The 576716-nt window shown below is 43.2% G+C and overlaps 3 protein-coding genes across 20 annotated transcripts; 1 reads left to right on the top strand and 2 right to left on the bottom strand.

Annotated features, from left to right (window-relative positions):
- Window positions 1–122350: 122350 nt before the first annotated feature.
- On the bottom strand, window positions 122351–190643 carry FAM169B (Protein). Of its 9 annotated transcripts, none has more exons than XM_075896975.1 (10): window positions 190384–190638; window positions 161889–162009; window positions 159944–160077; window positions 157869–157968; window positions 152407–152492; window positions 149199–149373; window positions 132533–132715; window positions 128471–128599; window positions 125782–125885; window positions 122354–124921 (listed from the first exon to the last, which is right to left on the bottom strand). In XM_075896975.1, the coding sequence occupies exons 4-10, from the start codon at window positions 157945–157947 to the stop codon at window positions 124697–124699; spliced, it is 981 nt and encodes a 326-aa protein (XP_075753090.1). In that variant the 5' UTR covers window positions 157948–157968; window positions 159944–160077; window positions 161889–162009; window positions 190384–190638; the 3' UTR covers window positions 122354–124696. The 9 variants fall into 9 exon arrangements, with proteins under 9 accessions (XP_075753088.1, XP_075753090.1, XP_075753092.1 ...); XM_075896977.1 differs by lacking the exon at window positions 190384–190638 and adding an exon at window positions 164353–164373; XM_075896976.1 differs by lacking the exon at window positions 190384–190638 and adding an exon at window positions 164097–164243.
- Window positions 163398–249327, top strand: PGPEP1L (pyroglutamyl-peptidase I like). Of its 10 annotated transcripts, none has more exons than XM_075896984.1 (6): window positions 191462–192046; window positions 192597–193100; window positions 208014–208094; window positions 235635–235751; window positions 238163–238389; window positions 239303–241039. In XM_075896984.1, the coding sequence occupies exons 3-6, from the start codon at window positions 208080–208082 to the stop codon at window positions 239469–239471; spliced, it is 528 nt and encodes a 175-aa protein (XP_075753099.1). In that variant the 5' UTR covers window positions 191462–192046; window positions 192597–193100; window positions 208014–208079; the 3' UTR covers window positions 239472–241039. The 10 variants fall into 10 exon arrangements, with proteins under 10 accessions (XP_025043585.2, XP_075753100.1, XP_075753099.1 ...); XM_075896988.1 differs by lacking the exon at window positions 191462–192046 and adding an exon at window positions 214091–214294 and having other exon boundaries at window positions 193020–193100; window positions 208014–208066; XM_075896981.1 differs by lacking the exons at window positions 191462–192046; window positions 192597–193100 and adding exons at window positions 199178–200735; window positions 214091–214294 and having other exon boundaries at window positions 208014–208066.
- On the bottom strand, window positions 244544–538244 carry IGF1R (insulin like growth factor 1 receptor). The gene is made up of 21 exons (XM_006129225.2): window positions 536895–538244; window positions 498181–498726; window positions 318543–318855; window positions 315512–315657; window positions 313225–313369; window positions 304672–304886; window positions 302521–302647; window positions 299349–299587; window positions 294955–295122; window positions 294551–294755; window positions 286448–286734; window positions 284653–284789; window positions 283486–283645; window positions 282210–282315; window positions 280894–280964; window positions 276297–276526; window positions 275824–275934; window positions 272125–272284; window positions 269788–269917; window positions 261271–261405; window positions 244544–252059 (listed from the first exon to the last, which is right to left on the bottom strand). Exons 1-21 carry the CDS (start codon window positions 536977–536979, stop codon window positions 251693–251695), a joined length of 4083 nt encoding a protein of 1360 aa, XP_006129287.1. The 5' UTR covers window positions 536980–538244; the 3' UTR covers window positions 244544–251692.
- Between the last annotated feature and the right edge of the window lie 38472 nt (window positions 538245–576716).

Here is a 576716-nt window from a genome sequence, read left to right as displayed (position 1 = left end):
TGCAAACTCCCCACGCTGAGTCTTGGCGATGTATTTCAAGCCTGCACCACTGTGCACTCGGGCCATGCAAGAGCTAACCTTGCCCCACAGCTGCTCCAAAGCGTGTGCTAGTAGTTTTTGATGCACTCTTGGGATTTAATTGAGACCACTGAACTCATGTCACTTGTAATTTATGATACATTCGAGCTCCGGCTTCTGGAGGGGAAAACCAGGCTATTTCCAGTAGATTAGCTGACTTCAATAAGAAGTTCAAATCTGATGTCCTGTGACCCTGCAACTGAATGAAAACTAACGATTCCCAGTTATTCCAATTATTTCTGTCTAGCTTCATGCAGTGCTTGCACTACTCTGGCATTCAGCCTCAATGCAGGTGCCTGCCTTAACGGGAAGAGAAAGGGGAAGAGCTACCAGGGCTGCAAAGTCCATCTCATCGAACGTTACAACCCCCCAGCCAAACTGAGTCACTAATGACATGATTCCATAGAGAATAAGTCTACGGTTGGGCGATGGGCATATTCCGACCCTTCCGACCCTCCCCACGTTCCCCCCACACACACACACTAGAAAGCGTGAGGCTTCTACAGAGATCAAGAAATGGCTCATAAAATCCAAATGGAATTAACAGGGAATATTAAAAATAAGAGCTGTACGAATCCTTTGGGGATGGCCAGATCTGGGCAATTAGATAACATACAATATTAAAGGAAAAGTTTCATGTGAATGTTGAGCTGAACAGCTGACCAATTCTGACCCCAATAACATCCAAATGGAGTCGGCTGAAAGCAGCAATAACAATCCTCTCTAGTTTGATCTGTTTGAGAGAAAAGGGACAATTATAGAATGAAATCAAGTCCTTTCCATACAGCGAGTTTAGCACGCAGCTGTCTAATGGGCGCGTTAAATCCTGTTTTGCTCCTGGGTTCGTCAAACAGCATCGACTCGATTAATTCCTGACCATTCTAATAACATAACTGACAGGTGCTTTCAGGAGAGACATAGAGAGGTGCAGATGGGGGCAGTGAAGGGGGATACTGACTAGACATAGGCTGTGTGAGATTGCTAGGAGTTACCGGGCTTGCATCTGAACCATTTGGCTTGAGTTGCATGCTTTATGAATCACATCATCTAATTTTGGGGGACAAAATTGGCACTGTGATGTTTTGATAGGAGCGATATTGCATCAAGGAGGTTAATAATTAGGTACAAATTTTGCATGTAGTTCAGCAATTTATACGGATTAGCAGGCGCTGACCTTCCCAAGGCCCCTAAATGACAATCTCCCATCCCTGGTCACAGAGTGACCTCTAGTGTTAAAAAGAAGGATACAATCCCTCTGTCATCCTGAAGAACAGACTCAAGTGTCCTTATCCTTCATATTGAGTGCTTCAAAATCCTCTCTTGTCGCTTTTTTACTTGACAAGAAAAATCCTCCAGCCCGAAGATCATTATCAAAGCTCTGACGCTGGTGAAAGAGCTGAGCTGCAGAGAGAGACTTCTTTCAGGTTTGGCGTTTGCAGGAGTTCTCATTGGCAGTGAATATTTCGACTTCTGTTTATGCAGATGAGGTCTAACGAGAAGCTTTTCATGCTACCCGGGACATGAGCGTACTCTAGTGGTTCCAGCAAAGGCAGGTGAGTCAGGAAACCACAGGCCAGCTACTCCGCTGCAGTAAATTGGCACAGATCTATTGACTTCCAGTGAGACCTGTCTGTTTAGATCAGTTGAGGATCCGGCCTCTGGGCTCTAGCGGCTCACACTGCCCAGCCATGCGGGAGGGACTGGGGCCGTGCTATGCAACAGCCCGGCAGCCAGGGAGGGCTCAGACCACTCTGCGTGGCAGCCCCAGCCCTCAGCTGGGGTTGGGCAGGGTTTGGATGATGGGGAGAAAGTTGTCGAATGGGCATGGTCTTGGGGGAAAAGGGTGGGGCTTCAGGTGGAAGGGGAGGGGCTTTGGCTTGTCTTCCCTAGCTGGGCCTTCACCCCGCTGCCCATGACTCTAGCTCTGACTCTGTCTGCAATGTGCACTGTGATTGCTGAACATCTTACCACGTACCACAAAAGGGAGGCTGCCAGACTGTAGATAGAGCTTTTAAACAGCCTGTAGTAAGAAGAGAGTCTGAGACATAAGCCCTTGCTACAGAGGCCTGGTTTGAGGCAGGGCCTGCTTACAGAGCTTGGGAAGAACAGGGCCAATATTGCAGAAATACACATTCCTAAGCAGTGCTAGTCACAGAGGACTCACACAAACACATCCCGATAGCAAGTGGTATCAGAACATCCCGATAGCAAGGAGGGTCCAGAAACATTCCCAAGACAACAGGAACACACTGACCCCTCCTAAAAGATAAGGTCGGGATGACAGCACATAATAGAGATGCTTGGATCGAACCAACATGTATAAGATGATGTCAGAGGGGCAGTACTAACTTGTTTGTGTCAGGGTAGGAAGACGTATCTCAGAGGGAGCATCTTTTTCTGGCCTATGCAGGAATGGTAAGTGCCAATGTTCACTGAGCTGGTCCATTGTTACGGGGTGTCAGGTACCAGTAGAGTCTGCAGGATACTAGTACTGAGCTTTGCTAACAATAAACCCGGCGGGTACCTTTGTCCCCTAACAGCTTTTGTGGTCATTGGGTGGTTTGCTTGAGGTCTGCTATATTAGCTGTCAGTGCTGGGCTCAGGGGTCACATGAAGGGAAGACACACATACAGCCAAACCTCTATCAATAGCTAATCACACAGCCCTCACTCGCTCTGTGCCTCAGTTTCCCCACCTGTAAAGCATGAACAACAACAATTAACCTGCCTCACAGGTTGCTAGAAGACTTAATGAATGAATATTTGTAGAGCCCTTGGTGAGTCTCTGAGGAAAGCTATCTTGGAAGTGCAAAGGAAGAAGAGCTGATCCCTGGCTGAGATGAGACTCTATGGTTCTAAAGACTCCAGGTGTTTTCGAGGAGAGACATAGATATAGTGGATCATTTTAATCCAATCCCTCCCATTCTCAAAAGCCTGTTACTCTGAGCTTTCCAGCCTGTTTCTGCAGACCCAAAAAAACCCAGGGAAGTTCAATTTAGCTTTGGACGAGCATGAGTTGTTCCAAACAAACCAAATCCCCGAACTCTGCTGTGATAAATGTATCGCTACGCTCTGCTGTAGGGCAGTGCACGCTGATGGTGCAATCAAACCTGACAATCATATCCAAAGCCAGAAATTCGTTCTTCCCACAGCCTGCTTGTCCTTGGGATGCTGAGCAGCAGTAGGAGGGTGGCAGGGACTGTTCAAAATCCAAAACACTGTGTATTCCCTGGCACCACCTCTGGCTCTTTAGTGATGTCAGGGGCCGTCCAGAAAGGACACCTTCAGGAAAGGAGATGGGCTCTCTAATACAGGGGTGGGGAACTTTTCTGGGGTTGGGGGCTGCTGACCCACAGAAATATCAGTCAGGGACCACAGACAAGTGAAAAGCAAAAAAAAAAAAAAAAACCCACCTCACTAACGTGGCCCCTGACTGAGAAGCAGAAAGACACTCCCCACATTCCCCTTACACACCAGAGTCTAGGGGGGCTTTCTGGCTAGTAGATTCTGTGGGCCTGCCCTAGTCCCTAGGCTGGAGCCAAAAATGGGAGGTTCAGTGTGTGGGAGGGGCTGCCTGGAAGCAGACTTGGGGTGTGGAGTCTGAGCAGGAGGGAAGGTGCAGGAGCAGAGTGGGGATGTGAGGGGCGGGTGGGAAGGTGGCTGCAGGAGTGGGCTGGGGCTGGGGTTGGGGGGCTGGGCAGGAGGAGATGCAGGAGCCACTTCCTCCCCTCCACCAGACACAGCCCGTAGGTCGGACCCAGACCCTGACTCTGGCCTGTGAGAATTCCTTCCCTTTCTCCTCCTCCCTCCTCCCCCCTTCGTCCCCGCAGCTGGCACTCCAGTCCCAGAGTGGGAGGACTGTGGGGGAGCTGCAGGGCTGGAGCACCAGCACTGGCTCCCTGATTCGGGGGAGAGATCCCCGAGCCTCAGGAAGCCAGGGACAGATCCAGCCCCTAAGCCTTAGGTTCCCCACCCCTGCCATACAAGTGGTTCTGCTGGCCTGCCCTGCAGCTCCACAGCCTTGAGTTTCAGGCTATAGACATGTGTAAAGGAGTTCAGGGATCTCATCTCTCTGTGTCACACATGCCCACTTATACAGTTTTAAAATTCACCACTAAAATTATCCGAATCTAACTGATCAGAAACTCCTGTCAGCCCAAACGGGGCCAGGCCCCCTTGTCATTTTAGTAAGGTTCAGAGAAGTGAGGTGCCAGCTGTTCATGAGCTAACCAACATCTGGAGTGAAGGCCCAGATTTGTCAAGGTGCTGCTGCAGTCAATGCTGCAACACTTATGAAAATAAATCTCATTTACAAAAGGCAGAGAGGCATGCAGGAGTCAAGACGACATTGACAGCCAATGCAGTGGTAGTGTAGCCATTAGGGAGGTTACATTTAGATTAACTGGCTAATCGAACAGTCGATGCAAGTGGCATTGACTATTCGATTAGTCGATAAAGGCACCTCTGCCTTTGAAGTGTAGCAACATCTTCAAGAAAGATGTGGAGAAATTGGAGAGGGTCCAGAGAAGAGCAACGAGAATGATTAAAGGTCTAGAGAACATGACCTAGGAGGAAGGCTGAAGGAATTGGGTTTGTTTAGTTTAGAAAAGAAAAGACTGAGGGGGGACATGATAGCAGTTTTCAGATATCTAAAAGGGTGTCATAAGGAGGAGGGAGAAAACTTGTTCATCTTGGCCTCTGGGGATAGAACAAGAAGCAATGGGCTTAAACTGCAGCAAGGGAGGTTTAGGTTGGACATTAGGAAAAAGTTCCTGTCAGGGTGGTCAGACACTGGAATAAATTGCCCAGGGAGGCTGTAGAATCCCCATCTCTGGAGATATTTAAGAGTAGGTTAGATAAATGTCTATCAGGGATGGTCTAGACAATATTTGGTCCTGCCATGAGGGCAGGGGACTGGACTCGATGACCTCTCGAGGTCCCTTCCAGTCCTAATATTCTATGATTCTATAACAGCCTAGCGTTGCTGCTACACTTCAAAGGCAAAGGCACTGTGGGTAACATGCTCCCCCCGGCGTTTCAAAGCAGCAGTGCCGCATGGAGCCCAGGGTCAGCTGGGGAGGCTCCATGTGGCGCTCCCACTTTGAAACACTGCAGGGAGCCCGGCATCAGGCTCCACACGGTGTTTCGAAGCAGCAGTGCCCCATGGAGCCTCCCCAGCTGACCCCGGGCTCCATGCGGTACTGCTGCTTTGAAACACTGCGTGCAGCCTGGACCAGCTGGGGGGACTGCACTTTGTGTTTCAAAGTGGCAGCATTGTGTGGAACCCAGGGTCTGGCCCGGGCTGCATGTGGCACTGCCTCTTTGAACCTTCCTCTCCTCTTCCCTCCCCTCTTGTTGCCTCTTTCTGATAAAGGCAGCAAGAGAGGGGGAAGCAACTAGTCGACTAGTCGTTCACATCCCTAGTAGCCGTGTTGGTCCCAGGATATTAGAAAAGGAAGGTAGGCAAGGTAAAAAAACATTTTTATTGGACCAATATCTGTTAGTGAGTGAGAGGCTTTTGAGCTCACTTTCCGGTCTGGGAAAAAAGGAAGAACTCCGGGAAAGCTCAACAACTTGTCTCTGTCACCAACAGAAATTGATCCAATAAAAGATACTATCTCATCCATCTTGTATGTCTATTGACAGCCAATGGCATTCAGGCACCTAACTGCCTACGTCCTTTTAGAAAATGATGTATAGTCTCCTAAATCAGTTAAGCAATATAACACTGAGCGCAGCAACATCTAAATACCTTTAACCAGCTGGACTGAAGTCCAGAAGTACTTCACATCCAGACTTCACATCCATCCAACGTGCCAAGAGTCATTTGATTGGAATCTCTGTTCAGGGGCCAGCCTGCAGAGTTTGCACATTGCTAATCCAATATTTGTTGGTGCATCTTAAGACTCTGTATGCAGCTCTGTGCTGGTTAGTTACCGCAGCTAAGCCACCTTGCATTTGCATGAAGTGTACACTGTGCTCACAAGAGGGCAGGATGGAAGCAGCTAAGGTCCAAGTCATGAATGAGGTGCCTTGGCACAGTTGTGTGGGATAAGCCTGTGAAGGACATTCCTGAACAATGCTTACCTCACGTCAGTGCTATTAGGTCCCCCAGTTTCAGATGGATTAAATTGTCATACAATTCTTTTTAAAAAGTATGGGCGAGAACAAATGTATGGAAGGGAGGATCAGGGCAGTCACCCGAGGGGAGGGGAGAGGAAGTTAAAGTATAGCAAGAGTAGGAAGGGAGAGGAACAGTAAAAGGGGGAATGTGGAGGAAAAGAAAGAGAGAGGAAGTCGGGATGGACTACAAAAGGAGCAGGGAGGGGAGAGGAACCTCATCAGGATCTTTGTAAATTTAAAAATGTTGCATGATGAACAGCGATAATCCACGTGTTTGTAAAACACGCATCCACAGAGCGTCCTTGCAGTACGTTTAACTCTTTGCAATGATCTAATTCAGGGGTAGGCAATAATTTTTGGTGGGGGGAGGGGCACTCCAAGATTTTGGTAAGTGGTCAAGGGCTGCACATTACTGTGGAAGGGATGTGGGGTTTTGGATGGAGGCTGGGTACAGAAGAACAGACGGGGGTAAGGGACTGGGGTGCAGGAGAGGGTGTGGGGTCTGAGAAGGAGTTTGGGTGAAGGAGGGGGTTGTAACCTGGGACAGGCAAATGGGGTTCAGGGTCTAGGAGGGTGCTTGGGTGCAGGAGAGGATTCTGGCCTGGGGGAGGGGAATAGGAGGGGGTACAGGGTCTGGGAGGGAGTTGTGACCTGGGGCAGGGGGTGCAGAGGACTTGGATAGTGACCTGTGGGAGGGAGTTGGGTGCAGGAAGGGCAGGGATGCCAGAGACAGGCTCTGGCTGGGAGATGCTTACCTAAGCATCTCCCGACCTGCAGCACCCCCAAGGCAGGCTGGGCTCCCTGCCTGCTGCAGCCCCAGACCACTTGAAAATACAGGCTGTTCCTGCCACGTGGCTCTCAGTTCTGGGTGGGGGAAGAGACTTGTGCTGCTCCCATCTCCCAGGCCAATCTCTCAGCTCCGACTGGCTGGCTGTTTCCAGCCAATAGAAGCTGAGAGATTGTCCGAGGTCAGTTTTTATTGGCCAGTTGTTTCTGGCCAATAGGAGCTGAGGATTGGGCTGGGGGCAGAGAGATCACACAAAGCTTCCCCCCTCCCTGCAGAGCAGAGAAACATAGGGACGGCCCTTTAAACTGTGACAGCTGCGTGCCTGAGGATCCTGGCAGGGTCATCCACGGGATGGATCCCGTGGCTTGACAGGCCGGATTTGGCCCCCATATTTTGCCCAGCTATGATCTAATTGGTTAATTAGACTGCCTCCCCCCTCTATTCTCAGGGTTTTTCCTAACTTCCATCCACAGCCACTCCTAACCCTGTTTTCAAATCTCCCTTCCCTCTCTGCTCTGGAACCCATTTAGAGTTCCCCCCTACCTCACAACTGCACCTGCTCTGTGCCAATTCCTCCCACAGGCCCATGCCACTTACAAAGCTTCTTACCACACCCTTGCAATGCTGTATGTACTAGGGTTGTTAATGGTTAACTGGTAAGCCTCACCCTCAACGGGTAAAGCTTACCAGTTACGGTTAACCAGCAGGGGCCGCAGCAGCCCCCACCTGCCAGTTAACCAATTAAACAGGATTTAACATCCCCAGTATGTACAATACTCCTCCTGTCACCAGGGTAGCTTGTCTACCAATATTTTTCTCTCTCAACCATCACCACGTGGCATCACCGTCACAAAGTGGTTGGCTGATGGAGCATTTGAGAGACTGATCTCCAGGTAACCGTCGATGGGCCGCAAGATGATACGAAGTTGGTCTCCAGAGCTTTCTGACTCATAAGGAAACATGCCAATTTGTAAATGAAATGGTTGGTGTGGACAGGCCCAATGGCTTTCAGGGCACACAGCTTCAGGGACACCCACCAGGCAGACCGCCCTGAACTACGACTCCATACTTTTCCCTGAAGAATTTTGAAACTGGGAGAAGTCTCCAAATCAGATCAAAAGCAAATTTCAGAATCCCACTCAACAGAATTACCTTTCTCTGCATTGCATTTGCTCTAACCCTAGCTCTGCAACTAGCTTACTCGGGCCAGGTCACTTCACCGTCTCTGTGTCAGTTTTCCCATCTGAGGATTATGATCTCTGTGGTAAAGCACTTTGAGATCTACTCATGGGAAAAGCTATAGGGGTGCGTCTATGCAGCACCCTTACCTCAAAATGAGCTACGCAATTTGTGCTACCAAATTGCATAGCTTATTTTGATGCTATTTCAAAATAAGGCGCTATTCCGAAACGTCCCTTATCCCTCGTGCAATGAAGTTCATAGGGACGTTGGAATAGTAAATCCATTATAGTCGATATAACGAGTTTGCTCATAAGATGTGAAATAGCTATTTTGGGATACCACCAAAATAGCTCTGCTGTGTAGAATACGTAGCCTAGGAGAGCTAGGTATTCATTGTGATGATGGTCACCCTCCAGGTTACAGCTGGGGAAGGAGAAGCCCAGAAAATGGTACCTATTGGAATGCTTTTTTTCTTCTCTCCAAAGCAAAGGATGATGTTAAACCCAGAAAAAACATCTTAACATTGCAGCCTCAACAAACATAATGGCTCTCTGCACTTCATTTAGGTTCTTTTACTAATTCTTAAGCTTATGCAAGCCAAGAGTTAGCTGTCAGAGGTTTGCTTGTCTAAAAATAAATCCCTTTTAAATGTTCTCTGAAATTTCTAATTAATTTTCCATATCAATAAAATATAACAATTCCATTGATACTGCAGCTCTTATTGCCAAAAATGTTACGATAGCCATTAGCTGCAACTTCATTGCAAATAATATCATTCATAAGGAGGAAACTAATGAATCCCTCATTAGTCACAAGTTACATATTTGGAACTGTTCCCTCCTTTAGCTTGGAGCTGAAATTGTCTTTGAATTTGTCTGAAGTTGAATGTAGGTCTATTAAATGTACTTATGCACATGGTTAACTTTAAAGCACAGTCTATAGGACCACTTCCAGGTTTAAATTTAGGCATGTGCTTAAATATCTTGCTGAACTGGGGCCTGTATGATGAGTGTGATGTTCTGCACCTGATTTTTTAATTCTTCATGACACTTAATACAAAAACTTTGGGCCAAATTTGTATAGGAGGGAATGTAATCTTAGAAAAATTTGTCCTCCTACCTAATTCAGGGCTAATGCAAAATTTCAGTCTTCTATTGGGTTAAGAATTTCACAGGATGCTGCTTCTTTCTTTAGCATTTCTAGACCCTTCGGTTTTTGGTTACTTTCTCTTCTCTCTTGCTCACCACTATTGTAAGCAGAGTTAAGAAACATCATAAATTCTGAGTGACATTATACTTTAATCAACTGTTAGGCTTTTGCTTCCCCCAAAGCAATTATGAGCCATGTATGTATTCCTGCATGTGAGCTAAGGGAATTTTGCATAAGTTCTGATGATAAATTAAATTTGTAAAAAATGATAAAGTGTCATTTTGCCACTGAAGGGTTGATGAAACAAGTGTCTATTTTCAGCAAGGAAAGCTAGGACTTCCACCAGTAGCTGGCATAATGGCTTTTCCAGCCAAAATGAGGGCATGGCGTGGCATGAGCTAGTGTGGGCAATCTTGTAGACCATGTTTATCACTGATCGAGTTACCAATGAACAGAGCCGGATAGGTGGAGCAGCACAGCATACTGCATGGGATACCATTGGTTGGAAAGGAAAGACTAAGCTCTGCTGTTCAAAACCCACCTACTTCCTGGTCTTTAAATCACAAATGCTACTAAAGGAACCCCTGTTCACTGGCTAAAGACATGACACTTCTTAAACAAGCATCAATGCAGAATGGGGACTCCCAGCACAACAAGAGTTAAGGAAATGGCTACTCCAAATACAATAAATTTTTGTTTGGCACAGTGTTTTTAGAGATGGATCCAATGCCAATGGAAATATTTAATGTCTATAGTGTTTCCATTTAATTCTGTGGGCACTGGATAGAGATTTAATACATGGTGAACCAGACAGATTCATCAGGGCTACGTCTAGAGTGGCATGATTTTCCGCAAATGCTTTTAACGGAAAAGTTTTCCGTTAAAAGCATTTTCGGAAAAGAGCGTCTAGATTGGCATGAACGCTTTTCCACAAAAGCACTTTTTGCAGAAAAGCGTCCGTGGCCAATCTAGACGCGCTTTTGCGCAAAAAAGCCCCGATCGCCATTTTCGCGATCGGGGCTTTTTTGCGCAAAACAAATCTCAGCTGTCTACACTGGCCCTTTTGTGCAAAACTTTTGCCCAAACGGGAGCAGCATAGTATTTCCGCAAGAAGCACTGATTTCAGACAGTAGGAAGTCAGTGTTTTTGTGGAAATTCAAGCGGCCAGTTTTGCCAGCTGGCAAGTTTTTCCGGAAAAGCGGCTGATTTTCCGGAAAAACTGGCCAGTCTAGACACAGCCCTGCAGTTTATCTCTGGTGGAGAAACATGAGAAATGCATTTGGCTTACTATCATTCAACTTTTTAGAGAGAGTGAACTGGACATTATAAACAGAAACCCAGGTCAATCCCAGTTGAAATTCAGTGCTAAAAAGAGAAAGGCAATGCACATTGGGAGGCACAACATATTATTCATGCATACGAGGTCCTACATGAAGTGCAACCACTCCAGGAAAGGGACAGAGGTGGCATTATGGAAAAACTTCTATGGAAGAAAATGAGAGGGGTCGAGGAAAGCCCACAAGCAAAACTCAGACACCAACTAACTAGACAGATATTAATGGCCCTTGCAAGAGCTAGCAGTTCAGCCAACTATGAGCGTTACAAAAGTCCAGTCAGAAGAAGCCAGCCCAGAGGGCAATTTTGTGAAACATACAATCCACAGATTGAACGCACTTCACTTATTCATGATTATGTGAGACAGAAAATGCTGGTATTGTTAAAAACAACACACATTTTGGGCCCTATTCATCAGCCACCTTAGCAGATGGATATCACTGCTAAAGTCACATATGTTAGTGGTTAATTTGGCCCATTGCCTCACGTGACTTTAGCCATTGGCAGCCTCATAGAAAATATTAGAACTGGTTCAAAATCAGAAAGTTGTTGGAGATATTTTAAAATACGATTTTCTCTCTTTTTTTCTGAAATTTTAATTATCTGAAATGATCTAGCCAGCTTGGGACAGAAGACGTCAACATAGTTAAGTTGTAGGAGAATGAATGGGGCTCACAGCAGAGGTGGATAAAAACAGGTTGAACTTATTCACACCCCTGTTCTCAACTTCCTGTGGATGGATAATTAGAAAATTAGAATTGCCACTTTTCAGACAATACTTGTTTTCAGTCAAAAAAGTACAGATTTAGCTTGACCAAAACCTTTTGTGAATTCACATCAAAACTACCCCCCCAAAACTACCCCCCCAAAACTACCCCCCCAAAACTCCTGAAATGTTTTGTTTTGAGGTTTCAAAGCAAAACGTTTGTTTTTTCAATTCAAAACAATTTTTCATTCTAAAGTTTAGTTCAATTTATTTTAAAAAAACCTGAAATATATAGTTTGGGGTCCAACAAAATAGTCCCTTCAATCTCAGCCTATTCTTATTTTTGTGCAATTTTTCCATTTTAAAAATGTTTTGAATTTTGGACATATACAAATCCAGGGGGCTAGATATAAATTAAATTAATGGAGATTGCCTACCTCCTAGAACTGGAAGGGACCTCTGAAAGGTCATTGAATCTAGTCCCCTGCCTTCACAGCAGGACCATGTGCCATCCCTGACAAATTTTTTTTTCCCCCAAATGGTCTCTGCAAGTATTGAACTCACAACCCTGAGTTTAGCAGGCCAACGAGCAAACCACTGAGCTAACTCTCCCCCCCAAACTAATGGAATCGAGGTTGCCGAGGGAGTTGATTGATGTGATTGCAGAGCCATTGGCCATTATCTTTGAAAACTCATGGCAATTGGGGGAGGTCCTAGACGACAGGGAAAAGGCAAATATAGTGTCCATCTTTTAAAAAGGGAAGAAGGATAAACCAAGGAACTACAGATCTGTTAGCCTCACCTCAGTCCCCAGAAAAATCATGGAGGGGATCCTCAAGGAATCCATTTTGAAGCACTTGGAAGAGAGGAAAGTGATCAGGAATAGTCAACATGGATTCACCAAGGGCAAGTCATGCCTGACCAACCTGATTAGCTTTTATGATGAGATAAATGGCTCTGTGGATATATGGAAAGTGGCTGATATAATGTACCTTGACTTTAGCAAAGCTTTTGATACGATCTCCCACAGTATTTTTGCCAGCAAGTTAAGGAAATATGGATTGGATAAATGGACTGTAAGGTGGATAGAAAGCTGGCTAGATTGTTGGGCTCAATGGGTAGTGATCAATGACTTACTGCCTGATTGGCAGTCAATATCAGGCAGGGTGCCCCACGGATCGGTTCTAGGGCCTGTTTTGTTCAATATCTTTATTAATGACCTGGGCTACGTCTATACTGCACCCTTCTTCCGCAAAAGCTTATGCAATGAAGTGCAGAGTTGAATATCACCACGCTTCATTTGCATAATTAATTAGGGACCGTTTTTGTGCAAGAGGCTTTTTCACAAAAAGGAGCTGTATAGACAGCTCCTTTTTGAGCAAAAACCCCCTTTTGCGCAAGAGCTGTTATCCTGAAAAATGGTCTCAAGTTACAGTGGGGGAGGTCTAGGTTGGATATTAGGAAAAACTATTTCACTAGGAGGGGGTGAAGCGCTGGAATGGGTTCCCTAGGGAGGCGGTGGAATCTTCACCTTAGAGGTTTTTAAGTCCCAGCTTGACAAAGTCCTGGCTGGTATGATTTAGTTGGGGTTGGTCTTGCTTTGGGCAGGGAGTTGGACTCGATGACCTTGTGAGGTCTCTTCCAAACCTAGGATTCTATGAATTATTTGGGTTTCCGGGTGACATGAAATTTTATTTTTTATTATTTTTCAGTTAAACCACCAAACCCCCCCAAATCAGTTATTTGTGCAGCTTTCCTCAGAACTACACAAAACCTGGCTTGGGGTTTGGCTTTGAATGAGGCTTTGAAACATTAAAACTTCTCATGTTGCTGACCATGCTGTTTCTAATTCTTAAACCAACATGGGGAAGTGGGTAGAGAGATGCTGGGAAAAGTCCACAATAGTGAAGACATTTTTAAAGGTTCATATTATTAATAAGAATGGGCTGGTCCAATACTCCCGATTCTACATCTTCTAATAATTTGATTGGAAAAATAGAATTCCAAACTATTCAGAATCAAAACCCAGAATCAGATCCAGACTTAGAAAATAGTACCTTCTCTTGAACCAGAACCCCAGATGGGAGTAGCCCCAAACTTTGAGGAGTCTGAAAGCTGATTCCAACTTTTGCAGCTTGAGACACATTCTAATTATCAACCTAGTCTGGCATCTGAAATATTTTTTTTCTTGAATATGCCAAATTCTAAATAGATTAGGATACTTCCTACATATATAATGAATGTTGGTCTGATATGGTTTGTTATATGGTTTTATACCATATCAAAGTACCTGGCCGCGACTATTGGGAGACAGATGCACTGGTGAAATGTCAGCACTGAAATGAAAGGTCGGTGGTTTACTGGCCACAATTTATGCTAAGAAAATTTAAAATAAGAACAAGAATCTCATTCTGCTGCTGTGATTAGATAAAGCAGAATGTATCACATTGCTCAGATATCACATATGTTGGCAAGACTGCAGTACACCAGTGCCTGGAACACCTCCCCTCTTTGTCTTCATTAACTTATACTTTGGGCCGCATGATCCCAGAGGTGTGCTGTGAAGAGGAATGTGCAAGCTTGAAAGGGCTCAGCTGGAACTGCAACCCAGTTCTGCCATAAAATGGCTCAATTTGCTTTAAATAAAATAAACTCTTCCTCGCCGCAAGGACTGAGTGGCTTGCAGTTTTCCCTGCCTCCAGATTAATATAGCAAAGTTGGCACAATGATAGAACGCTTAGTAGGATATGAGGACATGCTGAATTCAAGTAGGTCTTCATGCTTCATACTGTAGCCTGTCTTTTGGTTAGTGGGAGAGGGCCTAGAATATAGCCAGAGAAGACAGCAAAACTATAGAAAACTGACAATGCAGCCTTTTACACAGATGTCTTAGAGAAAATAAAGGGCCTACAAACCCAGAAATGTCTATGGACGAGAGAGGGCTGCAAGCCACCCCCTGCAGATCAGGGTCCAGATTTCAAAGATTCTCAACGTGTGGAAGTGTTCAGCTCTTAAGTTAGTTCCTTACCGAAATAGGGGCCAGCGGCAAAAAATTGATCCAAATGTTGGTTCAGATTACAAAGCCACCTAAAGTTCATGGTTGCTGAGATTGTGTTCGTTTCTAGTATGAATTTCCATTATGCAAAACATGCAGATGCAAGAAGATCTCAGAGGCGCAGACAAGCTCAACATGTCAAGCAGCTCCCTTGTTATACTTAATTAGTAGCACTGGGGTGAGTAAATCCTAGAGAATAATTTGACTGATGAATTTCTCCTCTTTTTTCTGTGTGAATTGTCTGTGAACTCATGACTTGCTTAATTTGTTATTTTAATGCTTTTCAGAATAATTTTTACAAATGAATCTTGCATATGAGCAGTTAGTTGTGAGTATTTGCCATTCAGAATCAAAGCTGTAGTGGATGGTTTGGATAAGGCTCATGGATCACCTCTTAGAGTGGATAATGTAGCTCTTAGAATCAGATTCCTGGCATAAATACTTACGACAATGGCTTCAGACTTCACTTCCTGTGAATATTCTCCAATATTTGTTGTTTCCCCAAACTGGCCAATAAACTTGGCTCATTAGAACATTCACAGCAACTTAATCTAAAGGGGCATGCACACAGTTCCAGCAAATTTATTTTACCTTTCAAAGTAATGTTTGGAGAAACATTTTTGAAGTGTCATACTCATCCAGCCCTAGTCATTAGTTTAATACTTTGCAAAAAGAGCATACGCGAACTGGCTCATATTCTACACCTTTTAATTCCAGGCTACTCCAGAGACTGAAATGCCCTCCTGCATAATTCAGGAATTCCACAGAGCTGCTCTTATTTATGGTATTCTCCCCAGTGCTGCCTATGACTAAACCTGGCCCCTCTCAAAAACCTCCCTTATACTACAGTTGGCTCAGTGCATTTCTTGTGCCAGAGGAAATTCTTCCCCAACTTCTTGCAAGCTGTTTACCTCTGGGGGAGCAGATAGGAGCTGGAACAGGCAACAATACATCTTTCACTGTTTAAAATTCTTCCTGGGGTATGGCTTTCTTGGTAAACGTAAATGATAAATAATACCACAACAAAGTTCATCTTAAACTTTCTCCCTACATGTGGCTGCTCCTAAAGTTTCCCTGCAGGATCACTCAGTCCCAGACTTTTGTTCTAAAACTTCTTATACTCTTGGGCTACGTCTACACTGGCCCCTTTTCCGGAAGGGGCATGTAAATTTCAGCAGTCGTCGTAGGGAAATCCGCGGGGGATTTAAATATCCCCCGCGGCATTTAAATAAAAATGTCCGCCGCTTTTTTCCGGCTTTTAAAAAAGCCGGAAAAGAGCGTCTAGACTGGCCCCGATCCTCCGGAAAAAGTGCCCTTTTCCGGAGGCTCTTATTCTTACTTTGAAGTAAGAATAAGAGCCTCCGGAAAAGGGCACTTTTTCCAGAGGATCGGGGCCAGTCTAGACGCTCTTTTCCGGCTTTTTTAAAAGCCGGAAAAAAGCGGCGGACATTTTTATTTAAATGCCGCGGGGGATATTTAAATCCCCCGCGGATTTCCCTACGACGACTGCTGAAATTTACATGCCCCTTCCGGAAAAGGGGCCAGTGTAGACGTAGCCTTCAAAGTAAGAATAAGAGCCTCTGGAAAAGGGCACTTTTTCCGGAGGATCGGGGCCAGTCTAGACGCTCTTTTCCGGCTTTTTTAAAAGCCGGAAAAAAGCGGCGGACATTTTTATTTAAATGCCGCGGGGGATATTTAAATCCCCCGCGGATTTCCCTACGACGACTGCTGAAATTTACATGCCCCTTCCGGAAAAGGGGCCAGTGTAGACGTAGCCTTGTTGAACCTGACTGGCCCCACTTGCTAACAAGACTCCATAGATAATTGCTCTATGTATAGAGTTCAAGCACCTGTTAACAGGATAATTCAGCCAGAGAAGACTGCATCCCTAGGCAGGATCTTTCTGTCTGCCATTCTGTAATGTATGCACAGGGAACTAAGAGCAAGGAAGGGAAGATCTTCCTTCCAATGTTTGCCATTTCAGGCTGGATGTGATGAGTCTTCGATATTAACTGTTTAAGCATCTTGTAGTAAGACTAAAGCAAAGGATTCTGGGGCACTTTGGGAAAAGATGCACCAGTACCAGAGCAAAAACAGAGCCATCCCTTTCAAAGGAAAAATGACACACATAGGGCACAGGATGGGAGCTGGATTAGAATCCTGAATTCCAATCTATTGAAAATGAAAAATAGTGGGAAGCTCAGACTTTTCTGAGCTTTAAAAATGGCTCAATAACTACTCCGTACAATATATTGGGTCTTTCTTTCTTTCTTTCTTTCTTTTGAAACTCACTCACTCATCCGTCCTGGCAACCCTCTCCTGCCCTTCTTTCAATTTGCCTAGGGGGGATCAGGCGCAGAGATCAAAGTTAACACACTTGCTAAATTGAGAGAAGGACTAGGAGGTTTCATAAGAAGGCCAGATTCACTCTTATTGATGCAGGAAGGGGTAAACCACACTTCCCTGCACCAACCTGCCCGCTGTCCTCGCTCCATCTTCACCCCTCTGCATTTGGGAGGCAGCTGGCATCACCTTGCTTTTCTTTCTTGGGATTCCAACCTTGGTGCCCTACCCATCCTGCTCCCACTCTAGCACTGGCCACTCTGGAGACTCTATTGGCCTCTTTAGGATCCTCTGCAAAGAGGACGTTGCAGCAGCTTTGCTGGATGATAGTCCACTCTGGGACCTTGTCCCTGTGATGACATGAATAGCTACTTTAATCCTGAACTGAATCTAGCCCATAGTTTGCTGGTCTGAGCATAGCCACAAGAACATTGAACTGAAGAAATATAATCAGACTTCCTTCCTGTTTCTGTGATCTTGCTGATGGCCCATAAGCGCTTCGTGCCTCAGTTTCCCCATCTGTAGAATTGGAATAATTTTACCTATCTACTTCTCTGGGGTAAGGAAGAGGAGCTCTGATATTATTTAATGTTTGTGTGATCATTCAAAAATTAAAAGCATTAAGCGACAGCATTAGGAACCAATAGTTTAGCAACAGAAAAAGGGTAGCTGTTGGATCTAAACACAGCATCTTTTTATTGCACACCAATTTCTGTTGTCTGTTTATCCCTATAAGGGGTTTTTAGCATATGAGCATACAACTGGCAGGGTAATTCAGAGAACAAATTATACCAGATCCCCACAGAGACAGAAGACATCCCTAGGAGGGATTTGGGTTACATAATCAATTCATAAAGAGTGTATATACACACAAAAATAATGCTGCTATGGAACCCTACAGCCATTATTAATATGAAGGCAAGCATTCTGTATGCATTATTTCTGAAATTTCTCAAGTCCTCCCACACTAGAATGTTGAATTATTTAACACCAGCATGAAGAAGTAGGGTTGTGGTTTAAAGGGGGGTGGTGGGGGGAAGAAACATTACCTGTATCTGAGCAAATCAGATTTTGTTTCATACTCAATTGCTCACAAAGAAAGTTTATAACCCTGGTTTGACCTTACCCAGAGCTGCAATTTTCCATCTCACAGGGTGACAAAACTAAGTTGAAACATACATCTGAATACACTGACAGCAGTTTGACCCGGGCTTTAGTTAAACTGATTTTTATGTCTAAAGACAACAATCATTTTTTAGGTCGTCGGCAGTAATGCAGGGGGACAACTGTGAGAGAAATGTCACAACATGGGGTGCTATGGACTGGAAAGAGCAGCTTCTTGATGGGGTCCTCTGGTCGCTGCTGTGCCCCTGGTAAAATGATCTAAGTGATTCTGGCCCACTGCCATAAGTCGCCTTCGCTGCTGTAATGTGCAGGGAAATGTGTTCCAGCATTATGATCATGTCCCTGGCATTGTTAGCAGTGCAGAGTAAAAATGTCACTCATCTTAAATGCAGTGGGTAGGAGAGTGCATATTTCCTTTAATTATTAAGCATGAGAGAGCCATCGTTGGTTTCCCAAAGCCAGGTTAAACTGGACAGTGCCCTTCCCATTGTCCCTTGCTATTTGATGCTGTGTACTTCCTTGTCCTTCTTCTCTCACTTTCTTTCTTTCTTTCTTTCTTTCTTTCTTTCTTTTTCCTGGACTTCGAAGCCATCCGAGTGTAGTGATGGGAAATAGCTAGAATGCAGCCTGACTGGAACTGACAGCTATCCTCCCTGCTTACTCTTCTGCCAACACCAAGCCCTGGCTCCAATAATGCCTAGTCATCGTCCTGTACTCAAGCACCCACAAGAGATCAGTTTGTTAAGCTTTTGCACCTTGAATGCTGGCAACGCTCAATACAAGATAGGAAGAACAAGCAGACTGCTGGGAGCTGATGCAGGAGGCAGACAAGAAACAGTAGTTAGGAATGTATTAGGGGCAGTCGAGAAATAAATACTGAGGATTAGTGAAAGAACACTTATGCCGGTAACACTGCAAACGGATGCACAGGGGACATTTGTTTCTGCAAGACATATATTAAGTATGCACTGATACAGAGAAGATTGTCCAGGGAAAAGGAAAAAACAGTTTTCTATTTTTAGACTATAGCTGAAATAAAAAACCTGAACAGGTATTATGATGAAAGAACAGGAATTTCATAGAAGGGGGAGAGATTTGCGAGGTGAAGCTGACATTAGAATATAGAGGTGGGCCTAAACCTAGGCATTCCAATAGAGAATTAGAATCACATCTGAATTTACTCTAAGTTCTGAAGTATTTGGCAGCTTCGGCGCGGGTCCAGAATGAAGCCTGAAATAGAGCTGGGTGAAATATTTTCACTGAAATTCTTTCCAGTGAAACAACAAAGATTCAGAGATGTCAAAACACTGCATGAATTCATGCTCACTTCACTGAACGGTTTCCGTCAAAAAAAAATGCCGAATAAAATCAAAATGTTACATTTTGACATTTTCTACATGAAGTGTTTCAACTTCTCATTTCAAACTGTGCTTTAATTCCACTGGAAAAAAGAAGTTTTCTTACAAAATTCTTGAAATCAAAACAACAGTTTAGTTGCGGGTCAAACAAAGCACTTTCTTTTATGTTTCAGATTTGCTGCGGGGGCGGAATCATGCGTGGAGATCGATAAGCAGACGAACGCTCCAGTGGGCGGGGAACGTGGATATGACAAGGGAGCCCGTCCTGTTCTTACCTCACAATAGCAGTTTTTGTTCCCGCTCCTCCGGCTAACATAGCATGACATGCTTATCCCCATGCAGAGATGCCCTTCCTCTGCAACTCCCTACCCACCCTCTTCCTGGCCCTGACCACCATAGCATGATGATGTGATGCATGCATATGTGCTCAGAGAGTACCTTTCCCTCTGCCCCTTGTGTTCTCCTGCCACCAAACTGGGCATGCACACAGGATGCCTCAGCCAACACTGGTGAGCTGATAGACAGCTTTAGGGTCTAGGCCTCCTTCAGCCCTATACAGCCCTATACATCTAGCCTATGATTGCAAGCAAAGCATAAATCCCATTATTTGGCCAGCTGTAGTCTGAAAACTGAGCTATATAAATATGTTGTTGTTGTTGTTTGTATCTGTGTAATAGTAGCACCTGGAAACCCCCGTCATGAACCTGAATAACCAGGAAAGAAACAGATGCTGAATTGATGACCATTATTTACATCTTTGGGCCTTACCCAGGCAAAGTGGATACTTTACTGCAGACCTTCATCAGTACTCACTGGAACATTAGTAAAAAGAATGGCTGTGTCTAGACTGGCAAGTTTTTCCGCAAAAGCAGCTGCCTGGCCGCCTGAATTTGCGCAAGAACACTGACGATCTAATGTAAGATTGTCAGTGTTCTTCCGCAAATACTATGCTGCTCCCATTCGGGGAAAAGCCCTCTTGCGCAAATGTATTTGCACAAGAGGGCCAGCTAAAAACTGTTTTGCGCAAAAAAGCCCCAATGGCGATCGGGGCTTTCTTGCGCAAAACCGCATCTAGATTGGCATGGACGCTTTTCCGCAAAAAGTGCTTTTGCACAAACGCGTCTGTGCCAATCTAGATGCACTTTTCCGACAATGCTTTTAACGGAAAAACTTTTCCGTTAAAAGCATTTGCGGAAAATCATGCCAGTCTAGATGTAGCCATGATGTATTGTAAGCTAGTACTAATGAGCAGAATCCAGTCCCATTTCCGTTAAAATTATCCACATAAGAGCAACCCTGTTTCCTTTTTCTGGACAAATACAAATGACGGGGAAACGTCAGATCCAGCTGTTAATACCTGACTCATCACCCCCACATTTCCGGCCCTTTGCCAAGCCGCTCACCTGTGGCTCTGTCTGTACATGGAGATATGATAAGAAAAGGTTCCATCCCACTCAACTGTCCCCCATGCTGAGGACCACAGTTCATGGTAGCCCCACTGTTCCCGGGGTTCTGCACTCACTTCTTGCCTCACTTGGGTCGTGGACAATTATTTCACAGACAGTTCACAATTCTATGTGATGATTCCAAAGATACGGTGGCACACATGAGGCCCTATAGGACACGTGACAGGGAAGTTTTCCATTAGACAAGCTCTCTGCCAATTATAGCCCTTCCTGTCCAACTCCCACCTTCCTTTCTCAGTCCCATCTTCCCTCATTGTTCTAGCCCAATCTTTTTATCCCCTTTTGCTCTGCATCCATCCTACTACCGGACTACACCACTGGCCATTTCCTCTGGGTAAAGGGTCATCTTCCTGCACTTTTGAGCCACCAGGTGGCACTAGAGCAACAGTCATTAGCTCCCACTAGTTCGGTTTGGAGTAGCCTGCACCTTTACCACAAGACCTGTAGCTGCACATGCATTGCATTCTTCACAGGCTTCTGGTACCCAGACCTGCCCTTTCGAAGCCCATGCTCTGGGTTCACACCTCGTATCTTTTACTGCCTTTATTTCAGCCCTTTCACCCAGGCTGACAAGCATCAGGGAAAAGCCAGAAGAGACTCGGCAGTCTTGAAGACATAAAGGGGAAAGCTTCTGATACACAATGGGAAGGTCCAGTTTAAAATAGAAATAAGGAGAGGATTCAGCTGTTACCATCACTTGGATTGTTGCCCTAGGCAGTAGAGGATTGTAGGGGCACAAGGAATGCTGTGGGTAGGTTTTTGTTGTGCAGCTAACTTTGGTTCCGCCACTGGGTTAGCTCAGCTGTTACTGAAAACAGTTTGCAATAATCACATCCCGTTTCTTGGAGAACCCTTTGCTGGCAGTGCATAAACTCTCCTCTGCCAGCTGCCAGTTGGGGTCATCTGTTTCTATTTGCCATCAAAATACACATCCGGGTGCTGGAAGGATGCCAGCTTGCTAGTTCATGGCATATTTGCTATTCCATCATTTCCATTAGGGTGAAAGGCCACTTGAATGCCTGGTGTGCGTTTTTATGGCACATACACTAAATTAGACCGATGGACAGAAGATTAACATGACCCTGCGCAAGATTCCCATTAACTTAAATAGCAAATAGGGGCTCTCAGCACCTAGCAGGATCAGCCCTTTGATCATAACTTTGTCAAGCTCTCTTCTTAGGATAGATCCTTGGCTCTCGCTTATCACAAAGGAGAGTAGAAGGACATAGGCAAGTCTCACATCATTGTTATACACAATGCAAAGCAGTGATAAGGCTGCTGTAAATTATGCCCTGCTCTGTTCACAGGTAAAGACATAATTTTCCTTACTGGTAATATTGGTGGAAGTTATAATGTGACTAGAGCTCTGAGTTCAGGCTTTTTATTATAATTCAATGCGGTGAGAAGATAAAAAAGCAGAGTGCTGTTTTCAATACAGTTTCCACTTGAAAGGTGCATTGATGGATACCAATAGTGAATGACATATGCTGTTTTTCCAGTGTAGATGCAAAGCAAAAGTTGAGCAAAAGCAAAGTGTTCTGTGCTTCCTGTACTTCAACACTATTAATAAAGCATTTGCAAGGCAAATTATGCCCTCACTTAAACCCACAAGCTCCCATTGTCTGCTAATCATGCTTGCTGTTATACTTATATGGCTCAATTGTCTTATGATTATACCCTGTGATACACTTGTACAACCTTCCTGAATGATAGAGAGTTGCCCAGGATGTGTGTGGAAAGCTTCTCACACATTATGGATGCTACTGCAAAACAAATAGTAAAGAGTAAGAATAGCAGCAGTAATAACTGAGGGCCTGAATCTGCCTGCAGAATTTCAAACAGTGCCTGAAAAACAAGGAACCAATATAGCTTTGAGATCCTACAAGGGCTTGAAAGGTCAATTGTCTTTTTACTAAATTTAACACTGAGTTATTAAGAGACAAGAATCGTGGAGTTCAACAATTTGTACAACACCCTCTTTGAGATCAGAACTGCACTTCAAAGGTATTCCTTTGTATTTCTGATCCCAGGCACATAAGTCTTTTATTGATCTGCTGCATGGATGGAATGAAGTCGACCTACCTGTGGTGCAATCCCACAGGTGTAGCACGACGCTCCATCAGACATTGGTCACATACCCATTGTCATGTACCCTGTATTTGTCACTGGCCAAATCAATCCCATGCTGTTCAACACATTTAGGAACCCAGGCTAATAAATCATTTAAGTGCCTCTTACTTCCCAGATGGTAAGTGCAGTTCAATGCAGGTAATTATAAAAAAAATTACTTTTGGAGCAAAAAAATCAAAACATGGGAATATCCATCTAATAGAAAAGCCCTGCAAAGAGATTTGGGAGTTCTAATAATTCTGAGGAGCAGGTTAAAGGTCTGAGTGCCTGACAGTGGGTTTTCCTTCTGATTGACTGAATCGATCCTCTCCTCGCATAACAGCTCTGGGCCCCTGTATCTAGTGATTTCAGAACTCAGATGCTGCACCATGGGGAAGCAGTACACTGAGCATGCTATTCTTGCTGTAATGTGTTTGCAGAAAAACAACGTCAGTTATCAAGAGCAACAGGAGACAGAAACATGCAGGGGTAAGAGCAGGGTGAGGCAGAAGTCAAAGTGAGAGATGGGCCTGGACAAAAATGGCTGGTTCAAACTGGACGTGTAAAACTCCCCAACATCCCAATCCCTTCATATCATTTCTTTTTTACTTAGATTTTAACAGAGTTTTATTAATTCAACAAAAGAAATACCATTAACATGGCCGCAGACTCTATCTCACTCAAGAAAGATGGAATTCATGTTGAAACGGGTGCAGAGAAGATGCACTCAGAGGATCATACAAGAAGAGATTGACTTCTTTAGCTTGGCAAAATGAAGGCCGAGGCAAGTGGAATTGATAGCTCTCCATGAATATGTCAGGAGGGTAAAAACCAAAAAGAGTGAGACGAGCAAAGAGGTATAAGCCAGCCACGAATATGGAGACTGGAAATTAAGGGGGAAAGGAGTTTCTAACCATCAGGAGAGGGGAGGAAGGTTCTAGAACAGCCTCACAGAACAAGTAAAGAAGGCGAACCACCTCACCAGTTTTATTATGTCTGTTGATAACCCAATTATATGACAGTGTTGCCTGTGATAGCAGGGGACTAGACTCAATGACTCAGGAGGCCTCTTCCATTCCTATGTCCCTCTCGATCAATTTGTAATTTACATCCGTATCCCCAAATCTCTCAGTTTCCACATAAAAACCTAAAGTTGGAAGAAGGCCCAGGAGATCATCGAGTCCAGCCCCCTGCCCAAAGCAGGACCAACCCTAACTCAATCATTCCAGCCAGGGCTTCGTCAAGCCAGGACTTAAATACCTCTAGAGATGGAGAATCCACCACCTCCCTACGTAACCCATTTTAGTGCTTCACCACCCTCCTAGGGAAACAGTGTTTTCTAATATCCAACTAGACCTCCCACACTGCAACTTGAGACCATTGCTCCTCATTTTGTCATCTGTCTCAGTGAGCACTGAGAACAGCCTCTCTCCAGCCTCTTTGGAACTTGTTAGTTCTTGGATTTTATGCTACATCAAAAACGGTGCATAGCCCCGTCAATATCATTGTCATTTACACAGGGACAAACTTTCTGCCCTCTTCAGGTAAGAGGCACTATACACTGTGAAACCTCCACATATCTGCTGCACAAGGGGCTAGAGGAGGATGGCAGGGGAATCATAGAACTCTAGAACTGGAAAGGACCTCGAGAGATCATCAGTCCAGTCTCCTGCCCTCATGGCAGGACCAAGCACTGTGTAGATCGGGGCTTCTCAACATGTGGCCCATGTGCCATGTTTGTTTGCAGCCCACGGTGCGGTTTGGGTTTACGCAAGACTCAACACCCGGCCCGCAGGTGGGATCCTATGAACATGGCCTCCACTGGGAACACTCCCCATAATGGTGAATAAATATAATGGTCTCCTATTGATATGCTTTTTAATAGTTCAATTCCTGGACTGTCATTGCGCATTAAAAGTGCTGTCGTATGGGTGGAAATTGGGTAAATATTGCATTTTATTTATATCAGCAGAACTGACGTAAATGGGGCCTGCATGTTGTGTAGCTTGCCTTAATCTTTGTATTCATGCCTGTCGGCGTGAAAGAAGCTATTTGCATATATATTTGCATGTACATGCAACCACACTTAAGTTGTGGCCCTCTGCCTATGCTGTGAGTATCATTGTGGCCCGTGGGGCTTCCAAAGTTGAGTAGCCCTGGTCTAGATCATCCCTGATAGATATCTATCCAACCTGCTCTTAAATATTGCCAGTGATGGAGATTCGACCATCTTCCTAGACAATTTAATGCAGTGTTTAACCACCCTGACAGTTAGGACGTTTTTCCTAATGTCCAACATAAACCTCCCTTGCTGCAATTTAAGCCCATTGCTTCTTGTCCTATCTTCAGAGGCAAAGGGCAACAATTTTTCTCCCTCCTCCTTATAACACCATTTTAGATACTTGAAAACTGCTATCATCTCCTCTCTCAGTCTTCTCTTTTCTAAACTAAACAAGCCCAATTCTTTCAGTCTTCCCTCACAGGTCATGTTTTCTAGACATTTTTGTTGCTCTTCACTGGACCTTCTTCAATTTCTCCACATTTTTCCTGAAATGTGGTGCTCAGAACTGGACACAATACTCCAACTGAGGTCTAATCAGTGAAGAGTAGAGCAGAAGAATGACTTCTCGTGTCTTGCTCACAACACTCCTCTTGCATCCCAGAATCATGTTTGTTTGGTTTTTGCCACAGTGTCATACTTTTGACCCATATTTAGCTTGTGGTCAACTATAACCCCTAGATCCCTTTCTTCAGTATGCCTTCCTAGACAATCACTTCCCATTCTGTATGTGTGAAACTGATTGTTCCTTTCTAAGGGAGTACTTTGCATTAGTCCTTAGTAAACTTCATCCTGTTTACCTCAGACCATTTCTCTAGTTTGTCCAGATCATTTTGATATATTACCCTATCCTATAAAGTACTTGCAACCCCTCCCAGCTTGGTATCAACTGCAAACTTTATAACCATACTTTCTATGCCATCATCTGAATTCTTGATGAAGATATTGAATAGAACCAGTCCCAAAACAAACCCTTACAGAACCCCACTTATGCTCTTCCAGCATGACTGTGAATCGTTAATAACTACTCTCTGAAAATAGTTATCCAGGCTGTTATGTACCCATCTTACAGTAGCCCCATCTAGGTTGTCTTTCCCTAGTTTATTGGTAAGAAGGTCATGGGAGACTGTATCAAATGCTTTACTAAAGTCTAGCTTTCAGGTAACATCAATATAAACACTGCCCATTTAACCACGTTCTAGACAGTATTTAGAAATCATTCCATCACGTATAAGGAAATATGTTTGACCATGGTTTTCAAGCAATCATTTTTGCCCATTTCACAAGTCATTCGTGTGATGCTGCAGAGTTGTTTTATCTCATATGTTGACTCTTACAAAATAAGGTTCTATTTCAATTATCCAAATACTATATAAATATAGTGCTAAATCCTGAGGTACTTACTTACTTTTTAGTCAACATCAGTATTATGTGATTGATTCATATCAAAGAAGAACTGGCTTGAGAATTCATCCAGAATTCAAACTAAAGGCAGATCCAAGATCTGAAGGAGTTTAATTACTATTTTTCTTCATTGGCCAAACAAGAAGCAGAAGCCAGTGCAACTTACTAAGTAGATTCCAAATGTAAGTTTCCAGAGCCTGCCTGTTTTCAGGTTGAGACCCCTCACAGTTTGGCTTGCATAAACATTCAGAATTTTTTGGTGCTTATCTGAACTGGATCTCTTACCCTTCAGAAGATTGCCCTCGTTATCTTGACACAGTGGCATCATTTTAAACTGTCAGAGTGGTATTGATTTGTTTGTGTGAGCCATTAGGTAAATACAAGGGCCTGTGTCTCATCATAAAAGCTTTGAGAGCAAAGAAAACATTGTTGAATGGAAGTGTAAGTCAAATAAGGTATGAGAGCATTCGTAGGTAACCTTAGGATGTAATGTAAGTCATGGACACAAAGGCTGAGTGAGAAATCCACAGATTGGAAAATCTTAGGAAACAACATATATGGCCATAATAAAGAGGTAGTTGATGTAGCACATCCATTGGCTGTTGGCATTTCAGTGGGTTCTTACTGATGGCCAACCAGAAAAGCTTCCTTATACTGAAAAATTCTCATGTCACCCAGGCATATTGTATGATCTGACAGAAAAGAGAAATGTCTGACTTCACTAGAAGCAGGAAAAAATGTCCCACAAAGGACCTTGTAATGACAAATTTTCAGCACACTTTTGTAGGTTCAAAAGATGTTTGCCTAAAGGTCACTACAGCTTTGGAGTAAGCATGCAAATGGATTAACTAAGGCTATGTCTACACTCACGGCTTCTTGCACGAGAAATATGCAAATGAGGCTAAGCATGGAATATTGCCACTTCTCATTTGCATACCTAATGAGCTGCCACTTTTGCAGAAGAGGCTCTTGCGCCAGAAGGTGCTGGCTACACTGCCCCATCTTGCGCAAGAAAAACCCTCTTGCGCAATGCCGCTATGCCGATTATTTTCAGGAATAACAGCATTGCACAAGAAGGAGCAGTGTAGACAGCTCCTTCTGGCGCAAGAGCCTCTTCTGCAAAAACGGCAGCTCATTAGGTATGCAAATGAGGCTCGGCGATATTCCATGCTTAGCCTCATTTGCATATTTCTTGCACAAGAAGCCGCGAGTGTAGACGTAGCCTAAGGGTACATATACACAGCAGTGTTATTTCGAAATAACTCATATTATTCTGAAATAACATAATCCGTGTCTACACTACAAGCAGTTATTTCAACATAATGTCAAAATAATGTTGAGCTGGAGGACTTCTTACTCTGACACCTGGAACCCTCATTCACAAGGAGTAAGGGAAGTCAGAGGGAGAGTGCTCTACCTCGGACTTCCTGCTGTGTAGACAGCATCAAAAGCCAAAATAAGCTATTTTGACTTAAGCTACGTAATCGACATAGCTCAAGTTGTATAGCTTATTCCAGCTTTAGTCCTGCTGTGTGGACATGCCCTAAGCCTTTGGAGAGCCATCGCCTATGGTTTAGCATAAAGTTTTGTGATTTCACAAGCGCCTAAAGGTCTCTCATTTAGTTTTGCTAAAGTCATCAAATAAACCAGTGTATAAGCTAGCTAACCCTGAACTCTCACTCCCTTCTCCTCCTTTGACAGCAACTTCAATTTAATTAGCCCCTTATCATGCTGAGACATCTCAAGGCACTTTATGAAAGATGTACAGTCTTACCGTCTGCAGTGCCAAGGTAACAAATGAAATCAGGCAAGGTAAAACAAGAAAAGCCTCAATTTAGATTTATAGAGCAAAAGAGCAGCACAGGACAAAATGGTACAGACCCTCCACTGATGCAAATCAAGGATAGGCTTCAATGAAGTGCTCTGATTTCCACCAGGTAAGGATCTATCCCCATAGCTTTAGAGAGGTTGTAGGCTTCTCTATACAGGTGACATTATTCACTCTATTTTCACTAGTTAGAGATTTAAGTACATAGCTAAGAAAGGAAATCCAAAAGCAAAGGTTTTATATTCTTGTTTTATAAGTCATGGTTTCCTGTCCTCTATTTAAACTCAGAACAGGGGACAATCAGTAAGGGAATGCTGGATGTGTGCAGTAAAAATAATTTAAATGCCCTTTAATTATTCTTATTAAATGTCTCACCTGTGGGTCAAAAAGTAGCACAGATTAAACCTCACAGCAGGAGGTGGGATTGTACCCAATGCTGCATCATATTAGTGGGGCTGTCATCAGAGGGACCGTCCTTCAGATGAGTATTAATCAAGGGTCCATCCTACATCTCTCATGATTGTCCAGGTGGATGTTAAAGGTCCCATGACACTCTTCAAAGAGTGCAAGGGATAACCCCAGTGTATTGGCCAACATTCCCCTCTCAGTAAAACATGTCCCAGGCTGTGAACAATTGCCAAGTGCAAAATAGCTGCTATGTTTCTCTAAAGCGTCATTATTAAGCTGCAGTCTGGGATGAATCCCAAAGTCCTTACTCGGCTTTTACCCATGCAAAACTCTTAATGAAGTCAAAGGCAAAAGCTTTTCTTTACCAGAATCTTGATGATAAAAGCCCCATTTCAAGAACACATCCCTACTCAGAACAGTGTTAAGAACATGTTTTGCTTTACATATTGATATCCATAGTAAGTAAATTTAATTAATGCAATAAGAATTAAGTACAGAAATGTACAGTTAAAAATGTGCAAAAGTGCTTTCCTAAACTGGAGCTTTCCAATGCCTTTGATAGACAGACAGCAAGATATACATTCTGTTTTATTTTCAAACCCCACTGAGAAAAAGAAAGCAAGAGCCCAGACATCCTCCCAATGCACTACAATGAATCAAATAAAGTTGTTATTGCATCCATGTTGGTCCCACAATATGAAAGGCGCAAGGTAGGTGAACCAATACCTTTGAATGGACCTACTTCTATTTGTGGAAAGTAACATCTTTCCAGCAATACAGGACAGGTCTGGGGAGGGAAAAGAAGAGCTCTGCATAGTTCAAAAGCCTGTACCATCTCCCAACAGAAGTTGCTCCGATAAAATGTATTATCTCACCTACTTCATTGTTCTCAAATAAATTATACATTTGAAAAGCCTGAGAAAAAAAGACTATACGGCTTAGAAAAGAGATGTCCCAGGAGGGATATGACAGAGGTCGATAAAATCATAAGTAGTATGGAAAAAATAAAAGAGTATTCTTTGCCTCTTCACATAACACAAACACTAGATGTTACCCACTAAAATGAATAGGCAGCAGGTTTAAAACAATGGAAGGAAGCACTTCTTTGCTCTGTGCACTGTCGATCCATGGAAGTTGCTACCATGGGATGTTGTGAAGGTGAACATTAAACTGGCTTCAAAAAAGAATGAGATAAATTGATGCAGATTAGGTCCATCGATGGCTATTCATTATGGTGGTCAAAGATGTAACCCTATGCTCCAGTTGCCACTCAGCCTTTGACTGCCAGAAGCTGGCACTGAACAATATAAGATGGGTTACTTGAAATTGTCGTGTTTTGTTCCTTTCCTCTGAAACATTGGCATGGAATACTGTTGGAAGAAAGATACTGGTCTAGAGGGGCCATTGGTCTGACCCAGTGTAGCAATGGATGGATGGATGGATTTAATTTGGTTTCTAGTGAGCAGCGAAGGGGCAGAGAGCACATAGTGTAGGGTAAGTTTCCAGGGCAACAGGTAAACTGTAGCTAAAAAGATGTAAACAAGAATCTTTCTATACATATATATTTGGTATGAACAGGGCAGGCAGCAGAATTGCCAAGCCCGTTGGCAAGGTGCGGGGGGGGGGAGCAGCTCCATGCTCTCAGAAGGGGTGGCACCTCAGAAAGAGGGGTCAGGGCTGGCACAGCCCTACACCCTCCCTCCCATAGACTGCCCTCAGAGCTGCCAGAGTCCTCCACATGGTGCTCCAACAGATATTTAAAGGGCCTGGGACTCCAGCCACCACTGCTGCTGATGAGCAGTGGATGGGAGCTGTGGGCGTTTTTTGAACTGCCGGGCCTGGGGCAGTTGCCCCCTTTGCTCTCCCCTGTCGGCAGGCCTGGTTATCAATAAAATTGGAATGAAGAGCCAAAATAAGTTACATTTTTGCTTGAACTTCATTGTCCACAGGTCTGCTCTGAAGACCAGATGTCTCACTCTGAAAAGCATTCACAGCTTCTGATGAGATGCAAAACCTATTTGGATAGTGATGTACAGAAATATCATTCCTAGACTCAATTTCACATCATTTCTTTCTCTCCATATTGGCTATTGCTGCCGTGATGCAATATATCCCTAAAGCTAGAGCGTATTTTAGATCAGAAAGATCTACTGTCAACTTTCAAAAATATCAATCAAGCCTTTTTTTTTTTTTTTTTTTTTTTGTAATATGGCAGGGTGAAGGTAGGGAGAACCAAATTTGAAGGACTTGTTAAAACTCATGATAAATCATGACGTGAAGAGAAAGTGCCTTTGATTATAAGCCAGATATTTTGTGCCATGTGTCATGAAATAAATGCCATAAATCAACTAGAAACTCCAAAATTAATGCAGCACATAAATGTACCAACTATGATTAGATCCCATTGTGCTTGGTATTGTACAGACACATAAGAAGAGACATGTGCTTGCAGGGGCCATAAGTAGCTACAATCAAAATGGACAATAGGTGCATTATTATTCCCATTTTACAGATAAGAAGCTGAGATAAGTGTGTGGTAAAGACAGGGACCAAACTCTAATCATCTGAGTCAGACTCCAATGCCTTAACCATAACTTCATCAAACCAGGAATAAAATAGTACTTTCACCACAGAAACATGAATGGACAGGTTGAAATTAGCAGAAGATTAGGTTGGTTGAAATTTCTCTGCTGAATCTGTTTTTTGACCGCAAAAGCAGAGTTTTCAACTGACAGTTTTCATGAAAACTGTCATATTTTATTTGAACATTTCGATGGCTCAGTGAAAAAAAATCAGCTGAAAAACAAAGCATTTTGGGATTTGACCAAACTATTCCAAGTATTGATCACTCCGGAAAAGGCATAATTTTCCATGCAAAATTTCAATGCCAAATGGGAAACTGTCAAAATTTTCTACAGAAACAAGTTCTGCATTTCTGACCAGCTCTATCAAATACCTAATGGGAAATCTAGTCCATTTCTAGAGGGTCAGTATAAGCTTTTCTCAACAATTAATTGCCCACAGCTTTGTCCAGTCTAGTCTTAAATGAACCAAGTGGGAGATCTTCCACTACCATCCAGCAAGAGATTACACCACAACATAAAAAACAAGGAGTCTTTCTCTTAAATAGATATATGAGCAGAGTTGACAACGGGATATGTTGCAGGGATTGGTTCATGGGTTAGTGTTTCTGCGGTGTGATATGTGGCTGCTGGTGAATATATGCTTTAAGTTGGAGGGGAGACTGCCTGTAAGTGAGGGCTGACCTGCTTCCTAAAGTCTATGAGAGTAAGAGATCGTTTTCCAGGATAGGTTGCAGATCATTGATGAAGCACTGGAAGGGTTTTAGCTAGGGACTGTAGGTGATTGATAGCCTGTGGTGTTCTGTTATTTTCCTTGCTGGGGCTGTCCCGTATTAGGTGACTTCTGGGTATCCGTCTGGCTCTGTCAGTCTGTTTCTTCACTTCCTCAGGTGGGTATCGTCATTTTAAGAATGCCTGATAACATTTGTCTCTCACTTGAGTAGATATGTGGACAGAGTTGGCAACAAGGTTTGTTGCAGCAATTGGTTCCTAGGTTAGTGTTTCTGTAGTGAGGTGTAGAGTTGCTGCTAAAATCTCTGTTCAAAAATGTCCTCAGTTTAATTTTATAGCATTCCTCCTGGCAGTCCATCACTACATTTCCTGTTCTCGTTAAATCTTTCCCTTGGCAGTGACTGCTTGATGGGCCTATTAATGTTATGTTGATCATCTTTGTAACAAGAGCCTGCATACTGGTGACAACTGGTTTAGCAATTTAGTTGCTAAGTGACTTTTTTGGCCTCAACTAAGTCTATAGCTTTATGTGTCAAAGACTGAGAAGAAAGCCATCAGGAATCAAGAGGGGATTCAGAACAAAACGAGAATAGAGCTCGAAACCGAGCTGGAGCAAGACTAGGGACAACGCTGGTGCTAGAGCAGGGATGGAGTAGAATTAAGGCCTGTGAAATCTGGCAGCACTATCAGGCAACAGAGAGTTCCAAGCCCAGAAATGACACAGGGCAGATTGAGCTGATGTTTCTCCTACGAGGCTTGTGTATTCTCCCTGAGAGCCACCAAACCAGATCCTGGCTTGTAGCTTGGCTGGAATCTAGCACAGGAATGGCTCCTCGCTGTGTGTGGCTTCATCAATTCAGGGATAATGCATCACCTCAGAGCGAGTCAATATTAAAGGTAAATAGCTCATTAGGAAAAGGCTCTTGTTCCCACCAGCATCAAGTGAGTGTGAATGTGTTTAAAATTATACCACTCTGTGCTCGCATGGCGGTTCTTACTACAAAATCCCACACTGTTGGGGATGAGCAGGTTTAAGATGATGTGAAGTGCCAAGCAGACTGAATGCAAGACCATAGCAGGTGCTGCATGACAACAGGCAAGCACTCTCCTGTGGGCACAATTGTTTCACACACACCCCACACACACTCAAGCAGCAAAAGCAATGTCGGCAGTATGGCCAGCAGTTAGATTACTATAGCTTGTGTTGCTCAGAGAAGTGTCTTCTTCACACCCCTAAGCGACGCAAATTACAGCAATTTAAGCAGTCGTGTAGACCTGTCCTGACTCATCCTCTCTCTCATTCAGCAAGTTAACTTTATTATTGTATTGACTCCTTTATATATTTAGTCCTTAATATCACCCTTCATCAGTTAAGCTGGTCAAGGAAATGCCAGGATAAAAGATTTCTTGTTCAGTCCACCGCTGAGTTTAACATACAGCTAGCTCCTCCTACTAAAGCTGAAGTGATTTTATTACCTATAAAAACTTCAGGGATTTTGGATCGGTTTTAATTTATTAACACTACCCAGAACTGCTCTATTGTTTGCACCATTTTCAATATTCAGCACTTTTTTTTTTTTTTCTTTTTTAATGTTCCAAGATTCAACATTTAAATAGAGTTTGTATCATTTTTGGATGGTTTGTTGTGTTTGTCAGCCCAAGGTCAGAGTTTGGATGAATGCCTTATTAGCTTAAGGGTTTCTAACAAGCAGCATTGGGGCTGGGGATTCCATTAGCAGCAGGCAAGCCAGAGAGTCCTTTAATGGTTAGGACATTACTTGGGATCAAATTGTATTTGGTTGCCATGGAATGAACACTCCCACAGGAAAATTAAACTAGGACACTTCATCCTCATTCTGGGGATGTACTGGCAGCAAAAAATAACATTGCGCCATTACAGGCTTTTCTCTTTTATAACATTTTGCATGCAGAGGGCTGAAATTCAGAGAAATGTTTAAAAATGGATAGTTAAAAAAATGTTATTCCTAGACTTCAAAGGCTTAATAAGATTAGCCCAGCACCTAGCACATCTAAGCTGCAGATGTTTGGTTAGCAGGGTCAAGGCTGTCAGTACATCCAATTCAAACAACTGTTCTTGGTACTAGAGAAAGTGGGAAAGGAGATATCTTTTAGTGGACCAACTTCTGGTGGTGACACACAAATTCACCTCGTCTGTCTAATATCCTGGGACTGATTTGGCTACACCATTCTCAATACCCTCTACCGAAGCTCCTCTTGAGGATTTATACTGATGGGCTACGTCTACACTGGCCCCATAAAACGGAATAGTCATGCAAAGCAGGCAAGTCAGAATAGGGAAATCCGCGGGGGATTTAAATATCCCCCACGGATTTAAATAAACATGTCCGCCGCTTTTTTTCCAGCTTGGGGAAAAGCTGGAAAAAAGCATCTAAATAGCGCGATCCTCCGGCATAAAGCCCTTTTCCGGAGGATCTCTATTCCTACTTATCCCAAGCCGGAAAAAAAGTGGCGGACATGTTTATTTAAATCCACGGGGGATATTTAAATCCCCCGCGGATTTCCCTATTCTGACTTACCTGCTTTGCATGACTATTCCATTTTATGGGGCCAGTGTAGACGTAGCCATAATGTAAATTGCAGCTTTTCCTTCCTCTCTCATCCCATTGCCTCTATGGGTATGTCTACACTACAGAGTTTTTTCAGAAAAACAGCGGTTTTTTAAAACAAACTTCAATTACTGCCACACTGAAATCATGTTCTTTCAGAAAAAAAATCAAAAGAAGAGAAGGGTTTTTCTGGCATTGGTAAACCTCTTTCTACGAGGAAGAAGCCATTTTCTGAAAGAGCTCTTTTGGAAAAATCCGTGTGTGGACAGGAAAGAAGGAGTTCTTTCAAAAGAAGAGGAAAAAGCACAGGTGCCCTAGTGGCCATTCTGCCCATGGTAATCACAGCTTACATGTGAGATAGCGTCCATTCAGGGTATGTCTACACTAGCCCCCTAGTTCGAACTAGGGAGGCTAATGAGGGTGACTGAAATTGCAAATGAAGCGCAGGATTTAAATATCCTGCGCTTCATTAGCATGTTCCCAGGCGGGCGCCATTTTAGAAATTGACTAGCCCGGAATAACTGCCCGCGTCTTCACGCGGCAGGGAAATGGGAGTTCAAAGTAAAGCCCTTAATTCGAATCAACTGTTAAGCCTCATTCCAGGAGGAATAACAGCTAATTCGAGCTAGGGCTTTACTTCGAACTCCCGTTTCACTGCCACGTGTAGATGTGGGCAGTTATTCCGGGCTAGTCAATTTCCAAAATGGCGACCTCCCGGGAACATGCTAATGAAGCGCAGGATATTTAAATCCCGCACTTCATTTTCAATTTCGGTCTCCCTCATTAGCCTCCCTAGTTCGAACTAGAAGGCTAGTGTAGACAAACCCTCAGTGTGGACGCCTATCTGTTGAAAAAAGCAGATCGCTTTTTTGATGAGCTTTCGTAGAGTGGACGTTCTCTTTCGGAAGAAGTTTTTTCGGAAGATCTCTTCCGGAAAAGCTTTTTCCAAAAGAAGCCTGCCGTCTAGACATAGCCTATGTGGTTTATCATACAGAGTGAGGGAAATCCAATTTGGAGGGTAGGGATCATAATTACATCATTACATGGCACACTCTTGAGAAACATGCTATTATGTCCTTATGGCCTCAAACCCAAATCTAGAAGATATGGGTTCTAGTCTCACCTGTGCCATAGGTTTCCTGTGCAACCCTGGGAAGTTCTTTTAATATACGTTGGGACTCCATTTCCCCACCTGTTAAACCAGAAATATATTAATTACCCATCTCGCAGGTGTGTTATATCTATCGGACTGAGGGATTAAGGTACTGCTGTGTGAAGATGAATTCATTAACGTCTGTGTAACCATTTGAGATCTTTGGAGTATTAGAGGTGCTAAGTAATAATAATGAAAACTATTATTTTTCTTTCTACATTCCATTTGTTGTGGGACATCCTAAAAGACCTAACATTGGGACTACAAATTAACATTGGGGGGAAATAGGATCGTTTAACCACAAAAATAAAATACGGCAAAGATAGATTCCTAGGCCTTAAGGCCAGAAGGGACCATTCTGATCCTGTAGTCTGACCTCCTACATAACGCTATCCATAGAATTTCAGCCAGTAATTCCAAAAATAAAGTCCCAAACTAAAGAAAACTTCAGCATGAGGATTTTTAGCATAAACTGTGGATTTTTTTTTTTATTTACTCAATGTACTTCACAGCTGCATATCTTCATCCTGTCCGTTGGTGAAGCACAGTAGCATATGGCCAAAAAAACAAAACAAAAAAAAGGAAGTTTTTCTTCACTCAGCATACAGTTAATCCCTGGAACTCCTTGCCAGAGCATGTGGTGAAGGCTAGGACTTTAACAGGGTTCAAAAAAAAATGAGCTAGATAGATTCATGGAGGTTAGATCCATTAATAGCTATTAGCCAAGATGGGTAGCAATGGTGTCCCTAGCCTCTGTTTGTCTGGAAATGGATGACAGGAGAGGGTCACATGATGATTACCTGTTGTGTTCCCTTCCTCTGGGGCATCTCGTATTGGCCACTGATGAATGTATTATTTTGATTCAAATAAAAGTATAGGTTAGGTGCAATTTTAAGGGCATTTTTGCTGCAACAAATACTTTTCCTTCCCAGTCCAGATGCATTAGATTGACAGAAGTGATGGGCACAGGTGCTGTGCCTCGTTTACAGTCACCTTTGAGAATATCCACTTTCTCCCCAGACGAAGATTCTTTCATTACACAGCCTGGGGATTTCCCCTTCAGAGCATATCAGCGGCATTTATGAGTCACTGGACTCTGAGCTGAACTGTGCAAGGCATTCGCTCTGCCAGAGACCCTGCTTAAGGTGTTACATGTTCCTCCATGGTCCCTCCAGCGGGGAGGAGTTGGAAAGGTTCAGCTAAGTGTCAAACGCTCAGATCTTAGCTGACCAGATACAAACCTTTACCACTTGTCCTGTCAAGTTAGAGTTTTCCACTGAATAACCCTGGAGTTCCTGAAGAAGCAATGATTTTGCCCTCTATAAGAGGAAATCTAAAGAACTCAGATGCTAGGAACTTTTTGAGGTCTTCCCAAGAGTTACCACCTTGTCCATTTCTCTGCCATGACACGACAATGCTCTATAGACCCCCCAAAATAATTTTGAGACTAAGTTCTTGAAAGCTAAGGGGACTGACCCATTCATATTGGGATGCTCTAATAAAAAACTGAATGAGAAAATCCTATTCTTTATTTTTCCTTTCCTCCTCCTCTGTTGCATCTGAATTTACCTGCCTCTTCCCTGACTCTTTTTAACTCCCTCCAACATCCTGTCCTCAACAGTCTGCTATTGCAAATAAATTTCCTGACTCAGAAGTCATTCGGGCTCCACAGAACCCAAAGGACCCCAGTCATTCAACGGTATTTCATTGGCACATCTCAGGGTACAGCTAGACTGCAGGGAGAGTTTGGGATACCAGAGATATCCCCCAAAAAAACTCCACTGCATCCAGGGAATGCGTTTGCTCTTCCGCTTTTTTTGTGGAAGAGCAAACGTGCTCTTTTGGAAGTGCCTGTATTCCTCGTTCTATGAGGAAGAAGGGGGCTTTCGAAAGAGGGGGGTTTCTGACATTTGGCCCTGCCTAGACAGGCCAAAAGCATTTGGCATAGCTTTTTCTGACAAACAGATGTAGTCTAGACCAGCATTTCCCAAACTATGGGCTGCGGCCCAGTACCAGTCCGTGGGAAAAAAATACCGGGCCTCAGCGTGGCTGCCGGGGCATTCCAGGCTCCCGGAGTGCACGTGCAGTGCCTGGTCCCCCAAGCCCTGGGCCAGGCCGGGCTGAGGGATGCAGCCAGATGTTCCAGGCTCCCGGCAGAGGTGTAGCAAAGGGGGGAGCAGTAGCCCCCAGGCGCCACGCTAGGAGAGGTGTGGCGTGCTGGGCTCCCCGGGGCTGCAGGAGGAGGGAGCTGTCAGGAACCCAGCGCTGGACTCAAGGGGAGGGAGTGACAGGGAATCAGCGCTGGGCTCAGCACATCCGTGAAGGTCGGGGGGAGGTGCAGGGAAATGGAGCTCAGCCAGGCTGTAGGACTGGGGAGGTGCGGGGTGCTGGGCTAAGCTGGGCTGGGCTGCGGGGGGGCAGGAGGTGCGGAGTTCAGAACTCAGTTTGGCTGCAGGAGGAGGGAGGTGCCGGAAACCCGGGGGCCAGACTCCAGGGGAGGGAAGGAGGGAGGGACGGAGGGGCAGGAAATCAGAACTGGGCTCAGCAGTTCTGCGGGGCTTAGGGGGAGGTGCAGGGAAACGGGGCTCAGCTGTGCTGTGGGGGAGTCATGCAGGGAACCAGTGCAGGACTTCACTGGGCTGAGGTGGATGGGGGAAGGCGTAGGAACAGAAGGGCAGCTCAGCTGGGCTGTGAGTGGCTGCAGGGAACTGGTGCTGCACTCCCTTGGATTGTGGGGGATGGTTTTGGGGGAGGTGCAGGGAACCAGTGGGGGTAGGCAGCTCCGTTGGGTTGCAAGGAAGGAAGGTGCAAAGAAGCCTAATGGGGAGGGAGGGAACTACGAGCCTTGAAATGACCTCCCCTGGTCCAAAAAAATCCCTCATCTGGGACCAGTCAGGTCCAGAGGGTGCCAGACCAGGGAGGTCCAACTCCTACCCAAGTCCCCTCCTTGCACCCTCCCTCCTAGCCAGATACCCTACCCCTAATCTGCTCCTGCTCCCTCCTCCCGGAGTGCCCATGCGGCGCCAGGTCCCCCAAGACCTGGCCCGAGCTGGGCGGAAGATGCAGCCGGATGTTCCGGGCTACTGGAGTGCCCATGCGGTGCTGGGTCCCCCAAGCCCTGGCCCAGGCTGAGCGGAGGATGCAGCCGGGTGAAAAAGTGAAAATTTATTCATTTTTCATTTTTTTCATATACATTTATATTTTTGGGCTGCAAAGGACAATACCGAAAAAAACCTTGTTCCAACTAAAGTAAAAAGCTTGGGAAACCCCGGTCTAGCCAGCTTTCTATATCTTACAGTCCAGTTATCCAATCCATATTCCCTTAACTTGCTGGCAAGAATATTGAGGGTGACCATATCAAAAGCTTTGCTAAAGCTGGCACTGGGGGCTTTGGGAGGGCCAGAAACAACTTATTTGTATATTCATCATTTGCTTAATGAATATGCAAATACACAAATTAATGTTACTGGTCCTCCAAAAGCTCGTGAATGGATTTACTGGTCCCCGTGCCAAAAGGTTTGGGAACCCCTGGTCTAGACATACCCTCAAACTCCAGAGCCACCAAACAGAAGGATCATACAAACTGCCCCTCTCCTCTCCCACCATCTAACTGCAATGAAGCCCAGGCACTTGTAATATTTGGCAAAATCAGATTCCATAGCAGAAATCCCAAGACCCCAAAATGGATTTCAGTAAACACAAGAGGCTGTTGAGTGATCAGGTGAGACTAATCCAAACTGGGCTGACACTGGCCAACAACTTGAGTTGTGCACCTGCTGTGGGTTGACTGAAAACTCCTGCAAGGCCAGCCCAAATGCCACTAGAGGAGATGCAGGATGGGCACTCAGGCAATTGAAATGCGCAGATGGAGGAGAAAGAAATGCAGAATTCCCATTAGTTCCCACACCACCCTCCTCCTTCCACAAAGTTTTCATTTACTATCACATTCAGGGAGATAATTCAATTAATATAATTACCAGGTGGAATTTTATGTAGAGATTGCAAAAATTGGGCATTTTCTCCACATAGGTACAGAAGACAGCAACTGCAGGTCAGGCTTATCTGTGGTTCCATCACTGACTGACTCTCCCTCTCTGAGACACACACAGTATTTTCATGTAAGAAAGCAGAGAATTCATGATCCAAATAGAGAGACAAGGCATAGTACTGTACAATGCTAACAGCGTCAAGTCAGGTTATCCAAGATTTTCTATAATTAGCTAAATATCAGGGACGGTACTGAGCCTGGAGCGAAACAGTCTTGAGGTCAAGGGAGGATAACTTGTAGCAATAGTTTAGTTTAGTTAACTTTAAAGACAAATTGCATTAGCTGCAGAGATGTGATAAAGTATTTGAAACTTGTACTGGTTCCTGAACACAACAAAGGTTTGAAGATTCCAAATGGATATGTCTGAGGCACATTTTTATTGTGGGATATGAGGAATGAGATTGTTATTTACATAACTCCAATTAAGGACAACAGCAAGAAGATGCATGCACCTGACTGTGGATGTGTAGTCTTTTGCGCATGTGTGCCTCCAACCTGACATCTTTTGGGCCTTCAGTACACACCCCATGGACCCCTCCATGCTGTGATCTGACTCACAGCCCCGTCTCTATGATGTGGCCCCACCGTGCGACTTCACCTCCCCATTACATCCTTAGAATGGGAGTAAATTTCAAGGTTAAGTGCATTAAACAGCTCACATTGCTTAAACCCACCCTCCACCCAAAGCCAGAGGTCTGTGCTCTATGCTAAAGGTCCCAGGTTCTAATCCTGTGGTGGGGAAGTTACAGTAACACAAGGTTTAGTCTCGCCTGTAACTTTCTCCTGGCTGACTATATCAATGGATAGGGAATGCTGACTAAGCAGGTACAATAATTACAGTTGCTGTACCTAAAGACTATGACCTTCCTGAGCTTACACTGTCCAGCAGAGTCACAAATCACACATTGGTTTGTGGTCATCCAGAACACCCGATGCATGGACCACTCCTGTTAAATCAGAAGCACCAGCTTGGGTTTTGGGCTTTTGGCAAGCTTTAGTCTTCCTGGAGCTGAGTCAGGATTTTAGCAGCTTTCAGGGAATGGGCAAGATGCTCTCAGATCACATAGGCCATTCCTACCATATTTTCAATAATACCATTGGCAATCATTTACAGCCAAGACTCAGCGTGGTTTGTGATGGCACATCTCCAGCTGGCGTCAACACCATTATCTGATACAAAGAGCAGATCCAGGGATCTGACACTTACGGATGAGGCACCCTGCAAATTTGGGGCCACAGCAGGAGTCTGACAACTTCTAAAAAGCGTGATGCTCCCCATTGTGACACCCCTGGTGCAATATTCTTATTCCTCCTAAAAAGAATATTACACTTGGGCTACGTCTAGACTACAAGCCTTTTTCGACAGAGGCTTTTTCAAAAGTATCTTTCAAAAAAGCCTCTTTCAAAAAAGAGTGTCTAGATTACATTATGCAGAGCGAAAAATCAATAGGCTTTTTTCGAAAAAGAGCGTCCAGACTGCTGGATGCTTTCGAAAAAAAAGGTACCCGGAACCTCTTCTGCCAGGGCATGGGGGCAGCATTTACTTCCTGGTGCTGCTGCCCGCCCTTTGCAGAGACACGTGCTTAAAGGGAGACCCCCCCCCCCCACGAACAGCTGTTGCTCTACTCCTGCAGCTGCCTTGCTTACCTCTTAGAGGGTCAGCAAAGGTTTTGCAGAGCTTGCTATGAGTGCCCTGCTTCCTGGGACACCACAGCAGTTGGGGGGGGGGGGGCTTGAGGTTTTTCTGATTTTGATCCCTTTTTTTTGCCATGGAGCCAGAGCTGCCCCAGGACAGGCGATGGCCCCACACCATAGTGCTTCAAGTGCTGCTGCAACTCCATGAGACCTTCATGCTGTTAATGCCCAGTCTGGATTCTGAACCCAGCCTGAAGTCCCTCGTTCGGGATGCACAACACTGTTCTTGCCACCGAACTCTCTCCATGAGAGGCAATTTTGGAGGCTGGAGACAAGTTCAGACTGGTGGAACCAGCTTATAATGGAGCAGTGGGATGACCAGGCTTGGCTCTGAAACTTCAGGATGTGGAAGTCCACCTTCCAGGAGCTCTGTACCTGGCTTGCCCCCACCCTGCAACGACAGGACACCCACCTGCACCTTGCCATCCCACTGGGGAAGAGGGTAGCTATTGCCCTCTGGAAGCTGGCCACTCCTGACAGCTACCGGTCGGTGGGACACCAGTTTGGCATGGGGAGATCTACTGTTGGTGCCGTGTTGATGGAGGTAAGTCCCTCGGGGGGGGGGGAGGCAGTCCATGAGGGGTAGGTGGACTGTAACAGGAAAGGGCAGGGAGCTATGGAGGGGAGGTGGTGGAGGGCTCCTGGCCTCACTCCACCCTACTGCTGGGAGCAATTGCCGGGGGTGGGGAGGGGAGTCCTGGGGTCTGCGGGGGCGACTGGGGGGAACCTCCCAAGGACTTGGGCAACCCTTCTAACTTCCTATTCCATGTGTTTGTATGTGTCTATTTCTGCAGGTGGTGAGGGCCATCAACTTGGAGCTGCTCAACAGGATTGTCGGCCTCAGAGACCTAGACACATTCCCATCCGTGCACTGCCCCATCAAGCAGCCCGTTATAGTAACCAAAAAGGGTACTTCTCCATTGTGCTGCAGGCCTGGTTGACCACCGTTGGCTATTTATGGACATTTGTGTGGAGTGGTCGGGCTGGGCACATGATGCTTGGATCTTCCGCTATTCGTACCTTTACCAAAGGCTGCAGGCTGGAATCTTCTTCCCCCAGTGAAACTTTGCTGTTGGGGATGTGGAGATGCCGGTCTGCATTGTGGCTGATGCAGCATACCCCCTCATGCCCTGGCTCATGAAGCCATACACTGGGCATCTGAACCCAAGCAGGGAACTCTTTAACATGCACCTGACACGGGCACGTTTGCAGGTGAAATGTGCCTTTGGCCGGATGAAGGGAAGGTTTAGGTGCCTGCTCACTCGCCTCAACATGGGGGAACGCAATATCCCAGAGGTGGTGTAGCAGCTTGGGTCTCCCAGGGTGCCCACCCACATACCCACCGCCTGCCCGCCTGCTTGCACATGCACAAAGAGATGCAAGCAAGATGTCCAGGAAGAGCATGACATGTGCAGATTGCTCTGCATCCTCTGTGCTCCCCCATCCAACCTTCTGTGTGTGTGACCCTGACTATACTCACCTGATGTTCCCTCGCCAGCATCTGAGGGTGCCTGTGAGCCCTCCTTAGTCTCGGGGACCGGCTCCAGAGTCAGGGTGGCCTCTGTGTCATTGGTGTCCTTCTCCTCCTCTTCTCCTGGAAGCTGCTTCTCCATCTGCTGTGTGCCCTGCTGGCAGTGCTGCACAGGTTTTTGCAAGCCCGTCTGCACGAGCACTGGGGGAGACAGGGGTTCCCGAGCACCCAGGATGTGGTCCAGCTCCTGGTAGTAGGCGCAGTAGTGTAGTGCTGCACTTGAGGTAGAGCTGTGCCCCCAGGCCTTTGTGTAGCCCTGCCTGTGCTCCTTAACTTTTGCCTGGACTTGATCGACCTGGGGTGGTGGGGTGGTGGCCTTTTTTTGCAAGGCCTTCACCCATGTGGCCATAAATGTCTGTGTTTCTGCGCCAGGTGTACAGACACTGGAGCACTTCCTCCTCACCCCAAAGTTCAAGCAGGGTCAGGACCAGGCCAGAGCTCTCTTTTTTCCTTTGGAGGGCAGCTGGAATGGCTCATTGGCAGATCCTCGGGGACCTCGGGGGTCTTGGGGTTGAGCCATGACCACGTGTCAGGGAGGCAGGGAGAGCTGGGTGCTGACACGCTTGGTCTGTGGCCAGCTTCCTGTCAGAATGGCTGCCCAGGGTGTCTGTGCCTTTAAAAAATGGCTACAGACAGGAACAATAGAGGTTTTCCCTGAGGAAGGACTGTCCACCAGGGCTTTTCCCTGGAGATCTGTTTTTTCAAAAACAAACAAAAAAAAAAAAAACACTGCATCCACACACACCTTTTTTTGACAGAACACTGTCGAAAAAGACATTATTCCTTGTAAAATGAGGTTTACCACTGTCAACCACTGCTGCGTTCTTTCGATTTACTGTCGACAGAACACGGTGGTAGTGTAGATGCAGGTATAGTTTTTTCGACAAAAGCCAACGTTTGTCAAAAAAACCCTGTAGTCTAGACACACCCTAGGAGTGTCACAATGAGGAGTATCAAACAATATAACAGAGGGGAACCCATCCATTTTTGCATTCATGTCTGGAGGGGATAAAGTAGTCCTGCAGCCAGTAATATAATCCCTAATAGCTGTTATACTGTCTTTGTCCTTGGAAAGTTAAATCATCTTAAATAAATAAAGAACCAAGGAGCTGTAGGGTAGTCTTTGTGCCCTATTGTTAGAAATCAGAAAGGGCTGTAAGTGGCAAGACAACAAGGACTCAAGGGTGGGGAAAAAGGGTGTCAGAAAACAAGAGTTGCCACCCACTAGTTATGAATCCTGACAATAAAACACACACACATCGCATTCTGTGTCTAAGTAAAATCAACAGTTTGTACATTTTTAGCCGAGGGCAAGAGCTGGTGACAGACTTCGCTGGGCCTTGGGCAATGTAGTGGGGGGCTCGGCTCCAGGCCCCCCAGAAAGGGCATTGGATGGAAGGCTAGGGGCCGCCAGCCCTCTGCGCTGCCCAAACATGCCTCCCTCAGCCACCCCTCAGCGCTGCTTGGACTCCACCACACAGAGCTCAAGCAGGAATTAAAAAGGCCCAGGGCACTGGCCCCACTGTTGCCATGGCAGTAGCCCAGAGGCCTGGGCCCTTTTGAATCACAGAGCCAACTGCTAAGGGCAATGCCAAAGGAGTGGAAGGGGAGTAGACGGCGAATTTCTGAAAACACACAAACGTTTGTCTCCTTTTATCTTTACATGTTCCACAAATCCTGAAACGTGCTCAGATGTTCTGGCGAGAAGGAACCCTCCTCTCCTCTTTAGTCTTTAATGCCCTACCTCCATGTTTTGCAAAACACTATTAGATGAACCCTAATTGCCTTCCATTCAAATTGTTTCAGGTCCTGGAATTAACACAGCCATATTTCCACTTAATAATTAGCAATTAAAAGAGTAACAACAGCTGGTTTGTAACACAAGTTTTAACAATGAAGCAAAAACCAATAAACCCAACCAACTCTATACCCTCGTTTATCAAGTCCGTAAGAAAATCTGCCCCGAATTTCACATCACTTATGCTGTGACTGGAGATTAGTTCCCAAAGTTTATAAAAGAGGAGATGAGCACAAGGTGTTACATTTGCCCTGCAGGTGCCCAGCTGAGCTGGAATCTGTTCCTGTCCATCTGCCCAGTACTTTTGCTATATGTGACAGACAAGGTTGAAAGATTAAGGATCAGCTTTTCCTTTTTGTGGTAGGTATTTCTGGTTGAGATCCGGAGTCAACAGTATCAGGGTTTTAGAAACCTATGCCATAAATGCAAACCTATAGGTATGTCATTCCCCTACCCCGCCTCCAGAGGCTTCATAAGGAGAACCGCAAAATGGCAATACAATTCTGCAAATGGCTAACAGGCTTTGTCATTCATGACTCAGAGTGAATCTCCGATTGAGAGGTTAATCCTGCTTTAAGTGTCAAAGCAGCATTAGAATTAGTAATAGGTTAATTCTAAAGGTTCAGATGCGTACTTCAATTCAGATGGGTATCAGATTGGTGAATTGTGTAGCTAACTTTTGGAACTCTTCTCTGCCACACCCCAATTGTTTCCTTTCTGATGGCACCACTCCCCAAACCAAATCCCAGTTCTCCCCTACCTTTGATGATCTGTTGGTTTGTCAGGAGATCCTCTGCTCTGTCTGCTCCATCCAGCATCTCCTCTTCTTGGTGAGGCTATGTAGCTACATCCTACATCTGGTGAAACTCCTGGTGAGAGCAAGTTATATGCCCCATTTGTTGACTACAGACACAGATCACTAGAAACAGCAGCAGGGCCTGGTGACAGGATCCACCAAAACCTTTCTTGAGCTTACTTCGCTGCTCTACTGCAGTCTCACACTGCTCTGTTACTTGTCTTTTGAATGCATTCCTGCACGCAACATATGCCTTAGAAGCAAGGTCAGTCTCTCAAGACCAGAGCTCTTCCCCAGACCAAGGCAACCTCCCAAGTCCTGCCATGATCCAAACATAATGCAGACAATGAATATTTATTTAGATTTTCCCTCCATAATGAAATGCCATAAAAGCTTACCTATGATCCTTACCTGATCCCCATAATTGGAATTGGCATTGGAAAAGATTCAGAAAAGGGCAGCAAAAATGATTAGGGGTTTGGAACAGGTCCCATATGAAGAGAGGTTAAAAAGATGGGGACTTTTCAGCATAGAAAAGAGGAAACTAAGGGGTATATGATAGAGGTCTATAAAATCATGACTAGTGTGGGAAAAGTGCATACAGGAAAGTTATTTGCTTATTCCCACAATATAAGAACTAGGGGTCACCAAATGGAATTAAAAGACAGCAGGTTTAAAACAAACAAAAGGAAGTTTTTCTTCACTCAGTGCAGTCAACCTGTGGAACTCCTTACCAGAGGATGGTGTGAAGGCTAGGACTGTAACAGGGTTCTAAAAAGAGCTAGATAGATTCATGGAGGTTAGCTCTATCAATGGCTATTAGCCAGGATGGATAGGAATGGTGTCCTTACCCTCTGTTTGTCTGGAAATGGATGACAGGAGATGGATCATGTGAGGATTACCTTTTGTGTTCCCTCCCTCTGGGGCATCTGGCATTGGCCACTGTCAGCCGACAGGATACTGGTCTAGATGGATCCAGTATCTGACCCGGTATGATATGGTCTGACCCACTATGGCCGTTCTTATGTTCATCACCACAGAATCTGACCATTTTTAATTTACACAACACAGGCAAAGCAGGGAAATATTGTCATTACCATTTTAAATAGGAGGAACACAGTGAGGCTAAGTGACTTGCTGAATTTTACACAGGGAGTGTGTGACACAGCAGGCAATTGAAATGAGGTCTCCCAAACAGCAGGCCCTTAACCTCTGGACTATCCTTCCTCTCTCCTGATCATGCTGTCCATACAACAGGAGCCAAGGGCTCCAAACCCAGGCCAAAGATGAGAGTTCAAGTTCTTGTGTGGACATAAGTCATTAAGAACCTTAGTTTTGGCAACTATGTTTTGTGTTCCATGACTAGACGTTCCATTTCGGTAATTCTTGCCTTTTTCCCTCTGTGGTTGAGGATCACTAGACCCTATTACATCACTATCAAGGATAACATGCAAGAGAAACTTCAAATTGAGAAAAACTTATCCCCTTCCAATTAACTCACAAGGAGACTATCTTGTAGGTCACTTGGTACGACTCCTATGGACTACAAGAAACCTTATTTAGTTCTTGTTCTGTGATGGTCTCTCTCTCTCTCCCATGAGCAAGAGAATCCATCAAATGGAAACTCCTCTAAGTTAACAAGTATGCTCTCTTAGTACCTGGCCGTTCGTGGATAGCCACAATACTGAAAGCTTAATCAATAATCAGCCACATTGTATCAGAGTACTGTTTGGAGAACGTGGTTGCTTGCTCTATATATAGCTCAAGAGAACATAAATGCATCATTTAATGAAATAAGGGCCAAATTTTCAAACCGTCTCTAAATTAAGTCCAAATATTTGACAAGCAATTTTGCATGCCCAAATCATTTTTTAAATTACCATAAACTTGAACAGAACCATAATGTAGTAACTAATGCAGAAACGTGGATGAGCGGCAGCTAAACTACAACATTTATCTTTATATAGTTCTCTTTAGCTTATGATTAAACAAACAGACTGGTGTACATTTTGATAATGATCATCCCACACAGTCACAACAGCACACACTGATTTTTCTATAAACACCTGTGTGTCTGAAGGTGCCAGACTCAGAATTTAAGATAGGAGTCAGATACTGAGATTGGTTAAGCAAGACAAACCTTCATAGTATATTTAGTGAACATTTTTAAAAAGGAACAACCACAGTAAAACAAGGATTCTGTTCCCATATGCTGTCCACATATATAACCTCTGGCTTTGTTTACTTACTGCTTGAAGAGACAGTGCACGCCAAGTTTACCTTTATCTGATTATATTCATTCCTCTTTGCATAATATTTATTCTAAAACATCTATCTGAGATAACCCAACTTTAAAGATTTTATTTCTCCCTGTTTTAGTTGTGATCTCTTTTTAAAACTTTCCCAGACCCTTCTTTATAGTACTACAAAGACCCCAGCTCAAGGGATAAAGATGGGGGAAGTTACTAATGGCACAGTTTGTCAACATTTGGAAGTGAAATAGAGAAACAACAAAACAGACATGCAAAGATTTTGTACACTGCTCTCCAAACTAATATGACAAATCTATATATTTGAGTTAGTTTGTTTGAGCAAGCGAGTCTGTTTGTCCATCCATCTATTTTTTCAAAAACTCCTCCTGAATGGTAAGAACTAGGGCCACCAAATTTGGTGGGCAGCTCCCTCTTACCCTAACTCAGCATTTCTCAAACTGTGGGTCATGACCCACAGGGGGGTCGCAAGCAACTTAGAGGGTGGTCTCAGCTGGATTCAGTTTTTCACTTGTGGCCCCTCTCTCCCAGGCCACGAAGAGTGGCAGGGCAGCAGAAGGTAGCCACCGGCAAGCCATGCAGTGTGGCCAGGGCCGCAGGACGCCAGAAGCATGGCTCAGTTTCAGCAGGAGGCAAGGTGGCGGGGGAGTGAGGCCGGTGCTGGAGCAGGAGTGGACATGCAAGAGGCCGGCTGGGGCACGGTTGCCGGGCAACTGAATGCTTCCCCAGCTGGGAGAGGGCGGGGTCCCTCACGCGGCAGGCTGGGGGATTGGGTCGGGGCAGAGGAGAAGAGAGAGAAAAGGAACCAAAGGCACACGAAGCAGAAAAGAGGCACAGAGGAGAAAGAAATGGGGGGAAGGAGCCTGCCAGGGGGGAAAGGCATTGAGGACTGCAAACACCTTGAAGGAACCCCAGGAGGGCAAGGAGTCTGGTGAGGAGGGGGGAGGACACGACCCAGGGTAGTGAGGGGGAGGGGAGAGGGAGGATCACACAAATTCAATTAGCATTTTAGGGGGTCGTGGTATCACAAAGTTTGAGAACCCCTGCCCTAACTTAAAGCAAGGTCAGGACTTGATTGTACCAGGAAAATGGGAAGTGCCTGGAATGGGACTGTTTTCCATAACATGCAAAGGGAGGGAGCAGAGGTGGATGCGATACTGCAGAGTGGCCACTGGGGGCAGTGAATGCAAGGGACAGCTATACTGCAGTGAGCAGCCTCTGCCCTGAAACCCCAAATACATCTCCCAGCCCCTGCTTGACTCCTGAACCCTCACCTGCTCTGAGCCCCCCCATGCACCCTACCCCTGCTTTGAGTACCCCACCCCCATCTCCTGCAAAATCATTTAAATAAAGCATGTACATTTTCCTTTTTATTAAAAAAAACCCCAAACATATCTACAGTTAAGAATGTAATGTTACAAGCAAGGCCAGGTACATCTGATAGTCATAACATAAAGTAAGGATTTTGTTGTGTCAGCACAATGGAATGTGCCATTTTCTATAACATGGAAAGGGAGGGGGCTGTTAGCAGGGACAGTTATACTGAGTAATGAGTTAGTATAAATTAGTTTAGGTGGGTTTAGAAGTTAAAATTAAAAAAAGAACAAGTTAAAAATTACTTAGAAAAGTTAAATGTCTTCAAATCACCAGGCCTGAGGAAATGCATCCTAGAGTACTCAAGGAGCTGATAGAGGAGGTATCTGAGCCTTATAAGCGATCATCTTTGAAAAGTCATGGAAGTCAGGAGAGACTGGAAAAGGGAAAATATATTGCCCATATATAAAAAGGGAAATAAGAACAACCCAAGAAACTACACACCAGACAGTTTAACTTCTGTGCCAGGGAAGATAATGGAGCAAGTAATTAAGGAATTCATCTGCAAATATCTAGAAGATAAGAAGGTGATAGGTAACAGCCAGCATGCATTTGTAAAGAATCAAATCATGTCAAACCAATCTCATAGCTTTCTTTGATAGGCTATCAAGCCTTGTGGATAAGGGAGAAGCGGTGGACGTGGTAAACCTAAACATTAGTAAAGCATTAGATACAGTCTTGCATGACTTTCTTATCAATAAACTAGGAAAATACAATCTAGATGGGCTACCATAATGTGGATGCATAACTGAATGGATAACCATTCTCAGAGAGACTCACAATCATGCTGGAAGGGCATAACGAGTGGGGTTCCACGGGGTCTGTTTTGGGCCCGGTTCCGTTCAACATCTTCATCAATGATTTAGATGATGGCATAGTGAGTACGCTTATAAAGTTTGCAAATGATACCAAGCTGGGAGGAGTTGCAAGTGCTTTAGTGGATAGGGTTATAATTCAAAAGGATCTGGACAAACTAGAGAAACGGTCTGAGATAAACAGGATGAAGTTTACTAAGGACTAATGCAAAGTACTCCACTTAGAAAGGAACAATCAGTTTCACACATACAGAATGGGAAGCAACTGTTTAAGAAGGAGTACTGAAAAACGGGATCTAGGGGTCATAGTGGAGCACAAGCTGAATATGAATCAACAGTGTGACACTGTGGCAAAACAAAAAGCAAACATGATTCTTCCACTCTACCCTGCACTGATTAGGCCCCAGTTCCAGTATTGTGTCCAGGTCTGGGCACCACATTTCAGGAAAAATGTGGAGAAATTGGAGAAGGTCCAGCGAAGAGCAACAAAAATGTCTAGAAAACATGACCTATGAGGGAAGACTGAAAGAATTGGGCCATTTAGTTTAGAAAAGAGAAGACTGAGAGGGGAAATGATAGCAGTTTTCAGGTATCTAAAATAGTGTTACAAGAAGGAGGGAGAAAAATTGTTGCCCATGGCCTCTGATGATAGGACAAGAAGCAATGGGCTTAAATTGCAGCAAGGGAGGTTTATTTTGGACATTTGGAAAAACTTCCTAACTGTCAGGGTGGTTAAACAGTGGAATGAATTGCCTAGGGAGATGGTGCAATCTCCATCTCTGGAGATATTTAAGAGAAGGTTGGCCAGACATCTATCATCATCTATCAGGGATGATCGGAACAGTGCTTGGTCCTCCCATGAAGGCAGGGGACTGGACTTGATGACCTCTTGAGGTACCTTCCAGTTCTAGTGTTCTATGATTCTAATGACCACAGGGGGACAGAAAGGGGCCAGAGATGAATACTGGGACAGCTATAATTCCACTGGGACAGAAGGGGGGAGAAGTGGAAGTAAGCTTCTGGCCCACTGCCCCTCAGTCATCCCAGCCAGCCCTACCATCCCCACTGCAGTCAGCCCCAGGGAGCAGCTGCCCCAGGGAGCAGACCCTGCCAGCTCCTGCAACCCTCACACCTCCAACTCCCTGTCCAGAGCCCTCTTCTCCCCCAACCCGGATTCCAGCACACACCCCACAACAACCTCCCTGCCCTGAGACCTTCTCACCCCCAACCCTGACTCGTGCAGCCCCCACGCTCCTGCCATGAGCCTTCCTCACCCCTCATGCATGTGCCCCACACACACCCCAGCCCCCTGCCCTGAGCCTTCCATATCCTCAAACCCTGACTCCTGCACACACACACACACACACACACACACACACTTTCAGCCCCCTGCCCTGAACTCCCCACATCCTCAACTACCCACCCTGACCACTGCACTCTCCACAGCCCTCGCCTCTTGCCCTGAAGGACCGGAGCAATGTCAGGTAAATCTTCTAGAAATGTACATTAAGGAGGAGGGTGGAATCACTGTCTGAGCTAACACATCCCGCCTTTGCCATTATTTCTCTAACTAGCTCCATCCCTAGACATACCAAATGGAATGCAATGCCAATTGAAAGTATTGTGTAGCCCTTCCGTGATGTGAAACATATAAGCTCTAAGGCATACAGTTTGAAGACTCCAGCTGGCACTGGTAGCATTATTGTACTGTGAAAAGCATTAAAGTCCTCAGATGCCCTGCTGATTATGGAATCTGAGAAACTTTCCTGCAGCATTTGACAAGCATTTACGTTGGAAAGTAACACAGGACCTTTCCACCCCTGTCTCCCCAAAGCCTAATGAGAAAAATATCAGGGTTCTTTTGTCAAATTGCTAAAAACTCTGATGCCAAGGACCTCAACTTTCACTGGAAGGTGGCAGCAGCACATGCAGAGCCCATTAATGGCTATGTTTGTCTTCCTAACATTGCACTTTTTTGTCCCTTTATGACATGTTAATTGGTCTTGAAGGGTGAAGGAGGGATAACATAGGAAACTGAACTCCCCCATTTAGGGCTCACTCCCCTGCTGTACACAGAGGCCTCATTTAAAGGCATGCTGCACTCTGCATGGTGGCTGGATGCTATGAACGACCAAACCATTAATCCTCACTCACATCTGATTCTCTGCAAGATCTGGAACAGTGGATCCAGGGTAGCTAAACATACGCTTGGGCAATTAAAAAGGTTACAGATTAATTTGGTCTGGATTAAAAAAAAAACTGCAGAGAGAGGTGTACCTGGAGGATTGCAGCTTATTTGTGGCAGTGTCGCAGGAAACTGCTAATTATAACACCTGCACAGCTCTCCTTGAATTAGACCATTGGGATTTGCTGCCTTGTCTGCAGAAGTTAGCTAAAGCTTGTGGTTCTTAATCCACATCCATGGTCGTAAATAAGAACAGACCCACCAACCATGAGGCATTTGAAAATTTGCTTTAAAAATAGTCCTGTGTAACATGGGACGTTTAGCTGCAAGCTGAAAACAATCTCAGTGTAGAATATGGCCTTTTAAAGGAGTCTTTATGCTTCATGTTCAAACTGCTGTGAAATCATCATTCCTAAGATGACCCATTTCAATAGCTTCCATTCCAAGTGGATATGTATGTAGGCTCCCATTTAATAATAATAATAATGAAATTAGATGCAGGTTAATCTCAATGTTATACAAATCTGAATTCAAACAGTCCTATCTTCCACTTTATGTACTGGGTGAAATTCACATTGCACCATTAATTTTGAGGGTTAGAGTGGGTGGTAAGTGGAACATCAGCTTTGGACTGCTCGTCTGCAAGAGGTATGCAACCCATAGGCTACAAGTACCACATTTTTAGAAGTGGATTCCAGTATCTGCATGGTTACAGGATATGTGTTCTTCAGCACACAATTTTATCCCCAGCTTTTTGCTCATGTGCATCTCAAGCAGAAGTTTATTCAATGTGCACTCACAAAACCAGAGGTTTGGAAAAAGAGATGCACAAATACACAGAGATGAACAAAACTGCACCCATGGCGTGAGAGGCCAAAGCATGGCGCCTCTCACAATTAGTCGCTTAGCATCATCTTGTAAGTGATACGAGTGGACCAACCACAAAGCAAAGCTGGGAAGCTCTCTTACCCTGTAGCACTTATGAAACATTACTCACAATACCAAAGTGATTTTGAAGAAAATTACAGGTGAATTATAATTTTTTTCTTTGTAGAATAGTCATGCAAATTTGGGACTCTAGGAAAGAGGCCCATAGCACTGATAACATCAACATCCGTTTGAATGCACCAGCCATTCTCCTAGCCTCAGGAGTTAAGCTCTTGTTCTCCTGACACAAGCACACCTAAGTCATACTCCTGGCTTCCAGGTTCAGAAATTCTGACTGATAGGAAGCTAGTAATTAATAATAATCCCAACCTCTTACATGATACTCTTTAAAATGTAAAAATGGAGAAACTGAGGCACCAGTGAAGTACCACATCAGCAGGGCCAAAAAGAAAACTCAGATCTTCTGAGTCCCTGGCCAGTGTTCTTATCCATTTGACTACACCAAATTTCCCCCTTTAATACTAGAATGCATTTTACTTGCTGTGGTGTAGGTGACCTGCAACACCCTGCCTTGGCCTCCCTGACAGAGAATACAATAAACAAGCAGCATAAATACTTCTTGTCATTCGGATAGTGGGAGGTGGACAGGAAGACACTGTTTGCAAGTGGTTCTACAGCTCAGCTGTAACGTGGGAGAGAGATACTTCAAGAGGGGGTGTATTGAAGAACAACACATTTCTTGTGAATGGATTCGTGATTCCCTGACGCTACAGATGGACAAAGCATTTTTCCAGTCTGAAATGATTGCAAAGATACCATATTTTGTTGTCACAACAAGGGCTTCCATGTCCCAGATAAAAGATACGTAGAAACATATGTTTGTAGAGCCAGTAGCATATTGTTGATTCCTCAAAGAATCTAAACTTTTTCCTCATTGTTATTATTTGTATTACTGTAGCAGCTAGGAGCGCCAGCCAGCGGCATTATGCTAGATGCAGTACAAAGAGAGAAATAAAAGACAATGCTAGCCCCGCAGAGTTTAATTAAATTATCTCTCATTCTCAGTGTCTTTACTAGGGTGACCATATATTCCAGTATTATTGGGACCATGCAGATATTAGGGGCTTTTTCTTATATACGCAGCTTAGGTTGCCAATTTTTAACTCGCACAACACCAAACATACTTGCCCTGTCCCTCCTCTCAGTCAAGGCCCTGCCCATGCCCCACCCCTTCTCCTAGGGCCCACTCCTCACTCATTCCATTCCCCTTCTCCCGTGACTAGCTCTCTTCACCCTCGCTGATTTCCACTGGACTGACTCAAGGGTGCTCGGGGAGTGAAACCAAGTGGTTCAGAATATGAGAGGGGGCTCCAGGCTGAGGCAGTGGGTTATGGTGTGAGAGGTGGTTACAGCTCTGGGCTGGGGATGCAGGTTCCAGGGTGGGCCCAGAAAAGAGGGGTTATGGGTGCAGGAGGAGGCTCGGAGTTGAGGGTGTGGGGGGCTCTAGCTGGAGGTAGGGCTGGTGATGAAGGATGTGGGGTGCAGCAGGGGGCTCCATGCTGGGGCTGAGAGATTCAGAGTGTGGGAGGGAGCTCTAGGCTACAGCAGGGGTTGGGGTGCAGAGGAGGGGATGAGGGCTCTGACTAGGGGGTGAAGATTCCGGAGTGGGCCTAGGGATGAAGGGTTTGGGGGTGAGAAGGGTGCTCCAGGTTGGGACCAAGGGGTTCAGAGGGCAAGACGGGGATCAGGGCTGGGGCAGGAGGTTAGGACCCAAGAGAGGTTCAGGGGTTCAGGCTATGGGTGACATTTGCCTCAAGCAGCTCCCAGAAGCAGCAGCAAGTGCCCCCTCTAGTACCTACACAGAAGCACTGCCAGGCAGCTCTATGCCCTTCCCCATCCATGGGCACTGTACCTGCAGCTCCTGCTGGCCACAGTTCCCAGCCAATGGGAGCTGCTAGGGTGGTCCTTGGGGTAGGGCCAGTGCACAGAGTCCTCTGGCTTCCCCTACATGTTTGAGCCAGCGAGGGGACTTGCTGCTGCTTCCGGAAGCTACACAACATGAAAGCCAGCAGGGAGCCTGTTGGCTCCACTGCATGGCACCGCTTACAGTCAGCGGTCCAATCAGAAATGCTGACCAGAAACGCCAGGATCCCTATTCAACAGTGTTCCAGTGAAAAAAACGGACACCTGGTCACCCTGTTAACACAACTATAACCCTCCCTCCCACCTGAAAATGTGTCCTAATTTTTGATTCTTTTCTCCTGGTCACTTTATTCTTTACACACTTCAGCCCCTCCACAATAGATACACACAAAAAGGAACATTAACCCCATAAATCGGTCAATCCCATTATTCTCTCTCTCCCTCCTCACCCTCAAGTGAGATTGAAATGAGCTTCTGCTACCTGCTCTTGTAATATAGGTGCCTGGAAAGAAGGCAGTGGTTGGAGAAGAGGCACACACCAATCCAGCATTAGCCTCATGAAGTAGCCCTGGTAAGGGAGAGAATGGTGCACACAGTCATACAAAAAGTAGTTTTTGTGCCAGGCTCATCAGTGTGGCAGGGTAATAAGGTCAATGTGAAAACAACTGGAAGGCACATTCCCCAGTAAACATGTGCTGAGTGAAAACGGCCCGACCTTATGTTGTAGAATCCAAACCCATTGAGTCAATTGCCAGAAAACATGACATGACCTTTCAGATTCAGTGAGCATCAGTTCCAAGAGCAGGCTGCCGCGCTCTTTTCCATTTCACTGCTGCCCCCTGAGGGCCTCAAGTCACCGGAAATAATAGCTCAGGCTCAAAATCTGCACTCCTTTAATGAAAAAAAAATACACATGGCATCCAGTTTGACCCTGGTGGCAGATTTTTTATATGCTTAGCTCAATTTCGTTAAACTTAACAATCTTGCTTTTTATACTGTGTATTTTATTTTTTACGTTTTCTGAAAAACTTTCTAGAGATCCGATTTTTCCCCACTGAAAAAAATTTTTAGTCAAGCTATGGCAAACACAGAAGCATCTTGTATTTGTGAAGGGGGGGAGGGTAAATAACTAATGAGACTCTCAAACCAAGCAAAGCTAAAGTGATCAGCGTTTCCACATATTTACTATCCATTCCTTGCTTGAAAATACACATGGGATCTTGCAAACTCTCAGGACTGTTGCCCATGTGATTGGCCCCATAATGCTCGATGCTGCTATTGCTATGACTAAGTTTATGCACATGCATAAGTGTTTGCAGGAATGGCCCTTGGACGTTACCTATAATTCACAATTTATTTTTTCTCCAATTGAATTACTCTTCTCCCTTTGAATCTATTTTAAAAAATTCTCTTTCTTTTATTACCTCAGTAACATATTTACGGCACTGATTTGTAGTCAGTGTAGTCTGGATAATGTCATGTGAGCAAAACGTTTATTTTGGGGTTGTCCGTTAGGTTGACTTTTTTACACTGTACAGATTTCCCCCTCCTCAGTTGAAAACTAAGAAGAGAGGGCAAAGAGCTGAGCAGTCTGGAAATTGTATTTATTTTGACTAGAGCTGTGCCAACCTGCAGTATACAAATACTCAGTCAAAACTGTCTGCCATCTGTGTTTATTGTAGAAGAACAGCAACATCCAATGGCCAGTTAAATGCAGGTTAATTGCAGGCGTGTACTGAATTCCCTAGAGAGTCAAGTACACAGTTAGCTCCCCTAGAGTAATCTGGTTCTGTTACGTGGAGGAAATCAGAAAGAAAAAGAACAATACCAACTCACAGAAGAGTTGGATGCCTCTAAGCATATAGGGGGTATTTGCAGGGAACAATAGCAGCCTTTCACTGGCACTGGAGAAGTAAAGTGAACATAAATTAATCAGATACAAAAGGCGAGGCAAGCTCAGCTCATCTCTGGTGCAAGTGCATTGAAATCTATGGAGTTGTAGGAGGGATACATTTGACCCAACAATCTTTAAATGTCTGCATGTTTGAAAGCAGCTTGTTGAAAAATTGTGCTCTTGTACAAAAGAGAAAGACATTACCCAGGAAATGCCATCATTTCACTAACCCCAGGCAGGCATTTCTTCATGATATGAATGTTTAGCATTTTATTTCTTCAAAACTGTAAAAATATCGGGCCGAGATTTTCAAAAGCAACTAGGGATTTTGAGTGTCTCAGTGTTCAGTGTGCAGAGTTTATGGAGAACTGATTGACTGGGGGCAAGTGGCCAGTTCTTTCTGAAAACCTTGAGGCGTCTCAGTGTCGGCTCCCCAGAAGGGAGGCACCAAAAGACTCTGGTCACTGTAGATAAATCTTGGTTTCTTTCCACACCTTCCCACCCTGTCCCATCAGTTAAAGTGCACAAAATGGAGGACTGCCTATAAATACCCACTCAGCTCTTCCCCAGCCCACCATCCAAAACCTGAGAAAAATGAGGGGGGGGTTGTATTGCTCCTAGAAGATGGGCAAATCTGGTCTCTGGCAGACCCAGGAGAGCAGAGGAGCAGGTTAAAAAATAGATGCTCCTCAAAAGACTGCCCATCTGGCATTCCTATCAAAGTGGCTTGCCAGCAACATAGCCTGGGAAGAGGCCATCTCTCAGGGAACCAAATCCCAAACTATTTAGAGCTTTCAAAAACAAACAGCTTGCTGAAATACAGACACTCAGTCTTACTAACTGAGGGCTGGACTGAGCCTTTAGGCACAGTCCCAAGTTAGGGCCGATGGGTAAGCTGCAGTGCCCAAGGTCTACTCCATATTAGAAGGATGATTCAGGCAGCTCATATGCCTCATAGGGTGTCCATTTTCCACTGGGAGAAGTAACGTACTACCGTCTGGCTAAAGATGCAGCTGACTTCTCCCCAAACCTATCCAGCTAGCTCCACAGACTAGCCCATAGTGGAGGTGGAAACATAGCTCCAGATACTTCCTACCACTTGGATATGGGGAACAGCAGCTGGGGAACCCATGTACCCTGCACCAGGCCCAGAGGTCAGATCTAGGTAGATGTAGCGCAGACATCTAGGCAGGGCAGGATCAATCTTTCCTCCATCCTTTCTCCTTGGTACAGAGGTTTTAGGGATATCTGGGAATCACGGCAGGCCCAAGGTGCTTAAAAGAGATCTTTACTCACTGACACAATTCCCAGCTGCCTCTGCCAACCAGAACATGGGATTCTGTAGTGCCCACCCCCAGATGTCCTGTCTGGGATGGTAAGCCAAAGAAAGGCTCTGTCCCCAATGTCATGTCTTCTTTTCCTAGCCAAAACTTAACAGCAGCAGTGTTAAACCTAGTTAATATAACACACACTTATACGTGCAAACACCTATAACCAACCGACTAGCAAAAGTTACTGTCAATGCTCGACCAACTTGTGAAGTACTTTGCCCTGTCACTCAAACTAGTGGGCCTCCTTTGAAACATCAATGCTGTTTTCCTAGGGGGTTGTGAGTCCATTTGTTGTGGCAGTGTTATATGGAGGAACTCAGACTTGTTACTGCTGTTGCATTCGGCAATGCCTCTCAGGCAAAACAGCAAACTCGGCACCCCTTATTTACCTCCCTTCTGGAAGTTGGAAAAGATATCACCAATCTCTCTCTGAGCGTACGTCCATCTGGACAGATGACCTTAAATTTAGACTAGGGATTAGGGAGACTGGCAATTACAGGTCTAAAGCCAAACTTCACTGCACATTGTTTAAACTCATGCTCACTAAAGTGCGGCCCATTATCAGACATGACTATTTTAGGTACACTGTGTGAAAAAAAAAATAGATTTGACAAGCATAAACCTCTTTTTCTCTGTAACACCTTCTAGTAAGCCAATTCAAGGGAAGTAAAAATAATAGTCTAGATCAGAGTTTGGTAGCCTTTTCAAATCAAAGTTCAGAACAAGCGGTCAACAAAGAGCCGTAAAAGAATGCCCATTTGCATGACTGAAAATATGCAAGTTAATTGTGATGTCAATTATCAGTAATATTAATAATGGCATAAATGAAACATTGTACTTTATTTAATGAGACTTCTGCTTTTGCATCTTTTCACACATTTCTTTGAAGTTTATATCATAACTGGCCAAATAAAGCTTCATGCACATATTCAGGCTGTCTTCTGTCAGCCTCATGGCAGCGGGCTGGGAATGTGGGGGTGTCTTCTGAGAAAAGAGAGGTTTGTTTTCATCAGATTGATGTGCACAAAATCTACCTCTGGACTTTGCGCCACTGAGCTTTTGTCAAACACTGTAGAAAGCCTCCAAACACCAAATCTCTCCCTAGTTTAATCTCAGTGTTGTTGGGAAATGTTTGCCAGGCCCCTTTAGGCAACAGCAATAAGTGATTTAACATCAGTTTCAGCAACCACAGGCTTCCCATAAATAAAGACTTTTTATGCCTCTGGATAAAGCCAAAGCCATCTTCTCCATTTGAGCATAGTGACACTCTGATTTTATTAACTTCTGTGACATATAAACCACTGGTCTCCAGTTTTGACATTACTGAATAAGATGACTTCATCCATTCCCTCCTTAGAGGTGGCTATCGACAACCTAGTTTGTGCTTACTGTCATAGTAACTTTGGGGTTTCTAATTATCAAGTGATCCCTCACCTGTCATCCTTTCCAGCCTCTGACAACAGAGGGTAGGACACCATTCCTTCCCATCCTGGCTAATAGCCATTGATGGACCTAACCTCCATGAATTTATCTAGTTCTTTTTTTAACTCTGTTAAAGTCTTGGCCTTCACACCATCTTCTGGCAAGGAGTTCCACATTTTGACTGTGAGTTACATGAAGAAGTATTTATTTTTGTTTGTTTTAAACCTGTTACCTATTAATTTCATTTGGTGAAACCTAGTTCTTATGTTATGGGAACAAGAAAATAACTTTTTCTTATTCACTTTTTCCACGCCAGTCATGATTTTATAGACCTCTATCATATTTCCTCCCCTCCCTTAGTCTCCTCTTTTCTAAGGTGAAAAGTCCCCGTCGCTTTAATCTCTTTTCATATGGCACCTGTTCCAAACCCCTAATCATTTTTATTGCCCTTTTCTGAACCTTTTCCAAAGCCAATATATCTTTTTCGAGATGAGGCGACCACATCTGTATGCAGTATTGAAGATGTGGGCATATCATGGATTTATATAGAGGCAATAAAATATTCTGTCTTATTCTCTATCCCTTTTCCTAATGATTCCTAACATTCTGTTTGCTTTTTAGATTGATGCTGCACATAGAGAGGATGTTTTCAGAGAGCTATCTATAGTGACTCCAACTTAGAGGGAACATTGATTTTCAGCTGTATCTTTTTTAATCTATATTTAAGTGGTAATATGTTGACTATACAGAGTTTAATGCAAAAGGCACACCTTGCTCTTGGGATTTCCAGTGACAGAATCAACTGCAGAAACACAAGTTTAAAAATAAGGATTTCTTTGGAACCGAGGATTGGCAGAGGCTGCAGGCTATACTTCTACTTAAATTGCTATGCCAATGAGCCAAGTATTTCACCCCCAAGGCTGATACCAATTGGCATGGTGCATGGTACCCTAGTTAACCAGATGAGTTAAAACAGAGTTTGTCATCAACATATTTCCCACTGCACTCTTCATATAGTCCCTGCACACAAGGCTGCAGAAACTCATCATTAATGCAGACTACTCTCAACAGCGAGTTCTACCAGCACAAACCCAGGTGCTAAAAGTCTGAGCTTCCACCATGGATAACATTACTATATGCAAGGGACAGTCAAACAAGCTTACCCCAGATGAACGTGAAAAGCTAGCAGGCATACTCAGCTTGTGGAAAGTAAAAAAGCAACCTTCCAGAGGTGCAGGCCTGGCATATTTTGATAGCTGTCCCCTTCAGCCATCATGAACCAGAAGTCAGCAAAAACTTATTTTAGAGCTGCAAAGACGACACCGAGTTAAAGCATTTGGCTGAACAGTGCGTCACGTAAGGACAAGCTCATTAAAAATGCAAGACTATTTTCTCAAGGCAAAATGCAGACATGCACTGCCCCATGTAAAGCAAGAGCTTACTGAATCATAAAAATTGATTGTAACTGGGATTTCAAGCTGAGTTATGCCGAAGGGATGGAACTCTCCAAGAACAGGTAACCACGGGGGTAAGAAGGAAATGCTCAGACAGACCAAGAGACCACTGACTCCAGTGGCATATGTACTGGTTGTGATTGACTGGACAGATTGGAACTGGACCACAAGGCACTCTAGAAATGCACAGCGTTTTCTCCATATTACACATACGACAGTCATAGCTACAAATTCTCTCCTTGAAGATAAGGAAATGATTGTTCATATGCCTAGTGGGTTTGGTACATTTTGTCCCACTTTCCCTCCTCCAGCAAAAAAATCAGATTCCCTCCCAAATAGCCCAAAATACCACCTGATTAAAAAAACAAAACAAAACAAAACAAAACAAAACAAAACAAAACAAAACCTTTTGTAGCAGGGCACCATCTTTTGGCTGGTGTTTCACCCGTCATCGCTCTCTCTACCCTCCAGCTCTGGGCCCACATCGCTCCCGGGACACTGCCCTTCATGTCGTATTCTCTTCAGGATGCTACCCTCCAGCAGTGCCCATTAAACCAGTCACTCGCCCACTTCTGGGAGTGTATCTGCAGTCTTCAGTCTTTACACCTGCCACGATGGCCAACTGCAGCCCTAAAATGTAGCCCCTTGCCTCAGGGACAAGCCACAGCCTGTATACGACCTCTCTCTAGTGGCGAGGTGCAGTGTAAGGAGGAAGTGAGGGACCCAGGGCCTCCCACTTCTCTGGATCCTGACCCAGATACGCTCTAGCAGCAGCCTTGTCTTGCCCTCCTTTACTCTCAACTGTTCACACTCCCTGGGCCTCCTCCCTGTGACCTTCTTGGCCTTGTATCAAGGCTGGCAGCCTAGAAGGTAACAGGCTGGAGCCTCTCGCCAGCTCCCCTTATCCTCCCCAGCACTACTCTGACAAAGGTGCTTCCCCTTCACTGGGAACTAGTCCTGCACCCTCATTGGTCAGGACCCAACTGCCCTCTCCTCTGCTGAGCAACTTCATATAGAAGGGCTACTCCAGCAAGCCACCTTCTCACTGGCTCCCTGCAAGCCTCTTGCTAATTGGCCAGGGCTTTGCACAGGCCCCCTGCAGCCTACTTTAACTCCTCCTGGACAGAATTATAGTTATACCTTAACGCTTACAAAAAGAGAAAGAGAGCGGTCACATGCATGCACATGCAGTGAGTCAGAGAGAGCCTGTAGGAGCATCTGTGTGCTGAAGGGTCGGTGGACAGATTAACAAAAGATAGTTTACATTGTTTAAAAAAAAATGTATTAAAGCCTGATTTCCCACTGAGCTGTACCTTACGTGGTCATTCACAGCTGTAGCAAAGCAAGTTCCAGGTCAGCATAGACCACTTCCACCCACTTGGCACAGGGGTAAATGCTCACACAAGGTATACGGCACTGCGGAAATCAGTCCCTAAAGGCTTTGGCCTCCCTTTAGCTCTGCTGCACATATTGTAGGTTTGCTTGTTTGTTTGTTTGAAATGGAGATGTGGGAAAAGCCCCTCCTCTGAATCCGCTCCCCAAACGTCCTGTACAGCTCAGTTAAAACAGAACCCAGATCCAACCTCTGGTCTTGCACAACAAAAAAATAAACAGAAGAAACTCTGGACACAAAGGATTAGCAAAACTAATGCTCGATCCTCATAGTACATCAACTTGAGCATTTAACAGAAAGCAAAGTCCGCGTCCTCTTTCCTGAACCAAGAGGTGCTTCGCCACGTTACTAAAATGGGGTAGAGATAGGAAAAAAGAGGAAAGAGGTAGAAATTGGCCCAGAGAAGTAAATAATATTTATCAACTTCTCAAACCTGGGCACTTCACTCACACACACACACACACACACACACACACACCCCTCAGGCATCCATAAGGTACATGACTAGCGCTTACTCAGCTCAGCACTGGAGACCTAGTTCACCTTGGCAGCTTTACAGGGGTCATGTTTTCACATGAATGAGCCATAAGTCAGCAATCTCACCAATGTGCTCAGCACAATTGATGCTCTTCCCTAGCATCAGTTGGGTCCCTCTTCGCAGCTGACTCTTTTCTTTCCTTCCTCAGCAATGCAGCACGGGGTTTTCACTATCACAGGATACATCCTGACCGTGCTCCTCATTTTCCTTATGCCACGGTGTCCGGGGGTTGGAGCGCTAGGGAATTCGGTGTGCAAAGAGTTGAATGAAACATGACGTTTATTAGAATGCTTAGTTCTGACAGATTTAGAATCACCAATCTGCGTTTGAAGGTGGCCCCCTTAGATGCTGATCAGATATTGTCTTCTGAGTTCAAATCCACTAAAGCATCATCCTGTCAGGAAGTGCTAGGAGAAGCTGCTGTTCCCACCACCCCAGGTTGATGTACGGGTGCGCTCTCTTTGTAAATTCTAGAGCCAAAGATGAAGTGGAAGGCCGTGGCTCACTTTACCCCTCGGACATTCCGTTCAAGTAGGATTCTTCACATTCTAAAGCGAGTTATCACTATGTGCAAAGGCAGCAGCAACAGCAGAAGGGCTGGACCTTCTCAGGGATCAAGAAAATTGTCAAAATAATGTGGTCTTTTTAAAAAAGACCAAATAATGTGGTGTGCTCAGACTGTTGCAACCTAAAAATCTCAGTTCTGCCGCCCCCTTCTGTCCAGAAGGAGTTAAAGCAGGCTGGAGGGAGCCTGTGCAGTATCCCCGCTAATTAACAAGAGGCTTGTAGGGAGAAGGTGGTTTGCTGGAGTAGCCCTGCTATAAGGAGCTGTTCAGCAGAGCAGAGGGCAGCTGGGTCCTGACCTGTGAGGGTGCAGGACCAAGTGCCAGTCAAAAGTTGTTGGAGCATGCACCAGGCTTACTGGGGTTGTACTAGTACTTTATTTATGTTCAACTAGTATCCCCAAGTGGTGAAACTGAGACACAACGAGTTTGAGAGACTTGGCCAGGGTCATGTATGAGGCAGTAGCAGAACTGGCTATAGATCCCAGATGTCCTGATTTCCAAACTTGTGCTCTGAACACTAGATAATGTTCTTTTCCATGTTTTCCGTACTTTGTTGATTATCCATTTCTTGGATACACATTACTAACTCGGGACAAATAAGCCTTCATCTCATTAATGTGGTACTATGCTGTAGGTTGAGCCACAAAACTTATCTAGAAGGCATTCAGCACAGTTCATGTAGGAATGATTCACCTACTGTATTATTTACTAAAGTGAAACTACATTATCCTTATCTGAACTCTGCACAATACAGACACAGAGATTTTAAAAAGAAAGAACCAGATACAAGTTTGACGTCCATGTTAAAAAAAAAAAGTAGCCAGGCAAAGCATGTGCAGAATTGAAGCTGCCTACTGGCCTTGTCGACACCAACAAGTTTTGTCACCAAAAAAACCTTTTTGCCAACAAAACCCAGAGCATGTTCACATTGCAATGTGACAAAAGTCATGACAAATGCCCAGTTTTAGAAACAAAAAACATCCAACTCCGCAAGGGACTTTGCCCTAAATGCTATGTTGCGCATTCCCACAGTGCTTAGCAAGTGAAGATGATGCCAGGTATTATGGGATACTTACCCACAGTGCTTTGCTCTACATGCCGACAGGGGAGCTAGCAATGCTTTCGACATCAAGATCAACACTTTAAACTGTACTTTTATCAGCATTAGGTCTGCACTGGAGTGGTGTTTATTCTATTATCTTGTCAGCTGGTGGCTAAATATTCATTGGAGTGGGATGAACTGTCCATTGTATTATATTTTGTACTTTGATGATGAAAGATCCTTTCTGAACAAGCATTCAGAACACAGGCATTTCTGGATGGTTTTTCACACATCAGAAGATTGTGTATCTGGCTTTTGTACCTAACTTAATCATTCTCCAAGTGTTTTGAATTTGAGGGGTGGCGAGATTGTTTTGTTTTTCTTTTTTCCCTCCTAATATCTATCTATCTTTCTTTTACATTATTTTACAGAGAGGAAAAAAGAGAGAGGAAGTAATGTGAAAAAGTGGCAGAGGAGGGCAGGAGAAAAGGACTTTCACTTCACCTCCCCCCCCCCCCCAACTGTTTTCTATGGGGAAATGTAATTGAGAGAAAATGGAAATTTTACCACTATTTGAAATGAAAATGTATTTGAAATTTCAAATAATTTAATTTTTAAAAAACTTTTAATAGTAAATGTTTCTGAATTAAGTGTAGCTGAAAATGTCGTTTTTCACAAAGATTCATTTTTGATTCAGCAAATCAATGTTGCTATTAGCATTTTGACTAGCCATACTAGATATGCTGAGAATATTCACTGAGCCCTCCAGCACTATTCATGTCACCAATATCCTTTAAAACAATGTTTTACAAAGTACAGGTCATGACCCAGCCCAAGGTCATAGAATATTAGGCCTTAAGTCACTTGCAAATTTTAAATGTCACAATCTCTTTAAATGTCTTTTATTATAGTTTAAAAATAACATTACAATCATTTAAATGTTGGATATTTTACTTATTTTCAGTAAAACTTATTTGTTGCCAGAGTTTCTTACGAACTATGCACTACTTGCATACTCGTCACCGTTTTGAATATAATCACAAGAAAGGATCTTCTAGTGATTAGTGGACAAAGAAATTATCCCAGACCAAGGGGCCTGAATGAGGACCTTGCCACACCACCTATGAAAAGGGAAATTAAAAAACCCCAGAAAATAACAGATCAGTCTGCTTAGCTTCTGTGCCAGGGAAGATAATGGAGCAAATAATTAAGGAATCCATCAGCAACATCTGGAAGATAATAATGTGATAAATAATAGTCAGCATGGATTTGTGAAGAGTAAATAATGTCAAATCAAACTGATAGCTTTCTTTGATAGGATAAAAAGGCTTTTGGATAATGAGGAAGTGGTATATGTGGTATAGCTAGACTTTAGTAAAGCATTTGATAGAGTCTTGCATACCCTTCTTATCAATAAACTAGGGAAATACAAAGTAGATTAGGCTACTATAATAAGGCCGGTGCATAACTTGGTTGGATAACCATTCTCAGAGAGTATTTATCAACGGCTCACAGTCATGTTAAAAGGGCATAGCAAGTGGAGTTCCACGGAGATCAGTTTTGGGGCCGGTTCTGTTCAATATCTTCATCAACGATTTATGGTGTAGAGAGTAAACTTATAAAGTTTGCAGATACCACCAAACTGGGGAGAGGCTGCAAGTGCTTTGGAGGATAGAGTTATCATTCAAAATGATCTAGAGAAACTAGAGAAATAGTCTGAGGTAAACAGATGACGTTCAATAAGGAGACATGCAAAGTACCCCACTTAGGAAGGAACAATCAGCTTCACACATACAGAATGGGAAGTGACTGTCTAGGAAGGAGTACGGCAGAAAGGGATCTAGGGGTTATAGTGGCCACAAGCTAAATATTAGTCAACAGTGTGACACTGTTTCAAAAAGAGCAGTCATTATTCTGGAATGCATTAACAGGAGCATTGTGAGCAAGAAACAAGCAGTCATTCATTTGCTCTACTCTGCAATTATTAGGCCTCAGCTGGAGTATTGTGTTAAATTCTGGGCACCATCTTTCAGGAAATATGTGGAGACATTGGAGAAAGTCCAGTGAAGAGCAGCAAAGATGATTAAAGGTCTAGAAAACATGACCTATAAGGAAAGACTGAAATAACTGAGTTTGTTTAATTTGGAAAAGAGAAGACTAAGGATTGGCACAAGGATAAGAGAGAAAAAAATATTCTCCTTATCTCTGATGATAGGTCAAGAAGCAATGCGCTTAAATTGCAACAAATGAGCAAGTATACGTTGGACAATAGGAAAAACTTCCTAACTGTCAGGGTGGTTAAGCATTGGAATAAATTGCCTAGGGACGTTGTAGAATCTCTATTATTGCAGATATTTAAGAGTACCTTAGATAAATATCTGTTCAGGATGACCTAGATGGTGTTTGGTTCTGCCGTGAGTGAAAGGGATTGGACTTGATGACCTCTCAAAGTCCCTTCTAGTTCTACTATTCTATTTTTCTGTGAATCTATGCTTAGCAAGATGACTTCATGGAAGATTTGCTGTGTTGTCCAATTAACCAACAAATACCACAGGAGCACAGACATTAGAAGCATCGCACGACTATGTAGCTGGAAAATGCAAAGTGGACCGGGATAATTGCAAAGGAATTACAAGTGATAGTGCTGCAAATATGACAGGTAGAAATAGCAGACTTATGAAAAAATATCTGTGGTAAATGGTAATTATGTTGAGTGGAACCATTGTTTCATTCACAGTGGGCATTGATGTCCAAGGGTATTTCCCCAATCTTATAGTGGTATTAAAATGGTTAATTTTGTTAAAGGCAGCTCAGTGAAGTGCTAGCTTTTTTAAACATTTTGCTCAGAAATGGAAGCAGAACATACTCATTTATTCTTTCATGCTGAAGTCATGAGGCAAGGTGCTTACAAGGTTGTACAAACTCAGAAATTCAGTTCACTTTTGCGGGGTGTGGGGGGGGCAAATTTGCTTGATGATAATAAAAGTTGCCATATCTAGCTAACATTTTCTCAATTTTAAATGAACTGAATTTGAAGTTACAAGAAAGAAGCAATGATTTGTTTCTATACTGTGAACAGATAGAAGCATTCCAAAAGTCATTAGCACTGTGGCAAGCTTGACCAAAAAGTAATCATCCAAGCTACTGTGTGTTCCTGGCCCTGGCATGAGACATCCAGAAGAACAGCATCAGTGAAAAAAATGAACAAAATGATAAGTGTCATACAATTACAACTTGCTGCTCTCTCTGGCAATTTTAGTCATTACCTACTGTGACGGGGTACAGAGACCCTGCACCCAACACTGGGGAACCTGCGCCCTTTCAGAGGGGCTGCGGGACGGGTACCGGCCGTGTGCCGGCTGCTCCCGAGCCGCCGCTCAGCTTAGTGGCGCCACGGCGCAGCTGGGTAACGCCGCGGCTCAGCTGGAGGAAAGCCGCGGAACAGCTGAGCCCGTCCCCGCCCCGCCGGTGAGACGGGGAGGCGTGACGCACCGGAGCGGGCGGCGTGGGGGCGGGGCACATAAAACCCCCGGCCCGGCGGGAACTTTAAAACCCTGCCGGCCGCCGGAGAGGGGGGGAGACTCGCGGACAGCACGAGCTCGCCAGCGAGAAGCGAGACGTGGACGCCCCCGTGGTTGTCTCCCCGGGGTGCCTAGACGCCGTGAGTACCGACAACCCTGAAAAGGGGGAGGAAGGAAGTAGCCCAGGGCAGGATGGTGAAACAGCCCATGGGCTGACGCGTTTAGGGGCACAACCCCGTCAGCCGGACCGAGACTGGGGAACAGTCTCAGTCCTTAGGGCCCTGGGCTGGGGCCCGAGAGGCCCCCCTTCCTTCCCCCGCCCGAGGAGAAGGAAAGTACAACCAAAACCCCAACGTGATGGGCAAGACCGCCCCATTTGAAGAAAAGCTGGCCGGCCCCCGGACCAGATTGGGGGGGTGCCCGGTCACACCTACCTGCACAGGAGGTTGAAATTTTGAAGGAAAAGCATTGGGTGAAAGATCTGTTTGCTTTCAAAAGTCCCGAATCAATGATGGAGTTAAATTTGATGCTGGAAAAAAAAAGATGCAATTAAACTGTGATAGTTCACTCAAAACAAGGCACAACTAAGTCATTAAATCTTTCATCGTTGTGGATGCATGTTTTCAAAGACTAGCCACTGTTAAGTAAGTTTAGCATTTTGTTGTTGCTATGGTCCACACCAAGCTAGATATGCAAACTAGGATTTTCAAATATGAAAAGGAAAGAAAACAACTCAATAGCACACTTAATATGTGGATAGTGCTTTCATCTTGTGATCCAGATAGGAACGAGATCATAAACAATAGTCAAGCCCACGTGTCACATTAACTCAACCTGATTGTCTTTCTTACTGTGTTTATACTATATTTTAAAATGTTTCACAAGTAATGTTTTCTAATTTTAGTTATTACTTGAAGTGAAGTGGTTAAATCTAACATGTATTGCCCTTTATTGTGATTTTATGAAAACCCAAGTCAGAAGATACTATTGTTTGGAGTCCCAGGGATAAGCATTTTAATTCCACTGGGTCACAAGACAAAAAGTTGGAAACCATCGCTTTATATATCCAGTAGGAGATATGTCGATCTCCACTCAGTGTGTGGAATGAAAGCGTAGGACCTAAGAATTCTGCTAGATGAAAGCTCAGTGAAAGCTTTAAAGTAATAAAGAAGTATCATAAAAGATAATACAATTCTGGAAGCAAATGCAGTCCAGTCCATGCATGCACAAACTTGTCAACGGTTACAGGGCCAGCTGACTTCTCTGAGAGCACTCCATCGGGTGTCACGCTTTTACCATTCTTGGGATGCCATTTCATAGCTCTTATATAGTGAAGAGAGGCTGTAGTCCAGGGTTTGCTCTCTGCATATCCACCTACAGTTGAGCAACTGTGATTCCTCCCTGTGGGAGTCCATGACTCTGGATATATAGTGGGCGTTGACGTGGCCTTCTTAAAACCAAAGCAGGTTTATTTAGCAACAGGAATAAACCATTAGAGAAAAAAAGGATTCTAAACAAAACAGTCCGCCCTCAGGTCTTTCTCCCCAAAATTCTTGCTATCCCCTATATAACCTAGGTGGATGCAGCTTCATCAGACATCCCCCAGTAGGCTGCTGTAGCTCGGTCTGCTTTCCCCTAACACCAGCTTCCCTTAATTCTGTGTTCCTTTTCATCCTGCCAGAGTTCTTTTGTTCCTATTCATCCATAGGCCTTTTTTCTGTCCCAGACAAAACCAGTTAGCTAGCTAGACTGGCTGGAGACTGAGGCAATACGTCAAATCTAATGGCCTGGCATCATTGCTTAAGGGCTCTCAAGGATTTGCTGAGAGGCAACTACCTTGAGCCAGTCTTTTCCTTCCTGCCTGTCTTCTAGTCAGACAGTAAACATCCCAATAACCAGACCGGCACACTGCATTTATACATTATAACGGGGCCGCTACAGAGCCATCACATTTGAGTTAAGAAATAGCAAGAAATGTTGGAACCACACAGCTGATGCGGAACACAAGCAGACTACAAAATTTTGGTCAAATATGGCCAAGTAATCATAAACAAAATAAGCCGGGAATCTCTTATTTGTGTTTTTCTGAGCTTTTTAGGAATGTATTAAAGGACTCCCTAAAGTGTGCGCAACATCTCTGGCAGCTGACAACGATTGCTAAAAGGATTAATCCATAGAACCAGAAGGAGATTCAGCTATAAATGTATTTTTGACAGATCTCGCAAGAGCAGCCTTGTACTAAAAGGTTATATTTGTGATCAAAGATAACCTAGAATGACTTTAATGCAATATGGGCCTTTTCTGAACATCAACAAACTCTGGGGAAACTAAACCCATCTCATAGCGCTGAGCATGGATTTAAAATCATGAGAGACCATCAACCCAGTATTACATATGGTGTATGCTCTATTTCTAAATGTACATAACTGTACACTATTCTGAACCAAACTATGCCTTCTCCAGCATAGGGTGAACAAAATGGGGTGCCAAAGGATAGGTGCACACCCCACTTTCGGAGACAGAATCAGCCTCTCGGTACCAGGGAGAGAACAGTCTGCTACTCCTTCCAGCCCAAGTAACTCTCATGAGGGGTATATCTGAGTAGCCTCAGGGCTACACTTGGGGCTTGTCTACACTATGAGCTTAGGTCAATGTATTAAACGTTAGGTGGAATTTGTACTGAGTGTGTTTACGCTGCTGAGTCCCTACTTGTAGACCTAGAGGGCTTTTAAAAGCCACCCCTGTGCTCCTCCTGAATGAGTGGAGTAAAGGCCAAAGTGACATTTATGCCTCAAATTAAGAACAGTGTAAACACTGTGGCTATGTCTACACTACAAGGTATTTGTGCAAAAACCGGTGGTGCATCCACACCTCAAGCATGATTTTGCACAAGTAAATCGACAGAACAGAGGGCTTTTTTCCCCACGAGGAGTAACATGAAAATGGAGAAGAGCTGCTTTCACCTGCTGCACAGGTGTAAGCAAAGGACACCTCCCTTTGTGCTCTGCTACCATTCAGAGTCACCACTGCAGCTAGCCAGGAATTGGTGCTTCAAAGACTAGACTCCCATAGGTCAGTCTACATAGAGCTACACCTTGAAATTACTGTGCAGTTGAAACAAGAGCAGAGTACAGCCACCTCATTTATCAAGTAATGTTGCAAAGGGCACTGTATGGTCATGCTGACTATAATCTGCCAAAGTGCCAAGAGCAATTTAATGTGTAAAATGTGTGGGTCCAGATTACCCAACAACCTCCTTCCTTCAAGCCACAACAGATACTTTACCTAGCACAGCGATGGGCAATGCAGGCTTCCACAACCAAGATGGTCTCTCAGGATTGGGTAGCTTCGCTAATTGTACTTACGCACCTAGTATTGGCAAGGCGTGCCAATTGAATCATAGCAGGGCTTCGGATGCAGAGGGAGCGCACGGCTCTCACAGTCAATGCTGTGTGCAATCAGTGCGTACCTCACTTTACCTGCCCTTGCTTTACATGCATGTCACTTTAGTAATACCAGTAGGGGGGAAAAAAAGGACGTGGACAGAAATCTGTAGAATCTGTCAACCCTGCACGTGAGCAACGGTGAACAAAATTTCTCATGGAACACAAGTAGAACCCAATGTGCCACATTTTGTCCACCCCTGACCTAGCAGCTCTCTAATTTAAAAGTCTGCTGGCAGGTTTGGTTAGTTTCTTTGGAATTCACTTCCTCTCCTGGGTCTACCAGAGCCAGACCCTTCCTAGACATACTGCAAAGCAAATCATTTATGGTCAGGCATGCAGGGAGAGCTGGGCTAAGGTCCTCAGCTTTTAGGTTATTATGATGGGCCTATAATACAACTCTCCAGGCACTTCAGTATTTTATTTCTTGGCACTGAGTATTTTAATTATTGTAAAAGGCCCACAAGGTTGCATAAGTGCTTAGAAGTGAAGGGGAATAAAACAATGAAATAAATCAAAATATGATCAATATATAAACATTGGTTGGAAAGAAGATCGGCTTCTCAGCCATGTGCACGCCTGCCCCTCAGTAGACATTATGCACCAAAAATAGGGCCAACAAGAAGCAACTCACCAAGAGAGGCAGGATGGTTCAGTGAATAGGGTACTGGTGTCAGGGACTGAGCTGTCTGGTTAGAGATGGGAACAGGAACCAATAGACAAGCCAAGGGAGAGAGCTGGAGTCAAACATCAGGCAAGGGAGTAGGATTGAAGCAAGACAGGATCAGGGCTGATGTGAGTATGGGAACAAAACTGGTTCAGAATAGATGGCAGCTATGGGGCCAAGTACTGATCAGCCACAGACCAGCTACTGCTGCTGAGCTTAAATGCAGAACTACTGGCTTTTTGCAGGCAGCCAGGCCAGCTAATTACGCAATTCTGCCACAGCCTTGCTGAGCTCATTAACTAGTCCAAGGCAGCTAGCTCCAGGCTCAAGGATGGGAAATCAAGCCCATAGTCCCTGGTAATTGGCCTGAAACTCCCAAGATACAAGTTCCATTCCTAGCGCTGCCATGGACTTGTTCTATAACCTGAGACAAATATGTTGGTCCCTTTGTTTCACCTTCCGTTCTTTGTCTTTCTTGTCTGTTTAGTCTAGGAACTCTTCAGAGCACGGCCTTCCCGTTGAGTTTGTACTGGGCCTAGCACACCACAGGCTCCCCAATAATACATATACAGTAAATAATAAATATGAGAATTTCTAGAGCAGGAGGTTCCAACCCTATTTAATCACACATTTCAAGACACACACAAGCTTAACAGAGCAGATGTTGGCCTTTTGTTTTTCAGCTGGTCTAGGACAGCTGGGCAGATGCCAAAGGATGATGGGAAGCACCATAAGGAACTATAGCATTTGTACACTTCTACAGTTTGAATCTCTCTAGTCCAGCACCTGCGGGAACTGACCAGTACCAAACCAGAGAACTCGCAGAAGTACAGGAGATCAATATTGTCTAGCAACATTACCAACACTTCCACTACTTGCTGGGCTCTTAGAAGATATTTGGGGTAAACTAGAGCTAAATAACAGCACAGAACAGTCAGGATTGGTGGCTGTAAACAAACTTTATGGGACAGCAGGAAACTTGGCCACACTCATGTTAAGTGGGCATCTAGCTAACTAAAAGCATGCTGTACCAGAGTGTGCTGGATTAGAAAGGTTCAACTTGTAGTACTAATTATTATTAGTAGTAGTAAGTAAGTATATCATGCTAGTATATATGGGTCTCACTCAGAATCAGGGCCCATTATATCAACACAGAACAAAGACAATGTGCCCTGTATGGCTTTCAGCTCAAAATCACAAAGCACGGTAAGGGACTGGACCCAAAATAAGTGCCCGGGCTGGCCTTACCATGAGGCGAATTAAAACAGCCACCTCAGGTGCCAGACTGGGGGGTGGGCACTAGGACCCAGAGAATTGAGACCTTTCACAGTTTTGGCCCAAGCGAGGGAGCTTGGGGGTGTCATTTGAGATCCCCGCCTCAGGTGCCAAAATGTTGTGGGCCGGCCCTGATATGTGCAATTTGTTACATGTACTGTAGTTTTCAGTTAGCGTGGTTTTGTAATAACTGGGGTTACTGCTAGGAAGGAATGGTTAGTGTGATTTTGTTACGGCTGGGAAGGAAAGAAAATGGAAAGCAAGTACTAAGTAACTGACAGCATTAGCAAAACTAATGCAACTCCCGAAGCTTTATGGGAAGTGGGAACGTACTATGTTTCACCAAGCCTACATGGTCTGCTGCTGTAATAGTCACTGAGTGTAAATACTGACTCTCAGGCACCTTTTTCAACAAATAAAATGCTGCTGCGGACTGAGGCCATCCCTCACTCTTTCATCTCATGAAAATCATCCTCTATTTAATCCAATAGTTCTGCATCCCTAGATAAAATTGCTCTCAAGAGGTTACACTGAAGAGGCACATTGTGGGTAATCAGAAGGGAAGGCCAGAAACAGCAGCTCTGGAAGAAGAGTCTTCTCCCTCTCTCCTATTAAATCTAAGGGAACCTGTCACCCGGAGATTTGTATAATAAAGAGTCTTGACATCTGCGGAGAATGAGGCAACATTATCCACAGGGAGTTAATTCACTGCTATAAGTGTGGAAGCACAATGGCTTAGCAGGAAAGCCAGAGGTAATGCTAATTCTTAGTCCCTGACTTGCAGTGCCCGCTGCTATGTATTTCTGCTTAAGGCACAACCAATTCTGGAGGCAATGTTTTCACTGACCAAAAAGTGAAACAAACCAACTAACTCACTTGCCTAGAAGAATGAACCTCAAAAACTTCCCTGATATACCAGAGTTCCTAGACAGTCTTTTTAAAAAGACACCAGAAATTTCAACTCCACAGAAGAACAGAGGATCAGAGTTCCTTGATAACAAGTAGTTGTGTGAGTGCGTGTCTGTATTTGGGACTGCTGAGATACACCTGAATGGTATGGGCATATCCCGGAAGGCATAGACAGTGACTCTATACTTTTCCCTCTCTTGGAGTTCACAAGCCATTTGCTGCTTTCTTGTGGTGGGAGCCTCCGACAGATCTTCTTTTGTACTTTATCTCCATCGGGTTTGAGAACACTGAGGGAAACAGTGAGTTGATTTGGAACACTGTCCCCTCTCTCTGCTGCCTGCTCCAGAATTTATGTCTCTTGTGCAGGAGATACCAATGTCTAGTTGCAAATAGGAGCGGATAAGCTAGAAGTGTTGGCGCTGGATGGTTAAGGGACCCTCTGGAATGGGTAACAGAGTTGCAATCAGCCCTCATGATAGATGAGGGATGAAGAATGTGCCTGCTGACTCCCACTGTGAAAGATGGCGCACATGAAAAGAGGTTGATGACGTACGTACAGGCTTGCTGATGGGCGAAGAGTCGGAGAGTGCTGCCCCAGGTCCTGGCAATTCAGAGGGGCCTAGAACTCCCAGCTGCCACTGTTACTGGGGCAGTGGTAGCAGCTGGAGCTGTGGGCCCTTTAAATCACCACTGGAGCCCCCAGTCAGTGCAGGGGAGTGTCGTCTGGACAGCACCACAGGCCAGCTACCATGGCCCTGCCCCTTCCGCCCAAGGACCCACCCCTTCCAGGAGTGCAGAGCTGTCCCCGCCTATCCAGGATCCCCACAAGGTTGTCAGCTTGCCTGCTGATTGATCACAGTCTCCATTTGTCTGCACACTAGCAAAGACCCAGATTGCACAGGACATTGCAAGAGCTAAAAAGCATTGGTATCCAGCTGTGCTTTTCTGTTCCTACTATTGACTGAGCAGTGAATGCACTTCTCACCCGCTTTTTGGAGCCGAGGAGACCTGCAGCTCCAATTGTCTTGAAGTCATCATTGCTTTCAAGCTGCAATCTAAGAACCGCTCTGAATCTAGCATTTAGAAGAGCATTGTGGGTGTGTCCGGCCTCCCACTTGGCTTCACCTCCTATTCCGAGGATGCTGTCTGTGCATGACAGAGTTACTTTCCCGTACTGCTGGCAATGATACATGTACTGCGTATAATTGAAACGCTGCTCTTCATGAACCTTTTCTCCTCTGTACCCGGGAGTCCGTTATTTTCAAATCAAGGCTTAATAAACCTTGTCTATTATTCTGCTCATCCCCTGCCATTAGTATGCTGATCTTCTGTGTACAGCAGCACTTATTTACAACTGAGTCATGAATCAAATAACTTAAAAGCTGTTTTCCAGCTTATCCTTCAACTCCCTGCTGACAACCTTGGCAAAAGGAGAATTTAGCCATTGCTATGGTTATTGTTCCCAGCTGTAGTCTGGCCGCTACACTGAATGCTGGATGGAGGGATGGAGTTCAGGAGCAATTAAATGTTTCCCCTTGGTCTGAGACAGCATACTAGTGTCCAGGCGTTGTCTGGCTTATGGGACTATCAGAGGAGAATTATAGGTTGTATGATCATCTCTTTCCAGCCTTTTCCAGATGTCTGAAGTGCCTTTGACCTTAATTTCACAGAAGACCCCTTGGTCTATGACTCACTCTCTGAGCTATCATGAGAGTGTCACATGGCTTTCTGAGCGGAAGGGAGCATGAGCGTTTCTAGAGATAAAACAGATAATAAAAAAATCACATTTCTCCACACTGGAAGATTCCCAGGCCCTCTCTGCACCAGCCTTTGGTTCTGGCCAAACCTGATGATGACTGATCTAGATTTGCAGCCTAAGTGGAAAATTCATTTTTACAAACCTCACCCTGTGAGGCTTTCTGTGGTTCAAGGCCTGCCTCTCGCCTTATGCAACATCCCACAGCTAAACCAGCTGAGGCTTCAAGTCCCTAGATCTTGTAGTCGTGGTGCTGCAGAAATGAGCCTTAATACATAACCGAAGGGTTCATTTCCTTGTGCAGTTACTTTGCTGTCACCCTAAATGTACGAATAAGGTACATCTGGCTTGCTATAAAGTGTGTTAATTGTGTTACTACGGTAAATCCTGACTACAGTCATCTGCTAACAAAGACAAAGAACAGATTGCAGTATTGATAGGACAAGCGTCAACAAGGGATGGTTCTTGTATCGCACGTCCAAGACTGGTCAGCTGCACTGCTCAGTTCTCCTCTCTCCTGTGATGTCATAATAATCATAAATGCCCTCTGTCATTCTACAGAATGGAGCAAGAGTACCATATGGTAGGATGGGCCTAGCCCTACCAATGCTGCTTCCCCACATACATTAATATCAGCAGACGAGAAGGCTGCAAGGCATTCCCAGCAATGTTTAATATTCTAAGTAGCTCTTTGGTGGAAGACAGGAAAGAGGAACTAAAACAAAAAAGGAGCTAAGCAGATAATTGAACAGATAAGGCGGCTGAAGACTTTCTACCTTAATCCCAGAAATGTTCCCAGAAACCCCAAGCATACAATTGTAATGCTTGCAAAGGACTTAAGACATTTTCCTTGCTGGTTGTTTTCTCCTGGCAAAGTGATTGAAGTGTTAGCCACATGCAACTAGAAGAGAAATGAAGCACAGGTCATATATAATTGTAATATTTTCTACAATGATGCCTGACAGCACTTTGTATACTGGCACATTAGTGAGTTACTTCCAGAAAACTGAGACGTAAGGTTTGCTATGTGGGTGTAAATGAAGTAGACTAGAGTAGCAAGTTCAAAAGAGACCGGGGGGGGGGGAGGAATCCAAGACCTCAACCAAGAAGCTGTCTGGAAAAGTCAGAGTGAAGCTCTAAACACAGTAGGTGGATGATTCACTAATGAATGGAAGGCATATGTTGACAGCTTGGGCTGCTGTCCAAGCTAATTTGTCTCCAAGCCTTCAGTTTGCCAACTGAAGTGTCTAAGAAATAATAGGTCCCCAAAAATATATTTCTAAGCAAGCACAATGCCCATTATCACTGAAGGGAAAAGTGTCTGCACATTTCAAAAAGGAAAAAGAAATTTGAGAGCTGCCAACTTTGGCCAGTTCCAAATGACACAGGGCAGAGCTGTTAAAATTCAGTAGAAGAAAAGAACCAGAGCATTGTTAAAGACATTCAAAATAGAAGCCATCATAAAAAAAAAACCTAAATATATTTTTAAAGGGTGATAAGTGAAAGATGTTTCTTTTGCGGAGAGATGATTTGATGGTTGAGTGTGCTACAGACTCAGCCTCTGATATGAAAAGGACTTTGGGGGGTGGTAGCACGTGAAAAGCAAGTGGGATAATGAGAGACGATGCATAATAGGCCGACACTGATACATAAAATAATGAACAGCTAATCTCCCATTGACCACCTCAAATTGACAAACCATCAGCTAAACAAGTCCAGGTATTTTATACAATATTTCTGGGCCTAAGTGTACTTGTCCCATCTCCCTCCCTTTATACTTGTCCAACTTCATTGCAATCAAGGTAAGCAGGAAAGGGCTTCTGGTTGCAACCCTGGACTGGAACTCAAGAAACTTGGGTCCCATTTTACATCTTTGCTACAGACTTCCTGCCTGACCGTGAATAATAAACTTAGACCCAGGTTCTCAAGTGTGGTTAGAAGTTAAGTGCCTAAATATCTCTTCTAATTGGGCATTAGTCTCTCTGTGCTTCTGTTCCCCTCCTTCTGATTGTATGTTGCATTTCTCTCTCCTAAATGTACTGTATCTAGCTGTAAGCTCTTCCAGGCAATAATTACCTCTTATTATCTATATCGGTTGAGTGCCTAACACAATGGTACCTTGCTGCTGGGTTGGGGGCTCCTGTGTTATAAATTAAAAAGGGCAAGCACCCTTTTTACCAGCTGTAATGCAGGGTAGACGTTTTGCCTTCCAGAGCTGAAGGATATTTTGGATCATGGTCTTAGTTCATAAGAACACACACGAAAAAGGCAACTGTCAAATCTGATGAAGTGAGTCTTGCCCACGAAAACTCATGATACTATAAATATTTGTGTTAGTCTCTGAGGGTATGTCTACACTACCACCCTAGTTCGAACTAGGGTGGTTAATGTAGGCAACCGGAGTTGCAATTGAAGCCCGGGATTTGAATTTCCCGGGCTTCATTGGCATATTGCCGGGCGCCGCCATTTTTAAATGTCCGCTAGTTCAGACTCCGTGCCCTCGGCTACATGCGGCACGGACTAGGTAGCTCGGATTAGGCTTCCTATTCCGAACTACCGGTACATCTCGTTCCACGAGGAGTAACGGTAGTTCGGAATAGGAAGTCTAATCCGAACTACCTAGTTCATGCCACGTGTAGCCACGTGGGCACGGAGTCCAAACTAGCGGACATTTAAAAATGGCGGCGCCCGGCAATATGCAAATGAAGCCGGGGAAATTCAAATCCCGGGCTTCATTTGCAACTCCAGTTGCCTACATTAACCACCCTAGTTCGAACGAGGGTGGTAATGTAGACATACCCTAAAGTGCCACAAGACTACTCGTTTTCAAAGTTACAGACTAACTCTGTTACCCCTCTGAGACTTTATTTCTGGGAATGTTTCCTTCTTATAAATCTTCTCCCCAGCAGATAGCACTATGAATTGTTTCCAAAGTAAATCCCAGCTTGTTTTTCTCAATATTGTATCTAGCTTGGAGTCCTAGTCAGGAAAATATTGCTGTTACGTGGCATTAGCCACCTTGGTTTTCACTGTCATTTAGGAGCTGGATGTTGCTCCTTTCTCACACCCACTGCAAGCCAACACTGAGCACAACTTCTCCCCCATTCCCTACTGCGACCACAGACTAATTACTATTATTCCACAAACATTCTGCAAGGCTATCGTTGTATACAACAGAGGGTGCTACTGGGTCTCAGTCCCAGAACTAAAGGGCCAACATACACCAGCAGCAAGAAACATCTTCCCAGATCTGCTGTTGCACAAGAGCAAACTGCCTACTCCCAGAAGGTATCAGGACAGGATTTGGAGAGGATAGGTCATTTCCAGAGAGCTGGGATGGGAATTAGACCAGGTATCCTCCCATTATTAAGGTCACTCTAACAGACCTTGGGAGGCAGGCCAGTCCTCACATACCTGTCCTCCCTAAGGGCTTGTCTACACTCCAGAGAAGATTGAAGCTGCCACAGTCGATCTTTCGGGGTTCAAGTTAGCAGGTTTAGTGAAGACATGCTAATTCAAACTGAGAGGGCACTCCCATCGGTGCCAATAGTCCTGCGCCTACGAAGAGTAAGGCAAGTGGAGGGGAGAATGTGCTTCTGTCAACCTCCTGCTGTGTGGGCAGCGCCAAAATGCGATTTAAGATACTTTCACCACTGCTACATAATTTAACGTAGCTGGAGCTGCATGTCTTAATTCAAACTTATCCCTTAGTATAGACTAGCCTAAGTGACCTAAACAAGAACAAACTTATCTTCCAATTACAGGCACCTAGCATCTAAATATGAAGTAGTTTTAGGTGCCTGTATCAAATTAAACCAAGAACCTTTTATTAATGGATTTTACTGATTCCTGCTGCCTACATTTCTGATGACTAGAGAGTTAAGCAACAAAGATCATATTTTCTATGTCTAATAATTTTATACACACACACACCATGAACTTTGAATACGTGTATAAAAATTCTACTACTGGGCCACTTACATGTATGGGCATTGCCTCAGAAACAAATCATTCAATTGGAGAATTTAGTTCCCTATACAGTGGTTTGCAAACTTTTTTTCTCCTGACCCACTTGAAGAAAATTGTTGATGCCTGTGACCCAACATAATTTGAATAGAGAGTGGGCTCTGGATGGGATTAAGAATGAGAGCCTGGGGTGTAGGAAGGGGCTCTGATTCGAGTGGGAGGTTAGGGATGGGCAGGAGGGACTTACCTTGATCAGCTCTGGTCAGTGGTACAGCAGGGATGCTAAAGCAGCTTCCTGCCTCTTCTGGCACCACCGACTATGCTGTGCCCCAGAAGCAGCCAACTTGGTTCCCAGCCAATGGGAGTGTGGAGCAGGGGGTGCAGCCCTGTGTACTCTCGTTCCCTACCCCTACGTAGGAGCTGGGCCTGCTGCACAATTTGAGGTGCTAGGAGAGGCAGGTAGGTGCCTTCGCATCCCCACCTGTTACCTGATCCCCCTGCAGCAATGAGACCCAGTGCCTGATTTTCCACAACTCAGTACTGGGTTGCGACCCAGAGTATGAAAACCACTGCTAGGCTCTAGTAAGTTACTTTAGTGATATGTCTGATTGTTCGCTGCTCCTATCGCTTTTTGTCTTGGATTTTAAACTCTCCAAGGCAGTGACCACATTTTTGTACAGCACCAACACAATTTTGCCCTAATAAAGATGCTGTTGAAATAGAAATATTTCTGGGAAACAGGGCTCTTCTTGTGAATTTCATAGGCTGTATCCTTCATGATTTTCCATTACTTAAAAGCCAAAGAGTATTCTAAGAAATTGACGTCTGAAGAACCCTGATAAGGCAGGAGGTTGAGCTGATAGATGAGCATTAACCGACTCACTTAAACAGCTTAATATTTGTGAATTTTGACATAATTACTGATTTCCTCAACAGATTTAAAGTCTAAGTTTATCTTCACATTAATCCAATTTCATGCCTAGAACAGAGCAAGCACAACAGAATGTCTTTTGTAACCTTCTGATATCATTAATTATTGCTACATTGGGAGTTACCGCATGGAACAAACATGTTTTTAAATAGAAATCATTTGTCTCTCAGCAGGGAGACTCAACAGTTTCATTCCCTTCAATTCAAAGCCATAGTTGAATAATCTTGTTTCACACTGATTCTTCCTTGATGACCCCCAAGTCAATGATGAAACCCCATATGTTTTGTCCCCGGATTGGTCCAATTTGCCACCTGTAATGGGAGGTGTCTATTTCCTCTCCTAACTGTGGAGGAAGGGTTTTCAACATGTTAAGGCCATTCTTTCCTCAAGCTCTGGGCATTTGGTCAGGCTTCCTGGTGACTTTCTGCAAAAGGAAATCCCCTAACTCATTTAAAAAAATAGATTAATTGACCGGTTCATAAACAAGCTGCCCCAGGACCCAATAAACTTTACAAAGGGTACATTCCAATTACAACTGGGCTCAGCATGATCCCGATAAGTAAGCCAGCATTCTCCAACATTAAGAATTTTTTTTAAACTTTTCCCCCCCATTAATTTAACTCTCTCATATCGATTCTGGATTGACTGTTGGCATTTTCCATTCCAATCCCCTTACCATGATCCAGTGGGTTAAATAAAGCTGGCCAATGCTCTATAGGTCTTTTCCTAGCCCTGGCTTGGCTCTGGAACACTTTCTCTTCTACAACACCCAGCCCGAGGTCATTAAAAAGAAGCCAGATCTCAGGCTGGGAGATGGAATAGGGAAAGTGATCTTCTCGCAGCAGAAACATCTGTTGGAGCAGTTTCCTAGCAGAGTGCAGCTGAAGGTCCCTTCCCTATGTGAGAGGGTCAGAGGGATGTGGGAGTGCTGGGGTAACAAGCATAATTGCAAAAGCAGGAGAATAAAATAAGAGGCAAATATCAACCAAAGGGGACAAAGGGAAAGACTTTTGGCTATCACCAGGACTAATAATGTTTATTATTTGATTGCTTCAGGGCCCCCTTGTGGTACACACTATACAAACATCTAACGAAGAGAGTTGTTGCTCAAGCATTTCCAACCCACAGTGCTGAGCACCATCCTGTATAAAGCATTGCCTTGAAAAGATCTTTATTAAATATCAGAATGTTTCATAAATTAGGGTTAGCTTTTATTCTACCCAAACTGCCACGTCATAACCTTGCATATGCAAAATAGCCTTGGTTCAGGCAAGACTGTTTGTCTGAAAAATGTTAAATGTGTGATGAATTAATATTCACAGTAGGTACAAGAAAGATTTCTTGTTTGCAATCATAGCAATAGCGCAGTTCAGTCAACAGACTGGTCATTCAAACACATTTTCACATCTGCCCAGTAACTGCTTCCACTGTAGATGCATGTGCCTTTGTAAGGGGTATATTCTTGAGAATGTACACTTAGATCTACTTCTGCCAAGATTTAGAATATTGTTTTGAAACGTTTATTACACCCAGCCTACACTACATTTCTCCGAGGGACAGAGGACAAGAATAGCTGTAATTATTGTTGTCAATCAAAGCTTCTCTAAAGTCTTATACTTTACTGTTCCAATAACTCATTTTTACCGGTGGCAAATGTCTTCAACAAACACCAGAGCCTAATTTGTAGTTTCCTTCCCTTGTCATTTTCTGAGTCATCTTGGTAGAATGCTGTGAGGCAAAAGATTACTTCGTGTGTGTGTGGGGGGGGGGGGGGGGGGTCATCTTCACTTTTTCATGTAAGAACTGTTACAAAGTTGGGTGTGATACTTAGTTTCGATAATAAAAGGTATCTCCCACACCTTGTCTCTCAATTAGATTCAATAGCCCAGATCTATCTAAGGCACATTGCAGGTATCTGAGGTGCAAAGAGAATATATGATATATTGTTCCAAATTCAGCCCCCAGCACAAGAAGGTGCAGCTATTTTTGGTGTCATCAGAATTGCAACTGCTTACAGCAGTGCTGAATTTATCCTTAGAAGAAGCATGTTTGCCACCCACAGGGGCTTGATTCTGATTACACATACACTGGTGTAAATCAGAAGCAACTCCACATTGCAAAACCAAAAATAGGAAGCAGCCCTCTGACAGGGAAGTCACTCGGTCCCTAAAAGCCAACATGATGAACTGATGATAAATTATGCAGATGTATAGGTCATGGACAGTTCCTTCATCAGATTCTTAATTGGGTGCCACCAACAAGTGGTAATATAATTAGGGATGAGATATGGATTAAGAGGAGGAAAATATCACAACCCCGCTCTTATAAGATGACAGACCTTACACTATAGTTGCCTGCAAACTGCTCCACTCTTCTGGTTGCATGACATTTGCTAAAGCAAAAGTCTCTTCCTAATTCTCTGTAGTACTATATAGTATACTGCCATGGCTGCTCTTCAAAAGGCCATATTTATCCCCTGGGAAATATAGCTGTATTAATATGACATTTTGTCACACGTTAATCTTAAATGGGGGTAATATTTTTGACACAGCGCTGAAACTGGCACTAAAGGCAGTCGAGGTGGTTAAGCCAGCAATATCCTGTAGCACAGTAGACTCCCCCTTTGATAACACTGTGTGATGGGAGAATTATCAACGTATGGGAAGGGCCACACCAAAATATTTGATTCACTTAAACTACAGACAAACAGGTTTCCTTGGTCTCCCAGTTCTATTTTGTTATTATTTGTATTATGATAGTGCCCAGGGACCCTAACCAAGATCAGGTTTCCATTGTGTGAAATGCTGTACAAAGAATAAAAGGAAAAACTTAAAAAACAACAAATAGTCTGGTAGCACTTTAAAGACTAACAAAACATGTAGATGGTATCATGAGCTTTCGTGGGCACAGCCCACTACTTCAGATGATGGGAGTGTTGGAAGTCCAGAGCCAAAAATCCAACACTCCCGTCATCTGAAGAAGTGGGCTGTGCTCACGAAAGCTCATGATACCATCTCCATGTTTTGTTAGTCTGTAAAGTGCTACCAGACCATTTGTTGTTTTTTAAGTTTTTCCTGATACAGGCTAACTCAGCTACCCCTCTGAAACTAAGACTAAAAGGACAGTTCTGCTTTAAGAAGTTTATAAACTAAATGGACAAGACAGGCAATTGACACCTCCAGGCCGGTAATGATGGGCTTCAGTACAGAAACCTAGATAGATCATTTGAAATCTGTTGAAAAACTACAGTATTATGGGGGGGAAAGTTGCAATTTTTTTATTAAAGTTTCATTGGACAAATCCAAGGATAATTAAACCAATATCTACTCCTAATTCCTTCCCCTTGTGCTGTGGAAGTTATACTGGTTTTGCACACTTATGATTGCCACACCAAGTAAGACAACACTATCTTCCCATGTACATCCATTTCCCAACCTATTTGCATCCATTGTGTAACTTATGCTGTTATTTAAGTCACTGATGAATTTACAGCAGAGGTGAATTTGGCCTTCTCTATCCCTTTCATCCCTGCAGATTAAACAGATCTGATACTGTCCTGATGTAACTGACAGTAGTGCCTAAGTAATGTAGTACTGGCACCTTCCCACAAACCTCACCTCTTCTTCACTATTTGTGTCTGGCCTCGTTGTTCTGCTCTCCCATCTTACTTGGTTCAGTCACTACTACAAATTCCTAATCTCTATGGCTACATCTATACTGCTTCCTTCTTGCAGAAAAGCCTATGCAAATTAAGTGCAGACTAACATATTGCTGTGCTTCATTTGCATAATTAATTAGGGGCCGTTTTTGTTCAAGAGGCTTTTGTGCAGAAAGGAGCTGTGTAGACGGCTCCTTTTTGTGCAAAAAACCCCTCTTGCGCAAGAGTCGTTCCTCCTGAAAAATGCAGAAGAATGGCTCTTGCGCAAGAGAGATTTGTTGCACAAAAAAGAGCCATCTACACAGCTCCTTTTTGCGCATAAGCCTCTTGCGCAAGAACGGCCCCTAATTAATTATGCAAATGAAGTGTGGCAATATGCTAATCCATGCTTCATTTGCATAGGCTTTTGTGCAAGAGAGGTGAAGTGTAGACGTAGCCTATCTGATAACAATACTACATTCCCTTCTGAATGCCGAATGTAGGCTGCAATACCAGCCAGCCGCCATGAGGTGACATAGGTATGCAAGAATGAAATATGCACTCTTCTGATCCGTTTAATATCCATTGTCGGGATGTGCCATACAACTGTGGTACAGCCACCTGTGGTCATTAAAGATCTCCTGGCACTTTTTGCAAGAGGAGTGGGCATTATTAATCGCAGCATCCTGGCCAAATTTCAGTTTGGGTAATTACATTCTGCCTCACTAAAATTCCCCCTGCAGTTTCAGTTGGAGAACTTATATTCTTCACTTCCTCTTCTAACAACTCGAGCTTAGTGTTGCTGGCGCTGAGTTGCCAACATATTACATCCCAGAGGTGGCTGTTTTTCAGGGGTGGGTAAGCTGAGCCTATAAGTATACATTCTGTAAAATGTCTTGGGACCCATTAGACAGACGTGCACAATATGTGACCCACATAGCCATAAAACATGGCCCCAACCTCAGTGTAAAAGCTGCAGACCAAGAGCAATGCTGATCAGCTGCAGACTTTATTTCTGGTGAATGCAGCCAAGATGAAATTTCTATTAATCTGTCAAGGAAGAATTAAATATTGTCGCTGCACCCAACCCCCTCATACACTGGACAAATGGATTTGGTGGGTGAAAATGTTATCCACTGCCCAGGCAGGTGTTAGAACGCATCACCTGTGAGCATGAAAGTATTAATGAGAAACTACCTAGGTACATGTGTGTGAATGTGCCTTTCGAGAGTGTAAACACCAAGTAATATGCTCAAGTAAAGCTGGATCTGAAAATCAGGCCTTTATATTTCTTTATATGTCAGATTGGGTCTTCCATGGAACATCAATTGTTGCTTAGTTACTTGGGTGTCGAAAAGAATCTCCTGGAAATGGATGGCTTTCTCCAAGGGCCTCTAGCGAAGATTCAACAAAAGAAGAATTTAAAATCCTGGAAAATATTGAGGGCTTTGGTTTTAGCCGAGCATGGTTTTTTAATTAAATAATCAGTTAAATATGTATTTACTCTGCTGAGATGGCTGTTCCTGCTGCACACTGAGGATTTTGTCTAGGCTAAGGGAGCAGCTAGGAATGAAATGCATCTGTTGACAAATCACAAGAAAATTATACGATAATGGTGGTCGGTCTGGGTTTGATCCAATCCTTCGCATTCACAGGCATCATTACGTTATGGGCTCTTTGTTATTTTAGCCTGCTGGCCAGAGAAGACGCATAGACACACAATGTGGGGTGAGACATGGATGCATAACTTGGTCCAGATGGGAAAACAGCTTCCTCATATGGTGCCCTTTCTCTGGTTTAAGGCAGCTCCAATTGATTGTTGAAACAGGATAGATATTTGAAAAAGCTGAGTCTTGAATACTCTAAATTATGATGGACGGACATATGACCACTGCATTGCTAAAGTAGCTTTACTTTTGAAGCTCCCCCCAACTCCCACACACACACATACACTACCTGCTTGAGCATGATCTGAGAGTTACTGGACTCAATAGCCCAAAACTCCCATCTGAATTTTCCCTTCAATTAGCATAATAAAAAAGAAGATATAATGTAAATTCTATTACTCCAAGTAATTACAGAAGATCCTATATAAGCTCATTGATTAGAGCTGCTGCTCTTTGATTCAATAATGTTTGGTTCAAATCCCATTATGGGAACCTTCCTGACAACCACTAGGAATAACTTTTAAGGAGCCCTGTTTGGAAAAGGCTTATGCTTGTGTTTCATGAGTTACTATAAACGAATGCAAAACTAGGAACCTGTTGCTGCTTTATTACTCTCTTCTTTTTGTGCCAACCATTGCATCAATTGAAAAGATGAACACAATTAAATAATCAGTTAAATGTGTGTCAATGTCTGCTGTTCGTGTATCACTTCCCATCCCAAAGGCTCCCATTACATTTGGTGATCATAGATGCCATCACCTAACCAATCATTGCTGCAGCAGTATCAGACAGGAAGTGATAAAGAGTCTGCAATAGAGGGTTTAGACAGACAGAACTCCTGAAACTGTATCAAGATTTGGAGGTTAATGCCTCTCTTGTTTTTGCAAAAAGTGCTACAAGGTCACATATCCTGTTAGGCAAGGAGTTTAAGCTACATCATATCACATCAATCTATAGCAGGGGTAGGCAATAATTTTTGAAGGAGGGACACTCCAAGATTTTGGAAATTGGTCAAGGGCTCCACTTTTCTGTGGAGGAGGTGCAGGCTCTAAGATGGTGCAGAAGGGTGCATGGGGTAAGGGACTGAGGGTGCAGGAGAGATGTGAGGTCTGAAAGGGAGTTTGGGTGAAGGAGAGGGTTGTGACCTGGGTCAGGGCATTGGGGTGCAGGGTCTCAGAGGGAGTTGTGAGCTGGTGTAGGGGAGTGCGGAGGGTTTGGATGGTGACCTGGGGGAGAGAGCTGGAGTGCAGGAGAGGCAGGGGTGCCAGAGCCAGGTTTTGGCTGGGAGGCACTTACCTAAGCATCTCCCAGCCAGCAACCCTGCAGCACCCCAAAGGCAGGCTGGGCTCCCTGCCTGCTGCAGCCCTAGAGTGCTTAGAATTGCAGGCTGCTCCTTCCATGTGGCTCTCAGCTCCAGGAGGGGGAAGAGGCTTGCACTGCCCCCTTTCCCCAGGCCAATCTCTCAGTTCCTATTGGCTGGTTATTTCAGGCCAATAGGAACTGAGAGATTGACTGAGGTCAGTTCCTATTGGTCAGTTGATTCTGGCCAATAGAAGCTGAGGATTGGGCTGGGGGCCGGGAGATCACACGAAGTCTCCCCCTCCCTCTAGAGAAAAGAGCCATACAGAGCAGTCCTCTGCTTTAAACAGTGGCTGCTGTGTGCCTGAGGGGTGCACCAGGGTGTCCATGGGTTGGATCCAGTGGACTGGTGGGCTGGATCCAGCTCACAAAGGGTATCTTGCCCACCTCTGATCGACAGCCTATTTTGCCTTCTATCCAGTTAACAGTGCAAAAAACATGGAGGCAGCCATCTGGAAGAGTGAAAGAGCCACCTAAAATAGGAACATCAGGGTTCCATTCATGGAAGAGAAGTCCTGAAGTCATCATTCCAGCACAACCCCTGAACTGGGTCTACCCATAGAAAAGTAGTAGGAGCCATGCAAAACCAATACATTCCTGCAGTGAGTCAGTGCCACCCAGCTGCTTTTCTAGAATAAGCCAATGATATTTTAATGCCTCGCTCATTAATATCAATATATGCTTTAAAATGTATCTTAATATTGGTTTAAGATAATTTTGTAAAAAGAAATCAGAATTCCCTTGTGCCCTGCTTTTGTAGCTTAAAGCATGTGGGAGGTCAAAAAAATATAGGTCAATGAAAATAATATTGCAACAAGAAATTAATTGCCAAGAATGTTTAATATGACAGGAGACTACATAAAACCCTATTATATTTCTTCCCTACTCTACTCAGTAGTCAGTACTATTGCTATATTCAAAGGCCAGGGCAATCTCCCAGGGTAAATTGCTACATTAGTTTGACATTTCTGGCTCCAATTAACCTTACATTTGAGCTATTTTAAGAGGATTTTTTTTCTTTTTTAATTGTGATAAGGTTACTTTTTTCTAGTAGAGCTTCAATTGCTTATATATCCTGGCCCATTATAGATACAGATCCCTATTTAAAAACATCTCAGGTAAGAAAATCCGGTCCTGCAACTTACCCAACTGTAACCAAAAGGCAGAGAGCAGACTTGGGTAAATTCTTAAAAAAGATTTACACCAGGTTAGAAGAGACTGAGCCAGACTTAAGCTATCAGTAAAGGCCCAGATCTTCAGTTGGTGTAAATTGGCACTGCTCTTCTAAAGCCAACAGTCAGTACACACAATGGCATGTTAGAGTAGCGGGGGATATAGATAAGGTTGCCAAACCTCTGGGATTGTCATGGAGCCTCCAGGAATTAAAGATTAATCTTCAAATAAAGATTGTGTCATGTGATGAAACCTCCTGTAACACCAGTGCAGTCTTTATGCAAAATACACCGCTGTGTAGAGCACCAGAATATCTGGGACACCACTGGGTCTTAATGTCCACCCACTCTCACTTCCTGTCCCTGTTCTGAGGCTCCGCTTCCTCCAGAGAGGATCTAGTTTACTTACAAGTGACAAAGCCTGCCAGAGCTATTAGCAAAACAGGGAACCTGGGAAAGAGCCATTCAAGTGGTAATGAAGCCAATTAAGAGGCATTTGCCAACCCCAGCTATAGACGGTCAGTTTCTGAATTTACTGTGTAAAATCTGCGGGACCTGAGTTAAAATCTGGTTTAAAAATATTTCATTAGTATGTTCCTGAAGATTATACAATTTTCTCCCTCACCTGCCATTAGGCATAGAGACGCCACTTTAATAGTACCGCATAATACTGCTGAGTAAATCCTAAGGACAGTCCTGTATAATATATTCACCAAAATCTGCTGTCCTAAGTATATACTCCACCTTGATACACAGCACTGACTTGGTTTGTTGTAAAACTAAAATCAAGTTTTATCAATGAAGAACCTAGACCTATGTGATTTCAAGCAGCAATAAAAGAGCTACAAAAGGGTGACAAACAAACCATAAATAATGCACTTCCTAGTATCTAAAACTTAATTCTAGCAAACTATTGCATTGCCTGACATCATTTCTTACTCACCCCCATGTTGGCCGCGTTCTCCAGCCTGTTCAGCAGAAGGGTCGATCTTTCAAAGATACAAAACATTGGCTTCTTTGTTCCCTCAGGAGATGGCTCCCACAAAGTCTTCACCTGTTCCATATGTCCCCAATGTTTACCTTAATCTTTGAAATCAAGAAGTCCTCAATGGGATTCAGAGATCAGTATCCATCAGGAAGCTAACACCATATGACTTCTGCAGTCTCCTGTGATTTACAATGCAAATGATCTTGTTGCCATCTTTGATGCCAATAAATAGCCCATTGGCTCAGCCCTGGCCATACCTGGCTCAATTGCAGTTTAGCCAAAGAGGTGTTTGCCTTTTTTTTTCCCCCTTAGAACAGGAGCAGAGAACCTATGGCCCTGGGGGCTGGATCTGGCCCCTGGCTTGCCTGGACCCAACCCCTGAAGCTTGGGACTTCCCCCCTCCAGCATTGGGGAACCAGTACTGCCACTTCACCCCTGCTTACAAGTCTCCCCGCCCCGAAACTGCTGCTGCACCCCCAGCCTGTTCCTGCACCTGACCATCCTCCCAGAATCACCAACACCCCAAACCCAAAGCCCGCTTCCCAGCAGCCACCGCCCACACACTGAACCCCTCATGTTTGACCCCACTCCAGAGCCTGGGGGAGCCACATAATCTACTAGCCCAGACCCCCCTAGTCTCTGGTGTGCGAGAGGAATGTGGGTATGTCTTTCTGATTCTCAGTCGTGGGCCACATCAGTGAGGGTTTTTTGTTTTTGTTTGCTTCTCACTTTTGAGCAGGTCCCAACCCAAAAAAGATTTCCCACCTCTGGCCTCTAGAAAAAACTGTTTTGCTTACTTTGCCTGTTGACAGATTCCAAGACATCATATTGGAGAATAGGTATAATTACTCATACAGCATTGTTACATACTCTCACTGTAAAATTTAATGACTAGGGTATCATTAGTTTTCAGACCATCTCTTAGAAGACACCTTTTAAATAAATATCATAACAGTGTGAAAGATGCACTGAACTGGTCAGATCAGCTGAGATTCACTGTAATGTACCACAGCGCCATCTCACATTGGAGTACTTTGAGGGTCATGCACACTAACCACAACGTGAGGAGGATCTATCTCCTAGCAGACATAATATCAACAATACTCACAGTTCTCCTCACTAGAAGAGGACAGGATCAGGTCCTCCAAGAGGACAGTGAGCAGGGACCTTGCTCACGCTACCACCAGGCAAACAAACTAATGGTGTGAGTTCTAGTAAACTGTGTCTACAACTATTCAGCTAAACAGGTCAGTGTCAACCCAAAACCATGAGGAAGGCTTCATGACTTCATTCAGGAAAGTCTATTACTCCATGTCTATTAAGCTGTATAACGTGTAGTGAACAGCGATATCAATGAAATGTTCCTTTTCCCTGTTTGTAAGTTGTCCATAGGCAACAGTGTGTTTCTCTAATATACCTGTGATTTGACCTTATTCCTCGTAAGAATGGCCATACTGGGTCAAACCAAAGATCTATCCAGCCCAGTATCCTGTCTACTGACAATGGCCAATACCAGATGCCCCAGAGGGAGGGAAGACAACAGGTAATCCTCACATGATCCCTCCCCTGTCACCCACCTCCAGAGAAACAGCAGCTAGGGACACCATTTCTACCTATCCTGGCTAATAGCCATTGACGGACCTAACCTCCAGAATCTATCTAGCTCTTTTTTGAACCCCGCTAGCCTTCACCACATTCTCTGACAAGGAGTTCCACAGATTGACTGTGCACTGAGTGAAGAAAAACTTCCTTTTGTTTGTTTTAAACCTGCTGCCTATTTATTTCATTTGGCCCTTATATTGTGGGAATAAGTAAATAACTTTCCCTTATTCACTTTTTCCACACTAGTCATGATTTTATAGACCTCTATCTTATCCCCCCTTAGTCTCCTCTTTTCTAATCTAGAAAGTCCCCATCTTTTTAATCTCTCTTCATATGGGACCCGTTCCAAACCCCTAATTATTTTGTTGCCTTTTTCTGAACCTCAAGTAATTTCTGTGAATATTTTTTTACTCTGTATCTTGCTCATGAGCAGTTCATTGCAAATGTGAAATATTCAAAATTGGACCTTCAAGTTACAGCCACCTGTACTTGCACAGAGAGATCAAATTTTGTGTTTCTGTTCCCCTATTTACTAAGTATGACTCATTATAAGCAGGTGCTTGGGGCAAATGCTCACATGTATTCATTCATTTTCTATTAAAACCCTCTACTTTCCCAAACATTCCTGCCATCAAGTCTTTTCAGCAGAATATTCATGGAAAGCAAGCACAGCTTTACCTTCAATTTATTTATTTAGTAATTTTTAAAATACAAATATATACTGTATTAATCCAGCTCTAATATTAAGGGAATGAAGTTATCATCACATAAAATAAAACAAAATTCTGTGTACACACAAGACAGGATTGCCAAGAAAATCACAATTTAGGATATCCTGTTGGAATTCTGCAACTGTACCATGGCTCCAATTGCAACAGTTGCAGAATTCCAACAGAAGTAACTTTTTGACACATAAAATCTCCACTATATCATTGGGAAGGGTTGTACTCTACTGTCAATGACATCAGTGATCATTCTAGTGACTTCAATGAGAGCAGAAACAGGTGAATACTTATAAGGAAAAAAAATCTATTAGCCCAAGTGCTTTTTTGGACATAATAAAAATTCCCTGGTACATCCAATTGAAATCAGTGGCGAACTGCCCAGTGCCTTCCGTGGGGTCTGGATGTGGCAAATGATCCTCTTGATGACAACTGTACTTTTTATGAATATATGAGGGAGTGATGAAATATACCTGGTCAGCAACTCATCCCACTATTTGAATGAAATGGGTTTGGATATTTACAGTAGGAGAAGAGAATGTTATAGCCATGATTTTTGCTTAAAAAATGTGTCTTTAAAGTTAGCTCATTTAACCAGTGGGCTAAGTTTTCAAAAGTGATGACCATCATGCATCAGAATTTTTAAAAATTAAGCTATATTTTAGGTGGTTAAACAAAGAAGCATCACTTTAGGAAGTCACTATAAAAAAAATCTTGATATTACATTATACGTACACGCAACAAACATCCACAACACACACATCTTTCATCCCCATGCAGAGTTTCTGGTTGGCACCTGATTATAGACATAAAGAGACAAAGTAACATAAAGAGATTACTGAACCAAAGAAAACCCTGATATTTGAAATTTGGCATCTGAGCCAGCTTTGAAGAGATATGTAGACTTACAACAGAATTAAAGGACACTTGCTCTCTTCCTCAGTCTCAAACCACAGGATTTAAGAATTCAACTGCAGAATCAGTTAGCTGTTTTGGAAAAGCCTTCCCAGAATTCAATTACAAAGCTGATTCTATCTGGTGCTTTGGCTTACCAAACCAAGTATATTACAGTGAACATACTCCTAGGTCTAAACCTAAAGGAAGCAGAGGTTAGACTGAGATTTTTCACTGTGTGTAACACTCCAACTAACCTCTTATCACAAAGTGTCATGCTTACCAAGACATAGATAAGTTTTGAAGGGTGTTAAACTAGGAATTAGCTCCAACACACTGTATATACCTGTATATGCAATCCAAGACCAACAGACACCTGTTATATAATCTTTGGCCAGTTTTCATTGTATTAGCTTCTTTCTGTCCACCAGAAGGTTACAGCATACCATTTATTTACCAAGCTGACTAAAAATTACCTTTAGAAATATAAATGCTAATTTGACTGTAAAAAGGTGGCATCAATGCAAAGATTTAGATGTGGAGTTTTCTATGTTAATTAATGCCAAATAAATTGTTCTATTTTTCAGTAGCAAAGGATCAAGGATTCCCTTTTCCATAATTAAAACTCTGAAAATGTTAGTATTATCTTCCCTGCACAGAATTCAGAAATCAGGAAACACCTCTCGGAGCATTAATTGCCCACAATAATATAGCTGTCTGTCTGTATGATCTATGAAACCTTTGATGTTTAAATTGATCCCAGTATACTGGAGAGAGCTTCTGCAGAACTGATTTCCTTGCCTTTATTTTAGCTCGGTTCATTCAAAGGGCAAAATATCTAAGCGTTCAGCTTTTGACCCGACTAGCAAATATTTAATGTATGAATTAAACTGGACAGGGCTTTGCCAGAAGCTCTCTTCATGTTTTATTTCTGAAGCTATTTTTACCAACATTTAATCGTTTCAATGCAAGGAGATAAAGACATCTCTGACAAACTGTGTTTATTGAGCTAAATGCCATCAAGGAAAGCCTTTTTATTTTTTTTTATAATGGGTTCAACGTACTTTGCATCTCTAGCTTTATTCTGAGAAGCAACATTCCAATCAGAGGGGATGATACAGTAGCTAATATTACTACTATAAATGCCCAAGTGGATGGACACGGGGGCAAATCAACAGACATGGGTGGCTACACTGAAAATGGCCCTTAATAGCCTCATGGGAAATAATACAGTGGTAAGCATCTACATTTGGTCTCCTGCCCTTCTGTATATATTTACAAGGGACGCGCCTGTGAAAACCAGCACCAAGCGAACAACAGCCAAGTACCTGCTTAAAGGTCAAACAAGCAGCAGCAAAGCAAAAATTAAAAGGGAAGCACCTACTTTCACTCCCTCACCCACCCACCCAGAAGAGATATTAATGAGAGGACCGCAGGGAGTCAGCTGCCTTAAACATCATGTGAGGTAATGAGAACCTGTAGGCAGGCCAGCAGTAGGGGGCTAAGAGCAAACAATGAAGAGATGAGAGGGACAGCAACAGGAGGAAGAATAAGAAGAGCAGGCCATGGCAGGTGGAAAGGGCATTAGAAGGCAGGGCAACCATGTAATTACCCAGTGGAAAGGAAAGCCAAAGCCCAAAGGTCAGTATTATGCTGGTCGGAGGGCAGAAGAAATGTATTACCAGCCCAGTCCCTTGTTGACAATATACCCACACTGCTGAGGATAAAATCTGCAAAGCAAGCTTCTGGATCAAGGGTGGGTGATCATTTTAGTGGGGGGAGGGGCACTTCACAAATTTTGGTATGGAGTCACGAGCCAGCTTCAGGGACCCCAGAAGAAGGGCCTATAGAGAGAGAAAGTGTGTGTGTGTGTGTGTGTGTGTGTGTGTGTGTGTGTGTGTGTGTGTGTGAGAGAGACATTTTGTGACACAGATGGAGTGTGTGTGACAGTATGTGAGTGACAGTGACCGTGTGCGTGGCAGAGAGACTGGGAGAGTGTGTGCAGCAGCGATTGTGCGTGTGTGTGCACGCGCACACGTGCACGCGCACAAATTGCGAGTGTGAGAGACTAACTCAGGATTGAGTGTGTGCTGGCTAAGTTTCTGAGAGAAGCCACACTGTCTCTCTAAGGGAAATCTGTCCTGCTCTGTTGTCTCACCACATCCATCTTCTGTACTCCTCTGAGTCATATGCTTCAAATTGGAGCAGCTCTGCTGACTGTGTGTCTCCGTCTACAACCCCTTCTCATACAGGGGTACAGCTGAACACATGCTGCCAGCTGTAAGTATGCACACACTGCTAATCAGCTGGGTGGGCCAAATCCAGACCCGGGCCTGAGTTTGCCCACCCCGTGCTGGATCCTGCAGAACCTTTACTTCCACTCTGCAAACGGCAGTATCCTTGCTCATACTGGACTGCAGTGCTTGATTACACATTCCATGAAGTTTACTTTTTTTGGAAGGGTGTCTGAAGTCAGATGACAGCAGCCAGAGAGAAGGCGCTCTTCACATTGTTAAATCGCACTAACCCAGCATATGGCAACGGGCAGACAAGCTCAGCCTGAAGTGCACTCAGAGCACCTAGACATCTCCAGTGTTATTTCCAGCCTATGTGCAAAATATTTCATTTAAACATCCCCCCTCTTTAACTGATCTTATTGGGTCCAAAGCTTCTGTCTCACACTGATTATACCAATGGTGGACAGGATGACCCAGAATGAATAACATACGTTGATCACTCACACAGAAGTTTTTTAGTAGTAGTAAGCAGTAACCTAGAGGTGAAACACTTCGTACCACATTGCCTTTTTCTCCATGGTCTAGTAGACTAGTTGAGCTGCGGCTTTGCTCCCGGTGTCCCTGGTCTGCTGGAGACGGTCCCCAGCAGACCAGAGGCACCAGGAGCAAAGCGGCAGCGGCGGCGGAGTCCCGCGCCTCTGAGGCTTTGCCAGAGCAAAGCCTCAGAAGCGCATCACCCAGCCGCCGCTGCCGCTTTGCTCCCGGAGCCTCTGGTCTGCTGGGGACCGTCTCCAGCAGTCCAGGGACACCTGGAGCAAAGCCAGGAGGCGGAGGGGTCCCGCGCCTCTGAGGCTTTGCCAGAGCAAAGCCTCAGAGGTGCGGGCACCCCGCTGCCGCTGCGCTTTGCTCCCCATGTCCCTGGTCTGCTGGGGGGGGGGGGGCGCAGCTAGTGCCCCCCCCTCCAGCAGACCAGGGAGACATGGAGCAAAGCCCCAGGCCTGTGGTAGAGCAGGTGGGGCGCTGCCGGTTGGTCCCGCAGCACCGCTCCTTGGCGCTACTGGACCAACCCGGCAGCACCCCAGCTGCTCTGCCCCAGGAGTCCTGATTCAGCCGCTGCTGATCAGTTTCAGCAGCGGCTGAATCAGGACACCTGAGGCAGAGCAGCTGGGGTGCTGCTGGGTTGGTCCAGTAGCGCCGAGGAGCGGCAGCGCTACTGGACCAACCCAGCAGCACCCCAGCTGCTCTGCCCCAGGCATCCCCAAGTCAGCCACTGCTGAAACTGACCAGTGGCTGACTACAGGAAGCCCTTGCCCCGGGCTTCCTGGAATCAGCCGCTGATCAGTTTCAGCAGCAGCTGACTTGGGGATGCCTGGGGTTCTTAAGTTGAATCTGTATGTAAGTCAGAACTGGTGTCCAGATTCAGCCGTTGTTGAAACTGATCAGTTTCAGCAGTGGCTGAATCTGGACGCCAGTTACAACTTACATACAGATTCAACTTAAGAACAAACCTACAGTCCCTATCTTGAACGTAACCCGGGGACTGCCTGTACATTGCAATAGGTGAGCAATATGTATTGGTTCAACTAGGGCCACAGGCTGGCATTAAGCAAATTTCAAGGGTTATTTGAAGTTAATTGAGTTTAATCATGTAATGGTTTTATAATTGGTCACAGTGTTCCCACTCTTATGCTGATAAAACCACACTTGGAATGAAAAAAAATTAAAGGAATTTACCAGCCGATTTCTATTAGATGGGAACAAAATACATGAGTGGCTGTAGGCAGGAAACAGGGAGGAAGGAATAGGTTGTATGCTGGCTAACTGCACTAACTGTTTTAGTGCACTGAACTTCTGCCTTCAAGTGCAGTGAACTAGAGTCCCAGCTGGGGACTTGTACTAAGAGTAAGGACAGCAGTAAGTTTCTGAATTTTAGTCATGCTGACTTGGTGGTATTTCTCACAGGCAATGAGATGGCTCGTTACCCCCTGGGGGAAAGGAAACTTCAGAATTTTTCCATATCAATGGAGCCAGGTGCACTTAGCTGATTCAAAAGTGAGCAAAGGCCAAAGAATATATATACCACGACATACAGGCCTTTCCTAATGCCAGAAGTGACTATAGCCATGGGTTTTACCATGATAACTCCCTGATAGCTGAAGGAGAGCAGGGCTGGTGCTTGGAACGTGATTCTGACCCACTGAGTCTTCCACTCCTGAGTTCATTGCCACCAGGATTGCACCTTGTGAAAGTCACTCTTAACTGATGAGTCCACTAATGTAGGCAGCCTTTGGATTTTTTCATTGTTAAGCACAGTGGTATCCATTGTATTCCTGTCCTGTCCCAACAGCCATAAATAATACCAGCTCAATGCTTAATGGTGACTTATTTATTATTTATTTGATGATTTATGTAGAGCCTATGGCCTTCACAACTATAATGATAACAGCTCTAAAAGCAGACAGAACATGAAAAGGAGCTGCATAAATTATTAAAAGCATCCCTCCCTTCCTGAAAGAGAGCTGAGAAGCAGTGTGGTTTTCTCTCTTTCATTCTCCTGCAAGTAAAAGGGCAAAGTGACACTGGTTAAATCTAGGCTTAGCAAAGGGATGACAATAAATAATATTATCATCATCATCAGAACTACAGTAGCTCCTAGCTAGGGATTTTCAAGGGTGCACATCTCAAAGAACTGGAAAGATCATAATTCCTATTTTACAGATGGGAAAACTGAGGGAAAAAGAGGCAGAGCAGTTTGCCCACGGTCACCCTACAGAGCAGTGGCTAAGTGAAGAATCCAGATCTCCTGAGTCCCAGTCTAGGCATCTATCCACTAGGTCAGACTGCCTCCCTTAGTTGTTCACTGCAATATTCAGCTCTGAGAGAGGATATATAGTTGTACTATTCGTTCCCGCGTGGAAGCAGTTGGGACTGCAGGCTGATTTTTTTTCTCTTTAGTAGCTGTTGGGGCAAAAGCACCCACAGCTTCCTGGCACCAGTGGGGGATAAGACTGAGCACTCAGTAGGCTGGAGGGAACAGCATACAGCTACAATTAGTCTTCCCCAAAATACCCAGTAGGCAGGAGTGAGCTTCTGTGATCCCCGCCCTTGAAGACAAGCAGGCAACGTGCCCCAAAGACCTGGCTGTCAGGGCTGTGTCCATTAACAGTGTATGGTACACCAGCGAGGGGTGTAGGAACAAGGTTTTTGCTGGCCATGCAGAGAGGCCCATCCTACATCAATCATGGACCTACATTTGTCAGGAAGCAGCCTGCCCCGTGTGTGCTCCTGAGCGCCACATGTCATATCAAAGTAGGCCCTTCCTGAAACCTGACCCTCTTTCTCCAGTCCTATTCATTCATGCAGTAGTTGTCCTACTGCAAAGTAATGAAACTGCAGAGGATGAGACCCTGCCAAAACACACACAGAGAGCTGGGTGCCAGAGGAGAGCAGATCCAGAGCCTGTGGGAGCTTCCCATTTGGGCACTGATCTGCCAGCTCCTTCCCATTGCAAGCCATGCTCCCACCAGCCTCTCAGCTCCCTCGTAGGCCCAGCCTTTCAGTGGGAGAAGAAATGGAGCTGGCTCTTCTCTTTTCCCATTTCTGAGGCAGGGGGGCTGAATCCCTCACTGGGTGAGTCAGAGGATTTGGGCCTGTCTGAGCAGGGCCCACCGTCTGCCTACCAGTGATACACTATTGCTTCTTAAAGTCTCAGAAGGGTAGCCAGTTTAGTCTGTAACTTTAAAAACAATGAGTAGTCCTGTGACACCTTAGAGACTGTGGCTGGTTCGGCTTCCCAGAGGGATTCTTTCGCCTCCAGGTCAGGGGGCAGCCACTCCGCCCCACTGCACTGGGCCCTTAAAACAAAACCCCAAGTTACTAGTCCATGCCTGGTCTTCCTTCAGGGTGTGCACGAGGCCAGCTGTCCGGAGCCTGGCCTGGGTTCAGGAGGGCGACAGACAAATAAAGCCCATACACACAAGCCCAACTTTCCTTCAGGGTGAGGCAATAAACACCAACAGTTAGTAGTCCAGAAGCCCTGGCCTTAGTTCAGGCAGGGCAGCAAACGACCAAATCCAGTAAATAGTTCAAAGTACCATGGCCCAGGGTGGGGCAACAAACCAACAGTTAGCAGTCTTAGGGGCCTGGGCCTTGGTTCAGGCCGGGCAGCAAACACCCACATTTAGTAAATAGTAGGCAGTAGTTTGTCTCCTTGCTCTGGAGGAGTGCAGGTTGCTTGCCTGCAGTGGTGGAGAGGGGGAGACTGCCACCCAGTAGTTGGGTGGCAGGGGAGACGCAGGCCTGCCTACTCCACTGTGTCCCAATCCGGGGCCCCAGCAGTAGCAGCGCGATTGGCTGCAGGGTCAGCAGGGGCTCTGGCCCGAAACGCGCTGACCAGGGGGTGCTTAACAGGCCTCACTATTCCCTGGGTCACTTCCGAACTCCCCTCAATGTGTACCTAGGCGTCAGGTCAGTCTCTTGGGGGTTCCAGGTTGGTTGGCCCAGCTTGGGTCCAGGGGGTCTAGACCAGCTTGCAAATCCCGCAGCTCCAGCTGCTTCTCGGGTGCAGGCCGATGTACCTCCAGATCAGATGCGGCTGGAGGTCCACGCCAATCCTCGGCCCCTTGCAGGTCCAGTGGTCCCTGCCAGTCTCGGGGTGCAGGCTGGGGCGAGCATGCAGGCCGGTCCTCTGGGTCAGGCCCAGTAGGAAGGCCAGGCCTCAGCCTCCCTGGCCGGGAGTACTGAGCAGACCTCTGGCTCCTAGAGGCTGGGCTCTGACTGAATCCTCAGGTTGGGCTTTTATAGTTCTGGTCCCGCCCTCTGATTTCCTGTCAGGTGGCTAGCCAGGGGCAGGCTCGGCCCAAAATGGCTACCGGAGGGATTCTTCCATCTCCATGTCAGTGGGTGGCCGCTCCACCACACTACAGAGACTAACAAAATATATATATAGTATCATGAGCTTGCGTGGGGATAACCTATCTTCTTTCTTGAGCTTTAAGCTCATCTGAAGAAGTGAGTTTTGCCCACAAAAGCTCATGATAACTATATATATATATTTGTTAGTCTCTAAGGGTGTGTCTACACAGCACCCTAAACTTGAAATAAGATATGCAAATTGCGTATCTTATTTCAAAACTATTTCAGAAGAGCTTATTTTGAAATTTGGAGTGTCTACACAGCACCAAATTTCAAAATAACACGCTATTTCAAGCCATCCCTTATCCCTAGTGCAACGAGGTTTACTGGAATAGCAAAATAGCACATCCATTATTTTGAAAAATATTTCAAAATAATGGGCGGCTTGTGTAGACCGGGGTAGCTATTTCAAGATACTTCCCGAAATAACTGTACAGTGTAGACGTACCCTAAGATGTGACGGGACTACTTGTTATTTTTATTGTTTGTTACTTCAGCAAAAAAGGAGGATGGAGTCTGACACTCTCTCAGGGTCAGATTCTAGGAGGAACTTACCCCTTTCTGTTCAGAGGCTGGTACCACATGCAGCATTTCTGTTACCGGACACAAACAAACCTAAATGAAATTATATACCTCCAGACACTTGTTTCCTAGGACTCAGTCAGCTTCCTTTCCCTTCTTTCCTAGTTCGTGACGCATCCTGCTGCTTGCGTTGGCAACAAACAGCGATTTGCAACCGAGCAGAGCTGTGGTCCTGTGTTGCCTGCAGAAGCGCAGATGAACATGGTGATGGCAGCCCGCCAGGGAGTAATCTTGCAGGCTTTTTATTGCTCACCGCTGGTCAACACGCTATTAGAAGCTGAGGTTAGATCCAACATGTCCATTGTGGTTTCCTTATTTGCAATGAACTGCTGTTTTGCTAATCACCTTTTAAACTAATTTTTGGTTGGTATCATCTGTCTTCTTGGCAAATAGTTTGGGTTTTTGAGAAAAGTTACATGAGTATAGATTCCCTGCATGAAGAAAAAGATCATGTGGTTTTGATCTGAAAAAATTCTCCCAGAGTTTGGGTCTGGGTGACTTAGGAATATATATAGTAATAAATTTGATGTTCAATTAAATGCAAATGTGCAGTTTGTTTCTCCATTCTTTCCCCATATGCTGTTCCCTAGTGGTTCACGCTGAAGTTCTGACCACAGCTGCCGTAAATCAGCATAGCTTCATTGAAGTCAATGAAGCAACATGGATGTATATGTCCAGTTATGGGCACCATATTTCAGGAGAGATGTGGAAAAGGTCCAGAAAAATTATTAAAGGTCTAGAAAACATAAGCTATGAGGGAAGATTGAAAGAATTAGGTTTGTTTAGTCTAGAAAAGAGAACTGAGAAGAGGCATGATAACAGCTTTCAAATATCTAAAAGGGTTATTACGAGGAGGAGGGAAAAAATCATTCTCCTTAAAATCTTATAATAGGACAAGAAGCAAGGAGCTTGAATTGCAGCAAGGGAGGTTTAGGTTGGACATTAGGAAAAACTTTTCAACTGTCAGGATGGTTAACCACTGGAATTAATTGCCTAGGAAGTTTGTGGACTCTCCATCATTGGAGATATTTAAAAATAGATTAAGCAAACAGGCATCGGGGGTGATCTTAATGGTGCTTGGTTCTGCCGTGAGTGTAGGGGACTGGACTTGATGATCTCTTGAGGTCCCTTCCAGTTCTAGTATCCTGTGATCCTGTGCTTGCTCTTCCCAGTCTTTACTTTTTTTTTTAATTAAATTTTAGTACATCTTTCAATCACGTTCAGCAATTGACTTTTCCTCTCAGCTTCATTTCATACCCCATCCATTCTCTCTCTTCTTCTTCAGATTTTTCCTTTCTTCCTTTCCCCTCACTACCCATCCCTCATTTCACTTCAGACCTGCTTTCCACTTCACTGCTCCTATCCTTCCTTTCTTGGTCCTGGCTCCGCATAGTCCAAGTTCCTGTCTTCAGTCCTCAGCTGGTTTTCCCAACTCACCCAATTAATTAGCAATTTTCCAAACCGATTCTGGCCTCTGCAACTAGACAAATTCTTGGCAGTAGTGGCAGTTACAGTACCAGTGGGTAATTGAGCACAGTTTTAACTGGGTTATTGCTTAACTAACTGATGTTTATGCAATACAAAAATCTCATAAGGAGTGGAGTGTGTCCCAGGGTGTCTTATGATTCAAATGCAATAAAGACAGTGGGAAACATTTGCAGATTTTGATTTTAAAAACTAAAATGAACTTTCTAAATGTAAAGCGGAAGCAGATTCCCCAGTGACACTGCACAGACAAATACTAAAATCTCAGTCTCCAAATATTTCCAGATATATGAAGGGGAAAATAAATAAATCAAGAGATCTAGATTAGTCTAAAAGAATAGCTGGGGCAGTAAAAAATAAAACAAAACCTGAAAGATGATCTGGGCCGATATGAAGAACCATAAAAAACAAACAGAAGTGCTTCAGAATCAATACTGGGAAGTAACAAAGGAATTATCCAACTGGACTGACATGATGAAGACAATGACATTTGATGAGCACCAGGATAGTTGCCATACTAAATAAGACCCAACACCCATCCAGTGGAGTATCCTGTCTCTGGCAGCACGCAAGGTACGTTTACACACCAGGGCAAAAGTTGAATTAAACTATGCAACTTCAGCTACATCAATTGCGGAGCTGAAGTCCAAGTAGCTTAATTCGGCTTTTGGCGCTGTCTGCACAGTAAGAAGTTGAAGGAAGAACACTCTTCCTTTGATTTCTCTTACTCCTCATGAAATGAGGGTTACAGGAATTGGATATTATTTCAACATTATTTCAAAATAATGGCTTGCTGTGCAGATGCGCACAACAAAATAATGGCAGCTGTGTAGACATAGCCTCAGTGTTGTTTAACTCTTCTCCCTTTGATTTCAATTGAAACAAACATGGGTCAGTGCTAGTGTAACTTAGACACCTGCTGGGGTTGGTGGACTGCCCCATCCAGTGGCGAATAATGAGTCTGCTCTACAGCCTTAGCTGACAGCCAGATGTCTTTTAGGTCATACGGTAGAGCAGGGGTGGGCAATAATTCTTGGCTGAGGGCCACTTCAAACATTTTTTGCCCCACCCCTTCTGCGGTGGGGACAAAACCAGAAGTGGCAGGGCCAGGACGCTGCTGGGCTACCCTGTCCCAAAGACCATGATTGCTCTGGGGGTGGGGAAGCTCATTTTCCCCTCCCCCCTTCCCAACTCTTCAACTCTACCAGCAAATTCCTGTGACCTTGGACGAGTCATTTAGCCAGCATGGGCTCGGTTTCATGTCTGCAGAAATAGGGATATAATCATATTCCTCTGCTCCCAGCCTTTGTCTACTTTCTCTTTTTAAGTTTTAAGATCTTCAGGCCAGAGACTGCCTTTCAATGTGGGTTTGTGGCATGGTGAGCACAAGGAGCCCCCGAAGAAGACAAAGACCATGAAAACAAAGGAAAAACAGCCAGATTCTAAATTGCTAAGTTCAACCAATCGGCAGGGAGAAACATACCATGTAATCCATGTATCTGATCAAACTAGCTTGAATTTCAAATATCAAATTCTCGAAGAACCACTCACAACAAAATCTACAAGCCAAGACTCATTGGCAAAAATTAGTTGGGGAATGATTCCTAAAAGGTGATCTATATGAGAAAGCCTGTTTGGAGACCACAAAAAAATGTGAAATTTGACTGAAATAATTCCTCATCAGCCTGCCTCTTGATTTACACGAATACAGAGTAAATGGAACACCACACAGCTGAGGATTATGCCACGTGAGGGCAGGTGTTGGGGGGATGGAGTGCCAGATATAAAGCATGGAAGTGCAGCCTCCCTTGCTGAAGAGGATCAGTGGCAATAATTTCTGGTGGTAGAGCAAAATCTGCCACCGGATTAAATATTAATAAGCTGTCAGGGTCAAAATCTTTGGCTCCTCCAGCCTCGATCATTATTCAGCTTCATTACTCAAGACCTGTTCAACTGGAACTAGTCTTTCCCATTTTCCCCCTTCACCTTGTGAAGGGTAAATCAAATTATTAAATATGGACAATGCCATTCCCCCTCCGCCACTATTTGATAGCCAAATGATATTTTCCTCTCCGCTGTGGTAACTTGTATACATACTGCTATTTTTTAGTGATCAGCAAGTCTTGCGTGGAAGAAAAAGAACGACTGGAAAAGTGTGGTGGGTTAGCAAACCTCAGCCATGTTTTCTGTAGGTTAGTATTATTGATTACTGACACCTAAGGGCCAGACACATAATCAATAGACCTGATGACCCACATATATGACATGGCCTGTAGGGGCTTCAGAAACAAGAACGAAACATGGCAGCTCCAGCTGAACCTTTTTGTACAATTTTTTTTTTTTTTTTTGGTAGGTAAAGCCATTTCTACTCAAATTACTGTCAGAGTGCAAACTGGTATCAGAGGGGTTTGTTCATTTTTTCCTCCAGCAACTGAAGACCAGGGCATCAATAATAATTGTCAGTGAACAACTTTTTTTTGGCAGGGGGGGACTAGCTATGTGCCACCATTCGAGGAACTATGAAACCCAGGGGGTAGCTACTCAAAAGGAGGACTCAACCATACAAAGGAGAGAAAAAATGGAATATGATTCTAATGAGAGAAAGCCAATAGGTATCTCACTGACTTACTATCAGTTGTCTGAGGCAGTCTCTATGTATTGACCTGTCCTCTTAGCCCAGGAATATATGAAATTGGTACAAGGCTCTTTACTCAGAGCTTCAAATGTATTTCTTCCACATGAAATTAGTGCAACGTATTCATTTCATGCTCCATATCTGGCACTCCGTCCCCCCACACTTGCTGTCATGTGGCGTAATCCTCAGCTGTGTGGTGTTCCATTTACTCAGCATTCGCACGAGTCTTTTCCCTAACTTGGGGTCTTCTGCACGACAGTATTTTCTGTAGGATGTTTACCTGTTCCAGCACCCGCCATGGGAGTCAGCCTGCTTCCTGAGCCTTTCCCCCTTGGTCCAGCGACTTCCTGCTGCAGGCAGCTCCACAGGTGAACCCTGTATTGGCTTTTATTATCACCTGATCATCCTCAGCTGAAAGGTAGCTGATCCCTCATAGGGGAGACTGGGTCCAGCTCTCATTCAAGGGCCAGGCAGCACGTGACAGCTCATCTTTTTGTTGTATGATGGCAAAGACCCACTTTGTCAGATGCATGTAGTGGAAATTTCCAGAGGCAGGTACAAATATGCAGGCTAGAGATAACGAGGTTAATTCAGTCAAGGAGAGTAAGGCCCACTTCTAGCAGCTGATGTGGAGGAGTGAACACCAAGAGAGGAGAAACTGCTTTTGTGCTTGGCTAGCCATTCACAGTCTTTGTTTCATTCTAAATCCCAAAGAGCAAACCATGCATTTAACGCAGAACCAAAGAATTGCCAGAGATAGCAGATACCCAATGAATAAAGTATTGACTGACACCAAGACTTTGCAGCAATTCATTATTGAATTAAATGCCCTGTGATAACACCTAATCTTGAGATAGCCATCAGTGGAAGACAACTGAGAGGCTGTTGACAAGTCCCTCCAAAGCCCTGGTCTCAGTGCCAGCTTTTGTGTAAGGCTGAAAATATTTCTGTTCTAATAAAATCTTTGTCGTCATGAGAGAAGCTGTTATTACATCAGTGACACATGCACTCTTTCGGATATGTAAAGCACTGCTGTGTGCATTGCAGTGGGCTGAGTGCAGCTGAAGACAGAGCTAGAAATTAAGGATTGACTCTGAAAACCCTGACATAGTGACCCTTGAGCTATAGCCGCAACTTCTGCACTGGGGTTGAAACACTTGTAGCATTTTTCAGTAGAGGAAGGATGCTAAACTCCTCTGTGCTGGCTAAAGATGGGTACTTTCACTCTGCCTGCCTAACAATGTTCCCTGAACCTTGAACTGGATATAGTATTTTTCTGCATAACCAGTCTAAAATTACTACATATTGCTATTAAGCACAGCTGCTCCGTTTCACCTCCGGAGGTGGCTGCATTTTAATGATGGATCCAAGTCCATTATTCTTGGCCTGGAAAAGCCTTGGAATCCTTCAGGATGTGATACACCACACATGTGTCTACCTGTCAAACGGCAGCCTGGCTTGGACTGACCTCCTGTGGCATGACAATCACACCTGCAAGCTCAGTTCACTCAATAATTTGACTTCAGACGTTGTTCTCTCAATACTGTCCCCTCCTGAGGACTGGTTGATGGTCCAAATAGGTCACAGCCAAAGTCCCGAACATTAAACCATTTCTCACCCCCATAGAATCATAGAAGAGACCTTTGAAGGCCATCAAGTCCAGCCCCCTGCCCAAGGCAGGACCAACCCCAATTAAATCAATCCAGCCAGGGCTTTGTCAAGCTGAGACTTAAACACCTCTAGGGATGGAGACTCCACTACTTCCCTAGGTAACCCATTCCAGTATTTCACCACCCTCCTAGTGAAATAGTTTTTCCTAATATCCAACCTGGACCTCTCCCACCACAACTTGAGACCGTTGCTCCTTGTTCTGCCATCTGTCATTACAGAGAACAGCCTCTCTCCATCCTCTTTGGAACCTCCCTTCAGGAAGTTGAAGGCTGCTATCAAATCCCCCCTCACTCTTCACTTCTCCAGACTAAATAGACCCAAGTCCCACAGCCTATCCTCATAGGTCGTATGCTCCAGCCCCCTAATCATTTTGGTTGCCCTCCGCTGGACCCTCTCCAATGCATCCACATCCTTCCTGTAATTGGAGGCCCAGAACTGGACACAATACTTCAGATGTAGCCTCACCAGAGCTGAGTAAAGAGGAATAATCACATCTCTGGATCGACTAGCAATGCTCCTCTTAATGCAACCTAATATGCCATTAGCCTTCTTGGCTACAAGGGCACACTGTTGACTCTCATCCTGCTTCTCATCCACTGTAATCCCCAGGTCCTTTTCTACAGAACTACTACTTAACCGGTTGGTCCCCAGCCTGTAATAGTGCTTGGGATTCTTCACCACCCTCCTAGTGAAATAGTTTTCACCGGGTCATACCTCTCATATTGGGGTGCTTAGGCAGGAAATATGGGCACTCTCCTTAGCAAAATTCGGGCTGCACCCCCAGGTAGCTCTCACCTGCTTTCTGATTGAACCAGTCTGCGCTGGCCCACTGGGGCTCCCTCCCAGTGGGTCATTCCTTGACACTTCATAGTTCCCAGGTGCTGCCTGCCTGCCCTCTTAATTGGCCAAATTGAAGCATCTACTCTGGCACATAGGAGCTGGACCTACTTCATTTACTGGGGCCAACCGTCATGTGACAATATTATACAGAGATGTTTATTATACACACGTATCTGCCTTAATGCAAACACCCCTCCCCCCAACATCTATTTTTCAGTCTGCCCTTAGATTACACATTCCTTGGGAAAGACCATCCTTTCCTAAATTTTACTTTATAGTTTTACTATTGCTCCAAATGCCGCAATTACAGAATTCCCCCAGGACTACTTACTGGCTAGGAAATACATAGCCCATTGTGGTTACTACCATAAACGGGTTTTTTTTAAAGCAATGTTTTAAAACATTGCTATAGATCTTACAAAGATTGCTTCTTTCAGAGGTATCTAGCAATGCAAGGCTTCTGCACCCGATCTGGCCTGCTGCTGTCATTTCTGTGGTGGAACATCTGTTCTCCACTCCAGCTGGAGAAAATTCTGCATCATCTTACACAGTTTTCTGCTTCACCAAGTTATGCCACTTGGGGCAGCACAGGCTGGCTAAAATGGTGGGGGATGGAGTGATCTCCCTGCTATCTATTGAATGCCCCTAGGAACTTTCCTTCAGCCAGTGAAGCTATTAAAAATCACCATGGTCTTCCCTATGAACAGTGTGTCTGAACAGACAGTAGCTATTTATAGATAAGTCAGCCAGCATTTGTGGTCTAAAATTGCTCTATACTCTTCCCAGAACTCACTGTATAAATGATTTCACTGTGTAGGAGGAAGTTCTGGAACACTATCCTTAGTGCCAGACAAAAATTTGCAGCTCTATAGCATATACCCACAAGAAAGTTAGGTGCCATCCATTTTGTTTGGTTAGTAGAGTCATCTGCCACAGAATACATTTCTGACCCTAGATGTCACCTTCATTCTGAAATCCTTGTCCACCTATTCAGCCTTATTGTGCATCACACACTATAGCACACTTAGCCCACATAAGACCTTGTCACCGCGTGATTAATCTCAGCTATTTGTAAAGCACTCCTTCCCATACTGTGTAGGCCCCCCGACAGGATCTGTCTGAGTGCAGCTATGTGAAAGAAGAGAACACGTTAACCTGTGAAGTCTATGGAGAATACCAGTCAGAACTTTTTCCATCACGTGATGAACCAAACAGATGGACAGCGCTGTTCAGAAAACAGGTTTTTTCATGCTGTGAAAAATTTTCAAGATTTCAAGGGCGGGGGAGTAAAGCATCCCAAATCAGCATCTAAAAGACCCAACATTTCAAAAGTGTTCAAAAAATGACATTCCAGGTCAGTCAAAATACTTGATTTTGATTTCAATTCTTTTTTATTTTTTGCTATCAACTAAAATTTAAAACAAAAAAACCAAACTTTTCATTAAGAGAATGTTAAAATTACATGTTTTGACATTTTCTTTTTCTATTTTTTTTTCTTCTGAATGCATACATTTTCACTCACTGGTGACACAATCAGAGCTAGAAATCACTAAGAAATCATAAATGAATCCAACTAGTGATCTTCCTTCCAGAACTCGTTTGCTACCCTTTAATGCTAGATGTTACACTGGGATCCAGTCAATAACTCCAGATGTTACAATATTACCAGAACATAGCATAGATACAAAATTTGTATCCGCATCTATAGCAGCAAAAAAGAGCCGTGGATATCCACATCCGTATCCACCGTGGATATCTGCAGATATGATGTGGATATTCGTAGATTTTCAGGGCTCTATTACCACACTATCAAATGCTCATTTTATAGGTGTGAGTGCAAGATTAAGTCATGCATTTTGGGTATCTATATTTGCAAACTTGGCTCCTCATACCAGTCATCAAAGCAGCTTTGGATTCAAAATGTAATTTCAAATTATTTCGCTTCTGGAATTTTTAATACACCATGTAAGTGAAAAATACTCTTGGAAGCTGAGGGGAAAAGTTCATGGCCCCTTTTTCTAAGGTGAAGATTCATTAGCAGCAGAAACACTGGAGCAAAGTGCAATAGTGCCATCTACTGTTCATCCAGGAAAATGCTGGCACTTCATCTACCCACGCATCTAGCTGCAGATGAGATCAATGTTTCAGGAGAAGGAATCTTTTACTCATAATGAAAACGTGATCTTGACTGATCTGAGGTCACATTACATTAATGCAGCCTTCAAAGCTTTTTTAATAATACAATTAATGACTGCTGCTATACCATTAAGAGAATTAAAGACCTAAAAGCTTAAGGGGTATTGACCTATTCAGTTTCAGTTTTAAAAATAACCTCAAACAACATTGACTTCCCCCCTCCCTGCAGTTCTTATACCCCCAGATAGATAATTCTTACATGTGTTATTCAGCTTGTGCAAATGAATGTTACCGTTTTAGTAAAGATTTTGATGAGCCATCTGAAGGGATCTCCTTTCTCATTTGCTTTTCCTTTTTCTCTTGTGAACTGGAAGTCAGGCTAGGACAGCTTGTACTTTAATAAAGAAGCCACAACATTAATTAAGAAGGTCCCATCACCGTTTGCAGCAGAGGCTCTTATTTTCATTCTCATGCTTCACAGACAGCACAGTGGACAACTAATCCACCGTCCTGGATTCACCAAATCCCAGGATCTCATTCTTTTGCTTAGCCTACTCTCTATTTAAATCTTTGCAGCCTCTTTGCAAACAACTGGAAATCTTAATGGACTTCAACAAATTCTGGGGTATTTCCAGATTTACTCTTGTCTCCAGAGATCTCACTCTTTCTGCACAAGTGACCTAGCCATTGCTCCCAAATGGCATCCCTTAACTGGGGGGGAGGGGTGCAAAGTGGTACTAAGTGTTACTGCTCTCGCTTTTCACCCCTGCAAACCTGAGGGCAAACCAATTCGTCACCCCAAGTGTGAGGAGTGGGGTGGGTGCTCCTTTGACATTCCCTGGCCCCACCCCAACCATCTCCATACAAAATGGCACAGTTCCCAACTCTCAGCAGTCAGAGCCGATTTCCCTGATGTACATGGGCAAAGCTGGGGGGAACGGGGAGGCATAGCATGGCACCTATCAGAAATGTAAACTGGTTTTACCCAGGGTAAGCCCCAACATTCATTAACATCTTTTATTTTTAGGACTGGCATTTTTCCATGTCGCTTTAAATCAACAGAGTGGCAATCAGACTTTTGCTGCATTATGTATACAGACCGGCAGCCCTGTAAATAAGCACAAATGAATCCAGGGTAAGTAATTTTGAATCAATGGCAGATATTGGCAGGGCTTTCGTGTGGGAAAGCAGAGATGGCTCAAGCTCACCGCTGCTCATGGATGCGACACTGAATGCAGTACAAGAAGGTGGAAGTAAAAGGACTGGTGAGAACGGCAGGTGAAACCAAAGGAGCCATGAAAAATCTGTAACAGCTATAAAAACAAGATGCAACTCATGTCCTCACCAAATCATCTTCTTATCCTGGGTTTGGGTTCATCTTTGGGATTTGCCAAAGTTTCTTGTTTCTGATCAGAGTCCACAAATCCACTGATCTGTGTACATACTGTAGTGTCAAACATACAAAACAAGGGTTTGTTTTACACTGGCATCAGGGAGGCTCTGAGAAACTGAGCACAAGTTTCCCCCATGCATTTCCAGGCACAGTGCCTTTTTTCCTGGGCTTCCCTTGCTGGTGGCCCCAGGACACAAGGTAAAAAATCAGATCAGACCATTCAGGTTGTAAGTTCCCAGGAGGCTGGTATTGACTTTTTTTATTCTGTGTTTGTATTGTGCCTAGTATACAACTAAGGCCTCTACATGATCTAATAAAACACAAGTAACAATTATGTCCCCTTCAGGCCCCATTGCTGAAACAGAAGAGGAAAAATTCTCCCCCCAGCTCTCATTAGGATGAATGGAAGAGAGATGGGTTCAGCTTCTGCATGGATAAGTCAACACAAGTTTGTGTACAGGCAAAATCATGGAACGCCCAAGAGATCGTCACATTGCTTGTGCTTAATTCCAGCTTTGTCTTTGGTACAACCCCATTTTGCCCATTCATCCACATTCTCCTCAAGGTTGCAGTATCACCCTCTGGATTCCAGCTTGTAAATAAAGAGCCCCACTTGAAAAGGGCAACATCATCCTTCTATTGGAGGCCAAAAGCTCTTGGCTCCAGCCTCCCTCCCACATCCAGCATGGCAGCAGTATACAATACAATCCATTTGACTGCCTCCAAGAATATTTACTACCTGTAGGTACTAGTGTCTTTGACTACTTAACTGCTCAGGCAGGACATGCTAAATATCATCTCTTACAGATGCTTCTGATGTCTACAGGGAGCAGGATCCCTTCCTGACCTTTTCTCTTGCTATTTTGATAGTTTTGTTCAGTTTTTCTCAGAGCTACTCCTCACCATTCCATACACACAAAGGAGGTCAAACAAGCAGAAGTAGTTTGTGCCAAAGGCTTCAGCCTCCTCCAATCAAAGCATGAAAATGAAGATATTTGTGCTTGTGACATGCAGCAAAGAGAAACAATATAAGCCTTTCACTCCAATTGATTTACCCATCAGCCATCTACACAAGCTAGGATAAAAGCAGCATTTCAGCCTGTATTACAGCAGATGGGCTCTGCAGGCAGCATAAGAGAAACAGCTTTAAAAGCATCTAAACCAGACCCAGAATCTAGGGGGAGGGAGGTTGGAATTGGGAGGCTATTTCATATTGTGAGGTTTACAGATAAGAGTTTGCTTTAGACTTATCTGGGTTAAAAGAGTCACCAAAAGAGCCAACCAAGACAAAAAAAATAATAAATGAAATAACTTGGAAACACAGACAGCCTAAATAATTGTTTGGAGGATCTGTTTTGCCCCTCATTCCTTCAAGTTCCATGCAGTGAGGTTTATCTGGGCATCTGTAGCTTCCAAAGGTGGCAAATACCTTTAAGTGTAGAGGACAGTTCAAATGACCAGAGGGTCCATATGCTGATCAAGCATACTCATTCTCTCCAGGTCACCCAACTTGAACATAGCATGATACAAAGGGATTGAGCTATTAACTTTCAAATAAAAGGCCACTGGCCATATATTTATATTTACAACATCAGATGTTACGATCACATCAAACACAACATTTCTCAGACAGGATGATTCACTCAGACAGAAAAAAAAAGTTATACGTTACCTATGCACCAAGAGGTAGAAAAGAATCTGTCTGGATGGAAGTTATTGATCTTCTAAAAACGATGCCTTCATGTTAAATTAAAACCAGAAGAGATGGTTTGAAATAAGCTCATAACAGAAAAACCTCAATCGAGTAATGACAAAAGCTAAGGTAAACAGAGATAAGGAAACTGGAACTTTAGCATCAAGTCAGAAAACAAATGAAAATGAACAGAGGTTTGTAATGCAATTGCAATTTTGTTTCCAGTGCATTTGAATTATGTCACATAGTCTCCGAGTAAAAGTATATGGGAAAATATAAGCCAATAACAAAAAATTAATTTTAGCCAGCAGAATTCTTATTTGAGCAGTTCAGTGTCGGGTTTGCAGAAGATAATTTTCTGCTTGGAAATATTCATTCCTTCTCTATCTGCAGTATCATCAATATGTAAATCTCAGAAGCGATCCTGTTACACAGCAAACTTGAAACTCTTTTTCTCCATCCACAGCAAAGGACACCGATAGACATGATTTAATGGCTTCATATTTTCATATTGAAACCATTCCAATTTGGTTATTGAGCTAAATTATCTCTCTGGTTTTCTTTTGGGACACACCTTAACTAGGAAAATGGGCCAGCACAAACCAGTCACAATTAAGGTAGACACTGTGCTGAGTGAACATTGTACCTTTTATTTGGGCAGTAACACAAGTTGAAGGTGGAATGTTATTTTCTAGTCCAGGTTCACTGCTGACTCACCACGTGACCTTGGGTGTGTCACCTCGCTGAATCAACTGACCCATACGAAAAATGATCAAAAAATGGTCTGAGTGCACTAACCTCACAGGAGCTCATTTCATGTTTCTAAATCTGTAAGTCCTTATATGACAAGTGCAGTGATAGCACAAAGAATCACTTTGGAATATCTGCCTTAAATATCTGAAGATGGTTGGGGGAATGCAATAAATTAACAGCCAATTCATCCACTAAATGTAACTACAGGCAGTCCCCGGATTATGTACAAGATAGGGACTGTAGGTTTGTTCTTAAGTTGAATCTGTATGTAAGTCGGAACTGGCATCAGCCGCTGCTGAAACTGATCAGTTTCAACCGCGGCTGAATCTGGACGCCAGTTCTGACTTACATACAGATTCAACTTAAGAAACCCAGGCGTCCCCAAGTCAGCTGCTGCTGAAACTGATCAGCGGCTGATTCCAGGAAGCCTAGGGGAGAGCAACTCTGCCTCGGGCTTCCTGTAGTCAGCCGCTGGTCAGTTTCAGCAGCGGCTGACTTGGGGACGCCTGGGGCAGAGCAGCTGGGGTGCTGTTGGGTTGGTCCTGTAGCGCGGCTCCTCGGCGCTACTGGAGCAACCCAGCAGCACCCCAGCTGCTCTGCCTCAGGCGTCCTGATTCAGCCGCTGCTGAAACTGACCAGCAGCGGCTGAATCGGGACTCCTGGGGCAGAGCAGCTGGGGTGCTGCCAGGTTGGTCCGGAGCGGCGCTGCGGGACCAACCCGGCAGCCCCCAGCTGCTCTACCCCAGGGGTAGGCAAGAAAAGCCTGGTCTGCTGGGGGGGGCACTAGCTACACCCCCCCCCAGCAGACCAGGGAGACAGGGGTGGGGACGCCCAAGTCCTCCACGGCTTTGCTCTGTCTCCCTGATCTGCTGACCTGGGAGACGCGGAGCAAAGCCGCAGAGCACGCGGGCAGTGGGACAGTCCAGGCGCGCCGCGCTGTCCCACTACTGGCGTGCTCCGAGGCTTTGCTCCCCATCTCCCTGGTATGCTGGTCAGACCAGGGAGACGGGGAGCAAAGCCTTGGAGCACGCCCGCAGCGGGACAGTCCGGGCGCGCCTGGGCTGTCCCGCCGCCGGCTTCCCCTGCGGCTTTGCAAAGCCTCGGGGGAAGCCGGCAGTGGGACAGCCCAGGCGCGCCCGGGCTGTCCCGCTGCGGGCGTGCTCCAAGGCTTTGCAAAGCCTCGGGGGAAGCTGGCGGCGGGACAGTCCAGGCGCGCCTGGGCTGCCCGAGCCCCTCTGCGGCTTTGCTTCACGTCTTCCTGGTCTGCAGACCAGGGAGACGCGGAGCAGCTTTTCTCGCCCCGGAGTATATGGGCGGCGGGACCGCGAGGTCCCGCAGTCCGTGTCCTCCGGGGCAAGAAAAGCCGCGTTCGTAACTGCGGATCCGACATAAGTCAGATCCGCGTAAGTCGGGGACTGCCTGTATTCATCCATTTAATTATATCATTCTGGTTACATAATATGTTGGGGGTTTTTTCCCCCTAATGGAATAGCCACAAAAGAGGTTTAGTTGCACAGGAAAAAATTCAGAAGGGTAGCCAAGTTAGTTTGTAACAGGAAAAACATAAAGACGGTAGCACATTAAAGACTAACAAAACATCCAGTCATCAAAGGAAAAAATGTCATCCAAAGGCCCATGTGACCCATCTTTGCTTTCTCATATTGAGTTCAGATTCATAGTATATTAGGGTAGTATCTATATTAACGTAAATCATAAGGATTATTTTGATGACTTCCAACGCTAAGGTTGAGGTGCGCAGAAAAGGATCAGAAACTGCTCTAATACCGAGATCAGCTTTCAATATATTAGGCTACTGATCAGGTAAGAACTTTGAAGAGAGTTGACTTGAAGCGCCAAAGTATGTTTTGCATCTCTCAGTATCATCCACTGATAATCTTGAAAAAACTGAAAGGAGCAGTTAAGAAAAATGTCAAGGCACAGTCCAAGTATATTTTGTATTCTATCTGATTTCATGACTTTATCTTAGGTTCACAGACACTGAAAGAATAAGTCTGTTCACTCTCAAAAGACAAACTCAACAGCTATGATGTACATAGTTTGCTAAATATGGAAACTGCTTCTTTTGTAACCTAGCCATTCCTTCCCTGTTCCACTAATGCTGCTCAAAAGTTAGGTAAAGCAAAGTCATGTTTGCATTCTTGGCAAGTCATGTATTGTACAGGGCAGGCTAGGCACTGTTGAATTTTTTAGTTGCACAATGGTGCCATCTTGTGGTAATACCAAATAAAACACTGGTACCAGACCAGATTTAACGTACTAATGGTGACCATTCTGGCCATAAAAGTAATGCAGGAAAAACTGTACCCCTGATAAGATGGAGGACTGTATCCTGGAAAGCAAGGACTCTGAAAAGATGTGGGGATTGTAAACATGAACTTCCGGTACAACAACTTAGCTGGAGGGATAAAGTAATCCTTGGACAGAACATCTAAGAGAGTGGTGTAGCCTCAGTCCACAGCAATAGTGAGACCATTGTTGGAATAGTTTGTCCATTTCTAGTTTTACACTTTGAAAAGGATATTGAAAAACTGGAAAGGGTTCAGAAAAGAGCTACAAGAGTGATTTGACGTCTGGAGAACCTGCCTCTCAGTGAGGGTAGGTCTAGACTGCAAGCTTCTTTCGAAAGAAGCTTTTTCAGAAGAGATCTTCCAAAAAATCTCCTTCCCAAAGAAAGCATTCACACTGCCAAAGTGCATCGAAAAAGCAATCTGCTTTTTCAAAAGGTAGCGTCCACACTGAATGAACACTATCTCACATATAAGCTCTGATTTCTATGGACAGTGTGGCCACTGGGGCACCTGTGCTTTTTTCCTGGGGGCCTTTTCTTTCAAAAAAACGCCCTCTTCCACATCCACACATGCCTATTTCTGAAAGAGCTCTTTCGGAAAAGGCATTCTTTCTTGAAGAATAAGGTTTACCAATGTCAGAAAAACCCCTGAGTTCTTTCAAAAGAATGCAATAGCAGTGTGGACGTACGTGAAGTTTTTCAGAAAAATGGCCAATTTTCAAAAAAAACCCTGCAATCTAGATACACCCTGGCAGACCTAGGATGCTCGTTGTTTTGCTTCTCAAAGAGAAAGTTAAAAGATGATTTGATGACAGTGAGTACCTGCATGGAGAGAAGATCTGTAATAGTACAGGATTCTAATTTAGCTAACAAGGAATCATGTGATCCATCACTGGAAGTTGAGGCGAGATAAATTCAAACTGGAAATATGGTGATGGTAATTAACCTTTAGAGCAACTTACCTTGGAATGTCGTACATTCTCCATCACTGTAAGGATTTAAATCAAGGCTTTCTAAAAGACATGCTCTATTTAAACCATAAGTTATGGGCTCTATGAAGAAATCTGGTTTATGTTATGTAGGAGTTCAGACTAGATGATCACGGTGGTCTTCTCTGGCATTAGAACCTATGACTACATTTCAAGCCCTTGATTTTGCTGGCATCCGCCATTGTCTACCTAAATGACTCTTATTAATGCACATTTAAGAGGTTATTTGTTTTATTTCTGGGTGAAGTTGTAGCCTCAACAGTCATAAAGATTAGTAGGAGGTAAATCCAGGTCAAAGTTTACCTCAGATCTGCCAAGTGTCATGCTTTCCTCACACATACAGCCCTTTGTCTCACATTTGCCACCAGCAGAAGCATTTGTGCTGTGATGATGGAGATGTGGACATTATTAGGGGGTAGTGTAGTGGCCAAGAGCAACATCAAAAAGTACTTCCAAGTACTACCCAAGTGTTTTCTCTCGACCCCATTCAAGTCACCGTCACACAAAATGTTTTATTCCAGAGTGAACGCTAAGATTTGTGTTCAATGCTCTCTCACGAGAGGAAACATTTTGGGGGCTGAAAGGCCCTGAGACAGGACTCAGGAGATGCAGGTTCTGTTTCTGTCGTAGAAAACATGCGTGACTTCACCTCACCTTTCTGCCACAGCTCAATATCCGTAAAACAGAGATACTATTCCCCTACCTTACTGCCACAAGGATAAATCCATATATATCCATTGCATACAATGCGCTCGGATACTACAGCAACGAGTACCCTACAAAACCTACAAGCAGTGGGGCGACAGACTTGATGGGCCTTTGGGCAAGGCAGGAGTGGAGCAGAAGACCATCTCTGCACCCCTCAAAGGGAGGGAACTCACGTGGAAGGGGAGGGGCTGAGACTAGCTTCCCAGAACTGCACAAGGCCCCAGCAGTAATTTAAAGAGCTCAAGGCTCTGGTCACTGCAACATCCTTTATGTTAGACTACAGCATCCTTTAAGTCAGATGTTCTAAAGAGTCTTCTTTTATAGCAGGTTCCTCATCTCCTGTAATAGATAAATTTATTTAGAGCAGGGCAAGCATGTATATGATGGGGGGTAGAATGGGTAATAAGCCTATTTCCTTATATAACGTTTGTCATTGAGATGAATGCAAACTGCAGCATGGTATCTTTGGTTCTGCTAATTTAGCACAACCCAGCTATTATGCTGTATTGAGTGAAAACAATGAGCTTGGTTTCCATCTTCTTTTGTTTTCAGTGTTCGTGTTCGGTCTCCTTCATTTGATGGGAAGGGCAGATGAGCCAAAAATAGGACCTCCTTAAATCACACGATGAGGACATCAATTGTTAACGGTACTTAGCTTGTATTTTGTCTGTGGTCAGAGAAACTGCAATAAGTTTGCTAATTTGGGGGCAGTTGCTGGTCTGTCAACATGCAGAAAACACTGTCTAATCAGAGTTGAACCTCGGTTCACCTTTAGGATATGCCCATTATCTCATTAGGCATTTCTCCTGAAAGGTGTGTGATTTGGAAAATCCCTTCACATTGGAAAAAACCCCAATAATGTACAACAGCTAAGAAACCAGCATGTGGATCATTGGGCACCAAAGAGAGGGTACGTCTAGACTACATGCCTCTGGCGACAGAGGCATGTAGATTAGACTATCCGGCATAGGAAAATGAAGCGGCGATTTAAATAATCACCGCTTCATTTAAATTTAAATGGCTGCTGCACTGAGCCGATTAGCTGTGTCAGCTCAGCGCGGTAGTCTGGACACTCAGCGGTCGACATCAAAGGCATTTGTCGACCTCGAGACATACCTGGGAGGTCGACAAATGCCTTTGATGTCGAGCGTGGAGAGTCCACACTACTGCGCTGAGCCGACAAACAGCTGATTGGCTCAGCGCCGCAGCCATTTAAATTTAAATGAAGCGGCGATTATTTAAATCGCCGCTTCATTTTCCTATGCCAGGTAGTCTAATCTACATGCCTCTGTCGCCAGAGGCATGTAGTCTAGACGTACCCAGAGAGAACTTAAATTCAACCTGGATATATTGACAAATTCATGTTTCCTAGATATAGAATTAACTTTACCAAATTTGACTCCTTTTATAATTTGACAAGTTCAAATAGGGCTCTCCTGGTTTTACTTAAATACATCTAAGTTGAAAAAAATAATGAAGGCAAGTCTTGGACTTCTTTCCCACTCAGTGTGCTGGAACAATTCTGATCTGTTACAATGAGATTTAGAATAAAAGCTAGCATTTGCAAAAATAGCTGTCAGAGCAGACTAAAATGAAACACGGGATCAGCTGTTACAAAGATTACAGCTCCCTTTATTTTCTGTTATCTTGTGGGCCCGCTATCATCCAACTGTTGATATAATGTTTTTATAAAAGATACCAGATGTATCCTATTTAGGGGATGTCTATACTGGAAAGGTTGGCGACGAAAGTTTTGTCAACATGCACAAGTCGCCAAAACTGAAAACCAGTCAAACCTGTTTTCTTTCATCCATTGTCAACATCTCAAGGCCACAAGGCCGTGGCAGCCTGTCACAAGCCGTACAGCTGGGGCCATGTGCCACCGGGCAGCGGGGCTGGAGCTGTGGCTACAGCAGCCTGGGAATGGAAACCTGGCTGCGGCTGCGACAGACCGACAGATGCAGACCGGCTGACCACGTGCCACCCAGCAGGCAGCGGAGCTGTGGCTGAGGTTAAGCAGACCGAAGGAAACAGCAGCAGGGAGGGGCAATGGGTTGAAGCGCTGATGTCAGGGGTCTTCCTGCCGTCTGGCAAATTCCCTCATCCAGGACTGGTAGGTTCCAAGAGTGCTAGACCTGGGAGGTCCAACCTGTACTTGATAAAGCATTCTTAGTTGCTAGGTGTTACAGAGCAACTGACTAAAACAAATTAAAATGCAGAATACATATCTGGTTACAGCTTAGATAGTGAATGGGGGAGAGGAGGTAAGGAGTCACACAGAGAAGCTTAACCAAACAAGTAAAACAAAGAAAAATATCCCAATTGTGGCTAAACATACATTGCTCTCTCTATTCATGATCTGTGCTGATCCATACTTCAAGGCCCAGTTCACTCCCATGCCCAATATTCCAACTAGGCATGGTAATTCTGATTACTGCATGTTGCTTTCTCTAGCCCTTAACTTAGATGTCACATAAAGAGAAACAGCTGAGGGTACCTATACACAATTCAAATTTCAACCATCTTTCCCATTCCTTTTCCTGGCTTTCTGCCAACACCCCCTGCCAGCTACCTGAGTTTAACCCTTTTGTCACTGGGTGCAGGCCAGTACTCCTCCTGTCCATCACACTGGGAAATGTGGATGACACAGGCTTTCCAAACTGTGGTGGGGCAATCGATGACACACATATTCCCATTGTAGCACCATCTCACCTTGACTCAGACTGCATCAACTGTAAGGGGTACTTCTCCATGGTGCTTCGGGCACTAGTGGATCATCATGAACCAGTGCTTCCTTGAACGTTTTTCCATCCTTCAGCAGGTTGAACGTTCTTTTGGGAGGGTTGAAATTTTGTATGTGCCCCACCAGTACTGATGTTGCAGGTGCAGCACCAGACCCGCTGTTTGCCTCCTTTGCTTCCTTTATTTTGGCTCTGCATTGTACGGTGTCTGACTCATACCCCTTCTCACACAGGGCTCAAGAATTGTGACTGTACATGTCCCAGTTCCTATGGGTCCCTCACAACTGTGATTCCACCAATTCTTTATCCCACACACTGAGAAGATACAACAGCTCTGCACTGCTCCAAGCAGGAGAGTATTTTGAGCAATACCCACCCCTGGCTCCCTGAGAAGACGCTATAGCAGCTATAAGGACCATTACACAATGAGCCAGACACCAGGAAATGGATTTTTAAAGTTTCCAGGGTTTGCAGGTGTGAGGGACACATCTGATTACCTGTGTATATGACTGCAGAGCAGCAAAGTTCAACGTGTTGGCCAGAGTGGCTAATCGGGCATTGTGGGAAACATGCTTGAGATCAATAAACTCAACAAAAAAACCTATTATAGAGTGCACACTGCCTGATTGTCGACAACAAAGGGAAGGAGAAAGACAAAAGCCTTGTGTGGAGGTGGAATTTTTTTTGTTTCCAAAACTGGGCATTTGTTGCGACTTTTGTTGCATCACAATGCAGACATTCTCCGGGTTTTGTCACCAAAAAAGGTTTTTTGGCAACAAAATTTGCAAGTGTAGACAAGGCCTAGGGCAGATTGAGATGAAAATGCCCAATAAGAGCATTGTTTCCCAAGTAAATCCACATTTCACACACTCATTTCACTGGGTCAGGTTATCTGGGTCAGCAGGGGTGGGCAATAATTTTTTGCAGGCTCCAAGATTTTGGAAAGTGGTCAAGGGCCGCACTCTTCCGTGATATTAATGGAGGAAGTGCGGGGTCTGAGATGGAGGATAGATGCAGAAGGGAGCTTGGAGTAAGAGACTGGGGTGCAGGAGGCAGAGTGGAGTCTGGAGGGGAGTTTGGGTGAAGGAGGTGCTTGTAACCTGGGGCACTGGGCTGACCAACTTCTCATTAGATGATTTAAAGTAACTTTAATTCAGAGAAGTGAGATTGTACTGGGGACAGGAGCAGGACCTGAAGCCTTCTCCACCCCCCTCCAGGGTCACAGTTTTTAAAGAGAAATAGCCCCGCGGCCACTTTTCTGAGCAGCATACGGATGGGGTGAGGCAAGCAGGGAGCCTGCCTGTGGGTCCTCACTGTATCCACAGGCCAGATCCACTGGTGGCTTGGAGGGCCATATCCAGCTCACGGGCCGTATTTTTGCTCTACAGATCAGCCACATATGCATGGGCCAATCTTACACACAGGCTAGTTTTGTCAGAGGTTGCTAATCATGTCTGCACCAGAATTATAACTTGGGTTCAGTGATCACCTCTTATGACAAAATTAACTCCATTTCTCATTACAGCCTCAGTAGGTAGCTCCCTCCTTTGTAGGAGAGGCCCAGAAAGGATTGATTCCAATGGAATTAAGCACATTGTTGAACAGGGATTAATTTAAATTCATGCCTAAGTGCTATGTTGAACCAAGGTTTATGGGAAATCCACTCTTCCCTACGCAAAATCCGTGGCAGGGCTTCATTTGGAGACATATAGAGGGTGTGAAAAGGAAAGAATACACCATTGCAATCTGTGGACATGCTACACTGCAGCCCCTCTATGAATCTCTTTAAATGCCCAGCCATGGATAGTGGGTGAACACCCAGCTGGGGAAGGCAAGCCCCAGCCCCACTCCATTCGCTCAAAGCCCTGCCTGTTCTGCAATCCCCCTCCCACTCATGCAGCCCAGCCTCCATCACAGCCTTCTGGCAGGCAGGGAAAGCTGGGGCCATGGCACAGCTGCCCCCCTATCACAGATTACTGCTCCCTAGCCTCTGAGCACCCCCAAGCCTCTCAGCCTCCTCCCTCCCAAGCAGTGGGTGTGGCCCGATTCTTCCCAGCTGACCACAGGGCTACAGCCTGATCCTTCCCAGAGGGCTGGGCAGCTGTGCCATGGCCCCAGCCTTCCCTGCCAGCCAGAGCATGGGTAGTTTTGGGAAGGGACCATTCTAACATTTCCCTTGCCTACATTACCTACCACCCATGTGTCTACCTTTAAGGCAACTGTGAAGGGACTATGAATTATTCTTTATGAGAATGTACTTATGCTTTATGCGAGATACTTCACGTGAGATGTCATTGGAAAAGTTATGATTTACTGAATGTGATCATCCTATTTGCATGCATGTGTCATTTCTAGATCTGAAGTCAGGAATATTGTCTGTAGATCAGGGATTGGGATCCTATGGTCCATGGACTGAGGGACCGGATGAAGCTCAAAGCTTGCCTGGATCTGACCCCCAAAGCTTGGAGCTCCACCCTCAGCATTGGGGAGCCTGCACAGACCCTCCAGCCCCACACGGGGAAAGTGGAGAGTGTCTTTCTGCTTCTCACTCAGGGCCTATGTTATTGAGGGTTTGGGAGATGTTTGGTTTTTGCTTCTTGCTTTTGTGTGGCCCCTGTCTAATTTTTCTGTGGGTCAGCAACCCCCACCCCAAAAAAGGTTCCCCACCGCATTTACTATCAATGTGTTCATGTCCAGGAAAGCCTATTATCCGCCCATCAGATACAACAATAAAGAAGCCAGACCCTGAGCTAATGGCCCATTAGCAAGAGACAATGAACTTTACAAGAACTTGGTTTTCCTTTAAGCTGGAGGATAAACCTATAAGAAATGGCTACTGGTTCTGCAATGTCACCTGATGCTGGAATCCATCTTGGATTCCTTACTCTTCTACAAGAAGTGGGGGTGTCAGGTTGGGGAGACAAAGGATTCTTGCCTTGGGCAAATCCTATTTAGGAGTGGGGAGTGAGGTAACCTTGGTTGTCAGTAGATGACTGCAGGAAACAACTCAGACTGAACTGGGGGAAGGACCTGGGCCTAGGCTGGAAGGATGTCTGGTCTGTGAAGATGATCATTACAACTTTTATTGTGAGATATTCCACGTAACAAATTTCTTTAGTGTATTAAACTTAGTTTGCATGTTCTGTTTTATTTTGCTTAATAACCTACTTTGTTCTGTGTGACCACTTAAATCCTACCTTTTATAGTTAATAAAAACACTTTGTTTATTAATATACCCAGTGTAAATAACCGTGTCCTGGAAGAGCGGGCAAGGAGTCTGTGCGGATCTCTCTGAACATCAAGAAAGAGGATGAATTTTCATGAGCTTGCTCTGCATGGAATTCCATACTGCGTAAGACAGCTTTATCTGGGGTTCAGCTCCCAGAGGGGCTGCATTTCCAAGTACTGAGGATTTGTCCCTTGCTGTATTGTCTGCTGTGTGTATTACAGAGCCACATAGTCCTTTCCTATGTATGTCTGTGCTGAAGTAGGGTGGAGACCTGGGCTCAGCAAGACAGCTTTACTGGGTGCCCAGGCTCAGTGGCATCTCAGCACATCAGAGACAGTCCCAAAAAGGGATCCCAACCCAAATCAGCAACATCCACTATGGTGACGTGGAACCTGGTACATACATTTTGTGCTGCGGTGGACACTGGTTCTAAGGGTCAAATTAAGCACTGCCTTGCATTGATTTATGTAACTGTAAATAAAGCGCTCTTGATACATCAGTAAGTTAAGCTAGGACAGCACCATACTGACTACCTTGGGGACTGAAAGGTGAGGGGGATTTTTTTTAACCACATTATAACATGTGCAATCTGGAGAGATACATTATCTATCAATATATATTCTTTTAATGTAAAGCATTAGGAACTGGCCCACATCAAATACAATACTTGAGAAATGCAATCCACACCAAGTTCCTACATCTGTCTCAAATTATATACACAACATGATCTCAGTGTCTAAACTTAAAAAGCAATTTATGTCCTGTAGCTTTCTCTCTATACCAAACTTCTGCATTAATGTAGACCATGGGGGTTTTTTTGTTCCCCGCCCCCTCCTGTCCATTTTATAGCTGAAGGCAGATTTTTCTCCTGGAATAGTTCCGCTGAAAGTATTTCCAGATCATTTATTCTTTTTTGAAAGGTAGGTTATACAGCCGTTGTTCTGATACCAACCTGTACTAAAGTACCTCTCTCCAATAATACAAGATGTTGTTTCCATAGAAATATCTTTTTACATCAGTATCTACCAGTCACCTAATTACTTCTTTCTAGACATCTAACGCAATCCATTAAAACCTTTTCAGAACAGGAAAATAACAAGACTTGACTACTATTTAATTTCCTGGAAGGAAAGAAGCAAAAGAAAAGAACTAGAAAAACAATCTTTTTTTTTTTTTTTTTTTTTTTTTTAAATAAGCATCAAGATTCAGAGTATTTGCCTTGAATAGCACTTGTAACTAATCTGGAAAAATCTCAGTGTGGTTAAAGATTATGATTATTTTAGTCTATTATTTTTAGCCTTTTACAACTGCACAATGGCTCTTGCTCCTTGAGTTAGGCAATTAAAGCATCATTCGGAGATGCTTAACAGCCTGGTCTTCAAGCTGGCTCACAGTGTTTGCTCTTTTCCTAGATCCCTTACATTGCTGCTTATCAGCTGTACCTTGACTCAAGTCCTCCTCCTTGGAAATGTGCAGGGATAATGTCCTTGCGTCTCCTGCTGTATTATCTTTATTGTCTCTGGCTTCTTGTGCCACTATCCTAATACCAGGAATGCGTACACCTCCCTGAAATTAAAACCAAGACATAAGGATCATTCTGATGTTATGAAAGGTGAAAAAGCTCTGATGTGATCCTAAACTGAGATACCTTAGAAACAAAAGGGACCTCAAAATATAGCCATTTTGTTTGTATACAATAGATTCCTGATACCGTGCACAAGTATTCAGAATTGTCTGTATTAAGGAAAAAAACAAATGGATTTAGTTCAAATAATTGTTGGGTGGCAACCTCATGGAAGAGTAGTAAACACAGTAACCATGGTTCTTAAATGTTACCGTTTTGTTTCTGCCCCTTGCCTTCTTTATTATTTGAAGATCTTTGTTATTTTAATTTGTTTCCTCCAGTATATTTTATTGTGTTTATGGAGAACTGACCCATTCACATTGCCAAGGTCATTTTAGGCCATGATCCTGCAATGAGCTGTGTGGGCAGATTCCCAATTGAAGTGATTAAAAAGAGGGAGTTATAATTGCAAAGTGCCAAGCAACTTCAATACAGGCTTTGTTACCATTCCACCTACTATGTATAAGTGTCTCTGTAGGTCAGTTCAGAAAGCCATCGCAACAGACCTACTACTAGGATTTTGTGCATTCCATCTCTCTTAGCCCTCATACACCTCAGTGAGGAGTAAAGTAAAAACTTTCACATATGATGGTCCTTCATCACCTAGCCCCCAGTTTTGGCGACAAAAAAAACTTCCAAACCTGAGCAATTACAGATTAGCAAATAAATCAATGGCCCGGTGATAGAAGATCATCCATGGTTATTTGTGTCACTCTCTCCTATGTAGGCCCCCCGACACACTATGTAGGGAAAACACATTTATGAAAAAGTAGATCATAAAATGACAAATTAATCACTGTACCTCATTAATCTGGCCTGCACATAAGCATCTGGGTTCACCATCCTGAGGTCTCTCTACTGGACAGCCCCCTTCCTGCTCTGAAGCAGTCTGATGAACTGTGTTTTCTGAGGGCAAGAGCATAATGAAACTCAAAACTTCCATGGTGACAGTTGATCAAAAATACCTGTAAGATGCTGTCCTAATAAAATTTCAGTCCCTTTCCCCCAGTTTTGACAATTAACCCAGCCAAGTAACAGAAAAGAACATTGTGCAATGGATGACAGTGCCACAAAAGATAAATGCATAGGGTTAGTCTGAACAAAAGCCCCATTTTCTGACAGCTGCTGACACCTGAAATACTTCCAGGGCCATCCATCTGAATGTGCTAAAACCCCACACCTGGCATTTTCACACACAAAATTTTCTGCATGTAAATAATGTATCAACTACCTGCAAAGAGAAGCATCTGCTAGTTCTGTAGATACAATCTGAACAGTTAGCACTTAGTTTCTACATCTACACTTCTTGTGAGTTATAATTACATCTGAAAAACCAATTATACTTGGCATTTCTGAGCCTCCACTGTCTTGACATAAAGGGTCTTGATATAGAGCAACAGCAGGTGAAGATAATTTTGAGGTGATTGTAAACAAATTCTTTCTGATTATTTCAGAAGAATTGTAAGGGTTGAGACTTGAAACATGGTGTCTAATGTTACCAGTGTCCAACAAATTACCTCTGAACGAATCTAGTTTCCTGACTATTAATTGGGGTAAAATGAGTGTGGAGATTAAAAAAATTAATTATTAAGCTGTCACGATCCTATTCCAAGATCGTGTTAAAATCTCAGACTATTCCTCCATCGTAATGTGACTCGCTACACTAAAAAGTCATTGCAAACTTTTCTGGCCTTAGGTTGGAAGCCAATTCCATTAAATGGAATCCACTTCTCAGGGAATTCACCGTTCTGGAAGTTCCTTTTTAGACAATAGACTTTTCATGGTTCTCCTAATGCCTGGAAAGCAGCTATTTCCCACTGGATTTAGTCCAAGAATAGTTTGCTTATCTTTTCATATGCCATGCTGCTGTAGTCCTATTGGTCCCTGGAGACAAAGTGTGGGTGGTTCTGTTTTTTACTGATAGAGATGCAGCCATGTTAGTCTGGTCTAGCTGGACTCACTTCTGTTGGTAAGACACACAAGATTTGGAGCTCACACAGATAAAGGACAGTAGCTCCTCCACCTTATCTTTTCATGTTCACTTTATATTTGTAGATCTTACATACCTTCACTCAACTAGTCTAGGACTGCTCATTTCAGAACTGACTGGTTCAGCACCTAGAAGCCTGGCTGCATATTCATCTTAAATTATGTTCACATTTCAAACAGCCTCTGTAGGCAAGTGCTGTTGCTTTTCTGTTATTGAAACAATTTGATATAAATTAACTGTGGCTGATTTTTCAACAAAAATGAAAGTATTTTTCAGTTCCATGTACTGATGTACCAAAGAGCGTTCTTTTTATAGTTATACATTGACAAAAATTTCACACACATTGAAAAGAACATAACTATCTAGGTTTCCCCCTCAGGTGTGTGCATACTCAAACCTATGTACCATTTCTGGTGCACAGAGTGCTGTAGTTCTTCTGTGCTGCCACTAGATGCAGCTCCAGATCCTTGCATAAACTGACCTCAGGTTTGTGGGAACCTTTCTGGAACACATATTGCTATAAAAATTCTACAATGTTATATGACAAGAATTTATTCCTAAATCTCTGAGAAACAACCTTGCAAGCAGCAGAAGAGCCGCACAGTTAACAGACATTAAATAGCTTTCTTCTACAGTGCCTGGTGCTGTGGGAAGGGGGCAGCAGTGCAGTTCAAAAAAATCAGAACAAGATGGGGAGCTCATTAATCTTGGTGGCTGTTGTCACATGTACCAACATTACTTGGTGATGCTGAACTACGCTGCCTTATGCTGGCGGGATGCAGCAACGTGGAAGGAGACACAGAAGAAATAAATCTGAAAGACGTTCATGTCCTCAAATAACCCTTTACAGATCCAAGCTCTGTGGCTAGAGATCTGTGGGTAGGGTTGGATAAGGTCACACCTCAAGAGTTCCATGCTATGAAATATCATTTGCCTCTCTTTTCTCCCACAAGAGTATGGTGTTGGTAAACAGGCCCCAATTCCAGTCGCCCTTAGCAGGGATGGCGATATGGTTGCCAACTTTGTAATAAAAATTAGAAACTTAAGCAGGAGTGATGGAACTTCTCTCACCCCACCTCTTGCCCCGGTGTCCCACCCCCTATATTTGCTCCACTTCCTTCCTGCTTATTGCTTGCTGCTTTTCCCCTCCCTTCCTTCCAGGTCAGGAAGGACTCACCTGTGGGGCTGGGAGTTGCAGATGCCCAAAGCAGGTAAGAGGCAGCCCCACCTGAGTAGGGGCTAGCATGGGTGATAACCTGGTTCCTCCCTGCCTCCTTCTCCCACACTAACAGTACTGTGGTTGATCAGTCAGTAGATCTGACTAGGCACAATGTAAAATTTCCTTTTCAACCAGATTTTCCACTCAAAAATTGGAAACCTGGCAGTCCGAGATGGGAACCATGGGTGGGAGGGGGAGGGAAAGGGGACAGATCTCCTTGCAGAGGAGATGGAGAAGGTGCACCTGAGTTGGGAGGAAAAGTCTACACTATTTGTAACTCACTTTCTGAAAAGGTTGGCTCCAGCTGAATCTTTAACCAGATACTAACACGCTGGCTCCAGTCCCCCGGTGCTTCCACTTCCCACAGTCGATCCTGCTCCTCTGGGTAGGTCTGCAAGAATTTCTGGCAAACTGACCATTAAAACGAAGTTGGTGGGGACGGGGAGAAGAGAAGTGGAAGCATTAGTGAGTTGTCAGAGACCATGTCTTTATCGTATTCAGCACACAACAGGAAGTACAGGCAGTCCCCGACTTACGTGGATCCGACATACGTTGGATCCCTAGATACGAACGGGGCTTTTCTCGCCGTGGAGGACTCGGGCGGCGGACCACCCAGATGCGCTGCGGTCCCGGCACCCACATCCTCCGCGGCAAGAAAAGCCGCTCCGCGTCTCCCTGGTCTGCTGCAAAGCCGCGGCGAGAAAAGCCGCTCCGTGTCTCCCTGGTCTGCTGGGGGGACCCCCCCAGCAGACCAGGGAGACGCGGAGCGGCTTTTCTCGCCGCGGAGGACGCGGGCGGCAGGACCGCCCACATCCTCTGCAGCAAGAAAAGCCTGGTCTGCTGGGGGGGGGGGGCAGCACTAGCTGTGCCCACCCCCCCCCCCCCCAGCAGACCAGGGAGACGCGGGCGGCGGGACCGCAGAGAGGCGCCACGGTCCCGCTGCCCGCATCCTCAGAGGCTTTGGTCCTCAGAGGCTTTGCTCCGCATCTCCCTGGTCTGCTGGGGGAGGGGCGCATCTAGATGCGCCCCCTCCCCCCTCAGAAGACCAGGGTTTTCTCGCCGACACCTGGGGTAGAGCAGCTGGGGCACTGCTGGGTTGGTCCAGTAGCACCGAGGAGCGGCGCTGTGGGACCAACCCGGCAGCGCCCCAGCTGCTCTGTCCCAGGTGTCCAGATTCAGCCGCTGTTGAAACTGACCAGCGGCTGACTACAGGAAGCTGGGGCAGAGCAGCTTTGCCTCAGGCTTCCTGTAGTCAGCTGCTGGTCAGTTTCAACAGCAGCTGAATCTGGACACCAGTTCCGACTTACATACAAATTCAGCTTAAGAACAAACCTACAGTCCCTATCTTGTACGTAACCCGGGGACTGCCTGTATACAAATAATAAATAACAATATATATCCTGGGGGAGTTTGCAGAGTCACAGTGAACATTAATTAGTGGGACAATTCTGGAAAAAAATTAATGATAGCTCTGTCCCCCTCTGCCTAATGTGAGACTACATGCTGATGAGCATTTAGCTTTCTTTTACTTATTGTGGTGAGTGAGAAAAGCCTGAAACAGGAGGATCTGACAGTGATAACAGATGTAACTGAGGTAAAGACACAACTTTCATGAGAAACCTTGGTCCTGTTAGTACTCCAATTGCATTCTACAGATTCAGAATATTCATATGATTTGGATAAGCATTCGAATTTAGAGCTGTTTATTCATACTGAACCCAAACCTGTCTTTTCTGGAGGCTTTCCTCATTGCTAGTTGCAGAGCCAAAGGGAGGAAACTGCCAACAGGATTTATGCGGTTAGTGTATCCCTTCAGGACAACGAAGTGATACATTTCTAAACTGTTTGTTATATTGAACAGGGATTTTTAAACTTCTGTCAACTACCTTCCCACCAGGTCCTGCTCATGTCCCCTGACTCAAGTTAAGTTTTAAGACAATAATCTGTGATCACTCCATTTTATACTCTGTCCCTGCACCTTACCTAGTTCATCATACCATGGAAAGAGTTTGGAAAGCTCATTTATCTTTAAAGTTTAACTGGATTTCATCATTTTCCTTTTTTTAAATCATGTTGTTCTTGTAAGTAAACATCTTCCTCATAATAATAAGTAGATCATTGTCATTAATTTTGGATGAAAGCCAAATTGATTTCTTGAACAAGAAATTCTGGGAATGGTAAGTACTGTGATAGCAAAATATTCGATACATGGCTTTATTGCTTCCTTTTCAAACCTGTACAGCACAGAGTAGGAATATTATATAAGAAATGCTCATGAGACCTGCTCACACTTGGTGAAAGGCTATTTAGGGGGTACTTGGCTGCAGTACTTAGTCTAATGCAGCAGAATTTCCACTTACTTCAATAAGGTCAGGATTTTACCCTTGGTATTTAATATTTATGTTTACAGTGAGATCTAGAGATCCCAGTCAGGATCAGGGACCAATTGTTCTACACACTCTGTAAACACAAGTAAAGACACAGTCCTAGCCCTGAACCTTAGCCCCAAACCTACCAGAGATGAAAAACTAATTTTTAGGATGTACCAGTAGTATGCACGTTGTATACATTTCAGACAAAGAGAGCAGTGTACAACTATATGTGTAAGTATCACAGGGGTAGTCTTGTTAATCTGTATATGTAAGAACATAAGAATAGACATACCAGGTCAGACCAAAAGTCCGTCTAGCCCAGGATCCTGTCCAACAGTGGTCAATGCCAGATGGTCCAGAGGGTGTGAACAGAGCAGGAAATCATCAATTGATCCCTCTCCTGTCATCCATTGACAGCCCCTGACAAACAGAGGCTAGGGACACCATTCCTACCCGTCTTGTCTAATTGCCACTGATGGACCTAACCTGCATGAATTATCTAGTTCTTTTCTGAATCCTGCTAAAGTTCTGGTCTTCACAACATCCTCTGGCAAGGAGTTCCACAGGCTGACTATGCGCTATGTCAAGAAATACTTCCTTTTGTTTGTTTTAAATCTGCTATCTATTAATTTCATTTGGTGACCCCCTATTTCTTATGTCACTTTTTCCATACCTGTCATGATTTAATAGACCTCTAATCATATCCCCTTTAGTCTCCTCTTTTCTAAGTTGAAAAGTCCCAGTCTTTCTAATCTTTCTTCAATATGGCACCTGCTCCAAACCTCTACTCATTTTTGTTGTACTTTTCTGAACCTTTTCCAATGCCAATATATCTTTTTTGAGACGTGGCAACCACATCCATACACAGTATTCAAGATGTGGGCATACCATGGATTTATATAGAGGATTTATGTATTAGGGATGTGACTTTTTAACTGGTTAACAAGTTAACCGATGGGGGCCGGAGCAAGGTCCGTGCCTGCTGCGGACAAAGGATTGCTTCAGATCCATGGGGAGCCCACCATAGACAGGAACTGCTATTTTATGTAAGCTTCCACCTGAAACTCCAGGCATCAGGCCCACTAATGGGGTGGGAGGGAAATTTGTGGGGGGCAAGGGGACAGTGCAAAGTGATTTGAAAGGGCCTGGAGCTCTGGGCTGCCGCTGCTGCTACAGCAGAAATGGCAGCAATGAGAGACTCAAGCCCTTTTAATCACCATTGGCATTCTAGACAGCACACAACAAGTGGTGCTGAAGAGCTGCCTAAAGGAGGCTGCCCCCAATCCCCACCTTTTCTGCACAATTCCCTGTCCCTTCCGGGGGCAGCGGAGGGGCTGGGGAGCTGGCTTCCACACACCTTGCTCAGGGCCTGGCAAAATCAGTCAGCCATTCTGCCAGGCATGCCTGAGTTACCACAAATCCAACTGTACAGGCCACTGAGTGGAAATTGTAAGTAATTTTTAAAAATATTGTGGCTGTTCAGAAGCCACTCAGAAATTTGGAATGCAAAAAGAAGTGCAAGTTGGATTGTAGGGGGGGGCACAGTTCAGTTGTGGAGCCAGAGAAATGCAACTGATCGGGAAAGTATCAGGACCACAGATGAGGCATGTTTGTGCCTACAGACAGCCACACAATTTCTTCTTTTTCTTTCCAGTCAAACAGCAAGTGGACAATTCATTCTTTGATTCCAAAGCCATCAATCCAGTTCTTAGAAATAATTATATAAGTGTAAATACCAAATATCATTCTAAGTTTCTATCACTCAATATCTTATGAAAACTCCTGAACTTCTTCCCCACAGGAAGCTCCATGTGTCTGTAGAAAGACTACACACCAAGGACATTATATTTGTGTTCATTCCACTGCACTGAACTTTCTCTCCTGCATCCAAGAAGCCTCTTCCAATGTTTTTTATGAAATGAATAAATTATTCACAGCCTTTTACCTAATGTTTCCATATCCAGTGTTTTACCTTGGTACATGTCAGCAGAAATAGGGCAGCTGATCCCCAAGGCATCTTCGGTCACAAATGACTGACAGAAATCATGCAGCATTTTCATACCCAGGCCACATCTTCTGTACTTTCTCCGGACAAATACAGTATCCAAAACTGGGAGCAGATAGCATTGACTGGTGTTCTCATCACACAGGCTTCCTGGGAATACAAAGTAATAGCTCTCTCTTGTGACCAATAAATGAAAAGATAAGCCACTCTCCAAGCCACTAAATAATAATTGTGGCAGGTGATGCTTGTTAACTCTGTTTTACATAGAAGGGAAATGGGTGTGGTACTCTATAGAGGAAGAAGTTTAACTCAGACAGACAAGGTCTTAAATAGAAACCTAAGAACTGTCAAGCTCAGAAACGTTACACTCAGGTTTATGTTTCATTCCCAACTAAGCCATGGCCCAGTGCTGCGGAGGCCAAAACAGTGACTCAAACCTAACGTCCTGCCTACTGGACAAAATTAATTTCTCAGTAAAACTGTCAGAAAGTATTAGAACTTGCTCCAGCACTTCAAGCTCTCACTCTGAAGCCATCACCCAAACTAATGCCCTCTTCAGTCAAAAAGAGATACGGTTGAAAGCAGGCATGCAGAGCCCAAAACTACAATGTTCACACCACTTAACGAAGGGCTTCACTCTGCAAGAAGTACACGAGTAACTCTTTGTATATTATGCCCGTAAGTTCAAAATGCCATAAGAAGTCCAAAAGCATTCAATCATGAAATAATAAATAATAATAATAATCTTGAGATCAATCTGTTACCTAGCTACTTTGTAGGACAAAAGCACTGCAAATGTCTCCTTCTGCTTGATTTGTATTTAATCATTTATGAAATTTCCACGGCTGTTGTACCTGGGTTTATACAGATTAAATGCAACTGGAAATCCATAGAATCATACAAATGAGAGGCCTTTTAGTGGGTCTGCTTGAGAATTTTCCATCAAACTTTTTTTCCTACCGTCCTTAAGAAAAAAAATTGGGTTTTTTTCACAAAACGAACATTTTCATGACAGCATCTGTTTTCTCTATTTTCGTCAGAAAACTGGGGAAAAAAACTTTTTAGCTTTTGTTTCTGATAAAGTCAAAATATTTTATTGAAAATTTCTGTGAAAACCAAACATTTTTATCTTAATGTTTCATGAGAGGGAATGAAGTATTTTCTGACCATCTTTACTTGTTAAGGTCCCAACTAGTTTCTCTTACAATTAATTTGTAACTAACCAGTGTAACATCAACCTTGTTTTAAATGTTCCCAAATGAATCTTCTGCCACCTCCCTTGGGAACCTATTTTCACAGCATAATAGAGAACTAATTGTCGGGAGGCACTACCTGATATTCAAACTAAGCTTTCCTTCTTTCCCTTTTCTTCTTGTCATATGCCACTTATTATCTCAAATAAGTGCCTGCTTCTTCTGCTGTTGATTTCAACTGGAATTTTACCACTGACTTCAACAGAAATAGGATCTGACTTCAATTCCTCTACTTCCTTGGACTCCAAATTCAGCAAGACACATATGCATGTGCTTAAATCACAATAAAGTCAATGAGACTTGAGAATGTGCTTAACTCCTTAAGAGCTTTATTGAATACAGACAGTTTGTCTTGGTGTTTACAAATATTTGTAACATGTCCGTGGGTAGTTGTGCTTTCTTCACAAGCCAATCCCTCAATCTCCCTAATCGTTTTTGCTGCTATTCTGTGAAGTTTGTTACATTGATTTAATCAAAACTTTTCTGGGAATGATGTGTTCAGAAATTAATGCAATTATTCACACGCAGTTGTACATTAAATCAAACTGACCACAACAGGATATATAAACAACCCTCCTCCCTGCATCACCACAACCAGTCATAAAAAAATCCATCCAGCAATGGTCTATAATCAAGTCAAGACCAAAAATGTACATCTCAGATCGCACTCTGAGCATGGGCAGTTTTAGCATGACGAAGTGACTTCAATGCTTCTGTTGTGAGACTTTTGTTTTTAACAGTGAGTATGCCCTATGTAATGTACACGCATCTATGGCCAACCATGTCAGACAAAGTAGGGACTGCTGCACTGTTAGGGAGGAGGGAATTGTGGTCCCACAGACTTCTGGAATTGGAACTGTGTAGGGGAGAGACACACAAACACATAGGGTAATGAGATCTAAGATGGTGCCTCTACCCACCATGCAGTATAGGGAAAAGCTGTGGAGGAACTGCCCAAACACTCCAGCCAGTGGGTCCTTCTGCAGAAGCAGCCAAAGCAGAGACCTTCCAACATTCAGAGACTTACTATAGTTTTGACTTGACTTCCTCTGTCCTGTGATGACCAGCCTTAAGGAAAATGGCACCCTTGGGTGAACTTTGCACTTCAGTGCCCCTGGCTCCCATGAGCATGGCACTCCTCCCATTGGCCCTGGCAATCTATCAGCTCCCCACCCTCTCTTCCCCAACCCTTGCACTGTACTACCTTTATCTCCTAACCCCTGCACCTCAACTCCTTCACTGCACCTCCTTCACCCAACCCCTGCACTTCCCTCCTGGGTCACTAATTCCTACACTGTGCATGCTCCCTTCACCCTTCATCCCTGCCCTCCCCTCCTGCACCCCAACATGTGTACCCTCCTACTCACTGCACCCCAACATGTGTACCCTCCTACTCGCTGCACCCCTTCTCCCTCCACTTCCCCACACTCCTAATGCCTGCACTGTGCCCCCTTAGCCCCAACCCCGGTACTCCCTGCCTGCCTACTCCCTCCTTCACTCCAACCCCCCACCCTCATCTTGCATCCCAACTGCTGCACTTTGCCACCTTGACCCCCTAATCCCTGCACTTTCTTTCTGTGCTCCTAACTCCTACACTGTGCCCTCTTCATGCCAACACCTACCCTCCTCCTGCACCCCAATACCTGTACCCTCCTAATACCTGCACTCCTTCACTCCTTCCCCCTGCACCTCCTCCTAATCCTCTGATCCTTGCACTGTGTCACCTGCATCCCAACCCCTGCCCTCCCCTCCTGCATCCCAACCCTTGCACTGTGTCACCTTCACCTCCCTCCTGTGCCCCTAGACCCTGAACAGACCTCCTCACACTCCCCTCCTAAGCCCCTAACCCATTCATCCTCTCTCTGCACCCAGGTGAGGGAAGTGACCTAGATGCACAAAGTGGCTGGCATGGCTGCTTGTTGTCCCACTGGACAACTGCTCCTCTGCCCCATGAAGCCGAAGGGGCCTGTGAGGAAAAGAGTAAGAGTGAGGTCGTGGCTTCTTGCATACACGTCACTTTCCCTGATTGGGTTCCTTAAGGAGAGGGCAGGAGAGCGCAGCTGATGATCATAAAACAGTAGAATGGGAAGAAACTTTGAGAGGTCATCAAGACTATTCCCCCTCCACTCATAGCAGGACCAAGCACCATCTAGACCAGTGGTCTCCAACCTTTTTACACCCACAATCACTTTTTAAATGTCAGGGCAAGCCAAGATCTACCCCATTCCTTCCCCAAGACCCCACGCCTTCCTTGGGGCCCCGCCCTCTCCGTTCTCCTTCTCTCCATCATTTGCCGTCCCAAGCCCTTACTCGCACTGGGTTGAGAGAGGAGGTGCGGGCTCTGGGGTGAGAATGAGGCATTTGGGTGTAGGAAGGGGTGAGAGGTGTAAGTTCTGGGAGGGAATTTGGATGCAGGAGGAGGTGGAGGAGGGGATGCCGGCTCAGGGAGGGGGCTCCAGGCTGGAGAGCATTGGGGTCAGGGGGAGTATTGGAGTACTGAGCAAGCCGCAGGCTTCTGGATGTGGGGGTGCAGGAGTTTGGGTTGGTGTATAGGAGAGGCTCAGGGCAGGAGGTTGGGAGTATGATGGGCTCAGGATACAGGTTTACAGTGTGTGGATGGTGCAGGAGTGTTGTGACAGAAGACTGGGTATGTGGGGGTGCAGGAGTTTGGGGACGTGAGGGGCTCAGGGCAGGGAGTTTAGGTGTATGATAGGCTCAGGTTTGGGGTCTGTGTGGGGTGCAGGAATGTTATGATGCTGCGGACAGATGGGGGCTTGGCTTCAATTGGGTCTTGTTGGCCAGGCTTCATTTCTAAATAAAATATTATGTCCAACACAAAATGTTTCAGCATTTATTTATGAGAGGGGCGAGGAACCTGTTTTGAGTCAGGGGTCATTGACCACAGAAAAATCAGTTGGGGATCACATAACTGAGATGCAAAAAAACAACCCCTCCAAAACCTCACCAATGTGGCACCAACTGAGACACCTCACTCCCCTGGCACTCCAGCCCCATGGGTGGGAGGGAGGGTAAGTAGGACTGAGGTTCAAGGCCTCAGATCAGATTAACTCTTCTGGGGTTCCAGGGTTAGTGGATTTTGTGGGTCACACTCTGAGGTGGGGCCAAAAATGAATGAGTCAGTTAATCCAAACCCTGTGCATGGTGCCCTCTTTGGTAGGCTGCCCCTACAGCGCATTCCAAAAGCCAGCCCTGGCTGTTTGGTGCAATCTTTCCCCTCCTTCACATTCACTCCAACCCTGCCCCTCGATAAGCTCTTCTTCCATATCCTGACCATCTCGCTCAACTTCCCTACAGTGTCCCCTTTCCTTTCATTTCATTTTTCTTTCCATGTTGCTTATACTGTCTATGTCTATACAGTGTCTGTGTCTATACTTTGTACAGTGAGGCCCATTTTTGGTTGATCCTCAGGCACTGTCATAACAATAACTGCTAGGGAAAACCTTCCTTTAGCGGAGGGACATCTGTCATTTTGGCACAGTAAGTCTTGGGTTCTTGGCCTAATCCTTCATATGTGAGGTTTAATTTGCAATCATGAAGACACTACTTGTGAATTATGTCTTGCAGCATCACCCTCTTTTCTCCTCCACTCACAAAGACAGTCCAACCATTCAAACTTTGCAGAATCCTGGTCTCAGAAGCATAAGGGCAGCAATTTTAGGTGGTTTCAGTTCCCACTTCCTACGCAAAAGAATAGAGCAGACAGGCAAAGACAAAAGAATAGAGCAGACAGGCACTTATTAGGGATGTAATAGTGTAGTTGATTAACTGATTATCTGATAACCAAGAGCTTATAGATTAATGCTATAGGCTACACACATTTCCCTCCCCACCTCCAGACAGGGACTGCTGCCACCCTGCGCTGCTGCCAATGTAAGGGCAATGGGCAGCCAGTCTGCAAGGGGAGCTGGTTTTTAAACTGGCTCTCCTCGCGGACCAACTCCCACCTGGCACCCCACATGGAGTGTAAGGGACTCCTCAGGAGTGTGGCCAGAGTGCACTGGCTGTGGCCCCCGCCACCTATAGAAAAGTCGACTAACTTATAAGAATTCTTGAGGTTACTTGACTATTCAATTAACCAATATTTAACATCCCTAGTACCTATGTGAGCCAACAACCTGAGAACATCCTAGTTTTATTGTAGGCTGGCTGCCCACGAGAGCCTCTGGAAATGTCACACCATTTGTTCTGGAGAGCTAACAAACTTTCATTACAAAGTCTATAGCTTCTCTGAGTACTGGAGGATCAGTTTCAGGCTCTTCTTCTCTGATACTGTCCCTCAGAGATTCTTGCAACTCACATTATTTGTCTGTTACAAATCCCTGAAACCAGACTGAGATAGTCATGTCTGACTCTGACCTCCAAACATTTTGTTGTGCAGCAGCCCTAATGGACAGGAACTGGCTGACCTATTTCTGCACTCTTCATTTTGTGTCTAAGGAAGACAGACATCTGTAAAGTCTCTAGTTATGATAAACAGACTAAACAGGAAGACTCTCGGTCTCTTCATATACCCCTGAGCAAATACATGAGAAGAAGCCACCACCAATAGACTTTGGGGGGAGGGTGACATAAATTTTGTCTCTGGGGTCCTTTCTAATACTGGAGCAGGTTCCTACACGTTGTACCTCCCAAATCTGGGATTCTCTGATCCGGCAACATCAGTGGTCCAGCATGACCTCGGATGTTCCTGGATGAGAGGGCCTAGAGCAGGAGGGCCAACAGCTAGGAGCCCGATGCAGCCCTGCGAGTCAGCTAGCAGCAGGGCCGCAGTAGCTTGGGTGGAGCGGAATTGGGGCTATCTGCCGCCTGGCAGCGGGTCTGGGATCACAGCAGCCCAAGAGGGGAAACCTGGCTGGGCTACATCAGCTTGGGTGGCGGCAGGGTTGCTGCATCCCAGAGAGTGGCAGCGGTGTGATTGGGGATGGCTGCTGCCCTACAGCAGGGCCAGGGCTGTGGCCGCATCAGCCCATGAGAGGAAGCCAGATAGGGCCACGGCAACCCAGCCTAATCAGCGAATCTGGGGCCACGTGCCACCAGGCAGCAGGGATGGGGCTGCGGCAGACCGATCAGGCATCATGCTGTTCAGCAGTGGGGCTGGAGCCGTGTGCCACCCAGCCTACAGCAGAGCTGGGGATTGGGCCTGACCAACAGAAAGCCCAGACAGGCTGAAGGAGCTGGCAGTGGGGAGGAGCAGCGGGCTGAGAGACTAGTGTCAAAAGACCTCCCGTTGTCTGGCAAATTCACTCATCCAGGACTGGTCAAGTCCTGAGGGTGCCAGACAAGGGAGGTCCAACCTGCAATAAACTATTGGTGGCCTTGAGTAGAGATTTCTGTGCACTGTTGGCTTATGCCCTTTTTTCATTGCTCAACCATATAAAAAAAATGGAGTTTTGGGGTGAGGGAAGAGACAAAGGAAATTAGGGCATTGGAGACGGAAGTATTTATGCCGTCTGTCCTTTCAAAGCTTTTGATCTGTTTGGTTAGCTCATGAGTGCCAAATGACCAACTTAAGAGCCAGCACAATGGTAAACAGCAATTACTAGGGCAGGAAAGCAGACAGCCATTAGCATTCCCAAACATCCACAAACCAGGAAAAACCCAACCCTGATTCCACATCTAACGGGCCCCAAACAAAACAAGGTTGTGCATACTGACTCCATCCCTGCTGAACAAGTTGGCTTTGCACATATAAGTTCAGACAGGCCTTTTGCAATGTTGATGCTTGTGTAAAGGGTGGAAGATATTTCTGCTGAACAGAACCCAATGTCAACCCATTGTGAAAATGAAAAGGGGAGCAAAGGTTCTGGCTTCAATAAAAATAAATGAACACATGCCTTGGCTGGTATGTGTTCATTTAATTTTATTAAAGCCAGAACCTTCAAACTAGCTCAAAAATGCACATTAAAAATATTAGTGCTAGAAAGGGGCGGGGGAGAAGAACAATCCAAAAAGCAAACTTTTTGTTAGGTGTCAGGCAGGTTAACTTTCTGTTCTGATCTCGTTTTATGTACAGCAGTTATATATGATCAATGGAAAATACATATATAGTAATCCTTGAGGGATCTAATTCAAGGGCAAAACATCTAAAAGACCATGGCACTACAAGTCTACCAAGGCTTGTGTGAGTGCAAAAAGTCTGAAATGGACTTCATCCCACAATGTGGACAAGCACTTCTGGTGTCTAATTTAAATTAAATAAAGCCTATCATTCTCTCTGAAGCCCTTCAGTAAAACCACTGCTATTAAGCACCTTGAACATTTTCACAAATATTAACTAATCAGTCCTCATAACAGCTCATGAAGTCACCATTAGATCAACTTCGGTAACAGCGAAAATCACAGCCATGAGAAACGCGTCACAGCCCATGAAATCCGGTATCGTTCCCCCAGCCCCTTGCCATAAAATCTGGTCTTTTGTGTACTTTTACTCTATATTCTACACAGGGCCACAGACAAGGATGGAGGCAAAAGGGGCAGCTGTCCCAGGACCCGGTGATTTAAAAGGCAAGGGGCTTCCAGCTGCAGCGGCTACCACAACAGCCAGAGCCCCAGCCCTTTAAATCACCACCAGAGCTTCAAGCAGCAGCATCTGGGAAGCACTGAAGAGCTGATGGGGGCAGGCTAGCCCCCAGCCCTATCCCTTTTGCCCAAAGCCTTCTGGGGATCTTGAGGCAGCCCCCACATACCTTACCTAGGGCTCCAGCAATTCTGTTAGCAGCCATGAATACACAGATTTAATGGGGGAAACTAGCATTTCTCACTTTCAGAGTCCTGACCCAAAAGGAATTTGCAGTGGGGTTGCAAGGTTATTTTGAGGATGAGGGGAGTAGCAGTATTGCCACCTTTACTTCTGCACTGCCTTCAGAACTGGGTGGCTCTTGGCTGGGCACCCAGCTCTGAATGTAACCCCCCACCAACAGCAGTACAGAAGTATAAATGGCCGTATTACATCATGAAATCCTTACTTCTGCACTGCTGCTGGCCACCACTCTCCAGCTGCCAAGCTCTGATGGCAGAGATGCAACGAGCAGCAGTGCAGAAGAAATGGTAGCCTTGCTGCAACCATTCCTACATCCTACAACCATGACATTGACCAAAATAAACCATGAATTTGGTAGGGCCCTACCAATGGGAAAACAAGGGAAGAAAGAGAATCTACATCTCTAACTTTATCTATTGTCAATGGTTCACAAAGATCTTACTGGAGTTCTGAGGGGAGCCAGCAAGAAATACTGCTCATTAAACTCCAATTTCTAAGCTCTCTCTCAGCCACAACATATATTTTTTATAATTGGTGCCATGGCTAAATAGCTAATGCTGCCCTCCCCAAACCTTATGCCATGAGGGTCCCACAAGAAGAGAAATGCAGTGACCATCTTTTTGTTCTGTGTTTGCACAATGGAATCCTTAAGCACATGACAGGGGTTCCGAGACGTTACCACAATACAAATAATAAATAACAAAAAACAAAAGCTAAAGTTACTTCTCTGTTTATAGTTAACCTTAAGAAGCTTTTGTTTAATAGTGTCCTGGGGCTTTCTGAATCAACTGTTCTTCACATTTATACAGGGGTAAAAGTAACTTAAATTTCTGAGAGGTACTGTCCTATCACAACACGCTCCCCTTTGGGGGGGTCTAAAAGTGGGGAGGGTGGCCATACCACAATATCTATAAGAAATTTAAGTGTTGCGGGCTCAGGGCAGGGGTTCAGGCATGGGCGGATACAGGGGATGGAAATGCAGGAGTCAAGGTTGTGGTGTATGAGGTGCTCAGGGCAGAGGATTGGGGTGAAGGGGGTGCAGGAGTTATGGTTGTGGTGTATAAAGAGCTGAGGGCAGGGAGTAAGAGGAGGGGGTTCAGGGCAGGGGTTTGGAGCATGAGGAGTACAGGAATTAGAGCTGGGGATGCAAGAGTGAAGGCTGGGGTGTATGAGGAGCAGGGGCGGCCCGTTCATATAGGCGAACTAGGCAGTCGCCTAGGGCGCCAAATTAAATGGGGCGCCAAATGGTGGCGCAATATCACAGAGGGATTTGGAGGTGGGGGCGCCAATTGCATGGTTCTCCTAGGGTGCCAGTTGCTGTCAGCTAGTCTAGGGCTGCCCCTGATGAGGAGGGGGCTTAGGGCAGAGGGCTGGGTGAGTCTGGGGGAGGGAGCAAGGACAACATTTCAGGGACGGGGAGAGGGGGCTGCAGCTGCACTTACCCCAGTTGCTGAGGGTTTTTTTTTCCTGTTTGCTGACTAGGGAGCAAGGCAAAGCGCACAGCCTATGAGCCTTCCTCCTCTGCTCTCCCCTGGGCAACTGGGAGCAAGAGCAGGCTGTGCACTTTGCCTCATTCCCTACCCAACAAAAAGAAAAAAAAACTCAGTGACTGAGTGGCTTCAGCTCCCCACCCCACCCCCTGAAACGGCGGTTCTGGGCTGGAGTAGTCCCAGAAGTTCCCCTGCTATCCCCTCCAACCTGCCAGACTGCCTGCTTCGAGCGAAGCAGCCTGCAGGAAGCCGGGCTAGGACCACTCCTCCCCTCCCCCTGTGGCTAAATGCCCCAGCAGGCCAGTTTCTTGCTCCTTCATTAATTGATTTAAAAGCACTTTACAAACAGTCAGATCTGTTAATCTATTTTACATGTGGGAAAACTGAGGCACAGAGAAGTGCCATGACTTGCGCTGCACAAAGTCACACAGAAAGATAACAGCAGAGCTAGGACTAGAATGCAGGTCTCCTGAAACTCGAGTTGTCTGTCCACTAGCTCTCACTGCCTTTTCATGAATCTCCCATGGAGTTTCATCGAATTACATGATCTAATAGCAGTGCCAGGCACTGTCATTATTAATTCATTAAAAAAAACCATGTGTTTTTAACAGGTTGAAATTGGAAAGCAAACCATGAAAATCATGAAAGAAAAATGGCAAAGAAACAAAAAGTTCTCTGCACCAAAGCCGCTCAATGGGAAGAGCTTTGTTTTGTCTCCTGTAAAATATTCCAACTAATACCCGTTGCCCTGCAAACATAGGATGCACAGACTAAAGCACTGCAGTTTCAGTGACAGAATTTAAAAGGACAGGAAAAAATGTTCTTTTCTTTTTTTAAAAAGTAGGGTTTAAACTCTTTAACTGCCAATATGGAGAGCAGAATCTAGAAGTCTCTGACACAGATCAAACTGGGGGAGGGAGGGAGTGTTTGACCTGGCACACAGCAAAATGTGTCATGAACATACATTACTGCCCTGGTACATCCCATCATTTGCCAGGGTACCCAGTGATAAACGCCACATGCCTCCCACTAAACAGAAATAGGCACATACCATAGAGGTTAGGTTGGTGAGCTGTGCAGTTGTGAATATAGCACATTTAATGGTCATGAAAGATGACAGGTTCAAGATCTTGGAGAATGAAGTCTTGTGTTTATCTATTCATTAGGTACAGCATGGTCAGTATCACTAGACATTTCCCACACTGCCTTGCCAGTGTGTCTCAAACCTGACCTGAAGGAACTATCTCTAGGAGCAACATAGGCATTCAGTCTCTCTTCCCTTTCTCAAGAGATCCAAATAGCTGTGATGTGCCTATACATCTATTAAGAACGGGACTACCACCAAACTCAGGCCACCTAGGAGATGGTGCATGGGAACAAGTTTCAGACATCGGCAACCTGAGCTAAACTTGAGTCACTGACTTCCATGTGAAAATGTGACTTGGACAAAGATATGCTGTAAGTTTGCAATAAAAAACAGAAAAAGACTCCTCCCATCTACCCAGCCCTGTGCTTTTAACTGTCCATGCCCTACAAAGGCTGCTTTGCCATATATAGCTCCACTGAACCATGATTTCTGATCTTGTCATATTGTAGCTAATGGAAGGTTCACAGATGAGACACAGAGAAAGATGAGTACAGAAGGAGGAGGCGAGTCTAAATTTTAGTGGCGGGCAAAAAGTAATGGCTAAGGGCCAAGTTAGAGAATGGAAATGCAGTTTGGATTACCGGGCAGGGCCCTAAAACAAATTCATCATGAGGCCAGGAGCTATGGAAGGAGATCTGGCATTATGGAATTTCTTACATAGAGAATATCTGATATATAAAATACACTACTCAAGACTGTAACAAAAGAGATCTGGGCTTGGTTTGGGCCTACTAAATCCAGAGTCCCTTCCTAGCTGTGAGACAGAGCATCAAATCAACAAAAGCACGTTTAGTATGACACAGTTACAGAACTTCAGATGTAGGGATAACATATCAATGTATTAAAAATGTGATTCCCCCAAATGGAAGTGACTCCCTATAATTTGTTCCCCACAACTTAAAGTGTTTAGATTGATTATTAATTCTTATTCTTATTCTTATTATTAGTTAAGATTGTTAAATGTTTAGATTTATTATTATTATTGCCCCTTTAAAATATAATGTATTAGGTCATGTAACTTAGAACTATTAAGAATATAATCCTATGTAGCCAGAAACAGCCCCCACTCTGTGCCCCAGGGCATGCTCAAGCTTTTGCAAGGGGCTGCTTGAAATTGACATTGCAGAGATACACTGTAACAATGCATTGTCAAGCCACTAACTCTGCTATAGGAGCCAAGCCCTGTAATTGACTAAGGGCATTGTTACATAATTGACCTGTTCTCTTTAAAACATTGTAACTTTACTCAGCACTCAGAGAATGTTTTAAGCAATACCACCCAGAAATTTTTTGTAACTACAACTCTGATATATGTAACGTTATTATTATACAAAAATATTGTATGGGAAACATTAATTAAGGAATGGATGTAAGAGAGAGAGTGCTTGGATGATGAGTGAATGGTTCTGAGAGGTGCCAGCCTGAGAATACAGCAACAAAGGGCTGAAGAAGGCGTCAGGTGCCAGTGCAACCAAAAGGTGTCAAGTGGAGAAAACCAAGTACTGGAGGTCCACCCGATGAGATCACTGACGAGCACCTGGCAGCCACCCTGGAGACATCAGCATGATGCAGCAATTTCCATAGACTAGCATGGGAAGAAATTCCTATAAGAACTGGACTAAAAAACTATGGAATCAGAGTCCAAGGTTCTGCTGCCAGCCTACTAGGAGCTTCAGATGCGCATCTGATCAGGACTTCGCTCCCCACTACCATCACTTGTGTACAGAATACCTGGCCAGTATTCTGTCACAAGCAACTTCCAGGCTGGTAACTATAACAAATACACAGAACCTGAATGAATGGATGAATGAATGTTTATTTATATGTATAAGGGTTAAGTAGTTAAACAACGTTGTTTGCTTCTATCTTTTCTTTATTATTTTATTATTATCTTTACAATAAATGTGGCTTTTTGCCTTATCCCCCTCATAAGATCCTGCTTGCTTTTATTTGGTACAACACAGAGCGTAAGATTACTTTCAAGCCACACACTCCAAGTGAGCTTTACATGATAAGCAAAGAGGGAAATGAACAGCACAGTTTCAAACTTCCCAAAAGGACCTTGGAAAACGTCTGTGGTAATTGATATTCTCATCAAATGTTGGGAATGGGCCACATTCACACAGTTTGAATTTACCTCTCAATAGCACTATTCCTCTGCTAGCAATATAAAAAATTTTTTAAAAAATTAACCATGTAACTGACCAAAATTCTATGTTACAGGGTTAAACGTTTTCAGGGATGTAGAGGAATGGAGGGAAGGGTCCTTGAGTGTTGCCACTAACCCTGGACTCTCAGGTGACATCCCTCACTCCTGGTTTGCTCCCCTCCTAGGCTCCCTGCCACTGGCCCTGCTGCTGGAAGGCTCCCAGCCATCAGCTCTGCTGCTGGCAGGCTCTCGACTGCTGGCAGGCTCCAGGCTGCCCGACCCACCGCAGTGGTTTCCCAGCTGTCAGCGAGCTCCTGGCAGCTGGCCCCATCACCCCAGCCATTCCTGCCACTGGAGGGTCCCAGCAGTTGAGTTTAGCCATTAACAGCAACTAATAAGCATCAACTTTTCAGTTAAATGGTTAAACGCTTACATCCTTATCCCCTGCATAGTCATGTAACACACCATCTTTGCATGTGTATATATCCCTGCCAAAATGAAGTTTCCATTTCATGCATCTGACAAAGTGTCTTCCAGCACAATAAATTTGTTAGTCTTTAAGGTCCCAAAGGACTCCTCATTGGTTTTGCTGAAACAGACTAACACAGCTACCCCTCAAACAAACAAAAAAACCAAAAACCAAAACGGCTGCCCAGAGAGGAAAACACTGGCAACAAGATCCAAATGTTGGCAAGTCTGGACTTTAAGCTTTTGTATTTAATGTGTGAACCTGGTTTAAAATCAAAACTGTTTACCCAGAAATAGATTCAAGTTGTCTAATATTCCACCCACAACAGACTAGTATGAAAACTTATTTTTCTGAAGCATGAATCATTACAAATCGAATGTGTCTCTCCAAAAGCTTTGCTCCAAAATATTTAAAGACTTAAGAGGGAAACGTATAGTTGTAACTAAGTGTTTGCAAATTCTGATACAGTTCAGCACACTGTATTCATAGACACATCCAGGATTCCTTAATCACCTGATATGTGATTACCACTGACAGCACACAAGAGTGCCAACTACACATCAGCACAAGGAAGGAGTTCAGCACTGCACAGGGCAGGACTCCTAATGCTTCATCCCTTAGAAGGGCTGCCAGAGGAGGGCAACTTTAATCTATTGTCTGCCTCCTTCCCAGCATTCACCTCCTGCTTTTGGGACTGTGCTGACCGATTGCCCTTAGGCAACACAATTCACCTCCAGAAAGAGGTTCCCTCACCAATTTCTCTGAACCTATTTTGCAACTTCATTTGAGCACAAAAGTCCAAACATCTCCTGAGAGAGCCCTTATGAATTTTAGTGTTGATTCGCATTATCTTAGGAACAAGTAACTGACACGTTTTAACAGTAATTAACACCACTAAGATACACATTCCAGTGAGACGTTCTCCACATTGTTCTTTTCTGTCACCAGTTTAGTGATTTAGCAATTGTGGCTTACCCTGGTACAAATAGTCACAGAGTAGATATCTTTAAATCAGCGCAATGGGCCTCAACTTATATTAGACTTCTCAAGTCCTAGATGTTTTTCAACCCACAAAGGACTGTATGGTCTAGCCTGACATCTTGTCTATCAGAAGCAACTGAATTAACCAGATACTGAACCTAATAATTTATGTTTGACTAAAGACTATCTTCCAGAAAGACATCCAGTCTTCATCTGAAGACAGATAGAGAGTCTACCACTTGCCTAGATCAGTGTTTCCCATCCTGTAGTCTACCGACCCCTGGTGGTTTGCGACGGTACTATAGGGGGTCTACAGAAAGTTTAAAATAGAAATTAAAATAAATGTACGGAGTCTCTTGCAGCCAGCACGTTCTTCAACCTGTGTTGCTTCCGGCAGCTCAGGAAGCAGCACGGGCTGAGGAACATTCAGGCTGCAGGCACAGCTGAATGAGAGGGTCTGTAAAATTTGAATAGATTGAAAAGGGGTCCGTATGCTCGAAAAGGTTTGGAGCCACTGCCCTAGGTAGTGGTTCATTACCCAATGGTTCATTACCCTCACTGTTTAAAATCTGTGCCTAATGTGAATTTGTCTAGCTTTAATTTTCAACACTGGTTCTAGTTATACCTTTCTCTCCTAGATTAAAGCCCTTTACCCATTAGTGCCCTAGTATTTTTTTCCTGTGGGTACGTCTACACTGCAGCACTATTTCAGGATACTTCTGGTATCCCAAAATAGCTATTTCCCATTTTACTCATAGACTCATAGACTTTAAGGTCAGAAGGGACCATTATGATCATCTAGTCTGACCCCCTGCACAGTGCAGGCCACAGAATCTCACCCACCCCCTCCTAGAATAATCCTCTCACCTATATCTCAGATATTGAAGCCTTCAAATACTTTGAAGACCCCAAGATGCAGAGAATCCTCCAGCTGTGATCTGTACCCCATGCTACAGAGGAAGGCGAAAAACCTCCAGGGCCTCTACCAATCTACCCTGGAGGAAAATTCCTTCCCGACACCAAATATGGCGATCAGCTGAACCCTGAGCATGTGGGCAAGACTCACCAGCCAGACACCCAGAAAGTTTGACAGCACACTCATTATTTTGAAATATCTTTTGACATAACGGGCACGCTATTCGGACTTCCCTGTAAATCTTGTTCCACCATGATTAAGGTACATTTCAGAATAGCGGTTTATTTCAAAATTTGGTGCTGTGTAGACAGCACCAAACTACAAAATAAGCTATTTTGAAATACACTTGAAATAAGCTACACAATTTGCTATGCAATTTGTTATTTCGAGCTAAGGGAGCTGTGTAGACGCAACCTGTGAAATTACTTCTACTCTGTGATCAAGTTCCACCTTGATCTTCTTTTTGTTATACCAAACAGATTGAGCTTTTAAGTTTCTCACTGCACAGAATTTTTTCCTGCCCTTGATTCATTCTTGCAGTTCTTTTCCTCACTCACTACAAGGGAGATTTAGGTTAAATAGGAGGGAAAATGTTCTAATTCTAAGTGTAGTTAAGCACTGAGATAGACTTCTAAGGAAGACTGTGAAATCCTCATCACTGCAGTTTTTGAATAGAGCAGACAAACACCTGTCAGGCATAATCTAGGTTTACTTGGTCCTGCCTCAGAGAAGGGTGCTGGGCTTGAAGACTTCTTGAAGTCCCTTCCAGCCCTGAATGTCTTTGATTCTATTTTCAGCTTTCTTTTTAGGATATGAATACCAGAACTGGTTACCATATTCTGACCTCCCAACTTCAAGTCTCCATTTTCCTTAAGGAGGCACTGACAGGCAACAGCCTCTTTCAGCACTTTAACAGAGTGAAGCCCCTTAAGGACTTGGAGGGCCTGGAGTTAGTCATCCTTGATAACTAAATAGACACATCTGAGTTGGATCAGGTAATAACTTATAAAGGACAGCAGAAGGCTTCAGTTAAAGGTGAAGCTCAGAAGATTACAGGCTGTAAAAAAGGCTGCTGTAAGGAAGACCCATTTGGCAGCCAGTCAGAAACCTGAGGCTCCAGCCAGCTAGAGCTTGGGTGTGGTCTGCCAAGCCAAGAAAGACATGAAGAACAATTGGAGACGGATGGAATTTGAATGGGCACAGCTTTCCAAACAGTCCAGATCATGCAGGCAGTGTAACCGAGAATAGAATTTGGACCCATTGGGTTTTAATGGAAGGAATATGAATAACTGCCAAATTCTACAACTGCCAAATTCTCTGATTCATTCTCTTCAATGGTATGCAAGTAATTTCTATCTAAAAATTTAAATGGGCACACAGAATTATTTACATTAAAGGGGAGACTACATTTCTGGGGATATTGAACTGATGGAAATGTTTCTCTTACCTTTCATTTTGGCTGTGTAAAAAGCAACAGCATCTCCATTCCTCCAGAATATTTTGGCAGACTCCTTGGCGGAATGAGATACAAAGAATGTATCATTATCTGAACTCCTTTCTAACAGTCCAAAAATAATGTAGTTGAGAACAAAGAGGACAATCCTTTCTCCAAATGTTTGGACCTTAGAGAAAAAACAGAGAAAAAAAACGAAGAGACTCAAGGGATTTTGCCTTCCAAAGAAAATTTTCATTTTGTCTTGTTTTTTAAGAGGGTGATGAATGTATACCACTCATCTGGGACAAAAATTCCTCATCAACCAGTTCAAATAATAGAAAGGTAGGGCTCAAAGGGACATCAAGAAGTCATCAAGTCCAGCCCCTTGCTGAGGCAGGACCACGTCAACCTACACCATCGCTGACAGATGTCTGTCTAACTAGTTCTTAAAAAGCACCGATGATGAGGATTCCACTACTTCCCTTGGAAACTTATTCCATATCGTAACTACCCTTTATAGCAGAGATTTTTCTAATACTTAACCTAACAGTCCCTTGCTTCAGATTAAGTCATTACTTCTTGTCTGATTTTTCAGTGGCCATGGAGAATAACCCACCCTCTTCACAACAGCCCTTAATATAGCTGATGACTGTTACTATGTCTCTCCCCCTGCAGCCTTTCTTTTCTCAAGATTAAACATAGTATAAGAAGAAATTATAATTGCCTTTGGACATCACTGTCCATTTATAAATCCTGCCAATCCCCCTGCAAAGTACACTTTTACAGATGGGGAAATTGAAGCACGGGGAGGTGAAATGACTTGCCCATGGTCACAGTAAACCAGTGACTTAGCTGGATATAGAATTGGAGTGTTCTGGATTACCCACACTTGGAAGTGTACTAAAAGGAGACTATGTATGTTACCCTGTTTCTATTGACTGGAGTTTGATGGTACTGCATGTCACCGTGAACATATGCCAAATGATAAAATGACCCAAAATACATTAAAAGAACTCAAGGGGCCAAAATCCTTTTGTGATCCTCCACTGTTACAGAAGAAACTTGAGAAACAGCTGTGTAGAGCCAGTACTGCCAAAAGCGTACCTGCAGGTTGGGAGATGGGTTTACTCCTCAACCCTCTTCCCCCCACTTAGTTTGTAATGGCCTAGAGGAATGCTGACCAGCACCTGGTGACTAAGGAGTTAGGCTCAGGTAGCTAGCAAAGGTGATGGCCAGGGGCCCGGGAGAACCAATCGAGATAGAGGGTTGAAATTTGAATTGGATATAGGTTCTGTGCCTACTTTCTTTGTGTGGGAGAGATAAATCAGGAGTTGAGAGGCACAGTGGCTACATCTATACTGCAGGCTTTTTGCGCAAGAACAGCCGTGGATCTTGCGGAGCATCTACACGGCACGTGTGTTCTTGAGCAAGTAAATTTATAGTAAAGCGTCAGAAAGTAGGGCTTCTTGCACAAGAGTTATTTCTCTCCCCACAAGGAATAAGCCCTCTTGCACAACAAGGCAGTGTGGATGGGCAACAGGAGTTTCTTTCACAAGAAACCCCTATGGCTAAAATGGCCATCAGAGCTTTCTTGAGCAAGAGAGCACCCACATTGCCATGGACGCTCTTGCGCAAAAGCACATCTCTTGTGTAAAAGCACGTGGTAGTGTGAATGCACTCTTGTACAAGAATTTTTGCGCAGAAACTATTGCGCAAAACAGTTCTTGTGCAAAAAGCCCGCAGTGTAGACGTAGCCAGTATGATTTAAAACCAGATAGGCCTACTGTGTCTCCAAGGAATTCAAAGCATGGGAGTGGACTGAGCAAAGAGAAAGCTGGAAGTAAGCAAAGGGAAAAGTGAATCCAGTCACATTCAGGATAATTTTTCTTTATTCTGTGGTTTGGTATGAACTGCTCTGTGTGATTCTATGCCTCTCCTACCCATTTACCACCATCTAAGCATTGTGTTGAGACGTTTCTCTGTGTTTTAATTTGTTTTCCTTAGCTGCTCTGTAACATTTAGCAACCAAGTATGCTTTCTCAAGTTTACCTTTTTTTTGTAATAAAAAATCACTTTTTTAAAAAGTAATGATTTGATTCTTGTATCCTGGAAGGTCTGTTTGTGTGCATCTGCATGCCTCTGACTGAGGGATCAGCTACCAGACACTGCAGCTTGTTTTTCTCTTTTCTTTTTTAAAGCTCTTTTGAGACAAAAGAGCTTGGGGTACCTCTAAGGTTGATTTCAAGCGTTCACCCCCGGTTTTTAGGGATCAAAAAGCACTTGATGGTGGCGGCGATTCCCCAAAATCTGTGCATTATGATTTTCGGGGGAAGTTTTTTGTACCCAGTGCCTGTAGAGGCAAGGTATTGAAGCTCTCTTGTGGGCCCTCACCTTCTGCACTCAGGCTACCAGAACGGGGAACAGCCCTGACAGTTCCCTATGCAAAACCTATTAAATCAGGTTGCATATTGAGATGGTTGAATTAATCCTTGCAAGATTAAACGCCTCATAGATTCAGGGAAAGAATGACAGAGGAAAGAAGGCAAGAAGCACTCTCAACAGGGAGGCAGAGGGGTGGGTAGGAAAGGGAAGTAAAGAAAGGCAAACTAGTTTGCCACATGGCAATACAAATCCTATATACACAGTGCAATTAACCTTCTTAGAAGCTATGACTAGATTAATTTAAAAGTCAGTAATATCTTTCCATCTATTCTCCCAAAACAAAATTACTGCATTAGATCAAGTGTATTCATTGTGAAGAATAAAATAAAACAAACATTACATAAGAACAGCTCAATAAAATAAATAAAGTCTAAAAAACAATCCACGGCAAAAGCTTGTAAATGGCTAGATAAGACACTGTGCCAAAGGGTGCCAAAGAGCATCTTCTCAACAGATGGTCAATCAAGAGGCACTAATGTGTTATTGCTAATGCAATAGTTCAGTTTATCTGACTGCTTCTTTACCTGCTATGAGGGCAACCTTGAAATAAATGGAAAGAGAGAGAGAAAAGTCAGCAAATGAATCATTAACAGGACATGGAAAATTAATATTTATTCAAGAGGTGAAGGTGGCTCTGCAGTAGGGAGACCAGGGTCATGCCCGAAGAGTATACACAATAAAAGCACAAACAAAATATATGTAATATTATGAAACACAGAACACTATATGGTTCCCACAGCTGGAATGCTTCACAATAATGGTTCACAATTGTCCAGACCTGTATAAGTCCTTCTCTAGAGGAATCAGCAGTCTTCAATACATCTTCAATGGACCACCAGGACTGGTTAAGGTAAACTGCCAATACTAAAATCAGAAACAAGGACACATCAACTCAAAATAGCTGCTGCAAAGACTACTAACAAGCAAATTCATTGGTAAGAAAAAGAAAAGGAAGATCAGAATTAAGATCAACATTTGGAAAACTAGTTGCCTGGAGTTAGATATCTACATAAAAGGGGTCTGATTTTTCACTCAAGAAACTAAATGAAGGTTTTTCACTTAAGAAACTAAATGAAGGTTTCCAAGTCCTAAAGCTAGCACCCTAACCACTGGATGACTGTGTTCCTCTAAACCAGGAGTGGAAAAACTGTGGCCCCTAGCTTGCCTGGATCTGGCCACGGAGGCTCGGGGCTCCTCCCCCAGCATTGGTGCTCCAACTTCCTCCTCCCCCCAACAGGGCTGGAACACACAATATCTACTAGTCTGGGCCCCCCCAGGCTCTGGTATGCAAGGGGATTGTGATGAGTGTCTTTTTCCTTCTCCGTTGAGGGCCACAACACTGTGGGTTTGGCTGGGGTTTTTTGCTTCTCACTTGTATGCAGCCCCTGACTGATTTTTCTGCGGGTCAGCGGCCTTTGACTCAAAAATGGTTCCCCACTCCTGCTCTAAACCATCCTACCAACAAACAGCAGAATCCTCTCAGTCAAGGACAAATTTATTGACAAGCAAGTGAAAAGGTTTTAAGGTGAGTGTCCTCGTTTACCTGTTTTAGCTCCAAGTTATAACAAATGTTTCTAATGTGCTTATGTTAGTTTCTCTTTTTACTTCAATCTTTACTAGCTCACAGTGGGCTTTCAGTCCAGGATCATTGCTTAGTTAACCTATTTGTTGAATAAACTATTAAGGTACATGCCAAAACACGTTACACTTTGTGCGCTGAGTTTAATAAAAAAAAAAAAAAAAAAGCAGTTGCAGATGCCTGTTTATAACACCACATCCTATTAATTAAATATTATGAACGTATGGGCACAGGGTTTTCATACATTTTCTATGATGGATTCAATCTGTTCCCTCAATTCTTTTACTCCACTTTCCAATGCAAGTAGTCACTGCTCCACTACATATTCATGTCTAGTTACCAAAGACAGCAGAGTCAGACAAAGGGATACAAAGGGCCGTACTCTGACTTCACTGGGAGCTGCATGAGGTTAATCCCAAAACAGATTTGGAATGAAATCTACATCACCATCCTCACTCCTCACACACAGTGTGATGATCAGAAAAAATTGGAAAAAACGTTGGTGAAAATAGGGAAATGCATAAGCACATTCCAAGGAACTACTTGACTTTTATGGAACATTTACTGCGCTATTCAATAATTTAAGGGGTTGGGTGGATACAGTAGTTGACATAGCAACTGTCATATCTTATTACTTCGGCTACTTTGTCTACACAAATGCCTTCCTTAAGGAAAAACACTTCCCCAAATTCCATGCAAATGTATGCGCTTTCTTCTAAAATTATCATTTTAAAGTAAATATCCAGTTCACAGTTTAACCTATGCATGTTTCCCCGAACTCTCATTCTTGTCTTGGAAATAATTTTGTCGAAATCATTTTGAATGCAGGTAAGTTTCAGAAGACCAAGTTCTCCTTTATCTAATCTTTTCCCTGTTGTATAGCTATCTCCAAAATTGTTTTTGATTTGGAAGAGCAAGATTCTGTTAGTACATACTTCCTGTGTGACCTGTAGCAAGTCTTTTTAATCCCCTTGTGCTTCCGTTCTCAGAAAGCTAAGATTAATAGTACAGTAAACTTCCGATAATCCGGCACTTTTAGGACCCAGGGGGTTCTGGACTATCAGAAGGGGGGGCTATGAGGGGTCTGGAGTGGGGTGGGAGGGGTGCCACCCCAGACCCATCATAGCCCCCCCTTACGATAGTCTGGCTCTGCCCCAGGCGTCCCTGATTCAGCCGCTGCTGGTCAGTTTCAGCAGCAGATGAATCGGGGATGCCTGCAATAGAGCAGCTGGGGTGCTGCCGGGTTGGTCCCGCAGCGCCAAGAGGCGGCGCTACGGCACCAACCCAGCAGCACTCCAGCTGCTCTTGGGGACGCCTGGGACAGAGCAGCTGGAGTGCTGCCGGGTTGGCCCCCCTGCAGCACCAAAGGAGGGCGCTGCGGGACCAACCCGGCAGGACCCCAGCTGCTCTGCCCCAAGGGTTCCCGATTAAGCCGCTGGTGAAACAGATCAGCGGCTGATTCCAGGAAGCCCGGGGCAGAGCAGCTCTGCCCCGGGCTTCCTGGAATCAGCTGCTGATCTGTTTCAGCAGCAGCTGAATCGGGGACCCCTGGGGCAGAGCAGCTGGGGTCCTGCCGGGTTGGTCCCACAGCGCCCTCCTTTGGCGCTGCAGGACCAACCCAGCACTCCATCTGCTCTGCCCCAGGCATCCCCAAGAGCAGCTAGGGTGCTGCCGGGTTGGTCCCGCAGCCCCGAGGGGCAGCGCTACGAGTCCAACCCGGCAGCACCCCAGCTGCTCTGCTCCCAGCTTCCCTGATTCAGCTGCTGGTCAGTTTCAGCTGCAGCTGAATGGGGGAAGCCTGTCCGGCTGCCCCAGCACTTCCGGGTTCCTGATGGTGCTGGACCATCAGGAGTCCCGGAGCATTGGATGCCGGACTAATGGAGTTTTACTGTACTTCCCTACCTCAGTAGTGCTGTCAGGACAAATACATTAAAGATAGTGATGCACACTGAGATACTGGTAATGGGGAACACATAAGTACCAAGAATAATTTTCTTGCAACCAAATTATGTTTTCCCACTACAATTAAATTATTTTCAGTGATTTGTTGTGAATAACCTATTACACATTTCTGTGGCATCTGGCAATTACTAGAAATCACTCTCACTGAAAAATCTTTCTAGCAAGGACAGAACATTCAGTATTTAACATACACAACAGTATATACTTGTTTATTTTGGATGGTAAAGACATTCATCACCCATATCATGCTCTAGAAGTCCTTGCAACACAATTTACATTCTCATAAAAATGTTTGTGGCAACATACCAGAACGGCAAGTCCATTTCAAATAAACAAATACCTCCAACCCAGATAAAGACTGAGAAGGATGTTTTGTGGAAAAGCAACTTCAATATTTCTCTCCACCTCATGACATCCATTTCTGATCTTGTTTAGATACAGAGACCAGAATCTAAATCCCTGCACCCTAATACATATCATGACCATACTGTAATATTATTGAAGACTAAGGGAAACTACAAAGTGATGTCAAATGTATGGCATTTAGTGAAGCTGACTGTAAAGTACTTTGAAAGGCTAACTATTTAGGCTAAATGTTAAAAGCAGGCATGGCTCATTAAAATCAAACCACTCAGTCATATGAAAATAAAATACACTAATGAAATAAGCACTAAACTTTGCACTTATTAAAACACCAATTTACAAAAAATAGACTTAAAATATGGAGGACTATGAGTGTTTAATACCAGGAGAAATCAAAAGCTGATAAAAATAACCCGCTACCTGGAAAAGCATTTGGAAAATAACAGTTAAAATGCTTCTGTATACAGTACAGCTACGTCTACACTGGCCCCTTTTTCGGAAGGGGCATGCTAATTTTGAAAGTGGGAATAGGGAAATCCGCGGGGGATTTAAATATCCCCCGCGGATTTAAATAAACATGTCCGCCGCTTTTTTTCCGGCTTGGGGAAAAGCCATAAAAAAAAGGGTCTAGACTGGCCCGATCCTCCGGAATAAAGCCCTATTCCGGAGGATCTCTTATTCCTACTTCAAAGTAGCCCTGTGGGGCTCTTGCTACATTTCAAAAGCAGAAGTGCCGCAGGGAGACGGGGCAAGTAGGGACTCAAGGCTGAACTGCAGTTCCCACTCACACAGCAGCCAAAATCCGACAAGTGGGGACTGCTTCATCCCTGCTCACACAGTTTCCCCGTTGTGCCTCAGCTTCCCCTACTCCCTGCAGAGAGGCTGCTGTGGGGAACCAGCTTTTAAGCTGGCTCCCCCCATCACCAGCTGCTGCTCCCCAACCTTGCTGCCTCTCTGATAGAAGCAGAAATGTGGAGAGAGCGACTAGTCAAGTCACTACTCGACTATCCAATATGCTTATGCTTACTGGATAGTCAACTAGTTGACTTGTTGCTTACATCCCTACTTCAGAAATAAAATATGCAGAGGCACTTTTAATTGCAATGGTGGTTTTTGCTTATTGCTGTATTGTGGGAGAAGATGGACTAAGTTAGAGTCAAAAGCACAGACTGCAAGAGTGATGTACTTGCTCATTGGTCTGGTGTACATGATTCTTTCTTTCTAGTAGCTTCTCTCAAAAAGTGCTCTCAAACTGCTCTCTTTTATGTTAAAAGTCTCAGGGGGTAGTTGTGTTAGTCTATAATAACACAGCACAATGCTTTTGGTGCTAAATGACTTGGATTCAGTCCCTGCTGAAGACTATGGCATCATAACTTGCTATTTATTATCAGTGTTGTTAGTCCCATCTGGATTGTGGCCACACAGTCTATTGACTGATGGAGTTAAATAGAAAGAAATCAGAATGCATGTAGGAACACACATTTTGTGTAGAACAGTGATCACTGAAGGATGGACAAAAAAACTAAAACTACAATCATAATTCAAATCCCTAGGCCTTGGTGATAACCTAGCCAATGACTTCTGCAGTAGAAATGCCAGTATGCACCCATTTCTACAACTACTAACTGCAAGGAAGTGTCCAACTCCATTTATGGGGACCATAAGGCTGTAACAAGAAAACTCCAACATTACTTGTAATAAATAGAGCATTAGCTGGCGCAGAGTATAAAGCAGACAGATATGCCAATAAAATGAGTTTAATTCAACTCCTGAGTGAATGTCTGGATTTACCTCTCAAAAGGTAGCCCCCAAATATGGGGCAATTGAACATAGTATTGAGGAGGTGGATACCACAAATGAAAATTACAAAAGACAGGAATGTTAATAAGTCTACAATCTTCATAACATATCAGAATATTTTGCATTTCTGTATTTCCTGTCTTTCAAGAATCTCAAAGTTCAAACCAAACATTAATTAATTAATTAAAGTTTCACAATAGCCTTCCTTAAGTAGAAAAGTCTGATTATCCCCATGGTACAAATGCTGAGATAGGAAGAGAAATATACCCAAGCTTAGTCTTCCCATTAGCAGCAGAACTGGGAATAGAACTCAGAGACCTGAATATCAATCTCCCATTCTAGCCAGTAGACAGTCTCCAAATATTACCTTTTAAAAGGTTTTTGTTACATATTAGCTAAATCTACTTCATGTTCAAAACACAGTGTGAAATTAAAGAATGTCATGCTAGAAATTTGCTTACATTCACTGGGCATCGTTGAAGTAAAACAAAAAGGAGACTCAATCCATTTTCAAAATATATGGACACAAATCTGACCTTTTTCTTTATCCTGTGGAGCTGTTAACACCAAAATTTTATATTTTGGGTCTTCTCGGTACACAGGAAGGAAACACATACAGGAATCTTCAATGTTAACCTAAAAAAACAGGCATTTGGCTTTTTATGCTGTAGAGCTGGCAAAAATATTTAAATTATCAGAAGCACATATAGTAGGCCTTACTACATGAAAGCAAGGTGGACTATTCGAGATAACAACTTGCATTGCACCTGGGACTAGCATTCACTCATTCATCAATGTCACAATGCTAGGGACAAGTATATTTGTTCATCCACTAAGATACAGAGGAAATGTAACTGCACAGTGCCTGTGACCTTCCTAGGAAAACTTGGAATTTTCTGTTGATTCAATCTCTTTCTTTGCTTGCTGCAAATACATCACAGTGACACCTAAGAGTACTACCTTAACTAGAAGTTAGGTACTGTTTTTAATCACAAATCTACTATATGATATTGATTTGTGGGTTATTATTTAGTATTCGTGAAAGTGAGAAACAGCGCTAGCATGAATCTGGCATATAGCAGGACCAGCTTTCCCTGCACAGAACTATGCCAACGTACTTCCACCCTGACATGCAATAATCCTCTTGAACAAAGACTCCCAACCATGACATGCTGTTAAATGTGTCAAAATGGGATGACAACATTATAATATATATTAAATAACAAGGTCCCATCACCTGAACAGGTTTTAACCTAGATCTACAGAAGTGAAAGGCTCAGGGACTTGTCAAACTAGCTAGGGGCTAGTCAATTGCAGAAATCTTCATCCCTAAATTCTTAGGTATAAATTATCCCAGAGTAAGAGTAGCTGAGGTTAAGATCATGTATTTACTTTCTTCTTGGAGGTGTTCAGTTTATTTTTGATATACAAAAGATCAGAATACAGTGAAGCATTTATAGGACAGAAAGAAACAGCTAGAAAATTCTTGTTACCTATGCCCTTTGTTAATTGTATTGTTCTGAGTGTGCAAATTACAAAAGAACAAAATTAAACACAAAATTAAGCCTGAAATAATATTTAAGGTGTCTCTATAATCCACAAAACCAAGATACTTCAGACTTGAAGCCAAAACTTAATTCTTTAGCTTTACCTATTGTGGAGATGTAGCACTGCTTTGTGTTTTAAGGCCCCTACTCCCCTAACAGGGCACCAGAAAGGCAAGGATGCAGTGTTACCCAGTCCAAGGAGTTGAACTAAGGACAAAATAAGAGCCTTAGCTCTGTGGGTCTTTGTATTTAACCTTACAGATAGTTATGATCTTGGTCCACTAGAGGGCGTTAAAAGAATACTGTAAGATCAGTCACCCCTACTTCTCATTCAACATGAAAGTTACCCCACCCAGTATCAACAGGCTTTTTCTAGAAATTACTCCAAAATGTTTTCAGAAACTGTTTAGAAGAATCATATTCCACACAAACCATTATTTCAACTTAGTGGTATTGCTTCAGCACTGACTAATGATATAAACACAGCTAGTCCTACAGAAACTTCCATTGATAGAAAAGGGTCCACATGACTGAAGTTAGAAATGAAAAAGACCTATCTAGTCATATACTGCCCATCTGTTGGTCAATGCTGGATTTGTTCCTGCAGCTTTATCACTGAAGAATTTTTATTCAATCTGTCAGTCATTCCTGATCAGAGCTTGCATGACAGTGCATATTAGAAAAATTCATTGTTTATTGCTGACTCACAATAGAAAAAACGAATCTCTAGCCCTGACCAGCACAAGATGGGCCAAGAGCTGTAGGTTTTGGATCCAGTCCTAGACTCCCTCCAAATTAAATGTTGATTCCATTAGGGTCCAGCCACAAAATTCAGATTTGGACTTCAAATTTTGGCAGTTTCCAGATCTAGTGTTTTGGTTTCAGTTTATCTCTTTTCTGCAAGAGTAAAATATTTAATCTGATTGACTGAATCTGAAACTTTAAATGGTTTTTATCCTTTCACACTAGCCTTGCTATATTCAAACAGATTCTGATCACTAGTACTTGAAATAGCCTTTCACCAATATATAAACACACTCTCTACTTGGGAAATGTAACATTACCTTCTCTCCACAAGGAATGGAAAAAAACTCAGGAGGAGATGAAGCTTGCTGCAGAAGCTTTTCATAGTAGGCTTCAGTTGCTTCTTGGAGAACTTCAGGATTACCTGCTAATATATCTACTGGATAAAGGTGTCCTATAGATAAAATAATTCACAAGGTCATTTCTTTTGTTATGAAAGTAGCTACATACATTATAAAACTCTGAATCTGGAAAAGGGTCTGAGTGGGTGGACCCTTATGTACCCCTATACTTTTCTAGAATCATGGCCTAAAACAGTAAGGGTATGTCTACACTACCCCCCTAGTTCGAACTAGGGGGGTAATGTATGCATACCGAACTTGCTAATGAAGCCCGGGATTTGAATTTCCCGGGCTTCATTAGCATAAAGCCGGCGCCGCCATTTTTAAAAGCCGGCTAGTGCGAACCCCGTGCCGCGTGGCTACACGCGGCACGGACTAGATAGTTCGGATTAGGCTTCTAATCCGAACTATCTGTACGCCTTGTGGAACGAGGCGTACAGATAGTTCGGATTAGAAGCCTAATCCGAACTATCTAGTCCGTGCCGCGTGTAGCCGCGCGGCACGGGGTTCGCACTAGCCGGCTTTTAAAAATGGCGGCGCCGGCTTTATGCTAATGAAGCCCGGGAAATTCAAATCCCGGGCTTCATTAGCAAGTTCGGTATGCATACATTACCCCCCTAGTTCGAACTAGGGGGGTAGTGTAGACATACCCTAAGAGAGTAAAACTGCATCTACCTTCTGATGTTAAACTCACTTTTGCAGAACACAACCGGGGCAGTAACAGCTCATTTTTGTAGCCTTCAGTTCAACAGGAGACTTTGTTAAATGTCAGCAAATAATTCAGCATCCTGTTAGCTTACAGTGCGAGACCACAGATCAAAGTGATTTTCTTAAAAATGCATCCCATGATTGTTAATACTTACCTAAAAATAAAATGGGGAAATATCTCCCCATTGCTTTTGCCATTTTTGGAAGGCCTTTTACAAGTTACTTTATGGGCTGCTGTATACAATTACAGCACCACGCTCTCTTTCCATAGGAATTTCTACTGGTCATATTTATGATACTTTGGGATCCAGTTGATCAAAAGTCACCTTCCTGTTTAAATACTGGTATGTAGCTAGAATAAACTTGTTTGCAATCACACATGCCTAGAGTCTTGTACCCTTCTTAGCATTACATCAGCCATGCCTTTTGCATCTGCATGGACCCAGAGACCTGGAGAGATATGCTGGTCCAGTCCTGCCTTAAAAGCAGCCACCAGAGTGCCAAGTTACACAAACATATAGCAAAGCAAACTATGGAGAGGATTTAAGCGAAGTTTAGATGCCATAGCAAAGAAAAGGAGCTGAGTTAAACCATCTAGCTTAGAATTCTGTCTTCCAATAGTGGCCAATGTCTATAGAAAAAAAACAGGTAATCACCAAGAGATCCATTCCCTGCTGCCTACTCCTAATTTCTGGCAAACAGAGGCTAGGGATGCCATCCCTGTCCATCTTGGCTAATAGCCATTGATGGAGCTAACCCATGAATGTATCTAGTGTGTTTTTTTTATGAACCCTGTTATATCTTGGCCTTCACAACACTGGCAAGGAGTTCCACAGGTTCAGTGTGTTGTGCGACCTCAGGTCCCATTCTGCAAACATGAGGATAATCCTGTCCTACCTGAAAAGGTAATGTGAGGAATAATATATTACCAATTGTTAGGCAAATAGTACCCTAATGAGGACTACAAAAGTATGATGAACAGAAAAAATGCTTTCCCTATGAAAATAAGAACACAAGATCCGATGTCCTGGATGAAACGATTAGTTCAGTATTCTGACTCTGGCAGTGTTCAATACCCAATTCCCTAAAAACAATGTAAGAAACCAAAACCCATAATTCATCACTGTTCATTGCTTTACAAGGGGGTTAAACTCACTCCTAGCCTTTGCAAGTGATCATCTTACATCCTGAAGTTTGATAGCAGTGCTATGGAGACAGAATGCTGACCAGTAAATCTCTGAATGCTGATGTGTAAATGTTTTTTGTCACGTTTGCATCTGAGAAAACGAGAAAGAAAGAAGTACTGCAACATTATCAAGTCAATTTACATTGTAAAATCCTAACCAGAGCTTTAGAGAAAGAAAGGTTGCTTTAGTGGGCTCCCCCACACGTACTGTGCAATAACAATCCATATAAGGGAAATAGGACATGTAGTATGTTAGAAACAAAATGAAGGATTATTATTAAAATGCTCTGGTAAGTTATTTTTAAACACAGGAACGTCCTGTAGGGTTGTTTTCAATTATTTTTTTAAATCTGTACATAAGGATTTGATTTTTCTGGATGTATGCTAACAAACAAAGCAAAACATTGGGACTTCTGAAATATGCAACTCATGAGCACAGCACTCAAAATACTATATCCTGCTACTTAAAGAATAAACATAACTTTGCCTTCCTCACAGAGAAAACACTTAGTACTTTTAAGCTAGCTTTTCCAGTACCTAGTAGGTCTATATTAATTCTCCAAATAGATTCCTTTTATGTGATCAAGCAACCACGTTAATGATACAAGCCAAAAATTAAAATCTTATGCTGGTTAATATTTTATCAGCCCTTTAGAAGAATCACTTTTTTTCTCCTCAAATAATTTGTTCAATGATTCTGTCCATTTCTCTCTTTGCTTTAGGGTGTGACTTTCAAAAGTACCCACAGCAATCAGGAACACATGTTCCTTTGAAAATCAACAAGACTTGTGCTCCTAACTCACTTAGACACTTCTGAAAATCCCATCTTCAAAGATCTGGAAGTCTAGCTGCCAAAAGCATGTAGAGGGGAAGCCATCAGGTTAGTCTCGGTTTTCACTTTAACCTCTGTGCACTTCGATCTTCCCATGTGCATAAGGAGAGGAGGGGAGAAATCACACTCTCCTTCGTAAAGTACTTTCAAACGCACAAATATAAAAGAGCTGCATAAGTCCTAATTAGTTGGAGTATTTTATTCACAGCAAATAATTACTGCTGGCTACAGTAATAGGAAGTGATAATGGTTTTTTAAAAATCTAATCGCCAGTTTCAGAAGAGTTTAACTTTTCTGCTTTCCTTTTAAAGCAATGTTTTCCTGCGGATGCCTTGGAGTTGAGGCCCCTTTCGGCAGCTCAGGACACCAAGATCTTGAATTTCCAAGGGCAGCTTTATAAAACCAATTTAAATTACAGGATTTCATTTCAGAGTTTGATCCTATGCAGCAGCAACAACAAAAGAGTACATTGTATCAGCCAAAGCTGAATGTTTTTTAAATGGGCAATGCACACAAAGGGTTACAAGCCAAAGGGGAAAAAAAGAGTCATAAAAAAGGGGCCTCTCACTGCAGCCACAGAGGAGGTACCATATAACCATAAGGAGAGTAAATTTAGAATGGGAGGCCTACTGCATTAGAGGGATTCCAAACATTCCAGCCTTAGCAATGCTGCAGAGCTGAAAGCAGGCTGCCATCTTAAATAGTCAAAACTGGTAAACAAGGTCATGACATCACATAGATTCTACAACAACAGTATCAACAAGAGTTTACAGGTAGGTATCAGCCTTGCGCTTTTGTGTGGCAAATGCATTTTTTATGATAGATAGATAGATAGATAGATAGATAGATAGATAGATAGATAGATAGATAGATAGATAGATAGATAGATAGATAGATAGATAGATAGATAGATTATCTATTAAAGAAGTATAAAGCTATATTGGCATTCACATTTCTATTTTGAGCATACAGGGTTACTCTGGAAACAGACAAAACCACATTTTACACTAAAAACAAAAACAGTGATAATTTCATTTTGTTGTACTTTTTGTTCTCATAAAAATGTCTGAGCCAGCTCCTCGGCTGATGTAAATCAGTGTGTCTCCGCTCCCGTCAATGAAGTGCCACTGATTCACACCAGCTGAGGATTTGATCCTTAAAATGAAAAGTAATAGTTAGAAATGACTATAAAAGCAAGCAGGCACTGCATACGGTTCTCACATACTGCTCTGGCTCCTTAAAACCTGACATGCAGCACTTCTTGTTACTCCTGCCTTGAATCCCATATAGCTCTGCCAAATAACCGTCCTAAACTATCCAGTTTTAGTCTTGAGCCCCAAATGTACCTTAGTTCTTTTCTGCAGTACCTCTCCTCCAAATACACACTCCTGTTACTCCAGCCCTGGCTTTTCCAGAACAGAAATAGTTAACTGTGCTGAATTATGCAGTGGTTTTGTGAAGTGAACAAATACTCCTCTCTTGGAGGGAAAACTGCAGTCAAACTCACTTCACCTGGGATCCAAGGCAGATCATAACAAAGGTTTCTAAACTGGAAATGGTAACATTCATAAGGTCTATTTTTAAAGTCATAGCTCTACTCACTTGTAGGATGAGCGAAACTTTTCAATCTTGAACTAAAACTGTGATCTTTTATACATTAGACACAGACCTTTTCATTACAGAACCAGCAAGAATTTCCCTGTATTGGTTGAAGTAAGCAGGAAATAGTTTTCCATAGTCAAAGTAATTTATTCTTCTCAGCACAACAAAAAACACATGTGCACCAATATGTGAAATTCCACAAATGAAACTGTAAGTTGTTATAATACTGAAGGTAAACCATCACCCTCCCAAATTAAGACAAATATTTTAAACATTCAGTCTCATATGCACAATCTGAGAGAAAGTGATGGTAACATTTTGCAGCTGAATCCTGGTTCCTACTACAGATAATTTAAATAGTAATTTTATATTATTTATAACCTCATCATATGAAGATAATATTGCGGCAGTATTAAACAGCTATGACCCTTTTCAAGAGCTCTTTAATTACTCAAGTTCATTGATCTCATGTTTTCATATACTAATTTTGTTATTTTATGACTAATAGTGACACAATTACTAATTAACTCTACTGATTTGCTAGATCTTTCTGTTACAAAAACTGGTGCCAGTTTAATTCAAATGACATTGTCAACATCACCTTTTTCTGCTTGACCATTAATCCAATATTTCATCTTTTAACTATCACACAAAACAGATCTACCTTATCTTCAGTTAGGCTATGTCTACACTAGCGAGTTATTTTGAAATAACTTATTTTGAAATAACTCCCAAAAACAATTTTGAAATAAGCTATTCCTCTTCCACAAGCAGGAATTATTTCCAAATAACAAGCCCATTATTTCAAAATAATGGGCTTGGTAATGTGGACATTTGCCTTGTTATTTCAAAATAAGGGGAGGTATTTATAAATAACTCCCCAGGCATAGACATGCCCTTAGAGTAATCTATAGCTTTATCCATATAAAGCTACATCAATGTGGTTTCCTTATCAAGTTGGTAATGGACTGGTTTCAGCTTCAGACATATCAAAGAGGTAATTAAGATACCTTAAATACTGATCCCACACCAGGAAAGCTTTATTTGTTAAATGGATTATTTCAAGGATTATGGCAGTTTGATGTAGGAATATTTCAGAAGGCTGTTTGTTCCAATATCACGGCAAAATAAAAAACACAAGACTTAGTTAAATAAAGTATTAAAAATCATAGTATGCCATACTACGTAATTAATCATGTCCCCTGATTGCTGTTACTCATTCTGCAAGCAGGTTGTAGAAACTATACTATATTTATTTATTATTACTGCACAATTTAAAAGTACTTAGTCATCAAATATGTTTGCATTACTGACTAAGAACTTTTGATATGCATGTTTCAAAACGTAGGCACAGACACACACACACACGCACACACACACAGAGCATCGTTCATTTTCACTCACACATGCACAAGAAAGAAAAAAGCTTGAACATGTGAATCCTAACTGCTCAGAAACAGCAAGAAAAAAAAACCCAACACTTATTATTTTTTAAAATGTATGATTTTAAAGCCATCATCATTTTGAGGGATCTAAATCATTTTTGAACACTTGGGGATGCCAATACAGTAGAACCTCAGAGTTACGAATACCAGAAGTTGTTAACTGACCAATCCACCACATAATTTATTTAGAACTCGTAGTATGAAATCCATAAGCAGAGACAAATTTAAAAAAGCAAATACATTACCATATTGTGTTAAATATATGCTACTATAAAAAGGGGAAATTATTTTAAAAGACTTGATAAATAAGGAAACTTTCTATGATTGTTTCATTTAAATTTAAAAGATTAAAAGCAGCACTTTTTCTTCTGCATAGTAAAGTTTCAAAGCTGTAGGAAGTCCATGTCCAATTGTAAAATTCTGAAAGAACCACCACAATGTTTTTGTTCACAGTTATAAACAACCTCTCTTCATTCCAAAGGTGTTGATAACTCTCAGGTTCTACTGTCTTGCTTTAAAAAGAAGTTTTATTTTTCTACTAATTCAATCAGCAACTCTCAGGTTCTACTGTCTTGCCTTAAAAAGAAGTTTTATTTTTCTACTAATTCAATCAGCAATAAACAATCAGGGTGAGATATATGCAAAAATCCACAATATACACAAGATTGAAGTTTTCCTGTCAGTATCAGGAGTCCTTATATCCATGTCTTGGGCATAATACACTTATCGTTCTTAACACAGACCACTTTGCACCTTCATTCTCTTCTCTTTTAAACAAACCACTTGTACAAATATCGATGATGGTCAAATATGCACACAAATTTAGGTGAACTGACACAGCACAGAAAAGATTTCATACATCACATCAATAGTTAGGAGGGAATTACTCTGTAATTACACTGAATAGAGCAGGGGTTAGGGAATCAGGACTTCAGGGTTCTTTTCCTGACTCTGGATATGACACCTCAGCCAACTATTTAAATGCCTATTACTTATTGTTAAATGCATGTGATGCCTGCCTCACTATAGGCTTAATCTATTAATGTCTGTAGAACACTTGCAGATCTTTGGATGAAAGATCACTCCAGGAGGAATTCGGCAATTTTACTATGTCTGCAAATGAAACAATTGCAGAATTCCCCCAGGAATAAAAGATGATACATATAAAGAGGAAGAGTATCAGAGGGGTAGCCATGTTAGTGTGACGAACATGCATCTGACGAAGTGGGTCTTTGCCCACGAAAGCTTATGCTCCAACACTTCAGTTAGTCTATAACAGTGGTCCCCAACCACTGGAGGTTGCTGGGCGCCAGAGGGTGTGGCCGTTCACCCGCTGGGCGCCAGAGGGTGGGGACACTTGCGCGCCCAGGGGCGGGGCGGGGCGGTCCTCCCCCCATAGTCACGTGCCCGGGGCCAGCGCCCCCCGTCAAGCGCCGCGCGCCTGGGGCCGGTGCCCCCTCCAAGCGCCACGCGCCCGGGGCTGGAACTCCCCCGCAAGTGCCGTGCGCCCGGGGCCGGCACCCCCTCCAAGCGCCGCACGCCTAGAGCGCGGGTGGCCAATCCACGGCGCTCCCGAAGACGGCGCTCACCGTGCGCCCAGGGCCGGCTCCGGCACCATGCATGTGCCACGTGCCCGGGGCCAGGCCAGCCCCAAGCACTTGGCGGGTGCACACAAATGCCCCCATGGGCATGGCGCCCGTGGGCACCGTGTTGGGGACCACTGTTCTATAAGGTGCCACAGGACTCCTTGCCACATATAAAGAGGAGTACAGGATCTTTCGAAACAGGGCATTTCTGTCGAAAATGCCCCATCTAAACTGCCGGGTTTTTTTCTAAAAAGCCCAGTTTCGAAAAAAACAGCAGCCACCATTATGCAAATGTAGTGTGGGATATTTAAATCCTGGCTTCATTTGCAATATAGTTTAGACACAACCTCAAAGCGGTCCATGGATCTACTCTGAGAAACCTGCTAACTGGCTGCTCTGGTTTATTTATTTAGCAGCCCCGCAGCCTTGCAGCTCCCATTGGCTCCGGGTCGCCATTTGCAGCAAAGGGGAGCTGCAGGAAACAGCAGCCTGGCCCATGCAGCTTCCTGCAGCTCCCCTTGGCTACAAAGAGCAAACCGGAGCCAATGGAAGCCCTGGGATTAGTGGCTGCAGAGTCGGTAAATAAACAAACCGGAGTGGACAGTTGGCAGGTTTCTCTGAGTGGATCCATGGACCATTTTGAGAAACACTGTTCTAGAGAGAGTGACTTTTTTTGCTCTTCTCAATGATGCACACGAGATACTGTACCTTCCCATTAACATCTCACAGGAGCAGAAGCACTGTATTTAAACAGCAGCACTCAGTACCAAGTCTTATTCATTGCTTTAATTGAGCTTGAATAGTTCTAAGCATGTGGTTATCATTAGACTACCATATTTGTTTAACCTTTCAAAGGAAGGAAGAGGTCTTTGGCATGTTACCGGGAGTACATGCAGAACCTGACTCTCATATCCTGAATTTAATTGAGCAAGTACATGTCAAAAAACCAAGTTATAGTGTAAGTGAAGCCTCCAGTAACACTGTAACAATGTGTGGTGGCAACAGAGCTGGTGGAGAAATACTGTGGTGCGATATGTGTCCAACATGGCATAGCAGCCCTTAACCACATGCTGTACATCATTAACAGGAACACTGTTCTTTCACACTGCATTACTTTTCACCCATTTGTCACAGGATAACCTGGGAACTCTCAGAAAAAAAGTTTATTGGTTTTAAAGGATTTTCATGTAATACCATTCCAGGACTATTTTCCATTAGCATTTTGACAATGAAGAGTGCTCCAGGAGAGCATACAAAATATGAGTGTCTATCTAAAACACTGCTCTGTGAAAATCAGTATGTGAAAGTGAAAGTGCTCTGGCAATAAATAATTGTTATCCTTATTCAGTTTCTGATTCATAGAATCATAGAACTGGAAGAGACCTCAGAAGGTCATCAAGTCCAGCCCCCTGCTCTAGGCAGGACCAATTCCAACTAAATCAACCCGGCCAGGGCTTTGTCAAGCCGAGACTTAAACACCTCTAGGGATGGAGACTCCACTACTTCCCTAGGTAACCCATTCCAGTGCTTCACCACCCTCCTAGTGAAATAGTTTTTCCTAATATCCAACCTGGACCTCTCCCACCACGACTTGAGACCATTGCTCCTTGTTCTGCCATCTGTCACTACTGAGAACAGCCTCTCTCCATCCTCTTTGGAACCTCCCTTCAGGAAGTTGAAGGCTGCTATCAAATCCCCCCTCACTCTTCACTTCTGCAGACTAAACAGACCCAAGTCCCTCAGCCTCTCCTCATAAGTCATATGCTCCAGTCCCCTAATCATTTTCGTTGCCCTCCGCTGGACCCTCTCCAATGCGTCCACATCCTTTTTGTAGTGGGGGGCCCAGAACTGGACACAATATTCCAGATGCAGCCTCACCAAAGCCGAATAAAGGGGAATGATGACATCTCTTGATCTGCTGGCAATGCTCCTCTTAATGCAACCTAATATGCCATTAGCCTTCTTGGCTACAAGGGCACACTGTTGACTCATATCCAGCTTCTCATCCACTGTAACCCCCAGGTCCTTTTCTGCAGAACTACTACTTAACCGGTTGATCCCCAGCTTGTAACTATGCTTGGGATTCTTCCGTCCCAAGTGCAGGACTCTACACTTGTCCTTGTTGAACCTCATCAGATTTCTTGTGGCCCAATCCTCCAATTTGTCTAAGTCATTCTGTACCCTATCTCTGCCCCTAAGGGTATCTACCTCTCCCCCCAGCTTATTGTCATCCGCAAACTTGCTGAGGGTGCAATCCATCCCCTCATCCAGATCATTAATAAAGATATTGAACAAGACCAGTCCTAGAACCGAACCTTGGGGCACTCTGCTAGAAACCGACCGCCATCCTGACATCGAGCCATTGATCACTACCCGCTGGGCCCGGCCTTCTAGCCATCTTTCTATCCATCTTACCGTCCATTTATCCAATCCACAATCCCTTAACTTGCTGGCAAGAATATTGTGGGAGACCGTATCAAAAGCCTTGCTAAAGTCAAGGTATATCACATCCACTGACTTTCCCATGTCCACCAAGCCAGTTACCTCATCATAGAAGCTAATCAGATTGGTCAGGCACGACTTGCCCTTTGTGAATCCATGCTGACTATTCCTAATCACTTTCCTCTCATCCAAGTGCCTCAATATGGATTCCTTAAGGATCCCTTCCATGATTTTTCCAGGAACCGAGGTAAGACTGACCGGCCTATAGTTCCCTGGATCATCCTTCTTCCCTTTTTTGAAGATGGGCATTATATTTGCCTTTTTCCAGTCATCCGGGATTTCTCCCAATCTCCACGACTTTTCAAAGATAATAGCCAAAGGCTCCACAATGACATTTGCCAACTCCCTCAGTACCCTCGGATGCACTAAGTCCGGACCCATGGATTTATGTACAGTTAGCTTTTCTAAATAGTTCCTAATCTGTTCTTTACCCACCACGGGCTGTCCATCTTCATCCCATCTTGCGTCACTTGGCACAGAAGTCCAGGAGCCGACCTTGTCCGTGAATACAGAGGCAAAGAAAGCATTGAGTACTTCAGCTTTCCCCACATCATCTGTCACTAGGTTACCTCCTTCATCCATTAGGGGCCGCACACCCTCTCTAATCACCTTCTTCTTGTTAACATGCCTGTAGAAACCGTTCTTGTTATCCTTCACATCCTTAGCCAGTCGCAATTCCATTTGCGCTTTCGCCTTCCTGATAACCCCCCGGCATTCTCGAGCTATACCTTTAAACTCCTCCCTGGTCATTTGTCCAAGTTTCCACTCTTTGTAAGCTTCCTTTTTGTGCTTAAGTTCACCAAGGATTTCCCCTGTAAGCCAATCCGGTCTCCTACCATGTTTGCCTCTCTTGCTACGCGTCGGGATAGTTTCTTTCTGTGCCTTCAATAAGGCTTCTTTAAAATACTGCCAGCTTTCCTGGACTCCTTTCCCCTTCATGTTAACATCCCAGGAGATTCTGCCCATCAGATCTCGGAAGGAGTCAAAATCTGCTTTTTTGAAGTCCAAGGTGTGTATTTTACTACTCTCTTTTCTTCCTTTGGTCAGGATCCTGAAATCTACCATCTCATGATCACTGCTTCCCAGGTTGTCACCCACCTCCACTTCCCCTATTAGTTCCTCCCTGTTTGTGAGCAGAAGGTCAAGCTGCGCGCGGCCCCTGGTCGGATCCTTCAGCACCTGTGTCAAGAAGTTATCCCCAACGTTCTCCAAAAACTTCCTGGATTGCCTGTGTACTGCCGTATAGGTTTCCCAGCAGATGTCAGGGTGATTAAAGTCCCCCACGAGAACCAGGGCCTGCGATCTGGAAGCTTCGCTCAGTTGTCCAAAGAAAGCCTCATCTACCTCATCCACCTGATTCGGTGGCCTGTAGCAAACACCAACCACAACATCAAGGCTGTTTGCTCCTTTAAACTTAACCCATAGACTCTCAACAGGTTTTTCTCCCTCTTTATACTGGAGTTCAGAGCAATCGTAGTGCTCTCTTACATATAGTGCAACTCCTCCTCCTTTTCTCCCCTGCCTGTTGTTCCTGAACAGTCTATACCCTTCCATGACAGCGCTCCAGTCATGCGAGTCATCCCACCAAGTCTCTGTTATCCCAATTAAATCATATTTCTTGGTCTGGGCCAGGGCCTCCAGTTCTTCCTGTTTGTTGCCCAGGCTTCTCGCATTAGTGTACAAGCACTTCAGGTAACCAGTTGATCGTCCTATCTTCTGGGTCCTCCTTTCTTGCCCCTTCCTCTCTGCATTTCTTCCCGGTATCCGACTTTCCCACTCCCCTCAGGGTTTTGGTCACCGTCCCCCGACGAACCTAGTTTAAAGCCCTCCTCACTAAGTTTGCAAGCCTGCCCGCAAAGATGCTCCTTCCTCTCTTCGTTAGGTGGATCCCATCTCTTCCTAACAATCCTTGTGCCCGGAACAGAGTCCCATGGTCGAAGGAACCAAAGCCCTCTCTGCGACACCATCTGCGCAACCACGCATTTACGTCCTCAATTCGACGATCCCTGCCCAGTCCTTTCCCTTCAACAGGGAGGATGGAGGTGTCAGTCCCCGTAATACACGAGGTTCGAAGGGATGCTGGAAAGGATGAGACCACAACTGGGGGTTTCAAAAAGCACAAACTGATTTTATTTTGATGGCGCCAGACAATCATCAGAACAAAAATTAAACAGATTGCCAGACAACACAAAACAATTCCCTGAGGCTTTTCTAAATCACAATAATTTCCAATAACTGCCCAGGGGTTAGGAACAGTTGAATTAACACTGGTATTGTCCATAGGGCTGATTATTTACACAACTTTATACAAGGAAACAGTAAAAAACCTAAACCACAACTATTGATAAACTAACTTAGTAACTTTTTAGCCACTGTCACTTGGCAAGCAATAAGGACAACTAAAAAATCAATTAGGATAGGGATGATGGTGGGGGGGGGCATGTTATACCAGTTCTGGAGACAGCAGGAACACAAGTACCGGTCACACGCTCATAAACTGTCTCCACTCGGGTCGACCAACTCGGAGTACGCTCAGTAAGACTCAAGAGCGGGGGGTGCAAGGCGTCTGGGTGATCAGGCCAGGCGTTCACTCAATGCGAATCCCCAGTGAGAGAGGGGCTGCCTGCCTGTTTTATTGCCTGTGAACTTATCACCCCATAGGTTGGTTTTTGCTGCAGTGGGTGGAGTAGCAGGCCTGAGCACCAGTCAGCCCATTGGCTGATCTGTTACTGCAATGGGTGGAGCGAGCAGGGGAAGATTATTAATTTACATGCCCTTATTTGGAAAACACTCCACCTCACAGACAGAGCCCCCTATACCAGCCTCAGAGGTATTACAAGCTATGGCTCCCTGCGACGGGCAGCCATTTCTGATGTTCTGTCTCGGACAGGAGGAGAATACCACTTGCGCTCCAAATTCTTGGATCCTTCTTCCTAGCGCTACATAATCTGCAGTAACACGCTCAAGATCATTCTTGGCCGTATCATTAGTTCCCACGTGGAGAAGCAGGAAGGGGTAGCGATCCAAAGGTTTGATCAGCTTGGTAAGCCTCTCAGTGACATCCTGAATGCGAGCTCCCGGTAAGCAGCACACCTCTCAAGATTCCAGGTCCGGACGGCAGAGGGATGGCTCAGTCTCTCTTAGAAGGGAGTCCCCGACCACCACCACCCGTCGTTTCCTTTTGGGCGTGGTGGCCGTGGAGCCCCCATCTGTAGGACTACGCATCTCATGCCTTCCAGTAGATGGTGTTCCCTTCTGGTTTCTTCCTTGTGAGGTCCCTTCCAGGGCTTTCAGCACTGCAGAGCCTGTGGAGAGAGCTTGAAAGCGATTGCTTACCTCTGTAGCATTGGGGGATTCCCGTGCTGGCCTTTTACCCCTGCTAGAAGTTACATGCTGCCAGTTCTCTTCTTGGTCACGTACTGCCCTCTCTGGCTCTTCTGCCTCCCGTGCTTGAAGGATTAAATGCTGCCTTCTATCGAGGAAGTCTTCATCCTCTCTGATCAAGCGTAGGGTCGACACTTGGGCCTCCAGTCCTCTAATTTTTTCTTCCAAAATGTCGACCAGCTTGCACTTGGTGCAGATGAAATCCATTCTTTCTTCCGGGAGGAAGATAAACATGGCACACGCTGTGCAGGTAACAACAGCAGACCCATCACCAACCATCGCTGCTGTCCTGGAAAAGGGATTTAAAAAGAAAGGCAAGAGAACCTCACACCCTTCCCTCTCCCCTTCCAAACTCCCTCTCAAAACTCCCTGTTAGCACTCACCTATTCACAAGCTCCTTGGTCGCTTGCCCACTGCCTTAAAAAGCCCCTCCCCCTACCAAGGCTCAGCCAATCAGCAGAGGCTTCTAGAATTCAAACTAATTAGAAGCCAACAGTTTCCACCTGCCAATCACAGCACAAACTCCATCAAGGGGAGGTGGGGGAAAAAAAAAGCCTCACTCTCAAACACAGGGGAAAATAAATAAATAAATAAACAAAAAACAAAAAAGAACACCCACCAACCCTCACTCACAAAACACAAGCTCAGCTCACAGCTAGAAAGCCCCAAACAAAACACCCACTTCCCTCAAGACTCCTGTACCTGGAGAACTCCCTCTCTAAAGCCTCACTCAAACAGGGAAAGAAAATAAATAAATAAATAAATAAATAAAACCAATATCACCACACACCAAACAAACACAAGCTCAGCACACAGTAAGAAAGCCCCAATAACAAAACACACTTCCCTCAAGAGTCCTGTATCTGCTTCTCCTTCATCTGGAGAACTCCCTCTCAAAACTCCCTGTTAGCAATCAGTGGCAGGACTGTTTAAATAGATGAGTTCTATTTAAGCAACTTCCCCCTTTGAATATTTGAACAAATGGATTATAGATAAGGGTTAGGCATCCCAAACTCAGAGTCTACAGTATTAAGGAGCCCATTCATGTTCATAGGATTTTGCTACTGCCTAAAAAGGTTATAACTGACAGAGGTGTGAATGGACACAGACAAAGGAAAGATACACCCAATCTCACAAGGTGTATTCCTCTTGATTTCAGGGGAATGGGAGTGCACTCAGCATCTCAGAGAATTGGGCCTTCTATGTCAAGCACTTGAGTCCTTTCCTAGAATTTAGAAAAGGCGATCAGAAACTTATGAAAGAGAATTAATACATAATCAATTTTAATTCAAACTCATTATTTTTCTGCCTTTGTAGAAAAACTGCATCTACAACATCACATTCACTGCTGAATTTCATAGTGTTTTAAAATGATTGGACTAAGATGGGAGCTTATTTGATCTTAAATATAACTTGGACTGTCTCCATCCCCTTTAGGTTTTACCATGAAGATCCCAACTAGGGTCTGTTTTTCTTCAAACTGTTCTTTTCAGCAGTGCAACATTTAAAAAAGAAAAACACAAAAGCCCCACCCAACTTGCTGCACAGACAATAGAAATCCATCTGCATGCTACCTCCTGTGCTATCACATGAAACAAAACATCTGGACTGACAATCTCAAGTAATTGAAAAAGGCTGAGATATTATGCCTCGGAAAGCAAGATTTATAATTAAAATAGTGATACAATCTTAAACTATAGAAATGCTACTAGGTACAGCTATGGTGTAGCAGCAAAAAGTGACTGAAAATTTTACTCTCTTTTCAAAGTGTGTAGAGATATAAGATGGAAAAGGGGGGCGGATATCACAGAGTGCATCAAAGGAGGTGTATGCCTGAAAAGAATTCAAGGGTGTAATTAATAAGTAATTTTTCCTCCCTCACACCAGTTTTACAGCAGAGAAACTCCATTGACTTCTGTGGGACTATCCCTGTGAAGCTGGCAAAACAATTACCAGCCCTTGCCAAGACTTAAGATCTCAGCTGGGCTCTGACCAATTCATTTCTGGAAACCAGACTGTTTCACCTGTGTGTGTTAGAATGGTTAAGATGGATATTGTACTTATAACAATGTGTTTAGAGTTTATAAAATACTTGTAAATTGCTGCATGCATTTATCTTACAACTGCCACATCACATGCAATAAGGTAATATTTAAGCTTTTACTTTAGAGCTGTACAGTTTGCCCTGAAACTGTCAATCTGTAGAAAGAATCATCTCCTCCTCATTAAGAAAGCTATGAACACTAAATGGGCCTTTGTAGCACATAACATAAAGTCTTTGTTAATTGCCCCTTCACACCCATGAAGAGGCTATATGCAAAGGAGACTGACCCATCAGCTTGAATACTGGAGAAAAGAAAACAAAGATGCATGAACAAGAAAATTTTTCTTCTTTAGGACTCTCACAAAGCCAGAGACACTAGACAGAAGCAGCGATCCCCACAGTCAACCTGGGTTAGTCCTATACAGGGCTGGCGGTAGGCATAAGCACACTAAGCAATTATTTAGGGTTTTAATCAGCTCGAGGTGTGAATGGACACAGAGTCAAGTCTTAGAGGTTACAGATTCAGTGATTTTACATGATCTATATTACTTTAGCCCTCGGTGATGGGGCTCTGGCTGTCGGTGTTGGGGGAGGGTACAAAAACATTGCTACTTAGGGCCCCTAATGGGCTAGCACCACCTCTGGTCCTAAAAGACATTTAGTTCTAACAGTCTGCTACAACTATCACCTTTTACAACCTTCAATTGTAACTCATGTGTATATGTTTGCCTGCTTTAACCTATAAATAACTCATTTCTCTTTCCTTGTTAATAAATCCTTAATTTACCATAGGACTGGCTACAAGCATTGTCTTTGCCATGAGATCTGAGATACCTGACATGGGATAAGTGACTGATCTCTGGGGATTGAAAACATTCTGAATCTTTTGTGATCTTTGTGGATAGCAACCAACTCTCACTAAGTCTCCCTTGCCTGGGTGGCAAGAATGCCTAAGGCCGTGGTCACCAACAGGTCGATCGCGAGGCCTCGACCAATCGATCGCGAGGCGTCCTATCTGCCCCACCCCCATTTCCCTCCCACCCCCGAGAAGCCCCACTACTTACCTCAAGTGAAAATGGACGTAGTGTCAGCTTCCCGGGGAGGGACAAAAGTCCTGCAGCTTAGCACCACTTCCAGCAATTCCGGAAGTGCGCTAGCTGCTCTGCCGGGTGTACTGCAGGAGGAAGTATCCGCTCCCAGCACCGGACAGCAGGGGTGAGTCAGCCCTGGGGGAGGGAGGCACGCACGCGGTTTCCCTGCACCGGGGCGGGGGGGTTGGCCCCGGGGCAAGCACGCACGGGGCTTCCCTGTGCAGGAGTGAGGGGTCGGCCATGGGGGTGGGGGGGTCGGCCGTGGGGGAGGCGCGCGCGTGGGGTTTCCCTGTGCCGGGGTGGGGGGGTTTGCGCTGGGGCAAGCATGCGCGGGGCTTCCCTATGCGGGGGTGGGGGGTTGGCCCCGGGGGCAGGCTCGCACGCACGCGGGAGGGGGGGTTTCCTGCGGGGAGGTGGGCGGTCGGCCCCGGGGGAAGGCACGCGCATGCGGGGCTTCCCTGCGCGGGGGGGGGGGGGGGAGGGGTCAGCCCTGGGGCAGGTATGTGCTGGTTTCCCTCGGGGGGAGGGAATCCTGGGAGGAGGCAGATGCAGGGAACTCTCTGCCTCCACTTGCACCCCACTCCTCAGCTACAGAACTCTGTCCCCACTCTCCTGTCCCCAGCTATAGAACTCTGTCCCTATTCCCGTCCCCACTGCCTGAACTCTGTCCCCACTGGCACCCTGTCCACAGCTGCTGTAACCTGTCCCCACTGGCACTCTGTCCCCTGCTGCAGAACCCTGTCCTCTGCCCTCCCAGCACCCTGTTCCCTCTCCCCTGCCCCCAGCTGCAGAACTCTGTCTCCACAAAATGTATAATTATAAATGCTTCATTTCAGATTTATATAGCATGAATAAAAAACAGACCATTTATTTCATAACTATAAACACATGATTTTAATTGTATATATCGCATAATTTAAATATAAACTGTTTATCAGAGTGTGTAAGTAAGGGCTGGGGACAGCAAGTGATGGACAGGAGGAGAATAGAGAGGGCAGGGCTTCAAGGAAGGGGCGGGGTGGTAGATCTTTGCCTGTTCTGAGATTTAAAAAGTGATCTTGGGTGTAAAAAGGTTGGAGACCACTGGCCTAAGGTGACTGCCCATGACTTCATCAAAAGATTGTTAGAATTTTTCAAGAGTTCAAATTTGTTACTAAGTAGTTTAAATATCATATATATAGTAGCCCATTGTCTGTAAGTCTGTAACGCTGACGTACACGGCCACACCCCCTGGTTGTTTACGTCAGCGCCCCGTCTCCCTTCCCCTCCCTCCATGGTGGTTCGGCCGAGCACTGCACCACTCAGCTGGGCCCCGGCGGGGGAGCAAGCAATGGCAAGTGGCCGTTTGGTGTCCACTGAGCGGCGCAGTGAGCCACGGAGGAAGGGGAAGGGAGGTGGGGTGCCACGCAGGGAAGAGAAGGGGGGCGGAACTGGCCGGAAGGGGGGCGGGAAGCAGAGCTGGGGCAGATCGGGGGCTGTGGGACTGGAGGGGAGGATGGGGGGGCCCAGAGGAAGGAGGGAGGGAAGCAGCGCTGGTGGGGGGAAGAAGCGGGGTGTCCAGGGGGCCGTGGAGCTGGCCGGAAGGAAGAGGGGGCAGGAAGCAGACCTGGTGAGGGGACGGGGTGCAGCCACTGGCCGCAGCCAGACCCCAAACGGCCGCTTGCTGCCGCTTGCTCCCCGGCTGCGGCCCATCTGAGTGGCGCTGCGCTGCTCAGCTGGGCCCCGGTGGGACAGGAAGGGGGCCATGTACGTCACCGCCCCCCTTTCCTCCTCCTGCTGTGGCGCTGAGTGGTGCGCCCCTCAGCCAGGCCGCCGTGGGAGGGCGGGGCGGGGCGGTGACGTAGACAGCTCTGCCCCCAGCTATGTATGTCACCGCCCTGCCCCTTCTCCCCCACGGTGGCCCAGCTGAGCGCGCAACACTCAGCCGAGCCGCCACAGAGGGAGGGGAAGGGGGCGGGGCGGTGACATACACGGCCAGGGGGTGGGGCCATGTACGTCACCGTCCCCCCTTCCCCTCCCACTGTGGCACTCAGCTGAGTGCTGTGCCCCTCAGCCAGGCCTCCAGGGGAGCCAGCAGTGCAAGGGGCTGTTTGAGCTCCCCCGGGGTGGGAGGGTAAGGGAGGGTGGTGATGTACACGGCCCCACCGCCTGGCCGTGTACGTCACCACCCTGCCGCCCTCCCTTGTGGCAGCCCGGCTGAGCAGGCAGCACTCAGCCAAGCTCCACAGCGGGAGGGAAGGGGAAGAGGAAGGGGGACGGGGAGAGACAGAGGGAAGAGAGAGGCAAGAGGAGGAGGAGGAGGAGAGAAAGAAAGAGATGGAGAGAGAGGCAGGAGGCGGAGGAGAGCTGAGGGGTGGGGGAGGCAATAGGAGGAGAGAGAGAGAGAGAGAGAGAGAGAGCGCTCAGGAGAGAAGACCTGAAAATCCCGTCTTACGACAGGCTAATTGGCTAGTTATTATAGAATATACAATTGATTGGGAGGGGAAGGGGGTTGTCCTGCTTTGTGACACTTAGGCTGTCATTCACATTTGTGAACTGCTCCAGACAGGAGCCTCAATATACCTCTATGTCAGTGTGGTGAGAACTGGGTCCTTGATATCAACTGACTCCTACAGAGCCCAGGAATGTGTGGAAAACTGTCAGGGCGATACCCTTAATTCAGTTACACTACTGAAGTAAAGGGTGTTACTCCAAATGCACAATGGTGTTACTAGTGTCAGACCGTCAGTATAAATGTAAAAAGGGGTTGGGAGGCTGGGAAAAAAGGGAATGTACATCTTAAGGATTTTCTGTACAGAAGCCTTTAGGAATGACAGGTCCAAATCCAGGCAGGGTTGGCCCAGTCCTTTACCATCACAGGCAGATAAGATACATGGAAGAGAGAAAGGAGGTCAAAAACCAGGACAAAAACCACAAGCCCCCCTACACCTGATGAGACAAAGGGAAGAAAAATCCTCCCATAGTTATAAAGGAGGAAAAAGCAAGGAGATAGTAGTTGTCATCTGAGTTTGGAAAGCAGTCCAGTTTGGAGATGCTTTTGTTCATAGAACTGATGCTAGAAAAACCACCAGACAATTTTTTTTTAATTCCATATTTCAAAGCCACAAAGCATATAAAATTATTTCAGAGCCACCCTTCCCTGCTTGGTAAATGAGATTGGGGCAAGCAGTTAGTATTACCTTCAATGCAGTTCCTCATTATCATCATTAGTGCAATGGAGCAATACAAGTAAGAAAAGCAATGAGATTTTTAGTGGTACCAAGTAATCTCCACTCCCCAATATTTTCAGCTGGAATGATGGATACTCAGCACTTCTGAAAAAAAATCAGGCTTAGCACATCCCTGGTTCACAGAAATTAGAGTGTAGTATCTCAATCCTGGAAAATTCCAAGTACCTCAGAGTAGGTATGTGAAAGTGTAACCATGTACAGGCAGTCCCCGAGTTACGCGGATCCGACTTATGTCGGATCCGCAGTTACGAACGGGGCTTTTCTCTCCCTGGAGGACTGGAGCGGCGGGACGCCCAGATTCACTGCAGTCCCGCCGCCCCTGTCCTCCGGGGCGAGAAAAGCTGCTCCCCGTCTCTCTGGTCTGCAGGGAGACGGGGAGCAAAGCCTTGGAGTACGTCCACAGCGGGACAGCCCGGGCGCGCTCCAAGGCTTTGCTCCCCGTCTCCCTGGTCAGCAGACCAGGGAGACGGAGCAAAGCCGTGGAGGACGCGGGCAGTCCCGCCACCCGCGTCTCCCTGGTCTGCTGGGGGGGGGGGGAGCAGCTAGTGCCCCCCCTCCCTCCCGCAGCAGACCAGGCTTTTCTTGCCTACGCCTGGGGTAGAGCAGCAGCGCCGCTCCTCAGCGCCACTGTACCAACCCGGCAGCACCCCAGCTGCCCTGCCCCAGGCGTCCTGATTCAGCCGCTGCTGGTCAGTTTCAGCAGTGGCTGAATCAGGATGCCTGGGGCAGAGCAGTTGGGGTGCTGCTGGGTTGCTCCAGTAGCGCCAAGGAGCAGCGCTACTGGAGCAACCCAGCAGCACCCCAGCTGCTCTGCCCCAGGCGTCCCCAAGTCAGCTGCTGCTGAAACTGACCAGGGGCTGACTACAGGAAGCCCGAGGCAGAGTTGCTCTGCCCCAGGCTTCCTGGAATCAGCCGCTGATCAGTTTCAGCAGCAGCTGACTTGGGGATGCCTGGGTTTCTTAAGTTGAATCCATATGTAAGTCAGAACTGGCGTCCAGATTCAGCCGCTGTTGAAACTGATCAGTTTCAGCAGCGGCTGACACCAGTTCCAACTTACATACAGATTCAACTTAAGAACAAACCTACAGTCCCTATCTTGTACATAACCCAGGGACTGCCTGTACACAGTTAACTGATGAGCTTGGGGTCATCAATTAATGGTCATAATTACATGCAGGATCCCAGTCTGTGTGGAGAGCCACCTCCCTCCCACACGTGTGCTGCTTCTGTATGAGAGACAGCAGTGGGGGTGGGGGAAGCAGGTACATGCAGAAATTTTCAGTGGTTACTTACACGCATTTTAACATGCCTACTCATAGTAGGGGTGTAAAATCCCATTTAATTAGTTGACCAACTAAAAGTAGTGTTTAACCAGTTAACAGATTAAAGGGAGGCAGGGGCAGCAAAGTGGCCCCCTTCGCCACAGCCAGGGGCTGCTCCAGCTCTGGGGTCTGATCGGGAGGGTTCTGCGCATGCAGGGCTGCCAGCTCCCAGCCCCGTGCAGGTGCCCAGCAAGGCTAGAGCAGCTTCCCCCTGCGGCTGGCCGTGGGCAGTGAGCTGCTCCTAGGTACCAGTTAACTGTTACCTGCTAAGCAGTTACCACTTTACATTCCTACTTTGTAGGAGATATTGAACACCCTCTATTTCAAATGACTTGCAAGAACCAATCTTGAAACGAGGTTCTTTTCAAAATTACAATGCATTTAATTTAAACAGGAGAGGGAAGGAATTGAAACATTCTTCCCCTGTGTTCTAGGCAAATATTCTGATACTGCCAATTTTATTACGTGAAAGTGGATACCTATGCTACCTAGCATAGGCTCTCTGAGCCTGTCCTGAATTTCTTTCTTCAATAAACAGCTGCATATAGTGGAAGATAAACATCTCTGTTTTTATCCTGTGGTTTTGTGTCAGTTTATCTATGTCTTTGAAACTGCTCCAAAACCTCCGTAACTATTTTTAAAGGGGCTAGTGGGAATAGTTTAGCACTACACAATCTATGCACTGGACATCAAATATGAGGATCTTTAAATTTGGCTTCCAGACTCATCTAAAAGGACCACTGCTGGTGATTAAACATGCAAAAGGTTTTATTGTAGTGTTTTGACAAACAGCCAAAGATCGGACATTGGCGGGGGGGGGGGGGGGGGGGGCACAGAAAAATAGTTACAATCAGAATGGAAAAAACAAGGAAAAACACATGGCTTGATTTCAGAGCAGAAAATTGACTTAGGCTTTGCGTAAATGACAGTGTACCTCCAAGCATGCTGATCTACAGTCTGCCTTGAAAAAAAGAACACACAGTCTAAAAGCAGAGCCTATTAAAAGGCATAATGTTTCTAAACAGCATCTGTTACTTACTAATAAGAATTACTTAAAGGACACAGGCCTTAAATTGCTATTAAACGTGCACTTATCTGAATCTGCTGCAAGGCAATCTTTACAAAAACATCACATGATACCAATGGAATCTGTATGATGGAAAATGGAATTTTTATTTAATTTGGTTTGACAATATAACATAGCAAAAAAATGGAGGCATTCTCTGAAATTTTGTGAAGCTGCTGGTGGAACTTCACAGGAATGAATTACAAGTAAGAATTACATCAGTGGAGCTGTTTGCCATCTGTTGTCAGTAATACTGCAAAGACCAGTCACCAGACTTCAATTTCAAAGGTTAAAAATGCAACATTTTTAAGCATTTGTTGACCTCTCGGTAACTGAGTGGGAGACTACGTACTTTGGATGTGTGTGACTGAAGGGGCTGCCAGTCACTTTGCAAAGGCAACGCAAAGCACTGTGTGTTGCCACAGAAAGCTTAAGAAACAGTTTTGCCACTGTTACCTTATACGGAAAATTCATACTGACCTGGTTTCTATCACATTTGATGCTGCAAATACAGATATGGAGCTTTAAAATTCCACCTGCCTGTTAGGATCTAGATATTCAGGCCTGCTTCTTATGTCCTATACTTTAAGAATTTAAGTATATTCTTACTAGGGTTGCCAGGTGTCCAGTTTTGAACCGGACAGTCCAATATTTGAGCTTTCTGTTCGGGAAACAAATTGAGAAAATATAAATAAGAAAATATAAATGTCCGGTATTTTCTAAATAAGATGTAATGTAGATTGTGATTTAATGTCAAGTGTGTCTGGTATTTTGGTTGAAACCATCTGGCAATCCTAATTCTTACAGGGGTAAAAGAACAAAGAATAAAATCACAGTCTATCTGTGTGTGATGGTCTGAGGCCTTGTTCTTAAGCTAAGGCTTTTGGCAAAGCACAGGAGCTTTCAAACCAGTTATATTGAAAGAAGGCACATTCCATGCCATTCATTTGGGGCTGTTAGAAAGGCAATTCAATCGATTGCCTCCAGATAAAGTGAAGAGCCCAGGGGCGGCCCGTGACCATAGGCAGACTCGGCCGCCACCTAGAGCGCCGCATTCAAAGGGGCGCCCAATGATAACGTCACGGGGCGCCCGATGATGAAGTCAGTCCATTGATGGCCCTGCAGGCGGGGGCGCCGATCGGGTGTTCCGCCTGGGGCACCAGCTGCTGCAGCCCTCCTCAGGCTGCTCCTGGAAGAGCCTAGAAGTTTTAAAGGAAACTTAGGTTGACAGCTTTCTATCTGGCAAGAAGTGCACTTATCAATAGCTGGGGCTGTGAAATCCTCATTTCTTTATTGCTTTATTATTATGCTCCCTATTATTTATTTTCATGACTCTGACTGGTTCTTTGATTGTTTCTGTCTCCTGTACAATTAATTTTGCTAGGTGTAAAATAAATAAAGTGGTTAGATATAATTGGTTAGATCCATGTTTCTCAAACTGTGGGTCCCGACTCCCGGGTGGGAGGGTCACGAGGAACTTAGAGGGGGCTCGCGGTATCACAAAGTTTGAGAACCCCTCGGTTAGATAATCATGTTACAATATATTAGGATTGGTTAGTTAAATTTCGGTACATTGATTGGTTAAGGTATATCTGAAAATATTACTATATGGCTGTGTCTAGACTGGCAAATTTTTCCGCTTTTGCGCAAAAACTTGCCAGCTGTCTACACTGGCCACTTGATTTTGCGCAAAAGCACTGATGTTCTACTGTCTGAAATCAGTGCTTCTTGAGCAAATGCTTTGACGTTCCCGTTTGGGCAAAAGCCCTTTTCCGGAAATGTTTTTGTGCAAGAGGGCCAGTGTAGACAGTTAAAAACTGTTTTGCGCAAAAAAGCCCCAATGGCAAAAATGGCGATGGGGGCTTTCTTGCGCAAAACCGCGTCTAGATTGGCACGGACACTTTTCCGCAAAAAGTGCTTTTGCGGAAAAGCGCCCGTGCCAATCTAGACGTTCTTTTCCGCAAATGCTTTTAACGGAAAAACTTTTCCGTTAAAAGCATTTGCGGAAAATCATGCCAGTCTAGACGTAGTCTATGTATTAAGGATAAACAGGAAGGGGTTGGGAAAACAGAAGAGAAAAAGGAAAAGAAAGGAAACTGAATTCATGCTTACTGGAAGCAAACCTCAATAAACACTGAATTGTTTGCATCCCGACTTCCAGTATTGCTGTTCTCTGATCACATGAGAAGGACCAGGGAAGAGGGAGGGTAAAAGAGTAAGTCCTCTAATACTGTCCTCCAGGACATCTCCTACCCAAAAAGGTAAACTCTATTGATTACAAACAGTCTTTTAGGTTTCACGGGACTCCTCACTATTTTTGCTGAAGCAGTTTAACATGGCTTGCCCTCTGAAACTGATTTCAAGAGGAAAATAAATCTTCTTCAAGGGCAGCGGTAATTTTAAGATCCTTCACTGTAACTGTTAAGCTAGATATACAGATTAGTCATTTGGTAACTATAACTAAGGCCGTAGGGTCATATATTGTATTACCCACAAAAATGCCCTTCCTGGTCAGATGACAGCCTACAAGTACAGGCAGTCCCCGAGTTACGCGGATCCGACTTATGTCGGATCCGTACTTATGAACGGGGCTTTTCTCGCCCCAGAGGACGCGGGCGGCGGGACCGCCCAGACGCGCCGCGGTCCCGCCGCCCGTGTCCTCCGGGGCGAGAAAAGCTGCTCCGTGTCTCCCTGGACTTCTGGGGGGGGGCTGAATCAGGACGCCTGGGGCAGAGCAGCTGGGGTGCTGATGGGTTGGTCCAGTAGCGCCTAGGACCGGCGCTACTGGACCAACCCAGCAGCACCCCAGCTGCTCTGCCCCAGGCGTCCCCAAGTCAGCTGCTGCTGAAACTGACCAGCGGCTGACTACAGGAAGCCCGAGGCAGAGTTGGTCTGCCCCGGGCTTCCTGGAATCAGCCGCTGATCAGTTTCAGCAGCAGCTGACTTGGGGACACCTGGGCTAGAGCAGCTGGGGTGCTGCCGGGTTGGTCCCTGCAGCGCCGAGGTGCGGCGCTGCGAGGACCTACCCAGCAGTGCCCCAGCTGCTCTGTCCCAGGCGTCCAGATTCAGCTGCTGTTTAAACTGATCAATCAGCGGCTGATTCCAGGAACCCGGGGCAGAGAAACTCTGCCTCGGGCTTCCTGTAGTCAGCTGCTGGTCAGTTTCAGCAGCGGCTGAATCTGGACGCCAGTTCCGACTTAAGTACAAATTCAACTTAAGTACAAACCTACAGTCCCTATCTTGTACGTAACCTGGGGACTGCCTGTATGTTCAAACCTGAGGGCACCTTTAAGGGGAGATGGGGGGAAATCACACCAGAAAAGACTGTATTTAAAAGAAATAGCTAAAGTTCAAGATGAGTAGCTGGCCCATTTCTCAATGTTAGGATTGGCATTGGATCTACACCAGTGGTTACCAACCAGTAGATCGGGATCTACCAGTAGATCTTGGAGCCTCAGACAGGTGATCCTGACTGGTTTAATAGGAAGCTATTAAGCACTGGCATTCAGTTGCCCCTCCACCCACTGACATGTTGCTCCTGCCTCTGCCTTGGAGCTGCCCCTCTGAGAGTCTCCTGCTTGCTGTGCACAGTATGGGAGGGAGAAGAGGGGGATGCTGATGTCAGGATGTCCCTCATCCCCTCACTTCTGTACCCCCATCTCAACACAGAGAAAAGGGAAAGGAAGGAGCTTGGCAATGCAAATCTCTGTCACTCGCACACACTGTGTGTGTGTGTCTAATTCTCACAAACACACACTGTCCTTCACTCTCATCTCCCAACCCAACACACATGAGGGGGATTGTTGTTACTCCTTTTACTGCTTTCAAAGTGTGTTAGTTTTGAAACCCCTCTTGCACTCCAAACTTCTTGGCTCAAGACCACAGCCTGCACCCGAACCCCCTCTATCCCAAGTGAGAGAGGATGGAGGAGGAAGGAGGATGGAGTGAGCAGGGTGAAGCCTTGGAGAAGGGGTGGAGCAGAGGCAGGGCCTCAAAGAAGGAGCAGAAAAGAAGGGGGGGAAAGGGTATTTGGGTTTGAGGTAGATCTTACATTGCACTTAAATTAAAAAAGTGATCTTGTGTTTAAAAAGGTTGGAGACCACTGATCTACACAAAGGGCAAACAGGTTTAATTTTAGAGGGAAAGGCTGCTAAGCCTTACTCACTCAAGCAACCTTTACTGTCACTTGAAGTAAGGATGTTAAATTTTGATTAGTCAATAAAGGGGTGGTGGGGTGCTCACTATTCCGGCTGGGCCTCAGCCTTTTAAACATAGGAAAGGCTCCTACTACATTTAAAAGGCAGAAGAGCAGCCGGGAACACGGAACAAGTGTCCCCACACTGTGGCGCTTCAGCCTTTGAAATGTAGCAAGAGCCCCGAGCGGGGAGCTGTCCCCACTAGCACCATGTTCCCACTGTGGCGCTTCAGCCTGATTGAGTCCCTGTTTGCCTCATGCTCCCTGTGGCACTTCTGCTTTTGAAATGTAGCAAGAGCCCCACTTGCAAAAGCAGAAACGCAGCAGTTGAAACCCGGCGCAAGCTGGGACTGCTTCAGTCCCCGCTCCCACTGATTCCCTGCTGTACCTCTGCCTCCCTTGCCCCCCGTGGAGACAGTGCTGGGGGGAACCATCTTTTAAGCTGGCTCCCCACAGCACTGGCTTCTCCTCCCTTCCTTGCTACCTCTCTCTGATAGAGGCACCAAGCGCGCGGAAGCGACTGGTCAAGTCACTTACTGGACTATCTGATAAACTTATGCTTATTGGATAGTCAGCTAGTCACTTACATCCCTAACTTGAAGTTAATGGGATTATTTTGGGAATAACAGTTGCAATATCAGACCTCCAGAACACTTAAATTTGTAGCATCTCAGTCATAGAGCAATGTAAGATAAACAAAACAACATGAGCAATCAAAGCTGAAGGCTGGCTCCAATACATTCAGACACTTTATTTTTATTGGACTACTTGCCAATTGCTGCTGAATTATTTTGACGTGCTATCAAAAATAAGGCAGAACAGTGAAAATCGCTAGAAACACTAAAATATGTTCCAAAAAAGAGAGGGGGAGCCCTCTCCCACTCCCTCTTGCATGGGGGAGGGGGTAAGAGTTAGGGAAGAATAATTCAAAACACATTATTTTGAAGCAATACAAAATGAAGGGTGGGGAAATGTTTACAAAACCAGCTTCGTAGTACAAGGTTTGTCTGGACAAGGAACATGAAGTTGCAATCATCTGGAAATATTTCATTTAAAAGCATCAGTAGAACAATGAGTCTTCTAAAAAGGCCAATATCATTATTACAAATGTTTGACTTCCATAAGTGGCTGGTAGGAGAAAAAAATAAGGCAGTCTGACTTCAGCATATTTAGTCACAAGCAGCTAGAGGAACTAATGAACATCATTATTTTAGTGAAGGGAATGAAGTGGGTGTTTTAGATAAATGGCAGCAACATAAAATGTGTTTCAGAAGATAAATTCACATTCTCTCCATTTACCTGTTAGCTTGACAAATTAAGAAAGCACAGTGCAAAGACAGAGCATGAGACAACGCAGTGCAAAAGTTAACAGAGGTGATGCAATCGGCCCTTATCCAAGAGAGTGCATGGAACAGAGGTATTTGGAAATGCTCCTAGTCAAATATAAATTAAGAATACTATTCTCTCAAGACCCTCTAGAAGATCCATTACTGAGCATTTACAAAGGCCCACCTGTATCAAAATCAGATCAATTACCAATTATTGTTTCATTTACTTCTATAGATCTAAATTAGTATCTATTTTAGACTACATATTGGTATGGGTTTTTTTCCATTCTCTCGGTCAGCATCTGCTAGCGAGAGATACTCTTTGCCTGCTACTAGAAATATTTGTAATTAATTTTTGCTGATTTTTTTTCAAATGTCCAAAAATTACTTTACAACTAATGTTTCTAATTTATAGTTATTTGTCATTCCAACCACCAGTGATTAACAAAACAAAGATAAACTCTGCAACAATATGCAGGAAAGGTTACATATATCTCCATTCCATACTATCTGAATCATCTATCTCTTGTGGCCAAAAGACAATGTACTCTGTTACTACTCTTTACTCCATTACTCATTTCCTTTACTGCCTCTAAGTAGGGATTTTAAATTGTGCTTAATCAGCTAATCGAGTAGTCGATGGAATTTCCATCGACTGCACAATTAGTCAATGGGTGGGGGGGAACTGCAGAGACAAAGAGGGGCTAGCTCCCTGCCCCAGGAACTAACCCCGCTGCAGCTCTGCCTTTTAAACGGAGGAAGAGCGGAGTGGCTCTTACTCCATTTAAAAAGCCGAGGCGTAACATCTGGGACCAGGCGCAAGCTGGAGATCAGCTGATTCCCCGCTCGCATCCAGTTTCCCGCTGCACCTCTCCTTTTTAAATGGGGAAAAGCAGCTAACTACATTTAAAAAGCAGAGACACAGTGTCTCCTGCTGCTCCTCTTTGTCCCCTGCACCTCCGCTCCTGCTCCCCACTTACTGACTCTGATAGAAGCAGCAAGGTGGAAGAGGGGGAGAAGCAACTAGAAGAGTAGTAACTTGACTATCCAAGCATATGTTTATCGGGTAATCAACTAGTCGCTAACATCCCCTACTCTTAAACTAAAAGCAAAGTTTGGACTGAAGCTGTCTTTAGTATAAGACTCAAACCTTGGATTTATGACTTGAAAGTGTTTATTTCATACACTCTGTTCTCTCTGTTACTCTTTACTGTTTCTTGTACATTCACCATCTACTGAGCCACAGCACATTCACTGATAGGGCTCTAAACACACTAAAGGAACATGTGTGAAAAGTGATGCCCTTTTGATCGTCATTTTTTTCTGCTTTGTAATCCAAATCCTGTCCAATATTCAAGGGTTTTGGATCAGGCTATAAGACCAGAAAATATTATCATTTCTGGACTGGAAAAAGTCTTATGGGAACTAGATATTGCAATTCAAGAGATCTATACAGAAATACCATATAAAACACAGATATGATTGAAAGACAGCATCCTTAATAAGCAGCATGACTGGTGTGATAATTTATGTAGGGACCAGCAGACTGCTGCAGAAGTGGCTGGTTAACATGTTCCTGAGAACTAATACAGGTCCTTCTCCAGCCAGCTCAATCCAGAGCAGATTGTGAGTGGGGCAGTCACAAAGCCCCATGAGAGGGATGTGTTGTGACAGGTGGTACCCAGAACTTGAATATTGTTTCAGTGCCAGCATCGTAGCATCACTACCGCTCAGTCTTAGGGTACGTCTACACTGCAATACTATTTCAAAATAACTAGTGCTATTCCGAAATAATTTAGTCCCCATCTACACAGCAGGCAGTTATTTTGAAATAGTGTCAAAATACAGTCAAGCTGGAGGACTTCTTACTCCGACTCCTGTAACACTCATTGTAGGAGGACTGAAGAAGTGGGTTGTGCCCACGAAAGCTCATGATACCATCTACATCAGTGGTCCCCAACCTTCAGAGGCTCCCGGGCGCTTGGGGGTGGGGCCACTCACGCGCCGGGCACCCGGGGGCGGGGCCACTCACGCGCCGTGCGCCCAGGGGGTGGAGCCACTCATGTGCCGGGTGCCAGGGGGCGGGGCCGCGCGTCCTGGGGCACGCCAGGGGTGGGGATGCCCTTGCACCCGGCACCGGCATGTGCCCCGGGGCCACCCGAGCCCCTTGTGCCGTGGGCCCGGCGCCACCGCCTGGCCCCCGCGCCTGGGGCCGGCACCGGCGCCGCGTGCCCGCATGTGCCCTGGGGCTGGAGCCGCCCGAGTGCCGCGCACCAGGTGCCGGCGCCTCCAGTGCGCCGGGGCCAGCCCAGGTTGTCAGCGGGCACGCACAAATGCCCTGGCGGGCGCCATGGCACCCACAGGCACCGCGTTGGGGACCACTGATCTACATGTTTTGTTAGTCTTTAAGGCGCTACAATGTGTCTATTTTAAGGCGCTACTAGACTATGTGTCGGTTTTTAAGGTTTTCATTGCACGAGGAGTAAGGCTGCTCTATTTCGAAGTACGTGTCACGTAGACCCTGCCTATTTCGAAGCAAGATACACCATGGATGTAGCTCAATTTGCGGCTTATTTCCCCTCAGAGCCTGCTTGAGAAGGGGGAGGAGGGACAGCAGTGCCAGGTGGGCAGGATGGGGGGGAAGACTTGAGGCAGCCAGAAAGGGGGGGGGGCGGCAGGGATTGGGCACAGGAGCCAGGACAGGGGTAATGTCAGGGCTGGGGGAAGGTGCCGAGGTGGGTGTGTCGGGACTGGAGAAGGAGAACCATTGGCGGGAGAGCAGCCAGGGCTTGGAGGGGGGGGGGGGGGAGGACAGCGGGCGCGCTCTCTCCTTCTTACCCGCCGCGGCTCTTCCTGTTTCCTCAGCCTCCATCACTTCCTCCGAGCCGCTCCCCGCCCCCTGCCGGGCGGGCCCTGCCGAGCGAAGCCGCCGTCGCTGCCCCTCCCACCCCCTCGGCAGCAGCAGCCAGGCGGGGCCTCAGCACCCGTCTACCCGCCGCGGGGACCGCGCTCGCGCCCCTGCTGGCGCCGCGGCGGCGGCGGCGTCTCGGCGGGAAAACCGGCCCCTCGCTGCCACGGCCCCGGGCCGGCCGGGAGAAGCCCAGTGATGCGGGGTCTGCCCCCGCCGGGGGGGGGGGGGGCGCTTGGGGAAGCGCCACGCGACATGCCCCTGCGCCGGGGGGGCCGAGCGATTGCACAGTCCGGCCGGGAGGGGGAGGGGCCGGCTCCCCGCCCTCAGGCTGCAGGCAGGAGCGCGCGGCAAGGGGAGCGCGCTCAGGGCACCGTTGGTAGAGCGAAGGGGAGACCCAACCCCTGCTGCTGCCCTGTGCCAGGCGGTCCCCGCCCCCTCCCCAGAAGAAGGGAGGCAATGGGGGGGGAGGGGGAGAGCAGACACACCTGGGCCAGCCTGCCCCAGTGCTCAGGGCATAGGTGGAAGGGAGCCATGAGCTTGAGAAACCCACTGCAACGTAGGGATGTTAAAAATGTGTCCTAAGTCACCACTGAAAATGTCAGGGAGGAGGGGGGAGATAAGGGGCCGATAGCTCCCCGCAGGCTTGCCTGAGCAGGGAGCCCCTGTGTAATGCTGAGGGTTAACCAACGAGCCTAGGTTTATTAGTTAACGCTGTAAAGAATTACACTTTCACATTCCCTACGCTTAGGCTACATCTACACTCACAGCTCGTTGCATGAGTAATATGCAAATGAGGCTAAGCATGGAATAGGGCCTAGCCTCATTCGCATACCCAATGAGCCACCATTTTTGCAAAGAGGCTCTTGCGCCAGAAAGAGCCGTCTACACTGCCCCTTCTTGCACAAGAAAAACCCTCTTGCGCCATGCCTTTATTCCTGAAAATAATCGGCCTAAGGGCATTGTGCAAGAAGGTTTTCCTTGAGCAAGAAAGGGCAGTGTAGACAGCTCCTTCTGGCACAAGAGCCTCTTCTGCCAAAATAGCGGCTCATTAGGTATGCAAATGAGGCCCAGCAACATTCCACACAGCCTCATTTGCATATTTCTCACACGACATAGCCTAAATGTTCCTTGGGGACTTGAGAAGCTACAGGGCATCAGATACAATTAGGCTACTATAATGTCAAAGCTTAAACCAGGTTTAGCTGGAGTAAGGAGCGAATGTATTTACTTAAAAGACGTGGAAACAAAATCAGGCTGTAGAAATAAGTATAGTAGTATGGAACTCCCCACCCTCAATATCCCTGTGCTCCCCCACTCCTTCATGAGTCAGAGCCCCTATAATTATAAAGCCATGACATTTCAGATTTAAATAGCTGAACTCATGGAAGGTATTATTTTTAAAATCCTATGACCAAAATGGACTGTGAGATTGGTGGGTCCCTAATTATAGGCAGCATAATGATGCTCACAGTTACAAGGTCCATGACCAAAGGCTTATAAGTAAAGTAAGTTGTCATGGGATAAAAGGGAAGGTCCTTTCATAGATTAATAACTGGTTAAAACACAAGAAACAAAGGGAAGGAATAAATGGTAAGTTTTCAGAGTGAAGAGCGGTAAGTAGCAGGGTTCCCCAAGGGTTTGTCCTGGAATCAATCCTATTCAATTTATTTATAAATGATCTAAAGGGGTAAACAGCTAGATGGCAAACTATGCAGATGATACTAAACTGCTCAAGACAGTTAAGACCAAAGCAGACTCTGAAGAGCTTCAAAAAGATCTCACCAAACTAAGTGATTGGGCAACAAAATGGCAAAAGAAATTTCATGTTGATAAATGTAAAGTAATGCACATTAGAAAACATAATCCCAACTATACATACAATGTAATCAGGTAGCCTGCTAAATGGCCTCTGTTCTGTTTTATTTTGGGGGGGAGAGGAGTTTAAATATAGATACAGATTTAAATAGGCTAGTTAAGCTAGGTGCCTGCAGAATTAATTTTCTGTGTGATTACTTTTAGCAAAAGTTTGGTAGTTGGTAATGGGTAAGATTTATGTTCCTTTTGTTATTCTCCAAAAGATGTATGAGGCAAGAGTTTTGTGGTTGATGTGCTAAGTTAATTTTTTTTCAATTCTGCTCAGGATCAGCAACAAATCTGCTACTCCATACTTCCTACAAAACAGACAACAGATTTCTGAGTCAAAACCGCAAGTTCCCGCATTTTCTTAAGCAATTCTGGGATGGAGCCCAAGAAAGTGTCAGTCATTTCTGCTACATATTTATAAGTTCCCTAGTATTTTCTCCAATTAGAGATAGCACCCCACAGAAATCTTAGAGTACCAAACCCAACTATGGGCAAGGGGTTGAACATCCGGAACGTTTTGGCGCCAAAAAGAGTATTTAGGCCTAGGAATTTGGGGGATCGGGACTGCTGCTTCAGCCTTCGCTGACAGGGCTCATTCTGGAGTGCTCACCTTGTAAGGTCAGAAACCATAAACTTATCTTTAATCTATCTTTGTATCTCTTCCTTTCTTCTTCGATTTTGTTTGTTTGCTTTTAGAACTCTCACACAGCACCTGCTCCAAAGCCTTTCAGGCGAAGGGAGGCTGGTCCTCCAGGCCCAGCCTTGGGAGCATTAAGATCCTGTGAGTCTGAGATATTGCTAAATGATTAATTTCTATATACGTAGATAAGTTTTAGTTTGATTTTATTAGTGCCATCTGGGGAAGTATCCACTTAATCTGTGTCCTGACTGCCATATTCATTGTGGTTGTTATTATTGTGTTCCCTTTGGCAATAAAATGGTTGTCCATTTCATTTCCCAATTTGAGGTGTAATTCTTGTCAATGGTCTGGCATACTCTCACGAGGGGGAATCAGAAGGTTCCACCCCATTGTAACATGTGACAGCGAGGACAAACTTAGAACTTCTGGTCAGATTGGCAAGCCCTACCCACCTAAAGGTCATTAAAGCTCCTTCCCAGGCCACAATTGGGACTAATTTAGCTACAACTACTCGGGAGAGAGAGATCTTGGGGTCATTGTGGATGGTTCTCTGAAAACATCCACGCAGTGTACAGCAGCAGTCAAAAAAGCAAATAGAATGTTAGGAATCATTAAAAAGATTGAGAACAAGACAGAATATTTTATTGCCTCTATATAAAACCATAGTACGTACGCCCACATCTTCAATACTGCGTACAGATGTGGTTGCCTTATCTCAAAAAAAGATATATTGGTATTGGAAAAGGTTCAGAAAAGGGCAACAAAAATTATTAGGGGTTTGGAACGGGTCCCATATAAAGAGATGAAAAAGATGGAGACTTTTCTGCTTAGAAAAGAGGAGACTAAGGGGGGATATGATAGAAGTCTATAAAATCATGACTGGTGTGGAAAAAGTGAATAAGGAAAAGTTATTTACTTAGTCCCACAATAGAAGAACTAGGGGGTCACCAAATGAAATTAATAGGTAGTAGGTTTAAAACAAAGAAAAGGAAGTTTTTCTTCACTCAGTGCATGGTCAACCTGTGGAACTCCTTGCCAGAGGATGTGGTGAAGACTAGGACTTCAACAGGGTTCCAAAAAGAGCTAGATAGATTCATAGAGGTTAGGTTAATCAATGGTTATGAGCCAGGATGGGTAGGAATCGTGTCCCCTAGCCTCTGTTTGTCTGGAAATGGATGACAGGAGAGGGATCACTTGATGATTTCCTATTGTGTTCCCTCTTTCTGGGGCATCTGGTATTGGCTATTGTCGACAGACAGGAAACGGAGATAGATGGACCTTTGGTCTGACCCAGTATGGCCATTCTTATGTTCCCTCTGTAGTATGGTAACACTTGTTAAATAAGCATCTGATAACTACAGTCATGTATAACGTCTGTAAACAAAAGCTAATTACAGTAATAATTGTGTCTGATAGCGTATGGCAAGCATTTTAAACTTGTTACAACTCACTAGTTTTAAAAAATTAGTTAAATTAGTTAGGAATAAGGTTCTCAGATTTGTGCAAAATAATTGCTTGATTTTCAGAAGCGTTGAGTACCCAGCAGTTCCCATGTATATTCGAAAGCCAAACCACTTCTTTAGATGCCTCAGCATGGATTTAAGAGTCTAATTTAAAATACATTTTTCTCTATTTTAAATTCTTGGCCCCAGGGTATAAAAATCCAGGTGCTAAAAGTTAGGGTCTGCAGCAGGGATGTTAATTAACATTTAAAATGTTAACTGGTTAAATGCTAGGTTTGACCAGTCAACGCTGGAGTGGCCTCTCCCACACCTGCTATGCAATGCACCATGGCCCAGTGTGGCTCTGGCCCCAGCCCTGCCCCTGGTCCTGCCGAAGCCTCAGGCAACAGGGACAGGTCCAGCTGCTCGCCCAGTCCGGCCGTGGCCTAGGGCAGTGGTATTTGCTCTGGCCCCAACCCTGCCTCTGGCCCTGCTGTGGCCTCAGGTAGCAGGGACTACCCCAATCCCACTACTAGCACTGTCCAGCCAGCCAAGCCAGTTAACCATTTGCCTGGTAAGCAGGCCAGTGAGCCACCTGTTTGGTGGGTAACCGGTTAACTGCTTATATCCCTAGTCTGCAGCACTAACTAAATAACATGTGATTATAAAAAAATTGTTTTCTCTTTTAATTTAACTTCTGCAGTTTAAGTGAATTTAGTGAACTGGTGAAAGATGCTGGATAGACATCCCTGGAAACAAATCTTCAGATTACTGAATAAATACACCATAAGTAATACATGTTAGTCTAAATTTACTGCACCACCAATAAAGTTCAACCCTTTGCTTATTATCAACAGGAAAATAATACATCTTGACATTTTTATAGCATCTTTCATCCAAGCATTGCTAAGATCTTTACGAACATTTATTAAGCTTTACAAAACCCATGGGTAAATTATGTAATACCCATTTTATATAGATAAAAGGAGGCAGAGAGAGATTAAGTGGCACATGTACAGGGTCATAACGACTAATCATTGCAGCTAGGAATAAATGCAGGAGTTGTGGTTCACAGTGCCCCATTCTCTCCAGTGAACAACACTGTTTGAAAAATCTGGAAAAAAAATTCCTACTGCATAAGTATCAAAGCAAAAGATCATTGCTCATTATCTCAGGAGTTCTGAGAACACAGAAATAGTAGCATGGTTAGAAAAGAATAAATTTTCCTACATCCATCAGCATCTAACTTTAGAGTGAAAACAACATTTCAGAAAGAGTGGTATAACCACTTTTCTTTAGTTGTAATTAACTGTGTTTCCTATCAAGAAACTAGAGAGAGTTAAAACTGTATACAAGTACTACTAAGGGATGCTACCCACAAAAGATAGTTCAAACCCTTATACAACTAGATCTGTGCTTATTTTACATTATAAAATTACCCTGGCACACAGTAAGCTGTTAAAAATCATGCAGAACAGGTGGATAGCATACAAACATTCTTAGACTATACTTCATAATAGTTGATTTGAGGTCCAGATTTGTGATCACTTGGAGCCTTGCGCCTACTCCCATTCCCCCTTCTGCAGCATGACTTCCCACTCTTGCACGTAGGTATGATAAAAACAATTCTAACACAAGATTCAAACAAAAAAAGTGCAGAGAGGTTGGTTACAACAATGGAAGCAACTGAAAGTAAATGAGCACCGCCACGTAGGGGGCTTGTCTACACAACATTAGTCCATTGTTGCTAAAACTGGTTCTACCTCACTGATATGGGAGTGTTAATGAGGAGAATCTACTGGCATTCTTAAGCACCATATCTCTTCTGAGAGATTTTAAATTACTGGTATAATGTCTAGACCCCTGTCTACAGTTGGTCTCCCCACTGTTACAATTATTGATAGAGATGGACTCGTGGTACCAACAATGGAAAGTTTCCTTAAAAATTTCCTAATGTAAAGACAAGATAAAAAAAGTGAGAGCAGGAATGCATGCAGAAGGTTTAGAAAACCATTGTGCCCACTGAAAAAGAAAACCCCAGACCAATGGCTCTCAAGCTTTTTGAGCATATGGACCCCTTTTCAATCTATTACGATTTTATAGACCCTCCCATATAATATAGCTGTGCCTGCAGCCTGCACATCCCTCAGCCTGTGCTACTTCCTGAGCCGCATCCCTCAGCCCATTGTGGAAGCAGCGTGGGCCGAGGGACTTGCTGGCTGCCAGCACAGAGCCGGCAGGAAGCAACATGGGCTAAAGGACATGCTGGCTGTGAGAGACTCAGTACATTTATTTTATTTTCTATTTTAAGCTTTCTGAGGAACCCCTACAGTACCATCACAGACTACCAGGGGTCTGTGGACTACAGGTTGGGAACCACTGACATGGACCATACTCAGGATCTTCAGTGTGAACTTTTTCCTCTTTTTGTGGGAGCTGCTTTTCAAAAGGGTCATATCAAAAGTTTCAGGCCAGATTTACAAGGGGACTTTAATACCATGCATAAAACAGGAGGAGATAGTGGTTGTGAAGAGCCCACCTACCTTTTTTTTACCCAATAGTCCAGTAAAGGGCACTCGCCTGGGATGTATAAGACCTAGGTTTAAATCTCCAGTCAGAACATGGACTTGGTCTCACATCTCTCAGGTGATTGACGTATTCACAAGTCTCTATTGGGCTATTCTGGGATGGATCAATCACTTGTAGAAGCTGTTCCACTTAGCATAAATATATATTCATTAGACCACAGAGTAATTAAATATTCATGAGATGGTTAGAGCACTCACCTGGGAGTGGAGACACCCAAGTTCCAGTCCCTACTCCAAAGAATGTTTACACAAAGCAGACTAGCTTCAACAGTAGAGACAGAGAGAGCTAATCACATAATAGCCAATAACTTGTTGGATAGGGCACTGACCTTGGATATGGGCTATTGGGTATAATAAGACCATCACCAATCCATGATTGGCACCTAAATTCCCACGTAATGTAGCCCGAAAAATTTAAGTGTTTAATTTTGAATTTTAATCTAAATTTTTCTTAATTTTCCCCCAGTTAAAATTTTCCAAAATCAACATGAATTTGTTAAAAATGTCAGTTAATCCAAATCTGCATAAGGTTCTGTTAAAAAAAAAGTGTCCAGCTCTACATTTTAGACAAATGGAAATGTTTTATTCCAATTATTGATAGTTTTAAAAGGTTGGACATACCACCTGCCAACATCAAAAAATAAAACAAAATAGCTGAGCAGTACTAGAAGACAAGTTAAAAGTGAACAGGTATTTCTTAATGATGGACAGAGTTTGGTTCTTATTACCTTCAATAGCAAAAAAAAAAAAAAAAAAAAATCAACCCTCAGTTCAAGACTCATGTCCTAGAATATGTTATTTTTCCATGCAACTATTCAAGATTTTCTTTTACATGTCTCAAACAACTTCATAGTAAAATCTTCAAGGCAATAACCAGCCAAAATGTTTAGAGATGAACTTTTTTTTACCTCTAGAGATGAATGCTAGGTCAGTTGTACATGTGTAGTAATAGAACAGTGATTAACTGAGGCAAAGATCCTAAACTTGATTTCTTAATTATGGATAGTAAACTGGATTTTAATTGATATAAAATAATCTATGATATATATTGCTTCAGTTATGTATGCATGCATATGAGTGTAAGTGTCAAGACTATGATAAAACTTCCATCTTAGGGCAGGGCTACTCAACACGGAGCCCCAGGCCGCATGCAGCCCCCAGCCCATTTGTTTGCGGCCTGTGGTGCAGGTTGGGTTTATGCAGGACTTAACACACGGCCCGCAGGTGAGATCCTTTGAATATGGCCTCCACTGGGAACACACTCCTTAACGGTGAATCAATATAATGGTCTTCTGTTGATATGCGTTTTAGCAGTTAAATTCCTCAACTGTCATTGCTCATTAAAAGTGCTGTCATACGGGTGGAAATCAGGTAACTATTGCATTTTATTAATAGCAGAACTGACTTAAATGGGGCCTGCGTGTTGTGTAGTCTTGCCTTAATCTTTGTATTCATGCCTGTCAGTGCTAAATAAATCAAGCTTCAGGATCTATAACCATAAGGCATATTTTCTTGATCATTCTCTTGGCTGTTCTCTGAACCCGTGCGAGTTTATCAAACACCTTCTTGAATAATGGACACAGTATTCCATTAGCAGTCATACCAGTGCCAAATACAGAGGTAAGATAACTATTGCTATTCAAGATTCCCCTCATAGTGCAAGGGGAGTTGTTCCTGCTGCTCTGGATCATAGGTAGGCCACAACACCACACTACTTCTCCAGGAGCACTGTCAAAAATCAGAGAGAATTAGAAGACCAGTTGTTAGTGTCGGACTTTCTCAGGTTGCAAGTCTGTGTGCTCTGTCCCTCAGGTGGTGGCAGAGTTAATGAGCAATCTGCAACAATAGTCTGTGCACTCAGGTCTTGAGGCTCGGTGAAGCTGACAAGCTGTCTATTGTCTCAGATCTTCAGTCAGGGCAGAGCTATTAAGCAGATGGCAGGGCCTAACTTTCAAGCAGAGCAAAACACCTAAGAGGTCTATGGGTTTTTGTCCTAAGACGAAAAGAAAGTAGATTGGCCCTGAACCTCAGTTAGGGGAAGACCAAAAGGATAGTCTGGGTTCTGATCTTCAAGGAGCATGCAGAGCAAGCTAACTGTTTACAGGTTCTAGCTCTCAGGCAGGGGCAGTTCTGGCAGATGGCAGACAACACAGGCCTTTTGGCTTGTGATGGGGAGGCTGCCACTCCAGGTAAGGTTGAAGTAGGGGCACCGAAACCCACCTGACTCCACCAGGTCCCAGTCTGGGCCCTAAAGAGGAGTGGAGTGGAGGAATGTCCCAACACTGAGTCGGGGGATTCTAGCCACAACACACTGACCTGGGTACTGGCAGGAACACAGCTTAACTATAGTCATCTGCCAGTCCCGGGCTTCCCATCATAGTGTACCTGGATCCCAGGGTCATCCTCCATCCTCCATCCCATCATGATAGCAGTAGTCCTAGCAGTTCCTTGACATCTGAAGTGGCCAATGGCTCTGCAAGCATAGATGAGAAGTCAGGGCAGAGAGGTTCTCAGTGTCCCAGTCCGTCTCCTTCAGCAGTTCCCCTGTGAACTTGGTCTCCTTCTGGGTCAGAGTCTTGTCTGGCTTAGCAGCAGCAAAAGGCCTGCCATGAGCAGGGCATATCTGTCTCTTTCCCTGGCTTGGCTCTAACTGAGCTTGAGGTTCCACCTTTTTTACTTCCTCTCCCACCTCTCAGCTTCTGGTGGAGGGGCAAGCCTGGCCTCTCACTGACAGCCTGGGCACAGAGTGTGGTTCCTACTCTCCTGGCTTGGAGAGAGGAGACACCACCTGCCTACATCCCAGTTTATGCTTCCAAGAATTGCAATAGCACTTTTTGCCACTGCATCACACCGAATTGATGTTCAGCTTATTATCTACCATGTCTCCAAAATCTTTTTCCAACACTGCTTCTGAGAACAGACTGTCATATGGCCTACATTCTTCGTTGCTAGAAGTATATGTTTACATTTAGCTATATTAAAACCCATATTGTTTGCTTATACCCAGTTTACCATACACAGCATTCATCTATTCAGTGTTTATTTTAAAATATGTTAGGATCTCAGACACTATGGTGTACAGCATAGTATCAAAATCAAGGCAGATTAGCTAGCTAGGCAGATAATTACTCTGATGCTATAGTGAGGAGTGGATACCTATAAATACATATGGGTTTTTGAAAGAAAAAAAAAAAGTAAGACAACAAGAAAGAAATTTTAACCGGGTGAGGGGAATGTATTTGTAGTTAGTCACTCTCCTTAATTAAGGGGAGAAAAACCTCACAGGATTACAACTGCTATAAATAACTTATAACAAGTATACAGACACAACTTAGTCCAATTAGTCTGTAGATGAGCATTTATCTAAAATATAGCTGAACATTTTGTAAAATGTTTTTCAGCTTCTTTGTTTCTTTAAAAATAAATAAATAAATAAATAAAGCAAATTCCAGGTGGTAAAACCTCTCTTTAAAACAGAGACATCATAATTTACACTTGGAAGAGTTACGTGATTACCAAATCATCTGTCACATGAATCCAAACTGGTCTCAGTCTGATGCAGTCTTTTTCACTGCCGAATAGAAACCTGCATGTTTAGGAATAGATTGGAAAAAATGGTGTTCTAAATCAGGCAGATTACCACAGCTGCAAGAATTACAATACTGTTTAGAACTGAAAGACAACCAGATTTCACGTTCTAAAGTGAAGTTTCATGGATTCAAATTCCAACACAGTGGTTGTGACTGGTAAGTTTTTATTTATTTATTTAAATTTGCTTCCTCTTTTAGCCAGACATGGAATGCACACATGCCTGATCTTTGTCATAGATGGTTCCCTGGAGGGAAATACAGTAGCAACTGGTCATAGTAATAATTCCAAATGGAAAATAGCTCACTGCTGTGCCACCCTAAGAAAATCAGATATATATCTTCTCAATTATTGCCATCCAGTTTGGTTAATTGTTCCCTTTCTCTCACATCTTAAAAAGAAACCTCTGCTGACATCTTTTCCTGTCCAAGTGGTGTAGATGTAGGCAGTATAAACTAATGTTAGAAGATGAAACTGACCCAAAAGGAGTTCTGAATCAATAAAACTAGGTTGCATGATGCTGTCACAATCTGGGTCCAGAATTAGAACAACCCCAGAGTGTCGGTTTCATGGCAATGTAAGAAGGAAAAAAAAATCACAAAAGGTTGAGCACCCTCATCACTGCTTAACTAGAGTATTAAAATTAAATATACCAAATAAGCACACTTGAACTTGCTTGTCAGGGCACCAGATCAGAAGATTTTCTCACTGACTGGGAAATGCAGACGGACCCACTAGAGATGTTTTTGAACTTTAAAAGGTTAAAACTCCCTTAAGGAATGCTTCTATCCACTGTAGCTCTTGACATGTGAGTTGCTGAGTAGTTTTCCACTAGGGCATCTGAGGACGTAGGGATGAGGCTGAACCTACGTCATCGTAGTACCTTGTTACCTTTTCCCCTTACATGGTTGTTTAACTATAGACTCCGCGTGTCAAATAACTTTAGATTGACATATCTGTTAAGTGTATGTCAGACGTATTATAGAAAATTAATATAACAGGTCTCAATAACATTTTCACCTCCTTGTAATATAAACTTGCTGGCGCTGGTGGCAATTTTATTATCAACTGCCTGATATTTCAGCCAATTTTATTTCTATGTTGGTTCAAATCTTTCAATACAGTAAGATCTTCTTACAGTGATTTCTTTTCATAAAACAGCTTTACTCTAAGCAAAAATTATTTCTGACCACATCTTTAATTTACAAATTGCATTGAGAGCCAGCTCAGAACTTACATTTTACTATAAATAAGAGTTTAACTCTGACTCAGCCCCACTATATTTTTTATTGAAAATAAAGTGAATCAAGCATGGAATGATTATATCTCCTTTTCAGCAAAAAAAAAGTGGACCCTTTATTCCCAGCACATACAATAGACAGTGAAGCCTCTGAACTCATTGCCACAAATTATGACTGAGACCAAAAGATTAGTGTAATTTTTAAAAAGGATTATTTGTAGAAAGAAAAACAAAGGAAAAGGAAAAGACAAACACTATAAGCAATTTAAGACAAGTATACCATGCAGGTGGCCTAAAAAATATTTGAGTTTTTTAACAGAGTCCCTACAGCTAAGGTTGTATAGTTTCCATAGAAATAACTTTTTTTTTTAAAGGAACAAATATGGCAAAATGTATGCACTTCTACAGCATGGGAGGCAGGTGAAGGGCCAACTGGAGAAGGCAAGCCCCAGCACACCCCTGGAGGCAAGCTCCACCTACCCCCAAAGCCGGATCCTTCCTAGCCACATAGAAGGCAGGAACTACCAGGCCGCAGCCCCAGCCCTCCCTGGTGGCTTCATAGTGGCTCCAGCCCTCCTGGGCAGCTGGGGAACCCGGCCACCGCTCTGCAGCCCCAGATTCCCAGCAGCTGGGGTGTGTAGGCAATTTTGGGAAGGCTGTGCCTTCCCTTGCCTACATTACCAGTCACCCATATTCTACAGATATTTTATTATGTTTTTGACACTTTTTTCATTGGGTTGTTTATTTTAAAAATGAGACATTTTAAAAAGTGGGGATTAAAATAGCCTAATAGGCTCATCAGTATTAGTTGGTCCATTGACTAGGATCTAAGACACTGCGTACAATTCACAAGTGCATACTATATAATGTGTTTTGGGATGGGGATACAAAGAATGGAGTGAGTAGAACTAGCAGTGAATTTTCCAAATAAATGTTTTTCCCGGACAAAATACCCTTCAACCAAAATGAAAAATGTCCATTCATCTTAAAGGGCAACTCCCCTTCACATTCTCCTACTCCATCCCACCTTTTGCAAGTGAAAAAAGATAAATGAGTGATAGCATGGGGAGGTTTGGCTACCAAAACAAAGCATAGTTTTCCAGAACGTTTAAAAGAAATTTGATTTAGAAAATTTAAAATGAAATCAAGCATTTTCATCTCTTTAAAAAATGATCATGAAATATAATGATCTCTAGTGATGAAGATGGAACAGAAGTCAATTTGATTTCAACACTTTTTCCTATAAAAAACGTTATGAATCACTTGACACTGATTTATTAGGTAGTGGTAGGGCTGGGTCTCCCTGGTCGAGTTTAGAAGGGGGTTTGAGCAGATGATGGGGCAAAGGCATGACGTGGCTGAAGGGGAAAGCTTAGTTGAGCCAGATATGCAGATGGAAGCAGGATCAAGGGCCTCAGAGGGGGGACTGCTGGTCGAAGAAAATGGACAGTGGAAGCATGTGACTCAGAGGACCAGGCAGAGGAAAAGATGGGTCAGTGAAGGAAAAATAGAGCTCAAGAACAGGTATGTGGAGCTGGAAAATGTAGAAGGGGTACAGCAGGTAGATAATGAAGATGGAAGGGTAAGGAAGAAGAGAAGAGTGGCTAGTCCCATAGATAAAGGGGAAGACTTAATGGAGACAACACCAATAATGAGCATTAGGATTACAAGGGAAAATAGGAATGGCAAGGACTTGCAGCCAGAGGAAGCTAGAGATAGACCAGAGAATTGCACTATCACTAGGAAAAGACAGGTCTATGTGATTGGGGACTCCTTATTGAGAAGAATATATAGGCCTGTAACCAGAGCTGATCCAGAGAATAGAAGGGTGTGCTGTCTGCCAGGTGCTAAGATAAGAGATGTGGAACTGAGGTTGAAGAGAATTATTAAGGGAGCAGGAAGGAATCCATTGATCATCCTTCATGTAGGAACAAATGATACGGCTAGATTCTCGCTGGAACAAATTAAGGGAGACTATGCTAGGCTGGGGAGGATGCTCAAGGAAATTGAGGCTCAGGTGATCTTTAGTGGGATTCTGCCTGTTCCTAGAGAAGGGCAACTAAGGGTGTGTCTAGACTACCTAGTTTTGTCGACAAAAGTGGACTTTTGTCGACAAAACTATACCAGCGTCTACACTACCGCTGAGTTCTGTCATCATAACGTCGACAGAACTCAGCAGTTTTGTCGACGCTGGTATACCTCATTTTACGAGGCATAACGCCTTCTGTCGACAGAACTCTGTCGACAGAAGGTGTTATTGCCTGTAACACTGCGTCCAGACTACGGAGTTCTGTCGACAAAGCAGCTTGCTTTGTCAACAGATCTCAATGTGTCTGGACGCTCTTTGTCGACGGAAGTTTTGTCGACAGTATCTGTCGACAAAACTTCCGTCGACAAAACGCAGTAGTCTAGACGTACCCTAAGATGTGACAGGATGATGATGATCAATAGATGGCTTAGGCAGTGGTGCTATAAGGAGGGCTTTGGGATGTATGGTCACGGGGAGGCATTTATGGACAGAGCACTGTTCTCTAGAGATGGACTTCACCTCTAGAATGAAGAAAGAAAGGCTATAGCTGGGGGTAGGAGAATGAACATGAGGAAGGGTGGGTGGGATACTAGTCTAATAGGTCATATTGGAGGTATAATGTCTGTGCCAAATTGGGTAAAGAACGTGAATGAGGCCAAACAGCAAAAATTAAGATGTTTGTACACCAATGCGAGGAGCCTAGGTAACAAAAAGGAGGAACTAGAGCTATTGGTCCAGGAAGTGAAACCAGATATTATAGGAATAACAGAAACATGGTGGAATACTAGGCATGACTGGAGTACAGGTATTGAAGGGTATGTGCTGTTTAGGAAAGACAGAAATAAGGGTAAAGGTGGTGGAGTCGCATTGTATATCAAAGATGAGGTAGATTGTAAAGAAATAAAAAGTGATGGAATGGAGAAGACAGAGTCCGTTTGGGCAAAAATCACATTGGGGAAGAAAACTATCAGATCCTCCCCTGGGATAGTGCTTGGGGTGTGTTATAGACCACCAGGATCCAATTTGGATATGGATAGAGACCTCTTTAATGTTTTTAATCAAGTAAATACTCCTGGAAATTGTGTAATCATGGGAGATTTCAACTTTCCAGATATAGACTGGAGAACAAGTGCTAGTAATAATAATAGGGCTCAGATTTTCCTAGATGTGATAGCTGATGAATTCCTGCATCAAGTAGTTGCTGAACCAACGAGGGGGGGATGCTATTTTAGATTTGGTTTTGGTGAGTAACGAGGACCTCATAGATGAAATGGTTGTAGGAGACAACCTTGGCTCGAGTGATCATGAGCTAATTCAGTTTAAATTAAATGGAAGGATAAACAAAAATAAATCTGAGACTAGGGTTTTTGATTTCAAAAGGGCTAACTTTAGTAAATTAAGGAAATTAGTTAGGGAAGTTGATTGAACTAAAGAAATTATGGACCTTAAAGTGGAGGAGGCCTGGAATTATTTTAAGTTAAAGTTGCAGAAGCTGTCAGAAGCCTGTATCCCTAGAAAAGGAAAAAAATTTATAGGCAGGTGTGTTAGACCAATCTGGATGAGCAAGCATCTCAGAGAGGTGATTAAGAAAAAGCAGAAAGCATATAAGGAGTGGAAAATGGGAGGGATCAGTAAAGAAAGCTACCTTATTGAGGTTAGAGCATGTAGGGACAAAGTGAGAAAGGCTAAAAGTCAGGTAGAGTTGGACCTTGCAAAGGGAATTAAAACCAATAGTAAAAGGTTATTATAGCCATATAAATAGGAAAAAAACAAAAAAAGAAGTAGGACCGCTAATTACTAAGGATGGAGTGGAGGTTAAGGATAATCTAGGAATGGCCAAATATTTGAACAAATACTTTGCTTCAGTCTTTAATGAGGCTAATGAAGAGCTTAGGGATAATGGTAAGTTAACAAATGGGACTAAAGATAAGGAGGTAGATATTACCATATCCGAGGTAAAAGCGAAACTTGAACAGCTTAATGGGAGTAAATCGGGGGGCCCAGATAATGTTCATCCAAGAATATTGAAGGAACTGGCACATGAACTTGCAAGTCCATTAGCAAAATTTTTTAATAAATCTCTAAACTCAGGGGTTGTATCATTTGTCTGGAGAATTGCTAATATAGTTCCGATTTTTAAGAAGGGGAAAAAAAGCAACCCGGGTAACTATAGGCCTGTTAGTTTGACATCTGTAGCATGTAAGATCCTGGAAAAATTTTTGAAGGAGAAAGTAGTTAGAGACATTGAGGCTAATGGCATTTGGGACAAATTACAACATGGTTTTACAAAAGGTAGATCTTGCCAAACCAACCTGATCTCCTTTTTTGAGAAAGTAACAGATTTTTTAGATAAAGGAAATGCAGTGGATCTAATCTACCTCGACTTTAGTAAGGCATTTGATACAGTACCACATGGGGAATTATTGGTTAAATTGGAAAAGATAGGGATTAATATGAAAGTTGAGAGGTGGATAAGCAACTGGTTAAAGGGGAGACTACGGCGGGTCATATTGAAAGGTGAACTGTTGGGTTGGAGGAAGGTTACTAGCGGAGTTCCTCAGGGATCAGTTTTGGGGCCAATTTTATTTAATCTTTTTATTGCTGATCTTGGCACCAAAAGTGGAAGTGTCCTAATAAAATTTGCGGATGACACTAAGTTGGGAGCTATTGCCAATTCAGAAAAGGATCGGGATATCATACAGGAAGATCTGGATGATCTTGTAAATTGGAGTGATGTCAATAGGATGAAATTTAATAGTGAGAAGTGTAAGGTTATGCATTTAGGGATAAATAACAAGAATTTTAGTTATAAGCTGGGGACACATCAGTTGGAAGTAACGGAGGAGGAGACGGACCTCGGAGTCCTGGTTGATTATAGAATGACTATGAGCCGCCATTGTGACATGGCCGTGAAAAAGGCTAATACGATCTTGAGATGTATTAGGCGAGGTATTTCCAGTAGGGATATGGAGGTGTTAGTGCCATGATACAAGGCATTTGTGAGACCCCATTTGGAATACTGTGTGCAGTTCTGGTCTCCCATGTTTAAGAAGGATGAATTCAAACTGGAACAGGTACAAAGAAGGGCCACTAGGATGATCCGAGGAATGGAAAACCTGTCTTATGAAAGGAGACTCAAGGAACTTGGCTTGTTTACTTTAACCAAAAGAAGGCTGAGGGGAGACATGATAGCACTTTTTAAATATATTAGAGGGATAAATACCAGGGAGGGAGAGGAATTATTTAAGTTTAATACCAATGTGGACACAAGAACAAATGGATATAAGCTGGCTAGTAGGAAGTTTAGATTTGAGATTAGACGAAGGTTTCTAACCATTAGAGGAGTGAGGTTCTGGAACCGCCTTCCAAGGGAAGTAGTGGGGGCAAAAGATCTATCTGGTTTCAAGATTAAACTAGATGGGTTTATGAAGGGGATGGTTTGATGAGATAACATGATCTTGGTAACTAATTGACCATTCATTATCAGTGGGAAATAGGTCAATGGAGGGATGATAGGAGTTACTATAGAGAACTTTCTGGTTGTGTGGCTGATGAGTCTTGCCCACATGCTCAGGATTTAGCTGATCACCATATTTGGGGTCGGGAAGGAATTTTCCTCCAGGGTAGATTGGCAGAGGCCCTCGAGATTTTTTGCCTTCCTCTAGGGTACAGATCACAGCTAGAGGATTCTCTGCATCTTGGGGTCTTCAAAGTATTTGAAGGCTTCAATATCTGAGATATAGGTGAGAGGATTATTCTAGGAGGGGTGGGTGAGATTTTGTGGCCTGCACTGTGCAGGGGGTCAGACTAGATGATCATAATTGTCCCTTCTGACCTTAAAGTCTATGAGTCTATGTGTGTAGCTGTATTGGTTTCAACATACACATTGACTACTACAATTATATTAGCCATCTAAGAAATAATTACTTAGTAAGTATTGCAGGATTGGGCCTAGAGTAGATGCATGTGTTCTCTGTAAAAAGAGAAACAATAGAATTCCCTTAAGTATTATAAAAGCTGCATCTATCCAATCAACTCAGAGTCTACATCCAAGAACATAAAGGTCAAAAAGAATAAGCACATGAGTGTAGACAGGTCAGGAATATGACCCAATTCATGGCAACTGGAGTTCAAGCACAATTTAATAGTACTTTTCTTTGGTTTCAGGCTTTGGTCCCTTTCGACAACACCTTGTTAACTCGAGCTGGGAAGCAGTGAAGGTAGGAACTGAAGATGTTTTTCATGCAGGTCCGTGTAGGGAACAAGGAGGGGATGCTTTGACTAACTTAATTCTTTGCATTGTTTATCTGTATCCCAAAGCTGGTTCATTTGTAATACATTCCAGAAAAAAAGAGGACAGAGGAAAAAGCAGAAGCTGCTGAATGAGTTTGAAAATATACTGTTACGTTATTGTTACTAGGTTTTAGTGTGAGTAGACAGATCATTGTTGCACCCACTAGTGTGTGTTTGCCCCAAATTTGGTGCAAAGTTGGCCATGTGAAGTGTCGAATGACAGCTTATGCTATGCTAACTGTCTAGGCTACTCATATACTTGCACAATCTGTGTGTGTAAGGTTATGAATATAGACTATGTATTTATATTTTAAATGTTTTCTACTGGGAGGGTTGGTTGCTCAATGCTGCATAGACAATGGCTCTTAAGTGTTGCCAATTGCCAAGGCTCATGCCTTTTCATGCCATTTGTGTGCACGCGGTCCGGCACCAGTCAGTTCCTCCTGACTGTCCTCGGCCGCAGACAGAGTGAACGTGCTCCCCTCAAAATCCTGTCAGGATCGAGTGAAAGACGTACTCGATTCTTTCATACTTAGTCAGTCAGATAGTTAGATAGATAGTATTTTTGTTATAGTGTTAGGCGTAGTCCAAAAAAAAGTTTATTTTTGTTGTGTAGATAGTTAATTAGATCTCTCTACAGAAATGCTAGGATCACCCAGGTTCAAAAAGTGTGCAGCTAGCCGGGAGGCAATGCCCGCTTCTGACGGCCACTCTCTGGGCATAAGATGCCTTGGGGATGGCCACTGTTCCAAATTGACTGCAAGAGCCAGAAGGGACAGGGACATGCGGTTGAAAATGCTCCTTTTTGATAGAGCTTTACAACCACAGGGCACCGACGCCCCCCCATTCCATGGCACCATTGTGGTCCACAACCGATCGACCATTCAGAAAGGCTAAGAAGGGGCTGTCGCCCTCTCGGTTGCTACCCCCCTCATGGGTCAGCGTCGGCAACCAACCAGGCACCTCAGGCACATCTGCTATGAGTGGCCCCGTGAAACCGAAACAAAGCCACAGCAAGTCGGCACACAGCCACTCATTATCGGCTTTGACTGCTTCAGCTGCACCGCTGGTGCCCCGTTCAGCACCAGAGCGCTCCCCGGCACCGAGGCGCTCTCCCATACTGAGGTGCCCTGCCAGCACCAAGACGGTGCCGAGACGCTCACCAGTGCCGTCTCTATCATGCGCGATCGCGGTGCCAGTCATGCCACAACCACCCACGGCAACATTGGCACATGAAACAACCATACGCAAAGTACACTCTGCCTCTACCAGGCTTTCTACTCCGGGTTCATCTTCTGACCCACACAACCAGCCATCAAAGGGCTAGAAAATTGCTGACCCTCTCACCAAGCCCGGATCCTTTTTGCCAGAGCCCTCGTCGCCTCATCCACCTTATTCCAGACTGAATACCTGGGTATTCACGCAGGGATCTTTGTTCCTCACCACACCAATACCACTGTCACGGACGGCGGTCATCCAGTTACTCCAGACGTTCCAGGGGAAGGTCGAGGTCCCCCAGGTCACCAACCCTCTCTTCGCACTCTGACTACCATGGGTTCCATAAGTGTTCATATTACACGGGATCACCACATAGGTCCCACTGTTATTACCAGTCACCGACCCTCTACAGTCGCTCATATTTACCTCAACGGCACACTTTTTCACCATCTTCAGTGCAACACTCTCATTCCTCATTGAGCGAAGAACGGCCTTCACCACCACCTTCTTCAAGACTACCATCCCCTTCCGGTGTGCCACCGTCCATCCCAGCACACACTCAGCAGCAACAGCAGCCTCCCAATGCATAGGAGGGCCTGCATGGTCACTTGCCCACTGACCAGTCGTCTTCATCTCCGAATGATGCGGTCTTTCAGGGCGATACTTCCCCTTCTGATGGCTTGCACCAATTTCAAGAACTTTTCAAAAGAGTAGCCGACAGTCTGCGTGCACAGCTTGCAGAAGTCCATCAGAAACAGCACCATCTGCTATGAAATATCAAACAATCCCATCAAGCCAAAATCGCCTTACCATTGGATGATGCTATTCTCGAAATAGCAGACAATTTGTGGCAAAGTCCTGCTTCCACTCTGGCTACCAACAAAAAGGTGGATAAAAAGTACTTCGTCCCCTCCAAAGGGATGGAGTTTCTCTTCACTCATCCACAACCAAACTCTCTGGTTGTGGATGCAGTGCAACAAAAGGCAAAGGCTTCTCAACATAAACCCACCGCTGCAGCAAGCGGTTGGACATATTCGGATGAAAAGTCTATTCTTTGGCAATGGCCTTATGCATGGCTAGTTACTCGGCATTACTCACCAATCACAGCTTTGAAAATTACGTGAAATTCATCCCACTCCTGGAGCATTTGCCTGACACGAAACAGGATAGCCTTAAGGAGGGCTATGTAACATCTAGAACGGCGCTCCATATAGCCCTGGACACGGCCAACATTGCAGCCCGTATTACAGGTATCTCAATTGTGATGCGCAGGGCGTCGTGGTTACAGCAATCATCTACTCCCAAAGACCTCCTGGCGAAACTTGAGGATCTCCCTTTTGACAAGCAAAATCTCTTCTCCGAGAAAACAGACCAAGTACTCCACTCGGGTAAAAACTCCAGAACAACTCTTAAGACTCTCTAAATGTATACGCCACCATATCGGTGAACGAGGTATATCCCTTATCAGAGGCATAGACCTGTTCCCCAGCAAAAGCCTTTATTCAGACAACAGCAGCAGAGAGGGAAGCAATGTCAACAGAGGAGACGTCCTCCACTAAAAGTGTCGTTCCAACATAACACCAAGCAACAAGTTTGACACTACGGTCGAGGTACTGAGAACTGTACCTCTCAACAATTCCGCCCGTGCCATGAACACACTATTTCATCACCGTTTAAGGCCCTTTCTCCAATGTTGGGCCCATATTACCACTGACACATGGGACCTTCAGACCATCGAGCTAGGTTACACCATCCCTTTCACGTCACTACCTCCTCCCTCCCCCCCTGCCCCGTTCCTCTTCAGGGACCCATCTCACGAACTCCTGCTCAGGCAGGAGGTTACTTGTCTACTCACCATCGGGGTAATAGAGAGTGTCCCAGACGAGTTCAGGGGTAGGGGGTTTTAACTTCCGATACTTTCTAACAGAGAAAAAGTCGGGGATTGGAGGCCAATATTATACCTTCGAGATCTGAATCGTTACCTCAGAAAGCAACGTTTTCGCATGGTCACCCTATCTACGATTATCCCAGCACTTCACGGCGGAGACTGGTTCATGTCCCTCGATCTCCAAGATGCGTATTTCCACATGGCCATTCACCGGCCCACAGACGATTCTTACGCTTCCAAATCAGTGCAGACCATTTCCAATACAATGTCCTGCCTTTCGGACTCTCATCAGCTCCCAGAGTTTTCTCCAACACCCTAGCAGTGGTCACGGCATACCTGCATCGTCTTGGGGTTATGATATTCTCCTACCTGGACGACTGCCTGATCAGAGCACCCTCCTTGACAGAAGCACTCAATGCTACAAAAATCATGAGTGCGGTCTTCGACGCATTGGGCCTGATTCTCAACATTGTAAAGTCAGTCAATACAATTCATCGGTGCCCAGCTGGACTCCACCAAGACACGAGCCTTCCTACCAGTAACCAGGTTTCAGACAATCCAAGACTTGATACAGATACTCCTCAGAAGCCCCAAAATATTTATACGGCCATGCCTACAGCTCATGGGGCACATGGCTTCCACGACGTATGTAGTCGAACATTCGAGGTTACATTTTCGACGCCTCCAGCACTGGATGGCAACAATGTACTCTCCAAACATTCATGACGTTCACAGGAGGGTATCGATTCCATCCTAGGTCAGGAAATCACTAGCATGGTGTACCATCCCCAAGAACCTAATTATCCGGCATACCCTTCCACCATCCCCAGCCAACAATGCAGCTCACTACCGATGCACCTGAACCACGAGGAGGTGCAGGGCCGATGGTCCTCCAAAGAGTCTTTGAGGCATATCAGTTTTCTGGAAGTGAGAGCTATGTACGACATCTGCCAGCATTTCCTTCTTGTTATCCAGTGCAGAGTCATACAAGTCCTCACTGACAATATGACTATGGTGTTTTACAAAAACAGGCAGGGGGAGCTCAATCCTGATCGCTTTGCAACGAAGCGATACATTTGTGGAACTGGTGCAACCGCCACAAAATTTCCCTCATCGTGGAATACCTACCTGGCCAACAAAACTACACAGCCGATGCTCTGAGCAGGCATTTCTCCCTGAATCATGAATTGGAGCGACACTCCAAAGTACTTTCCACTATATTCCACTATTGAGGGTTTCCAACAATAGACCTTTTCGCCACATACTGCAATGCGAAATGCCCTCAATACTGCTCAAGAGCAGGAATAGGGCACAATTCCAAAGGGGACGCTTTCCTATACAGTTGGGCTCACCATCTTTTATACGCATTTCCCCCCATTCCCCTGATCCCCAGAGTCCTGGAGAAAATACTCATACACAGGGCCACAGTGATTCTGATAATGCCCTCTGGCCACAGCAAACACGGTTTCTTTACCTGCATCATATGTCAGCTCATCCTCCATACCCTCTGCCCAGGCATCACGACCTGCTCTCGCAGAATCATCGTTCCTTACTTCACCCGCAGATTGACCACCTGGCGCTGACGGCCTGGAGCCTAGTTGGTTCCAACAAACAGAAGTGATCTGTTCGCATTCCATCAAGCATGTCCTTTTGCACAGTAGGAAACTATCTACACATACTACCTACCTTCATAAGTGGTCAAGATTCTCATCATGGTGCGCACTCATGTGCTTAAACACTGATTCTGCACCCATTCAATGAATCTTAGATTACCTCAGACATCTCAAGGACTCCGGCCTTACCTGTACTTCCATCAAGGTACACGTGGCCGCAATCACTGCTTTCTGCCATTCCATGGATGGATACTCGTTTTTCTCACACCCTATGATGAAGAGATTCATGAAGGGACTGGCTAATCTCTTCCTGCATCACACTTGGCCAGCAGACCCCTGGGACCTAGAACTAGTCCTTAATGCTCTGACAAACAAGCTCTTCGAGCCCCTGGCAACGTGTGATCTTCACACTCTTTCCATGAAAGTTATCTTCTTGCTTTCAGTAACTTCTGCAAGAGGAGTCGGTGAACTAGCCTGACTATCAGCTTCACCCCCTTATACAGTGTTTACCCCTCAAGGAGTCACATTATGTCCTCAACCAGGGTTTCTTCCCAAAGTAAATTACCAGTTCCACATAAATGAACCTATAGTCCTTCCCATCTTTTACCCCAAACCACATTCCTCACCGGAACAAGCTAGTCTGCACACCCTCGACGTCAGACAAGCACTGGCTTTCTATATAAAAAGTACCAGAAAGTACCAGACCTGTGCGGAAGTTGAACATGCTCCTAGTATCCATGGCTGAACGCTCTAGGGGACACCTGTTATCAGCACAACGCATCTCTTCAATCATTGTTGAGTGCATAAAGAGATGCTATAACCTGCGAAACAGACCACTGCCACCAGCAACCAGAGCCCATTCCACTCGAGCAGTGGCAGCCTCCACTGCATTCTTAAAGGGGGTGGCGTTGAAAGATATTTGCAGGGCTGCTACATGGTCTTCGGACTTCACTTTCGCCAGACACTACGCCATGTCAAACCTCCTCATACCAGACTCTGCTGTTGCATCAACAGTGCTCTCCACTGTTACAGCACAGTAGCTCCGAACCCTTCTCCATTGCAGGGGCTACTGCTGTAAATTCACCTACAGTGGAGTACCCACGGGACACTGCTCAAAGAAAAAGAAGTTACTCACCTTGTGCAATAACGATAGTTCTTCTAGATGCGTGTCCCATGGGTGCTCCATAACCCGTCCTCCTCCCCTCTTTGGAGTATCTTATTATGTTTTGCAGAGCAAAAGAATCAGGAGGAACTGGCGGGCGCCGGACCGTGCACACACGAACAGTGTGAAAAGGCATGAGCAGTGCTTTGTGCATACGCGGTCCAGTGGACTACGGCTGAAAAGATCTCCGAACTGTGGCGCCAGGACAAGCCCGACACCTACAGTGGAGGACCCACAGGAAACGCATCTCAAAGAACCATCGTTACCACACGAGGTGAGTAACTTCTTTTCGAAAAACCGCGTAAACCTCATTTTTTAACGAAGAGCGGTTTTGTTTGTTTGTTTTTTCAAAAAAGGGTTTTTTTTCCCTGAAAACCCCCCACCTCCAGAGGACTTTCACTTTTGAAAGACCCACTTTCGAAAGTGAGATCAGAAGAAGATATGCAAATTCCCAGAGAATTTGCATATCCTCGTTAGAAAATAAAGCATAGTTTAGACGTACCTTAGGAGACCTAGATTCGATCATTTCATGTCCCTCCTGCAAGTGTTAAAAAGCATGGCTTTCACTTAATACTTGGTGAAATCCTAGCAAGCACCATATCCCCATATGAGTTCAAGTGAATTTCTGATATTTCAGAAACATAGTTGAAAAGGCTAATCTGATATTAATCTAAGATAAATTCAGGTAGGACCCAATTGCTGCAAGTAAACTAAACTTCTTAGTGCTATGGGTGGGGAGGCCAAACCAGCTAAGGGGGGGGGCATGTGACCCCCATTGTGACTCTGCCCTACCCCCAGCCTGGAGTCTCCCACTCTTCCCCTCTCCATCCCACATTATCTGAGAGGCAGGGGCATTGCGCGCAGTGCAGCAGCCAGAGGAGTTGCTAGCAGTTCTGCTGCTTTCTCCACTGCCCCACCCAGCAGGGAAGGGAGCACAACTCCCAGCCACGAACCCCCATGGAGCTGCCATGCCCACTGGGAGGTGCAGCAGGGAAAGGAGCAAAATGCCAGCAGTTCCTCTGGCTGCTGTAGCACTCCTAGCCCCACCCTCCCCAGACTCCAGCCTTGTATACAGCAAAGTAGCAGCTCAGGGGAGGGGGAGGGATGGCCGGCAGATCCTCTTTCCAGTATGACATACTAATAACTTACAGGTATGGCATATTGGACCATACCGGCCAACTGGCACCACTGGCATGAGTTTACTTCACTTCCTTTAATCTTATTTAGGGTTGTTGTACTAAGGGGCTATAAGGGGAGGCTGAACTTGACCAATTTCAGCAATGGACGTGTGGCTAATTGTAAAATAACAGCCCGTTCCATTATATTTAAAAATGGCACTTACTGCAGCAGCAGGTTTTATAGGATTTATTAGTTTGGTATTTTAGTAGGATAGTTCTCTCCAAAAGATTTAAGGCTGCCATGTGTATTTCTGGACAGCAGAACCAGCTACACAGTTGTATAAGCCTCATCTCTGGTCAGTGCAAATTCAGGCAATTTTTAAGACAGGAAATACTGCAGGTTTTAATACACAAACCCCATCCCCATCTCTGTTCCTTTCCTAGGGTACTTATTTGTACAATTAGTCTAATAAAAAGTCTTTGTATCAATGTACTTTGCTGGGTCACATGGACAGACAGGATTGCAAAGTAGAAAAACATATTATGAAAATGAGAGTTGAAGTGGATGGATGAGGTGGAGGGAGCAAAGGGGAAAACAGGTTCCAGAGGACAGCAGAACAGTTGAAAGGTGCAAAAAATAATGGCAAGAAAGCAGATTCAGAGCAGGGCGAAGAGAAGTCTAGGAAAAGATGAATTGAGATGGTGGTGAGAGTCTGTTAAGTTGGCTGAAATATGTTCATAAAGACTAGAAGAGAAAGAGAAAGATAAAAGATTAATCTGCAACATGAAATATATGACTAAGATGTTAGTGCACCATAATACTTGATGATGATTTAGTGTCTACTGACAAGATTACATGCAAGTTGTAATGATAGCTATTGAAGTTCTGACTCTAATTAAATCAAAGTGCAGTAAAGCCAACATTACTGAGAAGTGACTGGTGAGAGAGGCCCCGGGAGGGCTGTAGTTCCGCTCCCTCCCTGCCCCACCTCCTTCTTCAGCTGAGGTAGCCCAGGAGATTAGCAAGGCCAGAGGGCCAGTGCCAGCCGTAGAAATCAGCACCCTACAACCTAACCCTGCTATAGTTTGGGCCTTTCCACCATCTCCTGTCAGAGAGTTCCACAGATTGACCGTGAATAAATAATTTGTTTGTTTTAAATCTGCTGCCTATAAATGTCATTGGATGAGCTTCTTGAGTCATGTTAGTGACAAAGTAAATAAAATACTAAACTGGAAGGGACTTTGAGAAGTCATCAAGTCCAATCCCCCTGCGCTCGCGGCAGGACCAACCATCAACTAGATCATCCCTTATAGGTGTTTGTCTAACTTGCTCTTAAATATCTCCAATGATGAAGATTCCACAACTTCCTTAGGCAATTTATTCCAATGCTTAACCACTATGATAGTTTGGAAGTTTTTTTCTTAATATCCAACCTAAATTTCCCTTGCTGCAATTTAAGCTCATTGCTGCTTCTCCTGTTATCAGAGGTTAAGGAGAATAATTTTTCTTCCTCTTCCTTGAAACATCCTTTTAGGTACTTGAAACCTGTTGACGTCCCCTCTCAGTCTTCTCTTTTCTAAACTAAACAAACTCAGTTCTTTCAGTCTTCCCGCTAGATGTTTAATCAATTTTGTTGCTCTTCAATGGACCTTCTCTAATTTCTTCACATCTTTCCTGAAATGTGGTACCTAGAACTGGACACAGTACTCCAGTTGAGGCCTAATCAGCACAGAGTAGAGAGGAAGAATTACTTCTCATGTATTGCTTACAACACTTCTGTTAATGTGCATCAGAATGATGTTTGCTTTTATTGCAACAGTGTCACACTGACTTGTATTTAACTTGTGGTCTACTATGACCCCTAAATTCCTTTCTTCATTACTCCTTCCTAGACAGCCACTTCTCATTCTGTACGTGTGAAACAGATTGTTCCTTCCTAAGTGGAGTACTTTGCATTTGCCCTTGTTGAACTTCATCCTAATTATCTCAGACCATTTCTGCAGTTTGTCCAGATCATTTTGAATTATGAACCTATCCTCCAAAGCTCTCGCAACCCTTCCCTGCTTGGTATAATCTACAAACTTTATAAGGGTACTCTCTCTGCCATGATCTAAATAATTGATGAAGATGTTAAGCGGAACCCGTCCTCAGATTGATCCATGATAACATTTCCTTTTTCTATTTTTCCATACCATTCATGATTGTCTAGACCTCTAACATATCCTCCTACCTTTTAGTCATTTCTTTTCCAAACTGAAATGTCTTAATCCTTTTTAATCTCTCCTCATGTTCCTTACCCCCAAATCATTTGTTGCCTTTTCTATACTGTTGCCCAATTCTTATCCAATATATCTTATCCAGATCTGCATGCAGCATTCAAGATGTGGGCATACCATGACACTATATAGAGGCAATATATATTTTCTGTCTTATCTTTTCCTTTTCTAATGATTCCCAATATTCTGTTAACTTTTAAGATTGCCACTGCACATTGAACAGCTGTTTCCAGGGAACAAACCACAATGATTCCAAGATCTCTTTCTTGAGTGGCAACAGCTATTTTAGACCCCATCATTTTGGCATGTATAGTTGGGATATTTTTCCATGTGATTTACTTTGCATTTATCATCACTGAGTTCCATCTTTTCTTGTGTTACCCAGTCACCCAGTTTTGAGAGATTCCTTTGTGACTCTTTACAGTCAGATTTGGACTTACCTATTCTGGATAACTTTGTATCATCTGCAAATTTTGCCAACTCACTGAACAGAAGTGGTCCAAATGCAGATTCCTGGAGCACACCACTATTTATTCATGATCATCTAACAATCCCTCAAATACTTGAATGACAAGCCTTTTGTTCCATGCCTCCCTCTGTTTATAAACAAACTTCCTGCCCCAAAAGCAAATCTGGGAGCAGGGCAAGCTGTGTAGCAGTGAAGAGATGCCTCTGGAGCTAGGGCATGGGCTTTATGCAGACCTGAAGTGTGAAATTCAGGAGTTCAAACTTGGAGGGGGAGGGTGCCACAGACTTCCTTAGTCCTCTCTAAGTGGTGCCCTGGGGAACTCTTCCCAGGAAGCATGACCAGAGGGTGCCTGAAAGGTGATGTGATATGACCCTTCACGCTGTGGGGTTGCATGTGACCCATCGAACACCTCCACACATCACCTCTGTTATTGAGACACTGGGGAAAATTGGCCAACAGAGTATCAAACATCTAGGAATCTGGTTCTCTTCAACGAATGTGTACAGGAGAGGGCAGGGGATAGGGATGCAGATCAGCACTGGGGAGGCATCTTAACTTTTTGGAAGAAGAAATCCATTAGGCACTCAGTGAAGTGTTGAAGAGCTAGGTAATCCAATCCCTGCAGGCTGCTAAAAAACAGAACAAACACTTCTATTGTACTTTTCAATACACCAACCATATCGGGAGACCTGTAAATTATTCCAACCCTAGCCTGACATATGCCCCAAACCACAAATATTTATCACCTGACAATGCGCTTGCTCATCATCACCTGATTTCCATTGGCCCTCTTTTTAGACACTGTATCATCTTATCCTGGTTGAAAATAAAATACATTCTTTATCCACAAGCAGAACAGCCTAAGGCCAGAACGCGCTGATGAAACAAGTTTTTGTCACATCATGTCATGTGCCTTCTGTGCCAGGGAATTATGTAATGACAGCTAAAGCATTCTATAATTAAAAATATCTAAGTCATAGTGCACAGAGATCAAATCCCCTTCCCTCGGCTCCAGCATCCTCTACGTGGGATTAGTTTCTGCTTGTGTTGGAGATGCTGCCTCGGTTTCTGATTCCATTGTGGTAAGGAAGCAAAATCCAGATGATAGAGAGAACTATGCAAGTATCTGAAACTTTGATAGGACAGTGGGGTTGTTCTGGCTGGCCTACACTTAAATAACCATCTGAGGCCAAATCCCATTGGCTTTGGTCAGACAAGGCCTGGTCTGACAAGGCCTGTGGTCTTCAGAGGCCTACACACACACAAGCAAAAGTCTCCAAAATGTGGCACATACATTAGGGATGTAAGAGTTTCACTGTTTAAATGGTTAACCGATAAGCATCAACTCAACGGTTTCTGTTATGGTTAAACTCTTCACTGGCATGTCCCTGCTTCTGGGGAGCTGGCTGCTGTCCTGTGATGAAGACTCTGCAGTATAACTTTTATATACTGCAGAGCCTGCAGCGTAGCCAGCTCCCTGGAAATGGGGCCAGCAGCCGGCTTATAGAATAAGCCATCTCCTGACATGTACTAGCTCCCAGCTGCAAGTCCCACTTCCTAGGAGCCGTCTGCACTGTGGGTTCTGCAGTATAAGCCTTATAATGCAGAGCCTGCAGAGCGCGTAACCTCTAGAATTTTTAATGGTTACATGGTTACTTTTTAAACCCTTTTTTACATCTCTAATATACATTTGGTTGGTCTGAGCTCCTGCTACTCCTTTCACAATCCTCCAATTCCTTGGGGGGGCCTCTTCTAGCTCCACCGCAACCAAGGACTGACTTTACAGGCACCCTTAAAGCTCTCTTCCCATGCCTAATAACGCTGCCCCCACAACTCCCATTTGGCAGGGAACAGGAGCAGCATGGGATCACTACCCCAGACCTGAGCCTCCGATCCCACACTCCACCCTATACACACCCAGACCTCTGCTCTGACTCCTGCACCCCCATAACCCAGCCCTCTGCCCTGAGCCCCTCAGACCCCAGCTCTAGGTGTATAATTGCCTGGATAACTGTTGTCAGAGAGTAGTTATTAATGGTTCAGTCATGCTGGCAGGGCATAACAAATGAGGTTCTGCAGGTGTCAGTTTTGGGACCAAGTCTGTTCAATATCTTCATCAGCTATTTAGATATTGCAGATGATACTATGCTGGAGAGGTTCCAAGGGCTTTGGAGGAGAGGGTTATAGTTCAAAACAACCTGGACAAACTGGAGAAATGGTCTGAAGTAAATAGAATGAAGTTTAATAAGAACAAATGCAAAGTACTCAGGAAGGAACAATCGGTTTCACACAGAGAATGATAAGTGACTCTCTAGGAAGGAGAACTGCAGAAAGGGATCTAGGAGTCATAGTAGACCACAAGCTAAATATGAGTCAACAGCGTGACACTGTTGCAAAAAGAGCAAACATCTGATACACATTAACAGAAGTATTGTAAGCAACACATGAGAAATAATTCTTGCGCTGATTAGGCCTCAACTGGAGTAATGTGTCCAGTTCTAGGTACCACATTTCAGGAAAGATGTGGAGAAAATAAAGAAGGTCCAGAGAAGAGCAACAAAAGTGATTACTCGTCTAGAACACATGAGGCATGAGGGAAGATTGAAAGAACTGGGTTTGTTTAGTATGGAAAAAAGAAGACAGAGGGGACATAATAGCAGTTTTCAAGTACCTAAAAGGGTGTTACAAGGAGGAAGAAGAAAAATTGTTCTCCAAAGGCCAAGCAGCCATGGACTTAAATTGCAGCAAGGGAGGTTTAGGTTGGACATTAGATAAAACTAGCTATCTTTCCCTGATAATCTATTCCAGGTGGTTAAACACTGGAATAAATTGCATAGCGAGATTGTGGAATCTCCATCACTGAAGATATTTAAGGGCAGGTTCGACAGACCTCTATCAGGGATGATCTAGATCAGCAGTTCCCAATCACCAGACCCGGTACTGGTGGTCTGATAGGTGGGGCAGGACATGCCTCTCCTAACAGCTGCAGCAAGAGGGGAGGTGCTGGGCGCTGTAGCCCAACCCCCACAACCACCACAGTTGCTGCAATGCTGGCAACAGCGTAGGGCTTGGTGAGGGGGGCAGGGCAGGGAAAGTGCTGGGGGGCTCTGGAGGTAGAGCTAGTTGTGGGGGAGACTATAGGAGCAGAGTTGGCACTGGGGGAGTATTAGAGGGATGGGTGCAATGGGGCTCTGGAAACAGGAGACTGTTACTGGGGGGTCCGGAGGTAGAGGTCTTTATGGGGCAGGGAGCTGGCATGGAGGCATTTGGGATGGTTATCTGGTACTTGTGGGGATGCAGGGGACTCTGGAGTCAGTGGCTGGTGCTGGGGGGTATTGGAAGGGTGGGTGACTCTAGGGGTTAGGGCACTCGGGGTCTAGCAGCTGGCTTTTGGCCGACCAACAACATTTTATTTGCATAATGAATATGCAAATAAAATGTCGCCGGTCTGCCATACATTTGTGAATGAGTTTGCCAGTCCCTGGTATCAGAAAGGTTGGGAACCCCTAATCTAGATGGTGCTTGGTCCTGCCATGAGGGCAAGGACTGGACTTGATGACTTCTCGAGGTCTCTTCCACTTCTAGTATTTTGTGATTCTATAACTCCGAGTCCTGCACCCTCCATGTCTCCAGCCCCTGTGTTGACTCCTGCATCTGTCCGAAACTTCTCCCTTGAGGCTCCCACACTCCACCCACATTTAAATTTCTTTTAGGTGCTGTTTATTGCAATCCCCCTTACTCCCTGCCCTGAGCGCCTCCCTCCCCAAGGGATTGGGTTGTGATAGGACAGTACCTGTAAGAAATTTAAGATACCTGATTCTTTAAGAATGTCCAGCTGCCAGCCAGTGCCTCCCCCTCAGACTGGAAGCTTCAACCCTCTCCTCTGGGAGTGGCAGGTACTTTGCTCTTCCACATACAATTACTAAGGCCTTCTCCCAGAATATACTCCCTCACCCCAGCCTCATGGATCCATTGGGAGCAGTCTTCCCTTTTGTTATTTCAAAGCACTAGTCAGACACAAATGTGGGGAGGGTTTGTGTCTGTGTATTTTCGGTGACTTTGCCTTTTTTGCCATCCTGATAAGCCAGAACACAGGAACGATTTAGTTTAGATCCATGACTGCTTTCAAGATTTGAATTCATTCATACTGTCCTGGAAAGACTCATCATGATGGGAAATAGTGTACCAGGCCCTTTGAGGTCCCCTGCTTTTAGCGCACACAGTCTCAGAAAAGGAGCAGTGAAGTTAAGTCCTCCAGGTCTGCCTAGAAAAGGCTGCAAAGAAGAAGCTAATCAGTACAGAGCAGACAACTAAAAGGAGCTGCAGGGCTTGAGCTAGTCAATTCCGGGCTGGGACCAGAGGAGTAAGGAACAGTGCTCATTGCTTGGCAGAACCAGAAATTGGGTTCCAGGGGCACTAGCATTCATTTGAGAACTTCAGCCCTGAGGTAGGGATAAAGAAGAAGGGGCTACATGGGAAGCAGCAGCACAGCTACTGAAGAAGGTAGCATGTGGTTGCTCTTTGTAGGGTCCCTGGAGTTGGGTCCTAGAGTAGTCAGTGAATCAGGGTCCCTCCACCTGCTGCTGGAAAAGCAGCCTAAACCCCAAGGGAATAAGACTCAACATTAAAGGCCAGAGAAAGGGTCTCGAATTTAAACAGGACACCAGTAAATTGCTGAGGACAAAGTTACCAGGGAGAACACACAGGGTCAATGCTCTATACCAGGGCAGACACGAACCTAAAACTAGCCCAGAAGGGACTGAGGACTGAGTCCAGAGACAAGGCTAAGAACATTAACAAGGGCTTAGGACCTTTTACTCTGGAAGTGATTTCTTCATGGGCTGAGCCACTGAAGACCCATCTAACAAGGGTGACAGCTAAGAGGTGGACCAGGAGCAGAGAGAGAGGGCACGTCTACACTACAGAGTTTTGTTGGAAAAACAATTGTTTTTCCGACAAAACTTGAGGAACGTCTACACTGCAATGGTGTGTACGGAGGGGTTTTTCTGGCATTGGTAATCCTCATTCTACGAGGAAGAAGCCTTTCTGTGAAAAAGCTCTTTCACAAAAAGGCGTGTGTGGACAGGGAAGAGGGAGTTCTTTAGGGAAAAAAAGGAAAGAGGAAGAAGCACAGGTGCCCAGGTGGCCATTCTGTCCATAGCAATCACAGCTTACATGTGAGAGAGCATCCATTCATTCTGGATGCTCTCTTTCAAAAAAGCAGATTGTTTTTTCGATGCACTTTTGCAGCGTGGAAGCTTTCTTTTGGAAGGAGTTTTTTCGGAAGAACTCTTCCGAAAAAAGCTTCTTCTGAAAGAAGCCTGTAGTCTAGACGTAGCCTTAGCTACCTGGAGATGCTCATGAGAAGTGAGTGCACACCATCACAGACGTGAAAGAATTTTGCTTTACTCGTTGGTAAAACACTGCATTTGATTGACTATTTAGTGATACAAATAAAATAAAATCCACCCAACATGTGAAGAGTACATAATATGTTTGCATTAGCATGAGTTCACATCTGAGCCCGAGAAGATTCACACGCAAGACATCCATCAATGTCACTAGGAGTTGCATCCATATAGATGTCCCATTCATCAAAAAATGCATGGCAGGGTAAAGGACAAATCAAAAGGAAGAGAAGATAAGTGGTTCTGTCAATTCAGGGTCACTGAGAAATGTTTCTTTGTGTTTTTACTGAACACATGGTCCGGCACAGTTGACGAGTGTGGAAAAAAAACTGAGCTTTCCTTTTAGAAACCTGCCTTTGTAAAGTCTTTCATGGCTCTTATAACTCCAGTCACCTGAAATACCCTCTTAAAATATTCATGGAAGTGCAGCAGCAACGTTTAACTCTTGAAATGCAGAACATAAAGCTCTCACTCTGTGGGAAAACAACACATACTATTTTCCTTTTACCCTCTGATAAATTAACCAATTACAGTCAGTGCTTATGCAGAGACAAGGTGGACCACTCCTAAAGAGCAGCACTGTGAAAACTGAGAAAGCTTGTCTCCTTCACCAACTGAAGTTGATCCAATAAAAGATATTACCCAACTCAACTTGTGTCTTTAATATCCTGGGACCAGCATGACTACAACACTGGAAACAGTCAGTGATGATGACAGGTTGGCTGCTCAGTGTCATTCACGGTTCCCTCAGAATCACAAATGCCTTAAATTATTTACTTCATATAGATGCACCTAGATCCCTCCACCTGCCCTGTTTTTAACTCTCCTCCAAACAAAGTCAGATGCCTGCCATATGACAACAGCCACTTAGCAAATCAGGTCAATAAACTATCAAGATCAGGATCCCAGTTATCTGGGATATTTTAATTCCCTTTTCTCTTACTCCAGCACAATTCTGTTTATAGCACAGCATGTGAAAAAATGCCAGCATGATTCTCTGCTAATCTGCAAGAATAATTACTTTAAAATGTAGCAAGCACAAGATACCTAAGAGTACATGCAACCCACTATCGGCTTCATTTAGCATGGACACTCTAATTGACAATTTTTTTGCCACTTTTTTCCCTTCTCTTTTCCTCTCCATCATCTCTCTTTCTCTGCTATTTATTTTGCAACCTTGACCCCCTTAACTCTATTCATCTGAAGAGGTGGGTTGTGCCCACAAAAGCTCATACTGCCATCTACAATTTTTCAAGTATCGGAGGGGTAGCCGTGTTAGTCTGAATCTGCAAAAGCGGCGAGGAGTCCTATGGCACCTTATAAACTAAAGTGTAGGAGCATAAGCTTTCGTGGGCAAAGACCTGACGAAATGGGTCTATAAGGTTCACTTCAGTTAGTCTATAAGGTGCCACAGGACTCCTCGCCGCATCTACAATTTTTGTTAGTCTCTAAGGTGCTGCAGGACTATTCGTTGTCAGAGTTTTTAAAAATGTGTGTGAAAACATGGTAACTGCCAACATTAAAATGTAATTGCATATTTATCTAGGTATTGTTGTCCCTTTTTGACCTGAGCAGTTAGCCAATATTTGAGATCTTTCAGGTTCTTTCCATTAGGAAAAGCTGATGATGGAGTCCTGTTTCCTTAAACACAATAACACTCAGTAAAGAGGCAATTTTTTGCTCACAATTCCAAGCCTCATAGAACCATAGAGCTGGAAGAGACCTCAGAAGGTCATCAGTTTCAGTCCCCTGTTCTAGGCAGGATCAATCCCAACTAAATCAACCCAGCCTGGGCTTTGTCAAGGCGAGACTTTAAACACCTCTAGGGATGGAGACTCCACTACTTCCCTAGGCAACCCATTCCAGCACTTCACCACTCTCCTAGTGAAATAGTTTTTCCTAATATCCAACCTGGACCTCTCCCACCACAACTTGAGACCATTGCTCCTTGTTCTGCCATCTGTCACTACTGAGAACAGCCTTTCTCCATCATCCTCTTTGGAACCTCCCTTCAGGAAGTTGAAGGCTGCTATCAAATCCCCCCTCACTCTTTGCTTCTGCAGACCCAACTCCCTCAGCATCTTCTCATCGGTCGTATGCTTCAGCCCCCTAATCATTTTGGTTGCCCTCCGCTGGACTCTCTCCAATGTGTCCACATCCTTTTTGTAGTGGGGTGGGGGGCCCAGAACTGGACACAATACTCCAGATGTGGCTTCACCAGAGCCGAATAAAAGGGGAATAATCACATCTCTGGATCTGCTGGCAATGCTCCTCTTAATGCAACCTAATATGCCATTAGCCTTCTTGGCTATAAGGGCACACTGTTGACTCATATCTAGCTTCTCATCCACTGTAATCCCCAGGTCCTTTTCTACAGAACTACTACTTAGCCGGTTGGTCCCCAGCCTGTAACAATGCTTGGGACTCTTCAGTCCCAAGTGCAGGACACTGCACTTGTCCTTGTTGAACCTCATCAGATTTCTTGTGGCCCAATCCTCCAATTTGTTTAAGTCAATCTGGACCCTATCTCTGCCCTCAAGAGTATCTACCTCTCCTCCTAGCTTAGTGTCATCCACAAACTTGCTGAGGGTGCAATCCACCCCCTCATCCAGGTCATTAATAAAGATATTGAACAAAACCGGTCCTAGAACCGAACCTTGGGGCACTCCGCTAGAAACCGACCGCCATCCTGGCATCGATCGGTTGATCATGACCCGCTGGGCCTGGCCTTCTAGCCATCTTTCTATCCATCTTACCATCCATTTATCCAATCCACATTCCCTTAACTTCCTAGCAAGAATATTGTGGGAGACCGTATCAAAAGCCTTGCTAAAGTCAAGGTATATCACATCCACTGACTTTCCCACGTCCACAGAGCCAGTTACCTCATCATAGAAGCTAATCAGATTGGTCAGGCACAACTTGTCCGTTCTGAATCCATGCTGACTATTCCGGATCACTTTCCTCTCTTCCAAGTGCCTCAAAATGGATTCCTTAAGGATCCCTTCCATGATTTTTCCAGGGACTGAGGTAAGACTGACCGGCCTATAGTTCCCTGGATCATACTTCTTCCCTTTTTTGAAGATGGGCAATACATTTACCTTTTTCCAATCATTCGGGATCTCTCCCGGTCTCCATGGCTTTTCAAAGATAATGGCCAAAGGCTCCTCAATGACATTTGCCAACTCCCTCAGTACCCTCAGATGCATTAAATCCGTACCCATGGATTTGTGTATGTTTAGCTTTTCTAAATAGTTCCTAACCTGTTCTTTACCCACCAAGGGCTTATAGAATACTAGGACTGGAAGGGACCTTGAGAGGTCATCGAGTCCAGTCCCCTGCCCTCATGGTAGGACCAGTACTGTCTAGACCATCCCTGATAGACATTTATCTAACCTACTCTTAAATATCTCCACAGATGGAGATTCCACAACCTCCCTGGGCAATTTATTCCAGCTGACTACCCTGACAGTTAGGACCTTTTTCCTCATGTGCAACCTAAACCTCCCTTGCTGCAGTTTAAGCCCCATTGCTTCTTATTCTATCCGCAGAGGCCAAGATGAACAAGTTTTCTCCCTCCTCCTTATTACATCTCTTTAGATATCTGAAAACTGCTATCATGTCCTCCCTCAATCTTCTCTTTTCTGAACTAAACAAACCTAATTCCTTCAGCCTTCCCTCATAGGTCATGTTCTCTAGACCTTTAATCATTCTCGTTGCTCTTCTCTGGACCCTCTCCAATTTCTCCACATCTTTCTTGAAATACGGTGCCCAGAACTGAACACAACACTCCAATTGAGGCCTAACCAGCGCAGAGTAGAGCAAAAGAATGGCTTCTCATGTCTTGCTCACAACACACCTGTTAATGCATCCCAGAATAGTGTTTGCTTTCTTTGCAACGGCATCACACTGCTGACTCATTCAGCTTGTGGTTCACTATAACCCCTAGATCCCTTTCTGCCATATTCCTTCCCAGACAGTCACTTCCCATTCTGTAGTATGAAACTGATTGTTCCTTCCTAAGTGGAGTACTTTGCATTTGTCTTTATTAAACTTCATCCTGTTTACCTCAGACCATTTCTCCAATTTGTCCAGGTCATTTTGAATTATGACCCAATCCTGCAGATTAGTTGCAACCCCTCCCAGCTTGGTATCATCTGCTGACTTAATAAGCGTACTTTCTATACCAATATCTAAATCGTTAATGAAGATATTGAACAGAGCCGGTCCCAAAACAGATTCCTGCGGAACCCCACTTGTTATGCCTTTACAGCAGGACTGTGAACCAATAATAACTACTCTCTGAGTTTGGTTATCCAGCCAGTTATGCATCCACCTTATAGTAGCCCCATCTAAGTTGAATTTACCTCATTTATTGATAAGAATATCATGCGAGACCGTATCAAACGCCTTACTAAAGTCTAGGTATACCACATCCACAGCTTCTCCCTTATCCACCAGACTCGTTATCCTATTAAAGAAAGCTATCAAATTTGTTTGGCATGATTTGTTCTCTACAAATCCATGCTGGGTGTTCCTTATCACCTTGCCACTTTCTAAGTGTTTACAGATGATTTCCTTAATTACTTGCTCCATTATCTTCCCTGGCACAGAAGTTAAACTAACTGATCTGTAGTTTCCTGGGTTGTTCTTATTTCCCTTTTTATAGATGGGCACTATATTTGCCCTTTTCCAGTCCTCTGGAATCTCTCCTGTCTCCCATGATTTTCCAGAGATGATAGCTAGAGGCTCAGATACCTCCTCTATCACCTCCTTGAGTATTCTAGGATGCATTTCATCAGGCCTTGGTGACTTGCAGGCATCTAACTTTTCTAGGTGATTTTTAACTTGTTCTTTATTTTACCTTCTAAAACTACCCCCTTCCCACTAGCATTCACTATGTTAGGCGTTCCTTCAGATTCTCGGTGAAGACCGAAACAAAGAAGTCATTGAGCATCTCTGCCATTTCCAAGTTTCCTGTTACTGTTTCTCCCTCCTCACTGACCAATGGGCCTACCCTCTCCTTCGTCTTCCTCTTGCTTCTAATGTATTTATAAAAAGTCTTCTTGTTTCCCTTTATTCCCGTAGCTAGTTTGAGCTCATTCTGTGCCTTTGCCTTTCTAATCTTGCCCCTGCATTCCTGTGCTGTTTGCCTATATTCATCCTTTGTAATTTGTCCTACTTTCCATTTTTTATATGACTCCTTTTTTATTTTTAGATCTTGCAAGATCTCGTGGTTAAGCCAAGCTGGTCTTTTGCCATATTTTCTGTCTTTCCAACACATTGGAATAGCTTGCTTTTGGGCCCTTAACAACGTCCCTTTGAAAAACTGCCAACTCTCCTCAGTTGTTTTTCCCCTCAGTCTCAATTCCCATGGGACCTTACCTATCAGCTCTCTGAGCTTACCAAAATCTGCCTTCCTGAAATCCATTGTTTCTATTTTGCTGTTCTCCCTTCTACCCTTCCTTAGAATTGCGAACTCTATGATTTCATGATCACTTTCACCCAAGCTGCCTTCCACTTTCAAATTCTCAACTAGTTCCTTCCTATTTCTTAGGATCAAATCTAGAACAGCTTCCCCCCGGTAGCTTTTTCAACCTTCTGAAATAAAAAATTGTCTCCAGTGCAGTCCAAGAACTTATTGGATAGTCTGTGCCCTGCTGTGTTATTTTCCCAACATATGTCTGGATAGTTGAAGTCCCCCATCACCACCAAATCTTGGGCTTTGGATGATTTTATCAGTTGTTTAAAAAAAGCCTCATCTACTTCTTCCACCTGGATAGGTGGCCTGTAGTTGACTCCTAGCATGACATCACCTTGTTTTTAATTCCTTTTAGCCTAACCCAGAGACTCTCATCACTTCTGTCTCCTATGTCCATCTCCACCTCACTCCAAGTGTGTTCATTTTTAATTTATAAGGCAACACCTCCTCCCTTTTTTCCCTGTCTATCCTTCCTGAGCAAGCTGTACCCTTCTATAGAAACATTCCAATCATGTGTATTATCCCACCAAGTTTCTGTGATGCCAACAATGTCGTAATTGTACTTATTTATTAGCGCTTCCAGTTCTTCCTGCTTATTTCCCATACTTCTCGCATTTGTATATAGGCATCTAAGATCCTGATTTGACCTTGCCTCCCAGTTTTGCCCTGACCCTCCTTTCTCTCTGCCATTGTAGCTCACGCTCCCTCCCATTTCCAACCCATCTCCCAGGTTCCCATGTTCTCCACTTACCTGTGGGCTTTGCTCACCTGTCCCCGTCGAACGTAGTTTAAAGCCCTCCTCAAGGCTTTAAGACGGATGCAAGATGGGCTGTCCATCTTCAACCCATCTTGCGTCACTTAGCGCATTAGTCCGGGAGCCGACCTTGTCTATGAGCCAATCTGGTCTCCTACCATGTTTGCCTCTCTTGCTACACATCGGGATGGTTTCTTTCTGTGCCTTCAATAAGGCTTCTTTAAAATAGTGCCAATGTAAAATTGTTACACTTGAGCTCATCTTTTCTTCCTAGGTTACTATTGTCTCCATTCTTATAGAATGGATTTTCAGAGGGCTGTCAACTAGAACTCTGGCAATTTTTGGCCATGCTCTCTTGATTCACTAACCACACAGCAAAACAGAAAAAAAAAATCTACCCAACAAATTGGTGTTGAAGTGGCCAATGAGGCCATGCTCTACTGCCCACTTTTTAAATTTTCAAAGTACCACCTTTGTGCTTTCCCCCACACTGCTCTTCGCCCTGGGGAGAAGCTTGCCACGAACATCTACAAACCTCATTCTCTTTCTAACCCCTTCTTAAAATGCTTCTTAGTGGTAGTGCCTACAAAAATTTAACCGTTAAGCCATTTTTGTGCAGATACCATAGCCTATCTTACTGATCAACAGTGTCTCATTGTTTCCTTGTTGTCCCTGTCTGTCTGTAACCATCTGTTGTCTCTTGTCTTAGGCTGAGAGGTAAGCGGAGACTGAGGTGGTCTTTTTATTCTGAATTTGGACAATGCCTAGCACAAGAGAGGTCATAGTCCATGACTCAGGTTATCAGGAACTACAGTAATACAGAAACAGGCCATGTCTACACAACAAACTTTGGTCAACTGAAGTTACATTGGCATACAGCTGCCCAAGTTGGTATGCTTGTGTCAATGCAAAATGTAGTGCACAATGGGTGGTATCAGAGTGTGTGTCATGCTGCCATCTGGGAATGCCTTTTGGAAAATTGTCCCAAAATGTGTTGCGATAGAAACGACTCACCCAGGGATCTCTAGAAGCCAGAGATCACATTCCCAACATACAGATTCTCCACCCTCTAATACAATTTTAGATGGGGAGGGCACTTCACTGATTTTTGAAGTGGCCCTAGGCTGCATCGAAAGGAGCAGTGCCTCTGGCCGAAAGGGCAGGGCCAGGACACTTCCGTGCTACCTCTCCCACAGACCCTGATTGGTCTGGGGGTGGGAGAGCATATCAAGTCTTTGCCCCCACCCCTTCCACCTAGAGAGAACTGCCAGCTGTTCTCAACAGCTAGTGGTTCCCTCTAGGCACCTGCCTCCTTGCAGGGCAGGAGGAGACTTTGCACGCTCCCTGACCCCTAGGCCAATCCCCTTGCAGGGTGGGAGCAGGGAGCGGGACACTTTCCCCCCCCCCACCTCCTGGCTCTGATGGGCATCCACGGACTGGATCCATCTACTTGGTGGGCTGAATCCAACTTGCGGAGGCCCCTTTGCCCACCCCTGCTCTAATACCATCCATATCCCATAATTTTTTCCACTTAAAAAATTCCCATGAACTCTTGGGACAAATTTCACCATCCAACACCTCTTTCAGAAGCATGGAGCCCTCAGAGCTCTGCACTATTCTCATGAACATTGGAAGACCAGAGCATGATTCTCTTGTATTTAGAGACCTGCAAGAAGTACCACATCCACAGGGTACATGGCGTTTTATTCAGAGAGAATTTGCTGATGTAGCAAAAAAAATGCCAGACTGTTGGTGTTCATGGAGCAGCTCCAAATGGTGACATTTTTTGGCCCGCAAAATGAGCACCAACTGGTGGCATTGGTTTGTAAGGCAGGTATGGTCTGGCTAGCAGAGGCTGAAGAACTTCCAGATGCTCACCGTTGCTCTCCGTGCCAAGACGCAAGAACGAAAGTTGCACCGATAGCAGAGAAGTGAGTGCCTGGAACCAGGAGCCTGGGGAAGCTTGCAGTGCTGGATTGCTACTGCTCAGTGGGAAATCATTTTGGAATTGAAAAATCTGAAATTGGGGCCCTTGTTTTCTGATGTGCACAACTCTGACTCTCTGCAATGTGCAGGATGTTGCGGATGGATTTGCACCTACGGAGATCCTAAGAGTGTTGGGGTGACAGACAGCATGCATATCCCATTTTGGCACTTGCCCACCTTGCATAGAACTCATCAACAGAAAGCTATTTTTACACAGTTACACAAGCATTGATGGATTGCCAGAAATGCTTCGCTTCACCAGTATCAGTATGGACTGGCCAGAGAGGGTGAATGATGAGTGCAAATTTAACAACATAGGACTTTTCAGAAAGCTGCAAGTAGGGGAATTCTTTCCCGACCAGTGGATTATCTTTGGTAATATTGACATGCTAGTAGTGATTGCAATCACCAGCCTAGTCCTTGCTCCTCTGGCTCAGGAAGCCATTCACTGGCCACCTCAAGAACAAAAGGAAAGAGACATCTAACAGCTTAGCAGACACAGAATGGCAATGAATGTGCTTTTGGTAGATCGAAGGGATGCTGGTGGTGTTCACTTGCTAGAGCGGATCTCAGTAACAAAAGTATCCCACTGATTTTAGATGCCTGTTGTGTCTGTGAGACAAAGCCTTGCCTATGAGGAATATGGCCCACCAGGGGCTGGAGGGGGGGTGGTCCATTGAATGAAGCAATAGCATTTCAGTCTCAATTCCAGAGTATGAGCATACAGTACTGAATATTGGCACCACTTTCCACAGGCAATGATGTTTTTAAGCTGAAGAGGGTAACAAAAGCACAGAGCACACAGCTGCTACCGGTGAAGCTGCCCAGGCCCGTGTGTTCCTAACCAGTTTACTGAGGAAAACTCATTGGAAAGCAGCATGGACAAGTGTCCAACTATAGAGGAAGAAATAAGGCAGCCATCCTTTTTAGTAACCTTAGAAACCTTTGGGAGGGGATTGCAGGACATGCAGTTTGTGGTGAAAGAGGCTGCCTTTCCCGTGCCACCTGGTCATGGAAGGCCACGTTACTATGACTGATCTTTTCACCACAAGATTCAGTCCCTCCTGTCTACTCCTTGCAAGATTGTGTGGAACTAGCATGGTTTGTTGGATGGTTGCACACAGAAAGGAAGAGCTGCTAGGCATGTTTGCCACTCTAGACAATAAGGAAAAGGAATTTTAAAAACAGTCAGGAGGTTTGAAAAAGTCTGTGTGTGTGTGTGTGTGTGTAAATTTGAGCGTAGATATATGCACAGATATGGTAACGCAAAGCGACTTATGACAACTGAAATCTGTAGTATAGATCAGCCTAAATAATAAATCAATCACTTAAATTATTTAGGATCTACTAGAGGTTATCTTCTTTTCTGTCCCTGGTATAGTCCATAGAATTTCACTGCAGATCACAAAGTTCCTCCTATATCAGCTATTGGCCAAATTTAACCCTGGGTGTGTTGCCATTGATATAAATTGTGCAATACCACTAATGAATTTGGCCTAGTCTATTAGTTCAAACTAAGAGTTCAAGAGGTTTAACAACAGCAGGTTTAACGCTTATTTTTGGTCCCCATGTCTTGCAGAGAAGTTGCTATTGGTCATGTTACTAAGGGCTTACAGTTAAGAAAGGAAACATCTCATTAAATATTCAATTTAAATATGCGTTAGAAAATAAAATGCTAAGCACAAATTGGCATGGGTTTTATTTTTTTGGAAGCAGAGACACAGCAGTGCATTCTTAAGCAAGATGAGGCAATGGCCTCTCAAAGACTTGTCAGTGCCTAGAGGAAAAAAGGCTGGCAGTGTTCTCTAAATGTGTTTACTTCCCCGCAGGCATTGTTTCCTTGCTCCTGTCAGATAGTTGATTGAGCACAGCTAATCAATGTTTCCGCTGACAAGAAAATTGGAACAGTTTATTTAGGAAGTCAGTGTTCAAGGGCAAGTTTCCCAGTCCACACAGTGGAGACATGGGCCCCATCCATACAAGTGTCCATAGTGACAAACAGGTCTACTTTCCTAAAGGCACACTGGGGTACTAACTCACCATGCCCTTTCCCTGGTACACACCTTGTTTTCCACCAGACCCTTCCCTAACACAGACCATATTCCTTCTGCAGATGTCTTCCTCCCACAGAAGACCACCTCATGGCTTAGCAGCCAGTCCCCTTCAACCTTAACCCCCACGCTCCTGATCAGAATCCCCACATGGTTCATCCATTAACCATTGGAACAACTTACCAAGAATCAGGGTGATCTTTCTGTCAGTGACATTTTTAAAATCAAGATTAGATCTTTTTCTAAAATACACACTCTTGCTTCAAATAGAAATTAATTAAGGGACATCTTATGACTAGTATATTAGAAGAGGTCAGATTAGATAATTAATTAGAAGTCTCTTCTACCTTTTTATAACCTACTGGCAGATTTACTCATTTTTGCTCCGGTCCTTAACTCAAGGAATTTTTATAACTTTTTTTAAAACTAAAACTTTACTATAACACTTTTATTTTTCAAAAATACAGTTTTATTTTTATGACTTTCAGATTTCTTAAAGGGATTATTGAAATGTGAGGTGGTTCTTAGTAATTTTTTAAAATTGGAAATTCCATCAAGTGTATTTTTTTTCTTCATCCCTAAACTCTTCTCATTTGCTATGTTTTAACAAGAAAGGGCCATAGTCAATTTGGTTTCCAATAACATTGTCTTCTAGTTTTCAAACCTTCAGCATTGATTTAACTGTGCCAAAACAGAGCACTTCTCCAAATTTCTCCATTCTCCCTTTTCTGTAAGGTTTATTGAGAAGCAGTCCTATTCCAGGTTCATCCTATTTTTCTGGCTCATCTTGAGTCTCTTACAACATTTGGTGATCCTAACTCTTGCAGCTTAGGAGGAGTTCTTGAACAAACAAATGGATGCAGACTCACAAACACACTCTAATATAGATAGATAATGTTCGATCGATCGATCTAAGAAGAATCCCATCCCACTAAGTGGAATTTCTGTGTGTTGAGGAACCCCCTACAGCAACCAGGCAGATGTTCCACAGTCCAGGGAGACCTTGTCCTGCTCCAGCTTCTTTACAGTTTTAGAATCACCAAGCCTGAAATGAGTAACGGAACAACAAAAATAGGCACCTCTCACAGCCTATTTGATTACAAATCTCTGCTGTTAATAAAATGGAACTGTATAGAAAGCAGAGGTAACTTTCCCATGGCCAGCCCTTTAGCTTGGGAGCAGTGAGGCAATTCCTCTTTGTGCAAACCACCTAAAACTTTTATGAGCCCTAGAAAATAGTATAGGGTACGTTTACATTGCACGGCTATTTCGGCTATCCCAAAATAGTTACCCTGTGTCTACACAAGTTGCCCGTTATTTCAAAATATTTTTCAAAAAACAGGACATACTATTTCGCCATCCCGGTAAACCTCATTGCAGGAGGATTAAGGAATGGCTCGAAATAGTGCATTATTTCAAAATTTGGTGCTGTGTAGATGCGCCAAACTTCAAAATAATCTATTTTGAAATAGACTCAAAATAAGATGTGCAATTTGCATAACACAAATTGCCTATCTTATTTCGAGTTTAGGGTGCTGTGTAGACGCACCCATAAAGGAGAGTGCTTCCTTGCCAGAAGTTGGACAGGATGCCTTGTTGGGAATTTTATAAGATTTGTGTGTCAGCACAAGCATAAATTCAGCCCTTACGTCCTTTGAAGGGACAGTGTTGGTTATATTAAGGGTTATATATCAAGGAGTATAAACATTTTTCCTAAAGTGACATCTTGAGACACTGTCTTGTGACATCTTGAGACTTACCATTAATGATTGTATGGACCCTCTCCCTTCCCCTGATAATCAGACATCTCTTGGCAAAGCAACAATAGCTTAACTTAAAAAGTGGCACTAGGCAAATATTTAATGTATTTTAGCTTCTTTTAAAGTGATTTGGTCTCTGGAAACAAGTAGAACTAACATATGACCAACCATCACTATGTACTCTTTAGGAGTCACTAGGGTAGATACATTGCATTGTGACGTGCTCTCTGAATTGGACCAAAAGCTGATTTTCACAACACCCTTTTAAGAATGCTTTTACAAACCCGCATTGATTCTTTCTATGTACAGGAGATGTCTATGTTAGGCCTTGGTGAAAACATAGATCTACACATCATGCAACTGCCCGTGGCTTACCGAAAAGCAAAGGAACTGGTCTGCAAGATATGGGGGACTCTTCAACCACTGGTCAGTGATCATTACATAGTTTAATTTTATTTATTTATTGCTTAAATTAAAATAGAGCCACATATTGCAGTGTCTGTTCAGAGAGTGGATACAGCTTGTCCACTACAGATAGTCAGGAAAAACAGGAGAGAGAAGTAGGGTAGAACTTCCAACCATGGGCTGAGAGATAGGGTGGATGGACCAAAGAAACCTACTTGAGCTTTCAAAACCTCTCCCTCTTTTCAATCCACAAAACAAAGGGTATTATCTTTTAAGCACCTGAAGTGATAGTGAGCAATTAAATGTAATGTTGTCCCTCTGGCTGACAAAATGGACAATCGGGACTTTGAAGGACAATGCCGTGAAGGTGTTTTCATAGTATAACCACCAATAATATTAGTGCCAGTGATTCTCTTTGTTTTTCATTGTGAACCAACTTAATCAGAATCTCACTTTTTTCTTCCCCACACCTCTACTGAATGAAACAATGAGAGAACTATTCTGTGGGCCATCACCAAAGACATCGGGGAAGACTGGAAATGGTTACACTAGCTACCTGCATTAGGAGGGTCTTTCCCAAAATAATTCATTGAGTTTCTAGAAAGGCTGTTGGATGCTCTTAACAAGAATCAGATGGAAAAGGAATCAGAGCAATTAGATCACCACCCAAAAGTGGACCTTAGCCAGAACACAGACAGATGCAATGCCTGTTTGTAAGGATTTTCAGCTGCAACAGGCGTAACTGATGTGCAAACAAAGCTAGTGTAGCTCTGGGCAATGAGCAAAAGGGCACAGTGCTGGATTCTATGGTACTAGCTAAATTAAGCTCAGAAAAAACAAACGTGGAAAAATAACTGGGGAGATGGGAATGCATATCTGAGAAAGCATGGGTGGGTGCAATATTTCTCTCTGGTGTCTAGTTTAGATGAAGTGGTGGTACAGAGATACAGAACTCCTTTATTTCCTTCACAGCAATCAAATGGCAGCTGGAGAGAGCCTTTCAGGGTACTAAAACAACTTTTCCTACTGTACATAGGATCTCAGATGATTTTCATCATGATATTTGAGCGTGTAGCTCTGTAAGAGAATGACAGCTAACCATTGCTCACTATGTCTTGGTGTAAAAAAATCTATCACATTAATGTTTGAGAAGTGTAGAGGAACAGCTGGTGTTCGAAAGGTGAATATGGACTCTGGATACATTCTAGGCAACTTTTTAATTTGTTTTTTTTACTGACTCCCTATAAAAATCCCCATCCTCTTATAAAAGGACACAAGATCAATGTAGAATGTCAGGCTTTTTAACAATGTTTTTGTAGAATAAATTTCATTCAGATGCATACCAATCACTTATAGGCAAATACGTTTGCAATTTTAAAAATATGTTAGAAAATGGTACATTATTGCATCTTGAGATATTACGTGGATAGGTAAAGTTGCAATTTTGTTAGTTATTTTACCACACTAAAGAATGTTCCTCTCAGTAGGCAAATGTGTTAATCAGGAGCAACATATTTAGTGGGATGTTCTGTGACGCAGTTTAACCTAATGAGAATTAGGAAATAATGTAAGTTCTGCCTAAAAGTGATGCATTTACTTGGTGTTCGGTGATTAAGTGGCACTTATGTATAGTGATGAGCATGGTATAAAATATTTATATGGTGCTAACTAGACATAAAAATGTCCTTTCCTACAAACATTGATAAACACCAATTTGGGGCCAAATCCTGCAATCCTTGTGCATCCAAAACATCTATTTAATGAAGTTTTGGGTGGGCAAGAAACTCAGAATTTAAGCTCTAAAAGAAGAAATAAAGCTCTAGCACAGGAAAACTTATTCGAGCATTTCATCCAGTAGAATATTTTAAAATTAGGATTTTATAAAAGATCCTTCTTTGCTTAAGTGTGAAAGCTACTTACTTGGAATAAGAAGCTGCTAACTTTGACGGCTTGATTAAGAAGACTATGTCCAGTGGGTAATATAATCTGCACCTTTAGAATCTTATTGACAGACACTGTGCAACATCTTTTGGGAGTTTTTAAAGGGTCAGCTAAAGAATGATGATGAAAATTGGTGCAATTTGATCCATAAGTTAATGATGAAATAAATAGGTTAGCTTTTAACCATGGTGTTGTGTACAGAATAGCGGAAAGAACCTCTGTCAGTTACAAAAAGAAAAAAAAAAAAGGATGTGGCATATATCCTTGCACTTAAGTCATCATCAAACTAGATAAAACAAACAACAAAAGTCCAATTTTGTTCTTCATTACAAAGGATTACCTAACTTTTCTCTAAAGAGGAGCGATAAAGATACTTCAACTTGGAGCTGGTATTTCACAAAGTGTTTGGTGTTACTGCATTGGATGATTTTTAAAAACAGGTCTGTCATTTTTATTTCCTCTTACTCACTTTGGCGGGGGCAAAAAAACAGCTTACTGTCCACATTGGACTGTCTTCATCTGCCAAAGCGATCATCCTTGAACAGTGTGGGAAGAACAAAGGCTACAAAGAGATGGATGTGTGTGGTTTTTGCCCAGAAGGTGGTTGTTGTCTGTCAGATGGCCCAGAAAGGATTGAGTCTACAATTGATATGAAAACTCTCTGGAAAAATATTTCGGTGGAAGGGATTGATATTGTCTTTTCAAGAGATGCAGGAAGGTAAACACATTATTAGTGGGAGAGGTAATTAAAGCAGCTTATTTCACCTTCAAGAATCATTACAAGGACTTGTTCCCCCCAATACAAATATCTGCATAAAGTTAACAGTCATAGGAGTAAAAAGGAAAAGAGGGATTGAAAATTTAAGCTCAAGACATCTGCAAAAAATAAGGTGGACACAAATGTTTCCTAGAATTTGTAAATTCCAGTAGAATCAATTTTTAAAACAAAATATGACAGTGGCCAATTTTTTTCAGCATTGCACAACATAATGAGAAAGCGATTCTGACTAGCCTGATTTCAACCCACTTTCATTGTCCAAACAGAGTGAGAGGAGTACAAAAGGTGAAGAGTACAAAAGGAGCAAATTTAAGAGTAAACAAATTCATTTAAAATCTTTTTAAAAAGTCTATGACAACTAACTTTTTTTATCTGTGTTTTTAACCTGTCTTTAAAACCAACCAGATTCTTGAAGGTCAAAATTATCTAGTTTTTATTTTCAGAGTGTTTGGGTCATGGAATGATGTGGTAGGACAAAAGGGAAGAATTTATCCAGTAAGCATCTTATACATGCACTTTTTAAAAACAAATTGTGCTATTCAAAGGGGTGGGAAATGGGGTTCTAATGGTAGGGGAGTGTGTGGGGACAGTTGGGTAATTTCCCAACTAATTTAGTTTGTGACCCCACAAAACAATGCATGCATATATTTTTTTATTTTGCTACCTCTATTTAAGTGGGAATCCATCAAATCAAGTCAAAATTCAAGGACTGTTTGTTTCTCAAACCATTTTAATTTCCAATTTTCATAATTCAATGTACAAACTAAATCAGCGTTGACTGTGTAAAGTGTGGTTAATTACCATAAATCCAAGTTTAGCTTTCCTTAATTCAGGTTTATTTTTAATATTGTAGGTACATCTGTGATTATATCTATTACACCTCTCTGTATTACGGTAACGGAAGAGCAGCTTTTATCCATGTGCCACCATTATCCAAATGGGTAACAGCAGACTTTCTAGGAAGAACCCTACGGATGATTATCTTAGAGATGTTAAAGCAGTGTGGACAAAAGACAGAATAAAAAGGATGGTTTATAGAAGACATTCAGGTTTCTCAAAATACAATAAAATTATTTTGCCTTCCTCAGCAACCCATAAGATTTAAAAAAAAAAAAAAAAAAAAATCAAACATTACTTCTGATTTAGGGTACAAGGAAAATTCTCAAGAAAATAGTATTAAAAAGGTTACCTTGCTCAGCTCTCAAAGACTTGTTAAAAAGATACGAAAGGAAAGTGATTTAACACACACTTGGAAAGTTGGTTTCTGATATCTGATATGCAGTTTGACTTTGTACATCTTACTTACAAAAATTCAGTGACGTGCACGATTATAACCATACAAAATTTCAACTTCATCTATACACGAGGGAAATTTTTCTCCCAAGGCCAGTAGAATAGATCCGAGCCATATAAAATGTGCCTATAAAAAGTTTGTATTTTGGGATGAAAATTACATGCAATGCTCCCATCTTGTGGGCCTTTAAAATCAACCTCCCTCCAGAAAAGTTTCCCTTTTATGAGCCAAGATACAGTCACCTCCTCAAAACACACAAAGCTTTCCAGTGGCAGGCCCACACGCAGGCGGGATGCGAATGCACTCCCCATGGTTCCCCATGAGGCCAATCCTGGCCAGGCTGGGGTGGCACACTGCCCAAGCTGGTTGGGGAAGACTGGAGCTGATCTCCCTACTCCCCGATCAATGCTGGGGGGGGGCTCTTCCCGCAGTTTCCAGCACCCGTGGCCAGCGAGCTGCTGCCTGGCGCCGCTTCAACTCTGCTTGAGCTAGGCTGGGTAGGGTTGCTGGTGCTAAGGTGCAAGGCAAAGGCCCCATGAGCCCCATTCCCTCTAGGCCAGGTCCCAGGGATCAGAGCTGTAGCCAGCAGAGGTTGTGAGGCGTGGCTGCTCTCCCTCGTGGTCACTGCAGCTGCTTGCCCGCTTCTCAGCTACTGCCTGGCCTCGGGACACAGGTACATGTCACTCCAGAGAGCGCCTAGAGTCACGCCGCCCTTCCTCTCCAGCGTGTCTTCGTCCCCCAGTGCCTGAGGCTTCACAACCCAGCTTCAGGTGGCTTGTAAAAGTCCTGCACCACGTGGGACATCCCCAATCCTCCAGTTATGGTTGGTGGGATTCCGTCTTTTCCTCTGCCCTGACTGTGCCCAGCATTACACATCCTGCAAAGCCAGGTCCTGCTCCTAGCCCCAAGACCGGAGGTTCCTGTTTTGCATTCCAATAGATCCATTTACATTCGCACCAGAAATGGTCACAGAAATGTGCCTAGTTTGAACATGCAATGAAATGCAAAAAAGTCATCCTCGGTCTCTAAAATACTTACAACAGCAAAAGACCCATACACTACAGTAACTGTTGTGAGCTACAGTGTTTGAGTTCGTTGCCTTAGAACAGGGGTCTCCAAACTACGGCCCGCGAGGCCCTCTCATCCGGCCCGTGGAGACCTTTTTGTCTACGGAAAAAAAATTACGGAAATTTACGTGTATCCTGCCAAGATCAGCCGCCGCTGATGACTGCAGCTGGAAGTCATTGAGTTGCAAGCAAATGACCTCCTTAGGGACAAGTTCAAAATAGGACTGGTGGGTTTTTACCAGTTTTTGCCCAAGGAAGACTTTCCTAATGTCAAAACTTTTGCATCAAGGTACCTTTCAATCTTTGGAACAACATACCTGTGTGAACAAACATTTTCAAGAATGAAATACGTGAAGAACAATTTGAGAACAAACTTGTCCGATGATAATCTCAGGTCACTGTTGATGTTAGGGACAACAAATCTAAAGCCAGAAATGTCTGCTATTTTGGCATCCAGGAAACAATTTCACCATTCACACTAATACAGGTGTTCATGTGTAGTGTATCAATGTGTTATTAAATAATAACTGAATAAAATAATATTAAATAAATAATTAAAAACAACATCCATGTTTTGATTGTTTTTTATTTGGACCTCAAGTGTGTAGTCGGCCCCCGAACTGCTGTTTGATAGTTAATGCGGCCCTCGGGCTGAAAAGTTTGGAGACCCCTGCCTTAGAATAAGAGTTAAAACATATTGTTCAGATGACAGATTTTTCAAACAAGGCTGCAAAGCCCCAGTATTTGCAATTGGCTCCCAGATATTTGTATGCATGCACAAATTGTCCATTTTGCAAAGGTATTCAATTATTTTTTGCAAATACAGTGATGGGCACAGTAAGTTGATACACATTTTTACAAAATAAACCTGTTGCCCTCCCTTTTGGAAATGAAGCCTTAAATGAAACGAATGCTGTGAAGTTTGATCACTGTATGCACGGGATATCTACAAATTAAACAATATATTACATTCTACTAAACTGTCTGCAAAGAAAACTATTCTTCATCTATAGGCACCTATTATAAGGCAGGCACTTAGGTTTGCTGGGTCTCTGCATAGATGCCATTTTACACAAACAGAATTCTGTTTTTAACAGTCCCCAATATTGGAGTGAGGAAACTTTTAAGTGGCAATGAAACTTGCAGCATTACTAACGTCAAATTTTGAAATCATGATGTTGGCTTAAAAATAATTAAGATTTAAAGGAAGGGCTGGCTTTTAATTTGCCATCTGGTGTTAGTGCCTTTAGGGTTCAGGTTTTTCAATTTTTCTCTTCCACAATAAGGGTTAGAAACCAATCTTCTAACTGCAAGCTGAAATTCTTTTGTAATCACATGAATCCAAGAATATATTAACATTAGATACCATTAAAACCAGGTGTGACAACACTGATTAATAATCCAGGCATCCTCATGTCATAAAAGCAATGGACTTTCTGACATTGATAAAAGTTTAAGTGGGAGCCTTAATATATTTCACATTTGAAGAGGATATAAAACCATCATCGCATCTTGACAGCCGCAAAGAGTGAAAGTGGTCAAACTGAGCTTAGCAGGCAGTGTTTCTCTTCTGCTGCCCCAATACTGCATATTCCAGGTGGGTTTCAGTCCCAAATTGCCAGATTATTTTCAAATTAAATAGTTATGGTGTGTAAAAAAAGGTATCAATTGGAATTCCATCTAAACTACTGTAATACTGGAAAGAAGGCAACCTTTTAAACAGTGAGGACAGAGAGAAACAAGGTGGATGAAATAATATCTTTTATTGAACCAAATTCTGTCTCCCTAGTATCACGGGACTGCACAACTACAATAACTGCACTGCATAAGAGTGAGAGAAGTTCTTCCAGGAGGTAAGGGCAGGCATAATTAAGAGTAAGGGAACAACATTCAAAGAGAAGAGTTAAGATGAATACCAGAAAAATCTTCCTTCTAATGAACTTGTTTATCCTTCTATGTATTCAGTTATTTCTTTATATTTCCTTAGCATGGGCACCCACTCAGTGCTCTCCATGGCTGTACCATACATCAACAACTTAAACCAATGCTAACTTGGGGGACTGTGTGGGCGTGCATTCACATTGTTGCAGTCCATATTTACAAAAAAAGCACCCCACACAAATTCCTGCGTAAGGTTGTGCTCTACCCATGAAAGCTCATGATACCATTTACATGTTTTGTTAAGTCTATAAAGTGCTACCAGACCATTTGTTGTTTAAGTTTACAGTTTAAGTTGTTTAAGCTTAGTACAGACTAACTCAGCTACCCTTCTAACACTTTCTCAGTGTATTTTTAGGGAGAGAGCTGTTTGACACAAAGAAGCAGCTGGTATCACTTCCTGCTGGTGATATGTGCCTGCACAGCCAAACCAGACTAAAATTATTCTAATGAATTAAGGATTACTGCAGAAAGTGGATTTTTCCAATTTGGCAGCAACAGTAAATCAATTAATCTGGATTTTAATTACAGTAACACTTACCCCAGGTTATAGGTGTCCCTGTCAATGAAAAGGCAATCCTTGTACACAGTTAAGACGCTGTCTCTCAGTCAGATTGTTCCAGCAATTCAGGGCTTACCCTTCAAATTCCCAGAGGACGGGCAACTCATGGAGACCAGTGCCACACGCTATCACGGCAGACTATCCCATTTTAAAAAGTAGGCTGCTGCATTCTACTCTAGTTTTAACGCTTGAATGGATTTTAAGGCATCATTTCTCAAGACAAGTATTGCTGGAATCCAATCTCACACCAATAAAGGCACAGATCATGGCAGGACAGTCTGCATATAAGAGGAAAGAATGACCTCTTAGCCACACTGATGTCAAGAGGAGACTTAAAACAGCTGGGAAGCAAAGCAGACCCCTTGATAACAAAATTCCAGACTTTTCTGGTCAAATCCTTTCACTGCTATCGTCTGTATCTCATTCACGGCCACACATTAAAATATCCTACCATACTATGCTCTCCAGACTCAGTGGGACAGAGGCATGAAATAGGGTCTCACTGTTGCCCTCAATCCATATTTTCCTTGGTAACTTCACTAATAGCTTTGCATACATGCTGAATAAGACCAAGAGACTCTGAACTGCCATGAGATACCCTTCAAGAAAGAGCGATTGGAGCAGGAGAGGAATCAGCCAACTGGATCTTCAGAGTTTTCTCCAAAAGGAAAGATACAGAAACAATTGAAAGACAGCCCAACCCTCAGATTAGGTAACATATCACCACCACCTCAGCGACGAAGACAGCAGATAAACGTATCAGCACAGAGGCCTTATATTTGTCCAACTCCAACCTCTCATGCCACATGTGCAATCCCTTTTGTTGTAAACTCTGAATGACAAGGGCCAAATGAGTCAGAAGCATGACGATACAAACAGTTACATCTGTAGTTAGGTAGTGGTTGATAGACTTCCAGTGTCTAGATATGACTTTGAGCAAAGGCTGAATATATGCTTCCTTCAAAGAAAAGAGTGCGCCTTTCTATCTTCAAAAGAGCCACAACTTCCACAAGTAAAGATTACTCTGGCACTTAAACACTCAATAGATGTGATACCTTAACACTGACATACCCTGCAACAAGGGAGTAGTTTAGCCCCCCTCCCCCTTTTTTAAAACAAATCCCTTAAGGAGCATGATACTAATTACAAGAGGGGTGGAATTTTTAATTTTCTGGGACTGTACTTTCTTTGCTCAAGTTTGAGCTAGCAAATAAAAATCAGAAGTCACACAAATGCATACAGAATTATTTTATTTAACTTAAATCATGTAGTACTGTAACTACTAGAAAAAAGCAGAGTAAGAGAAACTAAAGGAGCCTTAGCTTCAGCCATTCAAAATAGACAAAAGTTTCTTTTTTCCATAATGTAAAGAATCCAGAGTATATCGCAATAACAGGAATAAATTCTTACAACAGAATATACAAAAACATTTTGAATTTTTTTTTATCATCTACTGATTCATTTTAATATAAACACAGGAATTTCTTTAGGAATAATTTATACACAGCAAGTCTTTTTTAATGTACTAAATTGGCCATGTTATTACTGTTTTAATTTTTTTTTTAAAAAAAGCTTTTTTAAACAAGAAAACTTGGTAAATGTATTTGCAAATGCATCAGTTCCGTAGCACTTCCTAGTTTTGTTTTTGTCCCAGAGGTAGACAAACTCTGGCCAATCCTTTCAACTCAAACCTCACTGGTTTAGAAAACAGAATGATGAGTCTCTCAAAGGCATCTAAACCATCCATAACCTTCAAAAGGTAGGGGAGGGAATATGTTCTGTCTAATTTAGAAAAAAAAAAAGATCTTCAGTATTCTTATTTAAATAAAAATAAATAGGGACCTTTCCTTGTTCATCTCAAAGCTCTAATGATGCTAGATATCTACATACATTGTATAGGCTACATACAAAACCATAATATTTGAAGTGACAAGAAATCTGTAAACAGTTATAACTGAATTAAAGAAAACTATGAAAACTGCCTTTCATCATGTTATTACGCAATCACATCCTTTAACCCATCCGACAACAAGAAGAAAAACCGGTACTAAATAACACAACTAAGACTGCTTAGCAGCATTCCCTATTCTGTTTCCATAACCAATGAGGTTCTTTCAATCCATTACGTTAACGGCACTATACAGTAAAGTGAAATGACCAGTTAAGATGATCCCGCCCCAACCAGAGGGTTCTGGAAAACCAGGATACTGAAGATACAGAACAGTTTCTCAATCTCTTTAATCAATCATTCACTGTACACTGGGACACAAAGCTTGGGGGAAAAAATGAATGAACCATGAGTTGGACAAGTAAATGATCCTTTTTGGCATATTGTAAAGCTAGCTAGTAAACTGGTACCATCAAAAAAACCTGATCATACACACACACACACACACACACACACAGACAGACACAGGAAAGTGCCTTTAAATTATTTTATAGGCATTTATAAACTACAAACATTTTATAAAATTATTCTATGTATTATTATATGTACTTACAAAATGCAATGAAACGTTTAATTAGTTCTTGTAAACCAGATCTTCGTCAACTGACTACCCGTAATCTACTGGACTTAAAAGCCCTATTGAAAATGTTAATGGATTACTAATCAACATAATGCATACAAAAAAAGGAACATTCACACATGCACACGTACTATTGATAATCATATGGTACTTGCAAAACAGATTGACCAAGAATTGATCCACTGCAATTCATATTGACCAATGACCACTGTAAACCTCTTGGTAATGAACTTAGGACATTAAGAGCTTTATTTAGAAGTACCAAATGATTAGTTATGAAGCCTGAGCCTTGATGCTATCCTACATACCGAGCTCTGGATCTATCACAAACTTCTGCCAAGCCCTGTATTTCCATCCTTTGTTCTCCTCCTTCCACACTACCACTCTCAATTCCAACTGACTTGGTTGTAGTTCTTAAATGCACAAGAAGTAATTTAAATGCCTTTATTCAGAACAACCAGTCTTCTGAATCAAGGCAATCCCTGAACTTCTCCTGACCATTGACAGTTCTGTATCTTCAGCACCTCTGGCAATTAATGTTTAATATACTTGTCATCTTTGATTTATAATTATTGTTTGCACACTGAAGAGTGGAGCTGCAATATCTGGCTTTCACTGGTTAATAAGGAGTGGATCTCTTGCACTTTCCCCTATTGTTTCTTAGCCCAGTTATTAAATACATGGTTGACAAACAAAATAAGAAGAGTAACAGAGGAAAGTGTTGCTTGTACTACTGGAATGAAAAGGGTTTTTATTAAAAAAAGAGATATATATATATATGTATAACAACAAGAGCGCCATTTGTTTAGGCTTGTATTGTCCTCAACGACCCTCAGCAGTTCCCAGAGGACTTAATAGTAGTTCCATCTGGTGACCAGTCATCCTGGGCAAACTGGGCTTTTAGTGACACCAACAGGAGCATCAGTGCAAACAAATCTAGAGTCATACATCACTTAGAACCAGCTTTGAAGAACGGAGGCATCACACGGAGGAAGAGGCTTGATGGAACATGCGTTAGCCTCAAGTTTTACATCATCCGTGGCTTCTGTGCCTAATCTATTAACCCAACAAAAATAATCTTATTTAATACCAAGCATGTGATACTTCTGTATTTATACAAATCACCTTCCTTTGCAACCAAACCACCTTCAGTACCATTGAACTACTTAACAACAGTGACAAAGTCGGACAAGAACAACCCCAAATACTTAAATCAAAGTTTCTTGCTCCCTTAGTGACGCCAATTTGTTACTGATATTTTGGTACCTTTTGTCAGAATGCTTGTTTTGCAGGTTGGGTGGGTTTTTGGGTGTTTTTTTTTTTTTTAAATCATGCTCAGAAATGGGATTACTACAGGTTTATTCAAACACAGCTGAAGTTCTAAATTCTCCATACCAGCAAGCCAGCAGTGGTCTCTCAGGAAAAGGCGTCATTACAAGCCATTTTATGCTAATATCAAGCCATTAATTCTCCATTGTTCACATGCACAAATGTTATTTACTGTCAATGGGTGGTCGGCATGAAAAACCCATATGGATAAAGATATTCAGAATGCACATAAAAACAAATTCTGTAGAAACCAGTATGAAATTAGGCTAGAATTGTGAACAGAGAATACAATGGTATTGTAAAGGTGGTTTGGTCCAAGAGAACTGACTTTGTCATCACATGTGCATACTTTGCTTAGTCACATGACTGCCTTTCATTTAAGTGCTTCTGAAATGTTTATCATGATGGGTACTATATTGTTAGTGTTTTTTCCTAATTTTTTTTAAACCACCTACATAACAATTAAAAAAAAAAAACATTAACTTGGACAGTTTTAACAAAACCCTCATAGCCGGCTGAAAGATCTGAGGATCTCCAGTTGTGGAAATCAATATGTGCAAGAGAGAAGAGCAGTCGCTACACCAAAAGGTCACTGTCAAATTAGGAAAAATTAAAAAACACAAAGGAAACCCAGTAAATCAGAAATGTTGTTAGTTTTTCTGGTGTTAGAAACGCTCCTTCCAAAGACAAACTTTATTATACTTAACCACAGTACTATATATTCAAGAGGCCACATACATCTGAAAGTAGCCAAGTGCCACATTATTCAGATACCACAACTAACACCTGCATGAACAGCTGCCAGAATCAGAAAAAGAAACATTATACATCATGTTAATGGCAGGCTTGTGTTATATTAGTGCTGTACACTTGTAAACCAGTTAAGCACTATTAGAGGGAAGTCACAATTTGACGGCTGGTCCATCAGAATCCAGAGTGATAACGTATGTACAGAGAAGGGTTTGGAAGGGACTGGATTTCTACTGGCACATTCAAATTTCCCATTTAACATTTAGCATTAAGAAATCAAGGCTCCTGTCAAACAGAAGCAGCAAGTGTAAAAAGTCCAAGTTGTAAACTCAGTGTAGTGTTATCAGGTAGCCTATGACATTTCTGCCCTGTTGTTACTATTGTTGTATGCTCCAATTTATTTTTAGGTATTGATTCAGTCAAATGTCCTTTTGGTGCTTGTGGCATCTGAGAAAAAATGGTCAAGAATGACTTTTCCCCCTCTTAAGGATTAACAGAAAAGCCATTTATCTCATTCTAACAACCCCAGATCTTCAAATATTGTAGACGATTGGCTTCCATAATTAATTTGATCAAATACCTTCATTCAATCACCATCTAGCAGTTATCTGAACATACAGTCACCTGAACACACATTTGGCTGACCAATGACTGCCATGACAGAGGATTTCACAGCTACTGCGACTTCTTAAAGAATGGTGCTCTTAAGTCATAAAAACTCAGGTGGGTCTCTTGCTCTCCCCCCAAAATAAATCTTAAAAGTGGTACCAAAAAGGACAAACTGCTATAAAATAACACAAGCACAACCCTGTGAAGTGACCCTTTGGGAAAAGTAGCGACCGCTTCTCTCCAAAACCTAGAGAATGTGGTTTGTAGAGTGAGAGGTTACCAGTATCAACGGCATTTCTATTGGCTGCTGAGAAATGTGAGATGTTTTTTATATATATATACACACATATAAAAAAAATAAGAGTGAGGTAGATAAATGTTTGAAAAAAATCAAAAACTGTCCCCCTGCCATACTTTGAAAACCCTTATCTCAGTATTTAAATTTATTATGGGGCATCTCTACAGTGATTTAAACTGATATCACAAAAATAAATAAAAAAATCCTACATAGAATACCTTCTTAATTAACTTTTTTTTGTCTTTTCTTTAAAGGGAAAAATAACTACAGGACAGAGGCAAGAGAAGATAGTGGGACCTAAAACTACACAAGCAAAAAGCACTACAAACATTTTTTTAAATCTCCAGTCACAATGAGCAATCAGTATATTTTAATTCTTTGTTCTTACTCAAAAAAAAAAATTTAACGTTTCCATCCCAGAACCACTTCTTTTACTGCCATCATTTGGTTGGATCAGTGCTAAACAAGGGGTTAGATGCAATAATAAACTTAAGATGAGCAACTGTTACGGCTCCTTTTTTTAAACTAACATCATAGCCCCTCACCTCCTACTACTTAAACCCTCCTCTCTCCACCCCCACACATTCGTAAGGGTGCCTCAGCTGAACTAGCAAGCTACTATTTCTCCTTTGTGCTGAAGTTTCATCTATGGTCTGAACGCACAAGCTTGTACTTGTACAGGTTTCCATAGATGCCACGTTTTAACTGTTTGCTAGCAAATCTGGTGGCCCCCACCCACTTAAAAGCTCTCTGGTTCCCCCCACCTCATCTCAACAGCTCAGTCATATGGCAAACCAGGGAGGAACTTCAGCATGGGGCGGTCCAGAATGTGGCCTTTCAACATCTTCTAATGAGAAAGTCTACTAGCTGGGATCTGCTAGATCAGCACATTTAAAGGCCATAACAATAAGTAACGATGCCGAACACTGACAGCTCAACCAAGTTAGAGGAAACGCAGCTGTTGTTCATGGGATGGAAGGGTTAAACGATTCATTTTAAAAAATAGAGACCCAAAAGCCTGGTGTCCGCTGTTGTACCCAACAATTAAAAAAATATATATATATATATGCGTGTCACAACCAAAACAAGAGGCAAGGGAAGGAGGGGATCTGACTCTTGTACAACGATGAATATGAACACTGAACAAGAATGTACTCAATATGTAACCTTTTTTGTTTTTTCTGACCTGAGTTTGTATCGTGCCTTGCACTGTAACAGACTCGAATGCTGCCTGGGCAGAGGCTAGCAGAAGGAGGGAAGATAGGGTTAAAACCACCACCAAAGAGCACCACTGGAGTGCATCTGGTTGTGTATATCCCTTTTCCCCCGGTTCCCTCAAGAGCCTTGTAACCCACACAGCCAAGATGTTGTAAAACAACTAATGGAAAAAAAAGAGGAGGAAATGTATTTATAAAAAGGCATTAAACAGTTCATGGCAAATCATGTTACAGGGATCAGTTACGAGGAAGAAGGAAGTAAAAGTTACACACTATAGTACAAAGCATAAGAAATTTGTTGGAGGGGGAGGAAGGGAAGGAGGGCAGACCTGAAGGTTTTCATAGATTAAATCCACAAAGATAAAGAACAAAAAAAATAGCAGCTTTTTTCTGTACAGACATATAGATGAGTATCTGAACCGTAAAAAAGTTATAAAAGTGACACAAAAGACAATGTGTATGCAAATGATCCATGGTCTAACATAGAACTGCAAGACCCTTCGAGAAGTCTTAATAACAGAGAGCAAAGGTCAACAAAGCGTCATATGCTTGAATCCATTACCGCTTTTTGTATTCTCCAATTTGTTTTGACATGTGTTTTCCAGCTAGCCTGAGAAGGAGAGTAGGCTGCAACGACGGAGATCCCTTCTGGTTCATTTCAGGCTGGTTTGCTGTTTTTGGCGTGCGGTCAACTTTTTTTTTTTGCACGAAATATATGTAAGAGTGTACAAGTGTGTGTGTGTGAGAGATATTTGGCTCACCACTGCCAGTTTTGTCCAGAATTCTTGGTGGGGGAGGGTTGATGGAGGGAGGACTGTTTCTAAACCCTGCCCCCCTTTTCCTCTCCATCATGAGAACACAAATCATGTTTTGTCCAGTTTAAAAAAAGATCTAGACAATCAGATTATTTTTTTAAATACCAGTGTATGATTGAATGGAGTGTATTGGTCAGTATCTCTTAAATGGAGCAGTTGATTAGTTTGCTCCTTCCAAGCCTACAAAAACAAACATCCCTCCCCCCCCACAAAAAAAACCAAAACCACTAACTCCCCAAAAAGTTTCTTTTTTTTGTTTTTGGCAAAATTTGGCAGCGTTGAAAATGGTAACAACCTTGGACAAATGATGGCCCTTTCTAAGTTCTTTTACATGTTCCTAAAAAGATTAGAGTATCATTAAAAATTCAGTCTTTTTTTAAATTCTGTTTTTATAAAGACCTACAGTGTTAAGCAGGTGTTTGCAAGGGCTAACGGGGAGCCACCTGGCCTGCAATTTCTTTGATCTGATAAAAGTGCTGTATGGTTGAACTTGCACGCAGATATGTTTCCCATTATGAAACAGAAAGAGAGAGAGAAAGAGAGAGAGAAAGAAGAGAGACACATCAGATCTCAAGTTTTCTGTTGCTATTAAGTGTTAACATTAGAGTTTTCAAAGGCTGACTCTGCGCCCCACTGAACGGAGTCCTTTACTGAAATAAACATCTGCTTGCATATTGAACAAAGAAAAAACTAATGTGTTTACTGAAAAGAGGATTCTCCTGTGTGCAGCTATGGCAGTTCTGAAGATCCACTGAGGTACAGTAGGCTTTTGAATATATTTTCTTCTTTCTTTCTTCCCCCACCATGTGTGTTTGTGAGATTCTGGGTTTTAAGGATCAGCAGGCCGAAGACTGGGGCAAAGGTAAGGCCCGTTCGTTCTTGCGTCCCCCGTTCATGTGCGCGTACGGCTGTCTCTCTTCAAAGCTGGCCCGCAGGACCACCACGCCTGGGCCGTTCTCAGCTTTGTGTCCTGAGTGCTTGTCAGTGGGTTGGAGGGTGGAGGAGGGATCTAAAGGAATGCTCTCCATGTTTTCAGTCTCCAGATCGAGTTCCTCGGTGTCTGGAGGCTTGTTCTCTTCGCTGTAGAAGAAGGAGACCTCTTTGAATGCTGGATCCAGCTCATCCTTAATGCTACCGATTATTTCCAGGAAAGAGGGCCTCATCTTGGGGTTGTACTGCCAACACATCCTCATCAACTCAAACCTGGAATGCAAAAAATAAAATAAAACCAAAATAAACTAGCAAAATAAACACACGTGTACAATCTGATACAGTTACATAAGAAAGTCCTTTTTGAACCCAGGGAAACACTCCATTTTGACGTTTCACACTGCAACCACCTAATGCTTTTATACCGTGCCATTGCAAAAGTCTCACTGCATGGAACAAAACTGTTACTACAGTAAAACTCTATTGGTCCGGCATCCAATGCTCTGGCACTCCTGATGGTCCGGCACCATCAGGGACCCGGAAGTGCTCTGGCTGCCGGACAATTGGAACTGCTATGCGCCCAGCTTCCCCGATTCAGCTGCTGCTGAAACTGACTAGCAGCTGAATCGGGGAAGCCAGGGGCAGAGCAGCTGGGGTGCTGCTGGGTTGGTCCCATAGCGCCGCTCCTTGGCGCTGCGGAGCCAACCGGGCAGCACCCCAGCTGCTCTGTCCGAGGCGTCCCCAAGAGCAGCTGGGGTGCTGCCGGGTTGGTCTCGCAGCGCTGAAGGGCAGTGCTACCACACCAACCCGGCAGCACCCCAGCTGCTCTGCCCCAGGCGTCCCGGATTCAGCTGCTGCTGTAACTGACCAGCAGCAGCTGAATCGGGACGCCTGGGGCAGAGCCAGACTATCGGAAGGGGGGGCTATGAAGGGTCTGAGGTGGCATCCCCTCCCCACCCGTCACAGCCCCCCGCCTCCGATAGTCCAGCATATCTGATAATCCGGCACCCCCTGGGTCCTAAAGGTGCCGGATTATCGGAAGTTTACTGTACTATGAAATACAACACTAAGGCCTGGGTCTACTCTAGAGCGAAAGGTCGACTTAAGATATGCAACTCTAGTTACAATGATCATGTAGCTAGAGGCCAAGTATATTAAATCGCAGTCTACACAGCAGGAGGTCAACTGGAGCAAATGCTCCCATTGGCTCTCTCACTCCTCATGAGGAGCAGGAGTACCAGTGCTGATGGGAGCGCCCTCTGAGTTCTATTTAGCAGGTCTTCAGTAGACCTACTAAATCGAACACTGGAAAATGGTGGCAGCGTCAATCTTCTGTGTAATATAGACATGGCCGAAGAGTAGAAGTCTCCTAAAACCAGAAATACCCTTGATGGAGTTGCAACCTGCCTCCTCCCCTCACCCCCCTGTTGCAAACTGACAAGTTTGAATATGCCTAATACTGAGAGAGATTCAGGTAGATCAGATAGACACTGCTACAGAGAAGACATATTAATAGGTTTTAAAGGCCAGAAGAGACCGGAGTGTCACTGTCCACCGACATTTCACCCTGCAATTCCTGCATGATTGAATTACAGCAAATATTTTAGAGAAACATTCAATCTTGATTAAAGGATGAAAGAGAAAAATTATCTAAAATGGATAGACACACCAAAAAAGACTGAGCTCCTTACAGCTTTTGTGGCAAGGTATTTTCACAAATACGCACTTTTTTTTTTTTTCCCAGAGTGGCCACCAGGGAAAGCTGGGGAGGGCTAGCCTCTCCCACTAGTTCGAATTAAGGGGCTACACACCCCTTAATTCGAACGAATACGTTCAAACTAGGCTTAGTCCTCGTGGAATGAGGTTTACTTTTAATTCGAACTAGCGGAGCACTTAGTTCGAACTAACTTTGTAGTGTAGACATACTCTATGCCTCAGTCCTTTACAGCCGGGAAAATGTTTCCCTGGCTCACAGAGTGCAGTGAGACTAAATCCTTGAATTTTTGAGGGTCTCAGATACTACAAGGAACTGTCCACAAATTATGTTCCATATTTTTTATTATTTTCAGGAACCACCCATCCCTTTTCAACTCACACAAAATTGAAGAACTACTCACACCTTGATGTGTTACATAATTTATGGCTAGCCCCCAATGGTTTGGGGTCAGCTACTCATACTAATACAAACATAAATAAATTCCAACTCTGCTAATAAAACAGCCATAAGCTTCTGAAACCCAGACTCTACTCAGAGATCTGACTTATTTTAATAAAACTTTAGCCTTGCAAGATGGATTTCCTAAATCATGTAATCAGCATTCTATTCCCCAAGTTATAATGTCAAAGCGTTCTATCAATACATAAAATGCCCCCAAATTAATGAAGTATTAAAGAGAAATAGATCAGATGAGCCATTTAACGCTCTGGAAGCTTAGCTCACACTCCTGACAAAAGCAACTCAAACCCAAACTGAAGCGCCTATAACAATGTTCCGTTATATAGGTTCAATATCATAGAATCATCTGGGCTGAAGAGAGTTCACTTTAGAAAATACATTATCCAAATAACTATTTCAGAGGAAATAAATTTGGGTAAGAACCTCACTGCTGGCTCCGGCTGGCCCCTTCCTGCCAGAGCAGCTAACACAGGTTATAAAACCCCACCACTGAGCAGGGACTACTTCCTACCGGAAATGCAGTCCAAGGTTGCCTTCCGAAGACCCCGTCAAGCCTACGCAGAGAGGGCATGCTGGAGGTGAGAGGGTACACGAGATGTCCTGTGAAGATTCCAGGCAGTGCTGCAGCCCAGAGGGAAGCCTCCATAATTTAGAAGAGCCCCTAGGTTTGTCTAAATGATGTCAGGAAGTTCTCTGCTCTCCAAAGCAGCCCAGAATTGGGACAGTACAAACAGGGGCGGATATAGGGCAGGGCGAACGGGGCGGCCGCCCCGGGCCCCGCACATGCGCCGTGGCAAAGGGGGGCCCCGCAGAGTTATGCTGCCCGGGGCCCCGCAAAACAGTCATCTGCCCCTGAGTACAAAAGTCACTTAAAGCCACTTGAACCCTCAGAGCCCCGGTAACTCCACTTAACCCCACTGGAAGAATTTTCAACATCCAGTTTACTTTTCATTATTTCCTGTTGATTTTTTTGTGATATATTTCGAATTCAAGGAAAATGGACTAGCTAGGTTTCACTTTCTAGTTCTCATGTTCTTACCATCTCGTCACCTGGATATACTGCAACATATTACCCTTATAGTCCCAGGTATGTACATCCAAAGAGAAACAAAATCAGCACCCTATAACTCTGCTTCTTCTCAGCAAGGGAGACAGAATTATTACGGGAGACACTGATATACTATGGAGACAAGAAACGGATAAGCCAGTGGTTCCCAAATTTTTTGGCATCGGGCCCCCTTTTTGATTTTTGAGAAACCCTCACGCCCCCGTCCCCCATAGCAGCAAAACTTATTGAGGGGAAAAAAAAAAAAAAAAAGAACAGACCAGGGCCAAAAACAAAAATAGCAGCAACACTTGGGGAAGGGGGCTGGGTCGCCTTGCGCCTCCCTGGAATTTCTTCACCACCCTAGTTTGGGAACCTATAAGCTAGATAGTAGGCTGCTATGTTTGGGTTGCAAATAGCTTGGGGAAATATTTAAATGCAAACAAATATTCTCGTCACTGAAATGTTTCTTTCAACTACGCACACATTTCTATTAATACTAGGTTGGGTACTACTTGATATCATCAATAAGAATAAAAATTAACTACAACAAGTAAACATGCAAAGACTAAAAATTATCTAGCAAAACCACCAAAAATCACATGAACTGCTAGCCACTACATCACAATATACTACGTACGCATATAAAAATCTCAGGAGTTGCTGTGTTAGTTGTAACTTTAGAAACAACGAGCAGTCCTGTGGCACCTCAGAGACTTAAACATATTAGATCATGAGGTTTCATGAGTAAAACCCACTACTCATCCGATAAAGTGGGTTATAGACACAAAAGCTCATGATATAATGTTTGTTAGTCTCTAAGGTGCCATAGGACTGCATGCTACATATAAAAATGTTTACTTTTTCTTTTGAAACTTTTTTCTATTTCGATTGAAGCCAACCTATAAAAATGCGTCTTCCCCTGTCACTTCCCCCTCCCCTACAAGAAGAAAGCGAAGAAAGTCTGTGACATACACACATATATAAAAATAAAATAAAATCCATTTCTGTTACTTCATTGCTGTTTCCTCTCTAGCTGACTGCTATGTCCCTGAATAGAAGCATCAGCTGGGCCAAGAACACTGGATATTCACTGGCTCCCTGCCCTGCAGCCTAAGGGCAATGCTTAGGAGATACCACAAGCAGTAGAGTAATGCAAGTGACATCAGCACAAACAAGAACATGTGATGTTTCTTTTAAGCCATTCCAGAATCAAAACCTTAGAGTGCTTCCCGTAAAAGGAAGGTTGGTTTTTTTTTAAATATTCTTTTTCCCACTTGGTAAGACTGGAGACCTTGTTTACACTCTCTCAACAAGAGAACTTCCCAGTAGACAATTGGAAAAATTTACAGGATTACAGGATTCTCTTTTTAATTTCATTACCTATGTTTTTCAGGGATGGTAAGTCAGGCCTGGGAAGTTACAGCAATCACTAAGCAGCAGAAGAATATTCAATATGCTTGAAATCAATTTTCCACATTCTGCTTACACGGAAATGCAGCCAAAGTCACTGTGCTTTCTGCACATGGGCAATAAATAAATAGCTAGAAAAGCTGAATTCCTTTTTAATATTCTGAGTGCCTAGCAGAGACCATAATTAACTCAATATACATTTGTGATATGCATTAAGCTTGATTCCTGACAACTGGGTCTGACAACAGCTAGGAAGTTAGAAGGAAGAGCAAGGGCTGTTCCTATCCTCATGCCCACTACATCCTCTAAAAGCAGCTATGACCCCTATATATGTCTTAAGTAGTAGATGCTGGCTTTAAAATATGCCATAACCACAGACAAAGCAAAAATCAGAACTGTTTAAACTGGCTGGTCATCTAAGCTACATAATTGGGAAGCCAGTGTTCAAAGAATTCTTGCTTCCAACACAGAATTCTTCCTCTTGCCTCAAATAAATTTTTAAAATCCCAGCGGGAATACATAGTCTATGGTCTTAAACAGCAATAAAACTGCTTGATGTACAGTTGTAGTTTGATGCACACTGCATTAGGGATGTTAAATGGCGTTTAACCAGATAATCAACTAGTCAATGGAAACTCCATTTGCTGATATGGGGGAAGAACTGCAGAGCTTCCCCCCTGCCACCAAGAGCAAACCCCGCTGAGCTTCTGGTTTTAAAAGGTATTAAAAGCCTGGTGGCTCTTAATACATTTAAAATGCAGAAACGCGTGGGGGGGGGGGGGGGGGAAGAGACGACACCAGGCACATGCTGATTCCTGGCTTGCACCCAGTCCCCTGCTACACCTCCCCTGCCCCCATGCCCATGGAGATGGTGCTGGGGGAAACCGGCTTGTAAGCTGGCTCCCCCAGCACTGGTTCCTGCTCTCCTGATTGATGCCTATCTCTGATAGAGGCAGCATGGGGGACGGGAGGAAGTGACTAGTCGAGTAACTAATCGACTATCCGATTCCATCCCTACACTGCATTGCTATTACAATCACAGTATATAAGGTGTGACTTATGTGGCAAGAGGGAGAAAAGCAGCAGCGTACCTCTAATATCCAGCAACTATGACCTATTGTATGATCAAATGTGTGACATTTAGCAAAATATTCCTTCACCCTCATACTCAATAAGTACAACTGCCTAAAAAAGTCACTTCTTTGCTTTTAGTTCCTTTTCAAATACTTTCCATGCCTCTGTCAGTGAAACTGCCTAATACCACACAAGGTCTGTCTTAACGAGCACAAGGGAAAACCCCACTGCAAAATAAAATCGGTCACATTCTTCAGGTGTACTTTCTTTCTGATCCAACTTGAAGTTAATGATTTTGCTGCTTGAGGTGAGCAAAGTATAGCAACATAGAAGTATAACATTCATACAAGATGAAATGTCAGAGCCTCTTGCATTGAGTTGTGCGTGTGTTTGGGTATGTGTGTTGCGGGGATGGCAGCAAGAGAGGCCCTACGTAAAATTTAAGGCATATGACAATAGCCCTGAGTTATATTCCCTCTAACTTTTTCCATGTTTGTGTGGAATAAATTTTGTTATGTGCACAAAGGCATGTACAAAGATGCATCAACAATATAAACATTTGCTGCTGGCTCTAGGTATTCTGCTAAATCAACTGGACGGCACCTGAATCTGTCCTGGGTGGCCGACCAAGTGCTCAGCTTACAGGAGACACTGGCCCTGAGCATTACGGTAACACAACTGTACATGTGAGTATTTCAGAGAGTTACTGTAATAGATTTATTATCACAAGGGCTGTGGTGGGTTATCCTGTGTTGCATTTTACCCCCTCCATCCTTTGGAGGGAGCCTTCCTACTACCCGATGCTCCAATTTACCCCAAAAGGTAAGCACACAGGCTGCTCTCTCAGACATCAGCCACCCACAATTTTATTTTAGCTGCTTTCAAGACACACACATTTGGAGGAGGCAGCCCCATGGCTACTCAGGTAAGTCTTGTGGTATATTTATACTCTGGAGGAGAAGACAAGTGTTGTCACTAGGGGGGCAAATTTTCCCAACACAGCTGTTCAGCCCCCTGAAGCAGTGCACAAAATTAGATTCAGAAGCCACCTTTAGGGTTATTGAGATTCTGAGCCTGGCCTTAGCCTGTGATAGATTCGGTGGTTAGAGACTGAACTTTGGAAATGGATTCCTAATTTCCCACAGTTGAGGTGTTTGACTCTGCAGCAGCGGTGGGCAACCTGCAGGTCAAATGAGACTCACTGAAGTTCTGCGTGTTGTCTGTGAAGCGTTTTGTTTGCCACTGCCCACATGCAGGCTTGCCAGATTCCACTGATTTCCGCTCACGTAGTTTTTTCTCCCCTACTACACAGTGTTACTCAAGTGACACACATGAACCACCAGGGCACACGAAGTGAAGTGCGTGCTGACCTTACACAACATTGACTGTGAGAGCCATGTGTGCTCTCTGCATCCAATCAAAGCGCTGCTATGATTCAATCAGCACCCCTGCCAATTCTAGGTTCACAAGCGGAGTCAGCAAAACGACCCTACCCCAGGAGGCCATCTTGGTTATGATAATCTTATGAACCACTGAGATGAAGGAGGCCCACTCATACGGCCAACCCATTAGTCTTGGTTGCCCATTGCCGGAGTCATGGTCATTTCACTCGCACCTTAGGGTTGCCAGCTGGTTTCAACAAAAATACCAGACACACACGACATTACATCACAATCTATATTACATCTTACTTAGAAAATACCGGACATTTAAATTTTCTCATTTATATTTTCTCAATTTGGTTCCTGAACAGAAAGCTCAAATACTGGACTGTCCGGTTCAAAACCAGACACCTGGCAATAACTCTCTCAGATCACATGCGTTCGCTCCGCACTGCAGTATGCTGACTCAGAAGCTCACTTCACTGCACAGCATGTAAATTCTCCGACTCTTCAAGCTCGTGACCCTGGAAGTCGATTCATCCATCCAAGCATATCCCTAAAGGAGCGGAGCGGAAGTGATGAATGTGTCACTTCTATGACCGCCACGCCAGCCAGTTGCACCGGCCTATAGGACCCCCGGAAGTCTGAGGTCTGGTACAGTTGCTCTGACTCACTGTACCCTAGAGATGGCTCTGCATCCCGTCATTACACCAAACAAGCAAAGCACTGATTTCAGGGCTGGAAAAGGCACAAGTGGCCTTTATATATTTAAGCCTGCCGCATTGTGCAGGGGGTGAGGAAGGGGGTGGATAGAATAGATGACCTCTTATGGTCCCTTCCAGCCCTATATTTCTATAATATCTATCCATATGCCAGGTTAACGAGGAATTTCTAAAGCTCAATCCCTTGCCAACTTCATTAACACTGTACAACCTGCTTTCCTAGTGCTGCCTGAAATAAGACCACCTTATCTAGTCCCTCCACATTCCTAGTTCCTGCTGTATAATTTCCATAATGTCAAACAATTTCAAAGCCATCTGATTGCCAGAAATTCTCTGTGGAATCATGGCAGGAAAAGAATGTGAGAGGGGGCGTCATATGGCAGTCAGACCTCCTCCTTCCACTGGCTACCCTCCTCCGGCAACAAAACACGGGCTGTCATCCGAAACCAAAGCCAGTCGTCCAGTCAGAGGCTCTTTTCCGAAGAATCCCAAGCAGCTGAGGCCCTTAAGTGATTGCATCCCTTCTGTGGGCCTCCAACAAATCTCAATAACTCAAGACACAGCATTTCCTTCCAGAAAACTAGTTTGGGAAGCATATCAAAGCAGTAAAAGACTGAATAACTGAAACTACTGTACACAAAACCCAGCAGAAGGATTTTAACAATGTAAAGTGAAGGGCTGACGCCTGTTATGGCTGTAGATAGGAATGGATATAGTTATTTGGAAATTTCTCTTTCTTTATGCTTACAGGAAAGGACGTTGTGAAGGGAGGAGAAAACACCAACCTCAATGAAATGAAAACTATCCACTGTGGTAAGGGATCCAGAGCTGTTTTGAGTGGAAGACTTACTGCATTATTTTATCTGCGAGCGGAGTTAGAAAGCTTGTACTCCAAAGGGTTAATTCACAATGTACTTCAGCCGTCCCAAACTCAGGCTTTTCTTTTTGGATATCCAACAGCATTATTTTAGATCAAATAAAAAAAGTTCAAGAAAGGCTACGTTGATGAACTCCCCAAAACAGAAACATTTATTTTCTACAATCTGTATTTCTTTGGTAATAGAAAACAAGAGTTTTAACTGCTTAACCTAAGTTTAGCTCATGTAGGATTCTTGCTACTAGCAAAGTTGTTTTAAGGCACATGTTCGGTTCATAGGGACCATTCAAACAGAACCTAGCAAGGCTAGAGTATTTTAACAATGCTTCATCTTGCCTTTTAGTTGCTTATATGAATTTAAATGAGGGAAGACAAAGGAGATGGGAGACAAGGTAGTTACATAAAAGGGACACATTAAAAATACTTATTTCAAAATGGATGCACTGCCACAGCACCAATGAACAGAGGAGGTCAGAATGAGGGTGATCCCATGAGTAAGATGGAACCCATGCTCTGAGAGAGAGAGTGCTGATGCTTCCAAAAAGTTATTCATGACATCAATGAATTATGAACAGTTCCATCGGTTCACAAGCTTATGAACATGTCTCCCCATCGCCAACAGACTCAAGTCTATAATTATTTTATCTACCCCCTATCGTTACAACTTGATCTAGATGTTGAGTTTCCACTCAGCGACGGATGGATTTACCTTGGTAACTCAGCATCAAGGGATTAAAAAGGGTATCAGATGGAGGAATACACTGCAATCAATCTCAAAAAACAGGTGATACTTACAGCATATCAGGACAGTTGTCTGGTTTCTCCAATAAGCCTCCCTCCATCACGAAGCGGAGAACTTGCTCATTGGACATGCCTTGGTATGGCTGCTCTGCTAATGTTGCAATTTCCCAAAGGACAACTCCAAAGGACCTGGAAAACAATTACGACTTAAGAAGTGTTAAGCAAAACAAGCAAGATTCTGGTTTAGAATATGGTGGGATGTCTTATTAAAAACAAACACCAACTTGACTGCTCGAGGTGTCGGTAACAGGATAAGAAAACGTTCATTGCTAAGCCACTGCTATAACTCTGAGTCAGTGGTGGCAAAGAGCTATTGATATTGGATAGCTAGTAATCCAATGTTAATGAGTTTGGTGGGCTCCATCTAGGGCCCACATCACAAACGACATCACTGTTCTTGACTCTCATTGGCAGCTCAACTACTGTATTAGCATGAGAGTCAAGTGGGGAAATGACCTGGAGACTCGTCTCAACTCATCTCTGCAGGAGCATTCTCCAAGTTTAGATGTGAGAACCATTTGTGAGAGGGGGCGGAGAGGAGAAAGCAGTGAAGAGACTTGCATGCTTGCTGCTCAAGTTGCTTTTTCTGTGTTTAGAAGACGTGTGTGTCCAGGACTGTCCTTTAGACAACCCTTCACTCCACTCACATAATTCTATAAAAAAATTCCAACACAGCAATTCTTAAGCAGAATAGTTAAATGTCACGAAAAACATGGCTACCGTGACAGGTGAGGCTGAGCCGGCCTGGCCACTGAAATGAGGAGTATGATCCTGACATGTTAAAAAAATAAACACAACTCATGGCATTTCTTCTCTCTCAGTCGGGCACTTCTGGCATATGGAAGAAGGCAGGCAGCTCAGGATGACAAGCATGCAGAAGCACAGCCCTCATTTCAGTGCATGCTGCCCTGTTCCTTACCCTTTGTCTGAAATGCTTGAACAGCAGCAATATTGAACAGTTAAAAAAAATACCCTGAGTTTTTTCCACTTTAGCCATGACATGGCTACCTACTACAATGTAAGATGCTAAGTCTGCAAATACCATATGGTTTGTTCTCCACAGGAAAACCTGCTTCTGGCACAGGAATACTTTTTGGTCAATCCTGGTTCTCCCATTTGTCACTCTGCTTTAGGGTCCCCAACATACCACAAACACAATGCGAAACAACAAAACACTTCTGAGATAATGACAGCAATCAATACAACTTCTCTGCATTAGAGTAGATGTGGGTGAGATGCAAAGTCCTATTTAATCAGTCAGTTGGTTAAACATAATGTTTAACAGATTAACCGCTTAAAGGGAAGTGGGAATCTGGGGCAGATGAACCATAAGGGTGATGCTTTACCGGTTAACCATTCACAACCCTAGTGTCAGTTTAATCATATAGGATGCAAAAGAGCTAACACGGGCTACGAAGATCTATTTAGAACATTTTGAGCACCATGGGAAGCTCTACTGTCATTTTGCGACACACAGGGTAACGTATTCTTGAACTGTCTACCTACATATCTGCAAAAGGACAGTAGAAGAAAGATGCTGATCTAGAAGCCTGAGCTGTTCATTAGATAAGAGAGACAATTATAATTTACAAGGACAAAAATCTCATGTGTCTTTTCTATGACAGTCTTACACAAAACTAAGCAGCTCCTTCTGGCAATTAAAGATGAAAATATTCAGATCTGCGTTTTCACCACTACTGCTCCCAGCCCAACTTGCTATAGGAAAGCAGGGATGTGTGCACCAAGAGTAAGGTTTGTGTTGTGAAAACAGGAGTTCAATGTTAGTAGGTGGTTATGGTGGAGCGGTTTTACATTACAGATTATCTACTGTGCCTAAAACGAGTTCAGGTTAAAACCAGAAATGATCAAAGTTTCGCAACTAAAACAGTTGCACTTGGAGCAAAACAAGAACAAAAATCTCTGCTCAACTTCTTGTTGCCTTACAGCTATTCTGATAATCACAGGAAAGAGGCTACTATGTTTATTTCATGAGTACTACCTACAACACTAGAGATTACACTGCAAGAACAAACTTGAATTGTTCCTTTAAAATAGATTAGCAGATGGTAAATGGCAAAGACCTATCGTACAGAAAGACACCTTGCAGCTCTGGTTCCCGGAAAGGTATTGCATCAATTTTAAAATCTTTACACTCTCAATACAAGTCTTCTCTAGTTAACTCATTCCTCAGTCTCTAAGAACAATAAAAAAGTGATATTACTAAAATAAACCCTAGCCCTTCAAATCCTCCAGACACACTTTTACAGTTTGCCATTTCACCTGACAGCTTATAAATCTTCATAGCTGACCATTGGCAGTTTTCTCATTTTGACACTGAACTTCTAAAAACAGTATCTAAGAGATCCTGATGTCACAATACACTACCAGAAAGGCAGAAAAATGGTCTCGGTGTATTTATTTTTTGACACAAGGAAAACACCCACAAAAATAGCCAAACAATGTTGCTTGCATGAAGCAACTTCAACCTGAAAACTGAAAAGGAGAGTCAAGTGATTTTTCTGATATCAGGTCTTTAATGTAGAGCATCTGGTCTGCTCTATACATTATTTAAACCAGACTGGAATGACTGACTATTTTACCCACAAGCAGATCAAATAAGACACTTAACAGTGATAAGTTGGGCTTCAATAATTTTGAGATGTGGGTTCAACTACTTTGGAATCAAGCCTTTTGGATATGTGCAGTGGATATGGATGTGAGGGTCGGAAATACACTCTGTTTATTGATACATAGTGTGTACACAGACCATATGCCCTCATATTCAACCATTCTTTTATGCCTTGACCATTACACCTGCAATGGAAGATTTAGAAAAATGTCTACCTTGTTTCTAGCACTGGATGCTAAATAATCCTAGGGGAAATAAAAACCAGAAAGTCCTGTGGCACCTCAAAGACTAACAAAAATATGTATAGTATCGTGAGCTTTTGTGGGCAAAAATCAACTTCATCAGATGAACTGGACAAGAATAACAGAAACCCAAAATTTTATAACAGAAAGAGAAGGGGGAAGGAGAGAGACGTGTCAATTGTAGGACTGGTGCTAATGAGGTTAATTAAGTGGGCTGGAAGTGTCCCATACTTAGCTACTGATGTAAAAATGAGGTGTTAAATACAGGGAAGGCTGGCTTTATGATCCAGTTAATGTCTTCGTTGAAGCCAAGGGAAACTATGTCAAATTAGCAGATGGGAAATACCTGAGAAGGGTAATACATATTCTCAGAATTATAGGACTGGAAGTGACCGCATGTGGTCATCAAGTCCAGTCCTCTGCGCTCAAGGCAGAACTAAGTATTCCCTAGAGCAGTGGTCTCCAACCTTTTTACACCCACCATCACTTTTTAAATGACAGAACAAGCCAAGATCTACCTCCTCGCCCCTTCCTTGAAGCCCCGCCCTCTCTGTTCACCTCCTCTCCATCACTTGCTATCCCCAACCCTTACACTGCTGCTTCCCCCCCCCCCCCCCCCCAATTCTTCTGTAGGAAGAAATTTTTCCAACATTTGGCCTCTTTAGACTTAACCAAACGTCAGAAAAACCCCTTCTTTTGGAAGCCGCCTTATTCCTCGTGTAAAGAGGAATATAGAGGTGACCGAAATATCATGTTTGCTCTTCCACTAAAAGAAGTGGAAGAACAAACGCATCCCTGGATGCAGAAGAGTTTTTCTGGGGTATCTCCGGAATCCTGAAAATCTCCTGCAGTCTAGACGTACCCTCGCTGGGTTGAGACAGGACGTGTAGGCTCCAGGGTGGGAATGAGGGATTTGGGTGCGGGAAGGGGTGAGAGGTGCAAGCTCTGGGAGGAAATCTGGTTGCAGGAGGAAGTGGATAAGGGAATGCTGGCTCGGGGAAATGGGGGGAGCTCCAGGCTGGGCAGTGTTGGGGTAAGATGTAGGGTTAGGGTACTAAGTAAGCCACAGACTTCTGGATGTGAGGGTTCAGAAATTTGGGTTGGGGTATGTGAGGGGTTCAGGGCAGGGGGTTCCAGTGTATGATAGGCTCAGATGTAGGGTCTGGGGAAAAAGGGAGTGCAGGAGTGTTATGATGCTGTGGCCAGTTGGGGGTTTGTTGGCCAGGCTTCATTTTCAAATAAAATACTAATGTCAGACACAAAAAGTTTCTGCATTGTCTTTATTTCTGAGAAAGGCAGGGAACCTGTTTGGACAGGGTGCCAGTGGGGACAGGTTTCTGTGGCTAAGGACAGGAGAGGGGACAGGGTGCCAGGAGGGCAGGGGACAGGGTGCCAGTGGGGACAGATTTCTGAGGCTGGGGAGTGGGGAGAGGAAATAGGGAGCTGGGGGGGAGGGAACAGGGTGCTGGGGAGAAGGGGGAGGGAACAGGAGGGAGTGGGAACAAAGACCCCTGCTATTGCCTCCTTCCAGGATTCTCCCCCCCACCAGCCCCGAGAGAAGCCAGCGCGTGCCTCCCACAGTGCAGCCAAACCTCCGCAGGCGCCAGTCCCAGGGCCAAACCCCCCTCCCACGGCAGGGCCAAACTCCTCCAGGCGCCTGCCCCAGAGCCAAACCCTTGCAGGTGCCTGCCCTGGTGCCAAACCCCTCTCCTGCAGCGCGGCCCAAACCCCAGGGCTGACCCCCGCTCCCGCAGCACAGGGAAACCCTTGCGCTAAACTCACCCCTCCGGCGCCGGCGGCACAGGGAAGCTGCCGCACTCTTCCTCCCAGGACAAAGCCTCCTTCCCCCAGTACGTGACAGAGCTGTGGGAGGGGAGCAGCCAGCGCACTTCTGGAACTCCCAGAAGTGATGCGGGTTTCAGACAGGACTTCCGTGAACCCCGCGGGAAGCCGGCACTACACTAGAGGTAGGTAGTGGGGCTTCTCGGGGTGGGGGGAAAATGGGAGGGTGGGGGTGCCCAAATGCCTCGCGATTGACTGGTCGAGGCCTCGTGATCGACCAGTCCATCGCGATCGACGGGTTGGTGACCACGGCCCTACAGACTATCCCTAACAGGTATCTGTCTAACCTGGGATTAAAAATCTCCAATGACTGAGGTTCCACAGCCTAAACAAGTTATTCCAGTGCTTAACCTTTCAGAGGCTGTGTCTAGACTGGCCAGTTTTTCCAGAAAATCAGCCACATTTCTGGAAAAACTTGCCAGCTGTTTACACTGGCCGATTGAATTTCCACAAAAGCACTGACTTCCTACTGTAAGAAATCAGTGCTTTTTGCGGAAATGCTATGCTGCTCCCATTCGGGCAAAAGTTCCTTTTGCGCAAAAGGGCCAGTGTAGACAGCTCAGATTTGTTTTCCGCAAAAAAGCCCCGATCACGAAAATGGCGATCGGGGCTTTTTTTGCGCAAACGCGCGTCTAGATTGGCCACAGATGCTTTTCCGCAAAAAGTGCTTTTGCGGAAAAGCGTCCGTGCCAATCTAGACGCTCTTTTCCGAAAATGCTTTTAACAGAAAACTTTTCTGTTAAAAGCATTTCCGGAAAATCATGCCAGTCTAGATGTAGCCTGACAGTTAGGAAGCTTTTCCTATGTCCAATTTAAACTGCCCTTGCTGCAATTTAAGCCCATTGCTGCTTGTCCTATCCTCAGAGGTTAACGAGAACAATTTTCTACTCCTCCTTGTAACAATCTTTTCCACACTTGAAAATAGTTATGTCCCCTCGACCCAGTCTTCTCTTCTCCAGAACAATAAAACCCAGTTCTTTCAATCTTCCCTCATGTTTTCTGGGTCTTTAATCATTTATGTTGCTCTTCTCTGGACTTTCACCTTTCTCCAAAGGTGGAAATTTGCTCCCCAAAGGGGATTGCTGCCATTGGGCTAAGTCCCTGAATAGGAACTTATATAAAAGTATATGTAGTCAGCAAAATTCTTTCCAAGGAAGCAAAGCAAAGATCTATTTCTCCGTGCTTCTGGAACGGGAAGATGCTGTTATATGCCCAGATGACATAAGCAGTGTGCCTGAATATTTCTAAGCTCTGAAGTTCCTCTTGGAAGAACTGTATGGTAGCATATAAATGACAATTTCTGTTTTTACAAGAAGAAGTCTGTTATGCCAAATAAAACATCTCTCTCAAGGTGTGCGTAGTTTGTATTTGGCCTTTTGCTTTCCCCCCTCCTTTTGCAGCTGCTGCTAAGGTACCAATGTTTGGGGATTACGTGGTTGTGCCACTGTTGAAGTGCAGTAGTGTTTGTTTAACCTTGCTTTGGATTGAGTAATGGATTAAATAGCTCTACAGGGATGTGTATTCTCCCTCTGCTCCTCACTACGCTGCCCTGGATAAAGTCTCACACACGGTTTTGCGCCATTGATGTTTAAATGGCAGAAGTGGCTGCATTTTAAACAGTAATAAGCTACCATCGAATGCCACCAAGTCATTTTGGTATTAAAAAGCTTGGAACACCATAAACTATTTCAGAAGTGGTATTTCTAAGGACACTGATGTGTGTGTCAGAGTTAAGTAACACACACACCTTGGAGTAACCAAAGTTTTCATGTACTGGAGCACTAATATTGTTGTCACCATAGGTGCTGGCTCCCCCTCTAGCCAGTGTGTGTGGGGTGCTCAACCCCCCTCCAGGTCCCTGTTCCTGCCTCTCTCCTTCTCCCAAGCCCCCCCTCAACCCCCTCTTCTGCCTTGCCCCTTCCATGTCCTTCCCCCAAACGTGCCCCATCCACGCTCTTCTCCCTCCATTCTGGAGTCTCCTGAGTGCTGCAAAACTGATGTTCACAGTGGGAGGGAAGCACTGGGAAGGAGATGGAAGGGTTGATCACTGGATCTACCAGTGGGTGAGAGGCACTGAGGAGTGGAGAGAGATGGAGTTTAGTGGGTAACATCTGCTAATTTTTGGTTCTTGTCAACTGGAGCACCATGGAATCAGCACCTATGGTCCTGGTTTGAATTTGTATCTTGTCTAGAAAGTTTGTCCATCTGCCATTTAGGTTTTGTTAAGCAATACACAGCTTAAGTTGCCGTTTTAAAGAGCAAAGCTAAGCAAGTGGAATGAGCTGGAGCATTTTACCAAGGTGTAAGAACTGACAAGCTATAGTCAGTCCTTTGTGTAAGTTACAGCCGAGGACCACTAGTTGGTAATAAGAATGGGTCAAAATCATGTTGCTCTGCTTTACCAGTGCCAAAATACCTTTTTTTTCGGGTAATCAGAGTAAGATTGCTAACAATGCCCTCCTTTGTCATGTTAGCAGGAGGAGGAGGCTATTTTGAGTGGTGCTATTTATGTACCTGAGACACTGAGAAGTGCTATAGGAATGCACCTATTTCTGCATGTACAGTAACAACATGTGACTAAAATGGCAAATTTAACTTCTACAATGACTGCTTTTCCCTACAGTAGAGTTAAGAGGAGTCAGCTGGATTCAGTCTGTCATTTCTAAGCAATACACATTTTCATAAGTTGACGGGGTACTAGCTTTACAAAAAAGTTATGAACTATGCCAAAAAACTTCTTGCTTTGCTTGGTCATATCTTCAATGACAAAACTTTCACTCAAAGTTGACACTGAGCAACAACAATCTACTGACTGCAAAATGTCCTCGCTGTTTAAAAGTAATAAATAATTCATCTTAAATAATTTTTCTACTGACTTCCAGACTTTTGGAGGCAATCAACTGCCAATTCTGCAACACATCAGCAGCAGTAAAACCTCTTGCTAGGAAGGCAGAGAAACTAAGACAGACTTACAAGTGTAGGTTTGCCAGTACATATTAATCTCTTGCCAATCCTTCCATTTACTTTCAGAAGCTGGACACCTATACGCAAACCTCTGAGGGGGAAAAAAAAACAAATAAACCCCAAGTTCTGCCCAGAGTATTTTTTTTTAGAAAGGCATATTTTGATATTTCTTGCGGAGCTCTATTAAAAAACTTTCTGGGCATGGCTATTATACAATGATTTTTCTCTTGGATCTGGCAGAGACAAAGTGCAAAACTGAGGGGAGGGAATTGAATACGTAATGGATTATTCCAAAGAATTACAGTCAGTGGGCTCCAGTTCTCTGTCCTTCCTTTGTAAGAAAACAGTTTAGTACCAGGAAGAATTTGTTAAAAATCAGGTCAAAGGTATCAATCTGTGTGTACCTGCCATCTTTCAATACTTCTCTCAGAGTAGGAGGACCAGAAATGACCAGCTGTTTTTCTGGGTAAGTGCAGCCAACAGGACATAGATTTTTGCTATGAGTGGTTGATACTCTATCCCTGAAGGAAGCACGAATCCACTCCAAACACTGATTGTAACTTCAGTCTCAGACAGACACCTTCAGCGCCAAAAGGAGCCTTGCATGCATCTGAGACCAGAATATGGCATAAAGGATTCCCTTTGGACAATTTGCATCAATTGGGGATGGCGTAAAGCAGAGTGACTCATGATCAGCAAAACAGGAAAAACAAAAGCAGAGCCTTTAGAGGAATAGTAGATATTAGGTGTTTGGGTTTTATCCATAAAAAAACCTAATGCAGGCCAAAAGAAGACTCTCTAAACTTTTTTTTTTTTAAGCCCCTTTTTTGTTACCAGACGTCTGAATGTGTTGTAAAGACTCCATCCTTCAGTGACTCCGGGGACATCCAGCGCACAGGGAGCAAACCTTTCCCTCCTTTCCGATAGTAATCTGTCTCGTAGATATCTCTGGTCATGCCAAAATCTGGAAGGCAGGGGAATAAAATGTATGCATCCACACTGCAGAACAATTAACATGTTCTAAAGAACTGGCCCGACCACGAATAACTGCTTCAGCATGAAGTATTTATGATTAGTCAGCAAAATACAGACTGGACCGCTCTAGTCTAGCCCCCTTGGGACCTGACTGATGCTGAACCAATGAATTTACTGGACCATGGAAGGTTAATACTATCTAATACTACAGAGGCTCAACCTGCAGTGCATTTTTTCAGCAATGTACTGTGCACACACCTGGACTCCCAGCACTTGGTCTTGCTCTCATTGAAATCAACAGGAACCTTCCCATTGACTTCTCTGGGAACAGATCAGAACTGGATCATGAGTAATTTAAATGGCCACATTTATGCAAGTTCCATAACTGGCCTAAGTAGCAGTACTGTAGGGTAAGAGCTGGCTCTACATAGCTCTGTAGCAGGGCTACTCAACACGCAGCCCACGGACTGTTTGTTTCTGGCCTGTGGTGCAGTTTGGGTTTACATGGGGCTCAACAAACAGCCCACAGGCGGGGTTCTTTGAACATGCCCTCTTCTGGGAACAAGCTCCACAACAGCGAGGCGTCTCCCAGGCACGGTGAGCACTGAAAGACGCAAGCGGATGGGCTGGCTGGTACAGAGAAGTACACGGTGTCAGTATTTCTAGCCTCCAGGGAGGAGGTGCCAGGAGTGCTGGGGCATTGTGTGAAAAGCTATTTGCATATATCTGCATGAACATGAAACCACACTTAAGTTGCGGCTCTCAGCATGTGCTGTGAGTATCATTGGGGCCCGCAGGGCTTCCAAAGTTGAGCAGCTCTGCTCTGTGGAATCATAGAACACTGAAACTGGAAGGGACCTCGAGAGGTCATTGAGTCCAGTCCCCTGACCTCATGGCAGGACCAAGCACTGTCTAGATCGTCCCTGACAGGTGTTTATCTAACCTGCTCTTAAATATCTCTAGTGATGGAGATTCCACAACCCCTCTAGGCAATTTATTCCAGTCTTGAACTGCCCTGACAGGAAGTTTTTCCTCATGTCCAACCTAAACCCTCCTTGCTGCAATTTAAGCCCATAGCTTCTTGTCCTATCATCAGAGGCCAAAGAGAACAATTTTCCTCCCTCCTAACATCCTTTTAGATACTTGAAAACAGCTGTCAGTCTCTCAGTCTTCTCTTTTCTAAACTAAACAAGCCCAGTTCATGAAGAAACCAGAACCGTTTTCGCCTACTCTAGAGATCGCTCTGGCCAGTGGCTTCAGTTTGTCACATTCAGCACATTTACACTCAAGCTAAAATCAGAAAAAGTGTTTGAACAGTTCACATTATGATGACAACTGTGCTCCTTGTACACTGAACTCTGATTCTTTTCCTCTAAAAATCTAAGGGGTAGCATACTTTTTACTATAGCACTGGTAGCTCATCTCTCACGATTTCAAAGTGGTTTTTATTTTTTGGCAATAAACCATTCCCCTTCTCTTCGCAAAGTTAATTCAATTTCCTTTAATATCTTTTATTTTAGATCTCACGAAAGGCTATACACAGAACACACAAGTAGATAAACACTGAATTTGGACCAAATCCCTAATATTGAACACTCAGATGAGCTTAATTACAAGCACATCTAAAGGTTTCCACAACTCCAGCCTAATGTTGTCTTGTGCTCAATTCTGCTGAACTAAATTCCAGAAAATACTTGGTTTTTTAAAGTGGTACTTGAATAATCACCACATCCAAAAGGCTGGGCTCTGGATAAGCAGATTTAACCCTATAATTTTTATTTGGTTTGTGGAGTAATCCAGAATAAAGTGATTTGACGGTCATTGAGCTCTTGCTGCTGAAATGTCAAGGCTAAGGTGCAATTCACTTGAACCCAAACTCAACACATCTGGGCTTTATCAGAGTGCAAAGCAGCAACAGGAGGTGAGAATTTTTCAATACTGGGCCACCCCCCGAGGGCTGGGAAGAGTGACTGCTGCTTCTTCGTGTTCCTTTCACAGTAACAATTCAATTCAGTGCCGAGCGCTCTCTGGACCTGAAACCATAGTGAGTCTTTAGACAGAACATATTCATCCCCTGAATTACATACTCGACTGACACTAACAATTCAAGGACATTCAGATGGCTTTTTCAGTGCTGACCATAGGATTATATGCCTGTTTCATGTGAGTTTAAGGAAGAAAGAAAAGAACACACACCTCCAATTTTCACAGTGAAGTCTTCGGCCACCATGCAATTCCTTGCTGCGAGATCCCTATGCACAAATTTATTGGCATTGAGGTACGCCATGCCATCAGCAATCTCTCCTGCCATCTGAATCATCTTCTTCAGAGTTGGAGGCACCTGGCCTGGGTTATTCTGAGCAAGATGAAGCAGGCAGAAGTGTGAGGAGGGGGAAGAAATTATTTCCACTTCAAAAACAGCAACCTGCTTTTCTTAATCAGGTCACCGCATGTCAGTGTGACAACACCAGGACCAGTCTGAACGAAAACTTATGATTATTAAGACCATTGCATCTGCTTAGTGGGAAAATCACATCTTTTCTCTCCACCCACATAAAGCATGGCTACAAACACCCCCCCCAATTAGCACCTGTATAGCAGCACATTCAATTTTGGAGAATACAAACAGGTTTTTCTATTCAAGTTCCCTTTTCTTCTAAACGTTTTAAGGAATCACCTTCATGCTAGGCTTCAGAATTTTAGACTGTGTGCGCAACTATCAGCATAACCAAAACAGATGATGTTACAAACATACTATTAAATTATTTCCCGACATCCAGTGACATGATGCCTCCTGACTTACTTATATACTCCTAAAAAGGGTGTAAAGCTCTACAGATAACTTTCATGAAACAGATTCACTAAAGACATCTGCAGTTTTTCTTGCCATAGCTATTAGTTGTGCTGTGCTGGAGGGTAAGGCTATGTCTACAGAGTTTTTGCAGCAAAAAGGGCCATTTTTCTGCAAAAACTCAGAGCGTCCACACCTCAAGTGCGTTTTTGCGCAAGAGAATTTAAAGTACAGAGGGTTTTTTTGTGCAACCGGTATTCCTCTTTCTGCAAGGAAGAAGACTTTTTGCGAAAGAGGTTTTTTGCAAAAAGGTGTGCGGGGACAGGGAAGAAGGGGTTTTTGTGCAAAAAGAGGAAAGAGCTCAGATGTCCTGGTGGCCATTTTGTGCATACCAATCAGAGCTTATTTCCGAGAAAGCATCCATGCAGTGTGGACGCCCTCTTTCGCAAAAGCGCATAGCTTTTTCGACGCGCTTTTGCAGTGTGGACACGCTCTTGCGCAAGTAGTTTTTGTGGAAGATCTCTTCCGATAAAAGCTTCTTGTGCAAGAAGCCTGCAGTGTAGACGTAGCCTCACATTTTAAGGTGTTTGCATATGCTTCAGCAAACTACACTGTGGCTTAACATCTGCCAGTCCAAATCTGATTAAGACTTATACCTCTGGCTGCAAAATACCCAGTGTTGGTTAGTGGGTCGAGCATGAAAGTAGGAGCCACAATTCCTGAGCAGATCAAATCACTGGACTTTCACCAGTGGGGAGTGTGAAAGACGTTAATGATACATGTCTACAGTGGATGGCGTTCGGGTTTAGTGTGACTGCTCATCTCTCTCAAAAAATGTGTCACGTGTTTATTATGATGAGTCTTTCCACTCCTTCCCAGTTCCTAAACGTAACCCATCCCCCAGAAGAGAACCCATAGGAATGCATCTAAGGAAACCCGAGAAAAATTATCCATCTGAAAGCACATGACTATTATACCCAACTGACAGCAAGAAACAATGTAAGCTGGGACCCTTTGTGGAAGGGCCACATGCCTGCAGATGGGAAAGAAGGGCACCTGCCATGGGACCTGGCAATCCTAAAGGGCCCGGAGCTCCCAGATGTGGCCGCTGCTACTTCAAGCTGCGACCGCTGCTCTGGGCTCTTTAAATGGCTGCCAGATCATAGGATGCCTGAAAGGGCTGCTAGATGGACCGAGGGGTACCCGGGTCCAGGCAGTGCTGAGGGCTTGCTGCCCTTAGCCCCACCTCTTCTACGAATGTGGAGCTTCCCCCCCCCAAAAAAAAAATTCTTGCCCAGCAGCATGGTGAGGCTGTCACCTCCCCTGAAGGACCATGACTGCGTGGTGAAAACAACACTGCATGAACTTGCGGCACTCCGTCAGGTAGGAGCCAATTCATAGCATCTACCCAGAATGAAGAGGTAAGTGTGAGCAGCACTGTAAGAGGAGTCTTGAGTAAATCTCGCACCATGGTTCACAATGGTGAACAGAAAGACAACTCACAACGTTACGTATTTTATAAACCACTTCTCAAAAAGGGGAGCAAGAGGTCAGCACACAGAGGGGTGAACTGGAGTAAATCGTTCTTTTTGGCATTTCTCGTTTATCATCTCCCAGATCCTTGCCTCCCAAGTCTACTGAATTCTGTTACTTTCGCTCTTGGTAAGCTCCTCAACAGAATCCACGATCTGCACCTTTAGAAGAAACCTTTGCCCTCAGTGCTGATTGTTATGTAGCTCATAGTCCCATTGAACGATGGGGGTAAACAACAATATTTTTCAGCCATTTGTTTCATGAAATGCTGTTCATTTTATATCCAATTTTCATTTCACACATACCAGTTGTTTGCTCTTTGTTGCTGTAAATTATTGACTTCACCAATGCTACTTTGTGAAACAGAGGGTCACACAAAAGTGCAGGCACATTTTATACATGGCCAACCTTAATTTCCAAAGGAAGTGACTTTTTCATCTTCTTTCCTAACCTTTCCGACACTGTAATGTACGTGAATGATTTTATCTATTAAACTGACATGGCTGAATATTAAACACAATATAGACGTATGACGAAATATTAGTGTCTATTGCAAAATGCTCGGTCATAATTTATATTAAAAACGAAGAGGCAGCAGGCAGAGCTTCATCTGAGAAGAATTACCCTACTTATGCATTTTTTTTAAATGACTGTACTGTTTTGCAGCTTTATCACGAGTCAGATTGGGGGGGGAGGAGATTTACTTCAAATCTGAACAGGCGGCCCTCAGTAACATAGGGGTGGGATAACACATTATTCCATAGCCCTTATGAAACACACTCTTTGGCCATTAAGAGCAGCAGGTCACACAACAGCCGGAAGTTCAATAACAAAGTTCAAAGAGGAAAAAAAAGATAAATTGCAAGAAATAATACAAATATCCTTCTGTGTAAGTATTTAACTCCTTTAAATGCAGGGGAGTGAGCAAAAAGTGAAAAGAACTCAGCAAAGATTCTGAAGAGCCCAGGCATGAAGGCTCCAGAAAGTGCAGCAATGACGTGATGAAGTTGATGGCTCAGTAACTGGGCTCCAATTACATCTAGTAATGCAGGCTAGCTGCCAGCAGGGCATGTAAATTACGCATGATGCTTAGCTCATGGATTAAGAAAAAGAATTGAAGATTAAGGGAAATCTTGTGACACAATGAAGATACCTGTGGGCTTTCACATACGACAATTAGAAGTAAACCAGAGTTAGTCTTGCATTTCTGCCATGGTTTACTTGGGTAAATATGTAATTTAACCAAGACAGGACCACAACCTTTAAAATAAAAGGGGAGGAGAAAATAAGAGATGAATAAAATGAGACAAAATGGTCTGGAGAAACCCGCTAACCTACGTGGCGAAAGCTGGGGGTATTGTATACTAAAGCACAGACCAGGGAATTTCAGCTGTGCCTGACCAAGGCAGGCAGCTGGATCAATGTGGGAGAGGAAGATTTACATCAGAAATCGCTAGCAAGTACAAATGCTCCAAACAAGGCAGGAAACTGGCAGTCTGGGGAAGGGTGGTGTTTTGAATTCATCACCTTTTCTTGCATGCGGAGGAAAAAAATCCAATTCCCATGCTTACCTCGGTGTCTGGCCGCAGAGATCTCAGATAACTCTTGAGATCCCCGCGCGTCATGAGCTCCATGATCACCAGTGTTGGTTGGCCTTGGGAGACAACTCCAAGCAGCCGCACCTCAAATGGAAAAGTTCAGATTTTACCCAGCAGGTAGGACTAATTATTACTAGGAAAATTATTAACTACTTACAAGCCCTATTATTAACTAGGCATGTCTGCATTCTGGAACCAACACCCACAGATCTCTGCAAGAGTTTGGAAAAGATTGGGATCCAAACTACGTGGCAGTGGCCATCCCTCTTAATGCATTATCACGATACATGTCACTAGAGCCATGTGATAAAGAAACACTTCCCTTTAGTCTGCTGCTTGAGGAGGTCTTGAGACTCTTGGGATCATGGAGTCAATCAAAGCAGGCACTTGCTACCTTTAACTATGGTTAGGTGAAAGGAAGCTGTGCTCCATTTTAAGCAACTTACCACATGATGGCAATTGAACTCCTTCATGACTGAGGCCTCATTTAAGAACTCTATCCGTTCACGCATGCTTGCAGACTCATTGACAGTTTTGATGGCTACCCGAGTTTCTGGCTCATCCTTCACCACTCCCTTAGCTATTCCCTCGTAAACCATTCCAAAGGAGCCTTGCCCAAGCTCCCGGCACATGGTAATCTTCTCACGGGGCACTTCCCATTCATCCGGAACATACACTAGAGTTAAAGAGAACCACCAGTGACATTCCACACATATGCAGATGCATGAATCAGGTGAAGACAAGTGACTCCAAAGGGAAAAAACCCAGCAATGAATTATGAGTAGGAAAAAGGACACAGCATGAGGACATAAGCATCAAGCTAGATATGCAATTGTTTCCATGGTCTTTCTCAAAAAGTCTACCCATCTTAGGTTTTTACACAGCACCTGCAGGTTCAAGATTTTTTTCTTACCTTTCGGCAGAGAAACCAGCCTTCACAGTCCAAGGAAGGACACTACAGTCTCCAAACAACATCAATGCTATATGTTGCTAGCTATCAAGCTACCTTGCGTGAAATGATCTCTAAGCAGAGGTCCTCAACTTCATGCCACTTTCAGTTCTATCTAGGACTCTGATTACTTGATTGCTACCAGCCTAAGGCATACACAAATCTTAAAGGATCACAATTGTGGTGGAGACAGGGAAGCACAATTATGGCACTTGAATAATGGAAAATGACCAGGGAAGAGTTATGTGCAAACTCAGTATACAAACATGAACGGCAAAGCCAACCAGAGTGCGTAGAAGCCTTTTTCAGGCTTTTCTTCTTGGCAACCCTTGTTTTCAGATTGCTCCGTGCAGCAAAAAAATGTGCAAATTTCCATTTCAGCATCTCAAGATGCATCCTCAGGGGACCGATTTTTATAATCACAGGGGAACGGACTCTAGAGTCTAAAAGGTTGTTCGCATCACTTCTGATCACTCACACCCAAAGCCTATTGCTCCCATAAAGACAGGACTTGTGCAGTAGGAACCAGCGTTCCCTCCCATTTTTATGTCCATGTGTAGAATGACTTTTGTTGTTATGTGCACCAGTATGGAGATGATGTATCACAACCAGTCGTTCTGTACATGGATAGCGTGCATGGAGGGGGTGGAGCCGAGAAGCTGAGAGCGGGCCTATGGTAGAAGGCTGAGGTGCAGGAGGGTGAGGGCTCCCACTGAAAGCACAGGCTCTGGCATGGGGCTAGGGACGAGGGGTTTGGGATGCAGGAGAGGATTTAGGGCTAGGAGAGACGGTTCGGATACAGTGTAAAGGTTTTCCCTGGGGGGTGAAGTCTCTTTGGTGGGGCTAAGGATGAAGGGTTTGAGGTGCAGACCACCCAGGGGAGAGAACTACCCCCAGCCCTCTCTCATCGGAGCAGCCTGGGGACAGCTGAGAGGTGCCTTGCTGCAGCTGAAGCACTTCTGGGTTGGGGCCAGCAGGGAGAGGCGCCTCTTTCAAAGGCCATGGCAGCTTCAGGGCTTGTGAGGCATCTCTCTTAAGAGGCAGTGAGTGGGGCTTAGCAGGAAGCTGCATGGCCACACAGCTTAGAGGGAATTTAGGTAGCGACCCTAGGAGGAAGACAGGAAACCTCCCTGCTGGGAGGGATTATTGCCACAGGCAAGAAACATTAAGGTAAGAGCGGTCCTGCTCCTGCCACTGCCTATCAATCACCAAGGAAGGGTGCAGAACAGCCACCAGCTCTAGATGCATGCCATTAACGAATGCTATCAGACCTTGAACTAAAATGGTGCCATGGTTGCAAGCAACAGATCAGGGGAAGGTAGCTGCCTCTGTCAGACAGCTGTTGTTAGCTGTTGGAAATTTTCCGATTTTGTAGACAGACAAAAGCACATTGTCTGGCTCGAACCTGAAGAGGGGAGTTAATGTATCAAGCAGATGCTTTTGAAGTCCTGCTCTCCTCCTTCGCCACTAACAAGAACTCTGCAAATATTTAATCTATACAGCATGCGCGCACACTCATTACTTCGGTTGCCAGAAAAATCTAATTCTAGGTATTTCTTACTGATTAATTCTGGATTCTGGGATAATCATTAAAGACTTTCCAGTATGTGCAATACCTGTTACTAAAACAGTAATGATCTAGCCTCACTCACATGAGGGACATAATGGAAAAGAACTCCTAAGTTGAGATCGGCTATAAGTTTATTGTGTAATGTGCAATTAAAAAAAACTGAGTCTAAGGCCTAAGGATGTTAAATTTACATTAACTGGCTAATCAAATAGTTGATGCAATTTTCATCAACTATTCGATAATGGCGTCACCACCTTTAAGTGTAACAACAGCTGTTGCTACATTTTTAAGGTGAAAGCGCTGTGGAGAGCACGGGGCTAGCGGGGGACTCAAACATTCCCAGCTGACCTGGGGCTCCATGCGGTGCTGCTGCTTTGAAATACCACAGGGAGCCCGGTGTTAGACTCCACATGGCATTTCAAAGCAGCAGGGCTGCAGGGACTTCGAGGTTAGCAGGTTGACCCCGGGCTCTATGCAGCGCTAACCCTTCCCGCCCCTTGTTGGCTCTTTCGATAGAGGCAGCGGGGTGGGGCAGCGTGACTAGTCAAGTAGTGTATTGCCTGTCCAATGAGCATTTGCTAACATTTTGATCCAGTCACTTTCTCTTTATATTTTGCTGTCCATGCCACTGAATTTTCAGGTGGTGGCTAAGGCAGTAGGATGCTATTTAAATGGCTCACGACATCGGTGCTACTCTGGCAGGGTCTGGCGCAGTGAGCCCTTTAAATGGCCACAGCAATCCAGATAGCTCCCAGGCAACACAGTAGTGGCAGGGTCAGGAGCCCCTGAAATTGCTGCTATTTAAAGGGCTTGCAGCTTCCAGCCCCACTGATATCCCGTTGCATGGCAGCCACCTGGGGTTTAAAGGGTTCCCGGTTGTAGCACTATTCTGGCAGGGGATGAAGTTGAGCCAGACAGCTGCCAGGCAATGTGGTAAGGGCAGAGCCGGGAGCCACAAGCCCTTTGCTGTGCTTCAATTCAAAGCCTCCAGCCCTGGACAACTCAAGGGGAGACTAGCCCCTGTCCCATCCCTTCTGTTCCAGACCCTGCCCCTTCCAGTCACATACCAAAATTCATTAAGTGGCCCTCCTATGAAAATTATTGCCCACCCTTGTCCTTCAGGATATGAGCACAAAGGGAGATAGATGATAGAAGACTTTTGCCCAACAAATTATGTTCGGCAAAAGCCAACATGGTTTCTTTAAAGGGAAAATCATGTCTTACTAATCTATTAGAGTTCTTTGAAGAAGTCAACATGTGGACAAGGGGGATCCAGTAGCTATAGCGTACTTAGATTTCCAGAAGCCCTTTGACAAGGTCCCTCACCAAAAGCTCTTACGTAAATTAAGTTGCCATGGGATAAAGAGGGAAGATCCTTTTATGGACTGAGATCTGGTTAAAAGACAGGAAACAAAGGGTAGGAATAAATGGTAAATTTTCAGAATGGAGAGGGGTAACTAGTGATGTTCCAAGGGTCAGTCCTAGGACCAATCCTATTCAACTTATACATGATCTGGAGAAAGGGATAAACAGTGAGGTGGCAATGTTTGCAGACAATATTAAACTGCTCAAGATAGTTAAGACCAAAGCAGACTGAAGAACTTCAAAAAGATCTCACAAAACTAAGAGATTGGGCAACAAAATGGCAAATGAAATTTAATGTGGATAAATGTAAAGTAATGCACATTGGAAAAAATAACCCCAACTATATGTATAATATGATTGGGGCTAATTTAGCTACAACTAATTAGGAAAGAGATCTTGGAGTCATCGTGGATAGTTCTCTGAAGACGTCCACGCAGTGTGCAGGGGCAGTCAAAAAAGCAAACAGGATGTTAGGAATCATTAAAAAGGGATAGAGAATAAGACGAAGAATATCTTATTGCCCTTATATAAATCCATGGTGTACACACATCTTGAATACGGTGTACAGATGTGGCCTCCTCATCTCAAAAAAGACATACTGGCATTAGAAAAGGTTCACAGAAGGGCAACTAAAATGCTTAGGGGTTTAGAACGGGTCCCGTATGAGGAGAGATTAAAGAGACTGGGACTTTTCAGCTTGGAAAAGAGGAAACTAAGGAGGGGATAGGATAGAGATCTATAAAATCATGAGTGGTGTGGAAAAAGTGAATAAGGAAAAGCTATTTACTTGTTCCCATAATACAAGAACTAGGGGCCACCAAATGAAACTAACGGGCAGCAGGTTTAAAACAAATAAAAGGAAGTTCTTCTTCACACAGTGCATAGTCAATCTGTGGAACTCCTTGCCTGAGGAAGTTGTGAAGGCTAGGACTATAACAGGGTTTAAAAGAGAACTAGATACATTCATTCATTCATTCATTCATTCATGGCTATTAGCCAGTATAGGTAAGTAATGGTGTTCCTTGCTCTGTTTGTCAGCAAACGGAGTTTTAGGTTGTGTCCTATTATAGCGCTGCATCTTTCAACATGGTGCTTGACCTGATCTCACACAATAAAATGTATTAAAGTAAAAGCATCAGCGGCTTAAGGCCACACTTACCATCAGAAGCACTGAAGTACTCAGGGTTCACAGAAGCATAAAGCACTCCATTGCCTAGTCTGTCACTGTTCCTGTTAAAAAAGAAATTGTTTCTTTTTTCCATCCTTAAACCACAACTCATATTTCAATCCATCTTTTCCTGGGCTTTGCTGCTGTTTGCTCCACCACATGTCCTGTTGCCTCTTACATGTGGCACGTGGAAGGGTTTTAGGATAACATGAGCAGGGATCTGACTTCATTGATCTACCAGAGTCCACACTGGCAACACCATCAACTGAGAAAATGACCTGAATCAGTCTTCATGGGAGACCCCTTTCTCCATTTCCATTCCAGCTGTGTTTACACCACATGTGCACCAGAGAAGACAGAATATAACACATTTTAATGGGCTAGGTTCTCATGTTTCTTTTTATGGCAGAATGTGAGTACACAGATTCCAAGAGCAGAAAGCACCTTTGTGATCATCTAGTCTGACCTCCTGTACCACACAGGCTGTGCAACTGCACCCAAATTATTCCTAGAGCAGAGCTTTTAGAAAAACATCCAAAAGGTGTTCCCCGCCCCCAAATTGATTACATGAGGACATGCCATGCAAGAGAGATCTGTGCTCAGGACCATTCTTGGAACTCTACGTTTTCAATGTGGAGAAGATTAAATGGGTTTGGGATAGTCTAGATTTTAGGAAACATGCTACATGAAACCTATTTTGTGATCCAGCATTGGCAAATTAATAAACAATCATCAAGGCTCTGTAAAGGAGACCAAACATGAGCTGGCAGGGTTTGCACAAGACAGAGGCTGGGTGAGAGAGAAGTGTCAACCAGCAAATCTATAAAACCAGAGTAAACCATGCCAGTGAAACCGATCTATCCAGTACAGACACAGAGATTTGGTAAATGTTATGTGTACAACGAATTTAAACAATAGTTAATGGGAGCTTTCCCAGTAAGTGTATCCGAGGGTAGGAGAAAGGATTAGTGCGAATTTCTACATGCAAAAGACAGCCAAAGCTTATTGAAACATTGGTGCAAATTCTAAATTTCTGCCTGTTTCTTCTCTAACAGATATCCATTTCCAAAAGACCCTCCAACCTCTCTCTCCAGCTTGGCATGGTAATGAAAACCCTCTCCATTATTAGACAGACAGATGTTAACTAGTAACTTGAAACATTCTCTCCCTATAAGAGAAAATCTGCTTTAGCTTATTTTGCATGGTCCACTAAATACAAAATTTGAACTTTCTCTTGGGAATTGATTTCAAAGTGAATATTTCCTTCCCCAGTTAAGTCTCCCTCCAGAGTGTATGCAAGATCTCACCTCTTTTTGTTGAAGACGTACAGCATTATTAGCAACCCTCCAATGACCAGCAGCACTGCAATGGGGAGCACAATTATCAAGTGCAGGAAATTCCCATAGTCTGCCGCTGAAATAAACAAGAAAACAAAAATTCTTACGTTGCTATAGAATTTCTATCAGCACATGAAGTTTTCAGCCTAAACACTATATTGTCTTACTGCAATGTCAGAGTATGAAGTAGAGAAATTTTTTCCGAAAGACTTCATAATGAGTAATGACTAGAGAACCAGAAATCAGAGAATGAGAACAGCTTAAATATAGGGAAAGATCACCATTCTGTTTAATGGAGTTTTGGTTTGACTAGGTATGTTTAAAGTCTGATGTTGATCTTTAAATGACGAATGTATGTTGATCCTTTTAAATTTTCTATATCTATATATAAAGGGAGCATGCACAAACTTTTGGTTGCTCTAATTTCACCACAAAAATCTATCAAAAATTGTTTTTTTTATTTTTTAAATTAAAAATGGAAAAAGAGGGCAGCAGCAGTATTTTGCTTGGCTATATCTAGGGCAGTAAATGTATCTGCTTTGCAAATAGGCAGAAACAAAAATAGGACATGCAGTATGTACAAGAACAAGGCAGCATGTTTATGGTAGCCATAAAAACACTGGGTGGAACTTGTGTATGTAATATATTGTTTTATCAATGTATTTGTGCAAAAGAATTCCATTATTTTCAGTATCACTACCTCTCTTGCATCAACAAGTTGATCTTCAAAGTGCCATACTAAGGGGAAAAAAAGCTAAAAATGAAATTTTAACACAGCTCCACGCTAATTAACTTGGTTTCTTGTATCACTTTAACGCATCCAGTAAGTATTTCATATTGCCACATGAGTTCCAGATTCCAATTCATAATACTGCCGCACGGTTATTCCTAGCAATACATTTTCACCCAATATTAATATACCACATAGACAACATGGACTAAGCTATACATATATATGTACATACACACCCACACAAAAGCAAAAAACAGGACCTAGCTTCAAAAGGTATTTTTCATTCATAGAATGTTTCCTATTAAGAGAATGCACAACAGCTCCCAAAGAAACATGCACACCTGGGGAAATATACAGAGAACTTAGGAAGGATGTGCAAAGTCCCAATTAGGCATGCAAACAACTGGAATAATTGAAGATAATTCAATTGAAGACAATTCAATAATTGAGATAATTGAAGAAGTAAACAAAAAACCAGACATAGTTTGACCCAACCTATAAAATGCCTCTTACGTTTGGGCTGTACATAGAAAGACACTGGTTCAGTCCATGATCCATTTCCAGCTAGAGAGGTGGCTTGAACTCTGGCAGAATAGTTTCCAGGATTTAGATGAGTTAGTTTGGCTCCTCCAAACTTCCTGTATTCCTGTCTAGAAACACATTCCCGTTTCTCCTGAAAGAAAAAGAACAGCTTGTACTACACGTAAATATTTTTATACTTGTAATTATCAGAAACTCAATAAGGTCACAGATTTCGCTGGACTTTTCATTGCATTCATAATTTAAGCTTGGTTTTTTTTCCGACTAAAATCAGAACAGTTCTCTTTTTTTTGTGCACTTTAAACACATTTGGAATCCAACAATGGTAAAAGTAAGTAAAACAAGGGAAGGGTTGTAATATATTGGTTAGAAATAGAGGCTGAGCATCAGGATTCCTTGTTTTTATTTCAAGTAACATCACAGCATGCTGGACAAGTCACTTAAATCTTCACTCACTTGTAAGTCGAGCATAATGCTTATAAACTGGTCCAATAGGTATGCTGCAAGTCTTAATAGCTACAGATCCTTGGATGAATGTTGCTGCTAAATGCACTATTAAAGGGAAAACTTGTTGCTACACAGTGACTGCCCTCACAAATTTGCAAAGTATTGTAAGTGTGAAATCTTAAGGACCTTTTTAATTTCTTTTAAGTGAATGATCTTATTACTAAAGCATCCCCATGGCACATGGATCCCAAAGCACGTTACAAATCATACACAGACAAAAATTACCCTCCCAGCTAGAAAATGTTTGCTGATCCAGACTGAAAAAAAGGAATTTTTTAACAATGCACACCAATGCTTAATAATTTAGGAGATAAATTCATTTGAGACACTGGAGAGTAATGCTCCGAGTCTTGTGAAAAGCAGCATATTGGCTTCAATAACCACCTCAGCTATGTGTGTCTGAGACCTTTACACCACATTAAGCCATTCAATAAATACTCACTGAAAAAACAAAACCAACACTACTGTATCCACAACAGAGTTATCTCAATGGGACCTCCATCCAAGCACTGACATTCTGACCCACCACACTTCGTGGGGGCTGGCCAAATCACAGATAGTTTGTCCTTCCTATCTGTGATATTAGTTCCCCCTTCCCTTGCCAAACAAATGTGCCTTTGATGAAATCCTCACCTCTCCATGCTGACCATATTTGATTTCATACATCAGTATCAATCCATTAGGGTTTACAGGTTCTGACCACTTCAGATAGACAGCATTATCTTCTTTGCCTTCCCATGTTACGGTTCCTGGAATGTTATCTGCTCCTTCTACAAAATAATGACACAAGTTAATGGTGTGCAAACAGCACTGCCACCTGAATTATTGAGACAATGGCTGCGTCAAATTCAGTGAACTTATTAAAAAACAAAATGCCTCCATAGAAGCTAGAACAGCACAATAAATATTGTTCAGAACCCCAGAGAGCAAGAAGTCAACACTCGAAGACTTGTTGGAGAGATTAGTATATTGCCTGAAAAATACTGTTACAGATGATACAGTGCATGGGCCTAAAAACTTCAGGACACAGTAAGTGACCTAATACAAAGTACGGGCTGAAATACTTAGTATATTAGTGAGTGGTTCTTTCTCCAGATCTCCAGCATGCTCCCCAGGATAGTGAGTGAAAGTCATTCTGATCTAATGGCTGTAGAAGGTCCAAAGTAGCAGCAGCAGGAGTTGCATTTCTGCAGATCTACTTGAAGAATAATGTCCACGTCACAGGATGCACAGAGAGGCTTGTCAGAAAGACACACACAGGTTGGGATGTGCATGGAGGTCAAAACTGGATGCACTGTCACAGAGTCTGTAGTGCCAGTGTAGGGACAGTATCTGGACTGCATCCAGTCCCAGCTTATTAGGCAAGACATCAGTGCTCTTGGCATTATCCTTAGCACTTTTGGTTTTTGGAAATTATTCAGCAGGCTCCGTAGGAACTATGAATTATGGTCCAGCCAGGCAATATTTGTACTAGGTTCAAAAGCCCATGTGATCACAATGGCCCTCGATTCTGAGAATCACAGGCTAAAAATTTGGAAATGTTTGTTTCCTTTTCCCTGATGTCATGGATTTCCCTACTTGAAATAAACAATACCTCTGTATTGTACAAGACAATGGCTGGCTCTGGATTACGTTAGCATTTACTTCCAGAAACAAAGCAAAACCACTACCATTTTGCATAAAAAAGAAACCAGATGTCTGCTGGATTTAAGACGGCATATGGGTTTCTGCTGAAATCAGGTCTGCCCTTCTTAATAGATGAGCAATTCGTATGAGCTCGAGTCTTACTACCGTGACTGCAAACGATTGAGAGAGAACCCAATATTCCGTATTTGGAGTAGGCTAGCTGTCTGTAATAGGTCAGGAAGAGGGACACGCTATTGCTTCTATTCTCAGACTGGAGGAGTACACTAGCATTCGTGGCAGAGGAAACATTTTGTTTTCAGGGCAAACATTTACAAGGAAAACTCAAACAATTGCAAACAGGCCAAAGTGAATTGATTAGAAATGGCAAACAAATATCCCTGGACTGAAGCATATCAGGAAAGGCATCCTTAAGCCTCCTGAATCAGTGTGACTGAAGGATTCAGAAAACCGTTTCCACACCCTCCTTGTTCCTGTCCAGGGATTTGCAGAGTTGTCTGGGCAGACAATGGGGATTGTTTGCCTTCCTCTGCTGCAGTGAACAGTGTTATAAGCTGAAAGGCTGGCTGGACTCTGGAGTTTATGGGTCAGTAGGTGTTGACTGAGTGTGACAAAATTTTACGTAAGTCTCATTTAGAAAAATATACGTATTCTTAGAAAAAAAAATCTTTGAAAACCCCTATTTTTAATATTTGGTTTTAAAACCTTTGTCTCCTGCCGAGTGCCTAAGATACATGTAACTGCTCAGAAAATGAAACAAAGCTTGAAACTCTGGTGATCATACCTGCGGGCATTGTTCTCGCAAAGACAAAGTTGGAGGCACTGCAGCCAAGTGTCTCTGCTTCATGGTTGCAGCTGTGAATATCGATACGGTAAAGAGTAAAAGGCTGGAGATGGGAGATAAGTGTCCTCTCCCGCCCCTCCACTTTGCTCTCATAGAATGGGTATTCCATCTCACTCTCCTCCACATCTGACACGTTGGCAAAGTGATCTGGCACTGTTGTGTTCCTGTTCCGACTGGCGTGAGTGCTGTTCATGATCCGGAACACATCCCTGCGCTTCCGGTCCGGTCTGCAGAGAACAAGAGAGCAATATACAGAAACAGATGATGCTAATACTGTATTTTAAACTTACCAAGGGTCTGTCAGGAAAGGCAAGAAAAAACAGTAAATCAGAAAATACTAATCTAATCAGCTTAAAAGAGACAGAATATACAAATAAAAGGATAAGGAAATCATTAGATGGTTTATCAGAACCTTCTGACTGCTTTGGAAACAGTCAGAACCAACACATCCCATTTCTGACTGCTTCGGAAACAGACCCAACTTATCTGAGGCCCAAGTTCTGCCCAGCATAATCATCTACAACTTCTACTGAGCAAGCCCCACTGAAGTCTTAAATGGCAAAAAGGGGCCCAAGGTTGTTAAATGAGCAAACTGGATCCACATTTAATGATGGTAATGCTGAAGCCTGCTTTAGAGGCTCAAAATACAATTAGATGGCAGAGGCTTAAAAGCTCACCTCCTGCAACAGAAAGCCTGCTGGATATGAATTGTAGTGCTCCAAGGTGCAGTGTTTAATTTTCTGGTGATGATGCAATTATAGTAATTAAAAGCTGCTTAATTTACTGTGTTGAGGAAGCAAACCAGAGATGTAAACTAAAAGCTGTGGAACGTAACAGCTGTGCCCTGATGGATGCCATTTTCCCTTCATTTTTCAAACCTATCTGTAATGAGGCTTCTGTAATTGACCCACCTTATGATTTGAGAAAAATCAGCACCATCTAGTGCATGGGTTCTCAAACTGGGGGTGTGAAGACATTGGGGGGGGGCGCGAGAGGTGACCTAACCCCCTTCCCCCCCCAGTTTTGCTATTTTTGTTTTTCAGCCCCCATCAGTTCCTTTCTCCTCCCCCCCCAACAAGTTTTCCTGCTATGGGGGGGGGGGGGGAAGAGGGAGGTGAGGTGTTTATCAAAAAGGGGGTGTGACGCTGAAAAGTTTGGGAAAAACTGAGGTCTAGTGCATGTGTGTACTGAAAAGAGGTCACTATAAAACTTTGCAAATCACCACCCCAGCGAGTATCTCAATACAGAATGAGGGCTAAAGTCAATCAGTGTACACTACTGGGTTGACTTTCTTTCATTGTTCTGTGTTTTACTAGCAGTCAGTCACTGGACAGTTTGGCTTGTGAAAGGTGTGTGTTAACAGCTTCCTCAATAAGGGAAGTGTTGGGCAAAGGAGCTTGAGCACCCCATTAGCACATCAGACAGATGCATACACAGGAATTTCAGAGGGGGGAAGGTATGAGCTGTGGGAGGGGCTGGTGGCTGCCCCAACCCTGCAGCTCCGCCCTGCCCTCGCTCCTGGGGGGCAGGAGGAGGAGAGAAATCAGCCCCAGCCTTTCCCTGGCCGGCTGGAGCATCCGGTAGGGAGGCTGGGACAATGCACTGCCCCAGCCTTCCCCAGGCCGGCTTACTTGAAGGACCATGGACAGGGTGGGGGTATATTCGCACCCTTCGCCTCCCCTCGTGTACAGGCCTGTTAAGAGGAAATAAGACATAGGAAATATTAGGCACATGCCTCAAGAAAGGGAGCTTTTAACTTTGTCAGTAAAGATATAGGTGCACTGATGGAACTATGGAAATAGAACAAATAAAACAAATGTTCTATTTGCACAGGTGCAGCTACAACTTTACAGACAAAGTTAAAGGCTCCCTTTACTATTTTCTGTATCTACCTGTGTTACCAAGCAACAATAATCTATGTTACAAGCTCCCTATATTATTTTCTATATCTCTGTACATCAACAGTAATCAATGTATTCGGTTTAAAAAAAAACAACTAATCTACAGCAACAGTCCTGCAGCTTCTGTTGTTTCATGTTTTAGAATTGACCGTGCTGACAAGTCTTTTTTTTTTTTTTTTAAACCAGTGTAGTTGCTAACATGGAGACAAGGTGTACATAATAGCAAGAATATAAATGCCACAAATCATCATTATGATGAGGTGTCAGTGTGGGATGTGAGTCTTTGTTCTACACAGGAATGCAGACCACATAGGAAGAATAACAGTTTCCACATTCTCCAACCGTAATCAATATAGTGTTCTTGATTTAGCTGTAAATTGACAGAACACCCTAAGAGTGAGGCGGCAGGGAGAGAAATCAAGGAAGAACCTACACTAGAAATACTTCCTTCATTGGACCCCATCTCACATTATATTACTTACACATTGATTTCCTATGACCAGGCCAGTGCTGGGTCTATCAAACTACTATAGAGAGGTAAGGATTTCAACACATTCCCAATCAAGGAGTAGGCATCATGAATGGAAAAAGTGCCCTGTCAACTAGGAAACATATTAGATGAGAGAAGTAGCTCACTATGAAATAAACAGTCTTAGAACACTCAGCCATACGAGTTCATCGAAGCTGCGTGCCAAACAACTGCGGGCACGTTTGGTTTTGAAACCTATTGGCAGAGACTGGATGAAATTTTTGAAGAGTTCACTAAAGCCAAGTTTACTTACAGCGGCACAGCTGCGCCCCTGTAAGAGCACTCCTGTAGCTGCATTAAGCTAATGGGAGAGAACTCTCCCATTAACAAAACCAGCTCAGCTGGCACATATGTTGGCAATAATTATGTCGTTCAGCAAACATTCTTTTCACACCCTTGAGCAACAAAAAGTTTTGCAGCCAAGTACTAACTAGTGCAGACATGGCCTTAGATCAGGGGTGGGCAACCTGCAGCCCAAAGACCCTCTGGCCGTCTCCCTTCTCCATGTGCCTCTTGCACACCGGGGCCCCACCCTTCCTGTTCCTCCCCCCTCTCTCCCAACACTTTCTGAGCATGCAAATCATCTGATTCACACTCCATCCCCACTGCACCCCCACCCTCCCAGAGTTGGAATGCCACATATCAGCTGTTCACGGCATTCCAGCTCTGGTAGGGAGGGGAAGAGGAATAGGGTTGGAGCATGAATCAGTGATCTGCATGCTCTGAAAGTGCTGGGGAGGGAAAGAATAGGAATTATGGGGGTCTGGTGCATGAGCATGGGAGAGAGGGGACATACAGGGGGGCTACGAGGCTGCAGGTGCAACCCCAGTGGGCCATGGTGAAGGAGGGACATTCATGGAGCCCACCACCATTCCTGGCTGCCCATTCCTGCCTTAGAGTCTCCCAAATCCTAATGAATCTCAGGTGGCATATATGCGACACTCACAAGGCAGCCAAACCGCAGCACAGGTAGTGACTGATGAATGTGAAGACCATGGAAGGACTACCGGTGCTATCAAGCAACACCCTTCATGCTGATCATTTGAGCTCTGGACTTGTCTATAAGAAAGAACATAGGCAAGATGGGGTACAAACCTACTTTGCCCCCACCTGCCATGTGCTACATTGCTGTGTGGACACCTCTGCTGCAGTCTAGGGCTATGTCTATACTCGCAGCTTCTTGCCTGATAAATATGCAAATGAGGCTACGCATGAAATATTGCCGAGTCTCATTTGCATACCTAATGAGCAGCCATTTTTGCAGAAGATGCTCTTGCACCAGAAGGACCTGTCTACACTGCCTCTTCTTGCACAAGAAAAACCCTCTTGCGCAATGCCGTTATGCCTATTTCTCGCATGAGAATCCGCGAGTGTAGACATAGCCTAGAAGTTCCCTAGTCTCCCCTGACATACTCCCAGTTCCGAGCTAGGCAGATCATCGCACACCAGAAAACTCTTAGTGCGAGTAGACTGCGGGCACCATGTGGTGGCAGAACGCATGGCAGGCAGGCCCATGGTAGATTTTGACCTCAGCTTGCTGTGAATGAAGTGTCCGCAGAGACAAATTCTTAGTAATTCTACAGCAGGAATTTCGCACTGAACAAGCAAACACAATTTGTCTTTGGCGACAAGTAACACTGAAGAAGGCTCTAGAGTTTGCTGTGCTTTGGTTGAGTCATCATTTATCTCCTTTACTGCAGAGAACAAACCTTTCATCCAGCATAAAAGAATAAGAATGCACACTCTGGCATTAGAGAACATTTGAGCAGTTTTCTGACAAAAAGGAGTGAGACCGAAAATAAAATCAATCACAAAGTCTAGCTAGAGCACATCCTGGCAACCAAATAAAAGGTGTGACCTTGCCACCATCTTTACAGGTATCAGAGTGGTAGCTGTGTTAGTCTGGATCTGCAAAAGCAACGAGTCCTGTGTCACCTTATAGACTAACAGATGTATTGGAGCATAAGCTTTCGTGGGCAAATTTCCACTACATGCATCTGACGAAGTGGGTCTTTTCCCACAAAAGCTTATGCTCCAATACATGTGTTAGTCTATAAGGTGCCGCAGGATTCCTTGTCACATCTGTACAGGATGTGTTAAGATTTGCTCTTTAATAGTCTTTGAAAAATTAAAAGCAGGATCCTTCATTTACTTGGAAAAAGACAGACCCCTACCACAGAATAAATGGGCAAAAAAATATGATCACGTTAGGGAAAGACAGAGACCCACATATTAACCACAAGGCAAACATAACTAAAATACTGAGGGATTTTACATCAATGGCACTCTGCAGCAGCTACCTACTTTGCTGGAACACCTAAAAGAGGAGAAAAATTGTTCCCAAGAAACTGAACAGCCAAAAATAAAGGAAGTTCCTAGGGAAGAGACATATAAGTCCACATGTTCTCTGACACAGGAAGGAGGGGATAACAATGAGAAAATAAAATCACTAAAAAAAAAGGGGGAGATCTTTAAAAGAAATGGCTACGTCAGTGAAAACTCTAATAAATTCTCTCTGGGGTCCACATTACAGTCATCACAGTAGTACAGCTCTGCTCCAACTGCCATACGTAGTGTCATAGCATAGGTGCAGAAGCATTAGTCAGCTAGATGATTGGAAGAATTCTTCTGTCAACATAGTAGTGTTTACCCCGGTAATAAACAGATTTACTTATAGGGCAAAGGTTGCACAATTTTTCACAGTCCTGAGCACTGTAGCTACATTAATTTTAATTCTTAAGTGTAGACCAGGAACTCTTGACTGCATGCTAATTTTAAAGATACAGCTTCTCAGATGTTGAATATTACTTGGTTACCACTAGAGAACAAAAGAAAAGCTGCGGAATAATTGTTCTTGCAGTGCTGTAAACGCAGATCTAACCCCAATAAAAATGATCTTGTCCCAGCCCTACCTTTCCTACTGCACTGCTGTATACTGGGCCCTTTGGAAATCACCAACAGGACAGGGCAGGATGATGTAACAGCACATATGTAATGTTTTTTAAGCAGACTGAAAGCCTCATGGTCAGATCCTTTTATTTACATGCTGTGCTTCTTTCATAACATCCCAAAGATAGACAAGACCCAGGTAGAAAGCTGGAAACATAATATACTTCTAATGAGGCCTATGTTGACACATGAATTAATTTTCCCCTCAGGGAAAGAAAAGACAGACATCTGCAAGTAAGAAGTTGCTCAGATTTGTCCTATGGAGAAATCTCACTAGGTCATAATCTCACATTTCCCTGACATTCAGACTTCTTAAAAGTCACTTAAACTCAGCTATTTACAAGTCTTGTATCTTATCTGATCCTGCTGTTAAATCACTGAAAAGAAAAATATACCATTATGAAAGCAACCTGAGTAGGGGTGGGAGGAGAGGGAGAAAGGTAAAACATTCGAGACATTCTTTATAAATTGCTCCTATTTAATTTTTAAAACAGTGAAAATCGACAGCATGTAAAAGATTGCGAGCAATTTGCTCCTACCTGTTTAAGGGTTTGCTTGTTTCTCTTTTTTTAAACGAGTCCAAGAACATTTACCATCAGACAAAATGAATGCCATGTTTCAAATGCCTGAAATCTTTGATTAAATAGAAAAATACTTTTCCTCCACAAAACTGATGTCATGTCAAGCAATTTATAGCATGCGTGGGGCTTCCCAATCTTTAGTACAGTGAGTGGTCCAAAGTCTGAATTTGTTTACATTATAAAGTGCTGCTCAGGATTAACACAACCACTGATGAGTTCATGATCTGGTCTGTTAACTTATCAGTAGTGCAGGCAAATTGGAGTAAATCAACAACAGCTCAGGAAAATGACTAGACATTTCCTCCAAGAAGCAATATTATTTGTACTGTGGCAGTGCGCAGAGGTCTGTCAAGGTCAGTGATCCACTGCAATAGCTGCTGTACAAACCCCCAGATAAACATGGGGCCTACCCTGACAACCTTACATGGTGACTCTCACACAGAAGGCTTGTCCATACTTTATTGTGGTGTAACTTTCTCACCCAGGGGTGTGAAGAGACATACACTCCCCAGCACAGCAAATTATAGCACTGTGAAGTGCAGGTGTAAACAGGCTTCCAACACTGTTAGTTACTTCCCTAGTGCCTTAGAAAAGCTCTCCTAAGCGCCTCTGCCGTGCTACAGTGCTGCCGCGGCAGCGGAGACAAAGCCTTAGGGGCTGCAAGTGGCTCCTTAACGAGTCTCTTTGCAGCACGGGATATTAAAACCTTGCGTGATTTAATTATTAAACAATCTAGAGTTATTAACTCATCAGGATGTTTTTACTCTGTTACTGAACAAACGTAGAATATTTGGTCAGACATCGTACTCTGAGATTTTATGTATAAACAATGAATTTGTGATGCTGATCCGTGATTTGGGTCCTGACCCACCACTAACAGCTCTCAGTTTCACAGCTTTACACAGTCAAATAGAGTCTTAAATAAGCTCTTCACAAGTTAAGTTTGTACATAATTGTTAAACAATTTTCTTTATGACTCAATGTTATTCTGTCATGAAGACCACACCTTAGCGCGCCCCGAAGCCCCTTTTAATGCCAACTGCACACCAACTAAGCGAGACAGTAAGACTACATGCACCATCTAAAGCTGACTGCTTATAGTCACACAGTACTCTGGCTCTTGTGATCCAATTATCTTAAGTAAAAACAGCTTATAAAAGAGGTAAATTAGAAACTCAATCATCACTACCACTGATGAACTCAGTAATACCTATTGCATGATGCCATGTAAAATGGAGCTTAATGGATATGTTTCCACTTAACATGTAAGCAGCAGCCTTTATCATGAGTTTGTACATTTAATTCTTGGTTACAGTCAAAGCCCAGGAAACCAAAACACTCTCATTAATTAGTGCAGAGACATGAATTAGAAAGGACAACCATTTCAAACTCAGTATTCCTTTAATGTCCAAACCAAATGCAGCTTTGAGTTGAGTTACCTATGCATTTAAAAGACCATTTATAAGCAAAATCTATTTGAAGCCAGGTTTCTGCTACAGGTTGCAGGCAAGGAACTCTTACATAGCCTTTGACTCCACTAAGGAGTATTACAAAAAAAAGGTCCTTAAACCATATAGGTAAGGATTACCCTTGAAGAGGAGAACCTCTGAAGTAGAAAACCTGACCCACCCCTTTCCTTAGGTGAGGCGGTGTTTATGCGACTAAGGTTCCATTCAAAAATGCTTTCAAGGGTAATTTCCGAGAGCCCCAGGAAATTATATCACCACTAGCCCCCATCTGTAAAGACAGCCGAGATCCAACTTCTACACTGCAATCTCCATACTCCAGGAGTCCCTAATTCAGGGATACCTGTGGTCCAGACCCTGCCAGGAGAAGGAGTAAACAGCTCCATGTGCTCCCCCACAGCTGGGGGAACAGCAGCCCAGTGATATGCTCTACCAGAGGCTTTTCCCTACTACTCCCACAGTGGCCAGAGGTGGTGCCTGGTATGGGTTGGGGGACACGGAACACCAGGCAAGCACCCCACCCCCAACACCATCACTCCCTCCCTGGCCCAGCAAATCTTTCACCTGGCAAACCCTGTTTCCCAGGGTTGCTGCAGTCAAGAGGTTCTAGTTCATACCTGGGCACAAAGATGGAGTTATGGAGGAAGTTCTCAAAGACTTTCCGGTACTCGGCCTCCTCCTTTTCAGCTTGCTTCTCTGCCTCTGTCTTGGGGCAAGCACAGCAAGCTCCTTTCTCTCCCCCACTCCCTTCTGGTTTGGTGGGTTCAGTAGCTTCTTCTGTATCAATGGTCCCATCAGCATATCTCCGAATTGGGACTTTATCTTTAAATGGAAAGATAAGAGGTTTTTCCCCTTGCCACCAGTGGGTGGATTAACAATCCAAGCTCACCCTTCCCCCTATATTCACAGAAACTTCAGAGAAGAGGTAGCAGTGACTACATGTTCTCCTCATGTGGATAACGAGGACTGACAGGTATGAATCTTAGGCATTTTAACACGTTACTGCTTCCAGCTCCCTTACCTTGGGAGCAGTAGTTATGTCGGTAAAGATAACTGTCCTGCGGCTGCTGCTGCCACCGTACAATGTAGTAGGACAAGTTGCCATTGGGAAGAGAGGGTGGATTCCATTTCACAATTAGCTGAGAAGAGGCATTCGATGCTGAAATAACATCCAGTGGAATAGATGGCACTAGGGAAGGAGGGAAACCAACAGTGAGGAGAGAGAAAAGAGGTAATTTTACACACAACTCACACTGAAATATAAAAAGCTGAGAAACAAAGTCTCAATTAACTGCTTTTTACATCACTCAAAAACAGATGGTCCCGCCCCAAGGGAATGAAGAACGCTAATGGCTCCCCTTGGCTAACAGGAGAGATGTGAAATCCAGTTTAATCAGGTCACTGATTAAACGCCACCTTTAATTGGTTAACAGATTAAATGGCACCCTGCAACCTCCTCCAATCCAGCTGCAGCACCGTCCGCCTGTGTTGTGGCTGGCCCTGGAATCTCCCACTGCCCGTATGAGGCAAGGGGCGGACCAGCCCAGCCACGCCGATAGAGAATCAGTAACGTGTAGGCATCACTCGGTAAGGGTGATGCTTACCAGTTGACGGATGACATCCCTAACAAATGGAGAAATGTCTCCCCCCAACAAGAGTGATCAGATGTACTGAACAACTTTCCTTAATGTTGAAGGTCCAAGTTTTGCAATCCTTAACCCAAAGAAGAGCCCACTACTTTCCACAGATGATATTGCTTGAATAATGATCACAGAACTTGGCCTGAAGTCTGTAATCACGCCCTGGTAGACAAGTTCATGCATTCTGATTTCCTTATTCCATGTAATCCCTGGGAGGTTCCATTTAGGTATCAGCACTGCACCATAGTTGCTGCTTTTTAAATAAAAGCGATTGTTTATGAGATTTCATATGGAAAATTATGAATGGCATTATGTTGAAAGAGAAATCTAGGGAAGTAGAGTAAACAAATCATGGCAACAAACCCTGCAACAGATCCGACTAATGAAATTTTGTATGAAATAATACCCCAAAACATATAATGACATTTCCTGAGAGATCTGATGAGAGTCAAGGTCTAATTGGACTTCCCACTTCTAACTATATTGGATATTTTACAGCATTTATATTCGGGATGTCAACATGTAGTCAACTGCATGATTAATCAATAAGTGTAGGCTTATTGATTAATCTTGTCCACTACACACACTTCCCCGCCTTGGTGCAGCAAAGAGGGGGTGGGGTAGGGAGTGGGAGACAGATCCCATGAGGAGCTGGTTTTAAGCAAGCTCCCCACAAGCACCAGATCTGCCTGCCTCCCTCCCTCCCACCCCTCCCACACTGATGCCTTGGATAGAGGTGCAGCAGCATGGAGGATGAGGGAGGCAGTTTGGAGCTGATACACACAGGAAGCCGGCTTTCAAGCAAGCTTCCCTTGCAGGCTGGTTCTGCAGACCCATTTGCCACGGCCCCCCCCTCCCCGATAATGCCTCCTACAAAGGCAGCGAAGTGGGGGGGAGGAGGGACGGCGGAGGAGGGCAGCAGCCGGTACCAGGGAGAGCCAGCTTAAAAACTACTTCCTTCCAGTACCAGCTCGGCAGTGCTGCCTGCCTGCTCTCTTCTCTCCCCCACCCCCGCCTCGCAGAGGTGGGGAGCGAAAAGGAAAGGCTGCCATGAAGCAGCATCCAGCATCCCAAGGAGCAGCCTCTGTCTGCAGGGGTCCAAGCTCCCCATGGACAGAGGCTGGTCCTCAGCAGCAGCTCCTGTCCATGGGGGTCCAAGCTCCTCATGGAAAGGGGCTGATGCCGCAGACCAGCCTCTATCTGGAGGGAGCTCAGACCCTCCACGGACAGGTCTGTTGCTACCCCCCATGCTGCTGGCTGTGTATCAGAGGCAGCAGTGCGGAGTGGCAGGTAGCCGGTCTGTGCAGGGATCTGGTGTTTCAACTGGCTCCCACCTGCCACCCCGCGAATGGAGCAAAGAGTGCACTGGCTGCTGGCCCCACTCCCGGGGACTATTGAAAAGTCCTGTAACTGCTAAGATTTCACGTGCTTACACGGCTATTCAATAACCCAGTATCTAATATCCCTACTTTTTTGTAGTCTTAGGCAAATCCCACTGGGCATTTTTTTTGAATTATTTGATTTAATTCTCCCCTTGTTCGATTCACTTCCTGAAAATAGGCACATCTTGTATTTTTGCTATTATGCAACATGAACAACGGTGGCTGCTCTCAGCTAGCCTGTGTGTGCAATAAATCGAACCTCCCCTTCTCCCCCCACACAGAATACAGAGAGTGGGTTTTCTCATGAGTTCGAGCAAACAAAAAAAAGTTAAGTTGACTCCCTCAGCATTAGCAGAAACTTGTTCAATTTAAGGTAGGGATTGAAGAGGTTACATCAGTTACCCAGTAAGCAAGTGGCTTATCAGCCTGCTTATAAGGGTAACCAGTTAACTGGCCTGGCCACCTAGATCCTGCCTGCAGTCGTAGCAAGCCCAGCCAGGGCAATTCTGGCTGCTGGGACTAGAGCAGCTCCCCCGCCCCTGCAAACCAGCTCTCTTCCAGAGCAGTTCTCAGGTGCAGCCATGGCAGGGTTGGGGCTGGAGTAGCTCCCCGCCCTCCCCAACTGTGACTCATCATGCCACAGGAGAGGCGCTGCTTCAGGGTTAACCCGTTAAACCTAGCATTTTACAAGTTATCACTTTTAATGTTAATTAACATCCCTACATTAAGACAGAAAAACAAACCACTCTCAGATTTCTCTCTCTCTCACACCCTCACAAGTGTCAAGGGACAAAGAGGTGCAAAGAGGCTCCTTATTGGTAGTACAAGTGCACCTAAGCATCTTGAACCTCTCTACAGCTGAAGGGTTTCCAACCCTTGCCCCAATGCAAACAATAGTACATGGACTAGAAAAAACAGCTTTAAAATAAAATCCCAATGGCTTTACAAGATATAGGATTTAAAGTCTCTTTTGTCCTCTAACAGGTTTTTAAAATGCATGTAGGTTTCCACACACTTGGATTTCATCAGTAAAGATACAACAAAGAAGAAACCAGCTAAGACTATCATTTGCTTTCCCAAGGTGAAGAAGATGACCTGATGTTCAGTGCTTTCTAAAAGCCAAACATCTTTCATGTCAGCCTATTTAAATGCCCCATTCATTCTGGAAACATTCTATAGTCAAAAGACAGAGCTGAATGGTGTGTTGTATTGGTCAGCAGTAGGATTTAAAGCAGGGGCAGGCAATAATTTTTATTTGGGGGGTGGGGGGCACATTCCAAGATTTTTCAAATGGTCAAGGGTTGCACTTTTCTATGGAGAAGGTGAGGGGTCTGGGGTGGAGGTTGGGTGCAGAAAGAAGCTTGGAGTAGGGCATTGGGGTGCAGGAGACGGTGTGGGGTCTGAGAGGGAGTTTGGGGTCAAGAAGGGGGCTGTAATGTGGGACAGGGGATTGAGGTGCAGGGTCGAGGAAGGGGTATGAGTGTAGGAGAGTCTGGCCTGGGGAAAGGGTATAGGAGGGGGTGCATGGTCTGAGAGGGAGTTGGGGTGCCGGAGGGGTAGGGTGCCAGAGACAGGCTCTGGCCAGGAAGCACTTACCTAAGCAGCTCTCATCAGCAACACTCTCAGGCAGGTTTCTCTGCCTGTCAGCAGCCCCAGACCACTCAAAGCGGCTGGCTGTTGCACATGGCAATCTGCACTGCAGCCAATGGAAGCTGAGAAATTGTATTGCACTGCCCCCATCCCAAGTTTCCAGACAATAAGAGCTGAGAGATTTTGCTGGTGGCAAAGTCTCCTCCCCCCAGCACAGAGTGCCACAAGGAGCAGCCAGTCACTTTGAGCAGTACTGTTTCTTGCCACAGGGGCAGGCTGGCTCCAAAGGCTAGCTGGGTCGAATCTTGACCATCCCCGAATTAAAGGCAAGTATACAACTATGAAAAGCACACTCCTTGTATGTCTCTCTATACAGCTAACAAACCGACGCTTGTCTGCCCTCACAGCAATATTTTCTGGGAGGAATATTATAAGTGACCCTAACTGAGACTGCAATGTGCTTAAAATACACTGTCCCCTCTAATGGATTTCCTGAATATCAAGCAAATTTAAAGTTCATGTTTTCTAATGTACTTAAGTATTCTCTTCCCCTCCCCCCCCACAGTCCAGAGCTAATAAATTACAGGACATACTTTAAAGACCCATTTGAATGGGTAAAAGCCAACCTTAAAACCTTTGCAGTGCCACGTATCACATCTGAGGAAGTGGGTCTGGCCCACGAAAGCTCATCATCTAATAAACCATCTTGTTAGTCTTTAAAGAGCTGCATAGTCCTGTCTTTTGTTTCAGCTAGACCAGACTAACACGGCTGCATCTCTATCACATGTATCACGTGGGTTTACCTGCAGCTTTGGTGCGTATGTAGACTATCTCACTCTTTGCTCCATGGATGTGGTGATTCTCCATCATTGTGAGTGTAACAGCCTTGACATAAATCGCATATTGAGTCCAAGGTTTCAGTCCCTGCAGTAAAATCCCAGGGTTGTTCTCTTTGTTTGGGGGCAGATCGACATCTACCATGTTCCAGCTATTAGAACCACAAGCATCTTGCCCATCATACTCTGTCACATTCTTGAATGGTCTGAAATAGTAAAAGAAAATGGCACAGACTGTACTTTTACTTCCTATTAAAAATATTCAAAACTTTCACGGGGGAATCTTACATCAGCCTGTATCCAATAAAACTAATAAAAAAAGTTTTTATTTGCTTTTTTATAGAAGAATAAAAGAGAATCCCAGAGCCTAAATTTATCTTTTATTTCCAACTGCTCTGAAAGTAGGAGTTCAGATTTAGCTGGAGAATTTGGCCTCTGCAGTTACTGAGCTACCAGGAATCCGAGGAAATAGGTATTCGTGGCTTATTTTCCCTTCCCACAAAAGGAAAGCTGTTGGATAATTTATCAGTGTGAACAAACATCTTTAATTCAGCCACTTCCTGCCAAAGGAGAGATAATGTGTAACTGTTGTCAGCCGAGAGAAACAGACTGGCAGTGATAGGCCACGCACTGCCAAGAGGAAATCTGCTGGACTATTAATTTATTATTTATAGAGCTCAATAAGGGTACCTAACATTATACAATGGTTAGCCTATGCCAAACAAATAATCCCTGGAATAATAAAAAATCCTTATTTTTCATAGCAATATAATGAACCATAAAAGAATAATATATTGCTAGTTTGTCTTTGACTTATAGTGTATCACCACTACCCCAAGAATCTATCACATTCACATGTCGTGCAGAAGAAAACCCTCTACTCGGTATAAATGTGTTTAGTTACATAACTGTAGATTATTTCATCACTGAACATGTAAACAGGACTTGTTCTAAGGACACTGACTCTCTGTTGCCCTATCTTACTTTCAAAAGCAAATAGTGATATGTTTCTGACTTTATGTTCACAGGTTATATGGACACAAATTAAACAGAGATGATTCAGAATAATTGCCGACAGTGGTTGAACATTAGCCACAAGAACCCAGATTTTGCTACACTTTGACTAGCAGCTCAGAAGCCTACTGGTTGCTTTAATACTTGGCATTTGGCAAACAACCATATGGACCTGTAATTTATACATCTGATTAATTTTAAATTGCATCTTTGGTACATCTATATACCAAAGGTATTACTGGTATTGAATGGTATTTACCATGGACATGTCAATACAGAAAGCATGCTATGTTCAGACTCACTGTGATGGGGAAATAAACATGTTTAGACAATATTGTTGTATTAAGAAAACTCCTGCTTCTTCTGCTCACAACTCAGCTCCAGGATGTTGAAGCAATCAACTGGTTCACCATGCTCCCTCCATCACAGCTCTCTCTTTTCAAAGCAGACTCTCAATGCAGCTGGCTAATTGAATAGAGTTCTTGCTGCAAGTGTTTCTTGCTCACTCTAGTTTTTACTGCTATAGAGCCTGTGGAACAGCTCTGGACAACAGAGAGAAAATCTTGTCTGCAATTAGAGACAGAACAGAGCAGGGAAAGGCCTACAAAAAGGTAGGATTAGTTCTAAGGATATTAAATATCGAGTAATTTACTAGTCAAGTAGTCAATGGGATTTCTATCAACTACTCCACTAGCCGATAGGCACTTCTGCATGCAGCCCAGGGCCAGCGGGAAGTCCCGCGGACTTCGAGCCGCACGCAGGGTGCCAGCTTTGAAATGTACATGTATATTTCAAAGCAAAAGCGCCAGCATGGAGCCCGGGGTTAGTGGGGGACTCAGAGCTCCGTGCTGCGCTGCTGCTTTGAAATGCCACGTGGAGTCCGGAGTCAGCTGGAAACTCCCCAGCTGATCCCAGGCTCCTTGTGACATTTCTCCAGAACCCGGGATCAGCTGGGGACTCACGAGCTGACCCCCCGGCTCTGCGTGGTTTGAAATGCAGCAATGGAATCAGCTGGCATTGCTAGCTGACCCCGGGCTCCATGTGGGGCTGCTGCTTTGAAATGCTGTGGCGGCATTTCAAAGGGGCAGTGCCGCACAGCTGATCCTGGGCCCCGCCCCGGCATTTCAAAAGGGCAGCGCTGCACAGAGCTCAGTACGGACTCTGTGCGGTGCTGCCGCTTTGAAGTACCTCCCTTGTCTTCCCCCCTTTGCTTCCTCTATCTGATGGAGCCCAGCGTCAGCAGGGGACTCAGAGTCACCCACTGATTCTGGGCTCCATGCTGTGCTGTCGCTTTGAAATGCCACGTGGATCCCGGAGTCAGCTGCTCTTTAGAAAAAAGCTGTTTAGGGGCAGATGGAATGAGAACACAGGTCAGAAAAAAACCCACTTCAAATTTGAAGGAGAAAAAGAAATGAGCCCAGGTCACCATTTGCATCCAAACATTTTCTGAAGCACTGGAGCACAGAGGGACAGAGAGCACGTGTGCATTTGGATTTCAGCAGGCCCCTCTCCAATACAAAGGTGTTGGTATGTGTGAATGTGGTGGGAGTGATAAAAGTTTCTCCCTTATCTTCTACCCCAATCCACCATAAGTAATCATTGCAGCAGCCTGTCCAGTTTAAAAAATTAAGTAATAGAGAACCCAATTAATTACAAGACTGATGCTCCAAATTAGAACTCCAAACCCTCTCCAGTCCATGCTACTGCTTAGCCCATATCACGGCTGGGAGAAGAAAGAGCTAATTGGCAGAAAAGCACACGCATAATTTGGAGATTTCAAACAAACAGAAAAGAGCACCCAGAAAACAGGCAAGCATTTCGTAGCACTTGGATCTTCCTGAATTTGGAAGGAGGGTAACGGGAAGGAAGTGGACCAGAAAACAGACCCTAAGCACCACTTTGTCAGTAGGCACTTTGGTATCCTACATAGAATCCAAACAGAACTGTGTAAAGAAGGAGCACTCGGGAACAGAGTACACTGCACAAAATAAAAATTGCCCAAGGGACTTTGCTGACTCACTTTATTCTTTATTCAGCCAATAAACACAATGGTCAAGAGAAACCCTACCCACTGTGCCTGTTATTTCCTGAATGACATGGTTAGCCTCTGAACACGCATACTCACGCCTCTTTGTAGTAAACAGTGAAGCTAATAAGATCTCTGTAATCTGGAGGGCGATACCGATCCCAAGTGAGTTTAATCCGGTTCTTCAGGGTGGTGTTAGAGACAAAATTCAGAATGTGGCTTTCGCCTACAGCATAAACAAATGACATAAATCATGCCAAAGTTAGCTCAATTCCCACTTTTGTTATTGGGTTTTGTTGTGTTTCTTAAAACTGCATGCCTCCGTATTATCTAGTTTAGGGGATCTTGATCGTTCTTATGACCACTGCACTGTGGGAACTTATTAGTTGCGACATATGCTATATTTATTCTAAAGCATTTAGTGAGGGTTCAGCATAGAAACACTTAAATTTCTTAAAAAGAAAACATTTTTCAAGTGTGTGTTTAGAATTCTGGTAAAAGGTGCTCAGGGTCTCTCTGTGAAAATGGAAGGCCTTGTTTATCTACAGGACTACGTGTTAACACTGCAAGCTTCCTTCTATTCTGCTTGTACGTTTAACCGCCGAGTTTCAAGTGAACACTCTCTGGGATAAAAGAAGAGATCAGCTTCTATCGCCCATGTGATCCTTGGCAACTGCAATAGTGTGTTTTGCATTCCTATTCGTTAGGCACTGGACTGAGAACGATTAAACTCATTTTATACGCATCTGAGCCATTTGATGGCAGCAGCTTCCAGTCACTATACTGCAGTGGGCTCGATTTGAGCCAGCAATTTAGAGATGAATAGCCATCCAGTCCTGAAACAAAACAGTGTTTTTAAAGCGTTAATTCTTGGACTAAGAACTTGTGTGCTAAATGTCAACTGTGAGTGAGTTTTAACATCTTAGTAGAACTCTCTGAAAAATAAAGAGGTTTTCACCCTCATGTACACTGGCACTAATGGTGCTGCTATCTTTTCAAAGGCAATTTAGCTTTTGTTAATTCTCTCCCTTTTTCCCTTTTGAGCATCAGAAAGCTTTTTCTGTAATAGTTTTAAGGAACAGGCAGTGGCTGGCACTGGCCTCATGGTAGTAAAGCCTGGCTGTGCATCTGTAACTCCTCCAGAACTGTCAGCACTCAGTCTATTGAATGTAAGCACACTCCTTCCTTTGCACAACAAGGATCTCCACCATCTGCATTTATGCATCATGCATTAAGAGACGTTCAGCTGTGTCCATGTCCTAGTTTTGTAAACACCGTCCAGCAGAAGGGGGTTTTACTTATAAACACCATATCTTGAATTTACTCATTTCCAAGAAGACCACAAACAATTTAACAGACAAAACATGTCATCAATTGACGGGCTTTGGGGCAAAGCCACGTCTGTAAGCCTTCTTTTCTATGCAATTCTATGCAAGGACAAGATTGACTTTAAAACTGTAAATCAAAAAGCCTGATGCAAAGACCAATGAAAGCAATGGGAGTTTTCCTGTTGATTTAAATGAGATCTTTGCGAATGTGCTTCCGCATAGCCCAAATACGAAGAAGTTTTAACTCTTAAGTATTGTGGAACTGGAAATATTTCTCTGGAATTATTCTCTGTTGGACACAGAATAAATCTGCTGTGATATGTTTCCAATGACTATTTCTAGCAACGGACAAGCGGCAGTGCACACCAGCAGAGGTTAGCCAGAAGTATTAAAACATTCTGCAGTCTCTTCAGTATTAGGAAACTTAACAGATACTCCCCTAATATTTATGATGTCATGGAGCCATCCTGTAAAGGAAGTGGTGGAAGCTTCAACGCTGAAGGTATTTAAAACAAGATTATACCACAAATAAGGAAAAAAAGATTACTTAGCGAAATATTGTGGTATGGCAAAGAGATGGAACTGGGCATTTTCAAACTATCTTGTAATGTGGACATTTTAAATTGCATTCCCATAGCTACAGCAATCACTGTTAAAAACTAGTATTAGTAAAACAATGCATTTTTTTCGTTAACGTAATTTATCAACTGGAAATAGTTATCTATATGTGACCAGCCAGTTTTGCAGGCCACCAGTACTCCATGGACCACAGTTTAGGAATCACCTATTTCAAATAGATAATGTGTCTTTTAATCACTAATTTTTATATTCTGTGTTCTTCAGTAGGATTGGCTGTCCTCATTTTTAAAACTTATATAAACCCTCACTCCCATTTAATTCACATTCTAGTCTTTTAACTTACAAGAGGCTCTCTCCCCATTGTTCCTTGGATTTATATCTCCTTTGCTCTGTCTTCCTTTGGTTCCGGACACGTCCTCCATGCGGTAAATCTCAGACACACACAGTTTGGGATTAAATGCAAAGTACATTTTTCCCTCTTTGATCGTCAGGTTGTGGTGGTTCCAGTCCCACAGCTGTTGCAGATTCTGGTTGTCAAGCACATAGAAAGAATAATTCCTGCAAAGAGATTATAAAAGGCAAAGTTAGTTTTACCATCAGCTCATGGGTAGTTCCTGTTCAAGCTAGCGGAATACTAGGGCAACTCCTTTTTAAAACGAAATATCCTTCTATTGACATGAGCTGATCACACCTTCCCAGCTTCTCTGCCTCCTGACAACACAACAAATGCTTCTTCATCCTAACAGGTTGATACTGTTTATAGACTTCTCTTACTCCAATGTGGGGTTGACAATTAACTGGTTACCGGTTCACATACCTTTACCAGCTGATGCTTACTGGGTAATGGTTAACTGGTGCCCAAGAGTGGCATGCTGCTGGCAAAGGACTGTTTCAGTCTCATTGGGCCCACTGTGGGAGCTGGCAGCCCCACAGGCTCGGGGCTGCTCCAGACAGGCTAAAGCAGTCCCCCTCCTGAGATCCCATTTAATTAGTTAACCAGTTAAACCTAATGTTTATCTGGTTAACTGAGTAAGCAGGATTTCACATCCCTGTTGACAATGCAGTTTGTATGGAAGATACTACACAAAACACAACTGTACAGTATTTTATTCCGGTCTCACTCCTTAATGTGTAGCATTCAATACAGCCACTCCCCGAGTTGCAAACGGTCGAATTATGACCGTTCGCACTTATGACCAAAGCTCCCATGGAGCGGTCGTAAAGGCGGTCCCCGAGTTACGAACGCGACCCACGCTTACGAACAGCGCGGCCGCATGCAACTCAATGGGGTCTGAGTTACGAACAGATCGAGTTACAACCAAGTGTTTGGTCCGTAACTCGGAGAGAGGCTGTACATGTCCCTTTGAAAGAGATCTCTATAATGTATTTTCCATGTTAACGGCTAATGAGATTTGACGGCCTTGCATATTGTATAGCAGAAAACGCATGCTGTACTTTAGGTCATCAAGATAAGATGGAAAGGTAGAGAATGCCTCATCCTTTCTTGTGTTACATGAGCTGAATGAAGTGTTTGTCTCAAAGACAGTGTATTGTAATTTATCTGTCAGTCCAATAGAAGGAATCACAAATGCTCTACCAAGCACTGTGCCTCTCCTGCACTACTGCCTGGTAATCAATGGCCACACTTACCTAATTCTTGCTGCGAGCACAGCACAAATCTTTGCTGCTTTCAAGTTCTGAACCATCACAATCTGAAGACCTGCTGCTACCACTAACACACAAAGGGAGTCTATTTTCCTCAGTGCAGAAGTGGAGTTACATAGGCACCTTAAAATTGGTGAATACCAATGCGAGTTACTTGTGTTACAAGTTACAGCACATCTTCAAGTGTCGAGGGCAGAAAAGAGCCTCTAGGAGCATTTTCATTTTGAGGTTAGGAAAGGAAGGGACTGGAGAGGGAATTAAGGGCACGTCTAAATGATTATTATACTGTTAGGGAAATCGGTACCCATGTGTTAACTATACTGATACAAACCCCTAATACAAATGCTCTGCACCCTGGTGATTTGTGCTAGACCTGTTTTGCACTGGTGTGTCCCTCTCGGTGGAGTCAAAATTTCTTTTTTTCCTTCAACACACTATGCAACACCAATGTACGAGAGTAACAGACTAACCATGTGCTTGGCACCAAATCAACACGATCATTTATCGTTTTCCTTTTGGATTGCTTCCCCCCATGTTATACGACGACACCTCCAACTACTCAACAAATTAGCCAAAAGAATTGAATTGTTTGTTGGTTGGGGCTACAAGCTGTTCAGGACAGGACTGCAGTTCTCTTGTGTGTTCTTCTGAGTGCCAAACGCTGCGTGCACTTACAGAGCTATGTCAAAACAAGAACAGCCTGCTCCTTCTACTTCCAAGTGTCCCCAGACACTTAGTACTTATTTCTAACAAAACAAACACACCTGACACTGCTTTGGGTTGAGCAAAGTGAGCACACCTGCCTTTTGTTGACTAATACAGTTGAAGACGGAGCATACGTGTGAGTTAAAGTCCCATGACTTTCTATTTCACCATGAGAGAACATTGTTTACAACAGCATTAAACGCAAGTGCAATCGGAGTTCACCATGTGTACTGAGAGACTGTGGAGGGTTCAGACCAGCGATGTTAAATACTGGTTGAGTAACCTCAGAATTCTTATCGGTTAGTTGACTATTTTGTAGTCCCCAGAGGAGGGCCGGCAGCCAGGGCGCTTTGGCCTCACTCCCAAGGAGTGTCTTGTCACTCTGCATTGCTGCCTCTATATCAGAGGCAGCAGTGCAGGGTGCCCGGCGGGAGCTGGTCCGTGAGGGAAGCAAGTTTAAACAATAGCTCCCCTTGTGGACTGACTGCCTGTCACCCTGTGCTGCTGCCTCTGATAAAGAAGCAGCAGTGCAGGGTAGCAGCAGTCCCAGTGTAGGGCAGGGTCTGAACTACTGGATCCGGAATGAGCCAGAACTGATTCAGGCTGCCTGCCCACCCAGCTTCTAATACACTTTAAAGGTAGAGCTGCAGAGGGGATAGACCCCGGACTCGCTGTGACCCGGCCCTGAGCTGGGCTTCTGGCCAGCCTGCAAAAAAAATTACTGGTGGGAAGGAGGAGAGGAGGGAAATGCATATAGTCTATAGCATTAACCTATAAGCTTTTGCTTATTGGTTAATCTTTTAATCGACTACACTATTTCATCCCTAGTTCAGACATTATTGGGTCTTAAGTCAATGAACAAAAACTATGCTTGCAACCTCCCGAACATCCTTAATCAGATGAAACCTGCATTATTAACATTCATGTGTATAACGGAGGGCAAATGCATTTTTCTAAAAACAGACTTAAAACACGACTCAAATTAAATAGGGCAAATACAATTAAGCACCTCCAAGGTTATAACAACAGATTTTAACACAAGAAGTTTAATTTAATGCTTCCTATCCTGTCTCTGACTCATAAAAGTGTCATCTGGCATTTGAAATAACAGAGCTAAATGTAGCATTTTTTATTTTAAAGAGACATGACTAAGTTTAAGTACATAAGTACAGTCATACTGGGTCAGACCAAAGGGCCATCTAGCCCAGTATCCTGTATTGGATCAGTGGCCAATGCCAGATGCCCCAGAGGGAGTGAACAGAACAGGTAATCATCGAGTGATCCCTCTTCTGTCATCTATTTCCAGCCCCTGACAGAAGCTTGAGACACCATTTCTACCCATCCTGGCTAATAGCCATTGACTGACCTAATTTCCATCAATGTATGTAGTTATTTTTTGAATGCTGTTAAAGTCCTGATATTTACAACATCCTCTGGCAAGGAGTTCCACAGGTTGACTGTGCATGGCATGAAGAAAGATGAGATAATCCAGTGACAGGACCAAGCCAAGCATTCTCATTGGTACTTTAGATTGTTGCAAACAGGTCAATAAGGAGTTGTGACTAACTGTAGATAGTATGTTAACACTATGCAAGTAGCCAATTAAGGCAAACAAGTTTTATGGGTATACATATACACTGCAAGTATGAATTAATGGACCCTACCCTGCCACCACCTGAGGCACCAGTGAAACCACATTGGTAATACAGTATACTATTCCAATCTTAGGCAAGGGTAAACCATTGCAGAAATGGAAAAGGTGCATAGAGAAAGATAAAAGTTACAAGTAACTGTTATACCAGGCTTTGGCCTTTACAGCTGGGGGAGGGTCAGGATGCCAAGGAAGATACCATGGAAAGAATAAAAGAATCTCCAAAGGAAAACAAATTTCTGCCAATCAGCTTCCGAGATGGGAACTAACCGGAAGGAAGGAGGTCGTGGCCCTAAGGAGGGCAGTCTAAACGTGTGATCAGAAGCTTGAGGACCTTCAAGGCCAAGTTTTTGAGGCAGGACTGAAAGAACTTGACCAGATGCTCGTATTCTTTGCAGCACACACCTGGTAGTGTCATCACAAAGCTATGTAACATCCTTAAATCACAGGGCACACTAATAACTGGGCAATTACTAGCTGAATTTTCAGAATACCCCACGCATTTTACATATGCCTGTAGCTCCTGAAGCCACAAACAGACTTTCACAGTGCTACATACATCTGCACGGACATTTAGAATGATCCCCATAACAAAAACACTGCAGCATCCCCTTCCCCTTCCTTTTCCTGGTCACCTAGTTCATGCTAGGAGAGGCCTATTGCTAGGAGAGGGCAATGTGCAATCTAGAATGCCCAGGAAAGGCAAAGTGAACTCCACTGCACAGCCACAGGGACGGGCAGGCAAAGGGCCTGTACAGTGAGTGTGAGAAACAGGCTCACTCCAGCAATCTGCGAGACGACTGCAGAGAGATCACCAAGCAACACAATCTGACGGGTAGCCACAGAAAACCGAGACCAGAAGAGAAGACCCCTGGAAGGGCCCAGAGAAGAAGGCACTGCCGCTTATAAGGATGGTCAGAATGCCCTTTAGTCCACCAAGTTTAGCCTAATAAAACTTTTGGAGACCAGCAAATAGCCAATATTAAAAAACAACACTGGTACATTCACCTTTATTACTACAATATCCGCCTGATTGGGCTTTCTTAGAGAAAAATGGAGTTTATAATGAAAGCATCACCAGACCCTTAATTGGCAGCATGGCTGTAAGTATGTATACTGTAGATGAGCTAGACACGGTTCTTTGACCAACAACTGAGTCTCTGTCGAGAAATACATAGGGAAAGAAATGAGAGATACTGCTTTATTGTGTTTAATTTGAAGTGTGGGTTTGGATGCAATGTGCCATGACACCACGCTACCCAGTGGTCGTCTTTGGGGTTTTTTGTTCTCCCCTAACTAGCAGTGGAATCTGTTGGGCACTTGAACCCATATGTAAATTCAACCTGTCATGCCCCATTGCACAAGTTCTCTACCTCCCTTTTGAAGGGTCACTTATGGGTAGAAGCCTCTGAGAAAACATCAATTTCTTCACAATGTCCCTTTAAACAAAAACAAAGAGGAGAAACAGCCCCTTCTAGGAGTCAAAATTCTATCCTGTGCCACAACTTTACCACTGACTTGTAAATAGTAACTTCTAGAAATACCACTTCTGCCATGGCATGAATATATTTTGTTGCACTGCAAAAGGCCAGGAGGTTTCATTCTAAAGTTTAATATATAACATTAAGTGGTAAGTGCAATTTTCACCTCGAGAGGACTGCTGTTAGTTCAGCTAACCTGGCATGAATCGAAAGTTAATTAATTGCTGTTCAGCGGCCTACAAATGAACCGGGAGGGTCTCAGTTTCCATTCTTACATAGACAAGAGCCTACAAAACACAAACCATCATAACTGGCCCCCTGGATTGCAGCTTTAGAGGAAGAAAGAGCAGAGTCAACAAGAAGAGACTACACTCTGTGACTCCGCATAACTACAGAAGAAAGAAACTTCACTGGCAGAAGGGAGCCCTCTTTGCCTTCCTTCGGTGGCAACAGATCCAGCCACTTGGTGCCAGTTCTGGTCATGAGGGTGAGGAAATGGATGGCTTAAGCGCATACAAATGTTTCCCAGGACTGATTCAGAGGCAAACCTGGATGGTATTCATCTGAGTTAGGTTGCATGACATGGGCAGCCGGGGAGGTTCATGAGCAGGGACCAGATAGCTAGCTCTAAAGAGCTAGGGGTGAGAAGCAGGCAGGGTGCACGAGCCCACAGGAACCACTCTGGAAGATGTGTAGTGAATGTTCTAACTCTATGCCAGCCAGATGCTTTCTACATGATGCTAAGAGACTGATTTACACCACAAATTTTGACAGGTGGTCACTAAATTCTAAAATCGAATCCTGGCTCTGCTACAAATTCACTACTCTGCCTCAGGGGCAAGTCTGTTTCCATTTCCCCAGTTGTTACATGGGAAGAAGAATGCTCATCTCATGCAGAAAAGGTAAAATCACTGTTTATGACATTCAGATGCGAGGGTGATGGAAAAGTTTACAGAAAACACTCTGAGGAAAAGAGTAATTGTCTACTTTGCATGGTGCTGAGGAAAAAAGGCAGGGTTTACAAATTTTTATCCTTGTCATTCAATTTGAACAGCTGCCCTTTTTCCTCAGTACCACCTACAAAATGAGGGAAGGGTCTTATGGGGGAAAAAAAGAGGTTGTGGTCATGTAATTGAAGACTATCAAAATGTGGCTTACCTCAACGTAAATGGGGCCAAATTAAGTTTGAATAGGCAACCATGAAAGCGAAGAAACAACAAAAATACAAAGGCTTCACTTTGGAAACTTAATGTCCTTTAAATATAATTATTTGTATGTATTACGGGTATTACAGTCAGTGATAGCAGCTGCTGCTATAGATAGGGTAACTTAACATTACCCCTTTTAAGACCATGTTTTCAGTTGCTTATAATATTGCCCAATTAGTTGTTTGGGCTGAAACTTAGGGATGTATTCGCCTATCAGTTAAGCAAAAGCTTCTCGGATAGTCGACTAGTCTCCCCCCCCGCCGCTATCAGAATCAGCTGGTCTAGCTCATGCTGGGATCCCCCCCACCTGCCTCCACTACACTCCAGTAGGCTCTTAATACATTTAAAAGGCTGAAGCGCAGCGGGGGACACAGTGCAAGCCAGCAATCAGCTATCCTGGCTGCACTGGGTCCCCCCCTGCTGCCCTTCTGCCTTTTAAACATTAACAGCCAGCAGGCTCTTAATACATTTAATAGGCAGAGCAACAGTGGGGCCGGAAGCTAACCCCACTGCAGCTCCCCAGCTTATCAACTAGTCGATGGAAAATCCATCGACTAGTCAATTAGTTGATTAAACTAAATTTAACATCCCCACTGAAACTAGCTGAATATTTTTTGAAAATTTACCTTTTAAGACTGTGATGGTGCCGATAATGTGTAAGTACTTTCCAAACAAAGACCGCTCCTGGTCCAAGAAGCATGCAACTGCAATAATTTCCTTAGCGTGTATCAGTTTTGCTTTCCACAGGCACCCCTATTTTCTTCTCTTCTAAGTTTCACTGGTTTTTTTTTTTCATTGTGGAATCAGGCAGACAGAATTAATAACACCTGATGCATAGCACTGCTTCTTACCTATGCGTTATGCTTGCTGACCTACAAGATTCCATAAACATCATCACTACTGAACTTACTAAAAGAAAGCAAACACCAATTTTTAATTGGAGTATCTGCTTCAGTATGCCACATCATAAGTAGCGGAAAGAGCCTTGTTCTAGGCAAAGTGACAAGCCTCTCAGATTTGCAATTAGAAACATGTTTTTCCAAAGAGCCAATGTTCTGATTGAAAAAGACAGTGTGCTTTTCAAGTGCAGAATGAAGAGCTGCCCTCTAACTTGCTCTGTCAGATGGTGGAATTTTAAGAATTTAAGACTGACCAAAGAGTAGCCTGAGAAAGAGAGGGAGGGTTGTGAAGAATCTCTTATGCTGTAACTTTATCCTGTCAGGGCAGATAAATCAGAGACATAAAACCTTTCCCATGACCTTCCCACCACCTTTTCCTAAATGATTTTCCAAAATTCTTATTTTACTGCATTTTTCATTAGTGAGGAGGGCACATTTCTTCTCCAGACTATTGTTTTGATCTTGGGAAGTTACTTAATTTGGGGAGAGAAAGGGAGCGCAGCATCTCAAACCCAAATTTCGCAGGAGATAAGCCAACCTTTGCTCTTTCAGCTGCCTACCTTCAGGGGTGAGGATGGTAGGTGATGTTTTAGATAGCAACTGCACAATGTGCTATTGAAAGCACATTACACTAAATATTACAGAATTAAGACAAATGAACCATGTTTATCAGCAAACGTTTCAGTGGATCATGATTACTTTAGAGGCTCATATTCTGTTTCTCTAGCTCTAGATACCGAGAGTTAGTTCCATGTTAGTATTCTGAGGATGGCTCATGTAAGCGCAGTTTCCTGCCATGCAAGGTAGTTTCAGTCCCATTCCCTAATTTTGCAGTTAGTGACCTGTGATCTTCTTCCAATTGACATTCCATACACATATGTTAAGGATACAACACTAATAAACTGCACAGCCAAAAGAACAATGACTTCTGAAGATACTCATTCCTAAACGCTCTAAAACATCAAAAACCAGGACGTGTCTAATGCCACAGGAAACGATGCTTACAAACGTGTATCTCCCTAAAAAAAAAAATCTCTATCAGAGAAAGCAGTTGGTAGGGTTACCAAAATTATACCTTTAAAATCTTCATCCAACTACTCGCATGGTAGAGTATCAAATGAATGACTGTACAATGGTTATCAGTAGGAGACAAAAACGGCATATTAATTGAGTTGAAGACTCTCTCAGAAGTAATACCAAAAGTATTCATAAGATTGATGTTCCATGACTTCCACTTAAAGCAAAGCTACCTCTATAAATATTAGTTCATTATGTTTGAACACTTACCCATCCAACTGTTCCTCTCCCAAAATATAGCGTAGATTCTTCAAGAAAGACAGGGAGACTAGCGCATGGGAATGGCGGATCTTCACATACCCAGTTACAGTTTCTATCAGACCCATAAAATTCTCCAGCTCGGAAGCAATATTGTCTAAATTCAAGAAAAGGAAATTCAAGTTCAAACAAGTTTAGCTCAGCACTTTGCACAATGCAGGGTTAGCATAACAGAATTGCAAACAAAAATACAGTTTCATCTTGCTGCAGACCAGCACATATCATTTACCTATGCAGGCAGACTGGTGGAGAACAGGGCACTCTCAGAACTCCATTTATAACTTTCTTACTGATATGCTTTCCTTTGCATGAATATTCCATACTAGAGCCCGTACCAAATTCTGAGCTTTCAAAAGCCAACCTTTTGGCAAGGTTGAAAAGATTCGTGTGAAGTTGTAAATTTAGACATCTATGAAACCACAACTCCTGTCACTCTTGGTGACAGAGGTACAACTCGTTAGTTAGACCAGGCTGAAATGATCAAGTGAAGAGCACGGCATCATTTTCAACAAACAATACAGATACTGCAAAGCACACAACTTCTACTGGCTATTAAAAAAATCATGTTGATAGAACTACATCATTTAAGCAGCCTGTGCTCCTCGAATGCTGAAACAATGAAGGCAAGTTTATAGCTGACCCAGAGTCTAAATTTTTCTCCAGCTTGTGTAGTCGCTACTAGGGATGTCTGAGTGTAAACAATTAACCGGATGCTTATTGATTACACTCAGTGGAGCGGCCTCTATGGGAGCCAAGCAGACATGGGCTTGTGGCCCCACTCCGAGAGACTCTGCTGCAGGCTCTGCAGTATAAAGTTATCCTATTACACAATTTTTAACATCCCTAGTCGTTACACTGTAATTGCGTAGGAGGCACTCCTCAAAATGGCCAGGGACCTGGGAAGTTGGGTGTTTGTTTCTTATGTAGGATCCTAAAACTAGGGATGTTAACTAAGGCAGCAGAGGGCGTGAGGGAAGGAGGCCGGTGGCTCCGTGGGAGCCGATGCTCATAGGGAGCAGGCTCCCCACATGTACTGGTTCCCACCTGTTCTCCCTCCCCCAACATTCCTGCCTCTTACAGAGGCAACAGGAGGGGGGAGAGGTGGGGTGGGGCGGGGCGCGGGCAGGCAGGCAGCTCCTTGGGTGCCAAGCTGGTATAACACGCAGCAAGCCAGCTTCCTGCATGTACCAGCTTATGCCTGCTCCCTTCACTCCCCACACTGCTACCCCTGCATCCTAGTGTCTGCATAGTCATTAGGATTAACCGATAAGCCCAGGCTCATCAGTTAATTGTGTAAACGACTACGCGCTAACATCCCTACCTAAAACTAAATTAACTTGTGTGTGCACAGCAGTACAGGCTGGATAGCACATGAAGTTGATGGACTTCTACTTCATATGGCTAAATTCAGTGTCTGGCATTGAGAAATGCCAAGGGACTCCTCGTTTGTGCAGATACAGACTGATCCAGCCACTCCTCCAATACTTGCTTCAATTCTTTGAGATAGTATTTAAGTATTAAACTAGACCCAGTTTATGTAGTTACTCTATAGTATTCAGGAATACAATCAATTGCTCCAGAATGGGTGAGCTGAATGGGTTAACTCAAATAAAAGCTCCTCAGACCATCTCCCTCCAGAAGTTAGGATTTTACTTAAACATGTGAAACACATAATTAAAACAATCCACATACAGCTGTTTCCAACATCCTTGGTTATTAGAAGCAAACCTGGTATTCATAGGCAATTCAATCCATCTAGCACAGGCACAAAAATTCAAGGCACTCCACCCCACATACTCCTTTGAATGCATAGGGAGATATATTTCAAACAACCAAGTTTACAACATTTTTAAAAGCTCAGTGTTCGCTGGTGACTCACTACTCTGACAAATCGTATCCAGAGTTCATTTACGTTAGGACACATACCAGATATGACCAACATAGGAATGATGAGTTTTGGGCGGAACAGGGTTTGAATTTAAACAGGGATTTTCATTATCTCACGCACGAGGAGGAAAACCTCTGTCACTGACTAAATACCTGAAAATGTGGCCATGTTGAGGGTTCCAGCCGAAATCTTTAAAGCAGCTGGAGCGCCATTAAAAAAAGCAAACAATCCTCTTGAAGACTCTGTTTAAGATTTTCTTTTGTTTTTTTTATTATTATTGATACACTCAAAGAGAAAATAGAAATTAAAGGACCCTCATGGAAGACTACATTCAGAAGGAACATTACTTACTCCCACGGCGGATGTTAATAAGCAGATTCCCCTTCAGAACGGTACATCCCTGCAACATTTGTGCTGATGTGACAGAATCAATGGTCTTTGTTTTCTCTTCCTCACAGATTTTTGGGCAAGGCCCTTCACAGGGGCTGCAGAACATGCTGTTGGGAAGGAAGGGAGACCAGAAATAAACAAAAACACATGGTTCTCAATGCACAACAGACTGCTTACTGCATTGTTTGGAAAGCAAGAGCTTTTCTATCTGCAAATCTAATGAAATACAAATCCCTCAAACTGGGAGGAAAGTTGCCATTTTCCAGAAGAGGCCGAGCAGAAAAGCAAGTATCTGATGCAGCCAGGAGTACATGGGTTCTATGAGCAGAAGTGACCCTCATAAATAAGTGCTCTAGAGAAAATGATTGTTGTAGAAATCTAATGATTAGAGATTCTATTGTCTTAATAAAGCGAACATTGTAAGGAATCATTTGGATTTGGATTCTAAAGGCAATAATGGAGAACTGGAAAAGCTGCAGTAAGGTACAACTGAGCACAAAACAAAAACCTTACTCTCATTACTCTATCAGTTGCACAAGAAGTGCTATTCCTTATTAATTTCCAGTTGTACCCTGGTGTGTTATGTTAATCACTTCAAGCGCCATGGTCAGTTGTTAAATTACTGCCATATTTCCCCATCCTGATGGCTGCAATAGAGTGGTAAGTAAGGTGATTGTGCACAACCTCCTCCCCAGTCTTGTAAACCAGGTTATGAAATGCTGTGGGACCCCCTGGAATTGGACGAAGGGCATTCTAAGTGCAAGCCATTATTGCTTGCATTCTTACGCTTACTACTGGTTGAACCTCTCTGGTCCGGCACTCTCTGGTCCGGCAACATCCGTAGTCCGGCATGATTTCAGTTAGCCGGATGCCTATTTATCATGGGTGTGGCCAACTTTCCTGCACTCCCATAAAGTTTGTTTACAGCCACCAGTCCTGGCTCTCAGTGTTCTGTGCTGTTCTTCAGCTCTAATGTATCCTAAGAGTCCAGTAAAAGTAGTGGCAGTGTTGGCAATGATGCTAGACAATACTGACCTCTCATAGTTCTGACAATTCTCTGGTTCAGCAGAGGGGGGAGGGCGCGCGCGCGCGCGACGGGACAGAACATTCATTGGCCTTGAGTTAGGCCTTTCTGCCTTTGCAGCTGAACGCTAAAATAGGATAAGATAAGCTGTGCTCTTGTGAGAGTGTTTTTGAACAGCTACTACTAACAGCTCAGGCCAGACAGCAGGGACAGACTCTCTCAGGTAAACATACGGCTTCAAGCTAGCAAAGAGTAACGGCTTTTTCCATCTAAATGTGAACTGGAAATTTTCCAAGGAAGATGTTCGTTTGGATGATGCTCTCTCATTCTCTCTAGCTTTATAAAGCAAATGGGTGGATATTTCCACATCCTGAACATAACTAACCAGCACAAATCAAGGTAAAACTACAGTACAGACTCTCTCCATCTGAACGGCTTTCAGTGCAGTCCTGAAAATACCTTTATATTAGCAATTGCTAGGAAATAACATTTCTTAATGCCGCTGCTCTAAATGGTAGGCCACTAAGATTATTGCCTTGGCTGCTGGCAAAATGAACATACCTATCACTCCAAGTACTTTAAATTCCAGGAACATGACTGACAAAAATCACAGTAATATTCCTGTAAAAAGCAGTTCCTGACAACAGTTAGCAATAAATAGAGTCTTACCAAATTCATGACCATGCAACACATATCATGGACTGTGAAATCAGACCTCTACCATGAAACTGGAGGTGTGGGGAAAGAACAGGGCTGGGAGCCTCCTAGCAGGAGTTTCCTACTGTGCACTGGGCTCCAGCTGCAAGTCCTGGCTGGGCTGAGGAAGGAGGAAATTTCCTCTTTCCCAGTGCTTGGGAAAAACCCACCTCTAGGTATATCCCCCAGGTGGCAAAGCAGCACAGCCATGGAGCTTCCTGCTGCCAGAGGGGGCTCCTGGGAGGCAGAGGAAGTTCTGATCCCAACCATGCTGCTGGGAATGCCCTAACCAGGGGCTCCTAGCTGCTAGCACCCACCAAGCTGGGAATAGGGCTTCCTCTTCCCCAGCATGACTGCTCTCTAGGGGTGGGGCAGATCAGACCCACCACTGCATACACCTTCTCTGGCTGCAGAAAGCTCCGCTCTGAAGGAAATGTAGAAGTGAGGGTAGCAAAGCTGCAACTTCCCTTTAAGAGCTTTGCAATTCCCAATGATCCCCTTTTGGGTTGGGGACCTCCCCCCTACCAGTTACACCATCATAAAACTGCACATGTAAACATCTGAAAACCTGAAACTGACTAATTCTAAGCCCCTCTGGCCATGACATTTCCTAAAATGGACCATGAATTTGGTAGTCATAAAATAGGACAGCAGCTACTGCCATTATTGCTCTGAACTGAGGTGGCATTGGTATCTTCTAGGAAAAACATGGTGAAGCAGAAGATGCACAAATCTAAAGACTGCAATAAACATGAGACACCTACACAAAAGAATAAGAATGCCAACCTTCAAGAGTAAACAACGAATTAATACAAGATATAAATAACTTTTAGTACTGTTCTGTGTGGCAACGCTCTCCAATAGCAGAATCTCCTTCCCCATTATTACTGGCAATTCTTTCCCACATCCTTCCTCCCCACCTTACCAGTATCACTGGGCTATTGTCTAGTTTCAAGGCTGCAACCTCATGGTATTGACCATACTCTGTTCTACACTGATATCAGCAGAGGATGAAGCTGCTCATCAGAACCTGATGGGACCAGGACCTTAGATGATTAATGCCACAGAACTTGGAGGGGGTCGGGGGGGAGGAGGGGGCCGGACGACCACGTGCAGAGATGATCTTTTTGAAATCACACAGGGAACTATATGAAGAATAATACAAGCTTGTGGAGTTCCCCAAATCTACTATATTCCATAACAAAATTTGCATGGCAGCAGTTTGTCAGAATACACTAGAAACGAGTTGGACTTCCCCAGGGGTTGGTTTACCTTTGGCTGCCATTGCGTATGAATCCAGAGGGGCACTCCGCCATGCACTCATCATTGTGGATCACAAACTTCTCATACTCGCTTATTTCGGTAGCAGGGACTTTGGAACAGAAGTCCCTAGTAACGCAGCGCCAGCCCTCAAACTTGTAGGTGTTAGGTGGGCAGGTGGGCACGCAGATTCCTTCATAATAGTAATTGCGGCAGGCCACACACGCTGTGTTGTTGTCAGGCGCAGTGCAGCTCCCCAAGCATTCAGGATGGCAACATTCATTTTGGTCTGTGCATGCCCGTTTGCCACAAGCACTGGGGCACACTGCAAAGACAAGAGCAAGGTAAGATTGAACAACTCATAGATTAAAAGCAGCCATGTAAACACTCTGTGAGGTCATATTCTTTTGGGTCCAGAGCAACCCTTGAAATGGTTGACACCTGGGAGGCTAGCGAACTAAATTCCATTTTCTCAGAGTTTTCAAGTCGCCTGGAGATATCTTTTTCTCAGACTTAAATTAAAATATGAGCCAGTGAAGTAATGAGGAAAACTGTTGAAAGCAATGTCAACATAAGGATAATAGAAACAACCGCGGACTGGAACCCATCTGATAGCCCCAGTATTATGGTTACATTTTTGAGTGCTGACTTATTGTCTTGGAGAGGGTTTTTTGTCCTTTCAATTTGTATTTCAAATTGGTCTTTTATTGGCAACAAAACAAGCTCCCTTTAAACAGCTTAATTACATTCATACAATAATGCATTGCTATACTGCAGCACACATGGTTAGGTTTGACCCCATTGTAGCATCCCCATGTTGCTTATGTATGCAAAATTGGATTTAATAAAGTACAGATGCTACACATCAAATACAGTGAAATCATAGATTTTACTATTCTTCCCCTGAAGAGAGTACACTTTCACCCTCTCCACAAATATTGGACTAGCAGGACATGAATTTTAAAAAAAACAACCACCCCACATTTATTTAAAAACTCATTAAGCTGTAGGTGTGGGCATGGGATTTGGAAAAAATGAACAGAAAGCAGGATCTTCAAAAGACAGTCTTACCATTGTTACATCAAAAGAAGAAGCGGCATTTATATTTATGTAACAACAACATTTTGATTACAATGTTTTATGGCCTTTTAGCCATGCTAGCTATATGCCAGAGGCTCTGTAAATTAACACAGATAGGAAATCTGGTTTTCATTAGGTAACTGTTTTCCACTTTCTTACTTAGCTAAAAAACAGTATCAGTAACAGCAGCATAAAACAAAAGTTTCAGTAGTTGGACTACAGCAGCAGAGACCAAGCAGATCAACACAAGAAACTTTAATCAAACTGTATGACCAGAAAGCATACAACCAAAAACACAGATAACACTGTAAGGAGAAATTCCCAAGATTTCTATTCTGTCTTGTCCATTTCTATTTTTTCTTCAAATCTGCTGCAGAGTCTGCTAGGCTGTAAATTAAAAACTACAGTTCATTTAGAAAGAGAAAACTACATTCAACCACTACAAGACAGTTTAGAACTGAGAGCTTAGCACACAACATGGGCTGCAAAACGTCACCCGGAAATTTCCAGTTGAACTAGGGATGTTACAAAGTGGATTAATTTGGTAACTGTAACCGCTGGAAATCTCAGCACTTACATGTTTAAACGCACCCGCATTGCGGGGCAGCAGCCAGCTCTTCAGCTTTTAAGCCAGCTTCCAGCATGAAGCAGGTCCCACCTGCCACCCCTACACTGCTGCCTCTGTAATGGTTGACTAGCGATATTAGATACACAACTATTCGATAGTCCCCCCCACCCCTCAGGGGCGTGGCCGTCAGCCAATGAGCTCCCCATCCCACTCCCAGGGAGCCCCCTCTCACCCTGCACTGCTGCCTCCCAGGCTGATTAGTTAATCGTTTAAACAGTTACTTTTACTGAAACATGTCTAAACACAGACTTTGATCATATGTATTTTGGGATAAGATGCCATGTTTTCCAACACACCTTTATAGAACCTACCTAGACACAACTACAATATCCATCGCAAATATAAATAGAAATATATTCTAGATCCCCTCTCTCACATTTCTTCAGGGTTTAGACTCTACACCAAGCCTTGGTTAAAAGGGCATATGTATTATCACCTTTAATGTACAGGTCTCCTCTGAAAAGTTTATCTAGTGGCACTGTGAGATCCCATGTTTATTCTCACAATGGTCTCTGCATTAAATACATTCAAGTTATCAGAAACCTACCCACTCTCAACGGATCTAAACATGCAACAGATTGGGACCCAAGGGTCAAGCTGAGTTCTTCATGTTTCATGAATTTTCAGCAATCATAATGATTCTTCAGGGCCAAATCTGTCCTCGATTATTGCCAGTACAAATTCAATACTCAAGTCATGCCTTTTGTGATACCCCTTGAAAGCAATGGGTATCCAAAGGAGAAACTAAGAGGAACTTTAGTTAATCTTGCTGTTGATGGTCAGGGAACATCTCTCATTTGCAGAACAGCTCTGCAGCAGAACATGAACAAAACACAAACAAAACAGAGTCAGAATGTATTTTAGTAGCAACAGAGGCAGGTAGGACAGAGATGTATGGAGTAAACAGGTGTCATTTTTACACTGTCACTGTTCCAAGATAGACACAGGTTTCAGTACCAACATCAGAACAGAATGATATTTCTAATGAAATTGCTGATGGGACATCCCCTGCAGGGCAGAGTGGGGGCACCACTATAACTGGCATAAGCTGACTACATATATCTCAACTGAAGGTGCTCTATGTTCTATACCATGGGTTCCCAAACCGGAGGGCGTGCCCCCTGGGGGGGCATGAAGAAATTCCAAGGGGGGGCTGTGAGGCGACCTAGGTCTCCCCCCCCCCCCCCATGTCAATTCCTCCCCCTCCGAAGTTTTGCTGGTATTTCTGCTTTTCGGCCCCAGTCTGTTCCTTTTTTTCCCTCTCCCCTCAACAAGTTTTGGTGGGTGGGTGTGTGTGTGATTCTCAAAAATTAAAAAGGGTGCGTGATGCCAAAAAGTTTGGAAACCACTGTTCTATACGTTGTACAAGGGAACAGTAGAGTTCCGTATATGCAATATTTCTGACCCTGGACCAAACTAAATCCCACAACTATGGAGATCATTACTGATAAATGATGAAAAATCCTTTCATATATCCAAATATTTAATTTCTTCAGGGAAGACTAAACAAAAACAAGACATGTAAAAATGACTTCTAATGTACACTGTGGATGAAGGATCTACAGTAAGGACTCAGTTATGAATCCCTAGGGAATGGATAACTGAATAAAACATTACAGTTGGTCTTCCAAAAGCTTACAGCTGAACAGTGACTTGATACAGTTTTGAAATTTTTGATATACAGAAGAAAAATGTTGCTTCCTCACCTCATTTTTTGTAGTTTATGTTTAACTAGGGTTACCATATTTGAACGTTCAAAAAAGAGGACATATCTGAGAGGGAGTGTATCTGTATTAGTTATCTACCAACTCACATTGTATTACAGATAGTTACACTCCCTCTCAGGTGTAACTGTAATACAATGTGAGTTGGTAGATAACTGATACAGATACACTCCCTCTCAGATATGTCCTCTTTTTTGAACGTTCAAAAATGGTAACCCTAGTTTAACACAGAGCTGTACTGTAGTTGGCTACTCTCTACCCGAGGTTGCATACTTCCAATTAAGGATGTGAATGGTTTAACCTGTAAGTTACAGTTAACCGGCAGGGGCTGCTCGAGCCTAGAAGGACCCGCCGGGGGAGAAGGGAGGTACTCCAGTCCATCTGCAGCATGCCCAGTCTGTAACATGCCCAGTCTGGCCAGAGCAGCACTGTGGGCAGGGGTCCCCTGTTTAAGCGGTTAATTGGTTAAACGTTAAATGGGATTTTACATCCCAACTTCTCGTTCCAAATGAGGTATGTAGTTGACCGGTCAGTTTGTAACACTGGTATTCATAACTCTGAGGTTCTACTATGACTTGAATAAGGACAGAAAAATAGGTTTCTTGAGTCATGTAAATGCAACAGCATTTGACCTCCCTCAATACTAGCTTTGTGAGAGACTGTTGAAAACTGTCCCTAATTTTCATGTATAGAAATATTAAGAGCACTCAAGTTTATTCAGAAGTTCTTAATAAAGAACCCTAGGCCATGTGGCTCATCAGCAGATGGATTGCTGTTCCACATGGGTGCCAAAACTTAGATTTAGTCTGTTAACTAGATTTTCAGTTCACAAAGCGGCTAAGAAAAAATGCCTCCATGACCAAAGTTCATCACTAGATTTATCAAAGCAGAGCCACATGATTTTTGTTCTTAATTGGACAGACGTTTACAAAAAACAAAGGCTGCTGCACAAACAGTGCAGATAAATATAGCATTAAGAGTTCTAAATTATTTCACTCCAGGGGGAAGACCTTTTTCGTTTCCTCCGTTCTTTTGCCATTCATGGATAAATTAGGATATGAACTAGATTTCTCCCTGCATCTCTCAGCTGAACCTTACCAATGAAGGGGATAGCTTAACCATACAAAATCACTCAAATTTACATCACAAGAATGTAAACAGCAACACAGAAATAAATCTGTCATACTGTTTTTAATCTGACAATGGTTAACATGATTGGGAAGAAAGATAGAAAAACGTTAATTCAAATTGGAGGTTGTGGTTTTTTTTTTTTTTTTTTTTTAAAGATGTTAGGATGGACAGAGAGCGCTGACTCTATAACCAAGAAAGTGACTTTGGCTAAAAGTCCATCCTCAGTGGTGAAAAGAATTGCAACGATCAAAAAAAAATACAATTAGTGGAACAAGGAAAAGGATAGTATTCAATATTAATTGATGAGAGACTTTAAAAACATCAGGGAAAAATCCATGGCTAGCAACAAGGTCGTCCCCAGGGGCCTGGGGCAATTGCCTGCAGACCCCTCTTCTCTGCCTCCCACTCCACCCCATTCCCAAGACCACCCCTGCTCCCACCTCTCCCCAAAAATCCCTCCCCAGAGTGATGCAAGCCAGGGGATTACCAGGATCTGATGCAACCTGGCAGCCTGCTCCGCTCTGCCCAGCTGCCCATCTTCCAGCCAAGTCGCTCCACTTCAACACAGCACAGAGAAGCCAAGTGCTGTGCGGCTGGGGCCAAGGCACTCCATTTCCGACCACCATGGTGAATCGGAGCACAACAGGTGGGGAGATGGTGGCAGAGCAGAGCAGATACTCCCTCCCCACAGGTAATCCCTTGGGCCCTTTGAATCCTAGTCATAGGGCGGCTGAGGTGGCCAACCTGAACCATCCTATGGATGGGACAGTTCTGGCTAGCAGGATGAAGGACAATAAGAATGAGGGTGTGTTTTTTTTTAAAGTGTATTCGAAACAAAAACTGTACCAATGGTATAAGCCCATTACTACTGAAGTTAGCAAAATTGTTGTTAATGATATGTAAAAGGCAGAGGTATTCATAAACATTTGTGCTTTGTATGTGGAAAAAAAGAGAAGGAAATACTTGTATCACATGAGGATGAATTACTTTCCAGGCCATTAGTAACTAAGGAGAAGATTAAACAACATCTGCTAAAAATAAACACTGTTAAATCAGCAGTCCTTGACACTTGCACACAAGATTAATAAAAGAGTTGGCTAAGGAGAATTCTGGCCAGATGTTGTTAATTTATAATAAATAATAGAATACCAGGGAAATTAAAAACAATGGGCCAAGAGCTAATGTGCCAATATTAAAAAACAAAAACAAAAATTGCACACACCACTGGTTGAAGCAAATTGCTTCAAATAAAAAATGGTCAAAATAATGGAAAATGATACAGGATTGAGTTGATAATGAATTAAAGAATACAAGCATAATGTCAGTCAATATGATTTTATGGAAAAGAGGTCTTGTCCAACAAACCTGATGTCATTCCTTGATGAGCTCACAGGTTTAGTTGATAAACAGAATGGTTATATAAGTAATATACTCAAAAACTGAGAGGTCACAGTGGACAAATAAATGAACACAAACTCCTAATCTAATTCTATAGGAAAATAAGGTACTGGGATCCCTGAATGCAAAAAAAAGGTAGTGAGTAGAAAAATGTGATTCTACTTCTGGATACAGCACTGGAGAAACCAACACTGTTTACAGTTCTGGTGTCCATATTTTAAAAGGTAACGTGGAAAAAATTCAAGAGGGTACAGATGACAGTAACAAAAATTACTGAGGTCTGGAGAAAATGACTCAATGAGAGAGAGCTGAATCTCTGCTGAGCTTATCAAAAAAAAGATGGAGAGTTGATTTGATTATAGTGTATAACTGCCTTCAAGGGAAGGAAAATATTAGACACTAAACAGTTCTTTAATCTAGCAAAGGCAGGCATAATATGAACCACTGGGCTGGAAGCTATAGCCAGACAAAAATCAAATTAGGAATTAGACATTTTTTAAACAGTGATTAACCATTGAAGCAAACTACCAAGGGAAGTGGTTCATGCCCCATATCTTGATGTCTTCCGGTCAAAATTGGTTGCCTTTCTGGAAGACATGCTATAGCCAAACATGAGTTACTAGGCTCAATGTAGAGATAACTGGGTGAAATTTAATGGCCTGTGATATATAAGAGGTTGGGATAGATGTTCTAATGTTCCCTTCAGGACTCTGCGAAGTACTTACGTGTTGCATTAATTTATTGTTAGCCACTTAATTGGGGTCCCTAGTGTCCAACCTCTTCCAATATGTTTTGCGTTGTTTTAAATCTCGATACCTGCTAACAGCCAGCTACACTGCTCCTCCTCATCCCTAAAAAAAAAAAAAAATCTGCAACTAATATACCTACCATGCGAATGGCTAAGCAGCCAGCACACTTCCCAAAGTTGGAAAGCTTTGGAAGAGAGCACTAATCTACTCCCCAAAAAACCCATTTTGGTATGGGACAAAACTTTGGTATGGGACAAAACAGAAAGAATCACAGTAACTGTTGGCTTCTCCTAGCTTTTCCCTTGGATTCCAAGAAATCTCAGAGAAAGGGAATTTCCAAGTTAACTAATACATGAGGTTTTCTAAAAGAATTTGTAAATATTTTCATCACAATCCATGCAACATGCAATTGACACCACTCCTACTGCAGGATTACTTCATAGTAGCCTTTCTCTAACTGTGGTCCAGGACTTCTAAAGTGGGTTGCAACACCATTTTAATGGGGTCACTAGAATTGGTGTTAGAAGGGCTTCATACGTGGGTGACAGGACTCAGATTACAGGTCGCCAGCCAGCTTTGAACCCGTGTGCTCTGGCTTAGGCCTCCTCCCCATGCTGGGCAGCAAGGCTCTGGCTTTGGTCCCTCCTCCTGGAGTCATGTAGTCATTTTTGTTGTTAGAAGGGGGTCACAATTAAATGAAATTTGAGAACCTCTGTGTTACAAAAAGGCAAGAGAAGAAGCAAAACAGTCTTATTTGAGGATTTACCACTGCCAACCAATAAAAAAGTCTTCTCATATGCCAGCTATTCCATACACCTAATAATAAAAAAGCAAACAAATGATTATTATTTATTATTATTATTATTAAAGACAGGACTTTTCTGCTTGGAAAAGAGATGACTTTAAGGGAGGATACTATAGAGGTCTATAAATTCATGACTGGCGTGGAAAAAAAGTGAATAAAGAAGAGGTTTTTTAATTCTTTCCCATATTACAAAAAGCAAGAGTCACTAAATGAAATTAATTGAAAAAAACAAAAGGAAGTGTTCATACAACACACAGGTCAACCGGTGGAATTCCTTGCCAGAGGATTTTGAGAAGGCCAATACTATAACAGGGTTCAAAAAAGAATTAGATAAATTCATGGAGGATAAAGTCCATCAATGGCTATTAGCCAGAATAGGCAGGACTGGTGTCCCTATCCTCTGTCAGAATGATGGGCTGGCTGCAGGGGATGGATCACTTGATGATTACCTATTCTGTTCGTTTCCTCTGGGGCACCTGGCATGGGACACTGTCAGAAGACAAGATGCTAGGCTAAATAGACGTGGTTTGACCCAGTATGGCTGTTATGTTAAAAAAAGAAGATAGACGTAAAATTTGAAAATCCTCAAGACATGCATCTTAGCACGCTACTCGTTAAAAAAAATAATGCAGCAGCTTTTTGGATGATTCAGCTTTTTTAAAAGTAGCCCTAAGTCCTCTGACATCCAATATCTTAAACTTTTTCAAGTGATCACTAAGCCAAAGCTCTCCAAGATCACTCAGAGTTTTGACATCATGCTTGTTTTACAGTTTGGACAGAATAAGTATTCTTATCATTTCCAAGAAGCCATGACTTCAGCACTGCTGAAATAGAGCAATAGGGTGAATAAACAGTCACAGGGAGTGAAAAACGCAGCAAGTGGAGGAAGACTGCTTGGCAAATGCAGGCACTAGCCTCTGCCAAGGCTGGCGTCACGCCAGCTGCACGCGGGACAGCAAAACGTTGCCAAGTGTAGGATAAGTGTTTTTTAAAAAAGATTCTCTCTCTCCTAGTAAAATGATATTCAATCCTTCCTTTCTTTTTTTTTTCTCTCTCTCGCTCTTAAAAAAAAATCCATCAAAGAATTGCTGCATAAAGAATAAGAATAGTTTTGAACAGGGAGTGAAGAGGCAAGAACATTATCTCTCAGGCACTCGTAAAAATTATGTGTCAAAATTTATCAATCAAGACAGAAAGACAGGTATTTTCTGAATGCTAATTCCTGTAAATGACAGGGGTTTTTAACAGCATTAACTTTAAAGAGTTTTTCAAAGAGAATCTGGCTTTTAAATGTAGCAAGGAGCGAGCACACAGGAGACATTTTTGCCTTTTACCTACTGTGATGATTGCTAATGGGAAATGACAGAGACATTACCTAGAAACCCACTTCCAGTGATTCACAACCAGTGCTGAATTGCAAATGTAGCATGTAAAAAAGTAAATATACTTATTAGATACATGCAATAACATGTTCCATCACAAAAACATTACTAACAGCATCTTCAGTAGACGCAATATTTTTGTTTTAAAATAGCTATGCAAAATCAAAATCTGGTTACAGTCACAAATGACAACACTTTTTGCCTTGTAATTTTTTTTTCTTCAACAAAATAACTACACGAGACACCTGTCTCAGGAAAAATCCACAACAAGGCAAAGTGTCTCAAAACCTGGCACCTATATGCTTTTCAACTTCCTTTCCTTTCCTTTCCTGTCCTGTAAGACAGACAATTCAACACTTTCTGAAATCACCTGCCAAGGTCTATTTAGAAGTTTGACTCTATTATGAATGAATGATCCTGCTTCCTGAAATCCCCAGTTTGCATACAACAGGCTGCACTAACCAAATATTTGGAAAGGTCCATACAAACTCTAGGCCAAGTAGTAAGATGAGGGCATTCTATAGCCTGTGAGTTCTATTTCACCCAATTTCATTCTACTAAAAGCCATATGTTTCTGTGTTGATGTTCTAGCTACCAGCCTGATTTTGTCCTACAAACCTTTCTAAAGATTTCCAAACTACTCCAAAGTTGTCACAGTTGTAATATGCCCTATGACTTGAATAAAGCATGCATATGTATGGAAACTGCAAGAATCCACACAACTTGAGAGCAGAAACAACCTGAAATAAGCATTTTCAGATTCCCTTTAAAAACATATTATACAAATCAAATATTCATCAACTGTACACATGCTAGAATATCAAACACCTGCCTTGTGACTTTATGACCAATAGAAAAACCATGTTAAAAATAACTTGGGTTGCCCTATAGTCTAATGGAAGTGCTCTGATTCAATTATAGATTCCAGCCTCTCTTTCCCTATATAAGGGAAGTGGAAGAGAAACTGGATACAGGATAAAAGAAAACTACATCTAGGATCACTCAAAAGTATTTTTTTTCTTTAAAAGAGCTCTAGGTTTCCCTCACCTACAAGACAGACAACCATGAACTGAGGCCGAATGAGGAAAAGTGCATTATCGAGAATTCCATTCATTAGCATGAACATGTTGCGGAAAGGGCTGCGAAGATACAGGCAGTCCCCGGGTTACGTACAAGATAGGGACTGTAGGTTTGTTCTTAAGTTGAATCTGTATGTAAGTCGGAACTGGCGTCCAGATTCAGCCGCTGCTGAAACTGACCGCCAGTTCTGACTTACATACAGATTCAACTTAAGAACCCCAAGCTTCCCCAAGTCAGCTGCTGCTGAAACTGATCAGCGCTGATTCCAGGAAGCCTGGGGCAGAGCAACTCTGCCTCGGGCTTCCTGTAGTCAGCGCTAGTCAGTTTCAACAGCGGCTGACTTGGGGACGCCTGGGGCAGAGCAGCTGGGGTGCTGCTGGGTTGCTCCAGTAGCACCGCTCCTCGGCGCTACTGGACCAACCCAGCAGCACCCCAGCTGCTCTGCCCCAGGCGTCCTGATTCAGCCACTGCTGAAACTGACCAGCAGCGGCTGAATCAGGACGCCTGGGGCAGAGCAGCTCGGGTGCTGCCGGGTTGGTCCAGTAGTGCCCAGAGCGGCGCTGCGGGACCAACCGACAGCGCCCCAGCTGCTCTGCCCCAGGGTCTGGCAACAAAAGCCTGGTCTGCTGGGGGGGGGGGGACACACTAGCTGCGCCCCCCCCCAGCAGACCAGGGACACGGGGAGCAAAGCCGCAGTGGCAGCGGGGTGCCGCGCCTCTGAGGCTTTGCTCTGCCAAAGCCTCAGAGGCGCGGGACCGCGCCGCGGCTGGGGCTTCGTTCCCGGTGCCCCTGGTCTGCTGGAGACGGTCTTTTCTCACCCCGGAGGTCCAGGTGGCGGATCGCTGCCTGTGAGCTCCAGGGCGAGAAAGCCCCGTTCCTAAGTGCGGATCCGACATAAGTCGGATCCGCGTAAGTTGGGGACTGCCTGTATATGCACCATCCTACCCAGTGTCACCAAAGACATACAATCTTCAATGCTAGAATCTTCCCTTCTCCTTAAGAGTAGTTTTTAGTACAGCTCGTCCCCTGAGTTGTGAACGGTCAACTTACAACCATTCGCAGTTACGATCGAGGCTGTTGTAAATGGTCACGATTAACCCTATGGGGTCCAATTTACAAACAAACCGAGTTACGACCAATTGCTTGGTCCGTAACCGGTTCGTAAATCGGGAAGAGGTTGTAATAAGATAACTTCAAAAGGGGGGGCAGTCAGATACTCATGCCTTTGAATCACCAAAGGCATTTGCTGTGGCTCATAATCCCACAGAACCACTCACAAAACCAATATACTTTATCTTGCCTAAAAATAAAGGTTAGCTAGCGCTTTAAAAACAACATCAAAATTCTCTCCATTAAACATAGATTTCCACAGCGGAATGAATGTGATGGAATTCCGTTCACATGCTTTTTTAACAGACTCTATAGTCTCACCACAAACCCACGTGAAAACTGCTACATGGGAAAAACACATCAGGAATCCACGCTACATTAAGAAGTGGCATGTGCCTGTTAACTCCATTTTATTTGGCCTGAGTGACCAGAGTGTTCAAGCACACTAGCTGGCATAATAAACCTACCAACCTCTTGGGAATTCTGCAAGTGAGGAATTCAGAGTTGTTAAGAAGTTCCAGGAGCAGGAGGGGAACTCCTCTCATATCTACCAATTGAAACAAACTGAAATCTAAATGATGGAAGCAGCTGTTACATGACAGTCCAAAGAAACCAGTTTGTAGCACAGTTGGTCAAATCTCCCCCCAAATAAGTTACATCCAATGTCCACCTTGAATTAACACGTCTTAACAGGCAGCATGAGTTGAATTCTCTTTCAAAACAGTTTATATATTGCTCAATAAGGCTCACATTAGCATTGCTGCAGCTGGCATAGCAAGGGGGTGGGAAGGAAGAGAGAGGAAAAAATAGTTCATTTTGTGCTTCCCATGCCAGGACAAATCAGAACCTAAACAAACATTGCCAAGGCATATACACAAACATGAAGTGGATTTCTCGGCAATCGTACCCTACCAACAATACAGGGAAACAAGCTGGTTGGGAAAGTTTCATGTTGACTTCTACACCACTCTATAAACACTACTTCCGCAAGGAAGAAGAGTGAAATTTCCTAGTGGAAAAGTGAGCCAAAACAAAAGCCAAAACATCAGCATGGACAAAAACAGGACCTTGGACCAAGGGAACTAATACTCTTAACTGCACGAGAAAGCTGCTCACAATTCCATTATTTAAAATCTGCCAACAGGCCTAAAGAAACACATCTGATGTTCCAGAACTGACTGAAGAAATGTGGACTCAGGAGGTGAGGTTCGCTCTCAAACACACAGTAGACATGCCCCCAACATTGCAAAGGGATAACAAACCTCCAGTAAAACAGCTCTCAAGTAAACTACACAAATTTAAGGGTTAATGAGGAAAAAAGATCATCTAATGGGATCCCAAGTTGCAAGGAATACATTAGTGGGATTCTGCTTTCTTGAAGTAAAATTTGTCTGACTTTCAAATGCTGCAGGTGGCAAAAGGCACAGTATTTCATGAATATATATCAAGCAAACAGAATATAAATCAATCACCAGCTGGTAAAAACCCAGCTGGAGAAAGGATACTGCTCACATTCCAGATTTATTTTCAAGGAGGAAGAGGGCTTTGATAACATTATCAAACTGACATAAATTATGTAGTTCTTTTGATGCTAAGAAGAAAAAAGCCCCAAAATGTTGTAGAGAAAAAGTCACCAATACTGAGACATTCTCAGCTGCTTTCATTTCAGATTATTCACTGCATTTATGAACAGGGTAAGATACACTAATGGCCTTAATCTTTATGAAACTAACTGATAAATTAAGTTTGATACAGTTCAGAAAGTCAGATTTGCTCCAGCAGAGAAGGGGAAGGAAATCAGGAATAAAGCCACCTACTGTATAAAAGAGAACTTTCAATAAAACTACAAGTGTATATAAACCATGAGGGTGTACATGTTACAAAGATTTTATTATCATGCCACTGAGATAGCCACTTTCATCATGAGTGATGAAAGCAGTTCTGTTCATTTGGTGAGTAAAGAGGCGTAAGAACTAGGGATGTTTTAGCGCAAGTGACTAACCATTTAACCGATGAGATGATGCTTACTGGTTACATGCAGCAAAGCCAACTCCCAGAGGGGCTTCGCTGCAGGAAACTGTGTAACTGCCGAGATTTTCATCGGTTACATGGCTACTCTAATACACGATTTTTAACAAGCCTAATAAGAATGTAGCAGAAAGTAATACTAGTCAAATTCTCATCAACACAAGCTGGGTAAAAACAGGCTTTGTATTTCAGAGGAGCTAAATAAGTTGTCTTCCAAATGAGATACAAGTTGTGTAAGACCCAGAGAGAATATCAAGAAGAGAGATTGTGTTTGTTTCCTTAAATTAAAAATTTCTAAATTAAAAACCACTCCCACCCTCACCAGTGGCAGAAAACAGAACAACGTGTCTAGGTGCCAGAGGAGAGGAACAGGCTGAGGCTAGGGGGCACTTCTTCCCACAGCCTCCGGTGAGCGGGAGCCAGCACTGGCAGCAAATATCGGGCTAAGCCCCAACCGTACACTAATCCCCTAGGCCATCATGAGCTTCCCAACCCCAAAGTGCAGGGCCTGGGGCAGCTTCTCTGTATTGCCCAAAGGATGGGACAGCTTTGCACGAGACCTTCAAGCCATCTGAATACCAGGCACTGATAGTTGCTTCATTCTTTAATATAAATCCACTGGCACAGATGACAAAAGGAGGAGGAGGGAGAAAACTGTTCAAATTCTATCATCAAAATGAGTCTATTCTCACACACTAAACTGATGTGGCTTGAGCTGGTCTAGGAGCAGAACGGGTCATGTTGAATTTCCTCCTCTGATGGAATGCTAATTTTCTAACTTTACGGTCCTACACTGGGGCTGCTTGAGTGGCTTAAGCAGAGTCTGTGTCTCCATCGGCAAAGCTGTAAAAAAAATTCTCTCTTGCTCTCATCCTCAGTACCTTGAGGGCTTACCCAAGCACAGCACCCCAAACAGGCAGTATGGTCTGTAATTACATTTCAACAACGCTGTAAGAAATGTGAACTCCTGAATTCCAGTAACGTGGTGCACAAGTATAGAGCAAACAATTTCAGTTATAAAGCAAAACTTACGTATTTTCTTATTGCACAGAATATAGATATTGCAAGTGAGATCAGCACATGTAGAAACGTACAAGCATTTCAGACATACGAAACATTAAATACACTATTTAAGACTAATTCCTAACTTGAACAAAATTAACACACAGGTGAGCTAGTTTGGTTTTCAGCTAAGAATTTGCCAGTTCTTTGGTAACACCTATGGCATTTACCAAACGTTAAATCATGGAAGACTAGAAAATCTAGGCAGGCGATGTGGTAGAAATACCAGATAGGCCTCCAAGTGTCCCCGACCTAACCACTAGATAACATTGTCCCTTTCAGGCTACAGCTGTTTCTGTAGAAATAGCTTCTCTATAAAGGATTAAAAAAAGCCCTGCAGATCTTCTGTAAGGCTGTTTTCACAATTAAATACAACATGGAAGGATGCCAATCCTTTTTGATTGTCACCACCCAGATGATGCAAGGGTGTACCATATCGTCACACTACAGATATAATCAGTGCTTTTTTTGTGTACCCCCCCCCCCCCCCCCCCCAAAAAAACCCCGAGATGCCGGTACTCCAGCAGAAAAGTTGTTGAGCTCTGACTGGAGGTGCCGGTACTGCATCTGGAGGTGCCAATACTGCATACCGGGCAGAAATGTCACAAAAAAGCACCGGATATAATACATATAAACTATATATGCCTGCACATGCGCATAAACCCATTGAATATATACTGTATCTTACTATGTGGACCCACATACATATACTTCTTGAGGAAAAGTAGAGAAGGGGGCAAACATTTCTACTGTGATTTTTAAAGCCATAGCATTGTTTCTGGCTTCCTAAATCCCTTTCTATATTGATAATTTGTCACCAGTTTAGGGAGAACAAGACAGAATTTTTTATGGTAAATGAAGGCTAGTTGAGGTATATCCAACAGAAAATCTATTGTGCAGCATAGCTAACGCAGCAATGCTGACATGCTGCTGTGAGGCCAGCAAAGGCATCAGATGGTGTTTACAAAAGAAAAGAACAAGGAATTTTTATTTTGAAAGTCGATACTTACATTAAAAAAAAAAACATTTTCCACTGTGTTTTCAAGCTAGAGCTTCACTCCTGTTCCCCCCCCCCCCGAACCTTTTTTGTAACATCAAGTCAAAATAACATGAACATATAAAAATACAGATCCTTATGCCATCCACAGCAGATACTTACATGGATGGTCTCAAAAAAGAATATTATTTTCACATACTAAAAAAAAAAAAAAATTATACAGAGTTATTTTAAATTCAGAACTGTTTGTATATTCCTTATAAGTTTATAAAACTCTCACTGTCCTTCCATGACTAACGAAAGTGGAATTGAGAGAGTATTCTATATTTATAACTCGTCTGGTTGCTCATGCTTATGGCCCTATTTCCACTCTCTGTTACTGTACACAGAGCTATGTGAGGTATTGTGGGTTCCCAAACTTCAGTCATTTCCTAACAAGGCAGGCCTGTGTCCCGGAGGAACAAACTGGGGGCTGTTTCGTCCAAGTAGAGTTCAAATTCAGAGGGAGAGGCCCTGAGTTTTGTGGTTTTGGCAGCTCCTCTTAAAACTGGTATTAGAGACCATTTCTGGGCAATTACATGCCTAACTGGTGTTGGACTGTGTATCAATGCTACTGATACATCATCTACAGTACAGACACATTTACAACCCAACACTGTACCGCTGTTGCTACACACTTCACCTTTTCATATTTATTTTAGCAGAGAAGCTTTAATACTTCATCAAGCAGATTTCTCAGTAAGTGAATTTTAACAAACATCAAAGCACCGGATAAAACCAAAAGTCACTTTAAAAGATTATGAAAGATTCACAGGCCTTTCAAAACGACACAGAACTTGTGTGTCCTTGATCTGGGCTCCACACAGTTTATGAATGTTTAACCCTCAATGTATCACCGTAAGATAGGGAGCTGGTATCCTCATTTTACAGATGAAAACCTAAGGTGAAGGGTAGATTAAGTAACATGCCCGAAGTCACATAGGAAGTCTGTGGCAGACCTGGGAATTCACCTTTCAAGTTCTAACATTGTTTTAGTCATTAAACCAGTGGTTTTCAACTTTTTTTTCCATTTGTGCAGCTCAGGAAAATTTCAAATGGAGGTTCACACCCTTTTGGAAATCTATTTTCTGTATATATAGTTGAATTCTGGTCAATCAGTTTTAAGTATAAATTTTTGTGGACCTCTTAATCTACAGATCACAGAGTGAGAATCATTGCATCAGATCATCTTTCCCCACTAACCGAAAGCTAACAGGATTGTGTAGTTTTCAATACGGTAGTAAATTCTTCCTCATTGGTCCTGGGGAAATTGTGCACCACTGCGCAAGCGCAGAATTCATGTTCTCCCCCCCATCCCCGAATAATTTATTCTGATTGGAAGGAACGGGAAGCTGCAATTACACCTTTTGCTCACCAGGGGATGATGTGGTTCTGAACAAAAATTATGCAGTGACTTGAGATTCAGTGCTAGGAACACAAGAAGGGAAGAGAAGGCACCTTCTCATTGGCTGGGGCAGCCAGCAATGAAGAGGGAGGGGGCAGAGGCTGACTTCCTCTCAGCATCTAGTCCCCATGGCCATGTGAGGAGGAACAGAATATGAGGGTGGGTAGGGTGGACAGATTGAGGCACATGGGACTGCTGAGGTTGGGTCACATAAGCTAGTGGGGTGATAACACTGATTCAGGACTGAATAAGAAATGGTGCAGACACACACAAGAACAGGGGCAAATGTGCCTGACTGAATAGGAGAAGGTAGGGGTTAGCCATGGTCTCCGGTGAAGGAGGATCCCCAATTCCCTAATGCCACCCCTCTTTACCCCAAAAAAATCCTGTTCCACACTTCTCCCATTCACATGCAACAACCCTCCAGGTTCACTCCCAGGCTCCTTCAGTCAATACTTTCCTTTCCCTCCGCTCCTCCATACCCAGCTGACCTGAAACTATGCACTGCTTCTGAGGATATGGGACATAACTTTCTGCCTTGTAGTTTACATGAATTATTACCCAACTTCATAACTGAAACTGGCATGATTATATTGCATCAATTTAAAATATTGTGTACAGATTTTTTTTTATATTTAGGCAGAGACTTGCCTCAAGACCATTTTGTGCTAGTGCATTTCAACATGTAGATACCGTGCTGTGCCATGGGTGCTCCAGCCCAGCCGAGCACCCCATGGTGCAGCAGGACCCTGGCACGCCAGAGCAACTCCGCCACATGACCCAGAGCAGCTCTGCCATCAGCTGTGAACTACCCCGACCCCAATTAAACCATTACAATTATATTGTTTAAGCGGTTAACACTTTCAAGGGGTATTTACATCATGTGTGGCACCTAGGTTGTGTTATCATATTGGGACAAAAATGGCAATTGAACACCACCACTCCAACACCAAATGGAAAATAAGGAGAAGAAGCTTGGCCAACATTTTTCTTTTTCTAAACTGCACTCTGGCACTCCTGCCTTGGCACGCGGACTAAGGCAATTTCCACAAAAAGCCCACAATATAAAACAGTCCATTTGCATTCCAGTAGAAATGATTTTATTTAGGTGTCAACAAGTTTTGCATATGAGAATTTTAAGTTGTTGGAAGCTTAAAACAAAGGACAGAGTCTAAGTGCCCCTACCCAGTTTTAAGAAATTATGATCAGCAAAGAAACAAAGATGCTAAAACAAGAAAGGCACTGTCTACACTTAACATGGAACAAGTTTCCCTTTACTAAAGATAAAATTTTCCTTCAGATGCCTTATCTCAAAGTCATACAACATATATACTGAATGTTGTATGACTCCTTTCTAAAATAAAACTTAAAAATGTAACAGAGGTGGATTTGGACACGATGCCAAAGCAACTGCCATCTTTAACTTTCAGCAGAGCATCCTAAAGCCCTGCCTTTAAAACACAAGCTGTTAGAAGAGGCGTTGCTGTGAACTGGCATAAAGCAACACACTTGGCTTCTGTTTTACATGTGCTCAGAACAAGTGTCAGCAAGTGACAGAAATCCACAACATGTTTTGCAAACAATTTTCACATTCTGAAACAAAGGGCAAGAACTGAAGTCATCATTTCTTAATTACCACCATGGTCATACTCATTCTATACGGCTTGTAAATGCAATTCTCATCATGAAGAGGCGAAATGGAAACACCCAGCTCATCTTCCCTTTCATCCTAGGATTAGGGTTACCATGCCAGGTAAACCGTCATACTACAGGATTTCTATATATTCACAAAAAGCAGGATGTTTTATCATTTTTTCAGTGTGTGCATGTTGTGTGTTTTACACAACAACCATAAACCTGCCAAGGTAATAAGCATCTACAATGAGACATGCTCATAAGAAAAATCAGTCTTTTCCACTCTTTACACAATGAAATTACTGACTTAATTCTGTTTTCAATCACTTTGGACATATCTGTTTACAAGACCAATGTTTTAAAAGCTATTAAGGAAGTTTCTCCCTCCCATTCAGCAGGAAGAAAACCATCATAAAATTAACCCAGGTGATTTAAGTACTATTCACTTTGAGAGAGCTAATAAAACATATTTGGAAGTATTTTCCCTTACCCTAACAAGGGAGGAAGAAACTTTTAAAATGTCTCTTTGAATTGAGCACAGCAATCTTTTATGCGGCTATCTTTCTAAAATTGTGAAGTAACAGATTCCAGGGAAAAAACACTCATGCTCATTGTAAAATATTTTTGAACCATCTGTGTTGTAAAACTTCAAGCTTTCCAATTGAACCTACACAATTTTTTTTTGGGGGGGGGGAGGGGAGGGAAGGGGAGGGTTTAAAATCAATATTTAGGTAAACAGTTCACATGTTTAGAGCTGAGGTAAGGGGTATCAGGTAGGGTAAAATAAGTGATGTCCACCTTTCATCTAAACTACACAGAAAGATATCCCCAAATTATGGAGCCAGTATACAAGCTGCATTCAGGGTTTGTATATGGTTTTGGCTAGGTCTACACCGGAAAGGTTTGGGGTGACAAGTGTTGCTGACATGCACAAGTTGCCAAAACCGCTCCCATCCAGAACACACCACACGATCCATCGTCTATAGCCAAGCCCTTCGATACAACCGCATCTGCTCTAACCCCACTGGCAGAGACCAGAAGCTTCAGGATCTCTACCAAGCATTTATAAATCTCAACTACCCACCCAGAGAAATAAAAAAGCAAATTGAAAGAGCCAGACGAATACCTAGAAACCATCTACTTCAAGACAGACCCAAGAAAACCAACAATAGAACACCACTTGTCATCACCTACAACCCCCAACTTAAACCTGTCCAACACATTATCAATAAACTACAGCCTATATTGGAACAGGATACCATACTCAAAGAGGCTCTGGGAGACAGACCCATAGTCTCCTATAGACAACCACCTAACCTCAAGATGATTCTTACCAACCACCACAGGACATACCACACTAATACCAACCCTGGTACCTTCCCTTGCAACAAACCCCGTTGCCAGCTTTGTCCACATATTCATTCTGCTGATACCATTATTGGACCTAACCAAGTGAGTTATAAGATCAAGAACACATATTCCTGCGCATCCAGAAATATAATCTATGCTATCATGTGCCGAAAGTGTCCGTCTGCTACGTACATTGGACAAACATCTCAGACACTTCGCCAAAGGATTAATGCCCACAAAACAGATATCAGACAAGATCACAAAGAGAAAACAGTTTCTTGCCACTTTAACCAGAAAGGACACTCTCTAAATGACTTAGCCACCTGCATTCTGCTACAAAGACCTTTTACATCTGCACTTGAAAGGGAATCCTCTGAACTGTCATTCATGTTAAAATTCGACACTTGCCAACAAGGACTTAACAACTCTTTGAACTTTCTCACCCATTACCAAGACAGTTTCCCCAATTATCACCTGTAATACCATTAACTCACAAACATCCCACTCTCCCTACCTTTAATATCAGCAATTCACAGACACTTATCTTCCTTCCTCCCCCTTCCCACCCCCCCGCATCCCCCTTCTGTTCTGCAATGTGATTTGTCCTTTTCATATTTGTTCATTTTTTTTAATTGTATCCTTTGGTATATATGGTTGTGACTACTTTCTTCCACTATTTGATCTGAGGAAGTGGGTCTGGCCCACGAAAGCTCATCATCTAATAAACCATCTTGTTAGTCTTTAAAGTGCTACATTGTCCTGCATTTTGCTTCAACTACCCCAGACTAACACGGCTACATTTCTATCACTGTTCTTCTGATACCCATTACTAGCATTTCATGGCCAGACTGTTAGCATCCTGTCCACAGAAAAAGAAAACTGAAAACCTGTCAAACCTGTTTTTCTGCCTCCCCTTGTCGACACTGCACAGCCCTGTCGACAGAATGAGCAGAGCAATGTGGGTAAGCAACGTGCCTGGAGTCACCTTCAGTCGCTAAGCACTGTGGCAATGTGCCACGCAGTGCTATGCATTTCGGGAATGGGAAAAACCTACTGTCAGCCACTTCTTTGCTTCCCAGCCCTCCCTGGGTTTTTGGCTTATTTTCACGCCACTTGAATGACGGACCTTTCTGCAAACTCCAGCATCTGCTGTCAGAAAACATGGATCCCACAATTCTCTTCCATGCAGTGTTCAATGTGCTTAGGACACTGCACATTGCAGCAGCGCTACTTATGCAATTAATAGCAGGGGACAAAAACTCAGATGCAGACAATGTGAGTGACAGGGACAGCACTGAACAGACATTGCATTGGGCTGTCGTAGAGCAGCTGCGCAGAGTAGAGCATTGCTTTTCAGCTAGGGAAATCAGCATTGAGTGGTGGGATCGCACTGTCATGCAAGTGTGGGATGAAGACCAGTGGGCACAGAACTTTTGGAGGCAAAAATCAACCTTCCTGGAGCTGTCTGCTGCGCTGGCCCCTGAGATGTGCTCTCTCGGTAGAGAAGCATGTGGCCATTGCTTTGTGGAAGCGGGCGACTCCCAATTGCTACTGTTTAGTTGCACATCATTCTTGAGTGCAAAAGGGCTATGACTCTGGGAAACATGGATGGCGCAGTGGCTGGCTTTGCTGACATAGGCTTTCCAAATGATGGCGGGGCAATCGATGGCACACATTCCCATTATAGCATCCCCCCACTGTGCCACAGAATATATCAGTCGTAAGGGGTACTTCTCAATGGTGCTTCAGGCATTTGTGGATCACCGTGGAAGTTTCACAGTCAAATCTGCGGTGGTCCGGAAAGGTGTACAATGCGCACATGCCAGGACTTTCTTTCCAGACCAGAAATTACAGTGGGGGATATCGAAACGCCTGAAGTGATCCAGCTTATGCTTTACCTGACAGCTCATGAAGCCTTACACAGGGCACCTGCACAGCAGTAAGAAGTGGTTCAACAACAGGCTAAGTCCATGCTGCATGGCTATTGAATGTGCCATTGGCAGACTGAAAAGGAGATGGAGGTGTGTCAATGGCAGGATGGACTTTTTGGAAGATCATATCCCGAAGGTGTTTGCCGCAAGCTGTTATTTACATAATTTGCATGAGAGTAAGGACGAAGCGTTTGGCCATGGGCAGAACAATCGGACACGGTGCCTGGATGCACAGTTTGAGCAGCCAGACACTCGTGCTGCCCATAGGGCAGCCATCAACATCAGGGAGCTCTGAGGAACCACTATGACAATGAGGGGCACCTGACATTTCTTTGCACTGGGGTTGCTTCACTGCCTCAACCCACTGCTCATCCTAAGCGAGACATTCCCATGACACCAAGGAATATTACAGGCTTCCACAGGGGCTACGATTGGTTTGTGTCACACTAAACATGTCAGCTTTGTCTTTATTGATGTCTTTCCAAGAGGATACTTGGTGGTAAGGGTTATTGGAAAACCTCACAATGGGGTTAACATCCAGCTTTCAAACTCACAGCTGTTTTCACAGGGACTGGAGTGTGCTGGGAAAACTAGTCTGTGAGCATAGAGGGAGGCTTGCTGGATGAAGAATTTTGCATGTGCAGCCATGGAAGATATGTGGGTGTGAAGACACCGCTGCTGTGAAAAGAATTCTGCTTGTGTTGACAGGGAGGCCCATTGGCTGTGTTCGCTCTGCAGCATCTCATCTTGGTCTTCCATGAGTTTTAGCATGTACTCAGTGGTTTGTGTTCTCACTTTGATCGCCATAGCTCTTCTTTGCTCCTCCTCCTCTGTTTGAAGGATTGAATGACACAATACATCCCTGGCCAGACCCTTCCTCACCTTCCACAGTTTTTTTCCTTAGTTGATGGAATCTGTCTGTTGGTGAATGTGCCCAACTTCTCAAGGTCTGGTCTGGAAAAGTAATCATTAATAATGGAGTGACTGTACTCTTTATGATAAAGATTGTAACATTTCTCTAACATACACCTGTCCACAGGTGAAGATTACTCTGGCTGACATATCCCTGCTGAAGGTTAACAGGCAACCCGGGGCGCACCTTCTGCATGTGAGCAAGGGAGTAGCGGGCAGCCACTTCTGTGCTGCCTTGCTTTTGGTTGTGCTAAGAAAATGGGAAGTTGGGAATGGAACTGTTTTCCATAAAATGGAAAAGAAGGGTCAGAGAGAAGTGGGACAGAAGATGGAGTGTGGCCACTGGTGGCAGCGAGCCCGCAGGGGAGAGCTATATGAAGAATGGCCGCTGGGGCCAGCAACATCACCAAGAGAGCAGACAGCAAGACTGGGGCTCTGCCATCTTGCCTGCCACTAGACTGAGTACCTCCTCTGTCCCAACCCCTTTCTCTCCTACCCCTTTGACTGAGACGGTGAAGGGGCAGGGAGAAAGGCTCCTAGCGGGCAGGGTAGCTGAGGGGAGACAGAAGGCCCCTGCCAGCTGGGGAAGACAAGAAAAGGTCCCCACCAGCGATGGGTGAGGGAGGGAGAAATCCCACCCTGAGCCCCTCACCCCCAACCCTCACACTTGCACCCCCTTGCCCTCAGCCTCCTGCCTTGCTCCCCCACAGCCCCAAGGCCCTGCCCTGACTCCTACACTACCAGTCCCCTGCCCTGAAGGACTTGGGCAATACCGGGAAAGTCTACTAGTAAGAAACAGAGTAAATCAAAATGAAGTGACTGGGTCCAAGCACTATAATCTTTGGCTATTAAGGAAGTAGTAGTATTTTCCCTTATCTTCTGGAGAGGAGCAGTACAATATACAGTTGTGACCTCTGTAAGAGAGCATCTGACAGCTTGGCCCACAGTCCATCTGTCTGGAATAAGAGCTCGGTGACTTGGTTATGAAAGTATAGGCCTAGCTACGTCACAAGACAGCATTAGACCACTACACAGCCCAGGAGATCCGTGGAAAGTTATGTCTATTTTCACCATGAAATTCCTTTTTCTCCCTTCCAAGGCTCTGAATACAGGTAAGATGCTGCTTAGTGTAACAAACCAAGTATTGAATTCCTAAACTGATAGATGTCTTGTGTCCATACACCACACAGGTCACATGACTAAGTGGAATCAGTTTAAAAAACAACTTGCTATAACAATATAAATTCCTTGGCTGGACAAATCGGTTTAAAGAAAAAAAAAATCACACCTCTGCCTCAATACAAATGTGAGTGTAAACCAGAGCTCAACTCTGGTAGAAGAGTAACAAAGGGATATGCAGAGCCACTTTGATAGCAGAGTCTCAAAACACAACAACAACAACAAAATCAGAAAAAGTCAATATTCCAAAATCATCCCCTCCTGGGAATGATACCATACACCCAGAGCTAAAAGCATTAAATTGAATGGGAATAAGATAGCTGATTTTGCCTGTAGTCAAATATAGCAAAGTATCATTTAAATTGCAAATTACATAGCAACAGATTTCTGTGCAAAGTTCAAGGGCTTTCTTTTTAAGCAGTTTGTTTTTATAAATTAGAGATGACATTTCAGGGGGGGAAGGGTAATAGCTGCTCTTCTCAATACACATACAGCTGAAGTATCTCCCAGATTAGTTTGATCTTTTTTTTTTAACACAGCAGAGAAAAATGGGTTTGTTAAACCACCACCAAAACACACACACCCCAAAAGATGAAAAACCCAGCTTTTATGAGTTGATCCCGACAGAAGTAGGCTGCATTGCTGCCACATCACTGCACAAAGATTAATTGTTCCAAAAGGACCTCAGAACTGGGAAACTGACTTAACCTTCCTCTCCACCCCGCCCCCCCAGTCCACCCACTCCAATCTCCCCCCTGCAAAAGAGAAACTTTTAATGCATTGAGTTTCACTGAGAACTCTTTTAAAAATCTTTTAAACCCCCATGTTTCCTCCTTCCAAACTTCTGTTCCTTTCTTTTCATTTTTAAGAACACGCTCTTGCTTGTATCAGCCTCTTGGCCCCGACTCGTCCAAATTAAGCCTCATAAAGGCTTAATGATGGGAAAACATACACTTTGCATTTATGCAGTGCCTTTTAATCAGCAGTTCTCGAAATGCTTTGTGAAGCATTAAATCTAAACAAGTGGGATTTTTTATGCCCATTTTGAACCGGGTAATAAATGCAACAAGAAAGAGGATCAGTTATCCAAGGCTACCCAAATAGGCAACAGAGCTGAGAATAGAAAAGCTGGATTGTATTGATATCCAATCCCCATTACCATTACTTGACTTCCCCAAAATACATTTGTTATAAACAATGTTATTGTGCTCCTCCTGAATAACCAAATTACAGCCTCCTGTATCGCATTACGGAATACTATGCAGGGGACTTGAAGGTATGTACGCTTAACTTACCCACCTGGCAGCACATTCATGACAAGAGAGAGAACAAAGTAAAAGCCAGATTTTTTTAAAAATGAGTTTAAAAACTAGGCTGGTTTGGGATGGGGATGTACTTCTGAGAGTTAGTGGTTCTTACCAGCAACCGCAAACGAACTGACTCATTAAGACTTGAAAAACATTTTAAAAAAGCAGTCCCCTAAAACTTAAAATCAGCCGGATCCAATCTCAGGAAGGCAACTGTGATTTAAAAAAAAACAAAACCACACTTTCTGCTAAACCCTCATGGCAAGAAAAAATATTCCAATTTTGAAACATCTCAACAGATGCTGCCTTTGATGCAGACAAGACATCTTCACGACTGAAGGGAGTGATGAGGTTTGTCTAACCAGATATAGCAGGCCCTGAACCAATGACCTTATTGTAATAAATCATGATGAACGTATGCAAGCTGGAACTGGATTAATTTAACATAAGAGTTAGCGTAAAAGGAGAAATACAAAATGCATCAATGAAAAGAAAATTCAATAAAATACAATATGCTGGAGAACTTTAGGCTTTTTGTGATAACAAAGCGCATATGATAATCTTATCTTTCATCCAAATCTCGGAAATGTATTCTAAAAAGCCAGAGACCATTAGAATTTCTCTCTCTCTCACTTTCCCTCTTAAGAAATTTGGTAGATAAACCTTTGGCTATTTTCTAAATACCGTATAGGAATGTAAATAAAGCTTTGTTTCCTAGCCTCTATCACTGATCCACAGACTATCAACCAAGCAAATATCAATGCTTCAAAATTCTGAATATTTAGAACTCAGTCACAGATCAGTAATTATTTTTAAACAAACAATAATGCTAACATCTTCTTAATACCAGGAGACTGCTTTCATCTGTCTTTTTGCTACTTGTATATCTGCCAGTGTGTGCAAGTGGTTTGTGGTCATTTCTCTTTGGGTGGGGAAGATTTAGTCAGTTTGGGTCACCATAGGATTTCCATTCTGTCTTGCTGGCTTTCACATCCCGCCCCGTCCCCTTCCCCATCGTCCAAAGTACATATTACTCCCACTAGACAGTCATACTGTTCATTCATTTGCAGGCTTTTCTTTGGCAACTTATCACAATACCCGAGTCACACACAAACATCAGTGCATTCATCTTCAGCATCCCCGATAGGGATATAGCATCACTGCTTCCCCAATGGTGTGTAAATTGACTTGCCCAATGTCACATAGCAGAGCTGTGGCAGAACTGGGAACAGAACCCTACATCTCTAGAGACTCAGTAGAAGATCTTCTTAAAATCCTCCCTTTCTCCCAGGGACAACTGTGGTGGGTAACTTGTTGTCTGAAGGTCATGTACAGTCTCTTGGGTTTCTGTGTGTGGCCCACAAGACATTTTGTTGACTGTTGCCCATACATAAGATTGCCAGATTCTGCTGGCTTTCGTCTGCATAGTTTTTTTCCCTTCAATATGAAAAAAAAGTGACACACACTAAAAGCAAGGACACATGAAACAAGGTGTGTGCTGACTGTGCAGTTACCAAAACTACCCTATCGCAGGAGAACATCTTGTTTACAACAATCTTGCAAGCCCACTGACATGAAGGGGGGCACTCATTAGCCTAGATTGCCCATCACTGGTTTAAAAACCGGTGCTTGCAGAACATGCAGGTCACTATGCTGTTTTGTAGTAAAGTATCTCTGAGACCGAGAAAACGTTTTAAAAATCTATTGCATCAAGAGCCTCAAGTGCTAACAAATGCAACAGGGTCAATGCAAGAAAAACCTGGCAGTGACAATTCACGACTCTCTTTTAAATGCAGTAATTCAAAATACCAGCTAACACACTAAGGTTCAAATATCGCCTCCTCCCTCTCTGCAGACCATGCACTGGTTCCTCATTTCACCCATCATCAAATTCTAATTCACCCTCAATTCTAGCCCTCTCCTTTTCATACACTATATTCTCTGCCAGTTCTATCACTTCCCACATCCCGCAATTCCTGACTCCCACAAGCATCACCAGCCTTCTCCCAAGGTCCCCTATTGGACGGTTAGCCCCCACTCCCATGAACACTCAAAACAAACATCTTCTAAATTATTCCCCATAAGCCATGGCACAAAAGAAAATCCAGACACTTACATGGAGATTCCATCTTTGCAATGAGTCTTGCAATCTCAATCCAAATGTTCACTATTTTCTCCCTTTCCCCTACCCCATTCATTCCTTTGGCTCAGTGGTTCCCAAACTTCTTCTGTCATGTCCCCCTTGCAGTTATACAGGCATCTGTCTGTGTCCCCCAGTCCCATCCCTGACCTGCAGTCAGCAGCAGGGATGGAAGCTGAGTAACACTGGAGTAGCAAGCCAGGTCCTCTACTTCTGGCCTAGGCCCTACTGTGCACCCCCGCCCCCCCCCAAATGTTCCTCCATGCCCCACTAGGTAGGGGGACACCACATTTTGGGGACCACTGAAAGCTACTGGGGACAGGAAATGATTTTATTCTGTTTCTGTGAACTACGTACGATTCATTCATCTCGTATATATATCTATATATATCAGAGCATTATTAAAATATTATTAATAGCAGTCTGGATAAACAGCATGAATGCAGAATTTACGCAAGCTCTCATCTGGCTTCTTTACTTTTTTAGGTTGTGGTTAATTTGATAAAACAGTGCTACTGACATTTACCAACAGCTTCCAAAAACTACAAAACAGATTCCAATGGCTGAAGCAGTGTTGAAGACAAAGTCTATAAGTAAAAATTATTTAGGAGGAAAGTATGATCTCATGATCCATGGTCTGCCCTTACTGAAGAAATACAGAATATGGGCTCTTTCAGAGGGCATTCAAGTTTACAGCATGCGCATAAAAGTAAATCAACAGGCTCAACGCAAGAGAAATCTAGTAGTGATTAAACTTGAAACAAAATGCTTTTGAAATCTAATCATTCAAAATTCAAGGTTAACAGAATGTTATAGCAAGCAACGTAATAGCCACTGTGCTAGACTTCACAGGTGATAGGGAGAAAAACTGAACAACAAACACTTTCTATCAGTCACTTTTCTTAAAATGCCTATTATTTGTAAGTATGCAAAATATACAGAATGAATCTTGTGAATTCCAGAGTATGTACACTGTTCTAAGTGCATCAAAAAATTCTCTCATATGACACTCAGGACTAACACTACTGACATGCTTATTAATCTGCTTCCTCCTGAACTGAAAATCAGATGCATTTTAGTCAGCTCTTGTCAGCTTACGCAAACGTATGTATATAAATCAACAACCCTTGTCTATTCCAGCCGAATAACTTTATGGTGCATTCTCTGCCCTCCCCTTTTTTATAGTATGAACCACATATAGGATGTGTTTAAGGCAGGGGTGGTGAACATTTTTTGGGTCGGGAGCCGGTGACCCACAGAAAAAAATAAGTTGAGGGCTGCACACAAGTGAGAAGCCCCTGACTGAGAAGAAGAAAGGCACTCTCTATATTCCCCTTACACACCAGGGACTAGGGAAGCCCAGGCTAGTAGATTGTGTGCGCTCCAGCCCTGCAGGTGGGTGGCAGGGGGGGCTGGAGCACAAGTACAGGCTCCCCAATGCCGAGCCTCAGGAACTGGATCCAGGCAAGCCAGGGGCCACATCCGGCCCCCCAGACCTGAGTCCCTTCTCCCCAGTTTAAGTCTAAACCAAATGAAAAAAATTCTATCTGGAAATACATAAGTGATGCATTGTTGTAGTCACTTCAATCCTAAAAGCTAATATCAACATCAGCTGATGGCAACTGACAGAGAAGTTCCAAAGGGATAAATAATGTTGCTGCTTTCATACTCCTGTGCACTGAAACACTGAAGGTCTGAGAGACCACATGACAGTTGTTTATGAGTCTGGAGTGAAGTCACATGATGTCTCCTCCTCCCCTTCATATGCACACACACACAGGCTCCCTGCTTCACCAACACAAACAGCACTGACCTTCTTACCACCTACCGGATATCAGAAGGAGACATACTATCTTGGCACATTCTTCAGGGGATTTTGAGGGACCAAACATACGCAGGGTACCAGATATTAGCAGAAATCTCTTCTTTAAAATTCTGCACACATATTATGATCCATTAAACGTGCATAATTATAATTTTAAAAAGAAGCTCAATATTTGGAATTTTAAAACATGACTATCAATTGGAGATATAATTTGTTTATAAGAATATGAGTAAAAGGCTTTACTTATCCAAAGCCACTCATCTAAGATAACTGAGATGTTCCCTTATATATGGAACCCCTCCCTCCCTCTCCCCAAACTGAAAAGCTGCTGTTATTTATTGTAGCCTCACCCTTCTTGTTATGTTGCTTACCCTATTAGATTGCAAGCTTTTGGGGATAGGTGATGTGACATCCTGTGCACTAGGGATGTTAAAATGCTTGCTTTTTTGTTGTTGTTAAATGTGTAACCGCCGGCATGCACTCCCACCTGCCCTGTGCTGCTGACTCTGTATCAGAGGCAGCGGCACAAGGACAGCCCTGTGCTTGCTAGGAGCCTGCCTTAAAGCGGATACAGAGGTAGTGGGAAGGGGGGGTGGGGCGAGCTTGTGTGTAACCGTAAAGTTTAACTGATGAGCCTAAGCTTATCGCTTAAACCGTTTCAACGTCTACACTACCACATCCCTACTGTGGACCTGCACAAATCTTATTTTGTGGCACTACTTGGACATAACTACAAGTACAGATAAAATGATTTTATTTCTTCACCCTCTGGCTCTTTACATGGACATTTCAGAAACCTATATAAACCGCATGGAACCACTATGAAGGGCAGCTGTCCGTCTACACTACAGACACTACAATGACATAACTACATTGTCATAGCTGTGCTCAAATAAATCAGGAGTGTAAATTCAGTCTAACCTGATAGAACGGGGTTTTTACATCAGTCTAGGAACACTACCTACTTAAACAAAGGTAGCTATGTTGACAAAAGCATTCCTCCATCAACGTAGCTACAAAAGGGATCAGGTTGGCATAGCTACACAGAGGGGTGTAATTTTTTTGACCAATGAAGCTATGCCAATAATTTTCAAGTGTAGCCTAAGTCTTAGCATGGTCAGTTGTAACCCACTCTTTGCACTTCACTGTCAATGCACCAATATATACCTACTTGTATGTACCACTTTTTAGCATTTCTCTCAGCAAGCTATAAAGTAGTGCCCATGAACATTGCTTAATATGCCATCTTTATCATAATAAAAGTTCTTAAACCTGTGTGCATGTGCTACGAAAACAACCAAAGAATAAAAATGTCCTATTTCTGTTACTGAAATAGGAAAACATGCTGAATTGAAGACAAGACATACAATGGTACACTGTACATACTGAGGCAAGGGATTTTACTGTAAAGGGACACACACACTTGATCCGATCCTTCAATTGTGTGTATTTCAAGAAAAAAAGGTGGTGCAATGGATTTCTATTCAGACTGGTTTTAATGAAAATCTGCGCTACTCATTGAAAACTGTTCTGGTCTGTATAAATAATTTAATGCCAAATAGTACTGCTGTTTTTGGTGTCTGTTTTAATCAACAGACTACTAAACAAAACAAATCCCTACAGTATTTCATGGAACGATAAATGCTTTCTATAAATTAAATGCTATTAGACTTTCACCTTCATAATTCATTCAACACGTACTCTGTTCCAATTGCAAAAAATTACCCTCTAGCTAACATTTTTGTTCCATATTCATAAAATTTCTTGATAAGAGCATAGCAGTAAGCCCCATAAAAAAACCTTGAACTGTCTGAAACATAGGAGAGTGAACCATAACAGAAGAATTCAGTTGTGTTCTCTGTATTTTCAACTATGCTATTATCATAGGCATTTATCACACTGCTTTCTTAATTCGTCTGATTTTCTTCCCTTATTTATTGTCAACACTGATCTTCGAAGTCTAGACAGAAAAAGATCCATTTGCCTCAGATCCACAACAACACATTCCTGTAAAAATATGTTTAGAAGCAGCAAGCCTTGAAGAGGGGGGGGGGGGCAGGGAAGAGGGGGAGAGACCAATACACAAAATGAAGATCTGCAGTCATTTAGATAAATGCTGCACTAGGCACAGAAGCTGGCTTCAGAAAAATAGCTGTTGGTTATTTGTGCTAACTCTGCCTATATTTTAACACAGCTGCTTAAGTTTAATGATATCTGAGAACTTTTTTCATTAGCAATGTGTTATATATCATTACCAAGTGCTCTAAAGCATATTCTAACACGTGTAGTCAGGGATTGGGAATGGATTTTGGGAGCTGGTTGGGGTTTTTTAAAATATAAAACTGTGCGCGCACGCACATGCATTCAGAAAGTAAGCAACAGAAAACTAATCTGAAACTATTATTTTTATTGGCAGGGAAATCTCCATTTCCACCAGATTAACTAACTGGCCTAACTACTGTAGTAGCTGGTTGAAGGAAGTAGTTAAAAAAAAAAAAAATCACATGAAGGCATTTTTCAAATGATAAAAAATGACAAAAATCAGAGCTGCAATTCAGATTCTAGTAGAAACGTGTGAAAAATCCTCAGTCCTTAAGTCATAGCCAGATTTTACCTGTGCTTTATTCCCTGCACTGAATGCTACCTATCAACCAGATACCACCAAGCCACCCGGATCCTTGGCCTGTTTGTTATGAAGGACTCTGAACTACAAAGATCTATTGTCCTGAGCTAAGACTTTTTTTTCTTGTTGCAGTCAGTGGATATCAAATAAATTCAGAAGGACATTGCAGTAAGTTGAGATCTGATCTTCTTTAGTTTAATGAATAGCTATAAACACATCTACACCTTAAACACAGATGTTGACTGAAAATCTTAATGATCTGAGCAGCACATCCAGGAATCTAGGCCTGCTAGCTAGACTAAGGAATGCAAATGCACAAGACACAGTAGCTTATTGCTCCCGCCTCCAGCCTCCATTGTGCTCGAAAGCCAGAAAAGGACTCAAGAGAATCCAGAGCCTGAGAAGCCTGACTTTGTTTTCTTTAGGTTGACTCAGCTCATCTACTAAGATTTGATATCTAGTCTGGAGCTATATGGTAGTTTTTCCTTTAAGGGTGTGGTGAAACAGTGAGCACGTGTAAAAAACACCAACAACGTAAGGTAAAATTCAGGCAAAATTTTGGATCCTTCCTAAGAGTCTCTCTATAGAAAAAAGGGAATATTTACATTTCCCAAATGAAAGTGGCCAGTTAACCTAATCTAAACTCTAATGCATGTTTCCAAAATCCCAATATCTGTTATCTACTAGAAAGAGTCTGGAATCCTGTTTGCAAACAGGGCCAAAGGATGCTACACAGCACCACAGAAAAACGAACAAGTTTCCAGAGTACAATGCCTTCGGTGGACTGTAGGAAATGGCTGAAGAGAAATTCCAGTCACTTCAGAACAGACTACAAAATTTGGCAGGGAAATAAAGTTTAGATACATTTTCATACCAATTTTTAAAAAAGTGTACTACAGACCAACACATTTTGTTGAGTGTAATTTAGTTTGTTAAAATTAGCAAGCTTTCAAATACATTTTTATTTAGTGAAAAAAAAATTATTTTTTAATGAAAACATCCCAATGGTATTTTGTGAAGACAAAAAGAAGCATGCTAGCACATAAGTAGCAGGAGGTGAAAAATCACTATAAAGAGGCAAGACATCAGTCTTATTTTCCCAAGCTAAGCAAAATGTGGCAAAAGTAAAAACCAAGCATGAATAATGAAAAATCAATTACACAATAATATACACTAAACTGGTAGATATTAGTATTACAGGTTGAACCTCTGAGGTCCAGAACCCTCTGGTGCTGCAACACTGGACCATGAACATTTTTTCCACATTTTAACAAATGCTTTTCAAAATATACTACTAGATGATCATCAATCCGAGGTGTAAACCACAACTTCTCTCATTAGCCCCCCCTTTATCAAGTATTGTCTGTTTTGCTTCTTGTTGCTTCACATATTCAGAAACGTCTTTTCATGGCTCAGAATTAAGCCAGTTCATTCACTTCTAAGACAGGAAGTATTTCACAGTCACTAGTAAACTGGCAGCCTTCACTATTCAAGATATCCTTTTGCAATTCAATTCAGAAAATTAGCTAAGTACATAGAATCATAGAGCTAGAAGAGACCTCAGGAAGTCATCAAGTCCAGCCCCCTGCCCAAGGCAGGATCAATCTCAGAAAAAACAAAATTTGAATGTGTGGGGGGAGGGGGAGGAGGAGAGGGGGGAATCTTCTCTTGTCACACTTTCGAACCAGAATATTTACCCTGGAGCCCTTACTCCATCTGAAGAAGTGGGTTGTGCCCACGAAAGCTCATGATACCATCTACATTTTTTTGTTGGTCTCTAAGGTGCTGCAAAACTATTTGGGTTTTTTAAAAAAAATTCAGTTAAAGACTAACAGAGCTGAGACTTTCACATGAGATGTTATTAAAAAAAAAAAAAAAAAAAAAAAAAAAAAAAAACACAGAAGATGCAATGAGGAAGCCACAATGGACAAATGAGCTTGGGAAAAACTAATACTGCGGTATGGACACTAAGTGACATTTTATTTCCACTTGCCCATCAAAAGACCAATCAACCACACGTTCATGGCTGAAATGTAGAAAGATCCCTATGTGAGTAGCTAGATCTTATCAGGAATCACTTCTTCTGCCTTTCCACATTGAAACAGGACGGACTTATTTACATATATAGAAGGGATTTCAAGTAACCTTTTCAGTGCTTTTTTCCTTTAGCCAAAAACGTGCCCTATCATTTTGGAACAAAAAGAGTATTCTTCAGTTAATATACTTTGAAAAACCTAACATACCGGCGACAAAGCCTTACTCAATTTATTTACACAATGAAATAGAGGGGGGGTAATCTAAGTCAAGTTACTGAAAGGTAGGTGTCCTGAAACATCATAAAAAGGATAAGGACAAGAAGCAATGGGCTTCAACTGAAGCAAAGGTGTTTAAGTTTGGACATTAGGAAAAACTTATCATCACTGGAATAGATTGCCTCCTGAGATTGTGGATTTTCCAACACTGGAGCTATTTAAGAGCAGGTTAGATAGACATCAATCAGGAATTATCTACATCAGGGTGGGGAATCTCAGGCCCTGGGGCCAGATGTGGCCCCCGGCTTGCCTGGATCTAGCCCCCAAGACTTAGGACCTCCTCTCATCTTTGGGGAGCTCACACTGGCACTCCAGCCCCCTTGCTGTCTCATCGAAGGCCCAGAGCCCCCTGGCTCTGGTGTGCGAGGGAAATGTGAGGAGCGTCTTTGTCCTTCCCAGTGGGGGGACACTTCAGTGAGGTGTTTTTTGTTTTGCTTCTCACTTGTGTGCAGTCCCCAACTGATTTTTCTGTAGGTCAGTAGCCCACAACCCAAAAAACGTTCCCCACCCCGATCTAGATGGTACTCGGTCCTGCCACGAGGGCAGGGAACTGAACTTGATGACCTCTCAAGGTCCCTTCCAGTTCTAGTACTCTATGATTCTGACTTATTTTCATTTCAAATAATGTAAAATAGCAGCAAGAGTCAACAGATGAAAAGTTTCACAACTCAATTTTGTTCATTTTCTAGGAAATTTTCATTCCCAAAACTCTTGGCACACAATAACCCCACTGGGCTTTGAGTTTTATAGTTAAACATTTTGCCTTATTCCTACTCCATAGCTGTTGGAAATTATTAGGAAGACATTTGAAGAGCTACAGTCATCTACCTTTGTCAGTAGTTTGCTCAGAAGCGAAGGGACCCACAATTATTGCTTTTAAATCACTGCACCAGCAAGTCAGCGCTGCAAATCGTCTTGGTACACTAGTCTCATCCAGTCATTAAATCAAAATTAGATATGTACCATGGCTGGACAGGCCATTAGAAAAATACCGGTGGATTACATAGCCATGCCCTACAGCATTAATCACCAAACATTCAAATCACTGGCTTTAATTACAAAACTGGTCTACTGATCAGTGACTGCTCACCCTGTCCTAAAAGGAAGCATAGTTGTAAATTAGCCAACCTGGCATGCAAGATAAATATATCCATACACAGAATTGGGATCAAGCACAGTTCAAAAGCCCATCTAAAAAAAAAATCTTATCTGTGCAATGCACCATATCATGTCAGCTTTGCTTCCTACTTTGAGCCTTGCTGCAAACACAGAAGCCTCCAATACTGCAGGGACTCCATTCCATGTAAAATTCCACTCCGCATGTTCCAGGCAGCCTTGTCACAAATAATTCATGTCCACTACTCCTCTATCATACTGAATACAAGCACATTGTGCTACTGGAAATGGGAAACCTGATTCGGGTCACAGCAAAAGATAGAAAAACACTTATTTTAACACAAAGCTGCCCTATTTTCCCCCAGTGCTCCCTCATCTCAGACCTACAACTTTACTGGAGAAAAACAAAAGGCTTCATCTCCGAAGAGATGAATACAATATAACACCTCCCCCTCCTACAAAAAGAAATAAGCATTATGCACATTTCAGCAGCCATGCCTGTTCTAGCTCCTTTATTAATATCAAATCAGTACCATCGTTTTCAAGTACTCCTCTTATTAGCAGAATTTGAGGTGAACAGAGGATATCATATACAAATTGTGTACATTAGCTAGAGGACTAGCAGAACCACACAAAGGACGACAAAAAAAAAGACCCTCCTCATCCTTCATCTAAGGAAAACTGTAGTCATCCTGGTGAGCATTCTTAAAGAGCAAGATTAAGACGGATCCTGTATTAATGAGTGCAAATCAGATTTAGAAAACTTGCAGTGTAACAAAAACATAATTAAACACACCATCCTCCTAACAGGGTTTCAACTGTTTAGTCCTCTTAAAATTAAATGCTGGCACAGAATTCTTAGTTTAATTGAATGTACATTCCCTCTCCCCCCACCCTCCACTTACATATTTATTTATTTAACAGGATAGTCCCATCCTGTTGTTTACAGGAAAGGATTACTTCTGCTGCTGCCTGGTTAACAACTGGTCTCCTAATACTACTACTGCATCTTGGTGGGGTGCCCATTTGACTGACAAGCCCATAAACCAGTCATGTAGCAAAACCAAGCCTAAAGGTGGAATTTCAAAAAGAACCAATTGGGTGGCACGAGGGAGGTTCCAGATGATTGGCATGTTATTCAGAGTAGAAAGTAGTAAACAACCTCTGTGTCAGCTGAAGAACGAGGTAAATCCGAAAGTGACATGCCGCCCCTTTACCTTGCTCAGGCTGGAATTTTACAAGACAAACACAATGAGAAGCTTCCACAGCTATGTAAAAAGGGGAGTGGGGGACAGAATCCAAGCACAAATGATCCTGTATTTAATAAAACGCTGCTTCTATAGCAAATGATTACAAATAACCAAACCATATAAACCCCTTCTAGAGGAACATAAAGCAATTTTGTAGCTGCTCTGAATTTTCTCGACTAAAAACATTTTATCTGGCCTCTATGCATTTTGGTTTACATCAAATCAGGATCCCTCCTTTCCTTTTTTGGTAGAGATTTTTTGTATTTTCAATATCAGTTTTTAAGAGAGAGGCAAGTAGTAGTAATGACTGAGAAAGAAATTTAAGTTTTGAAACAGTATTTCTTCTACATATACAGAAACCATCCAGCAACAAGAGGAAGTTTTTGGTATTTAGCTTGATGGTCACAGAATGCAAGGAACATTAGCTGTCAATATTAAAGGATTAAAATTATGTTTAAAATAATGTTTCTAATCAAATTATATTGAGATTTTTTGTGATGCCACACGATGTGAGAGACAGAAATTGTAGTGTTTATACAAACATCTAACAATCCTAACCAGGATGGAAGCATTAGTTGGTCTGCTTTCTGGAGGATAAATTATTGCTGAAAATGTTTACACAATGTAGCTTCAGGAGTCTGAAAGGTTGCTTTCAAGAGGCCTTGCCCCAGATCTAAGGGCATGCAAGCAAAGACTGTGGGGAGACAGCGAGGCAGGATATACTCAAACAGCAGCTCAGTTTCATCTTCTCCTCTGTTTCAAATTCAGGTGACTATTTTTGGCAAGTACCGGAGATGTGTGTTTTTTGCTATAACTAACTAGCTTTGAAAACATTCAGACTATCCTAGGTATGATGGGCTAAAACACATCATGTTTTAACAGTGATTCATTTTATATGATAAATGTACGAAGAAGAAGAGGGCAGCAGCCAGCATCTATGGGAGTAATTCTCAAAAGCAAACCTGTGTGGGAAGAATCCCACTGGCCCCTTTGCTTTTACTACCTTTCAAATCCTTGCATCAAGCGGCAAAAATTTCCATAAATACACAAAGGAACAAACACTGGCTACCTTTATTTAACACAGGACTTCAAGTAGGACCAGGAATCAGCCTTCCAATTAATAATTCAAACCTATTTTCAGTGGACAATAGCACCTAATCTTTATTACATATAACACAACTTGGCTATCGCCGCTGTCACTAAGCGTCATACATTTTAAATATTTCAATTAAAAAAATAACGAGTTCCAAAAACAAAAACCAAATGTAAACTGAATGAGCCCACACTATCCTCTCAAACAAAACCCTGAGTAAATAGGCAGGTGCTGTTCCATGCTTGAAGGGTCTGACAAACACATGAAGAAAATGAACTCCAGTTGATGCTTCACCCCATAGGTCCATAAAAGGCAGACACAAACAGGTCTCAGAAAGCAAGAACACAAACCATTACGATAAATATTTAACAGTGAACTTTATAAAAACTGAAATGCGCCCATAAGCAAGTGGAATTCAGCCTGGTCTTTGGTGACCTGGCATAACACACTCTCCATGAAAGCCTGAATCTGAAGTTCCTGACTATCTTTTAAGCACAAAAATAGTCCCACATATTTCCATGGGCAGGCTCCCATCTTTGAAGGCAGGAAGATGCTGCCATATCTTATGAATGGAGGCCTGGTAAGCTATTGTATTCTCTGCTCTAGGTGTTACTGTCTCACTGCACTTTATGGAAGTCTATGTGGAGAGCAGGGCAATTATCCTATATGGAGGAAAAAAACTTCATGGGCAGGATACCATAAGAACTACAACACACCGAAGGTCCACCTAGTCCTCTATTCTGTCTTCTGACAACAGCCAGTAGCATCCTCTCCCTTTCCTCCTCCCCCCCAAAAAAAAACACCCTCAAAATATCGCCTACCTCAGCAAAATATCGCCTACCTCCTAACACTGTGGCCTTCTGAAATATAACCTTCCCTTCCATAAAGATCAAGGCAGTTAGTTGTCTAAACAGAATCTGAGAGAGGAGTGCAACAGCTTTTTGAGGCCAGAAGGGGTCACATGATGCAGATCCTTCACAAAGTCCATCATTTGTGGAGAATGACACTGTCCTGTGTAGTGAAACTCTATCCAAGAGTCTATACATCTGTACTGAGTCTCACAACAGCAACCAGAGGGGGTGGAGGATTGCACATCACAGCATCGTTTTAGAGCTATCTTATAATAACCTCTCTGTTTGTCCCGTCTTCACTGCCTACCTAGAGAAGGACATTCGCTTTTTCCCAGCTAGCCAAATGGCAAATGCATTTCCATTTCTTCTTGACGTGGCAAGGACTAAGACTGTGAAGGAGAGACTACATTCCAATCTGAAAAAGAAAGGAGAGCCTCATATTGTACAACAACTTAGCTACCTACTAAAAGGTAACATAAAAAGTTGGGGACAGTGACAGGAGTGGTTTGATTTCTTTATTACATTTCTTTATAATGTCAAATGAAGATCTAAAAGGCATTTGCTCTTAAGGCTCTCTGTCTTGTTTTTCCTTAAGAACCACATCATCAGGTCTTTCCTGGTTTTTCAGGAGGCCTATCTAGGGGTTCATGATCCGAGCACTGGGATTAATTAAAAGACTGGAGGTACTGACACTTTTCCTCAGTCACAGGAGGGCCCTGCTGGGTTAGGGAGTGGGAGCCGACTGCTCCCCAAAGATCAGACAGAGCTCAATCAAAACAGTAAGCAGAGTAGAGTTTTTAAACAGTTTTTCAACTGCATTTCTTCTCTGCCATGGCAATAGGCACAAAATAGGGCCTCTAGCCAGCTAAGAGCTGAGAAGTGCAAGGAAGAAAAAACATCCCGTGCATCTCTTCCCATGACTAACACACTCTGCATAAAGGATTGCCTTACGAGAGATTAGAAGGTGAGGTTTGTTTGTTTGTTTTTAAGTGCAACCGCTTGGCACAAGAAATCCAGTGGAGCCTGCCTGCAGCTGCTAGACCAGGAATGGGCAAAATACAGCCCACGGGCTGACTCTGGCCTGCCAAGCTGTTTGAGCCAACCTACGGACGCACTGCCATGCCCTGCCCCACCCCACTCTCAGGCCAATCAAGAGCTGGGCACAGGGGAGTGTGCTAAGTCATTTGCTGTTCAAAGCGGCTAGCGCACCTCAACAGGGGCGCACAACACCTAGAGAGAGCCGCCAGCCATTATGAACAGCCAATTACTTAGTGCGTTCCCCACCCCCAGGCTCCAATTGGCCTAAGGAGCACATGAAATCTCATTGCCCCGCCAGGGACGTGGAGAGACTAAAAGGAACTGTCCCTTTTTGTTCGAGGCCCCATCTCTTTCGGGGGCAAAGCCGGCCTGTGACCACAACCAACATTTGTGAAGTGGCCCCCTGCCAAAATTATTACCCACCCCTATGCTAGGCGCAGAACAAAACTGACAGAATGAATAAAGATGGCTACTCCCATCTTACCCTGATTGACAGGCTTGGTTCTGCTGCTCAGCAAACTGTGACAAGAGAAAATGGAAAACAAGAATCTTCTCCTTTTAACAAAAGAAAATCAGCTTCCAAGATATGGGGGGAGGGGAGAGCATGAAGCTCCCCTTCCGCCAAATAAGGCTCAAAAGATTTTAGATTGAGCAAATCATTTCCATCCTCTATGCCTCAATTTTCCCATCTGCAACATGGGCACGATGATACTGAACGCTTTTGTAAAGTGCTTTGAGATCTACAGATGAAAAGGACAAACTAAGAGAGTCAGGTATTATTTTATATAAACATACCAAGAAAGGAGGCAAATATCTAATTATTTCCCTCTAAGGTATATTGCCCAAGGTCTACAAGAGGAATCATCTGCTTCACACAGGCAGAGAAGTAGTAGTCATAGTGCCAAGGACAAAATAATGAAGAGTACACACACATTTTGTTAGGCGCTTTTGTTTACCCCTCTCTTGTGATTACATAAACAAGTGGATAGTACCCCCAAAAAAGGAAATATTTTTCATTCCAATACAGATAGCTCATGCAACTCATCAGTATCCTTAAAGCAAGGAGATTGAAAGTGGGAACATTCATGTGGATGAGAGCATACAGGATTTACCTTAAGAATTTTTAAAAGTTAGCAAGTCAGGCTGCAAACCTCTGGAGTCCAAACTCTAACATCTGGTGTTAAGTCACTCTACCAGATAGGATACTAGACAACAGGAGCTTCTGGTCTGATTTACTACCCAATTCCCATCTCCTACACTGCACAGCCTTAGAGGTGAAACTGGGGGAAAAGGAAAACCTCAGGAAGCAGCTATGTATATAGAAAACACATTCTTCTTTGCCTGCAGGGAGAGGAAAGTTCAAATGCTGCTATTTTGGCCACTACTATGATTGTCTGATGAAGTCGGTTTTGCCCACAAAAGTTCATGATACTATATATTCATGTTAGTCTCTAAGGTGCCACAGGACTACTCATTTTTATAATATGATCAGTATTTTGGCAATCCAATTTACTACCAATCTCACTGGATGCAATTATTGTACAATGAGTCAAATCCTAGTACTTACTTCTACAAAAATACTTTTGAATTTAATGGAAGTATCTGCAGGAGCTGGTCCTGAAGCTATAAAGATGCTGCAGATTAATTCAATCCTCTTCGCATTCCTCCCCTAGCAGATATGAACAAAATAAGAATTGAACTACCACGTCTAATTTGTGACCAATGCTCCAGCGCAATACTAAATCATGAGTGCAAAATGGATGATATAGTAACCACACCCATTTAAAAGGAGACCACGGAGGGGGCCTGAAACCACCAACGTGCCTACTATTACTGCCACATCTATAACTAATGCAACAACAAGAGGCTTCCCGGTATACAAACAGATGGCCTCAAAAAACTCATTCACCAAAGAGAGGACTTTGCAGTGCTATAGGATATGGAGACATCTGTAAACAGTTCCAAAGTAATCTGAAACGCTTGCTGAAAGGATGGAATACACACCACACACAGAGAGGTAAGTTTATCAGATGTGTTCCGACAGGCAGGCTGCTAGGTAACAGAGGTACGCTGAATTATATTTGGGATCTGGGTTAGGAACAGGAGAAATGTACCACGCTTGTATAGGTTGGACCTCCCTGACTGGTCCTGCATGAGGGAATTTGCCGGACCAGAGGAGATCCCTTGCCATTGGCCCTCTAGCCTACTGTCCCTCTCTATGAGGCTGCCTCGGTGCTGATGCCGTCAGCCTGGCCAGGCTCCGAGGCTGGAAGGGTTCCAAGCTGCAGGCTCTCCTGCCACTGGACTCCTGACCACAGGGCTCTCTGGTCCACGAACATCCATGATCTGGTTGCTGTACCAGATTGTTGACATTATACCGCTGTCACTGGTTAGCATGATTCTACTTTAAACAAAAGTCACACAGTTTGTATTCTCAAGAAACTGTGTTTACAGCATCTTCTTGTAGAGGACATCCTGTTCTGTATCCCTATGAGAAAAACACAGTGGGGGTAGGTTTTTGTTTTGTTTAAGCGAGACTTTATTGGATGCAACTTCAAGTCTGAAATTTAAATCCCTAGAGAATCTAAGAAATTCCACGTTGGTGCCCATAAAGCATATTAATCCTCTTGCCCCCAGTCTTTTGCATTAAATGGGTGCTATTAGTTGCATACCTTCATATTTATAAGTGTTAACCTTAAACACTATCATGTAATAAAAACATCTACAAGCACAAGAGAGTACTGACAGACTCACAATTTTAAATTTTACAACTTTAATGCAGAAAGAGTGCTCAGTGTTCCCTCTAAGCTGCATGGCAGCACAGCTTCACAGGTAATTAGTCAGCCCTGCCCAATCAGAGGCTCAGAGGATCAGTGTGGGGCTGATTAATCACCTGTGAAGCTGTGCTGCTGCACAACACAGAGGGAACACTGGTGCACATTAAAATATTTTGCATTTAAATTAAATAAAGTTAAGCAATGTGCTAATGTGTGTGTTGAACATGTCTTCAAGATTTGTAATAATGCTATTATGACTCCAAATGAAACAAAAACACAAACATTTGATGATTGAAGTAGGTGTGTATTTTCACAAGGTGGATATACACAGACTTATGTTCATTTAACATACACACATAAAAGGAAATGTTCAAATCACAATCAATTGATAATTTTTCCACATGCTTTGCACCCATAAATGACAGATTTATTCCATACAGAAAGCTACATATACAGAGCATTGAAAACTTAACCCAGCTTCTTGCACTCTAATGCTTGTGACCCTAAGTGAGTACTAGGGTTGTAAGAGTGTAGCTGTGTAAACGGGTAATCACTTATAGCAGGGCTACACAACATGTAGGGTCTGCATGCAGCCTGTGGCCCATTTGTTTCCAGCCTGTGATGCAGTTTGGATCTACATGGGGCTCAACACGCGGCCCATGGGTGGGAGCCAAAACAAAAAAGTAGTCAATATAACGATCTTCTGTTGATATCCGTTTTAGTAGTTACATTCCTGGATTGTTATTGCTCACTGAAAGTGCTGACACACGGGTGGAAATCGGGTAAATACTGAATTTTATTAATAGCAGAACTGACTTAAATGGGGCCTGTGTGTTGTGTGGTCTTGCCTTAATCTTTGTATTAATGCCCATTAGTGTGAAAGAAGCCATTTGCATATATACGCAACCATAGTTAAGTTGTGGCCCTCGGCATAAACTTTGAGTATCATTGTGGCCCCCAGGGCTTCCAAAGTTGAGTAGCTCTTGCTTACCCGTGAGCCAAACTACTACATGCAGCTCCTGGTCCAGCTCCCAGAGAGCTGCGTGCCGCCCCACATGTAACCTTATACCTGCTTGAATTTGCAGCCATTACACTGTTAGCAAATCACACTCATTTTAACATCCCTAGTGAGTACACAGAACACTTCTCTTTTATCCGTTCCCTAGCACTGATGAAACAGTGCAGAAACTCTAAGGCTACGTCTACACTGCAGGCTTTTTGCGCAAGAACAACTATTCTTGCTCAAAAACGTGCAGAGCGTCTATACTGCACATGCGTTCTTGCACAAGTAAATTTACAGTAGAGATCAGAACAGAGGGCTTCTTGTGCAAGAGTTATTCCTCTCCTCATGAGAAATAAGTGCTCTTGCGCTAGAAGGCAGTGTGGATGGGCAACAGGCCCGTCAGAGCTTTCTTATGCAAGAGAGCATCCACACTGCCATGGACACTCTTGCGCAAAAGCACATGGCTGTGTGGACGCACTCTTGAGCAAGAACTCTTATGCAAACCAGTTCTTGTGGAAGAAGCCGGCAGTGTAGATGTAGCCTAAGTGTAGACATAGCCTAAGTTTCAATATTTCCCTAATACAATCACAACTGACACACTTCATTCCTCTTCTGAAAGAGGAATGCAAATGAAGACACCCGAAATTGCAAATTAAATGTGGATTTGAATTTCCCGCACTTTATTTGCATATCCGTGTTATGGCGCTATTACGGAACAGCGCTATTTCGAGAAAAAAAGGGGTTATTTCAAGATAAAACCCTTCCTTCAAAATAAACCTTACTCCTCAGGAAGGGTTTTATCTCGAAATAGCGCTAATCTGCTATAGCACCACAATGAGATTATGCAAATGAAGCACGGGAAATTCAAAGCCGTGCTTCATTTGCAATTTTGGGTGTCTGCATTTACATTCCTCTCTCTGAAGAGGAATGAAGTGTAGACATACCCACAGATACTAAGGTAGGAGAAGCACCCCAAAATACCTTTTTATTTTTTTAAGTGAGACTAATTTCAAATTTATTTTGCCTCCAATTAACTCAAAAAGGGATACAATTTTCTTAAAATTTAGCAAAAATCAATTGTCTTCTAGAATAAAAAACAAGCACAAGAAATACAGACCAAAATGAGTTATGACTAAAAACAGCACATGGAACATGCAAGTGCCTACTTTACGATGTCCCATATTCTTCTATAGTGTAAACTGGTGTCACTCCACTGAAATCAATGAATGAGGATCTTGCAAGACAACTTCGGCTCCCAGAAACAAAGAAGAAACTTAATTTTTAAGATGCACTGAGAAATTAAACTCATCTCAATTCTTATAGTAACTGAAATTCTGTCAAATATCCATATTTGTTACTATATAAACACTTAAATGTCATCGTCATTGCATGAATTTGAAGATGTCATTTTATCATGATTCTCACAACGTTACAGCAAACAAACTTGCATGTAAGTTGAAGTCACTAAGTAGGACATGGAATTTGGTGTTAACTGTAACGAGGGCTATGTCTCCCTTGAAAAAAAGATTCATTTTACTATAGGAAATTAGATGGACAGGCACACAGCACAGTGCTCATGTCACCTAGCTTCCTTCTTGTAAAAACTACAGACACCTTCTCTCCACTAAGGCCTTCAAGAAGAATTAATGCACACTAGTTATCCAGCTGTAAACACACACCTCTTTTTGGTAGTGAAGACAAATCCAGAGATTCAACTGACTTGAGTCAATTAATTGCAATTTAACATCACTCGACCGATCAATTTTGCATTGACTATTTGATTAGTTGATAGGGCACCCCCACCTTTGATGTGTAGCAACAGCCCTAGAATTGCTGCTACCCTTCGAAGGTGAAAGCGCCGCCTGGAGCCTGGATTCCCCGCTGACCCTGGGTTCCATGAAGTACTGTTGCTTTCAAACGCCGCAGAGAGCCCAGCGCTAGGCTCCTCGTGGCATTTCAAAGTGGCAGCATCCATTGGAGCCCGGGGTCAGCTGAGGACTCCACCGCTGACCCCGGGCACCATGCAGCACTGCGGGGAGCCCAGCATCTAGGGGAACAGACTAGTCGGATAGTCGACTAGTCCTTCACATCCCTATTTGAGTCCAAAAACATCAACATCTATTTCAAAAGCTAGAAGTCCCACTTCTTGTCACAATCAAGGCTTCTCTCCTCAATTAATTTCCCAGATGCACACATTGTACGCACACAGATTTCCCTCATTCTACAGTAAATCTCAAATCAGTGTTCTTAATCTCCAATTACTACAAAAAGAGTTCTAGTTAAATCAAAGACTGATCTACAGTCTTTTAACCTAGTGCTACAGCCCAGATACAGACTACTGAAGATCTAATTTCTATACTGCTAAAAGAATCTTCTCTTGTTACTAAATTACTTATGTGTAGATATATACTGGTAATAAAGGCGAGAGATTATTGACTTGAGTCACAGATAACTCCAAATGAGAGAACAGATGAGTATGGGCTGTTACCCTGAAGTCAGTACTCATTCCTACCATAAGCAAAGATGCTGGAATAATTAGAATACCAGGGCTAAATCCTGCCATTAACAAGAGTTACCTTTTTACATAATGGAAAGCGGTCTCGTTTATCTTGTTGTTTTAGAGTTCCTGAGCCTGGGTTTCTTAACACAACCAATACAATAAAAATTGCCTTGACAATATCTTCATGCCCCTTTAACCTCTGATATTTATCAAATGTAAACAATGACCAAATAGTAAGGTAGGACACTTTATTCTTCACCTTACAAAAACATTCATATAGGGGGTGGGGTGGAGAAGGACATAAGTCAGGACCAATTTCTGGCTAGTCTGTCTCCAAACTGGCTACCTTTCAAAAATATGCAGTACTCAACAATGAAGACACGATTTCTGAGTATCATTTCTGATGTCATCTGGGGCAAAGCTCTAAGTAAGTGGGAGATATGGTTTCTAAACCAAATATACTAAAATAAAACTACCATTTTAGCTCCATACCAGGGATATAAAACCCCCATTAATCAGTTAAACGTTGATTGAACCTAACGTATAACAGGTTAACCGACTAAAACAGGATCTGGGCAGGGGACTGCTTCAGCCCAGATGGAGCAGCCCCCAGCCCCATACTAGAGCTGGCTTCCAGACCCCATGTGAGGGCTGGGGCTGCCACTGGCTCCCCGTGGACAGAGGAGCAGCCGCTGCCTGTGGGGCACCCAAGCCTGCTGCGGACAAAAGCAGAGCCACAGTGGGGGTAGCTGCGGGGACCTGGCACATGCTAGGACTGAGTCAGCTTGCCTGCTGCTCCAAGTTTTTTAAAATGCAGAGCCCACAGCAGGCTGTAGTGAATTCCCTTTCTGAAAGGGATATTTAGCAGTTACAGTGTCACTGTACTATCAAATTTTTAGCAGCCCCACTATACCTACCTCAGTATCCCTCTGTGTACTGCTATACACTGAATGTAAAGGGAAAAGATGAGGTGCTGGACTTCTGTAGCAGCCTGGTTAGAGTCCAGGGACATTAATGAATTGATTGCTGTCTACACACGTGAGCAGAAGATCCAGAAAAAGACTAAGGACATGCCATTTTCAGGATATTCGCACCTAGTGACCAAATGTGAAGAGGAAGGAGATTTCCCCCAACCTCGTGGCAGAGAGATGGATCAAAGTCCCTAGGCTGGAGAAGGGTGTGTTAAGAGCCGTGCCCACAAAGTCACAAGGGTTTGGCTTCTGGCAGGGACTGCGACAAAAGAACAGGGATAGACAGAAGAAGCAGATATGGTTCTTACACCAGCATGGCTTCAGGGCCAATTTCAGCTATATCTTAACATCTGTTTCTCTTTGCAAACTTAAGGACTTTCAGATTCTGTATGCCAGGTGCACAACAAACTATTACCTAGTTTTGAAAAGGCTACCTCGAGTCACAGCAGATATGAGAGCACTGCACCCGGACAGAGTAGGAACAAGTCTGCTGCAGGAGTCTGGCTTGGTAGGGATAACTAGCACTTGAAAGCAGAATTCTAGCGTCATGGAGGCCAGTATGGATCCTTGAGGATCCAGCATGCCAAAGGAATCATTCCCAAGAAACTGGTTACAGGCTGAATGAGCAAGAACATTTCTTCCTGCAGAAATGCCAGTGCCTCAATGTGTGCCATCAATGCAGAATTAGCCTCAGCTCCTCCAGAAGTTGCTCCTAATCCCCCTCCAGTTCCCATAGAAGACATTTCCACTCAAGTTCAGTGATGGTGTCAACCTAGGCTAGCTGGCATGGGTGGTGTGTGGCTTAGATCGCAGGTGACAGTTTTGCTTTACCTAGTCACGCACCAGATATGAAGTGAGAACAAGAGCCAACAGTCATCCAATGCTTCCTACAACTCACTAAGGTAACTTCAGAGCAGCTTAGCTTGCTTCAGCATGAAAGAACCATGGGTTATGCCAATCCAAGTCCTAGTAACACACACAGGAGAGTGCAGCATCACTGAGGCCAGATATATACTAGACTCTGAAAGTTAGCTTAAGGTACACAACTCCAGCTATGTAAATAAAGTAGCTACAGTCAACATCCCTTAAGCTGAGCTTAGCACAGTCTACACAACAGGAGGTCAATGGGAGTAAATGCTCCCATCAGCTTCCCTTACTCCTCACAACTGCGAGGAGCACTGGTGCCAATCAGGGGAGCACCCTCAACGTTAAATTTAGCAGGTCTTTACTAGACCCGATAAACCTAATGCCAGAAGATCAATCTCTGATGCATCAAATGGAGACATGGCCTGAGTATGCCTTTGCTGGAAGGACCGACAAAATGTGGCCCGCCATCATCCTCTGGGCCACTAAAGTCCCATGGCCCTGCGAGACCCTCAGGTAGGCTCTGGGCCTGCCGCATCTCCCCACAATGCTCAAAGCAGCTGGTTGCTGGGGCCAGCTTCAGCATGGCGTACCCCTTGGGCAGAGGGGGTTTCCGTATGCTGCCCCCGCTCCCAGCACAATCCTCATGGCTGCTATTGACTGGAAACAAGCCAATGAAAACTGCCCAGGCTATCTTAGCGGTCACAGGCAGATGGATACCTCTCTTCCCCCGAAAGGCACACTGTGGAGAGACAAATGCTGGCCCAGAAGCCAGCCGCTTTGAGCATCATGTGGGCATGCAGCAGGCACAGAGCTTGCCCAAGGGTGCCACTGGGCTGCTGGCCAGGAGCCACCTAGCATGAACACCTCACTGCCAGAGCTGCCATTACAAAGACTAACACCCAAAATATCCCAAGTACTATTACATCCAAAATAGTACTTCTATAATAAGGACTCCTACTTGGAGTGGTGTGGTAAACTAGTCTAGAAGTGGAAACATCTGCATGAAGGTTATGACAGCATCTCTTCAGTTATCTCCTATGTAACGTCTCTACTCAAAATAAACTTGTTTGTTAGAACAGTCAGACTAAATTATAGCATCCCTAAAATGAAACAAAATATTCAGATCTTAAATATGTTGTGACCTGTAGACATTTTCCATAATTTTCAAGGTTACACATTATCTCTATTCAGGAATCCCCCCTCTAATAATACAATGCCATGATTAGTGTTAGAAAGAGATTTCAGAAATCAGTTTTAATTCTCCTGGAATTCCCTTCCCAATGCAGTTATACAATTTCACCACCTCCCAATGCATCAAGAAAACATCACATTATATCATCTGTAATTTTCATTATCGTACCTCAAATCACTGGTCTTCTGTTTAACTCCACTCCAGCCAATACTGCTTTGTGTTCACACAAGAGAAATGTTTTTATTTACTATGGCTAAAAAGAGAATTATCTAATGACACATACAGAGTCATACGTTGATTTTTTTATTAATATTTAATAAAAAACAAACAGACCCATCTGTGCAAAAAAAAGGGGGGGGGGGAGGGAAGAGAAAGCCTTGTTCATGGGAATTTCTTGAGTGTTGGCTTTGCCTATTTCTAGATAACGATAATGGGTCTTTCCTTTCCTGCTATTATGACAATACAGTACTGTTGACAGTGCACTTAACTACAGCCAGAGTTAATTTCCTCTGGGAACCACTATTTTAAAACACGATTATTTACTTTAAAAAAATAAAGATTCCACCGTGGAAGAAAAGGAGTATGCATTTTAAATCTCAACTGCCCAGAAAAATTAGAAGTATCAATAAAAGTCTCTCCTTTTACTATTCAGATAGGTGCCTCTATAATGTGTGAGAGACTAGAAGGCAAATATCTTGCTGATTCCCCTTCATTGACATCATTCTTCTGGTAAATTACAACAACTTTAAAAAATAGGGTTGCCTCTGGATGCTTAAGTTATAGTTAGTGAAAAACAAAATAAAAACAAAGAAAAGCACTGCTCAATTTCACACTGGTAAACAGTGTCACATTTTCTACTTTGAGAAAAGCTGGGGAGAGTCAGAATAGGGGAGAATAAAAAAAAACAAACAAAAACAAAGCTAAGTCAACATTAAACATCCATGCAGCACAACGAAAAATCTGAACCACGAGAAACCAGAATGCTTCTATTTAACTAATATGCATGCTCCTGTTTAACTGGATGGAGCTTTTTGTAAAATCTCAATTGCACTTTTTCTGGGCAGACATTTTGTACATCAACCAATTGCCATCCTGATGGGTTAGTACAGGGCTACTCAATGGGGCCCGTTTGTTTGCGGCCCACAGTGCAGTTTGGGTTTACACAGGGCTCAACATGCGGCCCATGGGTGGGATTCTTTGAACATGGCCTCCACTGGGAAAACACTTAACGACGGTGAACCAATATAATAGTCTTCTGTTGATAGGCATTTTAGTAGTTAAATTCCCGGACTGTCATTGCTCATTAAAAGTGCTGTCATATGGGTGGAAATCGGGTAAAAACTACATTTCATTTGTATCAGCAGAACTGACTTAAATAGGGCCTGCGTGTTGTGTAGTCTTGCCTTAACCTTTGTATTAATGCCCATCAGTGTGAAAGAAGCTATTTGCATACATATTTGCAAGTATATGCAACCACAGTTATGTTGCGGCCCTCAGCATGTGCTGTGAGTATCACTGTAGGCCCTGGGGCTTCCAAAGTTGAGTAACCCTGGGTTAGTAACTGGTCAGCATCAAGGATATAAAAGACTAGTCGACTAGCCAATAAGCATTTGCTTATCGGATAGTATTTTGACTAGTCAATATCTCCCGCCCCTTGCTGCCTCTATCAGAGGGAGGAGGGAGGAGTTCAGCTGTGCGGCAGGCTGCCCCTTTAAAACACCACCTCCAGGCATTTCAAAGGGGCAGCTGCTGAGGAGCCCAGAGTCAGCTGGGGATTCCCCAGGTGACCCCGGGGTTCCCTGGCTTTTAAATGGACAAGAGCCCCCGCTGGGGACTCTTGTGCATTTCAAAGCAGGCATGCCGCATGCACCCAGGAGTCAGCGGGACTTCCTGCTGGCCCCGGGCTGTACGCGGAGTTCCTCATTCCTCATTCCTCCTTTGAATGGGCTCTTGTACATTTCAAAGGAGGAATGCGGAAATTCCATCGACTAGTCAATTAAATGCATTTTAACATCTTTAGTCAGCATATACATAGCAAGTGCATATGTGAAAAAATGTAGAGGATATTTTGAGAAATCTAGAATTACTATATAGGCTAAGAGGGATATAAGAAGCTAAGGTAATGAAGAAGTTGCTTTGCCCATTAAAGGGTGAGCCCCACATAACACTTGATGCAAGACAGAAACAATGGAGAGAGGAGGGCTTCAACCTTTTCCAATGTGTAAAAGGAGATATTTAATTTGTGTATTGCCATGAGAGCAGAACCGAGCGTCTTCAAAATTTTATGGACACTCACTCTCTCTGCCAAGGGTAAATACGGAGTAATTTTTATGACAATTAAAACCCCCTCAATAACAAATGTATATGAAGGAAGGAGCAAAACAATTTTAACTATGTTTTTGTTAACATACTGCTGTAATGAACGCTTTTTTAAAAAAAAAATCAGAGCATGTATTTGAAATTACTATTGTTCTGGAACGCACACAAAAACTGGCCTTAAGAACAAGGATCTTTGTCTCCTGCTGCCAGAAGAAATAGCATTTCCTGAGGCCTGTTTCTGCCTTCAACTGACGGTTTTGATTTTGGCTTTAGAAAAATAACTCCATATCCTAATAAGCTGAGGGGAGGAGGGGCAAAAGCATCCCACAAACAAGCTCTGTTAAAATATATGACATCATCCTTTTATAACTAACACTGCAATTCATTGTCCTTCAGGAAAAACAAGCAGCTCCAACTGCCCACGCTCAGGTAAACAAAGGAAGATTATTACACACAAAGTTTCTCTCTTGCTCCTCCTTCCAGTCCTACAAGTGGAATTTCAGCCAACTAATGGCCCATTTGCTGCCCAAAGCCTTGACTTTCTATCTAAACAATAGATTCTTCCCCCTTTCTCTTCCCTCACCCAGAGTAAATTAATGAGAAAAGTTTCCTCTGATTACAATTCTAAGAAAAATATTTAAAGAAGGAAGGCAGAAAGACCCGTGTGTACACCATAGAATTCAGAGCCTGCTTTGTACACAAGAATTTTGTTTGGTTTCCCATACTACTTTGCACTGCACTGCCCCTTTTATGCAGGAGAAGAGATCAGCAGGAAGGCATGTTCTGCGACATGTGTGGCATTTCCTAAGAAGATCATTTTAGGCACTATTCTGGGGATCTTCCTATTTTAAAAGTCTGACTTACTCCTTTGGATATTAATAGGGAGGAACCCCAGCTCTCTTAGTAAAGCACTAAAATGGCCTAAATATGCGAGCACCCACCTGTGAAAGAGGACATTTCCAGACGCATACTCTTATGAGCACCAAGTTAGGAATGCCAAAGTGTGCAGGGAAGTGTGCATGTTTAGGTGTGGGGAAAATGATGTTTTATTTCCACTTCCAAGATGGGAGAGTAGTTTTATTATTCATATGCACAGCTCATCTTTCCTCAGTGAGGGAAAAAAATACAGTGATGATCACAAAGTACTAGTCCAATATTAGAAGCTGACCATTCTGTTTGCTCCTGTATGTTGAAGAGCCCAACCCACCAACCACTTGCTAAACAAAATGAAAATGTTGCTTTATCCAAAACAAAACAAAAAAGTATTTCAAGAATTTTCTCATAAGATGCCAAATCTCAATCTGTCCCTCGCATGGTTCTACCACTGCAAGCCAGGTAGCATCTGTTGGCTGTGAGATGAACAAGAACAGGAAATGTGTGATATTGTGTTTCTTTGAAACAACTGCAAACCCTGCTCAACATAAAATTCACATTTGTACTCTCCTCAAGCATGTGTCCGGTTTATATCCTTCCAGCACAGGGTCAGGAATCACTCCCTCTGGAAAGTCTACGGCAACTAGAACAACTGCTTGTCGTTTCCCAGTAAAATCAGAAATCCATGCTTGCTAATCAAGTCTTACAGCACATATTTCCCTTTGTCATAAAAGTTGGTACTTTCCAAATCACTGTTCTTATTAATAGTCATAATTCATATAAGGAACAGGAAAAAAAATAGGAACAGTTATACTGGATCAAATCAATGGTCCATCTAGGTCAAGTATCTTGACTTCTGACCGTGACGGTCAGATATACTGGCATTGGAAAAAGTTCAGAGAAGGGCAACAAAAATAATTAGGGATTTGGAACATACGAAGAGAGATTAAAAAAACTCGGACTTTTCAGCTTAAAAAAGAGGAGACTAAAGGGGGATATGATAGAGGTTTATAAAATCATGACTAGTATGGAAAAAGTGAATAAGGAAAAGTTATTTACTTATTCCCACAATATAAGAACTAGGGGTCGCCAAATGAAATTAGAAGGCAGCCGGTTTAAAACAAACAAAAGGAAGTTTTTCTTCACTCAGCACAAGTCAACCTGTGGAACTCCTTGCCAGAGGACGTAGTGAAGGCTCGAACTTTAACAGGGTTCAAAAAAGAGCTAGATAGATTCATGGAGGTTAGCTCTATCAATTGCTATTAGCCAGGATGGATAGGAATGGGGTCCCTTCTGTGAAGGTGGGTGACAGGAGAGGGATCACGTGAGGATTACCTGTTGTGATCCCTCCCTCTGTGGCATCTGGTATTGGCCACTGTCGGCAGACAGGATACTGGGCTAGATGGACCTTTGGTCTGACCCAGTATGGTCATTGTTATGACCACTGCCAAATGCTTCAGAGGGAATGACCATAACATGGCCATTTATGGAGTGATCCATCCCATTGTCCAGTTCCATCTTCTGACAGCCATTTCCCTAAACCCAAAGCATTGAGTTGCATCCTTGACCATCTGGGCTAACAGTCACTGATGGACCTTTCCTCTAGGAATAGATATAAAATTTTTCTTAAAAAAAACCCAAACAAACAAACAAACAAAAAAAACCCTTAAAATTTTCTTTTTAGAATCCAGTTATAGTTTAGGTCTTCACACCCTTTCCTGGCAACAAAGTTCCCTGGTTCACTGTGTATGGTGTGAAGTATTTCCTTACATTTGTTTTAACCTCCTGCTTATTAATTTCATTGGGTGTCCCCTGTACTTGTATTATGTAAAGGGGTAAATAACATGCCCTTATTCACTTTCTCCACATCAGTAATGATTTTATAGACCTCGCTCATATCCATCCCCCACTCCCCCAGTCATCTCTTTACCAAGCTGAACTGCCCCAGTCTTGTTTCTCTCTCCCCAAACAGAAACTGTTCTGTACCCTTCATCATTTTTGTTACCCTCCTATGTACCTATTCCAATTCTAAAGTTTTTCTTTCTTAAGGGAGGGCATCCAAACGGCACACAGTTCTCAAGATGTGGGAGTAACATGGATTTATAGTGGGGTTGGGGAACCTAAGACCCGGGGGCCGAACGTGGGGCCCTGCTTGCCTTGATCCAGCCCCGAGTCTCAAGGCTCTGCCGCCCCCCCCCAGCATTGGGGAGCCCGGGCTGGCACTCCAACCTGTCACCACACCGTCCCGCCATGGGGCTGGAGCACACATCTACTAGCCTGGGCCCATGTAGGCTTTGGTGTGTGAAGAGAATGTGGGGAGTGTCTTTCTCCTTCTCAATTGGGGCTCGCCTCACGGAGGGTGTGTTTATGTTTTGTTTTGTAGTTAACTGGGTTAAACTTTATGTTTAACCAATATAACAGGGGCCACATCCCGGCTGGAGTGCTCCCTCCCCCCAACACTGAGCAGGGAAAGGGGAGAGGAAAGCCTCCTCAGGCCAGGCCTCTGACTGTGGTGTGTCAGGCTGAGCCTGCCACAGACGAGGGCAGTTTCAGCCAGACTGAAACCTAGGCCCCACTGGGCTGAAGCAGCCCCCACTGGTTAACTGTAACCAATAAACCATTCGCATCCCTAATTTAGATCACATCATTTGGCATGTACGGTTGGGATTATGTTTTCCAATGTACGTTACTTCGCATTTATCAACACTTAATTTCATCTGCCATTTTCTTGCGCAGTCATGTAGTTTTGAGAGAGATTTCCTTGCAGCTCTTCACAGCCTGCTTTGACATTTTTGTCCCCTGCAAAGTGCCACTTAGAATGGTTCTCTCACTACTAAGGCAATTCTCCCTCTCTTGGTATTCACACCACCCGCTCAGCTGCTGGGAGTGAGCCACAACCACGCTGACTGAATTGGCCTGTCAACACTGGTAAGTAAACGCCGTTTTTTGATTTACTAGTATGTAGATACAGCCCAACCTCTGGATCTCCGTTAGGTGCACCTGACAAAAGCTTATGCTCAAATAAATCTGTTCATGTTTAAGGTGCCACAGGACTCCTCATTGCAGAGCTTTACTAATTGTGTTTGTAGGGACTGCTTCATCATTATCACAGTTGCAGCAATTCTTACATAAGCAACACTACACACTACTAGAGGAAGTAACTCATACTTTTCGCATTACCTTTAAGAAGGCAGAATGTGATTACCTAGCACCATTTGAACAGCAATGTGTGCTTAGCACTTTGAAAGAGTGCCATACCATTGTCAGTAGCCATCAGTGGTCCAGGCCCCAGTTATGTCACCTGAGGATACCTCAATGCCTTCCGGACCCCAAATTTTAACACTGGATTCATTCTATTCTCAGACAAAACTACTCCAGTGAGCCATAATCATTTTGCATGGTACCAGAGATTCTATATTTGTATCTGCAGAGCAGACAGACCTCAGTTTAGGAAATGCAGGAAGTATCAGAGCTTAAATTATGAGAGAGGGGTCATTTTTTTTCTGGATAATGCACAGAATTAATCTCCAAAGGTAGACATAAAAATTTGGAAACAAAAAGTCTGCCATTTTTTGCTGTATAATAGCTTTTAGGTCATTAGCACTACTTCATGTGGGTTCAGAAATATGTAAGAAAACTGCTTTTTTGATATTATCTGTTAATACTTCACTGCTTATAGCAGAGACCCTAGATGTTTGAGAAACTAAGCTCTCCAGATGAGATGTCATTTGTACAAGTGCTCAGGTCTAGGCAATCTTCTTTCCACCCTTAATAATGTCAGGAAATTCAATAAGGAAACAAGCCTTTTAGAAAGAGGCATGATGCGCCGTATCTCCTGCTAAGGCACAGTGAGCTGTGGGTAATTCCAGTCAGAGACAAGGTGACTGGAAGGAAGGAAGAAGGAACTTGGCCACTGACCTCTGCTGCCTGTCACTCCAAGTAAGTACAGCTGTTATTTCCAGCAAAATGAAAGCTCAAAGACTCACTGGTGTTGTGTGTGTGGGGAAGGGGTAGAAGAGACAGACAGAGCAAACCTAGCTCTTTCTGCAACCTCAAGTTCTCTCTAGGCAATATTTTCTCCAGCAATGTTTCGATACAAACTAGAAGTTCTTGACTACTGATTTCTGCTTAAAAAAAAATACAGCAGCATTACAACAAGCACGAACATGTGTCAGGTTTAACTCAAGTGAATTCCAAATGTAGGGATTCGTTTTTAAAAATGCAAAAAAGATGGTTGTGACTGAAAGAACTGTGACTGAAACAACCAATGTTGTTTAATCCTCACTTGAGAGGAAATATTAGCAATCCTCTCCCTCTGGAGTTTATATTTTAAGACAAATATTTTGTTTGTAGATAACTAAATGCACCACACTGTGTCAGTGCTTCATGGGAGATCACAGAGGCAATTTTTAGGCTTCCACCATTTGTTCTGTGGTAACAAGTTTGAAGCCCAGGGCACATCCATGAGAGAGTCTCAGTATTATGAAATAAACTCAAGCACTACCTTTTTCCTCGATGAGGCATTTATGAGGTGGACCTACCGTTACATCAGGCACCTGACAACAGCACGACTGCTACTACAGAGAGCTCTCCTGACACAATAAAACCACCCCCAAAGAGGGGTGATAGCTGCAGCAGCAGCAATGCGTCTCCCGTCAACAAAGAACTGTTCACCCCAGCACTTTTCATCATGAAAAACTTTTGTCATTGTGTGTGTGGGTGGATAGGTGGGTGTTCGCATGCTTTCTTCACCCCCAGAGAGACAATGAAGTTTTAATGACAAAATTGCCGTGTAGACATAGCTTTACTTCTTCATCACATTAGAAAGGATCTTGTTAAGATTGGAAGATCTAAAATTAGTCTCACAGGCTTTCTTTTCTTTTGTAGGTGTGAACAACCCTCAGCTTCCCCCACTCCTTCATTCATACAGTGTTGAATAGACAAGGTGGCTGCTTTCCTGGTACCTCCTAGAGCTAGATGCTTGTTTCCAGTGTCCCCTGTTGCTCTGTCTGCCATGTCCGTGCTACCACCTATGTTGGTATAATCAGTGTCACTCAGAAATGGAAATAATGCCACTCCCTGAGCGTCTTAAGTTAAAACTGACGTGAGTGCTAATGTGGACAGAGCTAGGTCAGTACAAAAGCTTCTCTCATTGCTTTTGTGAGTGAATTCTTTACAACGATGGGAGAGGTCATTCCCATTGGCTTAGAGTGCTTACAGCTTTGCCACTGTAAGCTCTCTGGTGAAGCAACAAGAAACCTGACTATTTGCTTTATTGCCTGCAGGTGAGTTACCTAGTAGAGAATGGATATTTGCTTTACTGTAGACCCCTCAATTCAGGAACTGAAGGGGATGATTTCCTGTATCAAAACTAAGGGGATTTCCTATATCAAAACAAAATGGTGACTTTTAAAATTGATTCTGCCTCTTTCACGGATCAAAGCTATTAGGCATTTTTCAGCAAGCCCAATATGTTAGGCCAGTGTTTCTTAAACTTTTTAAGACCAAGGAACACCAAACAATACTTTTTTTTTAAATGAGGAACACCAAGGATTTTTGGTTGAAGAGAAGAGGAAAAAAGGTCGGGGGGGCGGGGGGAAAGGCGGGGAGGAACACTTATTGAGCACAAAAACAAAAAAGGGTTTGTTTAAACAGTGCAAACTGAATGTCTGTAAGGGTACGTCTAGACTACAGGTCTGTCGATAGAGAAATGTAGATTAGGCAAATTGAAATTGCTAATGAAGCTGGGATTTAACTATCCCGCGCTTCATTAGCATGAACATGGCCGCTGCTTTTTTCAACACGGAGCTTTTTCAGAAAAAAACGGCACTCTAGACGGGGATCTGTCGAAAAATAAACCCTTTTTCAACAGATCCTGCAAACCTCATTTTTTGAGGAATACAGGATCTGTCAAAAAAGGGGTTATTTTTTGACAGATCCCTGTTTAGATTACCAGGTTCCCTCCCTCCCCCGCAAAAGGCTCCGTATCGAAAAAAGCAGCGGCCATGTTTATGCTAATGAAGTGAGGGATATTTAAATCCCAGCTTCATTAGCAATTTCCATTTGCCTAATCTACATTTCTCTATCGACAGACCTGTAGTCTAGACGTACCCTTACAGACATTCAGTTTGCACTGTTTAAACAAACGGTGTTCCCTCCTCCACTTCAGAAAGGGTGGCCTCGTGATTAATGCACTGGATTTGATCTCAGGAGAAGTGGGCTTACTTGGCTGCTATGCCACAGGCTTCCTCTGTCCTGTTGGGCACTGAATAGCTGCATGTTTATTCTGTTGAATACCTTTCTGTTAGGCTATCTTAATTTTTTTTTAAACTGCAAATGAAGAACTCCCAGCATGCATTCTTCTGGAGAACAATTTATTTCTACCATTCAAGAAAAGAACCCTGCGGATGATCATCCACATCATGTTAATAGTAGCTCTGTCATCTACACCTACTTCTCTAGGCAAGAATGCAGCAGCTGCATTAACAAGAAAACCTCCCTCTTGCCTTAACTTTAAGTGAACACAAAGCTGAAAACCTTACCATTTCTTGTGGCAATCTAAAAATCCAAGCAATTGCCCAAGTAGTTAGGGTAGAATAAAGCCCAACATCGTATCCTCTTGTTATTCCCACCCTAAAAGCAAACCCATAATGAAAAGGCAGCACAAGTTTAGAAGAGTTGAACGCTATACTACATAGCACCTGGCAGACTGGCAGTGCACTGGATATCAAGTCAAAACTGTGGTCACGGCTAGTTTCCAGGTGTCAACACTTTAGGTGAAGAGGTTGTTCACTGAATTAAATCATTTGCCCTCTTAGCAAAAGGCACACTCTCAGGAAACTTGTAGCCGTTTTCCACAAAACAGCAAACTGGAGTTTCACCTGATGAAATGAATAACCCACTGAACACACACATCTCAAAATGCTCTTCCACATGAAAAAAAGTTTTGCTCAAGAGCCGATATTTGGAAGCCATCTTGAAATAGAAAGACATCATTCATTCCACCAGCCAAGTTGTACAGCAGCCCAAGTCCACCAGCTCTCTTCCTGTTTTAATACTTATTTCAGTATGGGGAGAAAACTGGGCAGTAACAGTCATCACAATGTGCATATAAAATAGAAGCCCACAAATGACTTCACCCACTGAAATGCAATGATCTCTGGGTGGAACATAAAAGTTGAATGGTGATTTAAGACAAATATAAGCATCAAAAATAGACAGGGAAATGCAGAAAACCACCTCTGCACTGCGTCAGAATTTGGACAGGTTACTCAAGATTAATTCCCTAACTCTGAAAAAGTTTCACTAAAGTTTGGCTGACATACACAGAGCAGGATTCCAAGCTTCAATTTTCATCCAAAAGAGAAGCGAAGCAGGGAATACAGGTGGTATTATGGTGGATGGATAGAGGAAGTTAGGGTTTTTGTCAAAGCTGCATATTCTTTTCCAAAAGGGAAAGAAAACTAAAGATTCTTGCAGAAAGGAAAAAATTATACTGTGGCGCAATATAAATAATACTTAGAAAGGAAAAATGGAAGGATTACTGTTAAAGCTTTACAAAACACAACACTATCCTCTCATTATATTGTGTGGCTAAGCACTGATCAGACAAACTGACAGACACCTCCTCTAAAACCGCAATGCTGATAACCCTTTAACATGTGTGTTCATATGTAATCCTCGGTATCTCGGACAGTAGTTAAGTATCTCAGACAAAACTGAAGGCGCCAATCCCCAACAAGGTGTTTAGTCACAAGGATGCTCAGAAAGGATGTGTCTACAGACTGACGTGGGGAGATGAGCCATGATACACAGACCCATACTAGCAGGGTGTCAGTTGACATATGCTAATAGCAGCATGGACAGGATGTCTCAGGCCAGAGATTGGACGTTCAGGCCTACGGGGCTAAAGTAGGCTTGAGTCACAATGTCCAGACTGCTATTTTGAGCACACTAGATCGAGCACCACTAGCCAGAGTCTCTCTTCCTGGCCTAGCAGGCTTGCTCACCATTGCCATATAGACATCCAAGCGGGAGCTGATCCACAACACTTTGAAGTCAACAGGCATCTTTTCAGCGAGCTCAGTAAACTTTGGATCAAGTCTGAAATGGGCAGACCAATGCTGGAGCAAAAGGCAACATGAAAATGAAGGGCACACATATGAAGATTAGTTACTGGAAGGGATGAAGTTGACAAATATCTTGTAACTACACCTATATGACCTTTCTAACATCATCCAGTCCATAGTGACTTGCTTCTCTATTTGTAACTTCTTAGTTTCTATGCTAGAATATCTCCATAGGACACCTATGCCAAATCTGGCTTCTAAAGCACTCTTCTTGCACCCCATACCACCATGAAAAAAAAGAAATGCTGAGGAGAGACAAAAGCCTCCTAAACCACATGGATTCTGCTCTCTGACTTCTAGCTTTTGGATATACTTTTAAGCCGTCTGCTTCAGTAACTATGATTCTACACTTAGGTTCATTTAAGGACCTTAAATTGTTTGTTTTGGCTGCAACTAGCAACCATGTTTATGAAAAACAGGTTATGCTTCTGGCACCGAATTGTTTTTAAAAAACCTCAGCCTTTGAAATAGTGCCTTTTTAAAATGTTTTTTCTACCTTGAGGTTCTGCATCTTCTCTTCAGAGGGGCAATTCATTGCTGCCTCTTAGAATACGTTATGGGTCTTTGTGTTCCCATCAGTAACCTATTTTTCACATTAGTTTACAATGTGACCTAGAAGATTTTGTATAAGCTGAAATGGTCTCGGCAAGTGCATGGGCCTGTAAAAGAAAGTTGTGTTTATACAATTTCAAGAAGAAAACTTGCTTAGCTATTTTATAGGTTATGGGGAAAGCCGGGGGGGGGGGGGGGGGATAGTTTAACATGTTCTCTTACAATTCACTATTGACTTGATAGGTGTCTCTCTTACTCAGATGGATGATAATACCCAGTGTTACTCACTGAACTCCCCATAAACTATTTAGATGCCTCACCATGGCTGGTATATTTCTAGGTGAACACTGTACAATACTCCCTCTGGATCCAGTCAAAACAAGCCCTCAACTGGTTAGTGGAATGGCAGCTGACAAAGTCTCTTCGCCAGTCTGAGTGCAGAGTTTGAGTCATAGCATGTACAGCTCTCATCAGACTTAGAAATGAAAGGCCATGTCCAAGACTAAACATTAGGCTTTCGTTTACAATACTGCAGATTTTGTGTACAAGCTATTTCAAAACCTGGGCTGTCTGCTTCTAGTATTTGGCAAGAAGACAAAACCTTCATATTTACTGATTAACTTGAAAGGAGAGTTCTCTGTGCTGTAAACTACTCGTGATGCAATCAAAAGTTGGGTTTGTTTTTTTAAAAAAAAACTACATCATATTCACCATCTTATATAGAGTTGGGAGACTGGAACTTGTTTCAGATGCAGACGAAGAACACGTGTTACAAAGATACTTATAAGGCCAACCTCCAATTTTGTCCTGTTGACCTCAGCACCAGGGAGCTTTTAACCCATCACAAAATCTATTGGTGGCAGCTCTGACCCCTCCAACTGCCAAATTTTAATAGCTTGCAACTCATGAGAGATGATGCTAAAGGAGAACACACCAATTTTTAACTGTCTTCAACTATGCCACTTGCAGACAGAGCTGCAGGTCAAAAACCAGTCTGCGGTCTCATCTCAGTAGCCATAAGTGGCTGTACTCAGCAGTTCTCAAACTGTGCATCAGAACCCCAAGTGGGTCACACCACCATTTTAACGGGGTCGCCAAAGCTGGTTTAGACTTGCTGGGGCTTCTTCAGTTTTGATTCCCTCCCTGTGGGAATCAGGTGGACTCAGGCTTTGATCCCTCCCCACAGCCTCTCCGGGGGTTGTGTAGTAACTTCTGTTCTCAGAAAGGGGGTTGTGGTCAGTGTTCCCTGTAAGCTGAGTGCTTGGGCAGATGCCCAGGAGAGATTCAGGCATCCACACATGCCTTGGAGCACATAAAATTTATTTTGCGCATAGATGGAAAATCTTAGAAGGAACGTTGGTTGTGGTGCAGTGAAGTTTGAGAACCCTTGCTGCCGCTCATCCATTGAGCTCGACAAGAGACTCCTTTATTCGCTGAACAGTTTCTAATGAGATGACCCATCACAATTAAATGGAAATATCTTAATTCACAGGTCTTTTATCAAAGTAAACATTTGAGTTACTATATTAAGAATTAACATTTTAAAAATTCACATGAACAATTTGCGTGGCTCATGAACATGAGTTTATTTTTTATATAAAAATGATTATTTAACAATCTGCAAAAGTGGTGGCATGGCCTAGTGGTTTAAGTAAGGATTCCTGGCTCAATTACCTTCTGTAACATGTTGCTTAAGTCATAACACATATGCCTATATTTTCCCTAATTTGAAACAAATAAAATCTTACCTAACACAGGGGAAAGAGCAATTGCATTCTCTAAATAAAGGTGTTATCTAAATCCAAGCTATCTGCAATTGTATGATTTGATACTCACATAAATACCATGTAAATAAACAGTACTATAAAATAGATTCTGTCCCAAACTCTATTTGAGAAATAAGAGCTGACCAATCTACCCAACATAGCAGATGTAATACAAGATGCAACAAAAACAGGCTTCCTGTCTGGACTACATTTGCCAGGATGTACCAGTCTTTCTACTTGAGTAGTCATGGTGCACTCTGGGAGGTCACAGTGCATTATAGGGGTTCATCACCTGGAATACATGTGCTAGAATATATATGCGAAGCATGAGGCATGTGAACTACACATCTCATGGTGCATTTTGCCAGTATTTTCCACATTGAAATTCTTATGTTGCAGCTACATTTTTTTTGTTTAGGAGCTAGACCTTTGCCATTTTCAGGTATTCAGTTCTTCAGGGAAAAGCTAGTATTTTCTGTGGAAAGCTGGCACTTTGTAAAAACTTTTGTTTAGCTGAAAAATTAATTTTCCACTGAAAAACAATTTTGATGGCAAATTTTTATCCAACCTTACTCATCAAGCTTAGAATAGATCTTATGCTGCAACAGGAGTGACTGTAGCATGGATGGGCATATCCATGCTAGCATTAATCTAGCTAGCATGGGTAACAATAGCAGCATAGATGTGGCAGCGCAGGTTTCAATATGAACTAGCAATCAGCACTTCGCAGTTCAGTCCATTCAGAACCAAAATTCAAAAGCAAACCACACACAAGCAAGTAGGATCTTCAACTCTCAAAACAGTGGTTAGTAAGTTCCAATGTCTGACTGCTGCACGTGTGAACTTGAGCTAGTGACTACGATGGGTGTCTGCGAGCAGCATATTGATCAGTGACCACTATTACAGATGGAATTCTGGGGCTGAACTCCACAGACACAAATTAATTATACCATGCCACAAAGAATCTCACAAGAATCTCTTATTGTAAAATTAAAATGATGCACATGGAATATTCAAGGGTGAATATGGTCTGCATTTGTCAACATGATAAACAGAATTTATAATGGATTGTGCACCTTGCAACATTTATCAAGGGAATTGACAGTTGCGACAGTTCTCATTCTAGTTAGTCTGATTACAGTTTTAAGCAGGCTGTGCAAGTTGTGTGTTATAGCTGTAATTTTAATGCAATACTTAACATTTATCCAGATATTAATACACAGTACCAAACATATGAGGTACTTTTAAAAAACAAGAAAGGAATCCCTAAGTTAATTTCGTTAGTTAACCATACACTTGCCTGACAATGTTACCAATTCACACATCCCTCTTTAAGGAAGAATCTTCCTCTCTTCAAGACTTTAGGAAATTGCTACTCAGAGAGCTAAGTGTCTTAGTGGTTCTTGCATAAGGAAAACCTGGACATAACATTGCCATTATTTAAAAAAAAATGTAATGTCTTTTCATTGTATGATTCTCTTAAACAAAAACAGCATTGACTTCAATATTCAGAATGTTAAATAATTGTGGGGAGAGGGGGTCTCTTATAACGGAGTTTACAATTAGCGGATTTTAAATGTGGTGCTTCTAATATGCTCCCCTCTGTATTGATACATACTGACAACTTCAACTTCCTTTCGCCTTTTTTTTTCTTCAGTATAATTAACAAATTAAGTGAAGCAGCAGCATTTGAGTTTCATTGAGTCACTGTGAGTTTGTAAGAGGTCAGTTGTCATCTAAGGTCCATTTGAAATGGTTTTGGTCTCTGGCACACTCACACTCAAGAAGAAATTTCCAGTTGGCTAATGCCACTATAGCTGCCCTCTTTTAAGGTCATAACTAGTACATGTTAAAAGAGGTAAAAGCCACAGAATGTTCCAAAACAGCATGGAGTCCTCAAGAGCTAGGATTTCTTGGTATCAAACAATTTTTTTTAAGGCTCTACTTTGCAAAACACAAGCGCTAAACAAAAATGTTTTAAAAAATTAACTGACATAATCACTCCTCACTAGGGATGTTAAATTGCCATTATCTGACTAATGGTGTAATCGTTACAATTTGTATCAACTACATGATTAGTCGATAAAGGACTGCTCTGCAGAGTTGCAGCAGGAGTAGCTCCAGGAGTCGGCTTGAGCCATGACTGAGCAGCCCTGGCTTGTGCTGGCTCCAGGAGCCCTGGCTCTTACTACGTTTAAAATGCAGAGGCACAGCATCCCAGACCAACACAAGCAGGGACTGAGCTCCCACAGAGTCTAGCAGCCCCTGTTCACAGCGGCAAGGACTGGCCACCGCCAAGGGCTGCTGCCCGAGCAGGACCTGCCCACGGTCAGCCCTGGCCACTGCTAACAGATGCTGCACCAGCACCAACTCGTTTGCTGAGGCCAGTGCTGGCTGTGGACAGGGACTGCTTGATGGTAGCCTGCTTAGGGTTCTTGGGGGGAGGGAGGGGATACCATGGAGCCAGTGCTGGGGGGGAAACCAGTTTTTAAACTTGCTTCCCCCAGCACTGCCTCCTGTTTCCCGCCCCCTTGCTGCCTATCAGAGAGGCAGCCAAGGGAGGGAGCGAGTAGTTGATACTCCAGTAAACTAGCTGACTACTCACTAGCATCCCTACTCCTCACCCCCTACAGGAAACACCCTTCAAGTGCTTCACCATGCTATAGGGTTGCTTGCAAAATATGCATTTAAAATAAACTCCCTGTTCATCATCCACTCTGAAGAATGCAGTTTAATGACCTATTGTAGAATACCTGGAAAACAGAAAAGTTATTTTCTGGAAACAGCAACTTTCACTAAAGTAAAGCAAAACAGTGGTGCTGTCAAATACACTGATGCATGTCACAGCACAACATGGGACTAGGGATGTGAAGAACTGTTTAAAAAGTAGCCATGTAACCTTAAAAAAATCTTACCAGTTACATGCACTGTTGTGGGCTGTGCAGTATAAGCTTTATGTTGCAGAGCCTGACCTTGGGTCAGCAGCTGGTCCCTCAACAACAGGGCCGGCAGCCTGCCCGCGCTGGCAAAGAGTGAAACCAAAATGGAAACCGATAAGCTGACGCCTATTGGTTAACCGTTGAAACGGTTACCCTCTTACATCCCTACATGGGATTGCATGGGAACCTTCAAATAGGTGGCCAACATAGGACTGAACTGTGGACAATATGATCAGCATATGTAGCATTTATACATCGTTCACTGTTTTCCAAGTGGGAGTTGAAACAAACAGAACTTAACCCAAGACCATGGGGCCCTTCCAGAGAACAGTTATGCCCTAAGGTAAGGCAAAGTTTAGAAGAAATAAAACATTTAAGCAATCTTGTGGCTCTCAGCCAATTCAAGTCGACTGTGCCACTTGTCTGTGGAAATGTCTGCAAATGGTGTCACTGCAGCTTATAACCCAAAGACAAATGAGAGAGATAAAAAGGAGTAAAATCAAAGCACAGAAAATGAGGACAGCCAAAACATATAGCAAGCCATTTGGGTGGGTGGTTTTTTTTGTTTATTTGTTTGGGGACGGGGGGGCTCCAGGAGTTTAATGTGAGTAAGGACTATGCAGAAACCAAGTCCAAAGTAAGATTACAGATTTTTGCATTTAAAATTGAAGCCTATGCATCATGTTAAAAAGGTGCTGATAAAATCATAGAGGGCAGCCAAGACTTCTGCCTTACTATAGGCCAAAATCTTTCAACTTGAGTGCTCCTAAACTTCCATACAGGCATCCAAAATAAAAGTGGCCCAAATCTCAAGTGAGCTGAGTCCCACCACCTGGCCAAACTCATTGTCCTTAGATGTTTTCTTAGGGATCATTTTTCTTTTAGCTGTAAGTATAACTGAAGAGGAGGCACAAGTTAGCAAGACGTTCCTCTTTCCAGAGCAGTCTCTAATAAGCATTTCAAAATAGCTTATGTTGGTGCTAGTTCTACCCCAGGACAAACTACTGCTTAGCTAGTCAATCGTTTAACTATTAAAACTACATAAGGCCATGTATCAATTTGGCATTAGGAAAAGCAAGATCAGAAGCAAATCAGAGCAAAGCTCAGAATTGCTGATACATTAATCAAAAAAATCCCTGGTCTATTATCTTCATGTAGGTGTTCAGTGACTGTTCACATAGACAACAAAGTAACATAAAGTAACATAAAACAACTGTTTTAATAAGACTTAACAGGTTTAAGCCACAGAAGTGTATTACGGTTTTGGCGGTTTTTCTTTACAGATAAACCATTTGCTATATAAGATCATTATTTGGCATTTTGAAAATGATATTAAGGGCTCATTGGATCTGCAAATGCAAAAAAAACAACCAAAAAAGTAATTATGCACAAGTTGTCTATTTTAACAGATAATTGCTCTTAACTTCTGGCAACTATTTTGATTGCAAGTCAAAATAAGACTTATGTTTTCCCCATATATCACCAAATTCCTTTTTCCCTAGGGCAGAGTTCTCTAACCTTTTTAAGCAGGAGATCACTTTTTGAATTTAAGTGCAATCCAGGATCTACCTCAGATGCAAATTCCCGTGCCCCGCCTCCTTCCTGCCCCTTCTTACTCCATCCTCCCTCCCCCATACTCACTCGCTTTTATCAGGCTAGGGGAAAGGGTTTGGGGTGCAGCAGGGGTTCAGGACTGGGACCAAGGTTTGGAATGCGAGTTCCAGCAGGGCACCGCTTATCACACATGGTTTCTGGATGGTGGTGCAATGGAGCTAAGGCAGCTCATCCTTACCGTGGCCCTGCACCACTCCCAAAGCAGCCAGCGAACTCCCTCCATCCCTGCCCCTCTCTCCCCCCCTCCCCCGCTCTGTGGAGATAGGGTACAGTGTGAAGGGAGGGGCATCCTGACATCATCACCTTTCCTCTTCTTCCCCTGCCCTGCACAGCAAGCAGGAGGCTCCCAAGAGTGAGAGGCACCTCCAAGGCAGAGGCCAGGTGCATCACAGCAGTGCTGAGAGGGGCAGATGAAGTGCCAGCACTTGACAGCCTCCTGGCCAAACCTCGCAGGATCACTTGTCAAAGGTTCCAAGATCCACCAGCAGATCCGATCTACTGGTTGGTGACCACTGCCCTAGGGTAAGGAAATCTACTCAAGCCTCATATGACATTGAAGTAACTGATAACATACCAATTCAGTGCGGTATCTTTGTGCCTGTCAAACGAACGAACTAGCACAAAGTGTTAAGCTTTTTATTTTTAAATTCCTATTGGTCACAAAATCATTTTTCTTCCAATACTCACTAGAAGCCAAGTGAAGGATCAACATGTAACTCCCATACAGGACTTCAGCATTCCTCTCTTTTAAGTTCAACATTCCCCAAAACAATCTTTGCTATATTTAAGTGGGAAGTTTTACAGTGCAGTCAAAAGTGACCTTGAGTCCCCATGTACTGACCCAGGACTGATGTTCACAGGACTTCTAGAACATTTTAAGCATAAACTGAAGACATTAAGAGGTCTAATCTTTGGCTGTTCCCCTAAAATCTGTAACTAGTCAATGTCTTTCGAGAAACAAGAGAACCGTAAACATGTATACATAACACTTGGGACATTTTGTATCTCTTTTAAACTTCATATGGGATTGTCTTAGGGAATTATTTATTTCAAGGATAGCAAAAACCCTTTGGGGGGGACAGAATGAAATATGTTACATGAAGAGAATGTATAGTAATTTTAGTTTATTTCTTAAATTCCCATATTCCAATAGCAACTTTTCATGAATACATGTCTGCAAGAGCATGCAAAGTTATTTCTGTTACCCACATATTTACATGTATTTGCGTGTTAGTGGGCTTAAATCTGATTTGGCTTTTTGTTGCCTCTGTCCAACAAGGTAAACCCAACATTTGGGTAGTCAACAGCTATTGGGAAACATCACGAACACTTCAAAGCGAATGACTGCATTGGAGTGGTTCTTTCCTCTCCACTAATCACCTCAAATGACTAATTTCATACACTGTGCATTCACGTAACTTTTAGCCACATTTGAAAGGAAAATGTGTTGTGTACACATACATCCCTGCAAATACCTACAATAACTCTCTCAAATTGCAGTGCTACAGGTTTTAATCTTTGGAAGTTTTAAAAACTTCAGATATCCCATCAGTTCAACTCTAAAATATGGTATTACTTTCTACTTCTAGCACAGGCCAAGAGCAGGTGACATGTTTACAATGACATTACCCACTTTCCGAAATAATGGCAATTTTTTAAAAATTAGTATCAATGTACTACTGAAATCTTAAGTTTTCTGACAATATAGTTAAGAACCATGGAGGTCTCCAAACACCTGGCTACAACAAAACAAAAAAAAATGAAGGATGCCTCCTGATTTATAGCTACAATGTGGCTTCTTAATACAGTTAGCTTTAGATGTTCCAAACGTTTAAACATTCTGAGTCCTTCGGAGATGAATTACAGTTGCTACATCTTTCACTGAACCTCACAAAGATCTTTTTTGCTTTCAAGAAAATAATTATGGAACATTAAATCATTTTTATATTGCAGTATGGAAACAAAAACCTCTGAGTCGCAACATGGATGGCTCTTACCAACAGAATATTTATGGGTTCCCCCACTGAGTTTCCTGTTTGCAGAAAATCAAATTCATGCTCTAACTGCCACATGTCAACAGGGACATGGCTTTTCAGCCTGTGACCTTGGGTGGTGGTGGGTTTTTTCTTTTAAGAAAGTAAACACACTAACTTCAATACAACCTTTGAATGAATTAGAAATTGACAGCATTATATATGACTCCTATCCCAGTGGTTAATTTTAAGCATCTCGAAATGTAAAATACAGTCTCTCTCCGATTTACGAACTGGTTACGGACCAAGCAATTGGTCGTAACTCATTTTTTTCATAAGTCAGACCCCACTGAGTTACACGTGATCGCTGTTCGTAAGCGCGGATTACATTTGTAACTCGGGGTCCACCATTTACGACAATTTTGGTCGTAACTGCGAATGGTCATAAGTCGACCGTGCGCAACTCCAGGACTGGCTGTACTCTTTACACCACAAAGAGAAAATAACTAAGAATATTTTGTACTGAACTCTGTCTGGTTGTCAAGGACTAAAATGTGATCTCTCTGCTCTTTGAGACAAATTCCACTAAAGCCAGTCCAACACTTTTAAATAGTTTAGATTGAAGCATCTTCTTTCTTTCTCAAAGGTGACACGGTTTTAATCTGATGTCGCTTGAAATTGCTCCTACTACTGAGGGACTCAAAGGAGGGCAAAGGAAAATTTAGTGAGAGAGTTTAAATGTGTTCGTCAAAAGACTTGAAACTGGGCTACAACTATAAGGAACCATCATTCAGATGCTTCGCTGTTACAGAAGCAACTCTGTAGATCACTCTGTGTCCTCAACTATCACCAATAAATTAACTTTATAAACTTAATTTCTGGTACCATTTTTTTAACCACTTATCCATCCGATTACTCTTCCTTTTCATACCTTCTTTCCTGGTATGAAAAGAAGAAAAAGCCCTCCACCAACTACGAGATCAGCAACAACTGCTCCTCAGTAAAGGATGAACATTTTTAACTCCTGAGGACAGAAAGCTAATGAGCTATGCCCTCAAGGCCATCTTTGATGCGGGAGTTATAGGGAAAGCCTCTCAGGAATTATCTCCTTCTACAACGCCATAAAACAAACTTACTTACCTCAGTCAATGTAAGAAAGGGATGATGAAACAACTCTTTAAAAAATTGAAATGGTACCCCACAAAGGGAAAGGTGTGACAAAGGTAGGCTTACGTGCTACTCTCTTAGTAACTGTTTTGGTCATGTGTCTCTTGCCTTCCCAGAGTCAGCTGTGCCATCTCAAAAGCTTCCACCAGTATATCTTTGTTTAAACCCCATCAAATAATTCAGTATAGGATCATACATAATTTACTCCTGTCTTCTGGACATCAGCAAGAACAGCATAATTCTGCTAGTCTCATATGTTGTTTCATTTGATCCATCCACCAAAAACAGTTCATTCTGCCTTCAATGGACTGAACTGCCTCTATCATCACCCTGGTTAGAAGCAGAGTTTAAATGTCATCAACTGAGAAGGGACAGAAAGGGTGGCAACAAATACTCATCTAGCAGAGGGGTCTGCATGTTTTATCTATACCTATCAGAATAGTCTGCTAAACAAGAGTACTTTAAGGAACCAGTGGCAGAAAAATCTCAGAATTTAATTTATCCAATGGGAATAAAAAGAAGAAAGAAAGAAGATAAAATTTGAGGTACTCACATGTGTCAAAGGAAGCAAATATACAGACTGACACCCCATGCAGGGAAGAGAGCTGTACAGAATGTGTTTTAGAAAGATCTGCTCATCTGCTCTTAATATGTTCGAAAAGCAACAGTCACAAATAAAGGCTTTCTAAAGACTGACATGACTTTTTTTAATGTTCTACAAGAGGTTAACAATTCATTAACAGAAAAATGCAACATCCCTTTTTCACTGGGCATCAAAATCTCATACAATAAACTTCAAAAAGCCTGATCCCGAGCAGCTGTCAGCTGATTGGTAGCGAGAGAGGGACAATTTAGGCCGTTACTCTTATTCTGTGGGCATATGAAGTGGCTGCCGGGCATGCGACATTGAAACTGCTGATTGGCTGGCAGTGACATCATTTTATTATTCATCTTTGTGCTTGCATTTCAGCTTCCCCCTTTCAGGGACCTCCAGACCTCACACAGCTTAGCCAAGGCTGTTTAGAAGAGCAAGGAAGCATGTCTCAAGCAGTAACATCACAGATGTGGGAGCCGCATTCCCCACCTTGGGATTTGTATTCAACTAAAGAATGAGTAAAATGGAAGGACCTGATTTCCCTTTTCAAATGGTGTTTGTGAGCTGGGGGAAAGAGAATACTGCTGGGTAAGGTGAAGTAAAAAAAGGTCAGTGCTTTGCTGCAACTGAGCAAGAGTTCACATAAAAAAAATTAGAAAGTTTGTTTAAAAAAAGACCCAAAGACTAGAAAATGGAAACCATATGGAATACAACAATGTGACTCAGTTAACAAAACTCACATACACAGAATTATATATGTATATACACAGACACAAAATACAACACACATATAGAAGTGCACCAACAGGGCAAATTCCTTCAATAAATACTTCATTCTGAGTAACTGAACACCCTGTGCTTTTACTTACACCGTGGACAGAGCTAACATGATCTTACGTCTTCTATTTTCCCCTTAATAACCACATGGCTGGCTTTTGTTTTAACTTGACTGAGTGTTCTGATTTATTCTTAGACAAGACTAATCCATAACTTGATTCCAAAACCATTTTTTTTGTTAGTTTCCTTAGCACATAATGGAGGTAGTTAAATATTCCCCAAACCTACCAAGGGGAAGGGCAAGGGGGATGACCATATATTCTAGCATGTATTTATAGACAAAGAAACATCTGAACATTTACGCTCTATTGAAAATAACTGCTTCTCTCACTTCATATACCTTTTACTGTGTGTGTGTGTGTGTGTGTGTGTGTGTGTGTGTGTGTGTGTGTGTGTGTGTGTGTGTGTGTGTGTGTGTGTAAGTAAGTAAGTAAAAGGGGGGAGGAATGGGAGTATGTGACATGTATACAAAAATACAGACCAATAGGAAAGATGACCATAGGCTCAAATAAGCACAAAATACAAACCTAAGCCCAGCAGAAACTGTCTAAATTGTTATGCAAGTATACAACTTCCAGACAATGGTGCTAGAAAGAAAAGCGTCTGCAAAGTGCTTTTGTACATAAAAGAGCAAGTGTTAAAAGCCACCACAGACCTAAGCCAATTATAAACTAACAGTCACCTAACTTGTATGATAATACCAGCGTGACTGTCCATTTGCAAGGTGTGACACCATTTTACAGTCTTCAGTACTAATGGATAAAGAAGCATTAAAAACTCTTTCATAAAACAGTACAGTCAGTCATAAAACATCACAGTTTCAATAATAATCCGCTCTTATATAACTGCTTTTTAGCCTATGGCTCTCTGCACATTTTACCAAGGTGGGTAACAGATCTATCACCTTCTATTTTAGAAAAATTGAAGAATGTTGTGTTTAAATGACAAAATCGCCAACAGAATAGATAGAATGAACCCTCCTGCTAATCCCCAGTGCCCTTATTGCAACCACTAGACCATTGATGTGCAAAAAAATATCATAAGCAAAAGCTGAAGTGTGGTTTTATTTTGGTTAGTTTGTGTGGTTTGGGACATGCTAGCTAACAATGGACATTTTCTGCCAAACATGCGCTGTGTAACTTAAGTTTCCCCACTGTTATGCAAGAAGTTGATTTAGAAAGCAGAGCTTGTTCTCAACAGTACTAATGCTCATGGAAGTTACTACTCTAAACCCCACATACATTAGCAGCAGCATAGACCTTGAAGTTTAAACCATTTAGTCTCCTACATCAGGTACAAGACAGCTGCTAGAAAACATATATGCTCTCCTACATTATCACAAAGGATAGTACGCATCTTTATAGCATTAGTAGCTAACTTTCTGCTTTACTAAGCTTTTCCTCATCTCAGCAGGACCGGCATTCTTTAAACGGGATATTAAAAGTAACCATGAGTAGTCCAGTGGCACCTTAGAAACTAAAAATATATTAGATCATAAGCTTTCATGGGTAAGCACCACAAACACTCATGATCTAACTGTATTTGTTAGTTTTTAAGGTACCACAGGACTGCTCATTTTTCAAGGTAGGGACTAACATGGCTACGCCTCTGAGAATATTAAATGCTACCTTTTCTTTCACTCGTATAATTTTCAGCATTTCATCAGCATTGAAGTAATTCCATTAAAGTAAACAAACTCACACTGATGTGGCCCCTGACTGAGGATAAATCCCCACATTAGCACACCAGAGCCTAGGGGAGCCCAAGTGACTAGATTTTGTGTGTTCCAGCTCCACAGTGGGACGGTGAGTGAGCTGGAGTACCAGCACAAGGTCCCCAATGCTGGGGGGGGGGGGAGGAGGGGGTCCTGAGCCTCAGGGGCCAGATCCAGGCAACCCAGGGGTTCTATCTGGCCCCTGGGCCTTAGGTTCCCCACTTCCGACTTAAACCATTCCTTGCTCACCTGTGCATCTGCTTCCCTCTTTTCACCTCCACTAAATCAAGCTACCCAAAGTGATTCCATCACTGCAGCGGGTCTCAACTCTGATGAGTCTTTTGCTCACAGCTCCTTCCAGGAATTCCAGACAGAGGTGAGGAACCGCAGGCCCCTGGCTTGCGTGGATCCAGCCCCCCAAGGCTCACGGGTCCCTCAGCATTGGGGCACCCATGCTGGCCCTCCAGCCCTCTCGCCGCCTCATTGCAAGGCTGGAGCACACAAAATCTACTAAGCGTCTGGTGTGCGAGAGAAATGTGGGGAATATTTTTTTCCTTCTCAGTCAGGGGCCACCAAAAAGGGTTCCCCACCCCCCATTTAGGACAATGGTACCTTCATCAAAGCTACACCCTATTCTCTCTGAAGCAGATGTATAGCAAGCAGCTTATAGCACCAATCATCATGGGTTCCAAAGATAAATCCATAACCTGCCTTTGTTCTGCAAGCCTGAGCCAAAGTCTCTTCAAACCCTGCACAGCTGAGCTAAAAGATGCCACTAAGACATAGGGGACCAAACATATTTGCCTCTCCTCTGGCATCATCATTTTCTGCAGCTCAACTTGAAGTCCCAACCTGCCCTTACATAATGACAAAACTAGCACTCTATGGCACAGGCTGATGCTACCATTCCTAATATTATTAGCATCAAAACCATTTGAGGAGGTGGGCAGCAAAGGCAAGTCTGGTTAAGTCAATCGCAGGAACATTCATAATAAGGTTCTACAGAGACAATTGCCATTCTCTTACCCAGAATCACTCTCAAAGATTAGAGGGGACAGCTGCCTTGAAGACCTTCCCCAATTCACATGCCCAATAGAAATGTCCTAAGGAGTTTGTCAATGGGAGCCGTGGAATAGGATTATACAGGAGAAACTAAGGATGTTAAGAACTAGTCAACTATTCGATAAGCAAATGCTTATCGGAAAGTCGAGTTGATTAGTCACTCTCCTCCCGCACCGCCCCCTCCACTGCCTCTATCAGATAGAGGCAGCAAGGGGGAGAGGGAGTACTTCAAAGCGGCAGCGCCACACCGAGACCAGTAAGGATGCTGTGCATTGCCGCAGCTTTAAAACACCATTTCAAAGGGGCAGCGCCATACAGCTGATCCCAGGCTCCATACGGCATTTCCACGGAACTCGCCGTCAGCTGGGAACTCTTGTACATTTCGAAGCGGAAACGTCCACATGGATCCCGGAGTCAGCAGGATTTCTCACTGGCCCTGTAGGGGCTCTTGTACATTTCAAAGGAGGAATGCGGAAGTGTCTATCAACTAGTCGAGTAGTTGGTGGAAATTCCATTGACTGCTCAACTATTAATTAACCGGTATTTAACTTCCTTAGGAAAAACCTTACTACCACTGAACTAGAGAACAACCCTGAATGGTCAAGAACAAGCCTGAGAACATTTCTACTGTAAAGCAAGAAACAGTAACCTGAGAGTAGCAAAAAATAATACACCAGCCAGGCAAGAATCTACAGTCAGACTTATGGGGAAAGTTGAAAGAAAAAATAAAAATGTTAAAAGCTAATACTAGTTAAAGCAAATGCATCATACAAATCTCGCAGAACTGGACCCAAACTAGATCCCAGCAACAGCTCATGGAAGTATCTTTGTTAATGGTGACACAAGGTGTTCAACCAATATTTTGCATTGCATGAATATTAATGCAGCTCAAATTAAGGAGAGAGTGTGTGTGTTGGGGGGAGGGGAAGAGAGGAAAGAGTGGGTTCCCTGCATCACAGTCAAAAATAAAATGTTTAGAAAGAGTAATAGGAGAGGTAAAATCCAACTTCCCCGTCCCCTTCTCACCGCCTACAAAAACATCAAATATTTTCTTCTATAAATAATTGCAATAGGATGCTGTAGTTTTTTCCCAAACAAACAATAGCTGGATTGTGTAATGTTTTGCCATAGGCACAGCCACAGGGGAGGGGGGCGCCTGGAGTGGGGGACACAAAGACTTGCTTTCAGTGAGCATGGGGCCTCTCACTACTGAGCCCTGGGCATTTTCCCCCCTCTTCAGTTCCTCAGCACAGCTCCCTCCCCACCCTGCTCTAATGGGGGCGGGGAGAGTTTCGTCGACATTTAAATTAGTCTTTGTTGCAGACCTCACACAGTTCACAATTTCTTAATCCAACAGAAGGAGGCCCTTGCTCAGAAATAAAGTGTGTGGAGGGGGAGGAATTTAATTTTATGTTGGTGAATTTGATTTGTAATAACTAGCTTTTTAATATAATCCTGCTTTTATAATCCAATATCTTCATGCTGTGTTCTGCATTAAATAATTACCATCTGAATTAGTACAGTATATCTGAGCAAACTAATTTACCACCACCACTCCCCTTTAAAAGACAAAACCTTTTTTAAGAAAGATCACCATAGGCTACAAAATCATTCCCATTACAGAGGGATTTTAACTATGGAAAAAAAAAAACCTTTATTCTCCACATAGTGTTTTGAAATAATCCCTCATCTGAATTGGGAAATTAAAAAACTGCAATTAATTCCTACTCTTTCACCTTCTTCCACCTCAGAAATCAGAAAATAACCTGTCTGAGTAACATCAAAGACAGAATTGCCTTCACCAGTAACTCGACAGCCAGTAAAGGAGTCCACTGCTGAAGTAGTCTCTGATAAGATGTCAAGTCAAAATACTTCTCTATCCATCTTGAGGCCAAAGATAAAACATGTATTCCACCCAAGCATTCACCTGCCTTGTAAATTGCATAAAAATACTATGTTAAGAGAATGTTATGGTTGCAGTAGTTAACACTCAACCCAGAAAAGGACCAAGTTAACTTACATATGTAACCTTAACTCTGCCCAGTGTGGGGTCGGGAGTAAAACACTTTTTGAATACACTATTACCATTAGCTCAGACACTTTAGTAACACACAATATTTGTTCTGTAACTAACATGCACAGTTCATATGATAGCACTACATATACTATGTACACCAAAGAATGCATGCAAGCTATCTGTACAAAAGGTAAACAGCAAAATTATTCTTATACAACACACAGAAGTTTAAATATAGCCATAGAGTACTATCAAAAATTCACTAGTATAATCTAATCTAATCCACCCCATAAAGATGGCTGCAAGTGTACGTGTGTGAAAGTAAATTAGCTCAAACTGCCTTATCCTCTGAGAACTGCAGAAGCTAAGTAAAACCTCACCATGATGATTAAAAAGAAAATGCATAATAAAAGGCCCTGTCAAAATGATTTAAGCTGAGAGAATTTCTCTCATAGAATGTCTAAGTTGATAAAGATACTCAAGACCAACATGATACTGAAAAAAGTATATTAAGCATGAAAAAATGTCATGATGCATTTGTAGTGAAGGCTGTAGGGAAAAATGTAAGATGCTATATCATGTGTGAAAACTAGTGGGTGACCATGTAATTAAAGATTACTGTAATGATGCACATAATGGGAATGCAAAACACCTGTGACTTATTACCTGATTGGAATGCATAATAGTACAATATAATGCCCTCAAAGCACTTTTGGCTTTAACATTTTCTTTTTAGAATATACCTTAATATGGAACTACTCTGGCATTACCAGCATGCTATCTGTAGAATACCTGATAAGGCCCAGTTTTTTTTCCTCACAACACATATATTGTCAAGAGAACATTTTCTCTTGTGCGTCTGTGACTCAGTCACTGCGATGTGCAAGCACATTGGGCAGAGATGTGTTTCTCATGGCGTATTGCTCATTTTGAGTTTAATGCTGCCATTGCTAAAAGTTCCCAGAGCACTCACGAAGCAGGTCCATTTTCATCAGAACTATTTTAGCAAGTCTTTTCCAGGAGTGCTATTTTCATACCAAATTCCAACTTTCTACCTCCTGAATGTTTCTAGGGTAGAATAACTTTTTTTGTTTTAATAAAGAGGAACTGGATAAACAGCAAACCAATATCCTAGTATACTTTTGGGATACTGAAAACACAATTTATGAATCTTAAGATTTTCTATAGCACCCAGCAATAATGTATTTAAGCATTTTCCAGATACGTTCTATATTTACCAAACTCTGGATCTAACCTAAGAAAGGTTCATCCAGAACAGTATACTGTCTTCCAGCAACAGATAATGCCAGCTGCTCCAGAGGGTAATGAACACAACAGGTAATTATCAAGTGATCCATCGCCTGTTATCTAGTTCCAGCTTCTGGCAAGCAGAACCTAGGGACACCATCCCAGATAAAAGGCATTGAGGACCTATCCTCCATGAATTTATCTAGGGTTTTTTGTTTGTTTTCAAACCCTGTTACAGTGTTGGTCTTCACAATATCCTCTGGCAAAGAGTTTCACAAGTTGACTGTGTGGTGTGAAAAAACAACAACTTCCTTTTGTTTTAAACCTGCTGCCTATTAATTTCATTTGGTGACACCTAGTTCTTGTATTAGAAGAACTAAGTAACAGTTCTTCATTTACTCTCTCAATACCAGTCACCCCAGAGTTCTAATTCTTTCTTCCTTCCCTGGTAACAGGAGGTTCCGCTTGGATAGTTATCTTTTTTTTTGGTCGTCTGTCAGTCATTCTAATCACAGTGAAAAATCTTTCTGAAACCATCTTCAGGTTGTCAAATTCAGAATTTATTTGAACTCCTGTAGAAGTTAATTCCCCAATCAAATAACTTCACCCAGGAACACCATTTTCTGTTACAGATTAAACCCTTGGCTGTATAAACTGTATAGTCCTAGAGTGGCCAAATGGACTTTCAGAAACTCCTGAGCATCATCACCAAAGTAGCTGAGTTCTGACTTTTTAAGAGCTCTCAAGATCAGGACTTAGAAGCTTCAACTGACAATGGAAACAAAATGGGAGCCTAGGGGACTTTACCTGAAGAGTGACATATCTATAGCAGGGCATCTTATCGTTACTAAGGATGGTCATGTTATGCATAAGATAGAACCTTTGCACTGCTGCAAGATATAGTTAATAGCAGTAATTCAGACTAGTGGTGAAAAATGAATGCATCACTGTGCCCAAATATAAGACCAGGGCAAAATTTTCCTGAGACCTGGAGATAGCATATTTTCCTGTTAAGGTTACCTCATCTAGGATTAGTAATGAGCCAGCTATTAAAGTTGCATATAAATATAACAAGACTGAATTCTGTTTAAATACTAGTGGGTTTACTAAAACGTATAATGATCTCAATTTTGTGTTAAGTCATTATTAAACAGTAAGACTTACTGCTGCAAATAGCTCTAACACAACGCTTTCCCAGGTGACAGCGGTATTCCAAGAATAGAAACTGGCTTCATACAGCACTATCTGTGCCTCCAGGGATCTCTAAGCAATTACAAAATTATTGGACACATTCCCCAAAGTTGGTTGGAAAACTAGGGCCTTTTGAAGCATCAAGAATTTCAATGGTGCATTGTTAGGACCTCATCATTGTAAGGGGGAGGGTTATGCAAATGAAATGAAAACCATTATGCTTCGGTCAAAACTCCCTCTAATACAACCCCCACTGTTGTGCCCGTATGAGCAGTTTGTAGAAGATGACAAGTTTTAAGTCAGTCATTTACCGTGGAGGGATGCTAAGTTAAGATCATTCTGTAGCTTTGGTGTATCTTCTACAAAGTGCCTGCAAATATCAACACTGATCTATGCAGCCCAGGACACAGAATGAACTTATTTGAAGTTTTTGGCCAGCAATCTGGCGTTAACTCCTGCTCATATGAGGAGACAACTGTGAACACCATCCTGCTGAACGGCATTCTGTGAATGGCGGATGGTACTTTTGTTGAGTGTTGCAGCTAATGAATTGCACCAATAACAGTGTAATGCTGCCCAAGTATTGCAACATTAGAACTGGACTGAGATCCAAGTACCAATTTCAGGCTTGAACAAAAGGAACTTCTGTGATAAGTTTAAGCAGGCCTCATTATATGCACTAATATCTGGATTCCTTGATCCTTAGTTTTCCAACTTTTCCTTTTGTTTTCTCAAAAAAATTTTTATCAGTAATGCACAAATGACGGTTAATTTTAAAGTCTGCAAATAAAACCACATTTTATATTCTTTTTTGGCCATGTACACAATTCTGCTCTGCCTACTTTCAGTACAATGTATCAACCTGCCACATGTAAACTCCTGATTTCCACTAGACTTTTCAAAGAATCGTATCATAAGAACAATATCTCTTGATATTCCCAATCCAATTTCTAAACCTAAAAGACTCAGATAAGAATCTAAACATTTGCAATGGTTATTCATCAATTAGTTGCTACTCTATTTTTTCTTTGCTGTTTTGTGTCTCTCAAATGCACATTTGTCTTAGCTTTGGAGGGATTACCATTCCTTCATGGATTTTAGGGGTGAGATCACTGTCAAAAATATTTTTTTCGGGGTACAGGAGTTGCTGGGAGTGTGAATTTAAGCATATTGTTTTTCCTCTGCAACTTAATTTAAAGTTTGATGAGTTAAGCACTAATTGGTTGACATGCTCCAATTCTTGAGGTCTTTTGCAGTGAGCTAGATATTTGCCATGTCAAGATGTTTCTCATCATTTTCTGTTAAATACAGTACCTTACAGTTGCATTCTTTGATCTGATAACTTTATCTTTCTTCATGGTGTTGACATACTAACTACTCACCATATTTTCCTTCATTAGCTTCCTTCCCGCTTACTCAAAGGTTTCCAATCACAAGATAAAATATTTTAGAAAGAAAACGCTTAGTAGCATATATTTTGGCTTAACGGAATTTGCAAACCCTGCTTTGTAATGCAAGTTACTATTTCTCACAATAACCCTTCTCAACACCAGATACCCAACTAACCATAAAAAAGATTTAGGATGCAAGTGCAACAATTCTAAGCAAGTTACAATGCATAATAGGCAAGCTTACGCCCAAATACAGTCCCAGTTGATAAATGGTAAGAAGTTGAATGTGCTATCATTATTATAAAGTCAGGGTAGGATTCAGTACCTTCCACAAAACAGCTTCTAATGGCAACCCACACAGCAGTTACATAGGCCAAACACACTGGCTTCCCACTCACAGGAAAGCTGCTAGATAGGAACAGAAAGAAAAACTGTTATAACTGGAACACAAAGTACTTAACTATCATATCATCCCTTCATTTGAAGGATGCACAGAAAATACAAAACCCTTAATGATCAAACCTGTGGAAGAAAATATACCCCACAGCATGCATGGATGAACGTGCGTGCACGCATGCACACACACCTCTTTTCAAACCCCTCATAAAACCAGTTAGTACTCACTCTGTAATGACAATTTAATTTGAAATAACCAGAAGCGCCGCAGCCATAAGGACTGGTAAATTTTCAGAGGCATTTCTTATCCTAAAGTGAACACACACACATAAAGGGGGTGCAATTAACACCCTTTATAATACTAACACACACTCTGATTTGATTAAACTACCATCACTTATCCACCTCTGAAGGCAGAGTATTCTACAACAACTAATTATAGAAGTTACAAAGCTTCAGCAAAACACAATACACACATATACCTCAAGTTAAATACACTTGGGGGGAACCCAATGATGACAATCCTTGTTCAAAACTCTCTGGGCTTGCAGGTCCTTACAGAATTCACCAAAATACTGACCATTACAATGACATCCAAAGTAATCTCCCTATATAAATGGACCTAAATGTTAAACCACTGGGATTGTCGTTCACTTGCAGAGACCATCAAATTTGGGGTGAGGGTAGATGTGTATGTTTCAACATGTGCATATGCTTCTTGCTTCATCATTGTATTTGGTCCCTCATCAAGTACTGTAAGTGTTAAAATTAAATGGGCATATTCCACACAATTAGCATTCTGTTTGTGAGGGGGTGGGCACAGGTGGCTCTCAGTTTTATCTCTATTTTGTTCCTCTTTCTATATCTCTATGCTGTCACTGGCAAACCAAATCACACTGGCTTTGTATCAAGTATGGGATTACAAGAGAGCCTATATAAAATTAAGAAGGTGGAGTGTAAAAAGTAGGCTGCCCAGAAAAATGATGGACCCTATGAAACAATATATTACCCTTAAGCTAGCTTTTCCCCTTCACTATTTTCAAGAATAAAATTCTAAGACGATTTGCAGAGTAAAAGATAAGGACCACAGGGAAGATAACAGATGGCGGTGAAGGAAAAACAGCATGTACTACTTTATCCAGTACATTCAGTACTACAGGGCAGTTAAAAAAAAAACACACCCAAACTTCCATGTTCACATTGCTTGGTTTCCAACAGATCAACATTAAGGCCTGCAAGGGCTCATTGCTTTAAACTTATGATGCCTTCTATTCATGTTCCTTTATTAGAGCATTCAGGACCATATTACTTTGTTCCTGGAGTCTAGGTATTTACTCTACTACAGACATAGAAAACTTCCAGTCACATGGTTTAAGTAGGGGGTACTTTCTGACGGTGCTACAATCGAAGTGTCTCTTCCTTTTTCTTCTCTTCTCTTCCCTTCTCACAGTTGCCCCAGACATGCACCCACAGCCCATATCTTCATATGTAGATAAAACGCATATTTTCATGCATATCCTCTTCCAGAGAAGCAGCAAAAACCCCCACCCACCCGCTCTGACTGGGATGTTGCATCATTTCCTAGAATGCTCATCCATTTGGAAATAAATCCACTGGGCAGCCGTGTGATAGCACTACTCAGGCCTCTGACAGGCAGGGCTATGTGAAGACTGACTACTTAGCAGCTCCTCCCTGCTGCCCACTTGGGCTCCACACCACACAGGGCACATGTATTGCACTGGGAAAGAGTCATGTTTAATCCCAACAAACTTACATTTAAAAGATAATGGAATATCTTTAACAAAAAACAGTTCAAGATACAAAAATCAGTACCATAAAAGCATACCAACTTCCAGATAATGCAGGTGTTAAAATGTAATGCGCCCTACCAAACTTTAGTGCATTACTTTTCTTATAAGGCAGCAGATGATAGTCTCTACAACCTTTTCTAAACCAGCATTATTTTGTGGCACTAACATGGGTGTAGCTCCACGGGTTAAAGCACTAGTATAGATCACATGCTGGCATTTTTACAAACTACCTCCTTAACCTCTGAGGATAGGACAAGCAGCAATGGGCTTAAATTGCAGCAAGGGAGGTTTAGGTTTAGAAAAAACTTCCTAACTGTCCAAGAAGTTAAACATTGGAATCAATTGCCTAGCGAAGTTGTAGAATCTCCATCACTGGCCATATTTAAGAGCAGGTTGGAGAAACATCTATCTGGGATGATCTAGATGGTGCTTGGTCCTGCAATGAAGGCAGGGGACTGGACTTGACAGCCTCTCAAGATCCCTTTCAATTCTACTGTACTATGATTTTATACTAAGTGACGGGCTAAACAACAGCAGTAAATGGGAACCAAACTACCAAGATGCTCTTACAACCTGTAGCACCAGTGGTGGAGCAACAATGTGAGTCTTCCCTGAACCAACTTTGTATGCCCACTGCCACAGCCTAACCAGTAGCAGCAGTGCAAGGAATAAATGAATACAACTCCTCTACTGATTAGGTGCCAGCACTGTCACAACTGCAGAACACACACACAAGAACTTGGCCTTGGGCAGCTACAATCTTTTTGCAATTGAGCTTTCAATTGGAAGCATTGCCAGAAAAAAAATTCATGAAGGAGAGGGGAGACACACAATTGACACACTTTGTTTTGGCAAGAATCTATTTGCATTTTAAGATTTTTACAGGAGGATTCAAGTACACAACATGCCTATAATCTAGGGCTGTCAACCCAGTGCAAACATTTCCCTTCCTAGCACACCAGTGAGACTGCTAAGTTCATCCATACCACCCAGAGCGCCATTTTACAAGGGGGGAAACAACAGAGCAAGAAAGAGATTATTGTAGCACAGTTACTTCAATCTCTAACACATGCTTACTTCCTCAGAAAACCACGCCTCTACCCTTATGGACCAGGTGATCAACACACATTTAAAAATGCAGAATGTTACTAACATATTTGAAGGACACCATATCCTTGAGGTAAGAGTCAAGCATACTCAGAGTGAAAGATAGCCCTCCTCTGCCGCCACAGTAAGGGCTAGTCTACACTGAAGGGGAAAGTCAACTTAAACACCACTCCAGCTACATTAATTGAGTATCCAGAGTCAAAGTATCTTAAATTGGGTTTTGGCGCCATCCACACAGTGGGAGATCAACAGGAGCACATGCTCCTATTGGCTTTCCTTACTCCTCATGAGAAGCAAGACTATCGGTGTCATCAAGAGTGCCCGCACATTTTGAATTTGCGGATCTTCACTAGACCTGCTAATTTGAACCTTGGAAGATTGACAGCAGTAGCATCAATCTTCTCCGTAGTGTAGACAAGCCCTAAGAGAAGAGCATCTTGTAATACCATGAAATAGCTCAGTGCTACAGTAAGAGTAAAGAGAGATGTTGATATTGACATGTGTCTGTTTCGATCTTAATTACAAAGGTCCATGTTTTTCCCATTTGCCTACATTTTTACTAGCATGTATGAAAATTGCTGAAGCTTCAGCATTTAGACAAGGGTCCGCCATCATCTTCTACTACGCTTCCCCACTTCATCCTACAGAGAAGTCCCATGGCAATAAGTTGTCAAACCATCACCTGAACAAAGTGATAGGGGACTATGCGGGAAAACTCCAACTAATCAAAACTGATGGTTTTCAAAGGCAAGTGAGGAGATCTTCAGAAAGAAGTCAAGATTTTATTTAGTTAAATACTCTCCTTCCTCATTCACACATTCCCCCCAGTGTCAAACATGTAGGTGGGAAAATGTCCCAAAACGACTATGTTCCCTAAATTTTCTGCTAAAGACCATCTCACTCAAGCTGCTTCAACAAGTAACCAAGGTTACCTGGTTAAAATGTGGTCCAGACTGCTCTGATGGATACAACTTCACAAATAAATTCCACTAAACTTTCTGCTGTTTATATCTTAACATGATTCCATTTGTACAGCCAGCAGAGGGGTGCCATGCAAGGTGTGGGGGGGCTGCTCTGCACTCCCAGAAAGCATGAGTCCAAGGGCACAAGGGGTCGGACCAAAAGCAGCTGGTCCAACTCCTCGCTTGCCCAGATGGTGGCACATCACAGTCCTCCCACCTGCCCTCAGCATTGCCCAGAGTCAGCGGCACAACACGCTGGCAGTGATTTAAAGGATCATTGGCAACAGTGGTGGCTAGAGTCCTGGGTCCTTTAAATCATCGGGCCCCAGGGCAACTGCCCCTTTAGCAAGCCTGTGTAGAGCTGCAGCCATGCATGTAGCGCTAGAATAAGCTACAGCTGTATTACAGCAGCCCATTATAAAGTGGTTCATTTTTAATGATCTCCTAGCCATATTCCAGCATGCACAGAAGGGGGGGGGGGAAACCCAGCAGGAGACTACTTTTTTCACCATGTTCCAGTCAGTGGCAATTAAAAACTTCCTGCAGTAGCTCAGTACTAACTAAAAACTAGATCAATAAAATATATCATCACACAACACTATCCTTTTACTTATAATTCCCGTACTGCTCGGCCGTAGTTACAGAGTTCGTGCACCGAGATATAAACAAGTACGGGCAAACTCCTGTGTCACATTAAAATATTTGTCAGTAAAAGAAAACAGATTCAGGTACAGGCTGTCCCCAGGTTACGTACAAGATAGGGACTGTAGGCTTGTTCTTAAGTTGAATCTGTATGTAAGTCGGAACTGGCGTCAGCCGCTGCTGAAACTGATCAGTTTCAACCGCGGCTGAATCTGGATGCCAGTTCTGACTTACATACAGATTCAACTTAAGAAACTCAGGCGTCCCCAAGTCAGCTGCTGCTGAAACTGATCAGCGACTGATTCCAGGAAGCCTGGGGCAGAGCAACTCTGCCTCGGGCTTCCTGTAGTCACCTGCTGGTCAGTTTCAGCAGCGGCTGAATCAGGACGCCTGGGGCAGAGCAGCTGGGGTGCTGCTGGGTTGCTCCAGTAGCGCCGAGTAGCGCCAGCTGCTTTGCCCCAGGCGTCCCCAAGTCAGCCGCTGCTGAAACTGACCAGCGGCTGACTACAGGAAGCCCGAGGCAGAGTTGCTCTGCCCCAGGCTTCCTGGAATCAGTCGCTGATCAGTTTCAGCAGCAGCTGACTTGGGGACGCCTGGGTTTCTTAAGTTGAATCTGTATGTAAGTCAGAACTGGCATCCAGATTCAGCCGCGGTTGAAACTGATCAGTTTCAGCAGCGGCTGACACCAGTTCCGACTTACATACAGATTCAACTTAAGAACAAACCTACAGTCCCTATCTTGTACGTAACCCAGGGACTGCCTGCCTATCTATCTATATATAAATAAAATGTATGTATGTTAGGGTTGTGTTCACATTAAAATATGATCAGATATGTCACATTTATTTTGTGGGGGTGCGTGGGGAAGGTGGAAAGAACGATTACTTTCTTAACTGTGATTCTTAGAGATATGTTGCTCATGTCCATTCCAATATAGGTGTGTGTGCGCAGCGTGCACGTGCCGTCGGGAGACTTTTCCCTGAGCAGTACCGGTAGGGCCAGCAGGGATCCCCCTGGAGCGGCATCGATATATCGGCCCATATATACCCCTGTTGGCCCCCTAACCCACTCTGTTCCTTCTTACCAGCATATTCTGGATAAAGGGCGATGGGCGGGGATTTGGAATGGACATGAGCAACACATCTTGAAGAATCATAGTTACGAGGTAAGTAACTGTTCTTTCTTCTTCGAGTGATTGTTCATGTACATCCAATATAAGTGATTCCAAAGCAGAACCTAACTAGGCAGATGGCTGGATGTTGAAACCAAGGAGGAGTTAAGGACCGCCCTACCTAGGGCAGAATTCTCTCTGGCATGATGGGACAGAGCATTATGGTTGGCAAATGTATGGACCGAGAACCACATGGCAGCCCTACAGATATCCAGGATGAGAACCTGCACTGCAAAAGCTATGGAAGCTGCCACAGCTCTCGTGAAGTGTGCTCTAAGGGTGGAAGCCAAAATGCTAGGACATTCTGTGAGCCTGGGAGATACGAGGCCATCGGATGGAGATCTGCCCCAATATAGAGTTTCCATAGGCTGATCACCTCTGAGCACAGGCGAGGTGAATGAGCCCCACCCTGCTTGTTTATATAGGCCACCGCTGTGGTGTTGTCCGACAGGATGAGGACAGTCTTGCCTCTCAGATGGGGAAGGAAAACCGCACAAGCCAGTCAGACCGCCCTGAGTTCCCGGACGTTGATATGCAGGAACGTTTCACAGGGGGACCACGTACCTTGAGTGTGCAGCTCTCCCAAGTGGGCTCCCCAACCCGTGTCCAGCATGTCTGTGACCAGTCGGATGGACAGGACTGGCCGGGAGAATGGGACCCTGGCACAGACTTCCGCTCAATGGGTCCACCACTGCAGCGCAAGGAAGACAGGGGTTGGGACAGTTAACACTCTGTCCCAGGAGTGGACAGCCGGATTGTGGACTCGTGATAGCCACATCTGAAGAGAGCGCATGCGCAGCATGGAGTGTTGCACTACATAAGTGCAGGAGGCCATGAGGCCCAGAGGACGCATGAAGCCCGGGCGGTGATCACTGGAAAATTCTGGAGCGACCTGACCATCGACTGTAGTGTGAGAAAGCGGGAGCTGGGTAGAGAGTCTCTCCAACCGGGAATCCAGGATCGCACCCACAAATTCTATTGTCAGAGTAGGAGTTAAGGTGGATTTGACCAGGTTTAAAAGAAGACCCGGTTCTTGAAAAAGTTCGCAGACTATGGCGATGTGGTCTCTCACCTGGGTTTCTGACTGCCCTCAGAGGAGCCAATCATCCAAATAAGGAACACTTGGACTCCCCTTTTTCTGAGCTCGGCAGCCACCACTGCCACACATTTGGTGAAGGCCCGGTGGTCCGTAGAAATACCGAAGGGAAGAGCCGAGAATTGGTAGTGGTCCCGGCCCACAGAAAATCGCAGAAACCTTCGGTGGAAGGGGGCAATTGAAACATGAAAATAAGCATCTTTAAAGTTGAGGGTAGCATACTAGTCTCCGGGGGCTAGGGAAGGAATGATGGACGCCAGAGTCACTATTTTGAATTTTGTCTTGACAATGAAGAGGTTTAGAGCTCTGAGGTCCATGACTGAGCGAAGGCCCCCTTTTCCTTTTGGGACCAGAAAGTAGCGGGAATAAAAACCCGTTTTGAAATTTATGGGGAACTCGTTCCACCGCCCCCCAAGTTGAGGTGGCGGCAAGCCTCCTCCTGTAACAGAGGCTCATGAGAGGGGTCCCTGAAAAGGGACAGGGAAGGGGTTTGAGAAGGAGGCGGCAAGTGGAAAGGGATTACATAACCCGTTTACACTATCTCCAGAACCCATCGGTCTGCTGTAACCGACCGCCAGGCCTGGAGGAAACGGGATAAACAGTCCTGGAAAGATAACAGGGAGACTGGTAAGGAGCCCTCGCAGGTCCCATCAAAACCCGTCTGGGTCCGGGGGGCTTATTGGGAGGCCCCTGGTTAGAATCTGGGGCTGGGCGAGGGCAGCACCTATTACCCCTGTCCCTACATTGGGTAAAGTTGGGACATTGCCTCCACAGAGTCCGTCTAGGAACATTCCTGTTGGGATATGACCGCCTTTGGGTGGCACGTTTGTGTAGGCCCAAGGACTTTAATGTGGCTCTCATGTCCTTCAGGCCATGTAGCCGCTGGTCAGTTTGCTCTGAGAAGAGCGACATGCCTATAAGGTGTTTTGAACTTCCGGCGGCACTCCGTAGCCCTGCAGCCAAGAACTGTGATGCAGGACCACTCCGGTGGCCATGACTCATGAAGCCGCATAAGCCACATAAAGTGCTGCTTGTAACGCCATTCAGGAAATTATTCTCCCCTCTTCTTTAAGGGCCTTATACTCCGCCCAGGAGTCTCTGGGGAGTAAGTCCGTAAACTTGTCCATTGATGCCCAGGTGTTGTAGGCATATCTGGACAGAAGGATTTGTTGGGTGGTGGTTTAGTATCGGATGCCCCCAGATGCATAGACCTTTCTGCCCAGTAAGTTGGTCTTTTTAGCCTCCCTGTACTTAGGGGTGGCAATGGGCTATCCCTGCCTCTCCCTCTCGTTGACCACCTGAGCTACTAAAGAACCCGGAGGAGTGTAGGTGAAGAGATGTTCATTACCCTCCTGAGGGACAAAATACCTCCGTTCCGCACATTTACCGGTGGGCGGGATGAACACTAGGGTTTGCCACAAGGCTTGGCTTGGCTACCATCCTGTTGAACGGCAATGCCACTCTGGAGGGAGTGTCTGTGTGCAAGATGTCGACAGTGGGGTCCGAGTCCTGAGAGACCTTGTCCAGCTGGACTTAGAGACTTTGGGCTAGAGGGCCCCGGCATCCATGGAGGGCGCAGAGTAAGCCAGAGCCTCATCCGGGGAGAAGGATGATGACCCCTTTGCCGTATTGCCCACAAGGGCGTCTGTACGGCCTGGATCATCCAAAGTGGTCACGGAGGGAGTGGGAAGAGGTTGGCTCACTGGAGCTGCGCTCTACCCTGGGCCTTGTGACGACTGGCCAAGAAGTAGCGAATGGCCACCAGACCAAAGGAGGAACTTGTGGACCTGACATGACAAAAGCTGGCCTAGGAAGGTTCACATCCTGGCCCTGATGGTAGGCCCCTGGGGTCCAAAAAGGCCACTGCCCAGGTGGCTGGGGCAGCCACCTCTGTTGGACCACCAGTACGGGGGATCAGCTGAGCCCACTGTTGTTGGTACCAACTTGGGGAAGTACGGTGCCAGAAGCGGTGTTGTGAACGGGATCAAAAGCCCCGTGAAGACCAAGCAGACTACGCATTGGAATCAGAGGAGTACTCCGAGGCAGACCATGGCAGTGCCGATGCCGATGTTGACTGTCCTGTGGCATGCCAAGACATGGCTTCTGGCTTCCCGCGGTGCCGGGGCAGAGGAGGAGGCATGGCCGAGACAGGGTCCCTGACAGTAGGTGCTCTGGAGTTCGGAAGCAGTGCCATGTGGGTAACCCACGTTGTGTCCTGTGCTGGATCCGTTGCCAGTCCCAACAGCACCGGCATGACAGTAGCCAGTGCTGGGGGAGGTGCCACGTATGCCACATGGCTCTGCCGCACCTTGTGCACCATTTCGCCAGGCACCCTAGGAGGGGAGCGGTACTGGACATCCCCGTGCAGTCTTGAGGGTGCCCGAGTGGGCGGAGGGGAGGGAGAGGAGTCTATAAGGACCCTTGCTGCCCCCAAAGCCTCCCGGGTGGACGGGTCTGGGAGATCCTCTGAAGGTCTCACATCGCTCCTATGGGAAGTGTAGTCACCCGACCTATAAGGCCTGGGCTCTGGACTGACTGGTTCCACGTGCCCCACTTTAGAGCGCATGGAGGGCACGTGCCTGGGTGAGGACCAACCTCTATCAGGCCTCTTCTCCCATATCAGTACCAGCGACTGGGAGTGACGTCTGGCCCAATATGGTACCGGGGAGGCACAGTGTGCAGAGCAGTCATGCACCGACGCCGGTGCGCTGTTGGAGATCAGTGCTGAGTCCTGTGCCGGTGCTGGCCAGAGTGCCACTTCCATTAGGAGCGTCTTGAGCCGCGACTCACGCTCTCGTTTAGTTCTGGGCTTAAACGCCTTACACATCTTGCACGCATCTGTAATGGGGAATTCTCACAGGCACTTCAAACATGATGAGTGTGGGTCACCACACCGCATACACTTGCTGCACTTCTTGCAGGGCTTAAAGTCTTGTGGGCCGGGCATGTTCCGCTGTGGGCGCATGGCACGCCGCAATGGGATAAAAAGAAAACTACAAGTGAAAGTCTTTAATTAAATGAACAGGTACTTAACAGATGATTGCTAACAAAGAAGAAGAACAGTGAAGAGAACGAATCGAAGATGAGCTGACGGTTGTTCCAATGACTGTCACGGCGGTAAGAAGGAACTGAGTGGGTGAGGGGGCCAGCAGGGATATATATGGGCCAATATATCATTGCCACTCCAGGAGGCTCGCTGCTGGTCCTAAGCGTACTGCTGAGGGAACGTCTCTGATGGCGCATGCACACTGCGCGCGCACACCTATATTGAAATGCACATGAGCAATCACTCGAAGAATAAGCAATTAGTATTTCTGTGCTTAACATAATATTAGCAAAGATGAGAGGTTAACTGCTGCTTGGGCCTGGGGTTTTAAACGTTTGTGCATTATAAAGGAAAACTAGAAGTGAATTTCCCTTCCCTTCATTTCAGTTCACTTTCATTACATCGCTTGCAAACCTTCTTTCCCCTCTCCCCCTAGAACATGTTTGAAACAGCACTGCCATGGAAACATTCCTTCCCCTTCCTTTCTCAAGTACTAGTGCCTCATGCTAGATAATCCCAAGGGTGGAGAGAGATATTTTATTAGTAGAGAGCTCAGCCATAGAGGGCAACAACTGTGCGCTGCCTGGAGCTAAGCCTCCAAATGTACTGGGTAGTTAAGTATGTGTTGCTTTGATTCATTTAGAATCAACTGATTTAACTTCCATAGTGAGTGATATCTAATAGGCTGCAAGGAAAGACACGTCTTTTTTTTTGGTGCTGATTTACTTATTGTACATTTAGATTTGTAAGGTTGCCTTTTAGCCTATCTTTGTGCATGTGTAAAAATTAACAGCTAAGTACAACTTTTCAAATAGGCACAATGCCCAAGTCATCTATTCATAGAATCATTGGGTTGGAAGAGACCTCCAGAGATCATCTGGTCTGATCCCCTGCTCAAAGTAGGACCAATCCCAAATAAGACATCCCAGCCAGGGCTTTGTCAAGCCGGGACTTAACCTCTAAGGGTGGCTATCCCAGCACCTCTCTACACAACTCATTTCAGTGCTTCACCACCCTTCTATTGACATAGTTTTTCCTAATAAGCAAACCTAGACCTCCCCCACTGCAACTTGAGACCACTGCTTCTTGTTCTGCCATCTGCCACTACTGAGAATAGCCTGGCTCCATCCTTTTCGGAACCCCTCTTCAGGTAGTTGAAGGCTGCTATAAAAAAAACAAAAAAAACCCAACATTAATTCTTCTGAAAACTACATAAGCCTAGTTCCCTCAGAGGTCATGTGCCACAGCCCTTTTTCTTCAATTTGTCTACATCCTTTCTGTAGTGGGGAGCCCAAAACTGGATACAGTACTCTAGATGTGGCCTCAAGTGCCGAATAGTGGGGAATAATCACTTCTCTAGATCTGCTGGCAATACTTCTACTAATGCAGGCCAATATGCCCTTAGCCTTATTGGCAACAAGGGCACACTTTTGACTCTCACCCAGTTTCCCATGTTAATTTAAAAAAAAAAATTAGTTATTCTGCATGCCCTTATCTAAAAAGAGGATGCTGCCCTGGCTTTAAAGAGCTTATTGTTAGTAATTAGGTTTCTAGTCCGATGCAGTCACCACTGTTAGAGCTCCAACAAGCAGCTTTAACAGGGCTGTCCATCTCTTTGTGTGTTTGTTTTGATAGAGGCTCAATTATGCTCAGGACAATGGCCCGTCTCTTCATTTTGCTGTGAATAGGAAGCGAGGGTGCGTGCCATTGTCACAGGGCTTCAATTCAGTTACAACAACAAAGAGGCCTGAAGTGCCACAAATAATGGGCTACCTAAACGAGCTGGAAAGGGAAAGGATGGGGCCTCCGCAGTAGCCACCATCCTCCTTCCCGTCCCCTACCCGAATTCCTCAAACCAGAGGGAGGCTTGCTTTAACAAGAATCGACTCAGAGGCTCCTGATGCAATGGAAATTTTAACACTACAGTTCACCGTGCAGAAGAAGGTGGCCTGGAGGGAAGCGGTGTTGTGAAGTCCACAATTTTAGCTTGGTTTCCTAACTGGGGAATAGGAGGAAGAGAAGCCAAAGCAATTTTAAAAACAGGAGTTCTGGCAGATCTCCTCTCTCCCTCATTGCACACATTTTAACTGGGAGGGTGGGAGCAAAATGAAGCCATAGTAATTGCACTCAGGAGAGAGCACAGAATGCCGTTGGATTTGAAAAATAAAAGAATGTGATAATGCTTTAAAATAAAGCATCAATTATACTCAGATTACGACCAGTGAATGAAACCTAGCACCAGACTGTTATTGTAACAGAAATCCCCCCCTCCCTTTTCTGGTGCCTCATTCATAAATGGCTGTCCAGGAACTCAGCTGCAGAAACAAGACACACAGAGTGTATGGTGGGGTTTCATCATTTTTTTTTTTTTAAAATAGAGAGGTGGAGGGGTTGGGGGAATAGGAAACCCTCCCCACCACCCCCGCATTTTATTCCTTTTTCACAGATCATTGGTCCTCTACACCCCCTCCTCTGAACATACTGCTGAACCTCATGGTGTTTAAGAAAACCTGAGCCTTTTGCAAGCTTGTTTACCAAGAGAGGTTTTAACTCTGACACCCAGCAAGCTGAGGTGCCTGCATGTCATTCAAGAGGAATTCTGCAAGGCTGGGTTTCACCCAGCATCTCTCCCATCTGCCTGACTTTCCAGATTGCCTTTGTCCTTTCTTTAGGGTCACGCATTCATGAGTTAGAGAAACAGAAAAATCATATGAGATTTAAAGAACAAGAGTCTCAAATTATGTTTGCTTAAGAGTAATATAATTAGTCTGCTTTCCCAAACCTGTCATACGCATTACTATGTAGATAAACCTGCTGGTATATAGGTTTTGTTTTTATTTCAGTTTTCCTTCAGAAGGTATTTTATGACTTCGAAACAGATAGAACAAGGCTCAAACGTGCTATGATGGTATTTGTATGAACATGTCATGGGTGCTGCCTTACATTTTGTTCATAGTAAACGGAAACTCTCTTTCCCAAAATGTATTATTTAAGGAAAGAGTGCATGTCAGATAAAAAGAGGCAATGTAGAACAACCCAATTGCATTATTAGCGTCCGATCTACAAGTCACATTATGGTTAACACAGGAAAATTTAAAAAAAAAAAAACCTTTAGGAACATTTAGTCCACAAAACTAATTATGGAAATTCAATCAGGAGCCAAGGGCTACCAACAGATGACAAAAGATGTAATTTGATTAAACACCAAAAACCTATCAGAATTATAACTTTGTTCCCAACATTATAAAGTTACTCAAATTTTAACAGTGTTTTCCAGCTGAGAACAAGCAAATAGGAAGTTACTTTTAAAAAATATAATCCCCTATAAGACGGTTTGTGAAAAGTTGAATTCACAGCTAATAAATTTTTCTTCCTACCTGCTTAGCTACTTCACAGATGAGGTCTCTTTCCCATCTTCCCCAGAAGCTGGAGTAATTTGAAACTTTAAGAGAAATTATGGCAGCATTCTCTTTTCTTACTATCAATATTTCCCCAAAAATCTCCAAGCATTAAGAACATGTAGATAAGGAAAGCCATTTGACCCTTTCAAGAACACAGAAACAAAAGCCATTCTCACTCATTTAGGTTAAATCGTTTAACAAAAAGCAAACGAAATCTAGCCATGTGTAGGCTACTGGAAAGATCATCTGGACACCGCTCAAACCCCAATTATGTCTTTATAATGCAAATATTTGTTTCTCAAGTCCAGCAGTTGCAGCTCTTGAACTGACATGGTACTTCATGGGCCATATTTCATTCAAGTCATATCTTAGAAGACTGCTACCTATTTACATAGCTATGTAGCATTTCTATTTTTTCCAGATTAAACGGAGTCTATAGCTATGATCCATCAGTACTTGAGTATATTAGGGCAAGGGATGCATTTTTTAAATCCCATTCACTCCCCCCCCCCATTTCACCACTATCTCTATTCAAGAGCGACAAGGAGTCCTGTGGCACCTTATAGACCAGTGGTTCCCAAACTTTTCAGCATCACACCCCCTTTTTGATTTTTGAAAAACAAACACACACACACACACACACACACACACACTAGCAGCAGAACTTGTTTTGGGGGGGGGGGGGGGGGGGAGGAACTGACCAGGGCAGCAAAACTTGATGGGAAGTGGGAGGGAGGCTGGGTTGCCTTGCTCCCTCCCCCCCCCCCCCCAGAATGTCTTCATGCCCCCCAGTTTTGGAACCCATGTTATAAACTAACAGATTTATTGGAGCATTAGCTTTTGTGGGGAAAGACCCACTTTGTCAGATGCATGTAGTGGAAATTCCAGAGGCAGGTATAAATATTCAGGCATAAGAAAAGAGTACCAGTCAAGAGTAAAGCTAGAGGTAACGAGGTCAATTCAGTCAGGGAGGATGCAGCCCACTTCTAGCAGCTGATGTGGAGGTGTGAACACCAAGAGAGGAGAAGCTGCTCTTGTAGTTGGCTAGCCATTCACAGTCTTTGTTTAATCCTAAACTGATGGTGTCAAATTTGCAGATGAACTGTACCTCAGCAGTTTCTCTCTGAAGTCTGGTCTTGACTTTTTTTGTTGCAGGATGGCTACCTCTAAATCTTCTACTGTGTGTCAAGGGAGATTGAAGTGTTCTCCTACAGGTTTTTGTATATTACCATTCCTGATATCTGATTTGTGTCCGTTTATTCTTTTACATAGGGACTGTCCAGTTTGGCCGATGTATATAGCAGAGGGGCATTGCTGGTACATAATGGAGTATATTACATTGGCAGATGTGCAGGTGAATGAACTCGTGATAGTGTGGCTGATCTGGTTAGGTCCTGTGATCGTGTCGCTGGTGTAGATATGTGGGCAGAGTTGGCACCGAGGTTTGCTGCAGGGATTGGTTCCTGAGTTAGAGTTACTGTGGTGTGCTGTATAGTTCCTGGTGAGAATTTGCTTCAGGTTGTCTGTGGGCGAGGACTGGCCTGCCTCCCGGGGCCTGTGAAAGTGAGGGATCATTGTCCAAGATGGGTTGTATTCACTTATCGAAAGCAGACAATGGAGTTGTATATACGCTCAGACCCTCAATTTTTCTTCATTTAAATCACTGTTCAGAGGTCAGAGGTGGGGCTGGGGATGAAGGGTTTAATGTACAGGCTTCCCCAAGAGAAGACTACTCCAGCCCAATATCACTGCCACAGATTAGGGCCAAGTAAGAAGCACCTCTCTATGGCCTCTGCAGCTCCAGCAGGCATAGCCGGGGGAAGGTTGCATGTCCCCAAGCTGGGGGACAGACACACCAACCCACCCGCCCACCCACTCAAATATATTGCAGATAGCTGTCCCTTTCTCCATATCTGTCTCAATGGGGTTGTAGCTGTCCCAGTCCCCATCTATGGCCCTTGCTCCCCCCATGGCTATTATACAGTACAACTGCCCCTGCTTTACAGCCCATATCTCCTGATGCCCCCATGTGGCCATTATTTAGCAGAGCCCCTTCCCTCCCCCTTTCCATTTTACGAGAACTAATCCAACTCCAGGCACATCCCATTTTCCTGCCACAACCAAATGCTTACATTGTTTTAAGTTATGGTAAGAGGAAGCTGCATACCAAATTTGATTATACTGGCTCTTACTATTTGAGAGGAGTCCCTGAACAGACAAACCTTCTGAAACATATAGTAGACAGACAGAGGACTCATTTGTCATTATACCTATTGGCCTCAGACACAGAACAACACTAAACATCAAAGGTAGCTGTCTACAAGATTCATTGCCTGAGATCCAATGCTAGCTGTTACAAACTTCCTATGATCTTGAACAAATCCCAACATCCGCATCTCATTCCACCTCTTGAAAAATGGATGCAATACTACCTGATTGAGAGAGGTGATACAACTTAAGTATCCCTTCATCCAAGGAGAGTATGATACAAACATTAGCTATGTAAACTTAAATTCATAGTAATAGCCCTTAATCCACCTGTACATAATCCATTTTAGACTCTTATTAAACATATCTAGTACATTTTGGTGAGAGGCCACTTATGTTCATCTGCATCTGAGAGAATCTCTAATGAACCATTCACATCCCTTGTATGTATGGGTAAACATCACTCTTACCAAATAGGACCAGTCTCCTGCCTCCGTTTAATTGGTCAACCCGTTAAACATAATGTTTAATTAACCAATTAAACAGGATTTTACATCTCTAATACATATCCCAGGGGACAACATGATCACTAAGTATGGAATAGCTGAGTTTCTAAACTCCACATATTCTTTCTGAACCAAATTCCCTGTTTCTTAGGACAAATTTTCATCATCAGCTTACAACTTAACAGTGCCCATTCTATTCCTCGCTTTCATTCATATGTAGATTTCATCTCTCTAAAATTTTCCACTGAGAAGTACACTTTGTCAATCAAGACTTATCACCCACAAGTTGGACAACAAGTATGGTCAAAAAATAGGCAATTTTTTTTTTTTTTTTTTTTTTTTTGGTGAAGCACTTTGGTTTCCATTTTTCATCAACACAGTGTTTCCATGAGTGTTTTCTCACCAGCACGAATTAACAAAAACAGTATAGGAAGGTACAAAAGCTTATTGAGGAAGGAATGATCTATACAGGATCTAGGCATACACACTGACCCCAAGGATACTCCAGTGGAGCACCCACAGAAAAAGGAATACTGGATGTTCAGCAGTGTCCCCACAAATCACAGCCTCCTGCTACCTCCCAGCCCATCCTGACAGTGCCACCCTTATCCATATGCAGAATACGCAGCTGCATAGAGCACCTGAAAATATGAGTCACCACTGGGTCTTAATGTCCAGCACCCACTTCTTCTGATCCCTGTTGGCTCATCTTCCTCTGGGGAGGATCTAATGATCTTACAAGCGACAAAGCCTGCCAGATCTATCAGAACACCGAGGCTGCGAAAGAGCCACTCAAGTGGTAATAAAGCCATTTAACAGACATTTGCCAACTCCCAGGTATACACTGTCAGCTTCTGAACTTACTGTGTTCATCTATAGGACCCAAGCTTAAAATGTGAACCTTGACAAAAAATAATGGACTAACCCTAATCAAGGTATTACCATCAATTTGCTGTCTAGTCCTGACCACTTAAATAAGAATAATTCAAAGGGTATGTAACCAAGTGACATATCCACAAATAGTTAAATCAGCCCCACTAAGTTGCTGTGAGGAAAACAGGAGATGGGCACTGCTTCAAAATTTATTTAGCTACTTGCTTTCTTCCCTCCTCAATATATTACCTGGTTGCTTCACGAGAAACAAGAGACTGATTTGTCTAGACTGAATTTTCAGTTTGGCTAAGAGACACAATGAATAGTTGAACTGTCTGAATGCACAAAGCAGCAGGCCTCCAAAGCCAAGCTTTTGTTGACAGACTATACAAGATAAAAACCTAGAAGAAAAAAAAATGTTATCACTGCTTCTCAATAAACAGACAAAGCAGTGTCACTCTTTATACTCAAAACAACTATTTTTATTGGCAATAATAAAGCACTCTGAACAGCTCTCCACATCATACTTCAGAGTACATTGATTTTGTATCTCTGTGTTTAAGTCAGATGATTTACAAACCTTTGGCTGTCTTGATTATCTTTATATGGCCCTACATAGGTGTGTATTTTAAAGCAAGTCCTCAATAACTTAAGATCAACCTAATAAAGAAAAGCAAGCAATTTCTTTTCTGACTTATACATTGATATCCTAAAATTAATTCCTAGTCTGAGGGAATGCAATAGAAAAGAGGGGAGAAATTAATCTCTGGCAAGCAAACCAAGAAATAAAGGATACATTTTATAAATTTAATATGTTGTTCAACTTACAATCAAATCAGCGTTGCCTCTTATTTTTTTCTATCCATGTGCAAAATACATTTTGTTATGTGCACAGAGACATATGCGGATGTGCACCACCACTAGAAAATAGGGATGTAAGCAACTAGTTGGGTAATCAAGCCAACTACTCACTTCCCTCCCCCCTTTGCTGCCTCTATATCAGAAGGAAGCGGAGTGAGGGGGAGAGAGCAGGAGTTGTTTCCCCCAGCACCATCTCTGCGGTGAGAGAGGGAGGGGAGGTAGAGGCGCACCAGTCTGGGACTTGGCGTGAGCCAGGCAACTCTTACTACATTTAAAATGCACTGCTGCAGAGGTTCCAGAGCTGTTGCAAGCTGGGACTGCTGAGTCCCAGCTTGCGCCAGGTCCGGGAGCTACCTCCGCTGTAGCTCTGCAGTTTAAACTTATGTGGTTTAAATGCCTTTGAGCCCAGCTCCTACTACATTTAAACTGCAGGGGGGGTAGCTCCTGGAGCTGGCATGAGCCAGGACAGAGTGCCTCCCCTTATTGACTAATCGTGCAGTTGATACAAATTTTATCGACTACACGATTAGTCAACTACCCGTTCCTTAACATCCTTAATAGAGAAACAGTCTGCCAGTTGTGGGCGTTCTGTTAATCAGCTGGGTAGCATTTAAATCTTTTCTGGGTGGCCACCCAAGCATACAGCTTACAGGGAACACTGCTTACAATAGTTCCATCTAGTATGTTCTGGTCTTAACTATCCAAGACTGGATCAAATGCTTGAACAAATGCATTAACAATGAGGATGAATTGTTAACTGCATATAGAGCTTTTTCTCTAGGTTCCCAGATTAGCAGTGTTTCTATGATAGCTATACAATCAGCTATGTAAAATATTTGCGCTCTAGGTCGCATAGAAACTCATCCTCTTCAGGAAAGACTGTCTTAGCACAGGGAGCCTTGCCTCCAAACCAATACACCAAGGCCCAGAGCGATTTGAGGACAAACATAAAAAATAGCCCTCTCACTTCGAACCAGTGTCTTTAAAAGACAAGTAGTTGATTTACCTTTTGTACAGGGCTGTTGCCCATCCACTACTTTGCCTGATCTATTGAGGAAAAAAGGTCTAGCTCTTACAAGCAATACAAAATCAGCTATTTTTAGAAAGCTCACAGCCAGTAGTTTCCATTAGGTTCTGAGCACCAGGAGCTCCCCATGAAATCAATGATAGCAACAGATGCTCAGCACCTTTGACGCACTACCCTTTATTTGAATGTCTCATATACATTGGCACTGAACTTTAGATACTCACATTTGAAACCCAAACTAAGGAGCAAGAATTATCATTCAGCCACCTGCAAAGTACCTTCTATTCCCATATATCATAATACGTTGATTTTCATTTTAAGTGACCTTCTGTGAACTCTACTTTAGTGCTTTGGGGAAAAAGTAATTTCTGTCTATGAAACCCACACATTTTTCTTAATATCTCTCCATTCAAAGACTATTACATAGTCTGAAAACAGACTTTTACCAAGACAGAAAACTTCACTCAACTTCCTCCAAGTTAACACTGCTTAATATAGATCTTGCAACTTTATCATGTTCAAGACCTCATACCATACCAGCAGGGTTCAATAATACATATTATAGATCCTTAAGTCTTTCAGTCACATTGGGTTCCATCTCAGGTCAGCTTATCCAAAACCAACTAAAGCAAAACATATACCTAGCATTTTGAAGAAAAAAAAATAGAAATCCAACATGAAACAGTACATATAGTTTTGGGGGGAAAGTATTTTCCATATTACTATATTTCGAGAGCCTTAAGTCCTCTTCCATTTAGACTCAAATGTAAATTACTGGCTCAAGTTAAGACTATGGATCAGCTTTGAGGCAAAGAGTGGTTTGCCGACACAAGAACTGTGTATCATAATTTTGTTAGTAAATATTGAACAATGAGAAGCAAGTGACATCTATCTTAATATTCCCTGTCAAAGCAATAGCATTTATTAGCTCAAAATGGTCTGCTTTTAGAGGACTAGACCTTGTCTCAAGGGTGTTCTGTGGTGTCATTTTTACAGGCTCATCAAAAACAGATAGGGCACATCTACTCAGCTGGGCTAAAGCTGAAATAAGCTATGCAATCTGAGCTATGTCAATTACGTAGCTTACATTGAAACAGCTTTATTCAGCTTTTGGCGCTGTCTACTCATCAGGAAGTCCAAGAAAGAGCACTCTTCCTCTGACTTCCTTTACTCCTCGTGAAATGAGGGTTACAGGAGTCAGAGTAACAAGTCCTCCAGCTCGCCATTATTTCGACATAATGTCAAAATAACGGCTTGTAGTGTAGACGCAGACTATTTTATTTCAGAATAACATCAGTTATTCCGAAATAATACTGCTGGATAGACATACCCTCTGTAAAATCAACTAGTCATACACAAGCAAGAAGAGAACCCTTAAATGGCAGCTGACATCTTAATTATATAAATAGGATCCTATAACAGGACAAACTTGTCCACGTAACTCTTGCATACACAAGATCAGCATTTGTTTCTTTTACCTCACAGCCTCACTAACATCCTGTAATTCAGAGAAAGGGCTGTGCAAACTAAACAGTTCTCAGGTAGAGAAAAGCACAAACCTTGGCAGCAAATTATCTGATTCTGACCTAAGGGGAAATGAAGGACAGGAGATAGATTCCTAGGCCCAAGTAATAGGGTAAGAAATAAAAAAATGTTCCAAGTCACTACTATTCAAAGACTATGTTCAATAGCTCTGAGACAAGCACTACCACAATCTAGACTTCAGAAATATTAGCCTTAACACAAGTTTGAATTTTACACTGAGGTGAAAACAAGTACTGCAACTTGTAAGCCCAGACACTTCTCATTTTTGTTACACTCAGACCTATTATCCATTAAGCTATACAAATTAATCAATTAAAACCATGTTCACTATTCATTCATCTGTTTTCTGTACAGTCAACAGAACATTTTTTGGCAGTCTAGACAAGAGAAAATTTACTCATCATGAACTTACAAAGGAAAAGATGCACCACTCAGTCAGTAACTCTTATGTTTGAGTTACATTTAGCAACAGAAAAATGCAAGTCCTCAATCCATCTTTCAGAAAGGCTCACCTCATCATTGTTTTCCTCCACACTTACTGAGATTTGCATGAGAATGATAATTTTGTTTAGGTTTCATAGTGTTTTGCGACAGCATTTTGTAGATGTCTAAACATTTTTTTTAATACAAAGCAGAAGCTGAAGCCTTGAAGTTTCCAGATGAATCAAGGCTAACGTTTCATAACAAAAATGAGTAAAAAAACCGCTATGCTGCTCCAACAAACAGCATGATAAATTAGCAAGACACAAGTTTCTGTGATTTAATGTGCTAATCTTTTCCTTCACCAACCCATCTGATTTTTTTTTCCTATAGTGCCTACCACTGTTATATTTAATCACCATAGGTAACTCAGATCAAAAGCCCTCATTTATCAAATGAAAAGGATTCAGGGTGTGTCAGTCACTGGCTGGTATCTGTCTCATTTAACCACCCCAGTTCGTAAAGAAATGGAGTAACAGAGCACATCCATAAAGAGGTATCCACATATTTTTATTCAAGCAGCAGCTTGCAAAAATGCCTGTAAATTATGTTTTGTTCTGGTCAGCCACTCACTTTTCTGGGATCCAGTGCCCTAAGTGACTTCAATGAACCTATTCCTAACCTTAAAGTTAAGCACATACTGAAGTCATATGCTGGAGGTAAGCTATATGTAAATTTGGTCTTATTAATCCAGTTTTACTTAAAATAATGTTTTAAATTTTAACTGGCTGATTGTGGTAGGCATGACAATTCAACCCGAACACCGGCAGATTTACATTTCTGAACGTAAGATATTCTGTAAAAGAGATCCCTTTAAGATCATTACGTTCCTTTGACAACTTCACAGAATAATTCTAGTTATATTGAGAGTTGAGACACTCAGCAGAAGTTCCTAATGCAGGGCTACTCAACTTTTGGAAGCCCCAGGGGCCACAATGACACTCATAGCACATGTCCAAGGGCCGCAACTTAAGTGTGGTTGCATATACATGCAAATATATATACAAACATATGCAAATAACTTTTCACACTATTGGGCATGAATACAAAGATTAAGGCAAGACTACACAACACGCAGGCCCCATTTAAGTCAGTTCTGCGGATATTAATAAAATGAAATATGTACCCAATTTCCACACATATGACAGCACTTTTAGTGATCAATGACACTTCACAAATTTAATTACTAAAACGCATATCAACAGCAAGACCATTATTCTGACTACTTTTTTGTTTTGGCTCCCACCCACAGTCTGCGTGTTGAGCCCCGTGTAAATCCAAACCACACTGCGGGCCACAAACAAACAGGCCGCGGGCTGCATGCAGCCCACTGGCAGAGTATTGAGGAGCCCGGTCTTCAGGAATCCCTTTTCTTCTGTGCCGGCCTTACGGAATACGCTCAGCAGCCATGTTCCCCCAACCCATTCTTCTGCTCATTTTTACAAATTGCTTAAACTCACTTCTTACACGCTGACAACAGATCTCTCACCAATGTGGAGCATGTACATTTAACTCACATACAACCATCAAAGCTTCTTCTCTACCATTTCCAACCCCCTACTCTTTTACCTCAACTTGCCGGGTCATGTCTGCTATCAAAGTGAAAGCACCACACGGCAGAGATCTCATTTTTCTATTTGGCCTGGGAAGTGCCGAGCAAACTTTTGTTGTACAAACAAGTAATAATCCTAGTTTTGCCCCACCCTGTCAGCTCCAGCAAGGATAATGATGTCCCGGGGGCATTCACTTGCTCTAAGGAACTAAGCTTAGTTCGGGTCTTTCCCTTTGAGCCCTTATAGCCTCCCCCACCAAAAGGCCTGCACAGAGCCACTCATCTGCCACAACTACAACTACAATTAAGAGGGCACACTTCACCGTTTTCTCTTCCCAGCCAATTAGGGGAGTGAGAAAGCACAACATGGGCTGCCCCCCTTCTCCCCCACCGGGCTCATCACAGTCAGCTCTAAGGACAACACACATTCATGGCCAGAATTTTGAACAACTCAGGGACAATCAGAAAAACAAAAAAACAAAAACCCCAGGACTTCTAGCCCAGTGGTTAATATGAATACTTCATTTAAATAAAATATTTCTGAAGGGTTGTGTTTCCCATACAGCTTTAAACCAACTGTTCCGTCTGCCTCCTCTTCCTACACATACTCAGGATAGAAACAGACCACCCATTTCTCCCCTTTTGTGAGGTACCTCACTGACATGCTTGCTGCAGAGTGCCTGGAGCAGCCTGAACAGACGCAGGGCCTCATCAAGGCAGGAGGAGAGAGGCACCAAGTTACCCCCTCTAGTCTCCACTTTTATAAACGTACACACACTGTGCCTTCGCGTCACTTCACTTAATAGCTGGCTACAAACAATGCCTCCTTTTTTTTGCTTTGTTTTTTGTCACCTCCGTCGCATATCTACAAAGGAACCCACATCCTGGAATTAAGAAGAAATACGCCAATTTTTTTTTTTTTTAAGTCCAGAGCATGCAAACATTCTGTGTGTTTTTTAGAAGCACGCAACACCCTCAAATCAGACGTACTATGAGAGATTCTTCATCCGTCATCAAGAGCAGAACTTGCATCCAAGCTTAAACAAGTGCTCTATTCAGATCTTCACAAAAATGAAAATTCCCAGAAGATATTGCAACCATTTTATCAATGCTTGCTAAGAGTCTTTCTTTAAAAGATAGCCCCTTGAAGGGAAGAAGAAGAAAAAAAAGCAGGAGGGAGAGCAAGCCAGAGGTTGTACAATAACCAGAGCTTCACAAAATCTTTTCTCTTAAGCATATAACAAACTGTAAATGGCATATTACATTAATTTTAAAAGAAACTACAGTTGATCGCCAAATGTACTTCTGTAGCACTTTCCAGGAGATATCAAAGCTTTTTCTAAATTAACTACAGAATACCTCTCTGTGGCAGGAATTCTCAATTTTACACACGGAGAATCTGATGTCATAGGTTGGATAATTCAAGCAATTCAAGTGTCAGGAAGGAAAGAATAGAACCTACAGGTCTTCCACTCCTTCCAGTCATGAGGATTAACCAACATGTCGGCAAGGGTAGTGGGCATTACAAGAACCCTCAGAGTGGCTGGGAGACAGAAAAATCTTCCTCAATTGTGGAGAAGACGTTTCAAGGGCAAACACAACATTTCCATGTAATTTTTTGTAAGCCGATTCTTCGAAGTGTAACAAAATTGGACTCACCATATGAAAATCTTCCCTTGATTTGTACACGTTCTCTGCTACACAGAATTCTATGGAATCACATCAAACCAATGTCCCAGCCACAACTGAATTTTAAACTTGATCTATCCCTTATTCCAGAGCTACTCAACTTTGGAATCTCCAGGGACCACAATGATACTTCACAGAACATGCCAAGCGCCACAACTCAAGTGTGGTTGGATATACATGCAAATATATATGCAAATACCTTCTTTCATAGCGATGGGCATGAAAACAAAAATTAAGGCAAGACTACACAACAAGCAGGCCCCATTTAAGTCCATTCTGCTGATATTAATAAAAAGAAATATTTATACAATTGCGACCCATATGACCGCACTTTTAATGGGCAATGACAGTCTAGGAATTTAACTAAGATACATATCAACAGATGACCATTGACTACTTTTTTGGTTCGGCTCCCAGCCACATAAACCCAAACTGCACCATGGGACACAAAAACAGGCCCTGCCTTATTTGGTCTCTTATCCATGAAGCATGTTTTACTGTGTTTAATCAGCTAATTGAGTAGTTGATGGAATTTCTACTTTAGTCAATAAAGGGGGAACTAATCGCCCCTTAGCTCCTGGGAGCTAATCCCACTGCAGTTCTGCTTTTTAAGAGCTGTCAGGCTCTTAAAAGGTATTTAAGAGACTAGATAAACAGAAACTTACCCAACAGTCGACTAGTGATGTGACTAGTTGCCTCTCCCCCCCCCCCCCCCGCCCACCCACCTTGCTTCCTCTATCAGAGAGAGGCAGCAAGGAGGGGGGAGCAGGAACGGCTGTTGGGGAGGGCTGGCTTAAAAGCTGGTTCTCCCCAGCATGGTCTCCACTGGGGACAGGGGAGGTAGAGGCACAGCGGAAATTGCTCAAGCGGTGACTGTAGCAGTCTTCACATGCGCCACTTCTGCTGCGATTCTCCTTCTGAAATGTACAGGAGCCCCAAAGGGGATCTTGTATAGTTCAAAGGCTCAGGTGCTTCAGGGAGCGCAGGACCAGTCGGGGAGTTCCTTCTGGTCCCATGCTCCCTGACGGGCTTCCTTTCGACATGTATAAGATCCCCACTGGGGCTCTTGTACATTTCAAAAGGAAGCCCCACGCGCTAGGCTCTTGCTCCAGTTCAAAGGCAGAGGCACCCTTATTGACTAATCGAATAGTCGATGGAAATCCCATCGATAAATGAATTATTTTATTGATCTAAATTTAACAGCCCTAGCTCTTAATACATTTAAGAAGCAGAGGCACAGCGTCTGAGACTAGGCCTGAGCTGGGATAGCTAACACCTGCCTTGCACTTCGTCCACTGTTATGCCTCTACCTCCCCTGACCCCTGCAGAAACAGTGCTGGGGAGAAGTGGCTTTTAAGTCAGCTACCCATGGCACCAGCTCCTCCTTCTCCCCCCTCCACCTCTTGCTGCCTCTCTCTGAGGTGGGAGTGACTAGTCAAACATATGCTTATTGGGTAGTCAACTAGTCGCTTAAATCCCTATCATCCACCAATATATTGCCCCAAGTACACTATTCCTTTTACGTTTTTCAACCTGCACAGGTATCGACACCTCATTTCTGTGAAACCCTCTTGCCCACTTTCCACCAACCAGCCAGTCTGCTAAGGACATCTCAGATTGCAGCAGCTGTTGGGGGGACACCCTGCCAGGACTCTGAGCCAGACTCTGAACTCTTCAAGGAAGGGGCCCAGCAACAAAGCAGAAGGCACAGGCTGCTACAACGGGGCTGGATAAGACATTTTACCCTTGCGAGACAATGAGACGCTACGTTAGGCTGTGATAAGACTTCTATTTGGTCAGATATACTCAACTGCTTAGCCTCATTACATACCTTATTTCAACAAACTCAGTTTTGCTAGATGCCACTAACACAAGACTGAGGAATTCTTCCCCCTTCCTTAATTTGTGGTTAAGCATTTCCCTCAGGCAAAACACAGTGTTGGGGGGCAGCTGATTTTAAAACTTATCTTGCCCAATTGACATATTAGTTTGAACACAAGTATTTTCCAAAACCATATTCAAACTTAACAAGCAACACTCATGTTGCTATAGTTCACAATTTCCATTATGAACCCTATTTTAACATGTTTATTGCTCAGACACATAAGGATTTGCTTTGAACTGGAAGTCATTCTGCCAAAGTCTTGGCCCAAAAGCATTTTTCCACCCAAAGTCTTCTGTTAAATCAGAACTGAGGCTTGTAAGATAGTAGACAGCAAATACAGGAGGTGTGTGCTATGCATAATGTGTTGTCTGCTTAAAACAGCTGTGAGTTTTTTTGTTTTAATGCACATTACAGGCCATTAACAAAATATTGGATAGTGTCCACTCCTAATTAAAAAAAACGTTAAAAGATGGTGGCTCTTTTAAAGAGATTGACATACAGTATGTAGTAAAAACATTGATTAGAAACCATTTTCAGTACTTGGCACCAATGAGTGAGTGATAAATGCAGAATCACACATACCAACTATCATTCCTCTACCAAAAAAATGTTTCTTCTTTATCCCTTCCCAAAGCTTTCAATGGCTTTAAAAGGATGTCCCTATTTTTCCTCTCCAAATGTGTCTTTCAGAAGACAGCAGGTATGTAAACTCGCACTGCATTTTTTAATCTTATGGTGGCGACTCTGAATGCCTGTGGGAGGTGTGAACTCTATTTAACTTCACACTTGTTAGAAGCAAAGATATTTTTGAACCAATGAAGGAAGGTACCAAAAAGCATTCACTTCAGGCATTACCGTTTTTCTACATAGGATTTCTAATGTGTATTTCACTCTTCCCCGAAGATTTCCTTGCAATCCAATACCTGCCTTCGAAACACACTCAGTCAACTTTGCCACTGGTGTTTGCTAATTCTATCTTGATATCAAGTTTTTTATTACTTAGACTTCAATTTTTAATGTTACAACAATACCATATTATGTACTTCAGGACATAATTTAACAGAAATATGCACACTTCCCCTCAGCCTGCCTGTGGGGCTGGAGCGCACAGAAACTTCTAGGCTCTGGTGTGCTCTGGGAATGTGGAGGGGTGGAGAATGCCTCAGTCGGAGGCATTGCGGGGTGTGTTGGGTTTTTTGCCCGTCTCTCATGTGTGTGCCCTGTACCGCTCTTCTCCCCCCCCCCCCCCCCCCCACACACACACACACACTGATTTTTCTGTGGGTCAGCATCTATTACACACTATGTATAAGCCTGGGCAAAACTCTTGTATGTAATTTGAGTTTTATTGCTATTAATTCTGTTTGCCATAGAAACAATACACACTGCTTATCAGTAGTATGAAAACCATGAATTTCAACACCGTGTCTTATTTGTATTATGTAAAACAAAGACTCCTAATCATGGATTAAACTATGCTAGATGCTGGAGAAAGAACTGTCCGTGCCCCCCAAAAGAAGCTACCATCTAAGTATAAGACAAGGGAAAACAAATGGATACTTAGAAGGGGGAATACAAGGGAACAGAATGATTGGCTGTGGTCTCAGAAGACCCTTAGCCTACCAGCTTTTAAATTTTTAGTAGGCCTCAACAAAAGGAGACAGTTTTGAGCAGAAAAACATGTTCGTTTTGTGGACAGTTAGGGGAAGCTTCTCCACATCATGAGGGGCCGGGAGGAAGAAAGCAAGAAGAGGCTTCTTGAAAAACTGAACAAGGGAAGGATGGAAGCCAGAGCATTATGAGCTTATCACAAGTGGCAACTGACATGCTGATAGTGAATGAGAGGTAGATAAGGAGGGAGATAAGCTGTGAAAGGCCTTGACAGGAAGAACAGTAACTAACATTTGATGCAGTAGACAAGGGGAAGCCAGCAGAGGGCTGAAGTGGTCCAAGCACTGGACTATGAAAAGGTCTGTGGAGCAGCATTCTGAACGGATATGCCTGAAGCAGAAGCATATTTGTCCACACCAGAAAAAAGGGTGTTCGAGTAACTGAAACATAAGATAAATGACAGCTTGGATGAGAGTGATAGTGGGATAGATGGCTAATAAAGGTGTGATGGATAGAAGGAGTGCTGGCCTTTTCTGAACATCCCAGCATTTGGTGACTAAAAGGTTAAATGCAGGTAGCTAGGGGGTGCTGGCAGGGAGCTGGAAGATCCAGTGGGAGAAGGTGTTGAGATCTGAATTGGAAGCTATATCCACTGTTCTTTGTGAGAATTTTAATCCAGTAGTTAGGGAAACAATATTAATTGAACCAGGCAAAACAAAACACACTGGGCATGGAAATGGACTGGACCTTGGAGCACAGATTGTAAGTATTTAGGGAAATGTGATTAGGTTATGTTCTTTGTTTTGTTGGTTGGTTAAACTTCTCTTTGCTAAGGCCATGTGCGAAGTGAATGCGTGTATGTGGACAGGACTACCCAGTGGTAAGATATAGAGCAGCGATGGGCAACCCAGGCTAGTGGGTAAGTTGAAGGAAGGCCACTCATTCACCTCAGTGGGCTGTAAGATTGTTGTAACCATGACAGTCTCCCAGGATAAGGTAGCTTTGCTCACTGTACTTACACACTTAGAATTTGCAGGGTGTGCTGAGCGAACCATAGCAGCACTTTGAATGCAAACGAAGCGCATAGCTCTTCAAGTCTATGATGTGCACAATCAGCATCCACCTTACTTCAAGTGTATCATTATAATAAAACTCAATGTCTTACAGGCCACACATAGAACCCTGCTGGGCTGCAGATTGCCTGCCACTGGTGCAGAGAGAGAAGAGAGATACCAAGGAAGAGGTCTGTGGGCCCTTCACAGAACCAGGAGGAGAGAAAGTGACAGAAAAGTTTTGTCCTTTCTTGAGAAGAGGAGCGTAGCTGATGGTGTGAAAGGGAATGAGGATACAGAGAGACCTTTACAGCCTCTGGTTTTGCATTACAGTGATACTGGAGAGGGTCTACGATGGAACTGAAGGAGCCAGACTCCAGAGAGGAATTATAGATGGTGCATTCAACAAGCTTTAGGGCTGACCGGGAGACATACCTGTAAGGAGGCAAGGGTGATGCTTTTTTTGTTTATTAAGGTGGGAGGGGAAAGAGCCAAAGAATAAGAAAGGGGATAACAGTGAGCACCAAAGAGATCAAGAGATGTGATGTGATTCAAGGGGCAAGTGAAAGAGGAAGAAGAGAATAGATGAGAGAGCAGAGTGTAATGCGAGGGAAAGGGAAGACAGGCTAAAGGGAAGGGCAAGGTCTCTCCCCTTCACCAGTCAGTTTTCCCTTGGCAGAAATCAGATGCTGTACAGATAAATGGAGGCAGGAGGAAGGGATGGTTTGAGTCAAACATGGCAAATGCTGGGTGTGGATTAAACTAGTTTAAGATGCAGAACTGTTTAGATAGAAGGTGGCAGAACCGAAAGATGAGAGAATGACTTTGTAAAGCAGGAGCTAGCCTAATCCCAAGATTTCCACCAGAAGCAGTCTGCAGCATGTGAGCAGGGGCAGAAGTAGATATTGGGGGTGAGCTATGATTGGGCAAACCTTACCATGGGAAGATGAAGCAAGAGTCAAGGGGCAGGAGAGCGAAGCAGAGAAACAACCATATCAATAGAAGAGCTCGGAGGGAGCAGATGAGAAGTCATCAACACTGATGGATGAAAGCCACAGGAAAGCAGAATGGAGGGGGGGGAAGTGGTTGACAGGTGAGAGAGAAAAATCAGATGGTGACCAGAGAGGAACAATTCACAACAGAAAGGCTACGTCTAGACTACATCCCTTTTTTGGAAAAGGGATGTAAATTAGACGTATCGCAATTGCTAATGAAGTGGGGATTTAAATCTCCTGCGCTTCATTAGCATAAAAATGGCTGCCACTTTTTCGAAAGATCCCTTATCCCTTATTTCATGAGGGATAAGGGATCTTTCTAAAAAGGCTTTATCTTTCGAAAGATCAGCGTCTAGACTGGCGCTTTTCTCCGACAAAGCTCAGTGCTGAAAAAAAGTGGCAGCCATTTTTATTCTAATGAAGCATGGGAGATTTAAATCCCCACTTCATTAGCAATTGCGATACGTCTAATTTACATCCCTTTTCTGAAAAAGGGATGTAGTCTAGACGTAGCCAAAGAGCATGAACATGCAGTGCTCACTCTAGTCATAGGGGCAATCCAAGGACTTCAGGTTGAACAGAAAGAAGAAGTGGGAAGAGAGGAAATGTTGTTCTTTGAGAGCAATGCACATATTTTGAGTTACAATTGATTTCTCTGACTCACACCAGTGCAAAGTAGCATTTGCCATTTGTCTCCCAGGTCATGTTGAGACTAGGAAAACATATTGTGACCAAAAAAATTGATAGTTTCACTATAATAAAGTCACTAGAAAAACTGCATGTCCCGGGTAATGTAAAAATACTTACTCTATTATGCAAGAACATAGTGCTAAACAGAGATCTGCTTGTTATATTACCGTGCAATGTTTCTCTAATAAACACTGAATGTCATGATTGTTTTGTCTCTGGCCTTTCCCTGATAAAATTTTCTGCATCGTTTAAAAATATTAGCTAACATATTTAAAGTAATATGCTTTTACCACTAGAGTAGACAGGGATTCAAATTTTCAAAGACATGCAAGCTGGTTGTGATCAACCCCAGGGACTGAGAAGATCTTGCTAGCAGGGGAAATTTATAAATAATAAATGTGCTTGAAAATATTTACACCACCAGTACTCACATATTTATACTATATCAGCACAGTTTTAACCATAAATAACAAAAGGTGATTCCTCAAGGAAGGGAAGCAGGAAGCTTTCATTACTGATGTACTGGACCTGCAGACATTTCCCTCCTTCACAATCTGATGCTTATCAAGTGACAAGTACAGAGAATTCAACCCCTCCCCATGCATGCATTCATCGGTTAACTGTTACAAACTCTGCATTTTGAAATTTCATCTTTAAAAAAAGTGTGCCTTTTAAGCTCTTTTGTATCATCTTATTGCTCTATTTAAAAATCTCCACCAAGGTTTATACAAGAAGTATTAACATTTTCATAACCACTTATTTCTACTTCCAATAAAAATTGATGCGTAGTATTATATAATTTCACTGATGACCACTGATTTATATTTGGAAAAATATGTCAATTTAAATCTTTTTGGTATTTCCAACAGCCTCACGGAACCTCTCTGACTTCCTGAACAAGGAAGAAAACACTGTTCGTAGGAGGTTAACCAAAAAAAAGTAAGGTTGTTCAAACTTTACCAAATATTATCACCATCTCGGATTTGGGAGGGTGGGTATTCTCGGACCACTGTCTAAACTGTCATCAGATGCAATAATCCATTTCTGATTATTTATCTGTAAGTAACAGCTCTTGACCAATGCAGAAATAGAACTTCCACGTGGTACCTTTTCTCTAACATTCTTTTTAACTTCAAAGCTATAGGAACTCAAAAGCCTGAAATTCTGTATTTAATAATGCCTCAACTGCTTAGATCTAGTAGCTACCCTCTGGGTCATCACCACAAGCTCATGAATTTCTATGCAGTTTTTTTTTCTTTTCATACTACTAAAAGTTAACATTTGTGTCGCACATTAACTAATTACAGCTACTCATCTGCCAGAAGCAGTGATATTTTTACAATTAGTTTTAAAACAAATGGAGCATGAAAACAAATGGACTATAAAAACACTCCCCCAATACAAACTGACCCTCTACATCAGGAAAAATAAACCATCGAGATGTCTTACACCAAAGGCTGCTACTCAAGACAGAAAACTCTACTATATTCTTTAGACAGCTAATCTCTGAGTGAGTTTGATTGTCCATGCATCCATGAGTCCATTTATTCAACAGTAAGAACTTGGAATACCAACTTTTGGTATGCAGCTTCTCTTACCATCACATAAAGCAAGGTAAGGGTCTGGTTGTGTGGGGGTGGGGCCGGGGAGAGGGAATTGAAGCTTCACTCTTTCCCAGAAGCGTACAGGGATGCATAAAACCATGCAGATGAAAGGGGCGAGGTGCCTCCCTCCCCATCCAGGACTGTCTCAGTCCTTAAGTCTCCTACCCTCCCAAGCACTTTTTAGGGAGAGCAGCAGGTGCTGCAGCTTCCCCCACTCATTCCTACAGGAGCATTGCTGCTCGCCTACATCAGGGCACCAGGGTAAAGGCAACAGTTTGCTCCATTCCTCACTTTGCCTGGGGAGGGCAGATGACCCTGCATCTGCAGTGGCCGGGACATATGCACCCCTCCCCATGCCTTTGCCCATGAAGCTTCAGCAACCATGGAGAGGCATTTCTCACTTGGTCCCAGCTGCAAGCAGTGAGAGGGAAGCCTGCATCCTGAACCCCTCATCCCCAGCCCCAGCGCAATGATTTAAAGACTCAATGTGGGCGAAATCTTCTAGTAAGATACAAGAGAGAAGCTGAATTAAGTATCTGGAATATTAATATAAAAATGTAACCGGGTATCCACTATAAATGTATAGGGTGAGGCTTAACTGGTTAACCTTTTACATCCCTAATTTGGAAGGAGACCATCCTGTCATTCGTAAGATGTTCTCTCAAAGAGACAGGCAGATTAACTGACAGACCTGCAGTCCTGCTACTCCAGAATAAAGCCAACCCGTGGGTAGCAGTTAACCTCAAGTGATCAGATCAGTTTCACTGGGAAAACTATGATCATTGGCAGGCAAAAAAACTCAGCAGCCGGGAGGCTGAAGGAATTGAAATGGCTTGGATAATCTACTCACAGACTGACAGGAAGGTCTAGAAGCTGCAGTGTGTTAGGAATTGCAGCACTCTCCTCCACAAACACCCTCCCCCCCCCCCCCACACACACACACACTTGAAGGGGAAAGGTTTTTTCACTTGGGAAGTGCCTCGTCTTCCATATCCATCTGTATAGTCTTCTGACTACCAGAAGTCTGGTAAGATTGCCACACCCAAACCATGGGTACCTACGGGGAGTGAGAAACTATGGGGTAAGTTAGGAAAGAGTGTGTGAAAGACAAGAAACCAAGCAAATGAAAAACCTAAGGATGTACATTTTTTATTATTTGGCTAATCAAACAGTGGATGCAATTTGCATCGATTATTAGATTAGTGGATAAGGGGGCTTTCCACCTTCTAAGTATAGCAACAGCCCCAGGGGCTGTTACTACACTTCAAAGGTGAAAGCGTAGCTGGGGGCTCAAGCAGTCCCCACTGGCTCTGTGCTTCCCATGGTGTTCCCAAGTGGCAGCGCCGCATGGAGGCTGGAGTCAGTGGGGGAGTCCCCAGCTGACCCCAGGCTGAACGAAGCATTTCATAGTGGCCGTGCCGCCTAGAGCCCGTAGTCTGGTCTCAGGCTCCATGTGACACTGCCACTTGGAAACAGCCCCTGCTCTCCTCCCCACTCCCTCCACCCCCACTGCCTCCGTCTGATAGAGGCAGTGGGTGGGGGGAAAGAAGGAGGGACTAGTCAACTTATCTGATAAGTTGAAGAAATACCCTCAAACCAAAGGGACTGGGTAGTGGTGATTCCCTGCACCCTAGGAATAGGGCAGAATTCATAGGAAACGTGTCCTTAACAGTGGAGAAAACCAAGATGATTTCACTAGGCAACATCCAAATGGCTTCCAGAAAAGGTTCCCAGGCAGATATAGTAGCTAAGAAAAGCTCGTTAGCTGTGAGATAGCAGAAAGGGAAGGGCCAGGCTCAGGTGGACTTGCACTGAAAAACCCTATGCCTGCTCAAAGAGCAGCAGGGTTTCCCAACCTATGGGTCAGGACCCAAATATGGGTCGCCATTACATTTCAAAGGGGTCACCAAGTGTCTCCTCAGGTGGCTCTGCCCTCCCTCCTCCCCCCGTTTTTTTAATTGTCTTGGGTCACCAAGTCTTCCTGAATTGTCAAAATGGGTCCCCATCTGGAAAAGATTGGGAACTGCTACAGTAGACAATTCATGTCCCATGTGAGAGTTCCTGTCCCCCTTGACAGATGCCTAAAGGGCCAGGTTTTGGTCTTCCACAGCCACAAAAGCCTCTTCAGCAAACTATACACAAATGCATAAAACAAAACACACCTCAACAAGAGAAAAATAACCCCGGGTACTCTATTACCGTGGCACTAGAGTACTTGTCACAAAAACAGAGAAAATATTTTCAGAGCAGAGTGCAGTTTTCTAAGCTGAAGATGCCTGAAAGCTTCCCCTAGTGCGCCAACTGAAATTCATGCCTATTGCTTAGGTTATTTTATGCCTTTGCTATCTGTAGTGTCTATCTGCTTCTCCAACATATCTCCAGCACCAGAGATAAAGTACAAAATTCAGATGAGGTTTATGATTGGAAGGATACCTGATTACTTTCGTCTCCAGCACCGTTAGCCTCCCAAAGCTGCTCTGACAAATGTGTTGAAATGGCACCCTGACATTTCACAAAAGCATTGCAGCCATTCACACAATCAAGAAAAATTCTCTGCCAGAGGGGTAGTAAACATTCTCTCACACACCTAAATGGAACTGGATGACTACATTTATTCAGAGTGAGGGAGATGAGGTGAGGTTTTATTCAGGTAGTTCCTTGCAAGATACAGGAAGAACCAAGTAAGAACTGAACTCCGCAAATCTGAGAATCCGTTGAAGAAAAAGAGTTTCCTATGCACCTTTATTCTACATTAAGGGTAACCCATCTCAACATGACCTGATATTGTTCACATTCATACGCTAGCAAAAAAAACACAAAAAAAGGCTGGTAACAACTAAGTCAGACTATGTGTTTAAGAGATTTCTTACAAGGCTATGTACAAAGCCAACCCCTAGATACAAACGTGACATCTGTTTAGCAAACGTACTTTTCAACAAACTAGATACTGTCTGTTCTCCCCAAGGCTGGTTTAGGGGGTGTGAGGTGCGGGAGGGGATTCACTGCAGATTAAATTTACTTTCATACATACAAAAGTGACATTTTGGAGAAACCTGGAGACTCGATGATTCACATCCGATCTGGGTGGCTTAGAAAGCTCTTTAAAATAAATAGCAATTATAAATGCGCAGAAGCTGATGAACAGGGAGGAATACAACTCTACACAGCTCATCATGCAAAACAACTAATGGCTGTTCAGAGAACACACACACTCCTTTCATTCCTCTTTTCACGGGCTCAAGTGGAATCACCACAATAACAAACCCAATATGATTCAAGAGCGTGTTTAGAAGAGGTATAAGTAGCTATAATTGAACTAAAAGTCTTGGCCTGCTAAAGGCTAGAAGAGGAACCAAATCCTTGTAATGTTTTCAAGTGAACAACCATTTAAAAAAAAAAAATCAACCATTCATGAAGACCTCAAGAAGAGCTCTGTACAGCTCAAAACCTTGTCTCTCACCAACAGAAGTTAGTCCAATAAAAGATATTACCCATCTTGTCAATCCTAAATCTGAGAGGGAGAAGTGTTAGTTGCAACAACATTTAATTTTACTTGGGGTTTGTCTAGACCTAGGTGATAAGGAAATAGGACTTAATTACTTGCAGCTGATTAGTTTATTATTTTAGCAGACACCTTTAACCACCAACTGAAATAGCTGGTGTATTTCTGAAAAAGCAGAAACATAATTGAGCTTACTAAGAGAAAAGCATAACTTTAGATTGAGCCAGGATAAATTAGAAGACATCGAGGATATACAAACTAGTTGCAGATATACTGAATGTATTATGTTGCTGAACACACTCAAAACATGCACACTTGTGGGAAGGTGTCTTAACCATTAGTATGGACAAACCAAACCAGAATTCTTGAATCTTAAGTCAGCTGTAGCTAGTGAGCCAACTGGACTACCAGCAGGAAGTTAATTCTAGAAATCAAATTCTGTAGAGCAGAAGAGTAACAAAATAGAAGCAATACGTAAGCCATCTGCTGTGCACATTATTGTAAAACAAGGAAATAAGTGTTCAAAAAATCTACACAAAGGTTATAGAAGAACTTACATTACCATCATTGTATTATAAAAATTATAGTAGGAGTAATAGTGACCACCATAGTTAAAAGTGATGTAAGAATTACAGGGAGATTCTCCAAAGCACAAAACAGCAGTTAGACACAACTCCCACAGAAAGCCAATGTGCGTCCAACTCCCCTTTGTGCCTTTGAAACTCCTCCCCCTAGCTTTCTAACTGCTCTTCATAACTTTAAAACTTTGCAGCATTTGCAGTTTGGTTTTTTTAAATAATTTTTATATACTTACAGGTCAAAAGTGTTACAAGACAGAAGTGTTACAATGATTCCACATACAAGAGTGACTTTTTTGTAAGCTCTTCTTTAAGTTAAATACCATGTATTAACTACACAATTCCTCTGAAAGCCAGAAAGATAGAATTCCTCAGGCAAATGGCAAAAGATGATGACACATTTATCTGTGAAGTTAACTTAGTTCCAACACTTTTTCACCATCAGTTATTTTTCTCTTTTTAAATTATACAAGAATGTGTTACTGCAGGGGTTCTCAAACTTTGTGATACCACAACCCACTAAAATGCTAAATGAATTTGTGTGACGAACCCTCCCCCCCCCCCAGCCCTGGATCGCTTCCTCCCCCCTTCTCACCACACTCCTTGCCCTCCTGGGGTTCCTTCAAGGTGTTTGCGGTCCTCAATGCCATTCCTTCCTGCAGGCTCCTCTCCCCCCATCCCTCCCAAGTCTCTTTCTCCTCTGTGCCTCTTTTCCGCTCCACGTCCCTTTGGTTCCTTCTCTCTCTCTCTCTACTCTCCTCCGTCCTCCACTCCTCTCCTGTGTCTCCTCTGCCTCCTCCTCTCACCCCCACATGACCTTATTTACCTCCAGGTCCTCTGTCCCAACCCAATTCCCCAGCCTGCCGCCTGAGGGATCCCGCCCTCTCCCAGCTTGGGAAGTGTTCGGTTGCCCGGTAACCGTGCCCCAGCCGGCCCCTTACACCTCCGCTCCTGCACCGGCACCGGCCTCCGTCTCCCACCACCTTGCCTCCAGCTGCAGCTGAGCCGCTCTCCTAGAGTCCTGCGGCTCCGGCCACGCTGCACGGCTTGCCGGCAGCTACATTCCGCCACCCTGCTGCTTGGGAGAGAAGGGATGCAGGTGAAAAACTGAATCCAGCTGTGACCCCCATCCACAGTTTGAGAAACGCTGTGTTACTGTATCACTTTCATATAAGTGACAAATGAACTACAAAACCTTCAGACCACCACCACCACTCGGTATGCATACCTAAGCCATGGTCTACACTACAAATTTACATCAAAGTTTTCTCCATTCTCTCACCCTCACCCACCACCCTGCAACTAAAGTTGATGAATATAGCTTTAGCCATCCAGAAAAAAGGGGGGTGAGGCTGAACATTATATTATGTAAAACCAATAAATATTATAGCACACACATTCAACTGCCATTTTCCGGTAAAAATCTTTGCCATACACTGAATTTATTGAGCAATTTATTAAGTAGAGAGAGGATATGAAATACCCCCTGGTTTGATAACCCAGAATCCTGAGAACATGGTGCTGAAGTGACCAGTCATACTTGTCTATAATTGCTTAAGCTTTTATTTATTTTTTACACTGACGCATTGCAATCCATAAGAAGTTTCTCTACAGAAAACAGTGCTGTCTCCTCACCACATAAATCCCTTATTTGAACCTTTTCCTCCTAAAAAGCACACATTTTATGACCAGTGTTCCCTGGACGCTGTGGGCTTGAGGTGCCACTCCGGAGAGATTCAAATTTCACCCAACTGATTAGCAGGGCACCACACCCACAGCTAAGTTTTGTGTTTCTACTGATGATGCACAATCACACATTCCTCTGTGCACATAACATTATTCCACACATTGGAGGGAAAAATCCACACATGGATGCAAAATATTAGAGAGAACATTGCCTATAACTCCTGTTTCCATCTCACTACAACCATATTCTAATGCTTCATATAGTAGAGAGAATCCTTGAAAGCACCCAGTGTATGTTAAAGAAACATCCCAAGGTGGAAATTCCATAATTACCCTCCAGAATTCCCAAATATTGCCAAGTTAGACTAGTCGTCACCACTATAGCATGTACTTGGGAAAAATAAAGAGCAGGGAGTCAATCAAAAATGCCAGTGACTGTGTGACCTTGAAAGGGGTAGAAAACAAGGGTGATGTCATGCTAGGAGTCTACTACAGGCCACCTACCCAGGTGGAAGAGGTGGATGAGGCTTTTTCTAAACAACTAACAAAATCATTCAAAGCCCAAGATTTGGTGGGATGATGGGGAATAAAAGGAAACAAGATGACTTTTTATAAATACATTAGAAGCAAGAGGAAGACCAAGGACAGGGTAGGCCCACTGCTCAGTGAGGAGGGAGAAACAGTAACAGGAAACTTGGAAATGGCAGAGATGCTTAATGACTTCTTTGTTTCGGTCTTCACAGAAAAGTCTGAAGGAATGCCTAACTTAGTGAATGCTAGTGGGAAGGGGATAGGTTTAGAAGATAAAATAAAAAAAGAACAAGTTAAAAATCAACTAGAAAAGTTAGATGCCTGCAAGTCACCAGGGCCTGATGAAATGCATCCTAGAATACTCAAGGAGCTGATAGAGGAGGTATCTGAGCCTCTAGCTATCATCCATGATTTTCCAAAGGAGACAGGAAAGATTCCAGAAGACTGGAAAAAGGCAAATATAGTGCCCGTTTATAAAAAGGGAAATAAGAACAACCCAGGAAACTACAGACCACTTAGTTTAACTTCTGTGCCAGGGAAGATAATGGAGCAAGTAATTAAGGAAATCATCTGAAAACACTTGGAAGGTGGTAAGGTGATAGGGAACACCCAGCATGGATTTGTAGAGAACAAATCATGTAAACCAATCTGATAGCTTTCTTTGATAGGATAACGAGTCTTGTGGATAAGGGAGAAGCAGTGGATGTGGTATACTTAGACTTTAGTAAGGCATTTGATATGGTCTCGCATGATATTCTTATCAATAAACTAGGCAAATACAACTTAGATGGGACTACTATAAGGTGGGTGCCTAATTGGCTGGATAACCGTACTCTGAGAGTAGTTCTTAATGGTTCTCAATCCTGCTGGAAAGGTATAACAAGTGGGGTTTCGCAGGGGTCTGTTTTGGGGCCGGCTCTGTTCAATATCTTCATCGACCATTTAGATATTGGCATAGAAAATACGCTTAGTAAGTTTGCAGATGATACCAAGCTGGGAGGAGTTGCGACTGCTTTGGAGGATAGGGTCATAATTCAAAATGATCGGGACAAATTGGAGAAATGGACTGAGGTAAACAGGATGAAGTTTAATAAAGACAAATGCAAAGTGCTCCACTTAGGAAGGAACAATCAGTTTCACACATACAGAACGCGAAGCAACTGTCTAGGAAGGAGTACGACAGAAAGGGATCATAAGGTCATAGTGGACCACAAGCTAAATAGGAGTCAATAGCGTGACGCTGTTGCAAAAAAAGCAAACATGATTCTGTGACGCATTAACAGGTGTTGTGAGCAAGACACTAGAAATCATTCTTCCACTCTACCCTGCGCTGGTTAGGCCTCAGTTGGAGTACTGTGTCCAGTTCTGGGCACCTCATTTCAAGAAAGATGTGGAGATACTGGAGAGGGTTCAGAGAAGAGCAACAAGAATGATTAAAGATCTAGAGAACATGACCTAGAGAAGGAAGATTGAAAGAATTGAGTTTGTTTAGTTTGGGAAAGAGAAGATTGAGGGGGGGAGCAGGGTAGCAGTTTTCAAGTATCTAAAAGGGTGTCATGAGGTGGGAGAAAACTTGTTCATCTTGGCCTCTGCGGATAGAATAAGAAGCAATGGGCTTAAACTGCAGCAAGGGAGGTTTAGGTTGGACATTAGGAAAAAGTTCCTAACTGTCAGGGTAGTCAAACACTGCAATACATTGCCCAGGGAGGTTGTGGAATCTCCATCTCTGGGGATATTTAAGAGTAGGTTAGATAAATGTCTATCAGGGATGGTCTAGACAGCATTTGGCCCTGCCATGAGGGCAGGGGAATGGACTCAACGACCATTCGAGGTCCTTTCCAGTCCTAGTATTCTATAATTCTATGAAAACACTTGACCTATCTGTACCCTGATATTCCCTTCTGAATTCTGCAAGGGTTAAACAGTTTTAAGATCCTTACTTGATGTGCATAATATTATTTTGCCAAAAAATATGTACATGTATTTATCATGTGATCTGTGTGTTGAATTATTTAAATGTTAACTAAAATTCTCAATACATTTTAGATTTTCTTCCTTGTTAAATTAACCTGATTGTCATCCATCCTCCATAATTCAAATATGCGAAGGACATCAAATATGCGAAGAACATCAAAATAAGGTATGGAACTCTTGTGTAATAAGAGCTGCTATTTATAATAAAATTTCTTGTGTTAGCTATAATGATCTGCTACAAGTTACAGTTGAAATACATTGTGGTCTTTTCATTGCTTTATACTTTTAGTTGGCCTTTCACAGAGATTAAACAATAAAAATACATGGGGTCAGTTTCACTTTCCAATTGTGATGCTCTAGCAGGAGAACAAATAAAATGAAGTAGTTAAATTAAAAAAAAAAAAACATTCTATTCACGCTTGAAGGCCAATACAGATTGAACCTCTCTAGCCCAGCACCCTGAGGACCTAACCAGTACCAAAACCAGAGAAAAATTGCTGAATCATAGGTGATGAGTTTTGTGTAGCAGCATTACCAACACATCCACTGCTTATTGAGTTCTTACAAAACATTTAAGGGTAAATTAGAGCTAAATAACAGAACACAATACTGAAATCCAGGACAGGTGGCTGTAAACAACCTCTATGGGACTTCAGAAAACTTGGCCACACCAACAGTTAGTGGACATCTAGCTAACTAAAATCATACCAGACCATGAATGCTGCCAGACCAGATAATGCTTGGAGTAGAGGTTGAAATTATACCAGAGTTCTGGGATGAGGGAAGGTGTGCAGTTTGTTTTTGAACCTTATACATCTCTGACAGAAAAGGAAGGCAAAGCAAGCACTGTTTTCTCCACATACACACACACACACACACACACACACACACACACACACACACACACACAACCTCAGGGGTTTCAATAAATAAAACAATTATTTACAAAAGTAGTTAAACATGGGAAAATATTAATCACAGGCCTCCTCTCAGCTAAGCTCTCTTTTTCTCCCCAATTAGGGTTGATAAAAACCAATAACGTAAAAAAGAAAATTTACTATTTCATTACTACCAGACTACTCAAATTAAAACTAAATTAAATATACATAATTTTATTACTTGCACAATAGACAAGTTAAAAAAGAATTAATGTAAACATCTTTTTAAACACACTTTTTGTTTTTTCCTTTTTGAACAAGCATCTCTAATTTTCATTCATTGTAAAGGATTTTTTCATCACAACTGCAGAAAACACTGGCAACTTAGAAATGAGAGGCTGAGTACAAGCCTGTGATCATATATGGAAGACAAAGCTTGCCTTGTACTTTTCCTAGGTTTATCGGATATTTCACACCAGGTTCCTTTATTTAATGAGTTTGCATGGTGGGATACAGCGTCACTCCTGGATTATTTTCTATTTCCAGGTAGCAAAGCTGTTCCTGAACCAACTGCACTATTTCACAGCTATCTATAGCACATACCAGGTGTCAATTAATTTTAATCCCAAATCCTCCTCCCCTTCATAATCCCCAAACCAACAACTATCCTGAGAAATAGCTTAATTGCCTAAAAAGACCTCTCTACTGCAGGGCCCTCCTCCCTGCAAATAACTAAACAGGACACAATTTGCATCTGTACAATAGCCATGAAGGATGCTGTAGTTCCTTCTCCACGTTCCCTCTCTTCATAGTTAGTTTTGGTGTCAAGAAGCAATGTCTTTTGTTTACGCAGGATTTAAACTAGCTGATGTGAGCAAAAATGAGACAGACCAATTCATTATAGAATTTTTTTAAAAAAGACAAGTCCATTTGAAAGCAACAAGCCACCTGCATCATCCTCACTGCACAATCACCACCTTTGCAGCTTTTTTAAAAAAACAACACATTGATATTATCACAGTACTGTTATCAACATATATCAATGGAAGCTGGAAGACAACAGGTTGTTTTCCTGGTATCAGACTATGAAGTCTGTCTGTAATTGGGCCCCACAAGAAACAAAAGCTCCTTCCTTTTTCCCCCACTACCCTGCTCCCCATTCCAACAGTTTTCCCCAAAGGCAAGTGCAAGGGAGAAAAATGTACTTATTTGTCAAATTGAACAATGAATACTCTTGCAGCCCCTTAAAGACTAACAAAACAAGTAGATGGTATCATGAGTTTCGTGGGCATAACCCACTTCTTCAGACGAATGGAGATAAGGGGTCCAAAGTTGCAAAAATAAATAGAGAAAAAGAGGTTATGGAAATGGAAAGACAAATGGATTGTGCCCACGAAAGCTCATGATACCATCTACATGTTTTGTTTTTAAGGGTATGTCTACACAGCAGGGCTTAATTCGAATTAAATACGCAAGACTACTGCAAGAGTATTTATTGTTAACATTTTTCCAGTTACAGACTAATTGGGCTACCCCTTTGAAGCTTAATTGTCACGTTAATTGCCCATGTCTACCACTGTATATAGAATAACTAGCTCCATGTTCCTAGGGCATGCTCACAAATACAACCTTCCTAAACAAAGGATCAAATTCGCCTAAGAAGCTTAAGCAATGTAAGATCAGATCTCTGTCTTCCTCAAAGAATGTGTTGAAAACCAAAAAATATAAACTTAGTAAAATACACCATTGACTTTGGCCACTCAAATATTTTCACAAGGCATCATTTAAGTTCTAGTGCCAAAGCTGGGTTCAAAGAGATTTTTTTTATGATATATAGAATGGAATATTTTCTTCTCTGTAGTTAAGTGGTACAAGAGAAATAAGATACACAGTGGAGAAAACAATCTTGTTTATTGTGAAGCAAGTTCAGTAGCTACCTGTGTTATTGACTAGCAATGGAATGTCATTCCTCCTGCATTTCAACAGTGGTCTGATTTCCAGTATTGATTACAAAGGAGTTGTGAAGTGACACATCAGCTCTACATCTCAAGTTCTCACTCCAATAAAGAGGTAATTTAAACTCACAGCTTCAGAAGCTTTAGCTGATTTCCAAATTCTCAAACTCTAAACAAGGGGAAGGGAGACAAGACCATGCAGAACAAGAATTTCTGAATCCCATGCCACACTAAGTTAACACTTTACCCATATTTGATATACTTGGGATAGCACAAAAAATATGACTTGTTGATAAAAATGGGAGAGAAGTCAAATATTTCAAGTTTTTACCTCTCCTGCCCATCCCCAAAGAACACTGAGAAAATGTTGACAGAGTTTAATAAGCTTTTATAGTTACAGCTACTTCCATTCCAACAGATCCTAAAATGTTTCAGCACATGTTACTGAAATGCAGTTACACATTTAGTCTGGAAAGGTACATGATCTGGCTGGCTCACCACACGTAGCTAAACAGCAATGGTAACAAGCAAAAAACATTTTAAAAAATTCTGTAGGACTTAAGATTCACTCTGAATAGACAAGTGCCTGGCTTTCAGGGTTATAACCAAAAGCAGGTGCTTATCAATTTACTTACTTTGGGAAAGAAACCTATGGCTTCCAAGAATTTAGGTTCTGACCCGATATCCCAATTGAATCTACACATCTCAGTCTAAATATATTCTTGCTTTTTAAAAAAGCCAGGGAACAAAAAAGAAGGTGGGTAAGGATTGGTTTTTATTGGACCAACAGCTGTTGGTGACAAACAGGTTTTGGAGCTACACAGAGATCTTTTTCAGCTCTGTTGAGCGCAAAGTCTTTTCTCTTCCACCAACAGCTGATCATCCAAAAAGAAGTTACTTCACCCCACCTTGTCTCTTTCAAAACAAGGTCCAGATCTTCATGGTTATATTGAATACAAGTAGTCTCATTTTTAACTATTTTCAGTATCCACAAAAAACATGGATGGTACTGTCACGTATGACACTATACAGATCCTATAAATGAGGGGACGAAGTTACTCACAATGGGAAAAAGTAAACAAAGAATTAATTACATAAATTGGAAATTTCAACCCTACCTACTGAACTTTTTGTTTTTTAAAAGATGACCCTAGCAACTCTCACACAGTGTCTCCACTAGCTTTTCCTTAGTTTCTGTACTGGTTTATCATATAACAAGAATATAGCAGATCTCCAAGCAGCTGCCTATGTTTTTAAACCCTGTGTCATATAAACCTGCTGATACCCCAGAGGAAATTTTAATGTAGATACTGCCCTGCCCTAGACAAATCTCCTGCATGTTGGCAGGATTCATTCTACATACTCCTTTCTAAGAGAGCGGTGACAAGTCCATAAATAGGAACATCTGTTCAAATAAAAACATCATTTTGTAGTCTTCCAAAAATATGTCCATCTATAGTCACCTCTTGGACAAGATCCTGTGCTCTACTTGGGACTAAAACAAGAACCTCTTGTGGGTTCCAGGACTAGCTGATCCAAGAAGTCATTAGAAGTGTCTTAAAAAAAAAAACACAACCTCCACATCCCACACCAATTCACCCCCCTTCATCTGTTCCTGAGGTGACATGAACCCAGTAAACACAACACAACATTGCAGGATGCTTACTCTCAGTACTTTGTTGTATCTGTACACAGGGTGCTACCAATGTGGCCATGAAATGTGGACAACAGGTGGCAGAAAAACCCGTTTGACCAGTTTTCACATTTGGCGACTTTTGCATGTCGACAGCATTTTTGTCACCAAACCTTCTCAGTGTAGACATGGCCTATAACACAGTTCAAAAAGAGAACAAGTAAGTTCATGAGGATGGGCCCATTAATGGCTATTAGGCAGGGATGGCATCTCCAGCCTCTCTTTGCCAGAAGCTGGGAATGGGCGACAGGGGATGGATCACTTGATGGTCCATTCATTCTCTCTGGGGCAACTGACATGGGCCACTTTTAGATGACAGGATACTGGGCAAGATGGATTCTTGATCTGACCCAGTATGGACGGTCTTATGTTAAGATCAGAGGCTTAAGAGAACCGGGTGCCTAGTCGACTGAGCACTAGACTGGGACTAGGAAGACCTAGGTTATGACCCTGGCTCTGCCACTGGTCTGTTAGGTAACATCAGGCAAGTCACATCCCATCTATGCCTCAGTTTCCCCATTTGTAAAATGGGGATAATGGGACTAACCTCCTTTGTAATGCACTTTCAGCTCCATGGATAAAAACAGGCAATATTACTACTATACAAAGAACCTGCTGTGAAAATAGCATTCTGATTCTAAAGCTTTAGAGGGGCAGCTGAGTTACTCTAATAGGAAAAACTTAAACAACCAACATTCTGGTAGCACTTTAAAAACCTAACAAAACATGTACATGGTATCATGAGCTTTTGTGGATATAACCCACTTCTTCAGAAGTTGTGTTAGTCTTTGAAGTGTTATTAGTTGTATTATGAATCTAGTCACTGGCAAGTTCTCTCAGCTGCTACTGCTAGTGAAACAGTTTAATAATGAAAGTTCACTCTTAATTTTTAATTTAAAATTTCCTTCCAACAATTTACAACCTTTACTAGGTTGGTGATCAGCCCCACATCAACTATGGTTAAAGTAACTGAGAATTTAAGAGCTAAGTATCAGGAATTTCTGGAATTTCTATTCAGACAACATTCTTCAAAAAGGATTAACAGACATAGGCAAACAATGTCAAGGATCTGACTTCAGAGCTAAAGGGAAAACTCTGCTTTTATTCTGCCCCCTATCGTGGCAAGAAATGTAGCACAAACAGCTTGTAAGAGCCACCACATTTCAAAGATCTAGGTGTCTAGTGTAGAAGATTGAATTTCAGCCTTAATTTAAAATTTAAAAATGTAAAATGTAATGGAGATTGCCTATCTCCTAGAACTGGAAGGGACCTTGAAAGGTCATTGAGTCAAGTCCCCTCCCTTCACAGCAGAACCAAGTACCATCCCTAACCAATTTTTGCCCCAAATCTCTAAGTGGCCTCTGCAAGGATTGAATTGACAACACTGGGTTTAGCAGGCCAATGCTCAAACCACTGAGCTATCCCTCCTCCCAATTTTTAATATCTTTGCATTCAAAGGTGTCGTTTTTATCTGTGTGCGCGCGTTTCTTGTGTTCTGTTTGGGTGGGTTTTTATATGGTTTTTTTACAAAAAAAATTATGGGATCTTGTCACTGTACTTGGAAATAACCTTGATACAGACCAGGGATGTAAAAGAGTTGTCAAATAGTTGACTACCCGATAAGCCTGGTAGTTGACTACTCTCATTCCACGTCCTCTCCCCCCACCTCTGTAGCAGAGGCAGTTGGGGAGCAGGAGCCACTGCTGGGGGGAACCACCTTAAATGCTGGTTCACCCCTGCACCATCTCGAGGAGGGGAGAAGAGGAGGAGGGGGCTTGGGAGTCAGAGATGCAGCATCACTGCACCTCTGCCATTTTTAACTAGTAAGAGCTGCCTGGAGCTAACCCCACTGGAGCTCTGCAGTTTAAATGTTGTAGGAAACTGCAGAGCTGCAGTGGAGGTAGCGAGCACCTCCCCTCATGGTCTAATCGAGTAGTCGATGGAAATGTCCATGGAAAAGATGATTATCCACAATTTAACATGCCTAATAGAAATACCCTCAGTAACTAACCAAGACGCTTTTTGAACACACACACACACACACACACACACACACACACACACACACAAAAAGAGACTATAAAGTACGATTTTAGGAGAGTAAAATACATAATTTTCTGATTAAAAGAGCAATTTTTGTCGCACCTAGTGAAAGAGCAGGAAAGTGATATTTTCATGCCAAAGGAGGTAACTAAAACCAAACTTTGAGGGAGACCCAGGTACCTGTTTTTTCATTATGTGAGGTGCAAATATGGGGATGCACCATGTCAATTTAGAAGCACAAGTCACTGATGAGTCTTTTGGAGCACTATACGGTCCACAGCAAGTACAGTTTTGTTGAAGGTTTTTTTGTTTTCTTTTTCCCCATTCCAAATCTATTGGAGACTCACATTTACCAGGTCAAACATGGCCTTCATGGAAGACAAAGTGTTTAAATAGACTTGAAAAATGTAAATGGGACTAAAATCTTATAAATTCAGAAGCTTCAGGGGGTAGCCGAGTTAGTCTGTACCAGACCATTTGTTATTTTTTTAAAGTTTTTTCTTATGAATTCAGTTCACCCTCTTCTAGCAATTCCTACTCTCCAGGGCAGACAACCACTTGTTTTTCCTGCCCATTAGGGCCCTGCTGATTCAAGGAGGGGAGGGGTCATTCCTCAAGGCATAATGAAAAATGCAGTGACTCGGTCATTAAATGTTTTCCTGCCCAAAGCAACTGTCTCACCCATAAAGGTAAGGCTGGCCTTGTTCTCAGAGTAAAGGAATAGCTCCCCTTAGCTCAGGGTCTGCAACCTATGACTCTCAAGCCAAATATGGCTGAATATAGAACCAAACATGGTTCCTGTCATTCCCAAAATACATGCAATTTTTTAAAATTAAAATGAAAAAATAATTCAAAATTTTAAAAGCATATAATTACTCGTGTAGCTTCAATGTGTGCACGACCCTGAATTTGTCCAGTTATGATGTAAACTTCAAATATATGTGCGAAAAGATGCAGCAGCAAAAGTCCCATTAAATAAAAGTCTGAGTACAATGTTTAATGTATGCTATCATTAATTACCATGTCAATCAATAGTAATTTGTATATTTTCAGACATGCAAATGGGTATTCTTATACTGGCTCTTTGTTGACCACTTGTTCTGAATTTTGATATAGTTTGGCTCTTTGGTTTGAAAAGGTTGCCAACTTCTGCCTTAGCTTATAGCAGGTGCTATTTCTTACCCACAGAAGAGCATACTGGGTAGCAAGAAAAAGGGGTTTAAGGAATTTGAAAATGAAACTTGCTCTACTTCTTACTGCAAGTCAATAGGCACTTAGGAGTGAGTCTTAAATCACTTCTGAACTTAGGACTTAGATGCTTTTGAACTTCACTTATAAGTAGTACACATGGGACAACAACAAAACAGGAAAAAAGAAGACTGAAGGAAGGATTCCCTGACCTGAGAGAGTTGATAGCCATCAAAACCCTATCTTCTACCAAGTATTTAAAAAAAATACCAACAGGGCTGTCTGTAAAACTTCAAGCTCTGAAAAGGTAGGAACAAGGAGTTCAACTCTCAGATCTTGCTTAGCAAAAAAGTTTTAGGTAACCATTAGAACCAGACCAATTTTCCTTCGATAATTAACCACCACTACTACAGTGTACAGATGAAAACCATATTCTTATTGGATGGCGTGTATTTCAGAGAGGTAATTCAATCAGCATGTACTACTCATCTCTGTAAGAACTCTGTCCAGAAGTTGAAACTGATTATTTCAATTTCTTCCCACTCAAATGTAACTGTACAATAATCTCAGCTCCTAATCATCACACACTCAGACTCAGACTTCTAGGTCAGAAAAGACCATTATGATCATCTCGTCTGACCCCCTGCACAATGCAGGCCACAGAATCTCACCCCCCCCCCACCCCTAGAATAATCCTCTCACCTATTTCTCAGATATTGAAGCCTTCAAATAGTTTGAAGACCCCAAGATGCAGAGAATCCTCCAGCTGTGATCTGTAACCCATGCTACAGAGGAAGGCGAAAAACCTCCAGGGCCTCTGCCAATCTACCCTGGAGGAAAATTCCTTCCCGACGCCAAATATGGGGTCACTCACACTGATGGAAATGAGTATTAGCAATATTTACAACTTTATAGGCCACCATTATATTCTAGTTGCATTAGGGTATTACTCTTTACTCAGATGTGTTATATTCTCTTTGGTAATACTTTAGTATTTCTAGATCAAGCATTATCAGTTCATGATGATTTTTTCTGCGGCTTTGGTGTTGGGGTTTTGGGGAGGAGGATTGTATTAACATTAGTGTGCTTATAATACTTGTCATCTCAAGTGCTAAACAACCCTATCAATTCTTAACACAATTTAAGTAAACATGCCCATTTCCCAGATCGAGAAAGAGATCGCAAAAGTGAAGCCGTAAGGTTAAATCACTCCACTATGGTGAGAAGAAATAATTTCCAAGCTTCCATCCCTGTACTTAAACCACTATACCACACTGCCTCTACAAACAATGCAGTAGCTACTATACCTATTTTCCTACTTTTTATCTCCCTTTTCAATACTACAAATAGTTTGCTGCCAATTGTTCTGTAGCAGCCAATTCTACAGCAGCCAATGATGCTGATGAATTTCCATGTCTTTAGAGAAAAGCTTCTCTGTAGTCTTATAGTTCAGTCCAAGATTTCTCATTTTTTATATCTATATCATGAATGGTCCTGTAATATGTATCTTAATCTTTCCTGTGATTTCTTCAGTTTTACAGGAAAGAAACATCCCAGTAAAAGAAGTAAATGCATTCAAACACCTAAGCAAGGAAAAGCTAATCACATTGTAGAAAAAGGTGTCATTTGATGGTAGAGTATGTTAAATATGTAAATTGAATATCTATTTCTAACAGAGCAGCAACACCATAGACACACAGTGTTAAATATTCACATCAACACAGTTCATTTTTCCAGAACAGTACACGCATGCACATACAAAATACCTGGAGAACTGGGAATGGAAACTACTCTCAGGTCTCTCCAGAAAATGAAACCATTAATTGTGTTGACAGTGCTTAAAAGTGCTGACAGAAGACAACGGGTGGTGGTAGTCGGGGACTCCCTCCTAAGACTGACCAAGTCATCCATCTGCTGTCCAGACCAGGAATCTTCACAAGTGTGCTGCATATCAGGAGCTAGAGTTCAGGATGTGACCGAGTCTTCCGAGACTCATCAAACCTTTGGATCGCTACCCCTTCCTACTTCTCCAAGCAGGAACAACAATACGGCCAGGAATGACCTTGAGTAGGTCTCTGCAGATTATATAGCACTGGGAAAAACCAACAAGGAGTTTGAGGTGCAAGTGATGTTCTTGTCCATCCATCTATGAGGTGATCGGAATAACAGAGATATGGTGGGACAACTCACATGATTGATGCACTGTCATGGGAGGGTATAAATTGTTCAGAAAGGACAGGAAAGGGAGAAAAGGTGGACAAGTTGCACTGTATGTAAGAGAGCAGTATGATTGCTCAGACTTCCCGTATATAGAGGGGGAAAAAACCCATTGAGAGTCTTTGGGTTAAGCTTAGAGGTGGGAGCAACAGAGGTGATCTTGTGGTTGGCATCTGCTATAGACCACCGGATAAGGTGGATGAGGTACATGAGGCTTTCTTCAGACAACTAAGAGAAGGTTCCAAGTTCTCATGGGGGACTTAATCACCCTGACATCTGTTGGGAGACCAATACAGCAGTACACAGACAATCCAGGAAGTTTTTGGAGAATGTTGGGGATAACTTCCTGGTACAAGAGCTGAGGGAACCGACCGGGGGCCATGCGCAGCTTGACCTGCTGTTCATAAACAGGGAGGAGCTAGTAGTAGAAGTAGATGTGAATGGCAACCTGGGCAGCAGTGATTACGAGATGGCGAAGTTCAGTATCCTGACAAAATGAAGACAGAAGAGCAGGAAGTACTATTTGATGGGGAGGGTAGTAAAGCACATGAATGGGTTACCTAGGGAGGTGGTGGAATCTCCATTCCTAGAGATTTTTAAGTCTTGGCTTGACAAAGTCCTGGCTGGGATGATTTAGTTAGGGTTGGTCCTGCTTTGGGCAAGAGGCTGGACCCGATGACCACCGGAGGTTTCTTCCAGATCTAGGATTCTATGCTTCTATCTAAACAGGTTTACAAAACAAAGGAAAGGAAGAGAAAGCCAGCCCTGCAGTGTTCAACCAAATAACAGTCAACTCATCTTCCCTATTCACTACAGGAAAACAAGGAGCCAGCATCCTCTGTGTAGTTTCTGAAAACGTCCAACTCTGCTTCCAAATGAAATCTGGCCTCCTTCTGTCAACGTATAGTGGCCTTGAAACATGGCATCAATTAACAGTTTAAAAGAGTAACTTCAGCTACAGATCACATCTCTCCATCACCTTGATTCACTTAGCTCCATAAATCTGTAAGGCCATGGTCACCAACCAGTAGATCACGATCTACCGGTAGATCTCAGGGGCTCCAAGAGTAGCTCTTGAGCCCTCTCTGAACTGCGCACCTGCGCAGTACATTTACATTAGATTTCCTCATGTAATGTAGGCGGAGCTTCAAGGAAGGGGCGGGGCAGTAGATCTTCGCCTGTTCTGAGACTTAAAAAGTGATCTTGGGTGTAAAAAGGTTGGAGACCACTGCTGTAAGGAGTTTTGGGTGGGCAGTGGGAGAGAACACCTCAGAAGGAAAATTTCACATATTTGTAATTGAAAAGAACATTGCAACTGTCTCTCTGGCTTAATTACATTAACACATAACACGGCCATTATTAAACATGAGCCACATGCAGAACTATTTATTGCCTTTTGTGCATGTATTTTTCTTTCTAAACATCTTAAATGAACGTGCATAGACACACGCAATGCAGTAAGTTATGTCTGGAAAAACAAACAAGTCTTATTTATAGGCGGAAACATGACAAATGCCTCATCAGGAGTGTCTCAAGAGATGTACAAATTCTTCACACTTAATAGGCTGTTTTGGGACTAATCTCTGAGAAAGACACACTGCATTCCCATTCAGGGATACAGACAGAGAAGGTGGCTGCCAATTCTTGCTTCACAGCTGACAATTTAATTCTTTTGTTCTGTGGGCAAAACGGAATGGTCAAGGTAAGTACTGTTCTTTAATATTGTACAATGAGAGGTGCACATACAAGAGTGTCTTGAAGCCCTTGCTCAGAAGGAAGACTGTTAAAGCTACATAAATGTAAAAATATTATCAAAGAAAGCTAGTGACTCATGCACTAAGCTAAAGCAGCCGAAGCAAAAACTTTTAGGTACTCTAAGAAGATGTACAAGACATTAGAAAAAGTCTGTCTTAAACCTCCATGTCACTACTTTTTGAATTTGCAAGAAGAGGTGGTAATTCATAGGCCTTCCACATTACACACAGACAAAGCTTATGACTCACAAAAAGCTTTCACTGTCTATCAGTGTACTCATTTTCATCCCCATATCTCCCCCTCATTAACTGATATCCCATACCAGAGAAGATAGAAGATTGCAGATTGCTTTGGCCAACTGTGCGGGTTTTGCTTATATAATTTATAATCGAAGTTTAAATTTAGTTAAGCACAGGAAGAAGGGAGAGGTGGTGTTCGCAGGAGTTCCGAGTAGCACACCCCACCCTTTGATTCTGTAAAACAGACCAATAGCTGTTGCTGCAGACATGTGGCTTTTTATTCTGTTTTATTTAGATATTGCTGCAACGGGTATAATTTTGGTTGTTGTGTGACTGGGAAAATCCCCTTCCTCAAGTTCAACAAGAGCACAGGTTGCTCAGGACCTCTGGGGACACTACTAAGAGGTCATCTATATTTTGCACATACTACTTCTGTGAAAGGGCTTTTATGCTTATTAAATTTTTAAGCCCCCCAAAATATCTTTAAGCAACATTTCTATCAATTCACCAGCTCAATAACCTTCCTCAAGTCCATCTTTTGAAGCTGCTCACAAACCCTTAAAAAAAAAAAGCCAACTTTTCTCTTGCCTGCTCAATCTTGATCCAGGCAGCTTCCTGCTGATTACTGTGGTTAAATGTTTGACCCTGCCAGGAATGGGATTCACAGTAAACAAAATCATAGTTTGTCAAGTGGAGCAAAATCCACAAACAAGCATCACACACTGGCAAGAGTTTTTCCCCTTGGGAATTTTAGCAGGCGAAGGGAAGGAAGTCATGCTGTGGTAAGTCTGTGTATTATTGTGAAATGGATTATTTACAAAACAGAAGTTAAAGCACATCATGATACCAAGGGAGCAGAAAGCCAGGTTATCAGTTCTATTCCCCAGAGCCCAGTATGTTTCTTTTTCCTCTCTGTTCCACACACACCACCACCAAAACACACCTCTAATGTCATCACAAACTTTAAAGTAAGTATCTACTAATGCATTTCCACAAAGCAACATTGTAAGGAGAGAAAGTTCCCATAAAAACATTTAGTTTCTCAGGAGATGAAAGATGAGTTGTTTCAATTTTGCACGTATACTAACTGTCAAGTGGTACAAGTTCATGGGTAAATAATGTACATTATTTATTACAGATAACGGTAGAAAATCTGTAGCACTTATAAAGACCATTATGATGCTATTAAAAAGATTTCATGTTCAGTTTTCAAGGCGACTTGGGCACAGAGCCATAGCTACAATAATTATTGTATTTATCACTATGTAAACTAACCTGAATGCTTCATTAATAGAGAAAAATGATAGTGCTGAGCTCTTTGCAACAGCTGACAGCCTTACACAGCTAGATGTGTATTCCCAATTTGCAGCTAGCATCTGTAGCCACTGGTGTGCTCATGTAGATATTTCTTGTGGTAAAAAGATACAATAAAAAAGTTACTAAGTTTCTAAATACTGTTCCTTGAGAAATGTTACTCGTGTCCTTCCATACTAGGTACAGGCATTGCTGCCAGAGATTTTTCCCTTAGTGATATCTGTTGTCCGAGCACTAACACCTTCTGGGGCTATGCACTTATGTGCCTCTAGAAGAGTCGCTGTTGGTCACATACTCGGTTCTTCCTTGCCGCAAACTCCAACTCACAGGAAGGAAGATGAGTCATGGCATGGACAAACACCACATCCCAAAGAACTACAGTTACAAAAGGTTAGCCGCCATTTTTTCCCCCAAGTGCATGCTCATGCCTATTCCTTGCTCAACGGCTCACAACCAGTGCTCCAGAAGACAGATTCAGCATTCACAGATGTGCTGATTGCAACACTGCTCCTCTACAAATGGTATCATCTCCGACCTACTGGGTGATGGCATAGTGGGATACAAAGGTATGCACCAGAAGATATGATGCCTCAAGATGAATGGAGCATCTCATGCTGAAGTCCCATAGACAGATTGTCTCCTGACAGAGCAAATGTCTTGGATTGGGATATGTGCGAGGAACAGGACTAAGTCTGGGCTCTTGTGGAATGAACAATTACGATGGCCCAAGATGGAATGTTCACTTGCTCGTAGAAAACCTGAATATGGGCAGTTCTGCAGGACGAGATCCTTGGAGTTTAAAGAGGTAGCCCTCCCAACCTCCCAACTATTAATGCAAAGAGTTGTGTCGATTTGCAGAATGGTTTAGATCTCTTACTACGAAAGGCCAAGGAAAGGTCTAACATCCATCTAACAAAACTGACGTTCCTCGGAGTTCTTGTGAGGTTTGGGGAAGAAGACAGGCAGCAGTAGGACCTAGCTGTTATCAACCTGTGACACCATCTTTAACAGGAGGGCCAGAGAGGGAACAGCTGGGATCTCGTCCTTCAATAATACCATGTACAGTGGTTCAGATATAAGTACCTTAAATCTTGAAGGCCCTTCTGGCCAAGGTGACTCATCTGGAAGACACATTTCCAGGAGAAAAATAGCAGGGAACACAATGCTAATGGCTCAAAGAAGGGGGTCCATGAGCTTCAAGTCCCATGAGGAAGGTCAGTTTGTGAGATCTTCCAACCTGGGAAATGGAAAACCGAGATGGCTGCCATATGAAGCTTAATAGATGAGAGGACCAGGCTCTCTCTATATTTGTGGAACAAATACTACAATATAGACTCAAAGGAAGATTGAGAGGGCTAGAGATTATGTTTGGAATTTCAAGAAGTGATGTGTGTCCACTTGAGCCAAGTAAAGTGTCTTGGTGGAAAGCGGTTATCTTGCAAGACCTGCCATGTGCAGATTGTCTCCAGCCACATAAACAACAAAATGGTCATATGCACCAAAGTATATGCAAATGAGTACCACCTGTAGAAACAAAAGACTTAACTGCGGACGCTCTGCTCATCAGCTGGGTGGCACTTCCATCTCTCCTGAGTGGCCACACAAGCACGCAGCAGGGGAACACTGGTAGAAGTCTTGCTGAAATGTTGTTCCAGAAATCGTTACAGGTGACAAGAAAAAACTAAAGAGGGTGTGGCTGGATCATAAGCATGCAGCTCTATAGAACACTAGAACCATCCCAATGGATACCACTAACAGAAAAATTTCCAGCAATGGTGCACATGGCATGCAAATACCTACCACAGACATGAGCAAGCATTCAAAGAAAGTCAACTATTCCAAGGCCGCAAGTCACAGTCAACTTCCTAAAAATACTGTTTTACATCACTACCAATTGAGTCTATCTTCCATTTAACTATATTGTGTATATAACTCACTAAGCTACCATACAAACAAGTTATAAAAATTTTTACTCCCCCCCCCCCCCCCAATCAAATATTCAACAAAACTTTTCAGAGAAACATCATGGACAAATCCATTTATCTAAAAAGTGAGGGAAGTCTTATTGCTTCACTACTTACCACGAATGCCGTACTTCATACCATACAGGGCTTACATGGTCTTGAACATACCATAGTAAAGGGTTGAAAAACTAGTATGATCATGTGCAAAGCCACAGCTTCCTGGTATTTACTTGGACTAGCAATTTTGGAAGGGCATATAGCTGCTGTTATAAGCTGAACTGCAATAATGTCTACATATGATCTGAGTCAAACGGACCACTTCTAACATTTCAATGGTTTCCCACACAAACGAAAGGCCTTTGAACTATCTCCAACTTGTATCTGAAAAGCAACTGTTCAAAACTATAGCATGTACAGAAAAGGTTATGGGTCCAAATCTTTCCCCGCACATATACACGTGCAATTAGAGCTGCTCAAAGTACAGTATACATTTTTCATCCAAGTTTTCAACCCTCTATCACAACTCCCTTTGCCTTCAAGGTGAGATGCCTGTGAATGTCAAGAGAGCAGAATCTATCCTCTAGAGGTGGGGATTTTCCTCAAGTATTCAGCACCAGTTTCCCTCTGCTCTCAGGCTATGTCTAGACTGCAGAATTGTATCAGAAGAAGATATGCAAATTGCAGTTCACGAATTCCGCTTTTCAGAAGAGGCTTTTCCAAACTTTGGCCTGTCTACATGGCCCCTCCTCTTTTGGCACATCCCTTATTCCTCATACAATGAGGAATACAAGGATGCCGAAAGAACGTGTCCGCTTTTTTGGAAACTGTTCCGAAAAAGCGGATGCATTCTTTGGATGCGGCATATCCTGGAAAAGCTCTGCTAATGTAGACAGGGCCTCAATGAATAAAAGCACAAGGCCTGCCCCCAAAGGGTAGTGTTTTTGAAAGATCTGCCCTCCAAGTTCAATACTTACTTGCATGTTGTGTGCACAAAATATAAACACAAACGGAATTTATTGACTGAGGAGAAAAATCAAACTCCTAAGAATTAATATGATCTGAATTTGCTTTATCTATCTCAGATGTAGGCATTGCCATGCTTAGATGGATGTGAGGCTTGGGACAAGCCACACTTCCGCCCCAGACCCTGCCTCTTCCCACCCTTGCCCCAACCCTTCCCCCAAGTGGAGTGATAGCTCCAGCATTAGCTGTTTTCCATCTGTTTGCCAGAATGCCTCATGCCATCCCCACAAAAGGCAACATCTTACAAAAAACTAGGGACCTTCCATTGACACTGTGGTTAATGGAAGTAGAATGTGCAGTAACCCTCAGACTCAGACCCCAGATTATCATATTCGTTGAAAAAGGAGGATGGGAGGGCACCCCTTAAAAATATAATTATTAATTTTGCAAAAACTGTTAACAGCATCAGCCCTTCAAAAGAAGCCTTATAACAAGGAAAATTCTCAGTCAGTGACGTTACCCACTAGACTAAGCCAAAACACTGATGACAATGACTATAATTTTAATTATTTATAGCCAACATGAGCATCAAATATGCAGTTGAATCTCAGAGTTACAAATACCTATCGAATGGAGGTTGTTTAGAACTTAGAAATCATCATCACTGAACAAAAACACTGTGGTTGTCACAGTTTACAGCTGAACATTAGTTTTGAAACATTCCTACACAGAAGAAAAATGCTTTTAACCATCTTAATTTAAATAAAGCCAACACAGAAACAGATTTATCTCGTCAGTTTTTAAACTTCCCCTTTTTAGTAGTTTCGGCACAGTACTATAGTTTTGGACAGAGAGGGGCATTTCTGCTGCGGGCTGATTGCATACTTTTGGTTCCAAATGAGGGGTGTGGTTTAGTTCCCAAATCCTGAGGTTCTACTATATGCTATCTTTTTATTAGTCCATATAGAAGCTACTGAGTTTGATACAAAGGTACTGAAAGGATGGTTTCTAGAGGTTCAGGCAACTATCAAGTAAGCATCTTTTAGAAATGCAAAAAAACAACAACCTGGATCTCTGTATTGTCAAATTCTTAAAGCTTTCAACCAACCTTGTACACTCCCTTAAATTCGTAAGGCAGGAAAGCAGCAATGGGGTGATAATCACTACAACCCACCCATGAGCTTGCAAGCTGAGTAGGGAACATTATCTGCTCTATCAGAAGGAGGATATAGCTGGATATCTCTGGTCTCACATGGTCCACTCTCACTATCAGAGAATGGAAAGTTAGAGTCAGGGCAGGATTAAGACTTTTAGAGGCCCTAAGCACTGAAAAGATTATGGTGCCCCCCAAATGTAATTCAAAATAAAAACAATACTATACCGTAAAATAAAATTGTATTTTTTGAAATGACACAAAACTCACATGTCTTCTGAAATTAAAATAGCTTCTTTCTAGATTTTCTGATTGCAAAATTCTGGATACGTTCATCGAAGCTGACTTGACGAAGCACGTCCACTTCCATACATAAAAGGGAAAGTGAACCGAGTCTGTCCTGACACATTGTTGTTCTTTGAGGGTTTTATATTCTTTTCAGCTGAGAAAAAGAGCGTTCTATGGAGTTCTTACTTTTCCCACGATGACAATTTCAATGCTTTTTTTGAAATATCAAATTTTTTCAAAAAAAAATCTTTTTTTTTTTTTTTGGTGCCCCTCCTTTGCTGGTGCCCTGAACACGTGCTTAGTTTGCTTATTGGATAATCCAGCCCTGGTTAGAGTAAACGTCTACATAGGCTGTTCAGAATGGGAGCCACACTGCAAAACACCAAACATCCATCCATCTGAGGAACAGAGACTAGAGACATGAGGTAGTTTTTTTTTTTTTGGTGGTTTTTTTGGAAGGGGCTTAGATGGAAAAGGGGAACAGATGAATTTTTTTTACCTTGGGAAAACAAAGCAATGGCAAAGGTTAAAGTAACAGGCCAGCAACATCCAACAAAAAAAAGCTACAAACAAGGCTTGATAGTTCTTTTTCTACTATGCAAGCCACCCCCTCACCACTCTACAGGAAGTGGAATGAAAGTAATCTCATTCAGCCCTGGCTAACAACAGTTATCTGTTCAGGCCCTCAATCGCAACATTTTCCTTCCTTGACCTCAACACCTGAACATTATGCCACTGTCAAATCACTTTGGTTATTTACAGAGAAACCTGCATACACAGTTCTTTACATACACAGGGTGAATTCTACAAAAATGGATTTCCGCCTGCTACTGGTTCTTCACAAGGGCACTCCCTCTATTAAAGAAAGGCCATACATTATTTGGAGCAGCTCGGTGAAAACTCTTTATTTCAGACTTTTCCTCCCACCAACTGCGCCCTGAGTTCGCTTACTCTTGAGCAACAGTTTATGCTGACCTGGCTCAAGGCTGGGACAGCAGAGTTGCTCCTCTAGATCAACAGGGTGGGAAAGCGTACAAAGGCACCCAAGCCAAGAAAGGACGGAGTATGACCTGAAACACCTAGAGCAGGTGTGAGGCTTCAAGGGAAGAGCTTTGAGAGAAAAAGATTGAGACACAGAGAGTAGCCAGCTCATCTGCCCAAGACGAACAGCAGACTTTGTGGGAGAGAATCATGGCTGGGACCAGGAACGTGAAAGACTTATGCCTATCAGGACTTCCCTGAGGGAAGGGAAAACTTTACATTTCTTTGTGTTTCTTTTGGACTGTTGAGTATCACAGAAAGAGGCTGACCTAGCCAGAGGACTAAATCACCTCAATATGAAGCAAAATGCAGGACAATGTAGCACTTTAAAGACTAACAAGATGGTTTATTAGATGATGAGCTTTCGTGGGCCAGACCCACTTCTTCAGATCAAATAGTGGAAGAAAATAGTCACAACCATATATACCAAAGGATACAATTAAAAAAAAATGAACACATATGAAAAGGACAAATCACATTTCAGAACAAGGGGGGGATACAGGGGGCGGGGAAGGAAGGAAGGTAAGTGTCTGTGAATTGATGATATTAGAGGTGGGGAGAGTGGGATGTCTGTGAGCTAATGGTATTAGAGGTGATAATTGGGGAAGCTATCTTGGTAATGGGTAAGATAGTTTGAGCATTTGTTCACCTCAATATCTATTTGTTAGTCTCTATGGTGCCACAGTACTGCTGGTTTTCTAAAAGTTGTTCTTAAAAAGTTACAGACTAACACGGCAATCCTTCTGAGCAGGGCCAATTTATCCATTAGGCACAGTAGGCACAGTGTCTAAGACCCACGATACTTTTAGGGGCCCACAAAAATGTTTTAATTTAATTTAAAATCAGAATAGAAAAAATGAACTTTTACGGTCGAAGAAAATGTTTTAATTTTTTTTTCACATCAGAAAAAAATGAAACTTTTAGGGCCCATGAAAATCTATTAAATTTTGCCTAAAACAGAAAAAAAAATGTTGAAGTATTTAAAGTTATATAAAAAATAATTCTTAATATTTTTTTATGGAGGAAGGGGCCCAGTGAAGGCAAAAGTGCCTAGGGCCCACGAAAATCATAATGTGGCCCTGCTTCTGAGCCTTGCAACCCAGAAGGTGCTAGAGACAAAGTGAGTCAGTTTAACACCCACCCAAAGAGAAATAAAAGCAGATACTGCTGCACACACCTATGCCATATGGGGATCATGTATTCACAAATGGGATAACTACACATCGGGGTGGGCAATAATTTTTGGCCGGGGGCCACGTCAAACATTTTTCAAGTGGCCCTGGGCTGTCACAGAAGGGGAGGGGCCTAAAATAGAAGGGCCAGAGTCAGGATGCTTCTCTGATAATGGGGAAGCCCCTTTGCCGCCACCCCCCTTTCCCACTAAGCACCCATGCCCCTGACAGGGCAGGAAGAGGCTTCGCATGCTCCCCCACCCCTAGGCCAATTAGGGCCTGGAGATGGAGGAAGCACAGGACGTTTCCTCTGCCCTACCCCCGCCCCGCGAGGAGCACACAGCACTTCCAAGTGCTATGTGCTCCTGGCAGGGTGGAGGAAACTATGCGCTTCTCCCACCCTCGGCCCTAATTTGCGTGGGGTCAGGGAGCAGCAGGGCCTCCGCGGGCTGCATCAACCCGCGTAGCAGGCCGGATTCGGCCTGCAGAGGCCTTTTGCCCACCCCACCATACGTCCTTGATACATCTATCTTTATCAAGTGTTACGTGACCCTTACTTTCACAAAGTAACTGCATCAATGAAGTTTTAAATTTACCAAAAAAAGACAAGCAAGAAGAAAAAAAATACATATAACATTTCATTGAAGGAGCGAAAGCTTTTAGCAGCACAGCAGCCAGCCCTAATTTTTCACCCATCAGGCAAAGGCATTGTGTGCCAAACTGGTGTTACAATAATACGTATAAGAGAACAGAAGCAAGAAAGAAAAGCTAGGAAACTGGGCCAGAGCTAAATTAACTGACACTCCACACAAACTGACACAGCAATGTGTTGTGCTGACACCCGCCCCTGCTGGCTGCATTGAAAGGATAAATTTTAACTCTCAGTACAACAAATTACTGCCACAATGCTAACACTAATCAATTTGAGGGGTGCGGGGGGAGAATCTATTGGGGCTTTTCTTGGGATCACCAAACGTCACACCAACTGGGATTTAGCAATGGTTATGACACTCCGCTTCCACACAGACATGACAGTTCTGCAATAATACCTGCTAAACAGACGATTACCTTGCTTAACAGATGAACATTTTACAGTTAAGCGTGTAATATGCCTACATGTTTAATTTTTTCTGCTAGGCTCAACTGTTATTAACTTTCACATTATGAAATCTTCTCATCTGATGGGTGCTTGTTATATTCTCATTTAAGATTCATAATCCTTAAGCCATTTAGTGCCAAACAGGACCACAGGAGGAAGAAGGGATGTTCGTTCCTGATGATTAACAAAGAAATCCATGCTAAGCTGATTTGGGGTGTTTGTTTAAAAGAATAGAACCAAGATCCCCTAAGCAATCTAAGGTGAGACACAAGGTGAGCAAAGATAGTATCTTCTATTGGACGAACTTCTGCTGGCGACGGATCCAAGAGGAGAACTCTGGATATTTCTGCAGCACCTCATCCCGAAGGTTATACAGTTCTTCACAACTATGCACATAAATCACCACTATGGGCCTGTCCGCACAACAGCTTATGTTGGCATTAACTTCTGTTGCTCAGGGAAGTGAATAAGCCAGTCCCGAGCAACGTAACCAACACCCATTCTAAGTACCAGACATGCAAGCAAAGCAAAAATGCATGCACAGAATGGAATCCAGAAGGAAAAACGGTACCAGTACCAACACTGCCAGTACGTTCACCTCCAGTACTAAGGATTGTGTGTGTTTCCAAGCTCATCATAAAAGTGAGGAGGAAACGGACAGAGATGCTGCTAAAGGTCAAGGTGTGTTTTGTTTTATTTTATTGTTTTATTTTATTTTAAAAATGACATCCTTGAGGCAGGGAAGAAATTTATGTCTTGGGTTAGAATGTAGCTATCTAGGTAAACTCAAATAATTAAAGTATTGTCTCTGACTAACAAAGAAGCACAATCATATTAAGGATGTCAACGTGTAGTTGACTGTACGACTAACTAATAAGCCTATGATATAGAGGCAGCAGCGAAGGGTGGCCACAGCCCCTGTCTGGGGGAGGAGGGGAGGTCCTAGCCTAGGTTCCACCCCCCAGCTCTGCCATGCTGCCTCTTCCCGCCCTTGCGATGCTGCCTCTAAGAGGCAGCAGCAGGGGAGGGGAGAGACTGCTTCCCAGCAGCAGGCTCTGTCCACAGGGGGTTCCACATCCCATGGACAGAGGCTGCTCCACATCCCAGGGAGCAATCTCCGTCTGCGAGGAGCTGGGACCCCCCCATGGACAGTGGCTGCTGCCATTCCATGCTGCTGCCTCTATATTAGAGGCAGCAGTGCGGGACAGCAGGAAGCCCGTCTGCACGGGGAGCTGGTTCTTAAATTTGCTCCCCACATGGACCAGCTCCACTTGCCACCCTGCCACACTGCTACCTCTGATACAGAGGCAGCAGCACCGGGTGGCAGGGAGCTCCACGGGAATGGGGTCAGGAGAGCACTGGCTACTAGCCCTGCCCCAGGGACTACTGAATAGTCGTGTAACTGCAAAGATTTCATATGGTTACACAACTATTCAATTAACCCCTAGCTATTATCCTTAAATCATATCTGTCTCTCCTTCCCTCCCCCACCTTTCTTTTATGTTAGCACCAAGTAGTAGAAGAGAATAGAAGTACCTCAGCAACAAGAACGCCTATTTCACTGAAGGTTTTCCAGAACCATTAAGGGAATAGAAAGATATTAAATCTCTTGACCCTATCGCTTCTAGGAAACCTAACTTGGATATTCTTGACAGAGAATGCTTCAACTGCATTGTTTTACTAAGGTAAAAAAATGTCACGGTGATCTGAGCTTATCATAACTCTGGGGCAGAACCCATGTGTTCAAAAAATACCTCATGAGTGAGGCAGGCTTTGACTGTCCCACTGGGCAGCTAGCTGTGCCTCATGATGCAGCTTTATGGACACATACGAAAGATAAGAACTGCGATTCTGCCTAAACCTCCTCCCACTCCTCCCTACCTCCCCCTTCCCCCCCCCCACCCCACACACAAACAAACCCCATACTGCAGAGAATCAGGGGTCTGGTAACAGTTCTCTGTGTTCAAGGATCTCGATAGCCCAGAAATGGCGCCCCATTGACCATCACCTTCCACTCCCTCAGGGGGTCCAAAAGGCCTGAGGCCAGACGAGTCCACAGAGAGAGAAATACTGGGGCTAGAAGCAGGAGCCAGTCTGCACCCCACCCATCTAGCTCAACAGCTCCATGCCTAGCAACCCAGAAAGGGGCTACAAATCCATCCCACAGGGCCAGCCTGGTTCCAATGCCCAGGATTCCCAACGGCTGCAACACAGTCATCTACATCTCCCTCACCCTTAACCTGGGGAAGCTATTTTATTGTCAAGATTTCCCCTAGGACTGGCACTCCGGGACCCATCCTCCCTCATGCCTGGTGGGGTCCATCTGACTCTTCGCTCATCAATCGACAGTTCATGCGGTGGATGCTCCTGCTGCTCGGCCTCATGCCTGCCCTTGCTCTTGTAGTCCTCTGACTCATTCAGTCTCAGCTTCAGCCCCAGCAGACCCAGATGCAATGATGGGGATCCCAGTGGAGATCCCCTCCTGGTCAGGGTCACAGATACCAGGAACAACCAGCTGTCAGCAGTTAGCTCAGGGACCGGCATAGCTCTGTTGCTTTCCATAACACTACCATCTCCTTCTTCAGATGGTGGTAATAGGCCATCTCTTCACTATTCCCAAGATCTGGCAGACTCACCGTCCTGTGCTCTCTCCTCCCATCTCTCACAAAACCCCTGCCAGGCCTCTTCAAGGGTCACAACCTGTCTCGGGGGCTAAACCCCAGGGCCCTCCGCCTCAAGGAACCGCACCTCACTGAGCCATCAGTAAGCCAAAGTCACCCTTAATTGGGAGGATGGAAATCCAGAGCCAGTGCTCTAGCACTCTCCTTAGGCCGCTAACCAGCTGAGACGCTCTTACTTTCAAGCTGCCTGGCTCCAGACAGGCCTGTTGCTCCTTCCCCTGCCTGTGTCCTGCTTCCCAGGGGAAAGGTGTCATCTGGCTGTCACCCTCACAGGGCTCAGGCTCCCAAGAGCTTCCCTTGTTTATGTGGAAGCAGGTGGGAAATCTCACCTGCCCCAAGGGCCTCTGCAAGTCACCGTTCCTCTCCCCCCCCCCCAATTCCCATCACCCTCTAGGCACTGGTGCAATGCTTAAGGAAACCATCACAGTATTAGCACAAGACAGTAAGGCACACGTGCAGCATACCATACCCAAGTGACTACAACTCCATTCTGTCACATTTATCACCGACGGCCCTTCCTCTGACAAAAGTATACCACTTCCATTGTTTAAAAAAACAAAAGAAAAAACACACACTTTGGTAACAGAAAGGGGACAAATAAAAAACCAACACACCAACTGACCAATCTGTTTTGTTTTGAGGAAAAGATACTGCAGATCACTGGTACAAAAGCAAGTGTTTGAGGGGTGGCTGAAAGTATGGGTCTGTTCCATAAATATGAGTGGCTATGGTTAAATCTTTGAGTTAAGGAGTGGTGTAAGACTAATCCAGGGTGGGCACTAAGCAGCCCACAGGGTAGAGGTGGTTCATCAACGTTAGCCCTCGGCAGGCTGCCGGCACTTCCTTTCCTTGCACGCCCGCAGGTACAGCCATTGCAGCTCCTGGTGGTCGTGGATTACTATGGGCTCAACAAATCAGGCAATCTACTCGCCCGTGAAGACCCGGTGCGGCCGTGCAGCCACTTGGCGAGCCCTGCGCATCACCAGTGGCAGCTGTAGGGGAAGCGGTATCCTGAGCCACGCTGCTGCCCGCAGGTCCCATTAGCTGGTGATCCAAGGCCAACGGGAGCTGCCAGTGGCTGTACCTGCAAATGAGTAGGGAAATCAAACGCCAGCAACCTGCCAGGAGGTAACCAACCACTCCTGGACTAATCCCAAGGGCAAAACTGAGAAGATAGCAAATACAGCTCAACAAGACAACTTTCCGGTTTACACAGCAGTGTTTTTTGGGTTATTTTCCCAATTGGTTACATGGCACTTAGTTCCTGTGAAACAGGAACACACAGTCATAAACCAGTCATTACTCTTTTTTTTATGAGTCTAATGGCACAAAGGAACTGTGTTAACTTGGGATGTTAAAAAGCGGGTCACCGGGTAACTGTGTAACCACTGAAAATTTAAGCAGTTACATTCACCTACAGCACAGGGCGGCAGCCAGCTCCCTGGGAGTCAGCTGCTGCCGCATGCTGTGGGCTCTGATAAAGTGCCAGCAGTGCAGAGTGGCAACCAGCTCCCCGGAAGCAAGGCAGGAGCTTGTGTGTAACCCTTCATGGTTACCCTATTACATTGCTAGTGTAAACCCCACTGGAACCGTAGCTCTTCAGCTATGGCACAGAAAACCATTCAAATGCCAACCTGTTGCTAAACTTGAGAAAGGTGGTAAAATGGCGCCCACTCGGGAGACCCAACACTCTCCCCAACATTCCCTAAATCCAGAACTATGGCTCTGTGGGGCACGAGGACCCATAAACAATCCTCCCTTCCCCTTTTCCTCTACAGGCAAATGGTCTTTGGGGTAAGCTTTCTTTGTAAAGTTAGCCCAGGTGTGAGGAGCCTCACTGCCAAGCCAAACTAGGGTTATCCTTGCTAGCAGTCCCCCAAACATGTCATTAGGACATACGGTGGCATATCCCAGACCCACAGCTTCATCCTGCAGCAAGCTAGGCCGCTCCTTAATTCTTTCCTATCAACTAGCTGTCTTTCTGGGCAAACGGAAGGAGGGAAGACCTGTTAGAAGGCACTAGAACAGGGGTGGGGAACCTTTTTTGGGTCAGAGTCTGTGAACCCACAGAAAAATTCGTTAGGGCCACATAACTTGAGGAAAAAAATACCCACATCTCATAGACGTGGCCCCGATTGAGAAGCACAAAACACTCCCCACATTCCCCCACCTCCCCGCACACACACACACACACACAGCAACTTGTAAAGCACATAAAGGAATGATGCTCATCAGAATTTTTTTTTTTAAATCTACAGAGGCACTGACAAATACGGTGGACAAAAACTCAGAGGAATGGGCAGACTGGGAGGTTAAAACAAAGGGCCAGGCAGCACAAGAGATGGTATGGTTGAATGAGAACTGCAGGGAACAGTTGGGTATCCTAGGTGTGTCTGCTGTTGATCCACGCTTAACCACTTCTTCAGCTGCTCTGCCATCTTCAGTTAGCTGCTGCGTCTGGGCTCTTTACTGGGGTGTTGCCCCTGCTCAACTCCTGTCCCAACACAGCACTTTCACCGCACTTTGAGTCCCAGGCTGACTGGCCCATCTTTATGTGTGGGGTAAAACCTGGGGGTTGCTCTTCTTGTTACTTACCTGATCTGCAGTGAGGAGGCCCACTGAATTACTAGAGTGCTCATAATCCTCTAGTGCAAGGGTGGGGAACCTACAGCCAAGTGGGGGAGCCAGATTCAACCCAGCAAGAAAACAGATTTGTACTCTGCCATGCATCGGTTTTTAAGACTGTATCTGAGGAGCAGGGGAAGAAATCTAGTTGGTAAGAATTTTTATAATCTTAGACATATTTCAATCTAAGTAAGGAAATATTTAAAATGTACATTCTTTCAGCTACAGCAATCCAAAAAACGGCTCGGATATTTATTTATAGAAACTATTATTTATTCCTATCCAAGGGAGAGAGGGGAGGGGTGCATGTTTGGAAACTATCACTGAAGTCTACCAGGCTCATAATAATCAACGCTTGTAACAACTGATTACCTCACCATATGTTCACAACACCTAGCTTCTGCCAACAACATGGATACTTCCTGACTAGAACAGAGGAATGGGAAAACAAATCATACAGACTAAAAGAAAAGTCACAGAATCATAGGAACAGAGGGAACCTCCAAAGGTTATCAAGTCCAGTCTCCACATAATGTAGATGCAACAGAAAGGAGTCAGTTATCTAAACAAATTAAAGCCTCAAATATATTCAGGGAGCAGGCCCATCAAGGGAACTGGGCATGTGGAATTTCTCTCCTCTTTTCTCTTATCTCCCTGGAAGCTTTGTATTCCAGCTATCACTGCAGATAGCTGTTTGTGAAGAGACATCTCTCACATTTCACTCTGAAAGTGGTAAGATGCAGGCTCAGCCCCGTATCTCAAAGTGGATTTCCATAGCTAAGGGCTGCCAAGAAATTCTTCTCACCCATAGACAGTTTTGCCCTAGGCCCTGTCAGCTTCAAAGTCCCTGATTATAGCTATTATCCTGGAATGCAGATTGAAATGGTCTCCAAGATAGCCAGGACCCAAGCCCATTGAGCGCTTTGCAGATTACAACTAGGACCTTGAAATGAATTTCTGACAGCACACAGGAAGCAGGAGTAGTATTCGGGTTTATAATAGGGCATGGGGCCTTTCATTTATAGGTTACTAGTTCAAATCTGACCCCAGATAGTAGTGGCTGGTTGTCACTATCTGACATCTGTTCCATAGACTGCACATACACAAAAATGCAGTAGTGACTTTAAATCTTATCCCTATCCAAAAACATCACTGCATGGGGGAGGCGGCCCCTATATGTAAACTTTTTTACACATTTTAAAAAACACTTTTAACACCCCTAGTAGGGACCTAGATCTTCCTGGACTATATAGGTTCCTTTTTGTACAAAAGAAAACAAACATGAAAATCCCATATTGCCGTAACTTAGTTACCTCTGTAGACACTACAACATAGAGAAGGCTGGATTTAGGAAACTGAGTTTATAACCTTAAATAAAAAAAAACTTGCCTCTCTTGTTAGCAACTACCTCAGGAACCATAAGAGATAAAAATGCAGAAGGATCTTCCCTGTTAGAGACAGAACTGTATTAAAAATAAGCAACAAGAAACTACAGCATGTTCTAGTGCAAAAAGGTTTAGTCTCCACTTGCTGGATATAAAGGGTAAATCCAACAGGATCCAGGTTATACTAATTGTCTGCAATATTCTTGTAATTCTTAGGGCTAGGTGACCACCTAGGGTTTAGGGAATAAAAGACAAAGAAAGGCACCCCGGGCAACAGGAGAAAATGGACAGACAATTGAAGTGGCAAATCCAATCAAGCAGCGCTGCAATTTATGACACATTAAGATCAATAAGCAGCCATCTGACATTTGTAAAAGGCAAGGTATTCTGTCGCCAGTTGATAAGCTCCTAACAAAGACATCCCACCTTTTCCTACAACGATCCGCTGAATATTACAAAATAATGTGTTACATAGGCCCCTATGACTGTTAGGTAACGTGATGGTGATTTCACGAGAGTCAAAGATTATACTGCCTGTTAGAAAGCCCTCTCCTTGATTATGAGCTGGATAATCTATCCATCACTCCACTAAAACACTCAGCATCAAAGACATGGAGGACAAGAGATAAAAGTCGATTTATATATCCAACATTGCATGATATTAAAAATGTCTAGGTAGAAAATGTGACTCAACAGTAAACTAGTCAGTATTACAGAGGCACAATCAATTTGTAATCAGATAATTAACCGAAAATATTGGGACAAAGTACTTGCAAGTACTACACCCTACCAATCTGTCATCTTGTAATTTTTTTTCCTATTTTGTGTTTCTTTCCTCCCTGTCATTATGTTAAAACTACACAAATTCAGGACGAACTACATAGAGGGGAAACAGTGAAACTGACTATATAGGGGACTGCCATCTAACAAAAGTAAACTCATCTGGAAAAAAAATTTAAAAATGTTTTTCTTACTATTTTATTAACGCTCCCAATTAACTGTAATTATAGCAGCTCAAGATTCTCAAAACAGAAGAGCAAGTTGATGGCGCTCCTTTAAACTCTGGTTATAAAGCCTCAAAACCATATTAAAATTAAACGCTATGGACTAGAGAACAAATCTGAAGTAGGTTGTTGGCTTTTGCTCTACACGTCACATGAGTACTGTATTTAGGCAGTCTTTCTTAAACCTAGTCTGTTTACAGAACTCCACAAAATGATTTAACAGTGACCTGAGATTTTAAACATTATTAAAGATCACTTTTTCAAAACCTTGGCGTTGGAAGGCTTTTTGAAAACGGTCTCATCTGAGCTCTGCTGGACAGGATGTTCTCATAATACGTTACACAAACGTCTAAATGGGGGCTTCCCAGTTTACTGAACAAGACACTCATTCCTGCCCTATAAAATGAGAACCTGGCTCTCAGCAAAGCGAAGGGAGGAGGCCTTTCCTAAATCTGTCCCTTTGCCCACAATTAGAAAACACTGCAAGCCTGATGTGTTCTGATGTCTGCTTGCCAAGCCTACTGAGCATAGGATATCCCAGAGATCACACTGCTCTGACACAAGCTATAGTACCTGGACTGTAGCTTACTCAAATAAGGCTACTTAACATGGCTTCCAGAAGTGCCAAGACTCATCATAGTCACTCTCTTTTATAATCCTTATAACGGTCAGCGCTGATGAGTGTTTTCTCTAAAGCATTAAATGTGGTCTCAGTGCTTGGCGAGAGATAAAGGAAGATGTAGTTCCAGCCCCCCAAAATTTACCAATGTAACAGAACACAAGTCAGACATGACACACAGGCTCCCAAAAGATCCTGCCCATAGTTTTGAAACCTAAAAATCTAAACATCAAAAAATGTCACAAGTAGGTTCCTCACCATTGCCTCAATGTGGTTGTACAGATAAGCACAGCTGCTTGGCACTAATGCGTAACAGTTAAAATTATTAATGAGGCTGTCCATTATTAGCATTAGATGAAATCTAAGACTGACTAAAGACCACCAATCAAACCCAATGAGCCAATTTTATGCTTTATAAGGACATCACATTAAAGGGAATTTTAGAATTCCCATTGTCATAAAGCAGAAGGTAACAAAGGTTTTTATTTACCAAAGTGTCTCTTTCAGAGCTCTTACAATCTCTTAGGTAAACAGCTACTTGAGGACTTCTACAAATGCATAATGTGGAATTTTGAAAGGCATCTTTAGCCCATTAACTATGGACTGCACTTTAAGCATTTGGAGTAATAATGTGCTTTCACAGTCTTGCTTCTATCATGTCATGCTGCCATGACACTAACACATGCTCAAAGTTCCAAAGGCAAATAAAAAACTCAGCCTTTTTTGATAAAATTATATTGAGAAATTAATTCTGGTTAATTAAGACATTAATTAAATCATTACATGTGATTTTTTTTCCAGGCATTCACAAAGTAGATGGACACAAATTGATGCTATTTCAGTGCATCCGAAGAGATGAAACCATTTTTCTTGCATATCTGCTCCTGATCAATTTGCAGAATCAGGACCTAAGCTAACACGCATGTAACATTGTGTATTCCTACTGAGTTCACTGTGCAAGTGTTAACAGGATTAGCAATCTATTTGCAATCAAGAGTTTATTCATATTCATGATTTGTCGTCTTAAGATTCGTATGATTTCTCTGTCTCTGTTCTACTTATGGATGCCATATGCGGAGAGACTAGATTACGTAACAAATATGCGTGTTGCCTCATAAGAAAATTAAATAGTTTCGCAAAAAAGATTTTTACAGTATCTTTGTCTGGCTGATAAAGCTGGCCTACTTGGAGTCTTATCCCTATTCTCAGATTTAACACCCGACTTTTATAGGTGTGGTCAATAAAAAGGCAACTGAGTGCATACAGCTGCTGAAGCATGCTTGCCTGTGATGATACCGCAACACAGCACAGAATGAAGGAATTTATTTTGTGGTGGGTGTGGCAAAGCTGAAGGGGGAAAAATGTGACTCTGCATTGTTTTTTTAATAGCTCACCAACTACAGAAATTAACTCTTATATTTTTGTGCAACTGGAAAGAAAAAAATATAATGTATACTGTAGATAGGTGAATCCAGAAAGAAACGAATGTACTTCAAAGATTAAATTGCACAAGAAAAGACTGTTTTAACTTGTAAGAAGTGTTTTAGGAATACTTCCATTTCTTCTAACCGAAAATTGCCAGATTAAGTAAATCCAATTCCTAAAATATTTCATTCTTTTCTCATAGGTTTAAAGTTTAACTAGTTAAAAGCATGTTCATATACAAGCTAAAACTCCCTTATTTTTTTTAAAAAAATGGTGAAAGCATTTGTGTGATTTCCACCATTTTAAGTCTTCAGCTATGTAAATTTATGGAAGATTCAAAGCTATATATACTCTGAAGGCAGAGTTTTAACACGATCCCATGTGTAACTAACCTCTCTCCCTTAAATTATAATATTTTACATGATGTAGGTAATATTTTCTTCTTGCAAAGCTATAATTATTCTCAGACTAATTTCTACGTTGAGAACAGCACTGTAAAACAAGGCTCAAATACTTAATAGACAAACTGTCTGATCAGAGGACTAATTTTACGTTCATGATGTGCTTTCCTTTTCAAAAGACCCAAATGAGGTCTGCTGCCTCTAATTTTTTTCCACGTGCAGAATAAATTTTTATGTGCAGCACCACTAGAAGACATGCTGCCAATTGTTGCCAGCTGTGGTTGCTCTGCTAATCACTGGGGTGGCATTTGAATCTCTCCTGGGTGACCACCCAATTTTTCTTTCATCCAATTCACTGCAGCTGTTTAACAGTGATAAACCCAGTACTACAATTTAGGCCAGGAAGGGAAAACAAATACAGTATTAAACTGAAAATGAAAAAGTGCTTACCTTGAATAATTACCTAGAGTTTTTACTCCCTACTTTTGCATTCAGTAACATCCCAAGTCTTTCTTTGCTAATGGTCAAGACATCAATTATTATACATTAGTGAAAAGAGCTTCTAACAGTATGTTTCCACTATGCTATGCTGGAGCATTGACAATTGATGAAAGACTTGATTTTCATCAGAAGCCATTTCCTCCAACATTTAAGTTTCCTTTGGAGTTTTCCCTTCCAGCACTGACCCTGCAAGATATGATTATGATCAACACCCCAAGGTAATATGCCTGCAGAGCAGAAGTATCAATTTGCCTATGGTGAAAGTAAAATGTTAATGCAAACTTCATTGCCTAACATTTTAGTATGAATCTTGTAACATTATGCAAATTTTTAAAAGGCACCTTTTTTCCTTTTGGTAGACAGAAGGGGAATTTAGTTGTTACATGAACAATTCTGTAAGTGTTGCCCAAAGCAGAAATTTCCAATGTTAGGTGTTGCTTACATATGAATTTGTGTTATCCAACTTAGGTAGAGAAAAAACAGTTGTAAAAACACAAGAGGGAGTTCTTCATGAAGGTTAGGCACTCTTTTCTCTATTAACACCATAGCCTTAATTATGCTGAAAACAGAAAACACCTATGAAAAGAAAACTTCCATTGGTTTGTGCTAAGAACCGTTTCTCAAGTTGACCTGATTTTTCTGAAGTTTGTCTTGCTCTGCTTCACCAACCGTCCCTGAAAAATAAACATTTTAATGGTACTTTCAGCGTACAGGGTTGTTCAGTGTATGGCTCCTCCCATAGCCAAGCTTCACTCAGCACAACACACAAAAAAACAGCCATCAGAGACATGGGGCCGCTTCAGATCCTACACAATCTAGCCCCCAGAATAAAGAGTATCAGTCACAAGATAACCAGACAATCCAGTACATATGGGTTACTGCACCCTTTTTTGCCTTCTAGTTTCAACAAGTGAACCTAACTTTGCACAATTACTATGACAGGTGAGTAACTGAGTAAAGAACACAAAAAACTGACAGCTTTTCTAAACTCCTCTGTGGAAAAGAAAAAATTACTCTCAAGATCAACAGTAGTCATTGCAGTGTCACCTAAGAGTGAGCAAGGCCAACAACTTTCAAAAAAGCCTATTCGTGTCCAGGAGATAAAACTACACTCTACGGTTAAACCAGGAGAGAATGTCTTAAGTAGGCTTCAAAAGTCATTTAATGATTCTGTACCTCAGTTTCCCATTACACAGAAGAGGAATTCAAGTACTCTGCATTTTTAAGTTAATAGCCAAAAAACTTACTACCCTATCCAGTGCAGAATTGTTCCTACAGTGCATTTACTTATGTTAACCAACCTCATTTTAAATGCACCAAGCATTTCAGTTTTCCCGTGTCTCAATACCAAGAGCACGTTCCAGTCAGAAGACCTCTTCTGTTCGCCAGTAACCGAAGGTTTGCTTTATTATGCCAGTGGCTGCCAAACTGGCCTGTGAGCTGATGCTGCTATTCAAGTGCAGCTCAGAAAACACTTCCCCCTCTCCCAACCTACCAGACAGGGTCAGGGGACCTCATGGACTCTGTCTTTGGGTGTGGTCGACTATAGGCTTCTACTATGGCTACGACTCAGGGCTTCAGCAGGATTAAGCATCAGCAATCGCTTCCCAAAGTGCTGAAGCCCTGGTTCCTAGCATGTGCGCCCTGGCTCTCAAACTTGTGAAAGTGGTTGTATGTAGCTCAGCAAGCTTGGCCATCCCGCTATCACGCCAATAGTTGTTTTAGTTGTTCTAGATGCTAGAGAATGATCATTCTCCCTTAAAAAAATCTCCTCATTGGAATTTTAGAACTTCCTTGTCACCTGGCATCCCCAATGACAAAGTAAGAGTCAAAGATGCAAATTCCTGAGCATAAAGGGTAAACAAAAGTGATGGTCCTTGCTCCCCTTATTGAAAATGTAAATAGATACTGCAATAAGAAAGCTAATACTTAGTACTGAGCCATGCATGATAATTAACTGCCATAGCTAATGCGCCAGACCCACTGATTTCATTTAAATCAATTAATGTCTTTCCTGGGCCATCTGTCTCAAGTGGCATCTCTGGTCATCCACATCAGAACAGTCACCAACAGCAAGTCGGACACGGTAGAACGAAGGCAAGGCTGACAACATGTTTGACTGTCGAGGAGCATCTTTGAATTAACTAAACCAGGCAGCACACGATGTAGTACAAAAGCAATCTACTCTTAGTTTTTGTTAAGATAGAACCCAGTCACCCGCAGGAAATCTTCTCTCTCCTATACGACTGCCCAGCTTGTCCACTCATTACTAGTGGGTCTTTGCCTAATCAAGGTCAGTTAACAGAAGATATGTGGCTTTTAGGCCACTCTGTGAGAGACTTCAAATCCAGCCTTTCAAGCAGGAAATCTCAGCTACAATTTCAACAGTGATGACTACTCCATGGGGGGGGGGGGGGGGGGGGGGGGGGGGGGGGAATTGACATACTTGAAATATCCCAGAGAAACCTGAAGGCAGTTTACTTTCCTCCTCCTCCACCCCTCCCCATCCCACAAAAAAAAAAAAAAAACCTACCTGCTTTTTTTTTTTAAACAGATAATTTACTCTACCTCGCAGAACATTGTATTTCAAGTTCATTTCGCTTAGGGGGAGAGGTTTTTACAGACGGCATCAAACAAGTCAGTTACCAATTCATAATCAATTTGTGAATGAATTATAAAAACCCCCAGAGGCTTCCCTTATTATCAACCTTTTAGGACAGTCAGAGTTCAGTTCCTACAATGTTTCATTCATGCTGCTACACTGACAATATTAACCTCTCTTGCTGAGATGCATTAAAAAAAATCTGGCTTCCCAGAGCAAATATAATTAGCTTACATTAGTTACTTCACCATCAGCAGTGACAGAGCAATGCAAAATAACAGGATATGGATTAATGTAATCAGAATATTATCTAAATGGACTACTTTCCTTCCTTCATGCACACTGAGGTCTGTCTTCCTTTATCTATCTGCTCATCCACCTGAAACAGCAAAACCAAAGATATTCCTTCCCAGTCAATTATCCATCTCAAAATGGGGGTTGAAGGGAGAAAGCTGAGGGAAATCAGTATTTTCCAGTAGGATCTAATCTCATATCTGAGATGTAAACCTCCTTTGCTTACTCTAAAGTGCTGTACATTCTAAGGAACACCATCGTACCTCTTTATATTGGTACCTCTCCCGTAGTAACACATATTAATATAATAATGCAAGTAAAACTGAAATTCCAAATTAAGGCCTATGTCATCTTTCTCTGTTTTCAGAGGGGTAATATGTAAGAGGAGAGCCTTAAACAATGAATAGTTTAGTAGCACCTTAAAGACTAACAAAATGTATAGATGGTGTCATGAGCTTTTGTGGGTAAAACCCACTTCTTCAGATGACACTTGGGGTATGTCTAGACTACACCCCTCTGTCGAAAGAGGGATGCAAATTAGGCAAATCGAAAGCACAAATGAAGCAGGGATTTAAATATCCCATGCTTCATTTGCATAACTGTCACAGCAGTCTTTCGAAAAAGGGTATTTCAAAAGTGAAAGCGCCGTCTAGATGTGGTTCTTTGGGGGGGGGGGAACCTTTTTCAAAAGATCCCATATTCCATACTGATTCAAAAAAACAATGACTAAGGCATTGCCACAAACCTGAACGTACACCCAACTTGTCTGAATGGAGAATTTCATCCTCAAGGACCACCAGTCACAGACCTTTCATAAACCCAACATGATTTTTCAAAGTTTAAAAAAAAAAAAAAAAAAAAAAAAAAAAAACTGCTCTTTGGAGCAGATCATGTAAGTATCTTTGTATACATCTACACAGCATTGTTTATTTTGTAGTAACTGACATTATTTGAAATAATAGTCCACTTCTACACTACAAGCAGTTATTTAGACATTATGTCAAAATAATGTCAAGCTGGAGGACTTCTTACTCCGACTCCTGTAATCCTCATTTCACGAGGAGTAAGGAAAGTTGGAGGAAGAGTGCACTTCCTCCAACTGCCTGCTGTGTAGACATCAACAAAAGCCTAAATAAGTTATTTCAACTTGAGCTACATCAATTGTGTAGGTTAAGTTGCATAGCTTTTTCTGTCTTTAGCCCTGCGGTATACACGTGCCCCTTCAAAGCTATAGGTGAACTGAGTTTTTGCACTTTTGCCAATACTTCCCTTTAACACTATCAAAAAATGCTGTCAGTAGAATTTAGACTAAAAATAAACCCCCCATTATTATTCTTCCATAGCACCTCCAAAAATAATTCACTCAACGGACTAATCCATACCACGTACAAGGCATTAAAAATTATCACATTTATGGATTGTCTTTTTGTTCTTGAAGAAAACATGCTTCTAAGTTATCAGCAGCAAGAGATGGCATTAAACGAACATTCCTTTTCTGTGTTTCTTGTAGGGGAAAGAGCAAAAGATGACATGCCCTGTAGTTACAAAAGGCCTTTCTTCTGCCTCCACAAAAACAGAAATTTGAAAATCTGTAGACGTTTTCCCTACCCAAACAGTAACAGTCAAAAAAACACAATTCAGACAGTGTCAAAGCATGGAGGGCGATAAAGGTCTCTTGACAAAATAAAATGAACACTCACAGTGACCAAGAAGAAGATTCCTTAAAGCCAACTTTATCTTCATACTGTTTGTGTAGAAGTGAAATTAGTTTTCAATCTCAAAATTATCTCTGTAGTAGGGAAAAATTTAGCCACATGCAAAGATTCTGCACAAAGCTCTTTGTACTCAATGGGCTGGTACACTGACTGCAGAGCTTAACATCAGCAAAGACATCCATTCAGATTCTACATAAATCAGCAGGAAGAGCACAAGGGGAAAGAACAGACGAAAAGGGGCTGTTTATTCCAGTCATAGGAAGCGTAGTGGGGCTTACTGCCTGCCCACAGGTTGGGGCAAATAATCTATTGTCACGAGGTCCCCATCCAAAGTTTAATTATTCAGGATGATCAGGAGTGAGCGAGCAACTAACAGAAACACTTCTGAAGACTGCTCCTTACTGGATAATGACTTCTTAATGCTTCCACCGCAAACCAACAACATTAAGACAGGTTATAGGATGTGTATCGTAGTCCACTGGGAAGCCAAGAGCATACATCCAATGGCAGCTTCCAATGGGAATTCAACAATGCCCAACTTAGTAATTAACTAGCTCTTTTTACAAAAAAAGAAAAAGAAAAAAGAGAGAGAGAGAGAGAGAGAGCGCTATAATATGTAAGACTCCTGCCTAGTAGCTTTAAATTGGTACATTAGGAGTAGTCCAATTTGCACTGACGTCAACCAAAGTAACATCAGCTAGTCAATTAGTAAGTGGGGAAGCTGCATCAGGGTTAGCTCCCGACTCCAGGAGCCAACCCCACTGCAGCTCTGCCTTTTAAATGTATTAAGAGCCAACAGGATCTTAATACATTTAAAAGGCAGAGCCGCAGCATCTGGGAGCAGGCACAAGCCAGGAATCAGCTGATTGCTGGCTCACGCCCGGTCCCCGCTACCCTCCGCGTCCCCTGCCCCCAGCACCAGCTCCTGGTCCGCCCCTTGCTGCCTCTCTCTATCAGAAGTGACTAGGTGAGGGATTAGTCAACTATCCGATAAGCTTATGCTTAACAGACAGTCAACCAGTCACTTACATCCCTAGTTTAAGTGTCTTGATTCACTGCAGAGACATCTTCAAATAGGCAAAGTTGGAGTTATTCTTACAAATCAAAGTCATATTTTGAGTGGGCAGCTCTAAGTCCAGTTAAGATTTAATCATATGGAAACTGGGTATATCAACTGTCAAGTCATGTGCATTTTTTGTCCTCTTCAAAATAATTTTAAAGCCATTAAAATTACTGACAAATCTGGCTAGAGTTTGTTTGGTTTTGCATTAATCACACAATGTCTGCACTTCAACGTGACTGAAGAAAACATTCTGGCCTAGGTTTTAAAAAAATTAAGCAGTGATTTTGGGCACCCAACTCTAGATGTTCAGAGGGCCTGCGCTCAACACTTATCATAAAGGTTTCTGATTTTTAGAATCTCAAAGATAGGCATCTAAAAATTGCAGCCTTTGTCTTTTTAAACCACAGCCTATATTCAGGAAGAACTGAGCTTATCGCCTACGGCAAATTTATAACTCATTGTCATCATGCTGTAAGCCATGACCAGAGTTATAACATGAGGCTCCTGCTGTGATGTCAGATGACAATGACCAAAAAGTTTCAGGGAAAGCAATGCTATTACGACAACAGGATGATGTAAACCACGGCAAGTCTAAGTTGATGGCAACAGAGGTTTCAAAATGAAGTAGTAGCAAAATTAATCTTCACTTAATTCAACTTTCGTCTCTAAGAATCACAACTTTTGTTTCTAAGAATTACATCAAGTAAATCCTACAGACATTGAGGAATGTTATGAAGTACTTCAGATAAACTGTTTATTTTGCCATTGCTGGTCTAGCTCATGGCTGGATACCATTTTACAATGCATTTGTAAAGGGACAGACTGTGTGTGTTATTACCTAGCATTACTCCATGTTAAAGGTTCAGATACACTAAAATTTCTAAGCACAATAGACAGTGACATGAACAGCAGCTGCTTTCTAGGCCCACTTTCAATCAAGTAAACAAGAACCTTAAGAATTTTGTTTAAGTCTAAGCTATTTTAAAAAGAGTGAGATTGTTTGTAGGGATGTTAAAATGCGGGTATTTAACTAATGGAGTAGTTGATAAAAATTCTATCGACTACTTGATTAGTCGATAGGCAGACGGACTCAGTTCCACCTTGAGCTGGGTGCGAGACCAAACACCGCTGCAGCTCTGCCATTTAAAAGGCAGTAGGATCCAGGCAGCCTGCCCCCTGGCTCCTACTGCATTTTAAATTGCAGGGCCACAGTGGGGTTTTGTCCTGCACCTGGCACAAGCCAAAACTGATTTGAGCTGCCTGCCCAGGCAGCAGCAGCCCCTGTGCACCTGGCTCCCAGTGGAATTTGGTACTTGCTACGCACAGGGACTGTTGCCACAAAGCAGCCCCTGCCCACGGCTATATCACTGTAATAGAGGCAGCACTAGGGGATGGGGACAGGTAGCCCTGTGTAGACAGCATTGAGGAGAAACCAGCTTTTAAGCCTGCTCTCCCCAGCACTGGCTCCTGCTTCTCCCTGCCTTGCTGCCTCTGATAAAGAGGCAGCAAGGGAAAGGGGGGAGTTGCAAGTAGTCAACTTGACTACCCAATAAGTATAGGCTTATCAGATAGCAGACTAGTCAAGTACAGTAGACTTCCGATAATCCGGAATCTATGGGACATAGGTGGTGCCGGATTATCAGATATGCCGGACTATCAGGAGATACTATAAACTGGTTATATACATACTGTATACATTATATACTGTATATAAAGTGTTCTTAACCCTTTTTATTGTGCATACTGTAAACAGTATACTGTATTATTTTTTTAAAGCCTTTTTTACCCTTTTTGCTCAGTTCAGCTGCTGCCACTGTTACCTTGTGACTCATTTTTTGCCAAAGCTCACTCACTAGGCTCTTGCCATTTTCATGCCAGACTATCAGGAGTGCCGGACTATTGGATGCCGGACTATTGGAGTTTTACTGTACTCCTTTACCTCCCTAGTAGTTTGTGTACCATTCTAGTTCAATTGGCTAGTAAACATTTTGCTGCTTAAAGCATCTCCCATTAGGGTAGAGGTTGAGGGCACACACAGAAGTATTAAGGCGCTTATTGAACATAGTGGCCGAGATTCATTTTAGGGTAGTTTCTTCACTTGTCCTTTTGATCAGCTAGTGGTCACTAGCTGCAAGCATTCCACAGCTATCTGAATCATCAAGCTAAAGCTGTGCACACAGATTGTGTATTAGCAATGTTAAAAGGGTAACTGGTCAACCAGCGCCCATCCCAGCCAGAGAAACTCCCCACCCACGGTATGGTGCGGTAGGCCCTGTCCAGCCCATCTGGACGCACCATGACGCAATGCAGAGGGGAAAGGGGATGACTGTTCCAGTGGCTTCCCCCACCCACAGCACAACAGGCCAGTTCAACATGTAGTGTAACCAGTTAACATTTTAAATGGGGTTTTACATCCCTATTGTGTATCATCAACATTTCCATCTTCTGGCCAAACCTCTAAAACCACGAAAGTGTGCCTCAATGACATATGTATCCAACACTTCAGGAGTGAAGCATTCTGCACTATTCCTCACCCAGCCTGGATGAGTCCAAAAGCCCTGAACACACAGCAAATAGACCAAATGGTTGAATGTTGTACATGTGCTACAATGCATGTTATAAAACAGACCATCTGCTCCAGTGACTCATACATATTTTCTATATGATTGCTATTCTTTTGCATGTTATATTAAAAATAGTGAAAAAAGCACATGCCAGTACAAGCTTTCTAGAGGAAATGGACGCAAAGCACAAACTTTGCCACAGACAAGCCCTTCTAACTTAGTTGAAGACCTGCTGAACAGATGTTCCCTCATGCAATTTTAAAAGCAACTTGTCCAGGAGCCATGGAGAGAAGACACATTTGACACTACAGATTTGCAATCACTTGCTCCTTATTTATAAAATTTCATCAGTGGCATTCAGAATACTTGCTAAACTAAAGTGCATGGTCCTTGCTTAACTATTTCATTACTTTGTTCTGGGATTTCCCCACTAACAGTCACATCTGCAGAGGGGAAAAAAGAGACACCTTACGATTTTGCACACATTACATATAGCATTTTACGCTCTACATACTTAGGCGTTTAATTAAGCACTAGAGATGTTAATTTTAATAGTTAGCCACTGTCCGGGAGGAGAGGGTCTGAGCTCCCTGACCAGGTGCGAGTCAGCACTGAGGCAGGCTGCCTGCCTGCCAAGCTCCTAATACAATTTAAACGCAGAGCTGCAGCAGGGGTTGGTCCTGGATCCATCACAAGCCAGGACTGAGCAGAACTACCAGCCAGCAGGTTAAAAAATTTACTGGCAGGGGAAGGGGGGGAAACGTGTAGTCTGTAGCATTCACCTATAAGCTTGTGCTTATCGGTTCATGGCCTACACCAGTGGTCTCCAACCTTTTTACACCCAAGATCACTTTTTAAATGACAGAACAAGCCAAAATCTACCGGCCCTTCCTTGAAGCCCCACCCTGCCTCGCCCTGCCCTCTCTATTCGCCTCCTCTCCATCACTTGCTATCTCCAACCCTTATACTGCTGCTTTTTTCCCCCAATTCTTCTGTAGGAAGAGGTTTTTCCAACATTTGGCCTGTTTAGACTGGACCAACTGTCAGAAAAAACCCTTCTTTTGGAAACCCCCTTATTCCTCATGGAAAGAGGAATATAGGGGTTACCAAAAGAGCTGTTTGTTCTTCCACTAAAAAAAGTGGAAGAACAAAAGCAACCCTGGATGCGGACAAGTTTTTCTGGGATACCTCTGGAATCCCGGAAAACCTCCTGCCGTCTAGCCGTAGCCTCACTGGGTTGAGACAGAATGTATACGCTCTGGGGTGGGAATGGGGGTTTGGGGGTCGGAAGGGGTGAGAGGTACAAGCTCTGGGAGGGAATTTGGATGCAGGAGGAGGTGGAGGAGGGGATGTTGGCCCAGGAAGGGGGCTCCAGGATGGGGAGTGTTGCGGTCAGGTGGAGGGTTGGGGTACTGAGCAAGCCACAGGCTTGTGGATGTAAGGGTGCAGGAGTTTGGGTTGGGAGGAGCTCAGGGCAGGCAGGTCAGGAGTATAATGGGCTCAGGATACAGGTATGTGGATGGTGTAGGAGTATTGTGGCAAAAGACTGAGGATGTGGGGGTGCAGGAGTTTGACGATGTGACAGGCTCAGAACAGGGGGTTGCAGTGTATGATAGGCTCAAATCTAGGGGCAGGGGCAGGTGTGGGGGGGGGAGGTGGAGGAGTGTTATGATCCTGTAGACAGATGGGAGTTTGTTGGCCAGGCTTTGTTTTTAAATAAAATAAGTCAAACACAAAAAGTTTCAGCGTTGTTTTTATTTATGAGATCCTGTTTTGATTCAGGAGTCACTGAAAAGTCAGTTGGGGCCACACAAGTGAGATGCAAAAAAAAAAAAAAAAAAAAAAAAAAAAAAAAATCCTCCAAAGCCTTACTAATGTGGCCTCAACTTTGCTGGTGGGAGCAGGGGACATGGCACTGGGGAAGGGTGCTAGTGGTGCTGTGGAAGAGGACAGGGTGTCAGTGGAGGCAAGGGTCAGGTTGCTGGGGGGGGACAGAGTGCCGGCGGGGGCAGAGTCAGGATGCCAGTGGAATTAGTGTGCCAGTGGGAACAGGAGGCAGGGTGTTGGCTGGGGCAGAGAATCCTCTGCATGCACCTTCCACTCCTCCCCCCAGAGGAGGGAAGCTCTGGCAAGAGCCTCCTCCCAGGACTCCTCCCTCCTCTCCGGCAAAGGAGGAAAGCCCCAGCACACGTTTCCCCCCAGGACTCCTCCCCCCTCCCTGGCGCGCGCCTCCCCCCGGGACTCCTACCTCCTCTACAGCAGAGGAAAGGAGCCCTGATGCGCGCCTCCCCTCTCCAGCACAGAAGCCCTAGTGTGCATTCCCCTCCCGGACTTGTTCCCGCCTCACGCTTGCTCTCGGGACTCCTACCTTCTCCCCCACAGAGGAGGGGATCCCCGGTGCATGCCTCTCCTCCCCTCTTTCCCTCCTCCCCCACCAGAAGCCCCAGCACGCACCTTCTTCCAGGACTCCTACCTCCTCCCAGTATGCCACAGACCTGGAGGAGAGCAGCAGGCAGTGCACTTTCGGAAACCCCAGAAGTGGCATGCAGCTGCCGGACTTCCCTCCTCCCTGCGGGAAGCCGGCACTACCTCCATTTTCCGAGGTAGGTAGTGGGGCTTCTTGGGGGTGAAGGGAATTGGGGGGGCCCCCGAACGCTTTGTGATAAACTGGTTGAGCCTTCCTGATCGACGGGTTGGTGACCACAGGCCTACACTGTTACATCCCTGTTTTACTAACAGGAAACGATATCCACCAACTACTAGTGGCAAAGTCAGACTACGGCTCTGTCTGCACAACACTGCTCATAGTGACATGGCCAGTCACTAGAAGTCAGGCAGTGTAAATGCTATTTGGCAGCAATTTGGTGGACAAAAACTTGCGCCCTCAGGAGCAGCGTGTGCTTCACGCTAACACTTACCAGGGCAAATCCCCTCCTTTTGGGGAGGAGTATTTAAGTAACTGAATGTCAAAAGTTCTGTTGCTCAATTGCCAATGTAGACAAAGCCTAGGGCTATGTCTACACCCAAGCTCTTACAACGGTGCAAGTGCACTGACATACAAGCAGCGGTAGCTATGCTGGCAGGAAAGTGTCACCCAACAAAACATCGCTGTCAACACTAGCACTTCTGTCACTAACTTATGTTGGTCAGGGGGCATCCTTTCCACTTCTTTGAGATAAGTTTTATTGACTTAAGTGCCAGTTCAGATAAAGCTTAAATCGCTTGAGTTTCTTGTTGAGACACAGACACATGGATAAACACATTCTCTTTGCACCCTGTACCGAGATGCCCCTCATTTCTTAAGTGAGAATAATGGACCACTAGAACTGGGAGTACTGGAAGTGACATCAAGAGGGCATCAAATCCAGTCCCCTGCACTCATGACAGGATCAAGGACCATCTAGAATGGTGGTGTCCTACACGGTTGCCACTAGCTGCAAGTGACTATTTTGTCGGTTGAGTGTGGCTAGTTCACTACAGCATGCTTCAGAACTGGTTGGACACCACAGATCTGGACCATCCGTGATAGAAGTTTGTCTAACCTACTCCCAAATACCTCCAATCATGGAGACTCCACAACCTCCCCAAGCCAGTGTTTAACCACCCTGACAGTTAGGAAGTATTTCCTAACGTCCAAACTGAACCTCCCTTGCTGCAATTTAAGCCCATTGCTTCTTCTCCAATCATCAGATGTTAAGGAGAATAATTTTTCTCCTTCTTCCTTCTAACACCCTTTTAGATACTTAAAAGCTGTTATGACCCCCTCAGACTTCTCTTTTCCAGATTGAAGAAACCCATTTTTTTTTTTTAGTTTTCCCTCAGAAGCCCTGTTTTCTAGACCGGTAATCTTTTTTGTTCCTCTTCTCTGGACCTTCTCCAATTTCTCCACATCTTCCCAGAAACACAGGGCCCAGAACTGGACATAATACTCTAAATGAGGCCTAATCTGTGCAGAATACAGAGGAAGAATGACTTCTCATGTCTTGTTCACAACACTCCTGTTAAAGCGTCCCAGAATCATGTTTGCTTTTTTTTGCAACAGTGTTACATTGTGGATTCATATTTAGCTTGTAGTCCACTAGAACCTCTACATCCCTTTTCTGCAGTATTCCTTCTTAGACGGTAGTATCCCATTTTGTATGCGTACAAGTGACTGTATCTCCTCAAGTAGAGTACTTGGAATTCCTAGCTACCTCAGACCATTTCTCCAGTTTGTCCAGATATTTTTCAATTATAATCCTATTCCCCACAGCACTTGCAACCACTCATTCACACACTTTATAGGCATACTCTTTAAGCCAATATCTAAATCGCTGATGTAGATATTCAACAGAACCCGTCCCAGAACAGACCCCTGCGGAACCCCACTCCTTTTGCCCTTCTAACATGACTGTGAACCATTAATAACTACACTCTAAGAATGGTTATCCAGCCAGTTATACACTCACCTTCTAGTACAGGCAGTCCCCGGGTTACGTACAAGATAGGGACTGTAGGTTTGTTCTTAAATTGAATCTGTATGTAAGTCGGAACTGGCGTCCAGATTCAGCCGCTGCTGAAACTGATCAGTTTCAACAACGGCTGAATCTGGACGCCAGTTCTGACTTACATACAGATTCAACTTAAGAACCCCAGGCATCCCCAAGTCAGCTGCTGCTGAAACTGATCAGCAGCTGATTCCAGGAAGCCCGGGGCAGGGGCTTCCTGTAGTCAGCCACTGGTCAGTTTCAGCAGCGGCTGACTTGGGGACGCCTGGGGCAGAGCAGCTGGGGTGCTGCCCGGTTGGTCCCGTAGCGCCCAGAGCGGCGCTACGGGGCCAACTGGCAGCGCCCCAGCTGCTGTACCACAGGTGCCCGGAGCAAAGCCACAGAGCACGGGGGCAGCGGGACGGCCCAGACGCGCCGTGGCTGTCCTGCTGCCCTCGGGCTCCGTGGCTTTGCTCTGCTTTGCTCCTCGTCCCCCTGGTCTGCAGACCAGGGGGACGGGGAGCAAAGCGGCGGAACACGCGGGCAGCGGACTCCGTGGCTTGGCTCTGCTTGCCTTCCCTCCCCCCCCCCCGGTCTGCAGACCAGGGGAAGGGGGGGGGCAAAGCAGAGCCAAGCCGCGGAGCGCGTGATCAGCTGACAGCCCAGACGCGTCTGGGCAGTCAGCTGGCCAGGCGCTCCGCAGCTTGGCTCTGCTTTGCCCCCTCCCCCCCCCCGCAGACCAGGGGGAGGGGGGGGCAAAGCAGAGCCAAGCCTCGGAGCGTGTGGGCAGCGGACAGCCCTGTCCGCTGCCCACTTGTTCCGCCGCTTTGCTTCCTCTCCCTGGTCTGCTGGAGACCAGGGAGAAGAACGGCCCCGTTCGTAACTGCGGATCCGACGTAAGTCAGATCCGCGTAACTCGGGGACTGCCTGTAGCCCTATCTAGGTTGTATTTCCCTAGTTTACTGATAAGAAGGGTCATGTGAGACTACCAAATGCTTTACTAAAGTCTAGGTATACCGCCCCTACCATTTCTCCCTTATCCACAAGACTCTTTATCTTCTTAAAGAAAGAAATCAGGTTGGTTTTACATGATTTGTTCTTTACAAATCCATGCTGACACCTGTCACCTTATTATCTTCCAGATGTTTGCAAACAGATTCCTTAAGTATTTGCACCATTATCTTTCTTAGCACACAAGTTAAGCTGACTGGCCTGTAATTTCCTGAGTTGTCCTTATTTCCCTTTTTTATAGATGAGTACTGTTTGCGCCCCTTTTCCGGTCTTCTGGACTCGTCCAGCTAATGGCTCAAATACATCATACAATACTCAAGGAGCTGACTGAGCAGGTACTTCATCAGGCCCTTGTGACCTGATGACATCTAACTTGTGTAAGTAATTTTTTACTCATTCTTTTCCTATTTTAACTTCTGAACCTACTCCCTGTCTCCAGCATTCACTATTTTTTGTGAAAACTGAAACAAAGAAATCGTTAAGCACCTCCGCCATTTCCAGTTATTGTTTTTCCCTCTTCAGAAATATGGTAGTAGTCCAATAAGATACTTATGGGAAAAACATCCATCTCCAGATGTAACTGGACATAACATCACATTCTACACACGATACAGTCATAGACACATGTTGTTTCATTACTGAATACTGCAATTCATTTTATCTAGAAATAAAGCCACACTTCCCCTAAAATACTCCAGCTGCTAACAAAAAGGCAGCAGGTCACCCAAAGGTGCACCACTCTCAGTGCTAGCTCCCAACAGTACACAGAGTACAGTTTAAGATCTCTGATCTGGTAAGTTGGTTTATTAGATGATGAGCTTTCGTGGGCCAGACCCACTTCCTCAGATCAAATAGTGGAAGAAATTCTTCCACTATTTGATCTGAGCAAGTGGGTCTGGCCCACGAAAGCTCATCATCTAATAAACCATCTTGTTAGCCTTTAAAGTGCTACATTGTCCTGCATTTTGCTTCAACTACCCCAAACTAACACGGCTACATTTCTATCACTGATCTGGTAAGATCTCTGATCTGATCTGATCAGATCAGAGTACAGTTTAGGGTCTCTGATCCTTTCATGGTACTGACCCTCAGAGATCCATGACCCTTACCCTCCCCTGAAAACTACATTTCACCAGAATAATGAAGTTGTCAACCATCAGGGAAAGACCAAAACAATAGGGGACGCACCCTTTAAGGGAGCTGGACCTGCACAATGAAACTCACCTTCACAAGCGACAAGAATGACCAAAGACTTCTTCATACTTTCCAACTAAACGCAAAACATTTTTTAACAACATGTATTGATTCCAGTGATGTGAGCGTGGATGTGGATACAAAATTTTTATCTAAAGCCCTGCAAATTTCCCAATATCCACTTTATAGCCTTGAGTATCAGCATCCTCGGTTGTCAATGTGGATATTTGCAGCTCCTTTGTGTGGCTGCAGATGTAGATACTCTCTACCTATAAACTTATCAAGTTATTTTTTCTGCAGTCTAGGGAGTAGGAAAGAAAGAGATGGTTATTTTTCTGTTTAAATACTTGGGAGGGACTGAGATACTGCATTACTGAAGAAGGTAGATAATTCTGTAGGTGCTCCGGTATAATGAGATCCTGAGCTCCCTCTGGCACAAGCAGATATATTCAAATAGCAGAACATAGTAGCTCAAAGGGAGCAATTATAAGAACAGCTTCCTACATGTTAATTGTTTCCTGTGAGCCAGGTATGTCAGTGCAGACAGCAATGTGGGGTGCCGCTCTACAGCAATTCACAGTCTGGCAGTCAATTCTAAGGTGGATTTTTTTTTAAAATACCTTTTGAACCTCCAACAGGGTGAAGTACAGGAGACAGAACTTACTTATTCCTGCAGTTAATTCCTGCTTCAAGGAAAGCTGGTTGCCATTCTGACTGCTACCTCACACATCCCCGTCCAGTGCAGGGTTTGCTGAAGGATCCATCTGAGCCAGGGCCCTGATGCTGCTGTCATTACTCTCTCAAAGCCACTGCTCAAGGGAATTGTTTTGAACCCAGAGCCTCAGCCATTGCCCATGTGTTTGCCAAAAAAGGCAGGCAGCGTGAAAACGACAAGGACAGAGGCACTTTAACATTAGAACTATGTCAAAGAGCGGGACAAGGGACTTCAACTTTATCAAATGCCCGCTAAGCAGAGGCCAACATAAAAGATGGAGCCAAGATTCAGGGCTAGTATCTTGTACAAACCCAAACTCCTCCTCCTAGAGGAAGGTACAAGGAGCTTCCTCATACATGCTGGAAGAAGACACCTGCCATTTTGCTTCTGTCTTTAACAGTTGTCTTGTAAGTTCCCCAAACCTTGCTTAGGGCACTTATGTTTCAACCAGCACAGCAGACATGGTTTCTAGCATAATTGGGAACTTCGAAGAATACATGAGCAGGGCTTGACGAACGGTGGCGAAAATCTCTCGCCCGCCCCATACTGCGCATGCGCAAGAGGCGCATTGCGCATGCGCGCGCCGCAAATGAATGGGGAGCGCGGCTGAAATCTACTTGCCACGGGCGAGTAGATTGTATTGTTTGTTGAGCCCTGTAAATGAGGATGACACTACCAAATTGTAGGCCCTTACTCATGGTGTATTCTGAATGCAGGAAGGCACTAGCACGCAGGTCAAGCTGACTAATCCATTAATGAGGCATCCGAAGCCAACATTTTTAATGTTCCAATGAACTGTTTACTGAAGTACACTTCCAGTAAACAAATGGCTTCTCTTGAAGGGGCTGCACCAATTTCCACACCACTTACAGTAACTAGTCTATCAAGCGTTCTCTCTGAGTGTTCTTCCCTAGGCTTGTTTCCAGTTTTTAATTCAGTTAGCAGGTATATTTGCAACACACAAAAACAGCTCGAGATACAGAGAAACGGAATCCAGGAATCACATCTGCCCTACCAGAAGGCCAAAGCTCACAACAGAATGATGTAAGCTCAAACTGCTTTTTTTAAACTGAGCCACAGCTCATGCAGACTACTGTTCCCATCATGCAGTGCTCCATGTAGATTCAGGCAACCTTGCACAAAAATGAAAATAGAAAACCGTGCCAAATGTTTTCATTGCATTTCCCATTTGCTGACGATACCTATTTGTTCAGACACAGAAGGGAGGGGGAAATCTTAGCCTTGCAAAAATTATGTTAAGAAACCAATTTTTTACTGGGAATATCTCCTATTTTAAAGAGTTGTATGTTAAAATGCACCCAAGGAACTAGGGATGTGAACTAGTCAACTATCAGATAAACAAATGCTCATCTGATAGTCAACAGGCAAGGTGACTAGTTGCTTCCCCCCTCCTTACTGCCTCTTTCTGATGCAGAGGCAGCACACAGGGGCACGGCAGGAGGAGAATAAGTGGGAGCTGGTAAGCATGGGGAATTGGCTTTTAAGCTGGCTCCTTGTGTACACTGGCTCCCACAGAGCAGCGCCCCCTCTCCCCCTCCCCCCCACACAAAACTGCTAAAATTTTTAGTGGTTACATGTTTACCTCGAACACACACATTTTAACATCCCTAGTGCCTACCCTTCAGAGGCCAAGATGTGACAGAACCTGAATCCCTATGAAATCCTACAATTCATCAGAGTGTTTCACAAACTAGAATTTCAGCAAACAGCACTGCCTATGTTTGGTATGAGTCACAACTCCTCCATACTGTGCATTAATGGGTGGAGAAGGAAACTTGGAACTAGCCACTTTCAATAACACCACGGGAACGCTATCCCAATGTAAAGTACACCACCAGCAACACCTCCAATGACAGAGTAACTTCTCAATAATCAATATGCAGCATGTATGTGATCAGTGCATAGCATTCAGACAGATTTTTGAAAGGGGGAAGATGAAGGCTGATTGAACAGCTGGCTTTATTTTGGAAAAAGCTGTAAGATTTTCTTTTTAACCCTACAAATCAAAACCATCTTCCCAACATTTTCGAGTTACGTACATCTTCCAGCTTACTGCACATTTAATGAGTGTGGCTAAGGTATATTTTGAGAGTACTTCTAAAATAAGGCTGATGAACTATTACTTCTCTCGTACACACCAAGTAACACCTGGGAACTAAAAAGCTACCAGAAACATCTGAGACAACTCTTCAGATTGACATGCCAACAGTTTTGAAAGTAATTTTTAAAGTTCCAAAAAAAAAAAAAAATTTCCCCTCAAACTTTGTGATGGCCACAAAAAGCAATTTCAAATCCTAGGACAACTGATTTTTCTTCTTTTTTCATACCTCAACATCCTCTCACCACACCCCTATCCTGACCTATTTGAACTATACTTAAAAGCTGAATCTGAGGGCTCAGTGATACATAACTTCCATTTTAGTGAAACAATCCATCTGCTCCATGTGACTCAGAGCCTGCTTTAAGAATGCAATACTGTTTAGGCCAACGGTTGCACCGCACAAAGTGTTTTGTTCACATGCATTCCTTTGGGATGACAGAGCCTATCCACGGGGCCCGTAACGGTTGGGGCCTGTGGTTTTTTTCCCCCTCATTCGCTCAATGCTGCAGTGACTAAGCTGACAAAAATTCCTAGCCAATTATAAACCCACTTAAAGAGACAGGCAACCCCCCCTGCAAACTTCTCTTCCCATCCTATACAAGAATCTTCCATATACAGAAAAACATCCCTTCCTCCTCCCTCCTCCTAAGATTTGCACTTTTATGTAAGTGTTTTCTGCACACTAAACACTTCAAAACATGCTCCATCATTTCCCAAAACCATAACTTTATGTCGTTTTAAAATTTATATATGATCACCCAATTGATATCAGGTGGGAAGAACAGGCAGTTTCTCACCTTAGTCATGTCAATGAAAAACTGGAGTCAGTCCCAAGTGGAATGGCTTTTAGAGAAATCTGGGAGCCTGACAGAGTGCAATAGCTATAATAGCGTTTAATAAAAGGGAAGCATCTAAGTCTACCCTTGAAAGACACTGTGAATTGTGTACTCTGCACTAAGAAAAAACTGGAAAGGTCATTTTGTTTGGAACACAGGACAAAGATTCACTCAGCTTTGGGAGAAAATGACAATCCCAGCTGAGCCACCTGAAAGCCACTAAACTTTAAGTGGCGACAAAGCAAATTACTAAGAAGTCTTCTAAATCAAACATTTTTATAATGGGTCATCTGTTTTATTTCCAATATTTAAAGAACACAAACCTCTTGATTAACCTCTCTAGTCCATCACTCTCTGGTCCGGCATGATTTTAGTTAGCCAATGTCCATTTATTATGGATGCGGCCAAGCTTCCCACAGTCCCATAAAATGTGTTTGCAGCTGCCAGGCCTAGCTCTCCATGTTCAGTGCTGTTATTTAGCTCTAATTTACCCTAAAAGTCTTCTAAGAGCCCAGTAAGCAGTCAACAATAATATTGACTCCCATGGTTCAGCACATTCTCTGGTTCTTGAGCACCAATCAGGTAGTGAGGGTGCCAATGAAGGTAAATTCAACCTGAATTCTGGGTTTGCTTCAACATACCACTTCCACAATTTGTGTTAATTGACTATTATCAAGCTATCTATCCATTACAAGTTAATTCTCAGAGACTTAACAGGAAGGATGTGTCACTATCAGTTGGCAGGAAGACCAAACAAAGGTTATTTCATCACTGATCAACAACAAAAAGTGTTGCTCACTATATGAAAACAGTTAATGAAAATGCAAAAGGCCAAGGACAACTCATGTCTAAATAACTAAGAAGCAACTAAAATAATCCCAGTTATTCAAGTCCCAGAAATCTATCATTCTATCCACAGCTTTATTGATGAAAGTTTGCTGCCTTTTTTTTTAAATTTGAGCATCAAAGAAGGTTTTTAAGAGAATCCCAGAAAATTCTAAGCAGGCACTGTGCCTGTTCTGTCCCTTCGACATTTTCAAAACACAGCTTTCCTCTGGTTTTACACTTGACATTTCCCTGACATTTTCCCTGCAACCCCCTTGGCCCTTCCTTATTCCCAGTTCTTTTGCAAATTTACCATAAAATTAAAGACTTTACAGTGTATTTTGCTAGCTTTCTAGGGCAATATTCAAATCTTTTATCAAACCCTTGTCTGATATATGTCAGTCAATTCTGAAGTCCACATTGGGCAGATTAAATAACTATACCTGAGTATCTGACCTTCAGCTAATTCCACAGACTTAACATCGCACTGAGCTACACGAGAGGCAAGAAACCTCTCCAAACACTTTAAAGTATCCTCCCCACACTCTTCTAGCATAAAAGCAAGCTCTCAAGAACAAGAACTTGACAAGAACCACAAGTAAAACCAAGCATTCAATTTTTGGAAAATAACTGATGCTAATCAGTCTCACATTATTAAGTAGATTTCTGAAGCACCAATCATTTAAATCTCTTTGGAAACACATTGGCAGTACTGTAAAGTTGAAAAAATTGATTTATGTATTAAACTTATAAAGACAGATTGGCAGCATTTCTAATTATTTATGTAGTGTAATTTTTGGTTTATTTTACTCCTTAGCAGTGTTCCCTGTCAACTAATGTAGGGTGGCCATCCAGGAGAGATTTAAATGCTAACCAGCAGATTAACACAGCGCCCTGAGCTGGCAACAGAGGTTGCTATTGCTGCTACAGATCTGTACATGCCTTGGTGCAAACAACAAAATGTATTCCGCACATGGATGGAAAAAAGTAGAGGAAACATTGCTCCACAGTAATCCTTTTATATTACCTGGTGAAAACATACAGCTATGTCTACATTCGCGGCTTCTTGCGTGAGTAATATGCAAATGAGGCTAAGCGTGGAATATCGCCGAGCCTCATTTGCATACCTAATGAGCCACCATTTTTTTCAGAAGAGGCTTTTGCGCAAGAAGGAGCGTCTCCACTGCCCCTTCTTGTGCAAGAAAAACCCTCTTGCGCAATGCCGTTACACCTGTTACTTTTCAGGAAGAATGGCATTGCACAAGAGGGTTTTTCTTGCGCAAGAGGAGGCAGTGTATACACTCCTTGTACAAGAGCCTCTTCTGAAAAAATGGTGGCTCATTAGGTATGCAAATGAGGTTCGGCGATATTCCACGCTTAGCCTCATTTGCATATTACTTGCGCAAGAAGCCGCGAGTGTAGACATAGCCACAGACTTCGCTGCTCTTTCACCAGCATATGTCAAGAGAAGACATACTGGAAATTAATATATATACACAATTGTAAAACTGGGGATCAAAACCTGCCACACAAACATGTGATTTCCAATTATGTGTATAGTAGCTTCGGGGGCGGGGGGAGAGAGAGGAGGTGTTTGGGTGGAAGACTCAGTAAATTTGTGTTCCAGTGGCATGAAATAATGAAGCACAGATATAATATTGATCTGGAGGTTCCTGCTGTGGAACAGTTAGCCCACGGGGACTAGGCTTCTATCACAGTGTGTTCTTTTTCACTTCATGTACAACCTGCTTTCACGTAAAGCAAGGAAAATCCCATTTACACTTTCCAGCCAGAGCATGTTTGTTGAAAGGTAAATTAACTGTAGAGCTGTCAATCCCAATTTTTCCTAATCAGAACTGTAGTTTTTATAACTCTCCAGATGCCAATGTCTATACCTCTCATGGGCCAATGTATTTTGCAGTAATGTTTATAATTTGCACTGCGCTACTTTCACTCATAGTGCAGTAATGCATCAACCCTGGTTTACTATGTATTGTATTCATCTATTCTGGAAGGAAGGAAGGAAGGAAGGAAGGAAGGAAGGAAGGAAGGAAGGAAGGAAGGAAGGAAGGAAGGAAGGAAGGAAGGAAGGAAGGGTAACTGAAGATACCAAAAGGGACTAACCATGAGAACTTGTGCATTCCATTTCCAGCTCTTTCACCTGCTTACTAAGTGGCCTTGGAGAAGCCATTTAACCTCTTTGTGCCTCAGTTGATCTATTCATAAAAATAAGAATAAACCTCTTATGGAATGATAGGACACTCCATCTGCCTGTACAGTGTGTCCTTTGGATATTTTATTTTAAAAATAAACAGAATAAACTAAATGTCTTAGATTGGGTTGATTCATTTCTTAGCTCTGGTTTCTTCACTTTACACGATGAATTTCTACTAAATTGTGTACATTTGTCATGCACTAACCTCTACTGAAAAGTACTAATAATTATCCCAACAAGTAGAAATTTCATAGCATGAAACAAGCAAAATAACAGTCTTCTCAAAAACAGAGCAATTATCCCTGTGCCAAAACAAACTAGCAAGCTGACAAGTCCCTCGCACTGCCCACTGCTTGCGAGGCGATACAAACAACATTTTTGGGAAGTAACAATATGCCAAATACTCTTATCAAGTTATGGCATCTTGTTACAGCACAAAGAAAAATAGTAAATATAATTTTGTTTCATTTGACCCATTTTTTCCCTCAGACTATAAATCACCACCTACAGTAATTAACTACACATTGGCCTGAATGGTTTTGCAGCCATTCCAACCTACTAATTAAACATGCTCTCACAGCCTTGTAATAAAAATTCTGGAAAACCTTCGACTCAAGAGCTTGCTTTTCAGGAGAGGAGGGAAAGTCATCAAGAAAATTCATTCAGAACCATTTGAGCAACAACAAATGCTAACAAAATGCCTCAACACACAGCTCCTTCCAGCTCAGATTTTGCAAGCCTTTCCCTATCTGCTCAAAAACCAACTCTGTTGCAGGGAAACACCAACCGGGTCTTTTTGCCATTTTGTTTTCTGCCATCCTGCTCACCATTTCATAAAAGCCTTTATCACGAGAAAGTCAGCATTCCAATCAATATAGAGTCCAGCTTCTCTATAAAGGGTGGTTATTTTCAGGTTCAAGAAACAATCCTAATAAGGCAGGATAGATTCTACATGTGCTAGATTAATAATTTTTTTCTTTTGGTTAAAAACCAAGGCTTTTTAAACATGTTTCCCTGTTGCTGAGAAGGCTGGTTTCTACAGCATTTCAGGGTCCTTAAAAAAATGAAAGAAAACACATGCAATTGCCATTTATAATGAATCTCAATGATCCCGATTCAGTGCCAACCGGTGTTCTCTCTAAGCTGCGCAGAAGCACAGCTTGACAGGTGAGAATGAGCTAAGGCTCCCCTGCCGCAGGACAGTGAAAAGTAGGAAACAGACCAGCCAGGAGCAACAGAACAAAGAAATCACATTATAAAAACAAATCTTTTCTTCCATTATTTGATCTGAGGAAGTGGGTCTGGCCCACGAAAGCTCATCATCTAATAAACCATCTTGTTAGTCTTTAAAGTGCTACATTGTCCTGCATTTTGCTTCAGCTACCCCAGACTAACACGGCTACATCTCTACCACTAAAGAAATCACAGAAATTCTGCACTGATGTTTTTAAAAAGCTGGACTTTTTTTGCATCTTACACATTATCGGAATGTCAGTGTTACTCTGCCTCTTTAAAACACAGAACTGTAACCCAGGTTCCCTCCACCTCCAACACTGTTCCCATGCAAGTTATATCAAAGGAAGCACAGGCCTGTTCCTTTGTTTGTGAGCAAGAAAGAGGAGGAAACAGAAACTGACTTCTGCTCAATGACAAAATTAAACAGAAGCCAGCCTGCTGAAAGAACTAAATGTTCCCACACCACATTTTACCCATTGATTTGATATCCTTTAACGGAAGCGCTAAATAAGAACAGAAGCACTTGATACATGCTCTCTACAACTCCCTGATACAACTGGAACCAACATAAAATAAATGGGTAAGCGATTAAATGAAGGCAAGACTACATACAACATTTCAGTAGTGCAATTTAGCACAACAGTGGCATGCGATGGTAATGTTAATGCTTGTCATCTTCATTTACAAAAATATTACATAAGAACAATACAAACTCACCAGAAAATACTGCAGACCTCATGTCTTTATAGGGAGGAAAAACGCACGTTTAAAAACATTAACATACTTCAACTGCTAGGCCCACATTTTAATGGAATTTAGATACAGCGCAGGGAGGCTAAGTAACACATGAGCCTCAGTCACATTTTTAAAGATGACATAGGCACTTGAGACCTCATTTTTGAAAATGAGTGCCAGGCTCCTAAATAACTTAGGCATTACAATGTTGAGCAAAGGAACACCTGAGTATCTTTAAAAACCTGGACTCTAGCCTCTAGTCTTTTTTACATCCTTGCATAATTCTGCACAGATCTCTCAGCAGATTAGGAGTTCATTGCTAGTGTGTTCAAACAATCAAGTACAATAAACAGGAAGCTTCTTTTTAAACAATTGAACATATATACTTCCTCTATTTCCCCTCCAGAAAGGGGAGTGGTTCTTGTCTAGATGGATAGCTGGCATAATTAAGAGTCCTCTTCCTGGCAGCCTTGTTACAATTAACAAAAACAATGAAATTGCCCCAAGTTCCTTATTCTTTGTTATTAAAACTTCTGTTCATACTTAACTGTGTCATTTCCTTTTCTACTCTCCATCCTATGCTACCCTAAAGCTAGCATCACTTCTCTCAATTGCCCATCAAGACCTAATTTCAACAATTATTCTTAGGATTCACTTCTACTAACTCTTTACTGATTTGTTCTCCTTGAGTCTTTAGTGTACGTGACAATGTAATATGACTCCAACTTTTTCAACAGATCTTCCTCAGTTGTGGATTCTCAGTTAGGAATAACTATAGTGGAAATGAAAACCAGCCTTTTGTACAGTTTCATCCTCTGACATGCATTAAGGGGCTAATACAAGCAAAGCGAGCAAAAGTGACGAGATGGCAGATAACGGTTAATATTGGTATGTGCAAAGTAATTCATATCGGGAAAAAATAATTCCAACTGTACAGACAAAACAATGGGGTCTAAATTAGCTGCTACCACTCAAGAAAGAAGAACTTGGGAGTCACTGAAAATATTGGCTCAATGTGCAGCACCAATCAATGAGGTAACACAAAATACAGTGCTAGGAACTCTTGAGAAAGGACAGATAAAACTGAAAAATATAATGCTACTATACAAATCCATGGTGTTCATCATTACTTAACCCAACCCAGACTGCAGGTAAAATTTTTGGGGACTTCTCCTCCCAGTGATTATTGCCTGTAATTAAGTCTTACAGATAGGGCTGGGCTCAGTCTTCTGAAGTTTACAGGATACATTCAAAAAGCCTGCGGTGATTTGAGTCAACTATGAGCTTGTTTGCTCTATTTGGAAAGTGCAAAGAGACATAGTTCCGCAAGTGTTTTTGTCAATACCGGCTATCAGAAGAGATAAACAGTGCCATAGCAGATAACAAGACTGCAAACAGAGACACAAGTACAACTTCACTGCCCGACTGCATCTCAATTCTCTCATTACTATTTAAAACTTCAGTCAATATTACAAACACTGGGGGGGGGGGGGATGATAAAGGGAAGGAGAAAAACATAATACCAAAAGAGATTCCTGTCTGTAGCCTGAGTCCTGCAAACACTTACACAGTAAGTGTAATTTTACTCACACAAGCAGCCCTATGGAAATCACAATGGGACCTCTCATACAAGATGAGTTAGGCATATGCCTAATGGTATGTCTATACTGTAGCTGGCAGTGAGGCTGGTCAAAAAGATTTGCACTAGCAGGCATTGTACTAAGAATAAGAATAGCTGTATGGACATTTGGGCTAGACACTCATGCTCAAACCTACCCTGCCCCAAGCAAACAAGCCATTTTTAGAGGAGTAGCATGAGCCTTGCCAGACAGTCTCTCTAAGCTCACTACCAGCTGCGGTGTACACATGCACCAAGACTGAAAGAATTAGGCTTGTTTAGTTTAGAAAAGAGAAGACTGAGAGGGGACATGATAGATGTTTTCAAGCATCTAAAAAAGGGCATTAACAAGGAGGGAGAAAAATTGGAGATACTGTAGTCAAGAGCAGGTTGAATAGATATCTGTCAGAGATGGTCTGGAATGGTGCTCGGTCCTGCGGTGAGGGCAGGGGACTGGACTCGATGGTCCCTTCCAGTTCTAGAATTCTATGGTTCAATATATTTACAGGACAGCACCTTTGCTAGCCTCCCCTCTATAGAGAGCTCACAAAGTCCTTGTGGTCGTTAACTAGTTTAAAATTGGAACTTTTCTTTTCCACTATTCTCTATAGCTGTAAAATTGACAAACCAAAATCCACCCCCACCCCCTCATGTTCCATGAGCTCAGAATCTTTAATCTTTTCACTGTCAGTGAAATGCATTCCACGCACAGCATTCCACTTGCATGGGTGATAACATGGCCCCAAGACTGCTAACAAAATGTCCGCAGTTAAGGCAGTTTTACCATGTTGCCATAAGGAGACGTGTAAAAAGGGCTGGGGGTGGGGGAGCTTACACAAACATTCCAGAGGATGATGGATTATAGCTTCTTTAACTATTAGGATTTCAAGAACAACCTTCATGTCCCCCTCCTTGCACTGTTGTTGTACATTGGTAACCAATAACCATATAACTCTGCTTCACTACCAGGGATGTAAAATCCCCAAGGGGGGGAAGGAGGCTGGCATCCGGGTAAAACCAGCCGCTGCCTGTAGAGGGACCAGGCCTGTTGTGGACAGAGGCCAAAATGGCCCCTGTCCGTGGTGGGCAAAGAGCTGCTCCAGCCTCCACTGGTTAACCTTAATCAATGAGCCTCAACTGTTAAGGGTGAAACTTACAGTTAACCGTTCACATCCCTATTCACTACAGACTTATCTTTTCCTTGTGAGTAATGAGAATCTCTCTCACACATGGTACATTTCTCTATGACTAATTTTTAATCATCAACTATGCCCCTAACTATTTAGAAGTAGATGATTCAATGAATGAAATAAATAGGCAGCCAGTTTAAAACAAAACCAAGGAAAAGAGTTCTTCACACAAAGCACAGTCAACCTGTGGAGTTCAGCATGTTGTAGGATGGAAACTTCCTTCTTGGCTGTGACTGAAGATTTTAATCAGCACAACTAGCAACCTGTCAATGCTGCTATTATGAAGCTGCAAATATGAAAAACGTCCATAATACCATGATTTCCCTTTGTGGATCATCTAGAAGTGGTTCTACCCATGCAGAGCTACAGGGAAAGAGATGCAACTTATTTTTCCTCTTCTCAGAGAAGTTAGTTACCCTGAGGTTTTATTTTAAATGCTTTTAGTTATACATTATCTGTAAAGATGTTTGGTCTGTAATTATACTAAATATTAATAGGACTATTCCAGCCATCTTTGACAGCAACCAAACCCTGCAATAATAAAAAAAAAAGGAGAAATTCCCTTTTTAAAAAGTACCTTTCTAAATTAAGGACTTATAAAGCCAACATTCCCATCAAGTAGATTTTACCAACAGAAATAGTTATCCCATATCATTTGAAGTAGAGCCAGTTTCAGAGTCATGTACAGTCTTAATAAAGATCTTCAGTTATCAAACAAATATAGAGGACTCTGAAGGCTATCAAAATGCAAATTTTGATGGAAAACTTTGGGCCCTGACCAAAGCCCATTGAAAGCAATGGGGTGCTTTGGTCCTGAGCACAAGAATCTTCTCACAGTCATGACTTGAAAATTGAACATTCTCATTAAGTAGTGTTTGAGAAACGTCCTTGCCTTCGAGAAACCCAGCAACATTACTGGTTCATGACTGAGTGAAGTAGTTATCCTGCCAAAGCCAGCTGCTGCAAAGAAACTAGTCTTGCCTCTAGTTTTATTGAGGCACTTATCACCATAGAACAACAATTTTTCTTTCAAAAAGTGAAAAATTAAATACTGACTATGGAAAGAACTAAAGAGTTGGCCAACTACCACTGACTGAAGAAGATACTAACTTCAGTGGTACTCATCTCCAATGTACCCACTGTAAAAAGAATAGATGACCAAACAAAACTTATAGGAAAAGGGAGAATTAAGCCACTGAAGTAAATAGAGCGATTTACTTTAAGAGGCACCCTCCTCCCCACCCAAAAAAGAGCTGCATTTGAATTTGGTAATCTATTCAACTCTTACTTTTCTGGCAGTGGTTGGTGGTCCAGCAGCGATAGTTGTACTCATTGTTAATGGAGGTCTTCTCACACAAGGGTTTCTCTTCCATAGTCCCTGGACACAAGTCCCCGCACTCCTTTGGAGGTTTATTCCCAACTATGTAGTTGTTGGACACTGCATCTAGGATCAGAGACCAGTCCACTGTGGAGAGGTAACACAAGTCAGAGTTTTTCTCGATGCGGATGGCCCCTCGGGTGATGTTCCTCAGATTGTACAGCCCAATTTCTTTGAGGTTAGTCATCTCAAAGATAACCAGAGCATAGTTGTAGAAGAGGTTCCTCCCGCGAATGACCGTGAGGTTGGGAAAGAGATCACTTAGGCTCTCTAAGCCAGCTACACGGAACAGCAGCAAGTAGTCGGTGATAACGGTGAGCTTTGGGAAGCGGAAGCTGCGGTAATCTTCTGCTTTGGAGATCAGCAGAATTTGTAGGAAACCCTCAATTACTGTGCAGTTCTCTAAGCGCTTCAGCTCATGGATATCATTGCGAATGTCGACATTTGGCCCACAAACTGAAAACACAAGGGAAAACAAAGAAATCCTTAGTAACAAATTTTTCAACTTTAAAACAAAATTAAGGCAAATTAAATCGAAACAGCTCCAATTGAACATTTTCTCTGCCATAAAATTTTAACTCCACGATTAAGCTGTAATTTTAGAAGAATAAGCACATAATTTTGGGCCTACTATTGAATATGCCACTTTCATTTTATCTCATTTAACTGATAAATGTTAATACTACATGCAAAAGAAGAAGACTAGAACCACACATATTCCGCAGTAGGTACAAAACTGATGTCTTACAGCTGCTTCAAATGAGTCTGAATTTTACCATGAAATAAAAACTGGATGCATGCTGCTTCAATTAATTCAACAAAACAGATAATTGCTTTTAGATGTGATTTTTCACTGGTGATGGGCTGAGATTTTATTCACGTGATTGCGAATAAATTTAATAAGAGGACTCTACCCTCCCAAAAATTATGTAACTTTAACCCTTACATTACTAAGGGTATGTCTACGCTTGCACTTGATTGACAAAACTTTTGTTATTTACAGGTGCTTAAAAAAAAAACATGAATGACAAAAGTTTTGCTGCAGCAAGTTAAAGTGTAGACAGGAGCGCTTCTCCTGCCAACGCCGCAAAAACCTCACTCATAGGAGTTAGAAGTATTTTATCGGGCAAATAGCCTCCTGAAAAGATGAAAAGCTCCGTGAAGGCCCATCATTTGATCATTATTTGCAATCATATGCTGACTTTTAGCAACAAGACAGTATTGACATAGCCTTGCCATTAAAAGCTGTGCAATGTAGACATACCCTAACTTAAAGCTGAGAATAAACTAAAGCACTGGAACACACAGCATATTTGGCTTCAACCCTCTAAATCCCCAAACCACTCACTCAACACCAAAAATCTACTCTACTTTCCCAGGTTCTCAAGCCAACTTGGCCCTTACACCAGAACGTAGGAACTTACAAAAGATCAGTAACATTACAAATATACAGAATGCTCCTCAGCACTTCCTGTTCTACAAGCATTAAGGAAAAGAAAGTGTTCTGACTTGTTTCTAATTCATGGAGTTCCTGTTTGCATGCACTCCAGTGAACCAAGTTTCACTAATTCTGGCACAAATCCAGAGTGGAGTTCCTGAAGCCCTAAGCAGCACAGGATAAACAACAGTCTTATTTACAAGAATATTTATTTGAATCATAATCAGGAATTTCCCTTGAAAACACTAGATTGAATCTAATGTATTCTCATGAAGTAGGCTGTCAATGGGACATGAAAATGAAATATATGGGGAAACATTAACTTGTCTGACTTTTCACATGTGGAGAGAGAAAAAAGCATACAAAAGAGAAAAAAAAAGATAAGCATAAAAGAAAAAAACCCTCTTATGCCAATGCCACAAAAGCTGCTCAAAACAGCCTGGAACACTTTTGAAAGATTCTATTAATAAAAACAATAATTAACTACATTAGCAAGTATGTATAAATATTAAACAAAGATGCATGGTCTTCTATAGGAAACACAAAGCCACCGAAAAACCACAAAGCACAAGGTTGAGAGCCCAAGCATTATTATTTTTGAAGTCGCTGATACTGATCTATGAGGTATTTGGTGGAACAAATGGGAAACAAAGAAATGCAGACAATACAAATAAGTCACTGGAAGCAAACGGAAGAGAAGGAAGTAAAATGGCAGTTTGTTTAAAGCAAACTCACCCACGGATCTAGTTTGAAAGAGAAGCTTTTAGACTTGTTTTATGCATATTAAACTTAATAATTACTTTACCACCAACTTTCTGAGTTTGGCTAAATAAAAACACGGGAGCCAGTAACTTAAATTCTAATGCCAGTGAAAACAGTCCAGAGCTTCACAAATTGCTTTAACAAAAGAAAGCTGCCCTGTTTTCCCATAGTACCTAGTTAAGACTTCTACTGCAAGTTAAAGGATTTGAAACATGAATATGCTTAAACAATAGCAACTTTTAACATCCAACAAAGACTTAAAAGTAGCTAACATCCCAAGGAATCAGCTGGAGTTAACATACACATTACAGACCAAGAGGGGGGGAAATAAATTCTACTCTTTTGGGGAGTACAGGATGATAACAGGAAAGAATAGTCTGTTCAGAAAGTTGCTTTCTGGGCAAAATATCATTGACTATCACTTCTACTACTCAGACACAAGTAAATGGCAAACTGAAGGCTGTGATTATTTTAAGCAAATTACTACATTAGATACACACAGGCAAGAAAAGTTGTCCATAAGCAAGTTCAAAAAAGAATCTTGTGTACCAATGTCAGCCCCATGGACTTTTGGAGAAGCAGCATGAGAAAGGCACCTTTATCTTAGTGTCTGATGAAAACAAAACTATGTCCCACCTACAGCTAGTGCCATGGCATTTATTAGCTGATTGAAGGAAAAGATTGAGGAGGATGGCACTGACCACCCTCAGAAGCCAGGCTACACACGCTGCAGAAACCCAATCCAAAAAACCTGAGACAAAAGCTGTAAAAGGCAGGGAGAAATCTGTCAGAGGAATTCTAGAACGTAAGCGTGCAAATGAATCAAGGTTTCTAGCACTGTATGTCATTCAAGATTTGGATGAGCAGACAGACTGGCACCTACAATTGCCAGCTTAGAAAGCTCTCCTCAGGCAAACCTTAAAAATCACATGAAATGCAACTGCATTAGAGCAACAGGGGGTGGGGGGGAGGAACTCCATGCCTTTGCTCCAATCTTAGGGTACGTCTAGACTACATGCCTCCATCGCCAGAGGCATGTAGATTAGGCTACCCGACATAGTAAAATGAAGTGGCGATTTAAATAATCGCCGCTTCATTTAAATTTACATGGCTGCCGCGCTGAGCCGACAAACAGCTGATTAGCTGTTTGTCGGCTCAGCGCGATAGTCTGGACGCGCGGGTGTCGACATCAAAGGTATTTGTCGACCACCCAGGTAAACCTCCTGGTATGATGTAAACCTCCTGGCGACAGAGGCATGTAGTCTAGATGTACCCTTAGAAACTGAAATTCCCCAGTTCAGGAGGAAAGGGAGGAAGAAAGAGTTGAGAGAAATTAACTGAATTGAGTAATCAATTCTCTGCTCCTTCACAATCCTGATATTACTGGTTTTTAATCATACATCTAAATAGATTAGACTATCATGCTTACAGGTCACTCTTCTATAAAAGTCTCTCCACACACACAACCACCACCACACATCTTCAGCTCCATTTTTAATAGCCTCCTTTTTCCTTTCAGTCACTGCAGTCTCTGAGATCTGCTCTTTATCCATTATCTCCGCTTGGTGAAGACTCAGTCTGACAAGCATTTACAAGTGAACCCAAAAACCAGTCCTCTCCTCCTGAACTTGTGAGGGAAAACCACAACACAGTACAACAGATCAATACTATGGTCCTACAATGCTGTTTATCCCACTTCCTTTTAAAGACTACCAAAATAAAAAGACAGGATAGGTCTGACCCAAGAGAATCTGCTCTGACAAAATGGGAGTACTGTTATATTGCCAACACATTTTCTGGAAAAGGCAAAAGGGATAAGGACGTTAAAATGTGTTCTTCAGGCTAATTATCTAGCCAATGCAATTTCTATCAACCATACGATTAGTCAATAGGACTGCTCTGCAGAGCTGCAGCGGTGATAGCAGTCCTGGGTCATGCCGGTTCCGGGAGCCACCCATGCTGTGGCTGTGCATTTCAAATGTAGTAAATGTAGGCTTAAGCAGCTGCAGTGGGAACACGGGGGAGCGGGGGACTGCTTGAGTCCCCCCTCGCCCCCGGCTCCCTGCAGCACTTTTGCTTTTGAAATGTACAAGAGCCCCCGGAGCTCCTGTACATTTCAAAGGTTGGAGCGGCTGCAGTGGGAACCAGCACCAGCAGGACGACTTCAGTCCCCACTTGCGACATTCTCCTGCTATGCCCCTACATCCCCCAAAGACAATGCTGGGGGGGAGCCGGCTCCCACTGCCCCCCTTGCTGCTTCTCTCTGATGGAGGCAGCTAAAGGACAGGGGAAGAAGCAACTAGTCGAGTCACCTATTCAACTGTCCAATACGTTCATCAGATAGCTGACTAGTCGCTTACATCCCTAATAACTGGTAGAAATGCAATGTTTTTCCAATTAAATCACTTTGTTTTTGTCGCCACCTGCTGGCACAAAAATAAAGATGCCCTAACGGTTCCTATTAATGTATAGTACAGGTAAGGGAACAGAATTAATTTGTAGCGTGATTAAAATGTTAGAAATCTTGACTGCTCCAAGACCTTTTGGGAAAGAAATACAATGTGCACTTGGGCTGACATGCTGTAGGCCAACTTCAGAGCGGTGGCGTTTAAAAAAAAACAGCTGAGTTATAAGAGGAATGACAGCAACTTATCTAAACCTCTGAAACAGACACACTTGTACAGATATTATGAGACCAGCTTAAAAAGTTATTGTTTTTAGTTTTTTTGTTCGTCCCTCCTTGAAAGTTACTTAGGATACTTAAAGCTTTTATAAATCAGTAAAGGATCAGGACTTTGACAAAAAAACAACTCATTTGCCCCAATTATGAAACACCATCTTCCTAATAAGGAAAATGGACCCCACTGAACTCCATCAATGTTAATATGGACATTAAATCTCATGATTAAACCAGTTAACAGATTGCAAGGAGGAGGGCAGGAGGCTGCTCCAACCCCACTGGGCTGCAGTGCACCCCCCACCCACACACACACACACACACACACACACACACACACACACACACACACACACACACACACACACACACACACACACACACACACACACACACACACACACACACACACACACACAGGCTGGAGAGGTTTTCCCTACCCTCACCGCCCTTGCTGCAGGTAGGGGCTGTCCAGCCCTGGCCAGAGCAGTCCCTGTCTGCAACACACACAAACATGTCACAGGCAGGGGCTGCTCCAACCTGGCCTTGTCTGTGAGGCCCAGGGGCCTCACAGGCAGGGGCCATTCCCGTCATCCTACAGCTCCAGTAGCAGGTTTAAAACGAATAAAAGAAAGTTCTTCTTCACACAGCGTGTAGTCAACCTGTGGAACTCCTTGTCAGAGGAGGCTGTGAAGGCTAGGACTATAATAGAGTTTAAAGAGAAGCTAGATAATTTCATGGAGGTTAGGTCCATAAAAGGCTATTAGCCAGGGGATAAAATGGTGTCCTTGGCCTCTGTTTTTCAGAGGCTGGAGAGAGATGGCAGGAGACAAATCGCTTGATCATTGTCTTCGGTCCACCCTCTCTGGGGCACCTGGTGCTGGCCACTGTCGATAGACAGGATACTGGGCTAGAAGGACCTTTGGTCTGACCCAGTACGGCCGTTCTTATGTTATGTTCCAGCCTCTCCCCCCTGTTAACTGGAACCAGTCAAGAGGGATGCCTACTGGTTAACCTTTCACATCCCTATATGTTAGGCAACTGCTTACCTGTGAGTGTGCGGCTGACATTTTCTTGATTTAAGAACTGGGGTTTAGTTTACCTAATGAATTATGTTTTGTAGAACTAAATGTAGATGATGAAAGCCACAGAGCTCCAAATACAAAACAGGGAAACAACTTGTTTTCTATTACTCCTGACAAATTCTACTTTTCCTTGGTAAAAGGGGGAAAGTCTCCAAGTTCATGAGATGAATGAAGAGACCTCCATTTACTTCATAGAGTCTCTTAATAGAGTCACTGTTTTGCTTTGCTTTCTCCTTTCTTTTAGAAGTTCACATTGGCCATGAAAGCTAGTTACTCCATAATGCATCATCTTTTCCTCACTTTTGCTCACTGTCCTGAAAGGGATTGTATGAAAAACAAATTAATCTGAGATCAAAGCCTACTACAGTTTCAATCTGACTATGCTGTGTTTTCTCTGGACCGCATTTAGGGACTGTGTGTTTAGATGTACAATATAAACTGGTCTCTCAAATGGACAGAAACACACTACAACGTCCTTTATAAAATGTATATTCAGTGTATGGTTTCTTTATGCACTGACTAGTAGATATTTTTTAATTCTGAAGAAACATCTCTCTCTGTGCCCCATACAGTTAAAAATATTTCCTCAAATTCTCAATTACAGTTTGCCACAATGCATGCAGCTAACCCACTATCCTGCTGCAAAACAATTAATACTGCTCCATTAAATATATAACTACTCCTTTTAGTAAACTATTAATACACAGATCCTACAATTGACAGATAATTGCTTCTGTTATATACACCTTGTTATATATATTCTGTAATTTCTACTCAAGCTCATCTGATTTAGTGCATTGTACCCATGAAAGCTCAAGATCCTATGTATCTGTCAGGCTCTGAGAGCACGTCTACACAGCAGGGCTAAAGCCGAAATAAGCTACCCAACTTGAGCTATGTCAATTGTGTAGCTTAAGTCGAAACAGCTTATTTTGGCTTTTGGCACTGTCTACATAGCAGGAAGTCGGGAGGTAGAGCGCTCTTCCTCAGACTTTGCTTATTCCTCAATGAGTGTTACAGAAGTCCAAGTAAGAAGACCTCCAGCTTGACATTACGTTGAAGTTAACTGTTTGTAGCGTAGACACGATCTACTTTATTTCAAAATAACATTAGTTATTCCGAAATAACACTGCTGTGTACACATACCCTAAGGTGCCACAGGACCCTTCCCAAATTACATTTCTGCCTCTTTCTGGGATAGGGATGTTAGCATGCAGTCATGTAAATGACTAACCAGTTAGCCTGGGCTATATCAGAGGCAGCTGTGTCAGAGGCAGCAAGGGTGGAGGAGAAGAGGTGGGAGCCAGTATACGCTGCAAGCAGGCTTTCAAGGTGGCTCCCTGTGCTACTGCTATCAGTGGCAAGAGGGAGCCAGTGCTCATGGTGAACCCCAGCTCTTGCCTGCCCCTGCCCCTGCCCCGCATGTCACATTGTAACTGCTCCTCCCCCACATGTCAACGTGTAACTGCTTGTAATTTCAAGTGATTACATGTTTACTTGAAAAAAAAAAAAAAAAAAGGATAGTCAACAGCCCTCTTCTAGAATGATTCTCATTCCAGAAACAATCAAGTACTTTCTGTCTGCTTACTCACAGAAATGTAAAGCTTTCCAGTGTCTTAAAACATCTGCAAGGCAACAAACCTCAACACATTCCTAGCACCCATCCTTTCCTAATATTTATCGTCTGGTTAAACATTTTTTTTAAAATTATAAACAGGTTTTTAATCTCCTGTTTATCTCTGAATTTCTAAATAGCATATATTGAGAAATACCTGCATTTTTTAAAAATATGTTTTAGCCAACATGCAGTCAATATTCCACAGTGGCTACTTTCTCAAGCAAGTTTTTGTCTTACTTTCAGATCTTTTCTTGCCTGGCATGAAACGAGACTTTTAAATCCTATTATAATCCCTCTTCAAATAACTGTTTGGCAGATGTGTATAAGTCAACAAACCAATTATGGTTTAATGGCTTTCCCTCTTGGTGGAGGGCATTAAGTGACACAAAACAAGACCAAAGCAACAGCATCCATGCAAAATGGCAGTCTCCACGGGACAAATCAGCACGAACTTTGCTGTTCAGTACTTCAGTCTTCATTACCACTACGCTTCTGGTAACTAATTTATTCATATTTAGACTGCATGGCCCACATTTCAAATACATTCTTAGTTTTTGTGTACGAAATTGTTCCTCAAAGCAACCTGAAATAAGTTTGTTGCTGTCTGGCTTTTACTTACACGTTTTGTATTTCTTCCAGTGACTCCATTTAGAAAGTGTTTAAAAAAAACACTGCTTTCAAACAAAATTCCTTTCATTGTAAATCCCATTTCTCGCTGGTTTTAGCTTCAATTTTATGAAATCAAAGACAAGGAGATATTAATGGTCACTCCACCTTTTAAGACAGTGGTGGGCAGCCTTCAGCCCATCACAGTTGTGTGTCACCCAGAAGACTTTTTTTTTTTTATCATTTCCCATGGGCAGGGTTGCCAGAATCTTCTAGTTTCTGTCAGGAGGTTTTTTTTTCCCCTACTGGTATTACTCAAGTGACAAATACCTAAAGCAAAGGCATGAGAAGTAAGGTGTAGGTTAACTGCACACAACACTGACTGTAGGTAGGGGCTGTGTACCTCCTCTGCATCCAATCATAGCACTGCTACAGTTAAATCCACACACTCTGGAAATTCTAGGTACACAAGCGCAGTCAGCAAAATTAGCCTATCCCTACCCTATCTCCTATCAAAGAGAACCACCTTGGTTATGAGAATTCTGTGGCCCACTAAAACGGAGGAGGGCCACTCATGCATCCCACTCAATAGCCTAAGTTGCCCAATGGTGTCTTAAGATAGCGGTACGCAACCTGTGGGTCGGTATTTTCTTTTCTCAGCTCGGCGCCCGACACACACGAGGTGGGGGTGAGGGGAGTGGCAGGGGAGCAGACTGGCACTTTAAATTAAAGGGACCGCAACAAAATGTTCCTGACCATCCCCCCCCCCCCAAAAAAAAAAGTTTTCCTGGCTCCGGGAGTTGCAAATGAAAAAAAAGTTGAGCACCACTGTCTTCAGAGGTAACCCTGTGCTTCCCCTGTCCCTCTGCTAAATGGGAAAAAAAAAGCTCTTTCAGGCTACAAAATCCCTCAGTGTAAAGTTCCTTTATGAAGCCGCAGACCTGCTTGTGCCCAAAAGGCTCCATGACAAACAGTCTCTCTCTAGCCACACTTAGTCCTGCCATGAGTGCAGGGACCTGGACTAGACCTCTTGAGGTCCCTTCTTGTTCTACAAATCTGTGATTTTAGTAGAGCTGAATCTGAGCACAGAGGCTCAACTTATGCCCAGTAATTTCTCTGGAAATCAACTTCCCATTTGTATTTCTCCTCTTTTGTGTACCAATGAGTCAATGCAGAGGGAGGCAAGATTAGGCCCAGGAATTCCCCCAGTTTCCTCCTTGAACTTCTCTTTCACCAAAGTCCTGCATTTAATCAGAGTTCCACACCTCTTGATGAGGACTTGAACAGCCTGATGAAGATGCCTCATTTTGGCCCAGTCTGCTCAGGAAGTCTCACCTGGGTACCTTAGCAATTTTAGAGATATTTTGGGCAAGACGCAGGAAGTGCTGAACAGTGAGGGCAGAAAAATATCCATGCCTCAAAATTTATCTGCCTGGGAGTCAATATTGTCACCATTCCTTGAAGATGAGGAAGGGAAAAGTAGCTTGTGTTCCAGAAAGCTTGGATGCCTTGCAGGAGTAGGAAAGGCATGGGCCATCCAACTCCTCGCCCCCACTGAAACCTGGCATATGCTGATAGTGCACAGAATAAATCCTCCAGTTAGCTCCAGTGCTCCTCGGAAAGACGGAGAATGGGGGAAAAGAAAACCAAATTCCATTTGTTCAATGTTAAGCAAGATAACCTACCTACCACACAACAGCCACCAAAACAAAGTCTCGCTGTCCCAGTCATGGACGTTCCTGAGCACGCTCCTCACAGATCAGGGATGTAAAATCCTATGTAAATGGTTAACCTGTTAAACTATGGGTTTAACTGATTGCCTGCTGCACTGCCGGGAGCTCGGGAGCAGCCTGTGGTATAGTGGGCCCAGCTAAGCTGGAGCAGTCCCCTGCCTGTGGCATGCCAGGGCCACCGCACCATGCAGTGGGATGCTCCTGCTCAGCAGCGCTGGAGGGACCCCCCCGCCATACATGGCTAGGCGCAGTGGGCCCGGTCAGGCCAGGAAGAGCCCACTGCACTGCACCACAGGGCTGCTCCAGACAACCAGGTGCCAGTTAACTGAATATCCCGGTAAGCCTGCCAGCAATGCAATGCATATTGGTTAACCAGTTAAAGTTTTACATCCCTACCACAGACAGATGGAGACAGTCTTTCTACATAATTTTATTGTCACTCCCAGTCAGTGTTCCCTGCGAGCTGGGCATTTGTGCTGCCGCTCAGGAAAGATTCAAATGTCACATAGTTGATTAGCAGAGCACCCACAGGTAGGCTTTAGTTTCTATTGACGGTGCACAGTCACATGCACCTTGGTGCACATAAAACATTATTCCGCATATGAATTGAAAAATATTAGGAGGAGGAACATTGCTACCAGTCAGCTAACAGTTGATGCTTCCGGATATAATGATGTTGCTCTCCTCCCAAGCTCCACTATTGAAAATTATTAGATCAGATCATCCTTCAAAAAGGTCAACACGGAGTCGTGTGACCATCTGGGAGATTAGCGCAACTTCTAAACAGCCTTTTGTTTAGTTCTTTTCCTACGGAGCCACTTCCTTCTCATCACGTGTTTTCAGCTTAAATCCATGGGAGGGCTTTATTAAAGCATTTGGTCTGCGCAGAACATTTGCTCTCAGCAGTGCCTGTGCCTCAGATCTAGAGAATTCACAAAGTCAGTCATTTCCAAAACTCCCATCTCTCTTTTAGAGCAACCAAAGGAATGCTTACCATGTGAGACTGATTTGGAGCTGTTCTGCCATTATTTGTGAATACTGTATAACAGTCATGACATTTGGAATGTTGGCAAGAAGGAAAAGGAAGAGTCACAAAAGCCATCCCTAAGCAAACACTAACGAGCTGTTCAGAGACAACGTCAGAAATATCGGCATACATGATTTTGCCTCAGAGTCCAGCCGAACTACACAACTGTTTTGCAGCAACCACAAAACACATAATGAAAGAACTCTGACCGGATTAAAAGGGACACATTCCAGAGAAGCTGATGCAGGGGGCCGGACGGAGGGTACATTTTACCCAGGGCCTCCTACAGTAACATTGCTATAACATTGCTATGACAGTAACATCACCATGGATTGTAGACATTTCTGACATCAACAAGAAGAGACTTTTCCACTTCTGTCCATAATCCATCTCTGAAAGAGGAGGTAGCTAGGTCAAAGGAAGAATTCTGTCAATCAACTGCATCTATATAAGGGGCAAAGTTGATCTAACCAAGGCACTCAAGGAACAAGGCACCAAGCAACACAGCTAGGTCAACCTAATTTTTGAGACACGGGGCCCTGCTGGGGGCATCTGAAGAAACAACATAGGTTATAAGGCAGCTGTGCACTCATTGTGTAACACTTCTCACGAACTCCAAAAGAGAACAACTGTGAGTTCCTGAACAACATTGGACCTACGTGTAGTTGACAAAGGCCAGGGCGGTCTACAGTACTCTTGTATATGAGTAGGAGAACTGCAGAATTCATCAAGCAGAATTAAAGGCCCATGGCTCAACAACTCAAGGAATTCAAAGACTACATTAAGGGACAGAAGTCCAGTTCTCTCTGTAACCATCACACTTCTTAAAATAATCAAAAAACTACCTGCATGGTCATACCACCTACTGCAGATATCCGAAGTGTCAACTAAAGTAATCCTTTGTAAGGTGCATACTGTGGACATAAGAAACTAATTACAGAATTCATGGAAATTAGCCACTAGAGAGATTCCTTACAGGTCATCCCCTTGTAATATAGGATTCTTCCACACAGTTTAGTCTTGTATTTTGTCATGTTAAGAACAATACTGTCAGCTTCAAATATTTTTATTTTAATTTATCAAAGGGACATATATTGCCCCAATTATATGCCTCACAATTTTTACTTGGATGCGAGGTACAATGCTTTTTTGTTTTATTGGTTTTTTTTTTGGGGGGGGGGAGGAAACGTTGTGGTTTTGTTTGTTTGCCATTGAGGAATAAGGCTTACAGACTAGGTAACTTGCCCAAGGTCACAAAGGAAGTCAGTGGCAGGACAGTCAATAGAATTTGGGCTCGGCTTGAGTCCCAGCAAGTGTGGACCATCTGTATTACTGGACTTAACTTCAGTTTAACACATTTTTTTCAGATTTACTACCCTAATCATTGGGGGGAAGGAAGAAGAAACAGCATACACTAGTCTGAAAAAAAAAATGAATCACTTCCCACTTTTGTTGAAGTTGGGTGTTGTATTTTGGATGTTATACTTAAACTTTACATTCTCAAGCAAACACAATACCACCATGTTTGGTTTAAATACTGCAGAGCAACTTTTAAATGTAAATGAAAGCACTCCTGTTTATATTTAGGGGCTTGTTTTTCACGTAAGTCAAAATCTGGAGACAAAGCTAAAACCAATGGTGACCTTTCAAATTACTTCAGAGATCAAAGGTTGCCTTTCTAGGAAATACTGTCTGACAGATTTTTGTTTGGCTTATTTCACGCATTTTTAAAAATAACTAGCAGTCCTATGACACCTAAGAGAATAACCAAAATATATAGAATCATGAGTTTTCATGGGTAAAACCCACTTCATCAGATGAACTGGAGACTAATTTTTAGTACTACCTTATACAATCTTTCCTCAGCTCTGGTGGGAAAAGGAAATTTAACAAAAAGGATCATCCACAGAGTTGAAGTATACAAGATTCCCCTATGCTCTATGTACAGTAAACTTTCGATAATCTGGCACCTTTAGGACCCAGGGGGTGCCGGATTATAAAATATGCCGGACTATCGGAAGGGGGGGCTATGAGGGGTCTGGGGTGGGGTGGGGGGATGCCACCCCAGACCCCTCATAGCCCCCCCTTCCGATAATCCGGCTCTGCCCCAGGAGTCCCGGATTCAGCCGCTGCTGGTCAGTTTCAGCAGCGGCTGAATCGGGACGCCTGCAGCAGAGCAGCTGGAGTGCTGTCTGGTTGGTCCAGTAGCACCGACCCTTGGCATGGCGAGACCAACCCGGCAGCATCCCAGCTGCTCTTGGGGACGCCTGGGACAGAGCAGCTGGGGCGCTGCAGGGTTGGTCCCCGCAGCACTGCACCTCAGTGCTGCGGGGACCAACCCAGCAGCACCCCAGCTGCTCTGTCCCAGGTGTACCCAAGTCAGCTGCTGCTGAAACTGACCAGCGGCTGATTCCAGGAAGCCCGGGGCAGAGCAGCTCTGCCTCAGGCTTCCTGGAGTCAGCCGCTGGTCAGTTTCAGCAGTGGCTGAATCGAGGACACCTGGGGTGCTGCCGGGTTGGTCCCGCAGCCCCGAGGGGCAGCGCTACGGGACCTACCCGGCAGCACCCCAGCTGCTCTGCCCCCGGCTTCCCTGATTCAGCCGCTGGTCAGTTTTAGCAGCGGCTGAATCGGGGAAGCTGGGGGCAGAGCAGCTCCAATGGTCCAGCTGCCCGGAGCACTTCCAGGTTCCTAATGGTGCCGGACCATCAGGAGTACCGGACCATCAGATGCCGGACCATCGGAGTTTTACTGTACTTACCGATGACTGACAGTCCGCCTACATCATCCATTAGCCAAATTCTACATATTTTGTTTTAGCCTTACAACTCTTCTATATATTTCCTATACAAGGTCTACGCTGTTACTTAGGTGCATGCATAAAGTCTCCTCAAGAAGGACTATCACACTACTTTGACCCACGTCAAAACCTTTGCATACCCCTTTAAACCTACTTGACTATATTGCTATAACTCATTTTAAATGCAATTGAGTACTGCATCCACAATCAACCAAAGGTTTTTCTTGGCACTGTTGGTTTCTTTATACCTCAATTTCATACCTCTCCCTGTTCTTACGTCCCCCAATTTACGTGCAGACCTTTTTAAGGTTAACTAACACAGTCTGTCCTTTGGGGTTCATAACTTCGTGTAGGAAGGCACTACTGCACAATCCACATTTGAGTGGTGTAGCCTATGTCCTCACTGCAAAATTGGTGGATTATCAGCCCGAGTGAAAGCAACATCCTGTCTTCAAGTCTGTACTGGTAGACGAGTCAGCTAACCAGGGTTTAAAGCTCTCAACTCGGGTGGGAAGATTGGACGTCAACAGGAAGAAGGGTCATAGGCATGACAAAGTCAGTGGGTAGGTTAACTCTACAATTAAGATCTACTCTGTTCTGTCTTACTTTTGAAGTTACAGACATGGTTAACTGAACCAGATGATTAAAAGGTGCAGAATCCAAACATAATAAAAACATTTTGTACAAGAAAATAAGTAAAAGCTTAACTCCTGGGGGAGGAAAGGAAGGTAAATCCCATTCTCTTTGCAGGAAATACGGAACAAGTTTAAGTCTTTGTGCTGTTCCTTAACCCACAGGATCATTTCCCTGACAGCAACAAAAAATAAAAAATGCCACTTTATGGAAAACAATACCCAAGTGAGTAGGTGGCATATTATGATCAGTAACTATGAGAGCAAAACATTTTTAACTGTGATAATGACGTTTAAGCTCAATCCTAGGAATTGCAGTCTAATGCCTGCTAAAGCAGAAGTGCAAGACTGGAAATTACAAGCTGTTTATAACAGAATTTGTGTTTCACGATCTGTGATGACAATAGAGCTCAACAGAAATTGTCTCTCTAGGGGACCTGTCTTCACCTTAAAGGTTGTGTACACAATTTGTCTACACATCCAAGTGACTCAGCAACTGGCTGACATTAACCTATCCTAGAGCATGTACAATTAAATAGCACAGGTAAGGCAGCCAACTCTCACAGGATGAAAATAATCAGCATGCGGTTGGACTCAACAGCCCACATTTATGGTCCCTGTAGTATGCCTTTAGCGGCCTACTACCTCCCACTGCCTCAGAGTCTAGATCTGCCAACAAATCCAGGCCATTTTGACTTCATCTGAAGGAAACTGCCAGCACAGGACCAACATACACAAACGCACTAGTCAGAAACAGAATTCAACAACAAGTTAATGGGAAATTATATTTAATCTCCCCAGTAATCTATAAATAGGGCCAAACCAAATTCAGCACCATGAAAAATGCATCACGTACTGTGAAATCTAGTCCCCCCCCTTATGAAATCTGGATGTGGGCGCTTTTAGCCTATATACAATTGGGGGGGGGGGGGGGGAAGAGGCAACAACCAGCATCTCCCAAATTGGGAGTCCTGCTCCAAAAGGGATATGCAAGAGGGGGTCACAACATTATTTTAAGAGGTCACAGTACTGCCAACCTTATTTCTACTCTGCCTTTGGAACTGGGCAGCAGTAGAGCAGCAGCTGTTAGCTGGGCACCCAGCTTTGAAGGCAGTATCCCTCTAGCAGCAGCAGGAAGTAAGGGTAGCAAAGCCATACCGTGCCATCCTTCTTACTTCTGCACCATTTTAACTGCTGGCAGTGGCTCTGTCTTCAGAGCTGGGCTCCCATCCAGCAGCCACCACTCTCCAGCTGCCCAGCTCTGAAGGCAGCAGTGCTGCCAGCAGCACAGAAGAGCAGCAATAATGCACCCCACACACACACACACACAATAATTTGGTGGATCCCCCCTCCCCACACTCCTTTCTTGGGTCAAGACTAGGGATGTAATAAGATAACTGTTTCCACAGTTAATCGATAAGCCTGGTCTTATCGGTTACCATGAATGGTTAGACAAAGGCTTCTGCCCCACTCCTAGGAAGCCAGCTGCCACCCTGCATGGCTCAGAGCCTGCAGCATGGGGTGGGAGCCAGCATGCATTGGGAACTGATTTAAAAGCCAGCTTCTGGCAAACATCAGCTCCGAAGTAGCCAGCTGCCATCCCATGCTTCTGCCTCTGTATCCCGGGAAGCTAGGTGCTGCCCCACACTGTGTGCGCATATAATCATGTAACAGCTGAAAATTTCAGTGGTTACACAGTTACCCTATTACTTGCTTTTTAACATCCCTAGTAAGGACCCCTACCATTACAAACAGCAAGCAATTTCAGATTTAAGTAGCCGAAATCATGAAGTTTACAATTATGACCCTGAAACTGACCGAAATTGAGGGTAAATTTAGCAGGGCATTATCTATAAATAATCTAGGGTTCCCAAGTGATTTATTTTAATACCTAGGACTTAACCTCTTTACTAAAGAAACACAGGACTTACATCACCTAAGGAAACATATTGATTCTCCCTAGCCTTCTATGGCCATCTTTGGTTAAACTAAACGAAGGCTTTGTCTACATTCCAAGTTTAAAGCACTGCTGTAGCAGTGTGGTCACGGCACCCACAGTAGGAGAGAGCTCTCCCAATGCTTTAGGTAAACTACCTCCAGGGCGCTGGAGGGGTAGCTAACAGCACTGGGAGCACAGCACCCAGAGCCTGTTCACACTGGCCCTTTGCAGCAAGTTACAGTGCTTACTCAAGGTGTATGTGGGGAGGGACACCGCATACTCCAGAATGAGAAAGTTACAACACAGTAAAGTGGCTGTGTAGACAAGCCCCTCGAGCTTCTATAAGCCTAACTTCCACAAGGCAGGAGTTTTAAAAGAGCAAGGATAAGAAAAGCATCTGACTACAAAGGGAAGAAAGGTACTAATTTCAGATCAAGTTATTGTCACAAGATTGGAAAGTCCTTTTAACACCACCTGTAGACATATCAAAACACCTTTCAAGTCCCATGAGCGGGTCATACTGGAGCCTGTTCTCCCAGGCAGGATGCAGCCTGTCTGATCCATTCAACGGAAAAGGTGTTTAATTTATTAAGCAGTCTCTGCATTAAGTGTTAAAGTTAAAGGGACTTTCCAAGCATGTTTAACTTGATTGAGCTCATCAAATTGAAAGCAAAGTGAAACATGGACAAGGTGAAACATGTGGATGGGTACAAGAAGAGAGATAATGTGATGGATCATTTAGGCCAGAGGTAGTCAATAACTGCAGACCAGATCTAGACCCCCTGAATAATTCTGAATGGACCATAAAATCTTTTTATATAGTTATTATAATTATTGCTATATGAAAAACATTTCTGTGCGGTCTGGATCTTGGCTAGACCTTGATCAAGATATCTTGACCTTGCTAAGAAAAAATAACTGAGTAACATTGAATTATGCCTTGTCCACACAGGACAGTTACACCAAGCATTAAGGTACGGGATGAATCTAAACCAACAAAGTCACACCAATGTAACTGCCCATGAAATCACTTTTTTTTCAGCGTTAAAATGCATTTTTTGCATGGGGGGGTGGGGAGAGAAACTTATGTCACTCTGGAAGGGGTTTAAATTAGTCCAAGAAAAGACACTCATAAAGAGACCATATGAGGAGTTACAGCTGCATAATTATTGCATTATAACAGGTAAATCTTTCCTAGCAAGCCCTTGCTGTCTAACCAGTTAAGATGAACTGGGCTTACAAAGGAGGCCTAACCCACACAGACCGAGCAGCATACTGCAAGTACTTCTGCACAAAGCACTCTTTTTTCCCTACATGAGGTAAAGCGGAAAGGCAAACACAAACATCCTGGAGTTTAATCAACTACAAAGAAAACCTGAGTTTTACTATCCGCAAGAGAGCTTTCAATCAGCAACCTAGGACTCTCAGTGCACATCTCTACAAATCATCTTAAATCAATTATTCCACTCCACGGCTTTTTCTCCCCTTAAGTTAGAATGTGTAGGGAAAACTGTTTGTTTGAAAACTAGGACATGTCCCTCATTGAAGCAGCAAAATGGTCTTCCCCAAAGTTGCTTGAGTGTACTTGGTTTCTACATTTTAGCTTTTAACATGTTAAACTCCAGGGATTGTCTTCTACGCTGTTTATACCCTGCCTAACACAGCCTCCAACACCTTAGACAAGCCTTTAAACAGCAGCAGAACATACAATGAATAGGTGAACATTTGCATTTCTGATGAGTGAAATGATTAGCTTATTATTCAATAAAACATGCATGATCTCCATTGTTTGGCAGCTGGAAATCTGCTACTAAAAGCATATCAGAGTATTTTATTAGTCAAAAATCAATCTACTACACACATGAGAAGGAGAATGTGAAGGAACACTACACACACAGTCCCCTGTACACCCTGCGCTGATCTCTCTGAAGAGAATGAGATGCAAATTGCTGTCACAGGTGCCTGTGCAATAGATCCATAGGGGGAGATTTTGGGCTCCAGAAGTTAAGAGCAGTATAGTTGTGATATATACCATCAGCTTAAGAGAACACAGGAGGAGTCAGTCTACAGCCATTCAAATAGCACAATCAAGCTTCCCAGATTATCTGGAAGAGGCCCATCTTCTGGCATGCCTTCCTGATCTCTCAGCGCCTGATTTCATACCATTCACTAGGAAAATAGCGGAGCCATTCTAACCAGGCCTCCATTTGGATCATGGAGGACTACAGCTAAGAAAAGACTATTAGGAACCTATGCTTCCTTACCTGCACAGTTCCAGCTGCTCCCATAAATGGAGGCCCAGAACAACAGAAATGTATGGGAAGCATTTTAAAAAACAAGTAACTGCTAACACTACTGACGAGGGGAAAGAACTCAATTTACATCATGCAATAATTGTCCTAATTTTAGGCATTTAACTGAAGGAGGAGAAAAGAGATGTCAGTTTAACACAAACAGAATCAAACTTCTGTACACTGAACTAGAATTATCTGAGGCATAGAGACTTTCCAAAGAGAAATCATCTAGTGGCTTTCAAAGCCAATCATACTGTTGTCAAAGACTAAACTGGGAAGACAAGTTCTAAAAAGAGCTTAGATTTCTCTTGAAGAATAGGTAACCTAAAATTAACTACAATCCAGAGCCCCACCTAACAAACTGCTGCAGATGCAATTTTTGCCAAGCATCAAGAACATGCTTGACATTATAAAACATTCTGAAAACAAGTTCTGCCCCAAAAAGCTTACAAGAGAAGAGGCAGAAAGCAAAACGCTCTTAGGGAATCTCTGACAGCTTTGATCCTGGAATTTGGTGTTTTGTGATGATGGCAGTTTTTTCTCAGCTTTGTTGGTAGTTTTTTGGGTGTGTGTGGTTATTTTTTTGTTTTGTTTTTTAAACAACAGGAGGGAAACAACATTTTGACCAGCATGGTTTGTCATTTGGAGACTTGTGGAATTAAGTTTCCATGAAGGAGGGTATCCGGTGCACTTGAAAATAAAGAGCACTCCAAATACAAGAGCCAGCATGAAAGGAGGCAAAAATGCAAGTCAATAGGACAAGTGTAAATGGACTGGCAAAGCACATATCCTGCAAAGTCAAGGTAGGGTTGAAATTTGTGAACGAAGTTGCAGACTGGGATGCATCAGTATAGAATCCTGAAAGTGAAAAGGAGTTCATTTATCAGATGGCCATCAAAAATCTGATTATGATTCCACTCTCTATTCAATACACCCAGAGGTAGAGAGGTACTTATTTTCTCTCACTAATTTACATTCCGCAAATTACCACATCAGAAACATAGTATAATTCACAGAGCCTCCTCTTCAAAATATCCAGAGTTGTAAGAGAAACAGTTCAAAACAGATTCATATGCTACCCCAAGCTAGTCAAGTTCCTGGCACCTGGTAATTCTCACAAGAAAGCAAAATAAAAACAATTTAAGACCAGGGAAAGGAGTTTAGTTCATGCAATAATCCAAAACATCTTCTTAAGAATTCCCCTGAAAGCCCTTAAATGGCTCAGCTTCCAAAATCTATTCCCCAAACTCTCAAGCTACAGCAACAGGAAACACAGTTTTTTTCTCTCTCTCTCTTCAATGGATGCTTTCAAATAAAGGAGGGAAAAAGTCAAACAGCATTAGTCCTATTACAAATCCTGAAAAAGCTGCAGATCCAGGAAGTGGGGGGGAGGGGAAGGATTTGACCCTCCAATGGTCAGCTTGAACATCCTGCCTACTTTATTCAATGAACTGAAAGGGACAGGAATTTCAGAAATGCTAGGCATTTTGCATTATTTTCTGAAACTTAACCAAGCAAGGCAAGAGGCATGGCTGTAATTAACCCTTACGCTCCAGGGTATTTTCAAAAGGCAATGCACTGTATTCCTTCATGAAGGTGTAAGAGCTTTTCCTTCTGTTAGCCACAGCCAATGCTAACAGAAACCACTACCAGGATTATTTTTGAGCAGCAGAAATTTGGGACGGCAGATTTTCCATGGCTATACAAAGCATTTTAATATATACTATTCCTCAAACACTTTTTTCCCCTCCACTGACACCAAACCGCAAAACACAACGAAGATACTAACTGTGCCGCATCAAAGATCCTGCAGGTTATGAAAAACTCATTACTCTGGAATTTTTAAAGTGCTTCTACCAAACATACACTGCTCTGAGACAATGAGAGGTCCATCGCACTAATCAAAAACTGGCTGTACTGCAGTTTTTAAAACGATGGGGTTTTTTTAAGTAATTTATACCTTTGTTGTCAAAATGTCAGTAAATCGCTTCCTTGATGCCTCCAGGATATTCCTTATATTCCTTACTATCAAACCGTGACAATTAGATTCCAGGCTCTCACCATCCCAAAAAAACCTCATCTCTGGGATATTTATGAACTAATGCCCTTTCCATTAAATTCCATCAGATTGCAACTGTCCAACTAACTATGTTCTGTTAGTTACACTTTTTCCAGAGCAAAGGAGAGTCTTTTACACCCTGTCAGAGTAATTTATTGTTTTCGGTGTTTCCTCAAAATCCAAGCAACTAAATTCAACTTTTCTGAATAAGGAAGCTGGACATCTGGTACTTATGAAACCTGGAAGTTTTATCCTGTCATGTCTACAAGTTCTGAAAGCCAAGCTCTCCTCAGGCAGTGAGATGAACGACCTCCTTTCCCCTTCTCATTTTTGCAGTCCTAAAAATGACAGATACAGAAGGGAACGCATCCATTTTCCTCTAATAGCTACATGGCTCTTTCCTCTGAAATAGACTGAGGTCTTTAGATTATCTGATGGCACAAAGGTGCACTTGCTTGCGGTCACAACTGGGCAGATATACAATTGAATGCAGATTCTACTCTGCCTGGTCAATGGCATTCCTGCCTCTCAAAACTGCTGGGATATCAGTCATCTCCCTTATGCCAGGGGATCTCAACCTTTTCCTGAGGTGCCCACACCATACTATAAAAACTCCAGGGCCCAGTCAGGGTGGGGGTATGCCTCAGGATTCCTGGCTTCAGTCTGCGTGATGAGGGCTCAGTTTCTATCCCCCCGGGTAAGGGGTTTGGGGCCAGTAGGGGGTGCCAGGGTTTGAGGCCTCAGCCCTGTAGAAGCACCAGGGTTCAGGGCCCCGAGCCTCAGCTCCACTGAGGCTCGAGGCACCTGACTTCAGCCCCTCAGATCCACTCCCTGCTTCAACCCACCAGGTGACACCAGGGCTATGGACTTTCGCTTTGGTGAGGAGCCCTGTGGGGGCCTGAAACCAGCTTGCAGCTCCTGGATACCTGATTGAGAACCACTGCCTCATGCAACAACCTCTGTCTCATGCTATGTGCCCCTCTGTTCACATCAGTCGCCATTCTTCTAGACCAAGGGAGGAGAACCGTTTTTGGGACAGATGCCGCTAACCCAGAGAAAAAAAATCAGTCAGTGGCCACATACAAGAGAGAAACGAAAACAGAAACACAAAACCCCCCACATGGCCTTCAACTGAGAAGGAGAAAGACACTCCCCACATTCCCCTTGCATACCAGAGCCTAGTGGGTCCCAGGCTAGTAGATTGGGTGCTCCAGCCCCACAGGAGCAGGGGAGTGTTGGGGGAAGAGCTGGAGCACAGCACAGGCTCCCCAATGCTGGACGGGGGAGCCCTACGTCTTGGAGGCCGGATGCAGGCAAGCAGAGAGCTTCATCCAGCCCCGGGGTTTTGGTTCCCCACTCCTGTTCTAGACTATCCTGCCTCCAGCTTCCCCTGTCTTTTTCACGTATGTTATCACTATTGGTTGTCACTGCCAACAGCAAGTAAGCAGTGGCCATAGACACTATCCATTTAACAGTTTGGACAGCTCTCTCGAATGTTCAGAAAGCAATAGGGTGCACGAATATTTTGATAGTTAGTGCAGTCATTTGCTTTTTATCAGCAAATAGGAAGAATTTGGGTTACTTTTATAAGAAGCTACTTGCTGCTTAAAACACTGAAGAGGTCATAGTCTCCCATTTCAGAGCCAGGAATCAGCTGTCCCGTCCCGCACTGGGTCTCTCCTGCTGCGCTTTAGCCTTTGAAATGTATTAAGAACCTGTTGGCTCTTAATAAATGTAAAAAGCAAAGATGCATCTGGGACTAGACACAAGCCGGGAATCAGCTGATTCCCGGCTCAGGACTGGTCCCCACTACCCCCCTGCCTCCCCACAGAGACGGTACAGGGGGGAACCGGCTTTTAAGTCAGCTCCCGCTTCTCCCCTTGCTACCTCTGATAGAGGCAGCAGGGGGAGCAACTAGTAGACTATCCAATAAGCAAAAGCTTATCAGATAGCGGACTAGTCACTTATATCCCTATTTAGAACCCTTTGTTAGCAAAGGATTTTGACTATAAATAATAACATTCAATATCAGGCTTTGCCTATGATAAATGTTATGGCTATTTTAAAGGTGACCTGAATAAAATTGCAGTGGGCAGGACAGGGAAATCTTGTGCTATTTTGCTTCTGAATATATGAAGGCATCCTGAAGAGGTTCAAGTTAAGTATGTTAATTATGTTCACTCCCCTTTTTCTACTGGGCAAGGTTGCATAGGATGACCTGGACACATACCATGCTCTCTCTGCCCCATAACTGTCTCATGCACCCCTTGAACAAGATGCAGAATTTCACAAGCTCTTGGAAATGGAGGTTAGCAAAAAAAACCTACAAGAAGAAAATTCTAAATGCTAAAATACTGTAGAGGACCACTCTTTGTAGAGCCAGTGAGGACCCTGCAACGCAAGCCTGGAAAAATCTGCAAAGAACAGTGAAAAAACCTCTTACTGGAAGGGAAGGCAACCCGGGACTCCCTCCAAAATATTTGTGAGGGCTTTTATTTACAAAACAAATCAGCTACCCACACCAATTTTGTTGCAAGCAAACACTGTTCATAGTGGTACAAGAGTCATTAACAGTACCAACCTCCTTGGAATACCATCACTTCCACATTCCATTCCATTCCGCCCTCCTTTACATCACCCCATTCCAAAGACCTCAGTTGCTGCTTTCACACTAACTATAGTGGAATATAGAAGAAGTGGATCATTACCATGATCGTAAATCACAATTCAACTCCCGTCAGCCTAAAATTTAGCTGTAAAGAGCAGTAAGTGAGCATGTGAGCAAGGTCAGATTTAAAATTGTAAGTTTGATTTGTACACAATTAACACTTACTTACCTACTGTCTGGATTTGCATAGAAACTGGTGAATATTTAAGCATCCTGAAAGCAAGATACAATTTTACAATTGTCCATTCTCCCATAAAAAAGCCCCAAGTGGATTCAATTATTAGCTTTACAGGAGCAAGTAGGCTGTAGTCCAGCTATACCATCTATTTTAATAGTCTATTTTAAGGCTTTCTATAATGCCCACACTTCAGACTCTTGTTACTACTAGGTAAATCCAATATACGCACCAAGTTTTCTGCTCTTCCATGGGTATGAAAAGACTTTCATTAGGTTATTAGGTTTCTCCACTCCTTGTGTCTCCCCCCCGACAAAAAGGGAGAAGACAATTTTTCATAAAATATGGACTATCATATGCCACTACACACTAAAAATCATTCACACTGATGAAGTAATATTGAGGCTTATAAGCTCTGAAGGACAGCATGATTACACAAACACAAATCAGTTCCATTCGTAGGGCTCAGTGGTACATGCAAAAGAAAAGATCATTAGTTGCACAGGTGGAACTGGTAGTGCCCATAATGAATAATATATGGAAATGGTAACCCCACCTAAAGTGAAGGGTCCCTAACACTTCCCATTCTGAGACCCTGCCTTCAGTTGCTTATAGCTTCCAAATTTTAACTATCCAGGCAGACTAATTTTTTCCATATCATGAGACCAGATATTCTTTTCCCCCCCTTTCCCAACTGGTACCCAAGCAATTTAGAGAAGAGAGTTTGCTCACTCGACTGTGCAGACAAGTTCATAGCTAATTTTTTGGTTAGCTGGCAGTCCCAAAAAACATTCTACAAAAACTTTGGCTCAAACCAAACCTACAAATTCCAGTGAACCAAAAAAGCTGGCATAATTTTTGATCACATGAACCAAATGTATTTATTCAAATAAAAGCAAAGGAAGGGGTGTTTGTGTAACAAGACATCTGGAGGACAACGAAGAGGTGGTGCCTACTAGGTATGTTAGATAGCATGTAACTGAATAGCTGTATAACCACAAGAAATCTTAGCCATCGCACAACTATTCGATAGTCCCCATGGAGTGGGGCCAGCAAGCAGTATGCTCCCGGCCCCACTCCTGGTGAGTCCATTACCAGCCTGCGCTGCTTCCTCTTTACCAGCAGCAGCAGCATGGGGGTGGCAGAAGGGAGCTGGTCCGCGAGGGGAGCCAGTTTAAAAACCAGCTTCTCATGGACAGAGACTAGGCTGGCAGCAGCCTCTGTCTGCAGGGGTCTGAGCTCCACTGCAGACAGAGGCTGCTCCGCAGGGAGCTCGGATCCCCTGCCAACAGGAGCTGCTACCATGGACCAGCCCCTGCCCACAGTGAGCCTGGGCCACCTCAGACAGAGGTTGCTTCATGGCAACTTTTCCCACCCCCCACCCCGCTGCTACCTTTTAAGCCAATTCCTTCCAGCACCACCTCGTGCCTGCTCCTCCCTGCAGAGCCAGCATGCAAGGGGAGCCTGCTTGAAAGGCAACTCCTCTCACATATCAGCTCTAGCCTGTCCCCCTCACCCTTGGCACTGCTGCCTCTCTATCAGTCAGCAGCACAGGTGGGGGGGGGGGGGGGGAGGAAAGCGGGGAGAAGATCCAGCACTCATGGGAAGCCTGATTAAAGCCAGCTCCTCACATGCACCCCATGATACAGAGGCAGCAGTGTCGGAGTGGGGGAGGGCAGGCGGATCCAGTGCTCGTGGAAGCCTGCTTAAAAGCCAGCTTCTCAACGGCAAGGGTTCCCGCTCCCCCACCGCCTATGAGGCAGCGGGCCGGGGGGGGGGGGGGGGGAGGGTGGAAGAGATGTGTGTAGTTGCTAAGATTAACCAGTAAGTCAAGGCTTATTGATTAATCATGTAGTAGACTACACGATGACAACTCTAGTACCTGTCTTATGTGGTTAGGGCACGCCCCAGTTTCAATTCTCCCCTCCTCCACTTTATGTAGAAAAGGTATATGAACTTGGTTCTCCCACATGGCACAAATGTGACGCACTGCCCAGTGGTCAGGACAATATGAGGCAGCTCCCTCATCCTCTCCTGTTCAAGCTGTTCCTCTATGTATAAAACACCTGAATAGTCACTGGACTAGAGGAAGAGAGTGAAGTGTCCAATATCTAGGGCACAAGTTCAAATCTCTCCTCCATATCAGGCAGAGGAGAGAAATGAACCCAGATCTCCCACATCCCAGGTGAATGCCCTAACCAATGAACTAAAGATTACTAAGTGGGTGCCACTACCAACATCTCTTCCAGCCCTTGTGTGAATAGTGCCTACCATCCCCAAAACTAAAACAAAACAAAAAAGAACTTTTGAACAAAACCATTCCACAAATTCCTCTCAAAACTGCAACATTTTGGGTAAACCAAAATTGCTTTTTTTTGGTGAATAAACTATTTATTTAAAAAAAAAAATCACTCAGCAGTACCTGAACACCCCACAGAACTCAATCTTATCCTGCCTCTCCCAACAAGATCCTGTGGATTGGTAGGCAAGTCATGTGCACCAAACTTCTCATAAGGGAGCACTAATTGTGTGTTACTCATTTTCTTGGTTCCCAACCAGACACACACAAGTTCTTATTCAAAAAAGTTCTGAGACGTCTCAACCACAAATGATATTAATGCGAATTACGCTGTGAAGATATAAAATGCTTAGGGTGGCCATACATCCCATTTTGGTCAAGGCAGTCCTTTTTAAGTCTTCTCCCAGCTGTCTTTGACATTTATGGCAAAACTGGTCATGTGTCCTGTTTGCTTTTGCCCACTGATCACCAGAGTTTGGAACCCACAGTTTGGGAACAGTTGACTTGACTACTACAATGGTGAGTGCCATACATAAGTCCATGAGGACATCAATTCTGCATTCAAGATTTAGATGTTGTACCAGTAAATAAAGTCTCAGGCCACACAATTAACAATTAAATATTTTTATGCTCATCATTCTACATTTTGTGAGAACCATCATTCTTGAGCAACAAACGAGACAGAGATCCTACTGCAAAAAAACAACATGTGGTGATGTAATTAAAGACTATCATAATACATAAGCACAAGGAGACCGCATTAAGGTTGCACGAGCAACCTTAATTCTAGCATTTCCTAACTTGTGTGCTTGACTTGGCAACCTTACCATTCTTTTAGGGTAGGGCTGGTTATTTAAAAAAAAAAATTATATACACTGCCTCCTCAGTCAGTTAACACCCAACACTCCGTAACACCCAGGCTCAGTTTTGCTAAGAACAAATTTGTGCACGCATCTTGGAATGCCTGGTAGCACCTTGCTTCGCTTGAAAAATAAAAATATTTCCTCCAGTTTAAAGAGAGTCAAACGATTTCAAAACACATTTTCAAAATATTTATGAAATTAAGTCACTTAAGGTCAGAAATTATTTCTTAATTTACAAATTAACGTAAATCCATGCAATGCTAATCCATGCAACAAAATAAATTTCTTCTCAACTCAAGCATGTTATCAGCTTCTGAAGCATATTTGACCAGCCCATTTTAGTAGGGTGGACTACCAATACTGTTGCTCATAAAACTGTCCCATCCCCTCTTCTTTAAAATCAGCTACAAAGATTATGACGACATCATCTTGCTATGTTGTTTTATTCGCTGTTCAAAACAAAAACCCACACAATAAGCCCACAATTTATAATTGTCAAAGCAATATTAAAACAGGGCTAAATTTGGAAAGAGAAACAAATGGGAATGCAACTGCAGCACTGCAATATAACTTTGGATTCAAACATTCCAAGTCTCTTTCTCTCACATACACACACTGCAATGTGCTGTGGATAATTTCCAAATACTAGTATTGATGCTAAATACATGAACAGCACCAACACCTCAGACAATGCTGGCTCATCACCCATTGAAATGAGTTCCTCTTTCTGATGTTGTTGGGTTTGAAGATGTTTTTATTTATTAAAATTGTTGGATACATTTTTTGCCAGATTAACAAAACTGGATTTCGGTCTACTTGGCATTTCTATAAAATAATATGTTATTCCACTCGAACCAGTACAAACATTGTTAATAGCTACAGACAATTGCACGTGATCTTACCAGACTCCTCCTTAGAGATAAGCATTTAGTCTAACTGCACAACGGAATGTCTAAAATGAAATGAGCATCTGTAACACGGGATATTATCCAAAAATTACTGCCCCAACAACGTAGCAAAGGTACGTTTTCAGTCTTGATGCTTTGCGGTTTGTGATTTTTTTTAACGTTGTTTACAGAGATGAAAGAATTAAGTACAGAGATGGCATCTGTTACCATCACAATTTAACCACAGACCATGTATTTATATAGCGGAACCTCCAAAATATCACTGCATCTGTTAAGATGACAGTATTTTTCCATAGGCGCTATGCTGTGCTGCAGAGCAAGTCTGACATTGTTGCTTTTGAAGTGCTGATTGTGACCCATCCCAAATTCCTTCATAATCTTCCTCAAATGTATTGAATTGTAAAGCTGTTGCTCTGTTAGCATTAACAACAAAATGCTAATACATCTGATCAGTGGGCAGTTGGCACTAAACCTCCTCTACTGAGAATGCAACATGTTTATTTAAACAATGAGCCACCAGGACAAAAAATTCATCTCTGGATACGTGCAAAATAAAAGCATACAAAACCAGAACTCTCCTGTATAGCTTTAAATCAGACGTTTTCAGAGACCCATCTTCAATACAAACACTGAAATTCTTCCATTGCCAGGGTATTTCTTGCCATTTCTGTTGCAGCTGCATGATCGCTCGCTAATGAGCCACCTATTAGAAAATATTTATGCACTACTACAGACTGCTTGGACTATCAAAACACAGACTCAGAGGCTTGACCCAACCTCAGATTTTAACTGTGAGTCTAGCAATTTACACCTAAAACATGTTTACATCTAAAACATAAGGGAAAAGGGTGTTTTATAAGCCTTCTTTTAAAGAATCAGTATGAATAAGGAGGTTTATGCATTTATTAAACCTCCCATGCTGTGGTAAAAATTCAAACAGCATTTTGCTAGCACATGAAAAATAGACAGTAGAACTGGACAGAACCGAATGAGTTTTTTCATCCAGTTTCTGTCCCAAAACTTTCAGTCACTCCCAGAGTCACAAACCAAACTGGCTCAAATCCCTGCCTGGTCCTCAAACAAAACTAGGCCATGTCTCAGTTTTGATACACCTCAAAACCAAATTAATTTCTCCTAATTTTGGAATTTCGCTAGGGAAGTTGATGCACCAACAACCTCCACTCTTGGTCTAGCCCACGAAGGACCAGAGGGAAAGATGACCTATATATTAATAAAAAACTCTCTTCTACTGGGATCCACAGGGAATATTGAAAGGTAGGCTTTCATTGAAGGATAGGGAACCTCTGTTGGGTCGGGGGCCACCAACCCACAGAAAAAACAGTTAGGAAGCACACAAAAGTGCGAAGCAAAAAACAAAACAAAACTTCAGTGACATGACCCCCAACTGAAAAGCAGAAAGACACTCCCTACATTCTCCTCACACAGCAAAGCCAGGTGGGGGGGCAGGCTAGTAGATTCTGTGGGCCCCCTTAGGATCTGGGATGGGGCTTCCCAATGCTGGGGGAGAGCCCCTAGCCTCAGGGGCCAGATCCAGGCAAGCTGAAGGGGGGGGGGGGAAATCCAGCCCCCAAGCCATAGGTTCCCCCAACCCTGCTTTAAACTCTAGCTACCAGGGATAAGATTGGTAGCGTGCTTTCCCTTTGGCATTTTCCTCCATGATGGTTTACAGGGCTTTCCTCAGTCCAATCTTAGTACCTCACAAAAGGGGAAGCAAAAGGAAGAAATAAACAATCACACATGACTAACAGCAAATGACATCTGCCCCTGACACTGCTAGGAGGCCCCTTCCCTCAGTTTCTCCTGGGAGACCAGATATTCACAAGGAAGCAATAAAAACACACACACACACACACACACACACACACACACACACACACTTATGTCAGTAAAAATTCTCAAGCACCAGAAACTGAGGGAGGGAGGGAATTTTACTACAAACTAACAGAACCACAGGCTGCTTCCACCTGCTAGAAACAGGAAACAACTGGAGAACAGCCAAAAATTCTCCTGGTAGAGAGAAGGGATAATCACCAAAATTCTGGAAGACTCCCATCTGCTAGAGAGGAGATTGACACTGATGCATGTGACTGGGTATGAGTGCACTGAAGAATTTCCAGCTCTTAAACTGGGTTTCTGCTAATAGAGTTAACACAAATCTTCTGCTAAAAATCTACAAATCACAAGTCTCTCTCTCTCTCTCTCTCTCTCTGCATTCTCTCGACTGCAGTGGCATTTTCGGAATGGATCTAATCCCAATGGAAACGTATGGCATTTGAAAACATTAGGCAAAGATGTGAATTTTATTATGGCCCTTTCTCCTCCTACCCAGAGCAAGCTGACTGCAGGGGATGGGGGGGTTAATGGCAGCAGCAGCAGGTGATCAACTTATCATTGGTATGAAGACAGAGTTTGAAAGATTCAAAAGTGCAAAAGGGTAGTCCCATAAATAAGGTCCAAGGACAAGGCCCTGCTAACAAGTCTAAACCTCTCTTCTACCAACAACGTAAGGGAGGTGATGCTGCGATTCCTACCAGGTTCACGTCCCAGACTGTCTGGGGATGCCTAATTTCTTCCATGAGTGGGGATTCTCAACTGGAGACACATGACCCCAGCATCAACCAGATCCTTCTAGTATCTAGAAGCCCCCACCATGTGGCTATATAGTGGTCAGAGGTTGCTACACACACCACTTTGGTGATCTTCCTCCCTCCATGAATAGCTTCAGCCCCTACCTAGGCTCATAGCTCTTCTAGCATGAAACTGATTTAATTCTTGCCAGTTTCACTACTGTCTCTTGGTTTCCGAATAGCTACCATAAAACAGATTAGAAGAGTATTAATTTCAAAGTAGTCCTGATAAATAAATAATGAGGCACCTGTCCTCTCACACCAAGAAAACAACACTGCATGGGATCATGTTTGGGAAAGTTGTTCTTACAACCACAAACAAGACCTTTGCTGTATTTTTTGTTTTTAAAATCAAAAGTATAAATTCACTAGACATACCCAACACATGTTCCTACTGCCACTAATATGATATGGAGCTTAAGAAGTCTCAATCCACCCAGTTTCAGAAGGTCTAGAAGTTAACCAGATGTAGGCTACAAAAGGAAACGTATTTTACCAACAAGATGATATCACACAACACAGCAACACAAACCAACAAGAAACACACACAATGTGTAGTTAACTTTTGCAATATTTCTCGCAACACTGCACTACCGAGATATCCTGCTGCTTGCTCCTTCACATTGTTTTATGTACAGCATGCTGCCTTTCCACCCCACACACTTAACATTTTCCAATATGGCTCGTGTATGACTAATTTTAATTATGGGTTGAACCTGAGCCCATTACCTTTCTGACACTTTGTGCAGTTCACCATTTACAAGTGCAGTGTCAAAATACAACAAATCTTGAATATAACAATGAAAACCTACTTTGTACTCTACTAATTCAAATTTACATGCTCACCACTTACACCTGGTGTTTTACAATACCATCTCAAATTAAAACAATACTTTAAAAATGCATCATCTTCACTCTAATTTATGGATGTTCTCTTACTATAAAGCAATTTGTTTTAAAATTGTAATATATATTTGCAATACAGTATCATGAATCATTTAAAAAGTAATTTGTATATACCTAGCTTATAAACTTAACAGTAGGTATAGAACATCTGATTCAAAAAGATTGTGCTCTCATCAAGTTTAAACGGACAAAGGATATTTGGACTATTTCAGATCACATATTGAACTCTTCCAGTACTTGACCTTCAAAAATCCTCCCTTATTCTGAAAACACTGGAGTATTTGCTTCAACATGAAAAAAAAAAATCACAAGTTACACAAACTTGCATTTAATAACTACATTATTCAAATTATGGAAAATATGGTTGGAGAAAAACAGGAAGGTCAGCACACCAATTAAAGGAAAAAAATATAGCACAGTCACACAAGTTTATCTCCAGAAATAGAAGAGCACTTGCACGATCTATATGCTCCCACATTCTGACACATTTTTTCCTTCTTTCCAAATAAAAGAAGTACAGTAACTTAAGAATTTTTTAAAAACCCTAACTGCTGAGAGCACTGTGATCAGAACTGATTTTCACACATCTAAATAAACAAAGCTATCTTTATAGCATATAATGACACCAACAACAGGTTTGCAGATACCACTCTCCCTGACTGGTCTCAGAGCTATTTCAATTGAAAAAAAATCACTTTGCCAGCATCATGTGGGAGATGAACTCATCCAAAAACAAGTATTTTTACAAACTAGATGGTTTTACCAACATGAACTCCTGCAACAACACTAAAAAAAGACAAAACATGAAAATAGCATCATTAGTAGTACAGAGAATTAGTAGCATCATTAGTAGTACAGAGAATTTGCCCGACCACAGGAGATCAATACTGTCTACCAGCTTAACCAACACTTCCACTGCTTACTGGTCTCTTAGACATTTAGGGATAAATGAGAGATGAACAACAGCACACAACACTGAGAGCCAGATCTGGTGACTGTATACAAACTTTATGAAACTGTGGGAAACTTGGCCACATCCATGATAAGTGGGCATCCGCTAACTAAAATCATGCCAGACCACAGATGATACTGGACCAGAGTGTGCCAGACTAGAGAGATTCAACGTGTACTTAATTTCATCTGCAGTCACAGTACAGAAATATACTAACAGCCTATGTTAATTCCCTGAGGAAAAGGAGCTTCTCTCCATTTTGTAGAAGACATGCACCTTTATTCAAAGAAATCTGAACAATACAATGTCTACAAATGTGGTACTTAAAACAAACTTCTCAGCAAAGAAAAATGTTAATCCATTTAATCCTCTAATTAAAGAAATGAGTTACATTAAAAAATTTAGTCAAATTATACTATGTCTCTGCAAGAATATTTTTGCAACACTTTCAAAGCTTATTTATCCCTGGATTTGTGTTCAGGTATGATCATACTGCACCAATTAGGGGTAAGGAGCTTACTGGGTTGATGTATGAAAAATTCAAAGATATTAAACATGCTAAAAGGCTGGACATCATCAACAAGTAGCCTAAAAAAAAATCATTGACACACAACAATGCACACTGATGTTCTTAATGTCCAGCCAAACAAGAATGGCACAATCAGTTAAATATGGTAGTTTGATCTTTTTGAAAAAAATCAAAAGTGAGTGACTATTTAGATTAGGGCTTCTTAACAGTTTTGTCAAAAGCAAACTAATATGTTTGCTTCTGTAAACATACCTATAAAATACAGAAAGCCAGGTTTTTGCTTTCAGCATACCAACAAATTTTACGTATTTGTCCTCTGAAAGTTGTTTGTACCTTGAAGTTAAAATTAATCAGTGATTTAACTAACAGATCTAGAGGCATTGCTTAGATTTAGTATTTGTGAAGGTTTGTGAAGTCACCTGAAAAAAAGACTGAACAAAAACCTAGATGACACCCCCCAACAAGTACAGCTTTTGGAAAGCAATTTCTCTCCCTAATATAGCAACAAGTTACCAAACTCTCCTTTCAAAACCTTTAAAAAAAACATTAGCAGCTCTGCCTTGAATAACTTTTTAGCCTGTTTATGACTTCTGAGGAGTTGCCTAAGTATAGTCCATTTGCAGAGCATATAATATGTTCATATTTACACCTATGTTGTTATTCATTTGACTGTCTTCAAAGTCTGCTCCAGACAGTTTTGGATACACAAAATACATAGTACTATGAAATCTGTTCTGATTTTGAGCTCAGATAACACCTGCTGCCTCTTGGCTAAGAAAACAGTATCAAAGCAAGCTAGCTAAAAACCACAAACGTGCCTCCTAATGAACTATTGTTTGTTACTTCTGCACAATAAAAGGTATTGGAAACACCCATTTTTAAAATGTTTTTTATAGTTCATAAAAACCAACCCACCTAGCCTTCTGCGCAAAAACAAAAAAACAAAAAAAACAAAAAAAGGTGGTCTACACAACTTACAATGCTAAGAAAATTATCCATGCCAAATACATCAAAATCACTTCTATCTACCCCCATCAAAATGATCATTGTATTCCAATGTACCTTCAAACGGGAATTATAGCCGAAAAGTCTCATCATTATGTAAGGGAACCTTAGAGTAAGTCCAATCTTTGACAGAAGACCTTCAATAAACAGAATTCACACATACTTGCAAACACAACTTTAATCATTGCTCAAAACACTTGAGATCCAACTTTTTACAAGTTTTTTTTTGTTTTCATGTTAGGGAGATACAATTATCAGGTTTTTCAATACATAATTGCATTTGCCAAGGATGATGTTTACATTAAGGCAGCTCCTATTAAGCAAGATCATAACATGTTTCCAAACAGAAGAGAGGTATACTCAAATTAAAATAGATTATTTATTGAATTCATAATCCAAAGTTTAAGGGTTGGCTTCAAAGGTTTGTAATATTTCCTCAGTTTAGGTGACATGTTATATTACAAAAAAGAAAGATAAATAAGTTACCATCTTTAACAGCTTATTGAGAAAATTCAGCATTTTGTGACAAGGCACATAGTGAACCCAAAATTTTTTGCTTACAAAACTCATTTATATACTTTTCAGGGATTTTTTTCCTACTGCTTTAAATCATTTTACTCCATTTAGTCTGTGAACAACCCCGATGCATACATCACACGTGATCGTCTAAACAGGTTAAAAGAAAGCTGTTTTTCATGAAAGCTCATGAACTGATCAAAGAGCGAAAGGAATGTTTTTACACAATATTTCTGCCTCCTAAAGTTCATTTTTTTTCTGTTCACAAATTATAGAAAACTACCTACAATATAACTTATTTTAATCCATTAACCATTTTCTTTCAACTCACCAAGTGAAAACTTGCAATGGCCACCAGTAAAATTGGAGTCTACGGAAGAAGCTCACTAGTTGAAAAATAGTTCTTAATTACACTAATATAGTTTTTAAAAGATCTACAACTTCAGCACAATAATTTATACACCTAAAATACTAATATTTTAATCAAATCATCAAAGAGATTACCTTTTCTTAAGCAGAAGAGAAATGGATACATTATTAAATGTAAATTTAGTAAAGCTAAAAAAACTTTTTGAAACTATTTAACTCCACCCAAAATAAAGTACATTCAGCTTAACTCGTTAGTTAACAGTGTAGAGAGGCTTTAATATTAACAAGGTTTTCTTCTTGTGGAAGTTTTAAAAGTATAGGCTTTATGGAAACAAATCTAGTGTGCAGACAATTAAAGGCAAAAATGAATGATTAGACTCACATTTTAGAGTCATTCTAACATTAGTTTTTAACAAGGATGACTAAATGTTATTAGAATTACATGTTCAACTATCACTTGGCTGTTAGAGGAATAGTGTGAATTCTATACACAAAAACCTAATTTCTTCTGTGTCACTGAAGTTAAAACCAGTTGATTTTATTCTTCACTCTTGTCAGCCTTTTTCTTTTCCCTCTCTTCTAACAATATTTTTGTCATTAGTCAAACTCCTTAGTTGGACTTCCTTTACTTTATAGGAAGAAAACCATTTCTCCCCTGAAATACTTATTTTACAATTAAATCAGCTACTATGCATCCTCATTCCCTAACACATCCTATGTTCTATTCTTTTAGCACATTGTGTTAAAATAAAGCAGAATTTCCACCATTTTCATCCCTTTTCTTGACTTTGTTACTAAAATGATTTTAACGTGTGACTTTAGACTTGTTATTGGTGTTCACATTGATTAGCTCACTGTTTTTTACAATAGATTCTAAACGGTCATTTATTGATAACCTCTAAAATAGTCCTTCTCTTATTTCCAATATATCTAATTAACATTAATTCCTTTAATACTCCAACAGCTCAAATTCAGTATCTAAATTGTCCAAAAAACTATGTTACTCACTCAGCTTACTATATATTATCACCAAATGTATTAGGAGATATTGATATTCATGCTACACATGTACAGTGAGTACATTCATAAGGATTTTTTACTATGCATCCTGAAATATGAATCCAAAGATGCCAGCATGTACTACTGTTAACATCTGAAACAAAATGTAGGCTGTATGTATGGAGTAATGCTCAAAGCTGAGATGAACACATTCACTGACATAATTATAAGCCCAGAGAACTATTACAGCAGACACCATACTAATGGTATTTTTATTCTGAGTGTCTAATTTTTTAAGATACCCCTTTCAGTTTCTTCCTTTCATTAATGCCTAAGCCGGGTAAGGAATCTAAAGCCAATATTCTATTTGCTCCATACTGATGATCTTACCCAGGAAAAAAAAGGGTATTATGAGTTTAGGGTGCATCTTAAACCTGCTTCAAGGTTTAAAGGATTTCTCTCAATACCTGGCTACCTTACATACCACATGAACTACCACACCTGCATACTAAGTTCATCTCAGGAATGGATTTCTTTGCTCTTTTGACAAAACGTTTCTATACCATGAATATTTGTGTGTGTGTTGCTAACTGGAACTTTAAAAGGAAAACCACTTGCATTTAAAAAAAAATTTTCATTAAATCTCATCACTTGTTGATGTATTTACGAAAATGTTTTGTGCCTGTTTTGAAGTCCAGGGTATTCCTATTTAGAAATGTCTTGTTTGTCTGACCAGAAACTGAAGTGTTTTTAGCTATGACATTATATATATGAAAAACAAAAATAAGATTAATCTTCCCTTCTTCTATTGAGGGAAGAGAAAATATCAACAGATGCAGAACATCTGTGCAGGGGTCATTTTTCCCTTAACAGCAAAGTTCTATAAGTAATAACTGGTAAAAACAAAGTATATTCAACTGCAAACTACTAAGTCAGTTTAATTGAAGGCAGTATTTAGCAAAAACAAGCTTCTCATCTTATACTCAAATGCCTGGATCCTCCTCAAAATAAACTGAGAGATGTGAGCTGAGTCATTTTAGTTAGATGGCCCAAATACATTTCAAATGACTGAAAAATAAAATCTTTTGTACTGGTATTGCCTCTGTTAAGAGAATATTTCTTCTTTCAACCATTCTCATGTGAAGATGTTTGGGTAATAGAAATAATTTAAGAATATGAGTCCAGTGTATTCTTAAACTAATAAAAAAAGCTTATTTTTACACCTATTAATCACTGTTACCCTTGATTCTTCTAGCCACCAGCGCACAACACCCCAAAAAAGTAAGCTCTGCGGGATTTATTTTCAATCCTAAAGAATACTCTCCTCTCTAGACAGCAACTCTAGCTAAAAAGTTTTACTTATCCAAGAAAGGAAACACTCTCCCCAGCCCTTGCTGACCCAACATCACAATGTTAAAAGCCAAGTTGTGCCCTGACTTTTAAAGAGTTAATTGGCATTCACTGTCTAACGAAATACAATATTACTCAACATGCCTTAAAGATTCCATCTACCCTAGCCTTGCCCAAAACATTTCTACAACTGGTTTAATTGCCGGTACATCCACAGAACTTATTTTCCGAGCTAAATCTACTACTTAAGGGTTTGCCCATATGATTTTTTTTCTTTTTAGTTTCAGGAATTCTTTCCTCAGATATTAACAGATGCAACACGCTCTCTCCTACGCACACCTTTTAAAAAGTAAAATTTGGTTACGTTAACCAGTGGTTCAAGATTTTTCAAAAGTTACACTATTCAGCTAGTAGGAATGGATCTAGCTTTAAGGAAACCTCCTGTCTGCACAAACGCTTAAAGACAAACAGAGGGAGATCGAGCACAATGTGAAAATGGTTGAAATAAAAAGGCCCATTTAACAACCGTCCCTCCAATCTCACCACTCCCACCGCCAAAAACGGGGGACAAAGTTAACGTTAATTTTAGGGGCCAACAATCCAATCTTAGCTAACAAAACAGGCAAACTGATCATCCGCACCGATTAATATGCAGATAATTGCAATCTAGTGCATTTCAGCTCTCACCATCCACACCCCTTCTATTTTCCCCTGCAACCGAAGGGGGCGGGCACGATAATATAATCACAGGTTTGAAATGCAAAAAACAAAAACAAAAACCCGAAGTCGGGGCTTTTTGCAACTCCCAAACAATACGGACAGACCCTGCGATTCCGAAAAGATAAACAGCAACAAGAAGCCACATCAGACATCTTTGTGCACTAGAGACTTAACCATTTGCAGAGCGCGCACGCACAAACACACAATGAACCACGTTTTCCACAAGGCAGAATTTAAACACAGAGAAGAAAACAACTCACGCTAGTTTTTTTTAAAAGCAACCGCAGAACTTCACTTCTAGGTATAAACAGAGCTTCTAATGTATTGATTTCTTTATCTTTAAATCCCTAGTCCTTCCAATGTGTCAGTCCGTGCGTCCATCTCCATATCCCCCCCCCCACACACACACACACACACGCCAAGTTGTATAGATCTATACAAAGTAATTAGGAGATTAAGTGATCTTCGTATGCTGACTATAATCCTTTTACATCTGAGCATCCCAAGAAGGGAAAGCCACGCTAGGTAAAAACAAAACACAGTATCTGCTTGTTTACTGAAATTCTTTCAGTGATAAGGTATTAACACCTGATTTTTTTTAAAAAAGGCATTCAGTTACTAAAGTCACTGTTCCCCTATAAACAGTCAAAGCATGCATTTCTGGGCCTTGCAATGTTGACCGAGCACCTTACAAGTCTTGGGAGTTTAAAATCTAACTATCTGGGGGAAATCTGGAGAGGCTTACAGAAATTAACACAGAAGACAAGATTATGGGGTAAGGGCAGGAAACAAGTGGACCTATTACTCTTCAGAAACAGGAGAGTGTCTAACCTCTGGTAAACGAATTTCCAAGCCAAGCACCGCAAGTGAGTTGAGAGGAAAGAGCAGCCTGAACTCAAGGTATTAAATGTGCTTAAGGGGCAGCTTCAGTAACAGGCAAACGCACGCAGCCTTTGAAACTCAAAAGTCACCGCAGTGCAAAACAAGCGCGCCCACCACCACCCCGTTTCCCTGCACCCCGCAGGTTTCAATGAAACGCCAAATACTCACTTTCTCCATTTGTTGGCCACAGACAAAGCGTGGCGAAGAAGAGCAGAAATAAGGTCAGGGACCCTCCTCCAGCGCCAGACTTCATTCCTTTTTTTTAAAATTATGGACAAGATCCCCTTTTCCCAAAAAAAAGTCCAAAATTTCTTCCCCTCCACTCACACACCAGCTCTATTAAGGGGGGGGAGCTTGGGAGAGAGGGGGAAAAAAATCACCCCGCTCCTCCCACGCGCAGACACAAAAACACCCTCCCCTGGGTTTGCAAATTCAAAGGTGTTTCTCCCCCTCGCGGAGGTGCTTCCGGAGCAGCTACGCACGGACAACAATAACCACGCCGGGCTGGGGCTCCCCCAGGACGAGCGATACTTGGGGGGCGCTGAGCAACACTCCCCCCTCAGCGCTGCCTGCAGGGATGCAAGGGGCACCGGAGTAACCAACACGAAGCACGTTGGGGCTGGCAGTCTGTATCTTCAGCCTCCATTTTCAAACCCCACAAAGACGCAGCAAACACACGCACAAAACCGGATGGGAAAAGCGGGGGGGGGGGCAAAGCAAGCTGATGGGGGAAGGGGCAATAAAGCTTCCCAAGACAGTTGATTCCCCTCAGCAGAGAGCAGAGGCTGCTCCCAAGGGAATCCCCCCTTGCAGCGCCCCCCAGCACAAAAGTAAGTCGGAGGGGGACCGAAAGACCCTAAAAAATGCGGGAGAAAAATGAATGAAAAGGCTTCCCCAGCTTCACAGCGCTGCTGCTGCCCCAGGCTCCTTCCAAAAAAACAACCTCCCCCCACACACACGCACACACACAGACACACAAATCCAGAACACACAAAGCGGTCGCGGGGAGAGCTGAGCAGCTCAACACTTCTCCTCCTCCACCTCTTGCTGCTGCTGCTCTCCTCGCATCCCTGCTAGCTGCTGCTTCTCCATGCCACAAACATCCAAACACAACTGACGCTCGTGTGTGCGCGCTGCAAACCTTCCCCCCTTCTTGTCCAGCCCAAGACAGGGGCGGGAGGGGGGAATGCTGCTAGGAAAAAGGGGGGGGAATCCGGTTTGCTGAAGGTCAAAGCCCAGGAGCTGGTTGCAAAGGGTCCGTAATTCCTCCAAGGGGGGGGGGGGGAGGTGGCGAAGGAGGCCCTGCTGCTGGGGGTTTAAGGCTGTCGCTGTTGGCGGCGGGGCTGGCCGGGTCTCCCCCCCTCGCCGCTCCTCCTCGCTCGCTCCCTTGCACGGTGCGGAGTTAATGCTGGTAAACAAGAGGCGCCCGCTGCTGCTGCTGCTGCTGCACTGGCACTGGGGGGCTCGCGCGCACGCACGCGCTCCCGGGGCTCCTCGCGCGCAGCAGCGGCGGGCAGGAGGAGGAGGAGTAGGCGCGAGGCAAAAAGAGGAGCGAGGAATCGTCGGCGCCGTCCGGAACGGAGCCCAGGCGGCGGAGACAAGAGCAGAGCGCGCGGCCCCTGCCGCCCTCGCCCATGGGCTGACCGCGCGCTGCTGCTGCTGCAGCTGCAGCCGGGCCCCAGTGCACGGGGCTGCGCGCGCCCAGCCCCTCTAGGTCTGCCCCGTGCAAAGTGCACGTAAGGCTGCAACAACTCCTCTGCGCGCACGCACCCATGCCTTGGTCTCGTGCATCCCGCTGTCGTGCAAGGAGGAATAGCATTGGGTCTGACTGGCATGGCACTAGCTCAGTGGGCCGGTGTTTTTGTTTTGCAGAGGTTGCCAGCTTCTGCTCTGGAATCTGATGATTTTTTTTTCGGGAGGGCGGGGCGGAGGCGAAGCTGGAGGGAAGTCCTCATGGCTGCAAGGAAAACCTTCGAGACGTGAACAGAGTGTAAACCAACGCATTGATGTCTTTGTGTCTGCCAGGCCTTCCAGCAGCCCTGCAGGCTCACTCCTGCGTCCAAAGCAATACCTAGTCGCCTTACACAAGCAAACATGCATACGGACGAGGTTGGCTCCGGTGATCAGCTTCAATAAGGGAGATTAGTTAAAAAAATGTTAAAATGAAGATTTCATTGAGCAAGTAGATTTAAAAAAAAATCTTTCATCAAGAGAAAGAAAATGTTTAAAAACTGGTCCTTAATTAAGGCATCCAAGCCATCCAGGGCAACCCTGTGGACTTTTACTCCTCTACACCCTTTTACTTTGCTCTTTTGCCATACCAGCTAAAATGCCTGATCTCTTAATAACACACAAACTGATGGTAAAATTGAAAATAATTCCATTATAAATCAAAGAATCATTGAACCGTAGAACTGAAAGAGACCTCATAAGGTTATCAAGTCCAGCCCCCTGCTCTAGGCAGGACCAATCCCAACTAAATCAACCCCACCAGGGCTTTGTCAAGCCGAGACTTAAACACCTCTTGGGATGGAGACACCACTACTTCCCTAGCTAACCCATTCCATTGTTTCACTACCCTCCTAGTGAAATAGTTTTTCCTAATATCCACCCTGGACCTCTCCCACCACAACTTGAGACCATTGCTCCTTGTTCTACCAAGTCATTACAGAGAACAGCCTCTCTCCCATCCTCTTTGGAACCTCCCTTCAGGAAGTTGAAGGCTGCTATCAAATCCCCCCTCACTCTTCGCTTCTGCAGACTAAACAGACCCAAGTCCCTCAGCCTCTCCTCATAAGTCATATGCTCCAGCCCCCTAATCATTTTGGTTGCCCTCCTCTGGACCCTCTCCAATGCATCCACATCCTTTTTGTAGTGGGGGCCCAGAACTGGACACAATACTCCAGATGTGGCCTCACCAGAGCCGAATAAAGGGGAATAATTACTTCTCTGGTTCTGCTGGCAATGTTCCTCTTAATGCAACCTAATATGCCATTAGCCTTCTTGGCTACAAGGGCACACTGTTGACTCATATCCAGCTTCTCATCCACTGTAACCCCCAAGTCCTTTTCTGCAGAACTGCTACTTAAGTGGCTGGTCCCCAGCTTGTAACAATGCTTGGGATTCTTCCCTCCCAAGTGCAGGACTCTGCACTTGTCCTTTTGAACCTCATCAGATTTCTTGTGGCCCAATCCTCCAATTTGTCTAAGTCACTCTGAACCCTATCTCTGCCCTCAAGCATATCTGCCTCTCCCCCTAGCTTAGTGTCATCTGCAAACTTGCTGAGGGTGCAATCCATCCCCTCATCCATTAATAAAGATATTGAACAAAACTGGTCCTAGAACTGAACCTTGAGGCGCTCCACTAGAAACCGACCGCCATCCTGACATGGAGCCGTTGATCACTACCCACTGGGCCCAGCAGTCTAGCCATCTTTCTATCCATCTTACTGTCCATTTATCCAATCCACATTCCCTTAACTTGCTGGCAAGAATATTGTGGGAGACCATATCAAAAGCCTTGCTAAAGTCAAGGTATATCACATCCACTGACTTTCCCACGTCCCACAGAGCCAGTTACCTCATCATAGAAGCTAATCAGATTGGTCAGGCACGACTTTCCCTTTGTGAATCCATGCTGACTATTCTTAATCACTTTCCTCTCTTCCAAGTGTTTCAAAATGGATTCCTTAAGGATCCCTTCCATGATTTTTCCAGGAACCCGAAGTAAGACTGACCGGCCTATAGTTCCCTGGATCATCCTTCTTCCCTTTTTTGAAGATGGGCACTACATTTGTCTTTTTCCAGTCATCCGGGATTTTTCCCAATCTCCATGACTTTTCAAAGATAATGGCCAAAGGCTCCTCAATGACATTTGCCAACTCCCTCAGTACCCTCAGATGCATTAAGTCCGGACCCATGGATTTGTGTACGTTTAGCTCTTCTTTACCCACCAAGGGCCGTTACAGGACTGCTTGGGAATAGTGACCATAATATAATAACATTCAACATTCCTGTGGTGGGAAGAACACCTCAGCAGTCCAGCACCCTGGCATTTAATTTCAAAAAGGGGAATTACGCAAAAATGGGGAGGTTAGTTAAACAGAAATTAAAAGGCACAGTGACTAGAGCCAAATCCCTGAAAGCTGCATGGAAACCTTTTAAAGACACCATAATAGAGGCCCAACTTAAATGTATACCCCAAATTAAAAAACATAGCAAGAGACCTAAAAAAGAGTCACCGTGGCTTAACCACCATGTAAAAGAAGCAGTGAGGGACAAAAAGGTATCTTTTAAGAAGTGGAAGTCCAATCCTAGTGAGATAAATAGAAAGGAACATAAACACTGTCCAATCAAGTGTAAACATGTAATAAGAAAAGCAAAAAAAGATTTTGAGGAACAGCTAGCCAAAAACTCAAAAAGAAATAACAAAATGTTTTTTAAGTACATTGGAAGCAGGAAGCCTGCTAAAAAACCTGTGGGTCCCCTAGATGATCGAGCTATAAAAGGAGCAATCAAGGACGATAAAGCCATTGCGGAGAAACTAAATGATTTCTTTGCTTCAGTCTTCACTGCTGAGGACGTTGGGGAGATTCCTGAATCTGCACCGTCCTTTGTGGGTGATGAATCTGAGGAACTGTCCCAGATTGAAATGTCATTAGAGGAGGTTTTGGAACAAATACAAAAAACTTAATGTTAACAAATCTCCGGGACCGGATGGCATTCATCCAAGGGTTCTAAAAGAACTTAAAATGGGAAATTGCTGAGCTATTATCTGTGGTTTGTAACCTATCCTTTAAATCGGCTTCCATACCTAATGACTGGAAGGTAGCCAACGTGACACCAATATTTAAAAAGGGCTCTAGAGGCGATCCTGGCAATTACAGACCGGTAAGTCTAACTTCAGTACCGGGCAAATTAGTCGAAACAATAGTAAAGAATAAAATTGTGAAGCATGTAGAAGAACATAATTTGTTGGACAAAAGTCAACATGGTTTCTGTAAAGGGAAATCCTGTCTTACTAATCTGTTAGAGTTCTTTGAAGGGGTTAACAAACATGCGGACAAGGGGGATCCGGTAGATATAGTATACTTGGATTTTCAGAAAGCCTTTGACAAGGTCCCTCACCAAAGGCTCTTGTGTAAATTACATGGCCATGGGATAAGAGGGAAGGTCCTTTCTTGGATTGAGAACTGGTTAAAAGACAGGAAACAAAGGGTAGGAATAAATGGTAAATGTTCAGATTGGAGAGGGGTAACTAGTGGTGTACCCCAAGGGTCAGTCCTGGGACCAATCCTTTTCAACTTACTCATAAATGATCTGGAGAAAGGGGTAAGCAGTGAGGTAGTAAAGTTTGCAGATGATACAAAACTGTTTAGGATAGTCAAGACAGAAGCAGACTGTGAGGGACTCCAAGAAGATCTCACCAAACTGAGTGATTGGGCAACAAAATGGCAAATGAAATGTAATGTGGATAAGTGTAAAGTAATGCACATCGGGAAAAATAACCCCAACTATACGTACAGTATGATGGGGGCTAATTTGGCTACGACAAATCAGGAAAGAGATCTTGGAGTTATCGTGGACAGTTCTCTGGTGCTGGCCACTGTCGGTAGACAGGATACTGGGCTAGATGGACCTTTGGTCTGACCCAGTACGGCCATTCTTATGTTCTTGTGATCTTCATCCCATCTTGCGTCACTTAGCGCAGAAGTCCAGGAGCCGACCTTGTCTGTGAATACAGAGGCAAAGAAAGCATTGAGTACTTCAGCTTTTCCCACATCATCTGTCACTAGGTTACCTCCTTCATCCAGTAGGGGCCACACACCCTCTCTGATCGTCTTGTTAACATGCCTGTAGAAACCTTTCTTGTTATCCTTCACATCCGTAGCCAGTCGCAATTCCATTTGCGCTTTTGCCTTCCTGATAACCCCCCGGCATTCTTGAGCTATATATTTAAACTCCTCCCTGGTCATTTGTCCAAGATTCCACTTTTTGTAAGCTTCCTTTTTGTGCTTAAGTTCACCAAGGATTTCCCCTGTAAGCCAGTCCGGTCTCCTACCATGTTTGCCTCTCTTGCTACACATCAGGATGGTTTCTTTCTGTGCCTTCAATAAGGTTTCTTTAAAATACTGCCAGCTGTCCTGGACTCCTTTCCCCTTCATGTTAGCATACCAGGGGATTCTGCCCATCAGGTCTCTCAGGGAGTCAAAATCTGCTTTTCTGAAGTCCAAGGTGTGTATTTTACTACTCTCTTTTCTTCTTTTGGTCAGGATCCTGAAATCTACCATCTTATGATCACTGCTTCCCAGGTTGTCACCCACATCCACTTCCCCTATTAGTTCCTCCCTGTTTGTGAGCAGAAGGTCAAGCTGTGCACGGCCCTGGTTGGATCCTTCAGCACTTGTACCAAGAAGTTATCCCCAACATTCTCCAAAAACTTCCTGGATTGCCTGTGTACTGCTGTATTGGTTTCCCAACAGATGTCAGGGTGATTAAAGTTCCCCACGAGAACCAGGGCCTGCAATCCGAAAATGGCGATTGGGGCTTTTTTGCGGAAAAACGTGTCTAGATTGGCACGAATGCTTTTCTGCAAAAAGTGCTTTTGCGGAAAAGCGTCCGTGTCAATCTAGACGCTCTTTTCCGCAAATGCTTTTAACGGAAAAGTTTTCCGTTAAAAGCATTTGCAGAAAATCATGCCAGTCTACACGTAGCCAGAGAAAGAGAGAAAAAAAACCCACACACCAACCCTCACTCACAAACCCAAGCTCAGCACACAGTAAGAAAGCCCCAACAACAACACACACTTTCCTCAAGAGTCCTGTATCTGCTTCTCCTTTACCTGCAAAGACTATCCACGGTCTCTCTCAAAAACTTCCCTTTTCCTTGCAACTGTTCCAAAAAAGTGCATGCAGATTTTTCATGTAAGCCGCTAAAAGGTCAACATAAAAGTAGAAAGAGGCTGCATCCTGCATAGGTTTGAGTCTTCCGTGCTTTATTTACTTATTATTAAATGTATATACTATTAAATGTTTTGCTCAGTGTTTATGCATTCAAGATGGTAACTCCCACACAGAGCTTCAAGTACTTGGCTTGTAGGGGAATACATAAAAAGAGTTCAGAAAGCAACCATTCAAACTGTTGGGCTCACCTGAGACAAGAAACCAGAGAAGAATTTGTTTCCAAAATAATACAGCGCATTCATACACTGACAATTTCAATAAAATTAATTAAAATACTGTACCAAATTGACTAATCCACATATGAGTTTCTATCACTGCTCACTAATTAGACAGATTTAGAATTTCATTTTATGCCATTGTCCCTATATTAATAATAGTTAATGGATAATCTCCATTAACTCCATTTTTAAGTGTGTGTGTGCTTTTTGGAATAAGAGAGTGTGGGTTCTGTCCCCACTGTTGCAATGACATTCATGCTGATGTCCTGAGTGATCACAAATTTCTTGCAATATTTTGACCTACTGAGCTATAAAATGTTGCAGAAGTATAAAATGTCAAAAACCTCAGACATCTTTGAACATTAGATATAATCTCATACCATAAAGCTGAATTAAGAAAAAGTTATCTGTTGCATGATCAGTGCAAATGTCAACGTTCAGGCTGCACATTTAACCTTAGCTCTGCCCCCTTGTATATGTTTTATTAGGATACAATCTTAATTATGTTATGCCACTTTTCTACAACAATTTTTCTACAAAATACAGATAGTCTTCTTGTATTCTGGTTTTATTCTTGTATATTTGAATTATTTCCCTTGTTATAATGGTGCAGTTTACCTTTATTGACTTCAACAGAAAGACTTGGACATCCAAATCCCTTAGGTCTTTTAGTGAAAGCTTTTAATGGTACTTAAGGAACTCAATGACCCAGTGCTCAAGGCAGCAATCTGTAGATGGTTTTGTATTCCTATAAGCCCAAACTGTGCTTAGTCCTACAAAGACACATGACCATTCCACCTGGTGTTGGAATCCATCTTGAATTTTGTAGCTTTGTGGGGGAGAGGGGAGCAGGGGGAGAATTGAACAGAGGATTCCCACCCTGGGGAAATTCTATTTAAGGGATGGGAAGCAAAGAATAATGGGTATTCAACAGTGTTCTCTGTATGCTGGGTGCTTGTGCAGCTGCTCAGGAGAAATGCAAATGCTGCTTGGCTGATTAGTAGAGCAGCCACTGCAAGGTTTTTGTTTCTACTGGTGAAGTACGAGCACATTCCTCGGTTAACACAAAAAAATTATTTTGCACATGAATGGAAAAGATTAGAGGGAACACTGGTCTTCATAGGACACACAAGACCACCTGGAAAAGAAAAGAACTGCAATGAGAGGGATTGAGGGAATTGCTGGGCCCCAGTCAGAGAAAAAGGTCAGCTTGAAGAATTTTACCTGAAATAAGGACTTGGGTAAGGAGTTATGTTTTGTGACATTTTCTCTTAGGTTACATCTATAGTCTTTTGCTGCAAGAGCCTATGCAAATGAAGTGTGGATTAGCATATCACCGTGCTTCATTTGCATAATTTATTCAAGCCGTTTTTGCGCAAGGGGCTTTTGCACAAAAACAAGCAGTGTGGACTCTTTTTTTTTTGCACAAAAAACCCATTTTGAGCAAGATCCTTATGTCTCTCTGGTGGGTCATAGGGCAGAGGAGGGTTGTCTCAGCCTTTCTACACTCTGGTGGGGGTCACATGGCTAGTGGCATGTCCAACCCCCCTTGAACAATTGCTTCTGTTTGAAACTAACTCATATACAAGCTTACCAGCATATATATACTAGCAAATACTCAATATGGATATGGGTTGTCCTGTCTAATATGCAGTACCATGAGTTGTAGAGAATCACGTGCTTTTTATCTATGTCACTGTCAGTAACTATCTGGTATGCACAGTTTAATACCCAGCTCTTCTATTTGCTACACGTGGGATATCTAAAATTATGGAATGTACATTATAGTGTATAATTTAAGAAGTACCATGTGATTAAAGACTATTGAAATTAAACATACATTTAAAAGGTTGGTTATGTATCTAACATTTATTATTATTATTTATTGTGTTACCATAGTGCCTAGCGATGCTAGTCCTGAATGAAGGACTCCATTGTGCTAGTTGATATACAAACATAGAACAAAAAAGTTTACAAACAGTTTACAATCTCAGTAATGCTAACTGTCACGTCTTAACTCTTGAGACTCTCTTAACATCTCTTCTGAGTCAATACTTGATGTATTGCAGCAGGAACAGTTAGGGATGTAAGCAGCCAGTTGACTAGTCTGACTATCCGATAAGCTACTCGCTTCCCTCACACACATACTCTTACTGCCTCTATCAGACATCCTGACACAGTATCAAGACATTTCTTTCAGACTAATGAAATCCAAACTAGTAGACATTAAAAAAAAAAAAGAGTTGTGTTCAGCTGGAATAAACTGCTAAGAATGATGAGTCAGTAATTTCATACACCGGACTAGAGCAGTCAGTTTCTGACTTGGGTAAAACTCTCAGGCTAAATCTAGACTGCAGAGGTTTTCCAGGATACCAGAAATATCCCGGAAAAGCATTGCTGTGTCCAAAGAATGCGTCCACTTTTTTGGAAAAAAATTTGAAAAAGCAAACACACTCTTTCGCCATCCCTGTAAATCTCGTTTTACGAGGAAGAAGGGATGTGTTGAAAGAGGAGGTTTTTCTGAAATTTGGCACCGTGTAAATGCGCCAAATTTTGGAAAAGCCTCTTTTGTCAGAAAAGTGGGAAAAGATACGCAAATTGTGGTTTGCAATTGGCGTATCTTTTTCTAACTTGCCTTTGTAGTCTAGACGTAGCCTTATTGACACAAAGGGACTGGATTTGCTTCTCACTTGAGCAGGTGCAAACAAGGATAGGTCCACTTATGTCAGAGGGATTATACCTATGGTAACCAATATAAAAGGAAATCCGTGTAAATCCATAAAGACTGCTGAAATCAAGAGTGATTCTGAACGTACACTAGAATAACTAAGAACAGGATCTGGCATAATGGTTTTCACTCAGCATACAGTGCAAGACTGGAACTTAATTTTTCAAGAATATTTGGGCAAAACTATGCTGATTCAATTACAAAATGTGAGATTACCAGCATGGGGAATGAGAATGTTTCCAGGCATGATTAAAAGTAAATGAAAGCCTGAGTCTCCCCACCACACACACACTCCCTGGTGCACAGCGGGGGAGACCTGGCCTGAGCCAGGAATCAGCTAGTCTGGCTCACAGTGGGTCCCCCCGCTGCACATCAGCCTTTTAAATGTGTTATGAGCCTGCCAGCTCTTAATAAATTTAAAAGGCAGAGTCGCAGCCGGGTTAGCTGCCCAGTCCGGGAGCTAACCCCACTCTGGATCCCCCGCTTATCAACTAATCGACTAGTCAATGGAAAATCCATCGACTAGTCAATTAGTTGATTAAAATAAATTAACATCCCTAGGAACAGTGGAGACTACTATAATTAAGGTTGTATAATACTCTCCATTCCAACTACCTGTTTTCAATTGCTTATCCATTTCTGACACTTTGTCCTTTGGGCTGGATTTTTCATTGGTATTTTCATTTTTTATTTAAAGTCTGACTACAAGAACAAGGTTTGCTGTGGGGTAAGGTGTCACTCAGATGGGTCAGGATGGAAGAGATTGATTCACAGTCAGTAAAATCCACTTTTCCCATTACCTAACTAGCTAGCTATCCATCCTCTCTTGAGTAGTTCTGCAGACAAAAATGGTAGGGAGCAGAATATTGGCATTTTATCTGGAAACAGACCTGATTATGGAAAAGTGCCTTTGAATGCCTCGGTGTAAATTGGCTTTGATATGGCTAAGTTATAATCCACTGAAAATTGAATATGGCTCCAGTGCAGCACAGTTTGCATGGAAGTTTTCACCACACTTCTAAAGGGCCAATTCTGCCACTCTTGTCCATACTGAGTAGCACTTTATTTTGCAAGTATGCCCATTGTAACAGACAGGACTACTTTCAGAATAAGGCTCTGACTAACCAAAGGATGGCAGATGCTGATCTGAAGTGTGCTTTTAAGGAAGGCCTCAAAGTGTCCGACTGAGTGCACAGCTGACAGGGGCACGACGCAAGGTGCAAGAATAGTGAGGGCTGTTGAACATTCTGCAAAACTTCCATGAGGGAGACGTTTCCTGCTACAGCATAGGAGTTAGACAGAACATGGGAAAGGTTCTTTGGAGTTTTGGGCTTTCTCCTATGGACCTCAGAAAGTGCACAAGACCAGAGTGTTCTGCTGGTATCTATACGAATAGTTCGAAATGATAGAACTTCCATGCACTATTGCCAATTGATTGCAAAGAAACAAGGCTAGGGGGAAGTAATACCTTTCATTGGAGTAACTTGTGTTGGTGAGAGACAAGCTTTCAAACCACACAATCTCCATTGGTCCAATAAAAGGTATTACCTCCTCGCTCATCTTGTCTATCTAGTATCCTGGGACCAACATGGCTACAACTGCACTGCATACAATTTGTTGCAAGTTGGCAGAACTTCCAATAACCTTAAAAAAAAAAAAAAAAGCCAAAAAGAAGCAGCTCTCCACACTGCACGTCTTCATACCCCCAGGGCTTCTTTGTATCATTTATTATATCCTATAAGCCCATTTACAATTATTATCTAGGCTTGATTCGGTCTAATCATGCTTCCATTTTTCTTCTAAACTCTGTCCATTTTGTTGCCTCGTACTTTCACTTGCCTCCATTGGATTTGTCCACCTGGCACATCTTGTCTGACACCTGGACTGCAAATTCCCTGGTGCAGAGATGATCTTGTTATTTTGTCTGCACAATTACTACTCTGCTGTGTTCTGATCCTTGATTTGGGTTCCTAGTTACTACCATAATTAAATTATGAAAAGAATTAATACCAAATAGGCATATGCAGAGACGTACAAAGCTTATACACGTATATACAGCTTTTCCAGACAGATTGTGGATGTTGGGGGTAGAACATTGCTTTGTTTCAAATTTCTTCTCTGTGATGTGGGTTGAACAATCACCTCTTCCTGTGTTTACAATGAGCTTTATACTTTTCCCTTTTCTACCTCTGCTTTATCATCCCTGAGACAGACTGACCAAGACACACCCAAACACCCACGCATAATCAGATTTGAATCTCTATGAGCTGCAAAATACCATCAGCCTATTTTCATCCTTTTAAAAAGCTACTCAAGTGGAAAAAAAATCAAGGGACTCTGGAAGTAGGGGTGAAACAAGACCATTAAAAACAGTCACAGACCCTGTTCTCTCACCACATATGTCTACCCTTGACAAATATATACCCTAATACGCCGTCTTATTTTAACAACAGCCTTGCCACTGCTTTCTGAGGCCTGAATGAAGGGAGAGATACTCAACTGTTTTCAGTGCCTGTGTTCTAGTTCTCTACATAGGTCTCACTAGACTTTATTTTGGCTTCTGCAGCACTTTTAGGGCAGACTGACCTCTTTAGCAGATTCTAGCTAGTACCTTTTCATAGTATGAACATGCCTAGGAGAATAATGAGATGTATTCCCATCCCTCCCTTTCTTCCTATCCCCTTCAGAATTTATCAGATTCTCAGGGCACTGGGCCAGAGCTAGGCAGCAGTGTATAATTTAGCCATACCAGCTTGAGGTGCTCTCATTGCAACTGTCTCACTGCAGCTCATGCAGGCGCATGCACACATACACACACACACACGCACGCACGCACCCCCCCACACACACACACGACCAGTAACCCCTAACATTCTTGTATATTCTAGGGGACACAAGTAGCACACTCTACAACTAAGATTTGGTTCAACTTCCTAAGCCATCTTTTCCAGTTACAGGCTGACATTTTTCAGGCTCCATCTCAAGTTAAATGTATAGAAAGTGCTAGCAAAACCAGTTCAGCTGTTTTGGAATTAAGTATGAGTGAGAAACATATCCGCTGTGCGAGCGTGTGTGGGTGTGATGCTGTCCCATGTAAATGCAGGCCAGACAAAACCATACATTATAAAAATGTTATTTAGATGGGAAAGTCAAAAACGTGAAAGTTAAGAAATGCCAGAAACGTGGTTGTCCATCAGTTTTAATTCTGCCTCCTTCTACTTGGCCACCGTACATTACATCAGCTACTTCAAAGTATTAGTTTTAGTAGCTTGTGATTGCCAGGACATAGGGACATCCCAGTCTGCTGCCTGCACCAGGGACCAGGAGAGGAGTAGCACAGAAGTCACTAGAGCCCTGTGCACTTCCCAAGGGAATCCTCAAGTGGCCCTTTAAGTGGGGTTGAAGACTTTCTTGCACCACTGGAGTAGCACAAAGCAACTAGGACTCAGATTCTCAAAAGTATTTAGGTGCCTAATTCCCACTGAAATCAGTGTGAGTTAGATGCCTATATGCCTTTGAGGATCTCGGCCTACATCAACGAGGAAAAGCTGGGCCCCAAGCTTTCTATTGCTCAATTCAAGCACTGGGGCCAAGTTAAAAAAATCCACTCTCACTTATATTGATGTACATGCAGATTCACTCCACAGAGGTAGACTCATTGGGGCACCTGTCATTTGAAGTCTGTGGAGTTACTCCAAATTCACACCAATGAAACTGAGCATAGAATGTTCCCCCAATCCTGCCTGTCCCACTCACCCCAATCTTACAACCGAGTTCAGCAGAATAACATGTGTGAGCAGTGTGTGTGTATGTTTGTGTGTAGATCACAAAATGTAAACCCCTCTATATTCCATGGAAATATTGTTGTTTGAGATCAGCAAGAAGAGCTGCTGTTGACAAGACTTACTGTTCCTAAGTTGCCAAGCAGCAAAACGTGAGACACCGGGCTCTACAATATGCGTGGAGCAAAGCAGAACAACAAACAGCAACAAAGGAAGTTTGGAACAATATGGAGTTTTATTTGTTTAAGATGTCTATAACTTTGGGGTCCTGAATCAGCCTTGCTGGAGTCAACAATGGAGAAGCATGAACAGTGAGAAAGCTGCTGGTTGTGTAGATTAGGATACTTGCATTTAATTGTGTGCCATGCTTCATCAGGAATCAGAGCTACTGGGCCAAACCTTCCCTCCTTGGGCAAAGGTTTGCACAAGAGTTCCCTGCAAGAGTCAGCCAAACTCTAGACCACATGGAGATGCTGCTGGTCTTCTCCCTTCTACATGGAAATTGGGGTAGCAATGGATCCACTCTCCACCAAACTTCCTCTGTCCTTTTGTGCATGGAAGCTCCTGCAGACCACAGCCCTATGGAGATGGGAGTACTCTGCATGGCCTGTCGCAACAGACCCACACCAGTTCCACTGCCTTTTGAGCCCAAAGCACCAGCAGCGGGAACCTAAGCTAGGATTTAGACCAGTGAGTCCCATCTGCAATAGTGCAAAAGAGCTGTACAGAGCTCCCACATAGCTATCTGACTACTGGCAGCCTAGTACTCCGGTCCTCCACCTGTTGTGGGCCACACATACCGGCATCACATACAGGGCCTGAGCACTCATTAATGCCGTGGTCCCCAACGTGGTGCCCACGGGCACCATGGCACCCGCTGTGGCATTTATGTGCGCCTGCCTAATGACCAGGGCCAGCCCAAGCCACTCTTGCACCCTGGGCCCTGGGGCTTTGTCTACACTGGCGCGATCTTGCCAATGAGGCTAAGCGTGGAATATCGCTGAGCCTCATTTGCATATCTAATGAGCTGCCATTTTTGCGGAAGAGGCTCTTGCGCCAGAAGGAGTGTCTACACTGCCCCTTTTTGCGCAAGAAAAACCCTCTTGCGCAATGCCGTTATTCCTGAAAATAATCAGCGTAACGGCATTGCGCAAGAGGGTTTTTCTTGCACAAGAAGGGGCAATGTAGACACTCCTTCTTGCACAAGAGCCTCTTCAGCAAAAATGGCGTCTCGTTAGATATGCAAATAAGGCTCGGCGATATTCCACGCTTAGCCTCATTTGCATATTTCTGGCGCAAGATCGCACCAGTGTAGACATAGCCTGGGAGCACGTCACATGCCCGGGTCTGACCCCGCCCAGCCTGGCAGCCCTGCCCGGCACCCCTTGAAAAATTGTTGGTGCCTGCCACACTCTTCTGAAAACATGAATGTGATATTGGCCACAAAAAGGCTGGGGACCACTGCATTAATGGATCTCAAAGTCACCCTGTTGTTTCAGGCCATTTCCACAAGCAAATACCCAGTGAAGCATTGGAACTTAACTTAATTTACAAATTTGGGACTCATCATAAAGGTATGAATAAAGACATTATCTGGCTAGCACAGGACCTTCCACATCCAGATGACTTACCCAACCAAACAATGGCTACTTAAGAACAATTTGCACCTTCTCTATCAGCTTCATGCAACACAAACCCATTCACTATTTTTTCCCCTTCCTTCTTCTCTCACCCCCAATTTTGGAACTGGACCTTTAATCACTCCATTAATCTAAAGAAGTGGGTTGTACCCATGAAAGCTCATGATACCATCTACATGTTTTGTTAGTCTTTAAGGTGCTGCTAGATTATTCATTGTTTTTAAGTGTTTCCCCTACACCAGGAATGGCAAGAGAGGGGCTATAGAGGACCACTATGGTGTCATTCTTCCCTGACAATGTGAGACACCTTGACAGCTCTCCACATCACCTGAGTGGCTGGCAGGAGGGACAGAGGTGCTTTATAAGCACTGGCAGACAGAGGCAGACAGGCCACACCCACAATGCATGTGAGGACGAGAAATCCCCTGGATGACTCCTCCAGCGCTTTGCCTGCCAATGCAAGAGAAATGCAACGTTTCCACTCCTTCTGGCCTTAATATACCCACATAAGGTGGTTCAAATTGGGCGCCTGTGATATACAGTAAGAAGTCTCTATGAAAGGAGACAAGGCAAAATACTAGTGTTTATAACCATCATATCCTCCACCATCCAAACAAGAAGTATTCCATTAAATGGACTATTTAAAGGGCAGCAGCTAAGGAGGAATAACTATACAACCTATGGTTCAATACTACTTCTGCTATTAAAATAATAATACAACAGTTTTTATAACCCTAGTTACAGACCTCAGCTATCATATCCATAGCAACTGCAGCAAGTGGCACATGGCATATATTTAGAGATCCTATGCACCTGTCTAAAATAGATGCTGCTGAATTATGTCAATGTGTCTTTTGGCAGTATTTTAAGGATCCCCGGATGCATAGCGTATTCACACCTGACTTTTGCAGCACTGTGCAACAGACATGTAGCTTTTGTGCCAAACACCCAATTTCTCTTGTTTACTTTCCCTCTCATGTTTTTAACTGTGGCATACGCATCAAAAAGAAAACCCCAAGGTGAATCCTGTACTTGGGGGAACAAGGTGAGTGATAGGGGCATGGGAACAGCTGCAGTTTGCTTAGAGCAGCATTGTTCTGTCAAAGTGTGGGGAACTTGAATGCATTAATAACCCGTTGCAAGTAATTAGATCTGTGTTCTACTCCCACTGAGGACAATAGCAAAACCAATACATTTTAAATTCAGGGTGCATTTATAAACAGCTAATAAAGTATCAATAAATGACTGATATCTGCTTTAATTCTCAATGGTGGTAGAATCCATCAGACCAATAGGATGCTTAGAACTATTTCTAATCCCACCCGTTGATATATTTATCATTTCTCATTCATTCTACTTTGCTTGTCTACAACATGCTTATAGAATCAATTAATCTGATATTATTAAATGTAATAATCCTTTATAAACTATACATATATCAATTTTAATATAAAATTTGATCAACAAGATTCGCATTGACTTTAATGGAAGAAGAATCAGATCTTCACCTCGTGTAAATGGAGAAAAAGGGCTTGTTTACTGCTGTTAGTGTTCACATCTCATAAACCCAAATGACATATCAATCTCATTGATCATCAGCCTTATGTTGAGACCAGCTTTGAACTTACTGAGGTCAATGTTATGAAGATACACAGCAATCCTATCTAAGTTCTGCAGTCATAAATAATAAAAAAACAAGAAAACCACAACTTATTATATTGTGGTTTGTAGCAATTTTCATCCAAATATTTTCCAACGTGTTTTTTTTTTCAAACCATTAAGCCTCAGAGCACTTTTGCGAGGATAATAAATATTATAGTCCCCATTTTGCATATGGTGTAACTGAACCATGCAGTGGCTTGAAGATCGCAAGTAAAGCAGATGTAGTACTATTCTAGTGGTACAATAGAACCTGAGAGGGTTTTTTTGTTCGCTTGTCTAACATTAGGTATCAAAATAAAAAACAGTAATTTCTTCAAAATTACATTCTTCTCCTTTTATCCATAGACTCATAAACTTTAAGGCCAGAATTGAGCATCATGATCATCTAGTCTAATCTCCTGCACATTGCAGTCCTCAGAACCTTTTCCACCCACTCTTGTAATAGACTCATAACCTCTGGCTGAGCTACTCAAGTCCTCAAATCATGCTTTAAAAACTTCACATTACAGAGAATCTACCATGTACACTAGTTTAAACCATGCTATGGAGAAAGGCATTCTCCCCATCCAGTGATCTCTGCCAAGGTGGTTCAGGGGGAAAATTCCTTCCTGATCCTAAATATGGAGCATGTGGGCCAGGACCACCAGCCAGAGACCAAGGCACAAATTCTCGGTAGTAACACAGATCTTCCCATCACTGACAACTGGAAATATATATTTGTTTATAACTTGCCAACAATAAAATTTGGTCAGGAGGTGGAGCAGGGAAGTTAAGGCTATTGATTTTAATCCTCTAGTCCATATATACATGTAAATAAGGATTTTGCCAGATTACAGGCTAAGGACTTGGATTTCTTATTTGAACTGCATTTTATGCAGGTTTCTTAATAGAATAAGAATAGAGAACTAAATTCCAATCAGATTTTTTGACATTCTTTTTGTTCACATCAAGCCCTCAATGCTATGATACCCTGACACAGTATCAAGACATTTCTTTCAGACTAATGAAATCCAAATTAGCAGACATTTGAAAAAAAGAAAGTTGTGTTCAACTGGAATAAACTGCTAAGAATGATTAGTCAGTAATTTCATACACCGGACTAGAGCAGTCGGTTTCTGAGTTGGGTAAAACTCTCATTGACACAAAGGGACTGGATTTGCTTCTCACTTGAGCAGGTGCAAACAAGGATAGGTCCACTGATGTCAGAGGGATTATACCTAACTATGGTAACCAATATAAAAGGAAATCAGTGTAAATCCAGAAAGACTGCTGGAATCAAGAGTGATTCTGAACATACACTAGAATAACTAAGAACAGAATCTGGCATAATGGTTCTCACTCAGCATACAGTGCAAGACTGGAACTTAATTTTTCAAGAATATTTGGGCAAAACTATGCTGATTCAATTACAAAATGTGAGTTTACCAGCATGGGGAATCAGAATGTTTTAGTCATGATTAAAAGTAAATGAGAGCTCGAGTCTCCCTGCCACACACACACTCCCTGTAACTTCAATGGGAATTTTGTCTCCTTAAGAATTATAAGATTGGGCCCTACACTTTTTCAAAACAGACTGATTGATCTTCAGGTTTTAGACAAAAATAACATACCCTGTGAAGCTCTCATGCCTGGTTGGATATACATTTTAAAGTATACTGACAATATTTTAAAGAAATTGGGATTTATTTCCAGTTGGTGTGGGAGTGTTCATATATTAGCACATTCCAAAGACTGTGTTTGAAAGGACCTTCAGACTTGATAGGTGTTGTGCTGATTTTCTCCCCATCTTACTATGCATGTGTGTGTGCGTGTGAGTGTACTGTGTAACTAGGTCTTTTTAAAATGGATTACTCATAAAATGTAATGGCAGCCAAGAGAATATTGGTCTAAACACAGAGGAGAGAGGAAGAAGGCTGTTAATCGCACTTGGGCTGGAAAATCAATTAAAGGCCACCAAGAAAAGAACATGATTAAAGATATGTGGAATTTTGTTAAATCCATAAATCAGAGAGTTGGACAGAAGTCATAGGCTATGTCTACACTGGGGGGTTCTTGCGCAACAACGGCCGTTCTTGCGCAAGAATCCGCAGAGAGTCCACACTGCCCGCCTGCTCTTGCTCAAGAAGATTTAGGCTGTGTTTAGACTGGCAAGTTCTTCCGCTAAAGCACTTGCTTTTGCGGAAAAACTTGCCAGCTGTCTACACTGGCCGCTTGAATTTCCGCAAGAACACTGACTTCCTACTGTCTGAAATCAGTGCTTCTTGCGGAAATACTATGCTGCTCCCGTTCAGGCAAAAGTCCTTTTGCACAAAGCTTTTGCGCAAAAGGGCCAGTGTAGGCAGCTCAGATTTGTTTTGCGCAAAAAAGCCCTGATCGTGAAAATGGCGATTGGGGCTTTTTTGTGCAAAAGCGTGTCTAGATTGGCACGGACGCTTTACCGCAAAAAGTGCTTTTGCGGAAAAGCATCTGTGCCAATCTAGACGCTCTTTTCCACAAATGCTTTTAACGGAAAACTTTTCCGTTAAAAGCATTTGTGGAAAAGCATGCCAGTCTAGATGTAGCCTTACAGTACGGCATGGTAAGAGAGGGCTTCTTACGCAAGAGCTACGCTCTTTTCTAATAGGTGTAAGGTGTAAGAGCTCTTGTGCAAGAGGGCAGTGTGGACACGCAGCAGGGGTTTCTTGCGCAAGAAAGCCCTATGGCTAAAATGGCCATCGGAGCTTTCTTGCGCAAGAGAGCATCGTCACTGCCATGGATGCTCTTGCGCAAAAGCACAGCTCACAAATGGCAGTGTGGACGTTTTCTTGCGCAAGACTTCTTGCACAAGAACCCTTGCGCAAGATGTTCTTGCGCAAGAAGCCGCCAGTGTAGACTAGCCATAGAGTCTAGACCAGGGATGAGCAAGATACAGCCAGCGGGTTTGATCCAGCCCACCAAGCCTTTAAAAAATTATTGCCCATCCCGGCCTAAACAGTAGTTCCCACATTATGCAGTGGAAGAAGTCCTTAGATTCCATTAGCAGACAGCTTTCCATTTGTGTTTCAGAGTGATATAACGCTCCACTCATTTTCTTTGTGTCAACCCACATGTCTGAGAGAGCATTTGGTGCATAGGGGCAGCTAATGAGGTTTTTTAAGGGAATGTTGACTTTAGAACTAATTTATTATCACTGCTGGGCTCCCTGCAATTTATTCTCTGGGGTTGCACAAATGATTCAACAATATACAAAAATGTAAACAATGAATGGTCCTGCAGCACCCACATGCCCACGAAAGCTCATGATACCATCTACATTTTTTGTTAGTCTCAAAGGCGCAGCAGGACCATTTGTTGTTTTTTAAGTTTTTTCATTTAGGGTACATCTAAACTACATGCCTCCATTGACGGAGGCATGTAGATTTGTGTATTCGAAAAAGGGAAATTATTTAAATTTACATGGCTTCATTTAAATTTACATGGCTGCTGTGCTGAGCCGACAAACAGCTAATCAGCTGTTTGTCGGTTCCGGGCGCTAGTCTGGACGCTCCCCTGTCGAAATGAAAGCCTTTTATCAACATCCCCTGTAAACCTCATCCTATGAGGCATAAGGGGGATGTCGATAAAAGGCTTTCAGGTTGGCGCGGCGCATCCAGACTAGCGCGCGGAGCCAACAAACAGCTGATCAGCTGTTTGTCAGCTCAGCGTGGCAGCCATGTAAATTTAAATGAAGCCGCGATTATTTAAATCGCGGCTTCATTTCCCTTTGCCTATCTGTCTAATCTACATGCCTCCATCGACGGAGGCATATAGTCTAGACACACCCTTACAGACTAACGCGGCTCCCCTTCTGAGACTTTTCGACAATATACCGTTCTTTTGTTTTTTTAAATGAGATGAGCTTGAACCATAATGCTGAAACCAAATAAAGGTTGAATGTCTCGTGTCTGGCACCCTTGGGACCTAACTGGTGCTGAACCAGAGAATTTGCTGAACCAGGGGAGGTCAATATTGTCTAGCAGCATTACCAACACTTCCACTGCTTATTGGGCTGTTAGAAGACATTGAGGGGTAAATTAGAGCTAAATAACAGCACAGAACACTGAGAATCGGTGGCTATAAACAAACTTTATAGAACCATAGGAAACTTGACTACATCCATGTTAAGTTCATACTCTGGCTAACTAAAATTATGCCGGACTATGGGTGTTGCCAGGCCAGAGTGTGCCAGACTAGAGAGGTTCAACCTGTACCTCCCCACTTTTCCTCATATGAAATGTTAGGATCTGAGTCCAAAAGCATTGTTGCGCAAGTCCACTCAAATTGAGTGATGTATTTTGTTTTCTTTGTGTGTGAGTCGTGCACTGTATGAGAGCACACCGTTATTTTCCTCTTATTGCAGTCTCATTTATTACTTCAGTTCTATATTCCTGACACGCTATTTGTACACTATTTACAAACAGCTTGCCATGAATACAGGTGATATTTTATCCTGTGAACAAGAAACTCCAGAGAATAGAAATTGCTCCTCAGAATAGGACCATGTACTTCAACTTTTTGAATCCTAATTACTGGGATGTTGTAACCCTGATTGGAAAAACCTCTTTCACTTACTTACATATGGATTCTGTGCTTTAGCTAACCACTGGGTATTTAACCCATGAGAATCAGTTCAGGTCATTGAAGCATCCTCTGTCTTGCTTACATGTTTTATCTTCTCCATGGAGACATTTAACAGTTAAAATCAGTGCAACATGGGAATCCACAGCATCAGAGTTGGTGAGGCCAGCCATCAAATGCAAGACACTCTGCTCTTTTCTGTGGCTTACACTTCAAGTTCTCTTCCTCATTTCTATAATTCATCAAATATTTTGGACAATTAAATATTTGGCCAATGGTTTTGGATAAACAAAGAAAAACATTTCCCTAATATGCATCCAATTTACACACTCCCCATTTTCTTCCTTAGATGCTCTCCACAAAATATTTCTCAACTAAAGCTGGTATTCATGCCGGAGGGTAGAATGACAATATACTTTCAGATAGTGTGTGTGCTTTCGAATTTGTTTTTTGGGAGGTACCTTAACATGTGATGCTCCTTCTGATATTGCTGACAACTGGTCCATATTCCCATAAAACAAATGAGAAGAAAACTTGTAACAGAACCTTTGTGTTACCTGCAGAAAGGGCTAAACGCAGTTCTAGAGTCAGCAGGTGCAACTCCTATTGACTTCGGTGTGAGTTCTGCTAGTTTATGCTGGAATTGAATTTGGTCCACAGAATCTGTGATACTTTCCCATTCCTTCTCTCCACTGAATTCAGAAAATGAACCACAACTTGGTGAAATTATCTGAAATCTCTAAGACACACAGGAATGCAGCTATCTTTCCAAGAGACTTGAAAAATACACTAGCTTGTCAAAGCTGCTGTACCTTAGTGGAAATAGCAAAACGGTTCCTATAATCACACACTTTGGTCCTGCTTAATGGGATATTATCCACCTAAAACCCAGTCATCTAAACATGTATTTTTTTCAGTTTTGAAGGAAAGTTTTCCTTGACACTATCTAATATGTGCAGCAAGAAATGAATCTGACAATTACAAAATTACTTCTGATGCAATCAGCTTTGACAGTCTCTCCTGTCAAGATGGGTGATTTTTCCTGGAGAATTGCTCCCTTCACAAACTCTCAAATTACATCAGGTAATGTCATATCTAATAAAGAACCCCATGCAGGAAAACACTTAAGCATAAGCTTATGAACATCCCTTTTTAGGATAGTACTTAACTATATGCTCAAGTCCCACTGAACTTAAGCCCATGCTTAAGTGCTCTCCTAAATGCTGTTACTTCCAGAAATAGAAATGCTGCACAAAATTCTACTCTGAGTTAGAATGGTGTGATTCTGATTTCAATGGAATTATTCCACAATAATATGAGACACTGTTCATACCAAGATGGGTGCGTCTTCACTGCACTATTATTTCAAGATATCTAGCACTATTTTGAAATAACTATGTGAGCGTCTACAAAGCCATTCCATTATTTCAAAATAATTTCAAAATAACAGGCGGTTTATTCCAAAATCTGTAAACCTCATTCTACGAGGAATAACACCTATTCCGAAACAGCTATTTTGAAAATTCATGTGTACACTGCTATTTCAAATTAGCCCCTCACCAGGGCCATTCTAAGTTATTCCTCCCTAATGCTTCCCTGGGGCTCTAAATCAAGATAGCATGTCTATATTGGGGAAGCCTGCCTCGGACTAATGTTGAGGCTTCCCTGCAGTGTAGACATGCTATTTTGAAATAAGCTATTTCAGAATAACTATTCCGGAATAGCTTATTTTGAAATAGCCATGCAGTGTAGATGTACCCAATGAGAATTGGCCTTCTACCACCTGTTCTCTGAAACTGATCTCATAGACTGGATTTGGAGGTGACTATCACATTCTGAAAAAAAAATGACAAAAGACAACATAAAAACTGAGCACCAGTGAGTTACATTAATTTCGGAAAGGGATACTTCTCATCTGCTGCATAAATGACCTTTGCACAGTAGACCTATACAGGTGCTTATGTAACCCACACATATCCTTTGTGTGGTGCACTGTCACAACTAGTGGCAATGAGCCCACTTACAGAGAGAATTATGAATTTGCTCTACAGCCTTAGCTACTAGCTAACTGGCTTTTAGTGCATGCAGTAGTAAGGACTCATGACCTAAGCTCCAAAGGTCCCAGGTTTGATTCCATTCATCAGCGTTACACTTACAGCCAGAGCTCTTGACTAGACACAGGTCACAGAGCATCAACCATTCTGCAACGGCAACTGCAGCCTGCTACATGTCCACCATGAGTAGGTGTTGGACACTGAACCCAAGTAATTGGTAAAACAATTGGTTATGCTAACCTCCCTCATTCCAAAGAGGGAGGCCATATACCAGTTGCACCACAACAATCCAGGACGAGCAATAGGAGACCCAAGATGCCTTGTTGCCAAGCCAACAATAACAGTCAGTTCTCTATGGCATATGCAGATGTGATGTCCACTACTGCAGAGGAAACACAGCAGCTGTTTTAGGACTTGTCTAGAATAATCTCCACTGTCAATCTGACTTCAGCTATGCAAGTAGCAGAGCTGGAGTCAACATATTTACGGTGGTGACTTGTGTGTGGTAAGGTCAGTGAGAGTGCTCTCCTGTCAACGCTGGCTATTCTCTTTTAGGTGGAGCATTGATGGGAGAGTGCTCGGAGATTGATTTATCATGTCTAAGCTATCACAATAAATCAATGGCCAGTGGATTGATTGCTGCAGCGTGGATTCCTGATGTAGAGGAGACAAATCCTTAGTTTCCTGGACTGAGAGAAAGGGGCGAAGAATTTGTCCCACTCTTTTCATCTCTCACTGACAAATGAAGTGATGAAACTTCCTTATCCCTGGGCTGTAGCTCCCTTAGCCTTCCAGGGAGAGCCATGAGAGCATGCTACTTAAAAGAAGCCTCCCAATCTCTTAGACAACAAGCCTTTGCACTTGCTCTGTGATTGTAATTGTGTTTCCTGAGAGCAGGATTCCACATGCAGATGTCTGTGTAGGCTTCACACACACACACACACACACACACACACACACACACACACACACACACACACACACACACACAATACCAATAAATGAATTACAAATACGCATTTTTCCCTCATGCTCACATACAGGACAGAGCACTTACCTTGAACTGTTCATGCCATGTCTATGATGTATGAATGAATTTATGAAAAATGCATTTTAAATGGCTCATAAGAACATCTGCATGTAGGTTGGACATTAGAAAAACTTTTTAACTGTCAGGGTGGTTAAACACTGGAATAAATTGCCTAGGGAGGTTGTGGAATCTCCATCTCTGGAGATATTTAAGAGCAGGTTAGATAGTAATCTATCAGGGATGTTCTAGAGATGGTACTGTGTTCTGCCATGATGGCAGGGGACTGGACTCAATGACCTCTTGAGGTCCCTTACAGTTCTAGTATTCTATGATTCTAATTGGTCACCTCATCTCAAAAAATATATACTGGAATTAGGGATATAAAATCCCATTAAATTAGTTAACCAGCTGGATTGCGCCTGAGTAACAGTTAACTGTTACCTAGTTACCTGGTCACATCCCTAATTGGAATTTTAAAAGGTTCTGAAAAGAATAACAAAAAGCGATTAGAGGTATGAAACAACTTCCATATGAGGAGAGAGTAATACAGCTTGGAAAAGAGATGACAAAGGAGGGGATATGGTAGAGGTCCATAATATTGTGATGGTTGTGGACAAAGTAAATAAGAACCTGTTATTTACTCCTTGTCATAATATAAGAATTAGGGCTCATCAAAGAAAAGTAATAGGCAGCAGGTTTAAAACAAACAAACGGAAGTATTTTTTTTCATACAATACCCAGTCAACCTGTGGAACTCTTTGCCAGAAGATGTTGTGAAGGCCAAGACTATAACAAGATACAAAAAGACCTAGATAAATATGAAGGATAGGTCCCTAAATGACTATTAGCCAGGATGGGCAGGAATGGCTTTCCTTTGCCAGAAGCTGGGAATGGGTGACAGGGGAGGGATCATTTGATGATTACCTGTTTTGTTCATTCTGTCTGGGGCACATGATATTGGCCACTGTTAGAAGACAGGATACAGGGCAAGACGGACCTTTGGTCTGACCAATTATGGCCGTTCTTATGTTCACTACAGTAAAGTCTCGGTTATCCAACCTAAAGGATGGTCGGATAACCGGAAATGTCGAATAATAGGAACAGCACTGGCTTGTGGCGGGGCGGGGGTTCAGCGCGCTCTTGCCGAGGGGTGGGAGCGGAGCAGCATTGGCTGCAGCGGTGGCAGCTGGGGAGGGCCTCCTAGGCGGGCTCCGCTTTTTGTCTTGGGGGCGGTTGGCGTGTGTGCTGCCCCCTCCCTGGTGGGTTCCAGATGCTGCATCCTCAAGAGGGACCACGTCCTCCCCCTTTCTCTTCCTTCCTCTTCCCCCGGGCCACCCGGGCATGCCCAAGGCCCTGGTGCCCCTGCCTCTCCTCAGCCCTGTGGCAGCTCCTCCCCTCTCTACACCCCCCGCTTCCCTTCCTGCCTCGGCCCATACTCCCTGCTTGTTCCAGCCGGGAGATGGGCTCGCTCTGCAGGGGGGCAACTCCCTCCCTCTCCCCCCCCAGCCCACAAAGTTTTGGGAGGAGGGAGTGCGTCCGGGCCCGCTCCTAAAAGTGGAGCCTCTAATGCGGCAGGACGGCCAGGATCAGGCCCAGCATACCTGAGCGCCGGGCGAGTCCACAGCACAGGCGTGAGCTGCCCCAGGCGTGGTACAGGGAGGGAAGGTTGCCGAGCCTACGCTGCATGCCGGGCTGAGGGGAGCCCCCGCAGAGCTGCCAACCAGAGCTCCTGCCCAGCCCTGGAAAAAGGGAAAGCAAGGCCATTGTGGTATGAAGTGTCCCTGGAGCCCCTTGCCGTCACATGACAGGCGGCGCCGTCAGATAAAACAGAAAGTCGGATAAGTGAAGGTCGGATAACCGAGACTTTACTGTATTTGTTTTTTAAGGACTACTCAACAAGGAACATTGCTACTACAATTCATTCCTTATTTGCCACCAGTAAGTCATGTGTGTATGGCTATGATATACCTACAGCCCATGAATGAATGATTAACCGTAGCATTTACAAAATGCTAAACCATGCCAGAAAACTTGAATCCTTGTAAGAAATGGCTACACATACATGGATACATGCAAATGAAATCTGTGAAATACCAGCTTTCCCCCTGAGAATGTTTCATTTTCTTTTGATGACCATTCTGCTTCTGATTTCAACAGCTTTCTTTCTGTACAGGTGTTCTGATTGGTGATCGGCACAGGATACAATAGAAAGTAGCATTTATTTATTCCCTTGCTAGAGATGGTCCTCTTCTTCCCCAAAATAATTAGTGCACAGATAATGTTCGCATTCCTATGTTAAAATTAATAGCGGACTATTGCTGTTTCAGATAGATATTAATTGTATTACAATCATATGACAAATTATTTTAGTTTTAGAAATCTTCTAGATAAACTAACATAGATTTGTCACTGCAAACTCATCCATACTGATTAGGGGTTTGTACAATAATCTGATGGAAGCCAGTTTGTTTTAGATAAAGAGAGTGTATTTAACTACATCAATTTGATCAATTAGATGTTCAATTCTAAATTAATTTTAATCTTGTTTCTTGCTTATGTCTATAATGTGACTTTCATTACGGGTTGATATTTTCTTACAGAATATGGAGTGGGCTTAAGATTGTATCTGTACTTTCTGAATATCATTTAGATTTGGAGAATTAAGAAAGAAATAATAATATGAAGTTTCTTAGGGATATATTGACAGAGAGAGAAAGAGAATATACAATCTACTGACCAGCAAAAAGTGAGGTCTAATGGGAATCAGGAGCCTTTTCAACACTGGGAAACTTTGTAATGATAGTTCACTCGAGTCCTTAATTAACTTTTGTTTTTTGGAAAAATAAAATTAAAATGTCCATGCTTAATGTCAATTATTGCTCTGAGGTGGAACTAGGAATGGGGGGTTCAATATCCAGGCTGCTCCGGGGAGAGAAACTACCCCAGCTCTGTCTCACCGCAGCAGCGTGGGGCCAGGTGAGAAGCACTTCTCCATAGCTGCTGCAGCTCTAGCAGGCACAGGTGGGGGAGAGGTGCATGTCCCCTGGTTGGTGAAGGTCCAGCTTCACCTTCCCTCCTGCACTTCCCAACCAGAATGAGGAATGCAGCAAACTGCATGCTTTCTTTCCCCTGGCTCCCTGAGGAAGGGGGACAACTAGCAATGTTCCTGTATGAATTAGGGGGATGAGCAACTTCTGCCCTCCCCAAAGGGCACCTGGAGGGGGGAGGCTCATAGAATCATAGAACCCTGGAACTGGAAAGGACCTCGATAGGTCATCAAGTCCGGTTCCCTACCCTCATAACAGGACTAAGCATCATCTAGAGCAGTTTCTCAACCAGTGGTACAGGTACCCTTAGGGGTACTCGAGAGAAGTCTGGAGGGGTACATCAACACAACTGAAATTTGGAGAAAACTGAATTTTGTTTTAAGTTTTACAGCATTTTATTATTTTTGTACTTTTTACACCCAAAGATTTCATCGCCTGCCTGGCTACAATTAAGCTGTTTAAACAAATGTGTTGCAATGGTAGAAAAAAATTGTGTGTGTCTGAAAACTGTGGGTACTGGGTGTACTTATTATATTTTTTTAAAGGGGTACTTTATAAAAAAAGATTGAGAAACACTCATTTAGATCATCCCTGACAGGTGTCTGTCTAACCAGCTCTTAAATATCTCCAGTGATGGAGATTCTAAACCCCCTTAGGTAATTTATTCCAGTGTTTAACCACTCTGACAGGCAGGAAGTTTTTGCTGATGTCCCTTGCTGCAATTTAAGCCCATTGCTTCTTTTCCTATCATCAGAGGCCAAGGAGAACAATTTTCCTCCCTCCTCTTTGTAACACCCTTTTAGGTACCTGAAAGCTGCTATCATGTCCCCTTTCGGTCTTCTCTTTTCTAAACTAAACAAGCCCATTAATTTCAGTCTTCTCTCATACCTCCTGTTTTCTAAACCTTTAATAATTTTTGTTGCTCTTCTCTGGACCTTCTCCAATTTCTCCATATCTTTCTTGAAACGTAGTGCCAGAACTGGACACAATATTCCAACTGAGGCCTAATCCGCACAGAGTAGAGCGGACGAATTACTTCTCGTATCTTGAAGCTTCAGGGGGCAGCAGAGTTAGTCTGTTCAGAAAAAAACAACAAATGGTTTGGTAGCACTTTCCAGACTAACAAAATATGTAGATGGTTCACATGACTCCTGTTAAGGCAGCCCACAATCATGTTTGCGTTTTTTGCAACAGTGTCACACTGTTGACTCATGTTTAACTTGTCGTCCCCTATGAGCCCCAAATCCCTTTCTGCAGTACTCCTTCCTAGACAATCACTTCCCATTCTGTATGTGTGGAACTGATTATTCCTTCCTAAGTGGAGCACTTTGCATTGTCCTTATTAAACTTCATCCTGTTTACCTCAGACCATTTCTCTAGATTGTCCAGATCATTTTGAATTTTGACCCTATCCTCCAAAGCACTTGCAACCCCTCCCAGCCTCGTATCATCTGGAAACTTAATAATCGTACTCTTTATGCCAATATCTAAATCACTGATAAAGATATGGAACAGAACCGGCCTCAAAACAGACCCCTGCTGGCTCGGGGATGGAGCAGTCCCAGATCAAGGAGGGGGCATTTCCCAGCCAGTCTCTTTCACTTGGCTGCTGATTCTTTCTCTTCTGTATGATTTTATAAGAAGCAATCCCATTCCAGGCACATCTCATTTTCCTGGCACAACCAAACCGTGACCTTGCTTTTAGTTATGATAAGAGGAAGCTGTATATCGAATTGGGTGGTCTTAGCTCTTACTGTTTAAGAGGAGTTTTTGAACAAACAGATTCACAGACAGACAACTGCTCTCACACATATAGTAGATCACTGATACAGCTTTGCTGGTGGCATCAAAGGTGTTGACTACTGGAAATCTTTACAATAGGCAGCTCTATAGTTTTGTCTATTGTAAATGCAAAAGTGCTGAGGATGAGTAGGTGGGTGAAGCCACTTTTCTATTTCCCCAATCCAAGTCCATCTAGGGAACAAAACGGCTCCCAATGTATTTAAGAGCAACTGAAGTGCTGCTTTGAATTATGCCTGCTATGGCTGGTCCATGCATCCTGTCAGAGCCACTCCCTGCACCGTGTATACATGAAGGACTCTAAGCCACCCAGCCTCTACAGATGTGCTGCAAAGCAGCTGGAGCAAAAGCTGAGAATCCGGCCCACTGATTTAAATGGGAACCCTTGGACTTGTGGATTTGAGAATAGTATTTGGCTTATTTTTCAAATGCTTGATGAGGTCCAGTGGCCAGATCAGTAGTGATTTAGCAATAGATGTTAGAGGAGCTCAGTATTTCTCAAGCTTTGCCCCCAGACAGATAATATCTTCATCTACTACTCATGCAATGTTTTCGACCTACCTAACAGGTTGATTTGGCATGGCTTGTTTTTCTTAAACCCATAGGTTACGTCTAGACTGGCATGATTTTCCTCAACTGTTTTTAACGGAAAAGTTTTCCATTAAAAGCATTTGTGGAAAAGAGCGTCTAGATTGGCACGGATGCTTTTCCGCAAAAGCACTTTTTGCGGAAAAGCGTCCGTGCCAATCTAGACGCACTTTTCCGCAAAAAAGCCCCGATAGCCATTTTCGCAATCGGGGCTTTTTTGTGGAAAACAAATCTGAGCTGTCTACACTGGCCCTTTTGCGCAAAAGCTTTGCGCAAAAGGGACTTTTGCCTGAACGGGAGCAGAATAGTATTTCCGCAAGAAGCACTGATTTCTTATAGTAGGAAGTCAGTGCTTTTGCAGAAATTCAAGCGGCCAGTGTAGACAGCTGGCAAGATTTTCCGGAAAAGCGGCTGATTTTCCGGAAAAACTGGCCAGTCTAGACACAGCCATACTGCTTATCTCACAGTACTCAAGGGGCTGATCCTCTGATGGTATAAATTGCCACAGCTTCCTAGAAGTCGACTGTGTTTTATTAGGAGGAGTTGACTTTGAAGGAATTATGACATCAGGAGACACTCTCTCCCAATGTATTTCATTTTAAAATAACTGAACAATGTGATCTGTTGATTCACTAGGAACTGAAGTTGGTCTTCCCAACAAGTAATTGCCAGAATCACTCTTCTTTTATTCCTTGATAAGTGTTCAAAATATACTTTATTCTCAAGACTTCCAGAATCTCTTCAATTCTTCCATGATTTTTTGTAAAAAAAAAAAAAATTGTCAATATCCTGTAAAAAGGGACATTTGTATTTTTTAAAAATAATTTTCAAACATGATGGATCTTAACCAAATCCATCCTTCCTGCAAGAGAAGGTCTCACTGGAGACTCAGAACATTCATCCTATATGACAAAAACCACTCCAAAATAATGCTTACTCAGTCTGTGTATGAGGACTCACAACTCTTTTTCCAAAGTGAAGAGGCGTAGACAAATATTTTAATAACTTGAATTATAAAATACCAGGGCAAATATGTCCCCACCACCATACAAAAACCCTAATAGAACCCCTCCCTCTTCCTGCGCGCGCGCGCGCGCACACACACACACACACACACACACACAGAGATACCACTAAAAACATAGCACTGGAGCTCTGAATCACTATTGCCATAATTTTATTTTCACAAGTCTTCTGAACTGCAATAGTGGCTTTCTTCACTCTCCTTTAATTCTACTACTCTCTGCAATTGAGATTTGTAATTCAACCCAGGAAACCTTTTATTAATTTGCAGAAATCCAGTGAGACACTATCCTATAACCTCCACTGATCTGAGTTATACCCAGGCATACTGGCTCTGTGGCTCAGAAATACCAACAAGCTTTTCACATCATTACCCTTTCAGATGAGCTGTAAAACCTGGATCCAGTGGCTTAAGGACAGTAAAAGTTCTAGGTCCTTTTTTTTTTTTTTTTTTTAACAAAAGGAGAGTTTTTAACCCTGGTAGCCAAGCTACATTCAAACTGGGTAATTACTTTCTCCTTCCTTAAATTCCCTTGCAATTTCAAAACATTAGATGTGCCCTGATTAAAGGCTGATGCCTTTCACTGAAAAAGTAGTTGCATTTCAGTGAAGTCTGAAGTGGTGCCTGTATGGTATATTTTGCAAATGCCCTGGGGTGCAAAAAGGATTATATTAATGTTAGTATTGCACCCGACGCTCAAGTAAACACACTATCATTGGTAAACTACTGTCATCTCACACCTTGTCCATTGATACCTGAATAGGCAGGTTCCCAATGATTGAAACATATGTGGCATCCCCTAAGCAGTTTAGAGAACAGAAATTCTGCTTGATTTGAATGAGAGGTTAGCAGCATTAGAGAGACAAAGTACATGAGTAAGGTAGTATTTTTTATTAGACTGACTTTTGCTGATGAAGGAGAGAAACTTTTGAGCTGTAAAGTGCTCTTCTTCAGCTCTGTGTAATGCGAAAACTTCTCTTCCACCAACAGAAGTTGGTGAAGATATTACTGCACCTCCCTTCTCGCTCTAATATCCCGAGACCAATGAGGCTACAACAACTCTGCTGACAACAGGGCTACGTCTAGACTGGCATGATTTTCCGCAAATGCTTTTGACAGAAAAGTTTTCCGTTACAAGCATTTTCGGAAAAAAGTGTCTAGATTGGCCCGGACGCTTTTCCACAAAAGCACTTTTTGCAGTAAAGCATCCTTGCCGATCTAGACACGCTTTACTGCAAAAAAGCCCTGATCGCCATCTTCGCGATCGGGGCTTTTTTGCGGAAAACAAATCTGAGCTGTCTACACTGGCCCTTTTGCAGAAAAGTTTTGCGCAAAAGGATTTTTGCCCGAACGGGAGCAGCATAGTATTTCCGCAAGAAGCACTGATTTCAGACAGTAGGAAGTCAGTGTTTTTGCGGAAATTCAAGCGGCCAGTGTAGACAGCTGGCAAGTTTTTCCGGAAAAGCGGCTGATTTTCCGGAAAAACTGGACAGTCTAGAGACAGCCCAGATGAGCAGGCTTACATTTTCCTTTGAAATATGTAAAAATCCAAGCTGTGCACAGTAGATCCCTTCGCAACTGCGGAAAAATTCTCCTGACCTTAGCTTAGTGAATGTTAAAACCAAACATCAAATACACACCTGATGTGGCAGTTTGCCATTGGGGATGTTAAAGGTTAAGTGGTTAACTGGTTAACCAATAAGAGGCTCATCAGCTATGTTTAACTGGTGGGGGGCTAGAGCAGCCCCCCAGTCACTGCAGGCAGGGGGCTGCTGCAGCTCTGGAGGACCTGCGGTGGGCAGGAATGCTCCAGCCTATTTGGAGTAGCCCCGGACTGCAGTGGGCCCAGCCCAGGTGTACTGCGGACAGGCAGGGGCAGATGACGATTTTGCGGGGCCCAGGGCAGCACAATTTCGCGGGGCCCCCCATTTGACACGGTGCATGCGCGGTGGCGCCACGGTGCATGCGCGGGGCTTCTTGAAGCGCGGGGTCCAGGGCAGCCGCTCCGCTCGCCCTGCTCTATATCCGCCCCTGCGGACAGGGGTTCTCCAGCTCAACCAGAGCAGCCCCCGTCCACGGTGGAGAGTTGCTCCAGCTTGTCTGTGGTAGGCAGGGAGGCCACTACAGTCCAGCCAAGCTACAGTAGCCACCCGCCCACAGACCCACACCCTCCCATTTAATCTGTTAACTGACTAAACATAATGTTTAACCAGTTAACTAATTAAACAGGATTTTGCATCCCTATTTGCCATTAACTTCAATGGAAAAAAGATTGAGCCACACTTTAGGAGGGTGCATCTATACAACATATTAACAGTACGGCCTTTATCCCTTAAAGGAGAAAAGCGGTGGGATGAATTCCCACTCTGATGTGAGCATGACTGGAATAGCAACTACAAAGTCTCTGGACACCTTATTTCCAATTGGTCCACCTTACATTTGTGACACCCCACCACAGTCATCCATAGGTTCCGAATTGTGTTTATATACTATGATGCTACCACTTGAGAAATGAGAAGTTTGATTCTCCTCTCAACTTCCACCATTTTATACAGGTTGACGCTTTCTAATCTGGAACCCCCTGTCCCAAAGCAGAGAATTTGCCAAAGCAGGGGACTCAGTATTGTCTAGCAGCTTTACCAACACTTCCACTGCTTACTGGGCTCTTAGACGATATTTAGGGGTAAATTAGAGCTAAGTAACAGCACAGAAGACTGAGCACCAAGACTGGTGACTGTAAACAAATTTTACGGTACCATGAGAAACTCAGCCATGCCCATAAGTGGACATTCAGCTAACTAAAATCATGCCAGACCACAGATGTTGCTGGACCAGAGAGTGCCAGACTAGAGAGGTTCAACTTGTACAAGTATATCTCAGTTTATTTCAGGGGAGTTACTCTTCATTTATGCCAATGTAAACTTCAGGAGAATCAGGCCTAGTGCATTCATAGTACATGATGCCACAATTAGCATAAGAGTGCCACTGCAAACCAGAAATTTGAAAAAGACTTTGTAAATAGCTTAATTGAGATGCTCCAGTTAAAACAGTACAATCTCTGGTGGGCTTAGCTCTGCTTCTGCAATTGACTTAATTAGAACTTTCACTGAATGGGATGTGATTGTGAGCAATCATCACTAGAATTCATTTTGTTAAAATTGGGCGGGATCCTTATTTTCTTGTGAATTTGTTGTCCCTGGAGGTTGCTTTGTCGACTGGCAGAACAAAACACGATGGGCCAGGAACAACAGAAGATGTGCATGTGTAATCTACGACGCAAGATTTTTTATGCCAATAAAAATATCATTCAGTCTTCTGGGAAGAAAATATGTTGGGGTATAGATAAGTCTGGTATATCCATATGGATAGATAGTCCAATAAATGCTGATCCTCTGGAATACTCTAGGACACTGGAAAACTTGGGCAGATCTTTTGTCCTTCCCCCCTTTCTATTTCTTTCCTATTTAGACTGCAAGCCTTTTGGATCAGAGGGCAACTCTTATTATGTGTTTGCACAGTGCCAAGGACTTTGGGCTTAAGGTGCTGTGTGGGTGTGATGTGATTTCATTTCTCTTTCTTACCCCAAAACAACCTGAAGCAGACACCACTTTGAATAATGTTGCTATGAATGTTTCTGTAGCTTTCCAAAAGGTTTACATGCAAATTAAAAGTTGTGCCTTTCTTCTTTACCTGTGGCTTTTCATTAGCATGATACATTAGCTTATTATTTAATAACCTAAAAGCAAGAGCCAGAACTCCTAATGATTTCCCTGGGAATTTTTCCGAATTCTAGGTGGTGTTAATGGCACCTGCACAAAAGTTGCAGCTTCATGCTGGGTGAAGGAGCATGTGTGTACAAAGTGCTCGGAGTGTACATTTAAAGAAGAAAAGAAAGTTTTCTTATTCCTCACAAAGAGGAATAGACTTTTGCTCTAGATTTCAATGGAAGTTTTTGTCCTGTATATAAGGATCTGGCCCTACTTCAGGAAATATGTGGGATATTTGTTATCATAGTACAGTCATTTATTTTATACATTAGTTGCTGGCTTGATGTAATTATTAATCATTCAATGAATTTAGATTCTGTATTCTATTATTGAATATGCCTTTTTAAATTTGCTTTAGTGTAACAATTTCAAGTGCATTAAATTTAACTTGGTTTAGTATTGATTTTTTTAAAAGTACAAAAGAACATTGTTTGAAGATAAATATATTCACAATCTAGGGATTTATGAGATTTTGCAAAGTCTGTTTGGGAATGCATGTTTCAGACATGAGCAAAGTTTTGAATGCTAATTACACAGTGACAAAAATGATTGGAACTTACTTTAAAATAAAATTAAAAATAAAACAACAGAAAAATATGCTGCTGCTAATCATCTTTGTTAAAGCTACTGGATGATATGTAATTCAAATAAGATCGGATTTTATTGTGCCATGATTTTTCTATGTTCTCAAAAATAACAATGAAATTGTGACTGTCTATATTTAAATGAATAAAAATATTATATAAACTAATTAAAAGTCAGAATGTAGATTAATCAAAAGCAGGCATGCATAAAGAGACTTGATTTTGATCTCACGTGATAGGAAGAAGTTCATCTGAAATTTAGCGAATTCCATAAACATTTGTTATCCTTCATAAATGAATAGATTCAGGTACTACAATTTCTCATGAGTGCGTTCTCTTGCCAAGTTTCTGTGGCTTTAACAATAATATTTTAAAATAATTTTCTTTCCATTGTGGCCACATGAAAGACCTACACAAACAACAAAGGGAAGCTGTCTATTTGGTGGAAACAGTGAAACTCATGACAGTGTATACAGTGCTATCATATGCACAAAATAAACAAGAGGAAAAAGCAGCGGATTCAGTTTTCTAATCAGTTTTCGTAAACACAGATATTATTTTTAACAATTATAAAAGAAAAATCTGACAGAAGTGTAACATTTAAATAGAAAGTGTCACTTTTAAACCAGCAAAACCATTAATTTCGGTGGAATTACTTCTAATTCACACCAGGGCTAGCAAGATCAAAATCTGACTCAACTGAGTGAGAAAGTTTCCTTTTCTGCCTTCATTTTTAGACAGTAAAATCCATATTCTCTATTTGCCCAGTCTTCGATGACAATTTCTTTACATTTGTATTTTGATGAGTTGATCGTTCAGAACTTTGTATCATATGAACCATGTACAGGAAGTTGAAAAGAACTGACTAATAGAGGTAGAATTGTGTATTTCAGAGGAATCGTTACATTTAACACTTTACTATATTCAAAGGAGTTTTTACACTGCATGGCTGATAAAGTTCCTCATTTAAATTTAGGGACATTTATTTTGGAAGAAATCAGTTTTTTTCTGTATGTTTTTGATCACAGGCTTCAAAACAAAACAAAACAAAAACAGTAGAGGTCTCTAGCCGTGTTTAACTTGAGAGGCAGCTAGATAATACTTGAACTTGATCATGCACATTCCTTTTGGAGGGACCACCCACATCCGATAGGCGCATTAAAGGCACGGAAATAATTTTCACTGTAGCTTGAGTGTATCTATCGTGCACAGGGAGTTCATAACTAGAGGAGCTAATCACAATTTTCAAGAACTGAAAAGAATAAAACCCAAACAACAAATCCTCACATTTCTTTAGTGACCAAGTCCCTGCAAATATTATTATTTCTCTGTCAGCTTTGTCTGTCTCAAGGATGAAGTACAAGGTCAGCTTGTCCCAACCACTGTATTTACTGATCAACAGGAAAGAAGGAACCAGATATGTGTGTCTGTCACAGCCTCTTACTGTACACTGGTACTTGCTGTATAGATTCTATATGCTTTAGTTAAGAGCTAAAAGGTCCCGATCCAACCAAAATGGAATTCCTTTCCAGGTTTTAGAGCTGCACATATTTTACTCATGACATATAGACTATCTCAGAGTTCAGTAAAAAAAACTCGGGGTGGATTTTATTTAAAAAAAACCTGGATCTTGATTGAAAACCCCCATTCATCCAGAGCAAGGAGGGGGAAAAAACAGCTACAATGCCTGCAGGCAGCCTATGGTAGGCTATAAATAGCCACTGTTTATTCGACACCAATTTACTGCACTATACCATTGAGTCATGAAACAGCTTTTGTGTGTGTGTGTTATTATATTTTGCTATCTATATTAATGATATTGTAGTGTACATTATTCTGTTTGTTTTGTTTTGATAAAGACCATGGTAGTCTGAGAAAATCATTCAAGCTTGCGTTCTAAGCTACAAGGAAATCAAAGCAGTATTCTGGTAACAATGGAGTACACACATTTTAATGCTAAATATAGCAATATGCTGAAAAACAAAAAGGGAAGGGGTTTTGCTTTAGCAGTTTCTAGTCTTTTCTCCTAAGAGATCAAATGTAAATATGGCTGAGATTTTTTAAATGTTATTTTGCATTGGAAGGTGCTAAGAGAAGCATTGGTGTATGCATTGGTGTTTCACTCAATTAAGCAAATAGCTACAACTGTCAACTACAGCCTCTTTGGAACGAAAAATCATCCGAATGGGTGTTTTAAATTTAACCAATAAATTAGGTAACCCAAAATATGAAAAATATTTCTAAAAATATCTAAAAATATTAAAAGTATTTCATACCTTAATTTCTTGCTTTTGAGAACTGGTTTTACAGCGTAATTGTTGTAGGACTCACTTTAAGGTGCCATTTACTGCTGTCAGTGGGAATTTTGCATGTGAGCATGATTTGGCCCTTAAGGTTTTGGAACCAGTACTGGGCATGCCCGAGACTGGACCCTGACACCCTTGCCCATACACATTAGGCGGATGGTACATACAATAAATTACAGCACAGAGTGCTTGCTAGGAGACTCTCCATAAAATGGACTAGACTTGGAAACCCGCAGTCTTAGTTACTTTGTTCCTTTCACAGAGATGAGGTTTGGGGGGAGGGTGAAAGAGAAAAAGAGGCTTTAAGCCCCCTTTCCACTCCTGTGTTCTGAGTTGCCCGGGAGCTTGTCTAGCCCCTGGTGTAAGTTAGGGTAACCCGATGGGTGCTGTGACTTTTGCTCTGGTTCTTATGGCCACCTATGGGCTCTAGGAAGACTCAAGCAGCCTCTGCACAATGCACTCTAGCCCCTGATCTGCCCCCTATGCTAGGGAAACTCTATGGCTAAGGCTATACTGCATGCTTCTTGCGCAAGGGCTGTTTTGTGCAAGAGTTCTTGTGCAAAAGGTCTTCCACAAGAGCGTGTCCACACTGCCATGTGCTTTTGCGTAAGAGCGTCCATGGCAGTGTGGACGCTCTCTTGCGCAAGAAAGCTCTGGTGGCTATTTTAGCCATAGAGGTTTTTTGCGCAAGAAATTCATGTTGCCTGTCTACACTGCCTTCTTGTGGAAGAGCTCTTGTGCAAGAGGGCTTATTCCTCATGGGGAGAAGAATAACTCTTACGGAAGAAGCCCTGTTTTCTGACGCTGTACTGTAAATTTATTTGCGCAAGAACACGCATGCAGTATAGACACCCAGCAAGTTTTTGCACAAGAACAGCTGTTTTTGCGGAAAAAGCCTGCCCTGTAGACGTGGCCTATGCGATGGAGGGTATTTGCAGGGAGCAAGGCTACTTCATGCAATCAGAGCAATGTAAAAGAATCTTAGTGTAGGACCGGAACAAAGGATCCCACAAGAGCTGGCTACAACCATCACACCAGCACCAATATGCATTCACCTCACAACCTCCAGTGTGAACAGTGCTCGTGGAGCTGCACTCATGTGCAAGTCATAGGTCCCTTTTTTGCCAATACAGACAAAACCTTTAAGTGGCAGAGCAGCTGGGCAAAAGGAGACTCAGCAGCTAGGCCCACCCGAAGTGCTGTGTGGGTGGTACGGAGATGAGATTGTAGGCTGATGGTTTTGCAGCTGAGAGTACAAACCCTATGCAATTATGGGAGGAGCCAGTGTGCAGAGGACAGGGCAGGGAGAAGAAGGGTTAGGGCCAGAATTTGGGTCTAGCTGCAGGATTATAGAATCCTAGGGCTGGAAGAGACCTCAGGAGGTCATCAAGGCCAACCCCCTGCTAAAAGGGCTTTGTCAACTAAATCATCCCAGCCAGGGCTTTGTCAAGACAGGACTTAAAAACCTCCAGGGATGGAGATTCCACCATCTTCCTAAATAACCCATCCCAGTGCTTCACCACCCGCCTAATGACATGGTTTTTCCTAATACAGTAGACTTCCAATAATCCGGCACCCTTGGGACCCAGGTGGTGCCGGATTATCAGACTATCAGGAGGTACTCTGGCAGGGGTGGGTCTCGTCGAAGGAGAAGCGGAGGAGGGGGCGGGGGTGTGCCAAACCCTCCCTCCTGCTGCAGGGAGGCAGAGCCTGCGAGCGGAAGAGGAGAGGCGGTGACAGGCAGGCAGCCGCATTCAGGACGTTCTGGTCAGTTACAGTCACTCCGGCTGGATCCACAGCCACACGCAGTTAATGTAATTTTCCTCTCTACTGCCGGGAGGGGGGGGGCAGGGGAAGGTAGGGGTCGGTGGGAGACCCCTCTCCCTCTCCCTCCCCCTCTCCCACCGACCCCTACTTTCCCCTGCCCCCCCCTCCCGGCAGTAGAGAGGAAAATTACATTAACTGCGTGTCGGCTGTGGATCCAGCCGGAGTGACTGTAACTGACCAGAACGTCCTGAATGCGGCTGCTTTGGCACACCCTCACCCCCTCCTGCTCCCCCTCCCCCTCTCCCACCGACCCCTACCTTCCCCTGGCCCCCCCCCCTCCCGGCAGTAGAGAGGAAAGTTACATTAACTGCATGTCGGCTGTGGATCCAGCCGCAGTTAATCAATTACTCTAACAACTTGAAGCAGCTGCCGGAGC

This window comes from Pelodiscus sinensis, chromosome 14 (assembly GCF_049634645.1).
Source record: "Pelodiscus sinensis isolate JC-2024 chromosome 14, ASM4963464v1, whole genome shotgun sequence".
Classification (NCBI taxonomy): Eukaryota; Metazoa; Chordata; order Testudines; family Trionychidae; genus Pelodiscus; species Pelodiscus sinensis.
Note: the sequence above shows the minus strand (reverse complement) of the source record. Positions and strands in the feature narration are given on the sequence as shown.

Coding starts and splice junctions, on each gene's coding strand:
- FAM169B (XM_075896971.1), bottom strand. CDS start 190,417: ATGGAGGCTGAGGAAACAGGAAGAGCCGCGGCGG. Junction 160,078..190,383: donor AACAGGAAGAGCCGCGGCGG/GTAAGAAGGAGA, acceptor TTTTATCTATAG/GACACCTTTATCCAGTAGAT. Junction 152,493..157,868: donor TCCACAGGATAAAGAAAAAG/GTCAGATTTGTG, acceptor TTCTGATTTTAG/TATTGGCAGTTTACCTTAAC.
- PGPEP1L (XM_075896981.1), top strand. CDS start 200,702: ATGGATTCAAATTCCAACACAGTGGTTGTGACTG. Junction 208,067..214,090: donor CGAGCTGGGAAGCAGTGAAG/GTAGGAACTGAA, acceptor TATGTTTTGCAG/AGCAAAAGAATCAGGAGGAA. Junction 235,752..238,162: donor GGGGGACTCTTCAACCACTG/GTCAGTGATCAT, acceptor GCAAAAAAACAG/CTTACTGTCCACATTGGACT.
- IGF1R (XM_006129225.2), bottom strand. CDS start 536,979: ATGAAGTCTGGCGCTGGAGGAGGGTCCCTGACCTTATTTCTGCTCTTC. Junction 286,735..294,550: donor AACTCCATCTTTGTGCCCAG/GTATGAACTAGA, acceptor TGTTCTCTGCAG/ACCGGACCGGAAGCGCAGGG. Junction 261,406..269,787: donor ACAACACATTCAGACGTCTG/GTAACAAAAAAG, acceptor ATTGTTTTCCAG/GTCCTTTGGAGTTGTCCTTT.